The sequence below is a fragment of the Macaca mulatta genome, chromosome X, assembly GCF_049350105.2.
Source record: "Macaca mulatta isolate MMU2019108-1 chromosome X, T2T-MMU8v2.0, whole genome shotgun sequence".
Taxonomy (NCBI): domain Eukaryota; kingdom Metazoa; phylum Chordata; class Mammalia; order Primates; family Cercopithecidae; genus Macaca; species Macaca mulatta.
Window position 1 is genome coordinate 109,992,062 of NC_133426.1, and position 416,849 is coordinate 110,408,910.

At 41.1% G+C, this 416,849-nt stretch overlaps 9 protein-coding genes, 2 long non-coding RNA genes and 2 pseudogenes across 50 annotated transcripts; 7 read left to right on the forward strand and 6 right to left on the reverse strand.

The window, feature by feature from the left end:
- Positions 1 to 2,974: 2,974 nt before the first annotated feature.
- On the reverse strand, positions 2,975 to 7,260 carry LOC144338720 (uncharacterized). Its single transcript, XR_013413044.1, has 3 exons — positions 6,900 to 7,260; positions 6,300 to 6,365; positions 2,975 to 5,637 (listed from the first exon to the last, which is right to left on the reverse strand). It is a non-coding gene; the product is annotated as an uncharacterized LOC144338720 (long non-coding RNA).
- A 96-nt stretch (positions 7,261 to 7,356) lies between these two features.
- On the forward strand, positions 7,357 to 9,363 carry TCEAL9 (transcription elongation factor A like 9). 3 transcript variants are annotated; one of them, NM_001260827.1, is given in 3 exon segments: positions 7,357 to 7,487; positions 7,974 to 8,041; positions 8,496 to 9,363. In NM_001260827.1, a coding segment is annotated over 1 exon segment (318 nt). In that variant the 5' UTR covers positions 7,357 to 7,487; positions 7,974 to 8,041; positions 8,496 to 8,568; the 3' UTR covers positions 8,887 to 9,363.
- Positions 9,364 to 27,901: 18,538 nt separating this feature from the next.
- BEX3 (brain expressed X-linked 3) lies at positions 27,902 to 29,537 on the forward strand. Of its 4 annotated transcripts, none has more exons than XM_015127847.3 (3): positions 27,925 to 28,000; positions 28,405 to 28,483; positions 28,840 to 29,446. In XM_015127847.3, the coding sequence occupies exon 3, from the start codon at positions 28,867 to 28,869 to the stop codon at positions 29,200 to 29,202; it is 336 nt and encodes a 111-aa protein (XP_014983333.1). In that variant the 5' UTR covers positions 27,925 to 28,000; positions 28,405 to 28,483; positions 28,840 to 28,866; the 3' UTR covers positions 29,203 to 29,446.
- A 49-nt stretch (positions 29,538 to 29,586) lies between these two features.
- Positions 29,587 to 142,283, forward strand: LOC106995279 (uncharacterized). Its single transcript, XR_013413038.1, has 21 exons — positions 29,587 to 30,232; positions 57,282 to 57,421; positions 67,516 to 67,655; positions 86,492 to 86,656; positions 104,633 to 104,777; positions 105,555 to 105,777; positions 107,185 to 107,271; positions 107,462 to 107,559; positions 107,656 to 107,790; positions 108,636 to 108,693; positions 110,100 to 110,273; positions 116,866 to 117,016; positions 120,273 to 120,365; positions 122,799 to 122,952; positions 128,480 to 128,674; positions 129,012 to 129,094; positions 129,228 to 129,385; positions 131,320 to 131,441; positions 131,813 to 131,907; positions 138,810 to 138,988; positions 141,247 to 142,283. It is a non-coding gene; the product is annotated as an uncharacterized LOC106995279 (long non-coding RNA).
- On the reverse strand, positions 141,118 to 274,508 carry LOC696900 (ras-related protein Rab-40A-like). Of its 3 annotated transcripts, XM_077989265.1 has the most exons (22): positions 274,324 to 274,508; positions 249,903 to 250,043; positions 233,702 to 233,776; positions 232,038 to 232,096; positions 231,256 to 231,851; positions 215,807 to 216,022; positions 200,846 to 200,947; positions 199,109 to 200,002; positions 198,887 to 199,020; positions 187,793 to 188,182; positions 182,503 to 184,602; positions 182,260 to 182,400; positions 182,084 to 182,133; positions 180,191 to 180,282; positions 179,659 to 179,799; positions 174,956 to 175,080; positions 174,456 to 174,563; positions 170,853 to 170,973; positions 170,349 to 170,451; positions 166,898 to 167,031; positions 160,362 to 160,513; positions 141,118 to 142,212 (listed from the first exon to the last, which is right to left on the reverse strand). In XM_077989265.1, the coding sequence occupies exon 22, from the start codon at positions 142,137 to 142,139 to the stop codon at positions 141,303 to 141,305; it is 837 nt and encodes a 278-aa protein (XP_077845391.1). In that variant the 5' UTR covers positions 142,140 to 142,212; positions 160,362 to 160,513; positions 166,898 to 167,031; positions 170,349 to 170,451; positions 170,853 to 170,973; positions 174,456 to 174,563; positions 174,956 to 175,080; positions 179,659 to 179,799; positions 180,191 to 180,282; positions 182,084 to 182,133; positions 182,260 to 182,400; positions 182,503 to 184,602; positions 187,793 to 188,182; positions 198,887 to 199,020; positions 199,109 to 200,002; positions 200,846 to 200,947; positions 215,807 to 216,022; positions 231,256 to 231,851; positions 232,038 to 232,096; positions 233,702 to 233,776; positions 249,903 to 250,043; positions 274,324 to 274,508; the 3' UTR covers positions 141,118 to 141,302. The 3 variants fall into 3 exon arrangements, 1 of the variants encoding a protein (XP_077845391.1); XR_013413035.1 differs by lacking the exons at positions 141,118 to 142,212; positions 160,362 to 160,513; positions 166,898 to 167,031; ... (2 more) ...; positions 199,109 to 200,002; positions 200,846 to 200,947 and having other exon boundaries at positions 170,880 to 170,973; positions 182,503 to 182,749; XR_013413036.1 differs by lacking the exons at positions 141,118 to 142,212; positions 160,362 to 160,513; positions 166,898 to 167,031; ... (5 more) ...; positions 198,887 to 199,020; positions 200,846 to 200,947 and adding exons at positions 178,755 to 179,512; positions 200,310 to 200,489 and having other exon boundaries at positions 182,547 to 182,749; positions 199,900 to 200,002.
- Positions 168,325 to 169,830, reverse strand: LOC697026 (prohibitin-2 pseudogene; annotated as a pseudogene).
- On the forward strand, positions 231,396 to 233,571 carry TCEAL4 (transcription elongation factor A like 4). Of its 6 annotated transcripts, XM_077989268.1 has the most exons (4): positions 231,396 to 231,466; positions 231,701 to 231,949; positions 232,061 to 232,133; positions 232,492 to 233,571. In XM_077989268.1, exon 4 carries the CDS (start codon positions 232,519 to 232,521, stop codon positions 233,167 to 233,169), a length of 651 nt encoding a protein of 216 aa, XP_077845394.1. In that variant the 5' UTR covers positions 231,396 to 231,466; positions 231,701 to 231,949; positions 232,061 to 232,133; positions 232,492 to 232,518; the 3' UTR covers positions 233,170 to 233,571. The 6 variants fall into 6 exon arrangements, with proteins under 6 accessions (XP_077845394.1, XP_077845392.1, XP_014983384.1 ...); XM_077989266.1 differs by lacking the exon at positions 231,701 to 231,949 and having other exon boundaries at positions 231,396 to 231,525; positions 232,061 to 232,143; XM_015127898.3 differs by lacking the exon at positions 231,701 to 231,949 and having other exon boundaries at positions 231,396 to 231,525.
- TCEAL3 (transcription elongation factor A like 3) lies at positions 253,347 to 255,312 on the forward strand. 3 transcript variants are annotated; one of them, XM_077989275.1, is made up of 3 exons: positions 253,347 to 253,453; positions 253,987 to 254,056; positions 254,421 to 255,312. In XM_077989275.1, exon 3 carries the CDS (start codon positions 254,448 to 254,450, stop codon positions 255,048 to 255,050), a length of 603 nt encoding a protein of 200 aa, XP_077845401.1. In that variant the 5' UTR covers positions 253,347 to 253,453; positions 253,987 to 254,056; positions 254,421 to 254,447; the 3' UTR covers positions 255,051 to 255,312. The 3 variants fall into 3 exon arrangements, with proteins under 3 accessions (XP_077845401.1, XP_077845403.1, XP_077845402.1); XM_077989277.1 differs by having other exon boundaries at positions 254,426 to 255,312; XM_077989276.1 differs by having other exon boundaries at positions 253,347 to 253,441; positions 254,426 to 255,312.
- Positions 273,570 to 275,798, forward strand: TCEAL1 (transcription elongation factor A like 1). 10 transcript variants are annotated; one of them, XM_028841674.2, is made up of 3 exons: positions 273,570 to 273,647; positions 274,346 to 274,425; positions 274,735 to 275,798. In XM_028841674.2, exon 3 carries the CDS (start codon positions 274,767 to 274,769, stop codon positions 275,244 to 275,246), a length of 480 nt encoding a protein of 159 aa, XP_028697507.1. In that variant the 5' UTR covers positions 273,570 to 273,647; positions 274,346 to 274,425; positions 274,735 to 274,766; the 3' UTR covers positions 275,247 to 275,798. The 10 variants fall into 10 exon arrangements, with proteins under 10 accessions (XP_028697507.1, XP_014983359.1, XP_077843657.1 ...); XM_015127873.3 differs by having other exon boundaries at positions 274,346 to 274,413; XM_077987531.1 differs by lacking the exon at positions 273,570 to 273,647 and adding an exon at positions 273,828 to 274,149.
- An 18,382-nt stretch (positions 275,799 to 294,180) lies between these two features.
- LOC697502 (nuclear envelope phosphatase-regulatory subunit 1 pseudogene) lies at positions 294,181 to 295,893 on the reverse strand (annotated as a pseudogene).
- A 20,753-nt stretch (positions 295,894 to 316,646) lies between these two features.
- On the reverse strand, positions 316,647 to 329,438 carry MORF4L2 (mortality factor 4 like 2). 12 transcript variants are annotated; one of them, XM_015127906.3, is made up of 4 exons: positions 329,374 to 329,438; positions 326,583 to 326,672; positions 319,666 to 319,767; positions 316,647 to 318,196 (listed from the first exon to the last, which is right to left on the reverse strand). In XM_015127906.3, exon 4 carries the CDS (start codon positions 318,170 to 318,172, stop codon positions 317,306 to 317,308), a length of 867 nt encoding a protein of 288 aa, XP_014983392.2. In that variant the 5' UTR covers positions 318,173 to 318,196; positions 319,666 to 319,767; positions 326,583 to 326,672; positions 329,374 to 329,438; the 3' UTR covers positions 316,647 to 317,305. The 12 variants fall into 12 exon arrangements, with proteins under 12 accessions (XP_014983392.2, XP_014983395.2, XP_014983394.2 ...); XM_015127909.3 differs by having other exon boundaries at positions 319,666 to 319,787; XM_015127908.3 differs by having other exon boundaries at positions 319,666 to 319,818.
- Positions 329,439 to 346,361: 16,923 nt separating this feature from the next.
- On the reverse strand, positions 346,362 to 369,593 carry GLRA4 (glycine receptor alpha 4). Of its 6 annotated transcripts, XM_015127901.3 has the most exons (10): positions 368,577 to 369,110; positions 366,990 to 367,121; positions 365,345 to 365,475; positions 364,988 to 365,055; positions 364,527 to 364,750; positions 364,321 to 364,403; positions 362,625 to 362,765; positions 359,535 to 359,749; positions 353,660 to 353,809; positions 346,362 to 348,395 (listed from the first exon to the last, which is right to left on the reverse strand). In XM_015127901.3, the coding sequence occupies exons 3-10, from the start codon at positions 365,421 to 365,423 to the stop codon at positions 348,105 to 348,107; spliced, it is 1,251 nt and encodes a 416-aa protein (XP_014983387.1). In that variant the 5' UTR covers positions 365,424 to 365,475; positions 366,990 to 367,121; positions 368,577 to 369,110; the 3' UTR covers positions 346,362 to 348,104. The 6 variants fall into 6 exon arrangements, with proteins under 6 accessions (XP_014983387.1, XP_077845383.1, XP_001085545.2 ...); XM_077989257.1 differs by lacking the exon at positions 366,990 to 367,121 and having other exon boundaries at positions 346,362 to 348,392; XM_001085545.5 differs by lacking the exon at positions 366,990 to 367,121.
- TMEM31 (transmembrane protein 31) lies at positions 352,938 to 354,138 on the forward strand. Its single transcript, NM_001194917.1, is given in 2 exon segments — positions 352,938 to 353,039; positions 353,734 to 354,138. Coding segments are annotated over 2 exon segments (507 nt in total).
- Positions 369,594 to 416,849: the final 47,256 nt, after the last annotated feature.

Genomic DNA, 416,849 nt, shown 5'->3' on the forward strand with positions numbered 1-416,849 from the left:
GAGGCAGCGTTTTTCTTGGGGTTATTGTCATTTTACAATTATTGTGGACTTATCTCTTTCCCCTGTTCTAACCTCCCCCCAAACGGCTCCTTCACCCCACCTTCTCTCCCAGTAGTCATTATTTTTCCTCTGAGCCTCTTACCTGCACATAAATGGCCAAGAAGGTGCGTATAAAGAAAGGAGGCTGGGAGTGGAAGTAGAACATTTTCTTCTGTGTATCCTTCTGTTCCAGTGTTTAATTTAAAATGCTTTCTTTTTACATTGAAGAATACAATACTTAACACATTTTGAAGATGGGGGAATGGGCATTTATCCCAAAAGTTCTCTTTTCATTGGGGTGCCTTGTTATTTGGCTAAATTGTCATATATCAGATTAAAATGTTTTTAATCAGCTACAAAAGGAATCACAAACTTTTAAAATATGCCAATTGTTCACAACCTTTAAAAGGTACTCTTTAGGGAGAAAAATAATTTACAATAATAAATAAGATTTTCTACTAAGTAAAAAATTCTTCATAATTTGGTTGTGTTTATATTTATCAGTTAGAAAATGTGTCTGATACTTCCCAAATAGCTTAAAAAAACAAGATAGCAAGTTTGAAATTTAAAACCTACATTTTCCTAAAATTAATCAACATGTTATGTGTTTGATAAATTAATCCCTGGAGAGCCTGTCAACCTTAAATAATGAGATTCAGAAAACATGATTAAGTACAGAGTTTATTCAAGCGCAAAGCTTGAGTATAGCCACCCTGAAACACCAGCTCCAAACAAATGGAATCAGTGTTCCAAAGTGGAAAAATTAAGGTTTCACTTATATAGGCAGAGACAGAGAAATTTTAGCAGGGTTGCATTTTCCATGCAAGACCTGTGCATATGCTGCAGCTATTTATTTTTCCATGAGGAGGGGTAGTGATCTCAGGGAGTCTTATCTCTGGTGCCATTTTGTCTTAATTATTTACAGGGGGGAAAAAAAGGCAGAAGTTGCAGCTTCATGCCCTGTGACTCAAGCTGCATAGCCACATTCCTCTCAAGGCTCAGAATAATTTAAAATTCCAGCAGCTTTAAGTTTGAATTATTTAATTTCACAAGCCTAACAAGTGTCTTGTTTTTATCCGATTATAGAAAAATGATCTCCTATCTTTCCCACTTATGGAAGTGTTTAATTTTCACAACTAACTAGTATGGTTTTGTTCTGTTAAAGGAATGCAGCCTGCTAGGCCTCTCACCTCTGGCCTCCTTCCCTCCAGGAAACTCAGGAGGAGGCTGGCCTTGCGGTAGGGTCACTGCCTGCCAATCCATCCCCACCCAAGTAGCCCCTCAGCTAGGTTTAAGACAATGTCCCAGGAACTCTCACTCACTGACCGTATTACTTAGCCTAGACCAGGTGTTCTCAACTAGGAATGTCTGTGGACCATTTGAAATTCTATGCAGGTTTGTGCATGTTTAGGGTTGGTGGGGTACACGCACTTTTGTGGGAAGAGGGTTTGTACCTTAGGAAGCTGGGAAAGCCTGATACATGAGCAGGGTGAAATTATGAGGAAGCTGAAGCCATGAGGTCTCCTCGGTGACACAGGAGGAGAAGGATGAATGAGGATAAAAGGAGAGACTGAGAACAACTGAGCCAAGGTAGTGACAGAGCACTGCAGCGCTCAGGTCCTGCTCTTAGACGTCCATTAGGAATTTACTGTCTATTCTCAGTTTCCCTTGAGATCATAATCTTCTCTACTGCCTCATAGATTCTCACCGTAAATCCTACCTCAACTAAACTAGTCTAAATCTCTGTTCCTTATGACTAGTGAGACTATCTAAAAGATTGGTTACCTGTAATAAAATGTTCCTAAAAGTGAACAAACTACTAGTACACATAGTTACAAACAGCATGAAAACTTGTGAAAGGGCTTCAATAGAGTGTTGACCAAAGAAGACACATATATGGGGAATAAGTATAAATTATTCAGCCTCCCTAGGAGTCAAAATGGACAAATTAAAACTTCAAGGCACTCATTCACCTGTGAAATTGGTGAATATTTTTTTAAAAATCATACCATCCATTTTATATGAGTTCATTCACATGGACTGTCAGTACATGTGTAAATTGGTTAAATTACCTTGCAGGCCTTCTTGGTAGTACACATAAAAATAAATAAGATGTTTCAGATTTTTAGACCCAGCAATTTCACTTTTAGAAATTTTTCCTTAGGAAATAATTTTGGTTGTGTGCAAAGATTTTGGGTAAGGTTTGAGTTATAATAGCAAAAACATAGAGGCAGCCTAAATATTAAACAACTGGTAGATAAATTCCTGTTAATTTTAACATGATGAAGTACAGTATTTATTGGCATAGAAATATTTACATTGCATTGTTAGATAGAAAATATGTATAAAATAGTGTCCTGGTGTAAACAAATTTTGTATCTATGTATCTATTTATCTCTATATATTATATCTATATAATAATATATAATATGATTAATATAGCTATATAGTATACTATATATAATATGTAATATATTTATCTCTACACACACACACACACACACACACACACACACACATATATAATCTCCTCCATCCCATTCACAAGCAGAGCAGTGAAAACTGGCCTCTCCTCCTCTCTCCCTTCTTCCTTATTCTGGAATACATATATTTCAATTTTAAAATTGTATATATATATGTGTGTGTGTGTTTTATATATATTATTTACATAAAATTAAATGCCCATATATACAGTGAAGAGTGAAAAAAGTCTAGGTTATCTTAAAACTATGTATTTCATTGTTCCATGTACGTAATTCAAGTAAACTATAGAAAATTTGGAAAATACACAAGAATTATAGACATGAAAGGTTTTAGAAGTCTCTATTCCCATAAAATTAAATGGGAGTTTAATTTTAAGTTTAAATATTTTGATTTTTTCCCCACTAACATTATAACTTATATTAATATGCTATGAAGTAGGTAAGTTTGACTAGGTAGGATTCTACCTTATATGCTGACTTTAGAATCCATCCTTGGCTTAAGATGCAACTCCACTGCACTAACACATTCAGTGATAATTGAGAGGAAATCTACAGAAAGGACATAAGGGTTTAGATTGACAATATGTAGTGATTGCCTAATTAATATTTGTGAAATCAATAAGTGGATGAAATGTATATTTGAGAGCCACCAAATAAATGAAATTGACTGTACATTATTGAGGGTTTCCTTCCTTCTGTATGTATTTTTAAGTATAACCGGGATAGTTTTATATACATTATTTATAACCTGCTTTTAAATAATAGTTATTTTCTTTATTTGCAAAAAATAAAACATTTTTACTGGAAAAAAGTAAGGGAACTATAGATACATGCCACATGTCAAGCAGAGCCAGAAAAACAATCCTTTCTGTTTCTATTCATACATATTTTTTAAAGAATTGAATTGGCAACTAAGAATACTATTTTATAATCTGTTTAAACTATTATATTATCTCCATAAGTATTACTTTTTCTAGCAAAAATATTTCTCTAGAAAATATTTTCATCAGGTCAAATTTAAGAAAGAGATGCCTCCTTCCCCATGTTAATAATTTAGTACTACACCTTGACCATCTCAAACTTGATTGGAGGAAGGGATAGTCAGAGGAACGGGAAGAGAGCCTCATTTCTAATGCATACTAGTTACAAACATGTAGTCCTTAGAAGAGGTCAGCGGAGCAAGGGAAGGAAATGTGAGGGATTCAACCATTGTAAGGATCTCAAGACTCAAACAGGTAGTGGAGGCACTTAATTCAGACCCTGTTCAGCTACAGAGAAGTATATATATAAAATATGTGCCATAAAATAAGATCATACTATTTGCAGGCATTTCCTTACTGTAGAAGTCAAACATGCCCCCTGAGAAAATGTGGAAGAGTCTACAATGAAGTAAAAAAAAGAATATATAAATCCATAAGCCCACCAACCACCCAATCATACCTAATTCTAATACTGTTACTGTTAGTAATCTGCTTTTCCTTTACATACCATTATAAAAATTTTCATTTCAATAGATACATGGCTGTCTAATATTTGTCAGTTATTTTATTTCTTCATTTTTCAATTTTATCTCAATCATTTTTCTGAATATTAGTAATTGATATATTACTTATTATATATTTATTTATTATTATATTTTAAGTTCTAGGGTACATGTGCACAACGTGCAGGTTTGTTAACGTAGGTATACATGTGCCATGTTGGTTTGCTGCACCCATCAACTCGTCATTTACATTAGGTATATCTCTTAATGCTATCCCTCCCCCAGGCCCCCAACCCCCGACAGGCCCTGGTGTGTGATGTTCCCCACCCTGTGTCCAAGTGTTCTCATTGTTCAATTCCCACCTATGAGTGAGAACATGAGGTGTTTGGTTTTCTGATCTTGCAATAGTTTGCTGAGAATGATGGTTTCCAGCTTCATCCATGTCCCTACAAAGGACATGAACTCATCCTTTTTTATGGCTGCATAGTATTCCATGATGTGTATGTGCCACGTTTTCTTAATCCAGTCTATCATTGATGGACATTTGGGTTGGTTCCAAGTCTTTGCTATTGCGAATAGTGCTGCAATAAACATATGTGTTCATGTGTCTTTATAGCAGCATGATTTATAATCCTCTGGGTATATGCCCAGTAATGGAATCACTGGGTCAAGTGGTGTTTCTAGTTCCAGATCCTTGAGGAATTGCCACACTGTCTTCCACAATGGTTGAACTAATTTACACTCCCACCAACAGTGTAAAAGCATCCCTATTTCTCCACATCCTCTCCAGCATGTTGTTTCCTGACTTTTTAATGATCATCATTCTAACTGGTGTGAGATGGTATCTCATTGTGGTTTTGATTTGCATTTCTCTGATGACCAGTGATGATAAGCATTTTTTCATGTGTCTGTTGGCTGCACAAATGTCTTCTTTTGAGAAGTGTCTGTTCATATCCTTTGCCTACTTTTTTTGATGGGGTTGTTTTTTTCTTGTAAATTTATTTGTAGATTCTGGATATTAGCCCTTTGTCAGATGGGTAGATTGCAAAAATTTTCTTCCATTCTGTAGGTTGCCTGTTCACTCTGATGGTAGTTTCTTTTGCTGTGCAGAAGCTCTTTAGTTTAATTAGGTCCCATTTGTCTATTTTGGCTTGGTGTTTTAGTCATGAAGTCCCTGCCCATGCCTATGTCCTGAATGGTATTGCCTAGGTTTTCTTCTAGGGTTTTTATGGTTTTAACATTTAAGTCTTTAATACATCTTGAATTAATGTTTATAACTTATTAGTAATTTAAATATATAAATACAACACTTAGAAAATAAAAGTTCTCTTTATATGAAATACACATTCTCAAGTATATCCTATGATAATCGCTCAGGATATATTCATCTGCATTTCTAATGATATAAAAATACAGTAAGACCCTGAAACAACTTGAGTTTGGATATAACATGATTGGTGATAGCAGGTGGGGAGAGAGTAAAATGGATGGATGATATTTAAGTCCAAGTGCTCAGTAAAGAATTGTTTGTGGCAACAAATCACAGCTGAGTCCTTGACGAATTTGGGCTGTGCAGCCAGCTAGCCAAATAGACTCACATCAGTCATTCCATCTATCTCTCAGTTACATAACCTGGAATTTTATAGAATGAATTTGTGGACTTCACTTATCATGTTATCTTGGAATTTAATTATATACTCATATTTTAAATACACAAAATAAATATATGTCTACTGTTACAAAAATGTACTACCACATATAAAATTAACTTTCAATTTGTCTGTTTTGTTTAACAATATACATTGAAAATTTTTTTCATGTGAGTAAATGTAACTCCACATCATTTTTTCATCAATGTATAATGAAAAAACTTTATAAACTCTATATGAATGATCAAACTTTTCTTAAACCGATTTCCTTTTAGAAACATATAAGTTTTTGGCTCTTTAAAAAAACACTATTACCACAACTACTACAATGACCATATTTGGCATAGGAGTATTAATGTATGATAAATTTCTAGAAGAGAAACTGATGTGTCCAAAAGCACATATCTTTCAAAGTTTGATATTGCCAAAATGACTTCCAAAAATGTTGTATTACTTAATATTCTCACAGTACATGTGAATATTTGTTTTACCATATCCTCAACTCTGAATATAATAAATATTTGTATTTTCTAATTGTATAGATGAAAAATTAACTCATTTTTATTTTCAATAGATCTCAATTCGATGAGCATATGCTATTATTCCCTTCTGTCAGATGAGGAAACTCAGGCTCACAATGCGTACCTGACAATTGATTAACTGATGATTCTTCAGGCAGCACAGCTTCCTGGTAACACCACCATGAGGACTCTGGAATCAAACATTACTCTTTTAAAAAAAATTTTGAATCATCTTCCTCACAAATGTGTAATATAACAACAGCTTTCACTTTAAAAGCACTTACTATATGCCAGGCACTATTCTAAGCACTGTACATATATTAACTCATGTCATTAAAGTAATTTTGTCTTTGTATTTTCTGACTATAAAAAGATAAAAGTTGCCCAATTCAGTGGCTCAGGCCTGTAATTCCAGCCCTTTGGGAGGTTGAGGCAGGAGGATCACTTGACCCCAGGAGTTGGAGACCAGCTTGGGGAACATAGACCTTGTCTCTACAAAAAAATTAAAAGACTAGCTGGGCATAGTGGCACACACCTGTAGTCCCAGATACTTGGGAGTCTGAGGCGAGAGGATCGCTCGTGTTAAGGAGTTTGAGGCTGCGGTGAGCTGTGATTGCGCCACTGCAACCCAGCCTGGGCAACAGAGTGAGACTCTGTCTCAAAAAAAAAAAAAAAAAAAAGAAAGAAAGAAGAAAGAAAAAAGAGAGAGAAAGATTAAAGTTACCTTTAAAAAAAGAATATAGAAGTATGAAGAATAAACAGTAAAAATTGCATTAAAACATCTCACTCTTGTTCCAGGGTCTTTTGTTGTTGTTTCACAACTGCTGCCAAGCCCACCCTGCTCCACAACAGCTAAGAACCAGATTGCAGAGGAAATGGAGGCTAGGGGAGGGACGACTGATGGAGGAGTTATCCTGGGAGCGGAAGACTGGAAGAGACAATTCTCGAAAGAAGTAGAAAAGTTCAATAGCTCCAGAAAAAGAGGTAGCCCCTCCCTAGTAATCAGAGTCAAGCAAATAACATTTTTCCCTCCGGGATAGGAAACAACAGAAAAGACTGACAGGGCCAAATGTGTAAGTGGGGGGCGGGGAGGGAGCAGAGGGTGGGCCCACTTCTGCCGCGCTTTTGGTGGGAGTGGAAATTAGGGACCCGAGCTCACTGGTGACGTAGATCTCATGTGACCAGGAGTCGACGTGTGCAGAAGTCCTGGTAGTCTGGTCCTTGTTCCCGTCTGGATACCAGCTTCCTTCAGCAGTGCAGGCGGTGGTCCCTGAGGCTAGTGGAAGGAGTGAAACTTGCGGGAATTTTGCAGGTTGGTGTCAATGTAGGTGTTGACTGGGGATTTCTAGGGTGGGGGGGCTTAAGGCAGAGACTTGTGGGAGTGCCAGTCAGGTCCGTCTCTCCACCCTCCACCTCCAGGTCTACAGGAACTGATGACCCTTGGGAAAGGGACTAGGGGTCCTAGGAGAAGAACAAGTAGACCTGTGATAGTTTAAAAATAATCGTCCTCTGCTATCTAATCCTGCTTTCTGGACCCCCACCCTCCTCCCGAACCCGCCTCAGTCTTAAAGATAGTTTGGAAATAATCTGCTTTCTCACTCTTTGTTTGATGGGAAAAACGAAGTGACTTGCATGCACTGTGGATAGGGGGTGAACTGGAGGAAACAAAAGGTGGGAAACTTTCCATATTCGAAACCCTAAAGGAGGAAAGCTACGTGTGTCAGTCTCTGGCGCTGGTCGGCCCACCAAGCGCTCGCCCCACCCCCACCGTCCCCTCCCGTTTCCCGTTTGTCTGCAGGTCTGTTGTTTCTAGCAAGACCCAAAGCTAGAAAAGGAGGAGGAAGAAACTGACCCGATCAGTGCCAGGTAGGTGAGAGGAATATTATAAAGTCTCCTGGGGTGGAGACAAAGGTTGTAAGCTCCACTGTTCCTGCCGGCTCCCTTCCACCCCACCCCTTTCCCCTCTTCTTTTCTCTCCCCCTTCTCCTTTCCCCTCTTCCTCTGCCTGCCAGCCAGCCACCTTTCTCTTTTCTGGCGTGGTCCCTGTGTTAGGCCCTATGGGGGAAAAAGGATTGGGGAGGGCTGGGAGGCGGAAAGAAGGGCCTTGGAAAAGGTTAGAGGGAAGGACAGGAGAAGTGAGGAGGTGGAAAGTGGAGGTAAGAGGAGTGGGGATAGTGAAGCTCTGATTGCTGACTGGGCTTCTTAGTGGAAGATATTTTATAACAGTCTGAATAAAAAAAAATTAAATGCTGAGACCTCTGTCCACAACACCTGTCCACTCACCAAGTCTTTAACTTACTGTCTTCTTTTTGCTTTCTAGAAGTTATTGTATTCCAAGAAGAATAAGCAAAAAAATAAAAGAAGGAAGGAAGGAAGAGAGGTAGAGATACAAGATGAAATCCTGTCAAAAAATTGAAGGAAAACCAGAAAATGAGAGTGAACCAAAGCATGAGGAAGAGCCAAAGCCTGAGGAAAAGCCAGAGGAGGAGGAGGAGAAGCTAGAGGAGGAGGCCAAAGCAAAAGGAACTTTTAGAGAAAGGCTGATTCAATCTCTCCAGGAGTTTAAAGAAGATATACACAACAGGCATTTAAGCAATGAAGATATGTTTAGAGAAGTGGATGAAATAGACGAGATAAGGAGAGTCAGAAACAAACTTATAGTGATGCGTTGGAAGGTTAATCGAAACCACCCTTACCCCTATTTAATGTAGTTTACCTTGATTTTTATCTGATATTAACAATACCATATAGCTTGCTTTTTATTAGCATTTCCTGATATTCCTTTGTCCATATTTCTACTTATAACCTGTTGCTATTAATGGTTTTAGATGTATCTCTTGTTATCTGCATCTCATTGTTTATTGTATTTTGAACCAATCTACAAGTCTCTGTCTTTTAATAAAAGAACTTTACTCATTTGTAAAAAAGAGGTTCTTGGTAGGATATAAAATGGAAAAAAGGCTAAGTAATATGTGAATATCATATTTTTGAAAGGTAAAAAGTACATTTGTATATTACATATATGGACATAACTTGTGAAGGATGAAAGAAAGTATAGCCTCTCGGTGGTGGGATTATGAATGATTTTTCTCCTTTTGCTTATTTGTATTTTCTATATTCCTAAAATTAACACACATTATTATTGCTAGAATAATAAAAGCTTTATAACAAAAAGAAGCAACAAGCAGCACTTACTAGTTTATTTCAAAACGTATTGGGGCATTTAATATTTGTTGACAGAATTTTAGAAGCAAATGTGAACTTCAAAGCAACTCCAGACCACTTAGCTAGAATAATAAATTTTACATATTTTCTCATCTTTAAAATAAAGAAAATAATCTCACAAGGATCTGGTGAGGGCCAAATAAGGTAATGACTGTGAGCTATGTTTGACAGAGTTTTGTTCCCATTCCCAACTCCATAAGAGATTAATTTCAGGGATTTGGAAGGGTGGAGAAAGTAGTTCTTATCTGTGATTAAGAACAAACCCAAGGCTGGGTGGCTCACACCTCTAATCCCAACACTTTGGGAGGCTGAGGTGGGCGGATCACGAGGTCGGGAGATTGAGACCATCCTGGCTAACATGGTGAAACCTCATCTCTACTAAAAATACAAAAAATGAGCCAGGCACGGTGGCGGGCGCCTGTAGTCGCAGCTACTTGGGAGACTGAGGCAGGAGAATGGTGTGAACCCAGGAGGCGGAGCTTGCAGTGAGCCAAGATCACGCCACTGCACTCCAGCCTGGGTGACAGAGCAAGACTCTGTCTCAAAAAAAGAAAAAAAGAACTGTGAGCTGGGTGCCACCTTTATGTTCATTTCCTGGTATGCCTGCCCAGCTTCTCATGCCCTTGCCCTTGATACTACCATATATACTGCGTTTCCTGCCCCTTCTGCTGAGTCCTGCACCTTCAGGCCCCTACCACTGTGAATGTGCTAGAATTCTCAAGTAGTGAAGCCCAGCATATTTCTTTGGCACCCCCAGTAAGCTTAGTTTCCAGACTGACCTTTAGAGAAGTTAGGAGATTGCCCATCTCTTCAATTTAGATAGACACTTATGCAGTGCCACATGAGTCATGATGTCTTATAGATATCTTGGCAACTTTGGGATTTTAACTTTCTACCCATAAGGCTCAGACATGATAAGTCCATCTGGGAGTTGGACTAGAAGACAAATCTGAGTAACAGACATTATGCTTTACTCAGAATTGCTGCCGTGGATCTGAAGACTACCATTTTATCTTCCTGACTCCTATTTCCTTAGGACAAATGATTTCTCCCAGAAGACTGGTGGTGGGCCCTCCTCATCTGTTCAACAGATATCTCTAGACTTGTATAAATTTTGAAGGAAAATTCAAGTCAGATTTTGGAATAACCCCACCCCTGGCTGGAAATATATGAAAGTGCTGTATAGGCCTTATTATGTGTCTATATCTACATATCTCTATCTGTCTGTCTGTCTGTCTATCTATCTATCTATCTATCATCTATCTATCGTCTTTCTTTCTTTTTTTTTTTTTTTTTTGAGGTGGAGTCTTACTCTGTCTCCCAGGCTGGAGTGCAGTGGCACGATCTCAGCTTACCACAACCTCCGCCTCCCAGATTCAAACGATTCTTGTGTCTCGCCTCCCGAGTAGCTGGGATTACAAACATGCACCACCACACCTGGCAAATTTTTGTTTTTTGTATTTTTAGTAGAGACGGGGTTTCACCATGTTGACCAGGCTGGTCTCAAACTCCTGACCTCAAGTGATCCACCCACCTCTGCCTCCCAAAGTGCTGGGATTACAGGCATGAGCCACCGCGCCCAGCCTATCTTTCTTTCTTTACAAAAGGCCCACTATTGTGCCTGTCATGTGTCATTTTCCTCTGTGATGCCATTTTGGGAACTCTTCATGTCTTCAGACCATTCTTCAAGGTGATGGCAGCCTAATGGTTGCTGGTAGGGCTGCAGTTCATGTTGGAGTGAGATAAGGTTCCAGGCTCACTGCCAGTTTTACAAAACAGAATCAATCCATCCCCTTGGCCCTCAGAGGGGTTGCACTTAGGAAGGATGTGGAAAGGCTCACTCAAGCCACACTCCTCTCTAGGATAGGCCTGACTTTGTCTTCTCTGCTAGGCACAAGGCCCTCCTCAGCTGATAGCTTGCCTGTCCTGAACAGACATACCTGGAGAAAAACAACTATCCTTTTTGCAGATCAGAGCACTAGACTTCCTTTCTCCCTTTCTTTCCTTCACAAGGAGGTTTGATGAGGACTTTTTTATAAGGAAGAAGATAAGATCTCAAAATTCACTAATAGAAACTTTGTCCCAGACATGACTGCTCTGCATGTAATCAGATAACTTGTGGTTAAAGTCAGAGTCTGGTGGTAGGGGGAAATGATTTTAGACAGTACACAAGTCTTTTAAATTGTGGTGTCCATGTATTTATTTGAACATGTATGAATGAATACTTTCTGTTTAAAGCAAATGATGATAGTTTAGATTTAGGGTGGCATTATAAAGTTTGTTTTTCAAAAAAGTATTCAAATCAAATAAGTGAGTAAATTTGAAGAAGAACATTGTTAGAACACAGTATTAATAGTGTAGGTGGCACATACTTAGGGCAAAAAAACATCCTGGTGGGAAACATTGCCCCAGCATGGGCATAATAACTTTAGGGATAATAACTGGAAACACCTATCAAGAACCGTGCAGGATTTGAAATTTTACCCTGCGTATAAGCTAACAACTGAGCCTACTCTCATTTAATGGATGCTGGCAGAAGACTCGAGACTCCTGGGTCGAAATCAAATGACATTATCACAGCAGCAGCAGTAGCCAGAGCTTCATGTTGGTTTGTATTAGTTCCTTATTGTTCCCAAGTTTCATGGGGTGGCATAGGACCGGTGATTGATACCTCAACATGCAGCGCATTGCATCATAGGAAGGAAACCTTGAGTTTGGGGTATTCAATGCTTTCACAGCAGAAACAAGCCTACTCTTTGTTCAGGGAAAGACGTTATCTTATCGCTCAAGGTTGCTTGTTGCAAACACAACTATGAAAAATGGTCTGCCTGGGTAAAGAGCACTCAGGGCCTTACATTCTTGGCATACCCAATAATAATATGTAGGGATGCTCAGGGCTCATAGCAGATTGCCTCTCCCAATAACAGTTTTCTCTGTACAATAAATCTGAATGTGAATAATAAGCCTTTCCTAACACCAAAAGCTCTGGTTTATGATTCCAAATTAAATACAGCACACAATATATATTGTAGAATGTAAACATGGTATTTGTAACTATTTCTAGTATTTAGCTAAGTACAGGGGATTTTAAATAAATATTAAGATTAATTGGATGGGCCGGGCGCGCTCAAGCCTGTAATCCCAGCACTTTGGGAGGCCGAGACGGGCGGATCACGAGGCCAGGAGATCGAGAGACGATCCCGGCTAACACGGTGAAACCCCGTCTCTACTAAAAAATACAAAAAAACTAGCCGGGCGAGGTGGCGGGCGCCTGTAGTCCCAGCTACTCGGGAGGCTGAGGCAGGAGAACGGCGTAAACCCGGGAGGCGGAGCTTGCAGTGAGCCGAGATCCGGCCACTGCACTCCAGCCTGGGTGACAGAGCAAGACTCCGTCTCAAAAAAAAAAAAAAAAAAAAAAAAAAAAAAAAAAAAAAAAAAGATTAATTGGATGAAAACAGCATCAAGTGAGAAACTAAAGATAAACAGTCTTTGAGGAACTTCAAAATTACAGTAAGACACAGCTATCATGATACCACAAAATAAAAGAGGTAAGAATGCAAAGTCAATGGATTCTTCAGGACGCTAATGACAAGAGTAATGTCATATAAAACTTTTTACTAGGAAACTGACAGGAGAGTGTGTGTTTGAAAACCAGCCCCAGATCCCATCCACACATAATCACCTCAGTCTCTGTAAAAAGCAAAAGTTAACAGAAAAGCTGGTTTGTTCTCTCTGCAAAGAAAGTTCAAGGTAGGGTAAGAAGGAGGAGGCTAACACACATAACAGCATCCAAAAGCAATTATTTGATATTCTGACACCAGCCTTTTGCAAGACCCTTAGCACAAACGGCTGCATCACTTTAATAATTTAGTTGGGCATGGAGCATCTTTTCATGTGCTTATTGGTGATTTGTATTTCACACTTTGAGAAATGTCTATTCAAATCTTTTGTCCACAGTGTAATGTAGGTAAAGGAACTATTTAAAGGAATGAAGTAGGTCCAGATGTACTACATGTTCACCATGTATTGTTAAAAGAATAATGAAGAACAGAAGGCACAGTATAATATATACACACATACACATACATACCCATATCCACAAATATTCACATATGTCAAGATGAAGCCCTTCGGTTTGCTAAAGAGAAGGATCATTTCTTTTTAAGTGGCATTTTGGTATCTCCCATCAGGCCTCCTGCCATCTGGTTAAGAAATAATAATAATAATTTTTTAATTCCCAATTGGTAATTCTATTATCCGTGCATTATAATTGCCAAAATAATTCTTGGATTTACACAGAGTCTTTCTTCCCTTCCATGAACTCTGAGTCCTTTTCTAGATGTTATATCATTAACCTATTATTTTATAGAAAAGGAAAGTGAGGCCTGGCGGAAGTTGCCCAGCTATTAAATGGAATACTTGCCTAAGGTCAATGTCCTTGTTCCTAAACAGCGCTCTGGAATGATTGGTATTTAATAAATAGTAACAATACCATTGTGGTGAGTGAATTCCTATCAGTTCCTCAAGGCTCCATGCCCTTTCAAGTCCCAGTCCTGGTTTCACATTTATCCCTGCCTGAAACACTGCCTCAATTGCCCCTCACACACTTAGCCTGGATAACTCCTACTCATCCATCCCAGAATAGATAATACTTCCTTTTAATAACAGCTTTATTGAGAATAATTTGCATACCAAACAAATCACCGACCTAAATTACACAATTCAATGGTTTTTAGTATATTCACACATATGTGCAACCATTACCACAATCAATTTTAGTACCTTTTTGTCAAGTCAAAAAGAAACACTGCACCCCTTTGTTATGACTCTCCTATGCCGTTATCTCCCTGTCCTTAAGCAAACACTAACCTGTCTTCTGTATGTATAGTTTTCTCTGTCCTGGACATGTGAAATATAGTCTCTTGTGACTGGTTTCTTTCACTTAACATAATATTTTTAAGGTTCATCCATGTTGTAATATATATCAGTACTTCATTCCTTTTTATTGCCAAATATTATTCTGTTGGATGACTAATTCACATTTTAGAGATGGATACTAGCAAGGATATGAAGCAATAGGATCCCTCATTCATTGCTGGTGAGAATGCAAAATGGTATAGCCACTTATAAAGGCATTTGGGCAGTTTCTTACAAAACTAAACATACTCTTGCTATACAATGAAGCAATCGTGCTTTTTGGTATTTACCCAAATGAATTGAAAACTTATGTCTACACAAAAACCTGCACACATTTTTATTTATTTATTTATTTTGTGATGGAGTCTCACTCTGTTGCCCAGGCTGGAGTGCAGTGGTGTGATTTCCACTCACTGCAAACTCCACCTCCTGGGTTCAAGCGATTCTCCTGCCTCAGCCTCCCGAGTAGCTGGGACTACTGTGCGTGCCACCACACCCGGCTAATTTTTGTATTTTTAGTAGAGATGAGGTTTCACCATGTTGGTCAGGCTGGTATTGAACTTCTGACCTCAGGTGATCCACCTGTCTCTGCCTCCCAAAGTGCTGGGATTATAGGCATGAGCCACCGCACTTGGCCTCCACACATATTTTTATAGCAGTTTTATTCATAATTGGCAAAACTTGGAAGCAACAAAGATGTCTTTCAGTGGGTAAATGGATAAACTTAGGTATATCAAAACAATGGAATATCATTCAGCACTAAAAAGAAATTAGCTATCAACCCATGAAAAGACATCTATATGACATTCTGGAAAAGGCAAACTATGGGTATGGTAAAAGGCTAAGTGGTTGCCAAGGGTTAGAGGGAGAGTGGAATGAAAAAGTGGAGCATAGATTTTTAGAATCCTCTATGGGTGAAACTCTATATAATATGATACTATTATGGTGGGTACATGTCATTATACACTTGTCAAAACCCATAGAATGTACAACACCAAGAGTAAACCCTATTGTAAACTATGGATTTTGGGTGATAATGATGTGTCAGTGTAGGCTCATCACTTGTAACAAATGTACTACTCTAGTTCAGGATTTCGATAGTTGGGGAGCCTGTGTGTATGTGTGTAGTATCAAAGGTATATGAGAACTCCGTAATTTCTACTCAATTTTGTTGTAAATTTAAAACTGCTCTAAAATTAAAGCCTATTTTTAAAATCCCTCTGTATCTTCAGTAACACTTTTTTTTGTTTTATAGTCTATTTTGCCTAATATTAGTATACTCACTCAAGTTTTCCTGTGGTTGCTTTTTGCATGATATATTTTTCCCACCTCTTACTTTCAATCTACAGTATTAGAATCTTTGAAACTAAAGTATGTATCCTATAGACTGCATACAATCCAATGTTGTTTTTTATCTAGTGTGACAATCTCTGCGCTTTGATTAGATTATGAATCTAGTCACAATTTAAAAAGAAATGAGCTATCAATCCATAGTAACAATTAATGTTACTATGAATATAATTGTGTTTAAGTCTTCCATTTTTCATTTTGTTTCCTATGTGTCCTATGTGTCCCATGCCTTCTTTTGTTCTATTCCTCCTGTTCTACTTTCGTTTTTATTACTGTATGTTTTCTCGTGAAGCATTTATATTTCTTTTTTTTTTTTTTTTTTTTTTGAGACAGAGTCTCGCTCTGTCGCCCAGGCTGGAGTGCAATGGCAGGATCTCGACTCACTGCAGCCTCCGCCTCTCGGGTTCAAGCGATTCTCTTGCTTCAGTCTCCCGAGTAGCTGGGACTACAGGTGCCTGCCACCACGCCCGGCTAATTTTTGTATTTTTAGTAGAGACGGGGTTCACCATATTGGTCAGGCTGGTCTCGAACTCCTCACCTTATGATCCACCCGTCTCGGCCTCCCAAAGTGCTGGGATTACAGGAGTGAGTCACTGCGCCTGGCCCAGCATTTATATTTCTTTATTGCTTTTTTCACTATGTTTAAACTTTGTTGTGGTTGTGCTAAAGCTTACTATATATATAACCATCACTTGTCAGAATCAATTTCAGATTCTTGCTAACTTAATTCTAGTCATATATAGAAATGTTACTTCTATTCCTTCCCCTCCTTTTTGTGGCATTATTGTTACACATGTTACATCTATTAATGTTACAAATCCAATAATGCATTGTTATATTACTTTACCCTCTGTAGTCATTTCCTTAGACCAGTACTGCTTTACTCCCACCCACCTTTTTTGTTCTGTTATTGGCAAAAATATTACAATTATATGACATTTCTATGTGTTACAGGCCTAACAATACATTAAGTACACATTATTTTATACAATTGCTTTTTAAGCTAGTTAAGAAGGGAGAAAACTTTATTTTATACTTATGCATACAATATACTCTCTTTTATAATTACATATTATCTACGCTATTGCTTTTTGGTTTTTGGTAGAATTTTAATTACCATCTGGAGTTTTTTATTTTTATTTTTTTTCAGCCTAAAGATCTTCCTTTAGTATTTCTTGTAAGCCAGTCAGCTGGGTACAACTTTGCTCAGGTTTTGTCTATCTGGGAATGTCTAAATTTCACCTTTAATTTTGAAAGATACATTTGTTTGATATAAGATTCCTGGTTGACTATTTTCTTTTCCTTTTCTATTTCCTGTAACAGCTCCTCACTAATGGTTTTCTTTCTTTTGAGCACTTTCATTGTGTTGTACCGCAGTCTTCTTACCTTCATCACTTTTTTTTTTTTGCTGAGGAGCCATCTGTTAATCTTATTAAAGTTCCCTTAAATGTGAAGAGTCGTTTTTCTCTTGCTGCTTTCAAAATTTTCTCCTTGTTTTTGACTTTCAGCATTTTCACTATGATGAATCTACTTGTGAATATCTCTGTGTTTATCTAGTTAGGAGTTTTCTTTATTTTAACCTTCCTCAATGTGTGCATTGGAGTTTTTCAATAAATTTGGAAAGTCTTCGGCCATTATTTATTTAAGTATTTTTCGTTTGCCTTTCTCTCCTCTCATTTTGCTACTCCTTTTACATGTATCTTGGTGCACTTCACGGTGTCCCACATTTCTTTAACGCTGTCTCATCATTTTTCTTCATCTTTTTTTCTGTCTATCCCTCAAATTGCATACACTTAATCTATCTTCAAGTTCACTAATTCTTTCTTCTGTAAATTCAAACCTACTTTTGAGCTCCTCTAGTGAAATTTTTATTTAGGTTGTTGGATTTTTGAACTCCACAATTTCCATGTAGTTCTTTTTTTAAAATAATTTGTATGTATTTATTGACATTTCTGTTTCATGCAACATTGTGATCATATCTTCCTTTACTTATTCAATCATGGTTTCCTTTAATTATCAGAATATATTTATAATGGCTACTTTGAGTATCCTACATCTGTGATATCCTGCATCTGGCCACTGTCACAGACAGTTTCTGTTGCCTGCTTCCCCCCCACCCTTACCCCCCCCATGCCCCCAGTGTAAGTATGGGTCATTCTTTCCTGCTTATTGCATGTCTTATAATTTTTTGTTGGAAACTAGACATTTTAGACAATATGTTGTTGCCACTCTAGTTATTGTGTCCTCCCCTTCCGGGGCTTCTTATTATTTGCCTGTTTGTTTAGTGATTGGCTGGCTTATTTTAGTGAAGTTTGTTTCTCTTCCTCCAGCATTAATCTTCTGATGTTGCCCCTCAGGGATCCTCATCTTTCGATATGCCCACAGACACCCTAAGATGACAATGGTTTTGATAGAACTTTCCTGTGTCTTTCCATGACCACAGTCAGCTGTTAGGCTCCTCTAATTGCTAGCTGATTGGTCTATTATTTTCAACAATATTCTTGGCCATTAATTGCTTTGCAGATTAATTTAATCAAATTTGGGTTCTAGTGAAAGAACGGTTCTCTTCATCAGTGTTTAATATTTGCTCTGACCCCAAGAGGGCTCCTCCCAGCCAACTCCCTCTCTGGTGCTCTCCAATAATCCAGTCAGACAATAGTCAACTGCTAGCTTTACTAAACCCATGAATTACTTTCCAAGTGTCCCCACCACAACTTCCACTATTTTTGGAACAACATTGGCTTGAAATTCTGCATGCTCTGTTGTACCGGGAAAATATTACAAGATAAATGCTTTATGGCTTGTTTCTCTTCTTGGGCAAAAATATTTGAGCCAGGGCTCTGGATCTGGGGATGGGAACAACAGCATTCTTCTCTCTGACACTCCTGCTTTAGGAGCTGACATTAAGGTACAGGAGGGAACAACAGCCTGAAGGTCCTCTCAGTTTACTTCTCATGTTGTGAAACCATGCACAGCAAGCCAGGGCAAGGATGATTAGGGCCTCAGCATTCTCAGCAGTGCCACACCCAGGGGATAGCTTCCATTCCATTAGTGGGGACTGGATGGAAGATGGGAGTCTCAGCCTCTTGATTGCACTTACCCAGGACTTAGCCTCAGCAACAGGTAGTTGGTGGCAGGATGAGAAATGCTGACATCCTACTCTTCCTAGGAAGAAAGTCCCTGACTGGGAGCTGGAGGGAGAGAATGCTTTGTGTTCTTGGCCACCAGTTAGGAATGCAGTTTATGTTTCCCTGAGCTGGAAGTAGGGAGGGAGGAGATGTCTACGTTCAAATGCCACAGACTCTTATCTTTCTTTTGGAGTTTTTATAGATTTTCTTGAATAGATGTTTCTCCATTGATTTGACAGTATCCTGTGCCACATTTTATATGGCCGTTAGGAGCATTTCCAGAGGCTTTAAATGGTTGGTTGTTTTGTTTTGTTTTATAATTTTTACCAGTTTCACTGGAGAGCAGGTCTGCAGAACTCTTCCTGCCGTCATACCAGAAATCAATCTCCTAGACAACACTTTTTTTTTGGAAGACTTCACCGACAACTGCGTTAGGTCCTCTTACTCTGTGCTCCAAGTGCCCCTTCAGCATTTACAGCACTAAATTTATGGTTTCCTTCCATTAATTCGTGAGCTCCATGAGAATATGAAGGCTATATTTACTTTGTTCTCTTTTATATCTCCCGGGCCTTGCCTAGCACATGATAGATAATAAGCATTTATTGAACTAAATTTTTATTTTTATATGTTTATCAAATTGAAAGAGCTATGTCTTGGGCATCAGAACTCCTAAATATGGCCCTAAGATTGAGAAGTGGATATGGGCAAGCAGTGCCTAGCACAGAAAAGTGTTCAAACAATATCAAATAAGAAATGGTGAACGAAGAACGAATGAGGTTTAGATTGGGGACTTACTAATAAATAAAACTGAGTAGTGGTTAAGAACAAAGACTTAGGAACTAGACTATATGAGTTTGAATTCTTGCTCTGTCACTTCCTGTCTGTTGCTTAACTTCACTGTCCCACAATTCTTTTATTTGTAAAATAGAGAATACTACTAGCACCTACCTCATAGGATCTTTGAAATGATAAATGGAATAATGAATATAGGTATACAACAATGCCTTGCATATATCAGCATTTATATAAGTGTTATTTTATTTTCATCACTATGTATGTGTAAGAAAACTAGGATAATTCTGTATGTGTTATTTTATAATTCAAATTTTCAAAAAATGCTTTTTTTTCCTTCTCCTTGCCAAAAGGATACCTTTTCCTTGGAGACAATTTAGAAGATAGAAGCAATGATGACCAATATCAGAAATGTATCTTTAATCTCAAAGATGAAAACAACCAAATGGAAGAGGATGACAGAAGGGCAGGGGCACCAAGTCACCAGGCAAGGTTTCTAAGTGTAAAATGTAAGCACAAGATACGTTTACGCTACTACTGCCTGGGTCTCTGAGAGTCATGACAGGAAATATAGCCCCTAACTCAGCAGCTGGGGCAGGAGCGTAGTGAGGGAGGAAGAAGAGAGGTAGGAAAAATAGGTGTGTGTGAGAGAGAGAGACAGAGATAAAGAGAAAATAAATGAATATTTATATTTGAGACTTTAATTAAAGACAGATAAACATCATCTGTATACCAATACCTAAAATATCAGTTTTAGTAGTATTCTAAAATAAAGTGTAGCTTATCCTCGTATCCACCTAATTTACTGTAGAATACTTGAAAAATGTGGAAAGTCATAAATTGGAAGATTTATGATTTGTACTTATCACCCATCAGCAAAAGAGCCAAAACTTTGGGTGCTGAGATAGCCAACACTGAGATCACTAAAGGACAGGCTTATCTGGGTCTGTCAACTAGAGGGTTCACATGTAGCATATTCAACATGGCCATCCCAGGGCTTCAAAAGCAAATGTTTCCTGTAAATAAGGGTGAAGCTGTATGATGTTTTATGATTTGGCCTTGTAATTCATATAGCATCAGTTTTACTCTAGTCTACCCTATTGATTGAAACTGTCATAAGCCCTCTTCTAAGATTTAAGAGGAGGGACAGAAGACTAAGATTGACAGATGGCAATCATAGACAAAATATTCAAATATTTCCTTAGATGTTTATGCACAATATGTATAAACCTAGAAGGTAAACAAATAAATAAAATTGGCCAAGTTCTATGGACTGAATGTTTCTGTACCCCCAAACTTCATATGTTGAAGCTTAATACCCAGTGTGATGGTATTTGGAGGTGGAGTCTGTGAAAAGCAATTAGATCATGAGAGTGGAGCCCTCATGAATGGGATTAGTGCTCCTATAAGAAGAGACATGAGAGAGTTTGCTTCCCCTCTTTCTGTTCTCAATTATGTGATGTTACAAGGAAAATTAACATCTGCAAAACAGAAAGTGGGTCCTCATCAGACATCGGATCTACCGACATCTTGATCTTGCACCAGAACTGTAAGAAGTAAAGGTTTGTTGTTTAAACCACTCAGCTGCTATTTTGTTATAGCAGCCCAAACTGACTAAGACACTAAGAAAACAAACAAGTGAAAAAGATTTCTTTCCTGGGAGTTAGTAGATCTAACAAAGCTATCTCTATATCTACTTCTACCACTACCCTCTTTGGTAACCTGGGCAAGCACCTTAATTTTTCTGGGTCTCAGTTTCTCAATTTGAATAATAGGACCCTTGTACTAAAATATTTCTAAGGTTGTTTTGGTTTTCATAGTACACAATCTGTGAAGGCCTAGTACTTGAGATCATAAACCCTACCCTATAAATCCAAAATTAGGCAAAGGCATAGAAAACACAGCTATAAAATCCACTGTTCTATAAGCCTACTAATCCATTCTTTTGGCCTCACAGTTTATTTTATTATTCTATTTCCTATATCCTAGCCCTCAGAGACAATGGGCTTGAAGAACATACAATAACCTGGGACATAGCCTGTTGGGCGTCCAAAGCAGATGGTTTGTGACAAAAGTTTGTCTAGGCATGTTGACAGACTTCAGTCTTTCTTCCTGAGATATGAGTGTAGTTAATGAAAGCTCAGGGAAGGGACCAGAGGTAATTGTTTTCTTCTTTAATGAATCTGGACTTTAGATAAATAAGGGAACTTCAGAAAACAACTTCATCCTGTGCTTTGGGAAAGACAGAGGATTGAGAGTCAGGAAGTGTGTGGGAAAGGTCAGACGGACCTTGAGGCTTCCTCTTCAGTTCAGCATGTCAAAGCACCATATCTTGGGGTATCAGTTTCTGAGCCCCAACATTACTCAATATAATGGAAGGTCTTTGACAACAGGGCCCTTGTCTATCCTGTTTCCTCCTGCATCCTTAGTACCTAAAACAGCAATTTGCACATGATAAATGCTCAACTATTATTTGTTAAAAAATAAATTTTTTATTGGCCATGTTTATTTCTTTTGTAAACTACTTATTCATATCCATTTCTCATTTTCCCATTGGTATGTTCATTTTTTTATCATTAATTTGTAAGGGCTCTTTAAATATAGTGGATGTTAACTTTCTTTTTCTTTCACATATTTTTGGTTTCCTAGGATGGCTGTAACAAAGTATCACAAACTGGGTGGCTTAAAACAACAAAAATGTGTCCTCTCATGGCTCTGGAAGCTAGAATCTCAAAATCAAGGAGTCAGCAAAGCCATGCTTCCTCAGAGACTTTGGGTAGAGTCTTTTCTTGTTCCTTCCTAGCTTTTAGTCATGGTTGTCCATACTTGGCATTCTTTGGCTTGAAGCTGCATCACTACAGTCTCTGCCTCTGTCCTTGGATTGGTTTTCCTCTTCTTATAAGGACACCAGTCATATTGTATTAGGGCCCAGCTTAATGACATCACCTTAATTTGAGTATATTTTCAAAGGCTCTGTTTCCAAATGACGTCACAATCAGAGGTTATAAGGCTTAGGACTTCAATATATATTTTGGGGGGACACAATTCAACCCACAGCACATATGGTATAAATATATTTCTCCCGTTTATTCTCTGTCTTTTAAATTTGTGTGAAAAATCAGGTCCCCTGGCCAGGCGCAGTGGCTCACACCTGTAATCCCAGCACTCTGGGAGGCCGAGGCGGGCGGATCACAAGGTCAGGAGATCGAGACCATCCTGGCTAACACGGTGAAACCCCGTCTCTACTGAAAGATAGAAAAAATTAGCCGGGTGTGGTGGTGGGCGCCTGTAGTCTCAGCTACTCGGGAGGCTGAGGCAGGAGAATGGCGTGAACCTAGGAGGCGGAGGTTGCACTGAGCTGACATCATGCCACTGCACTCCAGCCTGGGTGACAAAGCGAGACTCCATCTCAAAAAAAAAGAAAGAAAGAAAGAAAGAAAGAGAGAGAGAGAGAGAGAGAGAGAGAGAGAGAGAGAGAGAAAGAAAGAAAGAAAGAAAGAAAGAAAGAAAGAAAGAAAGAAAGAAAGAAAGAAAGAAAAGAAAGAAAGAAAGAAAGAAAGAAAGAAAGAAAGAAAGAAAGAAAGAAAGAAAAAAATCAGGTTCCCTTTGTTGCACTGTGTACTAGCAATGGAACTTACATGGGAGTAATAACAGTGAAATAAGAAAAAGTGACTTCATGAACGTTTAGGCACGAGTTTTGTTACTCCTCAAAGTTCATCCCTAAGTCCAGGGAAAAGTAAGAAAGGTGCTTGCCTCGGCCTGAATCTAGAAGGGCCAAAGGAGTTCTCTTGGCCTACACATAGTCCAGCTAATGTCATCAGTTTAGGAGACTGTATAGGGCAGAGCTCCTTTTCCACCAGAGTCCTAAACGACAGGAAAGAGTGGCCATGGGTCTCTGGTGTCTCAAGATATTATCTGCAATCCATGAAATAAAGAAAAGAATAGCCCTCAGTTCTCCAATAGATAATGAGGCGCTGAGTATTTGCTGCTTTCACGTTCAGACATCTTCGTCTCATAGCCCTTTTATTTTTTCAGACTAGATACCTTGAATTAAATATGTTATCTCCCAAATCATCGAAACTCTTACAGGGACACCCTTAAAATTTCATCAGATTCATTCCACATTTTGGAAATCTTGGCATCAAAGTTAACAACGGCCATAACTTAGAGGAAAGCTGGAGTAGGCATAATTTCCTATATTCTTAATACCTAGTTTCAGTCTGTAATCAGTGCGTAAATTTAGAGAGAAAGAGAGAATCACAATAAAAGAATATCAATAAAGCATCAGAGAGGTACATAGAGAACCTATTCTGGGCAGGAACAGAGATACTCGTACCCATAGGGCCCACTAGGGCTCAGACTACCTTCTCCGAAGCCTAGCATTCACACAGGAGAAATAATGAGAGGAAAATAGGACAACAACCACAGCCCAACGGGGTGCATTTCAGACAAGTACATGTGAGCCATATTATGGCAATACACATAAAGATTTCAGCAAAAACGAGCTTCCTCTGATGGGATACTAATACAATAGAGGGATCTTCACTAGTTGAGGTCAAATCATGAAACAGTTTTATTTTTCCAATAACTGTATCAGCAGTGTTCTATCACCCCCTCCCCCATTTCACACGGGGTAATGGGCTTCTTTAACTACATTTCTGTCCAGTTCTTCAACTTTTCAGTCACTATTGCTTATTAAAATAGTTTCAGTCAGATTAAAGATTTGGTTCTATTGATTTTCAAATGCCAATCTCACTTTTCATTCTGAGTCCTCCTGGTCCCTCCAGGGCAGATTAGAATTGAGGCTCCTGGGTTTGAAACATGTGTAAAATGTGTGTGTGGATAAGAACCATCTAATCAGTTCACCTTCTCTTTGCCCTTTGGGACACATGAATCCCAAATGCAGAATATAGTGTCCTTCTAACTTGGCCTTGAAAAAATTTCTGCTTTTGTTCTCAACAGTGTGCTATCTATTTCCAACTCCTCAGAAAACTCCAAGGTCAAGAAAACATCTCAATCAACTCCTATTCACAACATTTTAGTAAAGATAACAGCATTTCCAGGACAATTTTCACCTATCTTTAAAACATTACTTTATTACAACTAATCTTCTTTTTTTTTTTTTTGAGACGGAGTCTCGCTCTGTCGCCCAGGCTGGAGTGCAGTGGCGCGATCTCAGCTCACTGCAAGCTCCGCCTCCCGGGTTTACGCCATTCTCCTGCCTCAGCCTCCCGAGTAGCTGGGACTACAGGCGCCTGCCACCTCGCCCGGCTAGTTTTTTGTATTTTTTTTAGTGGAGACGGGGTTTCACCGTGTTAGCCAGGATGGTCTCGATCTCCTGACCTTGTGATCCGCCCGTCTCGGCCTCCCAAAGTGCTGGGATTACAGGCTTGAGCCACCGCGCCCGGCACTAATCTTCTATATAGCATAATATCCAATCTGGATGTTACAAACAAATGTCTGTTTTCATCCAAGGAAATTTGGTGGTTTTGAACAAAGGATTTATCCAAGATAGGTCAAAAGAAAAAAAGCAAAGCACTTAGCCACCAAAAGAAATAAAAATCCACTTGCTAAACTTTATATCCAATAGTCACATCACAGTGGCTTCTCAGCTTTCAGGAGATTTTTTTCTAGGTAATTCTTAATTTTCACAAAAGCTTTTCTGTATTGCTCTAAATACAGTCCCCAGAATGAAAAACAACCAATTTGCCTCAGTACTGGATACACTCATTCAACAAATACTCAGTAATCACCTATTTGGTGCAAGGAACACTATTAGTCACTGGGTATGCAAAATAGAACACAGCAAGCATGTTTTGGGCCCTGATGGATTTTAAGAACAAGTGGGTCTAGGTAAGGAAAGAATCATACTCTGCTACTCTTCAAATCATGTTAGAAACCATCTCATAACGATAAAAATAATGTCAACAAAAATTGATGACTTACTAGGCTATGTAGTAAATTATTGTTATGTGTAATTCTAACAATCCTTGTTTCACAGAGGAAGCACACAGACCTTGATAAGTAATTGATCCAAAGTCGAACATCAAGTAAACAACCTACCGAATTTGAAACCAGAATTGTCTGATACTACTGTTCATGCTTTGAAACTGCATCATTCCAGCTGATATCATTAATATAGCAATCTGTATAAAAAGTTCTTAACTGTGAGACAGAATCCAGGAATCACTAATATTTCTTTAAAAGACAAATATTGAGTGTGATTTTATAATTTGATGTTTTGGAGTAATGTACTAATATATCTATATACTTCTAGAAGAATATATATGTAATTTTATATGGAATTTATATTTCCAAAACCTCTAACTACATATGCATTGGGCATATACTCTTCCTTTATTCACTGTGTCATCTGGTTTGGCAGGGCAGGAAATTCTATAGGAGTCTGGGGCCAAAACTAGAGTTAGTAAACATTTGTCTGGCTTATCTTGCCTCAGTGCTGCATTTTATGCTTTTGGTTCCTGATCATAAACAACAGATACTAAATTTTTTTATAACAATGCCACTTTCCTAAAGATATCTCCATTTTCTAGCTGTGATAATTTTTTAAAAAATGATTTCAAGTTGGAGAAAGGAACATTTGCACTCAGGATGAGGTTCAGTCTCAAGTTAAGTTGTTGCACACATCCCCTGCTTTTTTCTAATATATTTTTAAACATTCGCACCAAAGGGTAGATGGTTTTGAAACTAATTTCTGCATAATATGTACTTAACTTCTGAACTCGTACTAAAAAGATATTTGTAGGGGTGGTTTGAAAGGTTTGGAAAGGAAAGCAGGGAATAAAAGACTCCCTTTCTCTGATGACTGTGGTATCAAAAACATCAAAGTTACATAAAATGGTGAAGATCTGACGACCGGACTGCTCCCTGAAGATTTACTTTACAGATCATTTTGAAAACACTAACTGTGTTCAGAAAGAGTGCCGCCTTTTTATAATTTTTTATTTTTATTATTTATTTATTTTTTTTTTTTTTTTTTGAGACAGAGTCTCGCTCTGCGGCCCAGGCTAAAGTGCAGTAGTGCGATCCCGGCTCACTGCAACCACCGCCTCCCGGGATCAAGCGATTCTCCTGCCTCAGCCTCCCGAGTAGCTGGGACTACAGGCACACGCCACCATGCCCGGCTATTTTTTTGGTATTTTTAGTAGAGATGGGGTTTCACCATGTTAGCCAGGATGGTCTCGATCTCCTCACCTCGTGATCCGCCCGCCTTGGCCTCCCAAAGTGCTGGATTACAAGCGTGAGCCACCACGCCCGGCCAAAAATAAAATTTTAAACGAGCTAGTATGTATCAAAAGTAATGGTTTGATGTTGTGTGGAGCCCAGAGAAAATATTTCGTGTGGCACAAGTCAACATAAACAATGACAGAGATTTCATTCTGCAGGATAAAGCATTTCCTTTTTTTTTTTTCTTTTCGTTTTTTTTTGACAGGTTCTCGCACTGTTGCCCAGGCTAGAGTGGTGTGATCCCGGCTCACTGCAACCTCCGCCTCTCGGGTTCAAGCGATTCTCCTGCCTCAGCCTCCCGAGTAGCTGGGATTACAGGCGCCCACCACCACGCCCAGCTAATTTTTGTATTTTCAGTAGAGACGGGGTCTCACCATGTTGGCCAGGCTGGTCTCGCACTACTGGCCTCAAGTGATCCGCCCGCCTCGGCCTCCCAAAGTGCTGGGATTACAGGTACGCCACCGCACCTGGCCAGCATTTCTTTCAAAATTAAAAACTTATAATTTATAATTTTCGGAAGCATGCAGATTTTTTAAGGAAATAAAAAGAAATATATACAGCCCACTCCACTTCCTTGCCCCTCTTTCTGACAAGTGCCCTCCTGCCTCACCACCTTAGCCATCACTCTAAATTTTCTAGAATGGTAGGACTTCAGGGGCTACGTGGGCATTGATGGCTGTGCACACGCAAGGGGCAGGAGTGGGAGTGCAGCGCAAAGCATGTTGCCAGGTAGAAGAGGAGAGAAAGCAGAAAAGGCCAAAACCAAGGCCTGAAGTGAGAGGGGGCGGTGGTGGATGATGCAGACCCTCCCTGGTAACCAGAGGAGGGCAAACTCCAACCGCAGAGCAGTGATGCCACTTGTGGGCCCTCAGATTGGAGAGGACCGAGAAGAGTGACAGGGCTGTGCGCTCTGGGGCACTTCACGCAGACGGGAGTAGGGAGGCTGTTTTTTGCGCGTGCATATGGCGGTGGGGGGGAAGGGGGATCCTGCTGCACTGGCCGCCCAAGTTGGGGGGCGAGCTCGGTGGTGACGCGCGGCCCTCACGTGACCCAGAGCTGCAGAGCGACGCAGCCTTCGGTGCAGTCGTCACTCGCGTCTGTCTACCAGCTCCCCGCTGCCCTGAGCTCGGCGGGCTGGCATCCGGCCCGGGAAAAAGCGGAGCAGGTAAGGGCCCCGGGGCCCGCGCGCCCCGGCCATGCCAGCAGCGGCTGACCGACCCCGGCAACGGGCGCAGAACAGCGCAGGGGTCCCCGCCAGTTTTCTCCACACTCCAACATGCTTGGGAACATAGAGGCCCCCAAGGGTGGGGAAGCAGGGGCGGCTGGGTTTCCAGGGGCGGCAGAGCCACCAAGAGCGATGGAAAACCACCCCCGAGTCCCTGCAGGAAAACGGGGAACACCGCGGGGGGCGGGGCGGCCGAGGGTGGGGTGGGAGCGGGGGGTGGGAGACGCGGGGCGCTGGCGCGAGGGGAGCCCGGGCCCAGGGCAGGGAAAGGGCCGGCGGCGGCTGGTCCTCACTAGCGTGTCGCTGCAGCAGCCCCCACTCCCCCCACCCCGGCCCGACTGCAGGTCTGCGAGGCTAAGTGTCCCCGCGGCGCACCTAGCAGCGAGAATCCGGAGGAGGAGGAAACTGCAAGGATAGGCCCAGGTCGGTTCGAGGGACGGTGGTGGGGCGGGGGTCGGAACGTGAGGAAAGCCCAGTCTGAGACCCCAACCCCCTCCACCCCATCCCCCACTCCTATACCGGTCCTCCATTTTGGTGCCTGCGAAGCTCTGGGAAAGAATCCTGGGAAAGGAAAAATGGTGGGTTTGGGGGAAGGGAGGTAAGGGGAGAAAGCTGGAGGGAGGGGCTCTAATTGGAGGCCCCCTAGAGGACGCACGGAACTTCCAACTTAGGAAAAAATGAAATGAAAAAATCCTTTGATATCAGGGTTCTGAATCCTGCTGGTCAGTGCACCAAGCATTCAGTCTCTCTCCTTGCCTTTGTCTTACTTGTGTTCAAAGAAAAACAACCAGAAAAAAAATCTCATCATGGCAAATATTCACCAGGAAAACGAAGAGATGGAGCAGCCTATGCAGAATGGAGAGGAAGACCGCCCTTTGGGAGGAGGTGAAGGCCACCAGCCTGCAGGAAATCGACGGGGACAGGCGCGCCGACTTGCCCCTAATTTTCGATGGGCCATACCCAATAGGCAGATCAATGATGGGATGGGTGGAGATGGAGATGATATGGAAATATTCATGGAGGAGATGAGAGAAATCAGGAGAAAACTTAGGGAGCTGCAGTTGAGGAATTGTCTGCGTATCCTTATGGGGGAGCTCTCTAATCACCATGACCATCATGATGAATTTTGCCTTATGCCTTGACTCCTGCCATTTATCATGAGATTAATACTGTGATTCCCGCTGTTTTCTTTTTCCTTGCATTTTCCTAATATGCCTTTACTGATCCGTTTGCTGTGAACCCTGTTATTTCCATGTGTCAAGTGGGTCTTGTGTTGCCAGCTTCTATTTGGAAATTGCCTTTGCACTCAGTCTAAGTTTCTGTCAGCAGTAGTTTCACCCATTTGCATGGAAAAATTTAAAGCTAATAAAGCAATTTAAAAAGCAATCTATACATTTATTGTCTCATTAAAAATGTATACTTACATATAACAGATGAACTAAAAAAAAATCTGAGATTAAATACACTAGAGTGTTAATTGGGGCACATTTCTGTGTGATAACTAATCCCAGCACTTTGGGAGGCTGAGGTAGGCGGATCACGAGGTCAGCAGATCGAGACCATCCTGGCTAACACGGAGAAACCCTGTCTCTACTGAAAAAAAAAAATACAAAAAATTAGCCGGTCATGGTGGCACACGCCTGTAGTCCCAGCTACTCGGGAGGCCGAGGCAGGAGAATGCTTGAACCCAGAAGGCAGAGGTTGCAGTGAGCCGAGATCACGTCGCTGCACTCCAGCCTGGGCGACAGAGCATGACTCAGTCAAAAAAAAAAAAAAAATGATATGTGACATTTTTTCCTTTTATTTTCTGGAGTTTGAGAAGCAATGAAAATTATTTTTCAATGAGATTATGAATGTAGTGCAGATACATAACAATACTGGCTCAACAAATTTGAAGAGTAAACTAAGTATCCTTCAGTCTTAACTGAAATAATAAACCTTCCCTTTATTACAGATACATTCCTTTAAAGAGCCCGTTTTCTGCTCTGTGAAATGGGGAACAATGCTTGTCTTACAGGGCTGCTGAGTGGAACTGATGAAATGTGGAACTGTGTTGGGCTGACTTCTGTTCCCAACTCCCCAACATTTAACAGGACCGGGACCCCCATCAGGTACTTAGGGAGGACTGGAGGAATTATCACTCATGTTTCCAAGTCCAGACAGTGAAAATAGGTGGGTTCCCCCATGTCATTCTTGTTATTTGCAATCCTCCTGCTCCCCTGATTACTTATTAATAATAAATTCTTAATTGGCCACACTTTCCTTTCTGCTGGATCCTGTTTCTGTTGCTGTTGATGAGGTGCTAGGGTCTTCAAGGTAACAAAGCCCCACTGATTTCTCTGGAGTATCTCGTGAGCCAAATCCCCATTTGACCTCTATAGAATTGTGGAGAATGTCTTTATAACTTGAGTTATGTTTATCCCGGTGAGTACAACTCTTGTGGTTCTTGGGGTTACATTGGTTCTTAGAAAAATAGCCCTTTCTGGTTTTCTTTCATAACTCCTTCAAATAACTCAGACAAGAGTGCACTGGTAACTAGCTCAGGAAATGCATCTAAGTGTGCCCTGAATTGCATTACTGCAAACCTCCACAATACAAACAGGCTGAAGGCTTTATTTGTGCCTGTGTTTCTATCCTTGACATGGATTTTCTCAAAGGAGGCTTTTGGCAGGCCTGCCCACCCAGTTTAACAGACTTACCCAGACCTGTAAGTTAATTGGGGGAACACATTTTCTTTAAAGCGGAAACACACTCCCTTCTTGTCCATACCTGAACCATGAAACTACTTTGTAAGTTCTTAAAAACTATATTAAGTATTTGGTATTGTTATTTCTTTGTGAGTGTGTGCCCTTTTCTCCAGACAGTTTCTGGTATGGTGCCCGACATAGTAGATATGAAATTACTAATATTTTGATTGATTAGTTAACTAAGATAGAGTTAGAAATCCAGCTCAAAACTGTCCCTAACTCACTATCCTTAACTAAGGGGCCAAAGGCAAGTAACTAGTTATGTGGAAAGCATTACATTGTTTCCAAAGGAACATAGCAAGGAAAGTTTCTAACTCAAATTCTGTAAACTTTTTTTTAAACCTTGTATATGTTAGTGTTTAGGGAAACATAGACCCCTTACTTGAATCACAATCACCTAGGGAAAGTGTTAAAAATGATGACAGCTGGGTGCTATTCCCACCCACTACCAGCCACTGTCACCACCTGAATCACCAGAATCAGGAATTACTATTTTGACAGTTTCCCAAGTGATTCTCACACATCTGAGTTTTGACAACATAGGCATAGAGAAACATTGACAGTAATTACACCATTTTACAAATATCGTGATCCAAATTACCTTACTTAGTTGATTCCACAAAGAATATACGTTTCCAAAGTACAGCATTCCAAAATCAGACTACATTAGACCATCAATGTATGTTTATACTTAAACCAGTACTGTTTTATCCTCTTTTCAAATATCCTATTAAACTAATACCTTATCATGAGTTTATTATTAATAATAAATGTATAATAATTATGAAATTATTAAATAAATTATGCATTATCATTTCTATGCCAACCTGTGCCCTTTCACAACAATGATTTTGTCTTAATCTCCCTGGAACTCAGTTTCTAGCACAGTGCCTAGTATAGTAGATGTTTCATAGCATAATAATTCATTTAATTAATTCATTTACTAATTAATTATTAAATTATTTTAGGATTATAGTTTATCTAAAACAATATATAACAACATTTTTGAGCCTGTGTTTTTTTTAATACTTTCGTATTTTAAAAGTTTCTATAAAGAACATTTTAAAATGTTAATACTTTTTATAATTATTTATATAATGTCATCATACATATTTGGATCATGAATATAGGGAAAATATAAACAAAACCATAATCCAGTCATCCAAAGATACCATTCGTAAGTTTTTTAATCTTCATCTTATATTTTATCATGATAAAGCTAGGCTTAGAGCCTCTTGTGAGGAACACTGCCTCTTTCAAAGCCCCTGCCAAAGAAATATATTTAGCTTGCCATGTTTGTTACTGTTTTTCTAATCTCTCCTCTCCACTTATCAAAGCTGATTGACTCACATTTGATCAGCTTTCGGTTAGTTAGCTCTTGATTTTCAAAACTCAAACCATCACATTTCAGAAGTCCACTCACAGTGATGTAATGTAGTCCAATTTTGAAATGTATTTTTGTAAATTTAGAAATATAAAGTAAATATATTTATTTACTAGAACAGGACAGAACTATTTATTTACGAAACTTAAAAATTGTCTTAGAAGTAGAAAAAGTTTTGGGTTTCATAAATGAAATGGGCAAAATTCCACGTCTACTCTTTCTCCTTTCCTGACATCACATATATTATATAGTAAATATACTGATTTTGTTTAGAAAGGTCCAATTTTTAAATTTTCAGAAAGATAGCATGTTATGTAGTTGATATTTCATGTGTAACCAGCTGGAATGCTTTCTAAGTGATATAACTCTACATAACCCAATAAATATGGCATCCCTATAAACTTGAAAATCTAATTAAAAAAAAAGTTTGCCAGACATTTGAAAAGTCACAATTGGCATGTTTAGAAATTTACTCTGATGGAAAATATTTTCTATTTAATAAAAATAAACTTTGCTGAGTTTCATATGAAGAGAGAAATCTTCAGATGTATGCCCATTTTAAAAAATCGTTTTCACACAAATGAACTTTGTGTTTCTGACTGTAAAGTAATGCATTTTTGTTGTTGCTTTGAGCAGAAGAAAAACTGTATTAAGAAAGTTTTAAAATATTTTCTTCAACACCTTCTTTTCCTAAGATCACATGAGTATCAATTAATTTTAAGTTGTTGTCTATTTTTTCCCTAAATTAATGCATATTACTTAGTTCGTAATTAAAATTTGGTTTTTAAAAGAGGAAGCAAACTAATGTGTCAGTTATTAAAAGAGTGGAAAATTTGTTGAAAAAGAATAATGAATTTCAAACTAGTTCTGGATCCTTTAGCTGATTATGTAAACTTAGTAGTTATTGCCATGGTAACGCATTAGTGTTTACTATACTCATTGGTAAAATGGAGATGATAATTTCCAGGGCTGCTGTGAGACCCAAAGGAGGTAAAGGGCATGTGAGTGAACGGTGTTGGGTGACTTCATGTTTTCACCTGTACATTCAGAATCCAAGTACCTCAGATCCCCTTCAGCTGCTCGGAGTGGTAGCCAAACTATGTCACAGTCCCACTCCATCCCTCAGCTATGATGACCCACCCACTCCTCCCAGTTCTGCACTCTCCACTGGTCTTGATCACTACAGATTTCTCTAGACACCTCAACGTGTTAATGTCCCAGTTTATATCCTACAGAGGTGTGCATAAAGACCTACTTGAATTACAGTTGTGCTAGTTTTGGTGGGTACTGTCTTAGTGATGCTTGGACCATGGTATGTTTTATATTTTTAGCAAAAGAGGCCTTTTTCTCAGCTTGTATTTGTGGTTATAGGATATTAGGGGCCTAGTCTTGCTTTTTTATCCACTCCGACAATCTCCGTCATGTAATTAGAGGGCTAAGACAATTTCCATTTCAAGTGACTATCAATATGGTTGTCACACAACCACAATGTTCTGTTAATTTTTCAGTCTTTTCTCTCTGTGTCTCATTTCAAATGGTTTCTTTTGCTATGTCTTCAGGTATACTATTCTTCTACAATGTGTAATCTGCCATTAACTTCATCTAGTATATTTTTTCATTTCAGACATTGTAGATTTTATCTCTAGATGTTTAATTTGAGCCTTTTAAATATTTTTTTATATTCCATGTCTCCACTAAACTTGTTCACTCTTTCCTGTAGCTTCTTGACCACATGCAATGAAGTTCTAATTATCTGCTTTTATGTCCTTATATAATTCTACCATCGTTGTCATTTCTGGGTCAGTTTTGATTGGTTGCTTTTTCTCTCATGATGATTTTTATTTTCCTGTTTCTTTGTAGGCTCTTGATTGGATGTCAGACATTGTAAGTTTCACCTATTGAGTGCTGGGTATTTTCGTATCCCTGGAGTTATATTAATTTGTATTCTGGAAAACAGTTTTTGTAAAGTTTGGTCTTTTAGATTCTTGCTTTAAAACTTTGTAAGAAAGGATTAGTGTTGTATTTAGAGTTAATCGTTCCCCACTAATGAGGAAAATTCTTTCTGAGTACTCTATCTGATGTCCTGTGAATTATGAGGTTTCCAATTCTGGCTAGTGGGAACATGCGCTGTTCCCAAACATGTGTGAACTTAAGGAATTATTTCCTTTAATCCTTTTTGGTAGATCATTTCCTGATCTGGGGTAGTTTTCCTACAGATATGTGATGATCAGAGTGATCAGTACTAGTTAAAATAATTGGCAGGCCATTAGACTGAGGTGACTCTAGCAAACTAGAGTTTCTATGTAAGCAAATTGAAACCCAACTCATAGTGAATGGTCATAGCCTAGGAAAATAAAATGTAAGCATAACCAATTAAAAACTGCCAACTAACCTCTAACTAGAGACTTCACCCATCAAAAGCTGCCTATTAACCACTAACTAGAAACCTTTCACTTTTAAAAATCAAATGTTTTCTTTGTTTTGCTTTAGAAAACATTTTACAAAAGTTTTTCCCTCATATGCCCCCTTGGTGGAACACTGAACCACCTGCAGTTTGGCGTTGCTCTGTTCATGAATAAACTCAGCTCAAATAAACTCTTCAAAGTTTTAATGTGCCTAAGTTTATTATTTAACAGTACTCAGGTAAATATTCAAGAGTGGCTCTCCATGGATCTCTGGAATTCCTTCTCTGTGCGGCTCTTTCCTTTTTGGGACACAGCCCTGTGAACTCCAGCTTCCTTGCCCTCCTTGGACTCCCAACTTCTTATTCTAAGCTCTGGGATACCATGGGGTTTTGCCTGGATTCCTGCTTGTTGCACTGCGACCTGAAAACTTTCTTCAGGAAATAAGCTGGGGCAATCATAAGAATAACCTCATTTGTTCCCAGTTTCTCAGGGATCACTAAACATTGTTGCCTGCTGTCGAAGGTCTTGAGAACAGCTTGTTCTTGTATTTCATCCAACTTTTTAGTTGTTTTATGTGGGAGAAAAATTCCATCTGTCTAGGAGCAGAAATTCTGTTATGCCTTAGGTAAATGTTCTGTTTTTGTTTGTTTGTTTGTTTTTGAGATGGGGTCTTGCTCTGTTGCCCAGCCTGGAGTGCAGTGGCATGATCATAGCTCACTACATCCTCAATCTCCCCAGCTCAAGCAATTCTGCACCCTCAACCTTACAAGTAGCTGGGAACACAGATGTGCACCACCACACCCAGCTAATTTTTTTTTTTTTTTTTTTTAGTAGAGACGAGGTATTGCTATGTTACACAGGTTGTCTTGAACTCCTGAGCTCAAGCAGTCCTAACACCTTGGCCTCCCAAAGTGCTGGGATCACAGGTATAAGCCCCCATGCCAACCTTGAATAAATGTTTAATGTGGCCATTATGACTCTGTGGGGATCCTCAAATCCTTAGCCCAGTTCTGCCCTTCACTAAAGAACAGCAGGCAAGTCACTTCATTTCTCTAGAAGCAAAGACTTGCATTTCCCACAGCAAATTTAATTTGACACAGCAAATTAAAAATGAAAAAAAATTAGCATTGTATTATAAAAGAAACATTACACTGGATTCTTGTTTTTAAAAAAACAGCAAGGAAGACTTTATTCAAGACTCTTGCAAGATGGGAGAGAGATTGAACTCTGTTCCAAATACTACTGAGACAGTTGGGATTTTATGGCCACTGGGAAACGTGAGGGAGAGGGTGAAAACTACTAAGAAATTTGGTTAGTTATCAGAGGAAGGGGAGGAACTTGAATAGACATCAAAAGTGGCGGAAGAAGAGCTTGATTGGATGGCAAAGGTGGGAGGATTCTTGATAAACTGACTGAGCAGGATTATTTGCTAAAACTGGGCTCAGTTGGCAAAAGAGAAGGCCTAGTTGAAAAAAAAAAAAAAAGGCTCAAAGAAGCCTGACTAAAGTTTTGGTCTAGGAGAAAGGAGTCCATGTCAGTATGCATTGGTGATTTTTGAAGCATTTCACACAGACTGCCTGCTTCACAATCTCTTGTCTTTCTTGTTAACAACATAGAATTTGTCACCCTTCCGTAATATTACATGATTCAAATATACTCCTAACTGGGTCCCAAAACATATGTTATTATCATGCTCCCCTGAAAGATTCTAATGCACACTAATACTGGAGAACGACTGGTAGTACAATGGAAGCACAATTATATTGAGTACAAATATGCCTAGAGAAAGACTGTAAGAAAATGTGTCAAAATGCTAGAGAACCTAGCAATGCATATATCATGGGATCTAAATTATCCTATTCTATGTTAGGATTTATTTTTGAAAAATTTTCAACATTTCTAACCTTGGGATACATCATAAACTAGATGAGATAGTTTTATCTTTCTCAGAAAAGTGTTTCTGTTCACTATCTCCATGAGATTAATTTTGTTAGCTCTCTCATAAAAGTGAGAATATATGACATTTGTCTTTTCATGTGTGCCTTATTTCACTTAACATAACGTCTTCTAGTTCCATCCATGTTGTCACAAATCATTGGATTTCATTGTTTTTATGGTGGAATAATATTCCACTCTGTGTATGTACCACATTTTCTTTATTAGTTTACCCTTGGATAGACACATAGGTTGATTGCATATCTTGGCTATTGTGAATAGTGGTGCAATAAACATGGGAGTGCAGATATCTCTCCAATATACTGATTTCTTTTCCTTCCGATATTGCTGGATATATGGTAATACTATTTTTAGTTTTTTGAGAACCCTCCACACTGTTTTCCATAATGGCTGTACTAATTTATATCCTACCAATAGTGTACAAGCTTTCTTTGTTTCTTCCCTTTCTTTGTTTCACTGTCTTCAGGGTGGAGTCCAGTGGTGCAATCTTTTGCCCACTGCAACTTCTGCCTCCTGGATTCAAACGGTTCCCCTGGCTCAGCCTCCTGAGTAGCTGGGGCTACAGGTGTGCCACCACACCCAGCTAATTTTTTTTTTTTTTTTTTTTTTTTTTTTTTTTTTTTTTTTAGTAGAAATGAGGTTTCACCATGTTGGCCAGAATGGTCTTGATCTCCTGACCTTGTGATCCGCCCACCTCGTCCTCCGAAAGTGCTGGGATTACAGGTGTGAGCCACCAAGCCAGGCCTTCCCCAGCATTTGTTATTTTCTGTGTTTTGGATAATAGCTATTACAACTAGGGTGAGATGATATCTCACTGTGGTTTTGATTTGCATTTGGTGGTTACCAGAGGTTGGGAAGGGTTGTAGGGAGAGGGGATAAAAACAGGTTGTTGGTTAACAGGTACAAAAATTAGAAGGAATAAGATCTAGTGTTCTATAGCACAATAGGATGACTATAGTTACCAATGATTTCTTGTATATTTCAACTTGGAATGTTCCCAACACAAACAAATGATAAATGTTTGAAGTGATGGATATCCCAATTTCTGATTTGATCATTGCACATTATATGCTTGTATCAAAATATCACATGTACCCCATAAATATGTACAACTATTATGTATCCATAAAAATAAAAAATGCAAAAAAGCTGTAGGTGATAAATAAGAACAATTTAATAGATGTTCAAAACTGGGGAAAAAAGTGTTTCTGAATCCATGGTGTATGTTACAGAAACTGTAATATAATAATTAAGAAAGTAAAGTGTATAAATATATGTGGGCATATGCATATTTAAATAGAAAAAGATGTAAAAGAATTCACCACTGATAACATTTGGGAACGGATATGTGATTAAAAGTGATTTTTCTGTTCTATTTTCTTCAATGCCAGAGTTTTATTTTTAAATTTTTGTATAGTTACAATCTTATTGCCATTAAAAATTCTGAATATATGTTATGTTAATTTGGAATATGCAGAAAATAATAGTTATAACAATACTCATAACATATTTTTAGTGTGAACTACGTTCCAGAGAGTGTTCTAAGTAATTTACAAGCATTTGTTCCTCAGAGGAGACCTGTGAAGGCTGTGAAAGGAAAAAAATCTTGGGCCCCAAAATCACCAAGCTAAAGAGAAAAATCAAGCTGGGAACTGCTCAGGGCAAACCTGCCTCCCATTCTATTCAAAGTCACCGCTCTGCTCACTGAGATAAATGCATATCTGATTGCCTCCTTTGGAGAAGTTAATCAGAAACTCAAAGGAATGCAACCATTTGTCTCTTATCTACCTATGACCTGGAAGCTCCCTCCCCGCTTCAAGTTGTCCCGCCTTTCTGGACAGAACCAACATTCATCTTACATATGATGATTGATGTCTCATGTCTCCCTAAAATTGTATAAAACTAAATTGTGCTCTGACCACCTTGGGCACCTGTCGTCTGAACCTCCTGAGGCTGTGCCATGGGCGTGCATCCTCAACCTTGACAAAATAAACTTTCTAAATTAACTGAGACCTGCCTCGAATATTCGGGGTTTACAAGGCTATACTATCAATGACCCCACTTTACAAGGGAGGAAAATGAGGCACACACAGGTTAAGCAAATTACCTGAGGTTGTTCAGCTAATGAGTTGCAAAACCAGGATATAAGCAAAACTGGATCCAGAATCAGTGCTCTCAGCCTCTCAATAAAGTAAATAAAAAATACATTAAAACCAAGACTGGAACAGCTGGAGACAGCCACCTGTGTTCTTAAAAGTCCTTATGACTTTTAAACATAAACAAAAGCTGAGGGAGTTCCTCATTGCTAGACCTGCCCTTAAGGAAAATGCTAAAGCGAGTCCTTCAAGTCGAAATAAAAGGATGCTAGACTAGCAACATTAAATCATTTGAAAACATAAAACTCTCTGATGAAGGTTAATATGTACACAAATATAGGATCCTATAGTGTTGTAATGTTAGTGTATGAATCACTTTTAGTGCTGATATAGAATTTAAGAGACAAAAGCATAAGAAGTAACCCAAAGTCTGTGTTAATCATACACAATATAAACAGATATAATTTGTGACATCGATAAGTTGGGGGGTGGATATTTAAGGAGTAGAGGTTTTGTACGTGATTGAAGTTGGCATCAGTTTAAAATAGATTGCTATAACTTAAGGGTGTTTTATATAATCCCAATGATAACCATGAAGAAAATACCTTTAGAGGAAAAAAAAAAGAAGAGAATCAAAGCAGTCACTACAAAAACTCAATGAAATACAAAGGAATAGGGTAGGAGAGAAAAAGCAGGACAAAATAGCTATAAGAAAAACAGAATACAACAATACAGCAATAGTAAATCTTTTCCTAACGGTAATATCTTTACAGGCAAACAGATTAAACCTACCAATCAAAAGACATAGATTGACTGAATGGATTTTAAAAAACAAGATCTAACTACTTTCTGTCTAAAAGGGATTCACTTTAGATCTAAGGACACATGTAGTCTGAAAGTGAAAAGATGGGAAAAGATATTTCATACAAATGGTAAACAGAGGGCAGAGGTTGCCATATTTATATCAGACAAAATAAATTTTAACTAAAAACTGTTACAAGAGACAAAGAAAAACACATAATGATAAAAGAGTCAATTCGTCAGGAATATATAACAATTATTAATATATATACACCTAACATCAGAGTTCCCGAATATATGAAACCAACATAAACAGAATTGAAGGGAAAAATAGTCAGTAATACAATAATAGTAGAGGACTTCAATATTTCACTTTCAATAATGGACAGAAAAACCAGAGAGAAGATCAATAAGGAAACGGAGGACTTGAACAGCACTGTAGACTAATTGGACCTAACAAACATACACAAAATTCTCCACCCGACAACAGGGGAATACACATTTTTCTCAAGTGCATACAGAACATTATCCAAGATAGAAAATGTTTTCCACCACAAAACAAGTCTTAACACATTTAAGAAGACTGAGAAACCACACAAAGTATATTTTCTGACCACACTGGAAATAAACTAAAAATCAATAGCAGAAGGAAAACTGAAAAATCCACAAATACATGGAAATTAATCAACACTGTTAGTCAATAGACAAAAGAAGCAATCACAAGAGAAACTGGAATATATTTTGAGACAAACGAAAACTCAACAGTCTAAACTTATGGGTATAGTGAAAGTAGTACCAAGAGGAAAGCAAGTCTATAGCAGTAAATACTTACATTAGAAAAAAACAAAGATCTCAAATCAACAACTTACACATTTAGGAACTAGAAAAAAAACAAACAAAATCCAAAATTAGCAGAAGGAATGAAATGACAAAAATTAGAGCAGAGATAAATGAAATAGAGAATTTAAAAAATAGAAGAAGATCAATGAAACAGTTGACTTTTTGAAAAGATCAATAAAATTGAGAAGCTCTTAGCTAGATTTACTACAAACAACAGAAAGGAGATTCAACTAAAATCAGAAATGAAAGAGGAACCAGGTGTGGTGGCTCACGCCTGTAATCCCAACACTTTGGGAGGCTGTGGTGGGTGCCTCACTTGAGGTCAGGAGTTCAAGACTAGCCTGGCCAACATGGTGAAACCCTGTCTCTACCAAAAAATACAAAAATTAGCCAGGCATAGTGGCATGTGCCTGTAGTCCCAGCTACTCAGGAGGCTGATGTGGGAGAATTACTTGAGCCCAGGAGGCCGAGGTTGCAGTGAGCCGAGATCTTGCCACTGCACTCCAGCCTGGGTGACAGAGTGAGACTCTGTCTCCAAAAAAAAAAAAAAAAAAAAAAAAAAGAAAGAAAGAAAGAAAAAAGAAAAAGAAAAAAACACAAAGAAATGAAAGAGGAGACATTGCAACTGATGCCACAGAAATAAAAAGGATTATAAGAGTGGCGGTGATGGGAGGGATGGGCAACAGGGAGATGTTGATCAAAGGTACAACATTTCAGTTAGACTGCAGGAATAAGTTTTATTTATCTATTGCACTGCATGGTGACCACAGTTAATAATGATGTATTGTATATTTCAAAATTGATACAAGAATAGGTTTTTAATGTTCTCACTGCAAAAAAGCAATGATAAGTTGGTGAGGTTATGGATATGTTAATTAGCTTGGTGGGATCTTTCTTCAGTGTATACATAGATTACAACATTACATTGTACCCCATAAACATGCACAATTGTTATTTATCATTTAAAAACAAAAATAAGTGTGATTATAAAAGAATACTGTGAAAAATTATACTCTAACAAATTGGATACCCTAGAGGAAATGGCGAAATTCCTCAAATCATACAACCTACCAAAACTGAATCATTAAGAAATTTAAAATCTGAATATACTTATAACTGGCAAACATATTGCATAAGTATCAAAAACATTTGAATGAAGAAAAGCCCAGGATCAGATGACTTCACTGGAGAACGATACCAAACATTTAAAGAAGAATTTACACCCATCCTCTTCAAAATATTCCACAAAATTGCAGAGAAGGGAACACTTTCATTTTATGAAGTTAGTATTTCCCTGATATCAAAACCTATACAAACACAGCACAAAAAAGAAAACTACATAGCAATATTCTCCATGAATATAGGCACAAAAATCCTTAGCAAATAGAATTTAGTAATATGTAAAAAGACTGCTTCAAAGACCTAAAAACTGAAATACCATTCAACCCAGCAATCTGATTACTGGACATATACCCAAAGGAATATAAATTATTCTATTAAAAAGACACATAGCTGGGCATGGTGGCTCACACCTGTAATTCCAGATTTTTGGGAGACCGAGGGGGAGCAGATCACTTGAGGTCAGGAGTTCGAGACCAGCCTGGCCAACATGATAAAACCCCGTTTTTACTAAAAATTCAAAAATTAGCTGGGCATGGTGGTGCATGCCTATAATCCCAGCTACTCAGGAAGCTGAGGCGGGAGAATAGATTGACCCCAGTAGGCAGCAGTTTCAGTGAGCCGAGATTGTGCCACTTCACTCCAGGCTGGACCACAGAGTGAGACGCCCTCTTAAAATAAATAAATAAATAAATAAAGACACGTGCATGCGTATGTTCATGACAGCACTATTCACAATAGCAAGGACATGGAATCAACCTAAATGCCCATCAATGATAGACTGGATAAAGAAAATGTGGGTACATATACACCATGGAATATGATGCAGCCATAAAAATGAATGAGATCATGTCCTTTGCAGGAACATGGACGGAGCTGGAGGTCATTATACTTAGCAAACTAATGCAGGAACCGAAAACCAAATACTGTATATTCTCACTTATAAGTGGGAGCTAACTGATGAGAACACATGGCCACATAGAAAGGAACAACACACACTGGGGCCATTCAGAGGGTGGAGTGGGGGAAGAGGGAGAGGATCAGAAAAAAATAACTATTGTTATTTTTTCTATATACTAGGCTTAATCACCTGGGTGATGAAATAATCTGTACAACAAATCCCCATGACACAAGTGTACCTATGTCACAAACCTGCACATGTACCCCTGAACTTAAAATAAATGTTACATAAAATAAAATAAGAATTATTAACCATAAACAAGCAGCATTTATTCCAGAGATGGAAGGCCATTTCAACATTCAAAAATAAACTAATGCTATCCACCAAGTAGAAAAACAATACTGTATCAACTGATGCAGAAAAAGCATTTGGCAAAATGCAACACTTATTCATAATAAAAATGCTAAAAACTCTCAGTAAGTTAGGAATAGAAGGAAACTTGCTCAACTTAATACCGAGCGTCTACAAATGGTCTACAGCTAAGACTGTACTTAATGGTGAAAAAACTGAATGATTTCCTCCTAAGATAGGGAGCAAGACAAGAATGTCTGCTCTAAGCACTCTTATTCAACATACTGCTGGAAATTCTAGTTATTGTCATAAGGCAAGAAAATAAAATGAAAGGCACATAGATTGGAAAATAAGAAACAAAAGTATCCCTATTTTCAGATGACATGACTACCTATGTACAAAATCCCAAACAATGTATATTTGTCTTTTAAATCATCTCCACATGAACTTATGAGGCAATGTGTTTCAAAGAAGAATCTCTTAAAAATAAACTAAACGTTATTTGCTGACATGTAAAGAATTCTTCTACTCTATACAAGTGTGTTATTGGGCTATTTATGAAATGTTAAGAGGCTTGGTTGTCTTTACTCTGGCCCCAGACTGCAACCTCAGAGAAGTTTGATGTTAAGCTAAGGGAAAATTGAGGTAACAACGAGAAATCAATCCACCTTACCAAGTTGTGCATTCAGGACGATAGAAGACAGACATTCTTTGCCCACCAGGGAACATCTTAGGGCTTGAGAGCATGTCTGGGTGTCTTATGGTCTGGATTTGAGTCCCAGCCTTGCCACTTATAAATAATAAGCTGATGCCACAAACACGCCCCTTCAGCCTCCATTTCCTCTTTGGTAAAATGAGCATAATTGTGGTGCCTAACTCATAGGCTTCTAGTGAGGGTTAAATGACACAAGTAGAGCACCTAACATAATCTCTGCCACATTATAAATGGTATTTACTGTAAGGAGTTTTTACAAAATCTGTATAAAATGGGAACCTTTTAGGTAATTACAAAAAATATACAGAGGCAGAGACCAGGAAATTTGCTATATCTTTATGTTTTCTGCTTTTATCCCAAATAACATGGAGATCCATGGTTCTGTGAATGAAACCAGTCAGTTATTATATTCCAAGACAATGGTAATGAAGTACATGTCCTTTTCCCTTTTAGTGCATTCCTTGTTCTCTTCTTCTGAAAGTTGCAGATATCCACTAAGTTTGAAAATCTTTCATATCCTGAAGTTAAGTTGTTCAATGTTGTTTCCAAATTTGGAAGACCATGCGTAACACTAATGTCATGAGGAGCAGAAGAGAGAAGATTAGCTGCAACATGAAACAGTAATAGAGAATCATGTCTGACCAACCAAGCATTGTGATGGATAGGTTTTTCCACTCAAAGAAGGCCCTAGCTCTTCACTCTGCCAAGAGCAGGGGTTTCATCAATTGTAAGCGTTCTAAGAGGAGGCTTCCCACAGCCGCAAATTCTCCTTGTTGTCGTCTCCTCTTTCACTCAAAATTCACAGTGATGGTTGATTTGAGCCTAAACTTGAAAGGGAGTCAGAACAGAGAAGCTCACTGTCTGTTGACCTGGCAACGGAGTGACTTCATTATTACCCACATCTCATGTTCTCTTTAAAGTCTGCATTATTACCCTAGCATTTGGAACTGCCTTTCAGACTCTTGGCCTCCAGTTTAGCCTTGGGTGGAGGGGCTACTGCTAGTTTTCCTGGGATCCTTATTCACTGGCTGATTTATTTGGTATTTCCTATTTCATATTGAAAAATTGCTTGTGATTAGTTTTTGCCAGCACATCAGGAAAGAAGACAAATGCTGCAGCATTCATCAAAAGTTCTAACCACTGTTTTGCTGCATGAAATGGTCACCCAGGCTTTGCCACAACCATGAATTATTACACTTGTTTTGGGCAGATTATGCTGGACATGGGGTTCCTTTTCCCTTACAGCCCTCAAGAACAGACCTCATCCAAGGACCCTCCTTTCGTCCTTCTCCCCTAATCACTCCTGTGTAGCTGCAGTGATTTCTCAGAGGCCCCTTGCCTAGCCCTCAATGGAGACAGCTTTTCTCAGTTTGCCAGGTGGGCTACCTTAAATTTTTTGTTGTCGTTGTTTGAGACAGAGTCTCGTTCTGTCGCCCAGGCTGGAGTGCAGTGGCAAGATCTCGGCTCACTGCAACCTCCATCACCTGGGTTCAAGTGATTCTCCTGCCTCAGCCTCCCGAATAGCTGGAATTACAGGCATGCACCACCATGCCCAGCTAATTTTTGTATTTTTAGTAGAGATGGGGTTTCACTATGTTGGCCAAGTTTTTCTCAAACTCTTGACTTCAGGTTATCCACCTGCCTCGGCCTCCCAAAGTGCTGGGATTAGAGGTGTGAGCCACCCGGCTGGCCCATTAATTCTTTTGAAAGAAGCTACTCTGTGAACCACCTTATTCTACAACTAAATATCTCCTTGTCTATCACTGCTGGATCTGAACAGAACCTGTGAGTTCCAGCTCCTGCCCAGACACAGCCCTCTGCCCAGACACAGCCCTCTCCCGAAGGAGGATCTGACTACCTTCCTGATCCCTTGAACGAATCCACCGGACTCAGAAAGTTGGTCAGCAGGAGCCATCCAGCTCTCTGGGAATACAAGGATCATACAGTCATTGTCTCACAAAGGGGTCTGGAGTCTCAATGGGCCTGAGAAGACACAGGCAGATAAGTACATTTGAAGGGGAAAAAAAGAGATCCTCTTTTTATTGTTGTTGTTGTTGTTTTTTTGTTTTTTGTTTTTTTTTTTTTTGAGATGGAGTCTCGCTTTGTTGACCAGGCTGGAGTTCAGTGGCACGATCTCGGCTCACTGCAAGCTCCGCCTCCCGGGTTCACGCCATTCTCCTGCCTCAGCCTCCCAAGTAGCTGGGACTACAGGCGCCTGCCTCCACGACCGGCTAATTTTTTGTATTTTTAGTAGATATGGGGTTTCACCGTGTTAGCCAGGATGGTCTCGATCTCCTGACCTCATAATCCACCCACCTCGGCCTCCCAAAGTGCTGGGATTACAGGCGTGAGCCACCGCTCTCCGCCAAGAATCACACTTCTTGAGGATGAACCTGCTGAGAGTCAGGAGTCTGCTGGAGCTTTTCCTGGCTAGTAGTGGAGGAGGCAGGAAAGGGTGAACTACAAATGTGAATACATTTGAGGGGGCAGCATGATCTAAAGAGCATGTGGAGAGAAGAAAAAAAAACACTCCTACGTTTCTAATTGCACCATGAGTCAGTGCCATTTCTATGTGGTGGAATGAGTGCCCTGCTGGGTCCGGGGGAATGGTAGAAAGTTTTTCCGTCATCTCCATCCAACTGAGTCATGGACCCCCTGAGTAGAGATTGAGGTAAGGGAATGAAGTCACCACCCACCCCATTTCTTCCTGTTTCCTGGGTTTTCCTATCCCTTTATTTTGTCCTCCTGTTTGCCTGAGAGAACTGTGTTTCCTTTGTACTTCGGAGGGGCCAGATGAAAGCCTCATACTATGTCTGCTGGACAGGACACTGGAGCAAGAGAGACAGGATGTCTCTCTTTATTCTAGTGTCAGACCCAAACCAGTAACTTGGGATGTTCCTGTTTCAGGGATAAGTCACTTCCCTTGCTAGCCTCCCTGGGAGCCAGGAAGGCTTCTGAATAACCCCTAATGCCTGGGACAGCCCCCACAGCAGAGAGCTCTCCAGCTCAAAATGTCAATAGTGCCGAGGTTGAGAAAACCTGCTCTAGAACAAGGCAAATGTTACTACCCACACCTACCTGCAAAGGATCATGATAGAAATCAACTTTGGGCTCTGACCACCCTGAATTAGAGTAACCATGCTGCCTCTTACTGGGTCTATGTCCTCATAAAATATATTTAACCTCCATGAGCCTTAGGAGAGCCTGCCTCTGGGGAGGAATGAGTTTAAGCAGGGAATACTGATACCTAACTTACAGACCAGTTGTAAGGACTTAGAGAAACGTTATGTAAAGTGCCTAGCATCTGGTCCGTTGTAGGCTCTTGAAGTGTTAGTTTCCTTTCCACAGCCCTTTGTAACTTCTGCTTCTGAAATGACTTTAACCTAAACTATATAGTGCTAAGCAGCATAATTGTGTCCTAAAGAGCTTCTGAAAACATGGCAACAGAAAGAAAAATAAACTTACACAGACCCACATCATGTATAAGAGTTGGTGCCTCTTCTGTGTTGTGTAGGTAGGATGGGGAAATGTTGTCACCCCGTTTCTGTAGAATCAGTGTACCTTTCCTGACCTCTTTGGGACTCTCTTGGAGAGTGAGCATCAGGAGTGGCCATTAACTGGGTATCTGGGTTGTTCCTGTGGCTCTATAAAGACACATGCCCAGGGAAGAGCAGAGCATGAGGATGGGTCTTCTGGAGAGAGCAATGGAGTGAAAGGCAGAAGATGTTGCTTCCAGAGCCTGACAAACTGCTTTCTGTGTGATGTGGGTAAAACGTGTACCTTCTGCTGGGTACAGACTCAATGTTAGGGCATGTGAGTTAGGAGGATCTTCTAGTAGGCTAATTTTGGGTATAAATCATTTAGCTTGCCTCTTCTGAAGCATCCCTGTCTTCATCTAAATTCTCATATTCTAGTGCTGCTGGAGGATTCAATGAATTAAGCTACCTCATAGGAAATCTGGGTCATTGCTGAGGCAGAGGGACAAAGTGTACTGGTGGGACTCCTACATGTCTCTTATCACTTCTGCTAGGGAGGGGCACACTCCATTTCCTCTCATCAATCATTGGCCACATCTAGTCACACGTGCAAGCCTGATATCAGTGGAGTGGGGTCAGTGGGTCTACGAGGGGCCACGGGCACCAGCCAATCCATGTGACCTAACATAAGCTTCATAGGTCAAAGGGCAGGATTTCATCTCCACCATCTTCTTCCTTGATGTGAAGGGCTATTGAGTGAGGCCCGTAGGGCACAATACTGGGGAAGTGTAAAGCCATCATCTTCCAAATGGGAAGCTGCTGGTGATATTGTGGGGAAGGCAAGAGATAGAATCACATTCAAATTCTGCCACTTCTCTGGAGAGGGTTTAGTCCCTGTGAGAAGGAGCTTGGTCATCTGTGAAATAAGGCTTACCACATATCTTCTTCAGAAAACCTGTCAAGTACCTATGGGACATAGTAGGACTTCAACACGTAACACTCATGGCTGGCCTCAGCCTACTGCAATAATGCCCTATTACAGTGGCCTAGGGGTTGGGTCAGAAAAAACAGTTTAAAGCTGAACACCATTGGTTGAACTTTGCATGATTTTTTTTTTTTTTTTTTTGGTATGAATCTCCTTGTGGCAGGCAGAATTTTAAAATGAGCTTCAATGACCCTCTCAATCTTGTATAATCCCCTCTTCTCTGAGTGTGGGTGGAACCAGTTAATAGCATGTGATATCATTTACATGATTATGTTCTGTTTTATGGTAAAAGGGTGACAGTTTGGCGGGGGGCTGACCCAATCAAATGAGCTTTTTAAAAGCAGATAATTTTTTTCTGGCTGTTCAGAGGAGAGGAAATCAAAGAATTCAACACACCATTGCTGGCTGGAAGAAGGAGGTCACATATCAGGGAACTGGAGTAGCCCCTAGGAGCTGAGAAGACTCTAACATCACAGCCGTCAAGCAAACTGGGAGGTGGGGTGTGCTGCAGTGCAATAGCCTTGAGAAAATAACTTCTCCCAGCAACAAGGATGATCTTGGAAGCAAATTTTTACCCAGAGCCTCCAGACAAAAGATCTCAGTCAAGTCTACATAGATACCTTGATTTCAGCTTTGTAAGCCCCTAAATTGAGAGCAAGGTCATACAGTGCCAGACTTCTGACCTACAGACCTATGACCTTATATGTGGATGTAGCTTTCAGCCACTAACTTTGTAGTTACACACTTAAGGAAAATTGATACATTCCAGTTAAATCAAACCCATATTCAATGCATATACAGTGTGTGTGCACATGTACACACGTGTGTGTAGATGACAACTGGAGGAAACACACCACCATGATTACAGTCTTCACTAGTCCATGGTGGGGTTAAATGTTATGAATATGTGTATATTGGTATATGAGTGCATTTTCCATATTTCCTAAGTGCACAATGGGTTACTTGTTAATCAGAGATAAGGCCCATTAGAGATTTATTCATGTCAAATATGTTAGATTTCAGGCCTTTAAAAACTTATAATAAATACCATAATAGGCAAACATGTATACAACCAAGTCAAATATTACAGAGTAAATGCCTCTATGTATCTTCTCTGATTGTCTTACCCCTGAGGGAACCATTATCAAAATCAAAAAAATTTTTTTTTACCATTCTAATGTTTTGTTCCATATTTATTATTCATGAACATAGTTATGCATTACACAACAGGGATACGTTCTGACAAATGTGTCATTGTGCAAACATCATAAAGTGTACTTACACAAACCTAGATGGTATAACCTACTATACATCTAAGCTAGACGGTATAGCCTATTGCTCCCAGGCTACAAACCTGTAGGAAGTTACCGTACTGTATACTGTAGGCAATTGTAACACAATGGTAAATAATCTAAACATAGAAAAGCTACAGTAAAAATACAATATTATAATCTAATGGGACCACCGTCATATATGCGGCTCATCATTGACTGAAATGTCGTTACAGGGCATGTGACTATACACTTCTGAACAGAACACATAATTTCTTCACATATTTTAAGCTCTAACTATAGAAGTAGTATATTTAGATACCACTTATGGAGATTTTTACGCTAAAAATAGCGTTTCTGAAGTTTCTTTAATCAGGCAATTTTGGAACTATATTTTAGCCACACTGCTGTGACCAGGTTTGCATACATGCAAAACTCTCTGAAGTGCAGACATGAGAGGGCTGCAGCTGACAGGGCCTTCCTTGCTTCTCTCATAGATGCTGTGCAGTGTCTCCGCAAAGAGCTTGTACCAATTTCTCCTCTCCTGGCAGTATGTGGAGTTCTCCTGACTCCATAATTTCAATTTAAACAGGACACAGCAAAAACACAAACTTACTGATCTGGTTGTCTTGCCAAACTCTACAATTATTCCAGGACATATCTTGAGGCATAAAGTGGAACCATTATGTTTGCATTAAAAATGCACATGTGAAATATGCCGTTTACATGGAAATAGAGAAAAATGAAACATTCTAACATTACAGCATAGAATATTTCATCAGCAAATATGAATAAAGTTGGGAAAGCCATTATTGCACAAATCTAAAAAAATGAGTGCTCTCATCTTGGAATTGGTTGGGATATTCACTAGTAAGGAGATTTTAACTTTCAACTAGACAGCAAATACTTAATATGTTAATTGGTCATACTCTTTGACAAAGATAATCATTTGTAGGAATGTATCCTTTAGATACATCCTGGGAGAACTCTGCCATCATCAATAATGTTTCCCTACTGCTCAGGGCAAAGCTGACCATTTCCCTTGGTGCCTTGAGGACCCCTGACCCTGCTTCATCCATCCTGCCATCCAAACAAGAAAATCTCTTTCAAGGCTGGATGCACAGCCTCAATGAATCATCCATGGATCCACCTCAGGTGTTGATATACACCAGTGCTCATGTTCTTACTCCTGGAGGGATTTGTAGACCTCTGACCTCTTCCTTATCTGGAAGAAAACTTCCTTCCTATTCCCTTTCTGTGTCCTCAAAGGCCCTTCCCTCCCTACCAGGTGCAAGTAGGCCAACCCTTTCTTTAAGCTTAGATTTTCACAGAGGATGGAAGAAATAATGGCTTCAGACAGCTTCTGCTTCCATCCCTGCCATAAACCTCCCCTCAGGCAAGGGGAAGGGGGACAAAGCCTGGCTCCCTTCTGTAGGGAGGGTACACATGGGAAAACAGAAATTAACCTCACAGCGGTACATGTCTTGATACATTTGCTGAAGTGCTTTCACCAGCAACTCAAGGTACCCAAGCTGGCAGGTTCTATCCCTGACTTTGGCAGTGGGTGTGGTGAGAAACCTCTTTGCCATCCAGCTCTATGGTTAGGAGTACTTGCTTTGTAGTCACTTACATTCATGAAGAAAGGATAGTGATACCTCACTAGCAGGGCTGTCGAGATTAAATCCAACTATGAAGGTGAAGAACCTGGAACTGGGCACCTCTAAACAATCTGCTCCATAAATGGTAGCTGTCTTTCCTCCCTAGAGCAGGAACTCATGTGACAAATTTACCTGCCTTTTCAGCCAGGACCCCTTAACCAGCATGCACATCAGAGTCACTTTGATGAGCCTTTTCTAAACCCTCAGCTGAAACTCCCTCGTTGGTGGAAATAGGACTTCTGCACAAAGTCCATTCAAGTTATTAAGATGTAATAATACTGGCCTCAGAAAACGGACACATTGGTGTGGCACCAATAGGGTATATGAGTCTGTTTCTTCTTTATTTCACCAACACTAGTTATTAACAGCTTTTGTCTTGCCAACCTGAACTGCTCGTTTTCTCCATACCTGCACCATTGGAAGTGTCATTCAGACTGTCGGTAGACTTACATATCCAGAGATTCCTCTCCTAGGGTTGCCAGATTTAGCAAATAAAAATACAGAATTCCCAGTTGCATTCAGATAAATGAAATAATATTGCATGCCACACCCAGAGAAACAGAACCAGTAGGGCATGTGTGTGTGTTTGCGATAGAGAGAGATTCATTTTAAGGAACTGTTTCACATGATTACTGGAGGCTAAAGGTCCAATCTCTGTATGGTAGGCTTGCAGACTGGAGAATAAGGCACATCCAATGTTGCAATTCAATTCTGAAGGCTATCTGTTAGTAGTATTCCCTTTTGCTCAGGGATGTCAGATTTTCTCTCTATTCAGGTCTCCAGATGATTGGATGAGGACCACCCACATTATAGAGGGCAGTCTGCTTTATTCAAAGTCCACGAATTTAAAGGTTAATCTCATCCAAAAACATCCTTACAGAAACACTCAGAATAATGATGATGAGATATATGGGTACCATGGCCCAGTCAAGTTGATGCATAAAATTAACCATCATACTTACATTAAAAATTATTCATTTTTATCTGGAATTTAGATTGAACTGGATGTCCTCTATTTTATATGGTTACCCTAAACATGGGGACTCTGTGTTGAACCAAGGTGCTCCAGGAAGCAACCCCAGCTGAGCTGCAGGTGGCATCAGCACCAATTGTCCTTCATGTGAGTAAACTCTCTTGGATGTCCCAGTGGAGTGTAGCCTCACAGCCCCATGAAACAGACACCACATGCAGCAGAAAACACATTGCTGAGCTCAGTCAACACTCAGATTTCTGAAAGATAATAAATGGTTTGTTTTGGGGTGTTTGTTAGGTAGAAATGGTTATCTAAAACATGGTTGGGGTGAACTTTTCATCTTTTTCTGTACTTTGTTATCATTGGAGGTCAAAGGGATTCTCTTATCCTTGAAGGCTTGGTGGGACATTGTTATATTAATAATTTTGAGTATAGTTTCTGTGTTTGTTTATGTGTGTGTACAAATTTCTGAATATTTAATCAATTCCTTCTTGAAGGAATTTTCAATGGAAGCTATCACAATATATGATTTTCAACCTACTCTTTGAATTTAGAACCTAATTCCATGAGATGAGCCTCTATTGCAATCATATGAACTAAGCTACTGACAGAGTGTTGTCACAAATGACTCCACGGGGAAAGCCTCAGAGATTGGCTTTGGCTTAGTGAGTATTCATTCTGAACAAGGGTTATTTATGTACTTTGAGAAGTGTTTCTGAAAGAAGAGATCTTGAAACTCTTTCTCCTGCTACAGGGAATTGCCTTGCAAGGAAGCTACTTTCCATGAGAACATATAGACAGGACTCCTGCACCAGACAGCAGCTTGATATGCATTGCAGTCCTTGGCCTTTATGATTTTCCCATCATGGCACTACTTAGTGGATAAATCTTTTTCAATTTTGTGGATCCTTCATAGGAAGCCCACATGCCAGCAAATCTAAGTCATCTTCTCTAATATCTTCTTTATAAGGAATAAAGTCCATGTATTTTTCTTCTTTCATCTATTTACTACTTGATTTCAAGCTTAGACTTGAAGCAGTGAGTAAATTGCTTAAACAATCCAAGCAATTTGGAGAAAGACAATAGAAATAGTTGAGCCAGTGTGGCACAGAAAGAGGAGTAGCACTGTGGGCCTATTGTAAGATCCACCTCTGGACTGGGCTCAGTGGCTCATGCCTGTAATCCCAGCACTTTGGGAGGCTGAGGCAGGTGGATCACCTGAGGTCAGGAGTTCAAGACCAGCCTGACCAACATGGAGAAACCCCGTCTCTACTAAATATACAAAATTAGCCAGGTGTGGTGGCACATGCCTGTAATCCCAGCTACTCGGGAGGCTGAGACAGAAGAATTGCTTGAACCTGGGAGGCAGAGGTTGCAATGAGCCAAGATTGCACCATTGCACTCCATCCTGGGCAACAAGAGTGAAACAGTGAAACTCCATCTCAAAAAAAAAAAAAAAAAAAAAGATCCACCTCTGAGGGCAGGGAAGAACAGGTGCCCCTGAAGAGCAGCTTACTACCAAGAATTTTGAAGGGAGGCAGCCTGGGTAGTGCAGCCCCTTTTTCTTCTTCCCAGCTCACCAATTAGATAAGTTCCTCCTGTGACAGAACAGGATTGAGTGTATAGAGAGTCTAGAAATGTTGTGGTCATGAATGTCCCTCCACATGCAGGAATGAAGGATAATAATTTTCTCAAGACAAACCATTGTATGGTTGAATTGATTAGGTTCCTGTCTACTAAATGACTGTATTATTTTAGGCTTACATTACTGAAATAACTCTGAGATATCTTAAACGACATATTTTGTTGTTCCTAGATCTTTTAGTCACATGATTATAGATAGTCTTAGTTTTCTGCCACAGATGGATAACTGCTTTAGTATGGTGTGTGAATTGTACATGCTCCTCCTCAGTGAGTTAGCTCATCTCCAAGAGCTCCAGGTCTCTGTGCACTGGTGATATTCCTCTACTGTCACTTTTAAACAAAACTATTGACAACCGGGACTTTGTTCCATCAAACCTGGCAGAATTCTATCAATTGGCTCCGTCCCAGCCTAGTTCCTCTAATTATTATAGCTACCCAGGAAGCCGCCTGAAGAGTGAAGGCATTTTCTCTTAGTGAAAGGCAAGGAGTCAAAAGGCCACTCTACGGCATTTCCGGTGTGCTGGACCAGCCTGCGTATCACGGTTGCCATAGAAACCTGACGTCATTGCGGCGACCGTGGAGACTTTTAAAATAGAGGCCAACATGACCGGGCAAGAAGAGCAGGGTCCTTCCTTCAGGTGTTTGGGACTCAACTGAGGGTGTGGGTGCCCCGCGGTGGGGGCTGAACCTTCCTGGGGTGTGGAGAGACGAAGGAGCCCAGATCCAAGTTCCTTCGTTCCCGCTTTGGCACAAGTTGCCCGGGCGGTCTCATGAGAGAGAGAGAGAGCTGGGACCCTCCTGGCCCCAGTGAGTGTGGTGTCTTGCTCCGGGTGTCCTGGGGCAACTTTCTATATAAAGGCGGGACGTGGGGAGGATGAGACAGGTAAGGACTCTGTGAGCCCAGCCTCTCCTGTAAAATGAGAATGAGAATGCTCACCCACAGGATTGCTGCAACCTGCAGTGATAATACAGGTGCAAGATGATAGATAGCCCTGTGGTTGTTATGGGACAATGGGTGCTTTATGGATTCAGTCTATTTCTTATTCTTTTATTTTTTTAAAACAACACAAATTTATTATTTTACAGTTTTGGAGTTCAAAAGTCCAAAGTGGGTCTCACTGGGCTAAAATCAAGGTGTCAGCAGGGCTATGTTCCTTCTGGAAGTTCTAGTGTAGAATGAATTTTCGTTTTTTTCCAGCTTCTAGAAGCTGCTTGCATTCCTTGGCTCATGCCTTCACATTACTCTGACCTCCATATTGTGGTCACATCTACTTCTCCGATTTTATTGCCTCCCTGTTTCCCTCATAAAGACCCTTGTAATTATATCAGGCCCACCCAGATGATCCAGAATAACCTCACCATTTTAAGATCATTAACTTAATCACACCTGTAAAGTTCATTTTACCATGTAATGTAACATATTCACTTGTTCTAGAGACTAGGACATGGATTTCTTTGGGGTAGAGGAGTGTTATTCAGCCTACAGCACAGTTGTATATTAGATACTGTGATGGATAGCCTCAATTTGTCTCTTCAAAGCTACACTCCACCCCTCACCACCCTACTCTGTGCTCCACAGGTCTGATCCTTATAGACTACACCAACTCAGATCCCTTCTCCTTAGGCTTCCAGTTGGGTTTGGCCAATGGGAGACACTAGCAAGTGAGTGAGGGAAAGATGGGGTATGTGTCCCCACTGCCAGATTCCTTGGTGTTGGGCTACAGGTTGGTAGTAGTTGTGTTCCTCTACCAAGGGCTCAGGCCATTTCCCCATTCTTTTTTAAAGTTGTTATTAGGTGATAAATGGAAAGGAGAAGAAAAGGCCCTGGTGAGAAACTCATTGTACCTTCTGGTTGTTATGATCACTAACCAATTGTATCAGTGTCATTGGTCACTAACTCAGTGCCCAGCATGGTTGCAGGCACAGAGTCATTTCAATAAAGCATAGTGATTGCTGGAGCCTGTCTCTCCCCAGGAAGCACCTCATGGGGGAAACTAAACTTATATCAGGTGTCTGAAGGAGGTGGGTTCTGATGATCTGGGTCATGATGGCTGCTGAAGCTTTTACTTCAGACTTGAAGGACAGCAGTCCTCAGGAGATCTCTAGCACTTCCATCCTTGGTGGGATATGATTCCTGGATCAAGTGAGTTCATAGATCTGAACAGAAGTGTGTTATAGAATAGTAAGTGTGTAGTTCACAAAGTAGTCTAAAAGTAGAGCAGGCACTTTGATCTCATCATTGGAAAAGAGGCTCAACAGGTGGACTCCATTGCGTGCATCAGCAGCTACATGCTTTGTAGTATCCCTTGAGGCCCATTTGGAGATACCTTTCTTAAAGCAATGAATTGTTCAGTTGGGGAAGGAACTTGATATTTAACATGCATTTGCAATAAATTTACACATAGTTTTCTGACTGTATAAATAATAATTCATTATTCCCATGTATCTCGGATGGAAGTTGAAATATGCAGTTGGTTAGAAGATCTTCATAGCAATTTGAGATTGTAATATGCATGCTTTCATGGTTAGCGTGTTTTCATCCATTCTGCAATGTAATTTTTTAAGAGGCCAGGAATTTACTAAGTGTTAGTTAAATGTCAGGTACAAGAATTTAGTATTTTTGAAAATAACGATTACTTGATAGTTTGCCCAATTATAATGATACCTAGTCACATCTCCTAAAATAACCAGATAAGCCTGAGTATTATTATTATTATTTCCAAGGAAATAACATTTTCAATTCTATATTACCTGGGCTCCCTACCCCTCCTACTGCGCTGTCTCCAGGCAAACACATTTCTGTCACTATAGATTTGGTTTTATGTCCTAGAAATGTATTTAAGTGGAGTCATAGAGAGGTTTTTTCTAAGAGGAATCTGACTTTTTTCATTCACCCTATTTAATTTTAGATTTATCCATTTCTTTGCATATAGCAGTAGTTTATTCTTTGTTATTGCTTAATAGCATTCCAGTATATGGCTATACCACTATTTGTTTTATCCATCCACCTGTTGATGGATATTTGGGTTGTTTCTAATTTGGGACACTTATAAATAAAGCTGATATGAACATATGTGAATAAGTCTTTTCATAGACATATGCGTTATTTCTTTGGGGTATATATTTAGGAGTGCAATTGCTGGATATATGGTAGATATAAGATTAACATTGTAAAAAACTACCAAGCTGTTTCCAAAGTGGTTGTATCACTGCTGTCACCAGCAGTGTATGAGAGTTTTATCCTCCCCAACCTTGCCAGTGCTTGATATGGTCAGTCTCTTTAATTTTGGCCATTCTTACAAGAATATAGTAGTATTTCATTGCAGTTTTCATTTACATTTCCCTAATGATTAATGTTGTTATCTTTTCATGTGTTTACTTGACATTTGTATATGTATATATCTTCTTTAGTGGAATGTATATTCAAATATTTTGCCCATTTGTTTACTTAAGTGTCTGTTTTCCTCTGACTTTTGTGATATTTTCTGTATTCTGGTACAAGTCCTTCATCAGATATATGATTTTAAACACTTTCTCCTAGCAAAAGTTTTTGACTTTGAGGAAGTCCAATTTATTGATTTGTTCACTTACGGATTGTGGTTTTCATGTCATATATTAATGTAATAGCATGACTACAGAGAGAATACTTGGAATTGTAATAGCAAGCAGGGATAAGCCCACATTTCCACTAGGTGACAACTTCACTGTCATTCTGTGTGTGGGAGAGGGTTGTGGGATGGAGCTGAGGAAGACGAAAAGCATCATTGCACAGCTTCCACGTAACTGAATGGGAATAGGGAAGACATCATCACCCCATCCCCTGTTTTCGTGTGCTTTTTCATCCTCTTACCTTCCTCCTCATTTTATATGCTTTCTCGTCCTCTTACTCTCCCATCTAGTTAACGTGAGACAAGGGTGTTGACTGTGCAGCGCAGAACCAGTAGTTTGTAGAGAAGAACCAGGTGTGATGTTGAATCTGCTAGACAGGCTACTGAAGCAAAAGTCAAGAGATCCAGATCCCATCATGGGGACACTTTAGGTAAGTCACTACCCTTCCTTCAGATTAGTCTATACAACAGGATAAAAATACCCAATTCTCCTGACCACCAGGAATACTCTGGAGTTTAAGTATGATCTCATGTGGGAAAGAAGTCTTCCCTCCCCCTTAGAAAAGTAGTATACATTCGAGTAATTACATTAATAGGGACATTCCAGATGTCCCAGAACTCTGCATGGTAGGCATTAAATTAATGGTGCTCAAGTGTGAACTTTTTATTTTTTTATTTTTTTGAGATGGAGTCTCGCTCTGTCACCCAGGCTGGAAGTGCAGTGGCATGATCTTGGCTCACTGCAATCTCTGCCGCCTGGTTCAAGCGATTCTCCTGCCTCAGTATCCTGAGTGGCTGGGATTACAGGTGCCCACCACCACGCCCAGCTAATTTTTGAATTTTTGGTAGAGACAGGGTTTCACCATGTTGGCCAGGCTGGTATTGAACTCCTGATCTCAAGTGATCTGCCCACCTTGGCCTCCCAAAGTGCTGGGATTACAGCCGTGAGCCACTGCGCCTGGCCAAATATGAACTGTTGAGGTCAGGATTTTTCCCAGTGTGGTCTATGGATCACTTCATCAAATTCATCAGGTAGTGCTCGTTAAAATAGCAGATACTTGGACCTACCCTAGATCTGCTGAATCAAAACCAGGGAGGTGGGATGGGAGGTGTTTCCATTTAAAGTAATATCTTCAGTTGGTCTGGTACTCATCTTAGTGCATTCTGAGCTACTATAACAAAATATCATAACTCGGTAGCTGATAAACAACAGAAATTTATTTCTCACAGTTCTGGAGGCTGAGAAATCCAAAATTAAGGCACTGGCAGCTTCAGTGTTTTGGTGAGGGCCCACTTCCTTCATAGATGGATGACCTCTTACTATGACCTCCCTTGGTGGAAAGGGCTAGCTAGCTCTCTGGAATCTCTTTGATAACAGCACTAATCTCAGTTAGTGACAGAGGACAGAGCCCTAATGACCTAAAAACCTCTCATAGCCTCACCTTCTAATACCATCACCTTGGTATTAGGTTTTAACATGAATTTGAGGCGGGGGGTCACAGATATTCAGACTATAACATCATCCATGTTTGAAAAGCTCTGCTATGGATGTACAAGACCTTCTTACAGTTTTGAATCATTTAATATCTAATTTCATTGATAGTTGCTCCTGCTACTCAGCTTAAATGTCTGTCTTCTTTGGTCTCTTAAATAGGCAACAATTCCTTCAATTAAGTAATATTATTTAAGTGATTATATGTGAAGGACTAAAGTAGGCACTGAGGAAACAGCACAGAGAATAAGATAGGCAGGGTCCCTGGAGCTGTCATTCTAGTTTGGGAAAAGTGGCAGTAAGCAGGTAAACAATAAGCCATGTGATTTCATATGAGGATATGTGTTTTGAAGAAAATAAACAGGTGGAGTAGAAAATGACTGAGACAGGGATTATTATAGATGGGGTTGTCAGTGAGACTCCTTCTCAGGAAGTGACACTTGAGCTGAGTCCTAAACGATAAGAAGAAGCCAGGCATGGAGAGACCATTTTGTCAGTGTCCCTGTGCTGTGTGTGGGCACCACTGATCCAGGAGCAGAGGACAAGCTGGAGTGACTGGAGCCTGGCACATAAGTGCAGACAGGTGGAAGATGAGATCGAAAGGGTAGACAGGAACCACATGGTTTCAGTCCTGTAAGGAGTTTGAGTTTTATTCTGAGTGTGGAGGGTTAGAGTATGGGAGTGATGTGATCTGATTCTTGATGTGGAAGCTGACTCTGGCTGCTGTGTGGAGAATGGTCTGGAGAGGGACAAGATAGGGAGTAGGGATAACCATTAGGAAAATATTGCAGAAGTCCAGGAGAGGGATGTGTGTGGATGAGGCCAGGGCTGCAGCTATGTGCAAAGGGAGGGATGGACCTGGGCAGGGCGTGTTTGCAGGTCAGGCAGGTAGGACCTGCAGTGGCTGTGTGCCTGCGGTGTGTAGATAATGGAGAGTTAGGGAGAACCCCTGGGCTTTTTGTTTGGCCATGCAGAGAAATGGTGGTGCTGTTTTCTGAGATCAGACCTTCCAAGTGCTTTGAATGTTCTCAAGTTATTTAGTTAGTTTTACTATAACTAATATTAGTTATAATAAAAATTAGTGATTTTAAAAATATGTTGGTTGATTAATATGATTCAGCTGTAAGACTATTAAGCTTTTTTTCCCCAGCATCTCTGTAGTAGAATTTTTTAAATGATGTGATTACTCGCCATTTATCTTTTTAAAAACTCAAACACAAGTTAATAAATATATTTTTAAATGTTTTGTCTTCTACATTATGTACTGTATAATGCCAGTTTTATGGATGTAACAAATGAGTGACTATAAGGTGAAGTAAAAGTATTTAAAGTCACTCAGTCTTTACGTGGCAGAACTAGGGCTTGTCTCTATTCTGTCTCCAGAGCCCACACTACTGACCAATACACCTAGGAAGAAGAAAAAGCATTTGTGAGGTATGGTGATTACCCAAGGTCACCATCTAGAGTTAATGGTTTAGATCTGTCACTGTGTCCCAAGTATGTGTCCTGTCTTACTCCCAGCTCCCTGTTCATTAGACTTCGCATTAGCCTTGTTACTACGTGTAGTGGATCACTTTTCAAGGGCTTAGGATGGATGTTTTCCTGAGGTTAACCTGCAGGTAACATAAGAGTACACTCCATACCTTCAAATGAAAAGAAATGGCGTGTTGATTTTCTTATCCAGCCCCAAACTATACTGAAAGAATACAGGAAAATTTCTTAAGTCATACAAAATGTGCTTTTTTTTCTGTCTGGCTCCTTCAGCATCTTACCATGAATTTTACATTTATTATTGTCTATAGTTGTAGATCATTCATTCTTGTTAATGTGTAGTATTATGTTGTGTGGATATTTTGCAATAAATGTATCTATTATGGGGATATGCCTATTTTTCAGTGTTTGTCTTATTATGAGTAACAGTGCTATGAATGTCTTCTACATCTCTTTTTTTAACTGTTATTTTAGGTTCAGGGGCACATGTACAGTTTTGTTATATAAGTAAACTTGTGTCACAGGGGATTGTTGTACAGATTATTTCGTGACTCATGTAATAAGCCTAGTACCCATTAGTTATTTTTTCTAATCATCTCCCTCCTCCCACCCTCCACCCTCAGGTAGGCCTCAGTGTCTGTCGTACCCCTCTTTGTGCCTGTGTGTTCTCACCATTTAGCTCCTACTTATAAGTGAGAATACGTGGATTTGGTTTTCTGTTCCTGCATAGTATGCGAAGGATAGTGGCCTCCAGCTCCATCCATGTTGCTTCAAAGGACATGATTTCATTCTTTTTTCTGGCTGCATACTATTCTATGGTGTATATATACCACATTTTCCTTATCCAGTCTACCATCAATGGGCATTTCTGTTGATTCCATGTCTTGGCTATTGTGAATACTGCTGCAATTAGCATGTGTCTTTACGACAGAACAATTTATATTCCTTTGGGTGTATACCCAGTAATGGAATTGCTGGGTTGAATGGCAGTTCTGTTTTCTGCTCTTTGAGGAATCATCACACTGCTTTCCACAATGGTTGAATGAATTTACCCACCCACCAATGGTGTATAAGCATTCTCTTTTCTCTGCAACCTTGCCAGCATCTGTATTTTGTGATTTTTAATAATAGCCATCTGACTGTGTGAGATGGTATCTCATTGTGGTTTTGATTTGCATTTCTCTAATGATCAGTAATGTTGAGCTTTTATTCGTATGCTTATTGGCCACATGTATGTCTTCTTTTGAAAACTCTTCATTTCCTTTGCCCACTTTTTAATGGAGTTGTTTGTTTTTTTTCTTGTAAATTTGTTTAAGTTCCTTATAGATGCTGCATATTAGACTTATGTCAGATGCATAGTTGGCAGATATTTTCTCCCATTCTGTAGGTTGTCTGTTTACTCTGTTGATAGTCTTTTTTGCTGTACAGAAGCTCTTTAGTTTAATTAGATTCCATCTGTCAACTTTTGCTTTTATTGCAGTTGTTTTGATGTCTCTGTCATGAAATGTTTGCCCCTTCCTATGTCCAGATGGTATCACCTAGGTTGTCTTCTAGGGTTTCTATAGTGTTGGGTTTTACATTTAAGTCTTTAATCCATCTTGAGTTTATTTTTGTATATAGTGTAAGGAAGGGGTCCAGTTTCAATCTTCCGCATAAGGGCATCCCAGCACCACTTATTGAATAGGGAGTCCCTTTGCTTGTTTTTGTCAAGTTTCTCAAAGATCATATGGTTGTAGGTATGCAACCTTATTTCTGAGCTCTCTATTCTGTTCCATTAGTCTATATGTCTGTTTTTGTACTACTAATGTGCTGTTTTGGTTACTGTAGCCCTGTAGTAGAGTTTGAAGTTGGGGACTGTGATGCCTCCTGCTTTATTCTTTTTGCTTAGGATTTCCTTGGCTATTTGGGCTCTTTCGGGTTTCACATGAATTTTAAAGTAGTGTTTTCTAGTTCTGTGAAGAATGTCATTGGTAGTTTGATAAGAATAGCATTGAACTTGTCCACTGCTTTGGGCAATATGGCCATTTTCATGATATTAATTTTTCTTGTCCATGAGCATGGAATGTTTTTCCATTTGTTTGTCATCTCTGGTTTCTTTGAGCAATGTTTTGTAATTCCCATTGTAGAGATTTTTTTTTTTTACCTCCCTGGTTAGCCATATTCCTAGGTATTTTATTCTTTTTGTGGCAATTGTGAATGGGATTGTATCCTCATTTGGCTCTCGGCTTGGTTGTTGTTGGTGTATAGGAATGCTAGCGACTTTTTTTTTGGACGGAGTCTCGCTGTCACCCAGCCTGGAGTGCAGTGGCATGATCTGGGCTCACTGCAACCTCCACCTCCTGGGTTCAAGTGATTCTCCTGCTTCAGCCTCCCAAGTAGCTGGGATCACAGGCACACGCCACCACGCCTGGCTAATTTTTGTATTTTTAGTAGAGATGGGGTTTTACCATGTTGGCCAGGCTGGTCTCGAACTCCTGATCTCAAGTCATCCGCCTGCCTCGGCCTCCTAAAGTGCTGGGATTATAGGCGTGAGCCACTGCGCCCAGCCTGCGATTTTTATACATTGATTTTGGGTATTGCGACTTTGCCAACGTTTTTTATCAGCTTAAGGAGCTTTTGGGCCAAGACTATGGGGTTTTCTAGATATAGGATCATGTCATCTGCAAACACTTTGTAGCATGGTGGCAGTGGGATCTGTCCTTGTTCACATATGCCAGTAGCAGCTGCAGCTGCAGTGTGGTAGGGTGCACACTGCTTGGCTGCAACAGGGTGCTAGTGGATTCCAGGGTGTCAGCCTTCATGCATGCATTTGCTGCAGCAACTGGCATTTACAGCACGGCTCAGGGGGATGGGGCCCCAGCCAGTAACTGTGCGCTCCTTCATGCTGGTGATGTTGTTTGTACTCTCTGTACAAGTTCCCGTGGGCGGCAGTGGCCACTCAGGTCAGGTGTGGGTCTGCTTTTCTCCATGCCTAGTTTTATGCTAACAGCAGTTTTGGTGCTGGCAGGGAGGAGGCTGGCGGGCTCCGTGCCTGCCAATGCTCCGACAACAATGGCGGTGTGGCAGAAGGAGGGAGGCAGGGGGAGAGGCAGGGCATACTTAGCCAGCAGCAGTGGCATTGCAGAGTGCACATGCACACATGTACTGGTGAGGGAGGGAAGGCTGCATCTGCTGGTGTACACACACAACAGCAAAGCAATGTAGAGGGTGGCTGTGGACGAGTGTGCAGGCAAAGCTGCATGGGGGAGGCTGCAGTTGGGGGAGGGTGCAGGTGGGCTGGAGCGAGTCCACTGGGGCTGCTCTTCTCTGCTGGAGCACTCTGCTAGTCAGTAGCAGTCTCCTAGCGCAGGGGCTATGATATGGGCCCGCAGGAGATACCCGGGGGCTGCACTGCAAGCAGGCATGACCAGGCTGGGGCCCCAGGAGAGGCCAATAGACTGAGGGGTGTTCAGGTCAGACCAGCTGTGTCTTATGGGCATGATTCCCTGCAGCGTTCAGGTCCGACAGTTCCCCTAAGGCTAAAGTCTTCTATAGGAGTGAGTCAAGCCTAGGGAGATGGGTGACAATGACCATGCTCCACTACAGATGCTCCTGTACCAAACTCTCTGGGCTCCACTCCAGCTGGAGTTCTGCCCCTGCCAGTTCTCTAAGTAGCTCTCACTGCCAATTCAACTGTCCATGGTGGTCAAGGAGTGTTCTTCTGCAGGGATTCCAGAGGCCCGTGGCGAGAGTGGGTTGCTCCTTGCCTGTTCAACCCCTTCCCCAGGAGTTACTGGGGACCAGAAATGACCTGGTGTATGGTAGCCCTGAGCAGTGTTCCCAGCTTCCTCCCACTTCCACCCAGTATCTGTATCTCCCTTCTGTCTGCTCTCAATGCCTTCCCTCAAGATCTGCTAGGAGTGTGCTAGTCTTCCTGATGCCCTGTCCCTTTGTGGGAGACATTCCTCCTGGCTGTATCTAGTCGGCCATCTTGCGCCCTTTTTTATTTCTCTGCGTATCTTTGAATGGACATTTATTTTCATTTTTCATGTGCATGTACCTAAGAACAGAATTTCTGAGTCATAGGGTATGTGTATGTTCAGCTCAGCATATTCAGCTAAGCAATTTTCAAATTGGTTATTCTAATTTATATTCGTATCAGCAGTATCATAGTTCCACTGCTCTACGTCCTCACTGACACTTGGTATACCTTGGTAGCTTTTGTCATTATGATGGATGTGTGATAGTATATAGTATCTCATTTTTCTGTTTTAATTTCTGTTTGATTTAATTTTCTCTCAAGTTTTAAGTTTTTTTTAATATAGACAAGATGCTTTCTCTCTCTTTTTTTAACTTTCCAATTTTTTTGCTTAAGGTGCTGGAGTTTACATTCTCAGTTTTGCTGATTGTATCCCTATTGTGTTGTTCATGTTACTCAGTCTCCTCTTCTTTCCTTTAAATTGGTAATTAGAGTTAAAGGCTTGACCTATTCAGATGTTTTGACAAGAGTGTCTTACATGTGGCATTATGTACAGTCATGTGTCACTTAACCACAGAGATATATTCTGAGAAATGCATCATTAAGAGATTTTGTTTGAACAAAATCTGTGTGAACATCACAGAGTGCACTTACACAAACCTAGATGGTGTAGCCTACCACCTACCTAGGCTATACAGCCTATTGCTCCTAGGCTAAAAATTCATACAGCATGTTACTGTACTGAATAATCTAGGGAACTGTAGCACAAAGGTCAATATTTGTGTATCTAAGCATATCTAAACATAGAAAAAATACAGTAAAATATGATATAAAAGATTAAAAATGTACATATCTATACATGTGTATTGTTCACTTGCAAGACTTGAAGTTGCTCTAGGTGAGTCTGTGAGTGAGTGGTGAGTGAATGTGAAGGCTTAGGACATTACTGTATACTACTGTAGATTTTACTGAAAGGACACAAAGATAGATGTGTACCCGCCCCCCACCCGCTACACCCTTGTTCTGCTCTCTAATCTTTGCACATACCAGAGATTTCGTAAGTTCTGTGAGTACCTGGTTTTCTGCACGTACCAGAGATTTTGTTTTGCACATACCAGAGATTTTGTAAGTTCTGAGGCAAGGTCACAAGACGTGTTTAAGTAAGATAAACTCTTGCTGCCATAAACCTGCTCTCCCGCCTCAAAGTTTGAACCAAAATATCAGAAATGGCAGGAACCAATCATAGTTAGCCAAATCGCCTTGTTCAAACACTAGCCAATCATATATCTGATTTGTATAATAACTCTATGCCCACTTTTCTTAGACTATATAACATTGTTCGGAGCTGAGTGGGGGAGCTCTCCTGCCCGTCTCGTTTCACGAGCGAGGGAGAGTTCCAGGTTCGAACCTGTAATAAAGATCCTTGCTGCTTAGCTTTGACTCTGGACTCTGGTGGTCTTCTTCGGGGAATAAACGGTCTGGGCATAACATTACAAACACTGTACAATTAGGCTACATTATATTTGTAAAATAATATTTTTTCTTCGATGATAAATTAACCTCAGCTTACTGTAACTTTTTAACTTTATAAACTTTTAACATTTTTAAACTTTTTTACTTTTGTAATAACACAACTAAAAGCACACATTGTACAGCTATGCAAAAATATTTTCTTTCTTTATATCCTTATTCTGTTACCTTTCTTCTACTTATTTATTTATATTTACTTTTTAAACTTTTCTGTTAAAAACTAACACACACACACACGCATTAGTCAAGGCCTATACAGGGTCAGGATCATCACTATCACTGTCTTCCACCATCATATCTTGTCCCACTGGAAGGTCTTAGGGGACAATAACACACATAAAGCTGTCATCTCCTATGATAACAATACCTTCTTCTGGAATACCTTTTGAAGGACCTGCATGAGGCTGTTTTATAGTTAACTTTTTTTAATAGGTAGAAGGAGTACATTCTAAAATAATAAAAGGTATAGTAAATACATAAACCAGTAACAGTCATTTATTATCATTAATAAGTATTATGTACTGTACATAATTGCATGTGCTATATTTTTATACAACTGGCAGTGCAGTAGGTTTGCTTACACCAGCATCAACATATTCTTCACAAACATGTTTGTGAAGAATATGTTGAGATATGACAGGACAGCTATGTGAGTAGGTGATAGGAAGTTTTTGGCTCCATTATATCTTATGGGACTACTGTTACATATGTGTCCTGGAGTTGACCAAAACATTGTTATACAGCACATGACTGTCCTTTTTATAGCCTTACACGTATCTTAGTCACTTCAGGCTGCTGTAACAAGTTACCATACACTGATGGGTTAAACAGTGTATTAGTCCATAGTCACATTGCTATAAAAAACTACCTGAGACTAGATAATTTATAAAGAAAAGAGGTTTAATTAACTCACAGTCCTGCAGGCTATACAGGAGGGGCATGGCTGGGAAACTCAGGAAACTTACAATCATGGCAGAAGGCGAAGGGGAAGCAGGCACATCTTACATGGTCAAAGAAGGAGGAAGAGAGTGAAGGGGGAAGTGCTACATACTTTTATTCAACCAGATCTTGTGAGAACTCATTCCCTATCATGTGAACAACAAGGGTGAAGTATGCCCCCATGATCCAATCACCTCCCACCAGGCCCCTCTTCCAATATTGGGGATTACAATTCAACATGATATTTGGGTAGGGACACAAATCCAAACCATATCAAACAACACGTATGTATTTCTCATGGGTCTGGAGCCTGCCAAGTCTGAGATCAGTGTGCCAGCATGGTTGGATTCAGGATACGGGTCCTCTGCCTAGTCCTCACATGGCCTTTCCTTGGTGTGTGCATGTGGAAAGGAAACAAGCTCTCATGTCTTTTATTACAAGGGCACTAATCTCATCCTGAGAGCTGTGTCCTCATGACCTAATTCCTTTCAAAGGCCCCATCTCCAAATACCATCACATTGGAGACTAGGCTTTTAACACATGAACTGGGGTGGCAGTGGGGGTGGGGGGACACAAACATTTAGGTAATAGCACAGCAGGAGCCTCATCATGTCTGTTTATCTCCTCTACTGTGAAGTTCAGGTTGATCACTGGGCTCAGATTTTGTCAGCCCAGTCCATCCATTATAACACTTTCCATGTGTTTTTCTCCTCAGGACTTTTTCCACTTTCTGAAGATTGTTGTCTAGGGCTGTATTTCATTAGAAGTTGCAAAATGGTGATGTTGTAATTTTACAGTTTCTTCTGCATTTATTAGCTGGGTGTTTCCTATAACATAACTTGCCCCTATGCCATCAACTATTAGGATTCACTGAGGTATGGAACACACAAGAAGTGAAGGATGAACGTTTAATTCTTTTGCAGTATTTTCACTTTTCAGAACAAATAGTTGTTTCCATAGGAGCTTCCAAAGATGAGTAGTGAGTTGGTATTGCTCGTGTTTTGTTTTTCTTTTAAAGTGTCCTTGTGACTCAGAGATGTTCCTGTATTTAATATGTTTTAAACAATTGCAGTCACTAATCTCTTTGATGTTCAAATTGTTTCATTTTTGTCCAGTGAGAACCTCCTCAGCTTGGTTTCTGAATCTTTTTGACATGCTTTCTGGTATGATAATTTGGTCCAGGCTTATCTGGTACAATCCTGACCCCAGATCTGGAATCAGCTGTCTCTCTAAGACAGCCTGGTTTCTTTTCATGGTAAGTATTTTTAGAGCACTCAGTCTGTATACTAATCAACTGGTCGTAGTTTGTTGCTTTTTTAGTGTACATAGCCAGTAATTATGCATTACATTTTGAAGATGATACACATCTTGGCTTCCATCCTGAATTGCTCCTCTATGCCCTTATAGATAATCATTTTTATCAGTTTTTGTTTTAATCTTCCAGTTTTTAAAAATATAAGCAAATGTGATGTGTGTCATGCGCATCGGTGTGAAGAGACCACCAAACAGGCTTTGTGGGAGCAATAAAGCTTTTTAATCACCTGAGTGCAGGCGGGCTGAGTCTGAAAAGAGAGTCAGCGAAGGGAGATAAGGGTGGGGCCGTTTTATAGGATTTGGGTAGGTAAAGGAAAATTACAGTCAAAGGGGGGTTGTTCTCTGGCGGGCAGGAGTGGGGGTCATGAGGTGCTCAGTGGGGTAGCTTTTTGAGCCAGGATGAACCAGGAAAAGGACTTTCACAAGGTAATGTCATCACTTAAGGCAAGGACTGGCCATTTTCACTTCTTTTGTGGTGGAATGTCATCAGTTAAGGGGGGACAGGGCATTTTCACTCTTTTGTGATTCTTCAGTTACTTCAGGCCATCTGGGTGTATATACATGCAAGTCACAGGGGATGCGATGGCTTGGCTTGGGCTCAGAGGCTGGACATTGTGGGTATTTATTTCCTCCCCAACACAAGTAGAAGGTGGCATATTCTACACTACTACTATCCAATGGAAATTTCTGCATTGATGAAAATTGTCTGTATCTGCACTGTCCAACACAGTAGCCACTAGTTTACCTGAGGCTGTTGAGCACCTGAAACATGGTGAGTGTGAGTGAGGTATTGAGTTTATAATTTTATTTGAATTTATTTGTTAAAATTAAATGGCTACATGTAGCTAGTGACCACCATATTGAACAACAACAGCTCTCTCCATTTTTTTGCACTGCATTTTTCGTTTATAATATGTACTGGAGGTCAATCCATAGCAGTGTAGAGAGGGGATCTTCGTTGCCTTTTATACATGCATGGTACTCTAGGAAGTATCTTAGATTACTTAATCAGCCTTCTATTGGTGGACATCTGTCTTATATCTAATCTGCTGTTATGAATTGTTCTGCCAGGAATGGCCTTGTGTTTATGCCTGTTTGTCTATTTGCATTATATCTTTGGAATAGATTCTTAGGAAAGAGATTGCTGGTTCCAAGAATTAATGCCTATGTCATTCTAGTGAAATTACTTCTAGCAATGCATGACAATGCCTGTTTCCTCACAGTCTCTCTAAGAGGAACTCTACAGGGAAGTAAACATCATGTGAGAAATCTGTGAAAATCATCTTACTAAATCAGGAGAGTCTGATGTTCAGACTGGGGTCCTAGTCCTGTGCTTGTCTTTGAGAACTTGGTCTTTACTCCTATCTCCTGTGGCTCTGGGTCCAGTCCCTCAGTGAAGGAGAGGAGTTCTTACATGAAGCAGAAACTCCATGTTACCTCAGATGGACACCTCAAATGACTAAATGGAAAAAAGTCACTCCCTTAGGGATCAGGCAGACTCAAAACAAGTTCAGAAACATACCACTCCGACGCAGTAAAGAAAAACGGAGAAAGTAAAACTTCTACTTTCTAATTGTGAGAAGAACTAAGACTGCAAGCACACAAGTGTTGCCTTACCCTTTCCTCTGTATGAGTGAGGTAGGTCAGGAGCAAGTAGTAGTAGCCCTTTAGCCCTAGGCAAGCAGGCGGAAGCACGGGTTACAAGGTGTCTCAGTTTCCCAAGGTAGCAGTCTCTTTCCACTCAACCATATCATTTTCTATTTAGATGCTGGGTGTATTAGGCCATACTTGTGTTGCTATAAAGACATACCCGAGGCTGGGTAACTTATTTTTTTTTTTTTTTTTTTTTTTTTGAGACTGAGTCTGGTTCTGTCGCCCAGGCTGGAGTGCAGTGGCCGGATCTCAGCTCACTGCAAGCTCCGCCTCCCGGGTTTACGCCATTCTCCTGCCTCAGCCTCCCGAGTAGCTGGGACCACAGGCGCCCGCCACTTCGCCCGGCTAGTTTTTTGTATTTTTTAGTAGAGATGGGGTTTCACCGTGTTAGCCAGGATGGTCTCGATCTCCTGACCTCGTGATCCGCCCGTCTCGGCCTCCCAAAGTGCTGGGATTACAGGCTTGAGCCACCGCGCCCGGCCGGGTAACTTATTTTTATTTTATTTATTTATTTATTTATTTATTTAGAGATGGAGTCTTGCTCTGTCACCCAGGCTGGAGTGCAGTGGCGTGATCTCAGCTCACTGCAAGCTCCGCCTCCCGGGTTCACGCCATTCTCCTGCCACAACCTCCGGAGTAGCTGGGACTACAGGCGCCCGCCACCACGTCCAGCTAATTTTTTGTATTTTTAGTGGAGACGGGCTTTCACCGTGTTAGCCAGGATGGTCTCCATCTCCTGACCTTGTGATCCACCCGCCTCAGCTTCCCAAAGTGCTGGGATTACAGGTGTGAGCCACCACGCCTGGCCAAGGCTGGGTAATTTATAAAGAAAAGGTGCTCACAGTTCTGCAGGCTGTACAAGCATGGCACCAACATCTGCTTGGCTTCTGGTGAGGGCCTCAGGAAGCTTACAGTCATGGTGAAAGGCAGAGCAGGAGGAGGCATGTCACACAGCAGTAGTGGGAGCAAGAAAGAGATGAGGGAGGTGCCACACACTTTTAAACAAACAAATCTCATGAACTCACTCACTATTGCAAGGACAACACCAAGACATTCATGAGGGATTTGCCCTCATGAGTGAAGTAGGTCAGGAGCAGGTAGTAGCCCTTTAGCAGTATGCAAGCAGGCAGAGCCATGGGTTACAAAGTGCCTCAGTTTCCCAAGGTAGCAGTCTCTTTCCACTCAACCATATCACTTTCTCTTTAGATGCTTGGTGTATTAGGCAGCTCCACCCCTGTAGCTTTGCAGGTTGTAGCCCTGTGGCTGATCTCATGGATTGGACTTGACTGCCTGTGACTTCTCCAGGCTCAGGTTGTGAGCTGTCCATGGCTCTACCGTTCTGGGGTCTGCAGGGGAGTGGCCCCCTTTTCACAGCTCCACTAGGCAGTGCCTCACTGGGGACTCTGTGTTGGGCCTCCAACTCCATATTTCTCCTCCAAACCAGGCTTCTGCCTAGGCACTCAGGCTTTCTGATACATTTTCTGAAATCTAGGGGGAAGCTTCCAAGCCTCCTTAACTCTTGTATTCCATGTGCCCACAGACTTAACACCATGTGGAAGCTGCCAAGGCTTATAGTGACTTGCACTCTCCAAAATGGCTTGTTACTTGTTATTGGTCATTTCAGGTTTTGGATTTCTTCATGGTTCAATCTTGGTAGGTTGTATGTGTCTAGGTATTTATCTATTCCTCTAGGTTTTCCAATTTATTAGCATATAGTTGCTCATAGTAGCCTCTGATGATCCTTTGAATTTTTGCACTATCATTTGTAAGGTCTCATTTTTTGTTTCTGATTTTATTTATTTGGATCGTCTCTCTTTTTTCTTAATCTGGCTCAAGGTTTGTCAATTTTGTTTATCTTTTTAAAAAAACAACCTTTTGTTCATTGACATTTTGTATTGTTTTCTTCATTTCAATTTCATTTGTTTCTGATGTGATCTTTATTCTTTCTTTCTTTTCTTTTCTTTTCTTTTCTTTTCTTTTCTTTTCTTTTCTTTTCTTTTCTTTTCTTTCATTTTTCTTGAGACAGGGTGTCTCTCTGTCACCCAGGCTGGAGTGCAGTGTCACGATCTCAGCTCACTCCAACCTCCATCTCCTAGACTCAAGTGATCCTCCTGCCTCAGTTTCCTGACTAGCTGGGACTACAGGCATGTGCCGCCACGCCCAGCTAATTTTGTATTTTTTTGTAGGGACAGGGTTTCGCCATGTTGCCCAGGTTGGTCTCAAACTCCTGAGCTCAGGTGATCTGCCCACCTCAGCCTCCCACAGTTCTGAGATTACAGGTGTGAGCCACCATACCTGGCCTGTTATTTGTTTTTTCTACTAATTTTAGGTTTGGTTTGCCCTTGACTTTCTTGTTCTTTAAGATGTATCATTAGGTTGTTTATTTGATGTTTTTCTTCTTTTTTGATGTAGGCACGTATTAACTGTAAGCTTTCCTCTTAGTACTGCTTTTGCTGTATTCCACATATTTTGACATTCTGTGTTTCCGTTATCATCTGTTTCAAGAAATTTTTCAATTTCCTTCTTAATTTCTTTTTTGACACACTGTTCATTTGGGAACATATTGTTTAATTTCTATGTATTTGTAGTTTCCAAATTTCCTCTTGCCATTGATTTCTAGTTTTATTCCATTGTGATCAGAGAATATACTTGATATCATTTAAATTTTTTTGAATGTTTTAAGACTTGTTTTGTGGCCTAATGTATTGTCTTTGCTTGAGAATGATTCATGTGCTAAGGAGAAGATTGTACATTCTAAAGTCATTGGATGAAGTGTTCTGTAAATATCAATTAGGTCAATTTAGTCTGTACTGCAGATTAAGTCCAGTGTTTCTTTGTTGATTTTCTGTCTGGGTGATCTGTTCAATGCTGAAAGAGGAGAGTTGAAGTCTCCAGCTATTATTGTATTGGGGTCTATCTCTTCCTTTAGCTCTAGTAATATTTGCTTTATATATCTAGGTACTTCAGTGTTGGGTGCATATATATTTATGGTTGTTATACCCTCTTGCTGAATTGAATTATATGTAATTATATAATGACCATCTTTGTCTCTTTTTGTAATTTTCATCTTGAAATCTATTTTGTTGGATGTAAGTATTGCTATTCTTGCTCTTTTTTGGTTTCCATTGGCATAGAATATCTTTTTCCACCCCTTTATTTTCAGCCTGTGTGTGCCTTTATAGGTGAAGTGTATTTCTTACAGACAACAATCCTTGGGTCTTGTTTTTAAATCTATTCAGCCATTCTACGTCTGTGACTGAAGAGTTTAGTCCATTTACATTCAATGTTACTATTGGTAAGTAAGGACTTACTTCTGCCATTTTGTTATTTGTTGTCTGGTTATTTTGTAGTCTTTTCTTCATTCTTTCCTTCCTTCCTGTCTTCCTTCTAGTGAAGATGAGTTTCTTTGGTGTTATGTTTTAATTTCTTGCCTTTTATTTTTTGTGTATCCATTGTATGACTTTTGGTTTAAGGTTACCATGCGGCTTTCAAATAAAATCTTGAAACCTATTATTTTATTCTTATGTTTGCAGTATGCGCTTGTTTGTGCCCATCTTTCTTGGGAAGGCTTTCCAGGTATTTGAAGAGCCTTGAATGTTTTGATCTAAGTTTTTGGTCACTGAAGCCATGTCTGCATTGGGAGTCACCCCAAGCCAAGTAATACTGTGGTTCTTGCAGACTCTTAGAGGTACTGCTTTGGTGTTCTTGAATAAGATCCAGAAGAATTCTTTAGATTACCAGGCAGAGACTCTTGTTTCCTTTCTTACTTTCTCCTATACAAATAGAGTCTCTCTGTGCTGAGTCCATAGAGCTGGTGGAGAAGTAACACAAGCATTCTGGTGGCCTCCACCGCTGGGACTGTGCTGGGTCAGATCTGAAGCCAGCACAGCACTGGGTCTCACCCAAACCATTACCTGGCTACTGCCTATGTTCGCTCAATTTCCTAAGGCACTACAATCAGCAGACAGTGAAGCCAGCTAGGCATATGTCCTTCCCTTCATAGCAGGGAGTTCCCCTGATCCTAAGCAGGTCCAGAAATGCCATCCAGGAGCCAAAGCTTGGAGTCAGAAACCTTAGAAATCTATGTGGTGCTCCATTCTATTGTGGCTGAACTGGCACCCAAGCAACAAGACAAAATTCATCCCACTCTTTCCTCCCCTTTCCACAGGCAGAGGACTCTCTCCCCACCACTACAGACTCACAGGTGATATTGCCAGGCTACCGCCATTTTTCAGTTAAGGCCCAAGGGCTTGTCTGTCAGCTTGTGCTGCATGCTGCCAGACTTGGGACTTAGCCTTCAGGTCAGTGAGCTCCCCTTTGGTTCAGGGCAGGTCCAGAAATGCCATCCAAGCCAAGGCCAGGAATCTGGGACCTCAAGAGCCTACCTGGTGCTCAGCCCTGCTGTGGCAGAGCTGGTACCTAAGCTGCAAGGCAAAGTCCCCTTAACTTTTCCCTCTGCTTTTCTCAAACAGGAGTCTCTCCTCATAGCCACTACAGTAGGGAAGTGCTGGGTCACACTTGATGTCAGCACATCTCAAGAGTCTCACCCAAGGCCCCCAGTGTGTACTAGGCTACTGTTGCTGATTATTCAGGGCCCAAGGACTCTTTAGTCAGCAGGTGATGAATCCTTCCTGGACTGAGTCCATCCATTCAAGGCACAAAGTTCCCTTCTGGCCCAGGGTGTATCTAGAAATGTTCAGGAGCTAGGGCCTGGAATGGATGCCACAGTACTCTGCCCAGTGTCCTTTCCTGCAGCTGAGCTGGTATCTAAGTTTCAAGACAAAGTCCCCTGTACTCTTTTCTCTCCTTTCCTCAAGCAGAAAGGATTCTGTTTCAGAGCTGAGAGCTACACTGCCTGGGGTTGGAGGAGGGGTGGCACAAGCACTCCCTTGGCTGCCCTGGCTGGTGTCCCACTGGGTCACATGTCCCCCAAGTCCTCCAGGTCTAGATTGCCTTTTAAGTTTCTTTAGGACCCCCAAGCACTTTAGCCCACAGTGGCAAGGCTTGCCAAAATTCATGTTCTGACTGATGGGATGGGTAATTCCCTTCTAGCTAGGGCTGGTCTAAATGCTCCCTCCATGAGTGTTGGTTGAGTTCTACCCAATGCTGCTTTCTGCTCTGACAGTGTAGCACTGGGTTCCAATGCCAAGTCCCACAATCACTGTGCTCTCCCTCCCCCAAGCACACGGATTCTTGAGGCTTCACAGCTGCTGCCAGGGGGTGGGGAGGGGTGGCACCAGCATTTCAAGACCGTCTTTCTTTTCCTCTTCAATACCTCTTTCAGTGATATGATGTTAAAACCAGGTAATGTGATCACTCGCCTGATTTTTGGTTCTTATGAAGGTGCTTTCTTATGTAGATAGTTGTCAAATTTGTTGTTCCTGCAGGGAGGTCAATTGGTGGAGGCTTCCATTTAGCCACCTTGCTCTGCCTCCTACCCAGTATCACATTTTAAACACCTTCATCAGATTATAGCTTACAAATCATAACATCACACATTTTAAGGATATTTAGATTATTTTTATCAAATGTACGGAGTTGTACAACCATCACCATAATTGGGGTTTTATATGTTTTCATCATCCCCAAGAATCCCATTATGCTTGAATGTAGTTAAAATTCCTGCACACACACACCCAGCCCTATGCAATCACAGATATATTTTCTGTCTATGCATATGCCAGTTCTGGAGATTTTATATAAATGGAATCAATTAATATTTGGTATTTTGTGTCTGGCATCTTATTATAATGTGTTCAAGGTTCCTCCATAATGTAGCATGGGTCAGAATTCCATTCCAACTAATAGCTTAAAAATATTCTATTGCATAGATACACCACATTTTGTTTATTTATTTATTTATTTATTTATTTATTTATTTATTTTATTTTTGAGATGGAGTATTGCTCCATCGCCTAGGCTGGAATGCAGTGGTATGATCTCGGCTCACTGCAACCTCTGCCTCCCAGGTACAAGTGATTCTCCTGCCTCATTCTCCCAAGTAGCTGGGACCACAGGTGTGTGCTATCACATCTGGCTAATTATTTTGTGTGTTTTTAGTAGAGACAGGGTTTCACCATGTTGGCCAGGCTGGTCTCAAACTCCTGACCTTGTGATCCACCCACCTTGGCCTCCCAAAGTGTTGGGATTACAGGCGTGAGCTACCGCACCTGGCCCATTTTGTTTATTTATTCACCTATTGATGAACACTCTGGTTATTTCCACCTTTTGGCTATTATGAATAATGATTCTACATACATTTGTGTATACATTTTTATGTAGAGATTCATCTTGGGTAGGAAAGGAATTACTGGGCCATATGGTAACTCCCTGTTTTCCCATTTGAATAACTGCTAAACTGTTTTCATGACTCTGACAGTGATGAGGGGTATAGACTTGGTGTGGTTTTTTTTTTTTTTTTTTTTTTTTTTTCTGATTATACTGAGGTAATGCGTTCTGAGAAAAAATACCAGAATTGAAGTGCTCTTCTTGTCACTTAATATCTGGTAGTACATGATACCCATCTCACCTCACTGGTGATATTAACCTTAATCACTTGGTTAAGGCAGTATTTGCCAAGTTTCTCCAGTGTACAGCAACTGTTTTCCATTTGCCTACTTTTATTCTATAGAAGTGAGTTAATAAGTCTGTCCTGCTATCAGGTGATGGGAGGTGGAATATCTACATAGAGGGAGGGTATCTACATGTACTCTTTGGAATTATTTGATAAAGACAATTTGTCTCCTCAAACCTATTTCTTTATTTACATGTTTACTTCTATAAGTATACATATATGTATATTTATTATATAGATTGGGTTATTTACTGAATGGGTTCATTCCAAAAAAAATCCAGCATTATGATTTCTGTCATGCAGTATAAGTATTTTGACTTAAGAGTCAGGAACCCACAAAAAAGTACCCTATCACTATCATAATATTTCAACACTATCATATCATCTAATTGTAGTATGTTAGACAGGGTTTGTAGATAATACATTTAACCAGACAAATATGACACATTATAATTTCGGATTATTGAATTACATACTTGGAAATCCCTTCAGAAAGAAATAAAAACAGATAAGATAGAGGTTACTGAAGTGATCATGAAAAATTATTGTTACCATTCAGTAAACCTATTTGCAAAATCCCTTTCAGTGAAGCCAAAGTATGGGATGTAGGGGAAAATATTTGTTTCATTTGAAAGCACAATGTTCTATAGCACAGCCTTCATGTTATCAGAGTCTCCAGAATGGATCAAGCAATTAAAGTGTGGAAAGGGTGGTGCAGTAAATTCAGATGTCAGATCTAACAAAAGATGGTTCATTCCTATTAATATTTCAACCTGATAAAGTCTCTTACAATTGATGATTGTAACACATAATTTAATGCCCTAGACCTCTCTCTACATCTCTAGTTACTGTCCTCTTTATATATATTCTCTTCCTTGTAACCAAAGTTCTACAAGAATTATCAATTCTCAACTCATATCCCTCTACATCTGCCCCCAACTCAGTTGTCACTCCACTTTAGTGGTACTTTGTTCCCCCACCCTCTACTGAAATGAATCTTATCAAAGTCAACAACCACATCTTTGATGCTTTATAGATCAAGGGTAATTAAATGAACGTTCAAATGGAGACAACATATTTGTTTTCCAAGGCAGAATTCATCTGCTTGTGTATAGACAAGGATTATATTGCAATGCTGTCATTATCTAAAAGTTAAAGATGTAAGATAGCTTTCATTCTGGAGAAGTCTAAAACTTACCAAAGGGATGGTGTACAGTTTGTCCTTAATGCCTTTTACCTGTATGAATGTATGTATGGATGGATGGATGGATGGATGGATGGATGGATGGATGGATTGATGGAAGCATGATGTGTGAAATATGTGCTGGTAATTCGTGGATTTTCATCTTGGATCAGTAGGAAAGCAAGATTTACTTGGTTGTGGTGTGATGTGCAGCTGAGAGTCACACAGTCTGCACAAGGACATATAGGATACCAGTCTCTACTTTTCCACTTAGTAGCAGCATGACCCTCAGCCAGGTTACTTAACATCCCCATACATTGTTTCTTCAGCTACAAAACAGTGTAGCAATCGTATTCCCTACCCCCCAGAAAATACATGAGAACAAAAAGTACCAGCATTCAAGAAAGGTGAGTCCCATGGCTCTCTGATCTGAGGTCAGGAATCCTGCCTTTCTATGGGACTTCTAACTATTCATGTGGCTTGCAACTTGCCCCTTTTCATAAAAAATAGCTTCTGTATAAGTTTTAATTTGCATTTCATTAGTGAATGTGTTTTCAAATATTTCTTGGGCATGTGTATTGCTTTTTACATGAATTACCTGTGTATATCTGTATTATTTATCTATTCTTACATAACAAATTTCCCCACAATTTCACTGCTTATAACAAACATACATTAATTCACACCATTTATTTGGGTCAGGAATAATGGCATGGATAAGATTCTAGCTCAGGGCCTGTCACAAGGCTGCAATCAAGGTCTAGGTAGGGGCTGCAGGTATCTCAAGGCTCAACTGAGGGACGATTCAATTCCAAGCTCATTCATATGGCTGTTGGCAGGCCTCAGGACCCAATTGCTTCTTAGCCAGGGACATAGATTACTTGCCATGTGGGTAGCCCACGACATGGCAGCTGGCTCTCCTTAGTGCAAGAATAAGAATGTATCCAACAAGCAAGACACAGCATCTTAGTCATTTAATGTCAAAAATGACATCCATCTCCTCTTCTCACATATTCTGTCTACTAGTAGCAAGTCACTAGCTCCAGCCCAAAGATGGGACAGATTGCACAAGGAAGTGACTATCTGGAGGTGACAGTCACTGGGGGAAGTCTTAGAGGCTGTCTACCAATGTCGTCATTAGAGCCTCTCTCCATATTGGTTTCTAAGAATGCTTTATATATTATGAGTATCAGCCCCATATAATTTGCAAGTGTTTGCTATAGCCTATACAGACAAATTTAATGATTTCTTTTGTCATATACAATGTTTTAAAATTTTCAATATTATAATTTAAAATATAGGTTATTATATAAATAAATTAAGGAGTACCCTGAGCACCTTTACATGTGAGTGCTCAGGGAGATTAGAGAACTCAGATTCCTGGTGGCTTCAGGCCTCAACAGGAAAAGCTTTAGTGAAATTCCAGAATCTATTACTGAACAGGCATTAACAAAGCAGTTTCTCTGATTTATTGAACCTCTCCTAATTTCCTATAACCTGATCTAAAGCATATTTAATAATAGATAACTTGAATAAATGATAAGATTAAAGGAGATACAGCTTACGGAACTTCTTGTTTGTATTAGTTTTGTCAACATTGATTTCCTACCTTCATGTTATCTGTTCCAGAGGAAACACATGTTTTCCTGACTGAGTCCCTTTGTGCTTCCCACCTTAAAAGTCAGTCAGTTCATATGGTCCCCATTCCTAGGATTCTTGGCCCCAGGCTGCATATTTCATTTCAACTGTCATCACTAAGAAGGTTTGTTCAGTGAATACCCATGGGAGATTGTAAAATGACCAGTCCCTAAGCCCTTATAGCCTATCATCTACATAAGAGGTCACTGGGTATATGCAGTGCTTCTCAACCTTCTTTAATCATCTTCTTGATGGAGGCCCTTTTGGACATGTTTTTTCTTATATACCCTTTCTGCCCAGAACATGAAATTTTAATACCACAGATGAAGTGTTACCTATTTATATACTATAGTCTTTGTAATACCACAAACCATTGTAATATCTACCATCCCTCTACCCTCAGGAACCAGTTTTCAACCTTTCACTCGCCTCCGTGTGAAGAGACCACCAAACAGGCTTTGTGTGAGCAATAAAGCTTTTTATTTCACCTGGATGCAGGCGGGCTTAGTCCGAAAAGATAGTCAGTGAAGGGAGATGGGGTGGGGCCATTTTATAGGATTTGAGTAGGTAAAGGAAAATTAGAGTCAAAGGGGATTGTTCTCTGGCGGGCAGGGGCGGGGGTCACAAGGTGCTCAGTGGGGGAACTTTTGAGCCAGGATGAGTCAGTAGAAGGAATTTCACAAGGTAATGTTGTCATCAGTTAAGGCAGGAACAGGCCATTTTCACTTCTTTTGTGATTCTTCAGTTACTTCAGGCCATCTGGATGTATACTTGCAGGTCACAGGGGATATGATGGCTTAGCTTGGGCTCAGAGGCCTGCTATTCCTGTCTTCTTATATTAATAAGAAAAATAAAATGAAATAGTGGTAAAGTGTTGGGGCAGTGAAAACTTTTGGGGGTGGTATGGAGAGACAATGGGCAATGTTTCTCAGGGCTGCTTCGAGCGGGATTAGGGGCAGCATGGGAACCTAGAGTGGGAGAGATTAAGCTGAAGGAAGATTTTGTGGTAAGGGGTGATATTGTGGGGTTGTCAGAAGAAACATTTGTCATATAGAATTATTGGTGATGGCCTGGATATGGCGTTGTATGAATTGGAAAACCTAAACGGAATAAGAGAAGGAAAAAAACAGGTATTAAAGGACTAAGAATTGGGAGGACCTAGGACATCCAATTAGAGTGCCTAAGGAGGTTCAGCATAGCCCTGCCAGCAAATATTATTTATTTACTTTAAGAGTTAAGAGTGGCAGTTTGGGGATAGCACCAGGAAATATCAGCTGTGATGGCTTGGAGAAACAGTGTAAACCGGCAGTGTAAACAGGAACAGGGCATTTATGAGTAGTTGAGAATGGTGAATAGGAGTATAACTAGACAGAAGATAGTAGGGATGACAAGTTTTTTGGGGCACAGTCCAAGTTGGTCTGGTGTCTGGAATGAGACTGGGGCCTAATAAAAAGGAGCATCCATACAGGAGTCAAATGGGATGTACCCTGTAGCATTCTGAGGACAGGCCCGAATTTTGAGAAGGGAAAGTGGTGAAAGTATTGTCCAGTCCTTTTTAAGTTGGAGACTGAGCTTGGTGAGGTGTGTTTTTAAAAGACCATTGGTCCATTCTACCTTTCCTGAAGATTGAGGATGGTAGGGGATATAAAGGTTTCACTCAACAGCAAGAGCCTGAAAAACTGCTTGGGTGATTTGACTAATAAAGGCTGGTCCATTATCAGACTGTATAGAGGTGGGAAGGCCAAACCGAGGAATTATGTCTGACAGAAGGGAAGAAATGACCACGGTGGCCTTCTCAGACCCTGTGGGAAAGGCCTCTACCTATCCAGTGAAAGTGTCTACCTAGACCAAGAGGTGTTTTAGTTTCCTGACTTGAGGCATGTAAGTAAAGTCAATTTGCCAGTCCTGGGTGGGGGCAAATCCCCGAACTTGATGTGTAGGGAAGGGAGGGGGCCTGAGAAATTCCTGAGAAGTAGTAGAATAGCAGATGGAACACTGAGAAGTGATTTCTTTTTTTTTTTTTTTTTTTTTGAGATGGCATCTCGCTCTGTCGCCCAGGCTAGAGTGCAGTGGCACGATCTCTGCTCACTGCAAGTTCCACCTCCCAGGTTCATGCCATTCTCCTGCCTCAGCCTCCCAAGTAGCTGGGACTACAGGCACCCGCCACCACTCCTGGCTAATTTTTTTGTATTTTTAGTAGAGACAGGGTTTCACCATGTTAGCCAGGATGGTCTCGATCTCCTGACCTCGTAATACACCCGCCTCGGCCTACCAAAGTGCTAGGATTACAGGCATGAGCCACCGCGCCCAGCGTGATTTCTTTGAGGATAGATTTTCACAATAGAAAGGAAATGAGAGGTTCTAAGAGGCAGGCTAGTGGCTTGTAACCTACAGGGTTGTGAAATGACGACAGAATAGAATGGGCCCGTGAGGCTGGAAGGAGATATTTTCCTTGGTCTAAGAACCATTTGTCTTGTGTGGGAAGAGATTGATAGGTGGAAGTTTTAGTGGGGGAGTAGGTGGGAGTGGCCAGATGAGAAGGAGAAAAACTGCCATGAGGGATAGAAGTTGGAACGCTAGTTGCTTTTTTAGCTATCTTATCAGCATAAGTATTGTCCTGAGAGATGGGATCTGATGCCTTTTGATGGCTGCTTTTTTAGCTACTTTATCATCATAAGCCTTGTCCTGAGCGATGGGATCTGATGCCTTTTGATGGTCCTTGCAGTGAATGACTCTAGCTTCCTTTGGAAGTAAAGCAACTTTGAGAAGAGTTTTTATTAAAGAGGCATTAATGATGGAGGACCCTTGCATAGTGAGGAAAAAAAATTTTTTTTGCCCATATAACAGCATGGTGGTGCACGATATGGAAGGCATATTTAGAGTCAGTGTAAATATTGACGCATAGTCCTTTTGCAAGAGTGAGGGCTCGAGTTAAGGCAATGAGTTAGGCTTGTTGACAGGTGGTGGGGGAGGGGCAGAAAGTATATGCGTCAGGTGTGAGGAAGAAAATAGATTTTGGAAGTTATGAGAACTGTAGAGAGTGAGTTGAGCATAGTTTGTGATTTTGAGAGCCTTTAAAATTATTAAGGCAGCAGCAGCTGCCACACACAGACATGAGGGCTAGGCTAAAACAGTAAGCTCAAGTTGTTTGGATAAAAAGGCTACAGGGCGCGGTCCCGGTCCTTGTGTAAGAATTCCGACTGCATAGCCCTGCACTTCGGCTGTGTGTAATGAAAAGGGTTGGGATGAGTCAGGGAGAGCTAGTGTGGGGAGCAGTTTCTAGGGCAGTTTTTAAGGAATGGAAAGGAGTGGCAAAAGGATTTAGGATCTGTGGGATCAGCTAGGTTTGCTTTTGTGAGTTTATATAATGGTTTATTCAGGATGGTAAAACTAGGTATCCAAAGGCAGAAGTACCTTACCTAACCATGCCTAGGAAGGAAAGGAGTTGTTGTTTTGTAGAAGGGATTGGGGTTTGGTAGATTAACGGACACGATCAGCAGGGAGAGCACGTGTGTTTTCATGAGAATTATGCCAAGACAGGTAACAGATGAGGAAGAAATTTGGGCTTGACTGAAGTAATGGGGGCTGTCTGTGAAGCTTTGCAGCAGTACAGCCCAGGTAAGTTGCTGAGGCTGAAGGGTGTCAGGGTCAGTCCAAGTGAAAGCGAAGAGAGGCTGGGATGAAGGGTGTAAAGGAATAGTAAAGAAAGCATGTTTGAGATCCAGAACGGAATAATGGGTTGTGGAGGGAGGTATTGAGGATAGGAGAGTATATGGGTTTGGCACCACGGGGTGGATAGGCAAAACAATTTGGTTGATAAGGCACAGATCCTGAACTAACCTGTAAGGCTTGTCTGGTTTTAGACAGGTAAAATGGGGGAATTGTAAGGAGAGTTCATAGGCTTTAAAAGGCCATGCTGTAACAGACAAGTGATAACAGGCTTTAATCCTTTTAAAGCGTGCTGTGGGATGGGATACTGGCATTGATCGGGGGTAAGAGTGATTAGGTTTTAATGGGATGGTAAGGGGTCCATCATCCGTCACTAAGAAGGGAGTAGAGGTATCCTATACTTGTGGATTAAGGTGGGGAGATACAAAGAGAGGGTGTGAAGGAGGCTTTGAACTGGGGGAAAAGGTGAAAATGAGGTGTGGCTGTAGCCTAGGAATAGTCAGAGAAGCAGATAATTTAGTTAAAATGTTTTGACCTAATAAGGGAGCTAGCTGGGCAGGTAGAGATAGCTAAAAAGGAGTGCTTAAAAGAGTATTGTCTAAGTTGGCACCAGAGTTGGGGAGTTTTAAGAGGTTTAGAAGCCTGGCTGTCAATACCCACAACAGTTATGGAGGCAAAGGAAACAGGCCCTTGAAAAGAAGGTAATGTGGAGTGGGTAGCCTCCGTATTGATTAAGAAGGGGACGGACTTACCCTGCACTGTAAGAGTTACCTAAAGCATCTGTGATGGTCCTGTAGGCTTCCGAGGCGATCGGGCAGCATCAGTCTTTAGCCACTAAGTGGAGAAGATCTGGGAAGGAGTCAGTCAGAGAGCCCTGGGCCAGAGTTCCAGGGGCTCTGGGAGTGACCGCCAGGCGAGTTGGACAGTCCGATTTCCAGTGGGGTCCCGTACAGATGGGACATGGCCTAGGAGGAACCCCGGGCTGCAGGCATTCCTTGGCCCAGTGGCCAGATTTCCGGCACTTGAAGCAAGATCCTGGGGTAGGTAGTCCTGGAGGAATGCCTGGCCGCTGTGGTTCAGGCGTTTGGAAGTTCTTGTGTGCTGGAGATGTGGCTGGGTTTTGTCTCACAGTGGAGGCAAGGAATTGCAACTCAGAAATACTTTGCTACTTGGCTGCCTCTACTCTATTATTGTAAACCTTGAAGGCGAGGTTAATTAAGTCCTGTTGTGGGGTTTGAGGGCTAGAATTTAATTTTTGGAGTTTTATTTAATGTTGGGAGCGGATTGGGTAATAAAATGTATATTGAGAATAAAATGTATATTGAAAATGTATATTGACATTTTTGGGTCTGGTGCTTTAAGGCTGCTGCCAAATAAGCCATGAACTGGGCTGGGTTTTTATATTTGATGAAAAAGAGCCTAAATGCTAACTGATTTGGGAGAGGTCAGATAAAGAAAAAGGAGCATTAACCTTGACTATGCCTTTAGCTCCAGCCATCTTTTTAAGAGGAAATTGTTGGGCAGGTGGGGGAGGGCTAGTGGTGGAACAAAACAGTAAGCCAGACAGGGTGTGAGGAGGGGAGGTGATAAAAGGATTATAGGGTTGGGGAGCGGAGGCTGAGGAAGAATTGGGACCTGGCTTGGCCTGGTGAAGAGCAGCCTGGGGAGGAGGGGAGAGGTCATATGGGTCAGTAAAAAAGGAAGATTGGAAAGACTCAACAACGCTTGGGGTTGGGACTGAGGGGACAGGCGGGAGGGAAAGAAGCAAGATTTGGGACGAGTTGCATTGGGAACAGAGACTAGGGAGGGACCAACGTGTAAAAGAATGCCTGGACGTCAGGCACCTCAGACCGTTTGCCTATTTTACGACAAGAATTATTTAGATCTTGTAGGACGGAAAATTCGAAAGTGCCGTTTTCTGGCTATTTGGAACCACTGTCGAGTTTGTATTGGGGTCAAGCGGCATTGCAGAAGAAAATAAGGCATTTAGATTTTAGGTCAGTTGTGAGTTGAAGAGGTTTTAAGTTCTTGAGAACACAGGCTAAGGGAGAAGAAGTAGGAATGAAAGGTGGAAGGTTGCCTGTAGTGAAGGAGGCAAGTCCAGAGAAAAGAGAGGGTAGAGACATGGAGAGAAGGGGTGTGGGGTGCTTGCCTCCCAGGAAAGTGGAGAAGGGGTGGGGACACGGAGAGAAGGGGTAGGGGGTACTTGCCCCTCAGGAAAGTAGAGAAGGGTAGGTAGAGACACAGAGAGAAGGGGTGGGGGGTGCTTGCCCCCAAGGAAAGTGGAAAAGGGGTGGGAGGGGCTTGTCCCCCAGGAAAATGGTAAAGGGGTGGGAGGGGCTTGCCCCCCGGGAAAGTGGAAAAGGGGTGGGTAGAAACACAGAGAGAAGTGGTGGGGGGTGCTTGCCCCACAGGAAAGTGGAGAGAAAAGAGCATAGAGACGCGGAGAGAAGGGGTGGGGGGTGCTTGCCCCCCAGGAAAGTGGAGAAGGGGTTAGAGGTGCTTGCCCCCCAAGAAGTGGAGAAGGGGTGGGAGGTGCTTGCCCCCCAGGAAAGTGGAAAAGGAGTGGGAGGTGCTTGTCCCCCAGGAAAGTGGAAAAGGGTGGGTAGAGACACGAAGAGAAGGGGTGGGTGAGCAGCCCTGGGCTGCAATGTAGGTGAGCAGTCAAAGTAGGTGTCCCCGCAATTGACTTGCCACCAAGGGAATGTGTGTGAATGACCAAGACAGGTGTCCCCACGGTAATCAGACACCAATGAAATGTGGGTGAATAATCAGGCAGGCGTCCCCGCGTGATTAAACACCAAGGGAAGACTGTCTTCCCAAGTCCGTGACCGGCGCCAGAGTTTTGGATCCACGGATAAAATGTGTCTCCTTTATCTCTACCAGAAAAGGAAAGGAACTGAAATTAAGAGAAGGGGGAGATTGAAGTGTGGCGCCAAGATTGAAAGGAGAAAGAGGTTGAGGGATAGTGAGAGAGATTGGAGAAGAGAGTAAAAAGAGGCCGCTTACCCGATTTAAAATTGGTGAGATGTTCCTTGGGCTGGTTGGTCTGAGGACCAGAGGTCTTAGGTGGATCTTTCTCACAGAGCCAAGAGCAGGAGGACAGGGGATTGATCTCCCAAGGGAGGTCCCCCGATCCGAGTCAAGGCACCAAATTTCACGCGCGTCCATGTGAAGAGACCACCAAACAGGCTTTGTGTGAGCAATAAAACTTTTTATTTCACCTGGGTGCAGGCGGGCTGAGTCCGAAAAGAGAGTCAGCGAAGGGAGATAGGGGTGGGGCCATTTAATAGGATTTGGGTAGCTAAAGAAAAATTACAGTCAAAGGGGTTTGTTCTCTGGCGGGCAGGGGCAGGGGTCACAAGGTGCTCAGTGTGGGTGCTTTTGAACCAGGATGAGCCAGTAGAAGGAATTTCACAAGGTAATGTCATCAGTTAAGGCAGGAACAGGCCATTTTCACTTCTTTCGTGATTCTTCAGTTACTTCAGGCCATCTGGATGTATACGTGCAGGTCACAGGGGATATGATGGCTTAGCTTGGGCTCTGAGGCCTGACACAACCCATTAGTGGTAATATCACCCTTCTTAGGAATGCATAAAATACCATCATAAAGACAAAAGCTTGAACCCCATTCCTGCTCCTCACTTCATGTATGATAGTGGAATCTTTTTTCAGTCTTTGTCAGCCTGCCCTTGGTCATCTGTAAAAGGGGACTCACAGTGCCTTCCTTAGGAAACTGTTCTGTGGGGCAAGTTAGAAATTTGTATAGAGTAGATGGCACCTAGTAGGACTTTAACAGGTGGTCGTCCTGGCCCAACTTTCTCCTCCCTCCCAAAGAAGTGATGACAGTTACCTAAATCAAACAATACAACTGACACAGAGACCACCAGGAAATGGGACGGGAAGTAGAATGTACTCACACTTACATTATGAATGAAGCGGTGGAGCCATTTCTCTGTTGCAGGAGGACGTTGCTGAGGGATATGGGAAGAGGGAAGAATATTGCCAAACCATTTCTTTAATTTTGCATTATTTTCTGTTCCCTTATTTGATCTTCCAGATTGATACCGGAAAAGCCATTTCCTATTGAGCCCAAAATGAAGAGAGTGCAAATAAAGAGAAGGCAGGAATCACAAGCCCTTGACAGACACATTGCCACCTACAGGACCCTGCACCCAGATTTCATCTGCACAATCAGCTTCTTCAAAGAGAGAGAGGCTGTCAAGTTAGTACCCATGAGGGCACAATACTAGAAATGTGTAAAACTATAAGTTTTTAAGTCCTAGAAAGTCATCATCTATAAAGGAGACTTTTGGGTATGCTTTGGGGAAGTTAAGCGGTAGAATCCCATTTCTGCTCCTTATTAGATGAGTCTGAAAAAATTGATTTTTCATGAGTGAGTTTGATTTTGTCATCTGTAAAATGAGAATAATGATGTCTTCCTCACAGAGTCATTGTGAGAAAATTATGCAAAAATGTAATTGTTTGTACATGTTTATATATGTGTCATAAAAAATAGGTGCCCTTTTGCACTTTTTTTCTCTTAAAATAGTGTTTCTGAGATATCTGTAAATAAGACAACTTTGAGGCTATTTTGATATTTTTAGCCATGCTACTGTGACCATTCTTACACAAGAGCCCGAGACTCCGCGGTTCAGAGCTAAGAGCAGAGTAGCTGATGGGGAACTCACTTGATTTTCTCAAAAATGTTGCCAAGTATCTCCACAAAGAAGTTGCACACATTTTTCCTCTCCCGGAAGGGTGATGGGGTTTTCATGGCCCCACATTGTCCATATAAAGAGGGTTCAGCATAAACACAAAATCACCAACTGAGCTTTATTTTTAAGCGTTAGAGTTATTCCAGAATATTATATGAGTTGTGAAGTGGGATCATTATATTTGTATTTAGAAATGTACAAGTGAAATATGCTGCCATGGTTAGAATGTTTGCCCCCTCCAAAATGCATGTTGAAATTTGGTTGATTGCTATTGTGACTTTATTAGGAGATGGTGTTACCGGTGTGAGGTTCTTGGTTCTCAGTGTAACAGGAACTAATATGAGGCCAGGCAAATTTTTTCCAGGCAATGTTTATTAAGACTTATGCCCAGAAACACTGGGCGTAAGGGAGATGGCACAGGAAAAAGAGTCCTCCAGCTGGCTCCCCACGGGGAGCTTCTCAATGTTTTTTATTGAGTAGGGTAAAGAGATTGACATCAGGACTCCACCTCCTGGAGTGATTTCTTCCTTCCTGTTATGGTGTCTGTGCATGCTTTGTCCTGGTTGAAGTCTTGGTGCATGCTCAGTGGGTTCAAGATAGCGATGTTGCTCACTACTGCTGGCCCAAGAAGGTCATATAGTGGCCATTCTGGGGTCTCCTGTGCATGTAGAAGTTAGGGTCAACTGCCTTGGGGAAGATTTATGGTTGGAGTGTTACATATCTTAACTTCTTTAAGGTCCTGTTATCAGCAGGTATGGTGCCTTGAGTAAGATTTATAGTGCAAGGTCTGGATGGTCTAGTAGGGGTCCCTGCTGTCCACAGGGCCCCGCATCAGCTTGCAGCAGAGGTCCTTGGTGGAACACAGGGGACCTCAGGCTGTGGATGTGCTGATGTGGGTGCCCTTGGCTAGGCTGAAGTTGGCAGGTGTGGGCTGAAGCTGCTGCCTGCGCTATCGCCAGTGCCCTTGCTGTACCCAGCAGTGTCTGACCAGCCAGCAGCAGTAACACAAGGTCCTGAGGGCCACTCATGCACCGTGCATTACCAGTGCAGAGCTGTGCACAACACTGTCATCTTCCTGGCTCCAGGCTGCATCCCCATGCTCCAGGGACAGTGTGTGTAGTGAGCTCACGACAACATGTGTGGTGGGAACCCAGCAAGTCTGGAAAACAAAAATGCATTTGTGAGGATGAGGGCGATAAACCAAAAATAAAATTTAAATGCCTGCCATGCAACCATCTGAGTGGACTTCCTGTTCTGCCAGGGAGGGCACTCTAAAATTTAACCTGAAGGACTGGTTTAGGCCATCATGGGAAGTGGTGGTTGGACATGCCTCATTTTACCCCTCCAGCATTAATATTAACACAAACCTTAAATCTGATATGAAACATTTACAGTCTATTCTCTCTAAAGCCTGCTACTTGGAGGCTTCATCTGCATGATAAAACCTAGTGGCTCACGCCTGTAATCCCAGCACTTTGGGAGGCTGAGGCGGGTGGATCATGAGGTCAGGACTTTGAGATCAGCCTGGCCAACATAGTGAAAACCCGTCTCTACTAAAAATACAAAAAACTAGTCGGGTGTGGTGGTGAGCGCCTGTAATCCCAGCTACTTGGGAGGCTGAGGCAGGAGAATCACTTGAACCTGGGAGGCAGAGTTGCAGTGAGCCGAGATTGCGCCATTGCACTCCAGCCCAGGCGACAGTGCGAGACTTGGTCTCAAAAAACAAACAACAACAACAACAACAACAACAAAAACAAAAACAAAAAAACCTAGGTCTCTGCAACTCCTTATCATAACCCAGACATTCTTTTCTATAGATAAGAACTCTTTCAACCTGTTGCCAATCAGAATGTTTAAATCTATCTATGACCTGGAAGCCCACATCCCCACCCCCATTCCCTCCCCCCCTTTGAGTTGCGCCACCCTTCCAGATTGAACCAATGTAAATATTACATGTATTGATTGATATATTATGTCTCCCTAAAATGTCCAAATCAAGCTGTACCCCGACCACTTTGGGCACATGTCATCAGGACTTCCTGAGGCTGTGTCATGGGCGCATCCTTAACTTTGGCAAAATAAACTTTCTAAATTGATTGAGACTTGTCTCAGATAATTTTTGGTTGAAAGAGGCAAGTCCCATCCCTACTGTGTCTCAGTGGGACTGTCAATGAAAAAAGTCAAACTCGGCCGGGCGCGGTGGCTCAAGCCTGTAATCCCAGCACTTTGGGAGGCCGAGACGGGCGGATCACGAGGTCAGGAGATCGAGACCATCCTGGCTAACACGGTGAAACCCCGTCTCTACTAAAAAATACAAAAAACTAGCCGGGCGAGGTGGCGGGCGCCTGTAGTCCCAGCTACTCGGGAGGCTGAGGCAGGAGAACGGGCGTGAACCCGGGAGGCGGAGCTTGCAGTGAGCTGAGATCTGGCCACTGCACTCCAGCCTGGGCGACAGAGTGGGACTCCGTCTCAAAAAAAAAAAAAAAAAAAAAAAAAGAAAAAAGAAAAAAGTCAAACTCGATACAATATTTGAAGAGATTTATTCTGAGCCAAATATGAGTGAACAATGGCCTATGATACAGCCCCAGGATATTCTGGGAAAGTGTGCCCAAGTGGTAAGGCTACAGCTTGTTTTTGTTTTGTTTTGCTTTTTGAGACAGAGTCTTGCTCTGTTGCCCAGGCTGGAGTGCAGCAGCATGATCTCAGCTCACTGCAACCTCCACCTCCCAGTTCAAGCAATTCTCCTGTCTCAGCCTTCTGAGTACCTGGGATTACAGGTGCGTGGCACTACACCCAGCTAATTTTTGTATTTTTAGTAGACACTGGATTTTGCCATGTTGCTGGGCTGGTCTCGAACTCCTGACCTCAGATGATCCACCCCACCCCCCCGGCCTCCCATACAGCTTGATTTTATACATTTTAGGGTGATATAAGTTATCAATAAATACATATAGGATGTACATTGCTTTGGTCAGGAAAGGCAGGACAACTGGAAGCTGGGGAGGGGGCTTCCAGGTCATAAGTGGTTTTAAAGATTTTCTGATTGGCAATTGGTTGAAAGAGTTATTATCTAAAGACCTGGAATCAATAGGAATGTCTGGGTTAAGAACAAGGGGTTGTGGAGACCAAGGTTTTATCATGTAGATGCAGCTCCAGAGAGAGGCTTCAGAGCTCTTATCAGACCTAAAAAGGTGCCAGACTCTTGGTTAATTCTCTCCTGGATCAGAGGAAAGACCTGGAAAGGATAGGGAATTCTCTACAGAATGTAGATTTTTGCCAGAAGAGACAACTTTGCAGGACCGTTTCAAAATATGTCAAGGAAATACGTTTTGTGGTAAAATTCTTTGATTCCTTTCAGGGCCTGCTATCTTGTGATGCTATACTAGAGTCAGTCTGGAATTTGGTGTCTTATTTGGTGTCTTTATTGCTACAAAGTCTTGTTTTGTCAGTCTTAAGATCTCTTTTAATGTTAGTGCTGGTTAGTTGTGCCTGAATTCCAAAGACAGAATAGCATAATGAGGCATGTCTGACCACCCATTCCCGTCATGACCTGAACTAGATTTTCAGATTTACTTTGGAATGCCATTGGCCAAGAGGGGAGGTCTATCAGTCTGTTGGGGGGGCTTAGAATTTTACCTGTGGTTTACAGAACTTTTGAGAAGTGTTTGGGCTGTGAAGGCTCTACCTTCATGAATGGATTGTCATTATTACAGAAGGTGGTTCATTATTGCAGGAATGAATCTGTTATAAAAGGGTACATTCAGGTCCTCTTTGTCTCTTGCCCTCTGCCCTGTGATGACACACCGAGAAGACCCTCACCAGATGCTGGTCCCTGAATCTTCAATTTCTCATCCTCCATAACTGTGAGCCAATAAAATTCTGTTAATTATAAATTACCCAGTCCCAGGTATTGTCTTAGAGCAGCAAAAACAGACTAAGACAGGAAATTGGTGTCAAGAAGCCTGGCTGTTGCTGTAAAAAAACAAAACAAAACAAAACAAAAAACCGGCCGGGTGCGGTGGCTCAAGCCTGTAATCCCAGCACTTTGGGAGGCCGAGGCGGGCTAACACGGTGAAACCCCGTCTCTACTAAAAATACAAAAAAAAGAAATTAGCCGGTCGTGGTGGCGGGCGCCTGTAGTCCCAGCTACTCTGGAGGCTGAAGCGGGAGAATGGCGTGAACCTGGGAAGCGGAGCTTGCAGTGAGCCGAGATCGCGCCACTTCACTCCAGCCTGGGCGACTCCGTCTCAAAAAAAAAACAAAAACAAAAAACAAAAAACAAACCTGTAAACATAGATGCAGCTTTGGAACTGGATAATGGGTGGAGGCTGGAAAAATTTGGAGGAGCAGAGTAAAAAACCTAGATTTCCATAAATGGAGCAATTCAGGTGAGGGCTCAAAGAAGAGAACTGTAGGGAAAGTCTGAAACTTCTTAGAGATTACTTAAGTGGTAATTACTGGGTGAGGTGTCAGCCCCAGCATCAGAAAGTGGTCGACTTGCAGGTTGTTAAGAATTTACTGACAACAGTATAGGTTTGAAAAAGGAAAGTTTTATTAGAAAGAAACAATGTTGCAGAAGAATGCAGCATTTATGGACCTCAAAGTGGGAGCTTAAGTGTCATTTGGACCATATTAGCCATGTAGGTCATGATAAGTGATTATATTTGTAGACATTTTGGTTCCTTAATGTCAACAAGGGCTGCACAATGAGTTTTGACATGCATGGATTCCAGAGATGTGTAGAAATTCTAGTTACTTAGAAAATTTTTGAAAGAGGCCTGGAACCTTTAGGTACTAGGGAAGTTTAATTACTTCTAAATTCCTCAGATAAGGAATTTTGCCTCAGAATTCCCTGTCTGATGGTCACCAGGTGTTCTTGACTTTCTTCATTACACTTCTAAATTCCTCAGAGAAGGAGTTTTTGTCTCTAGGGCTTACTCGATGGCCACCTGGTGATTTTGCTCTCCTGACTTTCCCCCTGACAAATATTTTGGTAAAATCTTTGACCCTTTAGTAATGATCAGAATGTTGGTAGAAATATGGACAGCAAAGGCCATTCCGATGAGGTCTCACATAGAAATGAGGAACAAAGTATTATAAACTGGAGAAAAGGCCATCTTCATTATAAAGTGGCAAAGAACTTGGCTGAATTATTTCCATGCCCACGCAAGGGCTTTGTGGAAGGCATAGATGAAGAGCAGTGAGCTAGGAAATCGGTGAAAGAAACATCTAAACAAAAAAAAATCAATATGTTGTGTGTCTTCCTTCAACTGTATACAGTAAAATGCTAGAGGAAAAAAATGATTTAAAGATGCAATTTATAATTAAAAGAGAACCAGGCACGGTAGCTCACACCTGTAATCCCAGCACTTTGGGAGGCCAAGGCAGGTGGATCACTGGAGATTAGGAGTTCGAGACTAGCCTGGCCAACATGGTGAAACCCCATCTCTACTAAAAATACAAAAATTGGACAGGTGAGGTGGCACATGCCTGTAATCCCCGCTACTCAGGAGGCTGAGGCAGGAGAATCGCTTGAACCCAGGAGGCGGAGGTTGCAGTGAGCCAAGATCACGCCACTGCATGCCACCCTGGGCAATAGAGTGACTTTATCTCAAAAAAAAAAAAAAAAAAAAAAAAAAAAAAAAAAAAAGCAGGGGGTGGGTGGTGGTGGGGAACAAAACTTAGAGATTTAAAGGATTCTCAGCCTGGTCAGGTGGTAGAGAATCAAAGAGCACTTTCAGGAGAGGAAACCAAGGATGTTTCCAAGTGACCATTTCATAAGGAGATTAGTGTGGATAGAAGGAAGCCAGGGGCTATTCATCAGAACAGTGGGAGAATGAACCCAAAGTCACTTCAGAGATTACCAGTGCCACCCTTCCCATCACAGGCTCTGAGTGCCAAGACCTGGGTGAAGGAAATATGTCAAAAAGAGAGGCTGAGGATGACCTTAGAACCTTTGGACTCACGTCCCAGGGCTGCTTCAATTTTCTGCTCCCCGTATTCTAGTACAGCATTTCTTGGCTACCCCAGTCATGGCTCAAATGGGCCAAGGTGCAGCTCTACCTGCCACTCTGGAAGTTACAAGTCATAAATCTTGGTGGAATCCACATGATGCTAACTTTGCAGGTGTGCAATATGCAAGAGCTGTGTGGGCATGTCTTCCTCTACCTAGATTTTAAAAGATGTTTCAGACAGCCTTGGTGGACAAGCAGAGACTTGTTGCAGAGGTGGAGCAAAAGCAGAGAGCCCTCACTAGGGCAATGCCCAGTGGAAACCCAGCTTTGATGTGGAAGTTCTGCTGGCCACTTCCTTAGTCAGGGCTCTCTCTAGTCAGAACTGTGGGGTCAGAGCCACTGCAGAGAGTCCCCACTGGGACAATGCCTAGTAGAATTTTGGGAGCAGACTGCCTGAGAGACCCCAGAACTGTAGGGCTACCACTGTGCAACATCAGCCTAAGAGAGCTACAGGCATGAGACTCCAACCTATGAGAACTGCTGTGTGGGCTAAGCCCAGAAAAGTCATAGGGGCAGAGCTGCCTAAGGCCTTGGGGGCCCAATTTCACATCAGTGTGTCCAGGAGATGGGACATGAGGTTAAGGAAGCTTATTCTGGAGCATTAAAATTTAATGTTGTTCGCCCTGTTGAATTTTGGACTTACTTGGGACCCTCTTTTCTTGTCTATTTCTCCTTTTTGGAATGGGAGTGTCTATTCATTGCCTGTCCCACCACTGCATTTTAAAACACATAACTTGTTTTGATTTCACAGGCTCACAGCTGGAGAGGAATTTGCCTCAGGATGAATCATGCCTTCCCTTGAGTTAGAAAAGACTCCAGACTTAGGCCTTTTGAGTTGATGTTGGAATGAGTTAACACTTGTGGGGCTATTGGGATGGAATGAATGTATTTTGTATATGAAAAGGACATTAGTTTTGAGGGGCCATCGATGAGATGCTATGGTTTAAATGTTTGTCCCCGCCAAAACGCGTGTTGAAATTTGATTGCCATTGTTACAGTATAGTTGAGTATAACTTATTCAAAATGCTTGGGATTAGAAGTGTTTTAGCTTTCAGATTTTTAAATATTTGCATTATACTTACCAGTTGAGCATCCCAAATCAAAAAATTCAAAATCTGAAATGCTCTAGTGAGTATTTCTGCAGGTTATATTTGCACTCAACTGCTTCCGATATTGGAGGATTTCAGATTTCATATTTTCAGATTTGAGATGCTCAATCTGTATTAAGATGTGGGATAATTAAGTGGTAATTAGTTAGCAAGGCATGGTGCTGCATGCCTGTGTTCCCATCTGCTTGGGAGGCTGAGAGAGAATTACTTGAGATTTGAGGATACAGTGAACTATCCTTGAATTTGAGGATACAGTGAACTATGATTGCAGCCTGGGTGAGAGAGTGAGGCCCTGTTTCTTTAAAAAAAAAAAAAAAAAAAAAGGCCGGGTGCGGTGGCTCAAGCCTGTAATCCCAGCACTTTGGGAGGCCGAGACGGGCGGATCACGAGGTCAGAAGATCGAGACCATCCTGGCTAACACGGTGAAACTCCGTCTCTACTAAAAAATACAAAAAACTAGCCGGGCAAGGTGGCGGGCGCCTGTAGTCCCAGCTACTTGGGAGGTTGAGGCAGGAGAATGGCGTAAACCCAGGAGACGGAGCTTGCAGTGAGCTGAGATCTGGCCACTGCACTCCAGCCTGGGCGACAGAGCGAGACTCCGTCTCAAAAAAAAAAAAAAAAAAAAAAAAAAAGAAGCGATTGGGCCATGAGGGTTCTGCCTTCATGAATGGATTAATGCCATCATCACAAGAGTGGATTTCTTATCACAGGGCCAAGGGCAAGTTTATACAAGGGCAAGTTTGGCCCCCTTTCACTCTCACTTGCCCTCTTGCCTTCTACCTTGTGATGACACAGCAAGAAAGCCCTCACAAGATGCTGGCATCTTGATCTTGAACTCCCCGGCCTCCAGAACTGTGACCCAATACATTTCTGTTCATTATGAATTACCTAGTCTCAGGTATTTTGTTACAGCAGTGCAAACGAACTAAGGCATATGCCATTCATAAAGAAATAAGGAAAAATGAAAAGTAATAATGTTGTGAAATACATTATTTGCACAGATCTAGTAAAACATGTACTTTCATCCCGTATTTTGTTGGGAGACATTAGTATAAAAGATTTTAAAATTTAATCAGGCTAGCTCTTAATGTTCATGCTCTTTGACAAAGCAATGTTGCTATGGCAACTTATCCAGATACAGACTGAAGAGGCCATAGCCATCATCGCTTACATGTCCCAGCTACTTCAGACTGGGCATTTTCCTAGCTGGCTTGTTGCCTTCAGGCCCCCGCCCCTGACCCTGCTTCATCCATTCTTCCATCCAAACAAGAAAATCTGTCTCATGGCTGGATCCACCTCAAGCACTGATATAGAGCAGTACTCATGTTCTTCTACCTCTTGGTTCAAACTAGAAAATCTACCATGACAAGGTGCTACAAAACACGTACTCCTAACCACAATAAACCATCCATGGAGATACTTCAAGCATTGATATGGAACAGTGCTCAGGTCTCTACTCCTGGAGGGACTTGTAGAATCCAATCTCATCCCTGCCTGAAGAAGTCTCCCGCCTGTCCCCTTTCTGTGTCCTCAAAGGCACAGGCAGGTGAGGGGCCTTTGCTTCTGCCTCTGGCCCTGCCATAAACCTCCCTTCAGACAAGGGGAGGGGGCACAAAGGCTGGCTTCCTCCTGCAGAAAGGGTAAACACAGGGAGAACAGATAAACCTCACAGCAGCACGTATCCTGATAAATTTGCTAAAGATCTCTCACCAGCAATTCAAGGTACCTAGGCTGGTAGGTTCTGTTCCTGGCTCTGGCAGTGGGTCTGGTGAGCAACCACTTTACTATCTAGCTCTGTGGTTAGCAGTATCTGTTTTGTAGTCACATACATCCATGAAGAGAGGATATTGATACCTCACTAGCAGGGCTGTCATGAGATTAAATCCAGATGCTGACATGAAGAACCTGGAGCTAGGACCCTCTGAACAACCTGCTCCATAAGTAGAAGCTGTGTTTCTTCCCTAGAACAGGGAACTTATGTGGCAACTTGACCTCCTGTCTCAGCCAGGGCCCCTAATCAGGATGCAAATCAGAGTCACATTGATGAGCCTTTTGTAAACCCTCAGCTGAAACTCTCTTGGTGGTGGTAATAGGACTTCTGTACAAAGGCCATTCAAGTCATTAAATCATAATAATATGGCCTTAGAACCAGATATGTCCATTTGATGCCAACAGTGTATGTGAGTGCCCATTTCCTCTTTACTCCTCCGACTAGCTTTTATTGTTATTTCCAGGGTTTTGCATTTGTTTTATTCCCAGATTTTGTGTTAGTTTTTCATCTGATCATCCCATTTTCCCCAGTTCTGCCCCATTGGAAGTATTATCTCATATGGTTTTTAACTTACAAATTCAGAGGCTCATCCCATAGGATGGTCAGATTTAGCAAATGAAAACACAAGATGCCCATTTAAGTTTGAATTTCAAAAAAACAAAATTATATTATGTGCCACATATACTAAAAAGTACTAGTTATTTTTTCTGGATTTCAAAGTTAATGAGTCTTTTGTATTTCATATCCTATACCTGGGGTTGCAATACAGGGTAGGACCAAGGTGCTCTGGTCTGGTCAACAGCCCCAGGTGAGCTCTCAGCAGATGCCAGCACCAGTCATCATCCATGCAAGTGATCTCTTTTGGATGTACCAAACAAGTGAAGCCTCCAGATGATTAAGGTGACAGCACAGGGAGAGGCAGCCCCGGGTGGCAGACACCATATAGAACAGAAAAACACCCAAATGAGCCCTGTCAATACTCAGAATCTTGAGAGATAATAAATGGCTAATGTTTAGGATGTTTTATTAAGCAGAAATGGATATCTGTGGTTTGGGTGTACTCTTCCTCCTTTTCTGTTATCATTGGATAATATAGGGACTCTATTATCCATGAAGACTTGGTAGGACTTTGTTATAATTTTGGCCATAGTCTGCATGTGGGTTTATGTATAGGTATCAGTTTCTGAAAATTTCCTCAATTGCATCTCAAATGGATTTTCAAGGGAATTTTCTTGATATATGATTTCACCCTACTCTTGGAATGTGGAACCTACTTTTAATTCCCCTCCATGAAATGAGGCTTCACTGCAGTTACACAGAGTTAAAGAATTGAGAGGCTGCTGCTACGAATGGCTCCATGAGCCACATGAAAAGCCATATTCCTTCTAGGTTGCTAGGTGAGTATTTAATCAGAACAAGGGGTATTTATTCACTTTGAGAAGTGTTTCTCAAAAGAGTGTCCTGAAACTATTTCATCTGCTATAGGGATAGCCTTGCAAGGAAGCTACTTTCCTTCGGCACACGTAGACAGGACTCTACCAGATAGCAAACAGGATGTACACTGCAGTGTTTGACTTTCATGACTGTCCCCACACAGCACCACTTAGTGGATAAGTCTGTCCAACTCTGGGGTTCATTAAGAAGAAATGTCTTTTCGGCAGATCTAAGGTACCTTTTCCAATTTCACCTTTATAAAGAATAGAGTCAATGTATTGCTTTCTTTATCGGTTTGGCATATTTTTTAGTTGGCTTAGAGCTCAGACTTGTAGAGGGGGTATATTTGGGGAACCCCTTTAAGTCCCAAGCATTTTGGAGTAAGACCATAGTAATAGTTGGGGAGCCAGCAAAAAGAGGAAAGAGGAGAAGAGCTGCAGGCCTGTTGTTAGACCTATCCCCCAAACCCCCAGGGACATAGCAGAACATATGCTGGTTAATTGCTTATTACTACCAAGAATTTTGAAGGGAGAGAGCCTGGGCTGTGCAACCCCTGGTTCTCCTTTGAAGTACTAATCACATAAGTGATTTTTGCCATAGAGAAGGAGTGAGTGCACAGAGAGCGTATAGAGAAGCTAGAACTGTTTTTGTTATGGATGTGCCTCCGTATGGGAGAAAATACCAGGAACAGAGGATAAAAATTTCCCAGGGTATCCCAATATATGATGCAATTGAATGAGTTTCTGCCAGCTAAATAAGTATAATATTCTAGCCCTGCTTCCCTGAAATAACTTTGAGATTCCTTACATGACTTTTTTTTTTTTTTTTTAAATCTTCCTAGGTTATTCAGTCACATGATTATGGATGGTCTCTTAGTTTTCTGCCACGGACAGCTAATTGCTTCATGGTATGTGTTTTACACATCACCCTCAGAGGGCCAGTTCATCTCAAAGAGCCTTAAGATTCCTCCCTCGGTCTCTGTGTAGTGATGTTACTTCCCTACTGTCACTTTTAAAGCAAGCAAAACTCCTGACAATGGGGAGATGCTTTGTTTCCCAAACTGGGCAGAATTCCACAAATCACCCTTGTATGAGGTTAGTTCCTCTAATTCTTAATATTTCTCAGGTGGTGGCCTGAAGACTGAAGGTGTTTTGCTTTCAGGGGAAGGCAAGAGCCTGAGGGGAGGAGTGTGTGGAGGCATTTCTGGTATGCAGGACCAGCCTAAGCATGCTGGTTGCCATAGAAACCTACCATCATTATGGCAACCATGACACTTTTTATCTTTTTTTCTTTTTTAATTTTTTAAAATTTCAATAGTTTTTGTGGAACAGGTGTTTTTTGGTTACATGGATGAGTTATTTATTGGTGAATTCTGAGATTTTGGTGCACCTGTCATCTCAGCAGTATATACTGTACCCAATATATTGTCTTTTATCCCTCACTACCCTCACAGTATCCCCCTCCCCAAGTCCCCACAGTCCATTATATCACTCTATAGAGTGATTTTTGCATCCTCATAGCTTAGCTCCCACTTATAAGTGAGAACATATGGTATTTGGTTTTCCATTCCTGAGTTATTTCCCTTAGAATAATGGCCTCCAGTTCCATCCAAGTTGTTGCAAAAGACATTATTTCATTCCTTTTTATGGCTGAATAGTATTCTGTGGTGTATATATATGCCACATTTTCTTTATCCACTCTTTGGTTGATGAGCACTTTGGTTGGGATCTATATCCTTGTAATTGCGAATTGTGCTGCTATAGACGTGCATGTGCATGTGTTTTTTTCATGTAATTACTTCTTTTCCTTTGGGTATGTAGTAGTGGGATTGCTAGATCGAATGGTAAATCTACTTTTAGTTCCTTAAGGAATCTCCGTACTGTTTTCAATAGTGGTTGTACTAATTTACATTCCCAGCAGCAATGTAAAAGTGCTCCGTTTTCACCACATCCATGCCAACATCGATTGTTTTTTGACTTTTTAATTATAGACATTCTTGCAGGCATAAGGTGGTATCTCATTGTGGTTTTAATTTGCATTTCCCTGATGATTAGTGATATTGAGCATTTTTTCATTATTTTTGTTGGCTGTTTGTATATCTTCTTTTGAGAAATGTCTATTCATGTCCTTTGCCTACTTTTTGATGGGATTATTTCTTTTTTCTTGCTGATTTGAGTTTCTTGTATATTCTGGATATCAGTCCTTTGTTGGATGCATAGTTTGAAAGTATTTTCTCCCACTCTGTGGGTTGTCTGTTTACTCTGCTGAATATTTTTTTTTTTAGCTGTGCAGAAGCTTTTTGATTAGGTCCCATTTATTTATTTTTGTTTTTGTTGCATTTGCTTTTGGGGTCTTAGTTACAAATTCTTTGCCTAAGCCAATGTCCACAGGAGTTTCTCTGATGTTATCTTCCAGAATTTTTATGGCTTCAGGTCTTAGATTTAAGTGTTTGATGCATCTTAAGTTGACTTTTGTATAATGTGAGAGACGGGGATCCAGTTTCATTCTTCTTCATGTGGCTAGCCAGTTTTCCCAGCACCATTTATTGAATAGGGGGTCCTTTCCTCAATTTATGTTTTAGTATGCTTTGTCAAAGATCAGTTCGCTATAAGTATTTGGCTTTATTTCTGGGTTCTCCATTCTTTTCCATTGGTTTAAGTGCCTATTTTTATACCAGTGCCATGCTGTTTTGGTAGCTATAGCCTTGTAGTATAATTTGACGTCTGGTAATGTGATGCTTCCAGATTTGTTCTTTCTGCTTAGAATTATTTTGACTATGTGGGCTGGGCAGGTTTTTTGTTTGTTTGTTTGTTTTGTTTTTTTGTTTTTTGGAGATGGAGTCTCACTTTGTTGCCCAGGCAGGAGTGCAATGGCAAAATCTCCACTCAGCACAATCTCCGCCTCCCAGTTTCAAGTAATTCTCCTGCCTCAGCCTCCCAAGTAGCCGGGATTACAGGTGCCCACCACCAGGCCCAGTTAATTTTTGTATTTTAGTAGAGATGGGGTTTCACCATGTTGGCCAGGCTGGTCTCGAACTCCTGACCTCAGGTGATCCACCCACCTTGGCCTCCCAACGTGGTGGGATTACAGGCATGAGCCACTGTACCCAGCCTATATGGGCTGTTTTACAGTTGCATATGAATTTTAGGATTTTTTCTAGTTCTGTGAAAAATGATGATATTTTGATGGAAAATGGGAATTGCATTGAATCTGTAGATTGCTTTGGGCAGTATGGTCATTTCACAATATTGATTCTTCCCATCCATGAGGATGGGATGTGTTTCCATTTATTTGTGTCATCGATGATTTCTTTCAGCAGTGTTTTGTAGTTTTCCTCATAAAGATCTTTCACCTCCTTGGTTAAGTATATTCCTAGGTTTATTTTTTTATTTTTATTTTTTTGCAGCTGTTGTAAAAAGGATTGAGTTCTTGATTCTCAGCTTGGTCATTGGTGTATAGCAGTGCTACTGATTTGTTTACATTGACTTTGTAACCTGAGACTTTACTGAATTCGTGTATCAGATCTAGGAGTCTTTTGGGTAAGTCTTTTGGATTTTTTAGGTATATGATCATATCGTTGATGAATAGCAACAGTTTGATTTCCTCCCCTCTCTTGTCTGATTGCTCTGGCTAGGATTTCCAGTACTATGTTGAATAGAAGTGGTGAAAGTGGGCATCCTTGAGTGATGACCGTTTTTCTTTTTTTTTTTTTTTTTTTTTGTGAGATGGAGTCTCACTGTCGTCTGGGCTGGAGTGCAGTGGTACGATCGTGGCTTACTACAATCTCCACCTCCCAGGTTCAAGCAATTCTCGTGCCTCACTGAGTGGCTGGGATTACAGGTGCCCACCACAACGCCTGACTAATTTTTCTATTTTTAGTAGAGATGGGGTTTAACTTTTTGATTTATCCTCATTGTTGCATGATTGAATAATTCCTTTATAAAATTGCTAAGTAGTATATGGATATACCACAATTTGTTTTATCCGTTTACTTTTTCATGGACAGTAGGTAGTTTTCAGTTTGGGGTTCTTCTAAATAAAGCTGCCATAACCATTTGTGTAAATGTCTTTATATGTACACATGCTTTCTTTCTCTAGGGTAAACACTAGGAGTTCAATGTCTGGATCATATGGTAGATGTGAGATTAAAATTGTAAGAAACTGCCAAACTGTTTTCCAAAGTGGTAGTACCATTCCTTATTCATTCCCATCAGCAGTATATGAGAATTCCATTCTCCACAACCTTGCCAAAGCTTGGTATGGTCAGTCTTTTTCACTTTAGCCATTCTCACGGGTGCATAGTAATATCTCATTAGAGTTTTAATTTACCTTTTTTTTTTCAAGACAGAGTCTTGCTCTGTCACCCAGGCTGGAGTGCAGTGGCACAATCTCAGCTCACTGCAACCTCCACCTCCTGGGTTCAAGCAATTCTCCTACCTCAGCCACCTGAATAGTTGGGATTACAGGCGCCCACCACTGCACCTGGCTAATTTTTGTATTTTTAGTAGAGGCAGGGTTTCACCATGTTGGCCAGGCTAGTCTCAAACTCCTGACCTCATGATCTGCCTGCCTCAGCCTCCCAAAGTGCTGGGATTACAGGCTAATATGAGCCACTGCGCCTGGCCTACATTTTCTTAACAACTATTATTGTTAAACATCTTTTCGTGTGATTACTTGCCATTTGTATATATTCTTTGGTAAAGTTTCTGTTTCTATTATTTTCCCATTTATTTATTGGAGTGTCTGTTTACTTCTTACTTTTAAATGATTTTATATATTCTGGATATAAATTCTTTGTCAGTTATACGATTTTTCAAATACTTTTCCCCAGTCATTGGTTTATTTTTCCATTCTCTCAACAGTGTCTTTTGGAAGAGCAGAAATTTTTAACTTTGAGGAAGTGCCATTTATAATTTATTTAGGGTTAAGGTGTTTTTATTGATATCCTATCTAAAAAAGGTTTACCTATTCACAGTCACAAGGATTTACTCCTGTCTTTTCTTGTAGGAGTTTATACATTTGGATTTTATAGTTAGGTCTCAGATTCAGTTTGAATTGATTTTGTATGTTGTGATATATGGATTACAGTTTATTTTTGTGTATATGGATATCTACTTATTACAGAACCATTTGTTGAAAAGACTATTTTTCACTGAATAGTCTTTACATCATTGTCAAAAAATCAGTTGTCCGTGTGTTCATGGGTTTACTTCTGGATTCCTTATCCTGTCCTTTTGATCTACTTTTCCCCTTCAATGGTAATAGCACACTGTCTTGATTACTGTAGGTTTATAATGAGTTTTGAAATTAGGTAGTGTTTGTCCTATACCTTTGTTCTTTTTTACAGTTTTTTTTCACAGTTTAGGTGTTTTGTATTTGTATATGATTTTAACATCCACTTGCTAATTTCTTTGAAAAATATATAGAATATTTATTCGGATTGCACTGAATCTGCATATTAGTTTGTGGGGAATAAACGTCTTAACAATACTGAGTCTTCTGACTCATGAACACAGTATGTCCTCTACTTCTTTGGGTCTTCCTTCTCTCAGCAATGTTTTGTAGTATTCAATGTACAAATGTTCCATATCTATGAGCAGATAATTCAAAAATATTTCATACTTGTTGATGCTGCTGTCAATGGCATTATTTCTTAAATAGAATTCTTAGTTATTACATTTTCATGGAACCACCAGCAACCAGATTTTTAATAATGACTATTGAAGAATCCCGGTAAAAAGTACAGGCTACTCTAGGATGGAAAAGATATTTGATGCTTAATGTGCATGTACATGTATTTCTATATTAGCTTTTAGAAATCATTGGCAATACACTGAAACTAGGGATAAAAACGTACCCCCAACAGTTCTACAGGTAATCTCCAGAAAAATCAATCACTAAAATAATATAGGTTAGTAGCTTTCAACTTTATGTTTCTGCTATATTTGAATATGTTAAAATGTAAGGTTGTATTTTTTTGTCCCCAGTAAACCCACCTTAAAAAATTCCTGGGATCTTGGATGGTGAGAGAGCATTGGGGAGAGGGCATGCATCCATATGAGTATTTGTGAATGTATCAATTTGTATGTTGCTGAAGCTGCCAGGAATGTGTATGATGAGGTGTTGAGACTAATTACCATGTATTACGTCAGCGCTATTCATTTCCTAGCACTTGTTAGTAACAAGATATAGGGGGTTGTTTGTTTTTTCCCAGTGTTCCTTGGCTAGCCTGGTTACCATGGTGACTCTGTGACTCTCATGGGATTTAGCGTAGAGCGAGTATCCATTTATGATTTTTGCCTGAGTCACTTGTTTTGATGATAGTTGTGTTGTTTTACAATTCTGATATTCCTTTCAAAACTATGAGTTGGCGTTTAGAAAAGTCTAAACTTATCCCTGCTTTCTGTCACATTTCCAAGTATTCTCTTTGGTATTCATGACGTGAATTTTAATGTCAGAGGCATCGCACTGACAGAATGAAGGAGGCAAAGTTGGAGTGGGGAACTTATATTTGTTGAAGACCTACTAGATGCAACACGATATGGGTTGTTATCTTCAGACTTTTTCTCTTCAAATGCTCAAAGTCATGCTCTGAGGTTGTGGGTGAGTCACTTCCCTTCCACCAGCCTCATTTATTCAACAGGATAGTAATTCCCAATCTTGCTGACCACACAAGAATACTCTGGAGATTAACAATGAACTCATATGGGAAAGCAATCTGTGATCTTAGGTGGGAGGGAAGGACTAGTCACTTTTGAGTAATTACCTTAACAGAGACAATCCAGATGTCCTAGAGTTCTCCATGGTGGGCATTAAATTAATGGCACAGTAATGTGAGGTGTTTTCATCAGAATTTTGCCAAGTATGGTTCATGGATTACTTCATCAAAATCATCATGGATTGCCTGTTAAAATAGTAGATATTTGGGTCTACCATAAGTCAGCTGAATGAAAAACAGGAAGGTGTGGTAGGAGGTATCTATATTTTGAGAAATTTTTCCAATTGATTGTAGTACTCACCCATGTTTGAAAAGCACTGCTGTGGATTTGCAACAAGGTCTATGAAAAATTTGAATCCTTTCATGTCTAATTTCATCATTGGTTGCTCCTACTACTTTGCTTTTAATATCTGTGTCATTTCTGTTTTGTGAAATAGGTACCAGTTCCTTCAATTCAGTAATTTTCATTCAGTGATTTATGTGTGAAGCATTGATCTAAGCACTGGGGAAACAGCACAGAGAAGAAGACAAACATGGTCCCCGGACACATCATTCTAGTTTGAGAAAACTGGTAATAAGCAGGTAAACAAATCAATCAGCAGGGTAGTTTCATATGGGGATTTGTGTTTTAAACACATGTAGAGTAGAAAGTGACCAAGATAAAGATAATTATAGATGGGGTTGTAAGTGAAGCTCCTTTTCAGGAAGTGACATTTGAGCTGAGTCCTGGATGACAAAAAGAAGCTAGGCACAGACTGACTTTCTGCCAGTGTGTACACAGTGTGCATGGGCACCGTGTGTTCCAAGAGCAGGGAAAAGCTCAAGTGCCTAGAGCCTGGCAGACAATGCACAGACTGGTGAGATGAAGTTGAAAGGGCAGATAGAAGCCATATTGTTTAAGCCACTGTAAGGAGTTTGGATTGTATTGTGAGTGTGGAGGGTTAGAGAATGGGAACAATATCATCTGACTCATGTTTTTAGAAAGTGACTCTGGTCACTGTGCAAAGAATGGACTGGAGAGGGAGAAGATAGTGTGTGGAGATAACCATTAGAAAATATTGCAGAAGTCTAGGGAGGAGCAAGCTGATGGTATCAGTGCTGCAGCCATGTGCAGAGGGAGAAATGGACCTTGGCAGGATGTGTTTGGAGGTAGGGAAGGTAAGACCTGTAGTAGCTGTGCGTGTGCATGTGCGTGGTGTGTGTGTGTGTGTGTGTGTGTGTGTGTGTGTTTCTAGCTAGTCTAGCTCCACCACCTCAAGTACAGCTCACAGTTGCAGTATTATCTTCAGTTCAGACCAGGACTGGCTTCTGATCTCAGATTTAGATATCCCACAAAAAGTGCTTCTGTTAATATTCCAGAAAAAATGATGGATACAGAAGGATAGCTGGACGTAAGTGAAAAGTTCCAGAAAACCATGTCTGATCCCATTAATCAAGCTCCCAACTTGCATCCCTCCCTGCCCGCTGCTGAGTCCCCTGGTCTACACTCAGAGTTGCAATCCTGATTCTGGCCACCAAGAGGCATTACAGCTATCTCTACATTCCTTGCTCTTTCTTAATGAAAAGGCGTAAATTTTGCAGAGTAAGTAATGTTATGAAACTTTTCTTTACTGTGATACCAGTAGTTCGGAATACCCATTTGTATACTAAAGCAGGCCAATTTGCTGTTGATTCCAAATCTACAGCGCATTCAGTAATTTATCTTTTCCTTCATTAGTGTAGGTTGAGATGTCCACACTGTAGGGGGGGTCCCTCCTGGAGAGCAGGGTGTTCACCACCCATCACTCCAACCCTGTACAGGCTTCTCAGACCTTCTTCCACCCTTTCCCACTGACCCCCTCTCCAGGACATTATGGACACAGCTGCCCAGACCCCACTCCAGTGCCTCATCCTCTCAGTCACTTCCTGCTGCCCTGGGCTCCCCCAATCCTGCCTCCCAGCAACAGCCCAGGTACATCAGACCTACGTGGTGTTTCATCCTATGGATGTCCCACAGTATGTTTTTACACTGTTTTACACCTGTCAGGGTTGTTTTTTTTCCAGACAGATTTAGAATCATTCTGCAGTTCTTTTCATAGACTGGGTTTTAGGGGAGGCTACCGTATTTTTCTGCTCCTTGCTTTGTAGAGAAGTTTGATAATAGTGGTACAGTGATGCCCCCTCATGACAGAAGCCTGAACTGCAGCAGCTTGAACATCACTGAGCAGGAAGGTGGGAGGGAGGTGCTGTGGCCCATGCACACCCTGCAGTTTTCCGGAAGTGTGGGTAGAAAAAGGGGCATTCCCACTGTACAGGGGTACTGACGGCCACCAGACAGAAAGTGTAGCCTCTTCATGTGCTATGTGAAAGCACAAAATGATCACTTCTATGTTTATGCTTTCAAACCTCTGGATAAGTAGCTATAGACCTATATAAGCAAAAATGCATCTTGGCCACTAAATGATCTTTGTGACCCACATTTGCCCTCATTGTGGTCATCTTTGCATACACATGTGTTTCCATAATAATGTTTTAAGTTTCTTTCCAAAAATAATTGTAGTCTCTTTTTTTATCAACCAGGTGGTTCATCATGTGGGTGCCCCAAAATTCATTTAATTAGTGTCCTAGTCATAAAAATGTAGTTGCTTTAACATTTTTTCCTGTTACAAACAATAGTATACTTAATATCCTCCTCATATATATGCAAATATATTTGTAAGTATTTCTGTCAAAAAAAAAAAGTTCCTGGAAGTGGTCTTTCAAAACCCTGGAAACTGTAAAATTTTATGTTAACATAATGAAATCCAAATACTATTTCTAACTTATATTCCTTACATAACAGTATGTAAGGACCTTGTGTCTTCACACATTAGAAATAATGTGAATCACTGCTAATCGTATGGGCAACAAATCACCTCTCATCGTTATCTTCATTAAAACTTGTTTTGCTGAATTCTAGAATTCCATCCTATGGATATGATATCAGTTTTCTCAAACCTGTGTTATTCAGATTCCCTGTTATCTACACTGTGTGGAAGACATCTTTTCAGAGTCTATGCATGGCTGAAGGGCACAGTTCCTGTAGCTGTTTACACTGGTGAGCCAGATGGGTCTTCTCAGAGCCCTACCAACTGTCTTGGAGGAATTCTAGTATTGTAATAACAGAACCTGGTTGCTGTACGTGTGTGTATTTGTCACTGCTTGTGTGTGTGCACAGCATTTCCCTCTGCTACCTTCTGCCCCTTCATAATTTGGTGTATCTGGTTGGTCTTTCTTCCTAAATTCAGGCCCAGAAATAAAGGAAAAGAATTTTCAGAATGACAGTCCTTATAACCAGATGCTTATCAGCATCCTTCACAATGTCCTGAAGATAAATTTCTACAAGGTAAGTTATTGGCACAAAAAGTGTGCACGTATGTAGCCCTTTGATAAGTATTGCCATACTGACACCCAGAGAGGTAATGCCATTTTGATTCCTCAGGTGGAGTCACAGGAGAAAATCCAAAGAGGAGTAAAAAATAATAATGCTGATGTCATGTTAGAGTGGAGGCCCTGGACACTGTTGTGGACCCAGTCTCAAGTTTCTGCTACAGTTAGAAGATGTGGAAGTGATCAGGTGCAAATCGAATTTTTCACACAAGCGAAGCCCGAGTCAGCATGGGGGGCGGTGGCGGAGGGGCAGGGAGAGACTGTCATTGATAGAGAGTTACTTAGGACACAGTCAGCAGGGCTGGGATACAGCTACAGTTTTATATACATTCATGGGTATAGAAAACATGGACATCAAGGCCTTTGTAGGAAAAAGTTTGGTCATTACTGAGGTACAACAGAAGCCCAGGCTTTCTTGCAATGTAATTACAGACAATAAAATTCACACTTTTAAGGATACAACTCGATGATTTTCAGTAAACAAAAGTTGTGCAATCATCACCGTAGTTGAGTTTTGGAGGTTTCCATCACTCTAAAATGTCCCATCACACTTGAAGGCAGTTAATCTCTGCTCTCACCCCCAGCTCCAGGAATCACAGATACGCCTTTTGTTTCTGTGGATTTACCTGTTCTGGATATCTCATAGAAGTGGAATCATGTAATATTTTGTCTTTCGTGTCTGACTTCTTTCACTTTACATAATATTTTTAAGGTTTATCTATTTTGTAGCATATACCAGCACTTTATTCCTTTTTATTGATATACCACATTTTGTTTATCCAGTCAATTGGTGAACACTTGAGTTGTTTCCAGTTCTTGGCCATTATGAATTATGATGCTACATATATTTTTTGTGCAAGTTTTTATGTAGACATAGGTTTCCGTTTCTCTTGAGTATGTACCTGGGAGTAAAGTTGCTGGGTTATATGGCAATTTTCTGCTTGACAATATGAGGAACTCTCAGAATATTTTATTGACCCTGATAGTCTTGAGGAGTACAGCCTTAATCTGTTGTCTTTTTCTCATGATTAGACCGGCATTATGGAATTTGAGAAAGAATACTACAGAGTTGAAGTGCCCTTCTTATCACGTAATATTTGGGTTTACATGATGATGTGACCTCACTGGTGATGTTAACTTTCATCATGTAGTTAAAGCAGTGTTTGCCAAGTTTTCCAGTGTACGGTAACTTTTTCAATTCATGTACTCTGTTCCTGAGAAGTGAGTCACTAAGTGTGACCTATATTCAGGGGTTGAAATAGAATTAAGCTCCACCTCTTGGAGGGTTAATAGCTACAAATACTATTTGGAATCATTCCATAAAGACAGTTTGTCTTCTCACACGCTTTTCTTTATTAATTCACCAAACATTTACTTATATCAGTATGGATTTATGCATACTTATTTTAAAGTGGAAATATTTTACTTAATAGATATATCCCAAAAAAATTCCAGCATCATTATTTCAGTGGTACACTAAAAGAATTTTGACTTAACTATCAGGAAACTGCAAAAGAGCTCCCTATCACCGCAATTATATTTCATCACTATATTTTCTAATTGTGATATATTAGTGCTTTTAGACAATATTTTTAATCATGGCAAAGTTTGGAACAGCATTATAATTTCACATTATTTCATTGCCTACTTGGTACCCCTTGAGAAAGAAATAAAAAACAGATAAGGCAAGATTATTGAAGTAGCCATAAAAATTACTGCTAACATAAAGTAAACCTATTTATGAACTCCCTATCAATGAATCAAAAGTATAAGCTATGTCAGGTAAAATGTGTGCTTCATTTGAAAGCATGTCATCTACAGCTCAGCCTTCTGGTTATCTGACTCTGAACGCTGTTATACAACTCTAGCTTTTAGGTAACTGATAGCATTGCATACTATCTTTGTCTATAGACACAAGGAAATGAATTCTGTCTTGAGGGAGGGAAACCTTTTCCTCCTTGGGAGATACCCATTTATCTCCATTTGAACATTTATTTCAACACTCTTGATCTATAAATGTGACAAAGAGGTGGCTGTAGACTTGGGAGAGTTCAAGTTCAGTGGAAGGATGGGGGAGGTAAGCCCCATTAGATAAGAAATGAAGACTGAGGTGTAGGGAAGTGCAGAGGGAAGTGAGCTGAGTATTGAGAATTCTTCATAGAATATTGATTGCAAATGGGAGAATATATGTAAAGAGAACATCAACTAAAGATGTAGAAATGGCTCCATGGCACTGAATTATGTTTTACAATCATCAGTGATGAGTCTCTATGATTAATCTGTTAGTGGAAAGAGCCATCTGAATTTACCACACCCTCCTTTCCACACTTCACTTTCTTGTTTCTCTTCTGGGGAAGCCTAAAACTTAACCAAAGGGATGGTGTAGAGTTTGGTCTTAATGCCTAGTAACTGTTAACTGAGGAATGACTGAATGGGTGGATGCACAATGTGTCAAACATGTGCTGATAATTCACAAATTTTTATCTCCTAGCACAGAGCTTTTATGCAGATGACTGAACCCATGGAGTTAGGTGGCTGAGAGGATGCAGCTTCCCAGGTCCCTACAACTGATGGCAGCAAGATGGGAGCACCCAGCTACAGTGTTCAGAAGTAGATTTAGGCTGACTACCACACCTTACATGCTGGAGGGATCCCCCCTGACCTGAGCAGGTGAGGTCTCAGGCTTGTTTTCCATCATGAGGAGAGGATTACAGCCTACTCAGAATTAAGTTGTGGTCCAGCTCTTGTGTCATTCAGAAAGACTCCAGAACGTGTAGATCCAGCTCCTCTCTAAACTTGAACTCAACCAATATCCCAGAGAGACATTCTTAATCTTCTAGGCAAATGCAGTGTCATTAGGAGCCACCAGAGACCACACAAATACACACACACACACACACACACACATACACACCCTGGAGCCTTAATGCCAGCAGTAGCCCTAGGAGAACCTGCAGGCTCATGTGCTTGTTGCTCATTGTCTGTTAGGCTGCATATGTAACTGGACCCTTTTGCATTAAAAAAACAGCAATAATGATGATTAACAGAGTATGTGTTTAATAGGGAATTATTTAAAAATTACCTTAGTATCCAGTTTAATATGATGACAATGAGAGAATTTCCACCGTCATGTTGTCAAAGTATTTTAAAAAACCGTCGAGGATTTCAGTGAGGTGTGCATGTGGGTATGTCTACTCTGTCTCATATTGGGGGAGGGGATATCACTTAGTACAACCTCTTTCCAGGTTGATTTGGCAATATCTTTTAAGTCTATGCATCCCCAATCTGTATGTATTTGGAGCCTGTCCCTTCAAGTATTCATCCTTAGTGTGACACCTGCCCCTCTATTAGAGAATGCATATTCCTCATGAGGTAGGTTGTCTGGGAGCTCTACTTTTGAAAGCACTGACCCAGACACATTCCCTTATCTTTACAGAGCAGGAAATTGATGTACAACAAGATTCTCTGATCAGAAAGAGAGGCAGAACTAGCAGCCTGGCTTCAGCGGTGAAGATACAGATTTCAGTAGTGACCCAGGTCAGCAGGAAAGCAAGATTTACTTGGTTATCGTGTGATATGCAGCTCAGCATCATAGAGTCTGCATGGGGCCTTACGGGGTGCTGGTCTCTACTTTTCTACTTACTGTAGAATGCTCCCCTGTTGGGGACCAGCCTCAACACCACCCGTAGGGTACCCAAAGTCTGGCGGCGACGAAGGAATGAGAAGAGATAGGTTAAGAATGCATAAAGAGTGGGGACCAAGAGACCAATTGCAAAATGGAGGCTGCAAAAGGTGCCAGGCTCTGGTCTCCACACTATTTATTGAGTACAGTCACTTATATCTAAGAAGCAGATGTTCAGGGCGAAACGGTGAAAGGGAGGCAATGCATCATGCACGTAATCTATAGCAAATGAATCTTCTTTGGGCTCAAACAGTGTATCTTTAACTTATGGGAGAGTAGCGAGTGGGAGCGGGTTTAACTAGAAGCCTGCACATCTGGCCGTATTCCAATGCTTCAAAGGAGTGTCTTTCTCCTTGAACACAGTGTTTATAGATAAGAGAGCAAGTCTCGCTCAGAGCATGGGAACATAATGGCGGTAAGAAGGCTTTCCTCCTCAGAGGCCTCTTGTGGTTTTCCACAACTTATTGTCCATATTTTTATGGCCAGTTTATACAGGCACCCTATAAGCCTTTCTCCCAACACTCCCCAGCCAGACTACTTAACCTACAAACATTTTTGCTTCTCTAGCTATAAAATCACATAGAGGTCATTACCTCTACCTCCTGGTAATGTTGTGGAAATACATGAAATAAAAATGCACCAGCATTCAAGAAAGGTGAGTCCCCGTTACTCTCTTAGGTCAGGCATCCTGGCCTTCTATGGGATTTGTAAGCTCCCATCACCTATATGGCTCTGCAGCATGCCTTTTTTTCAGAAAAACAGCATCTATCCAGGTTTTTATTTGCATTTCATTAGCGAATGTGTTTTTAAATGTTTCTTGGACATGTATATTGCTGTTTACATGAATTCTGTTTATATCTTTATTAGCTATCTTGCATAACCAATTACCTCCAAATTTTGCTGCTTAAAGCAACAAACATATTAATACACACCATTTCTATGGGTTAGGAATCACGGCACAGTTTAGGTTCTGGCTCAGAGTCTCTCACAAGGCTGCAATCAAGGTCTAGGTAGGGACTACAGCCATCTCAAGGCTCAATGGAGGGAGAATCCAATTCCAAGCTCATTTATATGACTGTTAGCAGCCCTCAGGGCCTCAATGGTTCTTGGGCAGAGACATCGATTGTCACATGGTTAGCTCACATCATGGCAACTGGCTCTCCTTAGTGCATCTATAAGAATGTGCCTAGCAAGCACAACACAGCTTTTTGTCACTTGATCTCAGAAGTGACATCTCATCCCTTCTCACATATTTTAATTTTTAGGAGCAAGTCACTAACTCTAGCCCACACAATGGGACAGGTAACACAGGGAGTGAATACACAAGGAAAATGAGGATCATAGGGGACAATCTTAGAGGGTGCCTACCACAACATCATCAGACCATCTCTCCATATTGGCTACTGGGAATGCTTTATATATTATGAGAATTAGCTCCATGTAATTTGTGCATATTTACTTTAGCCTACTGAGACAAGCTTTAATGATTTATTTTGTCATACACAGTGTTTTAAATTTTTCAATATTATGATTTAATATACAGATCATTATATAAATAAATTAAGCAATGACCAGGGCAGCATTAATTATTATTGTCCAGGGAGATTAGAGCATTTGGATTCCTGGAGGCTTCAGAACACATGAAAAGCTTTAGTGAAATTCCAGACTCCACTCCTGAGGAGACAATAACCAAAGCAGTATCTCTGGTTTATACAACCTCTCTTAATTTCCTATAACTTGATCTAAACTATGTATTTAATAATAGGTTACTTGAATAAATGTTAAGATTAAAGGAGATACAACTTAGAGTACATCTTCTTTATAATTAGTTTTGTCAACATTAGTTTCCTACCCTCTAGATCTTTGTCCCAGAGGAAGCACCTGTTATTCTGAATAAGCCTGTCTGTCTGCCACCTTAAATGCCAGTCAATTCACATGATCCACATACCAAGGTCTCTTGGCCCCAGGCAGAGGATTTCACTTCCACCATCATCATCCTCATCATCATCACCAAGAGGGGTTGTTGAGTGAACAGGCGTGGGGATTGTACAATTACCAGTCCCTAACCCTTGATGGGGCATCATATACAGAAGAGGTTGCTGGGTGCTATGCTTTGAATGTCCCCTCCAATTGAAATGTAATAGCCATTGTAACAGTATTAATAAGAGGTGACTTTAAGCAGTGATTAGCCCATAAGGGATCCACCCTTATGAGTGGATTAATGCTGTTATTGTGGGAGTGGGTTAGTTATCATGAGAATGGGCTCCTGATAAAAGAATTAGTTCAGTCCTACTTCCTCTTTCTGTCTCATGTGCTCACTTGCCCTTCTGCCAAGTTATAATGTAGCATGAAGGCCCTTGCCAGATGCTGAAGCCATGTTTTTGGACTTCCCAGTCTCCAGAACTGCAAGAAATATATTTTATTTCTTTATAAATTACCAAGTCTGTACTATTCTGTTATAGCAGCAGAAAATGGACTAACAGAAAATTGGTACTGAGACATGGTTTATGGCTATAACAAATACCTGAAAATGTGGAAAGAGCTTTGGAACTAGGTAATGATGGGTAGAGGCTGGAAGAATTTGAATGAACAGGCTAGAAAAAGCCTAGACTGCCATAAATGTAGCTATAATGGCAATTCTGGTGAGAGCTCAGAAGAGGAGAGCTGTAGGAAAAGTCTGAATCTTCTTAGATAGTATTTAAGCCTTAAAGTAGTTCAAGGGGTTGTGACCAGAATGTTGGTAGAAATACGGATAGTAAAGGCCATTGTGATAAAGTCTCAGACAGAAATGAGGAACAGGCCGGGCACAGTGGCTCATGCCTGTAATCCCAGCACTTTGGGAGGCCGAGGTGGCTGGATCACCTGAGGTCAGGAGTTCGAGACCAGCCTGGCCAACATGGTGAAACCCTGTCTCTACTAAAAATTTAAAAAATTAGCCAGGCATAGTGGCAGGCATCTGTAATCCCAGATACTTGGAAGGCTGAGGCAGGAGAATTGCTTGAACCCAGGAGGTGGATGTTGCAGTGAGCCGAGATTGCGCCATTGCACTCCAGCCTGGGCAACAAACTCCATTAAAAAAAAAAAAAAAAAAAAAAAGAGGCCGGGCGCGGTGGCTCAAGCCTGTAATCCCAGCACTTTGGGAGGCTGAGACGGGCGGATCACGAGGTCAGGAGATCGAGACCATCCTGGCTAACACAGTGAAACCCCGTCTCTACTAAAAAATACAAAAAAATAGCCGGGTGAGGTGGTGGGCGCCTGTAGTCCCAGCTACTCGGGAGGCTGAGGCAGGAGAATGGCGCAAACCCGGGAGGCGGAGCTTGCAGTGAGCTGAGATCCAGCCACTGCACTCCAGCCTGGGCGACAGAGCCAGACTCCGTCTCAAAAAAAAAAAAAAAAAAAAAAGAAAGAAAAGAAGTGAGGAACAATGTAGGAAACTGGTGTAAAGGCCATCCTGTTATAAAGCAGCAAAGACCTTGGCTGAATTTTGTCCATATTCTAGGGCTTTATGGAATGCAGAACTTAAGAGTGATGAAGTAGGGTATCTGGTGGAAGAAATCTCTAAGCATCAAAGCATTCAAGCTGTTACACAGCTACTTTTAACCACATACAGTGAGATGTGAGAAGAAATAAGTGACTCAAAGTATGAATTTGTAATTAAAAGAGAAGCAGAGCAAAAAAAAAAGTTAGAAAAATTTACAGCCTGGCCATGTAGAATGAAAAGTGTGTTCAGGAGAGAATACTAAGGGTGTGGCCAAGCAACTATTTGCTAAAGAGGTTACTAACGTGAATGGAAGACGGACAGATGCTATTAATCAAGACAATGAGAAAAAGTCCCCCAAAGTATTTCAGAGATCTTTGAGGCTGCCCCTCTCATCACAGACCCTGAGCTACAGGGGGACAAGCCCAGGATGCCTTACATGGGCTTGCTGCAAAGAGACACTTGGGTCTCTTCTTCCCACATTTCAGGACAGTGCTCCTCAGCCACCCCAGTTGCTGTGGCTTAAGTGGCTGCAGGTGTGACTCAATCTGCAGCTTCAGAAGACACAAGCTGTAAACACTAGTGGTATCCATATGGTGCTAATTCTGAAGAGTGCAAGAGCTGTGTGGGCATGGCTTTCTCCTCCTAGATTTGAAAGGATGTCTCAGACCGCCTGGAGATCCAGGCAGAGACTTGCACAGGGATAGAGTTACCACAAGGAGCCCCTACTAAGGCAATACCTAGTGAGGTGTCGAGTATGGCCATCTCAGAGACCCCAGAACTATAGAGTTACCAGCATGCAACTCCAGCCTTGGAAAGCTGCAGGCATGAGACTCCAATTTGTGAGAGCTGCTGAGTAGAGTGAGTTTAGCAAATCCATAGAGGCAGGACTGCCTGTGTCTTTGAGGGCCCAGTTCCCATCCCAGTGAGCCCAGTATTCAGGACATGGAGTCAAAAGAGAATGATTCTCTAGCTTTAAGACTTAATGGGCCTTGCACAGTGGCTCACGTCTGTAATCCCAGCACTTTGGGAGGCCAAGTTGGGTGGACTGCTTGAGCTCAGGAGTTTGAGACTAGCCGGGGCAATATGGTGAAACCATATTGTATATATTTTGTATGTTTTCTAAAAAACATACAAAAATTAGCTGAGCATGGTGATGCACGTCTGTGGTCTCAGCTACTTGGGAGTCTGAGGAAGGAGGACTGCTTGAACCCTAGAGGCAGAGGTTGTAGTAAGCCAAGATCATGCTATTGCACTCCAGCCTGGGTGACAGAATGGGAAAGTCTGTAAAAAAAAAAAAAAAAAAAAAAAAAAAAGAATGTTGTTGGCCCTGTTGGGTTTTGGACTATGCTTGAGGCCTGTTACTCCTTTCTTTTTGCCTGTGTCTCCCTTTTAGAATGGGAATGTTTACCTACACCTGTGTCACTGTTGTGTTTTTGGGAGTTGACAGCTTGTTTTGATTCACATGCTCACAGCTGGAAGGAATTTGCCCTAGGATGAATTGGGTTTTGAGTCTCACCCATAACTGATTTAGATGAGACTCTGGACCTTGGACTTTTGAGTTGATGCTAGAATGAATTAAGATTTTAGGGGCTACTGAGCCAGAATGAATGTGTTTTGTACCTCAGGAAGAAATAGCCATCAGTGGCTAGTGCCTACCATATTGGGCAGCAGCAGCTTTACATATTTTTTCCTTTGCTTTTTATTCCCTTAACAGTATATATTTTGGAGATCACTACATAATAGAGTGGGAGTTCTCATTGCTTGTTATATCTGCATTGTACTCTAGGAGGTAGATGTATCTGAGGTTATTCGATCAGTCCCTTATTGGTGGACATCTGTCACATTCTGGGTCTTCTGCTGTTACAATTTGTTCTGCCAAGAATGAACCTTGTGCTTCTGCCTTTTTGTCTTTTTGAATTGAATCTTTGGGTTACATTCTTAGAAGAGAGATTGTTGGTTCCAACAGAAAATACCTGTGCCCTGTGAAATAGATTTTAAACAGAGAGCATCTGGAAATGTAGCAGCAAGAAGTGAATGTTGGTCCTATCTCATCATTTCTCTTATTCCACATACTTTCTGCTCTCTTATTTTCTTTCTAGTGTGACACGGGTAAAGGAATTTCTTATGGAGCCCCAGGAAGAAGAAACACTACATAAGAGCAAATAATAAAATCGGTCAGATAGACAGAAGATGGGAGTCATCAAACCTGTATCCCTGTTGCCAGACCTACAACTGACCATAGGACATTCAGTGAGTCCTTTCCCTTTCTTGGTCTAAGTCCTAACACAGAAAGACACTCAATATAGAAACAGTGGATAGGGAACCCTTAAATCATCTGAAACTTCATGTTTACTGACTTTAAATTAGTTGCCCTCCAGAGCAAAGGACTATATATTGTGATGATGTGGTTTTCCCATACATGGCACACTCCCACTGCAACACCCAGTGTTGTCCACAATTCTCAGCTGTATAGCTATGAATAACTCCACCCCTTTCTCTCCCACTCGGAAAATTATTTCATAATTCAAGAGAGTGAGAGAGTTTTTATAGGTACAACACTGATTCAGCTATAACATAAACAATCCTCAAGCTTCAGTCAACTATTACAAGTAACAAGTTACTTATAATACACACAATGATTGTGACACATTAGCTTGTCATGGCACCATGAATAAGAGGCTCTCATGTAGAATGGCAGCCGTTGCAAGACTGTCTTGACAATAGCTCTCATTGGAAGCCAAAAATACTATACATCCAACCATCTTGAGCTATTGCTACTATTAGAAATACAAATAATATATGGCATTGATTAAATTATTACTCTGTGTCTGGCCCTGTGTTACGTTACATGTTTTATCTTAATTGATACTTTCTCCATATGTGTCTACCATTTTAATCTTTTTTATTGAAAGGAAACTGAGGCTTAGAGGGTGTAAGTAATTGCTTAAGATGTAGTAAGTGACAAAACCAAACAAATACAAGGCCGTCTAATGTCAAAGGATATTCTTTTAGCCAATGCTTTCCTTTACCAGAGGAAATTTCTCCAAATATTTGATAATTATTTACCTATAAAGTCTTCTATATACAAAGTAACCTCTATCTCTCTCCAGACTCCAAACTGCCCTTCTTAGTGGCACCACTATTTTGGAGTTATTGTGTATCTGTCCAGAAAAAAACCTCTTCATGTAAAAACTGTATGTGTATGTGTGTTTATGTACTTATAAAATATTAATACTAATATTTTTAAGAAGAAACAGTGGACTGGGGTGTGGGCTTTGGGATTATAAAAACTTGGATTTGACCCTGGGAACCATTAACTGTTGTTTGTGTAATTTAGAGCCAGTAACTTATCTACCATATGTCCTATAATTGTTTTCATCTTATATTATCATTTATTATTATTACTATTTGTATCACCTATCCAAAGGCTGGATAATAGGAGTGGAGATCATACTGCCTGGTATTACAATGTTCCTCAAACCTATAATTTTATAACTGTTGGATAGCATGCAAATTAAAGGAAGTCTATAGAAAGCTCTTGAGTAGACCCAGGTGTATAACATTATTTAATATGCTGCAGGTATGGCATTTCAATTCCAATGCATTGTTCAAGAATTGGGGTTGTGTCAACTGGATAGAGTAAGATGTTAGATCTTATACCTTGTCATTTAATTAGAACACTTCATAAATGTGTAAGTATTTAAGATAAAAGCAAAAAATGTAAAAAACACAGGACACTAAACTGCACATATGGTTATAGTGGTTACATGAATTGTATATATAATGTACAGTACATGTGTATATACGCATGAAAAAATAACCACCAGAATGACATAACACAATCTTAATTTCAGTTATGATAGAGTTACTGGGTATTGATATTTTTAACCTCTGCACTTGGCTCAATGTTAAACATTGGCTGAGTATGGATTATATTTATGATTAAAAACTAATCCCTTCAACCTCTGCTACTTATGAAATATTTTAGATGAAATGTATAGAGAGCTATAAAATTAGTCCAGGTTAAGAAAAATGTTTACTCCTCCCTGATTGTGTCCCTTTCTTTCTTCCCTAGAGATAATCATATCCACAGTGAGATAATTATAATTCCCCTATACTACTTTTTTTCTTTTCCTCCATATGAGAACTCCCTAAACAAAATGTAGCATTGTTTTGCATGTTTTCACTGCCTTCATGCACACACACACACACACACACACACACACCCCTAATCCTTCCATTCAAGGGAGCATTATGAGGAGTTTATGGGGAGACCTTCCTCAAGATCCAAGTGTGGTATTTGGTGCATCATCCACAATGCCAGTATTTGCTTTTTACCCATCCCAACACTTTCATCTTTAACAAGGATGTTATTTCTTAGCCCATTCATTTCTACTTTTACCCTTAACTATTTTTTTTCCATCTACATTCTTTTATTTACTTTGTGGGTTTTTAAATCAGGATTTTAAAATTGAATATTTAATTTTCTTTTTTATTCATGTAGATATTTAATGCTTTATAATATCTTCTGACAGCTACTCTAGCTAGATTTTAATATGTTGCTTTCATCATTATCCTCATCAAATTCTGCAATTTTCCTCTATTCTCGTTGGGCCCAAGATTTTGTTAACAGCCTCAGATAGAGTCCGTTTTCATGAATGTTCTATGTTCATTTGAAAAGCATGTGTATTGCCTAATATCAGGCTTCAGAGTTCACTGTGTCTATTTATAAGCTCTACTCTTGGGAGTTGGTTGTTTAGGTCTTCTCTATAATTACTAATTTTTTTCTCCACTTGAACATTTTTGAATTCAGGAAAGTATTGTGTGCTTTGGTACATAAGTATTAGTATCTCACATTTTCCTTGTGAATTGTAGCCTTTAGCATTATCAACTGTGCCTTTTTATCTCTTTAAATCCATTTTGGTCTCAATTCTACTCTCTCAAATATCAAGATTATAACTCCTGTTTTCTTGTTATGGGCAATTGCTTGGTATATATTTACTTGTTTTTAAACTGTTAACCTACCTGAATTCATTTGTTTAAGGTATATCTCATGAAAAAGCATAATCTTGGATTTTGCTTCGATAGGAAATTTGCAAATACTTTTTCTTTAATAGGTGAGTTAAGTCCATTTACCTTTATTGTTATTGTTCCTGGAATCAAGCCAGGTCTGGCTACATTTTCTCGAGGCCCGATAACAAGAAGCAAACAAACTAGGAAAGAAGGGGATTTACTACTGTAACTGGATACAGGGAGAAAGCCAGAGATAATTCCACCAGACCAACTCAAAGTGTTAAATTTTCTTAGGGCTTATATAGGTTGGGGTTATGTGCCTACTACGTGCAGTACAGCATTCGCCTAAGTCTACTGGTAACCAATTTTGTTTCAACTAGAAGGTCAGAGGCAAAAAAAATGCTTGCTAAGTCTGATTAAAAGGGCCCCAGTAGCTTCAAGGACTGTCTACTGTTGTACCAGAGTGATTATTTCTATCTTATCTCCTTTACAGCTTGGTCCAGAGAGCTGCCTTAGACTCTCCAATGAATCTGTTCAAACAGCTGCCTCTGTTACCTTGACTTCTCTCAGATTTTGTCGACCTGAGGTGGGTCCTATTGTAAAACTGTTTCTGTTATTTTGGCTTGCTCCAGCAAGGGAGAAGCCCACACAAGGCTCCTACTGACTGTATGTTTCATTTCTAGCTTTGATGTCTGGGCAACAGTTTCCCTAGGTTTAACTATTTGCTCAATGTTAAGGCAGCACTGTGGAAATTTGTCTGTGTAACTGGGGTGCTATGCCGGCCTGTCTGTGTGACTGTCATGCAGGCCTGCCTGTGTGATTGTCAGGGAGAATTGGCTTCCCATAATATGATCAAAGTCTTTGGTCATTTAAGTTCAGTTCTGTAGTATTGTTTATAAATATAAGGAAATTATATAGCCTTTCACTAGGTCATGTGTTTGATTTCTTCTTCCTATTTATTTAGTAATTAGCATGGTTATTGTTTTGTTTCAGTGGTTACTTTTATATTAAATCCTTAACTATACTACATCCTTGATATGGAATGAAGTCTTACTAATGAATAGAGAAATGGTTAAATGATATTAACAGATAATTCACACTAAAAAACAATATGTATACCCATTAAACTTTCAAAAATATGCCAAATTACAATAACTAAAGGACTGAAAACTAATATCCTAGGCTACCATGCTGAGTGAGAAAGAAAAATTGCTGAAACATACATATAATCTGATAACTTTGGGAAATAATATATATAAACGAATATTTTGTGTAATACCCCATTCTTGCCTCTTGATAGATGAATAGGACCCTCTAGCAGTGAGTTACCCTTATTGAATCTGACCTTGCTAACCTATAAAATGGGCATAATGACATTTACTTCAGAGAGCCATGAGGAGGAATGAGCAAACCTAAATAAAGCACATGGTACTTAATACTTCAACAAATATATGCATAATCTCCCTTATGTTCTCCCTCCCACAAGAGATGACTTAAACATCAACATCTCAAAGAGATCAATGGATTTGAACCATCAGAAAAAGAAATGCATACATATTTATATGATGTATAAGCTTTGGTGCTGTTTCTTTCTAGGATGAGATACTGAGGATGGTGGAAATAAGGAAGCAAATTATAGCCTCATTACTTTTTATTTGTTGTGTTCTTCTCTTCTTTTTAAATTTCTATTTGGATTCTGAAATAGCAAGTTCCCATTGAGGGCCAGAAAGGAGACAGCACAGAATGACAGAATGTGAAGATGGGTCTGCTATGCAATGGGCTGAAATCAGGAGACCTTGGCCCCCAATACCAGATCTGTCCTTGTGTACAGGACCGTGGGGAGTCACTTCCCCTGTGTTGGTCTCTGTCCTTACACAGAAAAAGACTGTATACCTAATGGTTAAGGACGTGAGCGTTGGCATCAGTAAAGTGAGGAGAAAATTGGGGCACATTTAATTACTGGTTTTACGATGTTTAGGAAATGTTGAGTCTCCAGATAAATGAAACTCATACATTAAATATGACTGCATAGAGAATAAAACGGGAGGAACTGCAGAAAAAAAGGATACATTCTTCAAAATTAATGAGTGGTGGGTTGGTACTTAATTCTTTATCTCTTAACTATGTTTTCAACAATTTCTAAATTAGTATGGTTCTTTTTTAAAGTCAGAAGCAAGCTTCATTGAAACAGTTGTTATGAAATATTTCAGAAATACAAAAATTATAGAATGTAAGAGACGTCCCTGTTCTCATGTTGACATACGTAATATTACATATGCAGTTGAAACTCACTTTGAAGACTTCTCTGATTGCAAGCCTCCTTCTTTCTCAGAGGTAACACAGAATTCACATTATAGATTTTAAAGACATTGCCCTATACTTTTATTACATATGCATGTATCTGTAAGTGAGAATTGTATTGTTTTGTAGCATGGTTTTTTCTATAGATGCCTGGCTACCTCATGGGAAAAAAGGGAAAAAAAAAAGGAAGAAACGTGAGGAGAACAAACACATAATCACATCTCAACAGTAGGAGCTGCATGGCCTCCTTGTCATGGGTACTCTTGCAGACATTAAAACAGACATGCCCATTTTCTCAGACTATATGCTATAGGGAGCACAAACAAGCTGTAGCTACTATTTTCAAATGCTTTTTCCCAGCGTGTTCAAAGTCTTAGAGTTTCTCTGGAGCTAACTGGCCTAAAACAATGTCTCAGTGTATCCTAATATTGAAACAACTTCCCATTTGTCTGGGCCAAATTATCTGTCTTTCATGCTCACTGTAACCCTTCAAGGCCTAATCCAGAACCTAATCTTGGCTATGCTGGTAAAAGATAGTACAGTCTACCACCCAAATCCCTTATTGGCTTGGAGATGAATCTTATTTAGAACTTGATCTGATTTTGTTTTACAATTGTTGGACCTGTGTATATTTTCCTTCCTTTTCTTCTACTATTTTTAATTGCACAGGGAAGGTATTTCAAAAGTTTTAATTCACATGTGCTGATTGTTCCTGCAGTTCTTTGCTGAGTGAGACTGTGACTCAACTTTTACTCCAAACCCAGCTGTGTTAGGATCCTTCCTCTCTGGAGCTGTGGTGCTGAACCCTGGATGGTTTCATGCAGTCCCTCCCTCTTTCCCACCCCTGTGGCAGTCACTGCTTGGCTAACTAGGTGGGTAAACAGAGGAGCGTACTATCAATTCAAGGGGCTTTCTTTGGGAGAGTGCAGAGAGAAGCATGCTGTGAAACTACTTTCATCTTGTGACCTTCACTGAAATCCTGGGCAGTGGAGATGTCATCTGACTGCTAAATGTAAGCTTCATTTGAGAGACATGTTTTCCCTTCTCCTAGGTGTCTGTAATTTTTCTGAAGCTGCCCAACTGGGGCTATCATGTGGGTAGATTCATACATTAGTTCTGGGACCACCCTACTACTTAATTCCCTTGGCTTAGAGGTATTTCCTGTTCCAAAGCTGAACCATCTTATGGGGTAGGGCTGGTTATATTTATTTTTTCTGATTATCATTTTAACTTCCAAAACCAAGACACTTTTGTTGTAGATAAAAATGGAAAAGTGAGGAAAGCAAAAAAAAAAAAATATTGAAAACTAATAAAAGTCTACTACTTATGTAGAAGCACTATTAACAGTTGAATATATATATAGTCATGTGTCACTTAATGATGGGGATACATTTTGAGAAATGTGTCGTTAAATGGTTTCAATGTGCTAATATCATAGAGTGCAGTTACACAAACCTAGCCTTCTACATACTTAGGCTAGATGGTACAGCCTGTTGCTCCTAGGCTACAAACCTGTACAGCATGTTACTGTACTGAATGGTCAGTATTTGTGTATCTAAACATATCTAAGCAATAATGATCAGTAAAATTATGGTATAAAATGGGGCCAGGTGCAGTGGCTGACACCTGTAGTCCCAGCACTTTGGGAGCCCGAGGCAGGCGGATCACATGAGGCCAGGAGTTCGAGACCAGCCTGGCCAACACGGGGAAACACTGTCTTCACTAAAAGTACAAAAACTAGCTGGGCATGGTGGCAGGCGCCTGTAATCCTGGCTATTTGGGAGGCTGAGGCACGAGAGTCATTTGAGCTTGGGAGGCGGAGGTTGCAGTAAGCCCAGATCATGTCACCACACTCCAGCCTGGGGGACACAGTGAGACCCTGTCTCCAAAAAAAATAAATAAATAGAAATAGAAAAGAAAAGAAAAGAAAGATACAAAATGGCACACCTATATAGGGCACTTACCGTGAATGAGGCTTGCAGGACTGGAAGTTGCTCTGGGTGAGTGAGTGAGTAGTGAATGAAAGTGAAAGTCTAGGATGTTACTGTACACTCCCATAGACTCTATAAACACTGTATACTTAGGCTACGCTAAATTTAATAATAAATTCAATACTACGTTTACAGTAACCTTTTTACTTTATAATTTTTTAATTTTTTTTTAACTTTTTGCTCTTTGGTAATAACACTTTGCTTAAAACACAAACACATTGTAGAGCTATAAAAAATATTTTCTTTCCTTTTTTTTTTTTTTTTTTTTTTTGAGACGGAGTCCAGCTCTGTTGCCCAGGCTGGAGTGCAGTGGTGTGATCTTGGCTCACTGCAACCGCCGTCTCCCAGATTCAAGCAATTCTCCTGCCTCAGCCTCCCGAGTAGCTGGGACTACAGGCACCCGCCACTACGCCCAGCTAATTTTTTTTTTTTTTTTTTTTTTTGTATTTTTAGTAGAGACGGGGTTTCACCGTGTTAGCCAGGATAGTCTCAATCTCCTGACTTCGTGATCCGCCCGCCTCGGCCTCCCAAAGTGCTGGGATTACAGGCCTGAGCCACGGCGCCCGGCCTCCTTTTTTTTGTTGAGACACTTTCTTGCTCTGTCGCCCAGACTGGAGTGCAGTGGCCTGATCTTGGCTCACAACAGGCTCTACCCCCCAGGCTCAAGCGATCCTCCTGCCTCAGCCTCCTCAGTATCTGGAAATACAGGCATGCACCACCACACTCAGCTAGTTTGTTTGTTTGTTTGTGTACTTATGTATGTATGTATGTATGTATGTATGTATGTATGTATGTAGAGACCAGGGCTCATTATATTGCCCAAGCTGGTCTCAAATTCCTGGGCTCAATGGATCCTCCCACCTCGGCCTGTTCTGGGATTACAGGCATGAGCGACCATGCCTGGCCATTTGCTTTCTTTATATCTTTATTCTATATGCTTTTTGCTATTAATTTTTTAAAACTTTTTTTGTTAGAAACTAAGACACAAACACACACATGAACCTAGGCCTACACAGGGTCAGGATAATCAATATCACTATCTTCCATCTCCACATCTTGTCTCACCAGAAGGTCTTTGGGAGCAAAGTAACATGCATGGGGCTGTCATCTCCTATGATAGCAATGCCTTCTTCTTGAATACCTCCTGAAGGACCTGCCTAGGCGGTTTTACAGTTAACTTTTTTAATATGTAGAAGAGTATGCTCTAACATAATGATAAAATATGTAGTATAATAAACACATAAACCAGCAACATAGTCATTTATTATCATTATCAAGTATTATGTATTGTACACAATTGTATGTGCTATACTTTTATAGAACTGGCAGCACAGTAGGTTTGTGTACATGGGCATCACCACAAACACGTGAGGAATGCATTGAACTACGACAGTTACAACAAGAATTTACATGCAACAAGAATTTTTCAGCTCCATTGTAATCTTGGACTGCTGTTGAATATGTGGTCCTTCATCATTTGAAATGTTGTTATGTGGTGCGTGACTATATATTTTTTTCATAAATTCTATTATGCAAATATAACGATGCATATTTAGGAATGCCGTGAGATGATATCCTACTTACAGCTGTGCAAATGGCTTTTTTTTTAACAGACATCGTAATATGAATGGCAATCTATGCCAGTCAATAAAAATTCACATAATAATATAAATGGCAATACGTTAACACTGATTTTTTAAAAGGTTAATATTTATTATTGACATCCTCAGTTCCTGACACTGTTGTAAGAGCTAAACCTATAGTTATTTAATCCTCAGCATCATCTGTAAGGAGGAGCTATTGTTGCCTGCCTTTAAACATAAGGGAACTGAGGCACAGTGAAGGCAGGGCTAGCAAGTGTCGAGACTTAGATTTGAACATTGGCTGTGTGGCTCTCAAGCCCCTATATCTAACCAGTATGAGCAGCTGCCTTTCATCCAATAAGATCAGGGCATAGCAGCACAACTAAACAAATTAAGGTTTCCTGTTTTTTCTCAGTTAAGTAGGCAGACCTTTAATTAATTAATTAATTAATAGACCAAGTTTTACTCTTATTGCCCAGGCTGGAGTGCAATGGCGCAATCTTGGCTCACTGCAACCTCCGCCTCCTAGATTCAAGCAATTCTCCTGCCTCAGCCTGCCAAGTAGCTGGGATTACAGGCATGCACCACCACGCCTAGCTAATTTTGTATTTTTAGTGGACACGGGGTTTCACCATGTTGGTCAGGCTGGTCTCGAGCTCCTGACCTCAGGTAATCCACCCACTTCTGCCTCCCAAAGTGCTGGGATTACAGGCGTGAGCCACCGTGCCCAGCCAACAATTAAATATTGATAGTATTCTGTGTAGTGTTGAATTTGGAAAAAATATGTTCAGTAATACTGTGGAAATACCTTGTCTCCCTTCCTGCCTTAGGGATACTCCTGTTCTGAAGTAAATAGTTTTCTTGTGGTTGGGAACACAGAATGGTTATGTTTTCCAGACATTTTAATATTTGTGTAATTGCAAGAGGAATAGTGCTTATTATAGGTAAAAATAGAAGATATAGAAAAGAAAAAATAGCTGGGCATGGTGGCTCACGCCTGTAATCCCAGCACTTTGGGAGACCAACGACGGCAGATCACCTAAGATCAGGAGTTCGAGACCAGCCTGACCAACATGGTAAAACCCCGTCTCTACTAAAAATACAAAACAATTAGCTGGGTATGGTGGCAGGCACCTATAATCCCAGCTACTGAGGAGGCTGAGGCAGGAGAATCGCTTGAACCCGGGAGGGTGACGTTGCAGGGAGCCGAGATCGCGCCACTGCACTTCAGCCTGGGTGACAAGAGCGAAACTCCATCTCAAAAAAGAAAAAAAAAGAAAAAAAATAATACCCCAAATCCTGCCACCCCAAGATAAGCCCTTGTAGTGATTTCACCTACATTATATTCTTCCAGAAGTTTTCTTTTGCAGGTAAATATATATGTACATATGTAAGTATGGGTGCATTTATATATTTACATACAAAAGATACTTCATCTTACATTTAGTTTTGTAACTTGCTTGCCTCACTGTAATGGGTTGAATTGTGTCTCCTCAAAAATATGTCCTAATTCTAACACCTACTATACCTTATTTGGAAATAGAATCTTTGCAAATCTAATCAAGCTAAAGACCTAAAGATATGATCATCCAATTGCCAGCATCATTATAAAAGAAAGGAGAGGCATATTTGACACAGACAGGGAGAAAGGCCATGTAAAGATGGAGGAAGAGATTGGAACTATAAAGCAGGAACCACCAAAAGATGGAAGAGGAAAGGAAGGATTCTCCCCTGAGTCTTCAGAAAGAGTTGGCCCTGTCTAGACCTTGGTTTTGTACTTTTGAACTCTGAAATAATAAATTTATGTAATTTGATATGGCAGTCCTAGAAAATTTATACACTCACTAACAAACCACAAACGGCATTCCTTGTGAATAAACTTTATATCCTATTTTTATGACTACAGTGATACTAATGCCAATAAAATATATAAAGAGAAATGACTGCATTTCTTATATACCATATGCATTTATGTATTGAGTCATCAAATTTTCACAGCACCCTTACAAGGTAGAAACTGTGGCTAATCTCTGTTTTATAGATGAAAAACTGATGACAGAGAATATGGACTCTGTCTGAGACTGTACAGTTAGGGAGTGAGACAGCTTATATTTGTGTCCAGTACATCATGCTCCAGAGCCTGGGAAACTGTGAAAGCTCTGTTGATAGGTGGAAGAAGTAGTCTGTACAAGCATGCATGTTTTAGGAGATTACTTTTAAAAAGGAATACTAATTATGATAATATATTTACACACACACACACACACACACACAAAAAAAAAAAAACAAACCCAAAAAAAAAAAACAAAAAACAACTGAACCTAGTGACCAAAAGGTGAATTTTAACCTTGGTGAGATCATGTTTGTTGCAATCCTGGAAACAGACATCACAGTGCGATGGGATAAGGACCATGGGAAGTGAAGAATGTTAACAGAGAATGCAGAAAATTCTTTCAGTACTTTGAATTTGAAAGGGAAGACAGAGACCTAGAGATACAGACAGATACATTTATAGAGAGAAAGATTCTGTGACTGGATAGGAATGAAGGGTTTAATGAGAGACTTTAAAAAATCTTCAATTCCATGAAACTTCAGCAAGTTTTCAAATTAATGTGAAGAAGCTGTCTTATCTCAGGTTTATCCCTCGAAGTTGTCCATATATTTATTTCCCTTCTTACATTCTTATTTCCACTTTGGAGAACACGAGACCCTTCCAATGAACTAATAGGGGTTTTGAGCTCAATATATATTTACTTGTTAGTAAATGAAAGAATGGACATTGTATGAAAGAAATGCTAGTAACTCTTGGATTTTTGTCCTTCAAGGGAGGCAGCAGGTGGCTGAAATCCTGGTGTGATGTGGCTGGATCATGCATGATCTGAGGACTCCTGCACAGCTGACTGTAGGATGAGTACAGAATTTTTCTATAAATATACTAAAATACCAAGTAAGCCAGGAGCAGCCACTAGGCAAACACCAAACCTTGCATTCCTGGCCAGACCTATCACAGAGCTCATCAGGTAAGTTCAAAGACACACCTGTCTTCCCAGCATTGGGAACTGGATTGGGTTCTGCTCAGAGGCATGATGTTGACCAGATTTTATGAAACACCCAAGAATGTAGAGAACATTCTGTTTCTAAAACTTTGAATTCGAATCATATCAGAGAGATTTGCTTTCCTTATATGGATGTCTGTGTTCTCATTAGGAGAGAAACAATGAAAAATAACTTTTCACAATGCCTGCCTTAGCCCTGAGGCTCAGCCAGCCCCCACTTCTATGTCTCAGCATTTAAAGGGCCATTGAAGTCCCACTCCATGCTATATATTCTCAAGAGGTTTTCTCATTTACCCCTCAGGACAGCTCTGTAAAGATGGTATGGTCAGTCCCATTTCACAGATGACTAAGTTCAGGCTCACAGAGTCTAGGTCACCTCTCCAGGTAAGTGGCAAGGTTGGAATGAGATTCCATCCCTCACCCTCCCTAGAGAACCCTGAGCAACTTCCATTTTAGAAGACAGACTTCCAGGGCTTGAGAAATGGTCAGATTCCCCCCTGATATTGTGGCCCCACAGGTCCTCACTCCACAACTCCTCTGGGTGATAAGGAAGACAGAAGAGGTGAAATCCTGCACTTTGTGCCATGAGATCTGTGTGTAGGGCCACATGAGTTGGCTAATCCTTGAAGTGGTGAGTGGGCTCAGGCAGAAGCTCAGGTATTGGCCTTCGGACAGGTAAGCTGGAGAGAAGGAAAGTAACATGCACTGAACTACTGTAAGCAAATGCAATTTACAGCTCATCTCCTTTAATCCTAACAACCATTTAAAATACTCATCATTCTGACCATTATTCAGATCAGTGTGCTGTCTTTAGGGGAGTTTATGTAAGTCAGGGAAACAACCTAGTTGTCCTGTGATCATTAGCTAACTCTGGAATACTCCAAAGTTGTATCATTTTCTCTTGATATCTCCAGGGCTCTGAATATTGTAATCTCCCTGCAGGCTGATAGCGTCTTCTCCTCATGGTGTTGTTCAACAGTTTTTCTTTTTAAATTATGACCTGTATATTTTTTGTCACATTATTGACATTTAAAACACTTTCTCAATAAAAATAAGGCTAAGCATTTTTTAACATAAGGGAGAAAACATTTGCAAACTACACCTCAGATACTGGGTTAGTATCTATGATTTGTGAACCACATTCTGTAACAAAATGACTGGCAACTATTTTCAACAGAACATTCTCATTAAAATATACATGAACAATAAACATGTTAAAATTTGTCAAAACTGAAAGTACTAATAAGATGCAAATATAAATCTTCAAAAGAATATTATGTGGAAGAAACAAGTTGCAAAAAAAATTAGTACTGTGATTCACTTTTGGAACAGATTGTGTGTGAGTGAACATGTTTGTGTGTACCTCACCTACAGGGACACATCTGGAGAGTATGCACCATTCTGTTGACAACAGACCCTTTGGGTCAGAGGGTAGATGCAGAGTCATTTCAATTTATAAATATACTTTTATATATTGTTTGAAATTTTGTATTTAGGGAAAAAAGCATTTCAATAAATACTTTTGAATAGATTGGCAAAAGTAATTGTAATGTATTTCATTAATTTGAAAGTACATTCGTTGTTTGAGACAAAGTAGATAAAAATGGAATTGATAATGTCTGTGTGTGTATGTGTGTGTGTGTGTGTGTGTGTGTGTCTTTTGCTCTATCACCCAAATAAACATAGGTGCAGATTTACCTTCAATTCAGACAGGGGATGGAACCAGTATCAGTTTTAGATATCCCAGAAAATAGTGGATACAGAGAGACAGCTACCATGAGCTGAATAATTCCGGAAAACTCCAGCTTCTTGGAGCCAAGTTCCCAAACTCCATCATCCCTCTTTCCCTCTTACCGAGGCCCTTGTCTGACAGAGATGCAGTCCTGTTTCTGGCCACCAGATGGCATCCATCTTTTTTTTAATAAAAAGGAGTACATTTTGTAAAGAGTAACGAAGGACTTAAAATGGTTTGTTTACCATGATCATAATTCTGTGTGCAAAAATTCATATATTTTTATTTATTTAATTTATTTATATAAAATATATATATGGATTTATACAAAATATATTTATGAATTTTTATTTTATTTATATTTATTATATATTGTGTATATATAATATATATTTTAAAGCAGTTGCATTATGGTGACCCAAGAATCTATATCGCATTCACTGATTTATCTTTTCCTTCCTCAGGGTAGGTTGAGGTTTCCACACTATAGAGGGGTCCCTCCCTCCCAGAGAGCAGGCAGTTCGCCCTCCATTACCCGACTCCTGTACGGGCTTCCCAGACCCTCTCCCACCCACTCTTAGTCATACCCTCTCTGGGACACTGTGGACACAGCCACCCAGACTCAGTTCCACCTCCCTCATCATTTCTCAGTCACCTTACGCCTGCCCCTGTGCTGTCCTATGCCGGCCGGTGGCTCCCAATGTGTGCTAGAGCTACCTGGTGTTTCATCGTATGGATGCCCCAGAGTATATTTATTTAGTCTTGTTTTGCAACTGTCAGTTTTTTCAGACAGAATAATTCTGAACATAGTTTCACAAGCTGTGTTTTAAGGGAGGTATCGTATTTCTTTTTGCTCATTGTATATATTGCTTTGCAGTCTGATAATGGTGCTACGTTAGTGCCCCCTCGTGACAGAAGCCTAAACTGCAGCTTGAACATCCGGGAGCAGGAAAGTGGGAGGAAGGGGCTGTGGCCCAAGCCCACCCCACAGAGCTTCCCGTAAGTCTGGGTGGAAAAGGAGGTATATCCAGTGTTCAGGGACACTGATGGCCAAACAGAAAGTCCAGCCTCTTACTATGCTAAAGAGAAAGCTATATTTGAGAGGAATTTAAAAAATCATTTTCATTTTTATGCTTTCAGACCTATAGATATATAGCAATAGACCTATACAAGCAAAAATAGATACATAACTACTTATGACTTTTGTGGGGTTTTTCTCTTGTCACCCAGGCTGGAGTGCAGTGGTGCAATCGCAGCTCACTGCAACCTCTGCCTCCCAGGCTCAAGCAATCCTCCAGCCACAGGCTCCCAAGTAGCTGGGACTATAGGTGTGAGCCACCACCCCTGACTAATTTTTGTATTTTTTGTAGAGATGGTATTTCACCATGTTACCCAAGCTGGTCTCGAACTCCTGAGCTCAAGGGAACCGCCCACTTCTGTCTTCCAAAGTGCTGGGATTACAGACGTAAGCCACTGCACTCGGCCGTACTACTTAGGACTTTTGTAACCTGTGTTTGCCCTTATTATAACCATCTTTCAAATTCAATTTCAATTTTTTGTATGGAGTTGGTGTTTCATCATATGATGCCCTAAACTTTATTTTCCCAGTACTCTAGTGGTGAAAATTTAATTCCTTTTAATATAGTTTCTATTACAGACAATAGTATACTTAACACCAGCCTTTATATATGCAAATATCTTTTAAAGCATTTCTTTATAAGCTCCTGAAGAGTCCTTTCAAAACCCTGGAAATTAGAACATTTTATTTTAACATAATGGTTCAAAATACTACTACTAATTTACATTCCTAATGTAACCACAGAACTGTTCAATATGCTTTGACTTTGTAACAAAGTGATGAGTTGTTTTTTAGATGCAGTGGATACCCAGGTTGCAAGTCATATAACCTGAGCATGCCCAAATGAACCACGTATGCCTGATTGGTGAACCTGGAGCTGGCCAGAACAGAAAATGTCAACCACATGTGGAACCTAAGTATTCAGATTGAGAAATGAGGACCAAAATGAGAAATGAGAGGTTCCCTGGTTTTTTCCCAGTATAAACTTAAAAGCCAAGGACTCGGCACCACTTCTTTGCATGATCCAATCAGATCATGTGTCGTTGCATTTCCCTATGTCCCTCATAGTTACTCTCTGCCTCCAGACCCCAGCTCGAGGAAACAGATTTGAGTGTTGCAATAAAGTTTTTTCTTTCCTCAAGTGCTAGTGCCGTAGTATTGGCTTCTGTGTGCGTTGGTGAGCAAGCCCATTGCTCAGTAACACTAACATCACAGTATGAAAGTGCCTGTTTCTACATACATTGAAATAGTGGGCATGGTAGCTAATCTGATAGGCAGAAAATTACCTCTCATCATTGTCTTCATTATAACTCATTTTATTGCCTACCTAGAATTTCATCCTGTGGATGTAACATAATTTTCAGAACTCCATGTTATTCAGAGTGTTCTGATACTCCCTATTGTCAACACTGTGTCGATGGCATCTTTTCAAAGTCTGTGCTCCGCTGAAGGGCACAGTTCCAGGCACAGTCCCTGTGGCTGTTTGGACTGGTGAGCCAAATGTGTCCTCTTGGAACCCACCAAACTGTCATAGAAGAATACTAGTATTGTGATAAAAAGAACCTGGTCCATGTATAAATGTGTGTGCGCGCGATTGTGTATGTGCTGGCGTGATTGTGTGTGTGCTGACAACCACATTTTCCTCTGCTTCCTTCTTTTCCTTCATGGCTTTGCATCTCATTTGGTCTCCCTTCCTAAATTCAGGTTGAGAACAAAAGTTCTCTGAAAAGGAATTTAGAGGAAAGAGACTTTATTCCAGTGAATAGTTTGCAAATCGGGGAGATGTAGCCTTCAGTATAAAATGAAGGTGTGTTCCAGAGAACAAAGGGAAGGTTTGTCTTTTTTTTTTTTTTTTTTTTTCTGAGACGGAGTCTCACTCTTTCACCCAGGCTAGAGTGCAGTGGCTCGATCTCCGCTCACTGCAAGCTCTGCCTCCCGGGTTCACGCCATTCTCCTGCCTCAGCCTCCCAAGTAGCTGGGACTACAGGCGCCCTCCACAACGCCTGGCTAATTTTTTTTGTATTTTTAGTAGAGACGGGGTTTCACCGTGTTAGCCAGGATGGTCTCGAGCTCCTGACCTCGTGATCCGCCCGCCTTGGCCTCCCAAAGTGCTGGGATTACAGGCTTGAGCCACCGTGCCCGGCCAGGTTTGTCTTTTATGAAGAAAATTCCCACCCAGGGTCCCACTCAGATCAACTTATGCAAATGAAGGATTCCAACTTGCTTAGTTCCGATTGGTTGACATAGGTGAAAGCTTATTGGTTGGTTTAAGCACCATAAAAAGGAACAGGCAGCTATGAAAGTCCCAAAGTTAAGCAGACTTGCAGGTTTTCTGGAAACTCGAAGTAATGTGTGACCTTTAGTCAGCAAATGGCCACTTGGCTCTAATTTGAATTTAGGCCCGGTTAAACACCCAGGATTCATCTTGAAGGACTGGTTCTTTCAGGCTTCACAGGGCCCAGAAGTAAAGGAAGGGAATTGTCAGAATGGCAGTTATTTTTACCATATCCTTATCCACATCCTTCCCTACATTCTGAAGATAAACTTGTACATGGTTAATTGTTGGTGCAAACAGTGTGTACATATGTAGGTTTTTGATAAATATTGCCACACTGACACCCATAAAGGTAGTGCTATTTAGACTCCCTAAGTGAAGTCATGCAAGAAAACACACAGGGGAGTGAAGAAAGTAATAGTAATGACATCCTGTTAGACAGTAAATGCCCTACACTTTGTTGTGGATCCACTCTCAAGGCACTGCCACAGTTGGAACATGTGGAAGTGATCAGATGAAAATCAAATTTTACACGCAAGTAAAACCTGAAGTAACATGTGGGATGGTGTTAGGAGGGGAAAATCCTTGGAGGAACATATGACAAGCAGTCACCAGGGCTGGGATACAGCTACCGTTTTACATGCATTCATGTTTATATAAAACATGTGCATCATGGCCTTTGTATGAAAAAGTTTGGTCACTACTGTGGTACAACAGAAGACCAGGGCAATATCATATTTTTAAACAGCTTTCTTGTAGTATAGTTTATGGACAATAAAATGCATGTATTTGAAGATAGAATTTTGTGATTTTTAGTAAATGTATATAGAGTTGTGCAATGATCTTCATAATTGAGGGTTTAAAAATCTTTTATTTTTGATTTTTGTGGGTACATAATAGGCATATATATTTTGGAGGATACATGAGATATTTTGGTACAGGTAGGGAATGTGTAATAACCACATCATTAAAAATTAGGTATCCATCCCCTCAAGCATTTATCCTTTGTGTTACAAACAATGCAATTATACTTTTTTAGTTATTTTGAAATGCACACTTAAATTATTATTGACTATTGTCCCCCTGTTGTGCTACCAAGTACTAGGTCTTACTCATTCTTTCCAATTTTTTTGTACTCATTAACCATACCCACCTCCCCGCCAGCCTGCCACCACCCTTCCCAGCCTCTAGTAACCATCCTTCTATTCTCTATCTCCATGAGTTCAATTGCGTTCATTTTTATCTCCCAGAAATAAGTGAGAACATGCAATGTTTGTCTTTCTGTGCCTGGCTTATTTTACTTAACATAATGGCTTCCAGTCCCATCCATATTTTTGCAAATGACTGAATCACTTTCTTCTTGATGGCTGACTAGTACTCCATTGTGTATATGTACCACATTTTCTTTATCCATTCACCTCTTGATGGACACTTAGGTTGCTTCCAAATGTTAGCTAAAGTGAATAGCGCGGCAACAAACATGAGAGTGCAGATGTGTCTTCAATATACTGATTTCCTTTCTTTTGGGTATATACCCAGCAGTGGATTGCGGGTCATATGGAAGTTCAATTTTTAGTTTTTTTGAGGAACTTTCAAACTGTTCTACATAGTGGTTTTACTAACTTACATTCCTACCAACAGTGTACAAGGGTTCCCTTTTCTCCACATCCTTGCCAGCATTTGTTATTGCCTGTCTTTTGCATATAAGTGATTTTAACTGGGGTGAGATGATATTTTGTTGTAGTTTGGATTGGCATTTCTCTGATGATCAATGAAGTTGAGCACCTTTTCATATGCCTGTTTGCCATTTGTATGTCTTCTTTTGACAAATGTCTATTCAAATCTTTTTCCCACCTTTTAATCAGTTTAGTTATTTTTTGCTATAGAGTTATTTGAGCTCCTTATACATTCTGGTTATTAATCCCTTGTCAAATGGGTAGTCTGCAAATATTTTCTCCCATTCTGTGGGTTGTCTCTTCACTTTGTTGATTGTTTCCTTTGCTGTGCAAAAGCTTTTTAACTTGATGTGATCCCATTTGTCCATTTTTGCTTTGGTTGCCTGTATTGGGGTATTACTCTAGAAATCCTTGCCCAGACCAATGTCCTGGAGAGTTTCCCCAAAGTCTTGTAGTTACATAGTTTGAGGTCTTAGATTTATGCCTTTAACCAATATTAATTTTTGTATATGGCAAGAAGTAGAAGGTCTATTTTCATTCTTCTGCATATGGATTTCCAGATTTCCCAGCACCACTTATTGAAGAGACTGTCTTTTCCTCAGTGTAGGTTCTTTGTTGAAAATGGGTTCACTGTAGGTGTGTGGATTTGTTTCTGGGTTCTTTATTCTATTCTACTGGTCTGTGTGTCTGTTTTTATGCCAGTACCATGCTGTTTTGGTGATATAGCTCTGTAGCATAATTTGAAGTCAGGTATTGTGATTCCTCCAGTTTTGTTCGTTTTGCTGAAGATAGCTTTGGGTATTCTGGGTCTTTTGTGATTTTATATGAATTTTAGGATTTTTTTTTCTGTTTCTGTGGAGAATGTCATTGGTATTTTGATAGGGATTGTATTGAATCTGTAGATTGCTTTGAGTAGAATGGACATTTTAACAATATTGATTCTTCCAATCAATGAACATGAAATTCTTTTCCATTTTTTGGTGTCATCTTTAATTTCTGTCATCAGTGTTTTATAGTTTTCATTACAGAGGTCTTTCACTTCTTTGGTTAATTCCTGTGTATTTAATTTTATTTATGGCTATTGTAAATGGGATTACTTTTAAATTTATTTTTTAGATTGTTCACTGTTGACTGGCCTATAGAAACGCTACTGATTTTTGTATGTTGATTTTGTATCCTGCAACTATACTGAATTTGTTTATGAGTTCTAATCGTTTTTTGATGGAGTCTAGGTTTTTCCAAATATAAGATCATGTCATCTGCAAACAAGGATAATTTGACTTCTTTTCCAATTTGGATGCCCTTTGTTTCTTTCTCTTGTCTGATTGCTGTAGCTGGGACTTCATAGTTGAGTTTCAGATGTTTTCATCATCCTAAGATTACCCATCCTGCTTGAATGCAGTTAACCCTGTGCCCACCCCCAACCCTAGGCAATCACAGATATGCTTTGTTTCTCCGTGGATTTGCCTGTTTTTGACATTTTACATAAATGAAATAAAAAAATATTGGGTCTTTTGCATCTGGCTTCTTTCACTTTACATAATGTTTTCAGAATCTGTGTTGCAGCGTATATCAATACCTCATCCATATTTATTGCTGAATATACCCCATTTTATCCATGTATCAATTGATGAGCATTTGGGTTCTTTCCACTCTTTAGCTATTTTGAATGATGATCCTGTATACATTCAGGTACGAGTTTTTATGTAGACATATTTCTTTTGGCTATGTACCTAGGGGTGGAATTGCTGTGTCATATGGTAATTCCCTGTTAACCATTTGAGGTATGGCCAGAGTATTTTCATAAGCCTGATTTCATAAGTACAGGCTTAACTTGTTTTTCTCATTATTAGACTGAGGTTGTGGGTTTTCAGAAGGAATACCACAGAGATGAATTGCCCTTTTTATCACACCATATATGGGTTTACATGCTACCCATATGATATCAATGGTGATGTTAACCTTCATCACTTGGTTAAGGTACTGTTTGCCAAATTTCTCCAGTGTGTGGTAACTATTTCACATTCCTATACTCTTTTCTGTAGAAGTAAGTCACTAAGCCCTGTTCTTAGGAGGTAGAGGACAGAATTAAACTTCACCTCATGAACTGTGGGGTAGCCATATATATATTATTTAGAATTATTTGATTGAGACAATTTGTCTTCTCTGATCCATTTCTTTTTCAATTGAAACACTTATTTATATCAGTATGGAATTATGTACACTTATCATATAGTTGGGATAGTTTACCAAATGGAAACATTCCAAAAGGAATTCCAGCATTATGATTTGTGTGGTGCAGTAGAATTCTGACCTAATCAGGAGATTGCAGGAGTTCCCTCTCTCTACTATTATATTTCACCACCGTTATATTACCTAATTATGGCATATTAAACAATCAGACAATGCTTTTAGGCAATATATTTAACCATGACAAATTTTGAAACAACATTTTAATTTCAGGTGATTACATTGTATACTTAGTAATTCCTTCAGAAAGAAATAAAACAATAAACAGAATTTAAGTGATCATAAAAATATTGCTAACATGCAGTAAATCTATTTGCAACATTCCTTTTATTGAAGCAATATTATGGGATATGTTGGGGAAATGTTGTACTTCAATTGATAGCACAGTTCCTGTAGCACAGCCTTCACATTATCTGACTGACTCTATGGAAGCTATTTTACAATGCTAGCTTTTAGGTAAATATAGCATTGCCATAAAATCTTTGTCTATACAAAAGCAACTGAATTTTGGCATTGCAGGTGAAGCTTTGTCTCCAGATAGATGTTCATTTCAACAGTCTTGATCTATAAATGGGACAAAGGCGTGGCTGTTGGTTTTGATGGGGTTCATTTCAGTGGAGGGGTGCGGTAACAAAGCACCATTAGATGAGGAATGAGGACTGAGGTGGAGGGAAGTATAAAGGGATGAGTTGAGTATTGAGAATTCTTCATAGAACTTTGGTTGCAATGGGAGAATATATGTAAAGAGAACAGTAACTAGGGTTGTAGAGAGGGGTCCAGGGTTTTTAAATTATGTTTTGAAATTATCAATGATAAGAGGCTCTCTCAGGATGGAAATATTAATGAGAAGGAGCCATCTCTTCTTAGGTCTAGAAACTGAGTTCACCACAACCCCCTTACTTCCTTGTTTCTATTCTGGGGAAGTCTAAAGCTTAACCAGAAGGATGGTGTCATTTGACCTTAATGCCTGTTAACTATGGGGATGGATGGATGGATGGATGGATGGATGGACAGACGGATGAATGGATGGACAGATGAATGGATAGATGCACGATGTGTCAAACAGGTACTGGTATTTTATCTTCTAGCACCGAGCTCCTCACACAGGTGACTGAACCCATGGTTTTGGTGTCTGAGAAGATACAGCTTCTCCAGTCTCTGTAACTGATGTCAGGAAGATAGGAGCACTCAGCTTCAGTGTTCAGAAGCAGATTTAGGCCGACTGCCATACCTTACATCCTGGAGGGATCCACCCTGACTTGAGCAGGTGAGATCACAGAAAGACTTGCTTTCCATCACAGGGACAGTATTACAGCCTGCTCAGAAGCATGTTGTGGTCCAGCTCTTGTGTCATTTAAAAAGACTCCAGCTCTTCTCTAATACTGAATTCAACTAATACCACAGAGAGATGTTCTTAATCTTCTAGACAAACACACTGCCATCAGTATCCCCCAGAGGCCACAAACACACCCTGGAACCATAATGCCACCAGTAGCTCTAGGAGAACTTGCAGGCTAATGTGCCTGTTGCTCATTGTTTTTAGGCTACATATGAAAATGGACCAGTTTGCAATAAAAATATAATGCAATGATGATTATCAGAGCATTTTGTATACTAGGGAATTTTTTAAGTTATCTGAACACCAAATTAAATATAATGACAATGAAAGAATTTCCACCTGTCATATCATCAAAGTATAAAAAGAAACCATTCAGGATTCTAGTAAGGCATGCAGGGAAGTCTACTCTGTTTCATATTGGTGGTGGGGATGTCACTTAGTACAACCTCTTTCCAGGTTGATTTGGTAATTTCTATTAAAGACTGTATGCATCCCCGATCTGCATGTGTTTAGCGCCTGCTCCTTCAAGTATTCACCCTCAGCATGACCCCTGTCCCTCTGAGAGTGCATATTCTTCTTGACATCAGAACTGTCTGGAGACTCCAGTTTCTAAAGTACTGGCCCAGATGCACTCCCTTGTCTACAGAGTAGGAAATTTAGGTCTGACAAGGTTCTCTGTCTTTCAGAAGAGAGACAGAACTGGCAGACTGGCTTCAGAGCTGAAGATACAGATTTCATTAGTGACCCGGGTCAGCAGGAAAGCAAGATTTACTTGGTTATGGTGTGATGTGCAGCTCAGCATCACAGTCTGCCTGGGGGTGTATAGGGTGCAGGTCTCTGCTTTTCCACTTAGTGGCAGGATGCTCCCCAGCCAGGCTGCTTAACCTGCAAACATCACTGTTTCTTCAGCTACAGGATGGTGTAGAAATTATATCCTCTACCTCCCAGGAATGTTGTGGGAAATTCATGAGACAGAAAAGTGCCAGCGTTCAGGAAGGGTGAGTCCCCAAGGCTTCCTGAGGCCAGAGATACTGCCCTTCTGCAGTACTTTATGTTATAATCACCCTATGACAATGCACAAGTAAATGGTCATTCAGTTACAAGAGTGCAAGGACTTATATTTACTCAGTTCATCCAATATAGATTATTATAATATTCACAATGTAAATTGGAAAGTAACTACGTGGAAATCAGTTCTTCTTCCTTCCCATCTAAGGTCTCAGAAGTGCTTTCCCAGATGTGATCTCATTAACCTCTATATTGATCTGAGATTTGTTAACCAAAACTGGCCAGTACAGGGGAAATGACTCACCTAAAGTCTTATAATGGGCCTGCCCTGCCATGTTCTATTGCAATGTTTTTCTGCAAAGCCTCATCTTGCGGGGTTACATTATGTATATTTTTCTTTTTCTTTTCATTTTACCAAAAGAGAAAAATATATACCTTTTTATTGTTAAGAAACATTTTCTCAAATAAGTACTTATTTCATTCCTTACTGAAATGGTTTTTTCTTACTGATCCATTGAAACCATGTTGGCTATGTTCAACATAACTAGAGATATCTTTGGCGTTTTCCTCCCTTAGCTTCATATCTTGTAGAACATCTTGTACAAAAAAAGTAGATTTATAGAAAAACATACATATAAATCACGAATTAATCCTCAAATGTAGTAAAATAACATAGCAAAAACTTTATCAAATCCATTTCATGCACAAACTGGACAGATCTGTTATATACAATCTCTATATGCATCTGCAGTGTTTTATAAATTGGTGCTTTGACTTTAAAAGGAGGTTTACAAAAAGCCCCCTCTTGTAATATCAATGACTAAATTATCTCACTATCATTGATTCTCAAATTTACTTGAATTTATACTCATCACTGCCATATCACCATTCTTACAAAGGCAGTAATTTTAAGGAAAAAGTTGCAGTGTGATTATGATATAAGTAACATTCAAAATTTCATGTTACCAAGAGTTGAGCAGAGTACTAATTTCCCGTTTATAAACACACGTCTAAAAAGAAAGCTTCATGCACATCCACATAGAAATTCAAAGTCAAACTGCGTAATGTGTTTTTATTGACAGAAGGCATCACACCATTCCCAAGCAGCATGATTCCCTTGAGAAACTGAAAACTAATTTCTTGAATCTAGAATGCGACTTCCGACTTCTGTCTTCCAGGTGTAACCAGAGTTCTTCCTGGAGCGATTCCAGCTTGTTTCCTTTTGGTGCCTTCCTTAAGAAATTTTGCAGCTGTTTCTGGTGCAGTTTTTGGGTGGGCTCTGGGGTGGGCAGACGATCTCCACTTTGCAGAGGCTGCTCCTTTTGTGGGTGGAGCTGGTGGTGAGGGAGTAGGAGAGGCCTCGCATCATCCTGGCATTCAGGCCCTTAGCCATGGAGAAGGACTTGAGGTGGCTTCTTAAGGCATTGGGGAGCGGGAGCTTGTCCACCAGGTATACGGGTGTGCAGGACACGATGGTGCGGCAGCAGAGGTCTTGCAAGCTCAGTACCTTGCTCGGCCTCCCGAAACAATTCATCCTGTGCCGCAGCAGCACGATCCTGGCCAGCTCCGTGAAAGACTCTATGATGTTGAAATTGCACAGAGGGCTGACCTCAAAGAAGGTCACGCCCAGGCGCTCAGCGTAGGCTTGGGCCTGCTCCCTGGGCACCTGCCTCTTGAATGCCAGATGTAGGCGATTCCCCACCAGGATTTTAGGGACACCAGGGGCATGCTCATCGATCTTCTTAATCCATCGATCCATACCCTCGAAAGACCAGCGGTTTGCAATGTCGTAGACCAGGATCACTCCTTGTGCACCACGAGAGTAGGAGCGGAATATGGTACAAAATCTTCCCTGCCCCGACGTATCCCAGAGCTTCAGCTTCACCCGCTGGCCATCCAGCAGGATGGTGGTCGTCTTGTAGTCGATCCCCCTCAGGTGACTGTATGGGGACTCGGCCGCGCCATCCTGCAGGCTCTCCAGGATCTCACTCTTGCCTACGTCGCTGTCGCCCACCAGCAGGAACTTCAGCAGGAAGTCATAGGCCTGGTCGGGGCTGTCCAGGGTGCTCATGTTGCTGGCCCCGCACTCCCGCCTGAGCCAGGCCCACAGGGTTGTGCGCAGAGGTAATGCCGGGCCTGTTTTTCTTGAGAAATTAACATAGAACATAAAAAATGAGATGGGGAAGTCTATGAAATAAAGCGAAATGAGGTGGTGGCTTTGATGGATTTCTTTTACAAACCCAGGAAACTGGTTCAGTGATTGTTTTCCTTTTCCTTACCCAGCACAGAGTAGTGACACAGCAGTTAATTAATCATGGAAACCTATACATTTCCCTTAAAATTTTCATATGATCATTATGGAACCATGCCTTTTGGATTATGTCAAAGGAATCTCCTTTAAAGGAAGGATGGGTATGGGATAGGAAAGGGACTAAGATGTGTTGAGTACCGTAGGTACCCTACACTGTGTATGACACTTAAAATATTTTGTTCTTTTGCTTTCAGAACAGCTGTCTTTGTTAGCTATGATTGTTTCCATTTTACAAATCAGAAAAGGCAAACTCAGAAATGTTATGTAATTTAAAAAAATATTGCCATTATTATAGAGATCACAGAAATCACAATCCTGAGCCAGGGCTCTCCTCATATAATGCACCACACATCCTTTTTACTCTGTGGCCATGCAGGGTTTAGGAGTAAGTGTGAACTGTCTGTGCATGTGATCCTTGACAAGCCACGCATGTTTGCATGGGCACTAATACTTTTCTTGCTGCAGGTGGACATCTCCCATAAATATAAGAGCCAAGATCTCAAAAGAGACATCTAGGACATAGATTTTGCTAGAGTGTCTCATAAATAATATTCACCCAAGAAAGATGTGTTGAAATAATGCACGCATCCATCAGTGAAGGGTTTTAGGTTTAACACATGTACAGCTCCTATAACAAAACAGCAAAACTGACAAAATATGTAAATGGTTCACAGGTGAAGAAACACAAATGGCCAGTAATCACAAGAAAAAGCATTCTAGCTCACTAATACATTAAGGAATGCAAATGAAACCATCTAAATATCCTTTTATCACCTATCATCTGACAAAATTTAAATGTAGAAAAAAAAGCGAAAAAGAATTTTTTAAAAATTTGAAAAACGAAAAGGTGAAAAGTGGTTCTCTGTGTGTCTGGGTATGGGGGCGGGATGAGGGACCAAATACATCAAGGAAATGGAAACACACTTATCAGTTATAAATACATTTAAATATTGTAACAACAGGTACAAAGATGGTTAAAGAAATGAGAATGCTCAGACACATATAAGGAAGTTTAAATTATTGAAATCAAGCCCCAAGGGATAGATGTTTACACATGTAATGGAGGAAAAAATGTTCACATGTCCAAAATAGCCAGGTAAGTGGTTATTTGAAATAGCATTGCTGAAATCTTTTTAAAAAGGAAAAAATGAGAAACATTCTAAATACTCATCAATACAGAACAAACATGTGAATAAAGGATAAGAAAAACATTTCTATTTCTCTGTGGGCTTCAGGGCAAATAGAGAAAAAAAAAGCCTTTAGATTAATTCCAGAGTTAGCTGACAATAAGGAGATAATAAAGTTGTCTCCCTGATTTATATAAACTCCCTTAAAGACAGCACCCTGATTGGAATAATGATCATAATTATTGGTACCTTGAACAGCCATTAGGATAAAGGAGATGAAATATAGAATGTATTTGCTTAAAGTAGTTCAGTGCAGGTTACTTTCCTTCTCTTCAGCTCACCCGTCGCAAGGCCAACACCTAAGCTTCTGCCTGAGCCCACTCACTACTTAAGGGATCAGCCAACTCATGCGGTCCTATACCCAGTCTCTTGGCATAAAGTGCAGGATTTCACCTCCTCTGTCTTCCTCATCACCCAGAGGGGTTGTGGAGTGGGGGACCCGTGGGGCCACAATAGCAGGGGAATGGAATCTGACCATTTCTCAAGCCCTGGAAGCCCATCTTCTAAAAGGGGGTGCTTGGGGTCGTTTAGGGAGGGTGAGGGATGAAACCTCATTCCAATCCTGCCACTTACCTGGGAAGGTGACTTAGGCTGTGAAAGCCTGAGCTTGATTATCTGTGAGATAGAACTGACTGTATCATCCTTACAGAGCTGTCCCAAGGAGCAAATGAGAAAACCTGTTGAGAGTATATGGCATGAAGTGGGATTCAATGGCCCTTTAAATGCTGAGACACAGAAGTGGGGGCTGGCTGAGCCTCTGGGCTAAGAAGGCATTGTGAAAAGTCATTTTTCACTGTTTCTACTAATGAGAACACAGACATCCATATAAAGAAAGCAAATCTCTCTCTGATATGCCTTGAGTTCAAAGTTTTAGAGACAGAATGTTCTCTACATTCTTGGATGTTTCATAATCTAATAAAAGCTGTTCAACATCATGCCTCTGAGCAGACCCAAATCCACTTCCCATGTTAGAAAGAAAAAAATGATAGATGTAAAACAAGACTATAAAAACATATGCTCCAGGGCATGAAACACCAAGTAGCACTTACAGGGCTGAAGAAAGGTGACAGAGAGGATAGAGGTCACAGGAGCAGGGTCTGGGCAACTGTGTCCATAGGATCCTAGAGAAGGGAGGACTGAAAAGGAATGGGTGGAGGTCTGGGAAGCCTATACAGGGGCAATGGAGGCTAAATGCCCCACTCTCTGTGAGGGACCTCTCTATAGTGTGCACGGGACAACGTATACTGAGGAGGGAAGAGATAAATCAGTGAATGCCATGTAGATTTGGAGTCCACAGCCAATGGACCAGCTTTAATACACATATATTTTTCAAACAGAACTGGCATCATAGTTTGTCACTCTTTGCAATATGTCCTCATTTAAAAAAAAAAAAAAATGGAGATAGCTGTGATGCCTCCTGATGGCCAGAACCTGGATCACAGCTTTGAAAGTCTCAGACAAGGGGCCCAGGGAAAGGGAGAGGGATGTTGGAGGTGAGCTACAAAGATCTCAGCCAGAGTTTTCTGGAATTATTCACCTAACGATAGCAATCTCCGTGTATCAGTCATGTTCTGGCATATATGAAACTGAGATTGGTTCCAGCCCCTGTCTGAATTAAAGATAAAACTGCATCTGTGAGTGTGTATTTGAAGTGATACAGCTAGACCTAGACACACACACAAATGTGCACACACACACACACACACACGCAAATACCCTGTCGATTAAATTCTTTTATTTTCCGTTTTTACCATAAAATAGAATACAATGAATGCTTTTTCAAATTAATAAACATATACATAGTACCTTTGACAATCTGTTCAAAAGTATTTTATCACAGCCATAAAAAAAAAAAAAATCATGTCACTTGTAGCAACATAGATGCATCTGGAGGCCATTGTCCTAAGTGAATTAACACAGGAACAGAAAACCAAATACCACATGTTCTCACTTATAAGTGGAAACTAAACATTGGGGACTCATGGACATAAAGATAAAGCCCTGGGGACTACTGGAGGAGGGGGGAGAGGTGGGGCAAGGGTTGAAAAACTATTGGGTACTATGCTCACTACCTAGGTGATGAGATCATTCATATCCCAAACCTTAGCATCCCACAATATACCTATGTAACAAACCTGCACGTGTACCCCCTGGATCTAAAACAAAAACTGAAATTTAAAAGAGAAGAACATTCTGCCTCCTATAATGAAGAAACATCTCAACTAACTTATTTTTTGGAAAACAGCAACATTTTTTCAAAGTTTGGGTACATTTTTAAAATTCACTATGGCTCTTTCTTTCAGGTCCATTTCATTGACTACAGAAAGGCATCAGAATTTTTTTCTTTTTCTTTTTTTGTTTTTTTTTTGGACAGAGTCTCGCTGTGACGTCCAGGCTAGAGTGCAGTGGTGCAATCTCAGCTCACTGCAACCTCCACCTCCCAGGTTCAAGCGATTCTCGTGCCTCAGCGTACTGAGTACCTGGGATTATAGGCATGTGCCACCACACCCGGCTAATTACTGTATTTTTAGTAGAGATGGGGTTTCACCATGTTGGCCAGGCTGGTCTTGAACTCCTGGCCTCATGTGATCCACCCACCTCAGCCTCCCAAAGTGCTGGGATTCCAGGTGTGAGCCACTGCACCCAGCCAGGCATTAGAATTTAACTTTATTGCCTTGAATATTTTAATTAATGTTTTATATTTAATCTTAAAGAAGGGGAAATTTTATACCATTGAAGAGACACTTATGCTTACAAGAACTCCTTTTAATAATAAAAGCAGAATTTATTAGTAAAAAAGGGAAAGAAATAGAACATTATCTTCACTTCAGCAGCTTCCTTTATGACCTTACAAGTCATTATTCCCCCAAAAGTAAACTACACTAACTTCTAACACTAGAGATTTGCCTGTTTATGAACTTTTCATATTTTATATACCTGAAATTATACTTTTTTGTTTCTGCTTTCTTTTGCTTAATATTATCCTTGTGAGATATATCCATGATTTTGCATATGGCAACATTAAAATGAGCATTCTAATTGTGGTAGAGTATTTCATTTTATGAATACTACAAGTTATCTGTTGAATGATATTTGGGTTATGCCCACAGTTTGACTAATATTATAGTACTACTACATACAGATTTGTGGCTGTCTTTAGTGGATGTATGTACACGATTCTGTTGAGTATGTCAAAGATTGGAATTGCTGGCTCATAGGTATGCATATAGTTAGCTTTAGTGGATATTGCCAAATGATTTCCCAAAGTGTTTTCACCAATTTACTTTCAGTAATAGTACATAATGGTTCTACTTGCCCCTTATTCTTTTTTTTTCAGTTCATGGGGTTACTGTAGTATCTCATGACAAGTTTAATTTGCATTGTCCTAAAAACTAAAAACGTTAAGCACCTTTTTATACATGCAGTTGTTGTATTGTAAAGTGCCTGTTTACTTCTTTTGCTCATTTTCTACTTTTCTCCTTGTTTCCGAAAAATCAAATCACTGTATATATAAAATCTTTCACTCTGTATTTCAATATTTTCTTTCTTAAGAGTATGTTTTGGAAGACAGAGTCTTTAATTATAATGTAGCTCAGTTTATTATTTTTTTTTCCTTTGGGATTAACAGTTTTTTGTCTAGTGATTAAGAAATATTTGCCACCCCAACTACATAAAAATATTTTCCTACATTGTTATAGGTTATTCTTTTACTTTTGCATTTAGACTGACAATCTACCTGAAATCAATTTTTGTACGTATCTAATTCAGCTAGCATACTTAAAATATCATCCTTCTCCCTTCACTGCACTGTCACCTGTGTCATAAGTGAAAATGACCACATATGGATTGGGTCTATTTCTTGACTCTATTAAGTCCATTGGCCTGTTTTTTTTCTATCCTTACACCAATTCTACATTCTCTTAATTATAATAGCTTGTTTTTTTAGATCTCAATTTTTAATTGTTTTTCTTTGAATAGCTTCAGGAGTACAAGTGGTTTTGGTTATAAGGATCAATTGTACAGTGGTGAAGTCTGGACTTTCAGTGTACCCTTCACCCAAAATAGTTTACATTGTACCCAGTAGGTGATTCTTCATCCCTTACTCCCTTCCCTCCCTTACTCCCACCTCCCCCTTCTGAGTTTCCAGTGTTCATTATTAATTATAATAGCTTTATATTTTAATCTTAGTTTGTAATAAAATGTTTGAACTTTGTCCTTTTCAACAAAGGTTTTAAAAACTGACATGCTTTTTAAATATATATATATATGTTTTAAGTCCTTGGGGCATAAAATTTAAATCCAAACAGATCTAATTAAAACATAATCCAACATATTTTACGACAAATGAATAGATCATTGCCAATTCTTTACTTGCCAGTTAAATTTTTAAAAACTGTGCATTCAAATATTCACTAAAATACTTTTATTCTCAAATATGAAACTTCAAAAACTATATAAGAGTATATTCACAAATCCAATTTAAACTGCACCTCTCACTGGCCCAACTCCCACCCCTTGACCCCAAGGGGTCTGTTGTCCCTAGAATAGTGCACATTCTCCAGAAGTGCCCCTGTAGGTGAGGTGCACATCAACACATTCACCTTCACACACAGTCTTCTCCAAAAGTACAATCATAGTCCTCATTTTTTGCATCTTGTCATTATAAATTCTCAGGATTTAAAATCATTTCTGTCTTGTTAGTTCTTGTGGTTTTTGTATTTATTTTATTTCTTCTAAAAAAATGGGGTACATGTGCAGAACGTGCAGGTTTGTTACATAGATATACGTGTGCCACGGTGGTTTGCTGCACCTATTGACCCGTCCTCTAAGTTCCCTCCCCTTACCCCCACCCCCAACAAGCCCTGGTGTGTGATGTTCCTCTCTCTGTCCATGTGTTCTCAGTGTTCAGCTCCCACTTATGAGTGAGAACATGTGGTGTTTGGTTTCCTGTTCCTGTGTTAGTTTGCTGAGGATGATGGCTTCCAGCTTCATCCATGTTCCTGCAAAGGACATAATCTCATTCCTTTTATGGCTGCAGGTTTTTGTATTTTTAAATGTTTATTATTCATGTATATACTTATTTAAATTTTCTGTTGAAATCATTGCCAATTGTTTTGTTACCAAGTATGTTTCACAAATCATGGCTACTAACCCAGTATCTGAGATGTAGTTTACAAATGTTTTCTCCTTTGTTTTAATACAGTCTTTAGTGTTTTTTTTTTCCTTTGGAAAGTGTTTTAAATTTTATTAATGGGACCTAAACATTATAGAGGTCATATTTAAAAAGAAAAAAACATTAAAAACCACCTGTGGAGCAGATACTGCCAGCGTTGAAGGAGATTAGAGCACTCAGAGTTCTGGAGGCATCAAGACAAAATGAAAATAACAACCGAAAAAAAAACCTTAAGTAATTCCAAAGTTAGCTGCTGATCAGGAGATTAAAAAGTTTTCTCTCTGAATTACATAAACTCTCCTTAAGCTTAGTTTCCTGATTTGAATAATTATCAGAATGACTGGTTAAATGTTGTTAGGGTAAAAGCAGATGAAATACAAAGTGCATTTGCTTACAGTAGTTCAGGGCATGTTACTTTCCTTCTCTCCAGCTTGCCTGTCCCAAGGCCAACACCTGAGCTTCTGCCTGAGCCCACTCACCAAAAATCAAATTTAAAGTGCACCTCTCACTGGCCCAACTCCCACCCCTTGACCCCAAGGGGTCTGTTGTCCGTAGAATAGTGCACACTCAGGTCTACAGGTTTTTGTATTTTTTAAATGTTTATTGTTTATGTATATACTTATTTGAATTTTCTGTTGAAATCATTGCCAATTGTTTTGTTACCAAGTATGTTTCACAAATCAGGGATACTAACCCAATATCTGAGATGTAGTTTACAAATGTTTTCTCCCTTGTTTTTAATACAGCCCTTAGTGGGGTTTTTACACACTAGGTCTACACCCAGGTCTCTTGGCACAAAGCGCAGGATTTCACCTCCTCTGTCTTCCTCATCACCCAGAGGAGTTATGGAGTAAGGACCTGTGGGGCCACAATAGCAGGGGAGTGGAATCTGACCATTTCTCAAGCCCTGGAAGCCCATCTTCTAAAAGGGAGGTGCTCAGGGTCCCCTAGGGAGGGTGAAGGATGGAACCTCATTCCAATCCTGCCACTTACCTGGGGAGGTGACTTAGGCTCTGAAAGCCTGAGGTTGGTCATCTGTGAAATGGGACTGACCATACCATCCTTACAGAGCTGTATGAGGGGTTAATAAGACAACCCTCCCAGAGAATATGACATGAAGTGGGACTTCAATGGTCCTTTAAATGTTGGAACACAGCAGTAGGGGCTGGCTGAGCCTCAGGGCTTAGGTAGTCATTATGAAAAATCATTTCTCATTGCTTCTCCAGACGAGAACACAGACATCCAGATAAAAGAAGCGAATCTCTCGGATATGCCTTCAGTTCAAAGTTTTAGAAACAGAATGCTCTCCACATTCTTTAGTGTTTCATAATTCATAAATACTGTTCAATATCATGCCTGTAAGGAGACCCAAATCCACTTCCCCATGGTGGTAAGACAGGCGTGTGTGAACTCACCTGGTGAGCTCCATGACAGATCTCATCAGGGACACAAGGGGCAGTGATTGTCTAATGAGTGCTCCAGCACTGCTTAGTGTGTGTGTGTGTGTGTGTGTGTGTGTAGATATATAGATATAGATATGAGTATTCTGAACATATCCTGCAGTCACTTGTGCAGGGTTCTCAGATCATGCATAATTCAGCCACATCACATCAAAATTTCAGCGACTTGCTGCCTTCCTGAGAGACAAAAATCCAGGAATTACTAGCATTTCTGTAACACACAATTGTCCATTCTGTTATTAGGTAATAACTAAATATGTATTGAGCTTGAAAAACATACTAGTTCATTGGAGGTATCTCATTAACTCAAAACTGGAAATAAGAGAGCAAGAAGGGAAATGAATATATGGGCAACTTCATAGGTTAAATCTGAGATGAGACGGCTTCTTCACATCAACTTTTAAACTTGCTCAAAATGTCAAGGAATTGAAGTTTTTAAAAAATCTCTTTGGATCCCTCATCACCCAATCAGTCACAGGATCTCTCTCTCTCTCTCTCTGTCTGTCTATCTCTTCTTTCCCCTCCCCTCTCCCCTATCCCCTCCATTCTTTCTCCTCTCCCCTTTCCTTCCCTCCCCTCTCCTCCCCTCTCCCTCTCCCTGTCCATCCCCCTCTTCCTCTCCCTCCCTCCTTCCCTTCCCTCCTTCCTTCCCTTCTTCTCTCTTTTCCCCTTCAAAGTCAAGAACCAAAAAGAGTTTTCCGCATTTTCTGTTAACATTCTTCACTTCCCACTGACTCCTTATCCCATTGCACTATGGTTTCTGTCCCCAGAATTGCAATGAAGATGCTCTCCAAGGTCACATTCCACCTGTTTTCATTATGACCAGTTTTTTTCATCATGAGCAGTTTTTTTGTATAAATGTATTAACATACGAAATATTTCTTTCTTTTTTTTTTTTTTTTAGATGGAGTCTTGCTGTGTCGCCCAGGCTGGAATGCAGTGGCACAATCTCAGCTCACTGCCTTCCTGGGTTCAAGCGATTCTCCTGCCTCAGCCTCCTGAGTAGCTGGGATTACAGGGATGCGCCACCACGCCTGGCTAATTTTTGTATTTTTAGCAGAGACAGGGTTTCACCATGTTGGTCAGGCTGGTCTCAAACTCCTGACCTCCTTATCCGCCCACCTCAACCTCCCAAAATGCTGGGATGCCTGGCCGAAATACTCCTTTTAATGAGCTCCTAAAATATCCTTGCTTGTGCAGTTGCATCTTTCACCTAACAACAGAGATTTCACTGTTTCTCAGACTCCAGAGCATGATGTACTGGACATAAATCCAATTGTCCCACTCCCTAACTGTGTGGTCTCAGGCAAAGTCCTTATTCTCTCTGTCCCTCAGTTTTTCATCTATGAAATGGAGATTAGCCACAGTATCTACTTTGTGAGGGAACTATAAGCACCAAATGACTCAATACCTAAAAATCACTCGGATCATAACATATTTTAGCCATTTTTATTTCTTTTTCTCTATCTTTATGGGCCATTAGTATCTCTGTTATCCCTATGGTGCAGCCTGATATTTACTCACAACCTTTCATGTATATTGTTTGTTAGACAAGCAGGTTGCAAAAGTAAATAGGATGAAAGTAAGTAGAATGAAACTTTATCTTTCATGAATAAATATATAAATGCATGTAGTTCTGCTTAAATATATAAATACCTGAATAAGGAAACTTCTAAAAGAATTTATACAGATAAACTCATTACCAGGGCTTGTCTTTGAGTGTTCTGTTTGGGATTAATATTATTTATTTCCTCTCCTATGCTATCTATTTTTAACTATAATAAATAGCTACTGCTTTTACAATTTTACAAAATAATAAAATGGTGGTGAAACTTAAGCATTCTCAGCCCTAAGCACAGGAAAGACACTGATATTTAGAATGAGGAATGTTCCTGAGACTCAGAAAGGGAGAGAAGATTTTGTGGGAACCTCATCTACATTATAACAGGGTATATTTTCCCCAAATTCCCACTCACACTGATAATTATCAATACTTTAATTTTTGCCTAGTTCACTGGGAAAAATCAAGGTATTATTGTTTGGTTGCATTTTGTTCCCCCAAAAGATACATTGATGTACTAACCCCAGATACCTGTGAATGTGACCTTATTTTAAAAATAGAGTCTTTGACATGCACACATATGTTTACTGCGGCACTATCCACAATAGCAAAGACTTGGAACCAACCCAAATGCCCATCAGTGATAGTCTGGATAAAGAAAATGTGGCACATATACACTATGGAATACTATGCAGCCATAAAAAAGGATGAGTTTGGCCAGGCACGGTGGCTCATGCCTGTAATCCCAGCACTTTGGGAGGCTGAGTGGGTGGATCACGAGGTCAGGAGATCGAGACTATCCTGGCTAACACAGTGAAACCCCGTCTCTACTAAAAAAAATACAAAAAAAAAATTAGCCGGGTGTGGTGGTGGGTGCCTGTAGTCTCAGCTACTTGGGAGGCTGAGGCAGGAGAATGGCATGAACCCAGGAGGTGGAGCTTGCAGTGAGCTGAGATTGCACCACTGCACTCCAGCCTGGGTGACAGAGCGAGACTCCGTCTCAAAAATAAATAAATAAATAAATAAATAAATAAAGGATGAGTTCATGTCGTTTGCAGGGACATGGATAAAGCTGGAAACCATCATTCTCAGCAAACTAACACAAGAACAGAAAACCAAACACTGCATGTTCTCATTCATAAGTGGGAGCTGAACAATGAGAACACATGGACACAGGGAGGGGAACATCACACACCAGGGCCTATCGGGGGCGGGGGGGGGGGCTAGGGGAGGGATATCATTGGGAGAAATACCTAATGTAGATGATGGGTTGATGGGTGCAGCAAACCACCATGGCACGTGTATATGTAACAAATCTGCATGTTCTGTACATGTACCCAAGAACTTAAAGTATAGTAATAATATAAAAAAAGAGTCTTTGCAGATGTAATCAAGTTAAGATAAGACTATTAGGGTGAGCTCTAATCCAATATGACTTGTGGTCATATAAGATAATGAAAATGCCACTAAAGACAGAGACACACAGGGAGAGCAACATGTGGTGACAGAGGAAGAGACTGGAGTGATGTCCCTGCAAGCAAGCAATATCAAGGATCTATGGCCATCACCAGATACTAGGAACAGGAAAGGAAAGATTCTTCTCATAGACTCAAAAGGAGCAAGGCCCCATCGACACCTGGACTTCAGACTGATATTCCTTGAGTTCCATGTTTTGTAGACAGAAGGTTATTGACATTCTTGGGTGTTTCAAAAGTGTTGCATCTAGAACTGTGAGAGACTAAATTTCTGTTGTTTTAAGCCACAAGTGTTTGGTACTATGTACAGCAGTCATAGGAAACTAATACAAAGCCTTAGTTTTGGTTAGTTTTTCTTTTGTTTGTTTGTTTTTTTGTTTTGTTTTGTTTTGTTTTGCTGTGCCCTGATCAACAGTAAGGCTGGAGATCTAATAAGCAGGAGTAGCACATGCTGGTTAGATAAATTTACTCAGGAACCACAGAGCCTGTGTTCAAATCTCAGCCTCACAACTTGCTAGCCCTGCCCTTGTTGTACCCCAGTTCTCTGATGTTTAAAGTTGGAAACAACTGCTCCTCTTTATAAATGGTGGTGAGGATTAAATGAAGTATGGGTTTAGAATTACAGCAGTGTCAGGAACTGAGAAAAATCACAATAAATACTAACCATTTCTATCATTATTTCATACCCGGATTGACTAGTACTGTTTCTACTGCCATTTTTTATTATAATGTGGATTTTGTTAGTGTGGGTTGACCTTCACAATATATGTCATTAAAAAGCAGTTTACAAAGCTAAAAGTAGGATACTATTTTATTTCTATTCTTAAATATATAGTTACATTTGCATAATATAATTTCTGAAAAAACATTCAAATGTTGACAGTGCTTATCCATGCATAATAAAATTTTAAGGTTTTTTAAAGATTGTATTCCTTTCAGGTATTTTCCATTTTTATCTATAAGAAAGGTGTCTTGGTTTTGGAAGCGAGAAAAACAATAAAAACAAAATACCCCTGCCCTTTTCATAGGAAAGTTGCTCAACGTTAGGAATGATAACATGTCTAAGCCAAGACAATTAGGTACTAGGGTGGTCCTAGAATTAAAGTATGAATCTATCTACATGACATCCTCAGTTGGGCAGGTTTAGAGAAATTATAGACACCCGGGGGAAGGGCAAGCACGTCTCTCAGATGAACCTTACATTCAACAGCCAGATGACATTTCTACTTTTCAAGATTTTAGGGAAGGTCATGAGATGAAAGTGGTTTCATAACATGCTTCTTTCTGCAGTAGCACAAATAAAGTCCCTTGAATTGACAGCAGACTCCTCTTTTTACCCACCTAGTTGGCCAAGCAGTGACTGCCACAGGGGAGGGAAAGGGGAGGGACTGCATGAAACCACTAGGGCTCAGCACCACAGCTTCCAGAGGAGAGAATCCTAACACAGCAGGATTCAGGGTAAAAGTAGAGTCACAGTCTCACTCGGCCCTGGGCCCCAGGAGTAATCAACACACGTATGAAGTACCTTGCTCATACAATTAAAAATATTAAGCAGAAAGGAAAATATACACATGCCAATCACATGTAATACCAAATCATATCAAGTTCTAAATGGGATGCATACCTAAACTAACCAAGGGATTTGGATAGTAGATTGGACACATAAAAACCAACTCTTGGAAATCACTGACTTTTTTTCACCAAGATTGCCCAGATTAGTTCCAGATTTACAGACATAGATGTGTAATCACGTGAATAAAAGTGGGAAATTATGCCTGGACAATGGGAAGATATTTCACATTCAAGATACACTGCAAATCCCAGCTACTTGGGAGGCTGAAGTGAGAGGAACAATTGAGCCCAGGAGTTCTAGGTTGTAGTGTGCTGTGATTGTGCCTGTTAATAACCACTGCACTCCAGCCTGAACAACATAAGGAGGCTGAAGAGATCCTGTCTCAAGGAAAAAAAACAAAAAAACAAAACAAAAAAAAAAACCCACAAAGATACACTGTAACATTGTTTTGGGCTGGCTGTCACCTGGGAAACTCTTAAGACTTTAAACACATCACATTTTTTTAAATCACTGAAAAGTGATATGTACTAATTCTGTTAGTGCTCTCTATAGCAGGTAAACTGGAAAAGTGGGTGTGTCTGGTTTAGTAGCTCTGAAAGACAGTACACATGTAAAGAGGCATATATGGCAGGTCACAGTGTTGAGATATGAATGGGTATTTGTTCTTCTCATGTTTCTTCCTTTCTCCTTTCCGTCAGATAGCCAGACAACTACAGATAAAACACAAAATCACACTATATTTCGTGCAGAAATATATACATATGTAACGAAGAATAAATAATGAAAAGTCTAAATGCTTGTTACTGATTACTCCTTTGTAAGAAGGAGGCTAATGCAAGCAGAAGAAACTTTGATTTTCTTTCTTTTCTTTTTTTTTAAAGACAGGGTCTTACTCTGTCACCCAGGCTGGAGTGTAGTGGTACAATTATGGCTCAGCACAGCCTTGACCTCCCTGGCTCAGGTGATCCTCCCATCTCAGCCTCCCAAGTAACTGGGACTACAGTCCTGCGCCACCATGCTCAACTAATTTTTGTATTTTTTTATAGAGATGTGGTTTCACCATGTTGCCCAGGCTGGTCTCAAACTCCTGGTCTCAAGCAATCCGCCCGTCTCAACCTCCCAGAGTACAAGGATTACAGGTGTGAGCCACTGCACCCAGCCCAGACTTTGAGTGAATTTCGATTGTACATATAATGGTTTATTTCTTTTTTTTTTTTTCTCAATCTTCTTGTTTTCTCTTTAATTCTCTTTAAAAGAATGAAAAAAAAATCTGTATGTCCTATTCAAATGCCATACATTGGTCTTAGAGACTGGAACTGAAAACTTTTTTTTTCTATTATTATACTTTAAGTTCTAGGGTACATGTGAACAACATGCAGGTTTGTTACATATATATACATGTGCCATGTTGGTGTGCTGCACCCATTGACTCATCATTTACATTAGGTATATCTCTTAATGCTATCCCTCCCCCCTACCCCCTCCCCACAATAGGACCCAGTGTGTGATGCTCCCCTTCCTGTGTCCAAGTGATCTCATTGTTCAATTCCCATCTATGAGTGAGAACATGAGGTATTTGGTTTTCTGTTCTTGTGATAGTTTGCTGAGAACGATGGTTTCCAGCTGCATCCATGTCCCTACAAAGGACACGAACTCATCCTTTCTTATGGCTCCATAGTATTCTATGGTGTATATGTGCCACATTTTCTTAATCCAGTCTGTCACTGATGGACATTTGGGTTGATTCCAAGTCTTTGCTATTGTGAATAGTGCCGCAATAAACATACGTGTGCATGTGTCTTTATAGCAGCATGACTTATAATCCTTTGGGTATATCCCCAGTAATGGGATGGCTGGCTCAAATGGTATTTCTAGTTCTAGATCCTTGAGGAATTGCCACACTCTTTTCCACAATGGTTGAACTAGTTTACAGTCCCATCAACAGTGTAAAAGTGTTCCTATTTCTCCACATCCTCTCCAGCACCTGTTGTTTCCTGATTTTTTAATGATTGCCATTCTAACTGGTGTGAGATGGTATCTCATTGTGGTTTTGATTTGCATTTCTCTGATGGTGAGTGATGATGAGCATTTTTTCATGTGTCTGTTGGCTGCACAAATGTCTTCTTTTGAAAAGTGTCTATTCATATCCTTTGCCCACATTTTGATGGGGTTGTTTGTTTTTTTCTCGTAAATTTGATTGAGTTCTTTATAGGTTCTGGATATTAGCCCTTTGTCAGATGAGTAGATTGTAAAAACTTTCTCCCATTCTGTAGGTTGCCTGTTCACTCTGATGGTAGTTTCTTTTGCTGTGCAGAAGCTCTTTAGTTCAATTAGATCCCAGTTGTCAATTTTGGCTTTTATTGCCATTGCTTTTGGTGTTTTAGACATGAAGTCCTTGCCCATGCCTATGTCCTGAATGGTATTACCTAGGTTTTCTTCTAGGGTTTTTATGGTTTTAGGTCTAACATTTAAGTCTCTAATCCATCTTGCATTAATTTTCGTATAAGGAGTAAGGAAAGGATCCAGTTTCAGCTTTCTACTTATGGCTAGCCAATTTTCCCAGCACCACGTATTAAATAGGAAATCCTTTCCCCATTTCTTGTTTTTGTCAGGTTTGTCAAAGATAGGATGGCTGTAGATGTATGGTATTATTTCTGAGGGCTCTGTTCTGTTCCATTGGTCTACATCTCTGTTTTGGTACCAGTACCATGCTGTTTTGGTTACTGCAGCCTTGTAGTATAGTTTGAAGTCAGGTAGCGTGATGCCTCCAGCTTTGTTCTTTTGGCTTAGGATTGTCTTGGCAATGCGGGGTCTTTTTGGTTTATTTCTTAATGTGAGTATATACAGTATATTCTTTTTGTAAGTTTCTTTATGTCTAAAATATTTCAGAACCATAAATGTTTCTATGACTAGTTCTGATTATAAAAATGATTTGTATCAATTAAGAGGTTGTGAAAAATATAGTTATGTCCAGAAATAAATATATAATTAATCAAGTAATCCTACTACTCATTAACTTAAAAAAAGGTATTGTGTTTGTATATTACCCCCATTATTCTCTGTATGCATGCATCATAATGTACATTCATTGCATGTGTATATTACCCCATTATTCTCTGTATGCATGCATCATAATGTACATTCATTGCATGTGAGTCTAATATATTGAGACATTCAAGATTTGCCAGACAGCATGAATTGAGTTATTAAATGATTCCAAGTTCAAACTAAGCTCTGACTCTCAAGTCACCATCCCTAACCATTGGGATATACAATCTTTTTCTCAATAAGTGCTGTGTTCAGCTCAGGGAAAGTATCTTCTAGACAAGGTCAAATCTGGCATTCAGTCCCCAGGTCTCCTGATTTCAGTCTGTTGTACAGAATACTCATCTTTATGCTTTTTTATTCTGTACTGTCTCCTTTCTGGGGTTCAAACAAAGGTTCCTATTCCAGTGTCACAATGGAAGATAAAAAGGAAGAGAAGAACACATCAAATAAAAAGTAACAAAGTGATTATTTGATCCCAAACTTCCACCATTCTCAGGTATCTCATCCACAAAAAAATGTCACCAAAGGTGTTCTATAACATATAAGTATGTATGTTTCCTTTCCCAATGTTTCAAATTTAAATGGTCTCTGTAGGAGGTTCATGTTTAAGTCTTTTGAGGAAGGGAAAACCAAGGGGAGACCAAATATATATTTATTGAAGTATTATGTATCAGATGGTTTCTTTAGTTTTGCTCATTTCTCCTTATAACACTCCTGTGAGGTAAATATCAATATGCTAGTTTTATTGATGAGCAAGGTAAGGTTCACTAAGTGTAACTCACTACCATAGCATCATACAATAGAAAAGAGTGAGTATTCTTCCCTCATCCCAACTTCATCACATTGCATAGCACAGAGATGGCATCTAACTTCCTACATAATATAGATGAGTGTGTGTGGTTCCCTCACATTCCCAAGTACTCACTAAAATATAGTGATGCTATCCAGATTATGAAACAACATCCCTGTTAAAGATCAGAAGAGTTGAGATGGGAAGGAAGCAAACACTGGCACTGTCCATGACGCACCAAATACCGTGCCAGCATCTTGACAAAGATCTCCCCTTGAACACATCATAATGCTATCTTGAGTGTAAGGATCAGGTATATGTGTGTTTGTGGTGAAACATGCAAAACAATACTATGTTTTGTTTAGGGAAGCTTTCATATGGAATAAAAGGATAAAGTCACATTTGGGAATTATAATCATTGCTTTCTGGATGCTGATATCGATAGCAGAGAAGGAAGGAGATACAATTAGGGAGGAGTAAAGTTTTTCCTAAGCTGGACTGATTTCATAGTTCTCTCTGTTTTCTATTTGAAACATTTCACAAGTAGCAGATGTTTTAGGGGATATAGTTTTTATCATAAATACAGATATTCCCTGTTGATGTTTTGACTTATAATTTTTCAATTTTATGATAGTGTGAAAGTGGTACACATTCAATAGAAACTATACTTCAAGTTTTAAATTTTGATCTTTTCCTGGGCTAGAAAAATGCAGTATTATACTCTCTTGTGATGCTGGTTAGGGAGCAGCAGTGAGCTACAGCTCCCAGTCAGCCATGCAATCATGAGGATAAACAACTGAGACTCTACAGTGTACAGTGTTGCCAGCATTTTTTAATATTGTTTTGTGTTTTCACATCCCATCTTGTCTACAAATGCCCATTTTTGACCTACAATTATTTTTCAACTTACAATGAGTTTATCAGGATGTAACTCCCATAGTAAGTCAAGCATGGGGTATGGAATATGTACAATCCATACTCTCACCTTAGCAAATGTTTAATATTGAGCCAAATGCAGAGGTTAAAAATATCAAGAGCCAGCAATCCCATCATAATTAAAATTAACATGGTACTAGATCTTTCTAATGATTTTTTTATACATGGATATATGCACATGTACTGTACATGCATTACAAATGCAATCATAAAGCTATTATAATTACATTACAGTACAGTATCCTGAGTTTTTTGTTGTTATTTTCAGTTTTGCTTTTATCTTAAGTACTAACATGTGGATGAAACATTCTGCGTACATGACAAGGTATAAGATATAATCTAACTTTGCTTTTTAATGAACACTTTACAGCTGGCCCAGACCCAATTCCTTAACAATGCATTTGATTAGAAATGCCATACTTGTAGCATCTTAAATGATGTTATATGCCTGGGTCTACTCCAGAGCTTTCTTTAAACTTCTTTAACCTGCATGTCAACCACTCTGTCCAAAACTTATGAAATTATATGCTCAGAGAACATTGTACTACCTGGCAAAGTAATCCCCACTTTTTCATTCAGTCTTTGTATGTGTGACAGGAATAATAATAAAAGACATAAATGGTTACAGGGCACACAGTAGATGAATTGGTTGATATAGATCATGCAACCAGCAAGTAATGGTTCCCAGGGTCAAATCCCAGTCCTTCTCACTAATCACTGTTTCTATACTGAATGTCCTTCTGTGTTAGAACAGAGGCCAGCAGAGGGAAGAGACTCACCCCAGAAAACACAGTCAATTGATGGGTCAAGTAACTGGGGTACAAATCTGATGACTCCTGTCTTCTGTCTAGCTGACTCATTATTATTCTTTGCTCTTCTGTACTATTTCTTCCTCCCATGGCTCAATAAGAACTCCTTCACCCACGTCACACTAGAAAGAAAATAAGAGAGCAGAAAGTACATGGAATCAAAGGAATGATAAGATAAAACCAGCATTCATTTATTGCTACTATATTTCTAAATGCTCTCTGTTTCAAATCTTCTATTTCATAGGGCACAATTATTTTCTCTTGGAACCAACAATCTTTCTTTGGAGAATGTACCCCAAAGATACAATTCGAAAAGACAAAAAGGCAGAAGCACAAGGTCATTCTTGGCAGAACAAACTGTAACAGCAGAAGACTAGAAATAAGACAGACGTCCACCAATAAAAGATTGATTGAATAATCTAAGGTGCATCTACATCCTAGATTTCGATGCCAGTATAAACAAGCAAGGAAGATTCCCTCTCTCTACTGCTATGTAGTTATTTCCAGGATATACCATTAAGTGAATAAAGCAAAGTGCAGAAAAATGTGTAGAGCTGCTGTTGTCCCATACCATAGCCACTGGCCACTCATGGCTATTTAAGTTAACTAAATTTAAATGGAATTTTAAATTCACTTCCACAGTCACACTTACCACATTTTAGGTGTTTAATAGTCACAGGTATCTAGTGGCTACTATGTTGGACAGTTTAGACATAGAATATTTTCACCTTTGTGAAATTCTATTGGACTCCACCAGTGTAGAATATGCCACCTTATATGTATGAAATAGGAGAAAACTAATAGAAACATTCTATTTGCTTATATTTTAAAAATTGGAAAATTTTAATGAAAATTGATTTAAAAAATCATTACCTATAAAGAGAAGGAAAAACGGCCCAGGATGGAAGCCAATAATGTCTTTTCTCTTAAAAATATAATATATATACACTGGCTCCATGCACTGGAAAGGTGAGAAACATGATAGACCCAGTAGCAATGAGCAACTCTAGTACCCATATTGAATCCACTTAAAACACATCACACTGAAAGGAACTAGGTTATCTTAGACAAATGGCTGAGTCTAGGTCTGTGTAGCCATTCTACTAGATGAATCTGGACCAAACTATCATACCAGAGTATGTCAAAAAGGCTCAGAAGCCAAGCTTAAGGGGCTCTCGCTGGACAAAGATGAAGCAATTTGAACATTAAATAAAATAATGACTACTATAGATTAAAACACGTTAAATATAAAAACTTCTACAGCTCATGATGACACTCTAAAAGAAAAATAAAATAAAACAAACAATATCAACTCATTGCTTGCCTTTGGAGAACCCTAGGGAAACAACTCATTGTTTTGAAAAGTGGAAATATTGCAAAAGAATTAGGCACTCATCCAACACTTTCTATACATACTACCCCTCAGTGTAACCTAATGGTTTATGAAAGGAAGTTTAGTTAATAGAATAATTCCAGCTAATAAAGTAGAAAAAATTATAGAATTAGAATATCATCCTTTTATGACGTTTAATGATACAGAACCAAGCAACAATCCTTAGAGGCTGCAGAAAAATCGAGGTGAAAAAGGGATGGGAAATTTTATAATGGATGGATCAGCTTAACGATACTTGAACATAGTAATTAAAGTAATTAATCTTAACATCACAAGAGGAGAGACACTTAGACACAATGAGCCCCTTGTGTAACACTATAGGAATAAACACCACCACATATGAAGTACTTCTGACCAAAACAAATCTAAATTGAATCAAGCCTCTGAATCTAACACCAATTTTTTTACAATTTTTTATTATACTTTTAAGTTCTGGGATACATGTGCAGAATGTACAGGTTTGTTACATAGGTATACACGTGCCATGGTGGTTTGCTGCACCCATTAACCTGTCATCTACATTAGGTATTTCTCCTACTGGTAATATAAAAAGAAAAAAATACTTGGAATTTGATTTGGAAAACCTTTCTTCTGTAGCCAGTCCACCTCCATGTGGTTGATGCAGTTGACACTTCTTACCCTACAGAAGATTATTCAGCCTATCAGCCAATCTAGAAAATAAAATCATCAGGATCCATGTTTGATGGTATAGGAACTATTAAGTTTATATTGGAACATTTTGCAAAACATGTTAAAATTAAGTTAAAATGAATGTGGCTTGAAATTAGGATTGTAAGATTTTGGATTTCAACTCAGTTTCCACAGAGAAGTTTGGTTGACCTAAATTTTAAATATGTTAGGAACAAGCCTCTGATGAACATCATTATATTCAAAGTTCTCTGTAGCTTCAGTTGTGAAAACAAATGGATGAATGGGTATATATTTTTAAAACATGTCTTTGGGATAAAAAGGCATTTTGAGTTCTTGGTTTTCAGGATGTTCCTTCTGGTATTCTCCAAACACATGCTTCTATAATATTATAAAGATAATGTCATTAACCTGTTAAAATGGGAATGTATTTGTCTATAGCTACAAGGTGAAAAGTGTTATGAATAATAATTTTAAGATGACAGATATTAAATGGTTCAATTATTATTGATAATAAGATTTTTTAAAAAAGAAAATATATGTCCATCCAAAAGAATGAACATGAACATTCATAACACCATTATTCATGTCAGAAACTGGAAAATGCACAAATCTCCATAACAGATAAATATAGTGTGAAATATCCAAATAATATAATACTTTACACCAATGAGAATAAGCAATCTATAATACAGACCACAATAAATATTAATTTCACATACATTATGTTGACTGAAAGAAGTGAGACATAAAAGAGCACATGCTGTATGATTCCAAGAATTTCTCTTCTAACCTCCCAATAGAGATTGGGGCAGGAGAGGAATATCAACAACTCATTTCCTTTTATTTCAAGGTACTTAGTGTTTTTTTATGTTATCTGTAGCTTAACCTCAGATAAGTGAAGCAACTTGCTTCTGAGCCCTTGAAAAGTGATTAACTACACATAAGATGAAAAGCAATTAACTACATATAAGATGAAAAGCAAATACTATATCTGATGGACAGGCAATGTGGTATGAGAGATTTGGGCAAGAATCCTAAATGGATGCTCAGTCTGCACCAAATCACACAGCAGTCACTGAGTCACCATGGTAACCATTCTGGTCAAGGAAAGCTGAGAAAAAACAAACACCACTACCCCGAGCTTGTTCCTAATATGTACCAGGAACTAAATAGGATTGACATGATGCACAGTAATTAACCTCAAGTAGTCCTTACAATAAAAATTCCTGACAGCTTCAGTGACATACAAATGTATACATACTCACATACATACATGCTTGCTCACCCTCTCACCACTCCAAATCCCAGGAATTTATTGAGGTTGATTTACTGGTGGGTAAAGAAGTAAATCTAGCCAGGCATGGTGGCTTGTGCCTATAATCCCAGCTACTCAGATGGCTGAGGTAAGAGGATTGCTTGAGGTCAGGAGTGTGAGAGAAGTCTGAACAACATAGCAAAATGTTGCCTCTGAAAAATGTTTTTAAGTTTAGCTGAGCATGGTGGCACACACCTGTAGTGAGTTACTCAGGAGGCTGAGGTGGGAGAATTGCTTGAGCCCGGGAGTTCAAGGCTGCACTGAGCTATGATTGCACCACTGCACTCCAGCCTGAGCCACACATTGCAACAAAATCATTTCTGACCACACATATAAAGTTGAAAGCTACTAAACTATGTTCTTTTGGTGTGATTTCTGAAGATGACCTGTAGAATTATCTCTGGAACATTTTCTTCCATAGTTTCAATATATCGCCAATGACTTGTAAAAGCAGATACGGAAATACAGGTAAACACAGATTAAGGATCAAATACATTTTCCATCCCAGAGTAAGCTGTACTTTCAACCAAAAAAATCCCTCACTGATGTTAAACACTTGGTTGCTGATAGTACTGTGAAAATATAGTAATTAGCAATTGTGTTTAACAAATAAATCCATGTATGGCATCATCAAAAGTATGAAATATTTATGAATAATCTGTCCACAGATGTGCAGTGCCTGTACACTGAACACCACACATCATTGCTGAGAGAATTAAAGAAGACCTAAATAAGTGGAGGACATACCATGTTCATGGGTCACAAACAATACTGAGAAGATTCAGTATTGTTAAGATGTCAATTCTTCCAAAACTGATCTATAGATTCAGAGCAATTCAAGTAGAAATACTATAAAAAAATATTTTAAAGAAACCGACAGGCTGATTCTAACATTCATATGGACACGTAAAAGACCTAGACTACTGTATTAGTCTGTTCCCATATTGCTAAAAACAAACACATGAAACTGGGTCATTTATTTTTTTAAAAAGGGGTTTTCGTGGCTCATAGTTCTGCAGGCTGTATAGGAACCATAGTGGCATTTGCTTCTGGAGAGGTCTCAGGGAGCTTAACTCATGGCGAAAGGTAAAGCAGGAGCAGATGTTTTACATGGCAGGGAAGGTGCTACACACTTTTAAACAACCAGATCTTATGAGAATTCTATTATGAGAACACCACCAAAGGGGGAAATCCACCCCCACGACCCAATCGCCTCCCACCAGGCCTCATAGCCAACATTGGGGATTACAATGTGACATGAAATTTGGGTGGGGACACAGTTCCAAACCGTATCAACTATGAAGTACAACTGTGATAAAGAACAAAATTAGAAGACAAACACTACGTGATTTCAACACTCCTTAGTAATCCAGACAGTGTGTTATTGGCATCAAGATGGATTAGTAGGTAAAAGGAACAGAATAAAGAGTCCAGATATAGACCCACAAGTATATGGACAACTGAGTTTTGACAAAGATGCAATGGTGATTCAGTGGAGAAAGGATCGTCGTTTCAACAAATGGTGCTGGGACAAGTGAATATTGACATGTACAAATATAAACTGTGACCCAGATATCACACTGTATACAAAAGTGTATTCAAAATGGACCTGAGATCTAGATATAAAACTTGAAGCTATAAAACTTCTAGCAGGAAAAAAAAAAAAAAAAAAAAAAAAAACAGGAGAAAATCTTTGTGACAATGGGTCAGGTGAAGATTTCATAGATGAGACACCAAAACTACAATCTATAAGCAAAGAAATTGAAAAATTGGACTTTCTCAAAGTTAAAAACTTTAGCTTTCCAACTACATGGTTGAAAAAAAATGACAAGTAAGTTGCTGACTGGGATAAAATATTTGAAAATTATATATCTAATAAGGGACTTGTATCCAGAATATGTTGAAAATCTTAGTAAGAAGAAAACAGGCACACCAGTAAAGAAACAGGCAAAAGATTTGAATAGACATCCCACTAAAGAAGACATACAAATGTCATGTAAGCACATGAAATGATGTTCAACATCACTCACTGTAAGGGAAATGTAAATGAAAACTACAATGAAAAATAGTATAAACACTTGGAAACAGGCAGTTTCTTACAATGTTAATCTTACATCTACTATATGATCCAGCCATTGCACTCCTAAGTGTTTATTAATGAGAAAGAAAGCCTATTTCCATGGAAAGACTTATTCACAAATATTCATAACAGCTTTGTTTACAAGAGATCCAAATTGGAAATAATTCAAATATCCAACAACAGGTGAATGGACAAAAAATTACGATATAGCCATATACTGGAATACTATTCAGCAGGAAAATGAATGAACTATTGATATGTGCAACAAAATGGATACATCTAAAAATAAATTGGTGAATGAAAGAAGCCAAACCAAAAATCAAACACAAACAGAAAATCATTTCTATGATTCCATTTAAATAAATGTCTAGGATGTAAAACTTAATCTATAGTGACAAAGTATTGTGTTTGTCTGAGGGCAGGGCAATAGGAGGGATAGAGAGTCCTAGTAGTACAGAACTGAAAATCTTATGTCCTGGGAAACAATGATAATAATATTTAGGCCTAGCTGGTTATTTTAGGGGACATGGCTGGGTATCATTGTAATACAGCAAATTATATGGAAATTATTATTTTTCAAAATATGGAACTTTTGTATCTGACATTTTGACAGTTTTAATTAATACTTTGTACATTTCTGCCTTCTTAAAAAATTTATTATAGAATGGATAATAATGTGGTTACCACTGAAAAATGCATATTACAATCTCCAGTTGCTTGGAAGACCTTCTGACCTACTGTGTATTTCAACGCCCATCTGAGAGATACATGGCAATCACCGATGATTATTTATACAGGCAGAAAACATGTAAATTTATTTCAAATACATGTTAAACATCAAGTTGCTTCCCCAAATGAATTATTCATTGCTTTGTGACAACGAAAGGCATTTTTAACATTGGCCTCAAGGGCAGCTACAAAGCACATAGCTGCTGATGGAAGGAAATTCCACCTGCTAAACCTCTTCTCCAAAGATGGGATCAAAGGAGTTTCTCTACTTTTAGACTATTTTATAATCCTCACAGAGCTATTCCACAACATGCTTTTGTTAGGATCTATTAACTCACTTGTGCCAGGCATCATATCCCACCAGGGATGGAAGTCTTGGGGGTGTCCTTAGGACTGCTGCCCTTCAAATCTGAAGCAGAAGCTTCAGCAGCCATCAAGACCCAGATCCTCAAAGCCCATCTCCTTCATACACCTGTTATGAGTTCAATAACCTGATGAAGATCTGCACAGGGACAGAGAGAATCCAGCAATCCCTGTGCTTTCTTAGAGTAACAGTGTGCCAGGAACCATGCTAGGCACTGGGTCAGTGACCAGGGACACTGATACAATTGGGTAGTGATCATTACAACCAGAAGATACAATGGGTTTCTCACCAGGGCCTTTTCTTCTCCTTTCCTCATCTATCTCCTAACAACAAATCTGTAAAGGACTAAGAAGAGGCCTGAATTCACACAGGCATTCCTAATTGTGCAGTAACCACAGGGCTATGGGCTTGCACCTGTGTTATCACTGCAGCTTGCAGCAATCCTGTGGGTGAGCATAATTATCCCCATTTTACAGAGGGGATGCTAGGCTCAGAGAGTCCTTACCTGTCTCATCCTCCCACGTCCCACCTTTACATAGAAAGTAGCTCCAGAACACCAGGAGCAGGACACCCCACTCACTGGGGCCAGAAGGGTCCCAGCTCTCTCCCTCATAAAACAGTGAGAGCAACTTGTTTCAAAGTGGGAGTAAGGGGACTTAGATCTGGGATTCCTTCATCTCCCCACATCCCAAGGCACTTCAGCTCCCACTGTGGGACACTCACACCCTCAACTGAGTTCCAAACACCTGAAGGCAGGACCCTGCTATTCTCTCCAGCCCACAGGGGTTTCTATTAAAAAGTCATCAAGGTCACAGTAATGACTTCTGGTTTCTGTGGCAACCGTGGTGCTCAGGCTTGTCCTCCACATCAGAAATGCTTCTGCACAGCCCTCTGTCCCCTTGCCTTCCTCAAAAAAAAACAAAAAACAACAAAAAAAAAACTTCACCCTTCCACTCTTCAGGCCACCTCCTGAGAAAGCTTACTAATTAGAGGAACTAGCCTCAGACAAGGGCGATTTGTGGAATTCTGCTCAACTTGGTGAAACAAAGCATCTCCCCATCGGCAGGAATATTGCCTGCTTTAAAAGTGACAGTAGTTGAGTACCATCACTACACAGAGACGCAGGGAGGTATCCTAGGGCTCCTGGTGATGAGCTAACCCTCTGAGGATGATGTGTAAAACTTACACAACATGCTAAGCAGTTAGCTATCTGTGGCAGAAGACTAAGAGACTGTCTATAATCATGTGTGTAAATGATGTAGGAACACCAAGAAATGTCATTTAAGATATCTCAGTTATTTCAAGGTGGCAGGCGTATAATAATGTAATGATTTAGTAGGCAGAAATCTAGTCAACTGAAACATATATTGGCTCATTTTGGGGAATTCTTATCCACCATTCTTTTTTTTTTTTTTAAGTAATAAAAATTTATTGAGAATTCCTGGGTTGGTGGTTATCTCCTCCCAGCCTTGAGGGAGGGAACAACACTGTAGGGAATCACTGAGAAATCACACACTGTCCCAACAGCCCCAGTTAACACAGGGAGGAGGAAAGTAATTCCCCAGAAAACGGGCTGGTCTTCAGTCTTCCTTAATCCAAGAGGGGTTCAGGGGACCGGTGTGGGGGACCATCGCATGATACTGGGGTGGGGTAGGGCTGTGCTGGACCCCTGGCTGGCTCCTCAAAAACTGGAGAAGCAGATCCACTTCCTCTGGGGGTGGAGTTCTTGGTGACAAGGCTCATTTCTTACCCTTGATGAGGCTATCACTTCCTCTGGTGAAACTTTCATCCTGTAGGTTCAGCACGAGGTTGTCAGCCGTGAGATAAATATGATTCTGTGATGTGGCGATTGTCTTGGAGATGTTCTGGGCTGCTCGGATCTTACGAAGTTTGATGTAGCCAGGGTTCTTGCTCAGTGCTTCTCCAAGCATCTTGGCAGCCTCGGCCTCACCCTCGGCCTGCACAATTTTCTGCCGCTGTTCCTGCTTCGCTTTTTCTACCAAGAATTGGGCCTGATGGGCCTCCTGCTGGGCCACTTGTTTGGCTTCTACAGCAGCTGTGTACTCTCTGCTACAGCTCAGCTCTGTGATGGCCACATCATCCAGGATAAGGCTGAAGTCCTTGGCCCTCTCTGTCAGCTCCCGGCGGATCAACAGGGATAGCCGGGCCCGCTAGGTGATCAGCTGTGAGGCATTGAACTTGGCCACCACACTCTTGAGCATCTCGTTGGCAATGGACGGCAACACTCATTCCTCGTAGTTCAGCTCTAGGCGCTGGTACATGCTAGGAAGCTCCTAAGCATTGGGTCGAGACAGCACTTGCAGGGAGATATTCACCATCTGTAGGTCTTTGGAGCCTATAGGGAAGGAGATTTTTCGAGATCTGGCCTGAATGTCATAGATAATGGGGTACTGGAACCAGGGGATCCTGAAGTGAAGGCCCTCGACCAGGATAGTGTCCTGCTGCACTCCACTGATCCAATTGAAGAAGATGGCTCTGTGCCCACCTTCCACAGTGAACACGGATTCACGGACACTGTAGGCCATGGCGCTGGTCCCCAGCAACAGCTTCAGTGCTGTGCCCATGCCCCGGGGCCCGGCGGACAGCCGTCCTGCCAAGTCCTTCAAGTTCTGGGCCATGTCTGATATTGAGGCTGGCGGCACTGGAGGTCAGAAGTGGGTGCTGGCCCGCCTCTACCCCGCTCCAGCTTAGGTACTGCTTGTCCACCATTCTTAATATTTTCTTCTATGTGGAGAGACATCGATACCCAAAACACTTCTGGCCTCTTGATACACTCACTCCTCTATCACAGGAATGTCCCATCTAATTGGTGAGTTTGGAAGGAGAAACAGGTTGCACAGCCCAGGTCCTCTCCCTTTAAAACTCTTGGTTGTAACCTTCACTTAACCAAGTATATGTTCTGCTCTGCCCTCAGGGGTGGGGCTTACAATAGGTCCACAGCTCTACTCTCCTGTGTCTCGCTTGCTCCCCAACTATTCCTATAGTCTTGCTTCGCAATGCTTGGATCTTTAAGGGGCCCCCAAAATGCCCTCCAGCTCCAAGTCTGAGTTGTACACCAACTGAGAAATATGACAAAAGAATAAGAAGAACAATACATTGACTTTATTCCTTATAAAGGAGATACTGGAGAATGTGACATAGATTTGCTGGCACATAGGTTTCCTATGAACAAACCCCAGAATTGGACAGACTTATCCAGTGATACATTGGGACCATCACAGAAAACAAGGTCTGCATTGCATATCTATCTGCTGTCTGCTGAAGGAGCCCTGTCTGTGTACCTAAGGAAAGTGACTTCCTTTTTAAGGGCTATCCCTGTAGCAGGAGAAAATCTTTCAGTACACCTTCTTAGAGAAACACTTCTCAAAGTCAATAAATACACCTTGTACTCCTTGTATACTCACCAAGCAACCTGCAGAAGATACAGCTTTCCATATGGCTCAGGGAACAGTTTATATCAACATTCTCTCAATTTCTTAACACAAGTGATTGCATCGGAGGCTTATCCTATAGAGAGAGAGATTGGAATTATGTTCTAAATTGCAAGAATAGGTAGAAAAGCATATTTTATGAAAACCTCCCTTGAAAATCCCATCAAAAAGGAATTAATGGTATGTTCAGAAATATATACCCACACATAAACTAACACACAGACTATAGTCAAAATTATAACAAAGCCCCCCCGAGCCTTCACGATCTGTGATCTGAGAGCAGATCACAGAAAATGAAGAAAAGGTCACCAAAACCATAAGGTTTTAGATAACCACTTGTGCTTAACAAAATGTCCCCAAACAATAGCTATTTATCATCTCTCAGGAGTCTATGAATTGACTGGGCTTTGCTGGGTGTTTTCTGTTCTATGTGGTGTCTGTCACCTGGGGCTATAGTCATCAGCATGCTACACTTGCCTGGGACATCCAAGAGAGCTCACTCACATGGATGGCGAATGGTGCTGGCATCTGCTGGGAGCTCAGCTGGGGCTGTTGCATGAAGCACCTTGGTTCAACACAGAGTCCTCCATGAGTAGGACTGTCAGAAAAAACAGAATATACTCAGTCAAATTTGAATTCCAGATAAACAATGAATAATTTTTTAGTGTAAATGTGATGGTGACTTTATGTGTCAACTTGGCTGGGCCACATTGTTCAAGTATCTCAACATTATTCTGCATGTTCCTGCAAGGGTGTTTTTGGATGGGATCAACATTTAAATTGGTGGACTTTGAGAAAAGCAGATTGCCCTCTATGATGTGGGTGGGCCTCATCCCATCAGATGGAGGCCTGAATAGAGCAAAAATCTTACCTCTTCTAAGCAAGAAAAAATTCTACTAGCAGATAGCCTTCAGACTTGAACTGCAACATTGGATATTCTCTAGTCTCCAGTCTGCCAACCGGCTCTGCAGATTTTGGACTTTCATCCTCCATAGTCATGTGAGCCAATTCTTGAAAATTAGTCTCTCTCTCTCACCATATACGTGTGTGTGTGTGTGTGTGTGTGTGTGTGTGTGTATACACATTACATTGGTTCTGTTTTTGTGAATGTGACATGCAATTTTTATTTGAATACAACTGGGCATTTTGTATTTTTATTTGCTAAATCTGGAAACCTTAGGAGAAGAGCCTCTGAATATGTAAGTTTAATGACCATCTGAGATGACCTTCCCAATAAGTCAGGGCAGGTCGTGCGACAATGAGCAGATCAGATTTTTTTAAAAAAGACAAAAGCTGATAATACCTACGTTGGTGAAATAAAGGAGAAACAGACTTTCATATACACTATTGGTGCCACATCGAGGTATCCATTTTCTGAGGCCCATATTATTACAGCCGAATGACTTGAATGGCCTTTGTACAGAAGTCCTATTTCTACCAACAAGGGGGTTTCAACTGAGGGTTTAGAAAAGGCTCATCAAGGCGACTCTGATGTGCATGCTGGTTAAGGGGCCCATGCCGTCGCAGGGGCAGGTGAAATTCACATATGAATTTCTGCTCCAAAGAGGAAAGATAACTTCTACTTATGGAGCAGAGTGTTTAGAGGGGCCCAGCTCCAGGTTCTTTATGTTAGTGTCTGGATTCGATCTCATGACAGCCCTGCTAGTGAGGTACTAGTATCCTTTCTTCTTCACAGATGTCTGTGACTACAAAGCACATGCTCCTAACCACAGAGCTGGATGGAAAAGAGGTTGCTCAGCAGGTCCACTGCCAGAACGTGCCAATCTAGGCACCTTGAGTTGCTGGTGGCAGATCTTTAGCATCAGGACATATATTGTTAAGGAGTTTAATATCTGTTCTCCTTGTGTTTACCCTCTGTATTAGTCCGTTTTCACACTGCTGTGAAGAACTTCCCTAAGACTAGGTAATTTAAAGGAAAAAGGTTTAATTAACTCACAGTTACACATGGCTGGGCGGATGTGCGGGGGGCCATAGGAAACTTACAATCATGGAGATATGTTAAGGAGAAGCAAGTACCTTCTTCACAAGGCGGCAAGAAAAGAGAGTGTGTGAAGAGGAAAGTGCCAAACACTTATAAAACCATCAGATCACGTGAGAACTCACTCACTATCATCAGAACACCATGGGGGGAACCACCCCCATGATCCAATCACCTCCTACCACATTCCTCCCTCAACACCTGGGGATTACAATTCAAGATGAGACTTGGATGGGGACACAAAGCCAAACCATATCACCCTCCCTGCATTTCCAGGAAAAAAAAAAAAAGGCTTGGGCCTGTTTCCCCCTGTCTCAAGGAAGGTTTATAGCAGGGCTGGAAGCAGAAGCTGTCTGAAGCCAGTGTTTGCTTCATCCTGTGTGAAAACTTAAACTTAAGGAAAGGATTGGACTGCTTGTACTTGGCAGGGAGGGGAAGGGTCCTGAGGACACAGAGAAGGGAGAAGAAGAGAGATTTCTCCAACACAGGGATGAGGTCAGAGGTCTACAGGTCCCGACGGGAGTAGGGACCTGAGCATTGCTCCATGTCAATTTGGAGAAGCTCTGTATATGGTTCATCAAGGCTGGGCATTCAGCCATGAGACAGATTCTCCTGTTTGGTTGGAAGGATAGATCGCTCAGGGTTGGGAATGGGACTGGGGCTGAAGGTAACAAATCAGCTCGGGAAATGGTCAGCTCAGCCCTCAGCAATAGGGACACATGAGCCTGGCAGGCTGTATCTGGAGAATATGTTTCCACAAATGATTTTTTTTTGTCAAAGAGCATGACTATTTTTAGTATATACTGTCTAGTTGAAAGTTAAAATCTCTTTACTAATGAATATCCCAACCAACTACAAGATGAGAGCACCTGTTTCTCTAGATTTGTGCAATAATGGATTTCCCAACTTTATTAATATTTGCTACTTTTATATCCTATCACTATAATGTTAAAATACTTTTCATTTTTTTCCATCGATATCCACATAAATGGCATATTTCACATGTGCATTTCTAAACACAAACATAACAGTCCTACTTTATGCCTCAGAATATGTCCTGGAATAATTCTAGAATTTGATAAGAAAACCTGATAAGTGAGTTTGTATCTATGCTGTGTCCTGTTTAAATTGAAATTGTGGAGTCATAAAAATCCTATACACTGCTGCAGGAGGACAAAACGGTACAGAGTATCTTTGCAGATACACTCGGCAACATGTATGAGAGAAGCAAGCATGGCCCCATCAACTGCTGTCCTCTCAAGTCTGCACTGCAGAGTCTCTGGCATGTGTGCAAGAATGGTCATGGCAGCATGGCCAAAATATCAAAACAGCCCCAAAGTCACCTTATTAGAGACATCTCAGAAACAACATTTTTAGAAGAAAAAAATTCAGTAAGTGTTTGCTGCGGTTTGGATGTTTGTCTCCTCCAAACCTCATGTTGAAATTTGATCCCCAATGTTGGAGGTGGAGCCTAACAGGAAGTGTTTGGGTCATGGGGGTAGATCCTTCATGAAAGGTAAATCCTTGCTGTGATGAGTGAGTGCTTGCTCTATTAGTTCCCACAAGAGCTGGTTGTTGAAAAGAGCCCAGCACCTCTCATCTCTTTTCCCTCTCCCGCCATATGATCTCTGCACAAGCCAGCTCCCCTTGGCCTTCCATTGTGAGTGGAGGCTTCCTGAGGCCCTCATCAGAAGCAGATGCCCAATCTTGAACTTTCCAACCATCAAAATTGTTAGCCACATAACGATTTTACTATGTTTTGTTTTGTTTTTTTCTTTATAAGGTATGCAGCCTCAGATATTCCTTTATAACAATACTAAACAGACTAAGATAGTGGTATAAAAATATATAGTTTATTCCATTTACCCATCAGGAGAGTGGTGTGAAGAAAGTATGGTGAGTCCCATCTCACAGATGGTCAAGCTCTGGCTCACAGAGACTAAGACCCTTTCCAGATAAGTGGCAGAATGGCAATGAGGTTCCATCTCTTGCCCCCCACCCCCAACAATGGAACCAGCAGCTTCCCATTTGGAAGATGATAATTTTACACTTCCCTAGTATTGTGCCCTAAGGGTACTCACTCAACAGCCCTTCACGTTGAGGAAGACGACTGTGGAGATGAAATCTGACCCTTTGGGCCATGAGGCATAGCTGTGGGGTCATATGGATTACCAGGTTTCTGAGATTAACTGTGGGGTGAAATAAAGAAACATGTGAAACAAGAAAGAACAGGGAAGAGAACAGAAAACAGCAGGCCCTCCAGGGATCACTTCTACCTCTCTCTGTATTTGTTCCCTTCCCCACCCCATTTGTCCCCTGCTCTTTGTGACAGTATGAGATGTAATAGGAATCCAAGCTACTCAGAGAGAGGACCGAAAGATGGGAAGACCCAGACCATGAGAAGGGTGGATCAAGCAGCACAAGTCCTGGAGCCCGTGCCCTGGGTGTTGGCTCACCCACCAGGTGCTCCATCTCTACCTGCTTCTGTGTGCCTCAGCATCACTCTACCACACAGCAATGAAGCTCCTACATAACAGAAATATGCACTCTCCAAGAGAGGCAAGCAGGAGAAGTGACTTACCCCTGAGTCAAGAACGTCCCAGAGTTACTAGTTTGGATTTTGTGCCAGGATGCAGAGAGCTCTCCAGTATCCTTGCTCCGGTGTCCTGTCCAGCAGACATAGTATGAGGTTTCCATTAAGCCCCTCTGGAGTGCAAAGGAAACACATTTCTGTCATACACAACAGGGTAGGGGGAAACAGGAGGTAGGAAAAACTATGAAACAGTAAGAAATGGGGTGAGTGATGACTTCATCCCTGTACCCCAAACTCCATTCATGGGGTCCATGACTCAGTTGGATGGAGATGGTAAAACCACTTTCTTCCCTTCCCCCCAGGCCCATCAGGGTGCTCATTCCACCACATAGAAATGAACTGACTCACAGTGAAATTAGAAATGTGTGTTTTCCTTCTTCTCTCCCTATGCTCTCTAGGTACATGAAAAATAGTTTCTGTACACTGGAGAAACATGACAAACACCATCCTTAACCAAATGATGAAGATTAACATCACCAGTGACATCATGCAGGCATTGTATACTCCCGGATACGATGTGACAAGAAGGGCACCGGAACTAGTGGTATTCCTTCTAAAAATCTGTAACCACAGTCAAATCACAAGAGAAGCAACAGACTGAGCCTGTACTTCTCAAGACTGTTAGGGTTATGAAAGTCGTCTGGCAGTTCCTCAGATGAATAAACAGAGAGTTACCATATGACCCAGAAATCCTACTCCTGGGTACATAGCCAAGAAAAATGAAAACCTATGTCTACATAAAAACTTGTACATAAATGTATATAACATCATCACTCATAACAGGCAAAAAGCAGAAATCATCTAAATGACCATCAATAGAGAGATGGATAAACAAAATGTGGTATATCCTTAGAATAGAATATTATTCAGCCTTTAAAAAAATGAATGAATTCTGCTACATGCTACAATATGCATGAACCCTAAAAACATCATGCTAAGTGACAGATGCAAAATATCAAATATTACATGATTCCATTTATATGAATGTCCAGGATGAACAAATCCACAGACACACAAAGCATAACTGTGGTTCCAAGAGCTGAGGATAGGTGCAGGTTTAACTGCATTGAAGCACAATGGGAGTTTTGGGGGCAATTGCAATTTCTAAAACTCAATTATGGTGATGGTTGTACAACTCTATACATTTAATAAAAATTGCCAACCTTAAAATGAATGGATTCTATTGTCTATAAATAATATTGCAAGAAATTTGTTTAACAAATATTGGCCAAGGCTTCTATTGTACCACAGGAATGACCAAAATTTTTCATAAAAAGGCCTTGATGCACATGTCTTACATAAACACGAATGTACATAAAATTGTAGCTGTATCCCAGCCCTGACTCTATGTCCTGTGTTCCTCCAATGACCTTTTCCCCACCCTACATGCTACCTGAAGTCTAATTCAGGTCTGATCATTTTCATGTCTTCCAAATGTTGTGATGGCTTGAGAGTGGGACCACAACAGGGTCCCGGGCCTTCCCTCTGTGACAGGATGCCAGCATTATTACTTTCCTCACCCCTCTCCAAACTTTTTCATGTTGTTGCACTTTGGGGAGCCTAAACGGCGCTAACATTCTGGGTGTCAGCACGACAATACTTATCAAAGGGTTACATAGGCGCATACACTAAGCACCAACAATTTCCTTTTTAGAAGTTTAACTTCAGGATGTAGTGAAGGATGCTGATAAAGGTCTGGTTATAAGGACTGCCATCCTAACAATACCCTCTCTTCACTGCTAGACCTCAATTTAGAAAGGGAGACCAAACAGGATGCAAAGCCATAAAGAGGCAGAAGGAAGCAGAGGCAAGTGTGATTGTCAGCACACACACACTTGCACACATTCACACACACTCCCCCACACTCATGTGCTAATCAGGTTCTATTATCACAATACTAGAATTTTTCTAAGACAGCTTGCTGTGTTCCAAGAGGACGTATTCAGCTCAGTGCAAACAGCCACAGGAACTGTGCCCTCCAGCAGAGCACAGACCTTGAAAACATGCCAGTGTAGATAAAAGGAAATATCAGGACACTCTGAATAACACAGGGTTGTGAAAATTGATTATGTCACATCCATAGGATGGAATTCTAGGAGGCAGTAAAAATAAGTGATAATGAAAACAATGATGAGAGATGATTTCTTGCCTAACCAGTTAGCAATAATCAACATTATTTCCAGTGTGTGAGCAGACACTTACATACCGTATTAGTCAATACATATGAGTAATAATGTTATCATGTATTGTGTTAATATAATAACTTTATAGTATGATTTCATAATGAAAGAGTATTTTGAGAATCTCATAAAGAAACTCTTACAAATATATTTGCATATATGTGAGCAAGGATGTTATGTTTGCTACTGTTTATAATAAAACATGGTAAAGGAACTACATTTTTATCTCAAAGTGAAATAAATGTGGTACCATCCATATGATGAAACATCCAGTTGATGGCAAAAATCAAAACTAAAATTATGTTGTAAAGTAATTTAAAATGTTATGGTAGACATGTATTTTCATGGGAAAATTGTCATAATAAAGTCAAAGGCAGGTTACAAAGATCATCAGTAGCCAGGATCCATTTTTGCTCATATCCATCTACAGCTATTTTTTCAGAGGACTCAAAGCATACAAATAAAAATAATCTTTTCCTTGCTCCCACATAAAGCCTTCTCTTCAGCATAGTGAGAGGCTGCACTTTGTTTGGAGGCCATCAATATTCCTTTAGCCTGGAATTGCTCCATTTTCCATCCAGACTTCCAGAAAACTCCATAGAGTGGGCTTGAGCTAAACCGCTCCTTCCCATCTTCCTGCTCAGATGTAAAAGCTGCAGTTCAGACTCCTGTCACGAGGGGGCACCAACGTACCTTCATCGTCAAACCTCTACAAACGTTTACGCAATGAGCAAAAAAATAAAATACCCTCCACTAAAACCCAGTCTGTGAACCTATGGACAGAATGATTCTAATTCTTCCAGAAAAAAATTGATAGGTGTAAAAGAACACTGCAAAAACATATACTCCATGGCATCTATACAATGAAACACCATGTATGACAAGCGAGCCTTGGCAGTCCTTAGCAGGCTGGTGTAGCGCAAACCAGGACAGCGGGAGGTGAGTGGAAGAGAATGGGGGCACTGGAATGGGGTCTGGACGGCTGTGTCCATAGCGTCCCGGAGAGGGGATGCCTAAGAGGAGGTCTGGGAAGCCTGTACAGGTGTGGGGTAATGGAGAGTGAACACCCTACACCCTGGGAGGGACCCCTCTACAGTATGAACGCCTCAACCTGCACTAACAAAGGAAGAAATAAATCAATGAATGACATGTGGATTTAGGGTCAACAGCAAATGGACCTGCTTTTAATATACATGTGAATTTTCCAAAGAAAACTTACAGTAAACAAACCATCCCAAGACATTTGACACTCTTTGAAAAATGTACTCTTTTTCATTAGAAAAAGGAAAATAATAATGGAGTTAGATATCACTTCCGGCCAGAGTCAGGATTGCAGCTCTGAGAATTTCAGACTAGGGGGTTCATCAACTGGGAAGGACAGATGGAGGTTGGGACCTTGACTTCAGTATCACCCAAAGTTTTCTGGAATTATTCACCTAATGGTAGCAATCTCTCTGTGTCTTTCATTTTCCTGTATATCTAAAAGCAAGATTAGTGCTAGACCACCAACCTCTAAATTGAAGGTAAAACTGTACCCGTGAGCATGTATTTGGAGTAATTTAGCTGGAGGAGAAACAGACACAAACACACACACACACGTAGAAATACAGTCAATTCAATTTTTATCTATTTTGTTTCACCATAAAATCAAATACATTGTTTTCACAAATTAGTGAATACATATATACAATTCTTTTGTTGATCTCTCCATAAAGATGTTTTGTGCTCAAGTTTTTATCAAAATACTCTTCTCTTTAATATAAAGTTTTTTAAAATATGCAAAATTACACTCAAAAATAAGAATTTTATCCTGCATCTCTCACAGACCTGACTCCTGCCCCCTGACCCCAAAGGGTCTGCTGTCCCTAGGATGGCACATATTCTTCAGACATGTCCCTGTGAGATGCACATAAACACGTTCACCCCCCCATACACACACACATTGTCTTCTCCAAAAGTGCAATCACAGTCCTCATCTTGTGATTTCCACTTATTATCATTTATCAGGATTTTAAAATATTTGCATCTTATTAGTTATTGTGGTTTTTGCATATTTAATATGTTTATTGTCCATGTATATACTTATTTGAATTTTCTGTTGAAATCATTGCCAATTGTTTTGTTAATGAGTACATTTCACAAATCACAGACACCAACCCAACATCTGAGATGTAGTTTGAAAATGTTTTCCCCCCTGTTTTAATTCAATTGTTACTGGGTTTTTATCTTTCATTTGGAAAATGTTTTAAATTTCCATAATGGGACTTAATAATTATACATGTCATAACTGAAAAAGAAAAAACATTGCAAAACACTTGGGGAGCACGTACTATCAGCCTGGAGGGAGATTAGAGCATTCAGAGACCTGGAGGCATCAAGAGAAAATGATAAATCTTTAGAGTATTCCAGAGTTAGCTGCTGGTCAGGAGATAACAAAGTTTTCTCCTGGATTCACAAAAACTCCCCTAAAGGCAGCACCCTGATCTGAATAATGGTCATAATAATGGGTACCTCAGATAGCAGTTAAGATTAACGGAGGCCAGGTGAGGTGGTTCATGCCTGTAATCCCAGTGCTTTGGGATGCCATGGAGGGAGGATCTCTTGAGGCCAGGAATTCAAGACAAGCCTGGGCAACATAGCAGGACCTTGTCTCTACCAAAAAAAGAAGAAAGAAAAAAGATTAAAGGAGATAAAATATAAAGTGTATTGGCTTACAGTAGTTTAGTGCATATTACTTTCCTTCCCTCCAGCTCTCCTGTCCCAAGGCCAACACCTGAGCTTCTGCCTGAGCCCACTCTCCACCTCAGCCAACTCGTGTGACCCTACACTCAGGTCTCTTGGTACAAAGGACAAGATTTCACCTCCTCTGTCATCTTCATCACCCAGAGGGGCTGTGGAGTGGAGGACCCGTGGGGCCACAATAGCAGGGGAGTGGAATTTGGCCATTTGTCAAGTCCTGGAAGCCCATCTTCTAGAAGGGAAGCTGCCCAGGGTCCTCTAGGGAGGGTGAAGGATGGAACCTCATTCCAATCCTGCCACTTACCTGGGGAGGTGACTTAGACTCTGTGAGCCTCTGTGAAATGGGGCTGACCATACCATCCTTACAGAGCTGTCCTGAGGGGTTAATGAGAAAACCTATGGAGAATATATAGCATGGAGTGGGACTTCAATAGCCCTTTAAATGCTGAGACACAGAAGTGGGGGCTGGCTGAGCCTCAGGGCTAAGGCAGGCATTGTGAAAAGTCATTTTTCATTGTTTCTCTCCTAATGAGAACACAGACATCCATATAAGGAAAGCAAATCTCTCTCTGATATGCCTCGAGTTCAAAGTTTTAGAGACAGAATGTTCTCTACATTCTTGGGTGTTTTCTAATCTCATAAAAGCTGTTCAACGTCATGCCTCTGAGCAGACCCAAATCCACTTCCCCATACTGGGAAGAAAAAAAAAATGATAGGGGTAAAAAAGAAGACTGTAAAAACATATCCTCTAGGAAATCCATGCCATGAAACACCAGGTAGCTCTAGTGCATCTTGGCAGTCACCAGTCGTCATTGGTCAGTGCAGGGCAGGCAGGAGGTGGCTGAGAGTGGATGGGTCACTGATATAGGACCTGGGCAGCTGTGTTCATAGTGTCCAGGAGAGAGGATGACTGAGAGGGGTTGGGAGAAGGCCTGGGAAGCCTGTACAGGGGTGCAGTAATGAAGAGTGAATGCCCTGCTCTCTGGGAGGAACCTATCCACCTTATGGACACCTCAACCTATATCGTGGAGAGAAGAGATAAATGAATGAACATGATGTAGATTTGGAATCAACAGCAAATGGACCTGCTTTAATATGTGAATTTTCCAAATAGAACTGGTGTCATAGTAAACAAATCACTTCATAACATTTGTTACTCTTAGCAAAATGTACTCCTTTTCTAAAATAAAAGAACAAAAGACATGGAGATAGCTGTGATGCCTCCTGGTAGCCAAAGACAGGATCGCAGCATTGAGAGTCAGACCAGAGGCTCAGCAGGGGAGAGAAAGGGATTGAGGTTGGAAGTTAGCTTCACTATATCAACCAGAGGTTTTTTTGAATTATTGACCTAATGATAGCAGTCTCCTTGTATTCATCACGTTTTAGGATATATAAAACTCAGATTGGTTACAGTGCCCACCCGAATGAAAGATAATGCTACATCTGTGAGTGTGTATATGGGGTGATAGAGCTAGAGGACACACACACACAGTCAATTAGATGTTTTATTTCTTTCACCATATAACACAATGAATTCTTTTTCAAATTAATGAAAATATGTGCATATTACCTTTGACAATCAGTTCAAAAATTTCTTGTGTGTTCAAATCTTTATCAAAATATTTTATTCCCAAATACTGAATTTCAAACAATATATGAATACATTCATAAATTGAAATTAATCTGCACTCTCACTGGTCCAACTCCCACCCCTTGATTCCAAGGGGTCTGCTGTCCCCAGGATTCTGCATACTCTCTAGATGTGTCCCTGTGAGGTGCACATGAACACGTTCACCCCTCCCCCCAACACACACACACATTGTCTGTTCCAAATGTGCAATCACAGTCCTCATCTTTTGTATCTTGTTGTTTCCACTTATTATAAATTCTCAGGATTTTAAAATATTTGCATCTCATTAGTTCTTGTGGTTTCTCTGTTTTTTAATATTTATTGTTCACGTATATACTTATTTGAATTATCTGTTGAAATTGTTGCCAGTTTGTTAACAACTATGTTTCACAAATCACAGACACCAACCCAATATCTGAGATGTAGTTTTAAAAGTGTTTCCTTCCTCGTTTTAATACAATTGTTACTGGGTTTTTATTTTTCATTTGGAAAGCATTTTAAATTTCCATAATGAGACTTAAAAATTATACATGTCATAATTTAAAAAGAAAAAACTTTGGAAAATACCTGAGGAGCCCGTACTGTCAGCCAGGAGGGAGATTAGAGCATTCAGAGACCTGGAGGCATCAAGAGAAAATGATAAAACTTTAGAGTATTCCAGAGTTAGCGGCTGGTCAGGAGATAAAGTTTTCTCCTCGAAAAAACTCCCCTAACGGCAGCACCCTCATCTGAATACTGGGTACCTTGGATAGCAATTAAGATTAAAGGAGGCCAGGTGAGGTGGTACATGACTGTAATCCCAGCACTTTGGAAGGCTGACGTGGGAGGATCACTTGAGGTCAGGAATTCAAGGCAAGCCTCGGCAACATAGCGAGACACTGTCTCTACCGAAACAGACAAAAACAAAAAGATTAAAGGAGATGAAATATAGAGTGCATTTGCTTTCAGTAGTTCAGGGCATGTTACTTTCCTTCTGTCCAGCTCACCTGTCCCAAAGCCAACACCTGAGCTTCTGACTGAGCCCACTCACCACTTCAGGAATCAGCCAATTCTTGCAGCCCAACAACCAGGTCTCTCGGCACAAGGGGCAGGATATCATCTCTCTGTCTTCTTCATCACCCAGAGGGGCTGTGGAGTGAGGATGCATGGGTCCAGAATAGCAGGGCAATGGATTCTGACCATTTCTCAAGTCCCGGAAGCCCATCTTCTAAAAGGGAGGCTGCTCAGGGTCCTCTAGGGAGGGTGAGAGATGGAACCTCATTCCAATCCTGCCACTTTAGGTGATTTAGACTCTGTGAGTCTGAGCCTGATTATCTGTGAAATGGGACTGACCATACCATCCTTACAGAGCTGTCCTGAGGAGTTAATGAGAAAACCTGTGGAGAATATATAGCATGGAGTGGGACTTCAATAGCCCTTTAAATGCTGAGACACAGAAATGGGGGCTGGTTGAGCCTCAAGGCTAAGGCAGGCATTGTGAAAAGTTATTTTTCATTGTTTCTCTCCTAATGAGAACACAGACATCCATATAAGGAAGGCAAATCTCTCTCTGATATGCCTTGAGTTCAAAGTTTTAGAAACAGAACGTTCTCTACATTCTTGGGTGCTTCATAATCTCATAAAAGCTGGCCAACATCAGGCCTTTCAGCAGACCCAGTTCCCAATGCTGGGAACATGGGCATGTTTTTGAACTCACCTGGTGAGCTCAGATATCAATCACACCAGAGAAGCAAGGTGTGGTATTTGCCTAAGGGCTGCTCCTGACTGCTCAGTATATGAATATATTTGTAGAAAAAAATGTGGCCCCATCCACAGTCATCAGTATAGGGGTCCTCAGATCATGCATTATCCAGTCACAGCACGCCAGAATTTCAGCCACCTGCTGCCTCCCTGAGAGGTAAAAGTCCAAGAGTTATGAGCACTTCTTTCACACAGTTTTCCCACTTTTAATCACTAATAACTAAATCTGTATTTCACTCAAAGCCCATAGTATTCCAATGGAGGTGTCTCATTAACTCCATAATAGAAATGAGATGGTAGTAGGGAAATAAATATATGGACAACTTCAAGGTTACATCTGAGATTAGAGAGCTCCTTTACATTAACTTTTGAATGTACTTAAGTTTAAAGGAATTGATTCTAAAATATCCCTCCTTAACCCCTTATTACTCATTCAGCAATAGGATATTTAATTCATTCTCTCTCTGTCTCTTCCTACCTCCTTCAAATTCAAAGTACCAAAAACAGTTCTCTACAGTCTCTGTTAACATTGTTCACTTTGTTGACTCCTTATCCCCCTACTATGGCTTCTGTCCCTTGATTGCAATGAACAGGCTCTCCAAGATCACAAACCACCTTTTGTCACTAGGTCCAATGTTTGCGTAAATGTGTAACTGTATTAAAACACTTAGTATTACTTTTAATGACCTCCTAAAATACGCTCACTTGTGCAGACTGCTTTCACTTAACAAATTTGTGACAGCTTCCAGGCTCTGGAGCAACATGTACTGGGCACAAATCCAAGCTGACCCACTCCCTAACTGTGTAGTCTTGGGCAAAGTCACTCTCTCTGTCCCTCAGTTTTTCATCTATAAAACAGAGATTAGCCACAATATCTATCTCGTAAGGGAGCTATGAGCAGTGAATGACTCAATACATATAAAAATCACTTGTTACAAGAAATTTTAGTCAATTTAAAATTTCTTTAATGTGTCACTGATATTACTATCCTTACAGCCACATCAATATAAGACATAGACTGGTGTTTATTTACAATTAATGACATTTTAGATATGTTGTTAGTGAGTATACTAGTTTCCTAGGGTTACCACAACAAATTACCACAAAATTTGTGTCTTTAAACAGCAGAAATTTATTTTCTTACAGTTTTGGAGACCAGAAGCCTGATATCAAGGTTTTGACAGGGTCACACTCCCCATGAAGGCTTGGGAAGACAATTTTTTTCTTGCCTCTTCCAGCTTCTGGTGACTCATAGCTTTCCCTGGCTTATGGCAGCATAACTCCAATCTCTGCCTCCTTCTTCACATGACCTTCTTTCCTGTGTATGTCAAATCTCCCCATCCTCTCTGTTACAAGGACACCAGTCATTAGATTTAGGGCCCACACTAAATCCAGAATCATCTCATCTTGAGATCCTAAATTATATTTGCAATGACTCTATTTCCAAATAATATTACATTCACAGGTACTAAGGGCTAAGGCTTGGACATATATTATTGGAGGATATTATCCAACCCACTATATTGACATAGGCAGGTTAAAAAACTAAAATGAGATCTTGTCTTTTTCATATAAATATATAAATGCGTCCATACATGCATAAGTGTATAAATTCCTACATGAGAAAACTTCTAAGAAAATAATGCGGATGAAAACATTAGCAGGTCTTATTTTTAGGTGTTATGTTTGAGGAATGGTTATTTTATTTTATGTCCTATGTTTTCACTTTTTTAACTGTAATAAACACCTATTGGTCTTATAAATATGCAAAAGAATAAAATCACTGGGAAACATAACCATTCTCTGCTCCACCTACAGCAAAGCCCCTCGCTTCAGAATAGGAACGTCTTTGAGAAACAGGAAGGGAGACAAGATGCTGGTCAGCCCCTTCCACAGTATTCCAGGACACATTTCCCCAAATCCCAAATCACATTCATTTTTTTCAATATTTTAAATCTCTGCTTAGTCAAATGGGGAAAAATGTAGTATCTTAATTTCATATATTTTGCTTTATTCTGATAAATAATACGGTTGGTGTTCTCATATGAGAGGCAGTGGCATATACTGATTAGATGTAAGGGCTTGGGAGCCACACAGCCTGTGTTCAAATTGAAGTCTCAGCACTTGCTAGCCCTATCCTCACTATGCCTCAGTTCCCTTATGTTTAAAGTCAGACAACAACAGTGCCTCATCATATAATATGGTGAGGATTAAATGATTAAGTATATGTTTAGCACTTGCAACAGTATCAGGCATTGAGGAAATCACAATAAACATTAGCTATTATTATTATTATTATACCTGAATAGACCATTACTGCTTCTATGGCCATTTTTGTTATTATGTGGATTTATATTGATTGATATAGATTGACCTTCGAAATATGATGTTTTTCATAAAAAGGCAGTTTATAAAGCTATAAGTAGGATATTATCTGATTTTTGTTTTAAGTATAGTTACATTTGCATAGTAAAACTTCTGGAAAAATGTTTATTTCTCTTAGTCCATTTTCTGATGCTATAACAGAATACCAGAGACTGGATAATTTATAAAGAAAAGAAATTTATTTCTCGCTGTTCTGAAGGCTGGCAAGTCCAACAGCATAGTGCTGGCATCTGGCAAGGGTCATCCCATGACGGAAGTGTGGGAAGCAGAAGTGAGTGCAGAAGACAGAAAAAATCGGGCTGAAGTCATTCTTTTATTAGAAGCTTACTATCACAATAATGGCATTAAATCATTCATGAGGGCAGAGCTATCATAACCTAATCACCTCTTAAAGGCCCCACCTCTCAACACTGTTATAATGTCAATAAAATTTTAATATGAGTTTTGGAAGGGACATTCAAACCATAGCAATATTCAAAAGTTAACAGTTCTTATTCATGAATAATAGAATTTTTAGGGTTTCTAATGATATTTTTCCTTTTGTGCATTTTCCAACAAAAGCATGTTGGGTTTGGAAGTGAGAAAAATAATCAAAAAAAAAACAAAATCTCCAGTCCTTCCCACAGGAAAATGGCTTAGCATCAGAATGGGGAACATCCCTGAGCCAAAGGAACTAGGTAATATGGTTGTCACAAAACTAATATATTAATCTATCCACATGATAGCTTCAGGAAAAGCTGAGCAGCATCAGGGAAATTACAGCTCCAACTGAGTGGCTTCAGCGAAATTACAGATGCCCAGGGAAAGGACAAGCATGCCTCTCAAATGAACCTTACATTCTGCTGTCAGGCAATGTCTCTTCTTCCTAGGATTTCAGTGAAGGTCATGAAATGAAAATGAAATGAAATGAAAGTAGTTTCATAACACGCGTGATACAGTTTGAATATCTGTCTCCTCCAAATCTCAAGTTGAAATGTGATCTCCAATGTTGAGGGTGGGGCCTGGCGGGAGGTGTTTAGGTCATGCGGGCAGATCCCTCATGAATGGCTTGGTGCTATCCTTGTGGTAATGAGTAAGTTTTGGCTCCATTCGTTACCATAAGATCTGATTGTTAAAAAGAGCCTGGCACCTCCTCTTTTCTCTATTGTTTCCTCTCTTGCCGTGTGACATGCCACCTCCCCTTGCCTTCTACCATGAGTAAAAGCTTCCAGAAACAGATGCTGGCACCATGTTTCTTGTACAGTCTGCAGAACTCTGAGCCAAATAAACCTCTTTTCATTATGAATTACCTCACCTTAGGTATTATTCCTTTATAGCAATGCAAAATGCATGAGCACAATGTCTCTCTCTGTATTCTCCCAAATGCATCCCCTTAAATTGAAAGTAGGCTCCTCTGTTTAGCTACCTAGTTAGCCGAGCAGTGACTTCCACAAGGGATGGAAAGGGGGAGAGACTGCATGAAACCACCCAGGGCTCAGCACCACAGTCTCTGGAGGGGAAGAATCCTGACACAGTGGGTTCGGGGTATAAGTTGAGTCAGAGTCTCACTCAGCCCAGGGCCCAGGAACAATCAATATGTGCACATTAAAACACTCTTAAAGTACCTTCCTTGTGCAATTAAAAATAATAAAAGGAATGGAAAAGATACACATGCCCAGCACTTATAACACAAAATCAGGTCAGGTTCTAAATGGGATGCATCTCTAAACCAACCAAGGGATTTTTGTAGTAGTGTGGACACATGAAAACTAAATTCCAGAAATCACTTCCTTTTCGCACCAAGATTTTCCAGATTAGGTTCCAGATGTACAAGTATAACAATGTAATGAGTAATAATGTAAATGAAACATGGAAAATTAAGTATGGACAAATGGAAAGCTGTTTCATGTTCATTACTTGGGGCTAGATGGCACCTGGGAAACTCTAAGACTTTGGACACCTTAGATTTAAAAAGTGACAGCAAATAGTATCTGAAGGTTCTGTTAGTGCTCCCTACAGCATATAAACTGAGAAAATAAGTATGTGGAGGCTAAAGTTACTCTATCTTGGATGCTAATCTGCCATATTTACTTCTGATTAACCTCAGTTCCAGGAAAGCCTCAAAAAATTTCCAGTTTATCTGTTGTTCCTTGTGTAAGAGCACATACTTACCATAATTCTTGCCCTTAGGTCAAAACAATCTTGATGTTATTGTACTTCAATTTTCCTACAGATTTCTTCTGAATCATGTATACCCTTTCCTTATGGTAAGTAAGCCCTGGATTTGGATTTTCCAATAGCTTCTGTTTGTTAGTCCCTATTAAATGTTTCTTTCTAAGAAACTGGATTTATCAGCCTCTTTCTTTGGCCTCTCAGCTTCCTTGGACTTTGGGGGTAGGTTTGCATAGACCTGTCCACCGCAGAACACAGTGTGTCTGTTTGAGCAAGTCTGAAAGAAGATACACATAACAAGTAGGCATATATGGCAGGTCCCACTGATGAGATGTGAACATGTATTTGTTCTCATAATTATTTTTTCCTTCTTTTCCATGAAGTAGGCATCTGTAGATAAAATCATGCAACAAAAGAATATCATATTTTACTTTAGGAGGAACTTTAAAGAAAAGTCTCAAAAATTAAAAAAAAAAAAAACTGACCAAGATGGTGGAGTAGGAGGTATCAGCCTTCATCCCCCAACAAAAACAAATACAAACATCTATTCACAAACCAAAATAGACCAGAAAGGGCTCAATGGTCCAATAAAAATTCTGCAGCAGCACAATGGAGAAAAAAAAGGAGACTACCCACAGAGAAAGGATTTCTGGTGAGAACAGCATACCTGAGACACCAGGAGACAGCTATGAGCAAAGAAGAAAGGTGGCATGTCAGTCATGCACAGGGAACCGTCATGGTACCCAGAGGAGTGCTCCACAGAGGACACCAGTATCCCTTGCCACTGAGGTAACCCGCAGCCATTCCTACTAGGGAAATCCAGAGAGGGAGACACAGCTGCATACCTCTCCTTCTCCACAAGAAGTAGCCACCCCGTTGAGCTGCTTCAGGAAAGGAGCCACCACCTCTTCCAACCCTGAGCATTCCTTAATGTAGAGCCATAACCTCTTTGCGAGTGATCACACTCCAGACCCAGGCTCTGTGGCTACACTGGGCCCACTGATGACTCAGACACCACAGCCATTGACATAATGAGCTAGTCCACACTCCAGGCTCGAGAACCAAGTCCTCACTATGCATGACCCAACTCAAGGTGCCAGCTCAGATGCCACAGAGAACTAGACCTTCCCCTAACGACAGAGTCTCTCTAACTTTGTGTGCATCTGTGCTCCCATTCTTGGCCCTCTAGCTACTTTACGAGCATTTTCACCTCACATATTGCCATAACACAACATCAGGGGTGCCAGCACCCCAGATATCAGGTACATTACTGCACCAGATACCAGAGCCATAGTCCTTCCATGTATATCTGTGCTTTGTGCCTCAGCAGAATATACATTCTTCTCAAGCACATATTCTGGAGGATAGATCATATGTTAGGCAACAAAAGAAGTCCTAACAAATTCAACATTAAAATAATATCAAGTGTATTTTTTTTACCACAATAGTATAAAACTAGAAATCAATAGTAGAAGGAATTTCAGAAATTTTATAAAAATATGGAAATTAAACAACATTGTCCTAAACAACCAATGAGTCAGTAAATAAATTAAAAGGGAAATTTTAAAATACCTTGAGACAAATAGAAATGGAAATACACCAAAATGGAAACATACCAAAACTCATGAGTTGTGGCAAAATCAGTTCTAAGGGAGAAGTTTATAGTAATTAATGTCTACATCAAAAGAGAAGAAGATTCCAAATAAACCACCTAATGTTATACATCAAGGAACTAGAAAAATAAAAACAAACTAAGCCCAAAGTTAGTAGAGGGAATGAAATAATAAAGACCAGATCAGAAATAACTGAAATAGAGATGAGAAAAACAATAGAAAAATCCACAGTAGAGTGGATTTTATGAAAAGATTTTTAAAAATTCAACAAAACTTTAACAAGACCAACAAAGTAAAAAAGACAGATGACTCAGATAAATAAAATCAGAAGTAGGCCCGGTGTGGTGGCTCATGCCTGTAAACCCAGAACTTAGGGAGGCTGAGGCGGGCATATAGCTTGAGGCCACGAGTTCAAGATCAGCCTGGTCAACATGGCGAAACCCCGTTTCCACAAAAAATATAAAAATTAGCTGGGCGTGATGGTGCATGCCTGTAATCCCTTCAGAGGCTACTTGAGAGGCTGAGGCATGAGAATCACTTGAACCCGGGAGGTGGAGATTGCAGTGAGCTGAGATCATGCCATTGCACTTCAGCCTGGGTACAGAGCAAGACTCTGTCTCAAAAAAAAAAAAAAAAAAAAAAAAATATATATATATATATATATATATATATATATATATATATACATATCAGAAATGAAAGAGGAGATATTACAACTGACATCACAGAAATACAAAGGTTGATAAGAGACTACCTCAAAAGAGAAGAACAGTGTGAAGAGAAGTGAACAGCTATATGGCAACAAATTGGGTAACCTAGAAGAAGTGGATAAATTCCTAGATGCATACATCCTACCAAGACTAAACTATGAAAAAGTAGAAAACATGAAAATATGAACTGACCAACAAGGGGATTGAATCAGTAATAAAAGTATCCCATCAAAGAACAGCCCAGGACCTGATGGTTCACTGCTAATTTTTACCAAACTTTTAAAGAACTAATACCAATTCTTCTCAAACTCTTCCCAAAAATTAAAGAGGAGGGAACACTTCCAAATTCATTTTACAAGGCCAGTACTACTCTAGTAACAAAGCCAGACAAGGACACTACAAGAAAAGAAAATTGCAGGCCAATATTCTTGATGAACATAGATGCAAATATCCTCAACAAAATACTGGCAAACCAAATTAAATAGCACATTAAAAAGATCATTCAACATGATCACTAGGGATTCATACCTGGGATGCAAGGGTGGCTCAATATATCCAAATCTATAAATGACATTAATGGAATGAACAACAAAAACCATATGTTCATCCCAACAGATTAATAAAAGGCATTCAGCAAAATTCAACATCCTTTCAGGATAAAAACTCTCAACAAATTAGGTATATAAGAAATGAGCCTCAACATAGACACACAAAACCCATATATGACAAGACCAGAGCTAACATTATATTCAATGGTGAAAAGCTGAAAGCTTCCTCTAAGATCAGTAAAAAGGTAAGGATGCCCACTCTCACCACTTCTATTCAACTTAACACTGGACGTCCTAGCCAGAAGTTAGGCAAGAGAATGAAATGAAAAGCATCTAAATCAGAAAGGAATAAGTTAAAGTATCTGTTTGCACATGACATGATCTTCTACAAATAAAACCCTAAAGACTCCACCAAAAACTGTTGGAATTGATGAACGAATTTAGTAAAACTGTGGATACAAAATGAACATACAAAAATCAGTTGTGTTTCTACACTCTAACAACAAACTATGTGAAAAAGAAGTCAATCCCATTTACAATAGAATCAGAAAGAATAAAATACTTAGGATTAAATTTAACCAAGGAGGTGAAAGATCTATTTCACATTGGATAAATTTAAGCAAGGAGGTGATGCAATCCCTATCAAAAATCCCATGACATTTTTCATAGGAAAAGAAAATATAATCCTAAAATTTATAAGAAACCACAAAAGACCCTGAATAGCCAAAGCAACCTGGAGAAAGAAGAACAAAGCAGGAAGCATCACATTCCCCTGATTGCAAACTATATTACAAAGATATAGTAATCAAAACAGCATGGTACTGGCATAATACAAACAGTCACATAGACTAAAAGAACAGAGTAGAGCCGAGAAATAAGTTCACACATACAGAGTCAACTGATCTTTGACAAGGGCACCAAGAATACACAATGACAAAAGGAATGTGTCTTCAATAAATAGCGTTGGGAAAATTGAATATCCACATGCAAAAAAAAAAAAAAAATGAAATTGGACCATTGTTTTACACCATATTCAAAAATTAATTCAAATGCATTAAAGACTTAAACATAAACTCTGAATCCGTGAACCTCCCAGAAGATGACATAGGGAAAACAGACATGGGTCCTTGACATGGGTATTGGCAATTTTTTTTTATATGACTCTAAAAGCATAGGCAACTAAAGCAAAAATAAACAAGTAGAATTACATCAAACTAAAAAATTTCTGCATGGCAAAGGAGACAACAAAATGAAAAGATAACCTATGGGATGAGAGACAATATCTGCAAACCACATAACTGATAAAGAGTTAATACCCAAAACATGAAAGGAACTCACACCATGCAATAGGAAAAAAACCCAAACAACTCAATAAAAAATAGCAAAGGACCTGAATTGGTATTTTCCAAAGAAGATATAAAAATGGCCAACAGGTATAGTGTATGAAAAGGTGCACAATATCACTAATCATAAAGAAATACAAATCAAAATCACAATGAGATATCACCTCACAGCTGAAGGGATGGCTATTATCAAAAAGACAAGAGGTAACAAGTGTTACCAAGTATGTAAAGAAAAGGGAACTTTTGTACACTGTTGCTGGGAAAGTAACTTGGTACAGCCATTATGGAAAACAGTATGGAGATTCTTCAAAAAATTAAAAATTGAACTACCATACAATACAGCAATCCCATTTCAAGGTATATATTCAAAGGAAATGAAATCAGTATCTTGAAGGAGTATCTGCATTCCCATGTTCATTACAGCATTACTCAAAATAGCCAAAATATGGAATAAACCTGACTGTTTATCGGTGAATGAATGAATATTAAAAATGTGGTGTGTGTGTGTATATATATATATATATCAAATATATAATATATAATATAATAATATATATCTATTATTCAGCCATAAACAAGAAGGAAATACTGCCATTTGTAACAACATGAATGAACCTAGAAGACATTAGCAGTGAAATAAGTCAGACACAGAAAGAAAAATATTGCATGATCTCACTCATATGTAAAATCTTAAAAGGTCAAACTCATAGATGCTGAATAGAGCAGTGGTTGCAGAGGCTAGAAAGTCAGGGAAATGGGAAGGTGTTAATCAAAGGGCATAAATTTTCAGTTTTAAGATGAACAAGTTCTGGGAATCTAGAATAAAGCATGAGTGGTGATAGATATGTTATAATTTGATTGTGATAATCATTACATAATGTATAGGTGTGTCAAATCATCACACTGTACAACTTAAATATATAGAATCTTTGTTAATGAAATATTTTTTAAAAAATAAAGTTTAATAATATTATCACTGCTTGGTGTTACATTTCCAAATATTCTCTCTGGTAATCATGCTATTATGTTTTTGTTTTTGTTTTTGAGACAGAGTCTCACTCTGTCAACTAGGCTGGAGTGTAGTGGCATGATACTGGCTCACTGTAAGCCCTGCCTCCCAGGTTCAAGCAATCTTCCCACCTCAGCCTTCCAAGTAGCTTGGATTACAGGAGTGCACCACCATGTCTGGTTAATTGGGTTTTGTTGTTGTTGTTGTTGTTGTATTTTTAGTAGAGATGGAGTTTCATCATGTTGGCCAGGCTGGTCTCGAACTCGTGACCTCAAGTGATCCGCCCACCTCAGCTTCCCAAAGTGCTGGGATTACAGGCATGAGCCACTGTGCTACTATGTTAATGTCAGTAGCATTACAATGACAGAATGAAGGCAAGTGGGAATGGACAGCCAAAATTTGTTTAAGGCCTACTAGATGCTACACATGTGGTAGGTTGTAATTTGTAGACTTTCACTCTTCAGATCATCAGAGCAATGCTCTGAGGTTGGCATCCTTTTTACCTATGGGGAGATAAGCTTACGTCCTTTTTACCTACGAGGAGATAGGCTCAGAGAGCAAAATGCATGCTCCAGGAATTCTAGGAAGGCGTCAAATGGACTGAGGTCAACTTGAGGGGCTTCCACTGGCCAATTCTGGAATAATTTGAGCATCAAATAAATATTGATAATAACAAATGCTATATCTTTGAGCAAACCAGGAATCTATGAATCACAGTAATATAAATAAATAGCTGGGTACGGTGGTTCACACCTGTAATCCCAGCACTTTGGGAAGCAGAGACAGGTGGATCACCTGCGGTCAGGAGTTCGAGACCAGCCTGGCCAACATGGGGAAACTCCATCTCTACTAAACATACAAAAATTCACTGGGCATGGTGGCGGGTGCCTGTAATCCCAGCTACTCAGGAGGCTGAGGCAGGAGAATAATTTGAACCCAGGAGGCGGAGGTTGCAGTGAGCCAATATCGCGCCATTGCACTCCAGCCTGGGCGACAAGAGCGAAACTCTGTCTCAAAAAAAAAAAAAAAAAAAAAATATATATATATATATATATATATACACACACACACACACACATATATATACACACACACATATATACACACACACACACACACACATATACACATAGCTCTATCCAACAGTCAAATGTCAATTAATAAATCTAAACAAAGTGACAGAATTATAAAAGCAAGCCTGACAACTATCACAGTAGTAAATGATTCAAGCAAGAATCATAAATAGATTTTCATTCTGCACCAAAACCCATAGCAATCACTGAGTCACCATGGTAACCATGCTAGCCAAGGAAAGCTGGGAGGAAAAAACAAAACAAAACAAAAAACCAACCACCTCCTCGATCTTATTCCTAACATGTGCTAAGAACTGAATAGGACTGACATGATGCACAGTAATTAACCTCAATTTTTTCTCACAATAAACATTCCTGGCAGCTTCAGCAATATACACCTTCATACATACCTAGATACCCACATACATACATGCTCTCTCCCTCTTTTTCTCATTGCCCAAGAATCCAAGAATTCATCAAGGTAGATTTGTTTGGAAGTATAAAAAGAAAACTCCACCATTAAAATCTACCCACACACAGAGAGTCAAGAGCTACAAAACTATTTTATTTTAGTAATTCATTTCTCTGGAGATGACCTTTAGAAAAATGTCTTAGTGACATTTTTCTCCCTGGTTTCAGTACATTACCAATGACTTATAAAAGCTGATAGTGGAAATACTGGCAAATGTATGTTGTGATGACTAATTTTATGTGTCAACTTGGCTGGGTCACAGTGCCCAGATATTTGGTCAAACGTTATTTTGGATGTTTCCGTGAGGGTGTTTTTGGATGAAATTTACATTTAAATTGGCAGACTAAGTAAAGCAGATTGCCCTCCCCAGTGTGGGTGGGTCTCATCCAGTCAGCCGGAGTCCTAAATAGAATAAAAAGCTGATATCCTCCAAAGAAGAGGGAATTCTGCCAGCTCACTCTTCAGATTTCATCTGTAATATTGGCTCTTCCTAGTTTATCAGTACACTGCCTTTGGACTTTAACTTCAACTCTTTCCTGAGTCTGAAGCCTGCTGGCCTCCCCCATCAAATTTTGGACTCACCTAGCGTCCAGAATCACAGACGCCGGTTCCTTAAAATAAATATCTTTATATATATATATATATTTATATAAAGATATATGGATATATAGATATCTTATTGGTTCTGTTTCTCTGTAGAACCTTGACTAATACAGACATTAAGTATTAAGCATCTTTTCTACCCTAGAGTAGCCTGTGCTTTCAATCAAAAAGGTTCCCCAGCAGCTACTGTTAAACACTCAGCTTCTGACGATTCAGTAAAAATATAATACATTGAAATTGCAATTGAAAATACTGCCATTAGGCCAGGCATGGTGGTTCATGCCTGTAATCTCAGCACTTTGGGAGGCCAAGGTGGGAGGATAGTTTGGGACCAGGAGTTTGGGACCAGCCTGGGCAACAAAGCAAGACCCTACCTCTATTAAAAAATTTTTTTTAATTTTTTAATTAGCCAGGCATGGTGGCACGCACTTGTGGTCCCACCTGCTCGGTAGGCTGAGACGGGTGGATCACTTGAGCCCAGAAGCCCGAAGCTATAGTGAGTTGTGATCATATCACTGCACTCTAGCCTAAAGAAAGAAATACTGCCATTTATAATAGCATCAAAAAGTATGAAATACATGAGGATAATCTGTCCACATGTGTGCAAGGCCTGTACATTGAACACCACAAAACATTGCTGAGAGAAGTTAAAGAAGACCTAAATAAATGAAGAGAAATGTCATCATCATGGGTCAGAACCCTCAGTATTGTCAAGATATCTACTCTCCTCAAACTGATGTATAGATTCTATGCAACTCCAATAGAAATGTTAGCATATATTTTTAAGAAGAAATCAATAAACTTATTCCAGAAATCATGTGGAAATGCAAATGACCCTAAACTATGAAAAACAACTTTGTAAAATAACAAAGTTGGAGGACAAACACTACCTAATTTATGTTTCATTAAAAACTTACATTAACCAAAACAGTGCATTATTGCCTTCAAGGAAGAAATGTATATCAAAGGAACAAAGTATAGAGTCCAGAAATAGACCCACAAATATAAGGACAACTGATTTTTGACAACAATGCAGACAATTCAGTGCAGAAAAGATCAACCTTTCAACAACTTGTGCTGGAACAGGTAGATAACAAAAATAAACTTTTATCTATATATCACATCATAAAAAAACTCAAAGTGGATCTTAAAAGATTTAAACTTAAAAGCCAGAACTATAAATTTTCAAGAAGAAAACATAACAGAAAATTGTTGCGATCTTAGCTTAAGTGAAGATTTCTTAGATATGACACAAATAGCAACATCCAAAGCATAAATGAACAAATTTGGAACTATTCATACATACAACAATATGGATAAATCTAAAAATAATTAGGTCAAATATGTAAAATAACATGAAACTTCAGGATCCCCAAATTCATCACGCCAAGGGAAAAGTTAAGCCTGGGAAATGAATTGTGCAACATTACCAACCTTTGTCCCCAGATAGCTGCAATTTCACAACCCTGTGTCATAGAATAATACATAAACCAGATTCCCACAACAGCAAAAAGCATTATACCTTCCCAGATGACCTTCCTCAAATGTTGCTCACAAGGAGATTCCTTGCTAGCCCCTAAATCTTTCAGGATACATATCCCCCTATAAAACCAACACATGCCAATCGTAACCTTAGGTCTGCAACCAAAGTTTAACTCCTAAAACTGAGTTCTGTTAAATCTTACACTGACAGTGTCAATTACAAGCTTACCTTCCCAGAACAAAGACAAGATCAATCACTCTTCCACCTACTCTGAAATGAATATATAATTGACTCTTTCCTCTCTCTTTTCAAATCTTATATTATGTAAAACTCAGATTTACTGAGTGCTAATTAGCACCTCAGAAGAATGTAACCATTTGCCTCACTGCCTACCTTCCCTCCCTTTTTCCCTCTTGCTCTCTGCCCTTAAATACTGAGTTCCCAAAACCCTCTTTGTAAAGTACAAGTCAGGGATGCTCCTGTGACTTGCAATTTTCCCAGGCATGTCCTCAAACTTTGGCTCAATAAACCTCTAGTGATTGAGACACTTGCCTCAGTCTCTTTTTTGGGGGGTTAACAAATGAATTAGGTCAGAAAAAAGAGAATAAGCATCCTATGATTCCATTTACTTAAAAGGGCAAGAAACAAAAACTAATCTATGGTAAGAGGAGACCAGTGATTGTCCGGGAATGGGACAGGTTGGCATGGAGAGGGAAGCTAGAGACAGATAGATGGAGAGGATTACAAAGGGGCATAAGGAAGCTTTTTGAGGTGATGAATATGTTCATTATCTTGACTATAATATTGGATTCACCAGAGCATACATATGTTAAAACTTATTAAACTATATATTTTAAACATGTACAGTATATTGTATGTCAATGTGGCTCAAAGAAAGTATTTGAAATACATTTGTATAATAATGTTTTTGATGCAATTAAATTAATGAGCCAAAAGATTCCCACTACTACACTCTTATTATATTAATGGATCCTTACTATGTCTGATCCAATCGTTCTGCACTACATATAACCATAATAATCACTTGCAATGTTTAAATATTTTTGGAAAAGTGGATGTTCATTTCTTTTTGAAGTACAAAAATAAAAATATTACATTCTAAGAAAATAATGATGATGATACTTAAGAGTAACTGTTTATTTTAGGGAACATGTCTTAGTATCATTATAATAGAGCGAATTCTGGGGTAATTCTTATTTCTGAAACTATTAAGGTATAGCAACTGACATTTTAACTAACACTTGCAAAATCTCTGGCTTAAAAAATTATTATAGGATGGAAAAATACCATGGTCACCAGGAAATAATTTATATAATTTATATTACAATCTCAAAATGCTAGAAAGACCTAATGACTGCATATTTCCATATCCATTTGAGAGATACATAGGAATCACTGATGATTATTTATATAGACAGAAAAATATATGTAAATTTATTGCAAATACATGTTAAACATCAAGTTGCTTCCCCAAATGAACTATTCATTGCTTTGTGACAATGAAAGGCATCTTTAACATGGGCCTCAAAAGCTACCACAAAGCACATAACTGCTGATGGAAGGAAATTCCACCTGCTAAACCTCTTCTCCAATGATGAGATGAAAGGAGTTTCTCTGCTTGTAGGCTATTTTATACACCTCACAGGGCTATTCCACAACATGCTTCTGCCCAGATCTATGAGCTCACTTGAGCCAGGTGTCATATCCCACCAGGGAAGGAAGTGTTGGGGGTCTCCTTAGTACTGCTGCCCTTCAAATCTGGAATAGAAGCTTCAGCAATCATCATGACCCAGATCCTCAAAACCTACCTTCTTCAGACACTTGATATGAGCTCAGTCACCTGATGAAGAGCTGCACAGGGACAGAGAGAATCCAGCAATCACTGTGCTTTCTTAGAGTAACTATGTGCCAGGCATTAAGCTAGGCACTCAGTCAGTGACCAATGACAATGATACAATTGGGTAGTGATCATAACAACCAGAGATACAATGGGTTTCTCACCAGGGCCTTTTTCTTCTCCTTTTCCCATCTATCTCCCAACAACAAATTTGAAAAGGAATAAGAGGCCTGAATTCATACAGACATTCACCCTCCTGCAGTAACCACAGGGCTACCTACCGGCTTGCACCTGTATCACTGAAGGTTCCAGCAATCCTGTGGGTGAGCATTTTTATCCCCATTTCACAGAGGAAGACCCTAGGCTCAGAAAGAGTATTTACCTGTCTCATTTTTTGGCACCTTGCCTTTCCTTGGAAAGTAGCTCCGGGACACCCCTGGAGTAGGACACCACATTCATTGGGGCCAAAAGAGTCCTACTTCTCCCTGCCTCATCAGACAGCGAGGGCAACTTGTCCTAAAGCGGGAACAAGGAAACTTGGATATGGGATCTCTTCCTCTCTCCACATCGCAGAGTACCCACAGCCACAGTTGAGTCTAAACACCTGAAGACGAAACCCTGCTCTCCTCACCAGGCCAAGTCAGTCTCCATTAAAAAGTCGTCATGGTTGTCACAGTCGCCAAAATGACATCAGGTTACTATGGTAACCGCGATGCACAGGCTTGTCCTCCACACCGAAAATGCTTCTGCACGACCCTCCCCTTCAAGCCTTCACCTTTCCCTGGAAGTGAAACACCTTCACTCTTCAGGCCACCACCTGAGAAAACTTAATAGTAATAATTAGAGGAACTAGGCTGGGACCCAGGCAATTGGAAGAATTTTGCAGGTTGTGGAAACAAAGCATGACTCTGTTGTCAGGAATTTTATTTGCTTAAAAGTGACAGTAGAGGAGTGTGATCAGTACACAGAGACCCAGGGAGCTATCCTAAAGCTCTTGGTGATGAGACAGCCCTCTGAGGGGGAACATGTACAACTCACATATCATGCTAAGCAGTCATCTGTGGCAGAAAACTAAGAGACTGCCTATAATCATGCAACTGAATGACCTAGAGACACCAAAATATGTCATTTAAGGAATCTCAGAGTTATTTCAAGGAATCAGGACAAGAATCTTATACTTACTTAGTAAGCAGAAACTTATTCAATGGAATCATATACAGATGCTCTTCAACGTAGGATGGGGCTATGTCCTGACAATCCTATCTTTAGGTTGAAAATATCATAATTCAAAAATGCATTTAATACATCACTAAACCTATTATAAGGGAAAAATCGTAAGTTGAACCATCATAAGTTAGGGACCATCGATATTGAGTTATCCTGGGGGATTCTTACCCTCCATTTCTGATATTTTCATCCATGTGGTGCGGCATCCATGACAAAAGCAATTCCATCCTCTCTGCACACTCACTCCTTCTCTGTCACAGGAATCAGTTACCTGATTAGCAAGTTGAGAAGGAGAACCATGGGTTGCACAGCCAAGGCCCTTTCCCTTTAAAACTCTTGGTACGAAAGTAATAAGTTCTAATGTTCTATAGCAGAGAAGCGTGACTATAGTTAACAATAATGTATTATATATTTCAACATAGCTAGAAGAAAGGACTTGAAATGTTCCCAACATATAGAAATGATAAATACTCGAGGTGATGGATACCCTAAATATCCTGACTTGATAATTACACATTCTATGCATGTAACAAAATATCACATGTACCCCATAAACATGTACAATATTATGTACTAACTTTTTGAAAATGTGTTCTGCTCTGTCCTCAGGAGTGGGTATTCCAATAGGCTCAAAGCTCTTCTTCCATTTTCTGGGTCTCACTGGCTTCCCAACTGTTTCTATGATCTTGCTCCAAAATGCTTGGGTCTTTAAGTGGCCTCCAAAATAACTCCCACTCCAAGTTTGAGCTCTAAACCAACTAAGAGTTATGGCAAAAGCATAAGGAGAATAGTACATCAACTTTATTCCCTATAAAGGTGAGATTGGAGAATGTGTCTTAGATGTGCTGGCATGTGGGCTTCCTATTAATGAACTACAGAATTGGACAGACTTATCCACCCAGCAGGGCTACGCTGAGACAGCCACAAACGTCAAGAACTAAAATGCACATTCCATCTGCTATCTGCTGAAGGAGTCCTGTCTTTGTGTGCTCAAGGAAAGTGACTTCCTTGCTAAAGGTTATCTCTATAGCAGGAGAAAATATTCCAGGACATCTTCTTTGAGGAACACTTCTCAAGGTGAATAAATACCTCTCTGTTCTGATTGTATACTCACCAAGCAAACTTCTGAGGATGTGGTTTTCCATGTGGCCTGTAGAGCCATTCATAACAACACTTTCTTACTCCCTTAACAAGCATGATTATAGTGGAGGCTCACCTTATGGAAAAGGATTGGAATTAATCTCTAAATTCCAAGAGTAGAATGAAAATCATACATCAGAAAAATTTATCTTGGAAATCCCTTCAAGAAGGAATTGGTGGAATGTTCAGAAGTTTATACTCACATATTAACCCACAGACAGACTATATCTAAAAATTATAACAAAGTCCTACTAAGGCTTCTAGAATAAGGGAATACCTATATTATCCAATGATAGAAAGAGTACACTCAAATGATATGTTTTGAATATCCATTTCTGCTTAACAAAACACCCCAAAACAATAGCTGCTTTTTATCTCTCAGGATTCTGTGTGTTGACTGAGCTCTGCTGGTTGTTTTTTGCTCCATGTGGTGTCTGTCACCTGGGCTGTGGTCATGGAGGCTACACTTGGCTGGGATATCTGAGAGTGCTAACTCATATGAATGATAACTGGCGCAGGTGTGTGCTGGGAGCTCAGTGGGGGCTGTTGACTGGAGCCCTTTGGTTCTACTTCACAGAGTCCTCCATGTGTATGGTTGCCAGATTGAATTTATTATAAGCCAGTTAAATTTGAATTTTGGATAAACAACAAATAATTTTTAGTCTGATGCAATATTGTTTTGTTTGTCTGAAATTCAAATATAATTGGGTGTCCTGGATGTATGCTTATTTGTTAAATCTGGCAGCTCTAGGGGAGGAGATTGTTAATCTATAAGCTTAACGACCCTTTGGGATGACTCATGCAATGGGGCAGATCTGGAAAAAATGAGCAGATTACATTGGCAATAAAGAAAATACCTGGTGCTGATGGTATGAAGGGGAAACAATCACATACGGTGTTGGTATAAAATGGGCATATCAATTTTCTGAGGCCCATATTATTATGGATTAATAACTTGAATGTCTTTTGATACAGAAGTCCTGTTGCCACCAACAAGTGACATTCAACAGAGGGTTTAGAAAAGGATACCACTGGGATTCTGACCTGCAATCTAGTTAAGGAGTCCTGGCTGAGGGGGCAGTTCAGGAGCCACATGAGTTCCCTGTTCCAGGGAGGAAAGACAGATATTTATGGAGCAGAGTGTTTAGAGGATCCAGCTTCAGGTTCTTCACGTTAGTGTCTGGATTTAATCTCATGACAGCCTTGCTAGTGAGGTGTCAGTATCCTCTCTTCATGGATGTCTGTGACTCCAAAGCATATGCTCCTAACCACAGAGCTAGATGGCAAAGAGGTTTCTCATCAGGCCTCTGCCAGAGCCAGAGATAGAACCTGGCAGCCTGAGTCCCTTTACTGGCTAATTGCATAGCTTTAGCAAATATATCAGGACACGTACTGTTGAGGTGGTTAATCTCTATTCTCCCTGTGTTTATCCTCCTTGCATCAGGGAGTGCCCCTTCCCCTTGCCTCAAGGGAAGTTTATGGCAGAGATGGAAGCAGAAGCTATTCAAAATTCGTGTTTCTTCCATCCTTTATGAAAACTTAAATTTATAGAAATGATTGGGCTGTTTTTCACTTGGTAGGGAAGAGAGGACCTCTGAAGATACAGTGAGAGTAAGGAAGGGAAACTTCTTCCAGACAGGGATGAGGTTAGAGGTCTACAGTCTCCTCCAGGAGTAGGGACCTGAGCACTGCTCCATATCAACACTTGAGGCAGCTCTGTGGATGGTCTATTGTGGCTGAGCATCTGGTCATGATATATTTTCTAGTATGGACCAAGAGGTGGATGGAGGAGGAATAGGGTCCCAAATTTTGTCCTAATCACAATATACCATGCATTCTCAATATATGTGGCATTATGCCCAAGGGGCCAAAAATTAGATTTTGGGGGTAGGGTTTTCATAGATATTACAATAATCTTTCACCCTCCAAAGGACTACAGTACATAAACAGATATACACTACATCTGTGGTATTAAAAATTTCACCTTCTGAAGTTGAGAGGGGGTGATTAGGAAAAAAATGTTTGAAAAGTCTCCTGTAGTTAGGGGGAAGTAATAATGAAAGAACATTGACAAACACTTCACATACGTAACACCCTTTTATGTAGACCATTGGCTACAGGAACTTAGGGACTGATTATTTTATACTTCCTCATGGATACACATTCAGCAACCTCTTTTGGGGGTTGATGGTGGTGGTGGTGGTGATGATGATGATAATATAAGTGAAATCCTGCCCTTGGAGCTAAGAGACCAGGATATGGTGATTTTTTGAATTGACTGGTTTTTAAGGTGGTAGACAGAAAGTGCTCAGTCAGAAAAACTGATATTTTCTCTAAGAAAAATGATCTTGATAGTAGAAAATTAATGTTTACAAAAGTAATGTAAATAAGTGGTACTCTAAATTTTATAAATTATAAAATGTATATATATTATTTAATCTTAACACTTATTCAAGTTACCTATTTAATTATATAATTCAGATCAGGGTATAGAAAGGGCAGGTTAAGTACTTCAGGGAAACTGCTTTAAATGCCTGCTCAGTAGTGGAACCTTGAATTATTCTAAAGCTTTTCCCATTGTGTCCTGAAATTGCCAGGGCTCTGAATACTCTATCTAATCTTTGTGGGCACTGGCATTTGATGCTGCCCAGGATACTGCTTAAATTTCTATTAATGACTTATATTGCTTTTAAATTATAATATTATTGACAATTTTTAAACACTGAATGGCAAATTTCTCATTCTTGCTAATTCCTGCCCCAATTTGGGACTCTAAGGAATTCTAAGGAGGAAGTAAATATGAATATATAGCTGAATAGGTTTCCAAAAGCATGAAAAATGTTGGAAAACCACAGAAAAATATAATATTGACTGGTGGGTTTCTAAATAATTTATATATAATAGATATTTATGTATGTTTCAACATAGATATAATATATAAGGAAACTATAGCATAAAGCAGGGATGGTAAGGGGACCTTTTAAGGTGAGGTTTCTATATATTAATTGAAGTGGTAAAACAATAATTCTAAATAGGCTGTAAAAAGTTAAGTAGGTAGATTTTAATTTATAGAGTGACCACAAAAATGTTATGCAAAGAGCTACATTCAAAATCACCAGAGAAAAATTGAAATGGTGTACTAAAAAGTGTTCAAATAAACCAAAGGAATCCAAGAAAGAGGAAACAAGGTAATGAAAATCAGAGGGGATATAAAGTAGTAGACCTAAATGGAAACATATCAATAATTACATTAAATGTTAATGGTATAAACACATATTAGATGAGGTTATCAGAATGGATTTTTTTAAAACAACAAAAATAAAAACAGCCCAACTATACACTGTCTACAAGAAACTCACTTCAAATATAAATGATATCGATAGTTTAAAAGTAATAGAATGATTGAAGAAATACCATGCAAACATTGGTCAAAAAGAAGCTGGTACATCTATATTATCAAACAAAGTAGACTTGAAAATAAACAAAATTACTAGGGATAAAAAAGGCCAATTAAGCAAGAATATATAACAATTCTAAGTGCATATATATAGATATGCATACACACACACACACACACACACACACAGAGCCTCAAAATACATGAAGCAAAAACTGATGGAACTGAAAGAGAAATAGATAAATTATAATGGGGGGTCTTCAACACTCTTCTCTCAGTAATAGATAGAATTGGTAAACCAAAACTCAGTAAAGTTATAGATGAACTGAACAACACCATCAACCAACTGCATCTAATTAACATTTACTGAACACTCCACCCCAAAACAGCAGAACACACACTCTTTCCAAGTGCACATGAAACACTAAGCAAGACAGACTACATCTTAGATCATAAAACCAACTTTAACAAATTGAAACCGAATAGAATGTGTTATCTCAGGATAGTGAATAAAACTAGAAATTAATAACAAAAGACAGCAGAAAAGTTGCCAAGAACTTGGAAATTAAACGCATATCTAGTTAATTCATGAGTCAAAGAGGAAGCCTCAAGGAAAATAAAAAATACATAGAACAGAATTAAAATGAAAATGCAAAATGAAAATCTACAGCTATCAAAATTGTAGGGTCAGAAAACAAATAGTTCATTGCCAGGGTTGGGGTGTGGAGAACAGGCTGACTGCAAAGGGGCACAAGATGCCCCTTTTTGGAGTGATGCAACTGTTGTACAGCTTGATTGTGGTAATACTTGCACAACTGTATGCACTTTTCAAGACTTGAAGAACTGTACATTAAAGACAGTGAATTTTACTTTAAATAATAGCTTAACGAAAATGATTTTTAAAAGTGTGCTCCTTGTTATGTGAAGAACACAACTAGCACATCAGTGTTATTTTGTGATTGCAATTTGGTATCTTAAAATAAATAAATCAGTGTAGCAGTGGTTACCTTTAGAGAGTAAGATGGGGAATGCTGGTCAGGAAACAGAATTTCACTTTGTCTAGCTGTGGGGACATTTTAAACGACATGTAAAATATTTATAATCTATTACAAATCGGTATCTATGGAAGATATTCTGATAAGCAGTAAGGGTACAGAGGAGAATAAAAGTGATTTTCAATATACACTTAAAACACACTTGTCTCGTTGTTCCATTAAAATTAATTTAGGAATGATAAGTAGTTCCATATGATTTATGACATAAAACCACAAAAATAAATTATGTTCAGTAGGATACAGCTAAAAGTTTAAATAAATGTGATCTATGCTCCTTCTGAATTATAATTCATTAAGGGAAATGGTTATGCTCTGGTGAATAATAATATCTTTTAAACAATATCAGAAGGATCAAGAATTGTGGCTGGATATGATTATAATAGGGAAAATGTAATGGAAGAATATGGGCCTTTTGTCACAAAAAGAAGAATTTCTAGGTGTTTCTGCTTTTAAAAATTCTATACAAGGGGCCAGGTGTGGTGGTTTCAAGCCTGTAATCCCAGCACCTGGGGAGGCTGGGGCGGAAGAATCACTTTAGCCCAGAAGTTCAAGACAAGCCAGGGCAACATAGTGAGACCTTGTCTCTACAAAAAAAAAAAAAAAGAAATTAGCTGGGCATGGTGGCAGGCACTTGTGGTCCCAGCTACACTGGAGGCTGAGGTGGGAGGATTGCTCAAGTCTAGGAGCTGGAGCTATGATCGTCACTGCACTCCAGCCTGGGGGACAGAGTGAGACCCTGTTTCAAAATATATACATATATACATTTTAAAAGACCTATATGAAGGAAGTGGAACCATGTGTCTCAGTGACCTTTGTCGTCTCTTAACATGGTCTAGAGCCAGACCTAAATTCTGTGAGGGACCATCTGTCCTCCAACCCTCTTCACCTCGGGCAACGCGTTCACTGGAGTAGAGGAATTAGGAGAGTCCCACCGGCCAGCTCCATGTCCTGTCACATGTCCTCATTACCACTGTCACCAGCCCAATGTTAGGTTTCCACAGTAAATAGGACAGACTTCTGTCACTTCAGCAGCAGAGGCTCCATCCACAGGGTTACTCCTCATGGCTGCTCTGCTTCGTTCGACTCTGAGAGCAGTATTTTTACCCTCAGCGTCCAACACCTTTCAGGCTGCCAAAAGCAAATGGGATCATGTGTGTTTACAACTCTCCAGTGCCTTGCCAAAACTCAGCAGGTAAAATGCGGACTCTGTATTATATAGCCTGCAGAGACCTGTTCACTCTGCCCAGTGTTCCTTACTACCCTCATCTAAGGCCACTCCCCTCTCACACTCACTCTGCTACACTGGCCTCCCCCCAGCCCAAATGGGCCAAGCTACTTCCCACCTCAGGGCCTTTGTACATGCTGCTCCCACTGCCTGGGAGTCTCTCCCACCCTAGCTTTCTCCTATTCACACTTCAGGCTGCCATTTAAAGGTAATTTCTCACAAGGGATTTCTGTGCCCCCCCTCTCATCTAAATTAGATTCCCAATGTTGTTCTCTGGGATAATGGACTTTGCTTCATGAAGGTCACTTGAGTAAAAGTACTTGACTAAAAGAGAGAAATGCAAATAATGCAAATGGTACAGTGCTTGGAACATAGTAAATCCTCAACGTAGGTACCAGACTCCCACTGTCTTGGCTCCCTGATGTTATCCTCTTTGGTAGCTGAGGAGAGGAGAGAGGAAATGACTCACCTGACATCCCGTCAACAGTGAAGGCTCGGGCACTGAAATTCAGGCAGAGCTCCTGATTCTTGTTCCAGTGTCCCTCCCTGCAGACCCACAGTCACCAAATGCCTAGTGTTTCTGGAGCTCCAAGAAGATCTCAGACTCTTAAATCATGGGAAACCTAAATTGAAACTATTGGACCCACAAAGCCACAAAGACCACAGGAAAGGTACAACCATTCAATAGGAAAGTGTGCACTTTTTTCCCACCCGTTTTTATCAGACAACTCATTCTATAACATTCTTTCTCACAGAAATGGCCTTGAATCTGTTACATAAGTACACGAGCATGTTTACTTTTTCTTCTCCTTTTAACATTCCCCGAATGCTAAGACATAGCAATGATCTTGAGGTTAAAAATAAAATCTCTCTTTAAAAAAGATAGAATGGGAAGGAAACAGACAAATGCTGTCTTTCTATATGTTCTAGATATTCTATTTGGTATCAGGATTTCCTTTTACAGATTATAAGACTGAGTTTCAGAGAGGTTAAGTATGGGTTCCAGGGTCACACAGCTTCTAAGAGAAAGAGCTGCTATCTCAATCCCCATGTGCTTGACTAAATGGCCCGTGTTTGTAACCATGCACTCAACCTCCTCTTTAGATGAACAAGGTAGACCAATGAGACCTTCCATACACAATTGGTTGGATTGTGACCTGGCATACATATAGACTTTGCAGAACATTTTGGTCATATCTAGCGGACTGTGCCTATTTGATAACACCTCAAACGGACCCATAGATAGATAGATAGATAGATAGATAGATAGATAGATAGATAGATAGCAGATGTATACAAGGAGATTTGTACAAAATGACCTCTGCACCACTCTTCTTTAAAAACCTTTTTACTATGGAAAATTTCAAATATATACAAAAGTAGACAAAATAGTCTATTAAACACCCATTTCTCATCACCTAATTCCAAGAATTATCAATTCATAGTCGTATACTCCACATTTTCCCACCTCCACCATTTTGAAGCAAATAACATATTTTCAGCCATAAGTATTTCAGTATGAATTTCTAAAAGATGAGAGCTCTTTTTAACATAAGCACAATACCATTGTCACACCTTGAAAAAATTTTGATAGTAACTCATTAATATCAAATATCCATATCAATTGTTGCAAAAACGCTTTTTGTACAGTTGGTTTGTTCCAATTATGGTCCAAACAAGGTCCCCATATTGCACTTGGTTGATATGTTTCTTAAGTGTTACAGACATTATGTTGAGCAAAAGAAAGTTGAACTCATGGAAATAGAGAGTACAAGGATGGTTATCAGAGGCTGGAGAAGGTAGTGGAAGGATGAAGGGGAAGGAGGGATGGTTAATGGGCACAAAAAGTAGTCAGAATGAATGAGACCTAGTATTTGGTAGCACAACAGGGAGATTATAGTCAATAGTAATTTTATTATACATTTTAAAATAACTAAAAGAGTATAATTGGATTGTTTGTAACACAAGGGATAAATGCTTGAGGGAATGGATACTTCATGTTCTGTGATGTGATTATTTCACATTGCATAACTGTATCAAAACATCTCATGTACCCCATAAATATATACACCTACTAGTAATCCCAGCACTTTGGGAGGCCGAGGCGGGTGGATCACGAGGTCAGGAGATTGAGACCATCCTGGCTAACACAGTGAAACCCTGTCTCTAATAGAAATACAAAAAAAATTAGCTGGGCGTGGTGGTGGGCGCCTGTAGTCCCAGCTACTCAGGAGGTTGAGGCAGGAGAATGGCGTGAACCCGGGAGGCTGAGCTTGCAGCGAGCCGAGATCGCGCCACTGCACTCCAGCCTGGGCGACAAAGCTAGACTCCGTCTCAAAAAAAAAAAAAAAAAACCTACAAAGAACTCAAACAAATTTACAAGAAAAAAACAAACAACTCCATCAAAAAGTGGGCAAAGGATATGAACAGACATTTCTCAAAAGAAGACATGCATACAGCCAACAGACACATGAAAAAACGCTCATCATCACTGGCCATCAGAGAAATGCAAATCAAAACCACAATGAGATACCATCTCACACCAGTTGGAATGGCAATCATTAAAAAGTCAGGAAACAACAGGTGCTGGAGAGGATGTGGAGAAATAGGAACACTTTTACACTGTTGGTGGGATTGTAAACTAGTTCAACCATTATGGAAAACAGTATGGCGATTCCTCAAGGATCTAGAACTAGATGTACCATATGACCCAGCCATCCCATTACTGGGTATATACCCAAAGGATTATAAATCATGCTGCTATAAAGACACATGCACACGTATGTTCATTGCAGCACTATTCACAATAGCAAAGACTTGGAATCAACCCAAATGTCCACCAGTGACAGACCGGATTAAGAAAATGTGGCACATATACACCATGGAATACTATGCAGCCATAAAAAAGGATGAGTTTGTGTCCTTTGTAGGGACATGGATGTAGCTAGAAACCATCATTCTCAGCAAACTATCGCAAGAACAGAAAACCAAACACCGCATGTTCTCACTCATAGGTGGGAACTGAACAATGAGATCATCTGGACTCGGGAAGGGGAACATCACACACCGGGGTCTATTATGGGGAGGGGGAGGAGGGAGGAATTGCACTGGGAGTTATACCTGAAGTAAATGAAGAGTTGATGGGTGCTGACAAGTTGATGGGTGCACCACACCAACATGGCACAAGTATACATATGTAACAAACCTGCACGTTGTGCGCAGGTACCCTAGAACTTAAAGTATAATAAAAAAAAATTATTAGTAAAATAAAATGTCTTCAAAGTGTAAAACACACACACACACACACACACACACACAAAAGAAGCCAAGCACAAAAAAGGGAATACTGCATAATCCCACTGGTATGTTTAAAAACAGGTAAAATTAATATTTGTGCACCATTCTTTTTAACAGCACAAATCTGAAAACAATTGAAATGTCCATCCACAGATTATTCTGGATAAATCATACTACAATCATACAATGGAATACAATATACCAGTAAAAATGAATGGACTAAAGCTACAGCAATTAGAATGCAGATAAATTTCAGAAACAATATTTGGTGAAAATTGCAAGTTACAGAATGATACCTAGTTAAACCTGTGTACATATACCTGTAAAATATTTCCTATGAGGCTTTATTAAATTATAGATGTTTAGGATCTACTCTGGACTTAATCTCAACTTGATATTCTATTGGTATATATTACTACTGAATTCTTAATATACTCATGGTATATTATGTACATTGTGTTTTCCTGAATTATTAAATCCAAATATTTTTCCTTTATAAAAATTATGTTCATCTGTTTTTTTTGTATATCAGATGTAATATTCACTGTCTTCATTGAAAATCTGTATAATGACTATCTTTATATACATTGTGTTTAAAACTTTGTGGATTAACTTTATATCCTTTGTGTCACAGAAATAACCAAATTTTCTGTCGATTGCATTATTCTTGTTATAGACACATCAGTTCTTTCACTTCAGAAAATTACCATCAATAAATTAACCACAGCCCCATTTTAAGCCTCTGTCATCCACAAGTAGTTTTTGTTTTATTCTGATGCTTGCCAGAAGACTCTGCAATCAGTCACAGGCTGGAGTTTGTCTCTCCAAGAAAGGAGGACTGTCTCAGAGCCCTGAGGAAATGGATGTCAACACTAAGCAGGGTGATAGATTTGGTCAGTAAAGAAACACTTAGCTCTTATCAGATTCAGAGACTTTATTACTTACATACATATTTTTTTAATGAGCAGCAAATTGTCCCTTGTATTGGGCAAAACAAAAGGGGCCAAATGACTTCAACATGTGTGAGAGGACATCCTGTTCCTAAGAAGTCAGTGCTGTACTACAGCCACAGTATTTTAATTTTTATTTATAATTGACACATGATAATTGTATATATTTATGGGCTACAATGTGATGTTTCGATGCATGTATACATAGTATAATGATCAAATTGGGGTAGTCAGTTACAGTTAGGCAGGAAGAATAAGTTTGGTGTTCTATTACACAGTAGGGTGACTTATAGCAAATAACAATGTATTGTATAGTTCAAGATAACTAACAGAATAGGCTGTGAATGTTGCCACCACAAAAAAATGATAAATGCAGCTAAAAAGTTTTACAGCCTGCAGCTGTAACCCAAAGAAGTAGCGCAGAACGAATCACACCTCATCAGAATCCAAGAGGCAATAAGAAACTCTCATGATAGTCTCCTGCTAGATACGGAGGCGAGTGAGAAATGGTGTGGTTAACAGCTGCTCAGAGACTTGCCATGCTCTCATGCTCAAGCAAGACCAAAAAGGTATTATTTCAAGATTTAGATGAGCAGGGGTTCAACCTTTGCCTTCATGGCCTATGTGAATACATGCAAAGATGTTAGGGTGCTGGAAAGGAGCTGTATCCCTCTCCCCAAAACTATGCTATGTATTTTAGTCTTTTGACACATGAAAGGTACTAGCTGCTGCTGCTGATTCTCTTTTTTTTTTTTTGAGATGGGGGTCTCACTCTGTCACCCAGGCTGGAATGCAGTGTTGTGATCACAGCTCACTGAAGCCTCTAATTCCTGGGCTCAAGCAATCCTCCTGCCTCAGGATCCCAAGTAGCTGGAACTGCAGGTGTGCACCAAATGCCAGGCTGAGGTGTTTTTGTTGTTGTTGTTGTTGTTGGTTGGTTGGTTGGTTTTTGCAGAGATGGAGGTCTATTTTGGCCAGGCTGGTCTCTGATTCCTGGCCTCAAGCAATCCTCTTGCCTGAGCCTCCCTAACTGCTGGGATCACAGGCATGAGCCACTGCGCCTGGCTAACTTCTGAAGTCACTGCTTCAACAACTTTAAAACCATACCAATAGACTGAGGATTTCCAGAATTTTTTAAATTGAGAAGCAGATGGATTCATGAGATCGCTAACCCCAAATCCATCAGAACAAGAGTTAATCATATATGATTGAATTATCTGATGAGGGATTCTTGTCGTTTTTTTTAATATTGTTGATGTTGTTCTATGTTCTGGACATATAACGCAGCCTTGTCTTTCTTACATATCTCTAACCCATAACAATTGAGTAGACTTGGCATTCATAAACTGAAACAAAACATTTGCAAATTATCTTTTTCTCTCTGATACCCCCACCCTCTGTAGAATTCACAAATTTGAATTAGATACTCTATTTTTCATGGTAATATAGTGATCTATACAGGTTCAACAAGAACTTGTCCTCCTTTTAAACAGGATATATTAATAATTGGCAAATTTGGTTATGCAAATAAGGCCTTGTCTGAAATATCATATTTGAGAATGATGCTCACTTAATCAAGTATAAACCAGCTACAGTTAGAGAATTAAGGTTTAAACTAGAGAGCCCACTGAGGAAAACCGACTTAGTACCTGGCTTTCAGGGTCCCAGCTTTACAGGTGAGAAACGAAGGCCAGGACCTTTGAGATAGTTTGATAATCTCCAGAAGAAAGAATTGGCCCAAATTTTATATAGTGCAGGTGAAATCCAGTGAGAAAAGTTTCTTGAGTTTCCTTTATAGCCTCAGGATGAGCAAATAATAAGAGGCTTTTAAAAATCCAGTGTGAAAAATCCACAGCTAACATAAAATTCAATGGTGAAAGCTTGGAAGTTTTTCCTTTAAGATCAGGAACAAGACACCTGCATTAAAACTAATATTGGAAGTTCTAGACAAAGCAATTACATGAATAAAAAGAACCATTCAAGTTATAAGGAAAGTAAAATTATTTCTGTTCACAGGTGACATTACCTAGTTTGTAGAAAAATTTAAGGATTCCACAAAAGAACTGTTCAAACTAATAAATTCAGCAATGTTGTAGGATACAAAACCAACACATAAAAATCAGTAGCATTTTTATACACTAACAATGAACAACCCAAAAAGGAAATTAAGAAAACAATTCCATTTGCAATAGCATCAAAAAGAATATAATAATTAGGAATAAACTTAACTAAGGAGGCAAAAGACATCTGCACTCAGAACTACAAAATGTCGTTGAAAGAAAATTTAAAAGACAGAAATAAATGGAAATGCATTCTGTATTCATGGATTGAAAGACTTAATATTGTTAAGATGTCAGTACTAATCAAAGTGATCTATAGATTCAATCACTATCAAAATCCCAATGATGCAATGATATTTTTTGCAGGAATAGAAAAATGCATCCTAAAATTCATATGGAATCTCAAGGGATACTGAATAACTAAAACAACCTTGAGAAAGAAGAACAAAGTTGGAGGTCTCACACTACCAGATTTTAAAACTTACCAAAACTCTACAGTAATCAAAATAGTATGGTGCTGGCATTAAGGACAGACAAATAAACTAATGAGATAGAATAGAGCCTAGAAATAAACTCTCACATATATGATAATTGATTTTTGACAAGGTTGCCAAGACCATTCCATGAGGCAAAGGACAGTCTTTTCAATGAATATGTGAGGAAAACTGAATATCCACATGTCAAAGAATGAAGTTAGATACTTCCCTTACACCGTATACAAAAATAAACTCAAAATAGATCAAAGCCCTAAGTGTAAATCTAAAACTATCAAACTTTTAGAAGAAAACATAGGGGGGAACCTTCATGCCATTAGATTTGGCAATGATTTCTTGAATAACAAAAGCACAGGCAACAAAAAATAGATAAATTGGATTTTATCAAAATAAAAACCTTCTGTGCATCAAAGGATACTATCAACATGGTGAAAATGCAGTCCATGCAATGGGAGAAAATATTTGCAAATCATATATCTCATAAGGGACTAATATTTAGAATATATAAAGAACTCCTACAACTCAACAATAAAAAAAAATCCAATTAAAAACTCGGCAAAGGACCTGAATGACTATTACTCCAAAGGAGATATACAGATTGCCAATAAGTACACGAAAAGATGCTCAACACCACTAATTAGTAAGGAAATGCAAACCAAACCACACAATGAGATACCACTTCACATCCATTAGGATGGCTACTATATGAGAAAAAACAAAAATAAAAACAGAAAATAACAAGTATTGGCAAGGATGCAGAGAAACTGGAACCCTTGTGCATTGTTGATGGAAATGTAGAATGGTACAGCCACTGTGGAAAATAGCACGGCAATTCCTCAAAAAATTAAACATATAATTAATATATGATCCATTAATTCCACTTTAAGTACATACCCAAAAGAATTGAAAACAGGAGCGTGAATAGATATTGTATGCCAATGGTCAATAACAGCATTATTCACAATAGCCAAAAGATGGAAACAACCCAAGTGTCCACCAAGGGATGAATAAATAAATACAATGTGATATAGACATACAGTGGAATATTATTTAACCTTAGAAAGGAATAGAATTCTGATACATGCTATAACATCGATGAACCTTGAAGACATTATGCTAAGTGATATAAGTCAGACACAAAAAACAAATATTGTATGATTCCATTTATATGGGGTACCTAGAATAGTCAAATTCATAGAGACAGAAAGTAGAATGGTGGTTACGAGGGACTGGGGTTGTGGGGGGAATGGGAGGTTGTCGTTTAATGGGTACAGCTTCAGTTTGGGAAGATGAAAAAGTCTGGAGACAGATGGTGATAACGGTTGCACAACAATGTGAATATATTTAATGTCACTAAACTGTACACCAAAAATTATTTATATGGTAAATTTTATGTTATATATATTTTTTAATACAGTAAAAAAGTCCAATGTGATCATCATTATGAAAACTCTTAGCAATGAATACTAAAGAAGGACTATATAGTAAATTAGGATTTCTGCTGTATCTGTGTAAATAAACAAGCCAAATCTAATGAGTTCAGCCTTATTTTGTGGTCAAGAATAACCATACTTTGAAATTAATGTTTATCAAAAATAGAAAAGCTATAGGAAAAAATGTTCTTCAAAGGAAAATTGTGTGTTAGCTATAGTACACCCTTCTGGGTTGTTTGATTCTGATTCTATAGGAGCAATTTTATAGCTCTGTACGCTTTTAGTTACTTAAAGAAATGGAAATAATTCCAGTCTATAAATATGCAAATGAATTTTGTATGGTGAAAGTATGGAAAAGAATGGCCTTCCTCTCTTGTGGCAAAACCCCTGAGAAAGAGGCTATTTTCAGTTTAAAAATAATGAAGCTTTACAATTTCATGTAGTCATATCTGTTAATATTTATTATATTAAATAGTAAAACAGAAATTTTTAATATATTTATATTAATTCATTTTAAACTTACAATAAAATATCCATTATATCCTGTAAACTTACATTGTAAATTTATATGAAAAATGTGTTTTCTAAAACAAGTCATAAGGAGATGGACTTTTTTATTTGAAAATCTCTTTAATATTTATTCTAATGGAAGTCTGCTGAATTCTTATATATGTTCCTGCAATTAATCTGTTGGATATAATATATAAGGTATCTCTGGAAAATTTCAGCATATATTTGTGAGGGAATGGGAATGAAAAATGTAGATAACATCTTACAGGTCCGATGAATGGCTGACCTACAAAAATAACTAAAAGAACTGACTCATTAGTAAAGTGGTATAATGCAACATTATTAAGTATAACCCACTATTTTATTTTTTAAACAAATTGGACCATAGATACATTAAACTAAAATTGATAATATTTAGTTTGTTGTAGCAAAAAAAGAAGATGTTTTAAAATTAGCAGGACATCACACTTCAAGAACTAAAGTAGATTCAACGTTACTGGAACATGGTTCTTACCTTTGGTTTTGAATACAGTGTGCTTGTGGATATCCCCAGACAGCATCGGGCTCGGGTGATCTGGATGTCTCTGGAGGTGATAGTGGAGCACTCAGTGTAGCAACCAGGCAGCCAGCCTTGGTGGTGATGTGCTCAAAGATGTCAATAAGAAAATCATTCATGATGCCCAAGGAATTTAATGTAGTGCTGATATAAGGATGAAATTGCTTCAGAACCCTGTAAACATAGATGTAAATATAGACAGTTACTCAACTGTCTCTGCAGCATCTCTTTTCACATCTTCCCCTTCTGTGTTTTGGAAATGACTTTCTTAAAGCCCTTTATGTTAAAGTAAGATTTAGAAGGATGCTCAGCCATGACAGACATTGTTTTCAGTACCTTGGAATGAAAGAGATACTGGTTGGTGACAGGGTGGTGCCCATGTATAGGCCCTGTATTCAAATGAAGTACTGGGTACACACACAATTTCTAATTAGATGAAATGTAATTCGAGGAAACCCTGCCAATAAACCACACAATGGCAAATATGATTCGATAGTTCTATGTGGTACAGTCCAATGAGAAGGCATGAAATGGTCAGTCTCACTGAAAGCTTCCTGTAGGCTCCACCAAGAGCACTTTGAAGATACCATCTACAGCAGCTAAACTGTAACAATTTCAGCTTCAACTTGTTGAGTGATTCTGATCTCCATAACCCAGGTCCGTGATGCCAGAGGAATGATGCTGGCCATGTTTGGGCTATTTGTCCACTAACCCAGAATCTAATGTCACCTTAGGCTAAGCCACTGTGGCTTGAGCAAGAATCCTCCCACATGGGAGAGGAGCTCGTGGAAAACAAGAGATCTGGCTAACAAACCACTGCCTCTAATTCTGATCAAAAACCTCAGTGACTCAAGGAAAGATGACAAAACTATGGTCTCCAAACAACACACAAAAAACCAGGAATATTTATTAACATGTAAAATATTCATAAGCATTAAACAAGTTAAAAATCACTTTCTTGACAATACTTAAGTCCCAGAAACATACTTTAAACTGTATAATTTGTGGATAAATATCAGTGTTCTTGGCTGAAAAAAGTTACTAAACATCTAACTAACCTCCTTATGGAAAAGAGAGAAATAATGTAGGAAATATTATTCAATGGAAATAATATCTCTTTCAAATATCTATGATAATACAACTGAAAATGTTGATTGAATGCATAAATTTGTGGAAAACATAAATTACAGAAACTAAACCCACTCTCCTCCCCACAAAAGAGATTTAAGGACTAAGAAGAATGGAAGAAATCGAGGTCACCAATGAGCTACCATCCCAAAAGGCCAGGCTTCCAAAAGTATTTCATGTCAAACCACTAAGGAACAGGTGTTTTTTTCTCTTAATGGAATAGTGTCAGATTATGAAGGGAAAAAATATCATTTTGATGTAAAGAAAATATGCTAAAAGGAGTTCTGACCAGTGACATTTATAAACAAGAATATAAAATCCTACATAAAATATTAGCAATTATATATGGCATCATAGTTAATGATGAACACAAAGGGACAAAGCAGGGTTCATCCAAAAATATAAAGACGTTCCAGTAAAATACAAGTATGATTCACCTTATGATGTTAAAGGAAAAAAGGGTAATCTTCAGTTAATCTCAGTACATGATTTAACTTCCTTTGCTAATATAATGAGTTATACAATGTTTGTTTCATGGCAAATACTAGCATTACCATCATTAGAGTCAGGATTCAGAAAAATTGAGCCCTCTCATCAAGACTGTTATTTATCATGATTTAGTGTATTAGAAAAAATCTTATAAAAGGACTTAAAAAAGGATTTTACTGCAGAGGAGACCTGGAAAAACTACAATAAAATCATCTGCAAGTAAACTGCCCAAAGAGGCACCACATGATTGACTTACACATTTGGAACGACATTTTGGAAAACCAAGGCTCTTTTCAGAGCCATGTGTGGCTTGAAAAGAAAGGCTTTCTCTTTCAGAGAAAGAGCTGTGGACATATTTGTAAAAAAAACATTTCATTAAGTCACTTAATTTATATCATGCTGCTTCAAAATGCCAGTGTCTGTCAGCATGCCATACAAATGTTTTACCAAAATTATTCTAGCATATTGGTCTCATATACATTGTATTATGCAAAAAGGCATTTTTAATATATCATATCCATGAAGACAGTTATAGTGTTTTTGCCATTTTCCTCTTGTAAATTCAGAAAGTAAATAGAAACATTAGTGAAAGAACATTAAAAATGCGTTATAATTTGGCTGAGAGTGCAGGGGTGATTGAGACAGATGAATCTGGTAAGTAGAGAAAAAAACAGGGCTTGATGCTGAAAGGCTAGATGGGGCAATGAGTACATCTGATTATTAACCTGATGGGTGCACGAACAAGGAGATTAAGTGAACAAGAGTGCTCTAATTCTTTGTTAAAAAAAAAAAAAAAAAAGACTACGGGAAACAGCTTTAACTGCTGTAAATAATGTACTATAAGCAGGACTCCTGGGGAAACAGTGTTACTGGAATAAAAATATCACAAGCTTTTTTTGAATCCACGTTAATACATAATGAAAACAAACAAAAAGCACAGAAATATATATCAAAAACTTCAAGAAACAATCCAATCCCCTTGCCAAGCTCTCTGGACTCTGAAATTTTTATTCTATTTCATTGAGGTTTATTCAATTCTGTTCTTTCCCAGTCAAAAGTCTTTTTAAAAATCACAAATCTTAATGAGCTGCAATTATGCAAGATTTGGATGATGTGAGCATTCAGTGAGTGCAGCTCATACCCCACTCTCTGCTGGGTCAGCCAATGTAGGACCCGCAGCCCCTGAGCTATTGGCCCAGAGTATGGGGAAGTGACCCTGCTGAACCAATAAGAGCCTTCCTGGGATGTTCAGTCTTGAATGTTGAAGAGGAAACTGGTGTGGCTCTTTGCTTAGGTTTGGTTGCTTTATTGTCTAATCTTTTGCTTCCATTCATGGAGATTTAAGGATATAAATTCAGGGCTAGTAGTCGTGGACATAATTCTTGCCTCATACATCATGTTAGTCCATTTATGCTGCTAAATACCTGAGATTGGGTAATTTATAAGGAACAGAAAGTTATTTCTCACAATTCAGGGGGCACCAGCAAGTTTGGTATCTAGTTGAGGGATCAGGTTCTGCTTCCAAGAAAGCATCTTGTTGCTGCATCCTCATTTGGAGGAAAGTGTAGGGACGAAAGGGGCCTAGGCAGTTCCCTCCAGCCCTTTTATAAAGTCGCTTATCCTGTTCATGAGGGCAGAGCCCTCATAGCCTAATCACCTGCTAGAGCCTCCACCTCTTAATACCATTACGTTGGATATTAAGTTTCGACATGAATTTTGGAGTAGACGCAAACATTCAAACCATAGCATATGGCAACTGATTAAGAAAAATAATGTCACACACACACACACACACACACAAGCTAAATGAATGTTATCTTATTTTTTTCACTTCCAAGCACATATGCCTGAAAATAAAACCCACGACGTCAGCTCAGAAGGATGAAATCCCAGCTCCCAGTGCAGCCACCAATACAATGGGTTTGGTCCTTATTCCTGGCCCCTTACTGCCCACCTTCTCTTTGATCCTGGCCTGTTACTACTGGACAAGGGGAGAATAAGGATGGTGTGAGGAGGAGAAGGTTTGAAAAAGTAGCCACTCTTTCCCTTTATTTTGAGGGACTTTAAAAACAAATCTAGGGTCATAGGCAGGTTTTGCCCAGTCCCTGAGGAGGACATTAGGGGAACATGAGAGCACCCAGACTTCTCTTTAGTGGGTCATCAGTCCAGTCCTTGCATGCTGACCTGTGGTCCATCTGAGAGATGTGATAGGCCAGCCCTGCCCCTCACGGCTTCTACCATTACTAAGTAATACCAAAACCCATCCATAATTTAACTACCTCTGCTTCCAAGATCTTCCCACACAGAGGTAAGTGCGAACAACATCAGCCTTTGGAGGTTGAAACTAGGCAGGGACCATATGGCTTTGGGTGGACCTGATACTTGACCAGATATTTTGTCATGCACTATCAGCAATCTTGTTTTAAGAATAAATAATATGCATAGTCATTGCACTTGTTAAAATAATTGTGAATAGTGAATTCTGTCCCTTCTAGTAACTGAGAGTCCTTTCCCAGATGGGATCTTCCCACAGAGCTGAAGGACCTTACCCATGGCCGGGTAGGTTTTGGGTTAGGTCTGACACCAGAACCCAGGACGATCTCCTGAATTTCACTCCAGCATCTGCTCTATCAGACATGGCATTAGACTGAGTGTTTGAGCCTATCAGAGACTCATAGAAACTGTGCCCCTCTACATTAACCTGCTTGACAAGAAATACGTTAAAATAAAACCTAAATGCTATGTTGATTTGCTTGATCTCCCTCAATATTCACTTGGGTAATTAATTCAAATTAAAATGTGTAAGCACATTTTTCTCTTAACAAACTCCAACAACTGGGGATATCAGCAATCATGCTGAATTCCAGGAGCTGCTTCTGCTTTTCACTGTCTTTGAATTTCTTCTTGTGGCCTCAAACCTGAACCCATTTTCAACTCCATAGGTATGTGGCTTTGTAGACAGGAGGGTGATAGAGGGATTACAATGGAAGTATCAGTGCTATATATGTGTTTTTATCCCATGTTGCTTGAAGCTGTAATTTGTTCATTTTCATTTCTGTGTTGTAATGCATTATAGGACTATAACACTATTCTTATGTTGATGAACATTTGCATTGCTTTATGTTTTGTACTTAATGATCAATCTTGTTCACATCTTTTGGTGGACATAAAAACTCATTTCTGTTGCATATATACCAGGAGTGCAACTGCTGAGTCAGAGCATACATGAATGTTTAACCTTAGTAAATACTGACAGTTTTTCAAAGTGCTTTTTCAATTCATAGTTCCAGCCAGAATGTATATGTGGGTTCTCGTTGCTCTGTATCCTTACCAACTCTCCACATTATTTGTCTTTCAACTACTATACTCCCATTTCACAGATGGGCTAACCCCTGGGCCTAGAAGAGGTTACTTTTCTAAAGTAAATACTAAGTCTGAATTCTATATTCTTTCCACTATGCCAGGTTATCAACTTTTAGATATGAGTTTCCAGTACTCAAGTATTGGTTGTTCCAAAATTACACAGGATAATACTTTTGTAACTTTAAAATTATATGTATTTTGGCCGGGTGCGATGGCTCATACCTGTAATCCCAGCATTTTGGAAGGTCGAGGCAGGTGGATCACTTGAAGTCAGGTGTTCAAGACCAGCCTGTCCAACATAGTGAAACCCCATCTGTACTAAAATACAAAAATTAGCCAGGTGTGGTGGCACACGCCTGTGATCCCAGCTACTCAGGGGGCTGAGGCACAAGAATTGCTGGAACCCAGGAGGCAGAGGTTGCAGTGAGCCGAGATGATGCCACTGCACTCCAGCCTGGGCAACAGTGAGACTCTGTCTCAAAAATAAAACATAAAAAATTACATGGATTTTGAGTTACCCCCACAAATGAACAGAATGATACCTGTACCCTGATATGCATCTATGTTAGTAGTCACTCAACATCACATCTCAATGATGACAATTGTTGTGGTGGTTGAGGTTAAATTGTTTCCTTTGGTCTAAGACATGGGCTGACGAACTTTTTCCATAAAGGGCCAGATAGTAAATATTTTAGGCTTTGTGGGCTATTTATGATTTATTTTACTCCTAGTATTATTTCATATTTTATACAGATTATTAAGGTTAGTATTGCTGTGTAACAAATTACTCCAAAATTTAACCATTTATATTCAAGAAGTGTTCAGCTGCTAGATTCTTATTTTGGGACTCTCATGATGTTGAAGTCAAGATGTCAGCTGGAGGCTAGGCACCGTGGCTCACACCTGTAATCCCAGCGTTTTGGGAGGCCAGGGTGAGTAGATCACCTGAGGTCAGGAGTTTGAGACCAGCCTGACCAACATAGCGAAACCCCGTCTCTACTAAAAATACAAAAATTAGCCTGGTGTGGTGGCATGCACCTGTAATCCCAGCTACTCAGGAGGCTGAGGCAGGAGAATCATTTGAACCCGGAGGCGGAGGTTGCAATGAGCTGATATTGCACCACTGCACTCCAGTCTGGGTGACAGAGCGAGACTCTGTCTCATTCAATCAATCAATCAATAAAATATGTCAGCTAGGACAGCAATCATCTTAAAGCTGGACTGGGATGGAAATCCAAGAGGGCTCACTAACAGGGATGGCAGTTGTTGCTAGCTTTTGGATTACAACACAGCTGGAGCTGTCAACTAAAGAGCATATATATGGCCTTTTCAGCATGGTGGATTCAGGGTAGGAAGAATTGTTACATGGCAGCTGCTTCTCCAAGAGTGAATGTTCCAAAAATGCCAGGCAGATAACCTTGTGGGGCTTTTTTACCTAACCTTAAAAGTCACACAAAGTGATTTACACTGTACTATACAGATCAAAGTAGTCACAAGCCTCCCAAATTCAAAAGAGACAAAGTCCACATCTGTCAATGGGAAGAATGGAAAGGTCACACATCATATGTGGAGTGGGACATAACAACTTTGGAAATTAAATCTCTTCCTCAGGTAAATAAATGGATGCAATATGCATATAGATATTCAATAGATCAATGTTGTTAACAGTAAAAATATGGAACATTTCTTTTTTTTTTTTTTTTTTTTTTTTTGAGACGGAGTCTTGCTCTGTAGCCCGGGCTGGAGTGCAGTGGCCGGATCTCAGCTCACTGCAAGCTCCGCCTCCCGGGTTTAGGCCATTCTCCTGCCTCAGCCTCCGGAGTAGCTGGGACTACAGGCGCCCGCCACCTCGCCCGGCTAGTTTTTTGTATTTTTAGTAGAGACGGGGTTTCACGGTGTTAGCCAGGATGGTCTCGATCTCCTGACCTCGTGATCCGCCTGTCTCGGCCTCCCAAAGTGCTGGGATTACAGGCTTGAGCCACCGCGCCCGGCCAAAATATGGAACATTTCTAATGCTAATCAATGGGGAATTGATTAAATAAATTTTGATAACTGTGAAGAGTAGAATATTATGCAACCACTAAAATGTAGACTGACGTGGGAATGTTCTGAAGATATAGTTTTAAGTGAAAGAATCAAGTAGCAGAACAGTATATACAGTACAATTTCATTAAATATACAAATTGTATATGAAATATGCATAGAAAAATTTAATAAAATATAGCATACAACCCCACCCTCTACATTATATATGTTTGATTTTCTGTATTTTTTATAATTAACAACCTAGTAAACATTTAGCTACATATATCAAGAAATCTTAAAATTCTCATAACTTTTGATCCATTAATTCAAGTTTTTAGAATAAATCCAAATAAAATAATCAAGGAAAGGTACTAACATATAAATATTAAAACATGCATAATAGAGAAAAATTATGTGACTTTAATTCAATCCATTATAGTGAAAATCTGCATATATAATACTTTGAAATAATCAATATTATGACAGATTTTTATCACAGCTTTATTGAGATATAATTCTCGTGCCATATAATTCGCCTATTTAGGGTACATAATCAAATGGTTTTTTAGTATACTCACAGAGTTGTGCAACCATCATCACAAAGAAATCTCATGCCCATTAGCAGTCACTACCATCTTCCCTTCAATTTCCCACCCCCAGCCCTAGGCTACCACTAATTTACCTTCTGTCTCTATGGATATACCAATTCTAAATGTTGCATATTAATGGACTCATACAATATGTAATAATTTGTGACTGGATTATTTCACTTGGCACAAAGTTTTCAAGGTTCATTCACGTTTTAGCATGTATCAGCACTTTGTTCCATTTCTTTTTCCATTTCTTTTGCCAAATAATATTCCATTGTACAGATATACTGTATTTTATATATCTATTCATTGAGTGATAGGTATTTAAGAATATTTCTACTTTCTAACTATAATGAATAATGCTGCCAGGAACATACATATTCAAGTTTTGTGTCAGCATATTGTTCCATTTGCCTTGGGGATATACTTAGGAGTGGAATTGTTGAGTCATATGGTAATGCCATGTTTAACATTTTGAGGAACTGCCCAACTGTTTTCCACAGTAGTGTGCCATTTGATGTTCCCCCCTATAGTATGTGATGGTTCAAATTTTTCTACATTTTTTGCAAATACTTGTCATTATGTTTCTTGTTTATTATATCCATCCTAGTAGGTATAAAGTAGTATCTCATTATGGCTTTGATTTGCATTTTCCTGATGGCTAATGATGTTGGGCACATTTTCATGTATTTATTGGCCATTCGCATATTTTCTTTGGAGAAATACCTATTCAGATCCTTTGCCCATTTTAAAATTGGGTTTTTAAAATTATTTAGTTGTAAGTATTTCTATATATTATAGATACAAGTCCCTTATCAGATACATTACTCGCAAAAATTTTTCCTAGTCTGTTAGTTGTCTTCTCACTTTCCTGATGATGTCCTTTGAATCATAAAAATTCTGCATTTTGATGAGGTCCCATTTATCTATAGTTCTTTTGTTTCTTGAGCTTTTGTTGTCATATCTGAAGAACCATTGCCTAATCCAAGGTCATAAAGAATTACACCTAAGTTTTCTTCTAAGAATTTGATAGTTTTAGCTCTTACAATTAGGACTCTAATCTATTTTGAAGTAAGTTTTGTAGATGGTGTGAGAAAGAGGCCCAAATTCATTTTTTTGAAGGTAGATATCCATTTGTCTCAGCACCATTTGTTAAAAAAACTATTCTTTCATAGTTGAATTTTCTTGGCACGACTGTAGGTATGAGGGTTTATTTCTGGACTCTTAATTATATTCCATTGATCTATATGTCCTTATGCCAGTACCACACTGCCTTGATAGAAATCTGGAAGTGTGAGACCTCCAATGTTTTCCTTCTTTTTAAATATTGTTTTGTATATTCTGGGTTTCCTGAATTTTCATGTCGATTTTGGGACCAGCTTACCAATTTCTGCAAAGAAGCCAGGTAAGATTTTGATAGAGATTACATTGATTCTATGGATCAATTTTGGAAATATTAAGTCTTCCGATCTATAAATATAGAATGTTTTTCCATTTATTTAGGTATTCTTTTATTTCTTTCAACAATTTTTTTTTAGTTTTTGGTGTACAAGTCTTAGATCTTTTATTGAATTTATTTCTAAGTGTTTTATTATCTTTATGCTATTTTAAGTGGAATTGTTTTCTTACTTTCCTCTTTGAATAGTTCATTGCTAGCATATAAAATACAATTAACTTTTGTATATCAATCATATATTCAGCTGCATCACTGAACTCATTTGTTAGTTCTCACAGTTCTTCAGTGGATTCTTTGGGATGTTCTATATACAAGATCACATCACCTGCAAATAGATAGTTTTACTTCTTTCCTTTCAACCTGGATGCCTTTTATTTCATGTCTCTTGCCTACCCTGAAGATATCTGAATGTATGTCAGAAAATAAAGCTCTTAATTTTCCCTCAAATATTTAACTAATTACACAAATATGGTTTCTATAATAGCCTATTTTTTACTACTGATCAGAAATGTTTCCCTATCACACACTAAAAACTTGTATACTTGGGTGTGTTAGTGGGCTTTCTTGTTTTATTTCTCTTACTGTGCTTATTTCAGTACTATATTGGTTAAAATTGTAGCCTTATAAGTCATTCTTCTTCCTTGAAGTGTGAATTGCCCCACCAGAGATAAATGAAATAGCACGCCAGATAAGACAAGGTAGCTAGCACAGTGCTGCTAACGTAAGTCGCATCTCTAGAGGGCAACATCACATACTTGTGGCTGTCCTTTGTGTCCCACCACACATAGTAGTGTCACTATCAATTGGGATGAACAGTTAATAAAGAATTATTTTTACTGTGTATTAAGTGCCCAATATATAAGGATTAATTATTTTTATAAACCAAACACCCAAAGATAACCAGATTAAGCAGGTATACTAAGAAGATTATGTAACTAAATCTGTAATGATGTACATTTGTGCTGTTCCATTTTTTTTAAATTATAAACTAAGCCAATGGAATCACTACTGTAGTTACAATACAAACAAATAATAAGTGTTCAATAAATAATTGCTATGGGAATCTTTTAACATAAATTTTTTGAGACAGGGTCTGGCTCTTTCACTGAGGCTGGAATGCAGTGGCACAGTCACAGCTCACTGCAGCCTCTATCTCCCAAGAGCAATCAATCAATTCTCCCACCTCAGCCTCCCAAGTAGCTGGGACTACTGGTGTGTGCCACCACACTGGGCTAAATGTTGCAATTTTTGCAGAAACAGGGTTTTGCCATGTTGCCCAGGCTGGTCTCAAACTCCTGGGCTCAAGCAATCTGCCCACCTTGGCTTCCCAAAGTGAACATTTTAAATATAAGACTATTTTAGCACTGTCTTAATTATCTCTGTGGGTACATCAAAAAGCTAGAAAGATATGAAGTTAACAACCTAACATCACAACTAAAAGAGCTAGAGAACCAAGAGCAAACAAACCCTAAAGCTAGCAGAAGACAAGAAATAGCCAAAATGATAGCTGAACTAAAGGAGATAGAGATATGAAAAACCCTTCAAAAAAATCAATGAATCCAGGAGCTGGTTTTTGGAAAAAATTAATAAAATAGATAGACTGCTAGCCAGACTAATGAAGAAAAGAGAAAAAATCAAATAAACACAATCAGAAATGATAGGGGGATATCACCACTGACCCCACAGAAATATAAAAACCATCAGAGAATACTATAAACACCTTTATGCACGTAAACTGGAAAACCTAAAAGAAATGGATAAATTCCTGGACACGTACAGCCTCCCAAGACTGAAACAGGAAGAAATTGAATTCCTGAATAGGCCAATAACAAGTTCTGAAATTGAGGCAGTAATAAATAGCCTACTAACAACAACAAAAAAGCCCAGGACCAGACAGATTCACAGCTGAATTTTACCAGAGGTACAAAGAACAGCTGGAATAGTTTCTATTGAAACTATTCCCAAAAAATTGAAAAGGAAAGACTCCTCCCTAATTCATATTAAGAGGCCAGCATCATCCTGATACCAAAATCTGCCAGAGATACAACAAAAAAAGAAAACTTCAGATAAATATCCTTGATGAACATTGATGCAAAAATCCTCTACAAAATACTGGCAAATCAAATCCAGCAGCACATCAAAAACTTATCCATCACGATCAAGTTGGCTTCATTCCCGAGATGAAAGGTTGGTTAAACATACACAAATCAATAAATGTGATTAATCATATAAACAGCACTAAAGACAAAAACCACATGATTATCTCAATAGATGTAGAAAAACCCTTTGATAAAATTCAATATCCCTTCATGTTAAAAATTCTCAATAAACTACATATTGAAGGAACATACCTCAAAATAATAACACCCACATATGACAAACCCACAGTCAATATCATACAGAATGGGCAAAAGCTGGAGGCATTTCCCTTGAAAACCAGCACAAGACAAGGATGCTCTCTCTCACCACTCCTATTCAACATAGTATTGGAAGTTCTGACCAGGACAATCAGGCAAAAGAAAGAAATAAAGGGTATTCAAATAGGAAGAAAGGTAGTCAAATTATCTTTGTTTGCAGATGAAATTCTCCTATATCTAGAAAACACCATTATCTCAGCCCAAAAGCTTCTTAAGCTGATAAGCAACTTCAGCAAAGGCTCAGGATATAAAATCAATGTGCAAATATCACTAGCATTCCTATATACCAACAACATGCAAGCTGAGAGTCAAATCATGAATGAACTTCCATTCACAATTGCTACAAAAAGAATAAAATTCCTAGGAATACAGCTAACAAGGGAAGTGAAGGACCTCTTCAAGGAGAACTAAAAACCACTACTAAAAGAAATCAGAGAGGATTTCAGTGAGGACCCAAACAAATGGAAAACATTTCATTCTCGTGGATAGGAAGAATCAATATCATGAAAATGGTCATACTGCCCAAGGTAATTTATAGATTCAATGCTATTTCCATTAAACTACCATTGACATTCTTCACAGAACTGAAAAAAACTATTTTAAAACTCATATGGAACCAAAAAAGGGGCCCAAATAGCCAAGACAATCCTAAGCAAATAAAACAAAGTTGGAGGCATCACACTACTTGATTTCTAACTATACTACAAGGTTACAGTAAATAAAACAGCATGGTACTGGTACAAGAACGGACACATAGACTAATGGAACATAATAGAGAACTCATAAATAAGACCACACACCTACAACCATCTGATCTTCAATAAATCTGACAAAAACTAGCAATGGGGAAAGGATTCCCTATTTAATAAATAGTGCTGGGAGAAATGGCTAGCCATATGCAGAGAATTGAAACTGGACCCCTTCCTTATACCATATACAAATATTAACTCGAGATGGATTAAAGACTTAAACGTAAAACCCAAAACTACAAAAACCTTAGAAGAAAATCTAGGCAATACCATACAGGACATAGGCACAGACAATTGCAACAAAAGCAAAAATTGACAAATGAGATCTAATTAAACTAACGACCTTCTATGCAGCAAACAAAACTCATCAGAGTGAACAGACAACCTACAGAATGGGATAAAATTTTTGCAATTTATCCATCTGACAAAGGTCTAATATCCAGAGCCTCCAAGAAGCTTAAACAAATTTACAAGAAAAAACAACCCCATTAAAAAGTAACCAAAGGACATGAACAGACACTTCCCAAAAGAAGACATACATGAGGCCAAAAAACATATGAAAAAAGCTCAACATCACTGATAGTTAGAGAAATGCAAATCACAACCACAATGAGATACCATCTCAAGCCAGTCAGAATGGCTATATTAAAAAGTCAAAAAACAACAGATGCTGGCAAGGTTGCAGAGAAAAAGAAATGCTTTTACACTGTTGGTGGGAGTGTAAATCAGCAACCACTGTGGAAGACTGTGACGATTCCTCAAAGACCTAGAACCAGAAATATCATTTGACTGAGGAATCTCATTACTGGCTATATACCCAAAGGAATATAAATCATTCTGTTACAAGGATACATGCACGCGTATGTTCACTGCAACACTATTCACAATAGCAAAGATATGGAATCAACTGAAATGCCCATCAATGATAGACTAGATTAAGAAAATGTGGTACATATACACCATGGAATACTATGCAGCCATAAAAAGGAACAAGATCATGTCCTTTTCAGGCACATGGATGGAGCTAGAAGCCACTATTCTCAGCAAACTAATGCAGGAACAGAAAACCAAACACCGTGTGTTCTCACTGGGAGCTGAATGATGAGAACACATGGACACATGTCAGGGAACAACACACACAGGGGCCTGTTGGGGGCAGGGAGGAAGAGCATAAGGAAGAATAGCTAGTGGCTGCCAGGCTTAATACCTAGGTGATGGGATGATCTATACAGCAAACCACCATGGCACATGTTTATCTATGTAACAAACCTTCACATCCTGCACATGTGCCCCTGAGCTTAAAATAAAAGTTGAAGAAAGAAAATTATCATTGTGGGTAACTATTAGAAGTGAAATTACGCCGGGCGCGGTGGCTCAAGCCTGTAATCCCAGCACTTTGGGAGGCCGAGACAGGCGGATCACAAGGTCAGGAGATCGAGACCATCCTGGCTAACACGGTGAAACCCTGTCTCTACTAAAAAATACAAAAAACTAGCCGGGCGAGGTGGCGGGCGCCTGTAGTCCCAGCTACTCGAGAGGCTGAGGCAGGAGAATGGTGTAAACCCGGGAGGCGGAGCTTACAGTGAGCCGAGATCCAGCCACTGCACTCCAGCCTGGGCGACAGAGCAAGACTCCGTCTCAAAAAAAAAAAAAAAAAAGTGAAATTACTGACACAAAAGATCAAATATTAATTTTTTTTTTGAGATGAAATCTCACTCTCTCCCCCAGGCTGGAGTGCAATGGCATGATCTCGACTCACTGCAACCTCTGCCTCCCGGGTTCAAGCAATTCTCCTGCCTCAGCCTATGAAATAGCTGGGATTATAGGCACCCGCCACCACGCCCAGCTAGTTTTGGTATTTTTAGTAGAGAGGGGGTTTCACCATTCTGGTCAGGCTGGTTTTGAACTCCTGACCTCAGGTGATCCACCCGCCTCAGCCTCCTAAAGCACTGGGATTACAGGTGTGAGCCACCGTGCCTGGCCAATATTTTTATTTTTAAATAATTTACAAAGTTGATCTTCAGAAAAATTTCACCAATATATTCAATAAGAGCAGGGGAGGGTGCATGTGTCCCCAGTCCTTCAACAAATCTGTTAAAAATTTTCATGTAATCTAATCTATCAGCATTTGTCTCTTTGTTATATAGTCACACTGCATATCGATTGGCCAACGACAACAGACAGCATAGAATACGACAGGCTATAGTATACAGCCTAGGAGTGTAGTAGGCTATACCATATAGGTTTGTATAACCACACTCTACGATGTTCGCACCACCACGAAATTGCCTGATGCATTTCTCAGAACATATCCCCATTATTAAGTGGCACGTGACTATATTTAAACGCCTTCCACACCAAAAGCTTATGTGGAGATAAACGGAGACTACCCATAAGAGAACAAACAAGTGCTACTTATTCACAGCTTTTTTATAGCAAGGAAGTCAAGCCACCATCATTTGAATCTGGCAGAGATTCAAAGACAGGCAGGGGAGTGGGAAAGCTTTATAGCGGAAAACAAAAACACAAAGACTTCAAGTATGCTCTGATTGGATGTTGTTGACGTGAGGAAGCTAGAGGCAGGCCAACTAGAGGCAAGCATCCTATGTGATTGAGTATGGGTTCATATTTGGGTTTTTCTTGTTTGTCATCAGGTCAAAAAAATTAAAAAGGCCAGAAAGGCTAGCAAATTGATTAAAGTCCTGAACATTTCTGCAGATGCTATACTTTGGCTTCTTGAGCTGCTTGCAGCAACGGTTGTGGGTCTCAGTTCTATTTTCGTATGTGGTCTGGTCATTGTCTCTGTATATTCAGTTTCTCACTTAAGATAAATTAATCGTTTTTATTTTGCTTCAAATATAACTTTTTTTATTCATTTGAAAATTTATGTTTGTACATGTCAGGAAAAAGGGACAATTTCATTTATTTTGGAAAATTTTTATTAAGTTTTTTCTAAAGTCGATATTCTATTCTTTATACAGTACTTGAGTTCACATTTATACGATTTTATCGGGTGGGTCTACGTTATTTCTGTGGAATTTAAGAGCAACATTATCAAGACTCCTCCTCTGGACCGCCCAACTCATTAAAAAAAAAAAAACAACTTTGCGATTTTCATTAAAATTCCTTCTTTGATTAATTTCTTAACAAGAAGAAAAGGACAAAAGGGTCCAGGGAGGTGAGAGGGTACCTGCTGGAGAGAGGTGGTGGGTAGCTGGAAGCGGCTGGCTAGGAGGCGGGGCGTGGGGCGTGCGGCGGTGGAACTCCTGTGCTGCGGCATTCACGTGATCTGCCTGGGCGCAGATGTGGGCACCGGTCCGAGTGCCCGCCCTCTGTCCCCGCGGCTGGGTCCCGTCTGCTCCAGTTCCTGGGCTCCTAATTCTTGGTCCAGCTTCCTCCAGGTCAGTGTGCGGGCCTTCCACGCTGCCAGCGGAATGCTGGAATGGCGGAAGGGGAACGGGTACAGTACCGGGAAAGGCTGGGGGTGGGGTCGGGTCGAGTCGAGGGAAGCTGGCCCGAGTGTGGACAGAGATGGCGGTGGGAAAACGGCTAAAGGTGGCTGAGGGGGAGCACGTAGGCAGTGGGCAGAGGGTGAGGAAGGCGAGCACCTCCAAGTATCCAAGCTCGCTTTCCAGGCACATCCTCTTTTCTGCCCTCCGTCCATTTTGGAGCCGGAGATGGTGGGCTGGGGACGCCCCAGTAGTGAGACAGTGGAAGTAAACCCCCTCTGCCGTTCCCGTACATAGAGAAAAACGTTGACCGCGAGGCTGGGGAGGAGAGTTGCCTCTGAGGAAGAAAGACATAGAGACCCAAAATTAGTTTGGAAAGCATCCTGGTTTGGTGCCCGAGGCCTGGAAAGAAATGGCGGCTGGGGTGCGGGGGAGGTAGGGGAGGAAAACGTTGGATGAGAAGGGCCTGGACTCAGGAAAGGGAACCGAGTCCCTGTGAGCCCGCTGAGCGCGCAGCCCCTACCCCTGTCTCCTGTCTGTCCGCAGGTCTGCGCGTCTGTTGTTCCCAGCGCTCTGCGAAGCCTGAAAAAGAGGAGCAACCTGTCCAGAATCCCCGCAGGTCCGTGAAAGTAGGGGGCTGCATGGACAGGGGCCCACAAGGGTTGAGAGTGTGGAGGGCCCGGCCAGAGCCGAATTGGGGCCCCCGCCCATCCCCCCACCCACATTAACACACACCTTACCAGGCTGAACCACTGCAGAGAAAGTGACAGGGCTTGCCAGGCAATGGCTGGCTCACGTGTGTGGGAGGAGTGGCAGGCTACGTGGTGGGCAGAAGGCCCTCTTGGAGGCCCCGCCAGCTCAGGGGAACCCTCATCAGGGGTGAGATGCAAGTACTATCCAGACCTGCATTTCATCCCACGCACTCAGTCTCCCATGTCTCCTCTTTGTCTCCTCTTCCCTCCACCCCCATCCCCCAGGGCACGAAAAGGAGGGGAAATCTCGACATGGAAAAACTCTACAATGAAAATGAAGGCATGGCTTCAAACCAAGGAAAGATGAAAAATGAAGAACAGCCACAGGACGAGAGAAAGCCAGAAGTAGCTTGTACTCTGGAAGACAAGAAGTTGGAAAACGAGGGAAAGACAGAAAACAAGGGCAAAACAGGAGATGAGGAAATGTTAAAGGATAAAGGAAAGCCGGAGAGTGAGGGAAAGGCAAAAGAAGAAGGAAAGTCAGAGAGGGAGGGAGAGTCAGAGATGGAGGGAGGATCAGAGAGAGAGGGAAAACCAGGGATAGAGGGAAAGCCAGAGAGTCAAGGAGAGCCAGGGAGTGAAACAAGGGCTGCAGGAAAGCGCCCAGCTGAGGGTGATGTACCCAGGAAAGCCAAAAGAAAAACTAATAAGGGGCTGGCTCATTACCTCAAGGAGTATAAAGAGGCCATACACGATATGAATTTCAGCAATGAGGACATGATAAGAGAATTTGACAATATGGCTAAGGTGCAGGATGAGAAGAGAAAAAGCAAACAGAAATTGGGGGCGTTTTTGTGGATGCAAAGAAATTTACAGGACCCCTTCTACCCTAGAGGCCCAAGGGAATTCAGGGGTGGCTGCAGGGCCCCACGAAGGGACATTGAAGACATTCCTTATGTGTAGTGTCCCTGGCAGGCATTTACCAGGCCATGTGCTTTACCCCTACGGTAGTACTTTACTTTAGGCATCCCTCCTGTTACTAGCAGCCTTTTGACCCAACTGCAACGCGGTGTTCTTAGTAGCAAATTTTCCTCCGTTACATGGAAAGAATGTTGATGGTGCATTGTAAAATTAAAAAACACAACTTGCAGAACCAAACATATGGCATCAGTACATTTTTGTAAAACTACAAAGATACCTAGTAATTTATGTATAGAAAACAATTCTGAAAGCTGTGTCAACTAAAAGATTAACAGTGGTTATCTGTGCGTGATTTTTTCTGTACTTTTTTGTTCATCTGTCCATTTTTCTCCTAAAAACAGATTTCTTAATCATAAAAATAATAAAAGTTAAAATATTGGAAAACAGTGAATATTTGAATTTCATTCATTTGAATAAGCATTCAAATGAACTGCCCAGTGAACTTATAAAGACAGTGGATATACTTAAAATTCTTGTTGTCAGGACATAAAATGATGGGTAAAAGTTGCATTACCTCTGGGACTGGAAGCTGGAGGAGTCAACTCGATGGTTATTACAGCTCCATTGCTGTAAGGGACAGCCTTGACATCTGTGAAACGGGGATAAAATTAGCCTAGACATGTGGAGAAGATCAAATGAGGTATTGAGTGTGTGAGCTGTGTTAGGCTGGCTCCTACTCTCTCCCCTTGCACTAGCAGAACCAGTACCCAGTCAGACGCTTGGGGAGGGCTGAAGGAGGTCTCACCTGTGCCCAGAAATAAGTCCAGACAGCTGAGAGATGGGTGCCACTCTTTCTGGGTAATGCCATACTTGAAAGGTAGTATGCCCCTTTCTCATGGATCCTGCACCCTCCTAAGGCAGTAGCTGCTGCTGCTGGGCTGGAGACCATGATGGACTAAGCAACACTATGTCCCAACAGAAAAGTGGAGAATTCCGTCTCTACCTACAATAGAGTTATCCTAATTCAGGTTGTTAGTACCCAATTGTCACTTGGGCCTTGATATTTTATAAAGTTTTTACAAAACACTGCTTTCCATGTTTTTTGTTGACTTGTGTGTGTTTTTGCATATAGCCGTTTTCCACCAGATTTAGATAGTGGAGATTGAGCCAGGAGAAAAAGCTGAGTGACGAGATGCTGTGCTATTCTCATTTGTTAATCTCTAGTCTGCTGACCCTTTTTTCTTACGAATTGTCTTCCAGGAAATTTCTGTTAAGCTCTGCTTTACTATTTCAATAGACCCATCTACCTATGTGATTTTTCCCCCTGGCTCTTGAGTAGCTTTTTATTTCGTTACAGTATTTTTTTAAAATAAACTTTTAGGATGGTTTTAGATCTACAGAATTATTACAAAGAGTACAGAGTATCCCATATGCACTGTCCCCTATTATTAACATCTTACATTAGCAGGGTGGATTTGTCACAGTTAACCAATATTGATAGATATATTATTAAGTAAAGTATGTACTTTATTCAGATTTCCCCTAATGTCCTTTTTCTGTTCCAGGATCCCATTCAGGTTACATTTAGTCGTCATGTCTCCATAGGCTCCACTTAGCTGTGAGAGCTTTTCAGACTTTGCCTGTTTTTTGATGACCTTGACACTTTTGAGAAGTATTGGTCAGGTATTTTGTATAATGTCCCAAAACTTGGGTTTGCTTGTCTTGTGATTACACAGGCATTATGTGTTTTGGGAAGAAGACCACAGAGGTAAAATGCCATTCTCATCATATAAAGGGGACATACCGTCAATACATTTACCACTGTTCTTATCCTTGGTAACCTGACTGAAGTAGTGTTTGTCAGGTTTCTCCAAGGTTAAGTTTTATTTTTCACTTTCCATACTGTATTCTTTGGAATAAAGTCACTATTGGCAGCCCACACTTAAGGAGTAGGGCATTATTACCTCCTTGAAGGCAGAGTATTGACAAAAATTATTTGGAGTCCCTCTGCAGAGGATATTTGACTCTTCTTCCCCACCTATTTATATATTCAGTTTATTTGTAACAATGTAGGCTCATGACTATTTTACTTTGGATTAACGCAATACTACTTTACATGTTTTTGCTCAAATTGTTCCAGCTTTGGTCATTGGGAGCTTTCAGTTGGCTCCTGTATTCACTTGACATGCTTCCATTGTGTTGTGGAGGGTTTTTTTTAGTATTTACTTACATTCTGGCACTACAAGACGCTATAGCTTTATCTTTCATATTGCCCAAGTCCTAGAATCAGTCATTTCTCCAAGTAGCCCTGGTATCTTATGTTGGAGAATGGTGTTAGAAAAACAAGACCTGGGTGCTAGACACACTCATTGCTGCTGAAATAAAATTGCTTCTAGGCCCTCTCAGTTGACATAGCAAAAAGATATATGTGTATATAATACCCATACATATATAAAGTATTTATGGAAATATAAATATTTCTGTATATAACCATCTGTATTTATATAAGGCTAAACATGAATTTATACTAGTGTCTCCAACTACAGTCTATTACTGCATGGATCATTCTAGCCTCCCCTTGCTTATTTGTAACCTTCTACTCCAACTGTGAGAAACCTGTCTCCTACCATCTGCCATCCATTTTATTGTTTATTAATTATATAAATATATAGTGGTTTCAAAACTGTAAACCTGTAACCCTGTGGAAAACAACTTTATCAACTGGAGTAGAGTGCCATGTACAGTTCCTTTTGCCTTTAGTCTTACAGACTCCACTCATTTCCAAATTTACCTATGTCAGTACCTTATTCCCCCATCCCTTTCAGTGAGGTTGTTTCACACATTTGTGATACATTAAAATTCTTCTGTCACATTCTGCATTTGGTGACTGCTATTATAAATGGCACTTTTACATTTCGAGTGCTAATTGTTCATTGCTAGTATATAGGAAAGCAACTGACTTTTGTATATTAATCTTGTATGCTGGGACTTTGCACCAGGCATTTGTCAGTTATTTGGCAGCCATGTCAACTGCAGATAAAGACAATTTATTTCTTCCTTTCCAATCTGTATATGTTTTATTGCCCTTAACAATTTTTATTTTGTAGAATTGGTACATTTCATCTATATTAACAAATTTGTAGGTGTGGAGTTGTTCATATTAACTTCTTAATGTCCATGGGATCAATAATGGTAACTCCACCTTCATTTCTTTTTTAAAATTTTTTTGTAGAGCTATGTTGCCCAGGCTGGTCTCAAACACCTGAGCCAAAGTGATCCTCCAGCCTCAGCCTCCCAAAGTGCTGAGATGAAAGGTGTGAGCCACAACACCTGGCCTCATTTCTGATATTGTTAATTTGTCTTCTTTCTTTGTTCTTAGTTAGCTTGGCAAGTAATCTGTCAATTTTATTTACCCTTTTTAAAGAACCAGCTTTGGTTTAATTGATTTCCTCTGTTGTTTTTCTGTTTTCTGTTTTCAAATAAGTTGAAAATTTATTTCTTCTCTAATTTTTATTATATCTTTTGTTTGCTCTAGGCTTAAGTTACTCCTCTTTCTCTAGTTTCCTAATGTGAAAGATTAGATTATGGATTATAGATTTTCCTTTCTCATATATGCGTTTAAGCTAGAAATTTTCCCCTAAGCACTGCTTTGGGGAATCCCACAAATTTGATATGTTGTATTTCATTTATTTCAAAATATTTTTACATTTCTCTTGAGGATTCTTCTTTGAATTGTGTTATTTAGAAGTATGTTTAATTTCCAGATATTTGAGTTTTCCATCTACCTTTCTGTTATTGATTTCTAGTTTAATTTTATTGAGAGCATACTTGTGATTTCCATCATTTGCTATATCATATTTTCCCACAAATTTGATATGTTATATTTTCATTTAGTTCAAAATATTTTTTCAAAGTAATTAAATGTTTATTAATAACAACTAGGTACAGATGAATCTATACTGAATCATAGCTTCCCTGTGGATTTCTTTTATGATTCTACAAAAAGAACATTTATACACTACAGCAAATTCTCCATTTCTCTCCTTTACACCTTTTTTGCACATTGTAGGTGCCTTTTCACTTCTCCAATTCTAAATTCTCCAAAAATGCCTTCCCTAATCTCCTGCTCTCATGGTTTTAACTCGCTCTATGTTTTTCTCCTCAGTATTAATAAACAGATTGGCAAATTATTTTGCTAAGTCACCCCCTTTCTCTGTTACCCATCTGGTCCTGTTTTCCACCCATAACCATCAATTTTTCATTAGCCCAAAAGAACAAATCTGCCCAGAAAGGACCATCGTTGAAGAATGGGTAAGGGGAAGAAAATAAAGTAGCAAAGTAACAAGTCTCTTTAATGGTGGAGGGTAAGGTAAAAATTTGGCAAAAATCCGTACATTAACCATATCAGTCTGAGCAAGTTGCTATAATAAAATATCATAGCCCGGATGGCATATAAACAACAGCAATGTTTTTTTCCTCACATTTCTGGAAGTCTGGAAGTCCAATATCAGGTGCCAGCATGGTTGGGTTCTTGTGAGGGTCCTCTTTCAGGTTGCAGACTGTGAGCTTCTTGCTGTTTTTTTTTTTTTTTTTTTTTTTTTACTACTTTAAATTCTGGGGTACATGTGCAGAACGTGCAGGTTTGTTACATAGGTATACACATTCTATGGTGGTTTGCTGCACCCATCAACCCGTCATCTATATTAGGTATTTCTCCTAATGCTATCCCTCCCTTACCCCCTTGCCCCGTGACAGGCCCCGGTGTGTGATGCTCCCCTCCCTGTGTCCATGCGTTCTCATTGATCAACTCCCACTTATGAGTGAGAACATGTAGTATTTGGTTTTCTGTTCTTGTGTTAGTTTGCTGAGAATGATGGTTTCAGGCGTCATCTATGTCCCTGCAAATGACATGAACTCATCCTTTTTTATGGGTGCATAGTATTCCATGGTGTATATGTGTCACATTTTCTTAATCCAGTCTATCATTGATGGGCATTTGGGTTGGTTCATTTCTCTTGAGAGCTCTTCTTTGAGCTGTGTTATTTAGAAGTATGTTTGATTTCCAGATATTTGTTTTCCATCTATCTTTCTGTTACTGATTTTTAGTTTAATTTTATTGAGAGCATACTTATGATTTCTCTTATTTTTAGTTTGTCATGGTATCTTTTATGAAACAGAATACGTTCTCTCTTGGTGAATTTTCTATGTGAACTTGAAAAAAAATGGTGTTCTGCTGTTGGGGTGTTCTGTAAATTAGATGAAGTGTCATTTAGCTAAAAGTTGATTAGTATGCCTTTCGGATCAACTATATCCATATTGATTTTCTGCCTGCTTAATCTATCAATTACTGACTGGCAGGAGTTATTGACATCTGCAACTCTAATAATGGATTTTTGTCTATTTCTCCTTTCATTTCTTAGTGTTTGCCTCACATATGTTGACACTCTATTGTTAGGTATATAACTAATTATAATTATTATGTGTTGGAGAATTGTTCCCTTTATTATTATGTAATGCCCCTGTTTATCTCTGATAATTGTCTTTGTTCTGAAGTCAGCTGTCTAAAATTATATAGCTACTTCAGCTTTCTTTTCATTAGTGTAGTATGATATATCTTTCTCCATTGCTTTATGTTTAACCTCTCAGTCTTATGTTTAAAGTGGGTTTCTTGTAGACAACATGTAGTTGGGTTTTTTTTTCTTTTTTTTGTGATAGGGTCTTATTCTGTCACCTAGGCTGGAGTGCAGTGGCATGATCATGGCTCACTGCAGCCTTGGTCTCTTGGGCTCGATCGAGCCTCCTACCCCAGGCTCCTGAGTAGCTGCGGCCATAGACACATGCCACCATACCTGGCACATTTTTGTATTTTTTGTAGAGATGGGGTTTCGCCATGTTTCCTAGCCTGGTCTCAAACTTCTGGGCTCAAGTGATCTGCTCACCTTGGCCTTCCAAAGTGCTAGGATTACGGGCGTGAGCCACTGCGCTTGGCCTAGTTGGTTTTTTTTTTAAATTCACTCTGACAAATTCTGTCTTCAACTGGTGTATTTTGACCCCTCACATTTAGAGTTTGGATTAATATCAACCATGTTTGTAACAGTTTTCTATTTGTTGTCCAAGGTTTCTTTTTTTTGCCTTCTCTGGTTTTAATTATTTTACATGATTTTATTTTGTCTCCTCTCTTAGTGTATCAGCTATACTTTTTTAAACAACTTTTAGTGATTTCTCTTGAGTTTATTATATATTAACCAATCTAAGTCCACTTTCTTTTTTTTATTTTTTATTTTTTTGAGAAGAGTCTCGCTCTGTCACCCAGGCTGGAGGGCAATGGTGCAATCTCAGCTCACTGCAACCTCTGCCTCCCGGGTTCAAGTGATTCTCCTGCTTCAGCCTCCCCAGTAGCTGGGACTATAGGTGTGTGCCACCTTGCCCCGCTAATTTTTGTATTTTCACTAGAAGGTTTCGCCGTGTTAGCCAGGATGGTCTCGATCTCCTGACCTCTTGATCCACCTGCCTCAGCTCCCCAAAGTGCTGGGATTACAGACGTGAGCCACCGCGCCCGACCAAGTCCACTTTCAAATAACACTCTTCCGTTTAACTTGTATGTAGTGCACATACCTTAATGCAGAGCATTTGTCATTCATTTCAATTACTCATACACTATAATCACGCAGTATATTGTTGCTATTATTTCTTCAGTTATCTTTTAGATCAATTAAGAATAAGAAAAATAAATATTTTTCTTTACTTTCATTTATTTCATTTCTAATCCTCTTTCATTCTTTATGTAGATCTAAGTTGCCTAAAGAAAATCTTTTAACATTTCTTAAAGGGCAGGCTTGCTGGTGCTGAATTCCATCAGTTTTTGTTTGTCTGAGAAAGTATTTATTTTATTTCTCCTTCACTTTTGAAGGATAATTTTGCTGGATATAGAATTTTAGGCTGGATACAGTGGTGCACAACTGTAATCCCAGCACTGTGGGAGGCCAAGGTGAGTGGATCATTTAGCTCAGCAGTTTGAGACCAGCCTGGGCAAAATGTGGAAACTCTGTCTTTACAAAAATATACAAAAATTAGCCTGGCATGGTAACATGTGCCTGTAGTCCCAGCTGAGACTCAGGAGGCTGAGGTGGGAGGATTGCTTGAGCCCAGGAAGTCGAGGCTGCAGAGGGCCATGATTGCACCACTGCACTCTAGCCCGAGCCAGGGTAAGACTCTGTCTCAAAAAAAATAAAAAATAAAAAAATAATTTTAGGTTGGTTGTTTTTTCTTTCAACAGTTTAAGTATTTCACTTTACTCTCTTCTTGCTTGCATGGTTTCTGGTGACAATTCCACTGCAGTTCTTATCCTTGTTCTTCCACAGGTAAGGTGTTTTTTTCCCCTCTGGTTTCTTTCATTATTTCCTGCTGGGGATAGGCCCCCAAATCTGGCCATAAACTGGCCCCAAAACTGGCCATAAACAAAATCTCTGCAATACTGTGACATGTTTGTGATGGCCATAACGCTCACGCTGAAGGCTGTGGGTTTACCGGAATGAGGGCAAGGAACACCTGGCCCATCCAGGGCAGAAAACCGCTTAAAGGCATTCCTAAGCCACAAATAATAGCATGAGCGATCTGTGCCTTAAGGACATGTTCCTGCTGCAGATAACTAGCGAGAGCCCATCCCTTTGTTTTGGCCCATCCCTTTGTTTCCCATAAGGAATACTTTTAGTAAATCTATAATCTATAATCTATAGAACAATGCTTATCACTGGCTTGCTGTCAATAAATATGTGGGTAAATCTCTGTTTGGAGCTCTCAGCTCTGAAGGCTGTGAGACCCCTGATTTCCCACTCCACATGCCATATTTCTGTGTATGTGTCTTTAATTCCTCTAGCGCCACTGGGCTAGGGTCTCCACGACCAAGCTGGTCTCGGGAATTTCCTCTTTGTTTTTGGTTTTATGCAGTTTGAATATTATATGCCTAGGTGTACTGGTGTTTTCTTTTGGTATTTATTCTGCCCGTTGTCCACTGAACTTCTTGGATGTATTGTTTGGTGTCTATTAATTTTGGAAAGTTATCTGCCATTACTTCAAATATTTCTTCTGCTTCATTCTCTATTCCTTCTTCTGGTATTCCAATTTAGCATATGTTACTTGTCTTGAAATTGTCCCATAGTTCTTGGATATTACGTTCTATTTTTTACTTTTTTTCTATTTGCATTTCAGTTTGAGAGGTTTCTACTGACATATCTTTAGCTCATTTATCTTTTTCCTCAGCTATGTCTAGTCCATTGATGAACCTATCAAAGGCATTCCTTGTTTCTGTTAGTTTACTTTTTAATTTCTAGTATTTTCTTTTGAGTCTTTCTTGGCATTTCCTTCTCTCTAGCTTCATTACCCATCTATTCTGGCATGTTGTCTATTTTTTCCATTAGTGCCCTTAATGTATTGACCATAGTTACTTTATTTATTATTTTTACTTCTTTAGAGATAAGATATTGCTCTGCTGCCCAGGCTGGCATGTGGTGGCATGATCACAGCTCACTGTAGCCTCAAACTCCTGGGCTCGAGCAATCCTTCTGCCTCAGCATCCCAAGTAGCTAGGACTACAGGCAGGCACCACCATGCCCAGCTAATTTTTTTTTTAAGAGACGAAATCTTGCTCTGTTGCCCAGACTGGTCTTGAACTCCTGGCCTCAAGTGATCCTCCCACCTTGGCCTTCTAAAGTGCTAGAATTACAGGCATGAGCCACCACACCCGTTCTGATCATAGTTATTTTAAATTCTTTGTCTTACAATTTCAAAAACTGTATCATATCTGAGTCTGGTTCTAAAGCTTGCTTTGTTTCTTCAGAACGTTTTTTCCCCTTGCCTTTTGCTGTCTTGTAATTTTTTGTTAAAAACCAGACATACTATATCACGTATATAGGAACTGAGGTAAATAAGGTAAATAACCCTCCGGTGTAAGGAGCTATGTTAATCTGGCTAGGAGTTGTGCTTTGATTAATGCTTGCTATTGCTGTAGGTGCTAGAGGCGTCAAATTTCTCAGTGTTGTTTTTGTCTCCCCTCTTGACTTTGGGCTTCCCAAACAGAGAGACTCTAGTTTTTGCAGCTCTTTCCATTGTAATTTACTGTTATACTAGAGCCCTGATGGTGTAGTGATAAGACATTGGGGGTAGGGAGTATTCTATAATATTCCAATTAAATCTCCATCTTTTAGTGGACCTATGTCTCTGGCCTGTGACCTCCGCAAGTGTTTCTTTTTGTATAGCGTCGATCCTCCCCTTAGATGACACAAGAAGCATAGAGGGTGATGGAGTTAGGTAATCACTGTTACCCCACAGCTCTGAGACAGAGCTCTGGTAAAATCTTTACCCCTAGAGAGTAGATATTTGTTATGAAAAAAGCTCTGAGATGTAGAGAGCAGGGCCCTCCTAAATTACACAGGCCAGTCATTGAGTTTACTGAGAATAGCTGTGAGTCCACAGACTTAGGTTCCAGGACCAGCTGTCTTTTTGTCTTCAGAATGGAGCACAAAGTAGCTGACTCCTGCCCATCACCACACATACAACTCACAGGATATGAGAGATGCAGTCTGGCAGAGTATCTTAAGATCATGGACTATTGGGGTCATGAGTTCCAGTCCCATCCCTACCACTTACTATCAGCTCTTTGATCTTGGAACCATTTTTTGACCATTCCAAATCTCAATTATCCCATATTTACAGTAGATTTGATGACTCTCCTTTCACTTGTAATCCCCACTAGTTATATTGGGCCAAAAAGTATGCCCGTCATAGAGCCTGAGTTCTCTAACACGAAATCAAATTCTCTTAGTACAAAATGCCAGGAGGAATGATGTGAGAAAAGGGCAAAATATTCCCAAATATGGAAATTTTCTAGTTTTCTTTTTGCTATTGATTATTGATCTCTGTATAAGTGTTTTGAGGGTCAGAGAACATGTGTATAACTGCAATCCTTTTGTATTTATTGAGACATCCTTATGACCTAATAGTCAATTTTTGTAAAAATGTTTCATGCCTACATTTACGGGGTTCAGAGTTCTGTGTATGTCCTTTAGAAAAGTTTGTCAAATTGTTCCAAGCATCTTTATCATTTCTGAATTTTTATCTGCTTGCTCTATCAGTTATTGATAACTTAACAATTGAAACTTAACATATTAAGTTTCTCATTATGGTTGTGAATTTGTTTCTCCTGTGGTTCTGCCATTTTAACATTTGATCATGAAAGACAGCACACATATAGAGTCACACGCATACACAAGATGTCGAGCTAAATTATTTATTACAAAATGAAAAACGGGGTAATCACCACTCATGTCAAGAAATAGAATACTGTTAGCAGTCCAGAAATGCCATTGATGTCCCCTCCAGTCATCCCCCTTCCTTCCCACTAGAGCTAATAATAATCCTGAAATTTATGGTAACCATTTCCTTGTTTTTCTTTATATTTTACATCCTAAGCAGTATAGTTTAGGATATTGCCTGTTTTGTGAACTCCATATAAATGGAACTATACAGCATGTATTTTTTACGGCTGGCATATTTTATTCAATACTATATACAATGAAACTAAATGTTCATGTCCTTCCCCCAAAAAATTACATGTTGAAATCCAAACTTCCAGGGTGATGATATTAGGAGTTGGCGCCACTGGAAGGGATTAGTGCCCTTATTAAAGAGACCCCAGAGAGCTCCCTCACTCTTCTATCATGTGAGGTTACAGTGAAAAACAGCCATCTGTGAGGAAGAGGGCCCCCACCAGACACTGAATCTATCACCTTGATCCTGTACTTCCCAGCCTCCAGAACTATGAGAAATAAATTTGTTTTTTTTTTATAAGCCATAGTATTTTGTTATGGCAGCCTGAGCTAAAACATTATATTTATGATATGAATCCATGTTTTTATGTTTAGATGTAATTAATTTATTTGCATTGATGTATAGTACACTGTTATTGAACATATCACAGTTTATGCTATTGTTTTGTTCTTCATATAAATTTAGCTTATTTCCAGCTTTTCAATATTATATATAATACAGCTATGAAAATTCTTATATATAACTCTCAGTGTACATGTACACAACTTTCTGTTGGGTAGTTATCTATGAGGAGAATTGCATGTTTAATTGTAATATATGATGCCAAACTTCCAAATTGGTTGTATCAGTTTACACTTCCATCAGTAGTGATAAGAGTTCTTGGCGCTCTACATCACCACCATTGCTTATTATCTGCCTTTTTCATTTCATTGATAACTAATGAAGCTGAGCACACTTTCAATTTTTTGGACAATTTGGATATCCTGTTTTACGAAGTGGTTGTATTATTCCCATTCTACTATTGGCTCATGTGTCTTTTTCGTACTAATTTGTAGGACTTTAAAAATATATTCTGCATCTGAGCTCTTTGTCAGTGACATGTATTGCAAATAGCTCACCAACTCTGTGGCATGCCTTTTTACTCTCTTTGTGGTGTCATTTGACTAATGGAATGTCTTAATTTCAATGGAATGATAGTTATCAGTTTTTTCCTTTATGATGAGTACTCTTGTGTCCAGTTTAAAAAGTCTGCGCCTACATCATAGTTATAAAGATATTCTATATTATTTTCTAGAAGACAGATGTATAATTGACCACAAATTAGTTTTTGTGTATTGCATTAGGGTTTTTCAGAGAAACAGAACCAATCTATAGCAAATATATATAGCATATATATTACATACACACACAGAGAGAGAGAGAGAGAGAGAGAGAGACAGAGAGAGAGAGAGAGAGAGATTACAAGGAATTGGCTCATGTGATTATGAAGGCTGAGAAATCCCAAGATCTGTAGTCAGTAAGTTCGAGACAGGCTCAAGACCCAAGGACAGTTGATTTTTCTGTTCAAGTATGAAGTCAAGAAAAGACCAATGTCCCAGTTCAAACAGTCAGACAGAAGTTCCCTCTTATCAGCCTTTGTATTTTATTCAGGTCTTCAATTGGTTGGATGAGGCCCATCCATGTTAGGAAGGGCAATTTGTTTTATTCTGTCTACCAATTAAAATGTTAATGTCATCCAGAAATACCCCAGGATAACATTTGAACAAATGTCTGGGCATTCTGTGGCCCAGTCAAGTTAACACATAAAATTAACCATCACATGTTTAATGTGAGGTAGGGGTAAAGATTTACATTTTCCATATTATATATTGCAGTACATTCAGTGTCATTTGATAAAAGTTATCCTTTCCTCCAATGCTTAACAATGCACGTTTATTATAAATCAGCAATCCGTAATGCATGGGTCTGTTTCTGGGATCTCTCTTTGATTCCATTGGTCTCTTTGGCTATCCTTGGATTAGTATCACAATAAATTACTATGACTTTATAACATGTGTCAATATTTAGATTTTATAATAAGTTTTGGTGTTTAGTAGACAGAGCAAAGTCCTCCAGATTGGTATTTTTTCAGTAATGTGTAAGTTATTCTTGATTTTTTGTGTTCGTATATAATCTTTAGAATCAGTTTGTCAAGTTCCGTGAAAGGAAGAAGGGAAGGAGAGAATGAAGGAGTTTTGTTTAGGATTGAATTGTAATTACAGGTCAGTTAGGAGAGAACTGACATCTTCCTAACACTGAGTCTTCCAACCCATGACCATGGTATATATTCCATTTATTTATTTGAAGATCTCAGTAACATTCATCATGTATTGGATTTAAAACTTCCATTTTGTAACTGTTTTTTTGCTGACTAAGAAATGCAACTGAACTTTGTATATTGTCATATCCAGACCACTTGATGAACTCATTTATTCATTCCAAAATTTTTATATATGGACTCTTTTAGATTTCCTAAATTACAGTCGTTTTCTGTGCATGATAGTTTGATTTCTTCTTTTCCAATTCTCTACCGTTTCTTTCTTCTTCCCTTCCTTCCTTCCTTTTGCCTTCCTGTCTTCATCTTTTTTTTTTTTTTTTTTCCCCGCTGGCCTAGGACCTACAGTCAAATTTTAAAAAGATCTGCGGCTTCCTTATCTCAGTTTCAATTTCAAACAGAAAGCTTTCTATACTCACCATTATATTTTATGTTTGCTCTATGTGTTTTATAGACATATTCTAACAAATCAAGGAAGTCCCCTTCTGTCTCTTCCCATTTAATAAGGGCTTCTATTATAAATACTTTTTTTCTTCACCTATTAAAATAATCATGATTGTTAGACTTTATTCTTTTAATGTGGTAAATTACATTAATTGACTTTCAAATATACCAATCTTTCATTTCTGGAATACCTTAACTTGTATGTAGTATATTATTATTCTCATATATGGTCAGAATCTTTCTTCTTTAAATTTTTTTCAGTTATGTCAATGAGTTACATTGACCTATATTTTTCTTTTCCCATAATGACCTTGTCAGGTTTTGATATTAAGGTTATACCAAATCTTAAAATGACTTGCAGAGTATTCTCTCTTTTTTAATTCTCTAGAAGACTGTGTTGGATGGATATTATTTTCTTCACTAGTGAAGTTATCTGGGTCTAAAATCTTCTTGGTCAGAAACATTTTGGAAGATTTTAAATATGAATTTTATTTATTTCCTTTTTATTTATTTATATTGAAATCTTCAAGATGAGATTTTATTTATCTGAATACAGTAAGTATTGTGGTTTAATAACCCGTACCTGATAAATCAAATAATTCAAATCATATTGATCTATTTCTGTTGCCTGTTGTTTCTATTTCTTACTCATAACGTATTTTTTTTCATGCCCCTGGTTACCTTTGTGTGTGGATATTGTATTTGAATTGTTGTAATAATTTAAGGCCTAAGATGATAAAAATCTTACTCTAGAGAAGATTTTATTTGCATTGGTCAGGCCCATAAGAGTGCTTCCTGGCCGGGCGCGGTGGCTCACACCTGTAATCCCAGCACTTTGGGAAGCCGAGGTGGGTGGATCACAAGGTCAGGAGTTTGAGACCAGCCTGATCAACATGGTGAAACCCCGTCTCTACTAAAAACACAAAAAAATTAGCTGGGCGTGGTGGCACACACCTGTAATCCCAGCTACTTAGGAGGCTGAAGCATGAGAATCGCTTGAACCCGGGAGGTGGAGGTTGCAGTGAGCTGAGATTTCACCATTGTACTCCAGCCTGGGTGACAGGCGAGACTGTCTCAAAAACAAAAAAGTGCTTCCTGTCTGTTACCACCATAATATTTGTTCAGAGCTTACAGTTCAGTAGTCCACCCAGATGATGCAAAGCCAAGTTACAAGACTTTGTAAGGGCCAGTATATTTTTGGATTACAATTTCCCTGAAGGTATAAACATTTGAGGTTCCCAGCATACTATGGGTGATGGTTTGTCAGGAAACCCTCCACCCCTTTTGATGGGCCTTGGGCTCTGATTTCTGTTACTATAGCACCTTGAATGTGCCATAAGTTCCAAGCAGTTTAGCACAGGCTTATTACTTAACCACAGATGCCTTCAATAAAAATATAGCTCTAAGTCCTAGGCTTACCTCTCTGGATGCTTCTGTTCTCTTATAGTATAACATAGTAATTCCTCACGATTGTATTAACTTTGTAGCCTTTTAGAGATCTGACTTTTTGTAGTTTTTTTCAATGGGTGGGTTGCTCTAAATCATCTAGTTCGCCATTACCAGAAGCAGATATATATATATATATATATACACACACACACACATACACATACACACACACACACACACACACACACACACACACACATATACCTGTTTTCATCAACGGGTATTTGAATAATCATGCAAGAGGATGCAAAGATGAACATGGCACAGTCTCCATCTTTAAGGGCCTTATAGGGGGATACGAAATGGAAAGAGCCAATTACAAAACCTAAAGAGTGTTAACAACGGGGAAATAACGGTGCTAAAATAACAGATAAGGGATCTAGACTTGAGGGTTCAGGGATGGCTCTTCTTTCAGAATATGATTGATTTCTTTTTATATCAAAAGTCCATTAAACAGAAGAGGAGTTAATAAGCCTCTACTCCAACCTTTGTGAACCCAGAAAGCAGGTTCAGCTATGAGTCAATTGGAAAACAGCTTCTGAGACTGAGATTTTCTGAGCAAATCACCATGTATCAGCATAGGGACCACAGAAGCAGGACAAGATCACATCTGATCTCCCACATCTGACCATCTCCCTGATGAGCTACCACTACTCTTTCCCAGTGCACATGTGTGCGCGCACACACACACACACACACACACAGAGACATGGAAAAGTACAAGGGTATATGGTACAAAAACCTTTGTTAAGGGCAACATGAAGGGTAGAGACCCTATGTGTAGCTGTAACAGGGGAGGGAAAGATCATTTCCAGCTAGGGTGGCTTCAGAGGCTGAGTGATGAGGGTTGGGCCTGTAAGAATGAGCAGGACCAGGACCTCTAGGGGGAATAAGAAGGCAGTTGGCAGGAAGTAAATGACACATGAGGACAATGAGAGGGAAGAATAAAGCATACTTGGGGTACAGTGAGTGAGGGCAGAGAAGTGCATGACTAGGTTGGGAATGTGTGTCCTGGGGCTCAATTCTGATGGATGCTGAATGTCAGGATGAAGAGTGCAGGATTTACTCTGTGGGTGGTAGGTATACTGTCAGCGCCTTCAAGCAGGAGAATGGCAGTTAAAAGCAGGGAAGAGTAAAGTTTAATTTGATGGTAATATGCAAGATTTATCTGAAGGAAGGGGCAGGGCTGGAAGCAGGAAAACTAGAGAAGAGATTATTTTAAGAGTTCAAATGAGAAATGGTGAAGCTCTAAGGTAGTGACAGATTCAGGAGATACAGTGAAGCAGGAAGTAGGGCTTTGTCTGTGGGAGAGGGAGAAATCAGATGTCTGAGACCTTGATTTCAAGTTGGGGCAACCTGACCATTTAATAAAGATAGGCCGGTATAATTAATGTAAGACCAGGAACTATAGTCAAACAGCTGAGTTTTCCCTCCCTACCTCCTTCTAGGTCCCACCCATTATCTGAGGCCCAAGTCAAGGTCCTTTTCCTCCTTGAAGCTTTCTCTGTTTATTTCCAGCAACCCTGGCCATTGCCTTCTCTGAGCTCCTATTGGCCCATTGACAGTGGCCCAAAGTCACTGGCCTAGTGACTTTTCCTTTAGCTCTTTCTCCAAGTGGCCTTATATGAAGAGGCTTTCTGCTACCCAGAGAGCATATCATTCACCAAGGTGAAAGATCTTCCTCCTCTGATACCTAGCCCTTTTCACTTAAAGAACACGGTAAAGTGCTAGATATCAGTAGGTCCCTGAGAAATAATTATTGATTCATCAGTGATCACAGGGAAGGAAGTTGAGTAGAGAAAATGGGAGATAACATAGGGACATATTGAGATAGTAGTCCTCATTCTAAGACCTAGGTTGGTTCTCAAGCCTGGCAGTAACCAGCTTGTGTAACCTTGAACAGTTTACTTAAATCTCTCTGAGCCTTGGGTTTCTCATTCATCTAATGGGGCAAAGACTCTTTACTCACAGGCTGTTGAGAGGGTACTTGGGATACCCCACTGTCCTACATAAAGCAGCTATCCCCGTGTAGGGCATATGACAGGCACTCAGTTAATAGTGAGGTTCCCAAAGGTCTCTAGAGGAAAGTATTGTTTCCTTGTGGTTGGCCTTTGTCTCCCTCATCCTGACATACCCCAGTAGATATATAAGAAATAGTTATGATTGCCTTTTATTGAGTGCCCAAGATGTGAAGATTTTGGTGTGTTACAGAGGTGATGTCAGCACATTAGGAGTGACTTACCCAAGGACACACAGTAGTGATGATTCTGTCTCTGGGGACTCAGAGAGGTCTCCTGACTCCAGTTTTCTGTCCAGACAGAAGAGGCATCCACAGTGCCTTGTGTTTCTGTGTCTCATATACCTGTGCTTCCCAGATGTTTATCTAGAAGTTAAAATAATGGGGCAGAATAACAACTGATGGTGCAGTATTTTTTTCCATCTCATAATCTATTGATCTGATAACGCTGAAGCTCATATAGTATATATGGTTCCTCTTACTATATTTCCAAATGATGCCTCTGATAGCTATGCAATTTTTTTAATTTTTTAATTTTATTTTTTTTATTTTTTGAGATGGAGTCTCACTCTGTCACCCAGGCTGGAGTGCAGTGGCGCTATCTCGGTTCACTGCAAGCTCCACCTCCTGAGTTCACGCCATTCTCCTGCCTCAGCCTCCTGAGAAGCTGGGACTACAGGTGCCTGCCACCATGCTCGGCTAATTTTTTGTATTTTTAGTAGAGACAGGGTTTCACCATATTAGCCAGGATGGTCTCGATCTCCTGACCTCATGATCTGCCCGCCTCGGCCTCCCAAAGTGCTGGGATTACAGGCGTGAGCCACCGCGCCTGGCCAGCTATGCAAATTTTTATTGCAAAATCATGTATTTTATGGGAGGTTGAAGGAACTATTTGTTGAAGGTCTACTATGTGCTAAACACTTTATATAGCCATTTTTATTTATAATTCACAATAATCCTAATACAGAAAATCTTACTCCCATTTTCTAGAAGAGAAAACTAAAGCTCACAGAATTTTAGTAACTTTTCTAGGTTGACACAACTAGTAAGTGGCAAAGCTGGTATTTTAGCTGTTGATCTCCACAGTAAATAGACTGGTTGCTATAGTATACGTTATATGGTGACCATGTGATGTCATGTACATAAAGGAATTCAACACCTATTGATGAGGATGATAATAAACATGAAATAATCTCTCTTGGGTTTAGACATCTGGGTTGTGGTGTTCATACAAATTTAGTTAGAGCAAAAACTCAATGTATTGCACTCAACAAAGCCTAGCCCAGCTTTCGCACTAGGTTGAAATGCCACCTAATCTGTATATTAAAAGCTCATTAAAACCTAAGTGTGTAGAAGAGCATTCTTGCCTTTTCTTCACTAAATTTCTATTTTTGGACCTGTGCCATACTGTTTGGATTATTACGAGCTCTCATACGTTAAACAACTAGAACCCCTTTATCATGACTTTTATTAATTTCTTGCCTATCCTTTTCCATTTGATTTTTTTTAAGAGACTTTTGAAGGAAAATCTACCAAACTTCCAAATGCCGGCAGGGTGGGGGGCAGGAGTGATAAAATTCACAGCTTTACAAGACTGAATCATCATCCCATCCAGGAATCTGGTATCCTAATTGTCTAATTATCCAACAGGCACATTTCTTTTCAATTATTTCAAAATTTAGAATTTACTTTAGATCTTCAATAACTGCTAAAAGTTGATCTGAAAATAATCAGGCTAAAGACCAAGGCCCTTTTTAACCTGGCTTGTGAAGTGGTTTCTGTATAAGAGGTAATTAGTGACCTACCTACTTCAAGTACTGCAATGAAGATGAAACAGAAAAAGGCAGTGGGACACTATGATATATAATATTTTGGAACATATTAAAGGAGAGCAAGACTTGAGGTAGCAAAATCAGAAAGGGATCTTCCACCATAGACCAGGAGTGGGGAGTTGTTTGCCTAAAAAAAAGTAGCAAGAGTGGAAATGGAAGAAAAGTGGGAAGATCCAGAGATATTTAGAAGAGAAGGTCAAGATTACTTGGTGGCAGGGAGGAAGAGGGAATGAGGGATGATTCCCAGATTTCTTGCTTGGGCAACAGTGTGGGTTCTAGAGCCATCTATTAAGATAAGAGAAACGAAGAGGGGGGAGTTTTGTGTGTGGAAAAGATCAAGGAAGGATGGTAAAATCACTTGGGACATATTGCATTTGAGGTCCTTCAGGGACATTCAGGTGGATATATCTAATCGTTAATTAAAATGGATCTGAATCAAATTTATACTGAAGTTCATGTAGAAAAATAAACATACAAGAATGTTTATGAAAAAAGGGAATCTACTGAGGGGGCCTAGCTCTACCAGATATATGAAATTATATATGCTCTATAATTCAACTGGTATATGGATAGCAAACAGACCAATGAAATAGAATAGAAAGCCCAGAAAGTTTTCCAAGTACATATGGAAATTTGATATGTAATAAAGGTGGCATCTCAAATCCCTAAAGCAAAGATGGACTTTCTGATGCCAGAACAACTGAGAAACCAATTGGAAAAAGAAAACAAAAGATCCGTGAATACTTTAGGCCATACACAAATATAAACTCTAAATGTAAAGAAGACCATACGAATACTAGAAGAAAACATGGGTGAATGCTTCTTGGACCTTATGTAGGAAAATATTTCTTAACTATGAATCGAAATTTAGAGGCAATAAAAGTTTAATAAATTTGACTACTTTTATTAATGCATGGCAGAAAAACACCATAAACAAAGCCAAAAAGCAACTAACAAACTGGGGACAAAATTGCAACATATGTAACAGTTAATGTATTAAGAAAACTTGAAAACTGAGGTAAGACCAACAACCCACTAGAAAAATGTGGAAAAGACATGAACCGACAATTCACAAAGAAAGATATTTAAATTGTCCTTAAACAGAGATAAGGCAATATAAAATGCCATTGATACTACTTCTCAACTATCATATCAGTGAACATTTAAAAGAATGTCATAGGTTATGTTGGGAAAGGTGTTGGGAAACAAAACACTATATTACTGGTGGGAATGCAAAAATAGGTCTGAGATTCTGGGGAGGGAATAGCCTGGAGATGTAGCTCTGGAAGTCATTGGTCTTTACAGGAAATGAATGAGATCGAACAGGGAGACAGAACTTGAGGACTGAGGAGAGAGGAGGCCCAGGACAGAACCCTAGGAACACCGCCACTCAAGGTGGCAGCTCAGCTTCCTGGCAGGCACCACCACCCTGGGCTCTGGAGTCAGGCAGAGACGGTCTTGAAAGCGGTCTGTGAGTTCTGGGGCTGAGCGCTTTCGGCAAAGTCGGGTACCCTCTTTGATCAGCTGTCACACCTGGCGATAATGGGCATCACAGAGAGATACCCTGCGAGGATGCTGTGAGATGCGCCAGGTAAAGCACCTGGGGTCAGAAAGCCACCCTCTCCTCTTCTTCTCCGTGACTGCCCTTTGCTACACAAACACACCCCGACCCCGACCGTCCCCAGCCTCCCGGCCCCTCGGGAATGGATGGTGAGGTGGGTCAGGGAAGGGGGGCCGAGCTCGGGTGACGCGGCGCTCACGTGACCCGCCGGGCGCCTACGTGGGCACCAGCCCCCGCGCCTGCCAGCCCGCCCTGCGGTCCGGTCCCGGCGCCCGCGCAGAACCAGCTGTCTGAGCTGTCCGGGCGGCGGGGGAGCAGCGAGCGGGCTTCTGCGAACCGGAGGAGGCACAGGCCTGTCCCGGTCCCGGCAGGTCAGTGTGAAGGTGGGCGCTGCCGGCGGACCTGGGAAGAGGAGGAGGTGGCTGGCAGTAGGAGTAGGGAGGGGGTGGAGAAAGGATCCGGGAGATTGGTGAGGAGGGGGATGCGGAGCGGGCGGGGGTGAGGGCGGGGGAGCCTGGCCCGCCTTCTTGACGACCCCCTGCACTGAGCCCTCCATCCATTTTAGTGCTGGAAATGGGGTATGGGGGAGCAACCCTGCAGTGCAACAGTGAAACGTAGACGTATTCTGGAAATAACCCCCTCTCACAATCTGCTCCCATGGAAACATCTGACCTCCGCAAAAACGGGGTGGCGCTGGGACAGGTTGCCTCCAGGGGAAGGGGACACAGAGACAAACGCAGTTTGGAAAGCATGCTGGTTTGGTGCCCGAGGCCTGGAAAGAAATGGCGGCTGGGGTGCGGGGGATGTAGGGGAGGAAAACGTTGGATGAGCAGGGCCTGGACTCAGGAAAGGGAACCGAGTCCCTGTGCGACTGCTGAGCGCGCAGCCCCTACCCCTGTCTCCTGTCTGTCCACAGGTCTGCGCGTCTGTTCCCAGGACTCTGCGAGGCCCGAAAAGGAGCAGCAACCTGTCCAGAATCCCCGCAGGTCCGTGAAGGTGGTTGGAGGGGAGCTCCATGGACAAGGCCCTATAAGGGTTGAGAGTGTGGAGGGCCCGGCCAGGGCCAAATTGGGGCCCCTGCCCATCCCCCAGTCACATGAACACACACCTTACCAGGCTGAACCAGGGCAGAGAAGGTGGCAGGGCCTGCCAGGCAATGGCTGGCTCACGTGTGTGGGAGGAGTGGCAGGCTACGTGGTAGGCAGAAGGCCCTCTTGCAGGCCCGGTGAGCTTAGGGGAACCCTCACCAGGGGTAAGATGCAAGTACTATCCAGACCTGCAATCCACCCCACGCACTCAGTCTCCCATGTCTCTTAATTGTCTCCTCTTCCCTCCATTCCCATCCCCCAGGACAGGAAAAGGAGGGGAAATCTCGACATGGAAAAACCCTACAATAAAAATGAAGGAAACCTGGAAAACGAGGGAAAGCCAGAAGATGAAGTAGAGCCTGATGATGAAGGAAAGTCAGACGAGGAAGAAAAGCCAGACGTGGAGGGGAAGACAGAATGCGAGGGAAAGAGAGAGGATGAGGGAGAGCCAGGTGATGAGGGACAACTGGAAGATGAGGGGAGCCAGGAAAAGCAGGGCAAGTCCGAAGGTGAGGGCAAGCCACAAGGCGAGGGCAAGCCAGCCTCGCAGGCAAAGCCAGAGAGCCAGCTGCGGGCCGCCGAAAAGCGCCCGGCTGAAGATTATGTGCCCCGGAAAGCAAAAAGAAAAACGGACAGGGGGACAGACGATTCCCCCAAGGACTCTCAGGAGGACTTACAGGAAAGGCATCTGAGCAGTGAGGAGATGATGAGAGAATGTGGAGATGTGTCAAGGGCTCAGGAGGAGCTAAGGAAAAAACAGAAAATGGGCGGTTTTCATTGGATGCAAAGAGATGTACAGGATCCATTTGCCCCAAGGGGACAACGGGGTGTCAGGGGAGTGAGGGGTGGAGGTAGGGGCCAGAGGGGCTTACACGATATCCCATACCTTTAATGCCTTTGGCCTTCCATTCTGACTTCTCTGATGAGAATATTGCTGGCCCTGCTTTCCCTGGTAGGAATTTGCCAGGCCCAATGCTTTAACCTTAAGCTGATACTTTGCTTTAGATGTCAATCTCGTTACCAGCAGCCTTTTGACCCAACTACAGTGCTCTATATTTTAGTAGAGGATTTTCACCCATGTGCATGGAAAAGATGTTCATGGTACATTGTAAAAAAAATAAAAAATAAAAATAAAAAAAGTTTGCAGAACCGCATATACAGTATCAGCCCGTTTTTATAAAAATGTAAATGTTTGCATAATGCATTTGTGCACAAAGAAAACTCTGAAAGCATGTACACTAAAAAGCAGCCAATGGTTATTCCTGAATGGTAGCCAAAAATGAGTTCAATCATCTGCTGGGTAGGTACCTCCATGCCATTCTGCTGTTGTTGTGCCCATCCTCATGTCTTCCCTAGGTATAACTAGGTGAGTGGGCACTGCTACCCTTTCTCCTGTGTCCTATGGCTCCACCATAGGATGTGATTCTTTTTCTTTTCTTTGCTGTCATCTCCACCTTTTCTTAAAGGATATGTCCTTTTGTCATAATAATAATTTGAAAAACTAAATGAGAAAACAATACATAAGCAATTGAACTGTTCAGTGAGCCTATGAGGGTAATAAAGACACTTAAAATTTCTGTTGCCAGAACATAAAATGATAAGTAAAATTTATATTACCTCTGAGACTAATAGCTAAAGGTATCAACCTGGCAGTTATAACAAATCCATTGCTGTAAGGGTCAGTCTTGCCATCTGTGAAATGGGAATAATACTTATCTCACAGGACTGCACAGCGGATCAGATGAGGTATTGAACATGTGAGCTGTCCTTACAGTAGCAGGACCCAGCACCCTGTCAGACACTTAAAAGAAGAGCTGAAGGTAGGTTTCACCTGTCCCCAGGAACAAGTCCAAGCAGCTGAGTAGAGGATGCCATCCTTCTCTGGATACTATCATATCATATCTGCTGGGCACTTCTCTTCTGCTATGCCCTGTATATGTACTGTCTGCTGACAGCCGCTGATATAATGGAGTACTCATGGTGACAAAGCCCTTCTGATTCCCTACAGTCCCCAAAGGGCCACAGTTCCAACTGCAGGCGGTTCTAGGGCTTCCTGGGGCCCACTGTATTACACAGTTCTTAGCAAAGTAGCCATTAACATTTTTAGTTCATTTTATATTTGCTTACAGCTTCATTTCTCTTCTTAGGACTTGAGACATTTTGGGTCTACTTGGGACTGTGTCCTGAGTCTAACCTATTGACTAGATAATGAACTGTGTTTGAACCAAACATCCTACTCCAGTACCACAGGTGAACCCTATCTAAATTTTTGTACCTTTCTAAGTGTGAGTTTTCTCTAAAAAGCTTGTTGGCTGGCCTACTATACAAAATCAAGGGACTTATCCATACATAATCACAGAGATAACCCTGTGTGAAACATCCCTTCCCATAATAAACCACTTGCAACTGAAAGAGGTACAGTGCTCTTAAAAATATTAAAAACTCTCAGGCATTTTTATTTAGCCCACCAGTATATTCCCTTATCAAAACAGACTTTTAAAAAATTCATCCTGATATCCCTTACACTGTACTTGACATATATATTTAACAATTACTTGACTACGACTGAGTCAGGAGCCCTAAGGTTTTGGCCCAGTTTATCCTTGGGCAAGTAATTTCACTTGTCGAAAATACAACTTGAAATTCAAAACTAAATAATACAGGAGAAGTGATAATTCTAAATTCAGCTCATAAACCATTTTAACAGTGTATAAAAATGATTTTTTTCAAAATATGTTAAACGACTCCCTGGGAAGCTTGTTTAGAATGTAGCATCCTGGTCCCTGGCACAAACCCAGAATTTCTAGGAAAATGGTTCTAGAACCTGCAATTTCCACAAACTGCCCAGGTAATTCTGATGTACACTAAAGTTTAACACTTTTCATGATCTCAATTAATTAAATATAAACCATAAAAAAGTAGGAGGAAGTATAAGGAAATGTTTATCTGAATTCAGTAGGCACAAAGCATATATGTACCAACATCTTTTAAAAAATCAAACTATGTGCTAGATTTGTACATTGACAACTACAAAACATTTATGAGAGAAATGAAGATATAAATAAATGGAAAGATACATTGTTCATGGATTGGAATGGCTGCAAAGAAACAGTGGCACAGGACTCCCTCAAGGTGGATGCCCTAACCAAGGTTCTGCCTGTTTTTACCCTTTGGGAAGGTCTTGAAATCTAAAGACTACCAGGTCACATTCCCTTCTAAATAGTCCGTATCTGTTTATTCAGGTAATGAGTGTACCCACTGGGGGCATCCACTTCAGAGGAAACTATCGATAATTGGGAGGAAAAAATGACCATCTCTGTAGATATCATTCAGCCTCCCCATTCCCCTGCCACTGCTATCCCAATGTTTGCTCAATGGGCCCTTGTACAAAACTATGTGAGAGCTCAACAATACTGACTTCCCATACCAACCTGATCTGACTATTCTCATAGCTGAGTATGAAACCTGCCAACAGCAGAGGCCATTGCTGAGACCCTAATATGGTATCATTTCCAGAGGGAAGGTTGATTATATTACTTTGTGCCCTATAAATATATACAATTATAAATTGTCAATTAACAATAATTATTTAAACTATGAGAAATAATACACAAGTACAATGTAGCAAGATACAATATCAATATACAAAATCAATTGCATTTCTTTATAGTAGAAATTAACAATCTGAAATGAACTTAAAATGATTCCATTTACAATGGTATCAAAAAGAAAAACAATCTTGGGAATAAATTTAACAAAACAAACGCCAGACTTGTATATGGAAAAGTACAAAATGTTGTCAAAAGAAATTAAAGACAACATAAATAAATGGAAATAAATTCAATGTTCATTGACTGAAAGACTTAACATTGTTCAGATGGCAATATTCCCTCATTGATCTACAGACTTAAGGCAATCGCTATCAAAATCTCACCTGGCTTCTTTGCAGAAAATGACAAAGTGATCCTAAATTGTAATGACCGAAAACAGACAAAAGAATCTTGAAAAACAGTAACAAATGGAGTTCTTACACTTTCTAACTTCAAAACTTACCACAAAGCAATAGTAATCAAGACAGGGTGGTCCTACCATAAGGATAGATATATAAATCAATGGAATAGAACTGAGAATCTAGAAGTAAACTCTCACTTTTATGCTCAATGGATTTTCAACAAGTCTACCAAGACAATTCAAAGGGAAAATAATAGTTTTTAAACTAATTGTGATGAAACAATTTGATATCCACATGCCAAAGAACGAATTTAGAACATTATGTCACACCCTATATCAAAGTGAACTCAACACAGATCATAAATATAAATGAAAGAGCTAAAACTATACAGCTCTTAGAAGAAAACATATGCATAAATATTCATGACCTTGAGTTAGGCAATTTTACTTAGATATGACAACAAAATCATATATGACAATAGATACATTCCACTTCATGAAAATGGAAATGTTTTGTGCTTCAAATGATAACATCGAGAAAATGAAAAGATGATCTACCAGATGGGAGAAAATAACTGCAAATAATACATCTGATAAGGAGCTAATTTCCAGAATATATAAAGAACTCTTACAACTCAACCATTAAAAAAAAGAGAACCCAATTTTAAAATGGGCAAATGATTTGAATAGATATTTCTCCCAAGAAGATATACAAATGTCCAATAGGCATATGAAAAGAAGCTCAACATTATTAGTCACTAGGGAATGTAAACCAGAACCACAAAGTGATACCACTTCACACACAGTAGGATGGCTAAAACGAAAGAGATAGAAAATAAGTTTTGGTGAGGATGGAGAGAAACGAGTCCTCACACATTGCTGATGGGAATGCACTCGCTTGGCATAACAAATCGGCAATTCTTTAAAATGTTAAACATAATGTGTCATATGACCTAGCAATTCCATTCCTAGGTATATACCCAAGAGAAATGAAAACATACAGTCATGTAAAATGTATACACAAATGTTTATAGCAGTATTGTTCATAATAGCCAAAATATAGAAAAAAAAATCCATGAACTGGTGAATAAACAAATATGGTATATTATACAATATATTTGGCAATAAAAAGGAAGTAGTACTGATACATGGTATAGCATGGATGAACCTAGAAAACATTATGCTAAGTGAAAGTAGGCAGTCACAAAATACCACATATTTTATTATTCAATTTATAATAAATGGCCATATCAACAAATCTATAGAGAAAGTAGATTTGTGGTTGCATAGGGCTTGCAGAAGGGCAGGAATGAAAAATGATTAGTAATAGGAAGGTTTTCTTTAGGGTTGATGAAAATGTAAAACTGGATAATGGTGATGGTTGCCCACCTCCATAAATATTCTAAAAACCATTGAATTGTGCACTTTACATGGGTGAATTATAAGGCATATGAATTATATCTCGATAAAGTTGTTAAAGAAAAATAATTATCTACAATAAAAATAAGAACAATGTGTTACATGGCTTGTAACATATGTAGAAGTAAAATGTACAATGTGGTGGTTAATATTGAGTGTCAACTTGATTGGATTGAAGGATGCAAAATATTGTTCCTGGGTGTGTCAGGGTATTGCCAGAGATTAACACATGAGTCACTGAACTGGGAGACGCAGACCCACCCTCAATCTGGGTAGGCACCATCTAATCAGCTGCTAGCGTGACTCGGATAAAAGTAGGCAGAGGAACGTGGAAAGACTAGAATGGCTTAGTCTTCCGGCCTACATTTTTCTCCCTTGCTGGATGCTTCCTGCCCTCAAACATCAGACTCCAAGTTCTTCAGTTTTTGGACTCTTGAACCTTTGACCACAGACTAAAGGCTGCACTGTCGGCTTCCCTACTTTTGAGGTTTTGGGACTCAGACCGGCTTCCTTGCTCTTCAACTTGCAGACGGCCTATTGTGGGACTTCGCCTGGTGATTGTGTGAGTCAATACTCCTTAATAAACTCCCCTTTATATATACATCTATCCTATTAGTTCTGTCCCTCTAGAGAACCCCGACTAATACGTACAACAATAGAAAAAAAGATGGGAGGGGGAATGCACAGTTGTAGGGTTCTTCCATCATCCATGAAATCATTTACAGTTGACCCTTGAACAACACAGGTTTGACCTGTGTTTTTTGATGTGGATTTTTCCAACCAAATTGAGATGGAAAATACTGTACTTGTGGGATGTGAAGCCTGCATATAGAGAGGGCTGACTTTTCACATAGGTGGGTTCTGCAGAGCCAACTCCAGGTCTTGAGTATACATAGATTTGTGTATCCTGGGGAGAGGGGGTCCTGGAACCAATCCCCTGAGTATACTGAGAGATAGCTGTAATATTATTTGAAGGTAGACTGTGATAACCTATGATACATATTACAAATACCAGAGCCACGGCTCAGAGATTTTGCCTGAGGGAAGGGAGGGAAGCAGGATGTAAAATGGAGAGTTCTAAATTTTTTCCCAAAGAAAAATAATCCATTTGCAACAGAATATGGAGAAGTCCAAGCTCAAGGGAACTCTCAAAAACAGTGGAGGCTGTGGTGCATGGTATATTAAAAATATATAATACAGTAAATATTTTGCCAATGTCCCCAGTTCCTGGCACAGAGCTCCTAAAACCTTTGGGATTTCCTGAATGATAGGAGTGTCTTTTGTTATTCATAATGAGCCCCTTTTGACTATTCCTGAATTTATGCTAATGAGGTGACTTAGGGTAAGACCCCTAGATAGCTTCAGGATGGGGACTGGATACCAGAAAGACCAAATACATGATTAGAGGATGGGAACTTTCTGCCTTGCTCCTGACCTCCAGGGATTGGAGAGGGGATAAAAATTGAGTTCAATTACCAGTGGCCAATTATTACATAAATCATTCCTATTCGATAAAACCTCCATTAAAATCCCTAAATGATGGGGCTCAGGAGCTTCTTGGTTGGGAATACATTGAGGTACTGGTCAGATGGAGCACCTAGAAAGGGCATGGAAGTTCTGTGCCAAATATACCCCATGTCTTACCCTATGCATGTCTTCCATTAGGCTCTTCCTGAGTTGTATCCTCTATAACAAACTGGTAATAGTAAGCAAAGCACTTTTCTGAGTTCTGTGAGTCATTCCAGTAAATTACTGAATTCAAGGAGGGAGTCATGAGAACTGTGAATAAAAAATAGACTCTCAGGATCCCAAACTCACTATGGCAAAAGGGAAGTTAAGCTTGGGAACTGAGTCATCCAAAAACTGCCTTCTTTTGTTCCCAAATAGCTGTAATTTCACATGCTTACTTTATCTTATGTAAAATGTAGATTTACTGAGCATGAAACAAATGCATAATTGACTTTTCCTCTACTCCCTTCTTTTTCCATGTAAAATGTAGATTCACTGAGTGCTAATCAGAGACTCACAAGAATGTAACCACTTGCCTCATTGCCTACCCATCCTCCTTTTTTTTCCTCCCCTCTTGCTTGTTCTTTCTCCTTTAAATATTGAAGTTCCCAAAGCCCTCTTTGGGAAAACCACAGGTCACCAATGCTACTGTCACTTGTGTTTCATTTTCCTAGGTGTGTCCTTAATCTTGGCAAAATAAACCTCTAATCAATTGAGATCTGCCTCAGCCACTTTTTGGTTTACAGAACCCTCAAATTTGTAGTAGCCCAGGCTGAAGTGTGGGTAGGTTGGGCACCCCATTTGCAGCTGCCATCTGAAGTGGAGGGCAGTCTTATACTTAAGAGCCCTTAAACTGTAGGGTCTGCACTAACTCTGAGGAATTAATATCAGAATTAAATTGAATTGTAGGACATCCAGTTGGTGCCAGAGAATCAGAGAATTGATGTTAGAAAACACTACACATTTGATGTCAGAAATGGTGCCAGAAAACACTACACATGGTAAAAGGCAATTGAGAGGACATTGGTAGATTCACTGGAGATGCAGACTAAGCTGTAGGCCCACTAGTTTGCTGGAGACAACCTGGGACAGAGAAAGCTGGGAGGAGACCTACTGGGATTAGAACAAATCTGTCTGTGGAATCATTTATGCCCCAGGGCATTGTTGAAAACAATAGGGCAATCAGCAGGCAATTAGTGGAGCTAAATAGCTGGGTATGGTCAGGGAAAGAAACAGTCAAGGAAAGCCCTGCCAAAGGTGACTGTGGGCATAACCAAGGTTGAGTCTTCTGGTGAGCAACATAAGAGGCTTCACATTGTGTGAGCACAGACTTTACTAAAATAATCTAGCTAATCACTAAACAAATAAATATGCAAATATCAGTAAAAAGCTCCAGATGGGGAAGAGGGAAATAGTACCCAGAAGTACTACAATATATTATCCAAAAATGCTCGGTTTCCAACAAAAATTTATGAGATTTGCAGGGAAACAAGAAAGTATAACCCATATACCAGAAAAAGGCAGACACTAGGAGGTCCTTGTAAGAGTGGCCATATGTCAGTTTGAACAAAGACTTCAAAGTAGCTATTATTAATATGTTCACAGAACTACAAGAAACCATGATTAAAGAAGTAAAGAAAGATGATGTTGCATCAAATATAAAATACCAATAAAAACATATAAATTATTTTTAAAACAAATCGAAATTCTGGGATTCAAAAGTACAGTAAAATGAAAAATTCAGTATTACATTTGAACTGCCAAAAGAATCAGTAAACTTGAAGGTAAATTGATAGAGATTATGCAATCTGAATAACCAAGAGAAGAAAAGACTAAATACAAATGTACAGTGCCTCAGAGAAATGTGGAACACCATTAAATATTACATTAGCAAAGGAATTACTCCCAACAAGAAATCCATAGGAACCAACTGAAGAGATCTAAAAATGATATCTAAGAAGGTCAAAAACATATACTCGTTCTCCTCTCTTCTCTCAGCTTCTTTAAAATACATGTTTATATAAAGCAATAATCATAATAATGTATTGTTGAGTTTGTCAGTAGTATAGTTGTAACATACATAACAATAATGACAAAAATGGAGAAGGAAATAGAATGATATAGAAATAACATTTCTATATCTCACTGGAATTAAGTCAGTTTAAATCTGAAGCTGATTCTGATAAGCTAATATATATATGGTAAGTCTAGAGCAACCACTAAGGAAATAACTAAAAAGTATAGTTTAAAAATCATTTTAAAAATTAAAATGCTATATTAGAGAATATTCAGTTAATGCAAAAGAAAGTGGTAAAGGAAGATTTGAGGAAGACAGGAGACCTACAGAAAACAAAAAGTAAAATGGCAGGTATAAATCCAACTAAATCAATAATAACATTAAGTCTGAATGGGTTAAACTATCCAATAAAAGGCAGTTGTTAAAATGGAAATTAAAAATCCAAGATCAAACCATTTCCTGTCTATAGCAGACAAACTTCAGATTCAAAGATACAAATGGACTGAAAGTAAAAGGATGAAAAAAGATATATCATTTTGTCTGATATTACTATAGCCGGCTTTCTGGAGTGGCCACAGTAATATTAGACAAAATAGACTTCAAGAAAAAAAAAGTGTTAGCAGAGATAAAGAAGGACATTGTATAATAATAAAAGGGTTAATCCATCGGGCAGATGTAACAATTATAAACATATATGTACCTAACAAAACAGCATCAGAGGGCTGGGTGCAGTGACTCACACCTGTAATTCCAGAACTTTGGGAGGCCGAGGTAGGTGTATCACCTGAGGTCAGGAGTTTGAGACCAGCCTGGCCAACATGGTGAAACTCCATCTCTACTAAAAATACAAAAAATTAGCCGAGTGTGGTGGCACACATCTGTAATCCATGCTACTTGGGAGGCTGAAGCAGGAAGATCACTTGAACCTGGGAAGTAGAGGTTGCAGTGAGCCGAGATCGTGCTTTTACACTCCAGCCTGGGCAATAAGAACGAAACTCTGTCTAAAGAAAAAAACAAAAACAAAAACAGAATACCTGAAGCAACTTACAGAAATTAAGAGATAAATAGACCACTCAACAATAATAGTTGGGATAGTTGGGGACTTTCAGCTTTTAATAATGGATAGAAGAACTAGGCAGAAGATCAACAAGGAAATAGAAGACTTGAACAACACTATAAACTAACTAGACCAAACAGACATATATGGAATATTCCACCCAACAAAAGAATATACGTTCTTCTCAAATGCACATGGAACATACTGCAGAATAGACCATATGCTAGGCAATAAAACAAACCACAATAAATTTGAAAGATTAGAGATAATTCTAAGTATTTCCCATAGCATAGAATGAAAGTAGAAAACAATAACATAAATAAATTTGGGAAACTCACAAATATGTGGAAATTAAACAACACACTCCTAAATCACCAACAGATCAAAGATAAAATAAAGAGGAAAATTAGAAAATATGTTAAGACTAATGAAAATGAAGATACAAAATACCAAACCTTACAACATGCGTCTAAACCAATGCTTAGAAAGACATTTATAGCTGTAAATGCCTACAGTAAAAAAGAAGGCTGGACACAGTGACATGTGTCAGTAGTCCCAGCTACTTGGGAGGCTGAGGTGAGAGGATAACTTGAGCCCAGGAGTTTGAGACCAGCCTGGGTAACATAACAAGATTCTATCTTCAAGAAAAAGGAAGAAAGATCTCATATCAATAACCTAACCTTCCACCTTCAGACACTGAAAAAGAAGGGCAAACTAAACCTAAAGCAAGCAGAAGGAAGGGAATAATAAAAACTAGAGCGGAAATTAATAAAATAAAGAATAGAAAAATAATAGGAAAAGTCAATAAAAACAAAAGCTGGTTCTCTGTAAGGATCAACAAAATGAACAAACATTTAAGTTGATTAGCCTGGAAAAAAAAAGAGAAGACTCAAACAACTAGAGTCAAAAATGAAAGAGGGTATATTACTATTGACTTTACAGAAATAAGAGGATTATGGAGGAACACTATGAATAACTGTATGCCAATAAATTACATAATTTAGATTAAATAAATGGATTCCTAGAAAGACACACGCTACCAAAACTGACTCCCAGATAAACAGAAAATCTGAATAGACCTATAACAAAGAGAATGAACTACCAATGAAGAAACATCCAGGCCAAGATGGCTTCATTGGTGAATTCTACCAAACATGTAAAGAAAAATTAATATTCACATTTCACAAACTTTTATAAAAAATAGAAGAAGAGAGAACATTTCTCCACTCATTCTATAAGACCAGTGTTACTCTGTTACCAAAACTATACAAAGACACCACACGAAAACTACAAGCCAATATTTCTTATGCTGTAGATTTTTTGAGGATGCAAAAATCCTCAAAAAATATTTCAAAGAAATCCAGCATCATATAGAAAGAATTATACAATATGACCAAGTGAGGTTTATCCCAGGAATGCAAAGTTGATTTAACATTCAAAAATCAATCAATGTAAAACACCATATGAATAGAATAAAGCACAAAAACCACATGATGATCTCAAAAGATGCCGAAAAAAATGTTCAACAAAATTCAACACCATTTCATGATAAAAACACATAACAAACGAGGAATACAAGCAAAATTCCTTAACCTGACAAAGGGTATATATGAAAAAGACACACTTAATAACATACTTAATGATGAAAGACTGGATGCTTTCCCCTTAAGATCAGGAACAAGACAAGAATGTCTGTTCTCTCCACTTCTATTCAACATTGCACTAGAGGTTCCAGCCACGGAGGTTAGACCAAAAAAAAAGAAAGAAAAGACATCCAGATTGGAAAGGAAGAAGTAAAACAACCTCTGTCTTAGTCCATTCAGGCTGCTATAACAAAATACCATAAACTGGGTAGCTTATAAACAACAGAATTTTATTTCTCACAGCTGTGGAAGCTGGAAGTTCAAGATCATGGTGCCAGCAGATTTGGTGCCTGATTAGGGCTGAATCTCTGGTTCATAGATAGCACCTTCTAGCTGTGTACTCACATGGTAGAAGGGGCAAATAAGTTCCCTCAGGCCTCCTTATAAGAGTACTAATCCCTTATAATGTTCTGCCCTCACAGAGCACTTCATCAGACTTGTAATCTACCAGAAATGAACAATCCAAATAATAACAAGTATTGGTGAGGATGAGGAGAAATGTAAACCCTCATATGCTGCTGGTGGAAATGTAAAATGACAGTTCCTCAAAATGTTAAACATGGAGTAACCATATGACCCAGCAATTCCAGACCTAGTTACATACCCAAGAGAAAAAACCCCACAAATATATGTCCACATAAAAACTTACATGAATGTTTATAGCAGCATTATTCATAATAGCCAAAAGGTGAAAAGAATCTAAATGTATATCAACTGATGAATGCATAAACAAAATGTGGTATATTTAGATGATGGAAAACTATTTGGTCATTAAAAATGAAGTTCTGATATATGCTACAATATGGATGGGCCTTGAAAACATTATGGTAAGTGAAAGAAGCTAATCACAAAAGACCATATATTGCATGATTCCATTTATATGAAATACAGAGAATATGCAATTCCATAGAGACAAGGAGTAGATTAATGGTTGGCTAGGGTTGGGGAGGATGGAGGGTGGAGAGTCTTAACCAAAGGGTATAAACTTTCTTTATGAGGTGATGAAAATGTTCTAAAATTGATTGTAGTGACGGTTACACATATCTCTTAATATACTAAAAGCCACTGAACTGTATACTTTCAATGGGTGAACTCTATGTCATGTGAACAACAACTAAATAAAGCTGTTTTTTTTTTAAAAAAAAAAAGAATGAAAAGGGGTCATTATTACAGATTCTCTAAGCATTTAAAGGACAGCATGGTAGTATTATGAATAACTTTATGCCAATAAATGCAATAATGTAGATAAAATGGCCAAATTTCTTGAAAGATACAAATTACCAAGCTCACTCAAAAAATAAATAGAAAACCTGAACAGAAGAGTGGTGTTTAACCACCTGATCTCTGGAAGAAATTAAAAACCCTGATTCATAGAGTATCTGACTTGTAAAGTGTAAACTATGGCCAATTTTAATCAATCAATGTATCATCACTGAATGTAGATTTGATAAGAGATAGTGACAATCAGCTCTCAATAGCTGGTACAGGCCAGTTCCAGTATACCACTGTCTATATCTATAAAATAAAATTAATGTTATTAAAAACTTTCCTAGAAAACTCCAGGCCCAGATGTCTTCACTAGTGAATTCTATCAAACATTCAAGGCCGAAATAACACAAATGTTAAGCAAACTCTCAGAAAATAAAGGAAAAGGCCTCCTCTCTATATAATGAGGCCAGAATTACCCCGATGCCAATACAAAAGCATTACAAGAAAACTATAGACATTACGTTTATAGATGCAAAAATTCTTAACAAAATTTTGGGAATTTGAATCCAGCAGTAAATAAAAAGTATATATATATATATTTATCATGACCAAGTGAGGTTTATCACAAAAATGCAAAGTTGGTCAAGTACTTGGAAGTCAATTTAATTAAACATATTAACATAATAAGGAGAAAAATATGACCACCTCAATAGATACAGAAACAGCATTTGATAAAAGTCAATAAAATCTCTTAGGAAAAAATTAGAAAGGAAATTCCTTAACCTGAAATAGGGTATCTATTTAAAAAAATTCACAGCTGACATCACACTTAATAGTGAAAGAATGATTTCCTCTTATGATAGGGGATCATGCAAGGATATCAGTTCTCACCACTGTTATTCAACTATGTACTGGAAATCCTAGTTAGTGCAATAAGGCAAGGAGAAAAGGTATATAGAGGCCGGGCACGGTGGCTCACACCTGTAATACCAACACTTTGGGAGGACAACACCGAAGGATCACCTGAGGTCACGAGTTCGAGACTAGCCTGGTCAACATGGTGAAACCCCATCTCTACTAAAAATACAAAAAATAGTTGGGTGTCGTGGTGCATGCCTGTAATCCCAGCTACTTGGGAGGCTGAGGCAGGAGAATCACTTGAGCCCAGGAGGCAGAGGTTGCAGTGAGCTGAGATCGTGCCATTGCACTCTAGCCTGGGCAACAAGAGCGAAACTCTATTTCAAAAAAAAAAGAAGAAGAAGAAGAAAATGAAAAGAAAAGAAATGTAGATAAGAAAGGAAGAAGTAAAAATGTCTTTATTCACAGAAAAATCATGATCATGTACATAGAATGCCTTAAGAATCTACAAAAAGTTATTGGAATTACTAAGTGAATTTAGCATGATCTAAAGATAAAAGATCAATATACAAAAATCAAGTATATATTTATATACTAGAAATAAACAATTACAAGACAAAAAATTTAAAGTACCACTTGCAAAGGCATCAAAAAGCATGAAATAATTAGAAATAAAGTTTATTAAATATGTGATGACTTTTATATTGAAAGTTATAATACATCACTGACAGTAATTATGGAAGACCTAAATAAATGAAGTATAATACCATGTTCACTTATCAGAAGACTCATTATTGTGAAAGTGGCAATTCTCCCCAGATTGATCCATTTATTCAGTGTAATTCCAGTTAAGATCACAGCCAAGAAAAGCCTAAGACAGCATACCAACTAAAAGTAATATAGTATTCTAGATGGCATCCTGGAACAGAAAAAAAGGATATCAGGTAAAAATGAAGAAAATGGGAATAAAGTATGGGCTTTAGTTAATGATAATATCCCAATATTGGTTTGTTAATTATAACAAATGCACCATAATAATGTAAGATGTTAAAAATAGAGGAAACAGGGTTTGGAATATATTGACACTGTATTATTTTCTAGATTTTTTGGTAAATCTAAAACTATTCTAAAAAAAGAATTATATTTAAAAAATAAAAAAAAACCATGACGTTAAAAAAAAAGCTTTATATTTTATTACCTCCAATGGTACTTTTATTTCTTGCTTTTTGAATAAAGGCCTTGCATTGTCATTTTACACTGGGCCCTGCAAATTATGGAGCCAGCCCTGCCTCTGTCCCAACCTCCTACCCAGACCTCAGGCTGAGGTTGTTCTGGGTGCTTGTAAAAGTCCCTGAAAGGCCAAGGCTAAGCTGTGGCTCTGTTGCAGCCCAGCAGGAAATGCCAAAATAGAATGAGTTCTGTGCTCTGAGCTTGTCTGGATTCCGGGAAATGCAGCAGCAGCCACAGTCTGCAGGTGGTCCCCACTCAGGGCAAATGGTGTTCCTAAGCAAAGGCCCTCCCACCTCAGCATGGTGGGCAGGATGGAATCATAGCTTCCTAGAGCTGGAAGGGACCTCATTCATGGTTCTACCACAGCCCTCACCCCCACCATTTAGGGAGAAAAAAATGATACAAACAGAGGCAAGGAGAGGGGTAGGAGGCTGCCACATCTCCAGAGCCTCCAGGGAGTGAATGACAGCATAAGTCTTGCCCAGACCCAAGCCTGGTACTGTCTCCCTTCAGCCCAGGTCTGGACCCACCTTCCCTGTCCCTGTGCATTTCCAACAGCCTGAGTTGCTACCTGGCCTTTCCTCAGAGCCCCTTCCTTGTTTCTCTGAGCATATACAGGGTGTGTGTGTGTGTGTGTGTGTGTATGTATGTATGTGTGTGTGTCTTTAGGTCCCAATTAGGATGAGGCCGCAAGCAGAAACAGAAAACAGGAGGTTTCTGTCATTGCTTTTCCTACTTGGGTATTTCCCCTGGGGCAGGGGTAGGGGAGGAGCCCATGAGAGCCACAGGCTGGACAGGGCCTGTTGCAGTTAACAGCTGCAAGTCTGAGAGCAGGTACTGCCATTAGTGCCATTAGGAAAGAATGCAGAGGCAGCAGCCACAGAGGGAGCCTCCGGGCTGGAGAGGGCAGAACTCCTCAAGTACAGGCAGACAGGCCCTGCAAAGTGAAACCAAGGGGACTCGCAAAGAAGAAGGGCTCTGTTCCTGCCACAGAAGTGCAGCCTCCCCAGCAACAGGAATCCCTGGAGGAGAAACCCACCCTGGGCTTTCTCAGATCCGCCAGAGAAAGGCCACACCCCCTGGATACTGTTGTCATGGCAGCAGCTGCCCAGTGCTGTGTGTAAATGTGGGTGTAGCCCACTGCCCAGGAGCAGTTTTCATAGTGGTTAAAGGTACAATCTCTCATGCCACACTGCCTATGTTTTGTTTTTTTGTTTTGTTTTGTTTTCAGATGGAATCTCTTATCAGCCAGGCTGGAGTACAGTGGCACAATCACGGCTCACTGAAGCCTTGAGTTCCCAGGCCTCTAACCTCAGCCTCCCAAAGAACTGGGACCACCTGGGACCACAGGGGTGCACCACCATGCCTGGCTAATTTTTGTATTGTTTCTAGAGATAGGGTCTCACTATGTTACCCAGGCTGGTCTTGAATTCCTGGGCTGAAGCTATTTTTCCACCTTGGCCTCCCAAAGTGTTGGGATTATAGGTGTGAGCCATTGCACCTAGCCTTAGGTTTTAAATCCCATCTCAGCTACTTACTATCATCTGTGTTTCCATGGGAACAATTTGTCACCTCCCAGAGCTCAGTTATCACACTTTTGAAATGGGTTTCAAAACACTTAAACTCTCATTAGTAATAATGGACCGAGCAATACACCCTCGTAGGACCTAAATCAAGGGTATCAAATCAAATCCATCAGAAGGACAGCCCCACCCCAACCCTACACAAACAAGTAGCAGACCACATTTCTTTGTAACAAATGATTGTCATTTGGTGGCAGAACCACCTTTACCTCATTCCCTCTTGAGAGTCCTTTTTCTTAAGGGAACCCAAGATCAGCTACTGCTGGGCAGACTTAGAGCTCACATGGAGACTCGGTCTTCATTCCTCCTTTCCTGCTTCTATTTCTTCACACCTCCTTATCTGCCCTGCATAGTTACTAAGTTCTCATCAAAGTTTAATTTACACCGGTTCAGGAGCTTTCAAGGACTATAGTGTCTTCTATTAGCAGTACTAGAAAGCAAGCAATCTGAGAAGCCACATGAGAGATGAGAGGAAGGGAACTAGCTTGGCAGGGCATACTCCTGGCTTCCACATGCAATAAGGAAACGAAATTTTTTTCACTTGGAGTCAGAACTCTCTGCTGAGATACCTATAGATCTTTCCTGAGTTTGCTGACCTTATCATCCTATTTAGTACTAGTGGCATGTTTTAAATTAATGATTTGCAGCTAATATACAGAATGATAGAATCTGGATTCAAAGATTAAGGGAGTGAATCTAACAAGACAAAATTTAACCCAGAAAAAATCAGAAGCTTCTATACTTCAGTTAAAACTAAAAAGATTTACAGAAGTGGATTAACAGCTTGAAGTATGAAATAAGGGAGGGGTCTAGTTGACTGCAACTTAAACTGGATTCAATTGTGTGATATGGCATTCACAAAATCTACTATAATTTTAGGATGCATCTATAGATGTATAGCACCTATTCTAAAATGAAGGAGGTGATAAGATCACTCCATTCTGCACTAGGCAGAATATTCAGTGTTTTCAGAGACATTTACACATTCAAGAACGTGTAGAATAATGAATGACTTTGAAAAAATATGACACATCAGAAATGGCTGAAATAACTGGGGAGGTTAAACTCCCCAAAAAAACTCTTGGTGAGAACATAATTCTTTAAGGATTATGTGAGATATCTTATTGAAAATACTTAGTGCAATGCCTGGCATAAAGTGCACAATTAATCTTAATATTAAAAGGATGTTAATTAGTAGTATTGTTAGCACTATGTCATACTATTATTATTACTATTATTATGGTTAATGCTTATAGAGTGCTTTCTATGTGCTAGGCTCTATTCCAGGTCCTTTACATAGGTTGACTCATTGACTCAGTTATTCCTCTTACCAATTCTATGAGATAGGTACTATTATTGTCTCCAATGTTATACATGAGGAAGCTGAGTCACAGAAAGATTGAGTAGATTGCCTAGTGTGTCTCACAGAATGGAAGGGGAAAGAACCAGAATAGAAGCTGTGGCAATTTTAAGCCGTCAAGGATGAAAGGTACTTTTATTTTTTTATACCTGTTCTGTACCACTCCAAAGGGCAGAGCCAGGACCAATGTGTGTAAACTACTGGGAGGCAGATTTTAACTCAACAGAAGCAAAAGTCAATTAATTAATTAATTTTAAAACTCTGAATGATTAGAACTTTGAGATTTCAATGAGATATCTTATAAGGTAGTGAGCTCTCCATCACAGGATGTAAGAAGAATGAGGATAGAAATGAATGAAATGGGACTTCTCTAGGAAAGAAACTATGCAAATGAGAAACCAACCCTTGACGAAAAAATAAGAAGGCATAGTGAAACTTGGTTTTAAAGACGCATGCCACACAGAAGTTGGAAAGTAAAACAGTTATAAAGAAGATATGAAGGTAAACTAATATTTGTCTAACTGCCATCTCAACACAAAATTAATTAGATGTTGGAGAAAAGCAACAGTTCTTAAAAGGGGAAATTTCACATGAATTTCTGTTCAGAAACTTACTAAACAGCCTGGCTTTAAAACAAAATCTCAGGATCCTCACAGATCAGATGGCCATCTACCCTGGAAGTGTAAAACACAGAGGGAAGGGAAGTAGTATGCTCTGTGGAGGAAAGAGCATCTGCATAAGAAAGTAGCATCCAGGCTGATGTGAGTAGGTGAGAGGCAGGCATAAGGTTAAAGATCATAAAATACCATTAGATAAAAAAAATACATAATGCAGTGACAATTGACAATGCTAGCATGATTGTAGTCCTGCTACTCAGTATGTGGTCAATAGAATTATTGCATAGTTTAATACGGAATGCCCTCCCTGCTGCATCTATCTTTTGGGGTCCAGCAGTCCCAGAACTCAAATATTTGTCAATTTAGTGAATTAATATAAACTTCCTCAACCAGAAGCACCAAGAGGTGGCTGGTTAAGGATTGAGAGTCCCAGTAAAATCTATTTATTCTATTATAAATAACTACTGATCTATATATATATGTGTGCACATGTAAATATAAGTTATTTAATATATAATATATTCAGTGTGTATACATGCATATATATGTGTGTATACACACACGGACAAATGCGTATTTGATTTACAAAAATTAAAGTATTCATTCTTTTTAGATCTACAAACTTTACAAACTTAACTCTTTCTAGAGGTCTAGAACTGAATGATTACCAATTTAGGTCTGGGGGCTCAAAAAAACAAAATGTGATGTCAAGAAAAAGTGAAAGATTGTCTCCCATGAAAGTGACAAGAGATGAAAACATGCTGAAAGAGCCTAAATGGACATGATGGAGATATGGATGTGGATTAAAACTGAGAGTGTTGGGATATAAGGATATAATACTGATTTATGAAGGTGAATAGTCAAATGTCAGTGCAGAATCTGAACTGCAGGGGAAATAAGGGGCCTTGGTGGCTAAGAAGTGAGGAGGAGAGAAAGAGGTGGTACCAGGGGAAGTAGCACAGAGGAAGAGGCAATACTACCCGAGACTAGATGCGGACCGTCTCTGGCAACCAGGAAAAGGCAAATACAAAGAGAGGTGAGTGACAATGCCTGGTGTGTCTGGGGTCAGGGAACACTAGCAGGCACTAGCAGGTGGCTGCGGCAAGGCCGCGGGTCAAAGTGGTAACTGGGGATCTGAGTTCGGCAGTGACGCGCGTCCCTCACGTGACCAGGAGCCTATGTCTGCCCAAGTCCCTCTCGTCCCGGTCTTTTTTTGCCTGTCCACCATCTCCCTATTACCTTTGGTCGAGAGGGAAAGCAGAAGGAAGTAAGTTCCCTCTACCCTCTTAAATCGGTGTGAGTGTCGGCGCTGCCTAGTAACCCGGGGAATGGGGTTGACAGAATCGGGATGGCGGAGTCCAGGCCTTTCCCTACGCTCCAGCCCCGCCTCCCGCGCCCATATTTCTGTGCAAAATATGGTGGTCTTGGGGGCGGGGTGGGAAGGCGAGTGCTTCCCCCGTCCCTCGGGAGGGAGGTACAGACACTTGGAAATAGTTTCTAAGAATGCTTCGCTTCCACTTCCCATCTGAAAAGAAATGGCAAGCTTTGCGGGGTGGGGAGGTGCGGGCACGGAGGACGAAGCTTGAAGCAGGGTCTGAGACTAGAGGAGAACCCGAGGGGTGGGGGGCGTGCAGGCAGTGGCTGGTGCCCAGAAAGTGGGGGATGGGGGGTGTCAGTCAGTCCGTCCCTCCTCCCCACTCCCCGCCCCCTACCCTGTCTTGCGTCTGTGTGCAGGTCTGCTGGTCACAGCGGGGCACCTCGAGGAGAGGACGACTAGAAGCACACGGCCCGGAAAGGTCCAGGTCAGGGAAGGGGTACGCAGTGGACCGGGACTGGGGCGCGAGGGTGGACGCCGAAAGGCATGGAGTCTGCAGGCCGCACTGTCCCGCCAGTCACTGCGGGCGAGGCCTGTAGCAAAGCCTGCTGGGAAAATGGTGGGCTTTCGGGAAGGAGGGGGCGACCGGGAAGCGGCGGAGTCGGGAGAGCCGGAGAGCCTCTGGGAAAGCGCAAGGTTGAGGGCCTGGGCCCCGAATCAGGAAAAGGCAGGTATTGGAACCCACGGTTTGGGTGTTAGTCCAGTCACTTAGTATTCTGACTCTATTCTGCCTTTCTTGTCTCCTAAGAATAACTGTGCTTGAAGAAGAAAATTCCCAACATGGACAAACCACGCAAAGAAAATGAAGAAGAGCCGCAGAGCGCGCCCAAGACCGATGAGGAGAGGCCTCCGGTGGAGCACTCTCCCGAAAAGCAGTCCCTCGAGGAGCAGTCTTCGGAGGAGCAGTCCTCGGAGGAGGAGTTCTTTCCTGAGGAGCTCCTGCCTGAGCTCCTGCCTGAGATGCTTCTCTCGGAGGAGCGCCCTCCGCAGGAGGGCCTTTCCAGGAAGGACCTGTTTGAGGGGCGCCCTCCCATGGAGCAGCCTCCTTGTGGAGTAGGAAAACATAAGCTTGAAGAAGGAAGCTTTAAAGAAAGGTTGGCTCGTTCTCGCCCGCAATTTAGAGGGGACATACATGGCAGAAATTTAAGCAATGAGGAGATGATACAGGCAGCAGATGAGCTAGAAGAGATGAAAAGAGTAAGAAACAAACTGATGATAATGCATTGGAAGGCAAAACGGAGCCGTCCTTATCCTATTTAATGTGTTCGCCCTTTAATTCTGTTTTGCCTGCTAATAGTATTGCCATTGCCACCTGGACTTTCTGTGCGTTTTCTTAATGCCTTTTCCCATATTCTGAATTTTAACTTTTTGTGAGGATTTATTTTAGATGTTTAGCTTGTAACTCGCTTAAAGTTGGGGTTTCCCCCTAAAATTTACAAGTTTCCCTCTTTCAATCATAAGTCCTATACATTTGCATGAAAGATGTACATTATATATTGTGAAACGAAAAAAGCAATTTTCAAATGGTATATATTGTATCCCATTTTTGTAAAAAATGTATATTTATATATTAATATGCAAAGAAAAAACAAAGTATATACTTCAAAGGTATAACAGTGGTTGTGTGGTAAGATAATAGGTGATTTTTAAAAATTTTGCTTTATCTGAATTTCTCATTTTTTCAAGACAAACATTTTACTTGTGTTGCAAAAATATATAATGAAAAAATCACCCAATTTTGAAAAAAACTGTCAATCAGCTTATAAAGACAATGTGGCACTTAATAAATACTTGTCAGAACTTAAAAAAAAAGTGAATCCTATGTTTTTTTCTGAATCTCTTAGGCACAAATATAAGCCAGATATTGATTATATTTAATAGTCATTTTGTTCTCATTTAAATAGGAATAATACTTGCTTTACAGTGCTGCTGTGGGACCGGATGAGAAAAAGATTGTGTGAGCTGTGTTTGGGGTCGTTATTCCACCTGCACAGGCAGGACCCCAACCCCTATAGATTCCCTGCAGACATAGGCAGGGTACCCAAAGGAGATCTCACTTGTGCTCACAAACAATTCCGGTGAGATTCCAAGTGAGTGCCACATTCTATTCATGTCCTGCTGTACTCTCAGATTCTTACAGTATCTGCTAGGCACTGCTGCTCCTTCTCCTGGGTCCTGATCCTTCCACTGGCTCTCATCCCTGCTGACATGCTGGAGTGCTTAAGGTACAAAGCCTCACTGATTGCTCTGGAGTCCCTGTTGGGCCCAAGCTGAATTGTATCTCCTGCAGATATATGAATGCCCTTTTTCCAGCTTTGATATTGCACTTAGCTAGGAGGCTACCATCCCAATGCTGCTTAGACCTCAATGTCTTTAAAAAATGCTTAGTAAAATAGTTCTTCCTTTTTTTTTTTTTTTTTTTTTTTCCATTTAGAACCTTCCTCTTCTCCATTGGACTCAAACATGAGTCCACCTTTTCTCCACCTGACTCAAACATGATTCCACTAGGTCCTGGGCTAGGAGACAAAATTAATGAGCCAGACACCATACTATGTACTCAGAATTGGAACTTCCCTCCCAAACATCCAAGGATAACTATCATTTTAATTGTCTAACTGGCCTTAGGGTGAGTTCTCTCTCAGGGGCTTCTGGCAAGCTTGCCTTGCCAATTCAGCTGACTTGCTCAAGTTGTATAAATTGAAGTTGAAGATAATGCTTAGGCTCAAACTAGGACATTCCCCTTCTACACTGCTCCATATCAGCAAGACACATGCAAAACTACTTTCTACAACATTAAAATACTATATATGTATATGTATATAAACATAGATATGATTTCTCTATTAAGCTACCTTTATAAATCCTAAGATTTTGTTTTATTGATCCTGTTAGTGCTAGAAATACAGAGAGTGGTTAATAATGATTAAAAATTATGACCCAGTCATGAACTCTGAGATTCCCTTTGATTGACTATATAAGCTTTACTGTGTTGACTTCTCTAGAGCTATGATTTGCAGTTCCAAAAGGAACATGGTGAAGAAGGGATTGTTAACCGAAATTCAACATTAAAATTATTTAAATATTTTATATATCAGTGTTTCTCTTACAAAAAATGCAGAAACCTATTTTCTACACCAGACCCAGTAAATCTGCTTTTTTATAAATTAGCACACTAAAAGTTGGATAGTCACTGGCATATATGGTATACTTCTGATTTTACTGATAATAAACTATGATGTAAATGGAAGAAAATATAAATAATTGTGTCAGAATTAAAAGGGCGAAAGACGCATCCAAGCATATTTTTAAGTAAGCAACTAACGATAGTCTTACCAATTTTATAACATAAAATTTAGATTTCTTACAGCAAAGCAAGACCTTACACAAAATTAAAACCTAAGAGACAACTTAATAGAAATGTATTTCCATGACTAATGTTATATAATGCCTTACATTCCATACTTTCAATATGAGTAAAATGCATCAGAAGTAAATTCAAAGTTCTCCTTTGGTAATAATCTCAAAAAAACAGTTGAGCCAGCCCTGTACCCTTGGCTTTCTTTTGTTTTTATATTTTTACCATACAATGCCATTGGGGGAGTTCTTCATGTCCCCAGAACACTCTTCAAGGCCAATGGCAGCCTGATGGGTAATAGTCAAACTGGAATTCTGGCTGAAGTGAGATCAGGTTCCAGGCTCACTGGAATTAGTTTTACAAGAAAGGATAAATCCATCCCCCTAACGCTAAGAGTGGTGGTGCTTAGGCAGGAGGTGGAAGGGCTCACTCAGGCCACATTCCCCTCTGGGGTGGGTCTGACTGTTGTTTCTCTGCTCCAGCCTACAGCAGGCACAGGGCCCTCTTAGGCTAATGGTCAAGCTGCCCTGCACAGGCATACCTGGAGGAGGAGAACTGACTGCCCCATTGCAGGTCAGAGCACTTTGCCTCTCCCTCCCTTTCCCTTTCTCTTTTGGGGAACATTTTGCAGGGGAGGAGATAAAGCCCCAAAGCATCCTGGCAGGAAACATTCATTGGGATAGTCTTTGAGCAAACAGATGTCTGAACAGATCTGACCAGGTAACTTGGGGTTGAAGCAGAAGAGGCTGACCCTTTTCTCAGAGTCCAGTGAAGTAGCCCCAAGAAGACTGGGGCAAAAATGGGGTTAGACAGCACACAAAACCTCACCCATCCCTCTCCCACCCACCTTGCTCAGGCTCCCAGAAGGGCCTTGATGTGTCCTGGCCTGTTTGGTTGGTTCTGCAAAGACTTTAGCTATGTGTCTGCCTGGTGCAGTGCATCTGATGTTTGAGTTAGTACAGACCCTGAAGTACTGGAGACCCCAGATAAAGGGAATTTGCAAAGACATGTGGTCCTACAAGTCAGGAGAAAAGGGGTGTCACCTCCTATCTGAAAACCTCCATGCACTGCAGGCCCAGCTCACGACTTGGGAGCCAGGACAGTCAAGCTGTGAATTGGTGTGAAGATGCTTTTTAAGGCATTAGTGGTGGAGGGTCAGCAGCATCCAGAGCCCCTGGGCCTCTGCTATGATTTGAATGTGTTTCCCACAATTCATATGCTGGAAATTTAATCCTCAGTGAAACACGGATGTGGGATATGGGGCTTAATGGGAGGTTTTTAGGTCATGAGGGCTGTACCCTCATGGATGGATTAATGCCATCATAAAAAGGGCTTGCAGGAATGGGTTCTCTCCCATTCTTTTGCCACATGAAAACACAGAGTTCCTCTTTCTTGCCCTCTGCCTTCCTGCATGTAAGAATGCAATAGGAAGGCCCATCCCAGATGCCAGTGTCTTGATCTTGGACTTCCCAGCCTCCAAAACTGTAAGATAATAAGTTTCTATTCTTTATCAATTATCCTAGAGCTGGTCACGGTTGCTCATGCCTGTAATCCCAACACTTTAGGAGGCCAAGGCAGGAGGATCGCTTGAGCCCAGGATTTCAATACCAGCCTAGGCAACATAGTAAGATGCCGTCTCTACAAAAAGCAGAAAAAAAAAATAGCTGGGCATGGTGGTGTGTGCCTATAGTCCCAGTCACTTGGGAGGCTGAAGTGGGAGGATTGCTTGAGCCCAGGAAGTCGAGGCTGCAGTGAGCCATGATGGTGCCACTGCACTCCAGCCTGAGCAATGGAGACCCTGTCTCAAAACAAAAAAAAAAAATCCAGTCTCAGGTATTCTGTCATAACAGCAGAAAATGGACTAAGACAGCCTCTCGCCACCTTCCTGCCCACACAGAGGGCTGGTATCTCTATCACATGTCCAAGCAGCAACTTGCCTGGCCAACTCCAGAGCAGAAAGCATTGAGGGTCCAGGATCATGGAGAGAGAGTCCTCTACTAACCAGGGTCCCCCTGCTCTTAGGAAACAATGCATATGACTGGGAACTCCCTGGAGTGGTGAAGCAGCATAGAAAGGATCAGGCTCAGGGTCCCTAGAAAAGGACCAGAGACAACTCCTTCCCCCATTGGGAAATACTAATCTAAACAAATAATTATTTTACAAATGAGGGATAATATTTCACAGATAAATAGGAGGCAGATCCTGTCTTCTAGCTCAGATTTGTTTGCGTCAAATTCTATGTTCTTCCCACTCTACCACACGACCACCAATTTAGATGGTAGCTTTTTAGGGCTGAGGGAATCATTGATTTAGACTTACTGAGTATGATATTCTTGTTGGTTTGTGGATTTGGGTGAGTTTTCGCATTTTTATCTCACTCCAGGTAGAAATGTCTAGCAGGCAGTTAGATATGTGTTTGAAGTTTAGAAAAGAGATTAGAATGGAAATATCAATTTTGGTTTATGATACCAGGAACATAGCAAGTGGCCCAAGAGTATTTGTTGAATTAAATGAATGAATGAAGAATGCAACTGTATGCTCTTCTATCCTTTTCCATGAATACGTATTTTTCAAACAGAAGTGGGATTCTACTGAACACACTGGTTCATATCTTGTGTGTAAAAAAAATAAACTTTTTCTTTAAACTTTCTTTTTACCAAGACAATACCTGTTTCAGGAGAATGTTTACAAATAGAAGTAAGTGCCACCCAGTGACCAGAGTCAGAATTGTGGGTCGAACACGGCTAACAAAGGAGAGCAGGGAGGAGAGAAACTGATAGGAGAGCTGGTGGAGAGGCTTGATATTTGGGAAGGGAATGTCTCAACCCCGACTCACACTGGACCCACACAAGTATCAGGCTCTTCTTGGGGATTGAGGTGACCCAAGAAGCAACATATAGTTAGGTGGTTTTTCCTTGTCTCAAGTCAAGATAAGCGTGTGCATGTATGTGTGTTTTAACTGAATTGTCTTATACTATTTTCACTTTTTCTCTGATTGTAGAAGTTACATGTTTCTACTAGAAAATATATGGAAATGCAGAAAAGTGTAAGAAGAAGATGCCTATACTTCCTCTACCCAGAGAAGAGAATTATTAATATTGAGGAGCATGTACTTACATTGTGTGTATATCTCCTTTTTTGTATTCGATCCATTTACTTTGTTATAAAGTATACATGTATATTATATTATATAAAAAATACATTTAAATGCCTTTATGTATTCATTTTTATACATGTAATTATATCTTACAGAGCATATATTTTCTTTTTTTTTTTTTTTTCACTCTGTCACCCAGGCTGGAGTGCAGTGGCACGATCTCGGCTCACTGCAACCTCCACCTCCTGGGTGCAAGTGATTCTCCTGCCTCAGCCCGAGTAGCTGGGACTACAGACGCGTACCACCGTGCGTCTTTTTTTTTTTTTTTTTTTTTTTTTTGTATTTTTAGTAGAGATGGGGTTTCACTGTGTTAGCCAGGATGGTCTTGATCTCCTGACCTCGTGATCCACCCACCTCAGCCTCCCAAAGTGCTGGAATTACAGGCGTGAGCCACCGCGCCTGGCCTATTTTCTTTATTCTCTTACTTTTATTTACATATGTGCCATGACATTCATCTGTATGAGTATTCCATCAACCACACTCCTTGATGGTGATGTCAATGATGAAAATAAAATTGTGCTTTTTGGTCTCAGAGACCTATGTCTGAGGGCCACATGTACGGACCAGCTCCCCAAAAAGCATAAGGCGAGGGAAAGATCACTGGCTTTGTTTGGAGTTGAGGAAAGAAATTTAAAATGGTCAAGCACCTGCTTTGGGGCAGACACTTCATACTTGGAGTTTCCTTTAATCCTTTTAACACTTTTAGGAAGGTATTGCTTATCATAGATGAGAAAACTGAAGCCCAGAAAAGTTAAGGTGGCTTACACAGGGTCACACAGCCAGTCAGTGGAGAAACCTGTATTCGAATTCAAATTTGTCTGACTCTTAAGTCAGACCATTATGCTTTGTTTGCTCCTAAAATTTCACACTTTCTTTCTCATTGCCGAGTCTAGTGGCATTCGTCTTTTAGATGTCAGAAAATTTGTGAACACTCTGCTACTCTCATGCCCCACTGTTACAGGGTTTGAATTTTATGCTACAAGCATGCTTCTACAATCAGAAAAATTAATAAAGAATTATCTCTTTCGGCCGGGCGCGATGGCTCAAGCCTGTAATCCCAGCACCTTGGGAGACCGAGACGGGCGGATCACGAGGTCAGGAGATCGAGACCATCCTGGCTAACACGGTGAAACCCCGTCTCTACTAAAAAATACAAAAAACTAGCTGGGCAAGGTGGCGGGCGCCTGTAGTCCCAGCTACACGGGAGGCTGAGGCAGGAGAATGGCGTGAACCTGGGAAGCGAAGCTTGCAGTGAGCTGAGATCCGGCCACTGCACCCCAGCCCGGGCGACAGAGCAAGACTCCATCTCAAAAAAAAAAAAAAAAAAGAATTATATCTTTCAAAATATTTAAAGTAAAAAATGTATCTCAAAGAATGTTAAATGGCACATGAGAAACTGTAATGAAATATTTAAACATATAGATTTAGACATAATATCTTTTAAAAGTAAAAAACTGCTCACCCAAGAGAAAATGGGCAAAGTACATGGAGCAGTAACTCACATAAGAAACTATATATAGGCCGGGCGCGGTGGCTCAAGCCTGTTATCCCAGCACTTTGGGAGGCCGAGACAGGCGGATCACGAGGTCAGAAGATCGAGACCATCCTGGCTAACACGGTGAAACCCCGTCTCTACTAAAAAATACAAAAAACTAGCCGGGCAAGGTGGCAGGCACCTGTAGTCCCAGCTACTCGGGAGGCTGAGGCAGGAGAATGGTGTAAACCCAGGAGGCGGAGCTTGCAGTGAGCTGAGATCGAGCCACTGCACTCCAGCCTGGGTGACAGAGCGAGACTCCGTCTCAAAAAAAAACAAAAAAGAGTACCTGAAGTAAAGAGTAAGCTATGACTGTGTTAGAGCACAGCATGGAAGGCCAAAATAGAATGAGTTCTGTACTCTGAGCTTGTCTGGATTCCGGGAAATGCAGCAGCAGCCAGTCTGCAGGTGGTCCCCACTCAGGCCAAAAGGTGTTCCTCCCTCCTCAGCATGGTGGGCAGGGTGGAATCATAGCTTCCTAGAGCTGGAAGGGACCTCATTCATGGTTTTACCACAGCCCTCGCCCCCACCATTTAGGGAGAAAAAATGATACAAATAGAGGCAAGGAGAGGGGTAGGAGGCTGCCACATCTCCAGAGCCTCCAGGGAGTGAATGACAGCATAAGTCTTGCCCAGACCCAAGCCTGGTACTGTCTCCCTTCAGCCCAGGTCTGGACCCATCTTCCCTGTCCCTGTGCATTTCCAACAGCCTGAGTTGCTACCTGGCCTTTCCTCAGAGCCCCTTCCTTGTTTCTCTGAGCATATACAGGGTGTGTGTGTGTGTGTGTGTGTGTGTGTGTGTGTGTGTGTGTGTCTTTAGGCCCCAATTAGGATGAGGCCACAAGCAGAAAACAGGAGGTTTCTGTCATTGCTTTTCCTGCTTGGGTATTTCCCCTGGGGAAGGGGAGGAGCCCATGAGAGCCACAGGCTGGACAGGGCCTGCGGCAGTCAACAGCTGCAAGTCTGAGAGCAGGTACTGCCATTAGTGCCATTAGGAAAGAATGCAGAGGCAGCAGCCACAGAGGGAGCCTCCGGGCTGGAGAGGGCAGAACTCCTCAAGTCCAGGCAGACAGGCCCTGCAAAGTGAAACCAAGGGGACTCGCAAAGAAGAAGGGCTCTGTTTCTGCCACAGAAGTGCAGCCTCCCCAGCAACAGGAATCCCTGGAGGAGAAACCCACCCTGGGCTTTCTCAGATCCGCCAGAGAAAGGCCACACCCCCTGGATACTGTTGTCATGGCAGCAGCTGCCCAGTGCTAACTCCCTTCTCCCTTTCCTGCATGGCTGTCCTGCCTGCCTTCTGATACTTTCAGCTCCTGCTTCCTGAAAAGATCTGTGCTGCCCACCCTGGCTGTATGCAACCGTGGCTGGAGCTCACTTTCCCGGGAGCAGCTTTCAACAGGGGCCGAACCTTGAAATACATTCTGAATAACTTTAGAAAGTGCAACATTGAGAGCAAGGCCCTCCCGAATTATACAGGCTCATTATGGAGTATAATAAGAACAGCTGAGAATCCATAGATGTGGGTTCCAAAGCCAACCTTTTTTGTGGCCTTTTTTCTTGCTAGATGAATTTAGCAGTTTATTTCATCTCTCTTTCTGTTTTCTCATCTATAAATGAGTTCAACAGTAGATTTATAGAATTGTATCCTTATAGCACTTATAAACATATATTTGTAAATTTTCAAAATCCATTCTGAATTCAGGGATGTGCAAAAATGACAATTTGACTTCATTCAAACAGGTGTTAGGTTGGTTATTACTAAGGCGGCAAATATGTGGCTGGGTGTGGTGGCTCACACCTGTAATCCCAGCACTTTGGGAGGCCGAGGCAGGTGGATCGCTTGAGCTCACGAGTTTGAGACCAGCCTGGGTAACATGGCGAAACCCTATCTCTACTAAAAATACAAAAATTAGCCGGACGTGGTGGTGTGCGCCTGTAGTCCCAGCTACTCAGGAGGCTGAGGTGGGAGGATGGCTTGAGCAAGGGAGGCGGAGGTTGCAGTGAGTCAAAATCACACCACTGCACTCCAGCCTGGGCAGTAGAGACAGACCTTGTCTCAAAAATAAATAAATAAATAAAAATAAGTGGCAAATATGCAATGCAAAGAATATATAAGAGATGATGGTGCAAGTGATTGAATGCAGCAATTCATTGTGTATCTTGTATGTCATTATGGTCTTAACATTCTTTCTGTGACAGGACTGGGAATGTCTCTCCTCTGTGTTTTTTCTTCAGGGGAGACATTTTTAAATGCATGTCAACTTAGGAGCCTTTTGTGGACAAGGCTGGCTATGATCTTCTTCAGTAGGAAGGACATTTTTCTACCTATGCTCAGTTTGGCAGAAGAAAAGTCCTCATGTATTTATCCAAAGAACAAATGAAAAGAAATTGAGGAACTTATAGCATAAGAGGACGTGTAAGGAAGGATAGGAGAAGAGGTCAAAGATATTCAAAGTGAAGGAGATCTGTATGTACCATATCAAGTGATGAAACCAGACACAAACTACAAACAAATGGGTCCATAATGTTCTGCAAGCATCCCTTTTTCACTAGCCTGAGCTGTACTAGCTGGTTTTCTCCAGAAACATGATGATGTAAAGCCTGTGCTGTCGTAGGGCTGGCTACTAATGGTTCTTAGAAATTGTGGTCTATTTTCATGCTCCTGAAATATCCCAAGGAGTAAAGCCTTTATGTGATATAGACCTTTATGCTACCAGGCCTAGCAGAATTACTCATTCTAGGAGAATGGCACAGCAAGGGCACAGAAGTAAGTGTAAAGTATGTTTGAGTCACAATGATGACGGGGGTCTCTTTCAGCTGAAGCAGAGGAAAATTGAAAGACAAAGCTTAGAATCTGTGATTCAGGCTGGATTCTGAAGAGCCCTAAATGCCAGGGCCTTTGAGAACAGGAGAATGACAAGGCAAAATCAGAAAATAAAGCAGACTAATTTGGTCATTTACTTGTTCTTTGATTTTTTTGTTGTTGTTGAGACAGGGTGTTATTCTGTCACCCAGACTGGAGTGCAGTGGTATGATCATGGTTCACTGCAGCCTTGACCTCTCAGGCTCAATCATCCTCTTGAGTAGCTGGAACTACAAGCACGTGCCACCATGCCCAGCCAATTTTTGTACTTTTTGTAGAGATGGAATTTCACCATGTAGCCCAGGCTGATCTCAAATTCCTGGACTCAAGTGATCTGCTGGCCTTGGCTTCCCAAAGTGCTGGGATTACAGACCACAGACGTGAGCCACCACACCCAGTCTGTTCTTTGAATTTTTCTCTAATAACTCCAGTCCACACTAGACATTATCTTCTCCAAATTCCTATTTACCTGGTAACAATCCCTACCTCACACACTGGTGAGGGGGCATAAAGGTTAGCCAGCCAGCCCACATAAAGCAGCTGTCCCCATGTGCAGCACACGGCAGATACTCAGGAATGGTGAGATTCCCAGAGGTTTCTAGAGAACAAGTACTCTTACCTTGCAGTTGGCCTTTGTGTCTCTCCTAACCTGCCATACTTCAGTAGATATATGAGAAATCATTACGATTGCCTTTTGTTGAGGGCACAAGATGTGAATATCTATCATCTCCAATTTAGGTAAATGCTAAAAATCTTAGCAGCAAAAATAATGTCAGGAAATTAATCATGTAACTTCTGTTAGAATTGTAAGCAGTAACTAATCCATGGTTAGGAGCTCATTAGCAGAACATGTTTGCATGAGAGAAGTGAAAAAGTGAATGGGTAGAGGCGATACAGAGGTGAATTCACCTTGAAGCTAATGGCACTTAAGTTTCAAGTCCCCTTGAATTATATGGGCATCATCTAAGGCCTCTAAGAAAGGTTGTGGTAGTCAAAATTTTAAGATGATCCTCTATGACCTTGACAGTTGTATAATTCCCTCTTCTTGTTTAAAGATGAAACCTATGAGTATGATGAGATGTCACTCCTATGATTATGTTACATTATTTGGCAAAAGGGATTTTGCAGATGCAATCAAAATCTCAAATCATTGAGTTAAATCTAAAGGGCAATTACTAAATGGGTCGGCTCTAATCATGTTAGTCCTTAAAGGGACTAGTTTTTCCTTAAGTCAGAGAGATTTGAAGCATAAAAGAGATTCAGTGTGAGGTAGATTTTCCATTCCTGGCTTTGAAGATAAAGAGGCAGTGTGTCAAGGAATGTGAGTGATATCTGGAGGCTGAGAGTGGCAACTGGCAGATAGCCAGGAGGAACATAGGAACTCAGTTCTACAGCTACCAAAAAAACAAACAAACAAACAAACAAAAAAAACCCTAAATTCTGCCACAACTATGTAAGCTTGGAAAAGGACCCCAAGCTCCAGATGAGACTGCAGCCTGAATGACACCTTTTCAATTTCAGTCTCACAAGACCCTCAGCTGAGAACTCAGTCACATCATGCCTAGACTTCTAACTCACCCAACTGTGAACCAAATACATGGGTTATTTTAAGCCACTGAGTTTGTGGTATTTTGTTACATGGAAATAGAAAACTAATGTAGAAGACATGTGTTTCATATTTTTATTAGGTTAGTAAAAGCAAGAATATTGATCAAAATTTGTCAACCTCAAATAATGAGATTTTTAAAATATGATTAAGTGTAGAGTTTATTTGAACCCAAAGCTTTAGGATGGCCACACTGGAGCATAGATTTAAGGTGTCCTGAATATACACTTCAATTAACAGGAATGACAAGAAGATTTTTAAGGAAAAAAGAAGAGGCAGTTTGCAGAGAGCAAAGCAGTACAGGGCTCAGCTAGCATCTGCACACAGAGGTAGCATTTGGACCAGTGCTAGCCAGAGGGTAATCATCTATCCTAGCAGTCAGAACTGAAGTTTTGGCAAGCCTCACCACCTTGGGCTAAAGTGCTCTAAGGTCCTAGGTAAATTTGAAAGGCAGTCTAGGACACAAGGATTACAATTTCTAGACAAGTCCTAATGCTGCACTGGGCTTACAGCCAGTGGACCAGGGCAACATAAGCCCTAAGGAGATACCAGCCGGAGCAGCTAAGGGAGTATTTGCACCACCCCTCCCCTACCTCAGGTAGCTCAGCTTGCAGCAACGAAAGTGACTCCTTCTTTTCTGTTTGAGTAAAAGAGAATGAAAAGTAAAGAAGACTTTGTCTTCCACATTGGATACCAGCTCAGTCACAATAGGATGGGGCACTGGACAGAGTCATGAGGCACCTATTTCATGCCCTAGCTCCCAAATGACATTTCTAGACATATCCTTGGCCATAAAAGAAACTGCTGCCTTGAAGGGAAGGGCCCAGTCCTGGCAGAATCCATCACCTGCTGACTAAAGAGCCCTTGGGCCCTTAATAACCAACAGTGATACCCAGGTTGTATGCTGTGGGTCTCGAGTGAGACTCAGATGTGCTGGTCTCAAATGAGATTCAGCACATTCCAAGCTGTGGTGGCTACCATGAAAGACTCCTTCTGCTTCAGAAAAGCAGAGGGAAATGTAAACAGGACTTTGCTTTGCACCTTAGATACAAACTCGGCCACAATGGGATAGAGCACAAAGCAGGCTCTTGGGGTCCCCAAGTCCAGGCCTAGGCTCTTGGGACAGCATTTATGGACCTGCCCTGGGCCAGAGTGGAGTGTACTGCCCTGAAGGGTGAGTCATAGACCTGGCAGCATTCACCAGAAGCTAAATGAAGAGTCCTTGAACTTTAAGTGAACATTGGTGGTGGTCTAGCAGAATTTCCCATGGGCTGGTGGTGCTGGTGGCCACTGGGAGAGAGTCCTTTAGCTGCAGAAAGGGGAGAGAAGAGTGGTATGGACTTTGTCTTGTGGTTTGAAGGCAGGCTTACCCACAGTAGAGTAGAACACCAGGTAAATTCCTAAGGTTTTTTACTCTAATCCCCGGCTCCCAGACATCATCTCTGGACCTGCTTGGGGCCTGGGGGGAACTCGTCACCCTGAAGGGAAGGACACAAACTTGGCTGGACTCTCCACCTGTTGATTGTAGATCCCTAAGGCCTTGAGTAAACATAGGCTGTAGCCAGGTAGTGATCACAATAGGCCTTCAGTGAGACCCAGTGCTTCGGGTCTGACCCAGCACAGTCCCAGTGGTGGTGGTTACAGGGGAGCATGTATCACCCCACCCCCAGCTCTAGGTGGATCAGCACAAAGAGAAAGACTCTGTTTGTTTGGGGCAAAGTAAGGGAAAAGAACAAGAGCCTCGGCATAGTAATCCAGAGAATTCTTCCAGATCTTATCCAAGATCACCAAGGTAATACCTGTAAAAGTCTGCAAAAGCCACAAGATTATTGGGCTTGGGGCCCAAGTCCCTTCAAATACCTGGAAAGCCTTCCCAAGAAAGACAGGTACAAACAAGCCCAGACTGTGACGACTACAGCAAAAACCTATCTCTATGATTCCCAGACATCACCAAACAACCACAAGCACCAAGACCATCCAGGAAAAAATGACCTCGCCCAACTAAATACGGCACCAAGGACCAATCCTGGAGAAACAGAGATATGTGACCTCTCAGAAAGAGAATTCAAAATAGCTGTATTCAGGAAACTCAAAAAATTCAAGATAACACAGAGAAAGAATTAAGAATTCTATCACATACATTTAACAAAGACACTAAAATAATTTAAAAGAATAAAGCAGACATTATAGAGTTTAAAATGCAATTAACATATTGAAGAATGCATCAGAGTATTTAATAGCAGAATTGATCAAGCAGAAGAAAGAATTAGTGAGCTTCAGTACAGGCTATTTGAAAATACACAGAGAAACAAAAGAAAAAAGAATTTAAAAGAATGAAGAATGCCTTCAAGGTCTAGAAAATAGAAATTTGCCCTCAAAATAGCAAATCTAAGAGTTATTGGCCCTAAAGAGGAGGTAGAGAAAGAGATAGGGGTAGAAAGTTTATTCGAAGGGATAATAACAGAGAACATCCCAAACCTAGAGAAAGATATTAACATTCAAGTACAAGAAGGCTGTAGAACACCAATCAGATTTAACCTAAAGATGACGACTTCAAGGCATTTGATAATCAAACTCCCAAATGTCAAGGATAAAGAAAGGATTTTAAAAGTAGCAAGAGAAAAGAAACAAATAACATCCAGTGGAGCGTCTATACATCTGGCACCAGACTTTTCAGTGGAAACCTTACAGGCCAGGAGAGATGCATAACATACTTAAAGTGCTGAAGGAAAAACCTTTTTACTCTAGGATAGTATATTCGGCAAAAATATCCTTCAAGCATGAAGGAGAAATAAAGACTTTCCCAGACAATCCAAAGCTGAGGGATGTCACCAACACCAGACCTGTTCTACAAGAAATGCTAAAGGGAGTTCTTCAATCTGAAAGAAAGGGATGTTAACAAGCAATAAAAAATAATCTGGGTTGGGTGCAGTGGCTCGCACCTGTAATCCCAGCACTTTGGAAGGCCAAGGCAGGAGAATTGTTTGAGCCCAGGAACTCGAGAACAGCTTGTGCAACATAGCAAGACCCCATCTCTACAAAAAATTTTAAAATTAGGCAGGTATATGGGCACATGCCTATAGTTTTAGTTAGTTGGGAGGCTGAACCAGGAGGATCACTTGAGCCCAGAAGGGCATGGCTGCAGTGAGCCATGATCAAACCACACTCCAGCCTGGGCGACAGAGGAAGACCTTGTCTTGAAAAAAAATAATAAAGGAAAAGAAAAGCAGTAATCTGAAGGTACAAAACTCACTGGTAATAGTAAGCACAGAAAAGACATGGAATATTGTAACACTGTAATTGTGGTGTATAACCTACTCTTCTCTTAAGTACAAAGACTAAATGATGAGCCAGTCAAAAATAATAATTAAAACAACTTTAAAAGGCATAGACAATACAATAAGACATAAAGATAGAGAACAAAAAGATAAAAAGCAGGGAGGTGAAGGAAGTTAAAGTGTAGAGTTTTTATTATTTTCCTTTTAGTTTATTTGTTTCTTTGTTTATGCAATTGGTGTTAAGTTTCCATTAGTTTAAAATAATGGGTTATAAGATAGTATTGGCAAGTTTCATAGTAATCTCGAATCAAAAAAACTTACAATGGATACACAAAAAATAAAAAGCAAGAAATTAAACCATACCACCAGAGAAAATTACCTTCATTAAAACAAAGACAGGAAGGAAGGAAATAAGGAATAGAAGATGACAAAACAAGCAGAAAACAAATAACAAAATGGCAGGAGTAAATCGTTACTTATCAATAATAGCATTGAATGTAAATGGCTGAATGAATAAAAAATCAAGACCCAATGAACTGTTGCCTAGAAGAAACACACGTCACCTATAAAGATACAGATAGACTGAAAATAAAGAGATGTAAAAAGATATTTCATGCCAATGGAAACCAATAAACAGGAAAAGTAGTTATATCAGACAAAATAGATTAAGACAAAAACAATAAGAGACAAAGAATGCCATTATATAATGATAAGGCAAACTCCCAAAGGCCCTCTATAATGATAAAGGAGTCAATTCAGCAAAAAGATATAACAAGTGTAAATATATATGCACCCAACACAGGAATACCCAGATATATAAAGCAAATATTATTAGAGCTAAAGAGAGATATATACTTCAATACAATAATAGTTGGAGACTACAAACCCCACTTTCAGCATTGGACAGATCATCCAGACAGAAAATCAACAAAGAAACATCAGACTTAATCTGCAATATAGAACAAATGAATCTAACAGATATTTACAGAAAATTTCATGCAACAACTGTAGACTACGCTTTCCTTTTCTCATTGCATGGATCATTCTCCAGGATAGGCCATGCCATATGTTAGGTCACAAAATAAGCCATAAAATATTCAAAAAATTTGAAATAACATCAAGCATCTTCTCTGAACACAATAGAATAAAACTAGAAATAAATAACAATACGAATTTTAGAAACCATACAAACATGGAAATTAAACAATAGGCTCCTGATGACCAGAAGAAATTAATAAGGAAATTGAAAAATGTCTTGAAATAAATGAATATGGAAACACAACATACCATAACCTATGGGATTCAGTAAAAGCAGAAGGAAATTTATATCTCTAAGTTCCCACATCAAAAAAGAAGAAAAACTTCAAATAAACAACCTAATGATGCATCTTAAAGAATTAGAAAAGCAAGAGCAAAGCAAACCCAAAATTAGTAGAAGAAATAATAAACATCAGAGCAGAAATAAATGAAATTGAAATGAAGAATCTACAAATGATCCATCAAAAAGTTGGTTTTTTTTTTTGAAAAGATAAAACTGACATACCTTTAGCCCAAATAAGAAAAAAAGAAAGAAAATTCAAATGAATAAAATCAAAGATGAAAAAGGAAACATTATAACTGATACCACAGAAATTCAAGGGATCATTAGTGGCTACTGTGAGCAATTATATGACAATAAATTGGAAAATCCAGAGGAAATGGATAAATTCCCAGGAACATAAAACTTACCAAGAATGTACAAGGAAGAAATCCAAAACCTGAACAGACCAATAACAAACAATGAGATTGAAGCCATAATAAAAATTTTCCCAGTAAACAAAAGCCCAGGACTTCATAGTTTCACTGCTGAATTCCTACCAAACATTTAAAGAAGAACTAACATCAATTCTACTTAAACTATTTCAAAAAACAGAGGAGGGGGCAGTACTCACAAATTCATTTCACAAGGCCAGCATTACCCTGATACCAAAACCAGACAAACAGAGATTTAAAAAAAAAAAAAAAAAAAAAAAAAAAAAGGTAGGGTCCAATATCTGTGATGAATATTGATGCAAAAATCCTCAACAAAACACCAGCAAAATGAATTCGACAACAGATTAAAAAATGATTCATCATGATCAAGTGAGATTTATCTCAGAGATGCAAGCATGGTGCAACATATGTGAATTAATCAATGTGATGCATCATATCAACAGTATGAGGATAAAAACCATATGATCATTTCAGTTGGTGCTGAAAAAGCATTTGATGTAATCAACATCCCTTCTTGATAAACACCTTCAAAAAACTGAGTATAGAAGAAACATACCTCCATATAATTAAAGCCATATACAACAGACCCAGACCCACAGCCAGTATCATACTGAATAGGAAAAACTGGAAAGCCTTCCCTCTAAGATCTGGAATAAGGAAAGGATGCCCATTTTCACCACTGTTATTCAGCATAGTACTGTAAGTTTTAGCTAGAGCAATCAGAAAAGATAAAGAAATTAGCGGCATCCAAATTGGGAAGGAAGAAGTCAAATTATCCTTGCTTGCAGATATGATCTTATGTTTGGAAAAACCTAAAGACACAACAAAAAACTATAAAAACTGATAAATAAATAAACTTGTAGGATACAAAATAAACACACAAAAATCAGAAGCATTTCTGTATGCCAACAGTGAACAATCTGAAAAAGAAATAAAAGAGTAATCTAATTTACAGCACCCACAAATAAAATTAAATACATAGGAATAAACTTAACCAAAGAAATGAAAGATCTCTAAAATGAAAACTGTAAAACACTGGTGAAAGAAATTAAAGAGGACACCAAAAAATGGAAAGACATTCCATGTACATGTATTGGAGGAATCAATCTTGTTAAAATGTCTACAATACTCAAATCAGTCTACAGATTCCATGTAACCCCTATCAAAATACCAATGACATTCTTCACAGAAATGGAAAGAATAATCCTAAAATTTAGATGGAACCACAAAAGACCCAGAATAGTCAAAGCTATCCTGAGCAAAAACAAATAAATAAATAAAACTGGAGAAATCACATTACCTGACTTCAAATTATACTACAGAGCTATAGTAACCAAAATAGCATGGTACTGGCATAAAAGCAAACACATAGACCAGTGGAACAGAATAGAGATCCCAGAAACAAATCCATACACATATAGTGAACTCATTTTTGACAAAGGTGAAGAGAATATACATTGGGGAAAAAACAGTCTCTTCAATAAATGGTGCTGGGAAAATTGGATATCCATATGTAGAAGAATGAAACTAGACCCCTACCTCTTGCCATATATAAAAATCAAATCAAAATGAATTGAAGACTTAATTCTAAGACTTCAAGCTATGAAACTACTACAAGAACACACTGGGGAAATTCTTCAGGATATTGGCCTGGACAAATGTTTCCTGAATAATACCCCATAATCACAAGCAAGCAAAGCAAAAATGGACAAACGGGATCACATCAAGATGAAAAATCTTCTGCACAGCAAAGGAAACAATCAACAAAGTGAAGAGACAGCCCACAGAATAGGAGAAAATATTTTGCAAACTACCCATGACATGATAAGGCATCAATAACCAGAATATATAAGTAGCTCAAACAACTCTATGGGAAAAAATCGAATAATGTGATTAAAAATAAGCAAAAGCTTAACAGACATTTCTCAAAAAAAGACATAGAAATGGCAAACAGGCATATGAAAAAGTGCTCAACATCAGAGAAATGTAAATTAAAACTACAATATCATCTCATCCTGGTTAAAATGGCTTTTATTCAAAATATAGGCAATAACAAATGCTGATGAGGATGTGGAGAAAAGGGCACACTCGTACACCATTGGTGGGAATGTAAATTAATACAACCACTATGAGGAACAGTTTGGAGTTTCCTCAAAAAACTAAAAATTGAGCTACCATGCAATCTAGCAATCCCATTGTTGGGTATCTACCCAAAAGAAAGGAAATCCATGTATCAAAGAGATATCTGCACTCCCATGTTTGTTATGGCATTGTTCACAATAGCCAAGATTTGAAAGCAACCTAAGTGTCCATCAGTAGCTGAATGGATAAAGAAAATGTAGTACATATACACAATGGAGTACTATTCAGCCACAAAACAGAATGAGATCCTGTCATTTGCTACAACATGGATGGCACTGGATGTCATTTTGTTAAGTGAAATTAGCCAAGCATGGAAAGACAAACTTCACATGTCCTCACTTATTTGTGGGATATAAAAATCAAAACAATTGAATTCATGGAAACAGAGAGTAGAAGGATGCTTACTACAGGCTGCGGATGGTAGTGGGGGAGGTGGGGAGTGGGGATGGTTAAAGAGCAAAAAAGTAGTTAGAATGTTATTCCTTTTCATATAAAGTATTTATTTTATGCACATATTTACCTACAAAATTTACAGAAAATAAAACAAAGCAGAATATATAGAATACCCTCTTCAGACTTCTTACAGCAAAGCTGTATCACTTATTTGTTTTATTGCTACAGTTCAAAGAATAACATTTTATCCATGTGGAAGCTAAGATGAACACATTTACGTGAAAGTCTTGTAACAAAGTTTTTTATCCTGTTATTGAATTTTTGGTTTTATATTAAATGAAATTTAAAAGATTGCTCATGAAATAATTTAAACCTTTTCAAAATCTTCTAATAAACAGGTAAAAGCACCTCCAGTGCTGTAAAGCATGTATATCAATCCCAATAGTTTAATTTTAAGGGCTATTATAGTACATGTGGTTATTATGCATACACGGCATGTCATTAACACTCTCTAAACAGTGAGAATTGTAGACTCTAGTTTGTGGCACCACTCCCATGTTATTCTGGTGATGGCGCAGGATGATCAATTATACCCGTGCAACACTAACGTCACAGCCTGTCTACCACAGTGTAAAATCCAGTTATCTAAAACAATAACTATCAAAGTCCCAGACAATACATAATTTATAAGTAGACTTGCATATTTACAAGCCTTTGGGGGTATTTAAAAAATATTTTAAAATATAAAGGATATTTAGCACTCAATGAAAACAATGAACTGAAAAATATAACCACAACAGTTGCTGGAGTTCAATATCTGGTTTAACAAAAAGTGTTTAGCAAAACACCTATAATTTCTTACAACATTATGGAGAGGAGTTTTCCTCAGTCTAAGCTGAATCCAATGTTTTTCCTGCAGTATGATTAAAAGTGTAAGAATGAAAGGCACACATAATAGCCAGTTTTAAAGAGCTGTGGAGATGGCAAGCAGATGTTCCTGAAATACTGGTACAGAACAAAGACCACGCAACATTTTCCTCTTTGTTTACCATTGGCATTGATTTGCTATTTACAGTAGTTTGCAAAAATACATTATAAAAACTGAATGAGGTTCTATTCTTAAGTTTAACTTCATAACATATATACAAACTTCATCTGCAAAAATCTTTGAAGGATCTGAAGTACTAAGGTGACACTAATACTGAAACAGGTAATAAAAGGTACCAAAGCACTGATAATGTCAATCATCATCATCAAGATAATCTGGGTAAATATTGCACACATCTTGTCAGTTGTTGCTATGACCTTTACATATCTAACCGCAAAAGGAATGCTTTATGGCTTTTTGCTGTATCACTTATTCAAATAAAGGTTGTTTTACATCCAATAACAATTAGTGAAGATTGGCGTTGAACATGAGGCCTAGGGTTCAAAATTAGTTTTCCTGTATCATCACAAGACATATTGTATTCTGCTAATATCATTTGACATTGAGCAGCTATAATTGATGGTACAACTCCTCTCTTGTGTATTCCAGCAAAGAACAAGCCTATTAGAGTGATACAGCTAATGGTGAAAAATGGATGATTCCGTAATGACGTGAAGAAGGACACCTTTTGTGTCTCAGGATCTATCAACCAGTTCCAGGCACCAGTAGCTGTACAGACAGATACCACTAGAAGAAGCATTCTCCAATGTCCAGTAGCAGGTTGTAAACAATGTATATACTCAGTAAGTCTTCTCTCAAAAGCCTTGAGCTCTTCTGCCTGCTCCAGCAAATTCATGTCAGGTGGCAGCTCAGGTCACTGCCATGGCCCTGTCCACCAGAAAGAATGTTATTCTTATCGACCTAGTATTTGGTAGTACAACAGCATGACTATAGTCAATAATAATTTGATTATACATTTTAAAATAACGAACAGAGTATAATTGGATTGTTTCTAACACAACAGATTTAAGGGATGCATACCACATTTGTCGGGATGTGATTATTATGTATTGCATGACTGTATCGTAGTATCTATATACTCCATATATATATATATATATATATATACCTACTGTGTACCCAAACATTTTTTTTTTTTGAGATGGAGTCTCGCTCTGTTGCCCAGGCTGGAGTGCAGTGTCACGATCTCAGCTCACTGCAAGATGCACCTCTCCAGTTCATGCCATTCTTCTGCCTCAGCCTCCCAAGTAGCTGGGACTACAGGCACCTGCCACCACGCCTGGCTAATTTTTTGTATTTTTAGTAGAGACAGGGTTTCACCGTAGCCAGGATGGTCTCAATCTCCCGACCTCGTGATCTACCCTTCTCAGCCTCCCAAAGTGCTGGGATTACAGGTGTGAGCTACTGTGCCCGGTCCCAAACATTTTTTAAGTGGACAAAAGACATAAACAGATCCTTCTGAAAAAAAGACATACACATAGCCAATGAGTGATGCAGGGCAGGCAAGACCCAAAATTGGGGCTTAGCCTGGGAGGGTTCTTGGCTTAGCCCAGGAAATAATTAAAGGGTAAGCTGAGGTGGGCAGATCATGAGGTCAGGAGTTCGAGACCAGCCTGACCAACGTGGTGAAACCCTGTCTCTACTAAAAATACAAAAATTAGCCAGGCATGGTGGCATGCACCTATAATCCCAGCTACTCAGGAGGCTGAGGCAGGAGAATCACTTGAACCCGGGAGGCAGAGGTTGCAGTGAGCCAAGATCTTGCCATTGCACTCCAGCCTGGTGACACAGTGAGACTCCATCTCAAAAAAAAAGCATATGGAACCTCTGTATCTTGCTCCTGCTCTGGCTATGTGAAGTGCCTGCTCTCCCTTTGCCTTCCACCATGATTGTAAATTTCCTGGGGCCTCCCCAGAAGCCAAACAGATGCCAGCATCATGCTTCCTGTATAGCCCACAGAACCATAAGCTAGTTAAACCTCTTTTCTTTATAAATTACCCAGTCCCAGGTATTTCTCTATAGCTGTGAGAACAGCCTGATATGGGACCTTTTCATTTGGGTTGTAATTGATCTTCAGGGGATCCTTCTTTTTAGTAAGACTAAGTCTCCTGGTTAGAGCTGATACTTTATTTCTTTTTTTTTTTTTTTTTTTTTTTTGAGACAGAGTCTCGCTCTGCCGCCCAGGCTGGAGTGCAGTGGCGCGATCTCGGCTCACTGCAAGCTCCGCCTCCCGGGTTCACGCCATTCTCCTGCCTCAGCCTCCCGAGTAGCTGGGACTACAGGCGCCCGCCACCTTGCCCAGCTAGTTTTTTTGTATTTTTTAGTAGAGACGGGGTTTCACCGTGTCAGCCAGGATGGTCTCGATCTCCTGACCTCGTGATCCGCCCGTCTCGGCCTCCCAAAGTGCTGGATTACAGGCTTGAGCCACCGCGCCCGGCCGATACTTTATTTCTATATTCTTGAAGGGCCTTGTGAACCAAGCCTAAATTTCAAAGAGGGCATAGTGAGGTGTGTCCAACCTCCTGTTTCCCTTCATGGCCTGAATTTGCTTGTTTGTTTGTTTTAGACTTCTTTGGAATTTCCTTTGGCCAAGAGACTTAGAGCAAAAAAAACTGCCATTGTGGAAAGCTGTCCATTGGACCAAGGGTCCAACATTCCCGCTCACTGGGACTAGAAAAAGAAGGTTAGCTCCAGTAGTGATGGGGAGCTATTTTTCTGTGTCACCAGGGGCAGTTAGTACATTCTCATTGCCAATGACCCTTTTGTTTACACTGGGCACGCTGATTCTGGCCTAGTGAATCAGTATGCCAGTGAGTCAGGGGCTCTTATCTAGGCATCCCAGATGCCAATCTCGTGATTCTTTCTTGGCATGGGTAATTCTGATGTGGCAGGGGACTTAAAGCAACTGTTAACAATTGCGCCTTTTGGCTAGTTTTTGTTTTTGTTTTTGCTTTCTCACCTATTTTGCCCTGTCCCTATTGTTATAAACTTTAAAGTCCTCGTGTAAGATCTGGATCTTAGGGTCTGGGTGCGGTAGCTCATGCCTGTAATCCTAGCATTTTGGGAGGCTGAAGTGGGTGGATCACTTGAGGCCAGGAATTTGAGACTAGCCTGGTCAACATGTTGAAACCCTGTCTCCACTAAAAATGCAAAACTTAGCCAGACATAGAGGTGGGTGCCTGTAGTCCCAGCTACTCGGGAGGCTGAGGCATGAGAGTAGCTTGAACCCGGGAGGCGGAGGTTGCAGTGAGTCAAGATGGCATCACTGCATTCCAGCCAAGACAACAGAGCAAGACTCTGTCTCAAAATAAATAATTAAATAAATAAATAAATAAATAAACAAACAAAAAGGGTTAGCTCATTGGGATTTGAGGTCTCATCGTTGCTTTTTTATCTTCTTCCTAATGTCAGGTGCAGGATTAGTAATAAAATGTACACCCAGGAGAGCTTGCCCTTCTGGGGAGCCTGGGTATGCACTGGTATATTTCCCGAGTTCCTCTATCAAATGACCCAGAAACAGAACAGAATTTTCATCTTTTACCTGGGTTATATTTCTAACTCTGTCATAATTGACTGGCTTAACCACAGATACTTCCCTCCACTTTTTTCCCACAGCACAGCGAACAGATGATAGTATTTCTAAGTCATGAAAGTTAAATCAAAGAACATGGTCAACATAACACACGCTTGTATAAACTTTCCTGGATTTTCTGAAAACTGGCCAAATTTTTCCTCATATAAATCCACATTAGACATAGAAAATGGCACATGTATCCCCATTTCCATTAGCTACCTCCTGCAATGGACACAGATTTTACTTTAGGGGCTAATATGGGGCTCCACTCCTGGTGGTATTGATTGGGCTTATTTTGGGGGGAATGGGGGTATAGGCTTGGGCTAGTTGGGTGAGGGGGAGGAGTGTCTGATGACCTTGAGCTACAATCCTTCGTTAGAGTACTGGCAGGACCCCCTGAGAACTGGGGGACTGAGGAGACTCTGGGAAAGACATATGCCTTCTAGGGGAACCAGCAAGGAGGGGATCCTCAGGTGGAGCTTTCTGGTGCCTGGAAGTAACATGAGCCAGTAAAGGGTCATAAAAGCCTGTACATAAGGGACCTCTTCCTATTTTCCTTCTTTTTTACAAAATAAGTCCAGTTGTAAATTATCGTTACAATATATAGAACCATGTTTACGCCAAATTTGGTTTTCTCATTAGTATGGAACCCAAACCGTGTTGCAATAGAAAATGAGTTTCTTTTTCATTAAGTCAAATTTGAATTTGCTCCAATAGCCTAAAAGATATCCTAGTGGTGAGTCCTCTGAGATGCTCGTCATTGTCCCCATGGATACAGAAGTTTTAGAGGACACAGAAGTCTTCCTAAGTCTAGCAAGAGGGAAAGCAACTGAGTCATTATTTTTCACTTTTAGATTCTCACTTCCTGCAGAGAAGGTGTAAGTATAGGTAGCAAGGCATTACAAAAGTGGATTACAAGTTACAAATGGGCAGTAGCATGTTGAGCCTAAAATCCACAGACAGTGAGGGTTAAGCAGAGAGGAGGGCTAAACAATTGGTGAATGGGAAGGGAGGAGGGGAAGGGGGTAAACAGTGTTACCCAAGGGGAGACCTCAGAGGTATCGACTTGCTGGAGAACCTATCCAGCAGTGGAGACACCAAAATAAATGTTCAGGCAGCCACTTTTCTACCATTGTAGGTGGTTGTCTGTCAGGCCAGGAGCCTAGGAACTCCCTGTTCCTTCAGCTTAGAGGGTGTTTGAGCAAAGCAGTTATAAGTCAGCACACAAGAAGGAGCCTGCGACTGCCTGTTAGGAAAATAATAACTTCTAACTTCAGGGCAGAAAAAGGCAAGACCACTATTCCCCTAGGGAGAGGGATTATAACCTACAATCCTAGAGGGAATGTCAATGCTGAAAACCCCAGAGCATCTGGAAGGTAGCCGAAAATGCCAGTGCTGGAAACCCAGAGTGCCGGAGTTTCAGCCAATGAGGGTCCCATCACCAAATACCAGGGGCATCCAGGAGGTGGCCACCAGTGAACCCAAACCCAAGCTGGGGTCAGAGAACAATGTGACTCTGGTGTCCCAGAGTCAACACAATAGGGGGCCTCCCACAACCAAGTGTCCTGCTTTAAACAAATGCCCATATACAGTTAACAGAAAATCAAAGCAAACATAAGACTGCAAACAAAACACACATTTTAGAACTGAAAATAAAACAACTGGTAGAGCAATAAAATGAAGTCATAAGAGAAAGGACTGGGGGGGGTGACAAGGACGTGTTTCAGGGCACTCAAACAATGGGCGACTTTTAACTGAACACATAGCCAAAGGCTTTTATTCCCCAGCTTACCTAATATTGTGGGAGAGGGTGGAGGACACTCATTCATGCACAGTAGCCAAAATCATGATGACCAATGTTCTATGTGGGACCCGGGTAAAGGTCTTCCAGGTTTCCTCAACTTGGGTGGTGATATGATTTGGCTCTGTGTCACCACCCAAATCTTATGTTGAATTATAATCCTCAATGTTAGGGGAGGGTCCTGGTGGGAGGTGATTGGATGATGTCATGACAGTGAGTGAGTTCTCATGAGATCTGGTTGTTTGAAAGTGTGTAGCACTTCCTTCTTTCTTTCCTTCTTTTCTTTTCTTTCTTTCTTTCTTTCTTTTTCTTTCCTTTATCTTTCTTTCTTCTTTTCTCTCTCTCTCTCTCTCTCTCTGTCTCTGTCTCTCTCTTTCCTGCTGGCCATGTGAAGATGTGCTTGTTTCCCCTTTGCCTTCTGCCATGATTGTAAGTTTTCGTAGGCCTCCCCAGCCATGTTTCCTGTACAACCTGTGGAACTGTGAGTCAATTAAACCTCTTTTCTTTATAAATTACTGAGTCTCAGGTAGTTCTTTATAGCAATGTGAGAACAGACAAGTGGGCTTGGCTGCCACATGGGGGCTGGCATGAACCAGTAACCCACCAGCCTGCTGGTCAGAATGGTGGGTCTCACATAAGACAGCAGCACTATGACTACTGGTTCATCTGCTTAGGTTCACCACCTGCCAGGGAAAATGATGGCTCTGAAAAGAGCCTTTGGTTAGTGTTATAGCTCTGTAGTGTTAGCAGCTCTTTACTGTTACAGCTTTGGTGTTATAGCTCTTGCAGCTTCACCATCTCTCACCGTCTGTCTACTTGTCTCACTGACTGCCATCTCTCTTCATTGTCTCTCACCAATTACCACCTCTCAGCTGATCACTGATTGCCACCAATTCTGTTGTCTTGCCATCTCACCTCTCCATCGATTGCTGCCATTTTCACTGTCTTTATCCCTTCGTTGGTGGCCAAATGATGCAGGGCATTTGAGCCCCCAAACTGGGGCTTAGCCAGGGAAGGTTCTTGGTGAGCCAGTGGTGTTAGATAGCAACTTTTATTAAAGTGGCAGCATACAGGAGCAGCATAGGTACTACTCCTTGTAGAGCAGGAATACTCCACAGGCAGTGTGCCCACAGTAGCAGCTCAGTAATTTTTACAGTAAAGTTTATACTCACTTTTAATTATATGCAAATTAAGGGGCAGATTATGCAGATATTTCTAGAAAAAGGGTGGTAACTTCCAGGTGTTGCCATGGCAATGGTAAACTGATATGACACATTGGTGGGCATCTCTTATGGAAGGCTACTTCCACCCTGTCCCTGTTTTAGCTAGTCCTCAATTTGGTCCGGTGTCTGAGCTCCACCTCCAGAGTCAAGTCCTACCTTCTAGCTCATAAGCTTAGGATAACGGCCTCTAGCTCTATCCATGTTGCTGCAAAGGACATGAACTTCTCAACATCACTAATCACCAGGGACATGCAAATGAAAAAGATAATGAGATACCATCTTATACCAGTCAGAATAGCTATAATTAAAAAATCAAAAAATAACATGCTGGCAAGGTTGTGGAGAAAAGGGAACACTCATACACTGCTGATGGGAATGTAAATTAGTTCAGCCATTGTGGAAAGCAGTTTGGAAATTCCTCAAAGAACTTAAAAAACACTACCACTCAACCCAGCAATCCCATTACTGGGTATATACCCAAAGGAATATAAATCATTCTACCATAAAGACACATGTATGTATATGTTTATCATAGCACTGTTCACAATAGCAAAGATATGGAATCAACCTAGGTGCTCATTAGAGGTGACTGGATTAAAAAAATGTGAGACATATACACTATGGAATACTATGCAGCCATATAAAAAGAAGTTCATGTCCTTTGCAGAAACATGGATAGAGCTAGAGGCCATTATCCTAAGCAAATTAACGCAGGAACAGAAAACCAAATAATGCACGCTCTCACTCATAAGTGGGAGCTAAATAATGAGTATACATGGACACAAAGGAAACAATAGACACCAGGGCCTACCTGAGGGTGGGGTGTGGTAGGAGGGAGAGGATTTAAAAACTACCTATCAGGTACTAAACTCATTACCTGAGTGATGATATAATCTGTACACCAAACCCTCATGACATGCAATTTACCCAAGTAACAAATGCGTACATGTACCCCTTGAACATAAAATAAAAGTTGGAAAGAAAAATAATTACTACTCAGAGGATGGCAAGAATAGAATTTGTAAAGTCTGTCATACAGTTCATAACAAGGTATGCTTAGCAGAATCATCTCTGCATGTTTTTGAAAATACAGTACTTGAGTCCCTAGCAACAAAGATTCTGACACAGCAGGTCTAGGATGACATTTGTGTTTTAAAAACCGTCTAAGGCAAGACACTCAAAGTAAATAAAATTCTTGGAGCTCCTACAATAAGGTTTTTCTAATCTGAGTGAAATAAAAAAGAAAAAAGATTACTGTTTCTTTCTACTTCAAATTCCCCTCCTCTTCTTGGTGATGAGATGGATGCCAGCATGTTGGAGAGCAAGCTAAGAGGGAAGTTGATTTGGAATTACATTTAGTTTGATTTTAGTTGGATAATTTACTCATTTGTGTCTTAATCTCATGTATAATTAAGCAATTACCAGTAAGATTTCTCAAGGTAGCAAGTGGAAGCTCTAAGATTCAAACTAGGGTTGTCAGACTCTAATTATAATAAGTCTAATACTATACTCAATTGTCTTTCATATGCTTAGTAAACCATTGAAAAATCTTAGACCTTACTTTAAAAGCATGGTGGTCTGTCATCGACCTCCTGGCAGCATTTGATACTATTTCCTCCTACCTGATGTTTTATTAGTCTTAGTTCCCACTGCTGCCCAATAAGTAAGCAACATATGATTAATCAAAAATTGACTATTGGTCTTTTTTTTACACCAACCATGCCTGTGGCTTTGCCCAATCACATCTAAATTGGTTCATATTAATTTCTTGAATGAATTGGCATGAAATACTGACACTGACTAAAATACCATAAAACACAAAATATACTACAATGAGGACATTAACATTACACGGATTTGTGTATGCCATTGAGTATACTTAAGATTAGTATCTGCACAAGAAAACTTGAAATGTTCTGAAATCTTAAAACCCATATAAGAAAGAAACTTGACAGAGGTTGACAGCAGTTTCCTCAAATTTGACAAAACTAAAAATTTACCGGTTGCCAATGATAAGTTGTAAAGCTGAAACTTTTATCAATCATAATTTTAAAATTGCTTGACTATGCCAAAGGAAAGATTGGAGTATCTTTTTTTTCTAGAAAATATGTTATTACAGCCGGGCACGGTGGCTCAAGCCTGTAATCCCAGCACTTTGGGAGGCCGAGACGGGCGGATCACGAGGTCAGGAGATCGAGACCATCCTGGCTAACACGGTGAAACCCCGTCTCTACTAAAAAATACAAAAAACTAGCCGGGCGAGGTGGCGGGCGCCTGTAGTCCCAGCTACTCGGAAGGCTGAGGCAGGAGAATGGCGTAAACCCGGGAGGCGGAGCTTGCAGTGAGCTGAGATCCGGCCACTGCACTCCAGCCCGGGCGACAGAGCGAGACTCTATCTCAAAAAAAAAAAAAAAAAAGAAAAAAGAAAAAAGAAAGAAAATATGTTATTACAAAAATGTCATATGAAGAAAAGATCAAAGAATTTGTAGCCAAAAATTGTAGTGAAAAAAATCACTGTAGAGGTATGCCAGGCAGTTAATTAAGACAATGTTATTTTTCTGGAAATTTTTAAAAATATGTCAGCTGTTCAATTTTGTAATTTGTTGTGATTTCTCATAATAAGTAAATGTTAACTTTTGTACATAGTTGCTTGAAATGTTCATACTTTTTAATATTCTTTTTCTTAGAGTCCTCCAAATTATAAATTTCAGTACCCAAAATCCGGACCTGTCCCTGAGGTCATAAAAAGTAGGAGCTTTTGAGTTGCAATTGGAAAGAGTTAATAGGGATGTGGATGTGGTTGAGAACTGGGAAATATAGCAATTGTGGAAGTTGAATTAATATAATTTGTAAAGACTACAACATTATGACCATCTACTGAAATCTGAAAATCCAAGGTGTCCTCTGTACTATGGGATTATGTGACCTCAATGTCTGACTTCATGGAAAAGCCTCACACAACATAGGGGCCCCTCATAAGGGGAGCCTCCAGCTGCTCTGTACATTTCAAACATCCAAAATAGTGGCGCCTAGAGTATCTATATTTGTATTATTATTGAGCAGCAAAAACAGTTGGCTGGGTTATTCACCCACATGCATACTTGAATCTACCTCCTGCTTCCCATCTGAAAATAAATAGCTCTTTTCTATTTTCTAGTGACAAACAGGATGTAGGCTGTTAGTAATAATAGTAAAGATAATAACTATAAGGAACAGAACATACAAATATTGAAAAGAATTGGTGAAACCTCACTCACTCTCCCTCCCAGTTTGTTTCCTGAGCCCCATTTCAGCGTCTGGACAGAACTGCCAGGGAACTGCTAGACTTCAGGATCTTGGGGGAGGGGAGGTGGAGAATTTAGAGACAGGAGAGAAAAAAAGAAGACAGGATCAATTAACTCTAAAAGGCTGATCCTCCTGATAATCTGAGAAAAGCGAATAAATACTCTAGGAAGATGATACCCTTTCAGATTGTCAGGTTGGGCTGGGGATGGGCAACCCGGCTTCTGCTGAAGTGCTGTTGGGAGGGCTAATTAGGGATCCGAGCTCACTGTTAACACACGGGACTCACTGGACAAAGGGCTGACGTGAATTGAAGTCAGTATATAGTCTGAGTTCTCTTTCCATCCTGAGCACCATCTCCCTATTGCCTTAGAGGCAGGCGGGAGCGCTTCTTGCTACTAAACAGAAAAGGAGGAGACTACTGTTGGCCGCGGATCTGAAAAGGTTTGAATGATTACAGGCTATCTGAAGGCGAAGCAGAAGATCATAACGCGTCCAAGACTGCGTTGACTATACCCCTTTCCGGCCCCTACGCCGATTTATTTTAGGGGGAAAAAATGGTGGGCTTGGGGGAGGGATCTGGGATGGGAATGGCGGTCAGGTTTGTGTACCGGGCCCCTATTGTATTGAAAGCAAGCTAGCTTCTCGCTCAGGGAAAGGGGAGGAGAAAAATGTCCTGGCTCTCCGCAAGTCAAGTCGGTGTGAGGGGAGGAATCACCTGCAAACCTCTGGAATGGAAAACGGACACCGCAGCGGGTCTTGTACTGCAGTTCCCACAGCCACGCCCCCTGCCCATTTTAATTCAGAAAATGGTGGGCAGTGGGGAATGCTGGGGAGATGAGCAGAAACCCTGTGTGGATGTTAGCTTCCTATTACAGAGGATGTGGGAGTTTTGAGCGAAAGATGGAAAAAGAGGTAAGCACCCCATCCCTGAAGGTGGGCGTGAGAGTGGTGGGTGGGGTCGGGCGCCTTTCTGAAACTGCATTCCCTACACTCCTGCCCTGCCTCCTCATTCCCTTTTGGGGAAAAAAAAAAATCTCAGCGGCTTAACACTGCAAAGGTTTATTTCTAGCTCACAATAAATGCCCAACATGTGTTGGTGAAAGTGTGGGGTGAAAGGGCCCTGGTCCCCAGTCTCAGGACCTCAGGCTGACAGAAGCTCTACAGCCTGGAACATCACGGATCACTATGGCAGGGGTAGAGAGTAATGGAAGACTCTCATCCCACTATAGGTTAGTCTAGAAGTAACCTGTTACTGCGGTTGACAGCTGATTAGCCAAAACTGTCATATGGTCTCACCTCACAGTAAGGGGATAGAGGGGACAGGGGACTAGAAAGTATAGTTTTCTGTGTAGGGTGGGTGTAAAGTGAGAAAAAGAAACTATAATAAAATATTCATAAGAATTCAAGGGGAAAATGCCTTTCTAAAATACTAAAACAAAACAAAAAATTAAAAGTTCTAAAGAAAAAGTAGCAAGTGTAATATAAGAAAATTAAGCTTCTATGGAGCAAAGCAAGAATGAATGTGACCTTTGCTTTTGGTTTTCTCTGTGATGCCATTTTGGAGCTCTTCATGTCTCCAGACCATTCTTCAAGGCCAATGGCAGCCTGATGGGTAATAGTCAAACTGGAATTCTGGCTGGAGTGAGATCAGGTTCCAGGCTCACTGGAATTAGTTTTATAAGAAAGGATAAATCCATCCCCCTAACGCTAAGAGTGGTGGTGCTTAGGCAGGAGGTGGAAGGGCTCACTCAGGCCACATTCCCCTCTGGGGTGGGTCTGACTGTTGTTTCTCTGCTGCAGCCTACAGCAGGCACAGGGCCCTCTTAGGCTAATGGTCAAGCTGCCCTGCACAGGCATACCTGGGGGAGGAGAATTGACTGCTCTATTGCAGGTCAGAGCACTTTGCCTTTCCCTCCTTTTCCCTCTCTCTTTTGGGGAACATTTTGCAGGGGAGGAGATAAAGCCCCAAAGTGTCCTGGCAGGAAACATTCATTGGGATAGTCTTTGAGCAAACAGATGTCTGAACAGATCTGACCAGGTAACTTGGGGTTGAAGCAGAAGAGGCTGACCCTTTTCTCAGAGTCCAGTGAAGTAGCCCCAAGAAGACTGGGGCAAAAATGGGGTTAGACAGCACACAAAACCTCACCCATCCCTCTCCCACCCACCTTGCTCAGGCTCCCAGAAGGACCTTGATGTGCACTGGCCTGTTTGGTTGGTTCTGCAAGGACTTTAGCTCTGTGTCTGCCTGGTGCAGTGCATCTGATGCCTCAGTCATCCCAAGCCCAGAAGTACAGAAGACCCCAGATAAAGGGAATTTGCAAACACATGTGGTCCTACAACTTAGGAGAAAGGGGGTATCACCTCCTATCTGAAAATCCCCATGTACTGCAGGCCCAGCTCACGACTTGGGAGCCAGGACAGTCAAGCTGTGAATTGGTGTGAAGGTGCTTTTTAAGGCATTGGTGGTGGAGGGTCAGCAGCATCCAGAGCCTGCTGCTGTGGGCCCCTCACCACCTCCCTACCCACACAGAAGGCTGGAATGTCAGTCACATATCCAAGCAGTTACTTACCTGGCCAATTGCAGAGCAGAAAGCACGGAACATCTAGAACCTTGGAGAGAGAGCTCTGTGCTAACCAGGATCCCCCTGCTCTTAGGAGACAGTGCAAAAGAGTGTGAGACCCTCTGATGAGGAAGCGTAGAAGGGATCAGGCTCAGGGTCTTTGCAAAATATTCAGGGTTCAGTCAGCAGAAGGTAAGTGGACTGCAAGGAAACAGTCACTGAATCTACCCTTACATTCATGATTCATGCTAAGGACACACTTTTCCCAGACTGCTCCCATACCATGAGTTAGCACAGCTGAGCCACTAGAGCCATGCCATTTCTGCTCAATGGGAGACTTTTAATCTTTGCTTGTACTCCCCATTGGCCTGGTCCAGAGCTTCTCAAATGCACTGAAGTCTGAGACTCTTTCTACCTAACTCTTCTTCCTTCCCTCTGCTTTCCAGATGTGACATGTGGATCACAGTCTAAAGGCTCTCCCCATCTTCTCTTGTTCTTTCTCCCTTTGTCTATCGTGTTTCTCCAGTAAATCTATTTATGTCTAATCTTATTTTGACATCAGCTTTTAGGTGGGCCTGTTATACAGTCAGGGTGCTTTCACAAATGAGATCTCAAGTTTCACATTTCTCAAAATATGCTCCTTTTCAGAGAGCCACGATAGTACAGTAGCTAAGAGTTGTCAAGAGTAGTCACTAACTGGGTTCAAATCCCAGATCTGCCACTCTTAGCTGTGCCTCTGTGCCTCTTTTGTAAAATGGGGATAATTCCATTACTTCCTCTTAGGGTTGCTGTGAGGTTTACATAAATTATTACATAGTCCATTTAGTGTCAACACATAGTAAGTAATAAATATCAGCTGGGTGTTTGTTTGTTTGTTTACCGTCTCTGATAGATAAAGTCAGAGAAGGGGGAAAGATCTTACCAGGTCCAGTAGCTATTGAAGGGTTTGGCACTGGAACTCTCATTCTAAAGTTTTGGAGCTCTAAGTACACGTGCTTTATTGATTTTTAACCTATAAGCTAAAATTAAGTTTCAGGAAAACATATGAAACAGTTAAATAGCTTGATTATTGTTGCCCCCTACTTTCAACTTCGTTGGATGGGTAACTCCCAAAAGGAAAATGGTATGATGATATTGTTCCTTTTCCTGTAGGATCCATCAGACAGCTCATTCTAGAATACAGAAATGGCACTGAAGATCATACCTGTGTTTTCTCCTTCTTGTTATTGCATTTACAAATGTTCTTTAGAAAGTAAAGAATGTCAAAGGCATAACTTTCAAGGAAAGGAGGAGGCAGGTAGGAAGGGAACTAATATTTGTTTGAGTGTCCACTATGGGCCAGATGAAGTGTTTTGTATTTTAAGTTGGTTCTCTCTTTAATTCCCATAATTCTGTAGGTAGGCAGAATTGCTTTCTACCAAGGTAGGCAGCAGTATCTTCCCTAAACGAAGAAGAAACGGAACTCAGAGGTTGAGTATATATTCCAAGACCCTAAATCTAGTAAGTTTGAGAGCTTGGATTCGAACCCAGGTTTGTCACACTCCAAAACCCACACTCTCCCCCACTCTACCTTAAAGAAATTTTTTTAACGTTATACTGTGACCTTCCAGGACTCAGGGACTAGTTGGTTTAGATTTCCATGACAGGATGTTAAATTAAGTTTCCTCTTAGGCATTAAGATATAACAGATATGAAATCAAAGCCAGGTTTTCAAAGGAAATAACCAAGCGGCTCTAAAACTCACAAGGAGGATTAAAAGGGACAAGAGAGGAGATATGAAGAAGGAAGTTTTGTGAGGAAGATTTCTTTGTAATGAGCTTCCAAGTTGGAAGAGTTGAGGTGCTTTCCTTTTCAGTCCATGGATTCAACTGGATCCCCTAAAGCTTGATATGTGTCTCCTGGAGTTGGAAGGCACAGTGGAATGTGATCTGCTTCTAGACTGACAAATCTTACTGGCTAGAGAATGTGGCTGTGGTGATGGTGGGAGTGGTAACTGTGTTGTGATCTGTCTGCATTTCCAGTTTGTTGGGGGCAAAAGATAGATACATGTTTCCCATGTACAAGAAGCGGGCCATGAAGGAGAGCGAGCTGCTCTCAAAGAGAGCTGTTTGGGGATGCTACAGATTCCAGCTGAAAAACCCTATGGAATGGACAGCTGAAAAACTCAGAGCTGAAGGAGAAACAGCAATAGCATGTTTTGTTTTTGATACAGAGGTAGCAGTAAGGGAGCCTCTGATGAGAGTCTCGTTTAAACAGCTAGATCCATACAGACTAAAGGCAACTTACTACATAACCAGACAAGAATTTTCTGCTCCTTTCCCCCTTACTCTTTCCCATCACTCCAACCCCGGACAGGCCTGAAGTCAAAATTAGGAAGCTGGGGAAGGAAGATGGGCAAAGAGAAGAAACTCAGTGCATCCCTTTGCTCAAATATGGGAGGTTGCCTTAAGTTGGTGCTAGGTTAGCAGAGAAGGTTTAACTCTAAATCAAGTTCAGTGGCCCTTTATTATTTGGAACTTGGTGTTCTAATCACTGAATTGAGGCTCAATTTGTGATTTAAAGTGACTGTAAGGTGGCAGGAAAGCCATGGGGCCTGAGAGAAATGTAATTTTAAAAGTACAGGATTAGACAAAAGTAAAGTTACATTTTGATTGTATCTCACCAATAGTTCTTGCTCAATATACTAACTACATTTGCTTGGTGTGGTGTTTATGATGTGCCATACTCCTGTGGATGAAAACTACTACTGTTTTTGCATTAATTTTGCTACACCATCTTTCTTTTGCTTAGTATTTGCCTGGTATATTTTTTCCATCCTTTTATTTTGAGCTTTTCTGGATAATTGTAAGTGTGCCTCTGAGAAAAGGCATCAAACTGGATTCTGTGTCTTATAAAAAAAAAAAACTGAGGTTTTCTTTTAATATGTGAGTTTAATCCACATATATTTATTATTACTGATCCACTGTAGATATATTTCTACCTTTTTACTTTGTGTTTTCTATTTACCATGTATTTAATTTGCATGTTCCCCTCCCCTCCTTTCCTGCCTTGTTAGACCAATGGAGTTTTCTTTGGAGTTTTGGAATTTACATATTGTCATGGCTTTAATGTGTCCCCCAAAGCTCATGTGTTGGAAACTTAATCCCCAATGCAAGAATGTTGAGAGGTGGGACCTTTAGGAGGCGATTAGGTCATGGGGCTCTTCCCTCATGAATGGATTCACACTGTTATTGTGGGAGTAGGTTTGTTATCTCAAGAGTGTGTTCCTGATAAAAGGATGAGTTCTGCTGCCTTCTTCCCCACCCCCTGCTCTTTTGACCTTCTGCCTTCCACCATGGGATGAAGGCCCTCACCAGATGATAGCACTTTGATATTGGACCTCCCAGCTTCCAGAAACATAAGAAATGAATCTCTATTTATGAATTATCCAGTCTGTGGTATTCTGTTATAGTAGCACAAAATGGCTTAAGACACATATTCCATTTTTAATCTTGTAGTGCTTATCCTAAGATTGTTTTCTTTCTTTCTTTCTTTCTTTCTTTCTTTCTTTCTTTCTTTCTTTCTTTCTTTCTTTTTTTTGATGGAGTCTTGCTGTGTTGCCCAGGCTGGAGTGCAGTGGCATGATCTCAGCTCACTGCAACCTCCACCTCCTGGGTTCAAGCAATTCTCCTGCCTCAACCTTCCTAGTAGCTAGGATTACAAGTGCACACCACCACACTGGGCTAGTTTCTGTATTTTTAGTAGAGATGGGGTTTTGCCATGTTGGCCAGGCTGGTCTCGAACTCCTGACCTCGGATGATCCACCTGCCTCGGCCTCCCAAAGTGCTGGGGTTACAGGCATGAGCCATCATGCCTGGCCTCTTTTTTTTTTTTTAAGTTGTGGTTTTGCTATGTTGCCAAGGCTGTATTCGAACTAGTGGGCTCAAGAGAGCCTCCTGCCTCAGCCTCCCAAGCAGCTAGGATCACAGGTGCACACCACCACATCTGGTAGACTTTTCTAAATTATTTATCTAACTTTATATTTTTTAAACAAAATTTAGAGCATCTCTAACTTCTATCCTCTTCCTTATACATATTTTTTTATATTTTGGAGAGATATGTATATATACACACACAACTTATATACAAATATATATACAAAAATATATATATAACTTACATACATGTATATACAACTTCTGATTATTGACATTTGTATAAGCAAGCTAACTATTAATCATCATTATTATTACAACTCATAGTTTTGTTTTGTTTTGTTTTGAGACGGAGTCTCTCTCTGTCGCCCAGGCTGGAGTGCAGTGGCACGATCTCGGCTCACTGCAAGCTCTTCCTCCCGGGTTCACGCCATTCTCCTGCCTCAGCCTACAGAGCAGCTGAGACTACAGGCGCCCACCACCGCGCCCAGCTAATTTGTTGTATTTTTAGTAGAGACGGGGTTTCACCGTGGTCTCGATCTCCAGACCTCGTGATCCACTCGCCTCAGCCTCCCAAAGTGCTGGGATTACAGGTGTGAGCCACCGCGCCCGGCCACAATTCATAGTTAATAATACACTTTTAAATATATTATCTCATTTGATTCTAGAAAAAGTTCAGCTAAGTATTACCTCCATAATGAATTAGGAAGAAAAAAAAGGAAGAAAGAAAGAAAGAAGAGACAATATGGAAAGAGAAGAGAGCTCTTCAATTCTTAATGGTATCTTCAAAGACCCTTAAGAGTCTGGGGACCTCAGGCTGAGAACTACAGATCTTAGGAATATATTGTTTACCCTTTCCTTTTGGAAAGGGAGGAAGGAAAGAGAATTGTAATTTCTGAACATTTATTCTATGTCAAAAACTTGCTGTAAGCAAGACAAACCTTACATTTACTAACTACTTTCCTTTTCAGGTGTTTTATGAGTGTCATGCAACTTATTTCACAACATGCTTCCATACCAATCCACATACATTCTCCTGAATGAAAAGGATTATTCTTGTTGATGACGAAGACATTGATAACAATAATAAATAACAGTTATAACAGCTATTTGTTATGGACCCACCTTGTTAACTAGGCACTGAATGTCATGGGGGTAAATATACTCTTTAAATTGCCCTTCAGTTTTAGAAGGGAAACCATCTAGATGTCTGGATAGATAAAGCAACATCATCTCTATAGTATTAAAATAGAGAAACTTGCTAAATCAACAGAGTCCATATGTGAATTTGGGTCCACTTATTATAACTGCCCCCTTTTTAAAATCAATAGGATGGCCTAGTTTTGGACCTAATAAAGTACTTTATGACTTTCCTGAATATTCCTAAGATTTTTTTTTTAATGAAACAATTAACAAGAATAAATCATCCAAACTAAAAGAAACTACCTATACATTTAACTGGGACATATTAAATTATCAGTTTTTGAGATATTACCAGCTACGTAGGAGGCTGAGGTGGATCGCTTGAGGCCAGGAGTTTGAGATCAGCCTGGGCAACATAGCAAGACCCCCATCTACAAAACAACAACAACAAAAAAATTAGCCAGCCTTAGTGGCATACATCCTCAGTTCCAGCTACTTGAGAGGCTGAGGCAGGAGGATCCCTTGATCCCAGGAGTTCAAAGTTGCAGCGAGCTATAGTGGCACCACTGCACTCTAGCCTGGGTGACAGAGTGAGACCCCACTTCTCTAAAAAAATAAAGAGAAATATATATTAACATGCATGTTGCTGGGCGCGGTGGCTCACGCCTGTAATCCTAGCACTTTGGGAGGCCGAGGCAGGCGGATCAGAGGTCAGGAGATCGAGACCATCCTGGCTAACACAGTGAAACCCCGTCTCTACTAAAAATACAAAAAATGAGCCGGGCGAGGTGGCAGGCGCCTGTAGTCCCAGCTACTCGGGAGGCTGAGGCAGGAGAATGGCGTGAACCTGGGAGGCGGAGCTTGCAGTGAGCTGAGATCCGGCCACTGCACTCCAGCCTGGGCAACACAGCGAAACCCCGTCTCAAAAAAAAAAAAAAAAAAAAAAAGAAATTAGGTCTTGCTATGTTGCTCAGGCTTGTCTTGAACTCCTAGCCTCAAGCAATCCTCCTGCGACTTCCCAAAGTGCTGGGATTACAGGCGTGAGCTACTGTGCCCAGCCCATATATTCTGAAAAGGATTATATTCATTGATGAAGTCAAGCCAGATGTCCCTGGATGGGAATAGAGGGCATTTTAGGGCAGCAAGAGAATAGAGGTCAGGGTCTATACTTCCTTTCAGTAGCAGAGACATGAGCATTTCTCTGTATCAGGACCCAAAGAAGACTCTGTGATGGGCCGGGGGAAGCTGGTCACCTGGTCTTGGCAAACATTCCACTACCCAGAGGGTTGGATAGAAGCAGCAGGGACAAGGGATCTGAAGATACCATGCCAGTTCAGTAAATGAGCACCTCATCCCTAATCAGTGTGGACAGACAGCTGAAGACAGCAGGGATCTCCTCAGGCTTTGGTGCTAGATAAGACCATAGAATGCCTGTACAACTAATGGAGATGAGGAATCCCCAGTAATAACTGATGTGGATTTCCCACTAGCATGCTAGGATTGGATATCAGAGTCATATTTATATTCATTTAAAGGTGCTTTGAAAATGTGACATTTCTTATATGCTGAAGGGTGTGAACTAAGATCCATATCTGTTTGGTAGGCCTCCTATTCAAACTTACCTTAACAAATCCTTATTTTCTTTTGGAATGTTTTCATGAATATCGTGGGCTATGTTACAACTGTCTTCTTAATGGGATAGGGGTCAAGAACTCAGTTAGTTGGCTAGGTCCTAGATTCCACAGAGGACATGAGGATGAGAGGCCCCAAGCCTGCCCATCTGGTCACCTATCATTCACTAATGCAAAATTTGAATCATTTCAGCCATCTGACGCCAGGGATTTGCCTATTTAAATGAAGTATTCACTAAGATGCAAGGTCTAAGACGTAGTCGTCATTGAATGCACATTTAATGAGCAACTTCTATGTGCTGTGTACCAGTGTTAGAGAAATGTGATAATTAGGTTCAGTAATCAATGGGCTGCATATAATTATCAAACCTCCTTTCTTCTTTACATTGATCCTTTCTCCTGCCACTCCCCCTCTCTGTCTACACCATAACCAAAACAGTCCAGAATTTGGGGAAGAATAATTGACACCTGATGGGTCTAGTCATCACTTGATGGTGTGATGGTCACAATGTAGCCAGCCTACAACCTAGCCTGGTTTCTACTACTCTGACAATATATTGACTAGACACCTAAAAGTATGTTCAATAACTTACTAGCACCTATTGCAAGGGGGATGACAACAGTGGTAGAAAATACTTCATTATTTTAAGTATTTATGTCTCGGGAAAATGAACCTGTTTACTTGCAATTTGCATTTCTTTTCAAAATTAGCTTATGTGCATCTATGGCCTATCTCCCTTGTCTCTTATAACTTGTAAAAAAATCCTTTAAATTTTAAAGATATTAACAATTTGTATTTATGTGTTGTGATTATTCTGTTCTGTGTTGCATGCCTAATAATTCCTCTCATGTTGTTTTATAATAAAGTTATTTAAAGTATTTATGTATGAAAATCTATCCACCTTTTCCTGTAGGTATCCTGTCAATAATATTTAGAAAGGTCATCTGAGCCATGATAAAATATCCTTCATTTTAAACAAACAATCTATGGTTTCACTTATCAAATGTAAATCTTTAATTCATTTGGAATGTACTTTGGAATAAAGTGTAAAGCAAAAGATCTAACATTCCCCTCAAATATTTTGACTATCCCATCCTTTCACTAATTCAAATATTCCCTCTAACATATCTAACAAATTAAACACATATACACAGATACAGATATTTCCATTCTGTTACCCTGATTTGTTTTGGTGTCCAAAATACACTTTTAGGGTACCATTTTATAACAAATTTTTCTATGTGGCAACTTCTCCTTAATTTCCAATCTCAGAATTTTTCCATTTTCATGTTTTAGGTCATTTAAAAATAAACTAGTTTTATTAGCCTTGAATTTCCTTTGTATATCAATTTGGGGAGAAAAATACTTAGAAAACCATACATATAATCTGATCCAAATTTGTTAAAAAAAAAAAAAGTTGTGTGATCTTTATTACAAATATTTATGTATACACATAATTCCAAGAATATATGGTAAAGTATTAACTATTTCAGGTGTGTGCTTGTATCTCCCGTTTGTCCTCCTCCCACTCACCACCCACAACCACCCTCCTCCGGCCCCCTCCCCACCATCTACTTTCCTTCCTGCTCTGTGTCCCCCACACTTACCAACACAGACTATACAAAAGGTCTTCCTTGCCCTCCAGCTTCCAATTTGGCCAAGAGAAATACCTAGCAGATGTTCGGAAGAGCGCGAAGTCAAGCATTTATTCCCTCTCATTTCATTTTCTCTTTCAGGGTTGCTGTGAGCTGACTGCATCCTGAAGATTACAGCTACTGTCAGATGGACCTTTCCACACAGCTGTATACCATTCCAGTAACCCCTCCCTTACCTCCCACTCCCTCTGCTCCTCCCCACTTCCTTTCCTCTCGTCTCCTTTGCAGAGGGGTAGTAACACTGTGTTATGCCCTGAATTGTGCACCCACCCCTCCCCACACCCACCAAATTCATGTTGAAGTCCTAATCCCCAATACCTCAGCATGTGACTGTAGTTGGAAATAGGGTCTTTACAGAGATAGCTAAATTAAATGAGGTCATTGGGGTGGGTCCTAATCCAGTGACTAGTGTCCTTAGAAGAGATTAGGACACAGATACAGAGAAAAAGGCCATGTGATGACAGGGAGGACAGCTGTGTAGAAGCCAAAGAGAGAGGCCTCAAAAAAAATCCTCTGGCAACACCTTGATCTGACTTCCAACATCCAGAACTGTGAGAAAATAAATTTATTGTTTAAGCCACTCAGTCTCTGGTACTTTGTTATGGCAGCCTGAGCCAGCTAATATACACCACAACCCTACCCCTCTGGTGACAACTCAGGGAAAAAATTCTTTAACTCTCGTCAAATCATCCATTTTTGAGTTCCATTTATTTATTGCTTGGATCTTGAATGATCCAGCAGAATTACACAATTCTTATTTGCATTTGTTACTATGTTTTCTAAAATTTCTACAATAACCACAGAATACCAGCCTCAGTAACATGAAAGGCACACTGCAAATTACTTGCTTTGAAATTTAGAAACAAATTTTATTTAAGATCTGAAATACAATTCCTAAAATATCAACTTTTCCAGAAAACCGTGGCTACACAATAATGCATTGCCTCTATCATGTTAGAACGTGCATTAGACTCAAATACAAAAACCATGAAACAAATCACCATCCTTCAACAATTTGAGCAAAGATAGAATGCTTAAGAACAACATAGATGGACTTGCAGAGGATGGGCTGTTTTACTTCAAGCACCATAAAAAAAAAAAAAGAGCACAAATGCATGGGTTTTCAGGTATATACATTAAGTTGAACCTTTGGCACTAGGAATCAGGGCGTTTTGTCACGTAGCATTAACACATATTAGAAAATTGTGTAGTGTCAAAGGGATAGGAACCACCAGCATTCAAGCAATGTTGTCAACTAGGCAATAAAATGTTCTACTGTTTCTTCTTTGTTCTAATTACTGCATACACTGGTAGCAACTTTGAAATGAGAAAAGGAGCTTACACTCCTTTTATTTTCTGTTTAAAACAGAACAGAAAACAAACTGAAACATAAGCCCTGTTATACATTAACGATTTTAAAGAACATCAATTTTACAAGAAAAAGACTAAGAACAAAAAGTGTTTACAGATACAGGACAAAAATGGTGAGCTGTCTGTAGACGCTCACAGGGCTTTGCGGTGGTACTCAGCAGAAGCCACTTTGTAATCACTGGCAGTAAAGAGAGATGCAGAATTCTTTGCCAGATATTTTAGGAAATCATGCAAATAGCCCAACAATAATGCAAGGCTTTTCTCATCAAGGGGCGTATAGGCCAACATTGCTCCAATTCTTACAAATAATCTCAGTAGGTGTGGTGCTCCATAAACCTGAGACATTGGAGCATCAGGGTGAGCCAAGAGGATTTCAGCATACTGGGGCCTCTCAAATTTGTAGAGCAGCTGAGTGCCCAACATCACATTGAAATATTCTTTTATTCCTGCCACAACTTCATTAACTGCATATTCCTTATTATCAACATTTCCCTGCGACTTCTTGCAATTTGCATACTCCTCCAGAATTGCATCTACATTTTTCTTAGCAGGGAGTTGAAACAGCTGCTTCTGCCTGGTAACTAAGTCCCAGTCCTCAACAAGCCATGGTTTTAATTCTTCAGGAATCTTCACTTTAACCTCCATTCTATTCTTAAACGCCTCCTCACTTTCAACAGTGGGGTCTGCCCGGGCCCTTTTCTTCCGAGGGGGCTGAGGTGCTTCGCTGGTACTGCCACCATCTCCGTTTCCAGGAGTCTTCTGTTTGTTCTTTCTGGTCTTCCTCACGGATCCTGAAGGGGGATTCTCTGCAGAGCGACCCCCCCATCTTCCTGGGAGAGCTGGTTCAAGATTTTTCTGCTGTGGACCAGCTGTCTTCTTTCCCGAGGAGGCCCCTCTCATCTTACTTCTCTGCATGTTGCTTCTAGTTGGTTTTTTGAAGTTCTCTTCTTCTGCAGATTGCTGTCCACGAGGTTGAGAACCCTGCTTTCTGGAACTCATTCAACCCTGTTTTTATTCCAACCACTGTAATATATAAAATATTTTACTTGGTTGTTTTCTATGGCAACCTTTATGTTTCATAAAGGCCCATCAGAGCATAACACATTCTAACTCCCTTAAAATCTGGATTTCAAATCCCATTTCAGGACTCTTTATAAGTGATTTTTTTTTTTTACCTCCTTTCCCTCTCTCTGATCCTCACTACCAGCCACTACTCTCATCTCACCCAAATACTCATCACATCTACCCACAAATTACTCTGTTGATGCCACTCACAAGATAGGAAAGCAATTTTAAAGAAAGAAGGAATTAAATGAAAAAGAAACTATAAAAGGCAGTGGAGTTGAAATTTAAGACTTCTGAACAGGAGAAATGACAATATGGAATAGGGAAGGTTATACTTAGTTGACTAAGGGCAAAATGAATAACAGTAAAGGTTCTTGTGTAAGTCCAGAAAGGTCTGAACTAGGATGATGACAGAGGCAAGAGAAACTGAAGAATACAGAAATCATTAAGAATATAGTAAACAAAGGAGGGAGGAATCTGCAATTTCAAACCTGGGTAATTAAAGAATTTAATAAAAGCGCTGAATTTAGGGTTTAGTTTGGAATCAGAAATAAAATGACAGAACATAGGTAATTCATCCATTCATTAATCTATTCAGTTTGTCATTATACATTACTGCATATCTGCTTTGGGACAGGTACTATGGTAGGTGCTAGAGATCCAAATATCTAAAGTGACAATTATAAAACAATAAGGTTAGTATAATGATAGTTATAGGCACAAAATGGCTTGGGAGCAGATACAAGAAATGGTACATGACACCACCGTCAGTGATTGTTGAAGAAGCTAAAAAAAAGATTGGTGAGGGAGGAGTCAGTGATGACTCCCAGGTATGGGTGATTAGGTCATTAGTATTATCACCAAATGATAATACTCCATTTACAGGAGGAGAAAATGGATTGAAGGAAAAGTTGTGTTGGGCCTATTGCGTGTGAGGTGTACAGTTAAACATAAAATTATAAAGCTCAGTTTCGTCCAGCTAACTGGGTACCTCCCCCAACACACACACACACACACACACACACACACACACACACACACACACAAAATTAAAGCTCGGGTGCGAAGTAAAAGCCAGAAATGGAGATCTGAGAGTAAACATCACATAGCTGGTAGTAGACACTACGAGGGCCAATGAAATCAGGGAGAAGAGAGGAAGAACTTCAAGTATGGAATTCTGGAAAACGTAAGGACGAAAGGCATTTAAGGGATGCATAGAGACCACAAATGAAACAAAAATTTTAAGAGTAGCCATAACAGAATTAGAAGAATGTCATTTTGGATGCCAAAGAAGATGAGCGTTCCAAGAAGAAACAGGTATAATCTACAGTGTAAAGTGCAGCAGGGAGTGCTAGTGAGAAAAGGATGCAAAAATAGTCTTCCATTATTCTTACGGTGTGACAGAGGAAACAATTCCTTTGACTTACACAATCTTCCTTCTTTCCCTTCCAAGAACTCCTAGTGATTTCCCAGATGAAATCTTATAGATCTTCTGGGATGGTCTAGAAGGGTGAAGTGGGAGATACAACCTAGAAAGAAAGGCAGGTATCTGCAATGAAGATGAACTTTTGTGAAATCATCTAAGGAAAAGAAAAAAATGAGTAATTTATAAACATGTGGTTTATATGTTTAAACACATATATCAATCATATACTGCAATTGTAAATCGTGGTATGAGAGAAAATACTTGAGTTCTGCTGTCAGACAGACCTTTACTTCAGTTAGGCTCCATCACTGATGAGTTGTGAGACCTCAGGCAAGACATGTAAGCTCTCTTAGCCTCTTTTTCTCATCTGTGGAATGTGGCAAATTACCCATAGCCTTCACAGGCTCCTGTGAGAATTTCATAAAGGTGATGAGGCTGAACAGCTAGCACAGTACCTTGCCAGAGTATTTGTACATGGATACAAAGATGTTCAATGTAGTGGTGTTTGCAGTACTGAAGAACTGGAAAACACCTACCTATTCTTCAATAGGAAAATGATAACATAAATTATGTATGACTACTACAGAAGAACATTCAAATGAATTAAGCAGAGATCCATGTACTGACATGGAAAGATGTTCAATATATATTAGGTAAACAGGCAGATGGCGTAATACTATAGGATCCCAAATGCAATACGATCGTAAAGAGACAGATAAGGCCGGGCGCGGTGGCTCACACCTGTGATCCCAGCACTTTGGGAGGCCGAGGCAAGCAGATCATGAGGTCAGAAGTTTGAGACCAGCCTGGGCAATGTAGTGAAACCCCGTCTCTACTAAAAATACAAAAAACAAAAAAAGTAGCCGGGCATGGTGGCGCACGCCTATAGTCTCAGCTACTTAGGAGACTGAGGCAGGAGAATTGCTTGAACCCGAGAGGCGGAGGTTGCAGCGAGCTGAGATCGCACCACTGCACTCTAGTCTGGGCGACAGAGACTCCATCTCCAAAAAAAGAAAAAAAAGATAGTACAGGTACAGAAATAAACATTAGTGTGAAATAGTTTTTGGGAAGAGTGTGCTCTCATTTGTGTGTGTGTTTTAAACAGATGTCTATAAATGTGCATGGAAATATCTAGACAGATAAATACCAGCCTGTTAAAATCAGGGTAACTTCTGAGAAAGGGATGATGGTAGACCAGCCTTAAACCAGGTTTCTCTAGTAACTACAACTTTCACCTAAAGAAAAAGCCCATCAGCCATTCTGTAGCCGTTAACACTGTGTAGGCAGGCATCAGGGAGGCTCTGAGAAGAAAATCAGAGATAAGAAATGTTTGGTAGTAGCACCTGTGGGCGAAAAGAAAAGAAGGCCGGGCACGGTGGCTCAAGCCTGTAATCCCAGCATTTTGGGTGGCTGAGGTGGGTGGATCTCTTGAGGTCAGAAGTTCAAGACCAGCCTGGCCAACATGGTGAAACCCCGTCCCTACTAAAAATATAAAAATTAGCCAGCCATAGTGGTGCACACCTATAATCCCAGCTACTTGGGAGGCTGAGGCAGGAGAATCGCTTGAACCTGTAAGGTGGAGGTTGCAGTGAGCCAGGAGATTGTGCCACTGTACTCCAGCCTGGGTGACAGTGAGACTCTGTCAAATAAATAAATAAATATGCACGCATGCTTGAAGACTAGATCCCTGAATCAGGAAAGCCAGTTATTGGGAAGAGAGGCCTGGATGCTAGTACTTTCACTAAGCAAACAATATCCTCTAACTGAAAGAGCACAAAGCTTTGAGCAGAAATTCAAGGGTAAAGTCAGTCTTCAGAAAGCATCAAAATTTGTAAATATGGAGACTGATCCCTGTGGGAATCAGAAACTTTCTGGCTGAGAGGGACACGGAGACACATCCTGTGAAGGATCAGACAGTGGTGATAGTGGCCAGTGTATCATGGCATTAAATTGTAAGCTATCATGCTTCTAGAATAATGTTTCTAAAAGAATTGCTTTGTGACCAGGACAGAGCAGATACAGTATCTGAAGACTTCTGAGAATTGTTACTACAGGTTGAGTATTCCTTATCCAAAATGCTTGGGATGAGAAGTGTTTCAGATATTGGAATATTTGCATATGCACGAGAATATCTTAGGGATGGGACCCCAGTGTAAACAGGAAATTCATTTGTTTCATATACACCTTATACACATAGTCTGAAGGTAATTTTATATAGTATTTTAAACATTCTTTTTCACCTGTCACATGAGGTCAGATGTGGAATCATCTACTAGTGGCATGTTGGCACTCAGAAAGTTTCAGATTTTGGAGCATTTCAGATTAGGGATACTCAACCTGCATGAGTAAATCCAGAAAGCCCATCTTGGGGCTCATAGTGCAGAGGTTCCATAAAACAAAAGGATGATAGTGAAAATATCACCTAAAGAAAGCAACGTGACCTAGTGCCAACCAGACTGTGTAAAACACATTAAGTAGAGCCAAGCTGGACAAAAACCATTCTGGAAGTCAGACTGGTCCCTGGTGGGTATATAATTGTGAATAGGGGTGGAGGGAGCTGTGACTCAACACATGGAGAAAATTGGGGCATAAATTAGGGACAACAGTCATTAACTATTTTCCCACCTGTTCCCTACAGGTCAGCTCTAGGGTAAACCAGAAATTCAGAAAACACTTTTGTACTTATGTTTGTCTTAGTTTTCTATCTTTAATTTTTACAACAGTTTAATCTCTGTATAAATAATACATTTAAACAGAGGTGAGCTCATAATGGCTATCAAAGCTTAGATTTTTTCTTTTAAAAACTTTACTATGATAACCAATAATCTTCCCATGTTAAGGTTATAATATGCATCCATTTTGAGTCATATAAGAGATTCCATCAAATGAGCATACCTTAATTTACTTAGCCACTCCTTCCCTGGAAATATCCAATGCACACCTCCCACCAATATATTCTTTAATAATCAATGAAAACATTTTGTGTAAACATTTTTTACTCTTGCTTCCTATTATTCCTTTAAGACTCTCAGAAGTGGGCTTAGTGAGTCAAGAGATAGAACACTCTCAATACATTGCCAAATTACTCCCTCTGCACAAGTTGTGCCAATTTCTAATCCTACAAGCAGTGTGTAAAAATATTTACTATGCCTCACGCTCTGGCCAGCACTGGGGATCATTTTAAAATACTTTTTTCCTTTCATTTTTAAGTTTAAAAATTAAGAACAAATATTTTGATAGATTTCTTTTATTTTAACTCCTTAATCCATCCAGTAGTTTGTAAGTTATGAACTGACAATCTTCGTTCACCTCAATGAATTAGATCTTGTGGTACCATTTATATTTCTTTTATATACCTATAGATAACAAATTATATAAAGATGTGAACATTCTTCCCTTATCACCTACCCCTCTCCCACCCCAATCCTAGGAGTATCCTCTGAATGAGCATGTATGCCTTCAAATCTTTTCATGTACACATTCACATAAAACGTAACTTTAAAGACTCAATGTGTATATTATACACATAGGTATGTGAATATATAGCATGCATTTATTTGTTTTGACAAATGTGAGATGCATACTGCTCTGCACCTTGCCTTGCTCACTTATCATGGGCATCTTTCCATGTCAGTACATACCTACCTTTTCTTTTTAATAGTCATAACACATTCTTTAATCTGTTATGTACTATAACCAGTCTCTGAACATTTAGGCTTTTCCCAATATTTCATTATCACAAAAATACTGCAATGCACATCAGTGTATACAAATATTAGAGCATTAAGTACCTCTGAAGGATATATTCCAAGAGGAACTATTTAGCCAAAGGATTTGCTTATTTATAACTTTTATGAGATAGAGCCAAATTCATCTCACAAAGAACTGTTTTAATTTGTACTCCTAACAAAAATATAAAAGTTCATTTTTTCATGACTTCAAGATCATTGGAAAAACATCTTTTTGAAAAAAAAAAAGGAGAGGGGCTTTTCCTGGGCCAACCTAACATGTAGTAAGATAGTTTCATTTGAGGCCGGGCGCGGTGGCTCAAGCCTGTAATCCCAGCACTTTGGGAGGCCGAGACGGGCGGATGACGAGGTCAGGAGATCGAGATCATCCTGGCCAACATGGTGAAACCCCGTCTCTACTAAGAAATACAAAAAACTAGCCGGGTGAGGTGGTGGGCGCCTGTAGTCCCAGCTACTCAGGAGGCTGAGGCTGGAGAATGGCGTGAACCCGGGAGGCGGAGCTTGCAGTGAGCTGAGATCCGGCCACCGCACTCCAGCCTGGGAGACAGGGCGAGACTCCGTCTCAAAAAAAAAAAAAAAAAAAAAAAAAGATAATTTCATTTGAATTTGTGTGATGTCATCTTTTCATACATTCACTGGTCACATACGTTATCTTATATGAATATTTTTGTTCTCTTCTACTAGGTTGTTTGCTATTATTTTCTAACAATTAAATATTAGTTTTATTTTATGTTGGAAATTTTTTTCCAAACCATCAGTTTGTCTAATGGTGTCTTACTGTAAGACTGTTGTTATGTATATGTGCATACATCTCTCAATATCACAGACAAATCTATCAGCTTTTTCCCTTGTGACCTTTGGCTTTTACATCATGCTTAGGGAAAATGCTCCAAAAATACTGTAGAAGTGATTTCCTACCCATTATTGGTACTTTTATAGTTTTCCTCAAATATATAACTAACTTTTTCTAATATTAACCACTGAAGAGTTTATTCTTTCCCCACTGGTATGAAATACCACTTTATAACATTCTAAATTCTCAGAGGTATATGGGTCTTTCAAGGTACTCTCTTCCAAATTATTTTTGATTATTTAAATTTTTTTGAGACGGAGTCTCGCTATCACCTAGGCTGGAGTGCAATGGCGCGATCTCGCCTCACTGCAACCTCCGCCTCCTGGGTTCATGCAATTCTCTGCCTCAGCCTCCCGAGTAGCTGGGATTACAGGCACCCGCCTGTATTTTTAGTAGAGACGGGGGTTTCACCATCTTGGCCAGGCTGGTCTTGAACTCCTGACCTCGTACCCGTCTTGGCCTCCCAAAGTGCTGGGATCACAAGCGTGAGCCACCACGCTCAGCAATTATTTAACTTTTAAAGGTATCACTGTCTCTAGGCCATCTGTTCTGTCACAGTGGTATATCTGACAGTTCTCCCCCGTATTAATTTAATTATCACAGCTTAAAGGCATAAATGTTGCTCTTGAATAACACTTGTAAATGGATGGCTACACTAAGAATATTTAATGCAGTATTATTTTAAATAGCAAAACACTAGGACCAATAGAAAAGGTTATCAAGTGACTCCACATATTATGTGATTAACATTTTATAATAAAATATATATATTTAAAACTCACACTGACTTTCTGATCTACTCTTATTCATGGATCTCACAAATGGTCAGCCCAATTTTTCAGTTAATCATCACTGCACATAGTATACTTTGTAGACATACCATTCAGACTGGGCTCATTCCCTCCTAAGTTCCACCCATTCTCTGAGAGCCAGGTCAAGGTCCTCTTCCTTTGTGAGATTTTTTTTCTCTATTTCAGGTCACCCTGACCCTTGCTTTCTCTGAGTCCCTGTTGGCTCAACAGTCCACCCCCTACCTTTAGCCCCTAATCATTCTCTAAATGGTCTCATGTAAAGGTATTCGGTGCCTACCGATCTAATGCATCTCTTCCACGAGGGCAGGGCCCTCCTCTGAAACCTACCTGCTGAAACCTACTTTTCAGAAGGGAGGAAAAAAAGGAAATTACAGTGACTCCATATGTAGCTGTCAAAAGGTTGAAAAACCTTCAACCTTACTTCATCTCTCCACACAAGCAATGTGTCATTTGGGAATCAGACTGCAAATGCTAACATCTTTTGTGTATGCATATGTCAGAAAAGAGTGTGAATAACATTTTGTTGGAATAAACCTTTAAATGCACATATACCATATCAGTTACATTCATATCAATTTTCTCTTCTGGATCTTGAAACATTTCCATTACATTTAATAGATTTTTTTTAAGTCTGAGACAAAGGAGGAATGATGTAAAAGCTGTTAGCAGACTGAATATTCAGTGAAAAGACTTGCTTATTTATAAATTTGGTTTGAACTGCTAGCTAAAATTATAGCTCCTGGAAATTTTCTCATAAATAAATATGATCAATATACTTAAAACCTTTCTAGATTGTTAAGACAAGCCAGAAGTCATAATTTCGGAATTCAGTTCTAGTGGTAACTGCTGCTTCTGGAAAACGAGGAGAGAAACCAACAGTATTAATTATTATTATTTTTACACAATTCCAAAAAGAGATATCCACTGCTTTTAGAAGTAGGTGTAAATGTGTAGATAAAACAGGAGATTATCAGGACTAACAGAACCATAATTATTATTAAAGCAAATACTTATATGTGCCATGCACTGTCCTTGTACTTTACATGTAATGCTCTCAACAATCCTACGAAGTAGGAACTATTATTATCATCTCTGCTTCATATATGAGGAACTTAGGTATAAAGTGAGTAAGTATCTTACCCAAGATCACATAGTTAAGTGGCAGAGCCAGGATTTAAATTCAGGAAGTATTTGCTCTTAACCACTAAACTATGCTGCATATAGGATGCTCCAAAGAAAAATGTAATATATGGAACTGTGGAACTACTACAGGGGATTGACTGTAATATCTTTTATCAAGAGATGTAAGATTACACAGTCCTCTGTTGCTTATGTACTTTCTATACTGAAACTACCAATGGACTTAGCCCCATCCTTCTCTTCTCAGAATTTAGACTACTTTCCCAGATAGGAGCTTATTAATTTTCAAAATATTCCTGGACAGTTAGGAAGGTTATATGGTATTATCTTGTTTAAGAACTGAGGCCAGAAGGGAGGCACTTACCCAAGATTCTGTAATCAGGGAAGGTTCTGCAATCAGGATCAGACCTCCTGATCCTCACTATACAGCAAACTTAGCTTTTCTGATGGTGACCTAGAAGGTCAAACAAAAGGACAGGAAAGGACATAAAATAAAAAGATATGAGATATGGCTTTCTTCTACATCAGCCAATGCAATTTCATCACACACAAAGGACACCAAAGCTGATAAATAATGTACAAGTATTTCTTTTTCCTTTCTTGTGGCTACATTTTCAAATTTAACTTATTGTATATTTATATAATTTCTGACAATTTTTTTAACTTTTCCTTAAAGATAATTTCAAATGGATGAAATAAAAGAATAGTATTACAAACCTACACGAATCCATCATCCAGCTTTCAACAATTACCAACTGAAGGCCATCTTGTTTCATCTATAACCCCACCCACTGCTCCCCCCCACCCCCGACTTTTTCAAGCTCACGGGAATATCTGACTTCTGTATTTTATTATACAAAAATTTAAACGTATACCAAGGAAAGCAGATTAATATACGGAACCCACTGCCTATCACTCAGCAAAAACTATTATTAATTTAGGGTCAATTTTGTTTCATCTATACCCCTCCCCATTTCCCCCTACCGCTTAGATTATTTTGAAGCAAATCCTAGTCATTAATGTATTTAGAAGCCAATCCCAGACATTATATTATTTAATCCGTAAATATTTTCGTATATGTCTCTACAAAAAAGGACAATTTGAAAACATAATCACAATACTACTGTGACGCCTAAAAAAATTGACATCAATTCCTTAAAAAACATCAAATATCGAATCCATGTTCCAATTTTCCCGATGCGTCTTAAACATATTTTTACAGTTGGTGTGTTCGATTCAGGATCCAAACAAGGCCTACTCATCGCATGTGGTTCATCTCCAGCTCGCTCTCGTTCTCCATCTCTTTCTTTCTCGCACTCCACCCCCCCACCTTTTATTTAACTTTTCAACATGGGAAAATTACAATCTCTGCAATTTTGAGGCAATTCCCAAAGAGCAAATTATTTCATTGGTAAAAATTGATATATCTCTTTTATCTTTAATTTATTCTAGGAAAGAAGTTGATGGCAGAAAGGGCACTACAATTAGCGAATTTATATAATTTATAATTTTTCTCATTCTATTACGTGTATTATTTATCTCCATAACAATAGCTAATATCTTCAGGGGCCAGGCTTCATATTACGTGCCTTATACGCACCATTATACAGTACACGTCTCTGAGGTAGATACTATTATTATCACCATTTTACAAACATGGAAACCGAGACACAGAAAGAACAGGAGCCTTGCCCAAGCTGGGCGTTGGCGAGCAGGAATCTGAATCCAGCTCTGACCGATTGTGAAGGAACTAGCTAATCCCGTCTATACCCGACGAAAAGAGGAAATCATCGACCCTTTCTCCCCACCCCCACCCCGAAACCTGAAACGAGAATCCAGATCTTCCCAGCAGACGACGTGTGATCACTGCCGTTCCTCCAACCGCCATAGTAAAGCCAGGTTTCTCTGGCAACTGATATCCATAGGCAGACACGTCACCCTGGAGGAGGGCGTATGCCCTTCAGCCAATCACAATCGTCTTGTCTAAGTTTTAGAATGTTCCATAACCAAATGATTGGACAACCACCCCCACGTCAGCAATGACACTTCGCCGCAGTAAAGGCGGGTGCTAGCAACCTGCTTCTTCACTGTTAAGGCCTACAGCAAACCAATCCTCTTCCTCCGTCAGTGCGAGTTCCGGCCAATGACGTTCGCCCTCTTAGGTTTTTAGCCCGCCCTCCAAAAGCGTGACAGCCGTTGGGTCATAAGTCTATAGGGCAGAATGTTCACGTGGCCTATTTCACGACCCAGAGTTCCTCTGACCAGAAGGTTTTTTTTTTTTTCCTTTTCCTTTTTTTTTTTTTTTTAATTTTTTTCCTGCAGGGAGGCATTATGGGTTTGTGTTTCCCCCCAGCCCCCCACTGGGAGAGGAAGTGTCTACGTGGCCTGCGGAAATAGGCGGAAATGAGCTAAGGTTCCCGCGAGTGGGGAAGCGCGAGGTCAAATCTGGAGCCACGCCCCCAGGCCTGTGGCGCAACTCCCCGAACATGGAAAAAAAAGGCGCAGTGGGGGGTTCTGCTGTGTTTGCGAGTTAGGGTCGTGAGTGCAACGGGCGCAAGGCATTAAGGCCAGTGTGTTAGTGCGCGGGCAGGCTCGAGTGCCCCTGGGGTTGCTGTGTGAGCGGCCCTCGTGGCGCTGGAGGTGATGTGTTTGCGCAGGCGTGCGCCCCTGGCGTCTGGACTGGTGAGAGCCACGGCGCGCGCCCGCGTGCGTGATTGGGGTGGGAGTTGCGGGGAGGGGTTAGCTACTGCGCGCAGGTTATCTATTTCTGTATTTTGTTTGAAAATGTTCTAATGAAAATGAAAATAAATAATTAAGGCAAGGCGACAATAACAGAGATAAAGGGGCACTGTCAGAAATATTTTGGCTTTCCCTGATTTAAATACTCCTCTGTGCCAAAATCCGGTCGTAAACCACAGCCCTCCAATGATTCAGAGCCAAAGCCTTCCATCGTCACATTAGCAACTCCAAAGGGAGACTTCTTTCAAGTTGTCTAGTATCCTCCTCCCTCCCCTCTTCCACACCTCCCCCCTCCCTTCAAGGTTGCGTGCAGTTCTCTTGGCACAAATACAATTTTCCTATGAGAATATCTATCTATGACAGCCTTCCCCTCCGTTAGAGACTCCGGATTTTTATGGTGACTAGGGCGCTCTTACCTTTGCGTCCTGATCTCCAAGCAAGCACACTGACCTTCTTCAGGCAAATACGCACTGTTAATTTTCCAGAAAGTTCTGTGGGTAAGGTTTATACCTCTCGAGTTCGCCACTAGATGCCGCCAAATCCCAGCAAAGGATTGGCTGTGTGGTCCCTGGGATTCTGGGATTTTGTTTCCCTCCCCCCTCCCCTTTCTTGATTTGCTGAACGCTAATATCTAAGGCATCATTGATATCGTTCATTCCTAGGAAAAAATAAAATCAGCTTCTGTGAATAGCACTAGTAGTCAGGGAACTGTGACCCAAGATCCAAATAATTTTACTCATTTCTTTCCTTTTCTCCTTGGGTGGGGGGGCGGGGGGGAAGGCCCCTCTCCATCCCTCGCTTCTTTTGTCCTTGCCTTGTTTAATCAAAGAGTTAATGAATGACCCAAGCACTGATGCTGAAGATCCTAACCCTTTTTCCTCACCTTTTCAAATGCTCGCAACTCACCCAAACTGAAAATACAGATAGCTGTTACTTTAGTAAAGAGATAAGAACTCATCAGTAAAACTTGGACCCTGGTATTGAAAACTGATTTTCCTTTTCTCTTGAAATTTGTATCAGATATGTGTGTTTGCACCCTATTTTCTGTAGTGGTATTGATAGACTTTATTGTGTCTTTGGAGTAAGAGAAAGAGACTTAATTGTTAACCTCATTCCACCACTTACTAGTCTCAGTACCCTGGGCAAATGATTTATGTTCTGTGATCCTCAGTTTTTTGTATGCTTTCTATATTTTAGATGCTGTGTTATATCCTTCATGTCGATTTTTTTTTTAATTTATCACCAAGTCCTTATTAGATGAGCAGTACTAGATCAAAGTCAAACAACAAAAATCATACCCCTTTCAATTATCTATCTTATATACTTGTACACAAGAGGGATTTTTTTAGAGCAGTGGTTCACAAGATGTGTTTCCTGGATGTACCAGAAACATCAGCATCACCTGAAAAATTGTCAGAAATTCACATTCTCAGGTCCCACCTCAAACTTAATGAATCAGAAGTTCTCACGGTGGGGTTTGGTAATCTGTGTTATTACAAACTATCCCAGTGATTCCAGCACACACTGAAGTTTGAGAACCACTGCTTTGGAGAGTAGAAATGCAATGCATATTTTTGTATACACCACTAGAGGGTGCTACAGAATGTAAAGCAAAATAATAAATGATGCACAGTATATGTTTTCACACACCATCCATATTATCAGTCCTATTTTACAGATTGAAAACTAATGTGTAGAGATGTCAAATTATTTTCTTAGTGCACACAACAAGTATGGGAACCAGGATTTGAACTTCACCTGCCTCTAGCCCAAGCCCCTAATAGTACTCTGTTGTGTAACCATAATGACTTGTCTTTCCAAGCCTCAAAATACATTAGAAATAACTTGTTCCCTGCTTTGGCTAATGTTGACTGGAGTGTCAAGAAGAGTGCAGGAAAGGAAACCAAGTAAGTGGAAATATTTCGGTGTTTCCTACTCATACCCTTCCTCATCTCCATTCTATAATAGGATATCACGTAAAAGCTTCTGAATGTTTTCTTTCTTGTTTTTTAATTCCCCAAACAATGTTCTCTTTACTCTGCAATTGCCTTTTTTATTTATGTCTAAATCTCTTCTTCTTTTTTTTTTTTTTTTTTTTTTGACTGAGTCTCGCTCTGTCACCCAGGCTGGAGTGAAGTGGTGCGATCTTGGCTCACTGCAATCTCCGCCCTTCCCTCCCCCTACCCCCAACCCCGGTTCAATCAGTTCTCCCGCCTCAGCCTCCCGAGTAGCTGGGATTACAGGCATGCGCCACCACGCCCAGCTAATTTTTCTATTTTTAGTAGAGATGGGGTTTCACCATGTTGGCCAGGCTGGTCTTGAACTCCTGATCTCAGGTGATCCACCCGCCTCACCTCCCAAAGTGCTGGGATTACAGGCATGAGTCACTGCACCCAGCCATATGTCTAAATCTCTTCTATGTGTGTTGAAGTTATCAGGGTGGTGAGGAAACAGTTGTTGAAAACCTGTTATGGGCCACACACTCTACACACCCATTAATCTCAACAATAGGCCTGCAAATTGGATGATATCATCATTTTATAGATAATGAAAGTGCATTCTGCAGTGTGTAATTATTTTTCTTTGGTCATATAACTTGTAAATAGCGGAGCCTGGATAATTCCTGGCATATCTGCCCATATTATTTTACTAAGCTTTCTACTTTTTGGCTTTGAATCTGGTTTAGTTATTTACTTGTTAAGTGACTTTAAGTTATTTAACTTTTCTAAGCCTCAGTGTCACATATTAAATAGGAACAAATATTTCTATTTCATAATCTTAGAGCCACACTATCCAATAGTATAGCCATTAGTCATATGTGGCTAAATTTAAATGCAGTGAAATTTTAAAATGTAGATCCTTAGTTGCACTAGTCTCATTCCAGGGGCTCGATAGCTACTTACAGTTAGTGGCTACCATGTTAGACAGTGCAGATATAGAACATTTCCACCACTACAAAAAGTTCTACTGGACAGTGCTGATTTAGAGGATATACGGTATGTAAAAGGGCCTAACACGGCGCATATCTCATGGCAGATGCCCAAGAAAAGTGATGTCTGCTTTTTTCTCTCAGCATCAGAGCTAGGGGTGTTCTCCTGTTTTACTGATGGTGTCAGGAGAGGGAGGTAACTTACCCAAGGTACTGTGATAGGGGATATGTCTGGCACTGGGACCCACATCTCCTGACTCTTGCTCTAACATTCTGTCTAGTATACCCATCCTTATGCTTTACTGAGTGAGGTTTCAAGGCCAAGCATGTGAACAGTGTGAATTAACTTTGGAGTCAGGGTGGTAACAGAAAAAGGCATAGGAACTGAATGCCTCTTGTGTGCCACACAGCACTGTGCCCAGCTTTTTACATCTGTTATCTTAGCGAATCCTCACTGAAGCCCAGAGAAGTTAAACACTCAGTAAGTAAATGGCAGACCAAGCCCAGGCTTTTTCCCATTATGTCATGCTACTGCCTCAAATTTGAATTTTCCCCTGCCACCTCCACTTACTAGTGGGTTCTCAGAAAATGGGAATTACTCCTCTTTTGAATGTATAGCTGAACTGCTGTCTTCACAGTCTGTTTCAACTGGAATGGAAAAATAGCTTAGGTCAATGTTTGGTTCCAAGGCCCAAGGCCAGACAGAATATTTATGGTCCCAGCCTTCAAAGGACAGGCAATGGATCTGAGAACTCTGTGTTAATTTTCAAGGCCACCATTAGCTCATACATTGCTTTTGTGCTAATTAGAAAAGCATGCCACCTGGGGGCAGACAAATTGCAGAGAAGGGCCCATTCCAGTGGAACAGTGAGAAAAAATAACTTTTCTTTCTGTAGGCTGTTGCAGCCTCACCAGAGCAGCTGAAGAATGAATTTCAGCCTGGACTCTACCTTATTAGTTGGGCACCCTTGGGGAGGGTGCAACCTGCCCAGCATTTTCTGCTGGCCCTGTCTTACCTCATGATTTACCTCATGGCTAAGAGCCTTCCTAAGTCTGGAAGGTAGTAGTCAGTCTGTTCTGGAAGGTGGAGAGAGACACCAGTGTTTTCCCATGGTTTCTGGGTAGTAGATAAAATTGGTCTATTCTGAGGTTAATTTGATATTTTAAAATTTTGGTTCTGACTTGCTTACTGGATTTTTTTGAAGAACATTTCATTAATGTAAAGGTTAAAAATAAAATCTAATATTTCAGCTAAGCAAATGGTATTTCTTTAATAAGGATGTTTTTCTATCTATTTATACCGGCCTCATTCCACAGGAATTCTGTAAAGCCAGTCCAGAAATGTAGTCTGAGTCAACCTAGTTTGCTAGCCTGTGAGACCAGGGCAAAGATGAAAATAGTCATGGGAAAGTTTTATCCTTTTAGGGGTATCCATCCTCTTCTAGTTCCTCTCTCCTCCTATGACAAATCCCCACCCTGAGACTGACCCACCCATTTGACAGAAAGAGATTACTTCTTCAAATGACCCAAAACACTGAGATCCTGAACCTAATCAGTAATGTCCTTCGGTGACCTTGGGATGCCAGACTCACACATAATTCCTTGTTGTCCCCTTCCTGAGTTAATAGTTGAGCATACAATTTACCAGAATGTGTGGTTTCCTGAGCCACAGACTTCACTTGGAATGATCATGTAAAGTCATCCGTGCTACACACCAACCCACAGAAAAGAGGACTGCTTTTTTCCCAGTGTATGCTGAGTCCTACAATCTGAGCACTGCCTCAAGAGGATGTCTTGAGTCATTTTTCCAGAGTTAAATTTGCTTATGCTTCTAACCTCCACCTACAGTCCCCGTTACACTGGGAATGATAAAAGCTATGCCTTTTGAAAATATAAGCTGTCATATTAAAGAGGACAAACCAGTAGTAAAGTGCCACATCTAAATTGTTGAAGCTTAATGCTTGTTATGTGGGAGTTCATTATACTATTTTTCCTACTTTTGTGTATTTTTGAAGTTTTCCATAATAAAACATTTAAAAAGACAAAAAATGTTTTAAGTGCTTCATCAGTCCTGGGGAAGAGAACGCACATGGGTTTCTCTTTAGAAGAGGACTTATTAACCAAGGAGTTGGGTAGAATGCACAGCCTTTAGTAGAGACATACCCTGTAAAAATCTGGGGAGGGGGGCATTTTAGATTGAAAAAGCCCCTTTGCCAAAAATTCTGACTAGGTCTTCTAGAAGGGAAATATCCTCCTGCCTGCAGTCCCCCTCCACCAAACCCCACAGGTAAGCCTTGCTGTAATGAACCACTGTTGGTAAAAGAAGTATATCATATCACTTGGGCGACTGAGAGTGGAGGGAGCTTGAAAACCATGGAAACAGACCTCAGCTAATTGGCAAAAACTGTTAGCCAGCAGGAAGAGAAACACAAGCAAAGGGAATCTTGGGGCAGGAGATGGAACTAGGAGTGTAATGGGGCTTCATTATCACCCCAGGTGAGTGTTGGAGAGGACAAAGCTGCTAAAGACAGAGGACACTAGGGAGCAGAATATGGGGCAAAGAGGCCCTCACTCAGGACCTCAGGGTATTCTTGGAAGGCTCCGGGCCCCATCTGACTTGCAGGTTTTTGTTTTATTTTGATGTTTTGTTTTTTGTTTTTGAGATGCAGTTTCACTCTTGATGCCCAGGCTAGAGTGCAGTGGCGCGATCTCAGCTCATTGCAACCTTCGCCTCCTGGGTTCAAGTGATTCTCCTTCCTCAGCCCCCAAAGTAGCTGGGATTACAGGCGCCTGCCACCACACCCAGCTAACTTTTTGTATTTTTAGTAGAGATGGGGTTTCGCCATGTTGGGCAGGCTGGTCTCGAACTCCTGACTTCAGGTGATCCACCCGCCTTGGCCTCTCAAAAAGTGCTGGGATTACAGGCATGAGCTATCACGCCCAGCTGACCTGCAGTTTTTAAAACAGTGAAGTGGATCCCTATCTGTCACCATACACAAAAATCAACAACAACAACAAAAATAAAACATTGGGAAAGCTGCCTGAAGGCAAAGTCACACGCACACACACACACACACGCACACACACACACACACACACACACACTTTCGAGGACTTGGGACCTGACCGTTCCAGGTCCAACCTGAACCTGCTTGGAAAGGCAGGTTCCATAGAGTACCCATTGAAAACTGTGTGGTTTGGTTCGTTCTTTCTTGTGTTTTCACTGTGTGACTGAGCAAATGACGGGTTTGTACACTGCTGGGAGTGAGCAGATATGGTTGGGGAGGTGGCGCACTGTTTAGGGCATGGGGAAATCAGAGCACATGTTCTCTCAAGGTCCTGAGGTTGAGATAAAATGGTTTGAAACTGGGGACAGAGAAAGGAGCAAGGGCAGTTCCTAAAAGGTACAAAGCTGAGATTCACCCCGCTGCTCCCAGGCCAGAGTTCTGGGTGGGACGTCAATGAGACCCAGGCCGGTACAGCCAGCTTCCAATAGAGCTGGTCTGTGAAACTTGGCCGAGAGGACAGAGGAAGATTGATGTTTGCTTCAGAGTGGGGCTGTCAGCTGTGCTCACCACCTCACCATGCTCCCAGCTGTAAACAAAAGTCCTGGCCCTTCATGGCACTGCAGAGCAGTCCAGGCTGGCGTAAGTCTCTGAGGACAGCTAGACCATTTTCTCATTCTGGCTGAGAACCAGAAGACAGAAGAAACAATAGAAGGTGGTGGTGGGGGGCAGGATTGCAAGGGGATGAGAATCAATGACCAGAGGGAAGGAGCTGTCAATTTCAGATCTTAGGTCTGTGGATCCAAGTACTTAGTGCAAATCTTATGGGGAAAGCAGACCCGTTTCCTTGTCAGCTTCACAGATAATAGTGAACTACCAAAGGAGGCTTGCAGGGACTCTAGTGCCTCATTCATTCATTCTTTCATTGAATACCTCATGTGCCTATCACTGGGCTAGGTACTCTGGCTGATGCCAAAGTAATACAAGACAGCTTGTAAATTCAAGGAACTTACAAGAAGTTTGGAAACGTGTAACCTTAAGTCACAATACCAAATAGTATGACTTTAAATGCTAAGTGACAGACATAGAATAAGAGTTTAGAAACAAGAGTAGTTATATCTGGTCATCATCAGAGAAAATGGGGTTTGAGAGGGCTGTAGAAAGATAGACATGATTTGGTTGGGGAAAAAAAGATACCAGGCATTCCAGGCTAGGACCAAATTGTTAGTAACAATGAGGCCTGCCTTCGTGAAGGCAGAAGATTGGTATGACACAGACTCTCTTCAGTCTTCACCCCATCATGTTCCTCACCACAGTTAACCCAGTCTTCAAAACTCACTTAAATGTCACTTCCTCAGGGAGGCCTTCCCTGATCTCCAGGGCCAGATTAAGTACTCTTGCTTTATGTTCCCATAGCACCCATTACGTTCCCCTTTCTAAGACATGACTGTTTTCACCTGATGACCTACTCATGTCTCCCTACAATTTGTTCTCCACTCCGCAGCTGGAATTTTTTGGCAAATGCAAATCTGTTACATCACTTCCCTCTTGCAAACTCTCCTACCTCTAACATCTTCCTTCTCCTTTGCCTTCCTGGTCCTTCTTGCTTCTTTCCATCTTACTTTTCCTTCTAGTCACTTCTTAAATGTCTCCATCTAAGTTTGTCTCCCCCGCCAGAATATCAGCCCTCTGAGGGCAGGAGCTATGTTTCTTCTTCACCATGTATCTGTGTGTTTAGCACAGTGCCTGGCATATTGTGTAGTCTCTCCACAAAAATTTGTGAATAAATCCAAGGGAGATAAGGCAATATTAGTAGCCAACTGAAGGATTAATCTGACACTTCTGTGCAAAAGGAAATCTTTAAAATTTTTTAATTAGGGGGATAAAAAAGTCATGAGAGAACCCTGCCATCTGACAAAACAAACAGAACAAAGCAAAAAATTATCAAACAAAACCCAGAGAACTCAAACCTCAGCTTACTTTAAACCCAGCCTCCCAGTGATCTTGTAGACTCATATTCTCTTCTTTTCTGTTACTCCCTCCTCCAAAAACACAAGAAAACTTACTCATTGATCCTTCCAACCAGAGAAATTTGGCAGTATGGCCAAATACAGTTACTTCCATGTGTAGTTGTTCGTTGGGCTGGCATTTTTTGCCCACCTCCATTGTTCCAAGCGCTGTGCTCATAGCTACAGATGGAGACTTTCTTCTTACCTTGATGGTGCTCACAATTAGGTGAACCCCTTACACTTATCACTCACTTTGTGACTTCAAATTTCTAGTGAAGGGCTTTGCTTTACCTGGACTCAGTGATGGAGACTTTTCAGGGTACTGGAGCCTGCAAAAGACCTCAATTTCAGGACCATCTGTAAAACTGGGGACTCAGTGAGACTCAGAGGATGGATCATTATATCAGTTTACACTAGACTTTTACCTTTCTGTGAGGAGGCTAAATGGCAGGGTGGTGAATGTCTGGAAGGGTGGTTAGGCATCAGTCATTCCTTAACCTTATTCGGTTGGGCTTACTAAGGCAAACAGGCCACCAAGGTGCACCTCTTGAGTGAAGCAGCATGGAAAAACTCAAGGAATGACAGGAGAAAGAATTGGATTTCTCATTAAAAATAGAGGCACTGCCTTGCAGTTTGAGGGGGGCTGAAATAACACAGCTCCAAGAAACCTTCCGGGGGTAATCAGAGGACACCCACTCACCCTGGGGTAGCCCTTAATGCCAGGGCATGGTTTTTTCATTTCAGATTCAGTTCCCAGGTAATTAGGGGGTAGCAAATTAAGACGTCAGAGAGCTACTGCACGTTCACCCCTTCACACCCCCACCCCCAAAGAAGGGTCAAGGAAAGAAATAGATACTATTTTGTAGCTGAAGTCCTAACTGGATATCTCGTGGCTGAAGAATAACATCATACGTGGTATCAGTGACACTTTAAAGATATAGTCATTAGTTTTGACCCTCTCTTTCCTCCTTGAATCCTTTACCCCAAACATGAATCCACCATCAGGATGTTAGTGAGAGAGACTATATATATAGCAGATGGAGACAAATGAGATTAACTTCCATGATTCATTGCTTTTGCCTCTTAGGTAGCCTTGGGTGAAGGGGGTTCATACACCTGGAATTTGACATCCTAATGAGATGGGACAGGAAGGGTTAACTCCAAAATCAACGAAGTACATTTCATAGAAGAATACCAACATATTCATGAGAAACTGTATTGTCTCCTTCCTTAATAGACCAACCTGAAGTTCACTTAGGCCAATCAAATGACGATAATGGGTTGTGTTTCTGCTAGGCAAAGACTAAAAGAAATATAAGTCTAAGGGATTAACAAATTCACAAAGAAACCCTGGTGAAGGAAATCCTGAATTTCTACTACTTGGAGCTTGGCATGACCATTTCACACCTGTAATATTATTGTAACTGTTGCCAAGATTTTTGCTATATTCCGTTTCTCTGGGGACTGTGAATAATATGAGTGTCAGTCAACAGATGAACAGGGCAGAGGTTGGGAACTGAATGGTCATCACAGAAACAGTTTTCTCCCATGCAGATTACCCTTGGCCTTGAATCTGTTGCTGTCTACAAGTCAGAGCTGTCCCAGAAGTGAGCCTCTGGAGCTAATAAATGATGACACACTCTGGTCTTTCACTTCCTGTTCTATTCTCTCCTTTCACAGCTTAAACTAAGTTGAGAAAAAAGGGGGACTACACTGAGGGCCTGAGCTTTACCCAGTCAAGCCCTCAGTATCCCCATGTTGTCTGATGAGCAGACGAGACTAAATGATCTGGGAAGGCCCTTCTAGCTCTGCTGTGCCAGGTTCTAAAATTCTAAGACATTGTTATCTGTTGAGCCAGTTGTCTTATGGGAAATCCCATGAGACATTCGTTTTTCTAAAAGAGCCAATTGTTTATTTCTCTGCATGGGCATATTGGTGAGAGTTAAATACAGTCAAGATAGCAAATGTGTTGCTGTGGCCAATTGTCTTAAGCATTCTTACCCTTCTGATGGTCAGGGTTGTCTTTGTAACAGTGATTCTCATTGTCTGAAATAGTTAAGGATTAGCATTAAACTGAGGACTGATAAGAGTGAGATCATTAGGCAGGCATTGTTAGTAAGTATAAAAGGGGAGGTAGGGTGACGAGTATTCAGGACTTCTGTAGGCTGATAACTTAAAGCGGGGCTTAGAGTCAGAAAGATGCCCAATTGTTAGATTTCTTTGTCATCATGGCCCTTGACTTTAGCCTATTCTCAAAAAATGATCTTTCTATAATATTAGCCAAATAATACAGCTGAAACATCCCTCGACCTGTTAAATGGCTTAAATTGAAAGTTATAGATGATGCAGTTTTGATTTTCAAATTTTTTAAAGAAGCAGTAAACTCTCTTCTCATCCTCTCACCCCACTCCAAAGAAAATATTATGGTAAAGCAAGTATATAAACTGAGAGTGGAGTTATGCAAATTGAAACGTCTGTATATGTGTGTGGGGGATGGGTATGACTGCCTGTCCTTCCTTCCCTTCCCATGAAACCCTAGGACTCCTTGAAAATGACTTTGAAAATCCTTTGCCAAATAGATAAAGTATTGTACTGTACTGAGATATAGGTAACTTTGGGTAAGTCCCTTAAGGTCTCTGAGCCTCATTTCGTCACCTCTTACATGGATACATGGTTATCTTACCTCAAAGTTTGCTTTGAGGATGACATGGCAGTTAAGAGCTTTGAAAAGGGGAAAAAAAAAAAAACCACAAGGATACTTGTTACCTTAATAGTGTAGTGGTTCATGACACAACCCTTGCAAAGAAAGTAGAGTTACTGAGAACTAGCACAGCAATTGGGTGGTTAAAAAATTTTTTGAACTACAGTACTCATTACTTTTAAAAACTTATATAGTAAACACTAATTCATTTCATGCTATGAGCTTGGTATGGGGAATACAAAGATAAGTACCTTATAATTCCTGACCTCAAACTCATTTATCTGTGAGGGAAATAGACAAAAGAACAGTATCTAATCTTACAAGCACAAATATAGAGCTATGTACAGGGCATTATCAGATAACCTAAATCTATCAGGATGTTGGAGTCATAGCGGTTTGAGAATGCCTCACAGAGAACATGATATCTGGCTAGAACCTTGACAGATGAGTAGAAGTACCTCAGGTGGTCAAGGGAAGGTGTTGAAAGTCTAAGGAACAGCATGTGCAAAGGCACAGAGCATTAGACAGGATCCAGGTTGCTGAGTTCAGGGATCTGTGGGTGGATCAGCATCGCCAAATTAAGAGTGCATTTAGTGGAGTGAGGGGAGTGATGAGAGAAGAGGCTGGAGTCACTGGCAGGAGCCAGAGAAGAAAATTTCTGGTAGGCCAACCTAAGCTACTTGGGATTTTTCCTGAGGCAATAGGGAGTCATTGAAGGATTCAAAGCAAGGAAGTGTCATAAATGACTGTTTTAGAAAGGTCAAATTGGCAATAGTGTGGAGGATAGGAAACCACCCTGGAGTCAAAGATTGAACCAAGATGAAGTCAGGGAGTATAGAGAAGGAGGCAGGAATTTCAGAAATATTTGAACGGTAAACACAACAGGACTTGGTAATTGATTTTATCTGAGGGCTGTGGAAGAACTAGTTTTCAAAGATGACTCCCAAGTTTCTGGCTTAGATGACTCATCAAGATTAGGAAGATTGGAGGACAGAGTGGCAGAGAAAGTTTGAAGGAGGCCGTGAGTTTTTGGCTTTTTTTTCCTTTTCTTTTTTTTTTTTTTGAGACAAAGTCGCGATCTTGTCCCCCAGGCTGGAGTGCGATGGCACGATCTCGGTTCACTGCAACCTCCGCCTCCGGGGTTCAAGCGGTTCTCCTGCCTCGGCCCCCGAGTAACTGGGATTACAGGCGCCTGCCACAACACCTGGCTAATTTTTGTATTTTTCAGTAGAGACGGGGTTTTACCATGTTGGCCAGACTGGTCTAGAACTCCTGACCTCAGGTGATCCACCCGCCTCGGCCTCCCAAAGTGCTGGAATTACAGGCATGAGCCACCGCTCCTGGCCATTTTTTGGCTCTTGAGGTACCTGTGGGGTGAAGGCAGAAGCGTGAGAATCATCAGCACATAGGTTATCACAACCATGGAAATAGTCAAGAACAGACAAGCAGTAGGCGTGTGGTGAGGAAAAGTGAAATCAGGAGATTAAATCCTGGAGAATAAGAACACATAGAAGGTATGGCCAGAGGGTCAAGAGAAGAAATTAGAGAATGAAATCCATGGGAGAAGAGAATCTCAAAGAAGGTGTGATGACTCTGACAAATGTTACAGAGAATTCATGAATGATTAGGGCAGAAAAGTGTTGATTTGACATAGCGATTAAGAAGGTAGTATGAGGAACATGGGAAAAGCATTTGAGGGGTGGGTAGGGAGAAGAAGGCAGAAGATAGATTACAGTGTGTTAAGAAGTAAATGGCAGAAGTGACAATGTGGAAATGGCTAGTAAGGACATTTCTTTTAAGAAACTTGGGCTAGGCGCAGTGGCTCACACCTATAATCCCAGCACTTTGGAAGGCAGAGGCAGGTAGATCACTTGAGGTCAGGAGTTTGAGACCAGCCTGACCAACATGGTGAAACCCCGTCTCTACTAAAAATACAAAAATTAGCCGGGCATGGTGGCACACGCCTGTAGTTCCAGCTACTTGGGAGGCTGAGGCAGGAGAGTCGCTTGAACCTGGGAGGCACAGGCTGCAGTGAGCTGAGATCACGCCACTGCACTCCAGCCTGGGCAACAGAGAGAGACTCCATCTCAAAACAAAAACAAAAACAAATACAAACAAAACAAACAAACAACAACAAAAAAAAAAAACAAAGAAAAAAGAAACTTGGTGGTGAATAAAAGGAGAGCAATAGGTCAATTAGGTCAATGGAGAGAAATTCAAAGTCAAATGGAGAGTAGTTTGTCTCTTTATTTTTTCTTTTGGATGGGAGACTCACGTCTTTTCTTTTTCTTTTTCTCCTCCCCCTCTCCCTCCTCCTTTTCCTTCTTCCTCTTCTTCCCCGCACCTGAAAAAGCTGAGGCTAAGAGAGATTAAGCCATTTTCTGTGGTTGCATAGTTTTTAAACACATTTTATGCCAGCAGGAAGAACCTAGTGTCAGTTGAGAAACAAAATATAAAGAGAAGTGATTTTAGCTTGACCCTTTTTGTGAGCGTGGGTTTAGCAAGTGAGACTCACAGCACAGAAATTTGAAGTTCCAAACAGGCCCACATGTTAGAAATTTGACAGGAGTAGAAGAGAGATTATGATGATGTAGTCTGGTCATGTAATAGCTAATTTTAATTGAGTACTTACTATTTGCCAAGCACTGACTTAAGCACTTTACCTGCATTATCTCTCTCTCTCTCTTTTTTTTTTCTTACTTTTTTTTTTGTTGTTAGAGTCAGGGTCTCACTCTGTCACTCAGGCTAGAGTACAGTGGTGCAATCACAGCTCACTGTAACCTCAAACTCCTGGGCTCAAGCAATCCTCCCACCTCAGCCTCCCAAGTAGCTAGGACTACAGATGTGCACCACCATGCCCAGCTAATTTTTTTTTTTTTTTTTTTTTTTTTTTTTTTTTTTTTGAGAAGGAGTCTGGCTCTGTCGCCCGGGCTGGAGTGCAGTGGCCAGATCTCAGCTCACTGCAAGCTCTGCCTTCCGGATTTACGCCATTCTCTTGCCTCAGCCTCCCGAGTAGCTGGGAACACAGACGCCCGCCACCTCGCCCGGCTAGTTTTTTGTATTTTTTAGTAGAGACGGGGTTTCACCGTGTTAGCCAGGATGGTCTCGATCTCCTGACCTCATGATCCGCCCGTCTCGGCCTCCCAAAGTGCTGGGATTACAGGCTTGAGCCACCGCGCCCGGCTGCCCAGCTAATTTTTACTTTTTTTTTTTTTTTTTGTAGAGACAGGATCTCGCTATATTCCCCAGGCTGGTATTGAACTCCTAGCCTCAAGTAATCCTTCTGCATCAGCCTCTCAAAATGCTGGGACTACAAGCGTGAGCCACCATGCCCAGCCTGCATTATCTCATTTAATTCCCACAACAACCCTATGATGTAGGTATTGTTATTGCCTTCATTTAACAGATGCAAAAACTGAAGCACAGAAAATTTTGATGATTTGCTGAAGGCCACATAGTTACTGCATGCTGGATATTTCAGAGCCTTCAAGTGTCCCTTTAGAGGAGGAAACTGAGACTGAGGGAGGTGAAGTCATTTGTCCAAGAACCCGTATCTAGTAAGTGCTGGAATTGTAATTCAAACCCAGGCTCTGTCTGGTACCAAAGCCACCAGTAATCACTACACTGTCATGAATAGAAGCTATTAAAATAGAGAATATGTGTGTATTTTTCTCGACCCAGCTCTGTAAGGCTAAATGTTCCCTGAATTTAGATGATGGTAAGAATTTGCCCTATTCCATAAAATTGATAGTGAGAGCATGTGCTTCCTTGGTAATGCCCCATACGGTATAGTGCAACCAGGATATTTGTAGAAAGCCTCATGGTAAAAGCAGAGACTGAGAAAAACAGAGCTACACACGCAGAGTGACAATAGCTGAGTTCTCATGTGACTTCTTCAGGTGGCTCCCTGACATAAGATTTACTTCATCATCCTTCCATGAAGAGAATGCTCTGTGAAGGAGAAAGTCCCTGGCTCAGATGCCTTTCTAGGATTTCCTAACAAGCTGTTCTGATACCACCAGCCCAAGTTCATAGACTATATGCATTATCCTCGTTGTGAAGTATCATCATGTAGCGAAGAGCATGAGCTGAGAAGACCAGTTTAATTGCTATCTGCTCAGAGATGACTGGCTTTCCAGTGAGAACAATGTGTGCAGCATGCAGAGGCCAAAATCCGTGCTATTATCCTCACTTGTCACTGCCAGGGCTTTTATCGGGTGATTGGTTTTTGAAATATAGCTTGATACTAGTCTTCAGATTTGGAATATTACTAATGTTTAATCAGAACATTATTTTTCTTTTCAGAGCACGAGTGGAAGTTTATTAAAAAGCTTTAGAGCAGGAAAGAAAGGAAAGCGCACTTCGAAGAGATCCAAGTGGGTCATTTGAAGAACAAGTGCCCGGTTTAACCATGATCCTAGGACTTTATAGGCTGGCCTACCTCCGGTGTCTTGCGTCGCTTTCCCAAGTTTCTTCCCTTAGGGTGGGCTGCCTGCATGCACAGTGCCCTCTTTACCCTTGGGAAGTGAGTATGTGCAGTGTGTTTAGGAAGTTGTACACTTGAGAACATTATCATTCTTAATTCAGGGATACAATTTACAAGGTTCTGCTGTCTTCTTAGCTTTGGTTCTATTACACCCAAAGAGCAGTTTGTGTGTGTGGTATGTATGCATGCATGTGTGTGTGTGTGAACTCTATCCAATTTTATAAAATCTCTTCTAGGTCTATTTTTTCTGTGACCAATAAGTTCACAGAAAGAGAATGTATGTGGTATACAGTAAACCGAATGGGAAGTCACACTACATGTACATTCTACATGTACATACTGGTACATACTGAGTGTTGCTAGGTACCAGGAGCTATGTGAGATAAAAAGTTGTATAATGGTCAGGCATGGTGGCTCACCCATGTAATCCCAGCACTTTGGAAGGCCAAGGTGGAAGGATCCCTTGAGCTCAGGAGTTCAAGACCAGCCTGGGCAACATAGTGAGACCCTGTCTTTACCAAAAAAATAAAATAAAAAAATAAAAATAAAGTTGTATAAGATACAGTTCTTGCCGTCAAAGAGCTTATTCTACATTTCCTCCATTGAGCAGATGATAATGGTACCTGGCTTCCTAATTCCCTGGTGGTTCCCATGCTTGGTTGATTTGTCTGATTTGTCTTTCATTAGCAGCATAGCCTAGGAAGACCATTAATCCTAACATAGTGAAATCAAATTTAATATTTTGATAGCAAGAAATGATAAGATAATAATATTCCATTGAGAGTGCAGAGAGGCAAGTGGGAACACACAGTAAGATTCCCAGGAGGTGATATGTTCTGGACAAAGTTGAGATAGTTGCATGGCCCAGTGAAAAGAGAAAATAACTTCAAGAGTCAAGTTAACCTTTCAACCAGAAGTGTGCCCCTTCTTTGGTGACAGGTAGGGACAAATGCTTATAGGAGAAAGCTAAAGGAATAAATTTTCTTCACTACCTTTCTTCCACATAGAAAGCTCTTTTTGCTTTGCCTGTGAATTCTGGGAGAACAAGAGGCTGTGGTTGTAGAATGAGGCAATAAAAGATGACAGACCACTGGTTTTCCAGAGAGCAGAGCAAACCGAAGGGAAGATGGAGGCACTGATAGCCTTAACAACAACTGAATAAATAAAGCGCTTTCCCTGGAAAAATATATGTATAAAATATTCAGCTGGCATTAAATATTAAAAATGAATTAATGAAAACACCCAAAACGCTTTATTTATGTAGGAATTTTTGCCCCTTTAAAAAATGCTGTTTTAAATCTCAGCATCACTTCAGATGTGATCTAGGCAGAAGGTAGTGTGGCCTCCGGAGGGGTAAGTACTATAAGAATGATGATGAATGGAAGTAACCTCCAAGTGAGCCTCCTGTGACCTCCTGCCGATTCACTGTGGTAAGAAGGGTCCAATTTTTATTCTATGATTGAGAGATTGCTAGGTGACAGATGCTCCTAGGGAGATCCAGTATTTCCCAGCCCCTGTACATATGTTGAAAGGGTGAGGAAAATTAAAGTCATTTGCACCTGATTCTGACACCATGCATCTCCCTTCCCTTCTTGGGGGTTCTGATGGGGAGGAATTAACACCTTCCACCTGGCATTGCCTCTGACTAGCTTTGTGTGCTCCTGTGGGTTATTATGTTGGTTGGTACTTTGGCTTCTTTGGCTCCCAGCACCAGCTGATGCCCTGATCTGAGTCCCAGTTGGGCAGGCTCTATTGCTCAGTGCTGTAGCTGTCTCCAGGGCATTGTTCTTGAGACTTCCAACAGGGCAGATTTGTGCAGTTGGCCCATCTGGACAAGATCTATAACAAGTAGAGCTCTGTGCAATAAGCTCATCTCCATAGTTCACCCTCCCTGCTACCCCCGCCTTCGGGCTGCAGCAGCCTGACACCCCAGCCCCTCCATGGAGAGTATCAAAGAGATGCTCTCTGCTCCTTTCAAAGGAGTATTGCTTGTGGCCTCTCATTGATTGGCACTACCTGGGCAGAAATAGGAAAACAGGGGTTTTCTGCCCTTCTCAATTCAATCTGCTCTCTTATGCCAGTTATTTTGTTTTAAATATCCTTGGCACCAGAGTTATAATACTGCCAATAAAAATAATTTCTGGACCAGCTACCCTGGTTGGCTCAGAATGCTCTTCTCAAAACTAAGAGACAGGCAAGAGGACTATCTCAGTGAACAGGAAAGAGCAGACAAGCGCAATAGGAAAAGGGATAAAGACAAAGTCAAGCTGTTGGTTTGATTATAGGATTTGCTTTCACCATTGGATTTATTGACTTTCAATTTGGATCACCATATGGAGGGAGGGAGGGAAGGAGAAAGAGAGAGAGAAAAGGAGAGAGAGAGAAAGAGAGAAGCAGAGAGAGAGAGATTGGACTTATGTGCTTAATTATTCTAGGTTCAGGGAAAAGGACAAGATGTCTAAGAGATCATTTGATCACTTCTTTCTTCCAGTGTCAGTTCCATAGTTTAATCTCTCCTGTTCCAGTTGCTCACAGTTGGTCACTTCAAAGGTCTCAGTGTGCCAGGCACATGCTTCCGCATGTCCCAGTGGTATGTCAGGCCTGAAGTGGGCTTTTCCACACCAACCCTCTCCATTCTGGCATTTCTGGTAGCTTCAACTGACTTCTACACCTACTCACTGCTTCTCTTTGTGGAGCGAGAAGGGTGAAGAAGCAACTCTGAATTATGGCTCTTTAACTTCTACAACTGCTACCCTGATGTTGGTCAAATCAATGTTGATCTGGTATAGGGGTCCTCTACATGCCTAGTTCCTCCCCAGGAAACTTGAAGCCCATTCTATCCTTAACAAGGTTGCAGTGGCACCATTTACTCACCAAAAGGAGATGAAGGACCGGTTGGAAATCAGGGGCCCTGGAAAATAGAGACTTTGGAGAGAAAGAAGAAACAAATGAAAGCCCAGCCAGCAAAAGACACTCTGTGAATAGTTTCTCTATGCTACTCCTCCTGGGTTCCACTACCTTGGAGCTCACTTTTCTCGAAAGTTTTCTAGCATCATCAAGTAAGTTTCTTAAAGAACAAGTATTCTTCTCTTTTTACACTCCCCAGCTGTCCAACAGACCCTGCCACCATGCTAGTTAATTAGGAAACGGAACGAATATTTCTGAGACCAGAATGTTCTGGTGGACCTGGAAGGGTAGTCTTTTTGAGAGCCCAAAGTCTCTACCCCAATTCTGACAGTAATTTCTGGACCAGCTACCCTGGTCAGCTCAGAATGCTCTCCTCAAAACTAAGAGACAGACAAGAGGAATATCTCAGTGAACAGGAAAGAGCAGACAAGCGCCATAGGAAAAGGGATAAAGACAAAGTGTGGGGCTTCCCAAGAGCCCCTCTCTGTTGGGGCTGAACACCTCTCTGTTGGGCCATATAGTCGCTAGCCCAGTGCAGCCTATGACTGTTCCAACCTTGTCAAGAGCTGGGGAACCTGTGGCTTTGCCTTCCTCTCACTGCGCGGAAACCTGACTGGGCCCCACAGGGCGGTACTTGTGGACAGGAAAAACTCCCCATTTGAATCTGCAGCAGGAGGGACAGAGGACAGAGTAATGGCCAGGCTCTGGATGGGAGGTAGCAGGGGGAGAAGTGGTGCAGATTAAGATGACAAATGCCAGAATCTAGTAGCAGTGTTCTGAATATTCTCCACTGGAGTATTGGAAAACAGAGAGGCTCCAGCAAGAGAATAAGGTCATCCTGGCCCCAGGAATGTGGCCAAACCTTAGTCTCATGAGAAATGGGAAAGTATGGAGAAAATATGGACTAGGGTAGATAAGCCATCTTTTTAAGTACAGCCGCCATTGGCACCATGCAGTATAGGCCCACATAGCTTTGGGACTGGTAGTTGAAGTTCTGAGTGGGAGATCAGGAAGAAACTGTCCAAGCCCTAATGGAGTCTAATTGAGGGAGAAAGCCCACCCAGGAGGAAGCAGGAGGCCAGCAGCAGGACTCTATAGCTCCCACCCTATTCACAGAGCCTGGTGGATATCTTCTGACCGTAGCACTTTATAGACAACCCAGTAGAAGATATTGAAGATGAGGAAAGTGAAAGGGAAGACAGCCCGGGAGATGGTGTCAATTCTCTTGGCTCGGTCCACGTAGAGTTTCCGCATGGTTTCTCCTTCCCTTAGAAGAGGGGCTGGAGGTTGGGGACTATAAATGCCAGAACCTTCCATTGGACCTCCATCTCTTGCCTGCAGGCAGTGGCCCAAGCCATAGCCATGGAAATAGAAACGACTTTCTTGGATGATATCTTCCTCCTGGAATTACAAGGAAGAAAAGGCAGAATTTGAGGTCAAAGCTCAAAGGCAGAGGGATAGAGAACAGACCACACATCAATATCTCATAGGGGATGTTATGCAGACAAGGTGCCTAGGGTACACAGGCCCACTACATGCTTTTTATGGTCACAACACTAGTCATGAGATAGATGTATGCTAAGCAGCTATACGTGCTACATATGGTGTATGTTATGATTCCATTGCAGATAGGCTCCAAGCCACCCATGTAAAATGCAAAACATCATTTAGAGCCATCTAAAATCCAGCGAAGTGCCAGCCGCTGTGAGAGGACATCTCAATGTCAAGTTATCTCTGACTGGTAATAAACAAAACAACAAAACTATTAGATAGTGAAGCTGAGTCTTAGTAAACTCGACTTTAATGACTTTCAAAAGCTTCAGAATTCATTCCCCTTTTGTATCGTATCTTTGAAAATTTATCTCAATTTACAACTGAAAATTCCAAAAGTTTTAAATAACCCAATGAGTTATCCAAATTAGGATAAAGCTGATCACTTTATTGCAGGTATGTGTGCTACTCTGCAAATCAGCAAATTTGACACAGGGGTCAGTACATACAGGGTAATTTTTATTACCCAAGGCACATTCCATTCATATATAATGTGTGCATTATGACAAACAGATGCCCAGTGAGGGGTAAATTTTATATAAGCACTAAGTAATGAGGCAGACTGCCAAAAGTCCATTTTCCAATAGTTAGCTGACAACCTTCAGTAGCTAAACACAGCTGGGAGCCAGGAAGTAGGGACAGAAAGATAAAGTTGAGAGAGAAAGACAGAGAGAGAGAGAGAGAACCAAAACCTCTGAGTGTCAATAGAGGGAGCTTTACTTATATGAGGCCCTCAGGCCCCCATTCACAGCCTATTTAGTCTTATTTTATATGCAACCCTAACAAACCTAATTTTATTTACTTCTAAAGGACAGAGTTGAGAAATCCTTCCTTCAAAGATGGTGGTAATTTCTTAAAGTATTCATGGTTTTAGAGTCAAAATTTCAGGTATGTAAGAAATCACCTGAAGTGCAATGGCCCCTTGGAGGACGATGCAAACTGTCATTTCAGTTTGTCCAGGACGGAAAGGGTTCCTGAGACTTGGGTCTTTCAGGGCTGAAACTGGGGAAGTGCAAGGCAAATTAGGAAGAGTTGGTCATCCTATGGCTACCTGAGGTATTTATTATAAATTATAAGAAAAAGATATGCGTATATTGTATAGGTATGACATAGATATATGCAAAATGTGAATAAAGTAGATTTTAAACACTCTGTCCCTCTCAGTTAGAGGGACACCACAGGGTCTTTATCATGGGCCCTCTGCAGCTATAGCAACACATTGAAAAATGGCTTTGCCAGGCACGGTGGCTCACACCTGTAATCCCAACGCTTTTGGAGCCCGAAGCGGGCAGATCACGAGGTCAGGAGTTCAAGAACAGCCTGACCAATATGGTGAAACCCCTTCTCTACTATAAATACAAAAATTAGCTGGGCATGGTGGCAGGCACCTGTAATCCCAGCTACTCAGTAGGCTGAGGAATCGCTGGAACCTGGGAGGCGGAGGTTGCAGTGAGTGCAGATCACGCCATTGCACTCTAGCCTGGGTGACAGAGCGAGACTCCATCTCAAAAAAAAAAAAAAAAAAGAAAAGAAAAAAAAAGAAAAGTGGCTTTGTGTATGAGATGTTGGTGTTACAGGTCCTAGTAACCCTTGATGATGACATGACTAGAAGCTGACCTGTCATCATAAAGACAGGCCTTGGTTCACCTCATATGTATTCTGTAATTCATTTTTACACTATTCTGACAGGGGAGGTTGTGCTGGACCCATTTTCGAGGTGAAGAACCAGAGGCAAACAAAATATTTTGCAATAATTTTAAAATGAGGGGAGTAAGTAAAATGGTTTTCTCCCTTGATTTCCAGTTCAGGGTCCTTCAGATAACCCTGTTCCCCAGTACTCAACCTGATTCCCTGAGCCCCACCCCGGCTAGAGGATGTAAGCAAAAGATGTTGGCAAAAAAGCTCTGAGGGGGAAAGTTGGATCCAACTGCTATTTCTGTTTCTATAGATCCAACTATTTTCCCTTTTCTCCAATCATAGTAAGTCTAAAGGGAATTATCTGGACACATTTCCCAGGCTGGAAAAAGCCATTTCACACGGGAGAGAAAATACGGCCAATAGAGTAAGCTGCTCTTGGCTTTTTATGATATTAACATATTGTACCTGTTGTAGCTGGGGGAGCAAAGATGAGTGGCTTGAAATCCAGGGGTGGGGCATCCTGCATTTGGGTATTCTCTCTTTAGGCCAAATTCTGAGGGGTGTTTGTGTGTGGTGTGTGTGTGCGCTGGAAAGGGACATTGGAACCTTAAATACCACTTTGTGGCTTACATACCTATTAAAATAGAACTTTTTTTTTTCCTGGCTATCTGTAGGGGAGAAGGACTGAGAAGCTAGAGAGGGAAGATATCTCATAACCATGCTAAGGAGGGAATACACAGTGTAGGAGATAAAGTGTGGAGATGGGAAAGAGTGATATGTATTGAAGTGAGAGGGGCTAGAAAAAAGGAGATTACAGAATGGGGAAGGAAGAGGGTGCTGGAGGATGAAGAGAGGTGGGCAGCGTTCTGGGACCAAGCCCTTGAGAGGACTGGGAAGTATTTTGAAATTTCTTCCAGTTATCAAATTATTCTATTGATCATGACAAAGCTTTTGCTCTGTCCAGTTTGAGAGACAGTCCTCTCCAATCAGCCTGTGAAAGCTGGTGAGCTGGGTTACGTGACTGCTGTGGCCAGAGCCTGGTGCTAAGACCTGCTGAGGAAATGAAAAAGGGCTTCCCTTTCCTGGGGAAGTTTACGGACTAGCTGGGAAGGCAGTGCAGGATCGCATGGGTAAACAGTAAACCACTTTAGGCAGTGACATGAAAGGGAGCCACCATGCTATGAAGTTGTTGGTTGAGGAGAGAGTTGAGAGGAAAAGACGTGAATGGCTGGCTGGCTCCTAGAACGCTCCTAACTGACTCTCGGCTAAGGGTTACCTGGAGATCACATGGATTTTCTCCCTGCCCTCTCAGACTGAAGAATTCTTTTTCTCTAGCTGGAACAGTAGGGCCCAGACAGAGGTTCTATAAATGGATGAACTCTCCATCAATTTTTTCAGCCTACTTGGTGCCTCCAAAATTCCTGCTACAGGTCCTGGGATAGCAGTGACTTTAGAAGACTCAAAAAAGGACATGATGAATGGCACGGGTTTGATTTTCAGTTTTATTCACATTAATAATAAGCCTCAGCCCACTTTCAGGCAGGCCCCAGAGTCCTAAGCAAGGCCCAGGCTGCTGTTGTAACTTTGTAATAATTGAGCACTGGTCATGACAGACGCCATTATGAGCTCAGGATCAGCCTATATATATGAGCAGGAGGGGACAGGCTGTAGGCAGTTGCAGGTTGCAGGAGTTCAGGAAAGGAGGTGGGACTAGTGTCAACCTGGAGTAGCTCTACAGTAACAATGGCAGCCTTTTTGTTGCTGGGACATCCATACAGGCAACTTAGCTGGTGAAAGGACTCTGGATTGGTTGGCAGTCTGCTTTTTTTTTTTCCCAAGGTAGGCATTGAGAAGGCACCAAGATCAAAACTCCTATAAAGATAAGATTTTGGTACCTGCAGGCAGATTTGTTCGACACAGCTAAAGAGGGGGTGGGGACAGTTAGCTTAGAAAATGGAGTGTCTTTTTCTTGCCCTTCTGCTAGGTGTGTGTGTGTGTGTGTATATATATATATATATATATATTTTTTTTTTTTTTTTTTTTTTTTTTTTTTTTTCCTAACCCTTGGTATGGGTTAGGAAATGCTTTTAGGTTTCTTGAAGAATGAGTCCTACTCGAGGACATGTAGTTGTGGATTAGTCCACTAGAGGGCATACTGCCCAGGGACCAACTAAAGGACTAAAGGGCAGGGACTGATAAATTTAAACCACTAGATGAGACAGGAGCCCTACCCTCAGCAGAAAGGGACCTTAGCAAGGGACATGAAACCAAGGCTGTAGTTTGTGAGATATTTTTAGTGCGGACATATGGTAGGGGTGCCCCTGGAGCAGCTGAGGTGGAAGGTGGTGTGTTAGGAGGAGAGAACAGTCCTTGTGCTAGTGTGGCCCAGACAAGCTAGAGTCAGGATTTTAACAGTGGGTTCAAAGCATTGTTTCCCATCCCCCAGAGGTCATTATGCTCTTGCCTCTCTGGCTTTAGAGCCTCCAGACTAGACAGAAAACATGGAGTCAGAGCTGAAGACAGACCAGAACTCTGTGTCTCTAATGATTAAGCGACCAGTAGGTAGCTCAGCAAGCCTTTCAGCTTTGCTCATAATTGGACACTTGCTTCTGTGAGGCTGGCCCAGGCACCTCTGTTGTCATGACAACTTACCTAGCACCTATTGTCTGGGCAATTGGGGGTAAACTGCCTCTGTTGTCATGACGACAAGATTTCTTTTATATTTCCCCAGGTGATCACTTTACTGTAGAAGAAATGAGGTTAACAGAAAAGAGTGAGGAAGAACAACAACCCAAGCCCAACAACTCTAATGAACCCAATGAAGATCAAGAAGAAGAAATCCAACAGTCAGAACAGGCAAGTGGTGGTTTCTCAATTCCAACTTAGTTATGGGGGCCCTCTTATAATGCTCCCCTAGAAAGGCACCAATGCCTGACTGTTGAATTCTTAACTACCAATTAGTGTATGACAACCTGGGCTACCTTCCTCCAGGTTGTGGGGGGAGCAGTTACTACTTCTCAAAGCAATCTCTTTTTATTTATTTATTTATTTATTTTTATTTTTATTTTTATTTTTTTTGAGACGGAGTCTCACTCTGTCACCCAGGCTGGATTGCAGTGGTGATTGCAGCTCACTGCAACCTCCACCTCCCAGGTTCAAGCGATTCTCCTGCCTCAGCCTTCTGAGTAGCTGGGATTACAGGTGCCCGCCACCATACCCGGCTAATTTTTGTATTTTTAGTAGAGACGAAGTTTCACCATGTTGGTCAGACTGGTCTTGAACTCCTAACCTCGTGATCCACCCGCCTTGGCCTCCCAAAGTGCTGGGATTACAGGCGCGAGCCACTGCACCCAGGGTTTCTGATTGCCTGTCTAGTCCTTGCAGCTCTGGGGTGGGTCTTGGTTTGTGGGGAGGAGGAGTAGGGAGAAAGGAGTCCAAAGGAGAAAGGCAGTGGGCCCCTCCCTAGTTGTACTCACCATGCGTTGGCGCCTCTGCCTTCTTCGAAGTCGTATGAATTCTTTATGCTGACGAGAAACAAAATTGACAGCAGCATACTCCAGCAAGGCAGCGAACACAAAGAGCAGACACACAGCCATCCAGATGTCGATTGCCTTCACGTAGGACACCTGCAACATCCAACGACAGAACTATCAACCTTCTTGAAGTCCTTCCATGGCCTACTGAGTCGATTTCCAACCCCTATCGATTGCCTGCTCTTTTTGAACTTTATCCTGAATTTTTTCTGGTGTTTAAAGAAGCTTTCCACGACATATCCCATCGCCTGAAAGCCCAGATGGAAAAGATAGGACTGCCCATCATACTCCATCTCTTTGCACTCTTCATACTCTACCTCTACAAGTTTTTCCTTCCTACAATTCTTTCCCTTTCTTTCTTTATTCTTCTTGAACTTTTGCTTCTGCTTTTTATTATTGTCTTCATTCTGAGCTTCTTTTGATTCTTTTCTTTCAATAAACAGTAATGAGCATGAACACTGCATTTGTCTTCCCTCTGTTATCTCCTAGGGTCCTCACAGCCTCAGTGGTAATTGGTCAGGCAGCGTTCACAATACCGATGTGAGACACATGAGGACACTTAAGGCCCAGAGCAGATGGGTCTTAGCCAAGATTACCCAGTGAGAAGGTGGCACTAGGACCTGGATGTTCTGGGCTTTCAATTCAGTGGCATTGCCATTTACTTAGGCTGCGGTCTCACTGACAGACTGGGAGTTCCTTCCTCCACCCCTGTTCTTCCCTTGACAGACTAGGAGTTCCTTCCTCCACCCCTGTTCTTCCCCTGGTCTTGTGGTTTTCCTTGTTGCTCTTTTGGAAAGGCTTTGCTGATGAATTTGGCTCAGTAGTGAGCTGGGGCCTCATCTCTCACCCTGGAGAGAACAGGGCAGGGATACTGAGGGAACACCACCCACCCCTTTAAGGATGCTTTGCTAGTTGCAAGATGTGGTTGGCATCCACCTATCCAGTCCCTTGTACTCTCCCCTCACTACTTTCCTTGGCAGCCTCCAAATACTTTTGTCTCCCACTTTCTGGCCTCTTCCAGGCATTGCAGATGGGTGGGGCCAGGAGTGAGGGACAGAGCTCAGGTTTAGATCTTTTCATCTCCTCAACCAAATTACCTGCTACATAGCTTTCAGCTGCTGAGCTCACCACATAGGACACCCCAGCAAGAACAGAATTTCGGACAAGGCACTTCTTTAATCAGCCGCTGCTATGATGGGAAGTGAGAGTGCTGCAGATCCCAGGTAAGGAGCAAGTTTCACTGTATAAAATAAATCCTCTACCTCAGTGATTCTTAACTGGGGACAACTCTGCCCCCCGCCAGGGACATCTGGTAATATTTGGAGACATTTTTGGTGGCACAATTTTGCAAGAGGTGGTGGCTACTGGCATCTAATGGGTACAGGCCAGGGATTCTGCTAAACATTCTACAGTACACAGCTCCCTGCCTGGCCTTCAACACACAGACATGCACACACAGAGACACACATACAGGCACATACAGACACAGACACACATACAGACACAGACACACACACATGCACGCACACAACAAAGAATTATCTGGCCCCAAATGGCAAGAGTGCTAAGGGTGAAAAACCCTGCTCTAACTCTTTTAGGGCAATGTCACTGAGATGGTGGCAGTGGGTTACTAGACACCCCTGATGAAGCATCCCTTGGTGTCTCCATTTTGCCACTTTGCCACTTACTAAGAGGGCATCCTATTTCATTCACCATCCCTCAGTCTGACAGTGCCCCCAAGGATATCAAATACCTGCAAGATCAATAATGAGGTAATTACTCATCATTATAAAAGGATGGCCATGAAGGTCCTTAGACCATCAAAGGAAAAGACACTTTAAGCACTAGGAAGAAAGTCCTGTTAATGATAAGTGTGTCAATAATACATCTCGAAAATCTTGGCTGGGCGTGGTGGCTCATGCCTGTAATCCCAGCACTTTGGGAGTCTGAGAGGCAGATCACTTGAGCCCAGTGGTTTGAGATCAGCCTGGCCAACACAGCCAAAACCCATCTCTACTAAAAACACAAAAAATTAGCTGGGTGTGGTGGTGCATGCCTGTAATCCAAGCTGCTAGGGAGGCTGAGGTGGGAGAATTGCTTGAACCCGGGAGGCAGAGGTTGCAATGAACTGAGATCGTGCCACTGCACTCCAGCCTGGGCAACAGAGTGAGACTCTGTCTAAAAAACAAAAACAAAAACAAACAAAAACTCAGGAATCTGTCCACTCACTATCCTGGCACATCTGAAGGGTTGCAAGTTTTCTGAATGGTCTCCTTGCATCTACTCTTGCCACCTCCAATCTGTTCTCCAAACAGCAGCCAGAGTTGTTTTCAAAATGTAAATCTGATTATATCACTCCCCTTCATGATCCTTCAGTGGTTCTCCATTACCCTTATAATACAGTCTATGCTCCCTTATCATGATATCTAGCCTTTGCCTACCTGTTCATTTCATCACACCCCTTGTAATCTGCTGTGGTAAACTATTTCTGTAGTTTCCCAAAGAGCCAATCTCTATCCTTTTTCTCATTTACCTGGATAACTTTTACTTATCCTTCAGCTTTCACTTTAGATACCACATCCCCTGGGAAGCCTTCCCTAATCATCCCAGTCTGTGTTGGTTGTCCTGCTATATGTGCTCAGGTTACCTACAACTTCTTAGCATCCATCACATACCTGGCCATTCCCTCAACTAGACTGTGAGCTCTTCGATGGCACAGACTGTTTCTATCTCAATCACTGTTCTGCTTCCAATGCCTAGCTGAGTTTCTGGCCTATAGTAAATATGTTTTTGAATGAATGAACAGTAGACGGTTTAGCAACATGTGATGTGCATATCTGCTGGTTTCTGCTTGCTGTCTACCCTCTTTACCACTACCTGCCCCAATAGCTGTAGGCCATTGAGATGATAGGGTCTAGACAGAAGTGGCTCCTTCCCTGCTGCAACTTTAGGTCTAATCTCCTAGCCTCTGGAAGAAACTTCCATTTAGTCCTTCCATCCTGCTTTGAGTTCCCTGCAGTTGAGGGGATCAAAGGCTCAGCAAAGAGATGGTAATCAGTGCCTTTGGTGGCACCATAAAGGCAAAGTAACAGTTGTTTCCTGGGAACATGAGGAATGGTCACCCCAACTGAGTTCCCTTACAAAGTAAGCCTCTGCCACTCTCATTCTGGACACTAGAGTTGTATTAGGGGGTGTGAGATTGGTGTGGCTTTTGGAAGCCCCTAGACTGACCTCATGCGGCCCCCACCAAACTTAATGTTACACAAACTCAAGAGTGAGCAGGTAGTCCCTGGCTTACTGAGTCCCTTGCTCTGAGGGGCTGGATAATGAGGCTATTTAGTTCAGGGTGCAGGCTTGGATATTTTGCTTACTGGCCAATGAGGCCATAAAGAAGTCATTAAAATTTGACAAGAAGGTACCAAATGCTGCAAACAACCCTCCAACAAAGACTGTTTTTTCCAAATAAGGAAACTAAGTGATTCCTGGGAGCAGATGGATCATGTTCACTCACAGGAGGGAACCAGAAAAGGAAGTTCTCTTGGCAAGAATAAGGCATAAATTTCAGTACCTCCCTGCTTTAGAGATGAATCACCTTGTGTGGCAGAGGTAATAAACTAGGGCAGGGTTCTTAGGTCTGAACTACTTTTCTGCTTCTGGTCTCCTTACAAGACCATTATCAAAACACGACCATCACAGCCTGGTCTGACCGTGTAGCCCTTGCCTAACTCCAGCCTGCCTCTCAGAGCCTTGTCAATATCCCTGTCCATCTAGGAAACACATTTACAGAAAATGATCTCTAACAGCGTTTCCTGGGACATGTGATTCTGATCTGAGTTTCGTCACCACTTATCCCTATAGGGCTTTGGACCACCTCAAAGGGTTTCTGACAACTCAAAAATAATTAGGGATGATACCAGCTGCTTTAGCCCCAGATTCATCACTCAGTTTTTTCAACCCTGACACCTGATAATTATAACAATAGTTAACATTTATTGAGCGATTATTATGTGCCAAACACTGTCCTGTGTGTTAATATATTATATTTTGCAATAACCCTATGGAACTGGTAATATTCTTTTTTTCTCTCTCTCTCTCTCTCGAGACAGAGTCTTGCTCTGTTGCCCAGGCTGGAGTGCAGTGGTGCATCGGCTCAGTGCAACCTCCGCCTCCCAGGTTCAAGCGATTTTTCTGCCTCAGCCTCACAAGTAGCTGGGATTTTAAGCACACGCCACCACACCCAGCAAAATTTTTTTTTGTATTCTTAGTAGAGATGGAGTTTCACCATGTTGGCCAGGCTGGTCTCGCACTCTTGTCCATGTGATCCGCCTGCCTCGGCCTCTCAAAGTGCTGGGATCACAGGCGTGAGCCACCGCACCCAGCCGGAACTGGTAATATTCTTATTCCCATGTTACAGGCAAGATGATTGAGAGGTTAAGGAATTTACCTAAGGTAAATTATTAGTAGATGATGAGCTTGGGAGACAAACCCAAATCTGCTGATCCCAATCTCCTATTCCTAATCACTACCCTACTCCCAGCCATGTAGCACATTCATAAATTCACCATGGATGTGTGAAATTACCTGCTGTGTAAGCCCCCAGTAAAAAGTCTTCTTAGGAACAAGCACTGAGAGATGGGAGATCATAGGGCCTGGTTCCCAACAAATCAGTGCAAGAGGGAATATATTCATTGTAAGATCCACAAGGAACTGTGTTGCTTTTGCTTCCTGTTATTTCTTTTTTTTTTTTTTTTTTTTTTTTCTTGAGACAGAGTCTCGATGTGTCGCCCAGGCTGGAGTGCAGTGGCCGGATCTCAGCTCACTGCAAGCTCTGCCTCCCGGGTTTAGGCCATTCTCCTGCCTCAGCCTCCCGAGTAGCTGGGACTACAGACGCCTGCCACCTTGCCCGGCTAGTTTTTTGTATTTTTTAGTAGAGACGGGGTTTCACCGTGTTAGCCAGGATGGTCTCGATCTCCTGACCTTGTGATCCGCCTGTCTCGGCCTCCCAAAGTGCTGGGATTACAGGCTTGAGCCACCGCGCCCGGCACTTCCTGTTATTTCTACATGACAAAGTTCAGTGGCTGGTACATAGTACATGCTCAATAAATATTTATTGAATGAATAAATGGCATTGCTCCCTGATTTGTTCAGAGCTTTGCTGACTGTAAGGACTTTGAGGTGACCTCTAAATTCCCTACATGAAGACATGAGACAGGGAGAATCTGTGCCCAGTCCCATCAGCACAAATCTTCCTGCGTAATCAAAACATCACCGGGCCCAGACAACTGGAGTCCACTGACTTTAATTGCTATTTTCTACCTCAATTTTCTCATCCCAAAAGAATGGATACTGTCTCTAGAGCGCTTTGTGATAGTTTCTAATTTCTGATACAGTAAGACGACAGAAATTGGTTCAAAACTCTGATATTCTTTTGGTTGTTTCTTACAAGGCATGATCTTAAGAAGGTTATTTTACCACTCTGGGCTGTATTCTCCTCATCTGTATCATGAGGGAGTAGGACTTTCTACTTGCTGAGGATCTTTTGACCTTGGACACGCTAATATTTCCTGAAGAGAGTCAAAGTAAGGCACTGTCTCTCCTCATTCCCTAGGCAGATAGCATCCCTAACCCCAGCCTCCACATTGTCAACAATGTTATTAGCAGTATATTACAGGGAGAGAGAGAATGCAGGACACCAGCTCTTGCCCAGTGGGTCTTCTCAACCTTAAATCCAAGGTAAATGGTGAGCAGGAGGGCACATTGGGATGAATGGGAAATGGGGTGCTCTATGGCAAGCAAGTTCCCTTGCATGTCTCTTCACCTTAGGCAAAGAGGCCCGGGAGCCAGAGCTCTGGGTGGTCATGGTGAGCACGGTGGTGATGCCCAGGCCCACACGGGCAGGGGCAGCATCCATGTTGATCCAGAAGGAGACCCAGGACAGGATGACGATGAGTAGGCTGGGGATGTACATCTGAATCAGATAGTAGCCCATCTGCCGCTCCAGGTGAAACTTTACCTCGATGCAGGTGAATTTCCCTGCAAGGACAGAGGTGAGGAGTCAGGCCCCAGGTCCCCAGTCTGTAGCTGAGCCTAAGGGGATTAGGACAGGAAGAGGGCAGCCCTCTGCTGTCCAGCCTCTGGGCACCTCAGCTGGGCCAATGAATGAGCCTTTCATAATGGCCCCAGGCAGCGCCAGATGTATATACTAAGGAAGCTCTCAGAACGACCATCAAAGACTTGGCCTTTCGCTCCCAGCACTTTCATTTCCAGCAGAAGGCCTTTCACAAGACGGCACAGCAAGAGGATAAGGAGCAGGAGGGCTCCAGAGTCAGACTGCCTGGGTTTGAATCCTGAACCTTCCACTGTGTGACTTTGTGCTTTGAGCTTCAGTTTCCTTGACTGTAAAACAGAGTAGTGATACCAACTCCATCACTGGGCTATTGGAAAAATTAAACAAGATAATGTATTTGAGGTGTTTGACACATAGGTAGCTGTTACTATTATCATTATTAACAAAGCAATTGGCTTAGACTCCACTTAGATCTCAGCAGCCATGCTTGTGCTTGCTAGTGCCCCAGAAGCTCTCTAGCAACAACAATTCACTGGGATAAACACTGCTTGTGTCTTAAGCAAGTGAGAAGAGCCAGATAGCAAACATCTGAAAACTGCCCAACAGAGACCAGCTCCAGACTGCGGGGAGCGGGTTCCCATAGAGCATCAGGCCTTCTATTCCACCAGCAAAAAGTGCATTGGCCCAGGCACACCAACCAATGCTCCACCTCCTTTGGCAACCTTCACTTTACTCTGCTTTCCAGGGCCCTAGGGCTGAGAAAATACTAGCTCAGAGCTTCTCTTGGAAGCAGAGGCTCAGGATAATCCAAGTGAAAAGGAGAAGGTGCATATATTGTTATTTTATTCTGGCCTAGGTCTAGTCTTATCAGGCCTACTTGATTCTTCAAAGCCAGTGATTTCGTCAATGACTGATTATGGTTTTGACACATTGTATGATGCTGTGACCTCTTACTGTTCCCTGAATCCACCTCACTTCATCCCACCCCGGGATTCTTGTCATGACATGCCTTTATTAGGTACCCATATTTTCTTTCCCTTCTTTCCTTCTTCTTTTTTTTTTTTTTTTTTTTTTTGCAGTAGCAGTTTTGTTTTTAATTCCAAAATTAAAGCTTGTTTAGTATAGAAAAAATGAGAAGTAGAGAAGGGATAATAATATTCATAAGCTTATATTTATCAAACCCCTACTAAGGACCTGACTTCATATACTTTATCTCATTTAATCCTATAGCAACTCTTTGGGGCAAGTAAAATTATTATCTCTCATATTACAGATAGGAATATGGAGGCATGAAGAGATTAAGTTATGTTTCTCAAGGGCACTCGACTAGTAAATGATGGAGCCAGAATCCAAACTCAGCTCTATCTGCCTCCAAACTTCTTGCTTTTGTCTGTTGTATCACATTACTTTAGAGACATTTAGTGCTATTTCCACCCAAAGTTTTTAAATGCATGCTTTTGGTTTATTTCTTTTACCATAATATAATCATTCTGTGTTTATACCTCTGAATCTTACCTTTTTTCACTTGTACTTTCACACATTGATATAAGCACCTTGTTAACCATCCCTTTTAACGTCTGCATACTAATCCACTAAGCAGACACACTATGTAATTTACTTAACCTCTGCCCTATTGGTGGATATTTAAAACAGTTCCAAGTTTTTGCTAATATAAACAGTCACCCAGGAGCCCCCTTGGGGTCAAAGGCCAATGCAGTATTTTGGAATATTTCCATATAATACATTTCAAGGAGTAGGATTCCTGGATAAATAAGTAGAAAAACAATTTTAGCTTCTAAAGTTTCTCAAAGCATGTTCGCTGGACCACCTGCATCAGAATCCTCAAGATGCTGTTAAAATGCAGATTTCTGGGCATCACTCCAAGAATAGGTAACCATAATCAGAATCTCTGAGAGGTAGAGCCCAGGAGCCAGCATTTTAATATATTTAATATATTCCCCAGGGGAATATAATGAACACCAAAGTTTGAAAACCACTGATCTATATACAGATTGCCAACCTTTTTACTCCAAAAAGTTTGTATCAATTTTCATTCCCCCTTGTATTTTCTAAATTCAATGGCCTTTTCCTCTTCCCACTCCCCACACCCCCACATACATGCACACCCATATTCATGGGGCAGTACCCAAAACATATCAGCCCACCATGGAAGGGACGCGGGATCTCCCCTCTTCAGGCTGCTGCCTCTATTTCAGGGTCAGAGCTCCGTGCAGACAAATTGTCAGGGAAAATGTGGAGCCATCAACTCTTAGAGAAGCTGCAGGGGGGCAGATGCTCAGGCTGGGAAAGCAGCCCTTCTCCACTTCTTAGCTGACATTTCACACCTGGGAAGTTCCTGAGAGCTGGCAGTGGTGGCACAGTGGGAGGTGTGGACTGTAAGCTGGCCACTGCCCTCAGGCCTGTTCCCTCTGGGTTCAGCATAGTCACTCCCTATTACCAGATATGGATTCCCTGCTTCCCCACAAAGTTGACCCCAGGAAAAGTGGGAAACTTTACACCCACTGTCGTTTGCTCTGCAGCATGCGACAGGAACAAGAACATGGACTTTGGAGTTAGAAGGCTTGGATTTAAATTCTAAATCTGCCATTTGCTAGCTATATGACTTGGACACTTGATTTAACTAACTTCTTAGAACCTCAGTTTTCCCTTTCTGAAAAATGGTATTTATAATTGCTATCACAAATAGATAAGTTATATGAAGCACCTGGCCCCATATCTGACATAAATTGAACCTTTGATAGAGGCCAGCTGACTTGTCCCCTTGCCTCACATCTGAAGGTTCTCCTGTGGCTCACAGCCAATAAAGATCCTGGTTTTTACCTGTGTTGTAGTACTTGGTACAATAGCCTAGATCCTTCTCATCCCGCAAGATAAACTGGGGCAGAGTCAGCCCCTCAGCCACTTGGACAGCAGGAGCATCTTCCAGCCACTCAAACACGAGGTCATTCATGGTGTAGCCAACTGAAAGTGACAGAGATGGCAGAGGGCTGCAGAGTGTGGGTGTTGGGTGGGGGTAGGGGTAGGATCAGAACAGGCAGGAGAGAACAGGTGAGGAGTAAGGTCTGGGGTTTAGGAGCTTCATGCTTATCATGGAAGGGGAAACTTTTCCGGAGAGGACACTTGGTCAGTTGTCTCACGGGCCCATCCTGAGTGGGCAGGTAAATCAGGAAGACTATAGACTCCTACCCTGTTTTCAAGCTTGAGAAAAGCCCAAAGAGAAATTATTTTGGCAGACCTAGAAAGCAGGTCAAGAGGGTTGGAAAGATGTCAAGGAACCCAGCTAGGAGCCTCCTGCCATATCTCAAGCCCAGGGGAGTAAGCATGTGTACCGAACACATGTCTTAAGCTGAGCTAGCCTCAGAGCCAGAGCTTCTGTAACATCACCTCAGGGAGGAGACAGCTATTTATATCCTGCCAGTCATGCATGGGACAATGTGCATACCATAGATCCTAGCCAGGGCCTTGAGTTGGGACAAATTTAAAGCTAATATCTGAACATGCCAAGTTATTCACACATACACAGCAGTTCATGAGGGCTCATGCCACGTATATGACCATATTTGCACATGTCAGGTAGAGATGGGAGCAGAAACACCAAGGCTCACAGACATCCAGTGTTGGGCCTTGACCCAGAGTAGCTCTGTGACTTTGGATAAGTCACTTCCCCTTCTGTAAAACGGGAATTATAGTAGCTGCTCTACCCACTTTTCAGAGTTGCCATGAAGGGATATTGAGAGCCCAGGTGTGAAAGTGGTTTAAGAACTCTAAAGAGCTGACCACACAAGACACATTCTACTCATAACAGTTATTTTATACTGGAAGCAGCCCTATAAGCCTTCTTCTGGGAACATCTAGTGGATGGCTCCAGATCTAACAGTCTCCCCCGACCCAGGAGATGAGGAGGGAGTGGAAATAAGTGATGTCCCAGCCTTGTCATCCTTGGTTCCTCTGCACTTTGGGCAGCCCCTCCAGGCTGGCACCCCTGCCACAGAGGAGCCCTTGGCTGACCTCTTCATTCTAGGCACTGTCCTGTGCCTAGAACTGTCATCTCCTACCTCTCTACAAAGGTATCTGTGTTTGTGGGGAACCAGGGCTCCACGAGTGCCCCCACCCTGCCCACTTTGGCATTTTTATAGGCATCTTCAATGCCTTAACTCAAGGGAAGTAAAGGTGGAACTACTTCAGGCACTGTGAGAGGGGACATACTTTTGGGCAGAGAAGATGCCGCTCAAATCGCCCCCCAAAACAGCACAAACGCATTTGCGCGTAAGGCTGATGCCTTCCTGTTCCCCAGCCCCATGGAACAGCCAGATCAGCAAATAGTGTGGGGATGAAAAACACACTGTTCTAGGGGTTAGGGAGCCCTGGTTTCTAGTCTCATCTGTGCCAAGAATTGGCTGGGTGTGCTTGAGTAAGTTCTTCCCAACTCTGGGTAGCCCTTTTCGTCTGTGATGTCATGAGGTCGGGTTAACTCACTGTTATTCCAGGTCCTCTGTGACTCTATAGAGACACTTACAACTCTCCAGCTGCATCGTGCAGGTCTGGATGTCCATGGGGAAGTTCTTGAGGTCCATTGGGCAGGACAAAATGAGGGTCAACCTAGTGGGGACAGTAAGAAAGAAATGACTTTGGCTTACTGGGGCCCATCACAGCACAAGGGAACCCTCCTCCCACTCCTCGGTCTTCATCTAAATTCTTCTCCTGGCCATCCACCCGGTGCACCTGATGCTGTAGAGCACATTCCCATTCTTAAAGATGCGCAGTAACTTGTTGTCCGTGGTCACCTCATGGAAGTTGGCCCCTTTCTCATTGGCAAAGAACAGGTCTGGCTTCCAGATAGAGTCCAGCATGGAGGGATCGAGGTCCAGAGAGTCGTCAGGATATTCTCGGTAGGACAGGCGTGGGTCATTCCACTGTTGCCTCAAGAAGACATTTACCCGGTAGTCCTGGGAGGGTGCAGATATGGGCCCATCAGAAACATTGCCATTCCCAGGGGCCCAGCAAGCCTGTATGGGCAGGAGGGCCATGAGGAGGAGTGTTGGAAGCATATCTTGGCCAGTAGGCATTTTTCACTGGAGAAGGAGCCTTCCTTGGGCTGATATGGCAAAAGATGCCAGCTTGCTATCTGGTGGGCTCCTCCGACTCACACTAGGCTGGAAGTGGGGGGTGGGGAGATCCCTTACCATGGTGGTCTCAGTGACGGAGCCGAAACTGTTGATGAAGATGTTGCAGGTCACGTTCACGGGTGGGCCTGAGGGTAACAAAGCATAGGCCATTGGCAGGGCATTCCAGGAGGCTGGGAGCAGCTTCCAGAACTCCCTCCCTGAGCTTCAGGGCAGGGCACTGCTGGGAGAAATCAGTGCCAGCTACACACGCCCATGGGCAATGGGGTGGGGAGGCTTCTTCTGAGCTGTTAGAACTAGCCCTAGCCCAGGACCTCCAGCCTCCTTTCCTTAGGGGAGGCAATAGGGGCTGGCTGGGTAGTGTGCTGCCAAAGGTGGTGGGGAGGGAGGAGTTTTTATAGGATGAAGATTTCTTACCTTTAAAATTGGGTCGAATCCTGGCATCATACCCAGATGTTCTCCCCATAAGTTTGTCTAGGAAATCAGAGGGGGACATGGACTGGGACTCCTTGGTTCCAGATTTGACTTCCTCTTTTGCCAAGGCCACCCTGGACAGGAGAGGTAAAAAAGTCTGAGGCCAGTTATGTGCTGCATTTATCACAGACTCTCCGTTTCCATACCCCTCAGGCAGGAGGACAGAAGATGATGGGTCTCTGGGTGCCATTTGCAAAACGAGAACAAAAACAGCCATAAATCAACACGGCAGCCTACCTGTTAGTACTAGAAAAGTGTTTTCACAGACAGTAGATCTTCTTACCCTCCCAATTCTCAGTGAGATGGGGGTGAGGACTGTCATTCCCATTTTACAGATGAGAAAACTGAGGCTTCAAAAGGAGGAATGACTTGTTCAAAGTCTCAGAGCTAGTGACAGGGTCAGGACTCATACCCTAGGCTGAGGCCTCATCCAGTGTTCTCTTTCTGAAGGTACTTGGAAAACACTCAATGAGTGATGTCTTGCAGGAAATGATGTGGCTACTACAAAGTTTTGCCTGTCTAGCCTAGTCAAGGATGGGAAGGGCTCAAGGACAACTTTTATTTTTAAGAGTTGGCTTCAGTTGCTTGGGCTTTATGCTGGGCTGCTCAGGAAGTAGGACCTAGCATCTGAAGAGGGAGTTTTGGCTTCTGGCGTGTGCTCCAGCAGGAAGCTATGTTTGAGCTACGTTTTAGTTAAGGGCCATGCCACTGCAGGCAGGGGAACTAGTCTTGGTAACTATGGTGGGGAAGCAGGATTCTAGGGATGGGGAAAAGCCTCCCGGTAGGGTAGACATGCTGAGGTCAACTCCCATATTTTCCCTGCTAACAGCTTGATTTTGAGGAAGGAGCCAGTGTGCTTTGGCATAGCTTAGAAGCCAGTCCCCTTTTCCCCTAACAGGTTTCCCTCTAACAGCAGCAAAGCCCCTTCCATATGCCTACTTACCAACTTGCCAGTTAACAGATAAACTAGGGATTAGGAGCTCAGCAAAACCTTGGGGACAGGAGCAGTGCTCAGGGCCGAGCTCAGCTGGACTCCAGGCTGGGCCAGGCACCTCCTGCTCCCTCCTGCCTGCTGTCATTGCTCTATAGCCGACTCCACCACTGTCACTGCTGCTGCCACACTATGGGACTGAGCAGCGGCGTAACTGCTGTCCTGCTGGGGACTAGTCTTTTTTGAGCCAGTGGGCTCCTCTTTCCCAGTAGATCCACGTACCATCCAGTGACCGATAGAATAATAAAAATAGCTAAGGCACCATGCTAAATGCTTTACACACTCTATCTAGTTTAGTTCTCACATTAGTCCTCTCGACTAAGTATTATGATCACCCCCATTATATAAATGAGAAGACTGAGGATCAGCAAGGTGAGGTGAATGCTTCACGATCATGCAGCTAGTGAGTGGTAAAGCCAGGATTCAAATCCAGAGCTCTTGACTTCAAAACTAGCTCTATCTATCACAATTACTATGGTGCAGGCAGCCCAGGGTGGGCTGCCAAGGAGCCAAAGTAGGGGAACGTCAGTGGCAGCCCCACCCTGACCTTCTAGAGTCCTGCCTCCTTGAATGTTCTAAGCAAGAGGAAGCCCTTACCCTGGGGACAGAGGCAGGCTCTGAAAATCCGAGGAGGCTCGTGGTGGTGCTGGAGCAAGCAGAAGTCTGTGACTTCACCACAGGATGTCCACACTAGCCAGGTGCTGCTGCTGCTGGCCACCTGCCACCTGCCTGCTGGGAGGCCACATGGTCCTGCACATGGAGAAACTGGACCCTCCCCACTGTCCTCAGCCCCACTCTCAGGTCACCTCTCCTGCTAATCCTAGACCTAGTATCCTGGGACAGGCTATGGGCTTAGCAGTCTTGGGCCCCAGCCCCTGTTGCAGTTCCCTCTTCTGGAGCTAACTTGTCTGAGGACCTAAGAGCAGTCACAGTGTGCAGCCACTCCCTCCTGTCTTTCATTCCCGGAAAGTCCTAAACACCTGCAGGACCTAGGAGGATCCAGAGCTGACAATTTTTCTCATACAAGGTTCTGGGGCAGCACAGGGAGAGAACTCTAACTCTGGTGCTAGGTAGCTGAGCAACCTTGGGCAGGTCACTCCCCATCTCTAGGCCTTAGTTTCCATATGTACAATGAAGGACTTGGACTCCAGACTCTCTAAGGGCCTGTTTTGCTCTAACTGCCTCTGCTTTCCAAGTCCCAGTGGGAACGCTGTTACTGGAGCTTGGGCTTTGAGGCAGCCTCCCCTCCTGGAGGACCTGCAAGGCCCAGTGTGGTGCCCCCTTCTGCCTGCATCCTCCTGTCAACTCCAGCTGTGCTGCCATTCCACTTTGAGCTGCTTTTCACTCTTTAGAAGTGTATTGCCCTGCTCTGCATCCCTGCCTGCCTGCCAGCCAATGTGTCTGCAAACAGTGGAGCAGGAGGCTTCGCAGAGGCAAGCAGCCCTGAGACGTTCTTGGATTAAGAGGAGGAGGAGTATGCTGTAGTGGCACTGACCCCCTCCACCTTTGGAGGCACTCCTCTTATGACCAGGTCAGCCCAGGCTACAGCCATCTTTCCTGTTCAACTCACCCTGCCAACCTAGGCTGGCTCCTGGTCTAATGAGAAAGGGGCAGTTGGTGGGGGAACATTTACAGGGAGCCCAAAGGATGTCTTTCCTGCAAGCCCAGGAAGTGACTGCTACCTTTTCCCCCTCAAGGAATAGGGAGCAACCAAGTGAGCACAAGCAGGGTGACTGCAGAAGGCCAAAGAATGTCTAGCCCAGCTCCATCCTGATGTGGTCTTGGGCCAAACCCCTGCTACTTGAAGCCTCTTGGGCTGGCAGTTGACAGATGTTTCTGTCATTTTTAGCGATCTCAGCAGTGTGTGGCCCAGATGATAGGGAAACAGGGTTAGGCGGCTGGACAGACACCCTCCATTCTGGGGCTTAGTTGCCTAACCCCTACCCAGGCCTAGGAAACCTCCACCTGTGCAGAAACATTCCCAGCATGACCGGGGCCTTGACATCTCTAATAAGAAGCTCTTGGGGTCCTAACGGTGGGGGGAGGGAGGGCGTGTCCTCCCCTGAAGCCCTCCAGACTGTGGGCTTTGTGCAAACTTAGAGGAAAGTGTGCCAGATGCCCAGGTTGCCCATTCCCCTTGGCTAGTGTTTGCATGCACCTCCTTCTCACCCCCACTCAGCTCACCTGAGGAGGACCTGCCCTGGCAGGGTCCAGAGGAGAAGGAAGGAGAGGGTTGCAGGAACAAGAGTTGTCATTCCGCGGGGATCTTGAAGCCCTTTCTCAGCCTGGCTGCCAACGTGAGAGGGGATATCCCTGCAGGAACGCCAAAAGTACAGAGCCTTTCTCCAACTTGGGCTGCTCGCAAAGAGCCTGCTCTCTCTCCTCTTCTGCCTCTTCTCCTCTGGCCCGTCTTTACCTGCCAGGGGCCAGAACTGTTCCCCTGGAAATGATCCTGACACAGATAACCCTACTGGCTTCTGCTTGGGCTTGCCTTGGGCTCCGGAGGGCCTTAGCCTGCCAGCCGGGAGCTGGAAAAGACTCTCTCTGGGCAGCAATCACTCTCTAAACCCTGAAGAGTCTTGGTGGGGAGGGAGGAGGGAGACCGGTAGGAAGATGTTTTCCTGCCTCCCACCTCCCCCAGATGCACCCTCCGAAAGCAGCAATTTAAAGGCACAGTCGGCAGCAGCTGGAGTGGGGTTCAGAGCCTGCCTGTGTGCCGGGGAGGAGCTTGGGCTGCCGTGGCTGCTTGGGGAGGGCCGGAGGTGTTCTGTCCAACCTCTAACTCCCCAGCTGCAGGAGGACATGTAAGCGGCCCTGCTCCCCCCGCCCCCCACCTCCCACCCCCGACCAGCTTTCCTTTCATCCTGGAGCCAAGCTGGAGCCCAACAGTAAAGTCCTAATGATTTCTACCAGGGGGAAAAAGACCTGAGAGGGTTTAGGCAGCGCCACCAGGTATTCTCAAGCTGACAGCTTCAGGTTAGAGAGAAAGTGAAGAGGCTGAGGGTAGGGACAGCTTTCCCCCAACTCTCTGGACAGAGGCACAGAGGATGCATGATACAGAGGAACTTGGGAACCCTCCTCAGGTGCAGTCTGTCTGTCTGTTCGTCTGTCTACCTGCCCCCATCCCACTTCACCCTTGTAGTTGTGCAGCCATTCCCCTGCCTGCTTTCCTCCCTCAGGTCGTCTCTCGGGATCCTCTATAGCTCTCAGAATTCCTCCTCCCAGACTCTCCTTCCCCAGCCTGGCTCATGGGAAGGGACAGAGATGCAGAGCAGGGCTGGGACACATTAGGCTTTGCAGGCTTCAGAGGAATCGCAGCTGGTCAAGAGCAGTGACCTAGCGGCCCTCAGCCCTGGATGGAGGACAGAGGCAGAGGGGTGGGCTGGCCTCCTCCCTTGCCTCCTGCACATTTGCTTACAGCAACCAGGTGCTTTGGAAGCTCCATTTTCTCCTGCCTGATCCTTCCTCAAAAGTTCCAGTGTGTTATCTAAACACCTCTGAGACTTCTCCCCTCCCCCATTTCCTCTCGCTCTATCTTCTTTTTTTCACTCTACTCCTCTCTTCCTCCCCTTCTCCCTGAAGTTTTCCTTCATGGACCCTCTGTCCATCTCCATCTCCAATCTTCCTTGCTGTTTCTTCTCTGCGTCTCACTTTCTGTGTCTGTCTCCCTTTCTTCTTTCTTCCTCACTTTCTCTCCATCCCCAGTTTTCTCTTTCCACCTCCCCTGTATCTTCACTCTCTCACACTCTCCTCCAAAACAACAACAGTGAGAAGCCAAAGGTTTTCATTTCTCCCTCAGGGAGAGCTGACTCTCCCGCCAGCTCTGGGGAGTTCTGATTGCATGCTGTGGGGAGGGGTCTGTGCCACCTTCCGAGGGTCAATCCCGCAGCTGACTGCGGCCTCCTCAACCTTGCCAGAGAAGGTTTGAGGGGATTGGAAGCTCCTCCACATGGCCTATTGGCTATATGGAAGGATTAATAATGAGGCAGGCATGGGTGGAACCTGTGCAGTAGCTCCCTTTTGGCTGTGTTATTATTAAGGAAGAGAAATTTTCAAATCATAAATGAAAGGGTAAGAAGAGAATTTTAAATACACACTGAAATATTGACAGGGGAGCTGAGATTTTGGAGTTCGGACTGAGAACATTACAAGTCTCAAATAATGCCTATATGGTCAGTAAATGTAAAATATCCTAAAACGTCTTTAGCTGCCTTTTCACCTGCTCACCCCCTCTCCTTGTTTCCTTTAAGCATCATGATCCCCACTCCACGGGCAGGAACTGAGCCTTACAGAACGTCCCAGGGCAGAGCTCCTTGCTGGGGCGGGGAGGGGGTGGCTCTTGTCTCCTCTGTGCAACTCACTTCCTCTGGCAAACTCATCATGTCACTTCTCCTCCTTCAACAGTTCCCCATTGCTCTCAGGCTGCAGCCCAAGGTTGGTCACTCTGCTTGTCCCACTGATGCATCTAGAGTTGCCTGTTCTGTCTTTCCAGCTTCCTGCTGTTTTTGTATGTTGTTCCCTTTATCCAAAGTACTTTTCCCTCCACTCTTACCCTTCTGGACTGAGTCTTGTTGTCATTTTGTCAAGGAAGACTTCCGGAGCTGCCCCCATGTCCCTTGGGTCTAGGATAGGAGACTCTCCAATGTGTTCCCACAGGACGCTCACCTTCGCAGCATTCTGTCACACTGTCACATTACCAGATTACTTGCCTGTCTCCCCTACTATCTCGAGTTCCCTGAAGAGCAGAGACACATCATCCACCAAATCCCCAGCACACTATAGGCAATAAGTGAACATTTGTTAAAAGATGCATCCTGGGCAGGAATATTTCCTCAAGCTCAGTGCCTCTGCATCTCTCTCTGTCAAACAAGAAGTTTGACACACAGAGAGAGGCCAGCATGAGGTAATGGTAATAAGGAAAAATGAGAAAGCAGTTTTTATTCCCTTGTCCCTTAGGTCTGCGGCCTTACACTCCGTCATCTGGAATTCTTAGCCAATGGAAGGCATAGGCCCCTGGGGACCTGTCCATTGTCTTGGGTCCCACCTCCTGTGTGCCAGATTGGATCTCTGAGTGCTGAGATCATAGCAGGGTCAGCTTCATGGGAGGAAAGATCCCTTCTTGTGAGAGGCTGTAGCTATGATCAAATGTCTGGCTGACATGATGAAGAGATACAGCTTTCCTAGGGTGCTGGAAGCAGGCTCCTGGGGTATAGAAGGGAGAAAGGGAGGTAAAGAACTGGATAAGCTGCACTAGGCCTTCACAAGCAGCAGGAGAGGTGTGAATTGGAAGAGTTCCCTGTAACAACAGAAAGCGACACTCTCCAAAGATGAACTCAGCATTTTCTGCTGTGGGAAGGGTACAAAGTTGTGTTGAGCCTCGCCCCACAACCTTTGTCTTTTCTCATCACTAAACTATGGAGCATATGCATCGTCATGTCCCAAAATGTATCGCACCCTTTTCCTGTTTTGCACCTGGCTGCCATACTCACCCAAGAACTGGCTCTCTTGCAGTGCTGAAGTTGTGTAGAAGCTACAATAGGCAAAATGTTTTTCCGAATGAAAGGTATTATTTTGTCATGAAAAAACTACCAAGCTGCTGAAAATGGATTAAGCACATTTTCGCAAGTGTTTCATTCCAGAAAAGAATCTGTCACATTTCAGCCCTATGCAGGGAAAATTGCAACTGTGCCCTGCTGACAAGCAGGCTCCCTGAAATCTCAGTCTGAGGAGCAGCAGGTCTGCATTGGGATGGGTATTGTTTGGTAAATTCAGTGACTTCTAGGGCTACATTTTGGGGGGCAAAGTTGGAGAACCATTTGGCATACCTTTCTGGATTCGACTCCAATTACCCAGATGGTATGGCCCCCGGATTGCCTATCTCACTTATTGAAGTAGAGAGTGAGCTGAGGGGTACTTTGAAAGGCAGTCTGTGTTCCCCAATCTGAGAAAATTCTCAGAGCTTTAGCTACCCGTCAGAAGCACTAGGGTAAGAAGTTGGAGGGGGGTTGAAAAAAAGACAGATGCCTTTTTAAAAATCTGCTGACAATGACCGTGGTGTTTCAGTTGGATCTCTAAGGAGCAAGGCTGCATCTTTTTGCTGTGTGTGAATTTTTCTTTTCAGGGTTATTTTCAACTACCAAGGATATGACAATTTACTTGAAAGCGGAGGCTCAACTTCTGGTGCTGAGGAGCACTGGCATAAGAGGCAGGAAGCTCTTTCACCCTTGGGAGTTAAGGGGATGGTGCCTAGTGTGTGGGGGCAGTAGTGGTGGTGGAGGTTTCACAGTCCTAGACTCAGGTGGAGTAAGGAAGAACAAAACTGCAAATATGATAGACACATTCAGTGCTCTCTTGACTTTTGGACAGGGACTGGTTCAAGTCTGATGCTTCGAAGACTTGGCTTCATCCTTTTGTTTAATAGAATATTTCAGGTATGAGTTTTGCAAACAAAACGTGAAGCATGTGAACTTGGGGGAGGCCAGTGGAGAGGTTAACCAAATTCCTCTCAGTCTCCAAAGACAAACCAGATATCAGCACCAGGATGGCACCAGTGAACAATGGCCCTGCCTCTGTTGCTGGGCTCTCTGTTAAGAATCCAGGGAACAACAGAATGGTGAAGTTCCAGCTAGGGAAGGTGTAGTGACTAGCATCCAGATATGCATCGTTTCTCTCCTTCTGGATGAACCTTCAGAATCGTTACTCATCACATCAGCCACCTGAGAGCAATTCACTAGCTGTGCAGAAGAGTTTCATTAAGGTTTCCACAGAGTTTGCATTGACTTTCCTTGTCTCTTGGCTCTCGTAACTCTGCAACTTTCTTGTTTGGGGATGATAAGACCATGTCACGCCTCTCCTCAAAGGTAAATTGGTTTTTGCTTGTGATCATGCTCATGAATATCTTATTTTACTCATTTGGGGATTGTGATAATGCATGCTATGTAAGGCATGAAGCCCTTACATAACATAAAAGCAACAAAACTTGGAAAAATGAATACTTACAGTGTGGAATGGATCACACTCCCACTAATTCATGCATGCATTCAACAAATATTTATTGAGTGCAAATCATATGCCAGATGCCAGATATTCTAGGCTCTGGAGATACAACAGTGGAAAAGCAGATGGAGTCCATGCCCCCATGTAGCTTACATTCTAGTGGGTCGCTAATGTAATTCCTTCCCAAAGAAGGCTTCTGCCTGAGTCATCAGCAATGCCCCAGGGCCTGAGTGCCTCTCACAGCCTATGAGTAGGGCATTTATTATATGGCCTAGAAAATAGACTATTTTTTCAGCAGGCAGTAATGAACTTCATTTTTGTCTATCCCAGAATATTTCTGCTAGTCACATCACACAGGTCACCACCTGCTAGACACCCTTTCAAGAAGCTTATCCTTCAATAATCCAACCCTACAGAACACACATGCCCAAGAACCCTGAAAAGATAATCTTATGATTATCTCTGATGATGCATATATATTTGCCTGCAACTGTTAATAAGCACCTTCCTCACTAGAAGAGTCAGGCGGGATTAACAGCATCCTTAGCTGTGGTGTTTCTCTGAGTGGTTTCCAATTATTTAGGATCTTTCCTTCCTTCCTTCTTCCCCCTTCGATCTTTTCACTTTATCTTTCCTTCAGTCTATCTTTCTGTCTGTTCTCCTGTCTTTTCTTCTGTTTTTCCTTTTTGGTTTTATCATGAATAAATTCAATGTTTGTTGTAATAGGACACTGGACATTAAAGTAAAGAACGGTTTGGTTGATGACTACATAGAATTGTGCAGAAATATGAATTTGCATTACTAACACCAATCATATAGTTATAGTTGGCAAATGTTATACGCCAAAATTATAAATTTAACATTACAAATGATGTACTAGCCTAAACTTGCACTTCTGTAGTGTTCATTATCTGAGTATACACATACGTGCATGCACACACACACACACATACACAGAACTCTCCTTGGTAATCTGAAGATGATACCCCTGTTGCTAACAATTATGATCCAAGAGTGTGTGGCCAAAGAAATTGGAGTGTGATGACTAGTCCTTTTTATCCTGAGTGCAGGTAGATCTTGTCTTTGTTTTGTGGCTGAGAACTCTACATTTACTGTGCTAATGAAGTGCTTCTAGCCAGTCACTTGCCCAGAATAATTGGAATCCCTAGGTAAGATGCCAAATTAAGTCACTTCTCTTTGTATAAGGTAAGGGAGGTATTCATTTTGCAGAGTTATGTTGCATATGGCCCCAAATCACAGATTCTAATCAATGACAGGCACTCCTAAAGAGTCACTTCAGATGCTAATCAGACAGTAGGCAACTCCAAACCTCACAGCAGGTCACACACGTGAGCTTTTGCTGCCACCCACTCCTGCACTGTCAGCAACATCATCGTCAGACACCAAGAGAGTGTTGCTTTGAGAACTCTGACTTTTCTTTCCTGCCCATTGTCAGTTTCTTTCTGTAACCTTCACATTGCCTTTCTAACCATGCATTAAATCCCACGTGTTCTATAATCCCCTCACTTTCCACAGCAGTGTGCCCACTGCTGAGTCAAAGGCAGGTGCTGTTTCACAACTGCAAATCCAGTACAACCAGCCTCAATTATGGTCCAGTTTCAGGAAAGACAAATAGGATGCTGAGGACTTGACATTTTCAGACAAGCCATGGCATAGATCCAGGAAGTCTACTCAGTTGCATCACCTTAAGCAAAAGCACTTGGAGACCAAATTATTCTCCGTGTGCAGAACTAGGTATATGAAATGGTAGGATAAAGTAGAAGAGGACTATTTAGAAAGTCCACTGAGTAGGGATGAACATTTTAGCGCTGCAGAGAAACACCCAGGAGGAAACTAGAAGTGAGGGCCAGGGAGCTCAGCTCATCCTGAGCTCTGGAGGTAGAGAATTTGAAGTGGCTCTTTTCTGATGGCTCTGATTCTGGCTAAATGTTTGCTGAGATTCTGTTCAACATAAAGTAGCAACCAGCAGCAGTCAGAAGATTCCTGAGAAGGCTAAACTGAAAGAATAAGCCTCAGACCAGAGATCAAATCCTGGAACAGCTGTTAATTAGTGCTAAGCAGGCCAGGGCCTGGGGAGTCTTAGCTCATGTTAATTGCATTAATTAAATCCTGGTGTAGGCTGGGCGCAGTGGCTCACGCCTGTAATCCCAGCACTTTGGGAGGTCGAGGCAGGTGGATCACCTGAGGTCAGGAGTTCGAGATCAGCCTGGCCAACATGGTGAAACCCCGTCTCTACCAAAAATACAAAAATTAGCTGGGTGTGGTGGCAAACGTCTGTAATCCCAGCTACTCAGGAGGCTGAGGCAGGAGAATCGCTTGAACCCGGGAGGTGAAGTTTGCAGTGAGCTGAGATCGAGCCATTGCACTGCAGCCTGGTTGACAAGAGCAAGACTCTGTCTCAAAATAATAATAATAATAATAATAATAATAATAATAGTAATAGTAATAATCCTGGTGTAGAACTCAGTTCACCATAGATTCTAATGGTTTCATAGGTCCCTCCACATTTCTTTACCCCAAAAATATTCTCCTGTCCCTATGAAGACTGGAAAGGAGTTCTAGTTACTATGAAAGAGAAGTTTCTGGCCTTCAAGTGTGTCCAAATTATCAGAGATCAGGACAATCCTTTGTTTCCAGTTGATGGAATACATATCAATTACTAGATAAATTTCAGTGTCTTTAACTCCTAGTTTGAATGTGATCTGCTATTATCAGTATTTCTTAGATTCATTTTACAGATGGGAAAAAGAAGACTAAAAACTATACATCTGTATCTTCTCTGCCTCACATTTTATACTTCCACTCTCATTCCACCTCCACTTTCCCAAACATAACTATACCATGTTTGCAAGTTGGTGAAAATCAAGCCAACCAAAAAGATAGACTGGAGCAGAAATAATATAAGGCTTCTTTTTGTAGTTAGTGTTCAGAAAATATTTAGGTGTCTGTCTCATGTCCAGTTTCATATTCAGTCTTTGGCCTCTCCACTGCTCTGCATCTACTCAGACCTCTACTCACCTGCAGGTTCAGAGTATCATCTTCCAGAGATCAACTGAAGTCTCCTGATACCCAGTAGGAATCAAGGTCATTCTCTTCATCTGCAGAATGGGGCAATAGGAAGTATAGAATGATCCGTTCATGAGCCTTGATTCTGCCATGCAACTCCCTCTGGGCTCAGCAGATGAGTAGAGAGTAGAGAAGGGACAAGCATCCTGCTTTCCTAGGAATTAAATGCTCCCCTGGAGACTTTTTTTTTCTTTTTTTTTTTTTTTTTTTTTTTTTGAGACAGGGTCTCACTCTGTCACCCAGGCTGGAGTACAGTGGTACAGCCACAGGCTCACTGTAGCCTTGACCTTCCGGACTCAAGCAATCCTCCAACCTCAACTTCCAGAGTAGCTGGGACTACAGGTGCATTCCACCATACCTAACTAAGTTTTTATTGTGTAGAGATGGGGGTCTCACTTTGTTGCCTAGGCTGGTCTCCGTTCAAGTGATCCTCCTGCCTCAGCCTCCCAAAATGCTGGGGTTACAGGTGTGAGCCGCTGTGCCCAACCTCCTGGAGACTTTCGTGGGAAGAAACGAAACTTTCTCCAGCCTGCATTCCACAGAGCTTGGTGATGGCATAGGCCTTTTTCCCAAAGTCAAACAAGTTCATCATCAAGTCAAGAGACAAAGCCACGTAGGCCTATCCACCAACTGGCTGCTCTAGTCAAGTAGGAACAAACTGGATCCTTAAATATTAAGAAACGGTGAGTAGTTGTGATCAATACTTCCTCCCAATCAAACTTTGCTGTGACTTATGGTGAAGTTGTCTCCATCCTAGTAAGGGGATCCTTTCAGCCACCAGACAAATCACGGATGAAATGAATACGGTACATTGTTTTTTAAGGGGTTAAATCTTCTTTGCTCCACCACCTCCTGACTCCTGCCACCAACCCTCTTCAACCCTGCCCTATAGCTTGGCCTAGCACTACCATGAGCAGAGGTGGAAATAGCCTTGACTGTCATTTTCGACGATTTAGAAGTGCCCTGTGGCTTCCATTTGGTGCCTGAAACATATTGATTTGGCGAGGAAAGGGAAAAAGACTGAAATTCAAGTGGAGATTCTTGCCTGGCGCAAAGGAACAAGAAGGGCTAGAATCCCCCATACTCCCCAACATCTTATGCAAAACCACCAGTTAATAACGTTAGAAATGACCAGATATTAAAGATCTAATTCAATCTCCTCTTTTTGAAGGCCACAGAAGGGTGAAATGACAGGCTCAAGGTGATCCGCGATTTGGTGCAGGATTTGGATAAGGTCTCAGAAACTTTGGTTTCCAGGCCAGCTGCCCCCATCACATTACTGCTTTCCTCCAAAAGCTCAAACCTGTCCTCTGCTTTGTGCTTTGTGACATTTCCCCTTGGCCCCTCTCCACAAGGCACCCATGTGCACTCCTACACACTGTGCACTGCACCTTGTAGCCATGAACTCTCCCTTACAGGCACAGGCCCAGGCAATCTGGCCTTCCCAGGTTGTTAATTTGCAGAAAATGTTCAGCATTGGGGCCAAGGGAGTCCTTTTATATTAAGCCAAAAGTCAGCTAAATTATCCACACACAAACTACTTCCTCCACTATTTACTCAGTAACTCATTCTCCTTCTAAAATCGGAGCTGAGAGAATAAAGAGGATAAGAGAGGGGAAAGCAAGAGAGAGAAATGGAAATGGCCAGATTTCCTTAAAATTCTTTGCACTCTCCTCCCTTACCCAAATAATTTATTTAATCTCTGTTCTGTGGAATCACCTTCCCTTGCAACCCTGGGCATACATTGTCTCAAAATAATAATAATAATAATAATAATAATAATGTCGCCTCAGCAGTGTCTGTCTGTATCTAGAGACTTTGTCAGCACAGAAGGTTGGTTTTGGAATCAAATGCTTGCTTTGCACAGGGCTGGGTCTCTTTTTCTACCACAAGAAGTAAACCATCTGGAAAGAGGAAGCTGCTCACTCTAAGAGATAAGTAGGGTCATGCCATGGGCAGCCTTGGGTTTCCCTGCTTTGAGAGAGCCAACCCTGAGAGTTGGTAGGAGCCAAGCACCCTCAGGCCCATCTCACCTCAGAAAATTCAGCACCACCCTGCTTTGTTTCTGGTACAACTTTCCCGTGTAGAAGTGATTTTGCCTCTAGAAAATTGACTCCTCTATGTCAGGCATCACGTTAGGTGCTTCTATAGCCATGATTTCTGTGAACTCGTAAGCATCATTGTCCCCAGAAACAAGCTCAGAAATGGCAAGTGGAGAGACAGGCTTCATAGACAGGGTTCCTGACACTCAGTGGTCTCTCCACAACACAGTTGCCTATGGATAGGCTGGGCAGAGCCTAACTCATGGGAAATACTTGCTAAATGTGTATTGCATTAATGAACAAATGAGGGAATGTGTGAATTAACTGAAGAGAGAAGAGGCTCACGGTGAGAGCTCCTCCACTTCCTTTCTGCTTCACTGCTCCCATGGACCTAAGCAGAAGGACATGTGGTTTTTGTGTACAGGACAGTTTTACTGACCAGGGACACCCTTCAAATAATGCTGATGAAAGGGTTTGCCAGGACCCCATTCTCATTCAATGAATGGGGACAAGATCTTCCTTTGAAACCTCTTCATGAAAGGAGGCAGACTTGGCTGTGAGACTGCGTAGGTTTAAATCCTGACACTACCACTTACTAGCTCCATGACCTTTTCCAAGTGTCATAACCAGTCTAAGTCTCTGTTTCCCTATGTGTGAAGTGAAATCATAAATAATACCTACAAGGCCGAGGCGGGCGGATCACTTGAGATTGGGAGATCGAGACCAGCCTAGCCAACATGGTGAAACCCCATCTCTACTAAAAAAACAAAAATTAGCAGGGCGTGGCGGCAGGCACCTGTAGTTCCAGCTACTCGGGAGGCTGAAGCAGGAGAATCGCTTGAACCCGGGAGGCAGAGGTTGCAGTGAGCCAAGATCTTGCCACTGCACTCCAGCCTGGGTGATGGAGCGAGAGTCTGTCTCAGTCAATCAATCAATCAAACCTATGCCATCAGAATTGTCATGAAGATTAAATGTGATAATACATATAAAGCTCTAGAGTAGGGTCAGGCACATGATCAACATTCAACAAACCCCAGCTGTTATTATTCTCCACCCTGCAGCCTTTCTTTCCCTTCATCTGCTCTGTGGGCTGAAATGGTTTTACTAAACTGTGTCCTCTAGCTCAGGGAGATGGGATGGTGGTGTGGCAGGACACCAGAACAGAGGTGTGGGATTTCAAGAGAGCCCCACAGAGAACTCACCCAGTGCAAAGACCAGCACTTACTAGGCCATCAGAACCACAGCTGATAAAACATCCTGGAAGAGGGCTTAGCTCTGGAAGAAGAGAGGTGGTTGGAAATATTTGTCTAGGGAAGCAGGGACAGGAATTGTAGGGACAGAGAAAAAAACAGAGATCAAAGGGAAAGGAAGGATGGGAGACAGGAGAAGAAAAGGTTTGGGAGAGACAGGGAGGGGCTGGGAAAGCTCAGAAGGAACTAAATTGTTACTGGAACATTAAGCACAAATGAGGGGAAATAAAATTAACATCTTTATTGAAAAGGAAAACAAGGAAGTAAGAAATATCCCTGTTTGGGGAAATCTTGTGTAGAATGGAGCAGGTGCTGGGGGCCTTTGGAGGCTGGTTGCCATGGCGATGCTATATGTCTTCTTTTCTATTACCCTGTGAATATGTTAGCTGATAGTTTCCTTCTGCTCCAGTTTCTAAGACCAGGACTTAGCCCTTGGTAAAGCTTTGATGATTCCATCTCAAGTACGTTGGTTATGCTGTGGGACCTACTGGCTTATTGTCATGTCTCCTTTTTGATATGACACTGTCCAGAAAGAAACAGGAGAAAGCATGCACACTGGGGAGTTGGAGGGAGAAGATTTTCTGTGCACGTCTTGTCACATGGACGAGAAGGCAAGTTTAGCAGGTGGGAGCACCTTGGCCGTAGGGAGACTGGGGAGAGTTTTAGTGACTCCTGCCTTTTCTAGGTGAACCCAGCTAGGTACTTCTCTAGGACACTAAGTTAACCTGTCATCCTCATTTGCCAAAGATATTAGGGAACCAATTAATATCAAGACTGAGGATTTCCTGGGACACAGAATTTTCAACGCTAAAACTGGGAGAGTATCAGGCAAACCAGGAGGGTTGGTCTCCTTAAGAAAAAAATCCACATAGAAATTCCAAGCTGGCCAGGCGTGGCGGCTCATGCCTGTGATCCCAGCACTTTGGGAGGCCGAGGCGGGCGGATCACCTGAGGTCAGGAGTTCGAGACCAGCCTGACCAACATGGAGAAATCCTGTCTCTACTAAAAATACAAAAAAAGAAAAAAAAATTAGCTCTGCATGGTGGTACATAGCTATAATCCCAGCTACTTGGGAGGCTGAGGCAGGAGAATTGCTTGAGCCTGGGAGGCAGAGGTTGCGGTGAGCCGAGATTGCGCCATTCCATTCCAGCCTGGGCAACAGGAGCGAAATTCCATCTCAAAAAAAATAAAAAAAAGAAAGAAATTCCAAGCTAAAGAGAGCCTACACTCTTCAGAGCCTGATTATTAGAAAAAACGACATGCAGAGACCAGAGATAGCTTTTGAGAGAAAGTCACTATTAAACCCAGGCTTGTAAACATGGGCAGTGATTTACTAGCTCAGTTTTTGCCACCAACCCATTTTCCCCATACTAGGTAGTATGTCAAGAGATTCCCAGCCAGGTGCGGTGGCTCATGCCTGCAATCCCAGCACTTTGAGAGGCCAAGGCAGGTGGATCACCTAAGGTCAGGAGTTTGAGACCAGCCTGGCCAACATGGTGAAACCCTGTACCTACTAAAAATACAAAAATTAGCTGGGCGTGGTGGTGTGTGCCTGTAGTCCCAGCTACTCGGGAGGCTGAGGCAGGAGAATTGCTTGAACCCAGTGAGGCAGAGGTTGCAGTGAGCCGAGATTGTACCACTGCACTCCAGCCTGGGTGACAGAACAAGACTCTGTCTCAAAAAAAAAAAAAACAACAAAAAAGAGATTCTCCAAGTTCGAGCAACCTCTTGGGGTCCTTGTTAAAATGCATTCTTGGGTCTCACCATTACTGCTTGGGCCTCACCATTTTTGGGCTCCACCATGACTGCTCACTAAAATGCTCTCAGGCCAGTGCAGCCTAGGTATCTGTATCTTATCAAGTTTTCATGGTGACTCTGATACGTGTAGTCTGTGGGCTAGGCTTTGGGAAAGCCCATGTGGTAGCAGTCAGAGTTTGGCAAGTGAAAGCCAACAAGCATCCAGACCTCAGAGAGCCTCACCACTCTAAGACAAAACGGTTTGGAAATGACCTGGACCGGGGAAAGGAACTAACTTCACCCTTCCACCTGCACCAATCTCTCCTTCACTCTTTGCTGTTTGATGGCTTCTCTTTCTTTCCCAGTGTCCAGACTTAAACATCACCTCTTTGGAGTATTTATTTATTTATTTATTTGTCATGGAGTCTCCTTCTGTCACCCAGGCTGGAGTGCAGTGGTGTTCCTTGGCTCACTGCAACCTCTGCCTCCCGGGCTAAAGCGATTCTCCTGCCTCAGCCTCCTGAGTAGCTGGGATTACAGGTGCCTGCCACCAAGCCTAGTTAATTTGTGTATTTTTTTAGTAGACACGGGGTTTTGCCATTTTGGCCAGGCTGGTCTCGAACTCCTGACCTTGTTATGCCCAGACCGTTTATTCCCCGAAGAAGACCACCAGAGTCCAGAGTCAAAGCTAAGCAGCAAGGATCTTTATTACAGGTTCGAACCTGGAACTCTCCCTCGCTCGTGAAACGAGACGGGCAGGAGAGCTCCCCCACTGAGCTCCGAGCAGTGTTATATAGTCTAAGAAAAGTGGGCATAGAGTTATTATACAAATCAGATATATGATTGGCTAGTGTTTGAACAAGGCGATTTGGCTAACTATGATTGGTTCCCGCCATTTCTGATATTTTGGTTCAAACTTTGAGGCGGGAGAGCAGGTTTATGGCAGCAAGAGTTTATCTTACTTAAACACGTCTTGTGACCTTGCCTCAGAACTTACAAAATCTCTGGTATGTGCAAAACAAAATCTCTGGTACGTGCAGAAAACCAGGTACTCACAGAACTTACGAAATCTCTGGTATGTGCAAAGATTAGAGAGCAGAACAAGGGTGTAGCGGGTGGGGGGCGGGTACACATCTATCTTTGTGTCCTTTCTTTTTTTTTTTTTTTTTTTTTTTTTTGAGACGGAGTCTCGCTCTGTCGCCCAGGTTGGAGTGCAGTGGCCGGATCTCAGCTCGCTGCAAGCTCCACCTCCCAGGTTTACGCCATTCTCCTGCCTCAGCCTCCTGAGTAGCTGGGACTACAGGCGCCCGCCACCTCGCCCGGCTAGTTTTTTGTATTTTTAGTAGAGACGGGGTTTCACCGTGTTAGCCAGGATGGTCTCGATCTCCTGACCTCGTGATCCGCCCGTCTCAGCCTCCCAAAGTGCTGGGATTACAGGCTTGAGCCACCGCGCCCGGCCCTTTGTGTCCTTTCAACCTCAAGTGATCCACTCGCCTCAGGCTCCCAAAATGCTAGGATTACAGGCGTGAGCCACCTCACCCAGCTGCCTCGGAGTTTTTTCCTGGCCCCTTACCCAATCTTATTGGTGTTCACAACATCTTGGGTTTTTAAAAAACTCTGTTGTGTCTCACATTGGTGTGTGTGATTCTTCAGAGATGCTCCTCCTTAGTAGAATCTAAGCTCCACAAGGGTGAGGCCTGGGCCTGATTTTCTCATTGCTGTGCACCCTACAGCACCTAGCTTAGGGCCAGGCACAGGGTAGGTGCCAGCTAAATATTTGTAAATGAATGCATGAATGAATAATTACAAGAATGAATGAGGAGGCACTGGTGCCTGCCCCAGCTTGGACAACAGTGCTGAGTGTCAGTTGCTCCATGGGGGCTCATCTTAGCTGCTCTGGTGGCAAAGTTTCTTGCAGCATCATTGTCTTAGTCAGCTAGGGATGCCATAAAAAAATACCACTGACTGGGTGACTAAAAAAACAAGTGAAATTTAGTTTTCACAGTTCTGGAGGTTGGAAATCCAATACCAGGGTGCCAGGATGGTCAGGTTCTGCTGAGGGCCTTCTTCCTAGTGAAGGAAGTCAAAGTATTTTACCCAAAATATAATTTTTTGACATACTTTGAAATGACTGCTCAGAGGGCCTGCAAACTCAAGTAGCCTTGCAAAGCTGTCTTTTGTAGGGGAGATTTGCATTTGTAGAGAAAATCTGTATCACTGCAGCCAGAGTTTCCAAAGGCCTTTCCTTTTTGGGATCTAGGAAAGATTAACTGAGATTCTGACAACTTTAAAGGTCTGAAAGGAACATTTACCACCTATTCTCTGTGAGGGCTGCTACCTGTAAGGTTTCATTTACATAACAAGACCGTCTTTGCTAGCCAGGCCTCCTCTTCTTTCTCCCGTTAACCTGTTTTGCCACTCCAAGCCCCCATTCTTTCTGTAAGAGAGAGAGAGCGCGTGCACTCTAGTCTCTTCCTCTTACTTTTATTTTATTTTTTTTTGAGATAGTGTCTCATTCTGTCGCCCAGGCTGGAGTGCTGTGGTGTGATCACAGCTCACTGCAGTCTCGACCTTCCTGCCTCAAGCGATCCTCCCACCTCAGCCTCCAGAGTAGCTGAGACTACAGGCACTCGCCACCACACCCAGCTAATTAAATTTTTTGCTTTGTTTTGTTTTAGGGCTGGGGTGTCACTATGTTGCCCAGGCTGCTCTAGAACTCCTGGGCTCAAGTGATTCTTCTGCCTCTGCCTCCCAAAGTGTTGGGATTACAGGCATGAGCCACCATGGCTAGCTTAAATGGTTTTTCAGGGTCACGTATCTCGGAAGATATGTGGGATGTAAACCCAGCAGCCTGGCCCCAGAGCCCATGGTCTTCAGGGCAGCAGCATGTGTGCTGCCTCTCATGTGTACAAGTGAATGAAGAATGAAAGGTAAGCAGCGCACCGTGGTCATCCCCACAGCCAGGAGCCTCCAGAGGTGCCATTCAGCCTCTCAAGTCCCTGGGTTTTGGGGACTCCCTGTCACAACCTCGCTGGGGGAGCTTCCCACCCCTGCCACTGCATCTCTTCCTCCCCTTGGCTTCTCTCTGTCTAATTGTGAGGGCTGCGCTAAGTAGGTCACTCCCACCGAGGGTTTTTTTTTTTTTTTGACAGAGTCTTGCTCTGTCGCCCAGGCTGGAGTGCAGTGGCCAGAACTCACTGCAACCTCCGCCTCCCGGATTCAAGTGATTCTCCTGCCTCAGCCTTTTGAGTAGCTGGGACTATAGACGCCTGCCACCACACTCGGCCAATTTTTGTATTTTTAGTAGAGACGGGGTTTCACCATATTGGCCAGGCTGGTCTCGAACTCCTGACCTTGTGATCCGCCTGCCTTGGGCTTCCGAAGTGCTGGGATTACAGGCGTGAGCCACCGCACCCGGCCTCACTCAGGGCTTTTAATGAGAAGTTTTGATACCAAGGCAGCAAAGATGAAAACTTCAGTGAAGAAGCCCAGGGAATGTTATTCTTTTTTTTTTTTTTTTTTTTTTTTAGACGGAGTTTTACTCTTGCTGCCCAGGCTGGAGTGCAAATGGCTGTATCTCGGCTCACCGCAGCCTCCGCTCCCAGGTTCAAGCAATTCTCTTGCCTCACCCGCCTGAGTAGCTGAGATTACAGGCATGAGCCTCCATGCCCAGCTAATTTTGTATTTTTGGTAGAGACAGAGTTTCTCCAAGTTGGTCAGGCTGGTCTCGAACTGCTGACCTCAGGTGATCTGCCCCCCTCGGCCTCCCAAACTGGTGGGATTACAGGCATGAGCCACCAGGCCCAGCCCCCCCCCTTTTTTTTTTTTTTTTTTTTTTGAGACGGAGTCTCACTCTGTCACCTAGGCTGTAGTGCAGTGGCACAATCTCGGCTCACTGCAACCTCCACCTCCCGGATTCAAGTGATTCTCCTGCCTCAGCCTCCCGAGTAGCTGGGATTACAGGCACCCACTAACACGCCCTGCTAATTTTTGTATTTTTAGTAGAGACGGGGTTTCACCATGTGGGCCAGGCTGGTCTCGAACTCCTGACCTCAGGAGATCCACTCGCCTCAGCCTCCCAAAGTGCTGGGATTATAGGCTTGAGCCACCGCGCCTGGCCGGGAATGTTATTCTTTCAGAGAAGAATCCCTTGACAGTGGGAGAGGCAAGGAAGGACTGCTTCTTATTATGGGAGAAGTGGGGGCTGGGGTGACAGAAGTAGAGAGAGGTGAGGAGGAGGAAAGCCCCACATGAATCACTAACAGAATTCTGAGGGATCCTTATCAAAGCCTCTTTGCCATTTGGGAGTTAAGCCTACTTAGGCTGGTGCAAAATCCCCAGTAATCTGATGGCTTTTGCCCCATAAAGCAGTGATCTCTTTATGACCAATACCTACTTCCAAAGAGAGGTGTTGTCATCTCTAGGTGGATGACATCTCTAGGTGGAAGCCTGTTTTCTTAATTCATTGAAATTTCAAAATAATTAAGACTACTCAGAGGGGAAAGAGGACAGATGGAGGGGAGTGATGTGCACTCCCAGTCCTCATTCAGTGCCTGTTGTGGGGTGGCAGGGAGGCTGCTAATCCTTAGACAGCAACTTTTAGAAGACATAAAAAGGTTTTCCTGATGATGTGTTTCGAATTCCGACAGAACATGTGAGATGCAAGCCTTCTTCTCAATTGTCAATTAGCCATTTGGGACATAGAACTGGGGCTCTAATTCACCCTAGTCTGAATAAAATGCAGCAGTCTTTTTTTAGATGGAATCTTTCTGTGTTGTTCCGCTGATCTCAAATTCCTGGGCTCAGGATATCCTCCCCTCAGCCTCCTGAGTAGCCAGGAATACAGGCATGGGCCACCAGCAAGAAGCAATCTTTTTGTGGGAGTTGGCATCTGACACAAAGCAAGGTTTCTAATGCTTTATGTGGCAAAAGGATCCAGCGGCTTATACTCTGGTGTTCTAGAATCAGAAGAGTGGATTTTAGCCCCTGTTCTACTACTTCTTGGCTGTGTGACCTTAGACAATTTATAACACTTCCCTGATCTTCGGTGTCCTTATTTGAAAACTGAGTAGTTGTAACAAAACTCTCTCATGCTTGCTCTGAAGACTGTAGGAAATAAAAATTTTTAAACGGAAAATTTGTACTTATGTAAGGGATATTTACAAGTAGAAAGGGGTACTTGGCAACTTCTCTCTGCTTAGCACACTCTCACCTGAGCCCCTTTGGATAAACTGATTTGCTAGGGTTGAGAACAAAGTATGTGGCCATGGAACTGTTTCTGTGCAAAGCTAACTGGCATGTCAGAAAGCCAAATAGTGATCTTAGTCTCAAGGGCTCTTTCCTATCACCAGAGGCATGGAGAGGCAATCTTTGGAGTCCAAGGTATCTGTGTTTGGTACTAGGCTCTGCCATTTATCAACCATGTGGGAAAATTAATCAACATCCTTGAGCCTCATGATTGTCATCTGTGGAACAGAATTAATAACAGTTTCTGTCCCTCAAAAATGTCCTAAGTTTTAAATTAGAATGCCCATATGTAGTCCACAGCACAGGCTCTGACACAGTAGCTGTTCAATAAATGGAAGCTTTAGATGCTGCTGTTATTTTAAGTGAACGACAAACTCTGAAATTACACATATAGTAAGATTCATTTAAAATTTCTTCACTATATCCTGGGCAATATAATGAGACCCCATCTGTATAAAAAAAATTTAGAAATCAGCCAGGTGTGGGGGTAAGCATCTGTAGTCCCACCTAACTACTTGGGAGGCTGAGGTGGGAGGATCACTTGAACCGAGAAGGTCAAGGCTGCAGTAAGCCATGATTGCACCACTGCACTCTAGTCTGAGTGACACAGTCAGACCCCATCTCAAAAAAAAACACAAACAAAAGATCTTTACTGAATACCTACCACGTGCCAAGGAGTACTAGAGATACAGCGGTGGCCAAATTACCTGACTTTCAATAAACATTTGACAGTGAGTGAAAGCAAGACTCTTTTCTGGCTCAGAAATTAATATGCCTAAGCTATTAAGGTCTTGTAGGCTGAGGTTGAAGCGGAGATGCTTTTTTTTTTAGACTCTGGGACTTAGCTACTCATTAAAGGAATGGGAAAGTGTGCAGACAGTATCAGGCACAGGAGGACATACAGAGGAAGAAAGGTAGTGTTTTTAAGGAGGAAGTAGTACTATTTCCCTTTGCGATAGGAAAAACCAAACCAAGTAAGAAAACAAAATGAACAAGTAACCCTTCACTAGCTGTGGACAGGACAAAAACACCAAGGGGCCTCACCTGAGTCCTTCCTTTCCAACATTCTGCCTTTCTTTTCCTTGTCAAAGCAGGAATTTAAGAAAGGATCTAAGAATTCATTCATACCTCTGTGTTGTAGGACCAATGTGAATTGCCCGGGGACTAGCTTCAGGAGTGATGTCATAGTCAAATCTCAGCTCATTATTTGGATCAAGGAATCTGGCTCCAGCTTCAGTTTCTTAGGAAAGAAGCCAGTGGGAGTTATACAGCCTCTGATGTAACTTGAAAAACTGCCCACCTTGGCATCCATGGGGCTCAGTGACCTGTGATCAGATGGAACCAAATGAGGGCTGTGGCAATGGTGCCTTTGGGAGACTTGGTGAGGCGGAGTTGGAGGTCAGAGAAGCTAAGTTGCCCAGAACCTTTCCTGAGGAATGTGCCTTCTGTTTCTTTAGAGAGTTACACTCTCACCAATGACCAGCTGCTTTCTGGGTGAAGTGAAAGTGAGTACCCTGCTGACTTTTACTTTATGTCTCCTCTTCTTGCCTTTGGTTCAAGACGGAGCAAATCACTTTATGCTGCAAAGAGCTGACTGACACCCCCACACACTGCATCATCTTGCCTTAGGGGAATGGGGAAGAGAGTGGGCAGGGTTGGCCTTCATCAAGACCATTGAGGGTTAATACAGGTTGGCATTAGAGGCCCTCACCACCTTCCCAAGAGAGATCCTGAGACAGGCTGCCTAATGGAAACTTGCTATTCCTCACTTCAGCATCCCCTTTCCTCTCTCTGCCTCTTTCCTCCTTCAACTTCCACAGCTCCCTAGGACCAGTTTAATTTGCCCAGTATTGAAATTATCCTAAGCAAAGCAGCCAGCCTCTTCTCTTTACTAACAACTGGAGTGAGGGCTGAGGAGGCCTGGAGGCTTACTGGTTGCCATGGTAAGAAGTAGGCCCTGAGAGGATTAATGAGTAGGGAGCTGTAGTTTTTTTGTTTGTTGGTTTTGATGAGTTTTGTTTGCTTTTCTCCCTCCACCCACCTGCCCCCATGTTCCCCTCCCACCTACCCCTCCAGAGTCTCAAACCGCTAAAGCAGAAGGAGATTACTAGGAGCAGAATCAGCTCCTGATGTGGGCTACACTAAATCCAGGCTGCCCTGCTGAGGGTAATCGGTGTGTACTTTGCAATGTAGACTCCTGGGAGGGCCAAGTTTGGAAGGCAAGATGTACCACCTTTGTGACATGGCACAGCATCCTGAGGCAGAAGGGGCCTGCTTGGGGAGGAGGGGGCGCTGAAATTCTCTGAAACCTCCACAGTTTTTCCTTTCTGGCCAAATAGAAAAGTCACAGGCAAACTAAAAGCCAGTTTAGGCTGAGAAAGGCAGCTAAGTCCAGAACTCTTGTCCTGTGTCTGCCACACCCCAAGGTCCCTTTCTACCAGAGTCCAGGCACCCACTCCACAAAATCTCCTTCAATCAGCTTCCTGTCTTTCCACTGGTGACCAAGGTAGATCATATTCATAGAGAAGACATGAGCTCCTGAAAGGGTGTGAGGTTATTATGTTACAATTATTCCTGTTGTTATTAGTGTTTTTGTGTTATTACTATTATTTTGAATTAGTTCCCTTCAATTTAATCCATGGTTCTGAGAATGGAGAGCTGATTCAGGGAGATTTTTTGGACTGGGTACCTGAACTGCAGTAAAAAATGACCTTGCTTCCTTATTAATTAGTACCCTGGGGCTGAGGAGCAATAAGAAAGGAGGAGGGCATGGGAAGGAAACTCTGAGCGGACCAGCAAGGCCAAATGGTGGCCAATGGTGAAGTCTCAGTATCTCCTATCTCCTCTTTCATTCTGTGGCAACTGCATAAAGCTACCTTGATTCGAGGATCATCTCAGAGTGAAAATATCGAATGGTGTCCCTGTACTTCTAGTCCAATCCTTTTATCCATCCCAGCCTAGGAATGGGTACCCTGCTCCCTTTTTGACCCTCCAAACATGTATTCTCAGTTTCCAAGGTTTCTATTTATCCTCACTTAGGTGTTGCTTTGTGTATACTCTCAAAACCTTTTCTTCTGTCCATGTTTTATTTTCCCAGCTAGATGGCGTACTTCCTGAAGGCAGGTTCTGCATCACAAATCCCACTAGAATCCTTCTTCAGGGCTCTGAATACAATAGGAGCTTGGTGAACGTATCTTGACTTACTGCTCATGAAGCAAGAGCCACAGGAAAGGTCCATGCTATGAATAACAGGCATAAAATAGGGGAAATTGACTTATTACATAGAAAAATAAGATTAAATGCTTATGTCATGCCATGTACATAATAAACACTAGAGGTATTGCACACTTAAACATGAAAGGCAAACCTATACAACTATAAAAATATAGGAGAGGCTGGGCTTGGTGGCTCACACCTGTAATCCCAGCACTTTGGGAGGGTGAGGCAGGCGGATCATGAGGTCAGGAGTTCCAGACCAGCCTGACCAACATGGAGAAACTCCGTCTCTACTAAAAATACAAAAATTAGCTGGTCGTGGTGGCATGTGCCTGTAATCCCAGCTACTCAGGAGGCTGAGGCAGGATAATCGCTTGAACCCGGGAGGCAGAGGTTGCGGTGAGCCGAGATCGCGCCATTGCACTCCAGCCTGGGCGACAGAGTGAGACTCCGTCTAAAAAAAACAAAAAACAAAACAAAACAAAACAAAAAAAGCAGGAGAATATCTTTGCAGCACTGGGGTAGGAAGGTTTTTTCTTTCTTTTCTTTTCTTTTTTTTTTTTTTTTGAAACAGAGTCTCACTCTTGCCCAGGCTGGAGTGCAGTGGTGTGATCTTAGCTCACTGCAACCTTCGCCTCCCGGGTTCAAGCGATTCTCCTGCCTCAGCCTCCAGAGTAGCTGGGATTACAGGTGCCCACCACCACGCCCAGCTAATTTTTGTATTTTTAGTAGAGACGGGGTTATGCCATGTTGGCCAAGCTGGTGTCAAACTCCTGATCTCAGGTGATCCACCTGCCTCAGCCTCCCAAACTGTTGAGATTGCAGGCGTGAGCCACCGCACCCGGCCAGAAGGTTTTCTTAAACAAGGTATGGATATCACAAACTGTAAAGGGAAAAGTGAATGGATCTGATTAGAGTCCATTAAAAGCAAATGTTTCTGTTCTACAGAGGGCAGAATGGGCACATTGAATATAGAAATGACAGATTTGGAGAAAATAATATTTGTGATGTATATGAGCAAAACTGATGAAAATCCAGAATATCTAGGGTAAAAAAGAGACAAGAAACCTGATAGAGAAAAGAGCACCTTGCTGCCATTTTAATTTGTCTTTCTCTAATTATAAGGTAGAACTTTTTTTTTTTGTTGAGACGGAGTTTCACTCTTGTTGCCCAGACTGGAGTGTAATAGTACGATCTTGGCTCACCGCAACCTCTGCCTCCCGGGTTCAAGTGATTCTCCTGCCTCAGACTCTTGAGTAGCTGGGATTACAGGCGTGTGCCACCACGCCTGGCTAATTTTGTATTTTTGGTAGAGACGGGGTTTCTCCATGTTGGTTAGGCTGGTCTGGAACTCCTGACCTCCAGGTGATCTGCTCGCCTTGGCCTCCCAAAGTGCTGGGATTACTGGTGTGAGCCACCGTGCTTGGCCAACATTTCTATATCTCCCTAGAACTACTCTCACAGGTACACAAAGTAGCTTGCATGAAATGTTTGTTGCACTATTGTAATACAGAGGAATTGAAAACAACCTAAATGTCCATCAACAGAAGAATGGATAAATAAAATGCAAAATATGCAAATCATGGAATATTATATAGTGGTTAAAATGAACATATTAGTTTCACAGTTATCAACAGAATTAGCTTTCAGTAATTGTAATATTACACGAAACAAAGAAGCAGAAAAGATGTACAGAACAATACCATTTATGTAAATCAAACACACAAGAGTGCATATCATTAATAGTACATATTGGGCCGGGTGCGGTGGCTCACACCTGTAATCCCAGCACTTTGGGAGGCTGAGGCAGGTGGATCACCTGAGGTCAGGAGTTTAAGACCAGACTGGCCAATATGGTGAAACCCCGTCTCCACCAAAAATACAAAAAATTGGCCGAGCATGGTGGCGGATGCCTGTAATCCCAGCTACTCTGGAGGTTGAAACAGGAGTATTGCTTGAACCTGGGAGGCAGAGGTTGCAGTCAGTCGAGATTGCATCATTGCACTGCAACCTGGGCAACAAGCGTGAAATTCTGTCTCAAAAAAAAAAAAAAAACACAGTGCATATCCATCATGAAAGATCAGATTGAGAAGGGTGATATAGAGGAAAAAAATAAATAAATAAAAAATAGAAATAAAATGATACAAAGTGGGTCATGCATAAACTGATAATGATAATATGACTCTAACAGTATTCCAGTCAATGAAATTCTTTGCACCTGAAGCACACCCCTTACCCTGAAAGAAAGAAAAAAAAAAAAAAACAAAGAAAGAAATGGGATAAGGTATAGGAAAGTGCCCAAAGCAGTGTCTGGCAACCAATACTTGCTCAGCAAATGCAAATTTCCACTTTCCTGCTTCATTCTTCTTCTTCCTTGAGAGGGAAGTGGTAATGAGCAGGGAATACCAAGAGCCCAGAAGCCAAACATCTGTTGTCTTAGTCTGTTTTGTGCTGCTATAACAGAAAACCAAAGACTAGGTAATTTATAAAGAACATAAATTTATTTCTCACAGTTCTAGAAGCTGGAGAGTTCAGGATAAAGGCGCTAATAGATTTGGTCTCTGGTTCCAAGATGGGGCCTTGCTGTGTCCCCAACACTGCACCCTCAAATGGATAAGGCAGAAGGGCTTGAGAGTGAACCGACTCTCACAAGCCATTTTTATAGTGACATTAATCCATTCATGTGGTTGGAGCCTCCCAAAAGGCCCATATTCCAACACTGTCACTTTGGAGATTAGTTTCCAACATATGAATTTTAAGGAACACATCGAGTCCATGGCACCTAAACATTTAGACCTGTCCTTGGATGTCAATTGGTCCACCTGGAAGAGGTGCCCCTGCTGAAGGGCACCAAAAGTGAAACAAAAGCACCTCGTTGGAGACCAGCAAGGGGCCTCCACATCCTGAATGTTTCTCACTGGGATGTGAGCTCCCTTTGTTCCTCATAATCCCAATTCCACCATCTTTGTGCTGAGAACTTGACCCAAGGAGCCTAATCAGTAAGGCTGCCAGCTTGGCAGTCCTGTATTTAATGAAACTACTCTCTCTATTCACTCAAGGATCATTAAAAAGCTTTATTTCTTCTTCTGACAGATGCAGCACTATATTTGCCCAGAGATTCCCCCGGCTGCTCTGAGAAATGGGCAGCATAGCTCAGAAAGCTGAGGGCCAAGACACCCGACAGCTGGTTTAAGGAAACTGCCAGGCCGGGCGTGGTGGCTCACGCCTATAATCCCAGTATTTTGGGAGACTGAGGCGGGTGGATACCTGAGGTCTGGAATTCGAGACCAGCCTGACCAATATGGAGAAACCCCGTCTCTACTAAAAAATACAAAATTAGCCGGGCATCATGGTGCATGTCTGTAATTCCAGCTAGCCGGAAGGCTGAGGCAGAAGAATCGCTTGAACCCGGGAGGCGGAGGTTGTGGTGAGCTGAGATTGCGCCATTGCACTCCAGCCTGGGCAACAAGAGCAAAACTCCGTCTCAAAGAAAAAAAAAAAAAGAAAGAAAGAGAGAGAGAGAAAGGAAGAAAACTACCTTTCTTGAATAGGGACACAGATTATGAACACAAAGGCAGGGATGGTGTTTGAGTATACCCAGACATTAAGCTGAAGGGTCCCTGGTAGGGAAATGCCAGACAGCCTGCTTTTCACCTGTTTCAGCCTTGATTTCTACTGAAGGCTGATCATTTTAGCCCAACCTAGCTTCAGCCTGAAGATGGCCAGTTCTGGGATAGTAGCCTTTAGAGACCTTCTGCTAGAGAAGAGAAGAGAAAACAATGGACAAAGCCTTGCTCCCAAGGACATGGTTTTTAGGAAGAGCAATCCCTGATACTTGAGTGGTGACAATGGAGACAACTACACAGGAATGCAAGTCTCCAGTCTGGCTCTGACCTACTTTATAGCTGGGGAATAACATTCCCTTGCAGTGGTCCCAAGACAGAAGCAGGCCAGTTTCCTACAAACTGGAAAAATGGTATAGATGGGAAAGGAACAGACAAATATATATGGGGTCATAAAAGGGAAAGACTTCTGCAAAGAGCGCTTGCTTATCTTTTTTTTTTTTTCGTTTCTTCTGAGTCAAGCTCCTGCTGGCTAGGATTGTCATTGGGCCAGTGTCAGGACCTGACATTAACCTTGGTTTTAGCAATACCAAGAAACAAGGAGGCCTGGTCCTACCAGGCCACAAAGTTGCTTGACTGTCTGTCTAGGGGAAAAGGGATTCGGCCACATGGTAAGCATCCGTATTTGTGCACACTTGTCTCCTCGCCTTCATTTCGTCTTTATCTCTACCTCCTCCCCCAACCCCAAGCTGTGGGGTATTTGGTCCTCCTGGCTCCTTCCTCCACATCTGTTGCCTATCTGTCTTTTTTGCCTCCAACGTCAGGCAATTGGGATTTGCTGATTTAAATTTATATTTAAAGGTTTTGCATGCTGCCGGCTCAGGAACACAAATGGAGTGCCAATCCGCTCTGGATACTCTTTTGTCCAATGTCCTTGGTGGGATGAAGGAGGGAGGCAGGAGGAGCTAGGGCCAGGTGATAAGAGAATACTGTTGGTTATGTGTCCCAAAGCTTCTTCAGCTCTATTACAAACTGCTCCTCCCCCTCCTCCTACTGGACTCCTGAAGAGAGAGGCACTGAGGTTGGGGTGGGAGCAGAAAGAAAGGAAGAATTACTGTATTATGGAGCACTCACTACGTGCCTCCAACCATGTCAGGAACTCTACATATATTGCTTTACTTCATGCTCACAACAGGCTGTGATGTTAGTAATATTAATCGTTCCCTAGTTTACAGTTGAGAATACTGAGCCCCAAAGAGGATAATCAACTTCCCTCAACGTCTCACAGACAGTAATAATGTTGAGTCAAGATTCAAACGCAGGTGGCTGACCAGCTGTAATGCCCTTAACAGCTGCTCTGTTAAGAGCACTAGCTTACGTTCCTGGCCATGTCACCAACATGTACTGTTTTTTTTTTTTTTTGAGACGGAGTTTCGCTCTTGTTGCCCAGGCTGGAGTGCAATGGTGCAATCTTGGCTCACTGCAATCTCCGCCTCCTGGGTTCAAGCGATTCTCCTGCCTCAGCCTCCCGAGTAGCTGGGATTACAGGCATGCGCCACCATGCCCGGCTAATTTTGTATTTTTAGGAGAGACGGGGTTTCTCCATGTTGGTCAGGCTGGTCTCAAATTCCTGACCTCAGGTGATCTGCCCGCCTCAGCCTCCCAAAGTGCTGGGATTACAGGCGTGAGCCACTGCACTCGGCCCAATATGTACTATTAATGAAAAAATTTGTTTGGGCCTCAGATTCCTCTGGTATAAAATGGGAATGATGGCCCTTTGCCTGACTCCTGGGCTTGCTGTGAAGGTCAAATTGGTTAAGGCATATGGAATAATAAAGAACCATTCCCCTTTGTGGGAGGGTAGGGAATCAAACAAAGCCTGATCTATGAGTTGGTCTGCCTGGGTTCCAGTCATGGCTGTGTCCTTCCCTGGTTCTTGACCTTGGATAAAATTACTTCAGGTTTCTGGGCCTCAACTGTAAACTGAAGGAGGTGGCCTCAAAGGGGCTCCTGCAGGTCTATGGGGCTGTGATCATTTCCCCTCTCTGAGTCTTAGGCTGTCTGCTTGCTGCTAGAGGGAGACGGTCCCACTCAGCCTTCTCTCTTCACTCTGCTTACATCGAATGGATCTGAAACAGTTTGGAATGAACAAGAAGTCAGAGCCCAAAAGTCCCCATGCCTTCTTCTGTCTCCCCTCACTTTCTACCATCACAGTGTTGGTCCCAGGTATTGCTCTCATTCCCACCTCCTTGTTATTAATGAGGGGAGAGACAGTTGCTTAACCCAATCTCCTCGTAGCCCAGCATAGCCCTACTCCCAGTGTACCCTTCTAAAGAAAAATTTGTGATGTCGGCTTCACTTGTGTCATCTGATGCTGCTCTTGGGGACTACGGGTAGGGCCTAGTCCAAGGCGTGGGCCGTGAAGCAACTCACAGTAACAGAGGCTTGATAGTCATTTGCAATCCTAAAATGCTGCAGTTCTTCCCAGTTATATCTTGAATTCATGAAGCGCCATTTTATTGGGAGTCTACTATGTACAAAGTACTCTGTTGGGCACTAGGAAGGGAACACTCAGATAGACAAGAAGCTCACAGGCTGGTGGGTGAGACGGATGTGTCTTGTAGCACATAGAGCACTTCGTGTACTTCACAAGGGCATACAGGACTTTAGCTCATCAGATTCTCAAAACTTCTAGGAGATATGCAGGACAGTATCATCTTCATTTTGGTGAACTGAGTCGCATAAGTACATGTGAGCCTGTAAAAGTAAGAATAAAAATAGAGTAGGTGCCAATTGCAGAGATGTCTGATGATGTGAGGTAGGTTCTAACCACACAGCATGGTGAGCCTTTGGGAGAGAAGCACTATGGGTAGACCTCGCTTTCATGTTTAGCCAGCTTATTCTTGGAAAACTGAGGGGTCACCGAGACTGTTTTTATGCAGAGGAGTCAAAGCCTAAAGAACTGATGAAGACTGAGTCCTATTTTCAGGTAGCCCACTGACTGAGAAGATGGAGGGGTTTCTGCAGAATAATCAGGGCCAGAGAAAAATTGCCATTAAGCCTGCCTTAGGAAGGTTCCAGAATGGAGTCTTAGGGCTTGATCAAGAAGAGTCCAGGAGGTCATCCACAAAGCTTGGCTCACAGAGTTTTGAATGGGCCTGTCCTGCAGCGCAGCCCGGGATCTTCTCAGCATCTGCCCTCTCTGGAGGCACTCTCTAAGCTCCAGGAGTTCTGCAGGTAACCCAGTCCCCAAAGCTCTGGCTTCTTTCAAAAACAGCTGGAGGGCACATCTGCCAAACTCCTTCACTAACAAGCAACCTCTTCTCTGGCAGTCCTGCTCTCCCCTTCGGCTGGAATAATTGAGCACAGATGTATGTGCATGTGAGTGCATGCATAGCTGTATACTTGGGAGAGGTGGGGGATGCAGTTGTATTGCGGGGAGGAGAGGATTCTCACTAATCTGTTATCTTACTAGCTGCTTCCAGGTATTTGCCTTTGCTGCCCTCCCTCCTTTCCTTTCCTGGCCCTCCGCAGATTCCTGGCAGGGGCTCACTCCCTGCTCTGTGCCCTAAGGCTACACTGTCCCAGAGCCTGACTGCAGCAAAACACTAAAAAGCCTGCAGGCATCAGAAACCAGGTCCTGAGTGAAGGACTAAGTCTGGAAGTGGAGAGCAGGAGAGGGGACTCATGTACATGTGGTGTGCCTAGTGGTTAGAAGCCTGGGATCTGATGACAGATTGTCTAGGTTCACAATGTTGTTCTGTATTCTACCACCAATGTAACCTCTCTGTGCTTCAGTTCCCCTGCCTATAAAATGGAGATAACAGTACCTTCCTTATAAGAGTGTTTCACAGATTCAATGTTTAATTATCTATAAAGTAGTTAGAACGGGGCTGGACATATACCAAGTACTCAAAAACTAATAGCTGTTAGTTTCAGTCTGTCTTCTAAGATTTGTTTCCAACTCCCAAGCTGCCAGGGGCTCCTATTAGTTGCCTGCCCTGATGAGGGTGCCTGCCCTCTTTAAGGCAGGTGCCACGGCACCTTGTAAAGTTTTCTCTCCATGGAACTTGGGCTCAGCCCTAGCCAAGTGTGATCAGCTCTGAAGCCTTGGAGATTTCTAGGAAGTGCTGCTTGTGCTGGCTCCAATGCTGTGATTCCTTCAGAAGCTTAAGTCCTAGTAGTCTTCTCCGCACAGAGGACAGAAGGAGCTAGATTTGGGGAAGAGATAGATGCCTGAGTAGAAAAAAACATAAGCTGTTATTCTTATGCTCTTACCCAACAACATTCAACATGGAACACTTCTGTGACCAACTGTGTTGTGCGTTTCCCAATTTTTCACACACCAAGCAAGCAATCAATTCTGCAGCAGTCACCAGCTGACTGTCCTCCAATTGAATTTTGATGCTACCTACCAGGAGACAGCATCAGATCCTGCAAGTTGAGGGCTCAGTCCCCAAGCCTGTCTCCTATTTCCAATGCCAATCACCAGCCCCAGGTTATTTTGCCTCTGCTTCTGACTAACTGGCTACAAATCAGGGTTCCCACTGTCATGTGCCACACCAAACAGGCTTTGTGTGAGCAATAAAGCTTTTTAATCACCTGGGTGCAGGCGGGCTGAGTCTGAAAAGAGAGTCAGTGAAGGGAGATAGGGGTGGGGCCGTTTTATAGGATTTGGGTAGGTAAAGGAAAATTACAGTCAAAGGGGGTTGTTCTCTGACAGGCAGGAGTGGAGGGTCACAAGGTGCTCAGTGGGGGAGATTTTTGAGCCAGGATGAGCCAGGAAAAGGACTTTCACAAGGTAATGTAATAACTTAAGGCAAGGACCGGCCATTTTCACTTCTTTTGTGGTGGAATGTCATCAGTTAAGGCGGGGCAGGGCATTTTCACTTCTTTTGTGATTCTTCAGTTACTTCAGGCCATCTGGGCGTATACGTACAAGTCACAGGGGATGCGATGGCTTGGTTGGGGCTCAGAGGCCTGACACCCATGAACCCCTCCACAGGTTTGATCAGTTTGCTAGATCAGCTCACAGAACTCAGGGAAGCACTTACTTAATTTTACCAGTTGGAAAGAATATTTATTTTATTTTTATTTTTATTTTTATTTTTGCGATGGAGTTTTGCTCCTGTTGCCCAGGCTGGAGTGCAGTGGCACGATCCTGGCTCACCGCAACCTCTGGGTCCCAGGTTCAATAAAGGATATTTTAAAGGATACAAGTGAACTGCCAGATGAAGAGATACATAGGGTGAGATCTAAAGTCCTGAGCACAAGAGCTTCTGTCTCTGTGGAGTTGGGATGTGCCATCCTCCTCGTGGGCAGATGTTCAAACTCCATGTTTGGCTATCCACAGGCTTTTCAAACCCTGTCTTTCTGGGTTTTTATGAAGGCTTCATTATGTGGGCATGATTGATTAAATCATTGGCCATCAGTGATCAACTTAACTTTCAGCCCCTCTCCCCTCCTAGGAGGCTGGGGGTGTGGCTGAATGTCACAATCCTCTAATCCTGCCTTGGTCTTTCTGGTGACCAACTCCCATCCTGAGGCTACCTACCTGCTGCCAGCCATCAGTCAACTCATTAGCATACAAAAAGGCATCACTTGGGAGATTCTAAGGATTTTAGGAATTGTATAGCCAAGAACAGCAGGAAATGTCAGACAAGGGTCAGAGAGGCAGTCTTGGCCTGCAAGGGCTGAGGAAGGCCCTTCTTGCCCTCAACAAGAGCATGCTCCCCACTGACACCCACCTATGCAGTTTGCCAAAGAGGTTACTTCAGAAGGTTCATCAGCCCATGGCCTAAAGGATTAAGAGAGTTTCAAATTTATGAAAACTCCAGTGTAGGGAAAAGAGGAAAATAGTTGTGAGCTCCAGGCCAACTTTTGGAGAAACAAAAAATTAAAAATAGCTGAACTTTTAATCTTTTTTTTTTTTTTTTTGGTGTGGTGGGGGAATGGGTGGAGCTTGAGGAGGGCTGGAGCTGAGTAGGATGCAAGAAACATTTGTTCTGCTTGCTCCAGAAAGAAGTGAGTGTGTGTGAATTTAATTTTTTGGATCACTGCCCAGAGTGGTCACACATCACCACAGGTGAAGGATCCCCTTGCCACCAGAATTCTCTTTGCACTGAGCACCTCACCCCTACCCTCTGCCTGCAGCTGTTGAAACTTCTGGTCTTCCTGTTTGTGGCAAATCTATACGGGTCTGCAGCAACCTCAATTCTTGACTCCTCAGAAGAAAAAATTCAATAGAGGGGCATAAGGCAAAGGGAAAGACTGAGGAAAGTTTTAGAGCAGGAGTGAAAATTTCTGAAGAAGTTTTAGTGCAGGAACAAAAGGATGCAACGTATACTTGTAAGAGGACCAAGCAGGCGATGTGAGAGATTCAAGTGCATGGTTTGACCTTTGACTTGCGGTTTTATATGTTGGCATGCTTCTGGGGGGTTGCATCTCTTCTCTCTTGATTCTTCCCTTAGGGTAGGCTGTCCACACGTGCTCTGGCCTGCCAGTACTTGGGAGGGGCCGCATGCACAGTATGTTTACTGAAGTTGTAAGCATGCTCACATGAGGCGTTCTTCCCTTACCAGTTGAGTGTTCCTAAAGGAAGGCCATATACCAGTTAAACTCTGCCATTTTGCCTCTTAGTGCACATGCTTGAACCCACTAGCCCAACTCCTGAGATCTTATCAGGAAGCTGCTGATAACCAGTTTCAGGTTTTTCTATCTATTGGGAGACATTCCCTGGTGCCAACTGCAACCAATTATTTTAGAGAGACAGTTTAACAATCACCTGACCATCACACTTAATGGTCGCCTGACATTCCTAGTTTTGGGGGAGCCCTCTCCTGCCCTGCTCATGTCTGACTACCTACTATAACATTTCCAGGGCCTGGTCATGCCTTTTTGCAGGATTCAGTGGCACCAGGTTGGCTCACACTTGAAGAATACACATTTGGTCCCTGTGCATTGAAGGTGACATTCAACTGGACACTGGCAGTGGAGGGAGGCAGCATATCCCTGGCCCAGCTCAGCCACAGGGGTCAGCTCAGAGGACTCTAGAGGAGGTTGGAGCTTAGGGCTCCAGTCTGGAAGAGGGACATTACTCATCCCACAAAGGCTTCTAAAGAGGTCCTCAGTAAAGAGGACCTCTTTGAAACTGCCTTTGCAAAAACTTTAACAGTGATAAAATTATGACAGTGAAAGAGATCTTACCTAACCAACTCCATCTTGCCCTTAATCTCCAAACTGCCCTTGGTCATTCCTGGGTGTGGGCCAAGGTAACTTTGGTAGAAATTTATAGATCAAATGGTAATAGCTCTTCCCAAAACTAAACTGCCTTTATAAAACTAACGCAAGGCCACAAGTTTAAGATTATGAAAGGGGCCTGAATTTTGCTAAGATATAGGTGTAGTTAAATGATTAATAGCCATTGTTCTAGAGGTCACAAGATTTGCAACATTGCCAATTACTCCTGTAAATAACATCACTATTGTGGAACCTAAGATTGGCTTTTTAAGATGTCTTTTCAGACTTTTACATTTCTGACAACTGACTGGATGACTCCATCTGGACCAGTGACTCCTCTGTGGTCCCAACCAGACGTGGAATCAGCACATGAGGACCATTTTCCACAGCCCTATGATTGTCTCTTGAATATCCATATCTGTATTCTTCCTATTCCTATTTCCTTTTTAGGCTATAAGGTTTACTGCTATCAGTTTTTCAAAGGGGAGGAGGTAGTGGGACAAAAAAGCAGGTTGATAACTGCCAGAGTTCACACAGAACCAAACTATCCTTGAAAAACCTTACCCGTCAAATTTTCAGGGAGGCTGATTAGACTAATAATAAAACTCCAGTCTCCTGTTTAGCTGGCTCTGTGTGTATTAAACTTTCTCTATTGCAATTCCCCTGTCTTGATAAATTGGCTCTATCTAGGTAGCAGGCAAGAAGAATGCCTTGGGTGGTGTATTAGTCCATTCTCACACTGCTATAAGGAAATACCTGAGACTGGGTAATTTATAAAGAAAAGAGGCTTAATTGACTCACAGTTCTGCATGGCTAGGGAGGCCTCAGGAAACGTACAATCATGGTGGAAGGAATCACTTCACAGGGAGGCAGAAGAGAGAATAAGTGCAAGCAGAGGAAATGCCAGATGATTCTAAAACCATTAGATCTCATGAGACTCACTATTACAAGAATTGAATCAGGGAAACCGCCCACATGATCTGATTACCTCCACCTGGTCCTGCCTTTGACACATGGGGATTATGGAGATTACAATTCAAGGCGAGATTTGGACGGGGACACAGAGCCAAACCATATCAGGTCTTTATAGCTTCACTTGGGACTTTGGCATTTGTCTGGGATAGGATAAGGATGGAGCATGGACTAGTTCCTGAGGGTGAGGTAAGGGAAAATGCTGCCAAGAAGACACTGGCCAGGAGGGAGCTGGATGCTAGTAACAGAGACAAGAAGCCTGCCAACTCAAGCCAGACCTTGGGCTATTGGGATGTGGGACGGAATTAAAGAACGAAGATAACATCAGTATCCACTGGATGTGATGAGGATTAATGCACTTGAAGCACTTAGTACAGAGCCTAGCACACAGTAAGTGCTTAATTAATGGCATCAAGCTGCAAACTCTATCATCTCTGTCTTTTAGAGGCCATAATGCTGGGATTACAGGCGCCTGCCACCACGCCCGGCTAATTTTTTTTTTTTTGTATTTTTTAGTAGAGACAGGGTTTCGCCGGGTTAGCCAGAATGGTCTCAATCTCCTGACCTCGTGATCTGCGTGCCTTGGCCTCCCAAAGTGCTGGGATTACAGGCATTGAGCCACCGTGCCTGGCCGAAAAAAAAATTTTAAGAGTCAGTGTCTCACTCTATTGCCCAGGTGACAGTGCAGTGGCATACTCCTAGCTCATGGCAGTTTTAAACTCCTGGGATTAAGCAATCCTGCCTCAGACTCTCAAGCAGCTAGGACTAGGAGTGCATACCACCATGCATGGCTAAAGAGACACTAAAACAAAGAAACAAACAAAACAAAAGCAAAAAACGTTAGTTAACCCAGCCTTCCCCAAATATATTTGCCTGCGGAATTTTTTTTTTTTTTTTTTTTTTTTTAACATTAGACTTTTCACCATCCAGTGGAGCTGACAATCTCTGGTCATGCTTTGGGAAAATCCACTCTCTTTCCAGTGAGCGGCTCTAGTAACGTTTGTCAGTGCTTTAAAAATGTTTCAATTGGATGTCAATTAATACTTTTTTTTTTTTTTTTTGAGACAAGGTCTGTCTCTACTGCTGACTGGAGTACAGTGGCATGATCTCAGCTCACTGCAGCCTCTGCCTTCTGGGCTCAAGCCATCCTCCCCCTCAGCCTCCTGAGTAGCTGGGACTACAGGTATGCACCATTATGCCTGGCAAATTTTTGTATTTTTTGTAGAGACAGGGTTTTGCTATGTTGCCCAGGCCGGTCTTGAAGTTGTGAGCTCAAGCAATCCACCCACCCTGGCCTCTCAAAGTGCTGGGATTACAGGTGTGAACCACTAGGCCTGACAATACTTTCTTTCCTATTCATTAGCTCCTATTTGGAGAAGTTGAGGGAGGTTCTCTTTAAAAATAGAGACTGTATCATCAGGGCTGCTGGGGAAAGGGAAAGAGGCATTGTATCTTTGTTGGAATTGGGGCTTTCTAAGAGGAGGAGCAGAAACTGTGCTGGTGGCTATGGTGGTTGTGGGATGAACAACAGGATGGATATACAGATGGACCAAGTCAGCCCTTTATTCTAATTCCTGGATGAAAACTTGAAGGATCAAATCTCAAGAACACCAATGATTCTACTGTCCTCCTATGTATATGAATAGAGATGGGAGGATGTTCTCTGATTATTTAATAAAGGCCAGCCATGAACAAGGCACCATACTAGGTTTCACATGTGTCTGTGTGAAGAGACCACCAAACAGGCTTTGTGTGAGCAATAAAGCTTTTTAATCACCTAGGTGCAGGCGGGCTGAGTCCAAAAAGAGAGTCAGAGAAGGGAGATAGGGGTGGGGCTGTTTTATAGGATTTGAGTAGGTAGTGGAAAATTACAGTCAAAGGGGGTTGTTCTCTGGCTGGCAGGGGTGGGGGTCACAAGGTGCTTAGTGGGAGAGCTTTTGAGCCAGGATGAGCCAGGAGAAGGAATTTCACAAGGTAATATCACCAGTTAAGACAGGAACTGGCCATTTTCACTTCCTTTGTGATTCTTCACTTGCTTCAGACCATCTGGATGTATTTGTGCAGGCTTGGGCTCAGAGGCCTGACATTCCCGTCTTCTTATATTAATTAGAAAAATAAAATAAAATAGCGTTGAAGTGTTGGGGCAGTGAAAACTTTTGGGGGGTGGTATGAAGAGATAATGGACGATGTTTCTCAGGGCTGCTTCGAGCAGGATTAGGGTGGCATGGGAACCTGTAGTGGGAGAGATTAAGCTGAAGAAAGATTTTGTGATAAGGGGTGATATTGTGGGGTTGTTAGAAGAAACACTTGTTGTATAGAATGACTGGTGATGGCCTGGATGCAGTTTTGTAGGAATTGAAAAACTAAATGGAAGACACAAGGTCCGAATAAGAGAAGGAGAAAAACAAGTATTAATGGACTAAGAATTGGGAGGACCCAGGACATTCAATTAGAGACTGCCCAAGGAGGTTCAGCATAGCCTTGCCAGCAAAGATTATTTATTTACTTTAAGAGGGAGTTAAGAGTGGTCGTTTGGGGATAGCACCAGGAGATATCAGCTGTGATGGCTTGGAGAAACAGTGTAAACCGGCAGTGTAAACAAGAGCAGGGCATTTATGAGTAGTTGAGAACGGTGAATAGGAGTATGACTAGACAGAAGATAGTAGGGATGACAAGTTTTTGGGGCACAGTCCGAGTTGATCTGGTGTCTGGAATGAGACTGGGGCCTAATAAAAAGGAGTGTCTATACAGGAGCTCAAATGGGCTGTACCCTGTAGCATTCTGAGGACAGGCCTGAATTTTGAGAAGGGAAAGTGGTAAAAGTATTTTCTAGTCCTTTTTAAGTTGGTGGCTGAGCTTGGTGAGGTGTGTTTTTAAAAGACCCTTAGTCTCTTCTACCTTTTCTGAAGATTGAGGATAGTAAGAGGTATGAGGGTTTCACTGAATACCAAGAGCCTGAGAAACTGCTTGGGTGATTTGACTAGTAAAGGTTGGTCCGTTATTGGACTGTAAAGAGGTGGGAAGGCCAAACCAAGGAATTATATCTTAAAGAACAGAAGAAATGGGCCGGGTGCGGTGGCTCACGCCTGTAATCCCAGCACTTTGGGAGGCCGAGACAGGCGGATCACAAGGTCAGGAGATCGAGACCATCCTGGCGAACCCGGTGAAACCCCGTCTCTACTAAAAAATACAAAAAACTAGCCGGGTGAGGTGGCAGGCGCCTGTAGTCCCAGCTACTCGGGAGGCTGAGGCAGGAGAATGGCGTAAACCCGGGAGGTGGAGCTTGCAGTGAGCTGAGATCCGGCCACTGCACTCCAGCCTGGGTGACAGAGTGAGACCCCGTCTCAAAAAAAAAAAAAAAAAAAAGAACAGAAGAAATGACCATGGTGGCCTTTTCAGACCCTGTGGGAAAGGCCTCTACCCATCTAGTGAAAGTATCTACCCAGACCAAGAGGTATTTTAGTTTCCTAACTCGAGGCATGTGAGTAAAGTCAATTTGCCAGTCCTGGGCAGGGGCAAATCCCCGAGTTTGATGTGTAGGGAAGGGAGGGGGCCTGAACAATCCCTGAGGAGTAGTAGAATAGCAGATGGAACATTGAGAAGTGATTTCCTTGAGGATAGATTTCCACGATGGAAAGGAAATGAGTGGTTCTAAGAGGCGGGCTAGCGGCTTGTAACCTACATGGAAGAGGCTATGAAATGACGGCAGAATAGAATGGGCCTGTGAGGCTGGAAGGAGATATTTTCCTTGGTCTAAGAACCATTTGCCTTGTGTGGGAAGAGATTGATAGGTGGAAGTTTTAGTGAGGGAGTAGGTGGGAGTGACCGATGAGAAGGAGAAAAACTAGCCTTGAGGGACAGAAGTTGGAAGGCTAGCTGCTTTTTTAGCTACCTTATCAGCATTAAGTGTTGCCCTGAGTGATGGGATCTGACACCTTTTGCCGGCCCTTGCAGTGAATGACTCCAGCTTCCTTTGGAAGCAAAGTGGCTTGAGAAGAGTTTTTATTAAAGAGGAATTAATGAGGGAGGAGCCTTGCATAGTGAGGAAACCTCTTTCTGCCCTTATAACAGCATGGTGGTGCAGGATATGGAAGGCATATTTAGAGTCATTATAACTATTGACACATAGTCCTTTTGTAAGAATGAGGGCTCTAGTTAAGGCAATGAGTTCAGCTTGCTGAAAGGTAGTGGAGGGGGGCAGAAAGTATATGCATCTGGTGTGAGGAAAAAAATAGATTTTGGAAGTTATGAGAACTGTAGCAAGTGAGTTGAGTACAGTTCGTGATTTTGGAGGCCTCTAAAAGTATTAAAGCAGAGGCAGCTGCCACACGCAGACAGGCTAAAACAGTAAGCTCAAGTTGTTTGGATAAAAAGGCCACAGGGCATGGTCCCAGTCCTTGTGTAAGAATTTCGACCACACAGCCTTGCTCTTTGGCTGTGTGTAATAAAAAAAAGGGTTGAGATGAGTCAGGGAGAGCTAGTGTGAGAGCAGTCTCTAAAGCTGTCTTCAAGGAATGGAAAGAGGAGTGGGAAAAGGATTTAGGATCTATGGGGTCAGCTAGGTTTTCTTTTGTGAGTTTATATAATGGTTTTGTTAGGATGGCAAAACCAGGTATCCAAAGGCAAAAGTATCCAACCATGCCCAGGAAGGAAAGGAATTGTTTTATAGAAGGGGTTGGGGTTTGAGAGATTAGTCAGACACAATCGGCAGGGAGAACACCTGTATTTTTATGAAGAATTATGTTGAGATAGGTAACAGATGAAGAAATTTGGGCTTGACTGAAGTAATGGGGGCTGTCTGTGAAGCTTTGTGGCAGTACAGCCAAGGTAATTTGCAGAGCCTGATGGGTGTCAGGGTCAGTCCAAGTGAAAGCGAAGAGAGGCTGGGATAAAGGGTGCAAAGCAACAGTAAGGAAAGCATGTTTGAGATCCAGAACAGAATAATGAAGGGGTTGTGGAGGGAGGCATTGAGGATAGGAGAGTATATGGGTTTGGCACCATGGGATGGATAGGCAAGATAATTTGGTTGATAAGGTGCAGATCCTGAACTAACCTGTAAGACTTGTCTGGTTTTTGGACAGGTAAAATGGGGGAATTGTAAAGAGAGTTTATAGGCTTTAAAAGGCCATGCTGTAACAGGCGAGTGATAACAGGCTTTACTCCTTTTAAAGCCTGCTGTGGGATGGGATACTGGTGTTGAGTGTGGTAAGGGTGATTAGGTTTTAATGGGATGATAAGGGGCACATTATGGGTCACCAAGGATGGAGGAGTAGAGGTGTCCTATACTTATGGATTAAGGTGGGGAGATACAAGGGGAGGGTGTGAAGGAGGCTTTGAACTGGAGAAAGGGGTGACAATGAGGTGTGGCTGTAGCCTAGGAATAGTCAGGGAAGCAGATAATTTAGTTAAAATGTCTCAACCTAATAAGGGAACTGGGCAGGTGGGGATAACTAAAAAGGAGTGCGTAAAATAATATTGTCCAAGTTGGCACCAGAGTTGGGGAGTTTTAAGAGGTTTAGAAGCCTGGCCGTCAATACCCACAACAGTTATGGAGGCAAGGGAAACAGGCCCTTGGAAAGAAGGTAATGTGGAATGGGTAGCCTCCATATTGATTAAGAAGGGGACGGACTTACCCTCCACTGTAAGAGTTACTCAAAGCATCTGTGATGGTCCAGGAGGCTTCTGAAGCAATTGGGCAGCATCAGTCTTCAGCCGCTAAGCCAAGAAGATCTGGGAAGGAGTCAGTCAGAGAGCCCTGGGCCAGAGTTCCAGGGGCTCTGGGAGTGGCTGCCAGGCAAATTGGACAGTCCGATTTCCAGTGGGGTCCCACACAGATGGGGTACAGCTTAGGAGGAATCCTGGGCTGCAGGCATTCTTTGGCCCAGTGGCCAGATTTCCAGCACTTGAAGCAAGTTCCTGGGGTAGGCGGTCCTGGAGGAACGCCTAGCCACTGAGGTTTAGGCGTTTGGAAGTTCTCGTGTGATGGAGATGCGGCTGGGGTATCTCCCACAGTGGAGGCAAGGAATTGCAACTCAGAAATATGTTGCTGCTTGGCTGCCTCTATTATTGTACATCTTGAAGGCGAGGTTAATTAAGTCCTGTTGTGGGGTTTGAAGGCTGGAATTTAATTTTTGGAGTTTTATTTAATGTCGGGAGTGGATTAGGTAATAAAATGCATATTGAGAATAAGATGGCCTTTTGACCTTTTAGGGTCTAGGGCTGTAAAGCATCTCAGGGTGCTGCCAAACGAGCCATGAACTGGGCTGGGTTTTTATATTTGATGAAAAAGAGCCTAAATGCTAACTGATTTGGGAGAGGTCAGATAAAGAAAAAGAAGCATTAACCTTGACTATGCCTTTAGTTTCAGCCACTTTTCTAAGACGAAATTGCTGGGCAGGTGGGGGAGGGCTGGTCGCAGAATGAAACTGTAAGCTGGACTGGGTGTGAGGAGGGGAGGTGATCAAAAGATTACAGGGTGGGGGAGCGGAGACTGAGGAAGAAATGAGACCTGGCTTGGCTTTACAAGGAGCAGCCTGGGGAGGAGGGGAGAGGTCATATGGGTCAGTAAAAAAGGAAGATTGGAAAGACTCAGCAACACTTGGGGTTGGGACTGAGGGGACAGGCGGGAGGGAAAGAAGGAAGATTTGGGACGAGTTGCATTGGGAACAGAGACTAGGGACGGACCAATGTGTAAAAGAATGCCTGGATGTCAGGCACCTCAGATCATTTGCCCATTTTACGACAAGAATTATCTAGATCTTGTAGGATGGAAAAATCAAAAGTGCCGTTTTCTGGCTATTTGGAACCATTGTCGAGTTTGTATTGGGGTTAAGCAGCATCGCAGAAGAAAATAAGGCGTTTAGGTTTTAGGTCAGGTGTGAGTTGAAGAGGTTTTAAGTTCTTGAGAACATAGGCTAAGGGAGAAGAAGGAGGAATGGAGGGTGGAAGGTTGCCTATAGTGAAGGAGGCAAGTCCAGAGAAAAGAGAGGGTAGAGACACGGAGAGAAGGGGTGGGGGGGTGTTTGTCCCTCAAAAAGTGGTGCTTGCCACTAAGGGTGAAGGATCAAGGCAGGCGTCCCTGTGGTGATCAGACACCTCTGAAATGTGAGTGAATAATCAAGCAGGTGTCCCTGCAGTGATTAAACACCAAGGGAAGACTGTCTTCCCGAGTCTGTGACCGGCGCCGGAGTTTTGGGTTCACGGATAAAATGTGTCTCCTCTGTCTCTACCAGAAAAGGAAAGGAACTGAAATTAAGAGAAGGGAGAGATTGAAGTGTGGTGCCAAGATTGAAAGGATTGAAAGAGGTTGAGGGATCGTGAGAGAGGTTAGAGAAGAGAGTAAACAGAGACCGCTTACCCGATTTAAAATTGGTGAGATGTTCCTTGGGCTGGTTGGTTTGAGGACCAGAGGTCGTAGGTGGATCTTTCTCACGGAGCAAAGAGCATGAGGACAGGGGATTGATCTCCCAAGGGAGGTCCCCTGATCCGAGTCACGGCACCAAATTTCACGCACGTCCGTGTGAAGAGACCACCAAACAGGCTTTGTGTGAGCAATAAAGCTGTTTAATCACCTGGGGGCAGGCGGGCTGAGTTCGAAAAGAGAGTCAGAGAAGGGAGATGGGGTGGGGCCGTTTTATAGGATTTGGGTAGGTAAAGGAAAATTACAGTCAAAGGGGGTTGTTCTCTGGCTGGCAGGGGTGGGGATCACTAGGTGCTCAGTGGGGGAGCTTTTGAGCCAGGATGAGCCTGGAGAAGGAATTTCACAAGGTAATGTCACCAGGTAAGGCAGGAACTGGCCATTTTCACTTCTTTTGTGTTTCTTCACTTGCTTCAGGCCATCTGGATGTATTTGTGCAGGCTTGGGCTCAGAGGCCTGACACTAGGCTAAGGCCTTGTGGGGAGAGGATGTCTTGTGCTTATAACTCCTACATGTGGGCTCTGTCCAGCACACATCTCTACCCCTACCAGCCACAGTGCCCTTGAGGGAAGGTCCTGAATACAATCTTGGACAGCCCATAGCAGCCACTGACCCAGCTGGTTCTCAGGAAAAAGGCACTGAATCTGACACAGTTTGGACCCTGCCAGCCCCTTCTCAAAACTCCAGACCCTCCTCCTTGGTCCCATCTCACTAGCTTCCTCTGTTTCCTGCCTGGCCCAGGGAAGGAGTCACTCTCATAACACTGTGAACCAAAAGTATCTGAGACAGGTCTCAATAAATTTAGAAAGTTTATTTTGCCAAGGTTAAGTTCGTGCCTGTGACACAGCCTGAGGAGTTCTGACAACATGTTTTCAAGGTGGTTGGGGCACAGCTTGGTTTTATACTACGTTTTAGGGAGACATGAGATATCAATCAATATATGTAAGATGTACATTGGTTCAGTCCAGAAAGGCCGGGCTACTCAAACTCAAAGAAGGGGGCTCCTAGGTCATAGGTAGATAAGAGACAAATGGTTGCATTCTTTTGAGTCTCTGATTAGTCTTTCACTGAATATACAATTTACATGTGAGAGGTGGATAGAGGAATAGTCACTTATGCCTTAGTCTGGCTTAGTGAATCTACATTTTTACATAAACAATAGGGCAGAGGAAGCAATCAGGTGAGCAGATCAGTAACTTTGAGCTCTGTCTGTGTTTTTTCTGGTACCTGTGAAGATAAGCTATCAGTTTACATTGCCAGGGTGAAATTAAACAACTGTTTTAGCGTAAAGATCTTGAATCCCACAAGAAATTTCCTTGTGACAAATTATGAGGGAGGTATGTAGCTTTTTTATCTTATTTAGGAATAAAATGGGAGGCAGGTTTGCCTGATGTAGGTCCCAGCTTGACTTTTCCCGGGCTTAGTGACTTTGGGGTCCTGAGATTTATTTTCCTTTCACAACACCTTAAGGCAGGGACTGCGAGCAGCTTTAGCTCTACTTTTACTGATGCAAGCTACCAACTGCTCAGCAAGCCACCCCCAATGAATGCATAATTCAAATAAGGTAGCCTTAAACAAATGCAGCCTCCAGGCACACTCCCTTGTTCCCCTAAGACACATTTCATATAGCTGTCCCTAAGCCCCTGCTGCATAAAATGCCTAAAACTTTGTTGCTCTCCTTCTTCCCTACTTTGTTCCTCTCCTCCTTCCCTTTCTCTCGCCTCCCCAGCCCTGGAGACTTTCTTGTCTGGTCTTTATCCTAGAGCTGACATCCCTAGGTCAATGAATGCTTACACTTTTTTTTTTTTTTTTTTTTTTTTTTTGAGACGGAGTCTTGCTCTGTCACACAGGCTGGAGTGCAGTGGCACGATCTCGGCTCACTGCAACCTCCGCCTCTCGGGTTCAAGCAATTCTCTGCCTCAGCTTCCTGAGTAGCTGGGATTACAGGCACCCGCCATCACGCCCGGCTAATTTTTGTATTTTTAGGAGAGACGGGGTTTCACCATGTTGGCCAGGATGGTCTCAAACTCCTGAGCTCGTGATCCACCCGCTTTGGCCTCCCAAAGTGCTGGGATTACAGGAGTGAGCTACTGCCCCCGACCTGAATGCTTCCTTTTTCATCTAAAGTCTCTCATGCCTGTGCTTCATGCCCACATCAGCCAGCATATCTACCCTCTGCCCCCAAGAGTATTTCTTTTAGCATCTCAACACTTGGTCCCACATGAGAAGGAAACAAGAGAAGGAAGGAGACAGTCTCAGTAGGAGAGGCTGAGGTAAGCTCCCCAGAGTAGAAGCCATATGTTATACCCCATCTGAACCCCTTCCTGCTCCTCTTGTGTCCAGCACATGGTGGGCAGGAGGCTGATGGCAGTAAGAATCCACTTCATCCTTGCTGGGTGACTGATGGCCATTTTCCACTGTCAGCACTAGACAGTCAGAAGCCCTGCAGAGGCAGCTTGGGCCCCTTTCTTCACACTCCCTCGAAACCCCTGGGCTGAGCTAGCAGCAGCCTCACCATAGCCTGCCAAGTTCTCAGCTCTGTTAGGACCAGCCTGGAAGGGACCTGAAGGAAGAGATTCTGCTTGTTTTTGTTCTGTGCAGATATGGTTAGGGTGATTCTAGTAACCAGGCACAGCCCCAGACACACACACACACACACACACACACACACACACACAGAGTTAAATGAGCAACTATAGTGTGCCAGGCAAATGGGAGCAAAGTGGCCAAGGATAATCATGGAGGGGATGATATGCCAATATGTCAACTAATAGTAAGATGCAAACTGTTGGAAAATGAAATTTTCTTTAGAGGAATAGCCAGGAACGTAATAGAATTCCCCTTTAAGCACTCTTTTAAGGGCAGTGTGGCACACTGCAAAAAGCAAGTCGTAGTTCTTGTGTGGGTTCTCAGCTGACTAGCTGATCAGTCTTGGGAATGTTAAATTCTGAGCCTCACTTTTATTATCTGTAAAATGGGGGTGACGATCATTTCTTTCTTGTGGGATAAAAGTGAGATAATAGATGTATTACTCATTGCAGTAAGGGAGAGTGCACACCATGAGGAATCAGGGGGAACCTCAGTAAGACAGCGTTAGGAATGACTTATAGGATTTGGATTTAAGTGATTTTGGGGAGGGTCTAAGGAAGTGGGGCTTTACTCTTGATTGGATGCTGTCAGGAAGCAGGGTAGTTCTATAATTGGGTATTTCAATAAGTGTTATCTATAAGAAGGGTTAGAGGAATGACAAAGATGTAATTAAAGAAGCAGCAGCCATTCGTATTACCCAGAAGTTTGATCACGTTTATGGTTTAAACACTGTTTATGTTTTATCTGTGTTCAGATCTGATTACACAGTGGTGTTGTTATGTCTTGATCCATCATGGCCAGAGTGGCCTTGTCTGATGTTGACATTCTGTGAAATTGTTTAGCAGTAGAACAGCAAGTCCCAACTGATAGGGCCAGGCCAGGTCCTAGCTGACAGGGAGGGGCTACTTGTTTCTTTCTTAGTGCCTCCCTTACAAAGTCAAGCTGCAGATAATTAATCAACGATATACAGGTTTTCACCATTGCCAAGGTTTTGCTGATCAGGAGGTTGTTTAGAGAATGTAATCTGGGCCTTGCCCAGTGACTCACGCCTGTAATCCCAGCATTTTGGAAGGCCGAGGCGGGCAGATTGCTTGAGCTCAGGAGTTTGAGACCAGCCTGGGCAACATGACGAAAACTCATCTCTACAAAAATACAAAAAATTAGCCGAGCGTGGTGGCTTTTGCCTGTAGTCTCAGCCACTTGGGAGGCTGGGGTGGGAGGATCACATGGGCCCGGTAGGCAGAGGTTGCAGTGAGCTGAGATCATGCCACTGTACTCCAGCCTAGGTGACAGAGTGAGACCCTGTCTTGGGGAAAAAAAAAAAAAAAGGAGGATGTAATTTGTAGTAGGACTAGAATAAGTCTGTTCTGCTCATTATGTTGCAGGATGAGTTGTTGCCTACTCTAATAAGACAATGTTTGTGCAGTAGCACTTGAAACTTTGGCAGGACACGTGAGCCAACTGTACTACTAACAATTATCAAAAACAAAATGATTATTAGTCCAGGAAACAAATGGCTTTATTTTTCAGCTGTTCTACTTATCTCGTAGTACATAGGTGCAGCAAGAAGTATTTGCTATAGCATAAAATTCCCCTTGACTAGTTAAGAGGAAATCAAGGATGCTGTGGTTGTCCATAACAATCCTAGCTACTAAATTTAGAATATTTTGCTGGGCTTTGAGATTAAAAGTTATGTTATTTAGGACTTTTGCTAAGGTAAGAAACACATTTTGAACCATTTTTGCTAGTTGTATTTTTTATTTATTTATTTTTTTGAGACGGAGTCTCGCTCTGTCGCCCAGGCTGGAGTGCAGTGGCGCTATCTCGGCTCACTGCAAGCTCCGCCTCCAGGGTTCACACCATTCTTCTGCCTCAGCCTCCCGAGTAGCTGGGACTGCAGGCACACATCACCACGCCCAGCTATTTTTTTTTTTTGTATTTTTAGTAGAGATGGGGTTTCACTGTGTTAGCCAGGATGGTCTCAATCTCCTGACCTCGTGATCCGCCCGCCTCCGCCTACCAAAGTGCTGGGATTACAGGCTTGAGCCACCGCACCTGGCCTAGTTGTATTATTTCTAATGTGGGAATCACTGCTTGCATAATGTGCATGAAGAGGCAATCTAGGTGTTCTTCAAAGCAGCCTTGTGTGCCTCATTTTGGAGGTAATTGGGCAATTTTGGGATAATTTGAAAAATTATTTTTAGAGAAACGTGATCCTCTGAAGGAGTGGTAATTTTAAATATCTGAAAGTCTAAAAACTATGCTAAACCTGCAGCCTAAGTTAGGGTGTGACATTGACACCTGATGTCCACATATGAAGTAGTACCCTAGTAGAATGCAGACTATATTGGGAGCAAAAGTGTTATCAGCATTTATAACAAGAGGAGTAAGCCCATTTTGTGTTCCTCAAAGTTGACAGATTTTTTTAGTAAACAGTTCTTGCAAAGCAGGCTGGTGTCTCTGAAGGTCTGTGTAGGGTATGGGGAATTCTCTAACAGAAATAAGCAATGTAGATTGTTTCTTCTTCAAGTCAATGAAGAAGCATGGCTGAGTTTAGAGTGTCACAACCACAGACAGTGTGAAGGGGAAAACAATAATATTTCCTAGGAGGTTAGGCAACGTGCTAAAAAGTGTTGAGCAGTTTTTGTCAATAGAAGAGTTTGCACAGCATGGGTAACCGTTACATTTAGTGGAGCTCTAGAACTAAGCTAAAGTTTTTACATGTTTTGCTATTACTGTTACAGCTTTTAGACAAAATAGCTATGCCTGAGCTAATGGATCTAATGAAAGCCTGAAATAAGCAATATACCTCTGACAATTCTCATGAGAGTAAGTTAGTACCCTTAGCACCTACCCAGAAACTTTATGAACAAAACAAGGGAAAGGGGCTTGTGAATCTGAAATCTTGGAAAAAAAATCTTTTGGTAGACAGGTATTATATCAGTTATTGTGCTTAAATATGATTATGTTTTTTTAACCTGAAAAGTATTTAATCATTGAAAGACATTTATATTTCCATCTTTTACTTATCTCCAGACGATAAATTCTATTTTTAATTTGTCAGGTTATTTTATACTAAATTTGGTAGACAAAGTTTTCATAAGAGTTTGACTTAATTAAAAGTTGGGGCCAGGCGCGGTGGCTCAAGCCTGTAATCCCAGCACTTTGGGAGGCCGAGACGGGCGGATCACGAGGTCAGGAGATCGAGACCATCCTGGCTAACACGGTGAAACCCCTTCTCTACTTAAAAAAAAAAATACAAAAAACTAGCCAGGCAAGGTGGCAGGCGCCCGTAGTCCCAGCTACTCGGGAGGCTGAGGCAGGAGAATGGTGTAAACCTAGGAGGCGGAGCTTGCAGTGAGCTGAGATCCAGCCACTGCACTCCAGCCTGGGCGACAGAGCAAGACTCCGTCTCAAAAAAAAAAAAAAAAAAAAAAAGTTGGAAAAATTTACAGACGTCTAATTATTCTTATTGCCCTTTCTTTAATAGGGTGAAAGGGCAAATTTTTGTGTCATCTCATGGCTATTTTAGGAAACCCAAATATAGTTTAGGCATAAAAGACATCTTAATAGTTGCATTATTTTGCATTTAAGAAAGGCAAAATTAATAGTTGTTAGAAAGGACAAGGTATAAGTCATAAACATCTAAAGTGAGAAATATTTGTATTCAACATTGTAAAATCACTAAGCAATAAGCAGTGCCTATTGGAAAATTAGCTTTTTGTTTAAAAATAAAGACTCTTATAAATGTCTTTAGAATATTTTGCAAAGCTCTGAGAGTTAACAATAGTTTGGTGACAAAAAGAAACCTCTACTAGTCTGGGCATAAAATAATTTAGTCATTCTGAGATGGAGCAGGGATCCCTCTTAGGGGCCTGCAGGCCCCCAAGCATAGAAATAAACAAAAGTCTTGGGTTCCTTTGAGGGAAATTCCAGGCACTTCGCTAGTAAATAAGCAACTTAATAAACAGGAAGGTAATATAATAGTAGCTTAAAACAATAGCCAAGGAAGTTGGAATCACAGGATGTTTGATTCCCCTATAGAAACTAAAGATAACATCTTAACATATGTCCCTGAGTTGTTTTTCAGAAACTTGGACCCCCACCAAATGGATCCACTGACACGCAGACCTCAGATAGATAGGAACTGAGAACTGAATTCTGCTGTTGTTCTTTGTTTTACATTTCTTCCTGAGGGGCCTGGAGGAGGTCACACTCAAAAGCCAGAGCTAATATTCTTTTCTGCTGATTCCCCCGACCCCCATTTTTTTAAAACAAGGTTTCACTCTGTGGCCCAGGCTGGAGTGCTGTGGCACGATCATGGCTCACTGTAGCCTCGACCTCCAAGACTCAAGTGATCCTCCCACCCAGCCTCCCGAATGGCTTTGACGACAGGCATGCACCACCATGCCCAGCTAATTTTTAAATTTTTTTTGTAGAGGTAGTTTCACTATGTTGCCCAGGCTGGCTGACACCACATTTTTAGACAAGGCTTCATCTCCTTGACCAATTGCAAATCAGAACATCTTTGAATCCATCTGTGGGCCCCTGCTTCGAGGTGTCTTGTGTTTAAGGTCAGACCAATATGTAGCCTTTATGTATTGATTTATGACTTTGCCTGTAACCTCTGCCACCCCGCCTTTAAAAATCCTTACCTGTAAGCTATCCTGGAGTTCCGGTCTTAAGCATTAGCTTCCCAATTCTCCTTGCTTGGCGCCCTGTAATAAAGGCCTCTCTTTCCATGCAATCCCAGTGTCAGTGTTTGGACTTACTGCATGGGGCAGGTGGACTTAAGTTCGATTTGGTAACAATTTCACATAAAAAATCTCAAATTCTAATTTTACTCCTTTGGCACATTATTAATATAACAATTTGTAGTAAAAAATTTATTAATATATCTTTATATATGCATTTATGCATACGTAGATATATAAATATAAAAAGAGGTTATCATCTAAAGCTTTTAACTAGCTTGAAACAGAATTACCTTATCGGTATGTTAAATAAAATAATATATATCATACTAATCATGTGAATAAACTATAACAACTTTCTTAATAAGGTGAATAAAAATAATAGTCATTATCTTACATACATATTTA

Coding starts and splice junctions, on each gene's coding strand:
- MORF4L2 (XM_015127911.3), bottom strand. CDS start 318,172: ATGAGTTCCAGAAAGCAGGGTTCTCAACCTCGTGGACAGCAATCTGCA.
- GLRA4 (XM_001085545.5), bottom strand. CDS start 368,647: ATGACAACTCTTGTTCCTGCAACCCTCTCCTTCCTTCTCCTCTGGACC. Junction 364,751..364,987: donor CCGTCACTGAGACCACCATG/GTAAGGGATCTC, acceptor GCACCCTCCCAG/GACTACCGGGTAAATGTCTT. Junction 348,396..353,659: donor GGCAGAGGCGCCAACGCATG/GTGAGTACAACT, acceptor TTGTAATTCCAG/GAGGAAGATATCATCCAAGA.
- TCEAL3 (XM_077989275.1), top strand. CDS start 254,448: ATGGAAAAACCCTACAATAAAAATGAAGGAAACCTGGAAAACGAGGGA.
- LOC696900 (XM_077989265.1), bottom strand. CDS start 142,139: ATGAGCACCCTGGACAGCCCCGACCAGGCCTATGACTTCCTGCTGAAG.
- TCEAL4 (XM_077989266.1), top strand. CDS start 232,519: ATGGAAAAACTCTACAATGAAAATGAAGGCATGGCTTCAAACCAAGGA.
- TCEAL1 (XM_028841674.2), top strand. CDS start 274,767: ATGGACAAACCACGCAAAGAAAATGAAGAAGAGCCGCAGAGCGCGCCC.
- TCEAL9 (XM_015127869.3), top strand. CDS start 8,569: ATGAAATCCTGTCAAAAAATTGAAGGAAAACCAGAAAATGAGAGTGAA.
- BEX3 (XM_015127847.3), top strand. CDS start 28,867: ATGGCAAATATTCACCAGGAAAACGAAGAGATGGAGCAGCCTATGCAG.